General features: G+C 39.4%; 1 protein-coding gene across 1 annotated transcript; it reads right to left on the bottom strand.

Annotated features, from left to right (window-relative positions):
* Window positions 1-234152: 234152 nt before the first annotated feature.
* Window positions 234153-515758, bottom strand: LOC149225270 (lysM domain receptor-like kinase 3). The gene is made up of 11 exons (XM_089377037.1): window positions 513823-515758; window positions 512267-512338; window positions 431497-431787; window positions 355550-355695; window positions 355308-355397; window positions 355067-355172; window positions 306064-306215; window positions 305834-305931; window positions 305462-305609; window positions 234832-234939; window positions 234153-234686 (listed from the first exon to the last, which is right to left on the bottom strand). Exons 1-11 carry the CDS (start codon window positions 514556-514558, stop codon window positions 234522-234524), a joined length of 2112 nt encoding a protein of 703 aa, XP_089233163.1. The 5' UTR covers window positions 514559-515758; the 3' UTR covers window positions 234153-234521.
* Window positions 515759-576716: the final 60958 nt, after the last annotated feature.

The raw sequence follows: 576716 nt of genomic DNA, 5'->3' as shown, positions 1-576716 counted from the left end.
GAGGGAATGTTCAGTTAACTGGAGTAGCACTAGTGGATGCATTAGTGCACCAACTGACTGCTAGTCCTCTATTAGTTCCAAACACAATTTAGAACTAATTTAACTAAACTTAACTCAGTAAATTGAGTGATCTAATTTCCAACTCAATTCAAACTCATACTGAACCCCTAAAACTTAGGGAGAACATATACATGACTATAGAAAGACTTCCAAATCGAAATTCCTAAGATAATTAAGTTAATTAAACTTAATTAACTATTTACAAGTTGCTATGAGAATAGAATTCAATTTTAATTCTCAGTTTAATTCAAGGACAAATGAAACTGGAATTTCTTGTTGTCATTTCTCAACACTCCCTCTCAACAAGAAAGGGATTATAAGCTACCTTGATCTTGTCTCTGTGAAACTCGAATTTACATATTGACAATGCCCTTGTCAAAATGTCAGCATCTTTCTCCTCTGTGGGAATGTACTCTAACAACATAAACCACCTCAATACACAATCTCAGAGATGATGATTTCAGATTTCAATATGCTTGGACCGATCATTAAAAACTGTATTTTCAGAGAGTTTGTTACAACTCTAATTATCGAAGTAAAACACAGTTGGATCCATTTGATGACCAAAAAAACCAACCAGGATCTTCATCATCCAGATGGCCTCACATGTTGCCTAAATCACAGCTATGTACTCTTCATATGCCGAACTGAGTGCAACCGATCTTTGTTTCCTGTTGTACCAAGAAACTGCCGCTGACCCAATACTGAAGATCCCTCATGATGTGCTCTTCCTATCGGATGGACTCCCTGCCCAATTTGCATCAGTGAAGCCTTGAAGCTTCACTCCCTCTACCTTTCTATACCATAACTGATATTAAGAAGTCCACCTGAGGTATCTCAACACATGGTTTGCTGCCTTCCAAGATTAGCTTGGTAGGCCTAACCATTGCTTGACTAAGCTAGTTAAATGCATAGCACATATCCGATCGTGTGTTCACCAAGTAAATGAGTGAACCCACAAGCTACCTATAAACAATAGCTTCCACTAATTCCCCTGAAGTATAATCCTCCTTCCTCCAATTACCTGTTAGAGGAGTCTCCATGGTTTTGCTGCTCTCCATGCGGAATCTCCTGAGTATCTCATTGGCATACTTTCCCTAGACACAAACAGCTCCCCATCTCCCTGCCATAACTCCATGCCAACAAAGTAATGCATGAGCCTCGTGTCCTTCATCTCAAACTCTCTTGCAAGGTCCTCCTTGCAAGACTTGATCAACTGATCTTCACCTGTCAATTTGATATCTTCAACATAAAGTATAATGATCAAAAATTTACCTTCCACCACTATGTGGTATAGGTTTGCAACTGCTTCACTCTTTTTGAAGCCCAACCTAGTGAAGTAGCTATCTATCATGGTGTACCAAGCACGGGGTGCTTGCTTCATCCCATACAACGCTCTCTTGAGCTGACACACATGCGACTCATGGTCGAAGGTCTAAAAACCTTCAGGTTGCTCTATGTACACCTCTTCCCTAATCATGCCATTAACGAAGGTTGTATTCACATCCATTTAATGTATTTTCCAACCCATCTGTGCTTATATTACCAATATTGATTTGATTGAAGAGTACCTTGTAACAGGAGCAAAGGTCTCATCATAATCAATCCCCTCTTCCTGTGAAAATCCGTGGGCCACAAATATAACCTTATGATTCTCCATGCTACCATCTGTAGCTTGCTTTACCTTGTAAAGTCAACAAGAGCTCACCACTAACTTATCCTCCAGTCTTGGGACCACATCCCAAACACTGTTACGAAGTATGGAGTCATACTCCTCTACCATGGAATCAACCCAAACCGGTTGTTGCACTGATTCCTTAAAGGAAGATGGCTCTATCACAACACATTTGTCCATAAGAGCCATGTATCTTGTGTACCTCGCATGTGACCTCCTCTGCCTACACTGAGAAGTGGGTTCTCCCACATTCTCCCGTGCATCATCCAACAATCTGTCTGCCTCTCTGGTGCGCTTTCTTCCCTCCCTGGAAGACTCTACCTGAGTGGATGTCTCCACTCCCGGATCCTCTACATGTGGTTTCTCCACATCAATCTGAGACTCCTCAACCTTAGGATATAAAAGATCCTCATCCACATGTAGCTCAAGCTTCCTCCCAAGGGAAACTCGCCTGGTCGTCTCCTCATCGAATCTAACATCCTTGTGAATCACTGTCATCCTGTTGGTCGACAAGTACACCCGATAGTTGTGAGGTGTATCAGTGTATCCCACAAATATCCCCAACTCTGTTGTCGGCTCAAGCTTCTTCTATGCATCTTTGGTCACATGGAAATATACTGATGAATCAAAAATCTTGAAGTGACCAACATCTGGCCTCTTATCGGAATAAGCTTCCTCTGGTTTCTTCATCTCAAGTATCCGATGTGGGCTATGGTTCTGAACATAAACCGCTATGTTGCATGCCTTAGCCCACAAGTGTAGTGGTAGGCCCTAATCATGCAACATTTCCCTCGCTGCCCCTACTATGCTTTTGTTCTTCCTCTCGACCACCCCATTATGCAGAGGGTTATCGGGTGCCGTCAACTCTCATTTAATCCCTTCCACTACACAAAAGTTCTTCAACTTGTTTGAGACATACTCACCACCATTATCACTCCGTAGAGTTTTAACCTTCTTGCCCGACTCTTTCTCCACCAATGTTTTAAACTCACAAAACTTTGTGAAAGTTTGATCCTTTTTCTACATGAAAAATATATAGCATTTTCGAGAAAATTCATCAACAAATATAACATAATACACGTGTTTGGTCATGGATGTTGTCAAAAATGGTCCACACACATCTGAATGGACTCACTCTATAATAGCATCTGCTCGACTGCCTCTATCATGAAAGGAAGACTTGGTGTATTTTCCCAAAGTACACCCCTTGCATGTATCAAATTGCTCAAGCGTACCTTTGGGAAGACCGATAGAGATCTGCTGCAATACATTCAAAGCCCCATGATGCAAGTGGCCCAATCGTATGTGCCACAACTCACCAACATCTTGGCTCTGCACCCTTTCTTCTTTTGTTCTTAAAGCAACACACTCCTCTACCTCTAGCTTATAAAGATTCTTCACCTAAATCCCTATCGTCTTTACCTGATCCGTGGCTGTGTCGAAGGAATGCCTTTCCTTTTATGAAGATCACATCATAGCCTCTATCCTCAAGCATGGAAATGGATACCAATTTCTTCTTCAGCCCAGGCACATACATAAAATTCTTCAAGGTGAGTGGATCCCCATGCTCCCTCTGAAAAGTAATCGTGACCAATCTAGTAACATTATACTTCTTGTCGTCACCCATTTCAATATGCATCTGGAGATGTTTCGCCTCTAGGTCACTGAATAACTTTTTGTCGCCAGTCATGTGGAATGAAGCTCCACTGTATAAGTAGCATACACTTCCCATCAATGATGACACCATGCATGCAATGAGGGAAGAGTCAAATTTGAATTGAGAGGCCAAAGCCTCACCTACTACTCCTCTTGAGGACTTCTTCTTGGACTTCTTGAGTGGATAATTTGTAGCAAAATGGCCCAACTCATGACAATGAAAGAACTTTCATGTCTTTCTTCTTACCTCCATGATAAGAATCCAATTTGGAATGGGAAGATTTCCCTTTCCCCTTCTTCGCCTTAATTGCTAAGGAACAATTCTCTTCATCATTAGTCTTTGATGAAAAGCCATCCTTGGTGTTCCTCCTGATCTCCTCCTGCATCAAATCCGACCACAGTCATTCCCAATCCTGTAACTTCTCCCGACCATTGACAGAGTCCTGATAACTATGCCAACTCTTTGGGAGTTCTAGAAGATATAGACTCTCCATGTCATCCTCGGCAACCGTGATTCCAACACTTCCAAGTTCATCACGACATTGAGTAAACTTGGTCAAGTATTTTGGAATAGTCTCGCCTTTCTCCATTTTGATTTTTTGAAGTTTGTCCTTCAGTGCCAATTTCCTTTGGTCACTGTTGTTCTGATACATGTATGTCAATGTTTTCCACATAGCATACATAGTTTCCTTTCCATGGAGACTCGAGATAATGTGGTCTTGAACTCCCTCAAGGATTATCCGCCTCGCCTTCGCCACACACTTCTTCCATTCATTTAAATTTTATGCATCTGATGCTGCTAGCTTAGGAAATTATTGATCAATGAATTCCTTCAAGCCATTATCCTCTAGCATAGGCTCCATTATGTCCCTCTAGGCTATAAAATTCAAGCTACCTTCCAAGGCATACTCGAGCCGCAAACAGTAGAATGCCATCTTCCGATCTTGAAGTATGTATTGCAAATTCGAATTTCACTTGTAACCCAAAACTCAAAACTTCGAAATCTCCTCTAGTATATTGTTCTCAAATCTGATACCATGTAGAAAATCCTGTAGATTCACAAGCTCATGCAATGTACTAAAGCACTGGACAAGAATCTACTTCCACTTTCAACCAGCGGAAGCCAATAGATCGATGAAAATAATATGAACAAGAAGAAGATAAATCAATGGCACATGACACAAGATGTATATGGGGAAAGACACTGCTCAAAACCCCACTATCTGTATTTCATATATCATAATATGAGTGAAGATAGAAATCTTGTTCTCACTAGAACAATTCTGCACAAGTATGCTCAACTCTTTCATCTCACAAGATAGCTCAAGCTAAATCCTTAGTCTATTCCGCAGCTCTCCAAGCCCCTAATCTCTTGCGTAATTCCTAGGATGAATATCCCATATTTAAAGGGAATTCATGCTCCCAAAACTGTGCAATCCAAACATAGGATCAATCTTTGATGCATGCATGATATTTACACTCCAGTAAATAATACCACTGATAGTACATTATCCCTGCACTCTAGTCTCAACTGGGTCTTTCTCTAAACTGACATGCATGAGTTTTTCATGAGGGAATATTCAGTTAACTGGAGTAGCACTAGTGGATGCATTAGTGAACTAACTGACTGTTAGTCCTCTATTAGTTCCAAAAACAATTTAGAACTAATTTAACTGAACTTAACTCAATAAATTGAGTGATCTAATTTCCAATTCAATTTAAACTCATACTGAACCCCTAAAACTTAGGGAGAACATATACATGACTACAAAAGGACCTCCAACTTGAAATTCCTAAGATAATTAAGTTAATTAAATTTAGTTAACTATTTACAAGTTGCTATGAGAATAGAATTCAATTTTAATTCTCAGTTTAATTTAAGGACAAATTAAACTAGAATTTATTGTTGTCATTTCTCAACACTCCCTGTCAACAAGAAAGGGATTATCAGCTACCCTGATCTTGTCTCTGTGAAACTTGAATTTACCTATTGACAATGCCTTTGTCAAAACGTCAGCATCTTGCTCCTCCGCGGGAATGTACTCTAACAACATAAACCGCCTCAATACACAATCTCTGAGATGATGATATCAAATATCATTATGCTTTGACTGATCATAAAAAACTGGATTTTCAGAGAGCTTGTTACAACTGTAATTATCGCAGTAAAACACAATTGGATCCTTTTGCTGACCAAAAAAACCAACCAAGATCTTCATCATCCAGATGGCCTCACATTCTGCTTGAATCACAGCCATGTACTCTTCCTCTAATGAACTGAGTGCAACCGATCTTTGTTTCCTGTTGTACCAAGAAACTGTTGCTGTCCCAATACTGAAGATCCCTCCTAATGTGCTCTTCCTGTCAGATGGACTCCCTGCCCAATATGCATCGGTGAAGCCTTGAAGCTTCACTCCCTTTGTCTGTCTATACCATAATCCATATTGAGAATTGCCCCTGAGGCATCTCAACACATGCTTTGCTTTCTTCCAAGATAGTTTGGTAGGCCTAACCATTGCTTGACTAAGCTGGTTAAATGCATAGCACATATCCGATCATGTGTTCACCAAGTACATGAGTGAACCCACAAGCTGCCTATAAATAGTAGCTTCCACTAATTCCCCTGAAGTATAATCCTCCTCCTTCAAGTTACCTGCTAGAGGATTCTCCATGGGTGTGCTGCTCTCCATGCAGAATCTCCTGGGAAGGTATTGGCATACTTTCCATGAGACAGAAACAACTCCTCATCTCCCTGCCATAACTCCATGCCAAGAAATTAATGTGTGAGCCCCATGTCCTTCATCTCAAACTCCCTTGCAAGGTCCTCCTTGCAAGACTTGATCAACTAATCATCACTCATCAATATGATATCATCAACATAAAGTATAATGATAAATTGTTTACCTTCCACCACTACGTGGTATAGGTTCGCATTTGCTTCACTCTTTTTGAAGCCCAACCCGGTGAAGTGGCTATCTATCCCGGTGTACCAAGCATGGGGTGCTTGCTTCATCCCAGACAACGCTCTCTTGAGTTGACACACATGCGACTCACGGTCGAAGGTCTCAAAACCTTCAGGATGCTCTATGTACACCTCTTCCTCAATCATGTCATTAAGGAAGGTTGTCTTCACATCCATTTGATGTATCTTCTAACCCATCTATGCTGATAGTACCATTATAGATCTGATTGAGGAGTACCTTGCAACAAGAGCAAAGGTCTCATCATAGTCAATCCCCTATACCTGTGAAAAGCCATGGGCCACAAATCTAACCTTATGATTCTACACACTACCATCTGTAGCTTGCTTTACCTTGTAAAGCCAATGGGATCTCACCACTGACTTGTCCTCTGATCTCGGGACGACATCCCAAACACTGTTACGAAGTATGGAGTCATACTCCTCCACCATGGCATCAACCCAAACCGACTACTGCACTACTTCCTTAAAGGAAGATGACTCTATCACAACACATTTGTCCATAAGAGCCATGTATCCAGTGTACCTCTCAAGTGACCTCCTCTATCTACATTGAGAAGTGGGTGCTCCCACATTCTCTCGTGCATCATCCACCAATCTCTCAGCCTCTCTGGTGCGCTTTCTTCGCTCTCTGGAAGACTCTGCCTGAGTGGATGTCTCCACTCCCGGATCCTCTGCATGTCGCTGCTCCATGTCAATCTAAGGCTCCTCAACCTTAGGAGATAAAAGATCCTCATCCACATGTATCTCAAGCTCCCTCTCAAGGGAAACTCACATGGCCTTCTCCTCATCAAATCTGACATCCCTGTGAACCACTGTCATCTTGCTGGTCGACAAGTACACCTGATAGTTGTGAGGTGTATCAATGTATCCCAAAAATATCCCCAACTTTGTTGTCGACTCAAGATTCGTCCATGCATCTTTGGTCACATGGCAATATATCGATGATGCAAAAATCTTGAAGTGACCAACATCTGGCCTCTTACTGGAATAAGCCTCCACTGGTATCTTCATCTCAAGTATCCGATGTGGGCTACGGTTCTGAACATAAACCGTTATGTTGCATGCCTCATTCGACAAGTGTAGTGGTAGGACCTAATCATGCAACATCACCCTCGCTGCCCCTACTATGCTTTTGTTATTCATCTCAGCCACCCCATTCTGTTGAGGGTTATGGGGTGTCATCAACTCTCGTTTAATCCCTTCCACTGCACAGAAGTTCTTAAACTCATTTGAGACATACTCACCACCATTATCACTTAGTATAGTTTTAACCTTCTTGCCCAACTTTTTCTCCACCAATGTTTTAAACTCACAAAACTTTGTGAAAGTTTGATCCTTTTTCTGCATGAAAAATATACAACATTTTCGATAAAAGTCATCAACAAATATAACAGAATACATGTGTTTGGCCGTGGATGTTGTCAATAATGGTCCACACACATCTGAATGGACTTGCTCTATAATAGCCTCTGCTCGACTGTCTATGTCGTGAAAAGAAGACTTGGTGTATTTTCCCAAAGTACACCCCTTGCATGTATCAACTTGCTCAAGTGTACCTTTGGGAAGATTGATAGAGATTTGCTGCAAAATCTTCAAGGCCCCATGATGCAAGTGATCCAATTGCATGTGCCACAACTTGCCAACGTCTCGACTCTGCACCCTTTCTGATTTTTTGCTCAAAGCAACACACTCCTCTACCTCCAGCTTATAGAGATTCTTCACCTGAATCCCTATCTTCTTTACTTGACCCATGGCTATGTGTTGAATGAATGCCTTTCCTTTCATGAAGATCACATCATAGCCTTTATCCTTAAGCATTGCAATGGATACCAAGTTCTTCTTCAACTTGAGCACATACATAAAATTCTTCAAGGTGAGTGGATCTCCATGCTCCCTTTGAAAAGTAATCGTGACCAATATATTAACATTATACTTCTCATCGTCACCCATCTCGATATGCATCTGGAGATATTTCTCCTCCAGGTCACTAAATAAATCTTTTTCGCTAGTCATGTGGAATGAAGCTCCACTGTATAAGTAGCATACACTTCCCATCAATGATGACTCCATGCATGCAATGAGGGAAAAGTACAATTTGAATTGAGAGGCCAAAGCTTTACCCACTTCTCCTCTTGAGGACTTATTCTTGGACTTCTTGAGTGGACAATTTGTAGCAAAATGGCCCAGCTCATGACAATGAAAGAATTTAACTTTTGTCATGTTTTTCTTCTTACCTCCATGATAAGAATATGATTTGGAATGGTAAGATTTCCCTTTCCCCTCTTCGCCTTAATCACTAAGGGACAATTCTCTTCATCGTCAGTCTTTGATGAAGAGCCATCCCTGGTGTTCCTCCTGATCTCCTCACGCATCAAATCTGACCACAGTCGTTCCCAGTCCAGTAACTTCTTCTGACCATTGACAGAGTCCTAATAACTATGCCGACTCTTTGGGAGTCCTAGAAGAGCAAGACTCACCATATCATCCTCGGCAACCGTGATTCCAATAATTCCAAGTTCATCATGACATTGAGTAAACTTGGTCAAGTATTTTGGAATAGTCTTGCCTTTCTCCATTTTGATTTTTCGAAGTTTGTCCTTCAGTGCTAATTTCCTTTGGTCACTGTTGTTTTGATACAATTCCATTAATGTTTTCCACATAGCATACATAGTTTCCTTTCCATGGAGACTCGAGATAATGTGGTCTCGAAATCCCTCAAGGATTATCCACATCGCCTTCGCCACACACTTCTTCCATTCAACCAAATTATGTGCATCCGATGCTGCTAGTTTAGGAATTTCTTGATCAATGAGTTCCTTCAAGCCATTATCCTCTAGCATAGCCACCATTATGTCCCTCTAGGCTATAAAATTCGAGCTTCCTTCCAAGCCATACTCGAGCCGCAAACCGTAGAATGCCATCTTCCGATCTTGAAGTATGTATTGCAAATTCGAATTTCACCTGTAACCCAAAACTCAAAACTTCGAAATCTCCTCTAGTATACTATTCTCAGATTTGATACCATGTAGAAAATCCTGTATATTCACAAGCTCATGCAATGTACTAAAGCAAAGGAAAAGAATCTACTTCTACTTTCAACCAGCGGAAGCCAATACTTTGATAAAAACAATATGAACAAGAAGAAGATAAATCAATGGCACATGACACAAGATGTATCTGGGGAAAGACACTACTCAAAACCCCACTATATATATTTCATATATTGGAAATATGAGTGAAGATACAAAGCTTGTTCTCACTAGAACAATTTCACACAAGTATGCTCAACTCTCTCAGCTCACAAGCTAGCTCAAGCTACATCCCTAGCATATTCTACAGCTCTCCAAACCCCTAATCTCTTGCATAATTCATAAGATGAATAGCTCATATTTAAAGGGAATTTATGCTTCCAAAACTGCACAATCCAAACATAGGATCAATCTCTGATGCATGCATGGTATTTACACTCCAGTAAATAATACCACTGATAGTACATTGTCCCTGCACTCTAGTCTCAACTGGGTCTTTCTCTAAACTGACATGCATGAGTTTCTCATGAGGGAATCTTAAGTTAACTGAAGTAGCACTAGTGGATGCATTAATGCACCAACTGACTATTAGTCCTCTATTAGTTCCAAAAACAATTTAGAACTAATTTAATTGAACTTAACTCAGTAAACTAAGTGATATAATTCCCAACTCAATTTAAACTCATATTGGACCCCAAAACTTAGGGAGAACATATACATGACTAAAAAAGACTTCAAACTCGAAATGATTAAGCTAATTAAGTTAATTAAACTTAGTTAACTATTTTTATGAGAATAGAATTCGATTTTAATTCTCAATTTAATTTAAGGACAAATTAAACTGGAATTTCTTGTTGTCATTTCTCAACAATGTTGCCATAATTTTTCTTTCAATTTTTCTTTCCAATTTGAATTCCTTCTCCAATGAATGAGGTTCCCAAAGACTAACCTCACGTTAGATGTTATCCTTTAAAGTCCCTATGAAGACTTCAATCCTATGCTTTTCTAGAATATTATTTACCCTTATATTCAATTTTTGGAAGTCCTCAATGTGCTCTGCCATTGAACCCTTTTGTTTGAGATTTATCAATTGGCTAAAGAAGGTGTTTCTCTTTGTATCCTCATTATGTGCTATCATTCCCTCCATGAAAATTGAACGAGTGACAAGTGGTTTACGAGAACAAATCCCTCTATACCATACAAATTGATTCAGTTCTAAATATAAAGGTGCAATAGGTACCTTTTGTGACAATTGCACATCATGTAGATCAAAATATTGCTCCATCTGTAGTATCCAAGTTACTGAATCCTTTACATCAAACTTCCTCATATCTATATTTGGAATATGGTGGGTCTTCAATACAACATTATATTCTATGAAATCATGATTAAAATTTCTTTTCTTCTCATGATGAGTTTCCTCTACTACCTTTTTGTCACTAGGAAGCCTTTCTTGTAGCAACTTTGTCCAACCTTCCTTCAAACCTTCCCTATCTTTCTTCAAATATTCCATGTTGCCTTTCAATTTTTCTTCTATACAATCAATATTAGCTTCCATGCCATAGATAAAACCATTTATCTTATCTTCGATCACATTATTCAAATCATCCATCCAAGTTTTCTTACTAGGTGTTTCTATTTTCTTGATTCTGGTCATTCTTTTTCTTTCTTTTAGGAGCTTGATCTTGAAATGATTATAATTATGTAATTTCGGATTTCCAAGTTCTGAAATTTTTCCTTGTGATATCTTTCTTAGTCCTCTTTCCAACCCCATAAGTCTTATCAGTATTTGATTCTCCAAGAAAGAGTTATGCCCAGTCTCCCATGATGTCCAGATTAGAGATTGGTTCAGTAGAGAAAACTTGTACGAAATGCCACGTGTCATTGTTTCGACCTTCAGCTCTAAAAACTATATCCAAAAAACTAAAATCTATCCTCTTTCTGTCACTTTTTATGAAATTTGAATCTGATGCTCAAAGGGAAAGTCATGACGATTTTCCCAAGGTCACCTATTTGAGATTGAATTCAGGAGCCTGCAACAACCCTAACGTCCTTGGATCATATCTCCAAAAATATAGCGAACCAATATCTTAAATTTGTATACGAGGTTCAACAGGATTTCGTCTCCACTGGGTTTTAATTGCTTTCGAAGCCTCGTAGAACAAAAGTTATAATGACAAATCCAAGATGGCATGTTCGTAGCAACGAAACCCTTGAATCCAAAGCTTTGATACCAAATGTTATGAAACCAACTCACAAAATAAAAGAAGAGATAGATCAACAACTTCAAAATAATCCTCTTCAAGGGGGAAACCTCCTTCAAATTACATAAATGAAGAATTCTTGGATTATACAAATGACAAGGCCTCTTTTCAATATATAGGAGTCTAAGGGGTCACAATATAATCAGAGCCTAGATAACAATAATATTTTAAGAGCACAACAATAACAATAGTGGGCTTCTATGGGGCACAATAATAACAATATGGAGACTACATGGGCAAAAAAATATAATAAGGGGGTTTCACTAATAACAATAAGAGGTTACACTAGTAGTATAGGGACCTAACATTGAAACATCCAAGCTCAATTTGTTTTTGTGATCTTATGACCAGTTTAGGTGAGATTGTGGTAGTGTAAGGGTGGAGGTGGTTTAACCTATGGATTCCCTTGGTTGTTTATGGATTTTTTTATCCCATGATATCCTACATTCATTCTTGGAATATGGCACGGGGGTGATTGGCTGAAAGAAAGATTCAGTTCAGCGCAATCTATGGTCAGGTGGTATGTGGAAGTCCCTGACTTGGTTGGATTTTTCATATGTCAATAAGGGCTAAGTTCCTCATTATATATTATGATTAAATGTACTTGTTATTATGTGGCTTTAATGGTTGTTCTATCATTGTTATTTATCTGGTTATATGCTGGTTATAAACATGGTTTTATAATAGGTTCAAGTTATGGTTCTTATCATTTTTTTACTTGTAAATGACTGGTTAATGAAGTCATGACCTAATAGATTTTATTGCAGCTATTGTGAGAGGGAATTAAACCTTCTTGATGTTTCTTAGATAAGTTCCAGATCTCTATGTTCAAATTTGCATTCATGACCTATAGATTTCATGTTCATCACATGTTTGATGGAATGAATGTCATGGTTAGACCGAGCTAGGTTAAGTCCTTGATTAAGATTTGTGTTAGAGGCTTTGTATTTGTGTTATTTATCATTTATGGGAGTTTCATATGTGTTAATGTGGCTTTCCACATCATTTGTGGAAGATAATTATTACATTTTATAGAATAAGAAAATGTAACATGTGTGGAATCCCAAGGGTCCCACATGGAATGTGAAAGGTCACTACAAAGTTCTAAAGTCATGTAAAATCTCAAAGGTCATATAGGAATTTGAAAAGTCATAATATAATATCAAGAGTCATGAGGGAGGTCAAGAGTCACATGAGAGGTGGAGATTCACCTCATTTGTTATAAATACACCCTCATAACTCAAGTAAAAGGAATTTTGGGACCTAAACTTCCCACCTTTGCTTCTCTAGCTTGGCATAGGAGAGAAGATATTTCTTTGGAGGAGAAAGTGGTGACTTAATGTTCCACTATTAGGGATAGTGTGGCAACATTGTAATTATATATCTTGGGACTTTCATTTAATATATGAAGCTCATAGAACCAATGTACTTTCATGCATATGTCTTGAATGATTATGAGACTACTCTTTCATTATTTGTGGTGTATGTTTATGTCAGCACATACTAATGAAAATGAACTATTTTGTTGGCTTTAGTATGCATCTTTTTGAATGTGTGTTGTTACTTGCTTTTATGATTGTTGTTATCTTGTGAACTACTTTTCAAGTTAATCAATGATTCTCCTTTCATGCTCTTGTGTGTCTCTTTTAAGATAGTACTATTAGTTTTGTTATAGAGGCCCACTCTCTCTTTCCTTGTCGTGAAAGAACCCTATATACATTGCAATTGCATGCCTCACTGTGTCAACTTACTTGCTTGTTTCAAAGATTGTTTGTATTATCTCTTATGTTATTGTAGCCAAGGAATATTCCTAAGAGTAATGACAACATGTCGTATTTTTGGTTGGGGCTTCTACTCCAAATGAGGTGAGTTATAATTGGGACTTCATATCGGGTAGACTCCCTTGGTTGAAGGATGTCAAACACCGTTAATAGTTGGTGCGAGGAGGAGGGAATTTGACAACCTGAGCCCACTGATCCTATTTTGAATCTCTTATCTTCAATGGATCATTCCCAAATCATAATCCCATGGTGTTTTTCTAAAAGATTAGATCTTAAAATCCCCATGATAATAATCAATAACTTATCTCAATTTAAGTTTGGTGGTGAGGGTGAACTAACTATCCTTGGACACTTGATACAATTTATTCAATTTTGTCTCTCTAATGGAATTCATTATAAAGATGTTTAGAGTAGGTTGTTCATCCTCACCCTTGAAGGTCATATCAAACAATGGTGTCATACATTAGCAACCATTTCCATCCATTCATTCGAACAAATTGTTAAGGAACTTCATGAAGCCTTTGACATGTATGATTATCAAGATGTATATAAAAGGATCAATCAACTTAGAATGAAATATGATGAAACATTAGAGGATTTTCTTTATCAATTTCTTCATATTTGTTGTGAGTTTTTAGAAGAAGATGTGGATTTGGATTTCATGGCTGAAAACTTTCAATATTTGGTTCAAGTCACTTTGAAACAATTTGAATCAGAATCCCTGGATGATTTTCCTCTTCCAAATCATATCAATTATGACACATCTTTAATCTCACAGAAGGAATCTACCCCCCCTTTTATCCTCTCTCCTCCTCCTTTCGATTTTGGCATTGGGAAAATTGAAAATCAAATTGATGATTCATTTATCCTACCTATATTTACTTACATGATTAAGGTCTCATTAGGGAAAATTCTGAATGTTATTCTAATCCCATGAAACAATAGGTGAAGATTGATCCATTGACTCATTCAAATGAAATTTATGTGCATAATCCTAATCCTAAATCTAATTTTATAATAATTACTATTTCTTCAAGGGACACCCTTCATCCTCTATCATTTGCATGTCATGACCTTTCATACGTTGATCCACTTGATCAATCTGCACCACTAGCTAGTACTTCAGATACTCTTAATTCTCGATTGTGAGACTACTCTTTCATTGTTTATGGTGTATGTTTATGTTAACACATACTAATGGAAATGAACTATTTGGTTGGATTTAGTATGCATCTTGTTGAATGTACGTTTTTGCTTTCTTTTATGATCATTGTTATCTTGTGAACTACTTTGCAAGTTAATCAATGATTCTCCTTTCATGCTCTTGTGTGTCTCTTTTAGGATAGTACTATTACTTTTCTTCTATAGGCTTCCTCTCTCTTTACGCGTCGTGAAATCACCCTATATGCATTGCAATTATATGCCTCATAATGTCAGCTTACTTGCTTGTTTCAAACATTGCTTGTATAATCTCTTATGTTAGTAATTGCATCCAAGGAACATTCCTAAGAGTAATGGAAACTGACTATATATATGGTTGGGGTTCCTACTCCAAATGATGTGAGTTCTAATTAGGACTTCATACTAGGGAGACCCCCTTGGTTGACATATTTCCAGCATCGTCAACAATATCATAATTAAATGCTCAACGCTACATGTCTCAGGGATGAATATTGGGACAAGGTCAATATTTTCCCTCCCAACCACTGATAGTCTAGCATCATGTAGTTGTCACCCCATACCTTGAAATACTTGTCACAATGGGTAGACCAGGAAATTCATAGGTCTTTTCCACCTCCGCCCATCTGCCTTTAAAGTGCTCCGAAGGAAAACCCTCCTCCCTTAATTTTATTGTAGCAGTAACTCCACCCCACATAGGGAAATCTATAGTCTAATGGGGTCTAAGTACTCATCAAGGAAGGCTAATTTTAGGGCAGCCAAAGGCCTTTACCCATTAGTCAATGAGGGATTCTAGAGGTAAGGCCTCCACCCTCATTTAGTTATGGGACTACTATCTACTGATCATAAGTAATCAAACTTATTTCAGCAAGTAGTGCCCAAACTAGGAGATAAATTCACTTTAACATTCACTTCCATAAATACAAAATGAATCTCAGTCAATGAAAAATAGATGTTTCTCCAACTAACACACTGCAAAGGTCACAATCACTTCCTTGTTGGGAAATAGGTCTGATGGCAACTTGCATACATTAATAATAGGATTAAAGATGAAAATAAGGGTTTAGGGCATTGCATCCCTAGTAAGCTTATTTTGTCCTCATATAGGAAGAACAACAATGCTATAATAATAAGAAATTGAATGCACCTGAATCAAGGAAACTTAAAATCATAAATTGATGTCATAAATTATGAAATGACCCTCTATCAAGGTGATTCCACACATATATTACCTATTCGATGCACACTACGACTGATATTTTTGATAGGGAAAAAAATGAATTACATTGCTAGGTATAGATTACAGGCAAAGTATAGTGGCTAACCTTCAGCTCTTAGCCCATTTAGGTGAAGCTGGTTCACCCTTCTTTCTTTTTGTCATAGTATGCCTAATTCTGTTGCCAAAGCACCCTTCCTCCTACACTCCTTGTTTCAGTTCTTCTTCTCCTCGGTGTTTCCATTCAAATGCATCTTTATTTCCCCTTCTAATGCTATGTTTTGGTTTCTAGTTAGTTAGGTTTCCTTGCAGGTAGTTAGAGTCCCACCTCAATCGTCACTTAATCAAAGTTTATTTTATTTACACACTATGAACTTAGTAATGTGTTCATAATGACCTCTATTAGCATTTGCATCATAACATTGATGTTACTCACACACATATATATTTATGATCATATTTATAATAATTCATAGTTGTGTGTGCCCTATATATTAATGTTACTCATGTATGTAATTATAATTTGTGAATTTGACTATATTTTCCATATTCACATATAGAGTCACAATTATGAATTTAATTATGACATATTCCCCCTAGTGTAAGAAATTCCAAGAAAGAACATTTTATAATAGAACCATGAAACCTTTGGAGTGGTCAATATTTCAATTATATATATGCAAAAGAAATGGGGTCATTACATCCACCCCTAATGACTCTAACAAAGCTTCACATATTCTTGGGCCATACTAATTTCTACCACAAATTCGTGTTGGGATTCTCTTATATTGCTTGGCCCGTAAGTCAATTGACCAAGGATGGAGAAAAAGAAAAGGATTTTTGGTATATGTCACAATAGAAGGCATTCAATGAACTAAAACAGCACCTTTTCTCTACACTGGTCCTCACCTTACCAGACCTGCAACAAACATTTGAGATTGAGATAGTTTGCTCTAACTACGATATTGGTGCAATCCTCATTCAACAAGGACATATGGTTCCCTATAATAGTGATAAGGAGATGTATTCCATCATGCAGGCTTGCTAGAAATGGGAAGATTATATCATGGGGAAGGAGGTGATCATCCACATGAATCACATGTCTCTTTAATGTATGCAAACACAGGGGAAGTTACAGAATGAACACCATCAGAAATGGTTCACACAATTGCAATAATTACATTTGAACATCACATATAAGAAGGGTAGCACCAATTGTGTCACAAAATGCCTCAATCATCCCTAAGTTGTGGCACTGACCATAGTTCTCAACTCTTGTGGGAACGAGACCTCTAGGTGGCCATAGTTATACAATAATGACTTGGAATTTGTTTCCATATACCAGATGTTGATGGCAAGAAAGCAATTTTCATACTTCCACCTCAATGATGCATTCTTGTGATGCCTGGGACACCTTTGTGTTCCTTCAACTGAGCATTCCAAGCTGATCTAGGAGGCACATTACAATTGAGTGGTAGGGCACTTTATTGTGGAGAAGACAATAACAATATTGTATAAGTATTTGAATTGGTCAAACCTCAAGAGAATGTTCGCAAGTATATTAGGTAATACACTACCTACACCATTTCCAAACCAGCCATTAAGAAGAAAGGCTTGTGCACCCCTATGCCTACTCCTAACCAAACTTAGGAATCCATCTCGATGGATTATATATCTAGCCTTCCTTCTACCAAGCATGGTGATGATTGTGTGTTTGTGGTCGTTAATAGATTTTATAAGATGGCCATTTTGACTACCTATAAGAAGAGTATCACAACAAAAGTCACTGCTAAGTGTTGGGCATTGGATAATCCAGTGCTCCTCGTGTGTTTCGTGAAATGTGCTTAATCGCCTCTTGAGGATCCATTAACTCTAGTGATGTGTCTGTTTACTAACACTTGCAGTTTTGGTGTAAAGACAATCGTGTTTCCAACAAGTGGTATTGGAGCCAAAGGTCTCAAGTTTGAGACACCCTCAACTCACACTGGGGGGGAGATTTTTGGGCATTGGATAATCCAATGCTCCCCATGTGTTTTGTGACATGTGCTTAACTGCCTCTCGAGGATCCAATAACTTTGGAGATGTTTCTGTTTACTGACACCTGCGAGTTTTGGTGTAATGGAAATCATGATTCCAACACTAAGCTCTACATTGAATGGGTGTGGTTAAATTTTGGTATCTTGCAAACCATCATATTAGATCGAGATAGAAGGTTCCTTGGTGCATTTTGGTCGAGCCTTTGGTCATTGTTGGATGCCAAGCTCACCAAATCAACTACCTTCCATCCCATACAAATCACTAAACAAAGGTAGTAAATAGGATGATTGTGCACATTTTATGCATGTACAACTATAAGAATCCACTCACATGGGATGAGAGTCTCCCCTATGTTCAACACAACTACAACAGAGCTCTCCATAGCTCAACTAGCCATAGCCCATTTTAGGTGGGCTTGGTATTTCAACCATTGGTTCCCATTGATGTTTCAAAATATCTTTTCTTAAGCCTCTTTATTTTTCTTACAACACAAATTAATTCTTCTTCAATATCCACCTCCCCATCTATTTCAACATTTTCCTCTTCTTCAAAATACATCTTTTCTTTCCTTGTTCTTTGTTTTCCAATACATCAACTTTTGGTTTGATTACCATGAAGATATTTTTCTTGTCTATCACTATCAAAATTGTTGTCACTGCTCTCTTCATACAAGTCACTAACCCCTTTGAGTAGAGACTCTTATTTTGCTTATAAAGTTTGTTATGAACTTTAGACCTTAAAAATGATAAGAAATCAATAATTACAGTTCTCTTTGAGGGGGAAACCTCCTTTTACAATGAATACAATGTACAAGACAATATTTGATTATTCTAAGACTAAGTCTCCTTGGTATATATATAGGAGACAAGGGGTAATATTATAATAAAAAGAGACCATGAGGGGTTCTAACCTATATAAAAATATAACAATAGAAATGAAATCACTCAATACCTAGGAATTAATAAGGGGTTTTAAGGTTAACATAGGCATTATATAGGGCTTAACATGCCCCTTTGCTTCAAACAAATGTTTTCCTCAACACTTGACTAATTGCTAGTGATTTTGCAAGAATAGGTCATCTTCCCATGTCATCTAGTCTTCCACTGATAGATTCTTTTGTTTGGTGATGTACTCCACAATTCTTGGGTTACTTGGTTTCTTAATTCTTGTTTTAGGGAAAGTTTCTACTTCTAGTATGATTTTCCCTTCTTCAGTTATCTCTGCTACACTTCCTAGAGGGAAATGAATAGCATGGTTGTGATCTCCATTAGGTGGAGTACCCTCAGACATTAATCCAAATATATTGGGATAATTGTTGACAACTTTATGGAAATCCCTTGACATAGATGATATTGGTTTTTGCAAATTTAGTGAACAAAATTGTGTCATTACATCAAGATGCCATTTTTTGAGTAATTTTGTCTTTCCATTAGAGCTTATCACCTTAGAGGGTTTCCCTTGGATACATCTAAGATCAATTTTCTTTCCTTCTAAGGTAAATCCTATGAAGATATATTGAAAATGAAAGATCAGTGTTCCCAGTGGTTGTAACCACTAAACCTCTAATACAACATCAACACCACCCACTTGTATTTCAATCATGGGACTATCCAATAAATACTCCCCCGTATTGAACTTAATAGCATGGAACTTCCCTGAACAATTTATGGTGCCTATATCAACAATCATTACTTGAAACTATGGCAATGGATATATGAAATAATTAATAACTTTTTATAATTTTAACTGATGAAGTTATGGGTACTACCCAAATCAATCAACAATGTTACCTTTTATTTTTTTATGTCCTTCTATCTTGAGGTTTTGTGGAGTATTGATTCTAGAGAATGTATGACAAGCTATTGTTGGAGTATTCCCTTCTAGCTCTAGATCTTGTGACTGTTCCAATTATTTATCTTCTTCCTCTTCAGATTCTATGTAGAATAATTTCTTCTCACTAAATTTATGCCCCCTATTGTACTTGTTATCACAATTGAAACATAGTTCCTTTTCTCTTCTTTCATCCATTTGTAGAGGAGTCAACTTTGTTAGTTTAGGAGAGGGAGCATGATCTTCATTATAGTTATTAGTGACTGATTTTCTAGTGGCCATATTTTTACTTTCAACTTTCCTTACCAAGATAACACATGCTCTAGAGATTAAGGTTCAAAGATACACACCTAATGTTATATGCTTTCCTTTGAAGTTCCCATAACCAGGTCTAACAAATTATCCTCTGAAATATTCTTTACTATGAGACCTAACTTTTAGAATTGTTGAATGTGCTTTGTTGCTAGACCCTTTTATCGAGGATTTTCCAATCGACTAAAGAATGTATTGCTATCAATATCCCCATAATGTACTCTCAATTATTTTGTAAAAATGGACCAAGATATAACAAAATTATTTTTCCTTTGACAAAGCCATTGATACCATACATGTTGGTCTTGCTGTAGAAAATGGGATGAAATATTTACCTTTTGTAAATATGCCACTTGGTGTCGATCAAAACACTACTCCATCCAAAATATCCATGTTATAGGATCATTACCATCAAACTTTCTCATTTCTATCTTCGAATTTAGTAGTTTCTTGGTGTTGACTTGAATCCATAATGATGTAGATATTGGATTAAAAATTCATGATTATGGTTCTCCAATTCAATATTTTTTTTCTCCAATTATGATGTCATATTGCCAATATAAGATAGATTCTCAAAATCATGTTTCTCCTTATGTTCATGATTTCTTTCTGTCTCGACATCCATCTTAGGGAGATCTTTTAATAGAATGTTCTGTAATTTTTTTATTTATTCCCTAATGGATTTTTGTGTTTCTTCCTTATTTTCAATTATATTATTTTCTATTTCTCTTTTAAGTTTTTCTTGAGAACCTGAAAAATCCACCTTTTTAACATACTACCATCTATTTCATTAACTTTGTTCTCTAATGGAGATAACCTAAATTCTATGTCTCCACTTTCTTCATGAGTCAAGGATGAGCTTTGACTTAATTAGTGTATAGCTTTCTTTGGAGGCGTGTTTGAAAATAATAATACAAGGAAAATTTTAGGGGCTAATATTTTCATGTGGGATAATTTTCCATGCTTTTTCAAAACAAAAATTCACCAATTTCCATTTTTTAAATAGTATAAATTATTTTTCCATAAAAATTGCCAAAAATATATAAAGGCTATATAAAATCATTAGGAATTTGAATATGTTTACAAAAGCATAAACAAATATATTATAGTTTGCTTATTAGGGGTTTGTAAGATTCACCAAGGTTTCTAAACTTTAAGTTAGACTTCCATCCTTAAAATTTTCCCTATAATAATAGTACTCTTTTATCACAATTTTCAGCCACCAAAAAAATGGGATCTTTTGATCAACAGTTGGGTCACTTGTAAGCTATGTACCTTAATTTGGAGAATATCTAAATGGATGAAGTTTTTTTCTATATATATATATATATATATATATATAGATACACACACTGAGATTTGAGTCCTGTATCTGAAAATTTGATCTGTAATAATTTGATATGTCTTTTTTGCAATTCCACAAGTGTGAATAGAATTTGATGTGTCGAGTGAAACTTAGGGTAACTTTCTTAAAACTTGTTGATTTTTGTTCTCTTCCTACGAGAAAATATTGTAAACCATGCCACATGTATAATTATTCAAATATAATTATGAAATTTGTACATGATGTACTTATATATGTCTCCTGAAATTCTTGAAAAAATTCATAGACTAAAAAGTCCTGGAAAAGAAGATATAATAAAAATACCAAGCTGACCTATTTGAAATTTATTTCAGTATTGTCCACAACCCCTATTTCCACAAGGTATAACTATGAAAGTATAGTGAAACAAATTATTAAAATTGAACTTGATTTTCCCTAATACTTATTCTTAAAATGGTTCAAAGTTTTACTATTTGAAATCTCCCAGGAAAAAAGTTATTGCAAAAATTCTAAACTGACCTGTTTGAAACTGATTTCAAGAGCATTCAAGAACATGGAATTCCTTAGAGCATATGTCAAATATAGAGAACCAAGATTTGAAATTTGAACTTAATGTTCACTAAGATTTCATCTCAATTTGGTCCAATTTTCATGGTATGAAACCTCACAGGAAAAAAAGCTATAGTGCAACTTTTGAACATATCTGATTTCAAGAGCATTCAAGAACCCTAACTTCCTTGGAGTAGATCTATGAAAATATAAAAAACCAAGATTTGGGTTTTGAACTATATTTTTCCTAATGTTTCTCCTCAATATTTTCCAAATTTCACCTTTTGAAACATCCATAAAAAATGTTATAGCGAAAATACCACAATGACCTGTTTGAAGCAGCAAAACCCTAGGGTCATGAGATTTGATACCAAATGTTATGAACCTTGTGCCTTAAAAATGATAAGAAACCAATATATAGTTGTGTTCAAGGGGGGACCCTCCTTTTACAATGAATATAATGTACAAGACAACATTTGATGATTCTAAGACTAGGTCTCCTTAGTAGATATATAGGAGACAAGGGGTACAATTATAATAAAATGGGATCATGGAGGGTTCTAGCCTACATAACAATATAACAATATAAATGTAATTTCTAAACATCTAGGGCTTAATAAGGCTTAACATGGGCCTTATATAGGGCTTGATAGATGTCTTGCTCTTTTCATGCTTGTAATTTTGTGGTTCTTTTTGTGTTGATGGTGTTTTCTCCTTTTTCATCATGGTCTTCTCATCATAACTACTTTCATATTTTGCATATGGATGCCTAACCGCAAAATGTCCTGATTTCCTATAGTAAAAGCATTTAAAGGGAACCTTTTGTATTTTTCATATGCCTTTTTGAGCTTTCTCACAAAATCTGGTTCCTATACATTTGATTCACTACTAGAGCTATCACTTTATTTGCGCTCTTTGTTATTCCTATTCTTTTAAGGATGCTTGTCACTTTGGTGGGTTTTATTTCTTGGTGCTCAATTCATATGTTGTGATAATCCATTGTAATTCATTCATTCCCAAATTATCACGATCCTTCATTTATTCAATTTAAGGTGAGTGACCTTAACACCTTTTGTAAAATCATCAATTTCTTCAACCTTTTCACCAAGTCTTATGATGGCGTTGAAAATATCATCTACATGAAGGAGATAGGATGCAATATTTCCTTTGTCTTCCATTTTCAAACTCTCAAGGTATCTTCTATGAGTTTGAAGCTTTGTCTTCTTAACATTATTATCACTTTTATAAACATTTTGAATTTTTTCCTAGATTTATTTTGCCAACTCACGATGCATCAACTTTACAAACTCTAATTGTGATATACCACACAAGATAACATTCATTATTTTTGCAATATGTTCACTATCCTTCTCTCCGGTATGATCTATTTGTGGAGTTGTTGGATATTTATAACTAGTCACAATATATTTCCAAATATCAAAGCCATTAGACTTTAGATAAGTCTGTGTCGTTATACTCTAGAAATCATAGTTTGTTTTATCAAACAATTGAGCTTTGTTTGTGGAGAAACCTTCTTGACTAGCCATGTGTGCTTATGAGATCTACCTTCTAGTGGCTATATTGTTTCTGAATGAACATGATCTAATACAAATTATTGAGAACACACTTAAATTGGGAGGGGGGGGGGTTGAATCAATATAAGATTCACAAACCATAAGAATGTTAATTTCTTGAAACTTTTTGCACTATTTAGATGAATTACTGAAAATAAGGTAATTGAAAATTGAAACCTTTAAGTTTTGAACAACATATAGAGTTTCTTAACATTCAATAGGTAGTGGAAAATAATTGAGATAAAAACACAAAACACAAAATTTACACGCCTAATTTACCCAAGAAAACCAAAAAGGAAAACATGCTTTCTTTGTGGTCGTTTATTGATTGTTATTTAAGAAAAATGGATCTATTAAAATTCAATATGTTGCTACTACAGTCAGCAATATGTCTCTAAGAAAGCATTAAGCTTATCCTTGCTAATCTCAGATCAAAAATTGATCTCGACCTACCTTAACCATTGCACTCAGCCCTTGAGAAGAAGCTCTTGACCTTGCACACAATTTTTCCCCTACTAAATAGCCTCGAATTTTCTCTGAGAATCTTGATCCCTTGTTACACAATCCTTGCACACTTCTACTCCTAAATCTATGTGCACTCTTGCTCCTCAATGATGCACATTCCACACAAAGAATGATTATTTATCTTGTGCCTTAATCCTTCTTTGGCTAGTAGAATTCGATGCATGCCTGTAGGTCAAGTTCGATTAGTAGTTCACACTGGTTTCATGAGTTTCCTTTAGTTTTGATTATGAGTTAACTGAGAACTCAACTTGTTCTCTCTCTAATCAACATTGATTTCTTAACTCATTCTCTCTCTAATCAACAATGAAGTCTTAACGCGTTCTAACTAAACTTGTGATTTCGACCTCATCATGTAGTCTAATTGAAAAAGACTCCAATGAACTAAAGCTCCAACACTATGCATGGAAAATTGATGACCATTCTAGTAAACTGGAAATCAACTCATCGTAACTAAAGTGTATCTCATGAATTCACACTCATGTGAGAGAAATATTAATTTGTGGTCTTCACTAGCTAAGGTACACACCAGAATACCTTCCATTTATACATTTTCAACAATCCCTCTTAGAAAGGAAGTTATTTTGTACAAATCCCAACTTATGTCTAAAAAAATGAGCTTGCCTTTAACTAATGCCTTTTTCAAGTTATCTACAACTTGCTCATCTATTGGAATGTATGGTAGCTTCACTATCCCTTTCTGCACATAGTCCCTAAGATGATGATACTTGATCTTTATATGCTTGGAATGATCATGAACACTAGATTCTTAGAAAGCTTAATGCAACTCTGACTGTGGAAGTGGATCATTGTGGGCTCCATCCTCTACCTAAAAAGTCCCACAAGCAATTTCCTCATCCAAATAGCCTCACACGTTTCCAAACTGGTAGCCTTGTACTCGACCTCTACTGAACTGAGTGCAAGTGATCTCCACTTCTTTCTGAACAAGGAAACATTTGTTGACCCAATGTTGAAGATGCAACCTAAAGTACTCTTTTGATCTGTAGATATCGCTACCCAATCTACATCTGTGAAGCCCTTAAGCTTCTCTCCATCAACTTTTCTGTACCATAATCCATAATTTGTCATGCCTTTGAGATATCTCAAAACATGCTTCACAACAACCCAATGAACTCTGGTAGGATCCATCATGAACTAGCTCAACTGAGTCATTGTAAAACATATGTTAGGTTGTGTTAGGTTCCTATACCAATAGGAGTCATAATTTTGAATGACTAAGGGTAAACCTTGTAATATTGTACATACCTTTGCTTTCTACAAATGTTTTCCATATTAAAAAATAAAAAAAATGTAAAGAGGGTATGTCCTAAAAGAAAAATCAAAGGAAAAAAAGAATGAGAAAAGGTCAAAAAATGAAAATATATGAACCCCAAAAAACAAAAAGAGACCATGAAAGTGAGCAAGTCTAAATTCCACTACTATTTACTTTTATGCATAATAATGATTGTGTGCAACTTGTTATTCATGCCACAACCCATGGTAATCAAACTGTTTAATCTTGATTATATCATGCTTTGAATTTTATGTTTATAGTTAGAGAATAAAATCCGACCAAACAGTTTAATCTTGGCAGATCATTAGATAGGTAGAGAAAATAAAAGGAGCTCATCAGTTTAATATGAGCCCTTGGATGATATAAGGTTAGAAATAGGTAGTTTGTTTTATTAAAGAAAAGATAGAATAAGGGTTTGCTAGCCTAAATGCACCCAAATAAATGAATAAAAAATGTTAGAACAAGAGATGGTTAAGTAGAAGAAAGGTTGCTGAACTACAAAGTTAATTGGATAGAAACACATTGCATCATGCTTAGATACATATTTCAACATGTATGATGAATTATGAAGGAAAAAACAAAGGTTTACAAGTTCATGTGATTAACTCATTCATATTTCCCCTTTACTTACTAATTTCCTATCCACAATTATGTTCTAGTACTTTAAATCGTACAAGTCAAAGAGGCTCAGAGCATTTCTCCGACTTTTGGTGGGATTGGACCCTCGGCGTAATGACTTAACGACATCAAGTGCTAGAATCACCTTCATAAAATCCATTCCCCCTTCTTTTCCCTAATAAAACCCCCTTTTCCTATGCTTAAACCCTTTTACCTAGGAAAAGTAAAAACAACTCCATGTAAATCCCTTTTCACCCAAAAAACCCACAAAAAACCTTTTATCCTAAGTATTGAGCGTATGTGCGCAAAAATTACATTTTACCTTTTTACTTAAGGAAAAACCCACTCTGCCACATTTCATATTAATTATTAACTTTATTATATAACTCTCCGATGAAACCCTTTTCCTGTATGTTAACTAAATCCCTATGTAAATACCCCCACCCTTAGTTTTAATAGAAACTAATACATTTACCCCATATCCCGATAAAACCCACTTCATTTACCAAATCTCAGTAAACTTAAGTTAATCCCGTCATTAAGTTCCACCTGATCCCCTAACCTCGTGATTAACCCCACGTTAATCACAAACCACCATAATTAAGACCCCTGCCCCCCCCCTAAACTCCCGTTCATTTCCTCCGCGTAAATTTTCCACCCGACTGCCGTTAGATCAACTTTCTGCTCATCCAATGATCCATAGCCATGTCGGCCGCACCCGATGGACGAACGTTACCCGCTTGATAAAGTGGTTTTTCCCGACCCCACGAATACTACATGTCAAGTTCTAGACTATATCGGATGACCCCTCACGAAAATCGCCTTCGCCTCATAAGCAGTGCGATGACCTGGGAAATCACCTCCCCGCTGAACTCGCTAAACCACCTATTGTTCATTCGAAATCACCTGCCAAAAAATAACCATTGCTCCATAAAAAGGTCGAGAAGCCCTTTTTCACCCTTTTTCGCTCATTTTCTCTGCAAACCAATGTGATTCCTGCAAATGCTGAATTCACCATTTAAACTCTGAATTCACCCCTGAAGAAAGTTGCAGAGACCCCAGTCGACCTCTCAGTCCGTACCAGATTCATTCGGACCTCTGCAGCTGCCGTGAACTCCAAAATTTGTAGATTATTCACCCAATTCCAGGTATTTCACCACAAATTACCACTCGCCCTTTCAAATTCGGAAATGCTTAGCCTTGTACAGTGTTTCAATTAAGTAAAATTAATTGAATAAATACTTTAAATTTAAAAACCCACGGCCAAACCCTCTGAAAAATCCCAGTTGCTGTGAAAAACTTCTCAATAAACTTGTAAAGCCAGATTTAAATCCACAAGAACTAAATTATGGCTGCCCTTGTTTCCTTGGACGTTAGACCTGTCATAACTCCCCATTTGGACCTCGAGCACCTTCCCTTCGCTGACAGGGATTTCCAAATTAAGGATACATCTACCCAGAACCTCCTGCTTAAAATCCATTTTTCAAGCAGGGAAAAATAACTAAACCATGCTGATGATATTGGCCTTTGGGAGTCAAATTTTCCCAAATACCAGTTCCTACAGGTACATGTTTTCCCTAAAAATTTCCAGCAGTTCCATGCCTATTACATTCCCAGCCTAAGAGCTATTATGTCACCTGACCAAAATATTTTGTTCACCATTACATTTGAGCCCATAAATGAAATGCTGCAACTCCAACCAGGACCAAACCTGACCCCACTCTCAATTGGAGATTTGTTAGACCAATATTCCAAGTTAAGTCCCTCTAGACTGGCCCAATTATTCCAAGGTTTCATTGTTGAAGAGCAGCACATTCCTAAAATCCCCCCACCCCCCATATGTTTATGCCATGTTCTCTGAAAGGGGCAAACAAATCATCACCTTGATATCATGTGTCCTAGGCTTCTCCATTGATGAATTTGTTGATGAACTTGTCCTGGCCTTCATGTCAATTTATACCCGAGGATAGCCTCCTGCTATTTTGTACAATTATGCTGAGTTCATAGCTGAGAGAATGCATGAACAGTTCACCAAGATGCACAATGAAAGAGTGTTCAAATACTCATATGACCTCTACCATATGTTCCTATATTATCAACCAACCAGATTTCCTTTTTCCCTTTAGAAGCTGGATACCAAAGGCCAGCCCAGGTCTGTCATTTTTTGGACCCCACTGTTCCATAAGTTTCAGTCACCATATACCTATTCAGATTTCATAGATTCTTTTGTTCATCCAGTCATGACTATGCTGATAGGAAGCCCTCCACCCAGGATAAGCCCAGAGATCAAAAGGGTCCTTCAGTTGTCTAAACAAAGCAAATTGGGAGATTGGTACCTTTACCAAAACCACACAGAAATAAGAATTTATGGTTGCCAGCTTGCACCATATAAACTACCCAAATACCTCCCCATGAGGTTATTTTCTCTAGAGTACTATAGACAAATAATGAACTCTGATGAGATAAATTTTTTCTCGGCCAAGAAAAGATCATAATTCAAAGTAAAAAACTAGTTAGGCCCCTTCATCTGCAATTCTAGAGAGGCAGGGGAGGAAGCAGACCAAATTTTGCAGCAAATGAAGTTCCAAAAGAGTTTCATGTGGAGGTATGACCCTCAAGAATTCATGACCAGATTGAGAAAGAAGGCTAATTTGGGACCTTATATTCACCACCCCATACCAGAGATAAAAATATATGCAAATCAATCTAAGTGGGTGGAAAACACTCTTGTAGACAAAGACAGTACAAGGGTAGATGTAGAGAATGCCTTATGTGACTTAGAAAGACATTTTGATGAGAGCTCATTTCTGTAGGTACCTGAACAACAAGAGCCAGCCATGAGCACCCTTCCTATCATGCAGACTCCTCAGAATGAGGAAAAGAACCCCAAAAGGACTAGGGAGGAACCCTCAAGTTTAGGAATGGGCACATCAAATGTACAGTATGGGACTAGTCAGAGCAAAAGACCTAGGCTAAATCCTGTTTCAGAGCAGGAAGACACAAAAGGCTCAGTAGAAATAACTGATACTAAGCTGGACAGAAGTAAAGGCATAGCTCTATCTGAGGAAACACAGGGGCCATCCACATCACAGACCCAGATTTTGGAAAGACAGCTAAGTGTAGAAGTATCCTCATTCAGTAGACCTGCTGATAAGGATAAGGATATAAAAGATAGATATAAAGAGATCAAGATGAGAAATGAGAAACTAAAGGCCCAAACTTATGCTCAATATCTCAAACTCACACCTACCAATCAAAGAAAGTTGATGTCAGCTTTTGACATCAAGGAGGGAAAATTACAGATGTCCTTCATAAAACCAACTGCACAACAGCCAAGGACATCAACAGATTACAAGAGAATTGACTTTGAGGTATTGGCAAGGGATATTCATCCCATTGACCAAATCAAATTGCACAAACAGGTTGGAGAGATGATATACTCCACCCTCACAGGTAAAGCCATAGCTGCCCATCAATTGCAGAATTCATTGAGCAATATCTCAGCTCAATATCAATTAGAGAAGGCCTCCTCACAAGCCAAGGATACTAGAATCAAGTCTTTGGAAGACTTAGTGATTGAATTGGGACATGATCCCAAATATATCAAAGCCACTGAACAACTGATAAAGAAGAAAAATGATGACATTGCTGCACTAAAAAATCAATTGAATATACCTCAGCTGCAACATCCCCAAATACAAGAGGTATTAGAGACCCAAACCAGACATGAAGAGTTGATGGACTTGTTCCTAAAACTTAATGATCAGTTAAAGGAGACAGAGAAAGAATTAGACACTTTAATTCAATTGAAGCAAAGTGATATTGCCACTACATCGGAAAATGTCATCCCAATGGTCTCAACAGCAGTCCCTTCAATGCTGGCAGCCTTGTTGGCTCCCACAGCTCCCATGCCTAAAACACAACCAGTTTCAATAGAGTCTACATCAGTAGCAGGTGCATCAGGAGAAAAAGAAGTAGAGTTGGTCAGAGCCATGGAGGAAATGTCTATTCAGGCTACAAAAATGAAAAAACTGAAAGAAAAGGTGACAAGCTTGGAAACAGATTGCAAGCTTGCCAAGATCATGCACAAGGAAGAAGTGCAAAAAGCTGCTAGAAGGAATGAAAGATTAAGGGCCATGGAGAAAGATCTAACACTAAAGGAACCCCTTGGGTAAGACAAGGAACTATTATGGGCCAATATCATTGACTCTGCCAATGATATTTGGCCATCCATTCAAGTGATTTTTGAACAGATAGACCTGATAAAGATAGCTATAGAAACTATCCAAAAATTTAAGGAAGAACTAGGAGACATGCCTAAAGATGCAACTAGACTTATCCACTTCCTCAACAGTAAAAACAAGTATGAACTTCAAGAATTGGATATAGAGGACATGACAGAAACAATTTTGGAGGTAAGAAAGGTCCTTTCCAAGAGAAACTTAATGTTAAACTTGGAGGACAAGTGTCAAAATGTGCAGGTAGCAGCCGATAGATTTATGGCCAAGTTTCAAATTTTGAGAGAGGAAGGGTTACCCAGTTGCTTGGTCATAAATGACAAGCTCATGACACAACAGGATTATGACAACAAAATCAGAGAGCTAGCTAAAGAACAGGCCAGTACATCATCAATAAAGGCATTGGCAACAAGCAAATTCCTTTACCAGACATTTGAAAACTTGTTTTTCCTTCAGAATGAGGTGAAACACCTATTCATCACTAGGCCTACTTTTGCTAAGTATACCGAGGTAGATGAGATATATAGAAGCATGTTGAAAATCAAGTTACCTGATGCTGAATTATGAGAAAATTCACTGATTTACTATAGTAAAATGTAGTAAAAAGGTTAATGTACAGTCAGCAGGGTAACAGGTAAAGGTAGGTCAGCATGGTTAAAGAGTATCAATGTCAAAGAGTATTAGATCAAAGCCAAAAGTAATTAATGCCTCCAACGTGAAATTTCAAATAGCAAAGAGCATAAAGGACTACAAACCAAACTATAAAGGCCAACAACACCACAATAAAAGGGACAATATGAAAGCAGTTCAATAACTGTCTCTATCTTCTTGCAAGAAGATATTTGTATTTCCTAGATTAAATCTCAAGTTAGTTTGAGACATTTTGTAATAATTTTTGTATAAATACTTCACAATTCGAAGTATGTGGCATGGATTATTAGACATTTCTATAGACCTCTTGATCAAAATACTGTAAAGCTATTGTATCACTGACTGGACTAGCAAGCTGGATTGATGAATAAAGACAAGATATTTCACAGGATTCATGTGTTGAGCAAAGTGCAGACAAGTATTTTCTCACGTTGTTGTTATCTTTCTTAAAGTTTTTCCACAATGTATATTTGAATCTGAATGCTATAACTGGAGTATTATCTCAGAATTTGTTTAATTACACTCTGTTTTAACAATTAGGCATATAAATGTTTTCTACTGATATCTAAGTTAAGGAATTCTTAATTTCTCCTTAGTTTAGGTTGTCTCTTTATAATCTATAGCAAAGGATTCTTAATTTCCCTTTGTTTCCGATTACCCTCTGTTCCTCGTTTAAGTCCCGGTCTGAGAATTCTTGATTGCTCTCTCACCCTGATTTAAACCATTTCATCCCTTTGGCCCAAAGACCTGCACTCTACTCTGCTATCTTGCCTTTTGAACATTCTCTTAGTGATTTAATCCAATTCTACTACCCTTCTATTGACTCCATAGCCTAATGGTCTAGAGACATCATTCTATCCATCTGTTTTTAGGATCCCACTATCCAATCTTAAATACAAATTGAAACCCCCCCTAAACATTCATAACTAACCTGAAATCCCAGTAAACAAAGCTAAATCATATAGAGAGAGCCCTTTCTAATCCATAGGTTGGCTAGAGCCTATGCTTAAAAGTTGGTTTGTGGTTACCTCGGTCATTTTCTTTCCTCTGATAACTTCTAGAGAAAATTCTAAGTGATAATAGTGGTGACCATACTGGGGACTTGAATCCTCAGTCCTAATAAAGCTTTAAGAAAATTCTAAATCTACATTCCGAGCCTCTTAAAGTCATTTTCTAGAAGCTATCTTGAAAAAATATCACAAAAACAATTAAAAATTTTGAAATTCTGGCTTCCAGGAAGACTCATTTTACCAGCGCTAATCCAGACCCAAACCCTGCCCCAATAGTTGATAATCCTAACCTAATTTCAAGAAAATCCAAAAAAGAAGAAAGTTTAGCTAGCCAGATACCATTAGTTAAAGCTAATTCATGTCCTGATGAGTGGTTATTTTTAGAAGAACTTCCCTTTGATGTGCCATTTGAATAGTCGTTATTTAGAACAAAATCTGAAAATTCACTCAGTGAAACTATTCTAGATCCCGATTTTATTGCAGAGCTTGAAGTTTAACAGGACAATAAATCCATTGATGAATACATTCTGAAATCTCCACAATCATCCATTAATACTACCACAACCCCTGAGCTTTATGAACAATCGTCCATTACTTTGAGTTCACCATTGTTCCCTTCAACTTCATCAATAATACCTTCTGAAGTCCATTCTTCACCACCATTTATACCTACTCTCCCTCACCAACCTATCATTACCCATTCATCACCCACTATTCCTAGTTCTTCATCCACTACTGCGTCATCTCCAAGTGCCTCAACCCCACATCTTAACCCCTCCCAGCTTACAGCCATGGCAAATAGATATGCTCCTCTTGTTTTACCTTCCCAACTTGGTGCTATGCCAACAGACTACCAAAGTAAAATTATTCAATTTGATGGCACAAACATTACACTGCAAAACAACATGTCAACAAGATAACAAATTATTTTGAGTTGCACGAGATTGACACAGATAATGTTCAAATGAGACTCTTTGCCTAGACTTTAGCTGGTGATGTTAGGAAATGGTTTAGAGCATTGCCTGCTAATAGTATTGATAGTTTAGATGCATTTCACCAGCAATTTTTGAACAGATGGGAAAAGAAAAATAATCCCATACAAATCCTTGTAGAATATGAGAATATTAGAAGAGGACATAATGAAACTATTCAAGATTACTGCACTAGATTCAATAATATATATAACACCATCCCAGTTAATCTGAGAGCCCCACATAACTTAGCACTAATAAAGTTCCCTGATGGTTTTGACACAGATATGGTGTACCAACTTAGGGAAAGAAGCCCCCCAACATTAGAATAAATGAAAAGTGTAGTTGTTAGTGTTGAAGCTAATTTGTTAGCTAAAAGGGCTAGAGTCAGAAATGAAAAAAGAGGAACTGCTAAGGATGAAACTTCACCATATGACATTAAAATAGATAGTTTAGCCAAAAGTATGGAAAGACTAATGGATAGAATAGAGAACATAGAAAGGAAACCCCAATGGGATAACCAACAAGCACCTCCAGTTAGAAACCTGAATTTTAGAAAAAACCAAAACCAAAACATTGGGAAAAATGGCCTCCTTTTCAAGAGAATTATGCAGAGACATCCCATCCAGAAGATCCAGAACAAGATACAAAAATTAAACTAATGGGAGCAAATGATGAGGACACTGTTTTTCTAACCCAAGATGAGCAGGAACTGCATATGCTACAACAATTACAAATACAGTCTGGAGAATCATTTGATTACAAACAAGGATATGATTCTGCCATCTTTGTAGTACATAAACAATATAATCTAAGAAGCAAAAAGAATGCTGATGTCCCTGACCAAACCAATAAAACAGTGCAAAGTCAACCCAAGAAAAGAAGCCCCTGTTTCAAAGATCCTCCAAATTCTCCCTAGGCCGAACCCAAATCCTTTGGCCCCAAAATTGTAGATATAACCTCTGATCAACCTTCTGTTGATCCGCCATCCACTTCAATTCCGTCTAAGGAACCAGTAGACAAAGATCAAAACATCAGATCTGAAAATCCACATAAAGAGATCCCCAATAAAGGAAAAGAAGATAAGCATACTCAAATCCCTGCTGCAAAAATTCAAAAACTTCAAACAGAAAAATTCTCTTTGCCATTCAATCTAGGAGTAGAGATAGCAAAGCTAAAGACTTCAGTTCCTTTAACAGAACTAATCAAGAATGAAACATACAAATCACAGATAAACCAAACCTTAAACATTTGCTGAAAATGAGGATTCAGTCACTTGTTTGATGACCAACCAGAACTCATATTTGGTCTAGATGTTAATGGCAAACTATTAGAAGGAGGAGTTCCACCCTTTTATATCAGCGTTAGTATCCATGAAAAAATTCTACGCAATGCGATGTTGGATTCTGGGGCCTCTCACAACTTAATGCCCAAATCAGTGATGGAGAAATTAAACCTAGACATTACAAGGCCTTACAAAAACTTATTCTCATTTGACTCTAGTTAGGTACAGTGTCTAGGATTGATTAAAGACCTGTGTGTCAATTTAGTTCAATATCTTGCCAAAAGCATCCTTATGGATATTTTAGTTGCTGACATCCCACCAAAGTATGGCATGCTGTTATCCAGAACATGGGGAGCCAAACTTCAAGGATCCTTACAACTAGATATGTCATATGCAACAATCTCTGTTTTTCGACAACCTAAGAAACTATACTGAGAAACCTTAATGAAATATATGGTAAGTAGCTAGGATTAGCCTCAAAACTTTCCCATCTACTCCATACACTCAAATATCGATTATTTTATCCTGTATAATGCTAATCAAACACAAGAAGAAATTTTAGACAATACTAATACAGAACCAAAATAAATTGCAATTTCTACACAAAATGAAACTAACCACACTAGAAAACTTTTCAATGAACAAGATGGTCAAACTGCTATAAATGATAAAAAAATTGTTGCGCCAGATAGTGAATATTATGAGCATGAGATATTATGGCATCTAGAATTTGATGGGCCAGTCAATAAGTTAGGAGCAGGAGCAGGAGTGTGGATATATAATTTAGAAAATAATCACTTAGAAGGCCATGCATATAGATTGAATTTTAAATGTACCAATAATATGGCCGAGTATGAAGCATTAATTTTAGGTCTTAAGTTAGTTAGGAATCTAGGAGCTAAAAGAGTTTCTGTCATGGGAGACTCTGAACTAATTATAAAATAGATTGATGTTGTATATATGACAAAGGACCCTAGATTAAGTTGTTATAGAGGAACTATCGTAGAAATACTTAACACTTTCCTAGAAACAAAGCTTGTAGTAATCCCTAGAAAACACAATATGCAAGCCCATAGTTTAGCAATGTTTGCCAGAACCTACAAATTACCCTTCAAACCTAACCATCAGTACATTGTTGAAGTTAGGCATATACCTGCAATTCCAGATAATTTGAAGAATTGGCAAATATTTTCTAGTGACAAATAGATAAATAACTTTTTACTTTCAGAAGAAGAGTGTGTAAATAACAATATAGACACTGATACATCCATAGATCTTGACACTAAGGATGAGATAGAAATAAATGAGATAGAAGGTGGCGAACTAGATAGAGTCACCCCAACTAAATTTACTAAATCAAATGTAGATAACTTAGAGCAAATTTAGATTGATGAAATAATCGGTGAAGAAACCAAAGTAATTAATCTCAAGGATAACTTCTTACCAAACGGATTAACCCCTATGGAAGATTTAATTGATTCAAATGATGTTCCTAGGAAACCTAAAATGGAACCATTAAGGTCTGATATAGAGGAATGTAATATAGGCACCAATGAAAATTCTAAACTGATCAAACTTTCAAAATCATTACCTCAAACTGAAAAGGTAAAATACATTGAGTTGTTGAAAGAATTTCAGGATGTCTTTTCTTGGAGTTATGAGGACCTCAAATTCTATGACACCAACATCATCCAACACACAATTCCTATTAAAGAAAATCAAAATCCTTTCAAACAAAAACTTAGAAGGATCAATCATGTCTTATTACCTGCAATTGAAAAATAAATTCAGAGGATGTATGATGCCAAAATAATTGCACCAATCAGATTTTCTGATTGGGTCTCAAACTTGGTGCTAACTAGAAAGAAAACTAGTGAGATCAGACTCTGTGTGGATCTCAGAAACCTCAAAAATGTGTCACTAAAAGACAATTACCCTCTCCCCAAAATGGACCACATTTTACAGAGAGTAGTTGGATCAACTGGAATCTCATTGTTGAATGGGTTTTCTGGTTACAACCAAATCTTGGTTCATCCTGATGACCAAGCCAAAACTGCCTTTACTACTCCTTAGGGCAGATTTATGTATGTGAAAATGCCTTTCAAGCTAATGAATGCAGGAGCCACTTTCCAGAGGGCTATGGATATAGCTTTGCAAAAGAAATTCATGATTTCCTTGTGATATATCTAGATGATATTACCGTATTTTCAAAATCTAACAATCAACATTTGGATCATCTAAGACAAGTTTTTATTAAATGCAGGAAATTTGGAATCTCCTTGAACCCCAAAAAGTCCTTGTTTGGGTTAAAAGAAGGAAAGTTGTTAGGTCACATAATTTCAAAAGATGGTATAAGAATAGACCCTGCAAGAATAGAAGCCATCTTGCAAATACAACACCCTAGGAACATTAGAGAGTTACAAGCCTTTTTAGGAAAAATTAATTTTCTTAGAAGATTTATATCTAATCTGGCAGAATTAATTAGATCACTAAACAACATGCTGAAAAAGGACTCCACCATAAAATAGACTGTTGAGGCTAAAGAATCCTTTGAATATATTAAACTAGCCTTAACTAAAACACCTGTATTAATCAGTCCTAAATTTGACGGAGATTTCATCTTGTTTTCTTTTGCTTCTGAGCACACAGTTGCTGCAGTTCTATTGTAGAAAAATGACCAGGGCTATGAACAACCCATTGCTTTCTTTATCAAATCCTTGAGAGACACCCCCTTGAAATATAATATAATGGAAAAACAAGCGTTGGATATAGTCAAAGCCATTAAGGACTCTAGGGTATACATCTTATATTCTCATATAGTAGCCTACGTTCCAAATTCAGTAGTCAAAGACATCCTAACTCAAGATGGTCCTGATGGAAAGAGGGGAAAGTGGATTGCTACTATTTTAGAGTATGATATAGAAATCAAACCTACTAAGTTAATCAAGGGCCAATGTTTAGCCAAGCTCATGGTTGAATCGAACTGTTAGGCCTTGGATATAAACTTTATTGGAACAATAGATAATGAAGAGGAGATGGCGACTCCACTAAGCAGGTAGGACTTTCTTGAATCATCTTGGTACGCTGATATTATTTATGTTTTACTGAACTTACAAGCTCCTCCTGAATTATCTAGGACTAAAAGCAGGTTTTTGAAGATGAAATCCTTGAAATTTTGTATATTAGACAATGCTCTGTTTTGGAGAGATCATGAAGGTATTCTTCTTAATTGCTTATTAAAAGATGAATCTGACAAAGTTTTGCAAGAGTTTCATGTAGGTGACTGTGGAGGACACCTTTACTGGAAGACCACTGCAGATAAAATCCTTAGAGCTGGTTTTTACTGGCTGTTATAGCTCCAAATCTCACTCTTATGGTTTGTGATGCTGTACTCATGGCCTAGGGCAACCCCTCCTTCCAGACCTGGTCCTAAAATATAAAAAACAGTGTTTTATCCCTTATACGCGACATTGCCCTGAGTTAAATGCGTGTATACGTGGGTATGTGTATAGCCAACCCGTGTGTATGTATTAAAACACTTAAAAAAAATATAAAACTCCTCATTTTCAGGCGGAGATCGCGGGTTTTACCTGCTGTTCACCTGTTAGTGCCAGTGGCCCAACTGTTCCCAACCAACTCCTAACTAAAAAAATACTTTGGAGATGGTATAAAAAGACCTCAAAGGGAAGGCCTAAGGGGAGGAGAGAATAGAGAGAAAGGTTATTATGCTGAGATTTTTCCCTTGACCAGGTCTGAAGTCCCTTGTGCCTTCTGCACTTCCCCCATTTTGTACAGGAAACCTTTGTTTCCTTGTGTGTTGATGTTCATCCACCATTTATGACATCATGGAGAGAGTCATGGAAGGAGTTTTGTTAGAGGCTTGAGGCTCGAACGAATCCGGAAGGAAGCTTTGCTTGGAGCCTGCTGAAGGTGATTCAGGTGAACATATTCCTTTTTATGTACTTTATTTGTCTATAATAAAAGAAACACATGTCTTGGTTCCCGAAATGAATCTTCTTTATGTTAAGGATAGTCATGTTTAGAATTCATATGTAAATGGTTGTTTGGATTTCATAACTAACTACCTTTCTTTATAACATGAAGATGGTTTCTTTATAAGTTTTGTCCATGTATTGCTGTGTTCTTTGAATTGGTTGTTTTGCAGGACAAAAGAGGAGAAGGGAACTCCAAGAAGGGTTTAGACCCTAAAGGCCTTCTCAAACGTAGGACCAAAGGTACGTACCTTTATCATAGAATTTGCTTACTATAGCATAATGGCTGTATGAATGTATGTTTCTTTGAATAGATAACTTTCAGTCTGCTAGGGTTTCAACCCAAAAAGCCCTAGGGGAGTAATTCCCTCTATCAGAATTGGCGACTCCACTGGGGACAACACTCTTGTTGTTCCTAGTTTGGGTATTTTTCAAGCCAATCAGGGCTCAGCTGCCTTGTCTGCTTGCTGTTACTGTCTGGTATGTTCTTGAACTTTAAGCTTTGCCAGTTTCTTCAGTTTGTTTTTTATTTTTCTTGAAGCTTTTCATACACACTGTTTTTCTTAGATACAGAGGCGTATATACGCTTGTTTCTTTGAGTGAACCCGCGTATACACAGGTTTCCTCAAACACAGTCGCGTATATATTGCAATTTTCAAGATTTATAAATATTAGTCTCTGAAGGTTTGTCTGGTGGTTTGAGTCAATTTGAAACAATCATTTTCCAGTATCAGTTATTTGTTTTACAGTGAGCATCTCGTTCTGAATTCTCTCTGATTATAAGGAGTATTGGTCTTGTTTTTGTTGATTGCAAGCGTCATCGTTATTGGCTAAAGCACACAAGATTTCTTGTTAGGAATCTTGGCTGCTCTGTTTCATCAGGGTAGGGAGATTGAATTCAATCTTTGTGTTAATCTTGCTTTTGGTGACTATTTGTTTGCTTGACAAAACCGCTTTTTGTGACCATCCACTTCTTTGTTTCATGAAAGTTGTTGTTTGACACTTTCTTGGAATTTGGCTTTTTGATCTTTTTGGTTTTCATTGCCAAGGCTTTCATTGCTGCTTTTGATTGTTAAGAGAGATTTCAAACACATTTATTTTTGTTGGGTTTTCATCCATTGAGTGGTGTTGATTCGCAAAAGTGTTTAATTGCCTATTCTTCAATCACAAGTTTCAGTGTTGTTGAGAGCATTTTTTGAAAATAATTTTTTGTTTGTTGCTTTGAAGAAAATCTTTTGAAAATATTAGTTTTGCTTTCTTGAACTTGCTTTTCATTTGATTTCCTTTTAGTGAAGTGAAAGTGCTTTATGTTTGTCTTAGAACTTGTTTTTAGTGTTTAGACGAAATGAATGGTAACATCTCATATTCCATCTAAGCATTGTAAGTGGCAAGATAAAGATTGATAAGCAAGCAACTTTCATTTTTTCAGAGTAGTTTTAGATCTTGCATCCACATATAATTGTTGCATTAGGATAGATTTGCATCCCCTTTTTAGGCATATATAGCTTTGTTAGCTTTTGTGAGTGTGAAGTGTGCATTAACGAAAAGAAAAGGAAAAGTTGTTTTATTAGAAGTACCTCTGAACCCTATAGAAATTGCTCTTCATCGAAAAACAAAAAAGTGCATGTGCATGTAGTTAAGTTTTTATTAATTTCTTTTGCGTCAAAAAACACCACTAGTTTCACTTCCGTTACCTTGTGACTTAAAGAACAGCCTAATAAAATCAAGCACTAACTAAAATTCACTAGAACTTTTTGTTTTAGTCAGTTACACCAACAAGATTAGGATTTTAGGGCCTTGGATTAGGTGAGTGGAGAGTTAACTCTCCAAGGCCATATAAACGTCAAACATAGGAGTCTGAATAACAAGAGAAAATCCAATAGCGTTAGGAAGACCAGGAAAGCTCCGGATCTGGGAGTTAAGCACGAGGGTCTGTGAAGACAGGGAAGAGAGATACCCCCTCTCCTACTTGTCTGAACTTACCTCACGACTGTTCCGCCTGGCTTCTGCGACGAGTTGGTATCCATAGTTGCTACTCCTAGGGAACTACATAGGTGGCTGCGGAGGGCAATCCCGTGGCACCTGAGGTTGACGTTGCATCACTCTCGACAGTACTACTGGAGGGCACCCTTGCGAAGCTTGGGGGCTTGCACCGGCGCAGGCTGTTGTTAGGAGGTCAGCGTAACTTCCTCTGATACCTTCGCTGATAGGACTGGGCCCTCATCATCCCAGACTATCTTCGGAAGGCCCCTTATTTCACTTTCTCGTATTTTGGTGTCCGTTCTTAATCACCTGGAGTGGAAATACTTGGAAGTTGTTTGACTGGCTGTATCTTTAGGGACTTGTTATTGTTTGCTCTGTGCTCCTAGTTGGCCTAGCTTTCAATTTTTTGAGTCTTTAGTTAGATCATAACAAAAAATTCAAAGTGGCTGACCGATCTCCAAGACGGTCTCGAAGACTTCGTGGTCTCTCGCCACCAAGTTTAGAGCCTTCTCCTAGAAGGCACAGAGGCAATACTACCAGTGGGTTCCGTCCCACGCCGGTTGATGCATCGGGGATTGATCCTCCTATCGGGGGCATTAGCGGCCAAGCAAGGCCTGGTACTTCTGAACAAGAGAGGGACACTCCAGTCCTTTCTCGAGTTCTCTTTCAAGCGGAGAATAACATAGAGGTAGAAGAACTTTCAGAGTCGTTAGCAGCTCCAAATTCTCCACTACCATCTAGTCATCCAGACGTACTGCAATACGTTGGGACTCCAACACATAGACCGTCAAGTCCAGGTTACGCTACGCGCTTACCATCGATGACCACTACTAGAAGCATGGCTTCTACGAGTGCTACGACTATGCAAACCCCAACATCGGTCCAAGGGGGAGGAACCATTTCCATCTCCTCTGCTTCCTTGTTTGGATCTTTTGCTAGCACGTCTATAGTTGGGTCGACCTCCATTCTGTCCACGAGTGGAAATGCCCAAACCAATGCTTTTGGTACTGGATTCTTTCCATTTGGCACCCATTCACAGGGTATTCCATCGGTTCCGTTTAGTGCCGCTACGTCCATGATGGGCGGATCGGCTTCATTCTAGGGTTTTCCTTTTGGAAGTGGTCATATACCACATTCCAACCCGACGATAGGATCTATGCCTTTTTCTTCTGTGGGACAAAGCAGTAATCCTTTCCAAGGTTGGAATAACCCTGGGGTTAGTAGTGCGGGAACTGGGAATCCGTTTATTAGCCAACAAGGGAATAGGCCGTACTCCACGGTTAGTATGTTTCAAAGTATTCCTCCCCTTGCTTCGGCTTGGAATCCGTATCAGGGGTTATCAACTCCCTACAATCCTTTAGGAGGAAACTTTGCTGGTTATGGAGGTTATACGGCCGGAGTTGGTCAAACTCCGAATTTTTCTTTACCACAAGGCTTGCCTTTTGGTTCAGCCGGTTCTACTGGTTACTTCGGGCAGCCTGGTGCCTCCCAAATTCTAGGACAATCTTTTCAGAGATTTGGGAGTTCTGCCCAGTTTGGGTGGAATCCCCAAGGTCCTCCTAGGCTTCCGTTTCTGGCAACGTTGAACTTGCCAGATCTCACTAAGTTAACAAATGACCCAATCAAGTACAATCCGGCCTGGCCTCCAGTCCCAACCAAACTCCCTTCGGACATTCCAAAATTCGAAGGGAAGAGTGGCGAAGGCCCAGGCGACCATGTAACCACATTCCATTTGTGGTGCTCATCTAACTCCCTTATCGATGACTCGATTAGGTTGAGACTCTTTCAGCGCACCTTGACTGGTAATGCGGCCAAATGGTATATAGAGTTTCCAGGCGGCAGCTTTACATCGTTCGCTGACTTAGCCATTATTTTCTTAAATCACTTCCAGTTGCCTGTCTGCTATGATGCCGGAACTGAACTTCTGGCCACCTTTCGTCAGGATAAGGCAACCCACATTTCCAACCATATTCAGGAATGGAGACGGAGAAAGAGGCTCATTAAAGCCGAAATCCCTCTGGAGTACCGTCTCGAGTGGTTTTTGAAGTCTTTACAACTCGAGATCTCCAAGGATGTCTCCATGTCTGGGGTCTATTCTGAGGAGCAAGCCATTTTTAGGGCCCAGCAATTAGAATTGATCTATTCTCAGTCTGGGATCCTACAAAAATACTTGCTAGATGCTCCTGGATCTAAGGTTGATGTGGCTAAGTCGAAGCCAGGTCCGCACGCGGATGGTATCGTCGGGTCAGTAGACACAACTACCGTGAACTTGTTGAATCAATTGCAGTAGTTGTCCTTGCAAACTGCTTCTAACAACCAAGTCACATCGTCTAATCCCCCAGCTTCCCAAACTTCTTCAATAAATACCGTCCAATCTGATAACCCCAAAGGAAATCAAAACTCCAATGGGAAAAAGAAAGGACGAGGTAAGAAAAAGAACCAGGATGGGAAGCCTGATGCAAATAAATCCGGCAACAACGCCGGTGGTGGTAGAAATGAGTCAAGAAAGAAAGTCAAGTTTCCATGCAAGTTGTGCAGTGGAGACCATCTAACTCATCTCTGCCCTAAGATTGAAGACGCTCAGCGCTTGTTAGGACAGCAAGGGACTTCTAGTTCTCAAGCTGTGTTAACCAACCCGTTTCCCCAAGGGCAGCAACTTCTTGCTGGCGCGAGTTCGAATCCTGGAACCTCCGCTGGGGGCAACCAGGAAGGGGAAAAATCGTCAAATGTTTTCATGATGGGTTCTAACGTCCATATGGCTACTCAATCACGTGATTATGGTGAAGCCGAAACTTCCAAGGACAAGACTGTTCCCGGAAGTATTGACCTTCATATTGAGCGACCCCCTGTTGAGACTATACCACGGATACCGAAAGGTTCCGCTAAACACGCGACGATTAATCCTAATGCTAGGGCCGCCCAGAATTACTCCATTGTAGAGGATTTGGGTCAGAGTCCGTGCGCCATGTCCGCTTTAGAGGTTCTCCAGTCGTTTCCGGCTCAGAGAAGTGCTTTACTCTCTGCAATTGGAGCAGTCGATCCAGCTAACTCTTTAGTGCTCACTTTTGACATGTTAAATGTCAAAAAGCAACTCCCTCATCATATTGCTTTCCAAATAAATTCTACATACCGAAAAATCAATATTTTTCGCACCGTGATAGATGAAGGAGCTTCCACATGTGTTATGTCGATGTCATGCTGGAAGGCTATTGGATCACCCTCGGTTGTTCCTTCACCCACCATTTTGACTGCATTTGATAGTCATTCTCATAAGCCGCATGGGATTATCCCGGCCTTTCCTATATGTGTTGGGGGAAAGGTCGTCAATATTGAAGTAGAGGTCGTAGACGCTAACCTAGACTATAATCTCCTATTAGGAAGGAACTGGGTATACGAGATGGATACTGTTGTTTCGACTCTGTTTCGTGTCATTTGCTTTCCTCATGAGGGGAAAATCGTTAAGGTTGATCAATTGGACTATTGTCCAGTTGATCCTCAAGCAAGCTCTGACTCTACTGTCCCTTTAGTGGATAACCCTCGCCCGCCAACTGAGAATTTAGGAGTAGGGATGTATTCCTCATTGATGGGTACATTTGATCTTCCCTCTCCTTTCGTTAAAATCAATGCTTTTTCATCATCTAAGGAGTCTCCTCGAGAAGAGTTCTTTCTAACTCGTTATTTTTCAGACCCTTGGACCTTGCCTTCTCCTACGACCACATTAGTTGAAGGACAAGTAAATGGAATGGCATTCCCTATATCTGCAGCTGAGCTTAGATATCAGTCTATCGTAGACTCTGCAGACAACCACTCTACTCCTTTTTCCGAAGAGGAGTTAGATGGTCATGTGGCCCCGGCTTGGACCCTTGATTCTACCTCTGCCTTGGACTGCTTAGATTCGGTTCTACCTTCTGAAGAAGCAATCCTTGAAGTAATGATGGGTATAGATCGACCTTGGGAAGACTTACACCATCGTTCATACTTTCTTCCTCCATTGCAGGAAGTAGAATCTAGATTCTCCGAGCTCTTCACTAGTGATGTTTGTATGGTGTCAAACCCTTTGGCTCCAGCACACATTCATGCCGAAGGTAATATGTCGGTAATTTCAAAAACGATACCTATAAACATCTCTAGGGACCCTAACGTCATCGAGAATATCTTCATCGGAATTGAGTGTTCCCCTGAAGAAATTCAAATCTACACCGACCTTTTTAAGGAATATCGTGATGTATTTGCTTGGTCTTATGAGGAAATGCCTGGCATTGATCCTTCTATTGTTCAACATGAGATCAAGACGTATGAAAACGCGAAACCAGTTCGTCAAAGGCTTCGGCCGGTTAACCCTAGGAAAGCAGCAGCTATCAAAGCTGAGGTTGAGAAGCTGCTAAGGGCGGGTTTTATATACCCTGTTCCTCTTACTGACTGGGTTTCTAATCCAGTCCCTGTGGACAAAAAGCAAGGAACAATCCGAGTATGCATCGATTTTAGGGACCTAAACAAGGCTTGTCCGAAAGATAATTACCCCACACCATTCATTGATCAGATTATCGACGAGTGTGCGGGTAATGAAATTTTTTCCTTCATGGATGGTTTTTCGGGTTATAATCAAATCTCTATCTGTCCTGAAGATCAACATAAGACAAATTTTATATGTCCCTGGGGTACCTTTGCATATAGAAAGATGCCTTTTGGTCTTAAAAATGCTGGAGCCACTTTTCAGTGGGCCATGTCATATGCTTTCCACGACATCAAACATGTCATCGAGGCATACTTGGATGATCTAGCTGCTCGTTCTCGAAAGAGAACTGATCATCCTAGTCATCTTCGATTGGTTTTTGAATTTTGTCGTTTTTATAAAATCCGGTTGAATCCCAACAAGTGCGTTTTCGTGGTTACATCCGGTCGGTTGTTAGGATTCGTTGTGTCTAATGAAGGGATTCAGGTTGATCCCTTCAAGGTTGAGGCAATAGTTCAGTTGCCTCCCCCGTCCTCAATTCGACAACTTCAAAGTCTTCAAGGAAAGGCTAATTTCTTAAGACGGTTTATAGCAAACTATGTCGAGATCACTAAAGGGTTCATGCGTTTGCTACGAAAAGGAGTTCCATTTGTGTGGGACGACTTTGCGCAGCGGTCGTTTGATGCTTTGAAAAAGGCATTAGTCTCTGCCCCGCTTTTGAGTCCACCGGATTATGGTAGAGACTTCCTTTTATATCTCGCCGCAGCAGAATCAACCATTGGTATGGTTCTAGTTCAGGAAGACGATGCTATCGCCGAGCACGTGATTTATTATTTGAGTCGAGGCTTAATAGGTCCTGAACTCTACTATTCTCTGGTTGAGAAGTTGGCCTTGGTAGCTGTTCACGCTGTCCAGAGGCTCCGTCATTATATTTTGCTACGCAAAACTTTTGCCTTAGCGGCGGTCAATCCATTTCAATTTGTCCTCAGTAGGCGAGTGATTGGGGGCAAATATAATAGATGGATAGTCATTTTGCAAGAATTCGATCTCGAGTTCTTGTCTGCCAAGTCTAAGAAATCCATGGTTTTCGCGGAGCTAATTTCTGAGCTTCCTTGTGGAGAGGATACTGTTTACGAGGAAAGTTTTCCCGACAAACATTTATTCCTCATCTCTTCACTCGACCCTTGGTATGGAGATATCATTGTCTATCTCCAGACTTCGAAGTTTCCCTCTACTTTCTCCAAGGATGAACGTCGAAAATTACGTCACTTGGCTAAAAACTATGTTATCATTGGTGACACATTATACCGTCGAGGGGTTGATTCAATCCTTCGGCGCTGTTTAACCTTAGAGGAAGCAGAGTCTGTGCTCAATGACTGCCACAGTGGAGCTTGTGGTGGTCATTTATCAGGGCTTGCTACAGCCCACTGCATCTTACGTGTCGGCTATTTTTGGCCTTCACTCTTTAAAGACTGTGTGGAAGCGGTCAAACGCTGTCACCCGTGTCAAATTTTTACTCGCAAGATGCGCGCGCATCCAGCTCCTCTTTTCCCCGTTGTCACCGTCGGTCCCTTTACCAAGTGGGGTATTAATTTTACAACTTGTAATCCGCCTTCAGCAGCGAATCACAAGTACATTATCGTGGCTGTAGACTACTTTACGAAGTGGGCTGAGGCCATGCCTACTTATAAGAACGGTAGTGACACGACAGCTTTGTTTCTTTTCAATCAGGTTAACTCAAGATTCGGTATCCCAAGAGAGATTGTCACTGACCGTGGCAGTCATTTCCAGAATCAACTATTGTCCGAATTAGCTCTTAAATTAGGTTTCCGTCAGGAGCATTCGTCCCCTTATTATCCTCAGGCCAATGGATAGGTCGAGGTAGTCAATAAAACTCTTAAGACGATACTCCAATGGATAATCGATAAAAATCGGTCCAATTGGCACATTATGTTGTATTCGGCTCTTTGGGCATACCGAACCTCCATCAAAACGGCTACTGGTTTTACTCCTTTTCAGTTGGTTTATGGGATGGAATCTATCTTTCCGGTTGAATGTGAAATTCCATCTCTTAAGTTGGCTGTTGAGCTTCTTCTTGAGACTTCGAGTCTCGAAGAGCGCCTAGTTCACTTGGAACATCTCGATGAGCAGGGTCGAGATGCCGCCACGATGAATGAGACCCATAAGAAAAGGGTTAAAATGCAGTATGATAAGTCTGTCCGTCCTCGAGTCTTTTCTGAAGGTGACCTTGTCCTGGTCTATGACCAAGATAAGGACGCCTTGGGGGCAGGCAGATTTAAGCCTATGTGGTACGGTCCTTTCATTATTAAACGAGTTTTAGAAAAAGGATCATATGAGTTAATTGATTTCGAGGGAAACAAGCTGGCGGAGCCCTGAAACGGGCTCTACCTAAAGAAGTGCTTTGCTTATTTTTGACTAGGGAATGGCTTCTTTGTATTTTATGTATATTTGTACATATATCATCGAGAGTTTTCTGATATCAACACTTTTTGGTCTGCTTTGGCAGGTGTTGATGGATGATTTGGTCTATTTTGGGTTCGCCGATAGTGCTAGTCGGCACACTCGGAATCTTGCTTCCGCAGCTTGGGTACTCTATTATCCAACTGGTCAATTGATGGCATCAAGAGGCGTGTGCATCGGTCCTGCTTCAAACAATATGGCCGAGTACACTGCTGTTATTAATTTATTATCCGAGGCAATCTCTCATGGGATCGACTCGTTGGTAGTATATCTTGATTCTCAATTGATAGTGTCTCAATTAAATAACATTTATCGGGTACGGGATCCATCTTTATATCGCCAATATTTAAGGGTTAGGTTGTTGCAAAGATCATTTACTTATATTAATTATTTGCATATTCCAAGATCTCATAATTGGTTAGCTGATTCTATCGCTAATCAAGCATTAGACTGGCATATTAATCATTCATCACAATAAAATCAAGCATCAAAAAGTCAAACTGTATATATATATATATATATATATATATAGATATATATATATATATATCGTAAAGCGTCTCGAGTGTACATATGTGTGTCCAAAAAATATACAAAATCGGGACTCAAATGCCCATAATCATGTCCGGCATATCTAATGCCTCGGCTCAGGATGAGCGTCTAAGTATGTCACTATAGCATTGGCCACGCGTCGAAAAATGCGAACCCAGTCACGTGGCATGCCAACCACATGACGCTGCATATCCTCAGGAAGGTCCTCTATGATGGCCATCGGTACTCGGCAGCTCAACCTTGCCAAGTGTCGCTGGACGTTGTTCAGATTCCGTTCTGTATCAGCAGCCGCCTCTTCGGCTCCTCGGCCGCGCCGTCCATGCCACGAGAATCCATCTGGTCGTACCGGCCCGATGTCTGGAACATGATCACCATGTCAGTCATTTGAATCTCATCAAAAAAATAAAAATAAATTATTTTTTAAAATTCATCATTATATTTGAAAAATAAAAAAATCTTACCAATCTCGCCCCATGCTGCATTCGGTGGTAACACTAGGTCAGGATCTCCTCGGAAATCCAGCCCAGCATAAGGGTAGTCATCTACGGCAATGATCTGCTGATCCCACCAGGTGAAGAAGTCATCGTGTAAAGCAATCCTTGGGACCTCCCCACCCCCCAGACATTTCATCAGATCAGCCCACCGGCCCATGCGTGGATCGCGTGGGGTGCTGATGGAAACTGCTACCCTGGGGCGGAGTGCGGGAACCTTCTCGAAAAAGAAAGTGCACAAGATGCTCCCATATCCAAAGTTTTTAATCTGACCCCTCCTGATAGAAGTAAGCTGGCTCTTCATGTTGGCCAGAAGAGGAGTACACCAGTCGAACACAGTAGTGAGACAGTCAACTGCCACGCTCATGTTTTGCCGTGACGCCTGATGCAGAGAGGATGATCCGTTCACCCGAGCCATGGTAAATAGGATTATCCGAAGTGATAAACTCGCCACATGTGTGATGGAAATCTGGCTCCCAACCTTTTTGGGATGTCCCGGGCAGTATATCTGTACATAGTCCTCTATTGAAAGGGCACTCCGTGTCCTGCCCCGGGACTGTACTACCTCTCCCCTTCGGGAAAGGCCCATGATAAAATAGATATCCTCCACTTCTACCCTGAGCGGCATCTGATCAATCATAAAAGCTTCCTCATCGACATCCCAATAATCAATGAGCATCTCAAGCAGACGCGTGTTCGCTTTCATATTTGGCAATTTGAAAAATTTAAGCAAACTGCATCCCCGTAGGGCACCTAATGCTTCTGGACTGTTCACAACTTCATTGTCTACCGCTGCGTGCTCTCTTTCACGGCATGTGACAGGCATCCTGAGAAAAAATTGATTCAAAGCTGTTATTTTTCGTTTAAAATGGTTCACGGCGTATACGCGGGTTCCTGTTCACACAGTCGCGTATAGGGCCCGCGTGTACGCGGGTTCGATATTACCAACCCGCGTATACGCCGCGAGGAAAGTTTGGACAAAAGTGAAACCTCAATCAAAAATCCTAAAACTTGTCACAATCAATTGCAAGCTAAGTATAAGAGTTACCTGGAGGTTTTCGATGAATTTGAACGATTGAATTTGGCTGTGGGAAGTTTGCTCCTTTTGCTCCAACTCTTTTGCTCTCAAACTCAAATGGTAAAAATGGTGAGTCCAAAATGCTTTTTATAAGTTTTGAAAATGCAGAATTTTTTCAAAATTTTATTTTGTTTGGCCTCATGTGACTTTTAACTTGGGAGCTTGGAATGTCGAGATTGGTCTGTTTTTCAGGACATTTTGGACGATTTTCAATTTCGAGACGGTTCCATGACTGCTAACCCGTCGTGGCAGGTATCGTGTTCTCACTGGCATATAGGTTAGGGACACCATTTTTTCCGTTGCATTATGCATACTAGCCTCCATTTGACCAATACACCTGCCATAGGGTTGATCCCATCGTGTTATGGTTCATAAGCCATCTTCACTCGTCGTTTCTTTAAATCATGACACGATGGTAGAGTCATCCTTTACATGGGCATCCTAGTTAGCACCTCACTAACATTTGTTGCCCATGCTGCTCCATTTTGAGTAGGCTCGGGAGTCCTCTGTAGTCCCGCCATGACTTATGCGTTGAAGACTCATTCCTCTTAGCTTCTCCGCTTTGTTCTGGCCATATACCCTAGAGGCTCCTTTGTGTTGAGTTGTACTACTGCATTGCATGTTGACCACTTGCACCTTTTGGCCTAGAGCCGGCTTCACTTGGACTCGTGTTTAAGCCAACTTTTGACCATGACATCTGCAAAATCAACTTTGCATACCCTTGACTTCTGCAACTTGACACACCTTGACCCGTGGAAGGAACATACCTTTGAGTGTCACTGACCAGTTTTCACCTCCCTGCATTGAGCATAGGAACGTTCCTTTCCCAGGAACTAGATCATCTGTTTCACCGACACTCGTTCTTTCACTGTACCATAGCATTCTTTTATTCTTTTTCCGGCTTAACAGAAAAAGACAAAAAAATTAAATATTCCAAAAAGAGCGGGAACGTGACATTATTTCCATTTATTGTTGGTAGCTAGAGTCAGTCGAGTCGCCCTTGAACAAAGCACTCAAAACAAAGTCTCCTCCGCATGGGTGGGATTTAGTTTGACTTAGGAATGCCATAACCTTGTTATTAAGTCAGTTCTCCCCCGATTGGTTCTCTCTTCCAATCATATGGAGGGTTCGTTCGTGCCTCCTGCATGGCGAACTTATACAGAGTCATCATATGCTGCCACATAGTCACATTGAGTCGTGCTTTTGTTCAAGGGAAGTTAGCCTGAGTCAGCCTCTCTGCGGTGTCTCTTGACTCATTTTTCAGTCGGCCATCCCTGGTTGTCAGTGTCATGTCTATCATCACATCAGTTATATTGGTCTTTTACTCGTGCCGGTTTGAGAAGGTCCCCATTGACTTCTTGCTGGTGGGTCTTGTCCTTATCGAGGACGACATCTTGCTCTAAGGACAGGCCTAGAGCTGCACCCTGGCCCTATTTTCATTATTGATAGGTTACCTTGTGCTCAGCATCGATCAGTATCATGGGTCTTTGACTGAGTGGTTTCCCTTGTGTTCGACATCAGCATACATTATCACACATTGGGATTCGTGCAGTACCTTGGTTTCCATTTGACCCTATTGGTGGATACCTCGCCTCTGTGTCAGCTTTCATTATTGGTTGGTTCAGAGGGTTTCTGCCGTGCGCTAGCCACATCTTGTGTACGCCGGAAACGTACTTCAGTTGGGTTACTACATCTTTTTCGTCCTATTCCTTCCACATTATTGGCCTACGGGTTACACTCGCGCTAGATTGATGAAGGATGCCTTAATGCCTTCCTTCTAGCGGATCTTTCCCTATCGACTCCGACTCATTGCTCTGGGGCAAAGATCTAGAGTCCATTTGGCAGTACCTTGGGGTTTGCAGTCATTAGTGGTAGATCCTTCGCTATCGACAGTGGGAAACCATCGTTGTCTCCTTATCGATAGATTCTTACAGGTGTTCGACTCCAGCTCATCTATTCACACTTGTTAGATTGTACTGGGTACCTTGACGCTCATTATCATTATCGGTGAGTAGTCTCGCGTTTGTTAACAGTATACATTAATGACCGGTAATCAAATGATTTCTCACATGGTTGACTTCAGATCATTTATTCCCATGCTGTAGAAAGGTACCATGGCGGTCGGTGAAGACCTCAGGTTGTATCAGCATTTATTGGTTCACTTGACAGTTGCTCCTGTTGCTGCTAGTTGATACCACTCCACTTTATATGTTGCAGTCAGTCATGGCGACATTCTATATGCTGGCACCTGAGTTTGTAGTGTAGTACCATCCTATTCCATCATGTTCAGTTGGTACCTTTTGGGATCAGTCTTTGATATCAGTGATCCGTTGCATCTTTCAGCATCATTGACAGTCTTATATGTGATATTCAGACATGTACTTGTTCATTATGATCAGATGATCCATTATGTATCTTTCAGTTATTTATACTTGTATACTTAGTGGATCCGCTTGTACTTGATATGCGGACATGCTTTACTTTTTCTGAGCATGGGTATGCCCGCCTCAGACAGTGTTTCTTTCTGATCTCCTTTGGTGGCTTGGCAGGCTGAATTCTGGTGAAGTCCTCCTCGGTTTTTGACAGACTTCCTTTCCATGTACTCGCATAATATATTTCGGCCATCATGTACCCCTTCTGACCTCATATATTAGGGGGCATTTGTTATAGCTCCAAATCTCACTCTTATGGTTTTTGATGCTGTACTCATGGCCTAGGGCAACCCCTCCTTCCAGACCTGGTCCTAAAATATAAAAAACAGTGTTTTATCCCTTATACGCGACATTGCCCTGAGTTAAACGCGTGTATACGCGGGTATGTGTATAGCCAACCTGCGTGTATGTATTAAAACACTTAAAAAAAATATAAAACTCCTCATTTTCAGGCGGAGATCGCGGGTTTTACCCGCTGATCACCTGTTAGTGCCCGTGGCCCAACTGTTCCCAACCAACTCCTAACTAAAAAACTACTTTGGAGATGGTATAAAAAGACCTCAAAGGGAAGGCCTAAGGGGAGGAGAGAATAGAGAGAAAGGTTATTATGCTGAGATTTTTCCCTTGACCAGGTCTGAAGTCCCTTGTGCCTTCTGCACTTCCCTCATTTTGTACAGGAAACCTTTGTTTCCTTGTGTGTTGATGTTCATCCACCATTTATGACATCATGGAGAGAGTCATGGAAGGAGTTTTGTTAGAGGCTTGAGGCTGGAACAGATCCGGAAGGAAGCTTTGCTTGGAGCCTGCTGAAGGTGATTCAGGTGAACATATTCCTTTTTATGTACTTTATTTGTCTATAATAAAAGAAACACATGTCTTGGTTCCCGAAATGAATCTTCTTTATGTTAAGGATAGTCATGTTTAGAATTCATATGTAAATGGTTGTTTGGATTTCATAACTAACTACCTTTCTTTATAACATGAAGATGGTTTCTTTATAAGTTTTTTCCATGTACTGCTGTGTTCTTTGAATTGGTTGTTTTGCAGGACAAAAGAGAAGAAGGGAACTCCAAGAAGGGTTTGGACCCTAAAGGCCTTCTCAAACGTAGGACCAAAGGTACGTACCCTTATCATAGAATTTGCTTACTATAGCATAATGGCTGTATGAATGTATGTTTCTTTGAATAGATAACTTTCAGTCTGCTAGGGTTTCAACCCAAAAAGCCCTAGGGAGTAATTCCCTCTATCACTGGCCTACCTTGTTTGCTGATGTCAAAAAATATGTGACCTCCTGTCACAAATGTCAAATTTTTGAGGGGAAGAAAAGATTTTATTTTTACCCGTCAAGCTAATCTCTGCTGAAATACCTTTTCAACAATGGGGTTTAGACTTCATTAGTGAAATTCACCCACCCTTTGCCCAGCACAAATGGATCCTCACAGCCACAGACTACTTCACAAAATGGATAGAGGCCATACCTTCAAGGAAAGCCACAAACACTGTTATCATAACCTTCCTTGAAACCAATATTCTATCAAGATTTGGATGCCCAACTAAGCTCATTACTGATAATGCAACATCCTTTATATCCAAAATAATGATAGATTTTTACAATAAATATCATATCACCTTGGGCCATTCTACAGCCTATTACCCTCAAGGTAATGGACTGGAAGAATCCTCAAACAAAAGCCTAGTAAACATCATCAAGAAGTTACTAGAAGACAATAAGAAAACTTGGAATAAAAAGCTAGTCAATGCCTTATGGGCAGACAGATTAACTACTAAGAAACCAATTGGTACTTCTCCCTATCAACTAGTTTATGGGATGGAAGTTGTCTTTCCATCCTCTTTGGGAGTACCAGTAATGAAGATACTTCAAGAATTGTAGGTTGAACCAAATAGCATCCAAAGAAGAATAAATCAAACTATTCATGTACAACAAACTAGAGAAGAGGTCTATATCACATCTCAAGTTGTGCAGGAAAGGGTTAAAAAGATTTTTGATAAGAGAACCAAGGTTGAATATTTCTACCTTGGAGACAAGGTGCTCAAGTGGGATTCAAGGAGGGAAGACAAAGGTAAACATGGGAACTTTGATTTCCTATGGAAAGGTCCCTATGTCATTTATTTTTACAGAGGAAATAATGTTTTCTTCCTGAGAGAAATTGATGGTACATATGCAGAAGGTGGGCCAGTGTGTCGGTCGGATAAATCGTTCTTGTGGACAAGACCGATCTCCCTAGTATCTATGGATATCTAGCGACAAGCAAACCAAACAACTTCTATCTTTCTATAAATATGCGATTTATAAATAAAGGCTAGTAGATGTTTTAGGCCTACCTCAGGTCCAGTGCTAGTTTGTGGAAGCCACGCTCCGTTGATCCAAATGAGCTCCCTTTTAAAGAATCTGCAAACACAAACAGGCACACACATCAAATAGCATCTGAAAAGCGAATATAATAAACCATATTTATCATGATGATCAAGGAATTCATGAAATAAACCATAGAAGACAATTTATTGAGAAAAATGAATCTGATTGTATTAACTTTAATCAAAGAAGAACTTTACAACCTTGGTGCCTTGATGCTGTACAAGCTCCTTCCAGGGTCCAGCAAGAATCTCCTCTACTTTGACAAGTTTCACTCTCTTCCCAAAGAAGCCAAAAGGTATGTAATCTCTCCTCTCAAGCTCAAATAGGAAGTCTAAATTCCAACAACATTTACCCTCAAAAATGTTCAGCTTTCAACCTCCCTAGCAACCAGCCCAATGCCTCATTTTATAGTGCAGAGGAAGGAAGTTACCAGGTCCACCTTCAAAGGGATAGAGTCCTCCTTTAAAGGGATAAGCTCCTCTCATCAATGGGTTAGCTCCTTTAGTTATGGGATGCATGAACCACCTAGGAGCGAACTTGCCACCTCAAGATTCCTTCTAGAAGTGTCCATAATTAATCCAAAGTGAGTTTTTAATAATAAACTTGCGCCTTTTTTACTTTTACAGGGGTCCACACCCATTCCTTTAGAGACAGAGCGGGCAGGTCCACAGGTAACACGACCAGAGAGTGCGGGACCACAGGTAATGGTAAGAGAAAGTGCGGAACTAGAGTTTTATAGATTTTCAAAGGCTTTCTCTCATTTTAAGGCTTTGACATGAAGAGCTGAGGTTTGAGACTTGCAAAGGAGGTCAGTATGAGTGGTGATAGACTCACACTGATTGCAGAAAGTCATGGTGACAATATTTTGTGTAACAGATTGCCCCCTAAAGTGCGAAGTCTGTAGTAGATGAGGATTTCATTTATCATCTAAGAAGAGTGAAGCACTTTATCATTTCGAGGATCATCTTGTGGAGAGCCTGGTTGGAACCTGTAAAAACATTTAATACAAAATATATATATGAGATCATATCATCGCTGAGGTAGGCATTCCCATACTCAGATCAAAACTGACTAGAAAACTAACTAAACTGTTCTGATATAGGAATGATCTTGCAATACATCACAAATATAGACATATGTAGACACAGTATGGGTGCATCCATCTGTTTATGAATAGTCCACTGTATAATGAATAGAAAATTCCTCGCAGCCTGGATGGTGGAAACTGATCCAGGGTCTGGATTTCTACTTCCCCAAATAGTACGATTCTATCCATGTGAATGAATGTGTCGAAGTCGAACATGGTACTATATCAGTACTAAGGAGAAGATACTATTGGACAGTTCGGTTTCGTCTTTCAACTACCCCATTTTGTTGAGGTGTTCTGGCAACCGAGTATTCCCTTTTAATTCCATGAATATTGCAAAACTCTCTGAACTCGTTTGATGTGAATTCTCCTCCTCTGTCTGTTCTGAGACACTTAATTTTTGAATCTTTTTCATTTTCTACAACGGATTTTAGATTCTTAAAACACTCAAAAGTTTCAGATTTATAATTTATGAAATATATCCACATCATTCTAGTATAATCATCAACAAATAATACAAAGTACCTTTCTCCTTGGAGTGCTTGATTTCTAATTGGCCCACACACATTAGCATGTATGATCTCCAAGGGCTTTGATGTATAGTGTTCCTTTGTCTTGTGGCTGGTTCTTCTGTTTTCCATGTTGACATGGACCACACACTGCTTGCTTTGGTTTGGACAACCTTGGGATGTCTTGTACAGCTTTGATCTTGCTGATATTGACCAGATTTTCGAAGCTGGTATGTCCAAGTCTCTTGTGCCACAACCAACTCTCATCTGCCTGACTCAAGTAGCATTTGTTTTCCTGAATCTTGTTCAGAATGTAAATATTGTCTGGTGTTCTCACTCCTTTTGCCACAAGTTTCCCTGAGGCAGAGTTCCTTATTTCATAGTCTTTGGTGCTGAAAACAACCTTATGTCCTTGATCACAAATTTGGCTGACACTCAGAAGGTTGTGTTTGAGTCCGTCAACCAGCAAAGCATCTTGAGCTTTTCCTTTTCCATTGATCAGAGTAACTGTTCCTCTTCCTGCAATTTTGCCAGTTCCGCTTCCAAAGGACACATTCCCTTCCTTTTTGCTCAGTGAGATAAATTTCCTTCTGTCTCCTGTCATGTGTCTGGAGCACCCACTATCCACAAACCACTGGTTTCCATTATTTTGCGCAAATAGAGCTAGGCCGCATTTGTCCATTGCAGAGATCTTGCTACTCGTCTTTCTTCCTTTGAGTGGGAAGTTTTGTTCATAGTGTCCATTATTGTAGCAAAAAGAGCAAGTCAGATCAAATTTAGTCAAGGGATCGAATGAATTGAAGGTTTTTATTTGTCCCTGTCTTTTGGGAGCATGTGAGTTGATTACTCGGTCCTTTTGCGTTGTCTTTTCACTTTTGCGAGCCATACAGTGTCTAGCTTGGTGACCGAAGTTTTTACAGTGAAAACAGTGTCCAAGAAATATGGTTTTGAAGCAACCACGGTTTAATTCGCTTTCCTTTCTGAGAATTACTCCTCCCTCGTCCTTTGGATTTTTGATGGGCCCTTGGTGGAGTACAGGTTTGTATTTGCTGTAGTGTCCATGATTTGACTCCACATTCTTCTTTGGAGTAACTCTTTCTTTATTCTTGGAATCTGGGATGCACTTTTGATAAGATACTTCTTCATCTTTTGGGTTGCAGGAAATTGCATCAGCATAGCTTTTCACACTATTCTTAGTGCTTGAGGATTCTCCCTTGAAACCTATTCCAAAATTATCATGTTGAGGTTTTTGATTTTTCAGAATAGTATCAAGTATTTGAGAGCTTTTACAACCCTTTTTAATTTGCTCCAACTCCTTTCTCAGAGATACTACTTCGGCCTCACGTTCTTCACAAGTCTCTTCTTTTTCCTTAAGCTTTGTTTCCAAGAGATCTTCTCTCCTTCTTGTTTCCTCGTTTTCCACTTTGAGAGAGATAATTTTGTTCCATAGTTTCTCGTTCTCTTCAATGGCACTTATTAACAGTTCATCCACATTTCCGCCTGGCCCCGAGTCATCATCATCTATGAGTGCCATGAATAATGCTTCTTGGCTTTCATCATGATCACTTTCATCATGATCGCTTTCCTCATTTGATTTCTTTTTGATGACCATAAACTCATCCTCATCAGACTCACCTTGCTTGGATAGAAGGTTTTTCTTATTGAACCCTTTCTTTTTGTATGTCATTCTTTTAGAATTTCTTTCATCATCACTGTCATGTTTATGAGGACATTTTGCTGCATAATGACCTATTTTACCACATTTAAAATAGATAAGAGGATACTTGCCTTTAAGCTTAGATCCTCTCTTCAGCTTTCGTACATATTGAGCCAATTCGGATTCCACATCTGACTCATCACTACAGTCATTCCTTTCTTTCCCTTTCTTTGACTTTGAGGCCTTGAATGCTGCATCTTTGGAGCTAGGTCCACCTTTCCTCATTTCATAGGTAGTGAGAATTCCATGGAGTTCATCCATTTTGAGGGTGTCAATATCCTTTGATTCTTCTATAGCACTTATTTTGGAGTCAAATCTGTCTGGAAGAGACCTTAATACCTTTTGTACAATAGTACTTTCTTCAACTTTTTCGTCCAATCCTTTCAGGGAATTTACCACTTCAGCTGCTCGAAGGAGGTATGCTGCAATGTCTTCTTCCTCTTCCATCTTCAAACTTTCAAATTGTCTTCTGTGAGTTTGAAGCTTTGCCTTTTTGACTTTTGAGTCTCCATCGTACAAGCCGACTAGCTTCTCCCACATTTCTCTGGCAGAGTTACAGTGCATGATTTTTGTAAACTCGGAATCAGTGATTCCACTAGTGATAGAGTTCATGGCTTTTGCATTTGCAATGTAGGCTTTCCTCTCGTCTTGGTCTGTTGGAAGAGTGGAAGTTGCTCGGTATTCAGTTTGACAAAAATGCCAGACTTCAGGTCCAAGGGACATTAAATAGTAAGTCATTTTTTTCTTCCAAAACCCAAAGTTAGTGCCATCGAACAGAGGAGGTTTTCCTGATGCTTCATGATTTCTCATCATGGTTGCTGATCCTTCTTCAAGCTGTTAGGCTAGAATGAAGAAGCCCGCTCTGATACCAATTGTTGGAAATACTGAGAGGGGGGTGAATCAGTATTTCCAACAGACACAAGATAAGGAACTATGCTCTAAAATCCTTGATTCATTTTTTAACGAGCTTGACACAAGACAAGGAACTATGCTCGAGTCTACTTTCTACAATCTACCTAACAAGGAACTATGCTCTAAAATCCTTGATTCATTTTTTAACGAGCTTGACACAAGACAAGGAACTATGCTCTAAAATTCTTGATTCATTTTTTAACGAGCTTGACACAAGACAAGGAACTATGCTCAAAAATCCTTGATTCATTTTTTAACGAGCTTGACACAAGACAAGGAACTTTGCTAAAAAATCCTTGATACATTTTTTAACGAGCTTGGCACAAGACAAGGAACTATGCTCTAAAATCCTTGATTCATTTTTTAACGAGCTTGACACAAGACAAGGAACTATGCTCATAAAATCCTTGATTTATTTTTTAACAAGCTTGACACAAGACAAGGAACTATGCTAAAAAATCCTTGATTCATTTTTTAACGAGCTTGACACAAGACAAGGAACTATGCTCATAAAATCCTTGATTCATTTTTTTTAATGAGCTTGACACAAGACAAGGAACTATGCTCAAATCTACTCTCTACAATCTACCTATATAACCTACTGATTCATTTTTTTTAATGAGGTTGACACAGGAAAAGAACTGTCCTCATACCTGATTCATTTTTTAATGAGGTTGACTCAGTAACAGGAACTATCCTCTGGCCAACTAACTCATTTTTTAACGAGGTTGACACAGGAAAAGAACTGTCCTCATACCTGATTCATTTTTTGGCGAGGTTGACTCAGTAACAGGAACTATCCTCTGACCAACTGATTCATTATTTAACGAGGTTGACACAGGAAAAGCACTGTCCTCATACTCACTGATTCATTTTTTTTAATGAGTTTGACATAGGAAAAGAACTATCCTCATACCCGATTCATTTTTTAACGAGGTTGACTCAGTAACAGGAACTATCCTCTGACCAACTGATTCATTTTTTAACGAGGTTGACAAAGGAAAAGAATTGTCCTCATACCTGATTCATTTTTTTAACGAGGTTGACTCAGTAACAAGAACTATCCTCTAACCAACTGATTCATTTTTTAATGAGGTTGACACAGGAAAAGCACTGTCCTCATACCTGATTCATTTTTTAACGAGGTTGACTCAGTAACAAGAACTATCCTCTGACCAACTGATTCATGTAGAAATTTTGAATAATTTAACACATATTCAATGGAGATTATCCTGATCATGTACTAATGCGGAAAACATACACAATACATAAGCTCCTCTACGTTGATCAAGAATATAACAGCATCAATAACAATAAAACATCAAGAGCATTCACACATTAACACAGTTTGTATCACGGGGAAAGCATCTCGCTAAAAACCCCACACTATCTGTATATTAATGATTGAGTCATGTAACATTACACAGCATAATACTTCTCACAAGTATCTCCACCTCTGTTACACACAATACAGCTCAGATCTGATCTCCAAATCTCTTCCATTGCTTGCCTGCCTCCACTGCTCAATACCTGCTCAAGAACTGATGAGAATTGCTTCCCAAACTCGATTTTCACCTGCAAAATAGTCACTCACTCTTTGTGGACGTGAGCAAAGGCTAAAATGCGGGCCAAATACGTGAGCAAACTCATTGGCATACTCAATCCTTTGATTGTGCAAGATCTGGTGCACAACTATAGTCACAACTGATAGCAATCTAATTCTCTACCACCTGTCCCTGTTGAACTGAACATGCACTGACATGCAACTGAGTTAACTGATGTATTCTTTAGTTGTATTATGAGTTAATAATTAGTTTAACAACTCATCATTAGTCTATCTGCAGTTAGACTAACTACAACCAGTTTAACTAAGTTAAACTGAACACAACTCCATCAACTGTACCTCCAGTCCACTAAACTCAACTCACTTGAGTTCTAACTGAAGTCATGCATGCAACAACTCAACTGACTCATAAGAAAAACGAATTTCCTTCTGACAGCTGCATGTGCCACTTCCGTAGCTCAAACTGAAGTGCTCCAAGAGAATAAGATTAAGTTTATAGTCCAAATATTATTGTGAGATAATAATATTTGACTTTTCTATTTTTGACAGCCAGTCTAAAAATAGACTTGATCACTCACACTGTGATCACTCACACTTTCATCAAAAATAGAAGTCCATCTATTTTCCCAACTTGATCAATCATCCATAAACATAGACATGATCCATATGTCTAAAAATAGACATAGTCTAAAAATAGACTTGCGCCAAAAATAGCCTGCGGGCCCACTTAGTGAAGGCGACTCTTTTCACTAAGCTCCATCATCTTGTTGCAATCTCAACACTCCCTCTCGACAAGATATGGATTATCAGCAACCCCTATCCTGCCTCGGTGGTACTCGAATTTGCTCCTGGTGAGAGCCTTCGTCAGAATATCAGCATCCTGATCCTCCGTTGGAATGTACGAAAGTAACATGATCCTCGCTGCACACAATCTCTGATATGATGGTACCTGATGTCAATATGTTTAGATCTATCATGAAATACAGGATTAGCCGAGAGTTTAATGCAACTCTGGTTATCACAGTATCACAGTAGGATCCAAATGAGAACCGAACAAACCAACCAGGATCTTCCTCATCCATATAGCCTCGCATGCAGCCAAACTTGCTGCCATATACTCGGCCTCCGCTGAACTGAGTGCCACAGATCTCTGCTTCCTGCTGTACCAAGAAACTGCTGTCGATCCGATACTGAAGACCCCTCCTGATGTGCTCTTTCTGTCTGTTGGGCTCCCTGCCCAATCTGCATCCGTGAAGCCACATAGCTTCACCTCATCCTCCTGTCTGTACCACAAACCATATCCCGATGTGCCTCTCAAGTAGCGCAATACATGCTTGCCCGCCTTCCAGAAGAGCTTGGTAGGCTTAACCATAGCTTGTGAAAGGTGGTTAACTGCATAGCATATATCAGGTCGTGTATTGACCAAATACATCAGCGACCCCACCAACTGTCGATAAACAGTGGCATCCACTTCTTCTCCCGAAGTGGCATCCTCCTTCCTCCAACCTCCAGGAAGAGGAGTATCAACAGGCTTGCAGCCATGCATGTTGAACTTCTCCAGTATCTCCCGAGCATACTTGCCCTGAGAAACAAACAGTCCACCACTGCGCTGCCATATTTCCAATCCTAGGAAATAGTGAAGGAGGCCCAAATCCTTCATCTCAAACTCTGTAGCAAGATCCTTCTTGCATGACAGTATCAACAGCTCATCACCCGTTAGAATCAAATCATCAACATACAGTACAATGATAAGCAACTTACCCTCCACCACAATCTGGTATAGGTTCGGATCCGCCTCGCTCTTGGAGAATCCAAGTCCTGTGAAATAGCTGTCTATCCGTGTGTACCAAGCACGTGGTGCTTGCTTCAACCCATACATCGCTCTCTTGAGCCTGCACACATGCGACTCGCTGCTGAAGACTTCAAAGCCTTCGGGTTGCTCAATGTACACCTCCTCCTCAATGACTCCGTTGAGGAACACAGTCTTCACATCCATCTGATGAATGTGCCATCCCATCTGCGCTGAGAGAGCAAGAATCGTCCGTATGGAAGAATACCTTGCGACAGGTGCAAAGGTCTCCTCATAATCGATCCCCTCAATCTGTGAAAAGCCTCGGGCAACAAATCTTGCCTTGTACTTCTCCACACTCCCGTCAGCTGCCTGCTTAACTTTGTAGATCCATCTCGAACCTACCACTGATTTCCCTTCCGGTTTAGGAACAATCTCCCATGCACTGTTTCTGACAATAGAATCATACTCTTCCACCATGGCGTCTACCCATGCGGGATCCTCCACAGCTTCCTCGAAAGAGGATGGCTTAGTCACAACACACTTGCTCATAAGAGCCATGTATCCAGTGTACCGATCAGGTGACTGTCTCTGCCTGCGTTGGGCTGTAGGTGGTCCTACAACTTTCTCTGCATCTTGAGCCAGTCGCTCAGCTTCTGTCAAGCGCTTTCGCCCTCTGATGGTTGGCGCTGCATGAGTGGTCTCTTCCACTCCATGAACCTCGTCCTGTGGCTGATCCACGTCCTGAAGCTCATCCTTAGGAACTAATAGCTCCTCATCTGCATGCAAGTGTAGCTCCCTCTCAAGCGAACACTTCATGGCTTTCTCCTCCTGAAATTTTATATCCCGTCGCACAACAGTTTTACCACTGTCTGGCAAATACACACGATAGTTGTGGGGCGTATCAGTGTACCCCACAAATATCCCAACCTCTGCAGTCGGTTCCAACTTCTTTCTGGCATCCTTCGTCACATGCATGTAAACGTTAGCACCAAAAATCCTCAAATGAGAAAGATCAGGCTTCTTACCAGAATAAGCCTCCTCGGGTGTACTCATGCCAAGTATCCTATGAGGACAACGGTTCTGCACATAAACTGCTGTATTGCATGCTTCCGCCCACAAGTGAAGGGGTAGGCCCTGATCATGCAACATTGCCCGTGCAGCACCCACAATCGTTCTGTTCTTCCGCTCAGCTACCCCGTTCTGCTGTGGGTTATGGGGAGCTATGAGCTCTCTACGAATCCCTTCTGCCTTGCAGAAATCCTTGAACTCGTCCGAGATGTATTCACCACCATTATCGCTCCTAAGAGCCTTCACCTTCTTCCCCGACTCCTTCTCGACCAGTGCTTTGAATTCACAGAACTTTGAATATGTCTCGCTCTTCTTCTGCATGAAGAAGATCCAGCACTTACGAGAGAAATCATCAACAAAAATCACATAATACCTGTGTTTTGCTGTCGAAGCAACTGAGAAAGGTCCACACACGTCTGTGTGAATTCTCTCAAGGATCGTCGTGGCGCGACTATCCTTCTCATGAAAGGTGGCTTTCACAAACTTCCCCAAAGTACACCCCTTGCATTGATCTGACTGCGCAAGTGTGCCTTTAGGAAGCCCTGTAGTGATCTGCTGCAGTATCTTCAAGGCTCCATGGTGAAGGTGACCCAATCTCCTGTGCCACAACTCGCCATCATCCCGGCTCACCAATCCTTCTGCCTTGCCTGCCATTGCTGCGCATCCATCTACATGCAACTGATAAAGGTTCCTCACTCGAACCCCTATCTTCCGGGTCTCACCAGTTGTCTTGCTGCGCAGGAAGGCCTTTCCCTCGCTGAAAACAACATCATACCCCTTGTCTTCTAACATCGCCACTGAGATGAGATTCTTCTTCAATCCTGGAACATGCATGACTTCCTTCAATACAAAGGGTTTACCAGACTCCCTCTCAAAGGAAATGGTACCGATACCGGTCGCACTGTATCTACCATCATCGCCCATCTCGATGTGCACTCCAAGATCTTTGTCCTCTAGATCAGAGAACAAATCTCTATCTCCCGTCATGTGAAAAGACGCACCACTGTCTAGAAACCACACTGATCCCATCACACTTGAAACCAAGCATGCGATCAATGAAAAATCAAGCTCAAACTGAGAAGCTAAAGCCTCTCCCCCTGCAGATCCAGCAGCTTGCTTGTTCTTCTTCTTCTGCGGACAATTTGTGGCATAGTGTCCATGCTGGTGACAGTGAAAACACTTCACCTTGGACATATCCTGCTTCTTGCCTTTCGCACCAGACTGAGAAGCTTTCTTGCTCTTCCCTTTCTTTTCTTTGGCAGCCAAAGCACAATTCTCTTCATCAGCTCCCTTTGACGAAGATTCCGTCCCTGGTACTCCGCCTGATCTCCTCCTGCACAAGATCTGACCATAGTCTTTCCCATCCTGGCAACTTCTCCCGACCATTGACAGAGTCCTGATAGGAATGCCAACTCTTCGAAAGACCAAGGAGAGCCAAGCTCACCAAGTCCTCATCATCGACAGTAACCCCCACACTTCCCAGCTCATCTCGACACTGAGTTAACTTCGTGAGATACTTGGGAATACTGTCTCCCTTCTCGCATTTGATGTTTTTGAGTTTATCTTTGAGCGCCAGCTTCCTCTGATCGCTCTTGCTTTGGAATAATTCTGTTAATGATTTCCACATCAAATATGGAGTAGCCTTTCCATGGAGGCTAGACACAATGTGATCCTTCACGCCCTCCAACAGAATTCTTCGACATTTTGCGATCTTCTTTTGCCAAGCATCAGCTTGAGTAGCATCAGTAGGCTTTGGGATATCCGTATCTATGAATTCCTTCAGCCCGTTATCATCCAATACTGCCTCCATCCTGTCCTTCCATGCAATATAGTTTGAGCTGCCCTCAAGAGCATACTCCAATCGCAATCCGTTGAAAGACATTGTTGCGTTGTCACCAAGAAAACACTGCTGCAAATTCGAATTCCACCAGCAACCAACTCAACTGCTTCCGATCAACCCTCGCTTGATATCCTGTAAAAATATCTTCTACAAATCAAGCTGCTCTGATACCATGTAGAAACTTTTTCTACAAATCATCTAGCTCTGATACCATGTAGAAATTTTGAATAATTTAACACATATTCAATGGAGATTATCCTGATCATGTACTAATGCGGAAAACATACACAATACATAAGCTCCTCTACGTTGATCAAGAATATAGCAGCATCAATAACAATAAAACATCAAGAGCATTCACACATTAACACAGTTTGTATCACGGGGAAAGCATCTCGCTAAAAACCCCACACTATCTGTATATTAATGATTGAGTCATGTAACATTACACAGCATAATACTTCTCACAAGTATCTCCACCTCTGTTACACACAATACAGCTCAGATCTGATCTCCAAATCTCTTCCACTGCTTGCCTGCCTCCACTGCTCAATACCTGCTCAAGAACTGATGAGAATTGCTTCCCAAACTCGATTTTCACCTGCAAAATAGTCACTCACTCTTTGTGGACGTGAGCAAAGGCTAAAATGCAGGCCAAATACGTGAGCAAACTCATTGGCATACTCAATCCTTTGATTGTGCAAGATCTGGTGCACAACTATAGTCACAACTGATAGCAATCTAATTCTCTACCACCTGTCCCTGTTGAACTGAACATGCACTGACATGCAACTGAGTTAACTGATGTATTCTTTAGTTGTATTATGAGTTAATAATTAGTTTAACAACTCATCATTAGTCTATCTGCAGTTAGACTAACTACAACCAGTTTAACTAAGTTAAACTGAACACAACTCCATCAACTGTACCTCCAGTCCACTAAACTCAACTCACTTGAGTTCTAACTGAAGTCATGCATGCAACAACTCAACTGACTCATAAGAAAAACGAATTTCCTTCTGACAGCTGCATGTGCCACTTCCGTAGCTCAAACTGAAGTGCTCCAAGAGAATAAGATTAAGTTTATAGTCCAAATATTATTGTGAGATAATAATATTTGACTTTTCTATTTTTGACAGCCAGTCTAAAAATAGACTTGATCACTCACACTGTGATCACTCACACTTTCATCAAAAATAGAAGTCCATCTATTTTCCCAACTTGATCAATCATCCATAAACATAGACATGATCCATATGTCTAAAAATAGACATAGTCTAAAAATAGACTTGCGCCAAAAATAGCCTGCGGGCCCACTTAGTGAAGGCGACTCTTTTCACTAAGCTCCATCATCTTGTTGCAATCTCAACAATTCATTTTTTAATGAGGTTGACACATGAAAAGAATTGTCCTCATACCTGATTCATTTTTTTAACGAGGTTGACTCAGTAACAGGAACTATCCTCTAACCAACTGATTCATTTTTTAATGAGGTTGACATAGGAAAAGAACTGTCCTCATACCTGATTCATTTTTTAAAGAGGTTGACTCAGTAACAAGAACTATCCTCTGACCAACTGATTCATTCTTTAATGAGGTTGACACAGTAAAAGAACTGTCCTCATAGCTGATTCATTTTTTAACGAGGTTGACTCAGTAACAGGAACTATCCTCTAACCAACTGATTCATTTTTTAACGAGGTTGACACAAGAAAAGAACTATCCTCATACCTGATTCATTTTTTAACGAGGTTGACCCAGTAAAAGGAACTTTCCTCGACCAACTGATTCATTTTTTAACGAGGTTGACGCAGGAAAAGAACTGTCCTCATGACAGCCTGTTTCATTTTTTAACGAGGTTGATACAGGAAAAAACTATCCTCGCGACAGCCTGTTTCATTTTTTAACGAGGTTGATACAAGAAAAAACTATCCTCGCCCATTGATTATGGCTTCCAACTGGAAGAAAGACATGTCAATGGACACACCTTGATCATGGCTTCCAAGAGGTCTTCATTAGAAGGAAGAATAGTTCTCTGGAAGGAACACATGTCAAGGGACTCAAAAGGGATAAGAACATCGCGTTCAAGTAATCCCATAGAGTTTTCCATGTCAATTACCGGATCTAAATCAAAGGAATATGAGCAAACAGTGAGAGGCTCACTTACATCGGTAACTGAAAACATGGGACCAGTTGCCACATAATTAACCCGTGGCGAGGTAGATACCACTTTAGAATCAGGAACATTTAGGGGTGTCATATTATTGGTAGTTGAAACAAGACTAGGGAACGAAAGCTGGTCTACAGTCACAATATTTCCATTGTGAGGGAAAGACATCACGCGAAAGAGTGTCGATACGACAGCTTTCATTGCATAAACATAGTCTCGCCCAAGGAGTAAATTGAAATCCAAGGGACCTTGAACTACCATAAGATAAATACAGACACTTTTACCTTCCAAGGTAATAGAAAACTTAGGAAGGATCCCTAAAGGTTCACTAATGGTTCTGTTAAAAGCTTTCAGATTTTGCATAATAGGCACAAGCTGAGGGGAACCCAAAGCTTTCCAAGCAGTTGAGGATAAAATACTAACAGAAGCACCTTCATCTACCTGTGTGCGATGTATGTCCCTACACCAACCTTGACAATGATTTGGAAAGAGATGGAGGAAGGAAGACGAGGTTCTGTTAGTCTATTCCAATCAAAGGAAAAGACCTCAGTACTTGGAGGGGGTTCTGTAGAAACAGGTGAAATGCCCCCCGGCGTAGAAGAATCTGATGTAACAAGAAGAACTTGAGCAGTATGAAGTTCACTCTCTAAAGGGAGAGTGGGATCGACCAAATGTGAAATTGAATTGACCACTTGATCAACTAATGGATCATCAACCTGAGTGATATGAGTTTCACTCTCCAATGGAAGAGTGGGATCGACTGTACTTGAAATTAGATCAATCACTCCGTCAGTTGACAGTAGGTTGGGAGAAAGTTTATGGTAACTAGTTGGAAATTCTGGCTGTGGAACAGTAAGGTTTTCCAACAATTTTGAGGCTTCATCCATTTGAGGGAAAATGTGAGTTTGATGACTCCCTTTGCATAACTTACAAGGAAACCTAACTTTACCCTTTTTCCCAAGAACTTGACTATCATTGGTTGATGGATCAATGGAAAGTTGATGAGATTTTTCTGACCATACTTCCAAGACCTTTGGAATGCTAGGACAATTGATAAGGAAGTGGTCACCCTTACAAAGCCTGCAAGGGTATTTGGGTTTACGATGCATGTTGGAGGTTTCCTCAACACAACTAACACTTACAGCCATGGTTGGTTGGTTGACTTCTTTCTTATCTTGCTTCTTCTTCTTCTTCTTATTCCCTTTCTTATTCTTCTTAGTCACCTGGTTACTAGCGTCAAGGCTTTTACCAAGCGAAGAGGAAGAAATGGAGGAAGAAATATTAGGCGAAGAAGGTAAAGGGTCAACAGAAGGTTGGTGATGTTGAGATGGTGAACTCTGTTGAGGTGAAGCATTCAGTTGAGGTGGAACAATTGGAGTATTTGGGGCCAAAGAAGTTGAAAATAACCATATCGATAAACCTATTGTAAATCCAGGTAATGAAAAATTAGCCATATAAGGAGGACCAACATTTCCAAAGTAAGGAAGAGTACTAGGATTCTCGTTAAGAGGGGTTCCTTGGTTGGTAAATTCCGGAACAGTTGCCATTATATTCAACTTCAGTGAATTTTATTAACAATTTAAAACTAAAATTAACACTTCATAATTCACACCTAACAATTAAAATTCACAATTCACACCTATGGTCTCTAAAAGTAAAAACAAACAAATTAACACGCGCTATCAAAACTAGGAGTCAAACCACACACAAACAATAACTTTCCGTACCAAAAACACTAGTTGGTGATGAAATCCAACGTCACAGAATTCAATACAAAAAGGGCGGTTGGAACAATTACCCCAACAACCTGCTTAATGAAACAGACTGGCACAAGTTTCTTCATAAAACCATCTCGAGTGAAGAGAACCCCCCAGAGAGTCCAAGTGAGTCTAGTCGACGTCTGCTCCAGGTACAGTGGGATCTTCCCTCCACCGTCACCTTAGGAAAGAATCCTATAGATTATGGCCACTAAGGTTACCAACAGAAACAAATATACCTGGGGGAACAGTCTACAATCCGATACACACGCAAGGGCAGAGTAACAAAGCTCAATCCCCTTGAAGGCTCCTTGACATAATCCAAGGTTTACCAACAAGTGACCCCAGGCTCCTCGACAATGGTTAATCCGAGGTTTACCATTTTTAATACGTGTATATCTGCTATCGTTCCCAATGAGGAAGGATTGATTACCTCACTGGTTCAGATATGATCTCGTGCTTGACTCCTTTAAGAGGAGCTTCCCAGAGCATAGATGTAACAATTGGAATTTATTTCCTACTGCAAGATCGACTACTTGTTTGTTTTACTGTCTTGGAGAGTTAACTAAAACCTATTCCAAGACACTAGCCTAAGCTAGATTGGTGGAAAGAGCCCTAAAAATGTAAAAATTACTAGATGAATTTTAATTAAGCGCTGTGTTATTTAGGCTGTTATTACTCAAAAGGGTAAATGGATATGAAACCAATGGTGTTATGACCCGACCCAAAACTGAATGCAATCGAATATGATAATGTAATCTTTTCAATTCAATGAATCCTAACTAAAGTAAGGAGAGAGTTTCCATTCACTTCCAACAATGCAAAAAATTGATCACTAAGAGAAAATATAACAAATTCTCTAATGCACTAATTTCATCAAGAAAAACTAATGCAAATCAATTCCAAAACAGTTTTTATTTTTATTTTTGTGTGTTAAAAACAAGCATAAAAATATGTAAATTCAAATCAAAGAAAGCTTATCTAAATCTACAATTGATTTTTCAGAATGTAAACTATGCAATTGTAATCTATGCACAATTCACTTGAAAAGTATGCAAATGTAATCTATGCACATTTTTCATTCATATTCTGAAAATGAGAATTCTAATTATGCAAATGTGATCTATGCAAGAGAATTTTCAAACACAAGATGATTCTAATGTAATCTAAGAACCAATCAAGTGCAAGTCAAGAAAATTGGGTGAGAGTTCCAAAGATCAAAAAATAAAAACACTCAAAGGCGATTGTGAAAAGACTGAGACAAACCTCCAAGTAATGACCAAAGGAAATCAAATTAGGAATTTCTCAAAAAAGAGACTCAAAACACCCAATTAACTTAATGTAGATTGATGAGATGAGGAATTCGCTGAAAGAAACTCATAAACAAGGCTTTTTGACAGAAGACATGCAGATCTGGGTAGACACTAAAAGCTGAAAATAAAAACTAAACTAAACTGGACAAAAACAATTTAGGTTTTTCAAAAATTTTAACAGGGTCCGTAGGCTTCCGATATAACCAGATGCAGTACTACTCTGTGTAGTAAAGTAACAGTGTCGGGATGTCTGCACTGTGTTACAAACAAAATGTGCGGTCCTCTTCAAAATTTCAGAAAAAACAAAATATACTCCAGATCCTAAAAACTACCCAATCCCACACACATCAGGCAAAAACCAAAAACAAGAAAAAGTTTCTCAAGTCAAAGTAGAAGTAAAGGCAAAAAACCATAATTCAAGTCCCGAGTGGAGTTGCCATTTTGTCGGCCGGATAAATCGTTCTTGCGGACAAGACCGATCTCCCTAGTATCTATGGATATCTAGCGACAAGCAAGACAAAACAAATTCTATCTTTCTCTAAATATGCAATTTATAAATAAAGGCCAACAGATGTTTTAGGCCTACCTCAGGTCCAGTGCTAGTTTATGGAAGCCACGCTCCGTTTGTCCAAATGAGCTCCCTTTTAAAGAATCTGCAAACACAAATAGGCACACACATCAAATAACACCTGCATAGCCAATATAATAAACCATATTTATCATGATGATCAAGGAATTCATGAAATAAACCATAGAAGACAATTTATTGAGAAAAAAGAATCTGATTGTATTAACTTTAATCAAAGAAGAACTTTAAAACCTTGATGCCTTGATGTTGTACAAGCTCCTCCCAGGGTCCAGCAAGAATCTCCTCTACTTTGACAAGTTTCACTCTCTCCCCAATGAAGCCAAAAGCTATGTAATCTCTCCTCTCAAGCTCAACTAGGAAGTCTCAATTCCAACAGCATTTACCCTAAAAAATGTTTAGCTTTCAACCTCCCTAGCAACCAGCCCAATGCCTCATTTTATAGGGTAGAGGAGGGAAGTTACCAGGTCCACCTTTAAAGGGATAGAGTCCACCTTCAAAGGGATAAGCTCCTCTCATCAAGGGGTTAGCTCCTTTAGTTATGGGATGCATGAACCACCTAGGAGTGAACTTGCCACCTCAAGATTCCTTCTAGAAGCGTCCAGAATTAATCCAAAGTGAGTTTTTAATAACAAACTTGCGCCTTTTTGACTTTTACAGGGGTCCACACCCACTCCTTTAGAGACAGAGGGGGCAGGTCCGCAGGTAACATGACCAAGGGGTGCGGGACCGCAGGTAATGGTAAGAGAAAGTGCAGAACCAGAGTTTTAGAGATTTTCAAAGGCTTTCTCTCATTTTTAAGGCTTTGACATGAAGAGCTGAGGTTTGAGACTTGCATAGGAGGATGGTATGAATGGTGATAGACTCACACTGACTGCAGAAAGTCATGGTGACAATATTTTGTGTAACACAGTGAATGGTCGAATGCTAAAACACTACTTTGAACCTAGTTACTAATTTTCATTTCCCATTTGTACATATTCTATTTTCAAAAGTCTAGTTTGGATTGGATGGTGATTTTTGAAGTTGAAGCCCGAAGAGAAGGCCCTAAGATTTGAAAGATTTACTGTCATAAGTATCAATAATGCAAATGCATAGAGGAACACTTTGCAAGGTAACATCAACAACAATTCAAAGGCCACTGATCTTTAAAGTTCTTGACATTTCACTAGAAAATGCCATCCCCAAGTGGAGCCACTGTTAGGTTCCTATACCAATAGGAGTCATAATTTTGAATGACTAAGGTTAAGCCTTGTAATATTGTACATACCTTTGCTTTCTGCAAATTTTTTCCATATTAAAAAATTAAAAAATGTAAAGAGGGTATGTCCTAAAAAAAATCAAAGGACAAAAAGAATGAGAAAAGGTCAAAAAATGAAAATATATGAACCCCAAAAAACAAAAATAGACCATGAAAGTGAGCAAGTCTAAATGCCACTACTATTTACTTTTATGCATAATAATGATTGTATGCAACTTGTTATTCATGCCACAATCCATGGTAATCAAACTATTTAATCTTGATTATATCATGCTTTGAATTTTATGTTTATAGTTAGAGAATAAAATCTGACCAAACAGTTTAATCTTGGTAGATCATTAGATAGGTAGAGAAAATAAAAGGAACTCATCAGTTTAATATGAGCCCTTGGATGATATAAGGTTAGAAATAGATAGTTTGTTTTATTAAAGAAAAGATAGAATAAGGGTTTGCTAGCCTAAATGCACCCAAATAAATGAAGAAAAAATGTTAGAATAAGAGATGGGTAAGTAGAAGAAAGGTTGTTGAACTACAAAGTTAATTGGATCAAAACACATGCATCATGCTTAGATACATATTTCAACATGTATGATCAATTATGAAGGCAAAAGCAAAGGTTTACAAGTTCATGTGATTAACTCCCCCTCATTCATATTTCCCCTTTACTTACTAATTTCCTATCCACAATTATGTTCTAGTACTTTAAATCCTACAAGTCAAAGAGGCTCAAAGCATTTCTCTGACTTTTGGTGGGACCGGACCCTCGGCTTAATGACTTAAGGACATCAAGTGCTAGAATCCCCTTCATAAAATGAATTCCCCCTTCATTTCCTTAATTAAACCCCCTTTTCCTATGCTTAAACTCTTTTGCTTAGGAAAAGTAAAAACAACTCCATGTAAATCCCTTTTCACCCAAAAACCCACAAAAAACCTTTTATCCTAAGTATTGAGCGTATGTGCACAAAAATTACATTTTACCTTTTTACTTAAGGAAAAACCCACTCTACCACATTTCATATTAATTATTAACTTTATTATATAACTCCCCGATGAAACCCTTTTCCCGTATATTAACTAAATCCCTATGTAAATACCCCCAACCCTTAGTTTTAATAGAAACTAATACATTTACCCCATATCCTGACAAAACCCACTTAATTTACCAAATCTCAGTAAATTTAAGTTAATCCCATCATTAAGTTCCACCCAATCCCCTAACCTCATGATTAACCCCATGTTAATCACAAACCACCGTAATTAAGGCCCCTAGGCCCCCCCTAAACTCCTGTTCATTTCCTCCGCGCAAGTTTGCCACCCGACTGCTGTTAGATCAACTTTTCTTTCATCCAACGATCCATAGCCATATCGGTCGCACCTGATGAACGAACGTTACCCACCTCCCCGACCCCCCGAAGGCTACATGTCAAGCTCTACACTATATCGGGTGACCCCTCCCGAAAACCGCCTTCGCCTCATAAGCGATGCGATGACCTGAGAAACCGCCTCCCTGCTCAACCCACCAAACCACCTACTGTTCATTTGAAATCACCTGCCAAAAAATAACCGTTGCTCCATAAAAATGCCGAGAAGCCCTTTTTCACCCTTTTTCGCTCATTTTCTCTGCAAACCAGTGTGATTCCTGCAAATGCCAAATTCACCATTTAAACTCCGAATTCACCCCTGAAGAAATTTTCAGAGACCCCAGTCGACCTCTTAGTCAGTACCAGATTCATTCGGACCTCTGCAACTGCCGTGAACTCCAAGATTTGCAGATTATTCACCCAATTCGAGGTATTTCACCACAAATTACCACTCGCCCTTTCAAATTCGAAAATTCTCAGCCTTGTACAATGTTTCAATTAAGTAAAATTAATTGAATAAATACTTTAAGTTTAAAAACCCACGACCAAACCTTTTGAAAAATCCCAATTGTCGTGAAAAATTTCTGAATAAACTTGCAAAGCCAAATTTAAATCCACAAGAATTAAATTATAGTTGCCCCTGTTGCCTTGGATGTTAGACCTGTCACAACTCCCCATTTAGACCTCGACCACCTTCCCTTGGCTGACAGGGATTTCCAAATTAAGGATACATCTACCCAAAACCTCCTGCTTAAAATCCATTGTTCAAGTAGGGATAGATACCTCAACCATGCTGGTGATATTGGCCTTTGGGAGTCAAATTTGTGCAAATACCAGTTCCCACAGGTACATGTTTTCGCTGAAATTTTCCACCAGTGCCATGCCTGTTACATTCCCAGCGTGAGAGCTATTATGTCACCTGGCCAAAAGATTCTTTTCACCATTACAGCTGAGTCCATAAATGAAATGCTTCAACTCCAAGCAGGACCAAACCTGGCCCCACTCTCAATTGGGGATTTGTTAGACCAATATTCCAAGTTAAGTCCCTTTAGACTGACCCAATTGTTCCAAGATTTCATTGTTGAAGAGCAGCACATTCCTAAAATTCCCCCCTCATATGTTTATGCCATGTTCTCTGAAAGGAGCAAACAAATCATCGCCATGATATCATGTGTCCCAGGTTGCTCCATTGATGAATTTGTTGATGAACTTGGCATGGCCTTGTTGTGCTATACAACAACCCTCCCCATTTCAAATTTTTCATAAAAAACTTTAATAAGAAATGGGTACCCTTTTAGAAATATAAATAAAATCAATAAAACATTTGAAAATAAATTTTTATAATAGGTATTTTGCTTTTAGGATAAGTTAAATAACAATTGCAATTTGCAAATCTATTCAACCCATGAAATTCCTCTTGATAAGGTCCGATCCGATTTAAATTATAATAAAACCTTATCATAAAACAATTATAAAAGGAGTATGTCGCATCGCGCAAATCCTTTGTTTCAATGTTGGACTTAAGGTGTTCCATTAACATTCGTTGATGCAATAACTCCATCGTAAAATCACATATCACTACTTATCAAGAAGCCCTTCCAAGTGTTCATATAAATCCTCTGATGCGATAAGCCAATCGCAATCGCGCATCGCTGAAATCATAAAACACATACCAAAAGCCCCTTTGAAATCTTCTGATGCGATTTCATTATTAAGCACGCTTTTCGATAAAGGTGAAATATGAGCTATTACGAACATTTGTGGGTTAAAGTTATAAATCAATGATAAAGAAAAAACAAACTATTTATTAATTTTAAAAGTCATCCCGCCTTCCCATGATAGCTCACCATTAGTCGCAATCGAAAATATGCAAAGGAAACATTTAAGCATAACGCTTGTACCTCCCGATCTGCGATATGCGATTATCGCTAATTGCCGATCGGGAAGTCACGATAGCTATTTTAAAAGGACCATTATAAATTTGAGATGCGACATGTCATTATGGCATTAAAGTGTCACGTTGGAAGTTATGGGAAATCATTAAGAAAATAGTTATGGTTGAATCCTTCAAAGATTTCATCCATGGTAGCTTAATATACTAAAAATATGTATCACCCATTTGTGCTTAACTGTTGTTAGTATTGTGTGCTATGTATTAGCTCTGAAAAATCTTTTTCCACTGTTACGCCCTTCTGTTTAATTTTGCAGAGCGAATCCAAAAGCATCAGTCCAACAAAAAATGTCTAAGAGAGCTCAGAAAGCAAAGGCCCCCGTCGTGGCAAAATATGAACTAGCTAAGCTGGTACTGATAGTTGATACTACCTGTGCAGGCCTCAGCAAGACTTCATGGGAGGGTATATATAATTTACTCGAGGCCGAGGATCCAAGTGAAGTTGAAGAAGAAGGAGCAACGGCTGGTTCAATTGATAAATCAGAAAATACTCTTTATGATTTAGCCAGCTCCTTCCTCCATAGAATAGCAGCCCGAGCGAAAGTGTTACCATACAATGACATGGTGAGATGGGTTATATAAAGTATCAACATAACCGACAGGGCCTTCTATACAACCGATGGAAGGATGTTTGGGACATTCAGGGCAGAAGATATCAAGAAGATGTATCAATTGTTGGACCCCCAGAAACATTACAATAAAGTATTTTTAGAAGCCTTTGCCAAGGAGAATGATAAAGAGTCAGACCCTATCAGGCAATGGAGACATTTCCAGAATAAGCATAAGCATGAATCTTCTAGTATGTACTCCGTAGACTCCTTAGCATCTCCTTATTGTTGTGTTGGCGCTATGTTATGTAGACTCTTTGGAGTCTTTGATTCAGCTAGGTTTACTATAGAAATGGTGCCTTTAATGGAAGAAATAATCCACTCTTATATCATGGATTGGACAACCATTTTATGAGATAAAATGGCCAACCAAATCCTTGATTATAGAAGAAATAGGTTTGTAACTACACATACAATACCCCCATTCTTTATGAGCACTTATATCATGGATACCATTTGTTTCAATTCTAACTACCCCATACTAGGTTGGAAATGGACTCCTCAAGACCCAACTCTGATTCACATTTATCATAAGTATTTATGGAAGGCCCATTATAAAGATCATATATATAGAATTTGTCATGGTTTTATCTGATGAGGCCAACATTGACCTAACATCAATCGGCAGTTGGTTCAGTGAAGAAATGTTCACCTATGTCAAACTTTTTGGCAGCACCACAAATCCACATGTTCTCCCCTTGTACATTCCTGATAATTTGTTGGCCAGAGAAATAGCTTACCAGATAACATAAACAGGAATTTCAAGGAATCTCAAAGAATCCAATAAAAAAATGTGGCCTCCATTTCCCCTTCGCTGTGGTACCTACACACTGCATGATTTCAAACATGCAGAGAAAGAAACAGAGAAGATAAAAATACTCAAGTTAGTAGTCATTCCAAAGAGACAATATGATCCAAGAGCAGTGGCTTACAACTTCACTAGTCAGGTGAAGCTTGCCAAATTTGAACATGAGAAAGATGAATCTGATGACTTGTTCACTTCAACTGAAGTATTTTCACGGGTAAAACATCTAGACAAGATCAAATTAGGAGCAGGGGGAGAGATAAGTTTGTGGAGTTCAGGGCACAGAGGTTACAAACATTACCTCTAGATTTATTGGCCACTACCCCTATGGTGCAGCAAGAAGGCCACAATGAAGAGAAAACTACTAAAAATGAGAAGATTCTTAAAAAGGAGAAGACTCCAAAAAAGGAGAAGAGCCCTGAAAAGGAGAAGAATCCGGAGAAGGAGCAGATGAAGGGACCACTGAGCTCCTAGATACTGATGTAAACATTGATGCCACCTTAATCAAGGAATGGGAGCAGTTCGATCAAATGATCAAGAATCATAATGACTCCCAAAACCTCACTACACCAAAATTTCCCGCAACACAGGAGCCTGTTGTTATTAATATTCCAATTAAAGGGGCAGTCGGCACACCCAAAATTCAGTGAGATATTGAAATAATTCCTGAGAATCCTATAGAAGAGATTGTATTAAAGGTAGAAGAAATACCACCCCTGGATGTATTCTACAGTCCAAAGCATAGGGTTGTGGTCAAAAGGCAAAGAAAAAGGAGGAAAATTGACCAAGGACCTCTTTCAACTCCTCATGCCGAACTAATGAATGTGGTATGGAAAGACTCAGAAGTCAATCCTTCTGAGGATTTAACCAAGTTATCTTAGTATGTAGGTGCTTATATAGCTGCAACAATGGACAAAGCCTCTAAAGTCAGCCAATTAATCAGGGAAAAGGATCTAAGGATCACCCAACTTGAAGGGCAATCGACAGAAGAACAACAAAGGATTAGTCAGCTTGAGCAACAACTATCAGAGCAAATACAATAGAATGAGCAACTAAAAGAACAGTTAAATCTGGAGAATCAAAAGATTGATCAGCAGGCTCTCCAGAAACAACAAAAGTTGTCTCAAGAACTTAGCAAGCTTCAAACGACAATTCAGTAGGAAAAGAATGCTAAAGAAGATCAAATTGCACAGCTGCAATCACAGATAGAGAAATTCAAGAGTTATTCGAAGGTTAGTGAATTTAAGAAAAAAGCCCTGGAAGTAACCAAAGCCTTATCGCGGCAGCTAAACATCCTTTGCCATAAAATATCATTGGTTGACCCATTATGTGCTATCTCTGCATCACTTATTGAACAAGAAGTTGACACCAGACTGGAGTTTGAAAAAGCAGATGATAAGATAACAAATTTTCTCTCTTGGAAAAATTCAGAAGAAAGCATGGCTGCCAATTTACCAAAAATACAAGAATCGCACAAGGAAATCTTGTTTTTGGAGTGGGAATCACAATTAATAAAATTCAAAAGAGTGACTTCTAGAGCCAAGGCTACAATGAATGGTGTAATCGGGTTAGTAAATGACAGCTTGTATATGGCTAACTTGATCTCCGACTGCTCTCCAGGAAAACTCCCGAAAGTAAAAGCACTAGAAGATCAATGGAGACAGGAGCTGGCAAGCAGAGAAGAACAAATCAGCAAGGTGCAAAACTTGACATGGGATGAATTCTGGTTTTTCCTAGTCAAGCCGCATAGCCAGCAAATGGCCATGAAATGCCTTTCCAACGCAGTCAATCTCATGGTTCCCAAACTCTTCGATGCTACGTACACAACCCAACTACATTCCAAGATGAGTCACCCTTCGGAAATTCAACCAATGCTCTCAATTTATCAGTTGCAAGCGCAAGAGAACAAGTAGATACAACGGATCAGTTCAAAGGCTATCGCATTGTTATTTTCATGAATCAAATCCCAGATTTTCATGTTTACAGTTTTAACAACTCATAGCGATTTTTATTGATAGTTAGTTTTTATTTTGATTATTTAAACCCTTTCATGTCTTTTAAGAAAGGGTCCTCAATTTGTATAAGATTTGACTTAAGAAGTGCACTTTTGTACTTCTAAATATTTTTTATCAATAGTGGATCAAGATTCTACATTTTTGTGAAAGAAGATTTTTCAAGACCTGCACTTCTGTATTTTCTTGGAAGTTTTCTCAAATAAGAAAGTGGAATCAGAGTGTTATTTACATCAGAAGGATTCAAATGCATGCGGTATTCCTATCACTGTTTTTGTCTTATTTCCTTATGTGATGAAACATTTCTTTTAAAAGTTGCTATTGTTGATATATATGTGTATGCTTTTTTCAAATAATTCTTTATCATTTCATTTCTGAAGATTTAGAATTGTTATTCCTTGAAGATATATGTCAGCGATATACATCATCATGAATGCGATATGTTTTTATTATTACTTCATTTAACTTTTTAAACGAAGTAATCATTATATGAGTGAATCTTTCTATTGATAAGTAAGCCATCTATATGATTATTTGTCTGTTAGAAATAATCAGAAATCACATTGTTTACAGAATACCCGAGTTATATAAATCTATTTGTATATTTTAAGCTATAGGTTAAAAAATTTACCCTCTCCATTATACATTACAAAACAACCATTCATTAAGGGAAATTGGTCCCATAATTGTCCAGTCGGAGCCACCACACCAAACGGAAAAGGAGTTGTACTAAGGTCCAGACTGGGTGGTTATCCCCAATGTTGGTGCTAGGATTTTAGAGGCATCAACATTTTTGGCGCTAGAAGGAGGGCCTGAACTGTGAATGGCGAGTAAATCCAAATCCATAGGCCATTCTAAGAGTAAAAACCCCTCACAATCTCCTCCAACTTCTCCTTCGCATTCTAAATCTCCTTTTTCTAAACGAGAAGTTGAAAAGGAAAACACAACATCCATTGCTGAAAACTTAAACACACCTGACAATTCTTCTCTTGAACCCCCTGAAGTTCAGAACTTGATTCATAAACTCCAAGGGTTTTCAATATCCCAAGAATAGTCTGAGTTATCCCAAGGCAGTGTGACTTTGCAATATATTCCATCCCAGCCTCTTACAAGATCCCAGAGTGAAAAGCTTGGTATTCCACCAACTGAATTTCCTCTGCCAAGTAGAAAAAGAGCTAGGAAGACACCTTTAGAGTCTGAGAGTGAGACTCTTTCTTCATCATCATCCATTCCATCTAAACCATTGCAAATTCATCCATCCACTCCCCAACTCAAGATCATAGTCCATAAGGGTACAGGTACTCCGACATCCTCTACCCAATCACTTTCAACTACATCCTCACCTTCTTCTGTTGTTAGTTCGACAATGGCACATAATCAACCACAACCAAGGCCATGGACAAATCCAGGAGTAGTCGCTATGCCTGCACCTTTAAGTCAATTACCAGCCCATCCTGAAAAATGGTTGCCAAAGTTTAATCCTGACATTGGCATATTAGCAGAAGAACACATAAACAATTTTATGTTGTCAATAAACTTAAATGGGGTAACAAAAGAAGATGTTGTTGTTAGGATTTTCCCATACACTCTACAAGGAGCAGCTGGATCATGGTATTTTTCATTACCACCAGGATCCATTAATAGCTGGGATGCTTTTCAGGAGCAGTTTTTAACCAAGTTTGGAGATGATAGGTCCACAGCGACATTAATTAATGATCTCTCCAATCTTAAATCTGAGTCAAAGGAACCCATTAAAGACTTCAACTTGTGATTTAATAAGCTGTTAAATAAAATTCCTACTACATCCAAGCCTAGTGAAGAATTCCGAAGCGAATGGTATATTTCTGCCTTGCCTTCAAATATAGCCATCTTCGTTGATAGGGCTGCCAAACCCACATTAGCAGAAAATATGAAAGAAGCGATCGCTGTTGAAAAACATATCATTGCTTTAGAAAAGAAAAACGCTCTTCAAGGAAGAAAGTCCAAAAAAGTTACTTTTAAATATGATTAAAAAAAGAAAGTAGTTAAAGACCCATATGACATGGAAGGTTTGCGAAAATTTCTGAAGACTATGTCCAATGAAATGGTTTAAATAAAAGAGCAAGTAGCTGAAACTTCTACTAAAAAACCATTCAGAAACTTTAGAAGAAATCAATCAACTGAATCAAAACCACTTAATGTTATATCTAATGCAGAATCAAATGAAGATGATGATGAAGATGAAGACACAGTTTTATCATCTGAGGAAACGGAAGAAGAGGAAACAGTTGAATGTCATGGGATGTGGGACTTTATCTTGCCCAACTCTGATAATGAAAGTTAACAGGAAGCTCTCCCAGTAAATACTAGAAGTAACAATGCAACAGGTCTTGTTCAAACAAATCCAAAGAAGAAAAATTCAAGCCCTGTCACTAAAGACAAGGCTCCCATGAAGAAAACTCCAATTGTGCCTACCCAAAATCAACCATCATCTTCCAATCCACCCTCATCATCTAAAACATTAGTAGTCTCTGACTCCATGGATTACAACATTGTGGAGGACATGAAGAAGACTCGAGCAAATATTTCTTTACACGAACTTAGCAAGCTAAAAAATCAACAGAAATTGTTACTTAAAGAGTTGAATGCGGTACCTTCTTCTCCTCTTCCAAATGCTGTATTATCCAAGGCGGCTAAAGGGTTAGGTAAACCACCATCGGATAAAGTCGATGCTACTGATGTTGTTTTGATCGGAGATAGGTCTAATTCTCATACTCCTCCTTTTCTCTTGACTTATGAGATCTATAACAGAAATCTGCATAACTGCCTGATAGATTCAGGGGCTTCATCAAATATAATGCCAACCTCAGTTTGCTCTAAATTAAACATTGAGCCCCAGAAATCTGCAGTCCATATCATTCAGTTAGATCAGACTAAGGTGCAAGTTTTAGGAGAGATAAATTCAGTCACCATTAGGTTATCAACTGATCCCAGAGTAGTCCAAAGAATTGATATATTGATTGCTGACATCCCTGAGTTCTATGGTTTAATTCTAAGCAAGGATTGGTTGGAGAAACTCCATGGTTACATTTCCACCGATTGGTCTCACATGTGGCTTCCCTATAAAGGGAAACCAAATCAAATCAAAATAGATCGGGAGAAACACATGACCCATACAGTAACGGAGTTTGAACAAGAAAACCAACCAATAGCTTTCAATAACAACATTCTTGGAAATTACTCAGCTGAGTCTTTCTTTGGAAATTTTAATGCTCAACCATCGCTTTTTCCTGTTAACAGTATCACATCACAAATTGAAAACTTCTCTCATACTGATACCTCAAGATGTGTTAGTATTGTTGATGAACTTGTAAATAAATCTATAGATAAACCTTTATTTTGGTCTTTATATTTTGATGGATCAAAATCCAATGATGGTGCAGGAGCAGGATGTATTTTAGTTAGTCCAGAAGGGGAAAAACTATGCTATCATGCAGGCTAGAATTTGAGTGTACCAATAACACTGCAGAATATGAGGCATTGATTCAAGGGCTCTATAAAGCAATAGGCCTGAATATTCAATATCTGAAAGTATTTGGTGATTCTGAGATTGTCATCAAACAGGTAAGAAACACTATCCATTTCCTTTCAGGACATCTCAAACATTATCAATCCCTTGTTCAAGACCTCATAACTCATTTTTTGGCATTTAACATTTCTCCTATTCCTAGATCTCAGAATGCAACAGCTGATTTATTGGCTAATGTTGCTTCTAAGCTCCTCCCATCAGAGGATTATAGTCCAGATAGGTTTTTAGTTGAATTAATTTTTCGGCCATCTGTCCCAGACAATGTCACCAATTGGTGAGTATTTAATCATGATGAAGACATTTTAAATTTCTTGACCTCTGAAAAATCTTATGATGATCAGATTATTGATGAAAGTGATCATGATCTTCAGTTAAAACAAAGACCAAATGAGAATTCTATTCCTAAATCTGTGGTCAAGCTAGAAGATCTCTATGACATCAAAGATAGATTTAAAAAGGTCACTAATGCAAAACTTCAAAGTTCTACTTTAAAGTTTGAATTAGTAAACCTTGGCACTGAGGCCAAACCACAAAATGTCAATCTAGGGCTTGAACTCACATCAGAAGAAAGATTTTCTTTCATCAGATTATTAAACAAATACAAAAATGTTTTCACTTGGAATTACGAAGATTTGAGAACTTATGATACTTCTATCATTCAACACACAATTCCAATGATTTCTGATGAGAAACCTATACAACAAAAGTTAAGGAAAATTCACCCAAATCTGGAAAGTCAAATCAAAGCAGAGTTGAATAAACTTCTGAAATCCAAGATAATTTTCCCGATCAGACATTCTAAATGGGTTTCAAACTTGGTACCCGTAAGGAAAAAGAATGGTGATATTAGGATTTGCATTGATTTTAGAAATCTCAATAAGGAATGTCAAAAAGATAATTTCCCATTACCAACAATGGAGCAGACACTTCAATCAATAGCTGGTTCAAAGTTAATGTCCTTTCTTGATGGTTTTTCAGGTTACAATCAAATATTGGTGCATCTAGATGATAGACTAAAAACTACATTCAGGACTAAATGGGGAACATATGCTTATGAGAAAATGCCTTTTGGTCTAATAAATGCTAGAGCTATTTTTCAACGAGCCATGGATATAGCCTTCAAAGGTTTAATCAATAGGTCAGTTATTTTCTACTTAGACGACATAATTGTTTTTTTCCAAGAAAAGGACCAATCATCTTCATGATTCAAATCTTTGAACGATGTAAAAGGTATGGGATTTATCTAAATCCCAAGAAATCATTCTTTTCTCCTAATGAAGGTAAACTCTTAGGGTTTATTGTATCCAAAGATGGCATATATATTGATCCTGATAGGATAAAAGAGATTTCTGATAGTCCTTTTCCACATAACAAGAAATCCATGCAATCATTTTTAGGACATATAAATTTTGTAAAAAGATTTGCTCCTGATTTTTCTCGTATAGTCTTGCCTTTACAAACTATGATTAAGAAAAATTAAGTTTTCAAATGGGGACATAAGGAAAAGGAAGCCTTTGACTCAATCAAACAGGCAATTATTAATGCTCCTATGTTGAATACTACCAATTTTTCTAATCATTTCATTTTGTAGACTTTAGCCACTGAAACATATTATGTTGTTGTTTTAACACAAATCAATGATCAGCAAGTAGAAGCACCTATATATTTCTTTAGTTCCAATTTACCGGGTGTTGAACTCAACTAGTCGAAAGTAGAAAAACAAGCTTTTGTTGTGTTTAAATCTATTAAACACTTTAGACCATTTCTCCTAAAAACACACACAAAAGTAATAGTCCCATTCTCTACAGTGAGACAATTGCTAGTGCAAAGAGAAGTAGGAGAAAAGAGAGCTAATTGGGTAACAGCCTTACAGGAGTATGATATTGATATTAAACCAACAAAAATTGTGAAAGGCCAAGGTTTTTGCAGGTTATTAGCAGGAGCTTCTAATATTCCAAAATATGAAGATTCAGTTAAGACCTTTCATGTGAACGAGATAAGTATCATAAATTCAGAATCTTAGTATGTTGATATGATCTTTTACTTGAAAAATGGATATGCTCCCCCTAATTTCAGTTAAAAAAACAAACGTGCCTTAAGATTAAAAGAAAAACACTTCGAAATCATTGATGATGTGTTATTCAGAAGAAATTATGATTCAATTTTATTAAGATGCTTAGAAAAACTGAAGAACAAAAGTTTTTGCAGGAATTACATGATGGTCCAGCAGGTGGACATTTTGGAGGAGATACTACAGCTCAAAAAATCATACATGCTGGATATTATTGGGCCACTTTGTTTAAATACGACAATGATTATGTTAGGAAATGCAAGATATGCCAAACTGCTAGTGGGAGACAAAGGACACTAGCCTTTCCTTTACAACCAGTAAACATTGAGCAACCATTTGAACAGTGGAGGCTTGATATCATAGGAGAGATTGTTCCACATTCTTCCAAGCAACACAGATACATCCTTACAACCACAGATTACTTCACAAAGTGGGTGGAAGCAATTCCATTAAAGGTAGCCAATTCTGATGCAATCATTGAATTCATTGATCAATTCATCATTACTAGGTTTGGTGTACCTAATGCCATGATTTTTGATAATGCATCTTATTTTTCTGGGAGTAGTATAGTTGGATTTGATCTTAAGAGAGGTTTTTAATTAAAATATTTTGCAAATTATTATCCTCAAGGTAATGGTTTGGCAGAATCAACTAATAAGAATCTCATTAAGATTATTAAAATAATTGTTGATCAAAATCAAAAGAATTGGCATAAATATTTAATATTTACATTATGGGCAGATCACATAACTCAGAATGCCTCAATAGGTACTTCTCCTTTTAACCCAGTGTATGGGAAAGAAGTTGTAATACCTTCAAACTTAGCACTCCCATCTCTAGCCCTTATACAGTTTATTGAATAAAATCCTTCTTCCTCTATTCAATTAAGATTTGATCAAATCCTTAAATTAGAGGAAGAAAAAGAGAAGGCCAAAAACACTCATGCTAAACATCAAGAAGTCATTAAATCTTCTTTTGATGCAAGTTCTACCGGCTCAAAAACTTTACAAATTGGTGATCTTGTGTTGAAATGGGACAAAGCACATGAAGATAAAGGTAAACATACCAAATTCCAAAAGATGTGGCTTGGACCATTTCAAATCATTGAGAAGATAGGCTCATCAACATTCATACTGCAAGATTTATCAGGAAAGAGAGATTCTCTTCCTTTGAATTGGCGTATCTTAAAGAAATTCTTTTCTTAAGGAGGTAACCCCTTTTTACCTGTAAATATTCTTTATGCAAGTTTGTTTATTTTAGAAAATAATGTTGTAAATAGTCTTCCATTGGCCTTTTACTATTAGAAAGCTCTTTAAGAGAATATTGTAAATACTTGCTTTCAATAGGTGGAAACCTTTAAGGAAATGATTACAGTTTTGGAAAGTTGAATAAAACATGAAACTCTAAGAACCTCTTTAAAGTTTGCAAAATCTTCCAAAACCTTGAAAATACTGTAAATCATTCTAAGTTTTATTAAAGTTAAGAGAGGTTATTTGTAAAAAGTAAAGACTTTTCCAAACTTAGCATCTACAACTCTAAAATTCTCATCCATAAACTCTTAAGGAGAAAGTCATTCACCCCATCGACTAAGTTAATGCTTTTTCAGAGTGTAATTCTAAAATATGTCTGATATAAAAGATAAGAGGTCTCATCGTGAGCCTGCTTACCATGATCATAGGGAACTAATTAAACTGACATTACCAATATTGCATATCAAAATAAGGTAATGGCTTATAATCATAAGACAAGGGGTCTCATTACGAGCCAGCTTGTTCAGTTCAATTACAACGAGTGAATGGCATTGTTATAAGTTGGCTACCAAACCAGGACAATGGCTTTTTATCTTCAAAAAATTAAAAGAATATAAAAACAAAAAACATATGTAAACATATCTTTTTGAATTTATCTTTCAAAAGTTATGCTCTTAGATGGATGGGACAATGAATGATTTATGGTTAAAAGGTAACTTTGCCGATACTATAGATGTTTTCTGGTAGCAGAGGCACTACCTATGAAAAAAAAGTAAATTTAAAAGCTAAGTTTGAAGATCCCACTACTTTATCTTTATCAACCAATCAAAACTTGAAAAAAACTTAAATGTTTTTATTTTTAAGAGATTGTAAAAGAAATTGCAAAATATTGTTATTTTATTTAGAATTAATTTTTGTTTAGTTATTCTTAGATGGTTTTCTTTATCCTCAATTGTTTCAAAACTAAGAAAGTTTAGATATTGCGTTATTTTCAGAGATAATTGTTTCTCCCAGTGAATCGCCAATTGTTGTGTTATACAACAACCCTCCCCATTTCAAAATTTTCATAAAAAACTTTAATAAGAAATGGGTACCCTTTTAGAAATATAAATAAAATCAATAAAACATTTGAAAATAAATTTTTATAATAGGTCTTTTGCTTTTAGGATAAGTTAAATAACAATCGCAATTTGAAAATCTATTCAACCCATGAAAGTCCTCTTGATAAGGTCCGATCCGATTTAAATTATAATAAAACCTTATCATAAAACAATTATAAAAGGAGTATGTCACATCGCGCAAATCCTTTGTTTCAATGTTGGACTTAAGGTGTTCCATTGACATTCGCCGATGCGATAACTCCATCGGAAAATTGCATATCACTACTTATCAAGAAGCCCTTCCAAGTGTTCATATAAATCCTCCGATGCGATAAGCCGATCGCAATCGCGCATTGCTGAAATCATAAAACACATACCAAAAGCCCCTTTGAAATCTTCCAATGTGATTTCATTATTAAGCACGCTTTTCGATAAAGGTGAAATATGAGCTATTACGAACATTTGCAGGTTAAAGTTATAAATCAATGATAAAGAAAAAACAAATGATTTATTAATTTTAAAAGTCATCCCGCCTTCCCATGACAGCTCACCATTAGTCGCAATCGCAAATATGCAAAGGAAACATTTAAGCATAACGCTTGTACCTCCCGATCTACGATATGCGATTATCACTAATCGCCGATCGGGAAGTCATGATACTCATTTTAAAAGGACCGTTATAAATTTGCGATGCGACATGTCATTACAGCATTAAAGTGTCACGTTGGAAGTTACGGGAAATCATTAAGAAAGCAGTTATGGTTGAATCCTTCAAGGATTTCATTCGTGGTAGCTTAATATATTAAAAATCTGTATCACCCATTTGTGCTTAACTGCTGTTAGTCTTGTGTGCTGTGTATTAGCTTTGAACAAGTTTTTTCCATTGTTACGTCCTTCTATTTCATTTTGTAGAGCGAATCTGAAAACATCAGTCCAGCAAAAATGTCTAAGAGAGCTCAGAAAGCAAAGGCCCCCGTCGTGGCAAAAGATGAACCAACTAAGCTGGTACTGATAGCTGATACTACCTGTGTAGGCCTCGGCAAGACTTCATGGGAGGGTATATATAATTTACTCGAGGCCAAGGATCCAAGTGAAGTTGAAGAAGAAGGAGCAACGGCTGGTTCAACTGATAAATCAGAAAATACTCTTTATGATTTAGCCAGCTCCTTCCTCCACAGAATAACAGCCCGAGCGAAAGTGTTACCATACAATGACATGGTGAGATGGGTTATAGAAAGTATCAACATAACCGATAGGGCCTTCTATACAGCTGATGGAAGGATGTTCAAGACATTCAGGGCAGATGATATTAAGAAGATGTATTAATTGCTAGACCCCCATAAACATTACAACAAATCATTTTTATAAGCCTTCGCCAAGGAGAATGATATAGAGTCAGACCCTATCAGGCAATGGAGACATTTCCCAAACAAGCATAAGCATGAATCTTCTGGTATGTACTCCGTAGACTCCTTAGCATCTCCTTATTGTTATGCTGGTGCTATTTTATGTAGACTCTTCAGAGTCTCTGATTCAGCTAGGTTTACATGTATAATACCCGCATTCTATATGAGCTTCTATATCATGGATACCATTTGTTTCAATTCTAACTACCCCATCCTAGATTGGAAATGGACTCCTCAAGGCCCAACTCCAATTCACATTTATCATAAGTATTTATGGAAGGCCCATTATAAATATCATATATATAGAATTTGTCATGGTTTTCTATTACCCATCCATCAGGCCATATTCAACAAACCTACTCCTCGGTTATCTGATGAGGCCAGCATTGACCTAACATCAATCGACAGTTGGTTCGGTGAATAAATGTTCACCTATGTCAGACCTTTTGGCAGCACTACAGATCTACATGTTCTCCCCTTATACATTCCTGATAAGCTGTTGGCCAGAGAAATAGCTTACCAGATAACAGAAACAGGAATTTCAAGGAATCTCAAAGAGTCCAAGAAACAAATGTGGCCTCCATTTCCCCTCCGCTGTGGTACCTACACACTGCATGATTTCAAACATGCAGAGAAAGAAACAGAGAAGATAAAAATTCTCAAGTTAGTAGTCATTCCAAAGAGACAGTATGATCCAAGAGCAGTGGCTTACAACTTCACCAGTCAGGTGAATCTTGCCAAATTTGAACATGAGAAAGATGAATATGATGACTTTTTCACTTCAGCTGAAGTATTTTCATGGGTAAAACATCTAGCCAAGATCAAATTAGGAGCAGGGGGGAGAGATAAGTTTGTGCAGTTCAGGGCACAGAGGTTACAAACACTGCCTCTAGATTTATTGGCCACTACCCCTATGGTGCAGCAAGAAGGCCACAATGAAGAGAAAACTACTGAAAAGGAGAAGACTCCTAAAAAGGAGAAGACTCCTGAAAAGGAGAAGAGCCCTGAAAGGGAGAAGAGTCCCGAGAAGGAGCAGACAAATGAAGGGACCACTGAGCTCCTAGATACTGATGTAAACATTGATGCCACCTTAATCAAGGAATGGGAGCAGTTCGATCAAATGATCAAGAACCAGAATGACTCCCAAAACCTCACTACACCAAAATCGCCTGCAACACAGGAGCCTGTTGTTACTAATATTCCAATTAAAGGGGCAGTCGGCACACCCAACATTCAATAGGATATTGAAATAATTCCTGAGAATCCTACAGAAGAGATTGTATTAAAGGTAGAATAAATACCACCCCTGGATGTATTCTACAGTCCAAAGCATAGGGCTGTGGTCAAAAGGCAAAGAAAAAGGAGGAAAATTGACCAAGGACCTCTTTCAACTCCTCATGCCGAACTAATGAATGTGGTATGGAAAGACTCAGAAGTCAATCCTTCTGAGGATTTAACCAAGTTATCTCAGTATGCAGGTGCTTATACAACCGCAACAATGGACAAAGCCTCTGAAGTCAGCCAACTAATTAGGGAAAAGGATCTAAGGATCGCCCAACTTGAAGGGAAATCGGCAGAAGAATAGCAAATGATTAGTCATCTTGAGCAACAACTATTAGAGAAAAGACAACAGAATGAGCAAATAAGAGAACAGTTAAATCTGGAGAAGCAAAAGATTCATTTGCAGGCTTTCCAGAAACAACAGAAGTTGTCTTAAGAACTCAGCAAGCTTCAAACAGTAATTCAGCAAGAAATGAAGGCTAAAGAAGATCAAATTGCACAGCTGCAATCACAGATAGAGAAATTCAAGGGTTATCCGAAGGTTAGTGAATTCAAGAAAGAAGCCCTGGAAGTAACCAAAGCCTTATCTCGGCAGCTAAACATCCTTTGCCATAAAATATCATTGGTTGACCCATTGTGCACTATCTCTGCATCACTTATTGAATAGGTAGTTGACACCAGACTGGAGTTTGAAAAAGTAGATGATAAGATAACAAATTTTCTCTCTTGGCAAAATTCAGAAGAAGGCATGGCTGCCAATTTACCAAAAATACAAGAATCGCACAAGGAAATCTTGTTTTCGGAGTGGGAATCACAGTTAATAAAAGCTGAAAGAGCGACTTCTAGAGCCAGGGCTACAATGAATGGTGTAATCGGGTTAGTAAATGACAACTTGTATATGGCTAACTTGATCTCTGACTGCTCTCCAGGAAAACTCCCAAAAGCAAAAGCACTAGAAGATCAATGGAGACAGGAGCTGGCAAGAAAAGAAGAAAAAATCGGCAAGGTGCAAAACTTGACATGGGATGAATTATGGTTTTTCTTAGTCAAGCCACATAGCCAGTAGATGGCCATGAAATGCTTTCCGATGTAGTCAATCTCATGTTTCCCGAACTCTCTGACACTACGTACACAACCCAACTACATTCCAGGATGAGTCACCCTCTGGAAATTCAGCCAATGCTCTCAATTTGTCAGCTGCAAGCGCAAGAGAACAAGTAGATACAACGGATCAGTTCAAAGGCTATCGCATTGTTATTTTCATGAATCAAATCCCAGATTTTCATGTTTACAGTTTTAACAACTCATAGTGATTTTTATTGACAGTTAGTTTTTATTTTGATTATTTAAACCCTTTCATGTCTTTTAAGAAAGGGTCCTCAATTTGTATAAGATTTGACTTAAGAAGTGCACTTTTGTACTTCTAAATATTTTTTTATCAATAGTGGATCAAGGTTCTACATTTTTGTGAAAGAAGCTTTTTCAAGACCTGCACTTCTGTATTTTTTTGGAAGTTTTCTCAAATAAGAAAGTGGAATGGGTGTGCGATTTACATCGGAAGGATTCAAATGCATGTGGTATTCCTATCACTGTTTTTGTCTTATTTACTTATGTGATGAAACATTTCTTTTAAAAGTTGCTATTGTTGATATATATGTGTATGAATTTTTCAAATAATTCTTTATCATATCATTTCTGAAGATTTAGAATTGTTATCCTTTGAAGATATATGTCAGCGGTATACATCATCATGAATGTGATATGTTTTTATTATTACTTCGTTTAAATTTTTAAACGAAATAATCATTATATGAGTGCATCTTTCTATTGATAAGTAAGCCATCTATATGATTATTTGTTTGTTAGAAATAATAAAAAATCGCATTGTTTACAGAATACCTAGGTTATATAAATCTATTTGTATATTTTTAGTTATAGGTTAAAACATTTACCCTCTCCATTATATATTACAAAACAACTATCCATTAAACCATTCATTAACGGAAACTGGTCCCATAATTGTCCAGTCGGAGCCACCACACCAAACGGAAAAGAAGTTGTACTAAGGTCCGGACCGGGTGGTTATCCCTAATGTTGGTGCTAGGATTTTAGAGGCATCAACAGGCCTTCATGTCAATTTATACCCTAGGACAACCTCCTGCTATTTTGTACAATTATGCTGAGTTCATAGCTGAGAGAATGCATGAACAATTCACCAAGATTCACAATGAAAGAGTGTTAAAATACTCATCCGTCCTCTACCATATGTTCTTATATTATCAACCAAACAGATTTCCTTTTGCCCTTCAGAAGCTAGATACCAAAGGCCAACCCAGGTATGTCATTTTTTGGATCCCACTGTTCCATAAGTTTCAGTCACCACATACCTATTTAGATTTCATAGATTCTTTTGTTCATCAAGTCATGACTATGTTGACAGGAAGCCCTCCACCCAGGATAAGCCCAGAGATCAAAAGGGTCCTTCAGTTGTCTAAACAAAGAAAAGTGGGAGATTGGTACCTTTACCAAAACCACACAGAGATAAGAATTCATGGTTGCCAGCTTGCACCATATAAACTACCCAAATACCTCCCCATGAGGTTATTTTCTCTAGAGTACTATAGACAAATAATGAACTCTGATGAGATGAAGTTTGTCTCAGCCAATAAAAGATCACAATTCAAAGTAAAAAACTAGTTAGGCCCCTTCATCTGCAATTCTAGAGAGGCAGGGGAGAAAGCAGACCAAATTTTGCAGCAAATGAAGTTCCAAAAGAGTTTCATGTGGAGGTATGATCCTCAAGAATTCATGACCAGATTGAGAAAGAAGGCCAAGTTGGGACCTTATATTCACCACCCCATACCAGAGATAGAAAGATATGCAAATCAATCTGAGTGGGTGGAAAACACTCTTGTAGACAGAGATAGTACAAAGGTAGATGTAGGGAATGCCTTATGTGATTTAGAAAGACAGTTTGATGAGAGCTCATTTCTGCAGGTACCTGAACAGCAAGAGCCAACCATGAGCACCCTTCCTATCATGCAGACTCCTTAGAATGAGGAAAAGAACCCCAAAAGGACCAGTGAGGAACCCTTAAGTTCGGGCATGGGCACATCAAATGTACAGTATGGGACCAGTCAAAACAAAAGACCTAGGTTAAATCATGTTTCAGAGTAGGAAGACACAGAAGGCTCAGTAGAAATAACTGATACTCAGCTAGACATAAGTAAAGGCACAACTCTATATGAGGAAACATAGGGGCCATCCACATCACAGACCCAGATTTTGGAAAGACAGCTAATTGTATAAGTATCCTCATTCAGTAGACCTGCTGATAAGGATAAGGATATAAAATATAGATATAAATAGATCAATATGAGAAATGAGAAACTAAAGGCCCAAACTTATGGTCAATATCTCAAACTCACACCTACCAATCAGACAAGGTTGATGTTAGTTTTTGACATCAAGGAGGGAAAATTATAGATGTCCTTCATGAAACCAACTGCACAACAGCCAAGGACATCAACAAATTACAAGAGAATTGACTTTAAGGTATTGGCAAGGGATATTCATCCCATTGACCAAATTGAATTGCAAAAACAAGTTGGAGAGATGATATACTCCACCCTCATAGGTAAAGCCATAACTGCCCATCAACTACAGAATTCATTGAGAAATATCTCAGCTCAATATCAATTATAGAAGGCCTCCTCACAGGCCAAGGATACTAGAATCAAGTCTTTGGAAGACTTAGTGATTGAATTGGGACATGATCCCAAAGATATCAAAGCCACTGAACAGCTGATAAAGAAGAAAAATGATGACATTGTTGCACTGAAAAAACAATTGAAGATACCTCAGCTACAACATCCCCAAACATAGGAGGTATTAGAGACCTAAACCATACATGAAGAGTTGATGGACTTGGTCCTAAAACTTAATGATCACTTAAAGGAGACAGAGAAAGAAATAGACACTTTAATTCAATTGAAGCAAAGTGATATTGCCACTACATCGACAAATGTCATCCCAACGGTCTCAACAACAATCCCTTTAACGCTGGTAGGCTCGTTGGCTCCCACAGCTCCCATGCCTACAACACAACCAGTTTCAACAGAGTCTACATCAGCAACAGGTGCATCAATATTAAAAGCAACAGAGTTGGTCAGAGCCATGGAAGAAATGTCTATTCAGGCTACAGAAATGAAGAAACTGAAAGAAAAGGTGACAAGCTTGGAAACAGATTGCAAGCTCGCCAAGATCATGCATAAGGAAGAAGTGCAGAAAGCTGCCAGAATGAATGAAATATTAAAGGCCATGGAGAAAGATCTAACACTAAAGGAACCCCTTGGGCAAGCCAAGGAACTATTATGGGCCATTATCATTGACTTTGCCAATGATATTTGGCCATCCATTCAAGTGATTTTTGAATAGATAGACCTGATAAAGATAGCTACAGAAACTATCCAAAAAGTCAAGGAAGAACTAGAAGACATGCCTAAAGATGCAACCAGACTTATCCACTTTCGCAACAGTGAAAACAAGTATGAACTTCAAGAATTGGATATAGAGGACAGGACAGAAACAATTTTGGAGGTAAGAAAGGTCCTTTCCAAGAGAAACTTAATGTTAAACTTGGAGGACAAGTGTCAAAATATGCAGCTAGTAGTTGATAGATTTATGGCCAAGTTTCAAATTTTGAGAGAGAAAGGGTTACCCAGTCCCTCGGTCATAAATGAAAAGCTCATGACACAACAAGATTATGACAACAAAATCAGAGAGCTAGCTAAAGAACATGCCAGTACATCATCAAAAAAGGCATTGCCAACAAGCAAAGTTCTTTACAAGACATTTGAAAACTTGTTTTTCCTCCAGCATGAGGTGAAACACCTATTCATCACTAGGCCTACTTTTGCTAAGTATACCGAGGCAAATGAGATATATAGAAGGATGTTGAAAATCAAGTTACCTGATGCTGAATTATGAGAAAAATTAACTAATTTAATATAGTAAAATGTAGTAAAAAGGTTAATGTACAGTCAGCAGGCTAAAAGGTAAAGGCAAGTCAGCATGGTTAAAGAGTATCAGTGCCAAAGTGTATCAGATGAAATCCAAAAGTAACTAAAGCCTCCAACATGAAAGTTCAAACAACAAAGAGCATAAAGGGCTACAAACCAAACTATAAAGGCCAACAGCACCACAATAAAAGGAACAGCATGAAAGCAGTTCAATAGTTGTCTCTATGTTCTTGCAAGAAGATATTTGTATTTCCTATATTAAATCCCAAGTCAGTTTGAGATATTTTGTAATAATTTTTGTATAAATACTTCACAATTCGAAGTATGTCGGGTGGATTCTTAGACATTTCTATAGACCTCTTGATCAAAAGACTGTAAAGCTATTGTATCACTGACTGGACCAGCAAGCTGGATTGATGAATAAAGACAAAATATTTCACAGGATTCATGTGTTGAGCGAAATGCAGACAAGTATTTTATCACGTTTTTGTTATCTTTCTTAAATTTTTTCCACAATGTATATCTGAATCTGAATGATATAACTGGAGTATTATCTTAGAATTTGTTTAATTACACTCTATTTTAACAGTTAGGCATATAAATGTTTTCTACTGATATCTAAGTTAAGTAATTCTTAATTGCTCCTTAGTTTAGGTTGTCTCTTTATAATATATAGCAAAGGATTCTTAATTTCCCTTTGTTTCCGATTACCCTCTGTTCCTTGTTTAAGTCCCGGTCTGAGAATTCTTGATTGCTCTCTCACCCCGATTTAAACCATTTCACCCCTCTGGCCCAAAGACCTGCACTCTACTCTGCTATCTTGCCCTTTGAACATTCCCTTAGTGAGTTAATCCAATTCTGCTACCATTTTGTTGACTCCATAGCCCAATGGTCTAGAGACATCATTCTATCCATCTGCTTTAAGGATCCCACCATCCAATATTCAATACAAATCAAAAACCCCCCTAAATATTCATAACTAGCCTGAAAACCCAGCAAACAAAGATAAATCATATAGAGAGAGCCCTCTCTGAGCCATAGGTTGGTTAGAGCCTATGCTTAAAAGTTGGTTTGTGGTTACCTCGATCATTTTCTTTCTTCTGATAACTTCTAGAGAAAATTATGAGTGATAACAGGTTGTGTGTTTACTAAGTATATCAACGAACCGATGAGTTACCCGTACAATGTAGCATCAACTCGCTCTTCTCTGCTAGCATCCACCTTCCTCTAATTTGCAACTAGAGGTGTGCTCATGGGTTTGTAATCTTGCATATGAAACCTCTTGAGGATATTTTTAGTGTACTTACCCCACCCCAATAATATTTCCCCATCACCCTACCATACCTCTAGCCCAAGGATATAATGCATAATCCCTGTGTCCTTCATATAAAAATATCTTGCAAGATCTTTCTTACAATCCTGAATCAAGTTGTTAGCTCTAGTCAAGATAAGATTGTCAACATAGAGCACTACAATGAGTGGAATCCCTCCAAATGTGATGTAGTATCGGTTGGCATCTGCAACACTCTTAGTGAAGCCCAATCCCTGAAGGTAGCTATCATTGAAAGTGTTGATGATGCTGGATACCGCCAACATATAGTGGTTCTCCCAGATGCGAAGTCCCAATTAGACCTCACATTGTTTGGAGCAGGATCCCCATCCGAAGTATCGACACGACTGCTATAACACAAAGGTTCGTCTTGGTTTAACAGATAACATAAGATATTATATACATAAACATTGAATAAGCAAGTAAGTTGAGATTGTGAAACGCTGATTGCAATGTGTAAAAGGAGACTTTCACGAGGGGAGAGACAAAAGTGAGCCTCTTGAAGGAAAGTAATAGTACTAACCTAAGAGAGATACACGGGAGCATAAAAAGACTCATTAGAAAAATAAATAACGATATTAAAGCAAATACAACACACATTCAACAATATCAGTATTGAAGTCACTGAAATAGTTCGATTCCTCTAGTACATATGAACACAATGTATACGGTAAACATCCCAAGAATATTCCTCAAACATTTGTGATAGATGCATGAAAATGCGTCGGCTCATAGAGCTTCAATTAGGTGAAATATCCAAGTACTAAGTTACAATGATGAGACACTAGCTCCAATAGTGGAACATTAAGTCACTTCTCGCTTCTCCAAATAATATATTTTCTCTCTTATGCTAAGTAGAGAATAGCTCTCCAAAGCTTAATCCTCCCAAATCCCTTTGCTTGAGTTGTGAGGTTTCTTTTATAACAAGAGGAATGACCATTCGTATCCTAATGAACCTTGGATTACCCCCATGACTCTTGGACTTCTAGTGTGTCCTTTGGACTTCTAAACAATCTTTGAGCTTCTAAATGACTTTTGGAATTCTATACAATATTTGTCCATATATGACTATGTGACTCTTCATGTTCCACATATGACTCTTGGACTTCCACTTATTTGTCTTTTACAATGATTAAAATACTACATCATAACCTCCACATCATCATATGATGAGACTTAAATGTCACTATCGCTGATGACTGGGATTGATAGTGACTAATGAAATGGACTTTCTCCAATGATGACATGGCTTCCACTCTATTTTTCTCTTTGTTTATCTTCTGATCATGGCACTTTCACCCTCCAAAGGGTCCTCAATATTGGATTCTTTGGGGTGCTTCAAGTGTGTTCTTGGTTATTTTCATGCTTCCTTTGTTTATCCTCTTTTCCTGATATCCTCATGTTGTTACAGATTTATTTGGGCACATCAAACCCCAACTTAAATGTTGATGTTATTAAGGTTCATCAACCCAAAATATAGTTGTTTCATGCCCTAAAGAACTTAATCATCTGAATGCCTCACTCCCAAAGAAGTTCCATCACAAAATTCATCCAAAAAGTGTCTATAAAGAGATCATTGCAAGAAGCCCTTCATTAGGCTACAATGCATTGCAGGTGCCACATTGACTAAGTGCTATGCATCGCACTTAGGCCTTCTTTAGCTTGTGATGATCGAACTTGGGCAAAGTTCCGAGAAGGTTTGAAGATTCCCCATCCATGGGAAACCTCTAGAAGCTTCTCAAGTGCCACCTGCCCCTCTAAGTTCACCCAAGGATGACAAAAGGAATTAGGAAACATCAACCTCCTATCTCCCTCTTTCATGGAACCAATTTCTAAAAATGGAAAGGCATTCATCATCATCATTGATGATCCAACCTCCTTCACTCATGTATAAATAGATCACTCATCCAAGAGATCTAGAGGCTGAATAGTTCTGAGTTGTAAGGAGGTGCTGATGGTTTTAGTATTGAGGCTAAGTATTGTGGTAATGTTGGAATTTCTTGCTGTTCATGAGGTGAAGAAGGTTTGAAGCTGGAAGGATGGCGCTGGATCGAACTCATGGGTTGTAATCCTTCTTTCTATCAATAAAGCTTTTCAATATTTTTCCCCTATGTTTTTGTAATCTGTCAATGCATTCATATGTTTATCATACTTTCGATTCTATGTTATTTATGAATTATGGATCATTATTCTTTGACGGGTCTTTGTTTCTGTAATTGTACAAGTACTCTCCAAGCGTGTTAAGTACGGAGAGGAGCAGCGAGATCAATCAAAGGAGAGAGGGATCAAGCGAGGAATCAAGCGGAAGTTGCAGGTTGGCTCCTTATAATCTTTCTCTTATCTGTCATTCATAGGAAAAATAGTGAATTGTTTTAACTGTTGTTTCTAGGTTAGCTACCAAACCTAGAGGCTTAGCATTTCTTAGAAATACTAATTATTCCCGAAACAAATTAGAAACTCCACCGGGGAGCGTTTTCCCTTTTTGGTAGTTTAGTAGCCTCTTAGAACATTCCAATACACTTTACTTGCTTTTGTTTATTCAAGTCAAGTTTAATCCACTGAAAATTGAATCGAATTTGAGCCAAAAACACCTTCAAAATCACTCACTGTAATCATTGCACTGTCCTTAACTGAGACCTGCTATGCATTGCACTTCCCGCATGGACACAGTGCTATGCATCGCACTGTCTCTAACTACAGCCTACGATGATCTCTTGAAGATCAGTTTCCCATCTAGGAGCTGAAGTTTTTGTCAATTTTCATTATTTTTTGGATTGCTTGGTGGATATAAATGATGTCTCATTTATGAAATTAGCCTCCCATCTCCTTAGTTTGGCCTCACATAGACTGGATTGTTGAATGTTTTTTGTGTATTTGTTTTATCATTTGCAATCTATTGTCGAAAAGTAGTTTTGATTGATTGTCGTGTCGAATTGAAAAGTGTTGTAAAGTCGTCATTTTCGTCGAAAAGTGAAGTGTCGTAAAGCCCTCCTTCATAGATAATTGATCAATCTATTGATTTGATTTTCATTCAAAATGTCGAAAAGCTTCATTTCTTCAAAATTGAAAGTGTCGTATAAGTCTTCCTCTCTCTTTGAAAGAAATTGTTGCAATCATCATTTTTGTATGAAAAGAGTTCTGAATCATTTGTGCATTAGTTTTTCTTATTGCATCATTCACATTAAGAGAAACTGAAAACAAATACATGCATTTGCATTTTAGAGTCTTAGTTTGTGAATGCTTGAAAGGGATGGTTTAGGGAATTGCATCTAGTTTGTGCTCTTTGTTGCTTGTTCAAAAAGTACTTGTATGCTCTATCCCTCATAGCTAGGATTTTCATTGTTGAAATAAATGGAAAGAGTGCTTCTCATTCTAGTTGCATTTTTAGGAATTTTGGAAAACATCTCGTGGTGAACCTTTAAAGGCAAATTCTAATGAATATCAGCTTAAAATTTAACTGAATTAATCTAATAACGCATTGGAACCTAACGAAAACATCTACAGGTCTAGGCTAGAGACGTTCTGACGTCTTAAAACCTAGTGGTTGTCGTTTTCACTAAGGTTGGGTGATTTCTCCTCTCTGATTCGATAAGTACTAGTAAGGACTTGTGCTCCCTATACCGTCGAGTATATAGTGGGAGACCCCAATAGGTTCAAATCCTTTATCCCTAGGAAGCTGAGTCTGCCGCCTTACCGATCGCAATGCACTGAACACAACATTCGGGAAGATTGATTGTCGTACGTAAAGTCCTTGGAAATTTTTCTTTCATTTATCACCAAGGTGTATATTGCAGTTTTGCGATTTGTCTGGTAAACCCTCTTGTCTAGAATCTCCAGAGTAGTCACTTTCATTCCTTTTCGACTCTTTAAAAGTAAAAGGATCATCTGAGCACTTGTCCTTTTAGGCTCATTAAACATCGAAAGCGACTAGAGTCATCTTTTGTTTTTTCTCGACTCTTTAAAAATGAAAAAGCAAAGTTGTGTTCCGGTGTCGTAAAAATTAATTGACCGTGGATAAAATCTTCCATGCTCACTCCTTAGTTGATCTTAGGTTGAAACATATGGCAACAAATCCGGAGTCCATCGATCAAGGAATTCCTTTTGATGGGAATCCTAGTCCTTTTCCTCCTTTCAGAAATATTGGTGCTCCTTATATGGCTACATTGTCCCTTTCGGGATTTACCATTGGCTTGCCAGTATGGTTGTTTTCAACCTCCTTGGTTCAAAATGTCGTGATTTCTCCACAATCAAGTACACCTCCAACTGGACAAAATCAACCTCAAGTTGATCCTAAGGTTGACCCTTTGCCTTCTTCCTTGGTCGTTTCTTCCTCCCCTTCTTCCTCTTCGCCTGGTGGAAGTATTGGTACTAGTAACTAGGTGGCTAAGAAGAAGAAGAAAGGGAAGAAGAAGAAAAAGAAGTAAATTTAGCAAAGGGGCAACCAAGAAACCATTGCTTTGAATGCAACATTTGATGAGAAACCATCCATCAAGCCTCACAAAGTTCGATATCCATGCAAACTTTGTGCGGGAGACCATCTTCTTCAAAATTGTCCTGATATTCCCCAGATCTTAGAAGAATGGTCTTCCCGTTCGCATCATCCTGTGTCATCAACTTCTAGAGATCACGTTGGTGACACACCATCAACTAGTGGTAGTAAAGATCATGGAAAGAAGGAAAAGTTAAGTTTCCATGTAGGTTACGTGAAGGTAATCATCCCATTCACCTTTGTCCCTATCTGGACGAAACCAAAAGAGTGTTAGATAATCGTCCTGCTTCACCACAACGATTTCCATTTGGTTACAGGAAACTTTCCCTAAATCCTTCACTAGTTGATGAATTGACTGACTCAAATCAAATGTCAGTCAAACCCACTCTCTCTGAAAGTGAATCCTATGAGTCTATACCCGACCAAAATCAACAGGTCGAGGTAACAGTTGACCCGATTTCACCTTCAGTAAGTCATACCTTTTTCGAAAAGAGTGAACACCATACCACTCAGGTTCTTTTTGTTTCTTCAGATTCAAATGAGCTTGGGTTCAATCCACCTGTTCCATCAAGACAGGAGGAAAATCCTCCACTTCTCGTAACTCAAGGGGTTAATTCTCTCGTTTCTATGGTACCCCCTCCAAGTAGTCTAGTCACTTCCTTTGATTGGAATCGACTGACAGGATTCTGCCTTCCTTCTTATGTGCCTTTCCAGATCATAGTACAAGTTTGTAATATGATTGTATCTGGCACTATTATAGATGAAGGTGCATCAGTGAGTATCCTTTCCTCAACTGCTTGGCAAGCGCTTGGTTCGCCACTGCTTGTGCCTGTTACACAAAATCTGTTAGGTTTTAACAGAGGAACCAGTAAACCATTAGGGATCCTTCCACAGTTACCTATCACTTTGGGAGGAAAAATCATTTATCTGAATGTGATGGTAGTCCCAGGCCCTCTAGATTACAATTTACTTCTTGGGCGTGACTATGTTTATGACATGGGAGCTATTGTTTCAACACTCTTTCAAGTGATTTGTTTCCCGCATGAAGGCAAAATTGTCACCGTTAACCATCTTTCATTTCTCGGTCCAAATATGGCATCTAGTCAACCATATTCCCTAAATGGTCCATTTATACCAATGGTATCATCCCCGCCACGGGTTAATTATGTTGCAACCTGTTCCATACCTACATCAACTGGCGATCAATTCAGTGATGTTGCACATCATGTACTAGGGGCATTGGAACAAGATCTCTCCTTCATGACCTCTTATGAGTTGTGATCGAGGTTTGAGGATGGTTAGTTGTCTTGTGTATGTTAGGGCCTAAATCTACCTCAGGCTGAGAAAGGCAGGATCTAGGGTAACATCAAACCACGCTTAACCTGGTAGCTAGCCCTACCAGGTCGGGAGAGGGATCTCTCCTTGTCAATCTCAGAAAAGATGGCCAATAAAGCTTGAGATGACTGATGTAATGACTGATTTTAGGCTAGGTATGTGTACAGAGGTGTTTGATTGAATTTGATGATGTTTTGTTGGCTCAAATGTGAAAGGCAGATTTGGGTCCAGGGAATGAGGCTCAGTTTTGCAGAGATCTCTATGGGGCAAGGTAGGCAAGTGATTTGGTACTTCAAATTAAGTGATATGGAGAGGTTTTAGATAGATGAGGAGTTGAAAAGGGCATGAAAAACTCAGGGATCCTTTTCAAACAGCTGAAAACATAGGTAACTAATTAAACCCTATGTAGAGCACTGCACTTTCAATGTATTCTACCTTTATCCTTGTTTGATTTAGTTAAGATGAAATAAAGAGAGATATGGCATACATAAAACACATGTAGACTTAAAATTATAGAAGAAAACACAATACCAAAGCAAGATGCCACATGAATCCCATAAAGTGTTGCAAACCACTGGTCTATTCCTTAGCCAAACTGCTGAAATGTGTATATAATAAGCTCCAAGCTTTCCCAAAATTCCAACCATGCTAATGATTGAAAAATTACAAGATATAGGCAACCAAAAACTCATCCTAGCCTCTAGGGGTCGAGCTCATAATATTAGGAGTTGTTCCAACAAAATCTAAACTGAGAACTAAAAAGTAGGCAGTGGAACAGCTTGCCTCTAAAAAGTAGGAAACTGATTCATTCAGTTGCAAACTACCTTTTGATGGATGAATCTACCTCTATGAGTGAAAATTTAGCATAATTACATCAAAATACATCATTCCACATTAAATTACATTATGATTTTGACAATTAGAAGGAAAAAAGTCAAACTGTGAAAAAACTAGGCGAAAAACAGAGTTTTTGACCAAAAATGAGAAAAATTTCTCCAATGCACTGCGCTGATTTCTCTAGTGTCCAAATTTGCTCCAAGTGGGTTTGTTGGAAATTTCTACCTGTATAATTTCCAGCACAAGTGGAATTTTAAAATTTTTCCTCCATTTTCCCCTCCAAAACTAAGTTCTCCCAAGACTGCTTCCTGTGTGTCAAAAAAGGGGCAGAAAGGTCATTTTTGAGGTGTTTTTGACCTTTTTGGAAGCTCAAAACCTGTCAAAATTTCTTGGCCATTTGTGAGCATGCATATTTTTTCATGAAAAATCCAAATATGTTGATTTTTCCTCAAAAGGAGGTCCCTATCAAAAGCGAGCGCCAGGTGGCGAGACACATTGGGTAGAAAAACCTTGTTTTTTAAGGCAAAAATTCCAAAATTGCACAAAGTGTCCCAAATTTTTTGAAATTTGGGCTGAGTGTCCTCCATTAAGTGCTGTGTTGGGCCAAGGAAGCCTCAGCCAATATCTGAAGTCTATCTTGCTCCTTTCGCCTCCTTGATGCCTTCTTCAACTTGGCCTTCAAGTCCCTGATTCTTGCCTTGCACACCTTGTTTCTCGCCAAGTAGTGGTGTGCTATGTTCCTCAACATATTTTTCTCATTTTTGGCCTTCTCTAGCATCCTTTCTGGGTGCATGTTTTTTCTCTCAAGCCATGTTCACGATCAGATTGAATTTCTTGCTCAAGTGTGATCAATTTGATTTTCCTCCTTTTAGCAGCTTGCCAGTTTTGCCTTCATGTTTTTGAGCTCCATGGATGAGTGGGATTGATGAGGGGAGGACTTGACGGTATTTGTAGGGTTTTAGGGAATGAAAGGGTTTAGGGGATATTTGACTAGGGTTTGGGATAGTGGGATTAGGGAATTAGGGTTAGTTGGTTAGGGATATGGGAAATGTGGAATGGGTAGATGAGAATGTAAAGAGAGGAGAAAATGATTGAGGGAATGAAGGAGTGAGGGAGTGAGGAATGGCTAGGAGTGGATTTAGCAGCAAGAAATACAACTCACAAACCCTATGTAATTATTTTTTGACAAAAAATGCAAGGAGGTAGGGTTTTAATTTTTATCCATTAAATCACCATAAGCACCAAGAGAAATTCATTCATTGGTCATGGAGGGATGTTAAATTACTTGGGAAATGAAGAATTTAGTAATTTTAGAGTCTTTGGAGGAATATTTGGATGGATTTCACGCTTTTTATCCCAATGCGCCACGTCATCTCAATGCATCGCGCCAGTTCATTTTTTACACTGCAGAGGGCTGCCCAATGCGCCGCGCCATCTCAATGCATAGCGCCTTTTTGCAGGAGACTTTTGGAGGCATTCATGGTGTCCAAATTGGGTGCAAGATAGCTCGTTGGAAATATTATTGAGTCTACTTTCCAACTCAACTTGAATTTTTCAATTTGGAGTTCATTTTCCCTATCAAAAGTCAAATCTCCCAAGACTGGTTAAAATGTGAAAAATGAGGCTGCCTCAAGGCAGAGTGCTGTTGTAGTCAACGTTTGAAGGTCTTCCTCAACTCCAAATTGAGCTCATGATAGCTCATTGGAAATATATTTGTGTCTAGTTATCATTTGACTCATCAAGCAAGTCATTTGGCCAACCAAGCTAGGAGAAAACGTGATTTTCCCAAGGTCACTTCAGAGGTGCATCAATTCTCTTGAGGCAACTGTATTTTTGACATTTCTCTAAAACCATGACACCTCTGTAAAAAGTGAAGGATTTTTTTCTTCCTTGGCCTATTGTGGACAAAATCCTCTCTCAATTTTCCCATATTCATCTTTTCTTGCTTAAAAACATCCTTGGAGTAAAACCTATCCTGATGTGTGGAACAGGGGATTTGTCGAAATGAAGTGAAATGAACGGGATAAGGGGCTTCTAATTTCTTGAGAAAATTTTTGGAAGTAGGGAGGGATGTTATGAAGTAGGGGAAAGTGGAATTTCAAATATTGAGTGAGGGGAAGGGGTCCAAAAGTGAAAAACACAGGCCTAGCCTAGAAAATTGTCAAGTCGTAGCAAGAAACTAGGGTTTGTGCGAAAATGAGGAATTTGAGGGATATCAGTGATGGGAAGTGTTTAATAAGATAAATTAAGGATAGGGGAAGGTGTATGAACATCAGGATACAATTTTTGCTGATGATTTGACCATCCAAGAGAAACTACCTTCAAAACCCTAAGGGAGGAAAATGAACCTTACCTAGGCACAACTGAAGCATGAACAAGGTGTAAAATGACCCATTGGAACCTAACATGATGATGAAACCATCTGAATGATGGTACACTCAGCTGAATAGTGACATGGACCAACATTTGGACAACTTTGACAGGAGTAAAAGAAAACCCTAGACCTAATACCTAGTGACCAAATTTTGCTTGAAGACTCACTGAAATGACAAAATTTGAGCTTGACACCTTAAAATCACTTTGTAAGAGCATGTTTGATCACTGGAGGAAGGCTGCAAAGACTGAAACTAACAATGTCAACCTCGTTAAAAAAATGAAACAGGTCCATGAGGATAGTTCTTGGTCTTGGGTCAACCTCGGTAAAAAATGAAACAAGGAGTATGAGGATAGTTCCTGGTGTTGTGTCAACCTCATTAAAAAATGAAACAAGGAGTATGAGGATAGTTCCTGGTCTTGTGTCAACCTCGTTAAAAAATGAAACAAGGAGTATGAGGAGAGTTCCTGAGCTTGTGTCAACCTCATTAAAAAATGAAACAAGGAGTATGAGGATAGTTCCTGGTCTTGTGTCAACCTCATTAAAAAATAAAACCAAGGAATACAAGGATAGTTCCTTGTCTTGTGTCAACCTCGTTAAAAAATGAAACCAAGGAAATGAGGATAGTTCCTGGTCTTGTGTCAACCTCATTAAAAAATGAAACAAGGAGTATGAGGATAGTTCCTGGTCTTGTGTCAACCTCATTAAAAAACAAAACCAAGGAATATGAGCATAGTTCCTTGTCTTATGTCAAGCTCATTAAAAAAATGAAACAAGGTCCCCTGGAGCAAGTTCCAAGTCGATTCTTTGATTAGATCTCGTCAAATCCCAGTCGAGTCTTTCACTTGATCTCAAAAAAGAACCTTCATTCCATCCAATTTCAAGCAATTTTTTTTTAATGTAATGTAATGAAGCTTGGGGGGCATGCACCTAGTGGTAAATATAAGTTTCCCTATAGGTTATGTGAAGGGAATCACCCCATTCACCTTTGTCTATCTGGACGAAGCCAAAAAGTTGTTGGATAACTGCCCTGCTTCACCACAGCGAATTCTATCTGGTTATAGGAGACTCTCCCTTTCATCATGTTGGGGGCATGTAAACCAATTTCAAGCAAAGTTTTTCTCGTTTCAAGCTTGTGTAAAAATGAAACTAGTTCCATGCATAGTTTTTCGTTTTAAGCTTGTGTAAAAATGAAACTGAATCCAAGCATAGTTTTTCATTTCAAGCTTGTGCAAACATGAAACTGAACCCAAGAATAGTTCCCTATGGTTCAAGCTTGTGTAAAAGAGAACCCATTTCCATTTTAACCCTTGTGATTGCCATTCTATCAGCCATTTCGCTAGATGAGCCTTGGTTGTTTTCATTCCATCACCACCATCCCTTTGGCCGATCATACGCTTTCACTTGATTGTTTTACCTTTTTGAGGAACAATTGCAGTGAGTGGTCTTATTAGCCAGCCTCTTCACATAAATAAACATGTTTTGAGAAGTTCCAACATCACCGGAACCAATTGCTACCCTAGACACCACTCGTTTCTCAAAATGGAGTCCTCTTTAAGCTCTTTTCAGACTCTCTAAACATGAAAAGTTTACCGAGCGCTTGTCGTTTCTAGCTCGTTAATGGATTAGAATCGATATCTACTCAGTATAGTTTTGCCCCTTCTTCGGGCTGAGACAGATTAACTACGAAAAAGGTACTCGTTGGTCAAACATGATCAATAGGTTCTCTCTTGTATTGTTTTATGCTTTTTCGGGCTTGAGAGACAAATTTATGAAAAACAACTTGTGGAGTTTCCTTTTAGCCCCTTTCAGACTCTCTAAATGTGAACTCATTAAAATATCATAATAGCGACAAACTTGTCCATCTAGACAAGACCGAGTTTCACCGTCACCAGACTCGTTAAAACATCAAATAGCGATGGGTTTTCCCAAAGGGTGAATTATAGAACAAGCATATGTTATCCTCCTCAAGCTTGATAAAAATAAATAGGTATTGGTCAGAAATGACTCGGGAAAATGGGAAAAGTCTTGAAAACTTATGGTAGCAAGTCGCTCTTGAACATGACACTTTCACTTCATCTCTGTGACTAAGTTGGGTTGGGTCATTGCATTTGATGGTTATCATACCGTTGGTCTATCACACCATCCATCATTTTTGTTTTGGGTCAACGCTACCAATTCATCTCAGTGTCGCTGATATGTTCAAGAGAAGTCATCTAGTTAAAGCTTTATCTGTTGCAATACTATAAACCTTCATTTTCATGATCGCCATTCCTGAACTTTGTGTCGTCAATCGATTCTCATCTCCAAAACGCATTTACTTTGTTTCATGTCGTAGATGTGGGATACATTAAGGCCCTCCTACGATGAGTCACTTCTTATTGACATCAGCTCATCATCCAAGAAGTTGACTTAGAAACACCCTTTCAGTGCTTTGAAGCTTGCATACATCAATGGCAAGTTTCTCGCTTCCAGCGACAGGTTGACATCAATGGCCTTTGACCGAAAGATTTTGCATGGTGTTCGACATCAAATCATTTATTCACACCATGCAAAATGTACTGTAGTACCTTGAGGATCATCTTTATTATCGGTGATCCCTCTCGCATCTGTTAACAACTTACATCATTGGCTGGTAATCAGGTGATGTCTCTCCATGTTCGACCTCAAAACATCTATTCACATGGTTAGACTTGTACATTAAGTGAAGATTGAACGAGATTGAAGACCCTGGATCTAGTTTCATCCATCCGGGCTGTGATATATTCAGGAGTACCAAATCAAATGTACAAAGGATTTACACAGATGGTCATCCTAATCATGGATCACAAATCTATATCTGCAGAACCATAAGTCTATATCTGTAGGTGATTATCTGATTTATGTACATGTAATGAAAGTTTATAAGCTGAGCATGGGAATGCCTCCCTCAACTAGTTCATGAGAAAAATCAGATTATCGTGATGTATTGTATTGTAATTGATGTAGGTCACCTTCCGTTTCGAAACTTTCGATCCTCATGATAAAGCATTTCACCCGACATAGATATTTACAACCTCATGCTTTAGGGGGCAACTGTTACAGATTTATTTGGGCACATCAAACCCCAACTTAAATGTCGATGTTATTAAGGTTCATCAACCCCTAATATAGTTGTTTCATGCCATAAAGAACTTAATCATCTAAATGCCTCACTCCCAAAGAAGTTCCATCACAAAATTCATCCAAAACGTGTCTCTAAAGAGATCATTGCAGGAAGCCCTTCATTAGGCTGCAATGCATTGCAGGTGCCACATTGACTAAGTGTTATGCATCGCACTTAGGCCTTCTTTAGCCTGCGATGATCGAACTTGGGAAAAGTTCTGGGAAGGTTTGAAGATTCCCCATCCATGGGAAACCTATAGAAGCTTCTCAAGTGCCACCTGCCCCTCTAAGTTCGCCCAAGATGACAAAAGGAATTAGGAAACATCAACCTCCTATCTCCCTCTTTCATGGAACCAATTTCTAAAAATGGAAAGGCATTCATCATCATCATTGATGATCCAACCTCTTTCACTCATGTATAAATAGATCACTCATCCAAGATATCTAGAGGCTGAATAGTTCTGACTTGTAAGGAGGTGTTGATGGTTTTAGTATTGAGGCTAAGTATTGTCGTAATGTTGGAATTTATTGTTGTTCATGAGGTGAATAAGGTTTGAAGCTGGAAGGATGGCACTGGATTGAACTCATGGGTTGTAATCCTTCTTTCTATCAATAAAGCTTTTAAATATTTTTCCCCTATGTTTGTGTAATCTATCAATGCATTCATATGTTTATCATAATTCTATGTTATTTATGAATTATGGATCATTATGCTTTGACGGGTCTTTGTTTCTGTAATTGTATAGGTACTCTCCAAGCATGTTAAGTATGGGGAGGAGCAGCGAGATCAATCAAAGGAGAGAGGGATCAAGTGAGGAATCAAGTGGAAGTTGCAGGTTGGCTCCTTATAATCATTCTCTTATCTGTCGTTCATAGGAAAAATAGTGAATTTTTTTAACTGTTTTTTCTAGGTTAGCTACCAAACCTAGAGGGTTAGCATTTCTTAGAAATACTAATTATTCCCGAAACACATGCGTGCTTTCCATGAGGTCCATGGAAAACTTGTTTCTACAATCACCCATGACGAGAAACTATCAGCCTAAAAATATCCTAATCTACCATGTTTTATGCGTATTTTATATTTATGCCTTTTTAATGCGCTTAAAAGGGTCAAATAGACTTCTTGGCACATGGTCTCACTTTGAAAGGCTAAAGGGATGAAGGGGAAATTCTTAGTGTCTCTAACATGTGCTCATGCGCTCAAGAGAGGGGGACAGTCGAGGCAAGGTGCATACTGCATGTTTGAAGGACAAAGGGGAAAGATTCGGGCTTCCCAAGTGTGATATGCTCTCAAGGAGAGAAAGAGGGTGCATTCCTTTGGGTTTAAGGAGTGCTCTCAAAGAGGGTGCATCTCTTCGGGTCAAAGGAGTTCTCTCAAAGAGGGCACATCTATTCAGGTCGAAGGAGTGCTCTCAAGGAGGGTGCATCTCTTCAGGTCGAAGGAGTGCAATCAAAGGAAACCAATGAGGGTACATGGTGCAATTTCGAAGGTTGGAGGATGATGCTTCATGCATTTGAAGTGCGCTCATGCACTCAAGAGACCAAAGAGGGTGCATGGCACAAGTCCAAAGGCTAAAGGATGATGCTTTGTGCCTTCGAAGTGTGTTCATGCACTCAAGAGACCAAAGAGGGTGCATGGCGCATCATGGAATGATGAAGGGCAGAGCTTAAGGCCTTTGAGTTGCGCTCATGTGCTCAAGGAGGGCACATTTCCTCGGGTTGAAGGAGTGCGCTCAAAGGAAGGCTTGGTTTTGAAGGGCGCAATTCTGAACAAGGGGATTAATGCTTTGGGAGTGCACCCAACTCTCAAGGAGAGCACATGGCATACTTTTGAACAATTAAGGGTTTCCCATCAAGGCTCTGGAGTGTGCTCATGCACTCTTAGCCTTGATGAGTTTGTTTTGCAACCGAAATTTGTCTAATTCTGGATGATTGGTCAAGGGGTGATCAAGATGAGTTCTAGAGATAAAAACATGTGCTACACATACTAAATCATCAAGAAAACTTATAAAATCTTGATCAACAATGAATATACATCAAAATTCCACTTTATTTTCATTCCCCAAGTATAACCAGTGAAGTGTGTGTGACTGTGACCCGAAAGTGTCGATTTACAACAACAAAGGTGTCATGACCATGAAATGCATATAGAGATGTTCTATTGAATACAACGACACTTGAGAATATTCAAAAAAACTTAAGACATATGAAACAACATAAAATGACACTTGACGACCAAGGCAACACTTGATATGGTAATTAAGTAGGCTCCAAAATCGGATGTAGTGAAATTTTGGAGGGTGTTGTAACAACGACAACACTTGGCAACACATTGGGTAGACTTCAAATTCTCTATCCGAGAATAGATTTTAGTTAAGGGTTAGACCTTTAGGAATTATTTATTGCCCCAAGTTCCTCCTTTTGACCCAATTTTATACATAACATCTTACTTTTCTCTACTTGGTCGAAACACATACAAAAGATACAATATATCACAATTGTTTCGATACATGAAAGGGTAATGTGCATGACAAATTTATGATTTTCATAGTATAATTTTTTATCTCTGTTGTTGCTTCACTGCTAGTAGGCCTAGATAGTACCCCGATAGAGTCACTTCAAGAGTACAAACGTTGCTTCCCTGCCAGCGAGCCTAGACAGTACCCTGGCGAAGTCACTTGCTTCACCTCCCTATGCAGGAAGCATTTCTCTTCTTTCACCCTTTATTTATTTAATAGAACTGTGCATCGACACTTATTATTTTAAATGGGTGGAAGAGGGATCCTGACTTATTGAGAGAATAGGGGTTCACCCCTTCAAATAAGTATTTTAAGGCCTATGATATTGGTTTGCTTGATTTATATTTTTCCCTTATCCCTTCTCTACTATATTGGACAAGTGTTAACACACAAGTAAATTGACACCAATTTGAGCAGTTTAGATACTAGCATAGGCACTGATCTAATAGGTTCCCTCAAGTTTCTCTTATTGGACGAATCATATTTTCCATTCAAACTTAGCTCAACCTATAGCATCTTCCTAGGAAAAAGAAGGAGAACAAACATAAATCTAGGGATTGTGGTTGTCACACTTCTCTTTTATTCCACGACAAAGTCCCTTTTGAGCCATGCATTTTTTCATACAAGGTCTTATTAAGAAAACACGAAGGAAATGCATACAAAACCAAAAGCAGAAACAAGAGACAAAGTAATTGGAGACTGAAGCCACACAATTAAACAAAAAAGATGTAGAGACTAGATGGAGAACAGGAAAGAAGGTGGAGCAATGCAAAAGAAATTAAATGAAACTAAGCTTACTTTTAACCTAACCAACTAGAAGGTCATGACTAAGTGTAATGATATTTCCAGTGAGGCCAAGATAATTTCTCTTGACCTACAATCACAAATATACGAGTAATGAAAACCAATATATGATAATGTGCATCAAAAAATAGAATTTTTTTCTTAAAGAAAGAAAGATGTGGCATATTACCTATATTTACCCAGCTTGCAACCTTACCTTTTTTATAAGAACAAAAATAATACAAACCTCTACAATTGCTTGTGAAAGAGCCTGCACTTATATTGTCTTGCTTGGAAAACATTAAGAGAAATCAAAACTTGTTTCTAGCAAATGGGCTTGCTAAGTAAGATGCCTCCAACTGATTACAGATTGGAACATGAAATTCAAAAACATCCTCGTGAGAAAACTGAAATCCCTGAAAAGACAATTTCTTGATTAATGACATGGAATTAGGATGAGAATATTGTGAGGGAAAATATATCCAATCAAATTCATAAGGCTTGTCAAGATAGTGAGGACCTGACATAACCATCAACAGAGGTTGAAGTGCCTCAACTGCTTGACAAGTATCTAAATATTGAGATGATAAACCATAAATATCAGCTGATGTAAAACAACCATCATTATGTACACTAGTGGGAAAATGATCGATTAGATGACAGTTGTTAGAACAAGAACCATGTTTATATGCGATGATTAGGACATAATATTCTCAATGGCGAGACAACCAAGAAAAATCAGTTTGAAAAAAATTATAAATTCCTTGAATGAAAGAATCATCTTCCTCATATGTTGAATGTGTTAAACCATCTACTTGTGACCGGATACAACCAAGACTGACATCATAATCATTAAAAAGGAATTCCAATATGGAAAACACATGAAACTAGTTAAGATGTAGCAGATCAAAAATAGGAACTTGGTTTAAAAAATAAAACAAGCATTCATTAATACTCAAGAGGAGATTGGGTGCCAAAAAAATGATTAGCATTAGAATATTTAGAAGAAAGATAAGGATTTGATTACTTTCAAAAGAATGTGACAAGTATGAATAATTCAACCAATTATAATCTTCAAAATGATCAACTTCACAACTTCGCTCATCCATGAAAGGTATACACTCCAAATCTAAGTTATATATAAGAGTCTTGCATGAGGATTGATCAATTGAAACATAATTCTCAATATGACCAAAAACAAAATAGTTAAAGTTGAAAGAGTTATATTCAAAATAACGAACATCTTTCAAGAAGGAATTTGCATCCAATGAAACCATGTAAAGGAAATAATTTTGTGAGAATATCCAAATCTGATTTAGTTCGGGGGCCTTACCAGAGTTGCGAGAACTTGACATAACCATCAACGAAATTTGAAGTGCCATGACTGCCTCATGAGTCTTAGAACTTTCAAGAATTATAGAATTACATTTTGAAGATTGAATCAGATTATGCATGGTGCATGGATGACTACCACCAGTGATTTCGACTAGATCACTACTATCCAAATGGCTACCATTTACGTCACTATTTCGATCAGAATTTACATTTTAGACAAATAGATTACTTAAGTTGAAAGATTCTTCTGATCGCAAATCTAGAGATGTATGAATTATAGAAATTTCATGAGAAAGTTGATTTGAAGAGTTGCCTTAATGCAAAGAAAGAGATGATACATGATGGAAAGGATACTCAATGATCTGATTATTTTCACTTTCATCATGGACAACCTCACTACCTTGTGTCAATTGAAAAGTGAGCTCATTTGATGAAGAACTTGAAGAGAATGGATTATCTTCATTGCATGCAGATGCATCACAAACAAGAGAGCACAAGGAATAATGGGATGAAGAGGAAGTTTCGATAAGAACATTTTCTTCGGCTGGATTGGATTCTAGATTTAATTTTGTCAAATCAAAATCTTCTGGAGGAACCAAAATATCAGGTGGTGCACTTGGGCATTCATCATCGCATACATCATAGAATCATCATCCTCAGAATGATGGTAGACAAAGACTTTAGATTGATTACGAAAACCAATTTCATTTGATTTATCACCAAGATTCTTAGATTCAGAAACAACCAAGGATGGAAGAACATAATCTTGACATAGAGGATTTTGAAAAAGAGAAAAAATACTAAAAGAATCCTCACCTTCCTACTCCTCTACCTGTGAAGAGTAACTACCTTACACCTAGTATTGTTTGAATTTAGAATAGGTTGATCAAGCAAATCAAGGGGCAAGGGATTATGAGAAAGAGATGATAGAGGATGAAAGGAATCCAAATCAGATTCAAGACTAGAGTTATGGATGTTAATACCATCATGAGGAATGAAAGGATTAGCCTTCACCAAAGGCTTCATGAAACATTCTAAGGTTTCCTCCATTAGATCTGAATCATGAAAAGAAGAAGAAGATTGAGAAGATGGATTAGGAATTTGATTTCTAGATTTCCCAACTTCAACATTATCACTATAAGGCCCCCAAATTGGTATTGGAAAAGGAGGAGGACAAGGAACAAAAGGTTCCTCCTCTGGAATTAGAGGTGTCTCACAATTTTTGAAAGTTGGGAGAACAGGAAAATCAAGGGGTTTATATTCACTGTGTAAAGAGATTATAACCAAGCTTTCAAACTTCCTTTTAAGGAAATCGCAATCCAAATTTTCTCTAGGAATCTCATAACATAAGTGAAGTAATCAATTAGAAAAATCCTCAATTGATCCATTAGGATTCATTCTAAGTTGATTGATTCTTTCCAAAACATCTTGGTAATCATACCTATAAAAAGGTTTATGAATATCCTTAAGGAAATGATCAAAAGAATGGATGGAAGAAAATGGTAAGGTATGACACCATTGATTAACACGACCTTCAAGGGTGAGGAAGAAAGCGACACTTGTAAAAATTTCATTATCAATTTTGTAATATTCACAAAATTTAAGAAAATCAAAGATGTGTTCGGCTATGGATGTTCCAACCTCACCATCAAACTTCAATTGAGACAAGTTATAAAGAGGCTCATCGAGGATTAAAACCTTACCACTGGGTAAATTAGAGAAACACCCCAGGAGTATGATTTGAGGATTGGTCATTAAAGATAAGAGATTCAACACAAACTCAATGGGAACAAATTGTCATTAGGCCCTCCTTCCAGTGTCAGAATGTTGACGGTGCTAGATACCACCAAATATAGGGGTCTCCCCAATGTGAAGTCGCAATTAGACATCACACCATTTGGATTAGAAGCCCCATCTGGAGTATTGGCCTAACTGCCATAACACAAAGGTTTGTCTTAGTTTCAACGGATAATATAAGAGATTATATACATAAACCTTGAATAAGAAAGTAAGTTGACATTGTGAAACACCAATTGAAATGTGTACAAGGATACATTCATGAGGGGAGAGACAAAAGAGAACCTAAGATATACACACGGGAACATAAAAAGATCCGTTAGAAAAATAGTTCACATAATAGTGTTAAAGTGAATACAACGCACATTCAACAAGATGAGTACTGAAGCCACTGAAATGGTTCAATTCCTCCACTACATATGAACAAAACATATATCATAAACATCCCAAGAATAGTCCCAAAACATTTGCGATACATGCATGAAAATGAGTTGGCTCATAGAGCTTCAATTAGGTGAAATATCCAAGTACATAGTTACAATGATGAGACACTAGCTCCAATAATGGAATGTTAAGTCATTTCTCACTTCTCCAAATAATATATTTTCTCTCCTATGCTAAGTAGAGAAGCCAAGACTAGCTCTCCAAATCTTAAGCCTCCAAAAGCCCTTTGCTTGAGTTATGAGGTTTCTTTTATAACAAGAGGAATGAAATTTCATATCCCCATGACTCTTGGATCACCCCCATGACTCTTGGACTTCTAGTGTGTCCTTTGGACTTCTATACAATCTTTGTCCACATATGACTATGTGACTCTTCATGTTCCACATATGACTCTTGGACTACCACTTATTTGTATTTTACAATGATTACAGCACTATATCATAACCTCCACATCATCATATGATGAGACTTGACATGTCACTATCTTTGATGACTGGGACTAATAGTGACTGATCAGATGGACTTTCTCCAATGGTGACACGTTGCCACTCTATTTTTTCTCTTTGTTTATCTTCTGATTGTGGCACTTTCACCTTCCAAAGGGTATTCAATCTTGGATCCTTTGGGGTGCTTCAATCATCAAGTCTCAAGTGTGCTCTTGGTTATTTTCATGCTTCCTTTTTTTATCCTCTTTGCTTGATATTACTTGTGTGTTCTTTCCATGAGGTCCCTGGAATACCTATTTCTGAAATCACCCATGACAAGAAACTATCAACCTGAAAATCTCCTAATCTACCATGTTTTATGTATATTTTATGTTTATGCTTTTTCAGTGAGCTCAAAAGTGTCATAGGGGATTCTAGGCTTATGGTATCATTTTGAAAGGCTAAAGGGTTGAAGGGGAAAGGATTTTTGGTTTCGACATGCGCTCATGCACTCAAGAGAGGGGGACAACCAAGGTAGGGTGCAAAGTGCAAGTCCGAAGGACGAAGGGGAAGGCTTCGGGCTTCCCAAGTGTGATATGCACTCAAGGGAGAGAAAGAGGGTGCATTCCTTTGGGTCGAAGGATTTCTCACAAAGAGGGCACATCTCCTGGAGCTGAAGGATTGCTCTCAAGGAGGGTGCATCTCTCGGGATCGAAGGAGTGCTCTCAAGGAGGGCACATCTCTTTGGGTTGAAGGAGTGCTCTCAAGGAGGGTGCATCTCTTTGGGTCAAAGGAGTGCACTCAAAGGAAACCAATGAGGGCACATGGCACAAGTTCGAAGGGTGAAGGATGATGCTTCGTGCCTTTGAAGTGCGCTCATGAGCTCAAGAGACCAAAGAGGGTGCATGACACAAGTCCGAAGGTTGAAGGATGATGCTTTGTACCTTCGAAGTGCACTTATGCGCTCAAGAGACCAAAGAGGGTGCATGGTGCATTATGGAAGGTTGAAGGGTAGAGATTAATGCCTTTGGGGTTCACTCATGCACTTAAGGAGAGTGCATTTCTTCTGGTCAAAGGAGTGCGCTCAAAGAAAGGCTTGGTTTTGAAGTGCGCAGTTCAGAACAAGGAAAGGGATTTTTGCTTTGGGAGTGCACTGACTCTCAAGGAGGGTTTAGGGCACACTTTCGAACAATGAGGGGTCTCCCCATCAAGGCTTCAGAGTGCACTCATGCACTCGTAGCCTTAGTGAGCTCATTTTTCAACCGAAATTTGTCTAATTCTGGATGATTGGTCAAGGGATGATAAAGATGAGTTCTAGACATAAAACCATGTGCGACACATACTAACTCATCTATAAAACTTAGACAAGCTTAATCAACAATAAGTATACATCATAATTCCACTTTATGCACATTCCCCAAGTATAACCATTGAAGTGTGTGCGACTACGACCCGAAAGTGTCATTTTACAACAACAAAGGTGTTATGACCATGAAATGCATATAGAGATGTTTTAGTCAATGCAAAAAAACTTGAGAACATTCAATAACACTTAATACATATGAAACAACACAAAACTACACATGACGACCAAGGTGACACTTGATATGGCAATGAAGTAGGCTCTAAAATCTGGATGTAGTGAAATTTTGGAGGGTGTTATAACAACAACAACAGAAAGTGTACCATGCTCTCGGTGCCTATTTTAGCCCATAAAGAGCTTTCATCAACAAATAGACATGAGTGTCTTTGATGAATGTCTCAAACCCCTTTGGCTACTCCATATATATCTCTTACTTAACCAACCCATTGAGGAATGTTGTCTTCACATCCATTTGCTAGATCTTCCACCCCATTTAAGCTACAAGTGAAAACATCATCCTGATGGATGAATAACAAACCATTGGGGAAAACTTCTCATCATAGTCAATGACCTCAACCTACGAGAATTACTTGGCCACAAACTTGGCCTTGTACTTATCCACACTCCCATATGCTCCATGCTTCACCTTGTACACCTAGCATGAGCCTACTAATGATTTTCCCTCAGGCCATGGCACAATCCCCCAAACATCATTCTTCATGATGGAGGAATATTCCTCCACCATGACATCCTACCAAACCTATTGAGAAACTTCCTGCTCATAATAAGAAGGCTTTGTGTCCAACAACTCAGTCATCAAAGCCATGTATTTGGTGTACCTTTGTTGCTACTTTCTCTATCTGAATATAGAGTTGGGAGTCTCAACTCGGTCCTAGGCCTCTTGAACCAACCTCTTGTCCCAATTGGATCTCTTCCTCCCTGTGTTGGGAGTCACTGACTGAATGGTTTCCTCCACTCGTCCTAGTCTCTCCTCCTCATCCTGCAATGATTCCTTGTCATCTTGTTATAAAACCTACTTTCCACTTAGCTAGGATTCAATCTGTGAAACTGGTTGAGGCTCCTTGATGAAAAATCATCTTATGTCCAAGTCAAAATACATTTTGACTAGAGATAGGGGTCTTTCATTTACCAAGGGAGTTGGTTCCCTAATTGCTTACTTAATTGTATTTTCCTATGTTTTCATGAGAAATTTTATATAAGTGAAGAATATTATAAATAGAGAAGTCTCGATGATATTTGAGAGAGTAAGAGAGATCATAGGGTTAGTTATATCTCTTGGGAAAAATAGCTCTAGGAGATATAGTGGTTAGTCTGCTAAGAAAATTATGGATTTTAACCAGAATTTAGTTCAGGATCCCTTGTATAATTATGTAGCCAAAGAGAATGGAAGTGTGTGATAGAGAAGCATGATAGAAGAGAGAGAGTCATGAGGCTTAGAGACCAAGAAGGGTCGAATTAATGTAAATTAGGCCATGAGAGGTCTTTGTAAATATCTATATGAGTGTATATTTATTAATGGGGAAACTTTGTTTGAGTATTTGAAGTATGTGTAAATGAGTTCCTATGTTTTATTGCGATAATGTGTAATTATATTTTATTGTCATATACAAGTGTGATGCAAATTAGGCAAAGTTAAGCTCAGGAGGGAGAATGTTTTATGCAGACAAGGATGAGAGTATCTTTACAATGGAAGAAAGTACTTATTGATCAGTATAGAGGATCAACAATCCAAAGTTATCAAAGTCACGTAGCGAGGAGATTAGAGTAAGCATAACAAAATCCTAGAGAGGATCGAGGTCATGCCAAAATTTGTATTAATTTTTGTAACCAAAGATAGAGTACTTAAGTTTGTATTATGACTGCATGAGTGATAGAGGTGTGTCAAACAGAATTAACAAAGCTAAAGTTGAAGTACAAATGTAGGCTACCAACACTTAGTTTTTTTTATAAGTTGATGAGAGTCTGTCAATTAACATCACTGAGAGACGAAACTTGAGCTATGTCAGGAAAATCTGACACTTGACAGCGTTGGGCTAGAAGATTCTATCCTAGAAGGTCGAAAATAGGAGCATCTATGAGAACATTTGAGTTGACGTGGAGGCGAACTGAGGTGTAAAGAGCTAGGATGACGCAGAGCATTTTCATTGGAAAGTGAGATTAACAAGGGACCCACAAGTATTATTGACTTTGCCTGGAGGTCAGAGCGTGTTCACTTTAAATAGAGGTCCAATATCATCAATTGACAGGAGTCGAGGTTGAAATTTAATGGGAAAATCCCAAATTTTTTCTCCCGAAGGTTTCCCTTTGCATGCATAGTTAGAAAGACTAGGGCAACATAAGCCCAGGATGACATGTTCCTATAGATAAAATAATTGTGCATGAAAAAAATGGCTCGGGATGATGTGTATAAGCCAAAAACCAAAGGAGTGGGGCCTTGATCATTAGATTTGGTCATATTTCATGGAAGTTAAAAGCGTTGGAAGTTAATAAAGTGGGTCATCCCTAGATATAATATATATGTGTTTAGCTCCGATGGTTATTTCAAATTTTCTGGCTGTGGTGGTTATGGATTGAAAAATAAGGAAAAGGTTTGATCCCTTGTTGAGAAGAGTCCATGGATCTGATAAGAACTCCAATCCTCAATCCTTAGTCATGATTCGAAATTGGGTTTGAGAACCTGACATTTCACACTGGCAGTATGAATGAGTTGGAAACTTCAATTGGAACAATGCACAAGATTGGATATAAACCAAACCTTTGGGTTTGATGTATGAATGGGTTGGTAGTTATTGGAAATGGGCATTCAAACACACCATGGGATTTACGAGTCTGCATAAGCCTCATTAAATAGACCCTGGGCACAATTAAGTGGGCTTATCACTAATAAGTGGTTAGGCCTGCATCACTTAGTATCAGATCTTATAAAATCTATGAACCCTGAACTAAAAGAGGACGAATTTTGGAAGAGGAATAAAAGACCTAGGTAGTACTCAAGACACCTCGAGAGGAAGACTAGTGGATAAAGAGTTCTGAAAAAGATAGGTATTTTTTAGTTTTATTTTGAAGAGGTTTGCGAAAATTGTGTAAATCTTGAAAAAATTGTTTTTTAAGATGAAGAATACATTTTGTGAAGTGGGAATTTTATAAAGAAGTTTGCAGACAAATATTGCATAGAAGTTTTTAGAATAGATTGAGTTGTTCTTTAAGAGGAAGAATATGGACATAAGAGTACACGAGGATCCGAAAGACTCTTGAAGGAAAAATTCTTAAATGGATTGTAACCAAAATTAATGTTTTAATGATAAATCTGAATTGAGAATATGTTTTCACGTTAAAGAATACATCAACAAAGGAAGTTGACATCATCCAAACAACCAACAATGCTATGAAACAGAAAGAGGGATTAGGAAGAGCTCTCAGGAAAAAGAGGAATTGTGACAAAACCCAAGCAACAAAGAAACTAAATTGTTGAAGGAGAGAGGACAACACAGGTTCTCAAAAGAGAGCGTTAGAAATTGAATAAGTAGAAGCCTAATAGATTTGAAAGCTAAGGAGCAAGAATGATTGAGAGAAGGTTCTATTGGAAAGTACTAGAAATATGACAACTTCCAATAGCAAAAGTTGGGTATAAGTCTCCAAAGGTAGTCTCAAAATGAGTGTGGGTAGAAAATCCAAGAGGAAGAGAAGAAAGAAGAGGATACCAAGAAGGAGAACTTGGTACTGGTGGAAAGTACCATACTTGTTACAAATATGGAGAAGGATTGTTGCACCTCACGAGTGGATGAGGGGAGTTCACTGAAGGAAAAAATGAAGACAACTATTGATAGTTATGTGAAGGGTTTAGAGGAAGGTAACAACTAGAAGAAGAATGCTAAGATAATTGGCAAGAAAAGGAGTAAAGAAGAAATGGAGAAGGAAATGGCCAAGATAAGAGAAAAGTTTAATAGGATAAAGAAATGGTTTCAAGACAGATAAAGAGACCAAATTTATGGATGGATACCGAGGAGGAAACCAATTCAATGGCCATTTAAGAAATTGTATGCAAGAAAGTCGAGGAAGAAGATGCGACAATTGATTAGAACTTGGTTAAAGAAGCTCAGAGAAACTGAAGAAGTAGGATGTATTTGTACACCAGAACAAGGATCAATCCTTGGAGAGAGCGATAATAATTAAGATGATGAGGATAAACCATTCGAGAGTTTTACATATTGTTTATACAATCACTATATGATGGTTCAATAATTGATGGAAGATAAAGGCCATATTGATTTTAAATATGATAATTGGTGTGTGGGCGCAAGACTTGTTGTTGATGATAAACAAAATATTAACTTTGTTGTGTGTAGGGATGATGGGAAGAAAATTGGTAAATAAATGAAGCTACTAAAGGAATTTTTTTTTCCTAAAGATGTCAAATATAGACAGCTAATGAAATCTATTGTGAAAGAAAATGATGGCGTAGATGAAATGAAAAAGGACCAACAAATGAAAGGATCATATGTAGATATGGAAAGTGTTGCAACATAACTAAGTTTTTTAGAAGACTAGCTGGACGATTCAAAGATGGAGTACAAAATAAATGGAATTATGGTGGATTGCAATATTTTAAAGGAAGATAAGGGCAAGTTTTCCATCAAGGAAACATAACAACTAGTGGACAACCATTATAATAAGTCCCAACAAAAATATGATATATTTGGAAAGGATGAAGGAACACTGGTGGTGATCAAGGGAGCTTCGACCACTAGAATGTCAATGGAGAACAACAACAACAAAGTTCAACAAGGAAGCAATAATTTGTACCAACCAAAGGACAAAATGGACATCGAAATTAAAGATATGAGGAAGTTGATGTTGAAAGGACCTCAGAGGAGGTGTTTTAGACAAAGAAGAATGGATGACAACAGGTTGCAGATGATTGAGCAAGTTTACATCAACAAGGAAGGAAGAGAATTGGAGCGTAAAGTATGGAAACCTAGAAGAATGAAGAAAAAAAATAGAGCAACAACAACATGATAGAGTAAATGATCAACTACAACATAAAATTTGGGATCTAGGAGGATTTTGATGAATCCATATTAGCACATGGTCGGGAGATGATGATATTTTTCTTCCTTGGGACTATTATGCAGGAGCATCTTACCTCCAAGTCAAAATACATTTTGACTAGAGATAGGGGTCTTTCAATAACCAAAGGACTTAGTTCCCTAATTTCTTACTTAATTCTATTTTCCTATTTTTCCATGAGCAAATATATATAAGTGATGAACATTATAAATAGGATAAGTCTCGAGAATATTTGAGAGATTTAGAGAGATCATAGGGCTAGTTAGATCTCTTGGGAAAAATATAACTAGGAGATATAATGGTTAGTTTGTTGAGGAAATTGTGGATCTAAGCCAAAATTTAGTTTAGGATACTTTGTATAATTATGTAGCCAACGAGAATGGAAGGATGTGATAGAGAAGTGTGATAGAAGAGAGAGAGCTGAGAGGCTTAGAGGAGGAGTAAGGCCACGAGGCCAAGAAGGGTCAAATTAATGTGAATCAGGCCAGGAGAGGTCTTTGTAATATTTATATGTGTGTATATTTATTAATGGAGAAACTGTGTTCGAGTATTTGAAGTCTGTGTAAATGAGTTCATGTATTTTGTTATGATAATTTGTAATTTAATTTTATTGTTGTATATAAGCATGATGCAGGTCAGGAAAAGTTAAGCTCAGGAGGGAGAATGTTTTATGCAGACAAGGCCGAGAGTCTCTTTACAGTGGAATAAAGCTCTTATTGGTCAGTATATAGGATCAACAATCTAAAGAGATAAGATTTGCGCGACGAAGGTAATCAATGTAAGCATTAGATAAATTTTTAGGTCTAAAATGGGCATCCTAAGGAATATTATAAAATAATAGTGGAAATAAAAAAATGATATTAGATTACATCATCAAATTTTGGAAGGAAAAAAAAGAAAAAAATTACTTTTTCAACTCGTATTTATAACTAATATCCCTACGATTTTACTCAAATTTTGAGTTGGAGCACTCATTGAATGCAAAATTTAATTCCTCATCCAAGGAGTACCCATGTTGCATACTTTTGATGGACCCTACTACACGAAAAATTGGAAATGCATTGAAAAACATTTTTGCAATCATGTTTTTCATGTATTTCTCATTTTTCGTGTAGCAAGGTCCTTCAAAAGTATGCAACATGGGTACTCCTTGGATGAGGAATTAAATTTTTCATCCAAAGAGTGCTCCCACTCGAAATATGAGGAAAACCATAGGGAGATAAGTTGAAAATATGAGTTGAAAAAATAGTTTTTTTTCTATTTTTTAATCTTTTTATTTTTTTACTCTGAAAATGGTGAATCATCCCCCATGGTTGAAATCATCAACTTGAATCATATTGGTTCTTATAAATTTGATTTTGGTTGTACATTTATTATTTGAGGCCCATTTTAGACCTCAAAATTTCTCTAATGCATAACAGCAGCGTAGAGAGGATCCAGATCATGCCCAAATTTGTATAAATTCCCGTAACCAAAGACAACGTAACTAAGTTTTTATTATGACCACATGAATGGGAGGTTGCGGGAGTGAAAAAGGTGCATCAAATAACATTAAAATAGCTAAAGCTAAAGTACAGAGGTGAGCGACCAACACTTAGTTTTATTTAGAAGTTGTCGAGAGTCCTTCAATTACCAATGTTGGGAGACAGAACTTGAGTTATGTTAGGAAAAGCCAAAACTTGATAGCGAAAGGTCTAAAAGTGGAGCGTCTTTGAGAACAGTTAGTTTGACTAAATGTCAAGCTAATGTGGAGTCGAGCCAAGGTGTAAAGAGTAGGGATGGTGTAGAGTATTTTCATTGGAAAATGAGATTGACAAGGGAGTTGCCAATATTACTCACTCCGCCTGGAGGTTAGAGAAATCACACTTTAAAGAAAGGGTTGGGATTGTCAATTGACAGGAGTCGGGGTTGAAAATTGACGAGAAAATCCCAGATTTTGTCTCCTATAATTTCCCTTTGCATGCATAGATAGAAATATCGAGGTGACGTAAGCCTGGGATGAAGTGTCATGGCATATAAAAGAATTGTGTATGAATGGAAGGGCTCGGGATGATGTGTACAAGCCGACAAAAAAATAATGGGGCCCTAGTCATGAGACTTGATCATATTGCAAGGAACTTAAAGGCACCAAAAGTTAATAAAGTGGGTTGCACCTAGATATAATATATATGTGTTTATCTTTGGTGGTTGTTTCAAATGTTTAGGCTTTGTTGATTCTGTCTTGGAAAACAAGGGAAAGGTCTGAGGTTGTGTTGAGAAGATTTCTTGGATCTTAGAAGAACTTTGGTCCCCAATCATGATTGGAAATTGGGTTTGAGAACCTGACATTTCACATTGGTAATATGAATGAGTTGGCAACTTTTCTTGGAACAACACATGAGATTGGATATAAACCAAACCTTTGGGTTTGATGTATGAACAGGTCAACAGTTGATGGAAATGGGCCTTCAAATGCACCATGGGATTTAAGGGAGCACATAAGCCTCATTAAAGTGGCCATGGGCACAATTTATTAGGCTTATCATCAATAAGTGATTAGGCTTGCTTCACTCCTTCTTGTGAGCGAGTAACTCCTCGTCATGTACTCTAACCCACTCTCGCTCCAAGGATTCCCTTAGAGGTTTTTCCTTGAAAAAATTCACATCCCGCCTGATAGTTATCTTCTTGAGTGATGGTAAATACACATAGTAAGCCTTAGGTGTATCACTGTAACCCATGGAAATTATCTTTTCAGTTGTGGGTTCCAACTTCTTCCTTCTCTCTTTGGACACATGGCAGTAAACTTTGGTGCCAAATATGGGAAAGTGAGAAGCATCAAGATTATTTCCTATGAAAACCTCCTCTAATGTAACTCATCCAAACACCCTATGTGGACTCCTATTTTGCAAAAATAATGTAGTGTTGCATGCCTTTTACCCCAATAACATGGAAAGCCCTTGGTCATACAACATTGCCTTAACCTCTCCAACTATGTTTTGGTTCTTCCTCTTAGTCATCCCATTTTGATGAGATTATGGGGTGTTGTAACCTCTCTCCTAATTCCCTTGCACACACATCATTGAAGTAATTGGAGACATATTCCTCGCTATTATCAATCCTCAATGCTTTTATTTTCTTCTTGATCTAGTTTTCTACCAAGGTCTTAAACTCCATGAACTTGGAGAAGGTCTCCTCCTTCTTCTTAATAAATAAAATCCATGTCTTCTGAGAATAGTCATCTATGAAAGTGACATAGTACATGTCTCATGAGGGATGGAGAAAAGAAGGGCCCACATACATCTGAATGTACCAACTCCAAAATCCATTTGGCTCTGTTGTCTCAACCCTAAAAATATGACTTGGCATACTTACCAAGTGTGCACTACTTGCACATGTCATGTTGGTCAAATGCATTATGGTAGTCCCGAGGCTATCTATTGAAGGATATTCAACACCCCATGATGCAAATTATCCATGCTTCTATGTCAAAGCTCCCCCATGTCTTTGCTCCACGCACTTCATGCCTTGTTGCTTAAGGTTGCACATGTCTCAACCTGCAACTTGTAAATATTCCTCATCCTCACACTAATTTTCTTCATGGATCCAAAAGTTAAGTTCTTGAGGTAAGCCTTACCTCTACTAAAAATGACATGATAACCCTTGTCCTCTATGGTAGCAACAAAAACAAGGTTCTTCTTAAGGCTTGGAACATAGAGGACATCCCTAAGATGGAGAGAGATACCAAAATCCATCTCAAAACTAAGAGCTACCTATTCCCCTATTCAAGTACTTTCCATCATCTCCTAGCTTAATGTGAAATTGCATGTCCTTCTCCTTCAACTATCTAAAATATTCCTTGTTCTCGGTTATGTGGAAGGATACTCCAAAATCAATGTACCATATAATATTGCCTACTGAGCTTGCTATGCAAGCTATCAATGAGAAGTCTTTCTTGAACTAAGAATAAAATGCATCTACCTCAGTTGATGCAGTCACATGGTCCTTATTGGAACCCTTATTCTTGTAGGTTTTAACCCCATACTGAAATTACTTGCATACAAATTCTAAAACACAAAAAAATAAAAATGTGAGAGCATCACACATAAAACACATATACACGGAGATTTCCCCTGGATCCCAAAACCGGGACTACAAACTTGATTTTTCATTATGTTCCTTTCAACGTTACAATACATATTTATAATTGCTGAAGCATCCAAACCATGGACCGAAAACCATCGCATCCAAAACCATGGACCGAAAAATCATCGCATCCAAAACCATGTGCGAAAACCATGCACAAAACCATAGGTAGGTCCGCCCAACCTAATATAGGGTCCCAAAAAAAAATTCCTAGGGCACTGCCCTGGACCCCGTAGAGGGGGGCTATCCACCCCCCTCAAACCCCCTGGACAGGGGAGGCTGCGTTCACCCCGCTGCGCAATCGATGCAATGAAAGGAGGGCTCTGCACCCCCCCCCCCCAAACCCCCTAGTTAACTACGTAGGCTAGTCGTGGAAAGAATATAACACAACCCAACATTCTCCCACTTGTTGTTTTCTTTCCACAGGGGGCCATAGGAGAGCTTAGTCATTTATTGTTATGAAACTAGCTCACAAAAAGATAGAAAAGATAGATGAACGCCTTAGAAATAAGCCTCTTCGAGGGAGCAACCTTTTTTACATTACACAAATGAACAATTCTTAGATGATACAAATGACAAGACATCCTTTCTATATATAGGAGTCTAAGGGGTCATAATATAATCAGAGCTGACATAACAATAATAATGCAAGGGCACAATAATAACAATAGTGGGCTTCTATGGGGCACAATAATAACAATATGGGGACTACATGGGCACAACAATATAATAAGGGGGTTGTACTAATAACAATAAGGGGTTACAATAGTAGTATAGGGACCTAACATGCCCCTATCCTTCAAAAAGTGTTGCCCTCAATGATTGAGTAGTTATTGATGCTTCTATATAAATTCTTGTCCTCCCATGTGGAATCTTCAGCGGGTAAGTTCTTCCACTTGATGAAATACTCTGAAATTGATCTATTTTGTAGCTTTCGATTTCTCGGTTCTGAGACTGCTTCAGGTTCCAATATGATTTTTCCTTCCTTGTCAAGTTCTCGCAATACTGTTTGAACTGGGACCTTCTGAAAATTTTGAATGAGTTCCCACTCCTTTGGGCATATGGATATATGTAAGGCTTGATGTTTGGAGGAACAATTCGTGGAATCAAATGAATAGCATGATCATGATCACGAATAGGTGGGAGGCCTTTGGGAGTCTCAAATACCTTGGAATGATTGTCCAAAATGTTTTGGAGATCTGGAGAAATACATGATTTCAATGTGGGATCCTCTAGTGAACATAATTGTGCAATTACACCCAATTGTTCTTTATTTATAAGCTTTTTCATGCTGTTAGAGTTGATTATCTTTCTAGGTTTTCCTTCAATACCCCTCAATTCAACTTCCTTTCCTTCCCAAAAAAATTTCAAGAAAATTTCTTGAAAATTAAAATCTCTCGTACCCAAAGATTGTAGCCATTGGACTCCTAGTAAAACATCAGTGCCACCCATTGGAATGGAAATAATTGGGCTATTCAATACATATTCTCCCATGGATAGCTTGATATTATGGCACTTTCTAGAGCAAGTTATGGTTCCTCCACTTGCAACCATCACTTGACACTTCGGTGTTGGATATAGGAAGCAATTCAATTCCTTGGCTATCTTACAATTAATAAAATTATGGGTACTGCCCGAATCAATCAACACTCTTACCTTTTTCTTCTTGATATGTCCTTCTATCTTGATAGTTTGAGGAGTGGTAATTTCTTCCAATGCATTACAAGATATGGTCGGATTGATTTCTTAAGACTCAATGTGATCTTTCAATTCTTGAACATTTTTCTTCTTGATATGTCCTTCTATATTGATAGTTTGAGGAGTGGTAATTCAGTCCAATGCATGACAAGATATGGTCAGATTCATTTCTTCTTTCTCGATATGGTATTTCACTTCTTGAACCTTTTTATTCTTGATATGTTCTTCTATCTTGAGAGTTTTAGGAGTGGTAATTCTTTCCAATGCTTTACAAGATATGGTCAGATTCAATTCTCTTTCACTAGGGTTGGTTCATGGTGTATATACTCTTCTTTTGATGTTTCTTGTACCTTTTCTTCCTCCTCTCCATAATCAATGTAAAATAATTTCTTCTCAACACACTTATGACCTTTAATGTATTTGTTACAATTATAACAAAGCAATACAATTGTAACAAAGCAATACAATTGTAACAAAGCCCTTTTTCTCTTTTTTCTTCCAATTGTTGTGGTGTAACCCTTGTAGGTTGTGGAAGGCTAGGAGAAACAACACTTCCATCTTTATAGTTGTGAGGGGTAGACTTCCTTGTTGCCATAATTTTTCTTTCCACTTTGTAACAAATCCCTTTTTCTCCTTTTTCTTCCAATTGTTGTGGTGTTGCTCTAAAGAAGGTGTTACTCTTTGTATCCTCATAATGTGCTATCATTTCCTCCATGAAAATTGACCACGTAACAAGTTGTTTACGAGAACAAAACCCTTTATAACATAAAAATTGATCTGGTTCTAAATATGAAGATGCAATGCATACCTTTTGTAACAATGGTACACCATGTAGATCAAAATATTGCTCCATCTGTAGTATCCAATTTACTGGATCGTTTCCATCAAACTTCCTCATATCACATTTTCTTGATTTTAGGAGCTTGATCTTGAAATGAATGTAACTTTGTACTTTCAGATCTCAAAGTTCTAAAATTTTCTCCTGCAGTAGCCCTCTAAGTCCTCTTTCTAACCCCGCAAGTCTAATCAGAATTTGATTCTCCAAGAAAGAGTTATGCCCAATATCCTAAGATGACCTGATTATATAATGTTTCAGTAGAGAAAACTTGTATGACATTCCACGTATCACTGTTTCAACCTTCAAATCTAAAAACTATGCACAGAAAACTACAGTCCGTCCTCTTTCTGCAACTTCTTACGAAATTTCAATTTGTTTCTCAGAGAGAAAGATATGACGATTTTCCCAAGGTCACCTATTTATGATGTAATTTGGGAGTCCAAAAAAACCCTAACTTCCTTAGATCATATATCTGAAACTATAGCAAGACAAGATCTGAAATTCGAACCTAAGATTCAGAACAATTTCTTCTCAAATGGGTTTTTTCTTTAGCTTCTGAAACTTCGTAGTGAAAAGGTTATAGCGACAATACCACGATGACCTATTTTAGATGAAATTATAGAGCTTGCAAAAACCATAACTTCCTCAGATCATATCTCCGAAAATATAGTGAGACAAGCTCTAAAATTTGGATGTGTGGTTCAACGATTTCTTCTCAAATGGGTTTTTTTTGTAGCTTCTGAAACGTTGCAAAAAAAAGGTTATAGCAAAAATACCACGATGACCTATTTGGAGTAGCGAAACCCTAGAATCCAAAGCTCTGATACCAAATGTTATGAAACTAGCTCACAAAAAGATAGAAAATATAGATGAACGCCTTAGAAATAAGCCTCTTCGAGGGGGAAACCTCCTTTACATTATACAAATGAACAATTCTTAGATGATACAAATGACAAGACCTCATTTCTATATATAGGAGTCTAAGGGGTCATAATATAATCAAAGTCGACATAACAATAATAATGTAAGGGCACAATAATAACAATAGTGGGCTTCTATGGGGCATAATAATAACAATATGGGGACTACATGGGCACAACAATATAATAAGGGGGTTGTACTAATAACAATAAGGGGTTACACTAGTAGTATAGGGACCTAACATTTATCTAGCCCTACAACGGTCATTGTTTCTCTACACCAAGAGAAATTCTCAAAGCTCACAGATTTTGTCAATGCATCTGCAATATTCTTCAAAGTGTCCACCTTTACCAGCAACACATTTTTGTCTTCTATCATATCCCTCACAAAGTGATACTGAACATCAATGTGCTTTGTCTTTGAATGATAAGCAGGGTTCTTTGCCAAGAAAATTGCACTTTGGCTAGCACAGTCTATCCTTATAGCTCCCTGTACTAACCCCATACTTGAACACAATCTTTGCAACCAAACTGCTGCCTTGCTTGCATGAGTGGTTGCCATGTATTCTGCCTCTATAGTTGATAGTGCCACTACAGATTGTTTCTTACTCATCTAACTGACTACACCTCCAAATAGGTTAAACACATACCCACTTGTAGATCTTCTCTGATCCAAATCCCCAGCCCAGTCTACATCAAAAAAGCCACGAATATCCAACACTCTGTCCAATCTTGTCTTCCTTGGTAGCACAAGCCATAATCACTAGTGCCACGCAAATACCTGAAAACCTGCTTCACTTTTGTCCAGTGCTCCTTCCCTAGTTTTGACATGAACCTGCTCAATACTGCCACTACATCTGCAATGTCTAGTCCAGTACATACCATCGTGTACATCAAGCTACCGACTACACTTGCATATGGAACACGAGACATGTCCTCTTCCTCTTCTTGTGTCTTGGAACACCGTTCAGTAGATAACTTTACACCTACAGGAATAGGAACCTTCACTGGTTTACTATCCTGCATATTAAACCTCTGCAATATTGTCTCGACATACTTCCTCTGGTTTAACCAGAGCTTCCTCTTTGCCCAATCTCTTTTAATTTCCATACCCAAAATATAGTTTGCAACACCAATATCTTTCATGTCAAATTTGGAGGACAATTGGGTCTTCAAATCTTGGATAATTTCTTTGTCATTTCCAACCAGCAACATATCATCCACATACAAGAACAGATAAATAACATGGTCACCAATTAATTTAAAATACACATAGTGATCTGTTTTTCTTTTAGTGAAGCCAAGTCCCCATATAAATGTATCAAATTTCTGATACCACATCCTTGGTGACTGTTTTAACACATACAAAGACTTCTTTAACTTGCATGCCAGTTATTTCTTACCCTTCAGGTTGCTTCATGTAGATCTCCTCTTCCAGATCCCCGTGAAAAAATGTTGTCTTCACATCCATCTATTCTACCTCAAAATCAAAAGCAGCAGCAACAAATAAAAGTAAACTAATAGAAGCTACCTTGGCAACAGGAGAAAAAATATCACAAAAATCAATTCTCGGCACCTGGGAATAACCTTTTACTACCAACCGAGCTTTGTATTTCTCCACCTTTCCTTCTGCATTTGTTTTCTTCTTGAGCGCCCATTTGTTGCCAATGGGTTTCCTTCCAGCTGGCAACTCCACCAGATCCCAAGCCTCATTTTTGTGCAAAGATGCCATTTCATCAACCATGGCCTCTTTTCAGAGTTTTTCATCCTCTGAATCTACTGCTTCCTTCACAGTTCTGGGATCATCATCAATAATAGATAAAGTAAAGTTTGAATAGAAAGCATATGGACTATACCTTTCCGGCTACCTTCTTTCTCGAACTAATCTTCTCACACTTGGAGTTTGTGGCTCTTCATCTTCTGATTCCTCCTCTGTTGTAGATTCTAATTCTTCCTCCTTAAGCTCAAACTCTATCTTCTCAGGTTCCTTTAATTGGACTTCATGTTTAATAACATCTTTCACCTCTTTGAACACCACATCTCGGATGTACACAACCTTCCTTGTTACTGGGTTCCAAAGATTATAACCCTTTAAACCATCCTTATACCCAATAAAGATGCACTTTTTAGATTTACTATCCAACTTGGTTATTTTCTCCTTTGGAACATGTACATATGCATCACATCCAAATACCCTTAGATGTGAAAGAGAGGGTTTCTTACCAGTGCATACCTCTTGTGGAGTTTTATCCTCCAACGCTGATGAAGGTGATCGGTTGACCACGTAACATGCTGTCTCCACCGCCTCTGTCCAGAATTCTTGTCCTAACCCAGCACCACTGAGCATGCTTCTTGCCCTTTCCATCAACATCTTTTTCATTCTTTCTGCAACTCCATTTTTCTTAGGTGTGTATGGAGTAGTCTTTTGTCGTGCTATACCACACTTCTTACAAAATTCTTCAAATTCCTTACTGCAAAACTCTCCACCGTTATCTGTCCTCAACACCTTTATCTTCTTCTCTGTCTGGTTTTCCACCAGAGCCATAAATTCTTTAAACCTATCAAAGACTTCAGATTTCTTCTTAAGGAAATATATTCATGTATTCCTTACCCAGTGATGGAGCCTTCACAGGTCGAAACACATCACTGTGCACAAGTTCTAATATTTGTTTCGCCCTCTTACCACCAGAGGGGACACTCACTCGATTTTGCTTCCCATATACACAATTTTCACAGAAATAAAAGTCTAGAGAGCTATTATTCATACCTTCTAGCATACCTTTACCATGAAGTATTCGAAGGCCCTTCTCTCCAATATGTCCAATCCTTTGATGCCATAACATGGTCTTTTCTCCAGAGGCCACTAGATTTTCTACTCCACTTTCAGGAACCACGGAACTGTTGCACCCATCAACAACATTGCTACCTTGCAGCTTGTACAGAGTTTCAATCCGAACTCCCCGAATCAATACCAGTGCTCCCTAAACCATCTTGCAGGTATCTTTCTCGAACACTATTTTTACACCTGCATCATCCATCTTGCTTATAGAAATCAGTTTTTTGTCCAATGAAAGAATATGCAGAACACCTAGAAGTGTTCTAACCCTTCCACCTTGCAACTTCAACTTTACTTTTCCGCGACCAACAATTCAAGCCTTCCTGTCATCCCCCAAGAAGACATCACCACCATCATATTTCTCATACTCGCAGAACCACTCTCTATGGGGAATGAAGTGAAAGGATGCACCTGAGTCAATCAACCATGCCTCATGATCTACATGTGTACTTGAAGAAGCCAAGTACACATCCCCACCTTCATCTGAGGTGGGTTTCGCCTTTGCATAAGGAGCATCATCAGATCCCTTTCCTTTGTCAGGAGCTTTAGATTTACAGTCCCTTTTTTAGTGCCCTTCCTTTCCGCATTTCCAGCAAACCACCTTTACAGGTCTTCCTGGAGATTTAGGTCTCCCTTTAGATTTAGATCTCCCACTCAATGACTTATTTTTGTTTTTGTTCTGGGAACATCCTTGTACAGATAAGGCATCACCATTCTGGCTCTCCATATTTTTCTATCTCATCTCCTCCATCAGCAAGGATGAGACTATTTCATCAAATTGCAAGGAAATTGCATTGCTGCCTATTGCAATAACCAGACTATCCCATGAATCTGGTAGAGAACACAACAAAATGATGCACTTATCTTCATATGAAATTTTAATATCAACAGATAATACAATATTAAATGCGTTCAGATGTTATCACCGAGTCTCCATTTTTCATCCTCAGGTTATACAACTTTCTCCGCAGGAACAATTTATTCACCAAAGACTTAGATTGGTACAAAGTACCTAACTTGTCCCATAAAGCCTTCGCCGTAGCTTCCCCTGATACATTCAGCAATACTAAATCTGAGACACACAATCGTATTGTGCTCTTTTCCTTTCGATCCAACTTCTTCCATTCTTCATCGAACACTCCCGTTGGTTTTGTACTCAGATCTACCGCGATCCACTGATCTTTATCCACCAATAGATCCTCCATCTTGAGTTTCCACAACTCTAAACTTTGGCCATTAAATTTCTCAATCTCTATCTTTCCACTGCTCGCCATCTTCTTTCACCACTAGAATCGATTTCGCAGATCTCCCACTAAACAGGGTCTACTACAGGCCCAAGCGAAACCCCTCAGCAACAAAGGCGTCCCCTTGAAGCCAAAATAGCTCTGATACCAAATGTAGGTTTTAACCCCATACAGAAATTACCCGCATACAAATTCTAAAGCACAGAAAATAAACAATGCAAGAGCATAACACATAAAACACATATGCACAAAGATTTTCCCTTGGATCCCAAAACTGGGACTACCAGATGGTGAGCACCAGTATTGCAGCAAGAATTCTGCAACTCCTGGGGCTTCCTAATTTACTTTTATCAACCTGGTAGTTCGTAACAAACTTGGAAGCGACGGTGCTGTATGCACAAGTACTAGCTCTTACTGCAGGCTGTCACTTAGTCAGCTGGTGCAAGATCACTAGGAGCTTAAGCCAACTTCTATGAATTCTCAGAAGAATCTTTTATCTATGATGAAAGAAAGCTAACTCTAAAGAAGATATTCTACTTGCAGAAAGAGAAAGAAGACTGGAGTGTAAAGAAAACCCTAGCAAATCCTAATTCTTCCAACTAACCCTACTTTTGCAGAAAAAGAGATGAAAAATAATGAAATGAGTTCCATTGACTACTGAGAAAGTGAATTACATCCATTCAAGCTACTTCTGGAAGGAAATGAGAAAAAAACATCTTTTTGGGTTTTTGAGTGTTTTATGTGAAATTGTTATGCTTGTAATTTATCTGTTTGCGGTTGTGGCAGAGATTTGGTGGGGATGAAAGGAGACCTTTGGGTTTGAAAAGGTGTAGGAAGGTGTGGGGGAGTCCTAAGAAGCCTCTGGTAACCTTCTAGATACTTCCTCTGCAATCAGACTTCAAAAAATCGCTTTCAGGAAATTCTACAGGAGGCTGCAGGGGATCCACAGGAGGATCTACAGGAGGATGCCAAGAGCTGTTTTTAGAGGTTTTAAAGGTGGAAAAATGGTGGGAAATGGTAGATGAAGATTAGAGGGAGTTGTTAAGGTGTCTGAAGCTCATCAAGGATGAGTAGGAAAGGAAATGATGGTTGGATTTGTTCAAGAGACAAGAGGAAAACTTATGAGAAAAATGCAGAAATTAGGGCAGATTCGTGAAGGGCTGTGAATGACTTGTGAAACCTGTAAGAAAAGAGATTATGATGGATGCTTTATTGATCTATTATGAGTAGAGGTGTGTTGTAAGAGAACTACAAGTCAAAATACTGAAATTGAGCAAGAAAAGAACTAGTTATACCAAAAGAACAGAACTACCTCTTATGTTAACCTAAATTCTGACCTAGAAGAATAAAATGTTGAACAATGCTATATGAACAGGAAAGAATAGAAAGAGATTTATTGCAGAAACAGAAATGAATATGGCAAAATGGATCTGAAGCAAAACATTAACCTCTGAATCAAACTATAACACTAGAAATTTCATGGGGAAGGCAAAACTGTGTTTTTATGGCAACAAGCAGATCTTGACCTCAATTCATGTTCCCCAAAAGAGGAAACGAGGTCAGGCTCTGTTTATGGCCTTTTTGTATCTTTTTCTTACCACTATTTAACCTAATTCAACAACTCAAATGGAAATAGTTATGTAAACCACCAAAAGCAACCCATTCTACTAAGGAAAAATGAATCTATCTAACAGATATTAATTCATGAACTGAAGCAAAAACATATAAGTACAAAGAAAGAGGTGCTGGGTAGCTTGGGTTGGGCCCTAACCCAAGAGGCTTCATCCCTCTGAAAGAAATCAGTGCTAGCTCAGAAAATGTTTCATCTCCATTATCAAAATAAAAGTCACATTACATAAATTGTTCACAAGAGTAAGCTCGAAAATGAGCTGAACAAGAACTACAACAAAAGTACGAGAATTCTGACTAACATCCAATTAAACTACTGAGCACCTAAGCCCTCCTATTTATACAACTGGAGCCCCCAACAGCTCTCCTAAAATCAAGGAGGCTTGTCTCCCAAGACTTGAGATAGACAACAATTCCTCTTCACTTGCTCGACTGCCCCTTTGATGCATTGATGTGGCTTATTGTGCTCCGAGCCTTCTGAAGGAGGATTTGAATTAGGAAGTCATAAATGAGGGGGACACCCTCCTACAAATCCTCTCCCTTGTTTTCCTCGAATATTGGCTGCCAAATGCTCATTAAACCTTTGATTTTGTCTCAAAATTGACCAAAAATCTGCATAAAGCACACATTAGACTTCATGGCATAATGACTAACCCAATTCAATATATTAGCATAAGTAAATAAAAAAACATGCAATAAACTAATGAGAATGGTGGATTAAACTGAGTTATGAGGAAAAATGAGGCCATATAATTACCATTTATGGGGCTCATCACCAGCTTGATTTTCATTATGTACCTTTCAATGTTACAATACATATTTATACATGCCGAAGCATCAAATACCATGGACCGAAAACCATCGCATCCAAAACCATGGACCGAAAAACCATCGCGTCTAAAACCATGCGTGAAAACCATGCACAAAACCATAGGTAGGTCTGCCCAACCTAATATAGGGTCCAAAAAAACATTTCTGGGGCGCTACCCCGGACCCTGTAGAGTGGGACTACTCGCCCCCCTCAAACCCCCTGTGACACCCTCACTGTGCAATGAAGGGGGGGGGGGGGCGCTCCACCCCCCCTCTAACCCCCCAGCTAACTACGTCGGCTAGTCGTGGAAAGAATATAACAGAACCCAACACTTCCAGGTAGGACACTTTGTTGCATAGTGCTTGAAAATGGTGGCAATGGAAACATTTGATCTTTCTCAGATATTTATTCTTCTTCTCACCCTTTTGAATAAACTTGGCCTTTCTTTCCCTTGGATTTGCTACATTTTCCTACCAAGGTAAAGTTATATTTATCCTTTGTCTTTGTTGAAACTACAACTCTCGTCCCCCTCTAGATTTATACTCGGACATAGTCTCCCCACACCATTTCCTAGTTGGGAAGATTCTCTCTATCACTAAATTCAAGCTTGGAATTCTCCCAAGACTTATGAAGTCCCAGTAGTGAAACACTTGCAAGGTGTTTGCTACAGTCTCACCCACTTTAGCTATCTCATCCCAAACCTGAATGAAATTGGAAAGGTACGTAATGATAGGATCTCCTTTACTCATATGTATATATATTAGTTTGTCCTTTAGGGAAAGCTTCCTGATATCAATGGATCACTGATACAAATCCAAGATGAATTTCCACATCTCAATTTTTCTCATCTTCCCATGGATAAGAGGGATAATGTGGTCTTTTAACCCCTCAAGAATGATACTCCTATCCTTGGCGTCATTCATGTTATGTTGGATCAATTGTTGGGAATTTGTAGGCACATTTTGTGGGTTCTTCACAAATTCTAGCACCCTATTATCTTCCAACACTACTGAGATCTACTCCCTCCATGAGCAGAAGTTAGATCCTCCCTCTAAATAATTATTTTCCCTTTGTCCTTGGAATGACATATTGCTTATCCAAAAATTTCTCTTCCAAACTTTACCACAAGCTTATTGACTGATTTGCGCTCTTCAATTATTGAACAATCTTGGTGCTTGGTTTTTATATAGAGCATGGCTCAATACCATGTTAATTTATTTGAACTTCTCCCACTAAGATTAATTACTGAAAACAAGGAAACAAAAAACCAAAACCAAGTTTAACTTTCACTAAGATACAAAGTTTCTTAATGTCAATCAATAAATAGTGGAAAATAATTGAGATAAAAACACGTGTATATGTCCGCAAGGGGTAGCTCAAGTGGAAATGGCTGTGGAAATAAAGTCTCACCGAACTGGAGATCTTGGGTTCGATTCTTGTGCTACCCTCCCCAGAAATGGGGTGAATAACGGACATGTAAAAACTTGAAAATGAGAGGGTCCTACCTAAGCTTACAAAAAAAAAAATACTTGTACACAAAATTAACACACTTGTTTTACCTAGGAAACCCAAAATGTAAAGCCTGATTTCTTTGTTGTAGTCTTTTATTGATCATTCTTTGAGAAAATGGATCTATTACAATTCAATGCACTGCTACTGTAGCTAACAATTTTTCTATGAGAAATTGTTAGGATTCTCCTTACTGATCTCAACTCTACAATTGATTTCTACCTTCCTTAATCACTGCTCTCATCCCTACTCTTTATCTCAACCTTGCACACAATTGTTCCCCTGCGGAATAGCCTCGACTTTTCTCTGAGAATCCTGATCCCTTACTCCACAATCCTTGAGCACTTTTTCTCCTAGATCTATGTGCAATATTGCTCCTCAATTATGTGCATTCCATACAAAGAATGCTTATTTATCTTATGCCTTCATCCTTCTCTTCCAAGTAGAATTCGATGCATGCTAGGAAGCCAAGTTCGATTAGTATTTCATATTGTGTCATGATTTTCCTTTATTTGTGATTGTGAGTTAATTAAGAACTCAACTCATTCTCTCTCCAATAAACATTGAAGTCTTAACTCATTCTATCTGAACTTGTCATACCACCTCATCCTGTAGTCTAACTAAAGAAGACTTCGAAGAACTGAAGCTCCAACACTACACATACAAACATGACGACCATTCCAGTAAACTAGAAATAAACTCATCGTAACTAAAGTCTATCTCAAGAATTCACACTTATGTGAGAGAAATATTAATTCATGGTCTTCACTAGCTAAGGCACAAGCTACAAGACCTTCCATCGCCACATTTTCAAAAAAGAAAACAACTATATATGAGATCTATTATTTGTAGATGATGGAACACAATATTTACGTGGAAACCCATTTGGGTGAAAGCCACAAAACGTTTTTTATAATTCTTTGTAGGCACTGTTGGCCCTCATTTTCCATCAAATTTTGCTTATTAAAATACACCTAATTTCCATAATTTTCAACCATATACCATCCATATACACCTTATTTTGACCAATTTATGCATATTCAGGTATATCAATTATGTTTTTCAATTTTTAGATATTTTTGCAAAAATTGGGTTTTTAGTGTATTTTTTACAGAATTGAAAATTCCCGTAATGGCTCCATTGAAGTCATACTTGCAGGACACCTGGGCACGAGGTGAGCATAGATATGGAAAGCTTGGGAACCAAGGATGTACATGTACCTATTGGTTTGGTCAAATCGAGCTAACATGGACCCGGTCAACTCTGGTCAAACATGACCTGTTGTTCAGAAAATCCCTAGGAAATAGGCCAAATTTAGTTTTTTTTGGGATTTTCCAAATTTTGTGTAATTGAATGGATGGATTCAACCAATATATATGGGATTATGATAGATATGACTGCTAGAGACATTTTAGTCAAGTTTGTTTATTATTTCTCTATTTAAGCCAATACTATTGAAGGCTTGAGTATGTAGAATTTTATGTAATCTGATTTTGAGACTCTTTGAAGATTGAAAGTTAATTGAAGAACCTGTTTCATTTCATTTTTTGTTCATGCTTGAGTGAGTAACTGAGTTTGTTGTAGCTGAGATCTCTTCAAGTGTGCAAGGCAAGGGTGGAGGGCCCCCACACCAAGCTAAGTGCACTTCTTGGTTAATTTACCATAATTTTTATAAACTAGTTTTTGCTTCAGATTTCTTTATATGTATGAAGATTTATTATGATTGTTTAATGAATATTGATTTAATTCTAATTTGCATATGAAGGGACAAACAAGAATTCAAGTTAAACTCTCCTTCTATTTGATTATGAGTTATAATTGAAATTCATTCTCATTTCCTTGTTGAGTTATTTTTGAACTCTAGTTTCAACGCAATAGTAATAATGATGGAATAAGATTGTAAGGAAGGAAAACCTGTACCTCCTTAGTTAGGAGCCACTTCTCTCTACATTTTATGCATCATAAACTAGTGTTAATCAGTTAATTTGTGTTTCTCTTCATGAAAGTAATATTGTAGGAAAGGATAACCTGGATCTCCTTAGTTATGAGTCTCTTTCCTCATTTACTGTATATTGAATCAGAAACTATTAAGTTAGATTTTATATTTGTAATATGCATTTCGATCAATCTTTATATTTCATTTTCTAAAATTGACTGCAACTAAAATCCTTATACTTTGGACATGCTTCCAAGCTTACAAGCCCGGATTGATAATTAAATACTTGTGTTAATTTGCATAATAAATTTACCAAACATGCACCAACATACTGGAGACACTAATCCCCATTAGTACAAACCATGGTAGACACCAACCTACACTTCCATATATTCGTAGACACCAATCTACTAGAGACACCAATCCCCACTACTAAGCACCAACTTAACTTGAGACCCCAATCTCTTTGTTCATGTGTTCACTTTCAAAAACTTTATTGATTTATGGCATCTTCCCAAGAAAAAAGTTGTATAGTGTGACACAAGTTCAATTATTTAGATTTGATTATGAAAATATTTTGGTATGTCTCCTAAAATATATGAAAATTTCATAATCTGAAGTGTCCCAAAAAAAAATTATAGCAAAAATGTCATGATCACTCTTTTGAAATTGATTTCATGACCATTCACAAACCCCAACTTCCATAGTGCATATCTCTAATTTTTCTCATAATCTTGATATGGATCACAGAAGCCTCAATTCAAGAAAAAAGAGTACTGTTTTGTAACTATCCACGCCTAGTAATGGAAAAAAGAACGGGAGATTTATAATTCATGTACATTGCCATCAATGGGAACTGTTGGCTGCAAAATGACTATCCAAGCCCATTTTCCTTTCAAAATTGCAAAGAGCGACTGACCGACCACAGATTTACTAAAATAGACCTTACAAAACTTCCATGGTAAAAAAATACATTTAAAATTCGACATGATAAACAAACAAGATAAGTAGACTAGTCATCAAAGTCCGTTGTTCGATTGAGGTCGATGCCAATTGTTTCTTTAGCTGTCTTAGAGTTCTGCATTGCCATCTGAATTTGGAGATCATCAATTTTTCATCTCAGAGAATCGACCTCATCTTCTAGCCATCAGATTTTTTTGCTCTTTTCAACGTTCCTCTCTTGCATTTCACAGACCTCTTCTCTCTGTTGGTGAAGAATTTTCGGAAGTTCTACCAAGCCTACTTGCATTTTTGAGTGTTACCAATCACAAGACCCACAAACAGTAGGGGAGTATGATGCCAGAGGGGGGAACTTTTCCCACTTCATTTCTGAGCAGAAAACCATCCTACCCAAGTGTAGGTGTCGAAGACCCCATGAGCCATCTTCCATGTCGTCCAGAGGAAAATTGTGCAAAGAGAAATTTGACTCAAAGGGGTAGCTAAATGTTAGGCTTAGCGCCAGTGAACCAATTGATGAGGAGGTACAAAGAACCCAACAAAACCTAAGATGTACAGGTAGTAGCAGGACCTTTTAGAATGGGATTCGACTGTATGCAATTGACACTCCACAGAAATTGACTTGACCGTATGCAATTAACACTCACCAAAAGTTGATTCTGCCCGCCCGACTAAAGTTAACAACAATTGACACTCACCAGACAAGGGGAAAGAGCTACCCTAAACATCCAATATTATCCACTTACAACCTTGACTCTACCAAAGAGTCCCCTCTCCTACGACCCTCTGGGCAGAGTCAGACGCATTCCTATTACATAGGTTAAGACATTTATTCAACAATTTATAGATCTTTTCGAACAAAAGCCTCATGTGGTTTTGAAATTCAATGAGATTACCTCTAGGATGCCACTACTTGACCATGATTTCCCTGTTACCTGAAACGACCTTTGCCTTGAGAAATTTAACCCTCACATGTGCGAGCCATCTGATCCATACCAAGGGAAGTAAATGTGGCTCACTCTCTGAGGAATTTTGCAAGGAGATAACTTGATTATTCCTACTATGGACCCAGATATGAGGAACAAATTTTAGAGTTCCCACACTTAACATTTCCTATGCGCCAAGTGGCCTAACCTGCTGAGGATCGCAACCGCGATTCAAGTGAGTAGGAAGGGTATTAGTCAAATGTTGCGAGGTGAGATGGAAGAGGGGGCACAAATATGGAGGGAGGGTGTGATGGAGGCAGGGAGACCGGAAGGAGGGGTTAGGAGGGGGGAAATATGAGGGGGCGGGAGAGCAGGTTGGGTGACGGGGGTCGGAGGGGAGGTGATGTGGAGGCAAGGGAGAAGGGAGAGGGGAAAACAGGGAGGAAGGATGATTTCACTTGAGGGAAGGAAAGGAGGGACAATATGAATTAATAAAACCTTTGTAACCATGATTTTTGACTTTTGGGCACGATCCTTATTTAAGGAGGAGAATTTTATCATCAAAATTGGGAATTTCATGCAAATATTTAAGGGATGGGTAAATAACCATCAATTTCATTGACCTTGTTGCAACCTTCTTTCATCAAGCAAGCCATATTGGCTTGCGTATCTACTTCCTTATTTAGGCCTCTTAGTATGTGAAAAAAATTCAAATTCCCAAAGAGAGGGAGCATGCCAAGGGCTCTCTTGAGAATCTGATTTAGCATGTTATTCCGGGCTGCAAATTTAGAGCTCATGTGTTCTATGACCAAGAGAGAATTACCCGGGATATTCATTTCCTTAACCTTTTTGATGAGCTAGATTGAGTCCAAGATATAATCCACAGGCTTTCGATTGGTTGTTCATATTCTTTCCCAAGCCCCAGGCATAAGGTCAACAATTATTCCTTTGGGATTAATGAGCATCCCTTCGCCTCCTACCACCCCAGGTGCATATATCTAAAATTATAGTGAAATAGAATATGATTTTTTTAGTAGATGTGCCTTGTGTTTTTTATCAATATGCTCAAAATTCCACTCCCCAATTCTTCAAAAAAAGAAAATTATAGCAAAAAGTTCCAATTTCACTTGTTTAAAATTGATTTCAAGACCATTCACAAATCCTAAATTTAACAAGGCATAGTGAACCAAAATCTAAAAATTTTATTAGACACATATTGCGATGTTTTCTCAATCTGATCCAAATTTAATAGTCTGAAACATCCTTGAAAAAAAATTAATAGAGAAAACCCTAAAATGATTGATTTAAAATAGATTTTAGGATCAACTGCAAACCTTAACTTCCATAAATTATATCTCAAAAAGTGCATCAAATGAAAATTTGAAAATTTAACCATATGTTCCCCTTGATCTCTCCTCAATATGCTCAAAACTTCACCATTTGAAGCATCTTTGAAAAATGTTATAGAGAGAATACCAAAATGATGTGTTCCTTCCAATAATTTCTCCTTTTATACATTATTATAACCTTTCATGAAAAGACATGTTAATTCCAAAAGATACATCAATTCATTAGTTAAATAATTAATTACCTTTTTTTTCACTTCTCCAAATACCATGGCTTTGAAACTATTATTTCACTATTTATTTTGACTTCACCTATTTTTTTAGCACCTCTCTTTTCATACAATTGGATACATACATACATACATATACATGAATGATGTAAGCCCTTTGATATCAATGGAATTTTTTTCAAAACGACTAACACTATGTCAATTGATGGAAAAAGTCCTCAGCACTTGCTGATAAATTAGGCAATCAGTGTCAGGGAAATGTTATAGTGATTGTATATTTAAATTCCCAACACCTCGGGGCTTAAGAGATCAATTAAAAACTTCATTGATTGATGATTATTGCGTGTCTCAATAGTAATAGGCATTTCTAATGGGGATGTTCACTAGTTAAGTCTCATGCTCAATACCCAATGACCTGAGACTCCAATGATTTTCCTTCTCATGGCTTAAGCCCCTTCTAACATAGGATCTCAATCACAACCCCATGTCATTCATGTTACTAGGGATGATGTTAGGTTCTCCAACCCTAAATTTCTAAACATTTTTAACACATAAAGAAGAAAGGTTAATCCCTGAATTTTTATTCAACCCAAATCCAAAGGGGTTAATCTGTGAAATTCTCCTAGGTAAGAATGTATAAATATGGGATCCTTAGCTTGTCTCGAGGGTTGAAAAAAATAATTTGACAAGGAAATGGACTACATATAATACTTCTAAACTATAGATATCCCCACCAACCATGAAGGCACCCAACCACTTTCCTCTCTGTCAGTAACTAGTCAATTTTTCAAGTATTATTAGGGACTTCACTACACATAGTTTTCCTCTTATAAGGCCTTCAAACCTCTTCTCCCAACCAAGGATATCTTACAATTGATCATCAATCAAAATATGCATACATCATGGCTATTAAATCCTCCAACGAGCCTTGTAAAGGCCAATTATCTTCACCCAAAGGTGACCTTTCACTCTTTAACATGCTTACAACCAGCTCTAGATTTCTTCAATGAACTCTATAACATTGATCATCAGATATCCTGTGAAGATACTTCTCATCTGGGTCTTCACCTAACAATCAAGGTTGTTGTTCTTGCATCTGGGTCCAAATCAATAACAACACCTTCTAACTCCACAATAGACATAGAGCTTCTATGATCTATCTAAGGTAGACCAATCTTACTAATTAAAATTCATTTAGAGCTGTTGACAAGAAATCAACCATCATGGTTGTCCAAAAGACTGAGGGGGTTAATTTCCTATGTCTTTTCAGCAATACTTCTTACATGAGTATGGCTTGTAATATCCATAGACATTCACCATATATAGGACTACATTCTAACAATCCTATTATTTTGAGAGCACAACATAGGAGAACATAAGGATATAAGCAAGCATATGAACATTCCACAACCATTAAAACTAGATTTACCATCTCATTTATAAGCAAATAACATAAATTCTATCATATCCATTCAATAATAAAACTCATAAATATACGCCATTTATCAACATCATTTCTATTTCATTCCATATGGCTTATATTATAGGTTTGAGTCTCCTCACTCTATTTCTTTGGTTTTCTTTGTGCTTATCCTTTGTCTCTTTCTAGTCTCCTCACTTTTCTCTTTGCTTCAATGGGTGAATTCCTTTCACAAATGCTTCCCCCCAATTACTAATGCTTTAGTGATTTAGATTCTCTTAGCTACCATAATTAACCAAGATTTTTTACTGATGTGATTTTAGAAAAAAATACACGTGAAAGAGTATTAAAAACCACGTGCATACATTAAAGAAGACGAAACATAAAGGAAACCACCAAATCAAAGAACACACACAAGTTGATAACAGAGTTCACCCAGTGTGGGTTACGTCTTAGGGCCCAAGAGTGGGGAGGTCGCTTCATTAAATGTTGCAAGATGATGATGAGTACATGATGTATTCTTTGTCAATACAAGGAAAATATCCTTTAAATAGAGTGGAATGTCTCTCCACGAGACATTATCCTATAAGAACTCTCACTCATATAAGCTCTCCTTCATCATGAAAAAATATCAAACTCTCACACAAAGTGGTAAACAAGGACCCTCCAACAAAATGACAAACAAGGATCTCAAAATCAAATCATTATTTCAACAAATATCAAAATAATACATGGCATCAGTGCATATTATAACTCCACTGTTGGGGATGGCCTAAAAATGCACATCTATGTTGAAGAAATGGACTCCACAATTGAATTCCTAGTGAAAAATCATGAAATATGACAGTACACTCGACCCCCTTCTAAATCAGTCAAATCTGGGCTCCCCAACAATCTCAATGATTTTATTATGCAGGATGACTAAAATTTGGCTACTCAAATGAAGAAATTGATCATTCCATCATGTTCCTTGCAGAAAACTGGTTCAAATGAGTATAAACTCGACATATTTCTAACACCTTCAAAATTTTACCCCAAGGGAATCTTAAAGATTCTTCAAGATTCCCCATAGAGAGTATTCTTTAAAATATTGCCTAACATATGCTCTAAATATTCCTAGAATTTCTTGAGATTCATTGGCCTACTTGTGCCCTCATCTCTCATGTATTCTCCATGGTTCCCTTTGAACCATTTGAATGGCATTTTGTAATAAAGTGTGGGGGTGAACAAGATAAAGTGTGTGTGTTTGGCACAATGGTTGGCATAGTCGTATTAAGTTATTTTTTGTTGGGGTGGTATTGAGTTCAAAACCCATGGATTCTCAAATTTTCTTTAATATGTTTTTAAAGCCCAATTTTGGTTTTAATATAGTTTTCAAACCATATAATATATGGTAAACATATGTCCATATTGTAATGATTCCCTAAACCATGGGAATAAGAAAAAAATGAAGGTTGCACCATACGAAGGCCACTTGGGCCTGATTTGAGGTGCCATGTGGCACCATTTGATTGGGCCATGTGGCAATCTCTCATTGGTCCACATAATATGCCACCTACTTGCCATGTGTCAACTTGTGGTGCTGCCACATCACCTGCTTGTGGTTCCACCTCGTTTGCTAACTGGGCTACCACATTAGCTTTGTGGATCGCACTAGACCTGCTAGCTTTGATGCCATGTTTCATCATTACGACATTCCACATGGGAGAATGTTGACTTTGACTTTGACTTTTTTCTAGTTTGACTCAAACTTTGACTGAGCATAACTTTCGCATACTAACTCAGATCGAGGCATTGTTTGCATTGTTGGAATCAGGAAGATGAGATATATGTTCTGGTTCTGGTTTCAAAAAAATATAGATACTTTAATTTTGAGCCTTTCCAAAGCCACCTTTGATTTCTGAGCCTTTCTAGATCCACCTGCATCATTCCTCCCCACTGAGGAGCTTTTGGTCCTCCAAAAGGATGAACACAATCTACAATTTGTTGTACTCTCTTGGCTACACAACAGGATCCCTAACATTCCACACTTCCTTGTCCTTCACCTTTGTTCTTCGAAGCCATAAGTATTGAACCGACACCTGTACTCTTATGCAAACTTGTAGTACATCTTGCAAAATACATGTTCAATTAAAAGACCAAACATGACCCAAGAAAACCCCATACTTTCCAAGAGTTTATAACACACTCTTTGGTCAATTTTACATCAGAATCATAATAGAAACCAATACCCCAGCTATGAACAAAAAGCCAAAAACTTCATCATGTTGAATTCATAAGTGATGGAAAACACGTCATCACTTTTACAATCATTTCACATGTGATTTACAAAATGTATCCACTACAATCTACTATCTCTAATAAAATAATCTCTCACTGAACAAAGTGAATGGGTCATTATTCTGGAGTTGATTCGCTTGTTGAACAACTTCACCGACTGGTTCCTTCATAGGTGCTTTGTCCTTCTTGAGACATTGCTTTGGATGGAGCCTCCAACATGTGGCTCTCTAATGTACACCTCTGTAGCAATGAATGAAAAAATTATTCTTCCTCCGGACCTTCTTAACCTTCTTCATTCCTTGATGTGGAGAAGGTCTTTCATGTCTTGTCCTCTTTCTTTCTACCATTCTTTTCAAACACTTAGAAACTACATGGTTTTACAAGCCATAAACACTACATGGTTTTCTATGCCATGGTTTATGCCCATCATTAACAATATGCTTGTAGTCAAAAGGAACATCAGCATACTGAGACTTTTTATACCTCACTTCGTTGTCTCTGGTGCAATCCTGGAGATGAGAGCTTGCCTCAGCTCTTCCTTTGCAATGCGCACTGTCATTGTAATATTGTGATGTGTTCCCATCATTCACTTTTCTTGACGATTTCGGAAATCGCTTGGATTATTTGCCTAAAGAACCCCTTTCTTTTGCTGCCTTCAAGCATTCTCTTTCGATGTACCCCAATCCTGAAATGGGTACCTCAAGGCTTCCAACAAAAATAACATCATGTGAAAATGAAACTGAAGAACTATAAACATTGTTTACCTCAATTGTTGATTCTGAACTAGGTGATGATGGCTTCGTTAAGCCCCCATTTCACTTCAACTTTCCCAAGGCCTCTTCCATGGCTCGTAATTGAAGCTGCAACCACTGCTTCTCCTCTTCTGCTTCTTGTAGAAGTCTCTTCAATTCAACATTCTCTGCTTGAAGGCTCTGATTGATCTCTTCATTTGAATGATGAGAAGAAGAAGAAGACGAAGTATATTCACTTGAAGATGGAGATGGAGCATCGTCTTTTGCTCTCTCTTTGTCCCTTTCCTCTTTTTCCATTTTCTTCTCATAATATGCATACATTATATCTACCAGGCATGCCATACTTAGAAGGTCCTCATAGAGATATTTGTGATCCTTCATTTTCCTTCTTGTTGCACGTTTAATCTCTGGTTATTATTCACACTCGCAATTCACATAAGAAAGAAGACCGCTCTGATACCAAACTTGATTCAGATTCTCTCAGCTACTCAAATTAACCAAGGCCTTTTACATCTCTGATGTTAGAAAAAATGCATATGAAAGAGTATGAAAGGCCAAATGTGCATACTTTAAAGAAGATGAAACATAAAGGAAACCACTAAATCAAATAACACATACAGTTGATAATAGAGTTCACCCAGTGTGGGTTACGTCTACGGGTCTAGTGTCAAGAGTGGGGAGGTCGATTCATTAAATGTTGCAAGATGATGATGAGTATATCATATTTTCTTTGTGAATACAAGGAAGAACTCCCTTAACTAGAGTGGCATGTCTCTCCATGAGACATTCTCCTATAAAAAATCTCGCTCATATAAGCTCTCCTTCATCTTGAAAAAATATCAAACTCTCACACAAAGTGGCAAACAAGGACCCTCCAACAAAATGGAAAATAAAGAACTCAAAATAAAATCATTATCTCAACAAAAATAAAAAAGAAGACATGGAATCAGTGCATCTTATACCTCCACTGTCGAGGATGGCCTGAAGATGCACACCTTTGCTGAAGAAACAGACTGTGCGGTTGAATTCATGGCAAAAAATCGTGAAATATGACTGTAAACTCGAACCCCTTATGAATCGGTCAAATCTGAGCTCCCCAAGAATCTTAAAGATTCCTCAAAGATTCTATTTTGTAGGTTTACTAAAATTCATGCTAAGATGAAGAAAATGATCATTCCATCACGTTCCTTGTGTAAAAGTGGTTCAAATGAGTAAAAACTCGATATATTTTTGACACCTTCAAAATTCTGCACCTGGAGAATATTAAAGATTTCTTAAAGATTCCTTATAGAGAATATTCTTTAAAATATTCCCTAATATATGCTCTAAAAATATTCCTAGAATCTTCTTGAGATTAATGTCTTCATTGGCTTGCTTGTGCCCTAACCTCTCATGTATTCTCCATGGTTCCCTTTGAACCATTTAGATGGCAGTTTTTAACAAAGTGTGGGGGTGAATATGACAAAGTGTGTGGTTGGCACAATGGTTGGCATATTTGTGTTAAGTTACTTATTTTTGGGGTGGTTTTGAGTTCAAAACCCACGTACTCTCAATTTTTCTTTAATATGGGTTTAAAGCCCAATTTTGGTTTTAATATAGTTTTCAAATCATATAATATATGGTAAACGTATGTCCATATTGTAATGACTCCCCAAACAATGAGAATAAGAAAACAATGGAGTTTTCACCATCCCAATGCCACTTGGGCCTAATTTTAGGTGCCATGTGGCACCATGTGATTGGGTCATGTGGCAGTCTCTCATTGGTCCACATAATATGCCACATCCCCTGCTTGTGTGTCCACTTGGTTTACTGATTGGGCTACCACATTAGCTATGTGGGTCCCACTAGGCCTACTGAATTTGATGCCACGTGTCATCTATACAGCCTTCCACATGGTAGAATGTTGATTTTGACTTTGACTTTTTCCCAGTTTGACTAAAACTTTGGCTGAGTATAAGTTTCACATACAAACTTAGATCGAGGCTTCGTTTGCACCATCGAAATCAAGAGGACGATCTCTATGCTCTAATCCTAGTTTAGATGAAATCTAAATACTTTGAATTTTGAGCCTTTCCAAAGCCACCTTTGATTTCTGAGCCTTTCTGGAGCCACCTGGATCATTTAGGTTCACACCCATGCTTCTTCCTTTGAAAATTACTTCTCCTTCATGCACATGAGTGATTATTGTGCATGCTCCTTGGTCTATATTCTATCTTTCTTCTTTCCTTGGTTTTTTTGTCAAGTCTCAACATATTAGTCATAACACAAGCTTCTAGTTTATACCTCAAAAGTCTTCTAGTGGAACACTACCCATACTTTAGAGAAGATAGTTGGGCTACAACCCCACTACTTTCATAAATATGGAAATTACTTCCACACCTTCCCATTAGATATTTTCTTGGGAAAAATTGTCACTCTTAGATCTTATAAACATCTAGCCTAGCCAAATAATTTATTGGCAAAGATTTATTCTCCAAATCCCCTTTATTGGCTTCCCTCCTCATGGCTTCATATCAAGGCTTCATGATCCAGGTGGATATTGGTGGCCACCTGCCAAGTCCACCTGGACCCCCACCATTGTCTTTCTCAGCATTTTCAGTTTCCTTAATTGTAGCACAACTTACTATTTTTAGCAGTTTTTTGGGTCCTGAACTTCCGGAGCCGTTTTGAGGCCCTAAATGACGTTTTTTGGGAAATCTACCGCCAACGATTTTTTTGATAAAAATCGTCTTTTTCGTCATATTCCTCGGAGAGATCTTTCCAACGGGCTATCATGCACGTCAAACGGAGATAGTATGACCAATTCGCGACCCCGGGAAGTTGATGTACCAACTTACCCAAAAACGGGGCCCACAATTTGGCGTTTCATCTTCTAGGGTTAGGTTTTGGAATGTGAAGGGTTTTCTATTGTTTCTCAACAATAAATAGGCCTCCGAGCCTCATTGTAAGACAGTTCAGAGGCATGTAGCCATCACATCTCTTCTCAGAGATAAGCTACCATCGCCCTAGCTAGTTTATTTCCATTTCTGTTGTAAGCATATTTGAGTATTTTCCATTAATGAAATGAAGTATTATTTCCACTGCATCTTTGTGTATATGGTTATCTCTGTAATTTGTTGCGTTCCTATTTAAATCCGGATCAGTGGTATCAGAGCGGTCTGCTTTTTCTCTGTTTTTCTTTGCATGTCCCCAACAAGGTCGGGATATAAGGAGTTAGGGCTTGAACTGGTTGAACCTTTGCAAGACCAGCCTCGCAAATCCCGACGGCCTCCCATGGCGGACGAGAAGAAAGACGAGGGGGCAGGAGATCCCATCAAAATCTTGCTCGAAGAAGCCCTCGAGCGACAACGGAACGCGATGATGGACAGTTTTGCCCAGATCCTTCAGCGGCTACCGAGAAGCAACGCATCGGCTTCCAGCAGCTACTCTGGAAACGCCACACCCTTTAAGGTACAAGTTAATTTTGAAATCCCCATATTCGAAGGTCAGATAGACGCAGATGCCATAGATAAATGGTTAAATCTGCTAGAGGGTTATTTTTCTGTTCATGAATTTTCGAGTCGGGAAAAGATTGTTTTTGCTCTCCTCAAAGCAGCCCCCCACGTCAAGGACTGGTGGGAAACCTACTGCGAGCAGAAGGATGAAAGTACTGGCTCACTATTTTCAGCCGCACCCACCTGGGATTCGTTCCGGGATGCTATCAAGGAGCAGTACTACCCTGTCGGGAGCTATGAGGATGAATACATAAAGTGGACCACGCTGCGGCAGGGAAGGGACCAAGACGTGCCGGAGTTCACCAATCTTTTCCATACCCTTCGCACAAAGTTGGGTATCAAGGATTCGGAGCAACATTTGATACTCAAATACCGTGGCTGCCTGCACAAGTACATCTAGGAAGAAATACAATTCCTAAACATCCCCTCGCTTGGCGCAGCATACCGGTATGCCGTCAAGGTCGAGCAGAAGTTTAAACAAAAGAAGCGAGACTTTGGATCTGCGAATCCAAAGCAGGGGAAAGGTGCCCCTAAACCACAGAACAAAGGACAAATCCAAGGCGGGACAGCCCAAGACAACCAGCCGAAGCTACAAGCAAAGAACAGCGCCGCGAAGCCGAGAAAGGACACTGGAAAATGGTGCGAGTTCCATAAGAGCTCCACTCACAACACAAGTGAGTGTCGGGCCAAGCAGTCACTGGTGGCTGAGCTAAAGGTTTCAGAATCAGATGCATGTTCCGACACTGAGTCAGAACCCGATAAGGGGTATGAAAAAGGGAAGCAGATCATTGATGCGGACCCCAGCGCCACTGTTGCTACCGCAAAGATCCAGAAAAATGAACCCGAAGATCTAGAGGAGGAGGAGCGTCTCTTCCACTCCCAGATGTGGGTAAAGGGCTCCCCGATACAGTTCATTGTTGATAGCGGGAGTCAAAAGAACCTCATTTCGGTAGAGGTCGTGAAGCGGTTGGGCTTACCGACCACATCACATCCACAACCATACACCATTGGGTGGCTTCACCAAGGACGAGATCTTCGCGTGAGCCAGCAGTGTCGCCTTCCATACAACATCAAGCCCTTCACGGATGAGGTATTGTGTGACATTGCTCCCCTTGAAGTTTGTGATGTATTACTAGGACAACCATACTTGTGGAAGCGACATGCTGTGTATGAATCGAGGCCCCGTGCAGTTATTATTACATTGGGAAATAAGTTGTTCAGGATACCAGAGGTAGCACCACCTGCCGCCCTCTCTTTGATTACTGCAAAACAATGCAGTAAGATCATTTCCAAAACCAGGAAATTTGTTTTCCTGATGATACGCCCTCAAGGAAAGAAGAAGACAGTGGCCGCGGCCTCCAAACGGAGCCCCTCTGCACGACAACTACAGATGGACAAGATTGTGGAGGAGTACGAGGACATCTTCACCTCCCCGACAGGGGTTCCTCTGCACTGTCAAGTCAAGCACTCCATCGATCTGACCCCAGGTGCACCGCTACCAATGGACCAATTTATCGGCGCTCCGTTCTGGAGAACGATGAAATCAAGAGGCAGATTCAGGAGCTCCTGCAGAAAGGTCACATCCGTCCGAGTTCATCGCCCTGTGGGAGCCCGATCGTGTTGGTACAGAAGAAGGATGGGACGTGGAGACTCTGTATTGACTATCGGGCGCTGAACAAGATCACTGTCCGTAATAGGTACCCGATCCCACGGATTGATGACCTCCTAGACCAACTAAAGGGGGCGAAATATTTCAGCAAGATCGATCTGAAGTCAGGATATCACCAGGTACCAATCGAACCCTCAGATGTGTGGAAGACTGCCTTCAAATCCAAGGAGGGCCTCTTCGAATGGTTGGTCATGCCTTTCGGATTGACGAATGCTCCTGCAACCTTTATGAGGCTAATGGATGACATCTTGCGGCCATTCACCAACTCCTTTGTAGTAGTATACTTGGATGACATTCTGATCTTCAGCCAGAGTTGGGAAGAGCACCTCCACCACATCCGACAGGTTCTCCAAACACTGCGGCAACACAAGCTATGTGCCAATTTGGAGAAATGCACTTTTGGCATGACCGAGGTTCAGTATCTGGGATACATCATTGATGAACAGGGGGTGCATGTCAATCCAGCCAAGGTCCAAGTCATTCGGGATTGGCCCTCTCCAACCACTCTAACAGAGCTACGCAGCTTTCTAGGTCTTGCCAACTTCTACCGTAGGTTTGTGTTGGGGTTTTCTCATATTTCTTGGCCCTTGAGTCAAGTCACCAAGGGCGGGGTGAAAGCAAAATTCTTTTGGTCTGAATCTCAACAGAAGGCATTCAGGGAGTTGAAGGATCGCCTCTGCACGGCACCAGTGCTCGCGTTACCAGATTTACAACAACCATTTGAGGTCGAGACAGATGCCTCTGACTATGCTATTGGGGCAATCCTTACTCAACATGGACATCCAGTGGCATATCACAGTGAAACACTTTCAGACACAGTCCGGAAGTACCCCACTTATGATAAAGAGATGTATTCCATTGTACAGGCCTGTCGACAATGGAAGCATTACATTTTGGGGAAGGAAACGGTCATCCACACAGACCACCGACCTCTGCAGTTCATACAGACCCAAGGGAAATTCCAAAATGATCGCCATCAGAAGTGGTCTACATACCTGCAATAGTTTCACTTGAATATCAAGTACAAAAAGGGCAGCACCAATAATGTTGCAGATTGCCTCAGTCGACCACCGATCATGGCGCTAACCACCGTGCTCAACTCCTGCGGGCACGAGACTTCTGATTGGCCACTTCTCTACAAAAGCGACCCAGAATTCGGCCACACATACCAGACACTCTTGGAGGGTCGGCAAGTTGCAGATTTTCACCTCCAGGATGCCCTATTATGCCACCTCGGTCACCTTTGTGTTCCTTCAAGCGAGCGTGCCAAGATGATTTGGGAAGCACACTACAGTCGGGCTGCTGGGCATTTCAGGGTCGAGAAAACAGTGGCAGTACTACAAAATTATTTCTATTGGCCGAATCTTCGACAGGATGTTGGGAAGTACATCCGATCATGTACTGCTTGTGCCATTGCCAAACCGACCATTAAGAAGCAAGGCCTCTACACCCCGTTGCCTACCCCTAGTCGACCTTGGGAATCCATCTCCATGGATTACATGTCAGGCCTTCCTTCCACTAAGCATGGAAATGACTGTGTTTTTGTGGTCGTCGACAGGTTCTCAAAGATGGCCATTATGATGGCCTGCAAGAAGAATATCACAGCAGAAGCCACTGCTAAACTCTTCTTTGAACGAGTGTGGGTGCACTTTGGGATCCCACAGTCTATCATCTCAGATCGGGACAGTCGGTTTCTCAGCACATTTTGGTCTAGTCTCTGGTCAATGATGGACACCAAACTCACGAAGTCCACAGCCTTCCATCCTCAAACTGATGGCCAGACAGAGGTTGTCAATAGGATGATTGTGCACATTCTGCGCATGTATAACTCAAAGCATCCACGCACATGGGACGAGAGCCTCCCCTATGTTCAGCATAGCTACAACCGAGCTCTTCACAGCTCCACTGGCCATAGCCCTTTTCAGGTGGGTTTGGGATTCCAGCCACTATGCCCCATTGATGTGGCCATGCCACTTGCAGCTACTCACATGAATTCAGCTCATGTCCAGTCCGAAACAGATAAGGCCACCAGCTTCATTGAGCGCATCCAACATATTCGCCAGCAGGTCCATGAAATTCTTGAGAAATCAAATGCCAAGTACAAGCAGCGACATGATCAACATCGGGTGCCACACAAGTTTCAGGTGGGCGACAAAGTCTGGTTGCATTTGCAAAAGGAACGCCTTACTGGAGCCTATCGGAAATTTAGACCACTCCGATATGGTCCTTACACCATTACTAAGGCTATGGGAGACAATGCATTTGAGCTCAGCATTCCCCCATTCCTTGGCCTGCACCCAGTGTTCAATGTGGACCGCCTTCGGCCATACTTTCCACCATTGCTAGACACATCCGACATTGCAGAACAGCTCAAACCCACAGAATTAAATCCAGATTGCATGGAACAAGCTGCAACTGATCGGATCATGGACACACAGATCAAGAACACTCGCCAACAGAATATCCAACTGTATCGAGTTGTCAAAGTAGGCCAACTCCTTCAGCAGGGCAAGTGGCTCACCAGGGAACAAGTTCAGCAGAAGTTTCCTCATCTCATGGAGGATCTCAACGCAATGGGGACCATTGCTTCCTAAGGGGGGAGGAATGATCCAGGTGGATATTGGTGGCCACCTGCCAAGTCCACCTGGACCCCCACCATTGTCTTTCTCAGCATTTTCAGTTTCCTTAATTGTAGCACAACTTACTATTTTTAGCAGTTTTTCGGGTCCTGAACTTCCGGAGCCGTTTTGAGGCCCTAAACGACGTTTTTTGGGAAATCTACCGCCAGCGATTTTTCTAATAAAAATCGTCTTTTCCGATAAAAATCATCTTTTCCGTCGTAGTCCTTGGAGAGATCTTTCCAACGGGCTATCATGCACGTCAAACGGAGATAGTATGACCAATTCGCGACCCCGGGAAGTTGATGTACCAACTTACCCAAAAACGGGGCCCACAATTTGGCGTTTCATCTTCTAGGGTTAGGTTTTGGAATGTGAAGGGTTTTCTATTGTTTCTCAACAATAAATAGGCCTCCGAGCCTCATTGTAAGACAGTTCAGAGGCATGTAGCCATCACATCTCTTCTCAGAGATAAGCTACCATCGCCCTAGCTAGTTTATTTCCATTTCTGTTGTAAGCATATTTGAGTATTTTCCATTAATGAAATGAAGTATTATTTCCGCTGCATCTTTGTGTATATGGTTATCTCTGTAATTTGTTGCGTTCCTGTTTAAATCCGGATCACTTCACCTCTTCATAAACTGGTATTAAATTATAGTTACAATTATTCTAAGTCTTTTTTTTTTTGTTTACATTCACATGCCCATACAACTAACATTAACATAATTAATACAATTATAGTATTAATGATGGTTAAAATCTAGGGGTGTTACAACAAGAACCCCCACTGTAATCACAACATTCTATCATTTGTCATATTTTATTCAATATAATATTTTAATCCAAATGGATTGTCTTATGTTATTTGATATATTTTGGATATTCATGATATGAACCAAATTGGTTCATTTGAAATTATGAGTTATCTGCATTAATGCCATCTCATTTCAATATTCAATTGCGGTTTTAATTAATAACAAGAATTAGTTAGGGTAGTTATTTCACATTTTTTTACCAACTATTGGTGAAAGGTAGTTGCTTCATTATGTGTAGGTTTTTGAATTTCGATTGGAGCAAGGACAACTTGTGAGGCTTGTCTCCAACTAGCTAACAAGACTAAGTACCTCATAACTAATTGCATTAGGGTAATTTCGAGGTCAAAATGGGCCTCAAAATGAAATTTATACTAACAAAATCAAATTTAACAGAGCCAATAGGATTCAAAATGATGATGTCATCCCCATGGGTAAATATTTTTGGAGGGAAAAGAAGACAATAACTTTTAATTATATTTTTGAATTTTATTGTTATAGGATTACTCAAATTTTAAGTGTTGATTTTTCCTTGCTACTTCAGAATCAGGTCTATGTCTAAAAACACGATAAAAAAGACATCAAAATACAATCAAATTACAAGCACTTTGCACAATGGACATATTCAACAGTGAAATCAATTAAGTACACATATCATTAAGGGAATATACACTCAGTTTCCTATCCGAATATGTCAAAGAAAAATATGTTGAGCCTTGTGTGCAAAATATCAAGGAAACAATGACCATATAGGTTACCCCCAATACCATAACACTTTACATAGAATATATGAAAGAATTCCAAATAGCTATGCAACAAAATCAAGGAGAAATGAAACTAACATTACAACAAAATCAACAAGCAATACAATAAAATCAACAAGCTATGCAACACAGTCAACGCACTATGCAACAAAGTCAACACACTATGCAACAAGCCATGCAAGAAACTCAACAAGTAATGCAACAAGATTAGATCGTAATGCATCAAAGCCTTTTTGAGTTGGAAAGGGATTGTACATGTGAAGAAGAAGATCTCCATGAAGATGTTCATCCTTCTCCTCCCTCCAATGAGCTAAAAACCGATGATATGTGGATTTCCTATTTGATTTAATGCATTAAGGAGATGGCTGAGGCCAGTATTCAATATGATCTTATGAAGGAAGAAAATAAATAAAACTTTTCAATAGAGTGAGTGTGTCTTTTCAAGAAGATAATAGTAGTAAAGAGTCACATCTCACTAAGGAATATAGAGTGGTGGAATTGCGAAAAAAAATACTTCTATTTTTATAGGTAAATATGGCGAAGGCATGGAAGCAAAGAATAATGAAGAATAACTCCCTTGTTTTCCCACTGCAAATCAATAAATAATTGAAGAAGAAAGGTATGAGGAGAGTCATGATGTTAGGATCATTCAATAATCCACCCTCCCTCCATAGGAAAGCACTATTTCAATAGGTTACATCCCTTTCCAAGCAATTGGTTTTTATGACACCTCTGCTGGTGATTTGGAAGATAATGATTCAATAAAAAAGCATACTTTTCAATAGGACGGTAACCATGAAGAAATGACCTCTACTTATGCATTCCTTAAGGTTGAAAAATGTAAATGGGACATGATTGTTTCTCTATTCATAGGTAAACCTATTTGTAACATAGACATTGAAGGGCATCAAATTTGGGAATTTGGACCACATGATCAAACAAGTTATTCCATAGACTATAAGTATCCATATCAATTCATGCATGAGTTGGCATATGTATAGGTACATAAAGGGGCTTCCACATTTGAGCTACAAAGGAAACTTTTTAGTAATGGATAGCCATGGCTTGTGGTTCTCAAGTGTACAAAGATCCATTGACAAGGAATATCTTAACCTGGTAGTAATGGGAAAACCACAACATCTTTAGATCCATACATATTTTGGAAGCTTCCAACATCCTTTCTCGAAACAATGAACTATAAGGGGTGTTTTCTAGTACCTTTTCGATTTTTGTGAAGTTTCTTATCATTTGTGTGTACATGTGATTAGAAACATCCAAGGAGGACAACTGCCTTTATGTAGGTTCCAACTATAGTTGTCAACTAAACCTTCTTTTCCTACCAATTTAAAAAAGAATGATGAGTGGTATTATGCTTACACTGAGAAACTTCATTTCATCAACCCTATTGATCTATGGAATGAAAAAGCTTGTGGTATCACGAAGAAACCTTGTCACTTCTTTGATTTCCTTCCAAGTGATGAATCTTTCCTAGAAAATGTGGTCCAAGTCATAATTGGAGTTCCAAAGTATACATATCTAAGGATTCACATATCTAATGATGACTTTATTTGTTAGTTTAATTGGTAATATGATTTTACTTAGTGTATTTAATTTATCTTAGATTAGATTAGGGTAGAATTGAATAAGCTATCTATTATGAGCATTATATTAGTTTCTTGCCTTTCCTTTGCATTTTATTTTAGCTATATCATTTTCATGCATTGTCATTTTAGTTATCTCAATTTTTACTATGTTTTAGTTAATTATTTCATTTGGGAAGTTTTCCATCTTAGGAATGGATAAAATTTAGTCTGATTCCTTTATTGTATTCGATACCTATATTGTGAGCTTGTTTCATGTGATGGGTGAAAATTCTAGGGTTATCACATCCTCCCAAGGGGAGCACGCGTTCCATAGTTGGAGCCAACTATCACAACTCTTTTATCAGGGTACCTATATATTTATTGAAACATCCTTAAACACCATTATAAGCCCAAGGTCACAAGTCAAAATCCATGTAATAACAATGTGAGGCCATGTAGGCATCTTAGACCATGTGTTGTGTTGATTCATTCTTGTTTTGGTCAGACCATGGCCAGTCCATTTAATTTCATTTGTGTTCCTTTCATCCTAGATAGGATTAGAGGGCCTTAGGTGAGCTTATATGTGGACTCATGGTTTTATGGGAGCCTTTATTATGTAAGAGTGATCACCAGTTTAGGGTCCAATCCAACCCACATTGGGTGCACCTATGTCTTTCCACATGGTTATGAGTCTGTTGAGTCTATAGGTGGAATAGTATTTGGTGTAGTGTCTCTCAGATGTTTCTTATATATGGTAGTCTCATAGTTAGCAACATGTCATTCTCCGCAATATAGTTCATGTTTCCCAATATAAAGTGGCTCTAGAAGTCAAAAAGTCAACATGGTCTCCGATTGTTCCGTTCAATGAGAGGATGACATGCCACATGGAATTTCTTCATAAGAGAAGGTATACTCAAGATATGGATAGTAAAATCTAGTTAAAATGTGTTACAAGTTTTCCAGGGGTAGAACAAGGGGGGCGTCGAACAAATTTTCATATACATTACATCAAAAGTGCTTAACTCAATGATAGGGACAAAACCCATATTTTAGATTCTCCAAATCCTCAAGGGCATTAGAGATACCCAGATGGGCATGATGACATGGAATGATAGGTTTCCAAATGGCATAACAAAGGTAAATTTTGTCATAATTTGACATTTAATATGTCAAAATTGGTATACAAAACAAGATTTAAAAAACCCATGTCTTAGATTCTCCTAATTTGCAAGGGTGTTAGACATATAACATAGGGCATGATCATATGACAAACAATGATGGTGTGGAAACACAGGGCACAATTTGGTCAAATAAAGCAAGACCCATATGAAATCAGGCCAAGCTACAATAACCTAGGTTGTAGAATTGGAGAATTTATCAAGGTGTTGGAGAATTGGAAAACGATGGTCAAGTCTGAGTTATTATGCATGGAAAATTCAAGTCAAAGGATGAGATAGATGTTGGAAATATCAAAGAAAATATTGGAGCACTTATGGCTATTATTCTTCATCTTTTTTCCTTTTGGACTATTTTCTAGTGGAACATTGGAATTTCTTGGGGTGTGAGAGTCAGCTTGACCCCTTAGTGGACAAAGTCATGAATTTAATATAATATTTTATAAAAAGTTACTAAGTCTCCATCATGTAGATTACTAGTAAATATTATTTTCTAGAGGGAATCAAACTAGTCATTAGAAAAAGTTTTGTAAAAGGCTTGCCTCTCCTCTAGTAATAGTTGTCAACTCTCAGATCATTTGATGGATAATATAAATAAACTAGTTTGCAAAAAATACTCTCTTGTGCATGGGATTTGTATTGAGTTGATTTTTCTATTCATTTTTTCTTTATTTTTTTTCCTTTAGCATTGAGTTATTTGAATTTGTTTTATAGGTACAATTATTCCATCACAAGATCAAAGTATGGATCCATTGAGGGACAGATGGTCACATGGAAAAGGAAACTCCTATCTTTCACTTTTGTTAGCCACTAAAAATACATTTTTCCAAGTAGTGACAAGCTCTCTAGGGGGGAATCTCCATCCAGAATTGTGATCACGAATTTACAAATTGGTGAAGTAAGAAGGTAAGGTAAAACTTATCTTCAACCTCCATTTTATTTCAAAAAAGCTAAAAAAACTTTTTCTCTTTATTTTATTTTACTAGCTTGTTGAAACTTTCCCGACTTTCTAGCTAGAAGAAACCTTGGTGAAAAGAGCATAAATTTATATATTAACCAAGGGATAGATATATTTGTTTTCTTGAGTTTAATTTTGCATATTCTATGCAAGTATATCTAATTTTCTGTGTGCAAATGTGTAGGAATATATTGCTATCAGAAAATTTTAGACTACAAATTTCAACAAAAAATATACTCAATAAGGCTTCATATACCAAGTAGTTTATTTTTCCCTTGTATTAACTCAGAACTATTTTATTAGTTTCTATTTTACATGTGTAACTTAGAATAATTTATTTAAGACTTTAAAAGCTATATTGGTAGTTGGAATAATTTTATGGGTGACTTCCAAGGGGTTTTGACCTCAAGACCTTTAAAATATAATTTCCAATGTGCTAGAAACTCAAATTTTATTGTAGGTCCAAGGCTTAAAGGTGGTATAAATTGACCATCCTTTAGTATTTTAGCCTCATAACCCCCAGATCTAATATCTACAAGTGTTTCAACACTTTTGAGTGGCTTATTAAGGAGTTTACTTATTGATTTTTGTATGTTTTGTGAAAATTACAAGTGTGCTAAAAACAAGGTAGCAATTAATTTTACAAAGGAACCCCCCATCCGACTACTAAATGATTTAATCACTCCTATATTTAGTTAGGATATTTTAAATACATTAAAATTAACTATTTTCGTGCCATACTTAACACAATTTTGAACGTCTTTGATTAATGTTAGTATTTTACTTGCAAATTTGCAAATATTTCAAACAAGATTGCAGGTAAAAGTACATAGTAATTCATCTAACGAGCGAACCAGAATCATAAAACTAATGGTTGGTTGAAGTTAACTCATGGGAAGCCTCTTATATCCTTGTGGTAGGAGTTTTGGCTTATAAAGTGGGACTTAGGTCGAGGTGACAATATGCCTCTATCCTATGTGTGCTGGCCAGAGTGAATTATACAAATATTTAATGACACACTAAACGAAATTATAATAGATCTACTTGAAATCATGCAAAGTGTGTACTTGCTAGATGTTGAATCTATTTTTGCATCTAACTAGTTCCCACACTTGAAATTTGAGTAAACCTATAAGGAGATATATCGAAAATACAATTAAAAATTTATTTTTCTTTGTTTTCCTTCAAAAAATCATAACTCGTATTTTATTATTTTTACTATTCTTTTATTATTTTCCTTAAGAGGCCCATTTTAGACCTCAAAATTCTCCTAATGGATAGTTACATTAAAATCGTTGTAAGGTACTTAAGGGAAATATTTTTATTATCCGTTGACTTTTTTATCTATTAATGGTCTACACTAGCCATATGATAGTTTGTATCCACGACAACACCTCACTTGCATTACTTTCTTTGCAAAAAATCCTTCCTCAATGAAATTTTCATGATCAAGCCATTTTATAAGAACATTCGACTCTTACAAAAATAGAGAAGATCACACACCAATATTACACACTTACTCAAGAAAATGGAGAAGATCACACACCAATATTAAGTCAATAAACCTATTCAATTAATTTCCAACCATGATAAAGTGAGGGAGGAACCCTCCTTATATAGATAAGGCACTCCCTTAAACCATGCAATGAAATACCATGATCTAAACTAAGACAATGCACTCATAACATGTGCTGAAATGAAATCATGAGCCTAATACCATGTTCCCAAGTGGAAACCATGGGATAATACTAGAAGTAGTTACAACAAACCCTAAAATGTAGGGCTTCCCTCCTCATAGTGTGCAAACGCTAACAAAATGCTACATCTATAGTCCATGAGGCCATGAGAACAAGTGAACCTTCCTCAAAATGTGCAAATATCCTCTCCCAAACACTTGTTGAGTTAAAGTAGGCCGAATAACAAGTGCACCCCATAACCAACCCCAATAATTATGGAATAAACTTGCACATACGTGATAAATGAGTGGATAATGAAGTTTTGAGAATGACAATTTTTGGGCTAAGTGGTGGTGGGCGTGGGCATGAATTTATCTATTTGTGTACATTATTTTCTATAAATTTGGTGGGTGAGAGTATCATTAGGTTGACAAAGATAAGAAAATCCAAAAAAGGAAGAGAATTTTCTGTTCATTTCTTTTAATAACCTCTAAATATAAACTCAACTTCTAACCACTAGTATTCATCATGTTATTCCCCTTTGAACCCTCATCATACAATGGATTTGGAACCCCAATCCTCCATAATTTCCACAACATAACCTCCTTCCATTATTTGTGCCATCTCTTATCAATTTGAAATGACCACTAGCTACCATACACATCCATTATCTATCTCAACATTGTGTGAAGTGTTGACTAGCCACCACATGTAGTAGCTCATTCCTTCCACATGAAATCAATTTGAGCCATTAATTAATGATAATATGCAATTGATTAGTTATTTCATGTTAGTGCATCTTGAATGGTCCCTCCATAGAGAAATATTTCTGAAGGTTTCAATTCCAATCTCTAGTTCTTCAACCTCTTGGAAGTTTAATATAACCATTATCCACCATATGCATCCATTGTCTACCTCAACATTATGTTACATGTCAACTAACCACCATGTGGATTTTTCAATCCTTCCACCTCAACCTAGTCTAATTCATTAACTAGCCAACATTAGCAATTGATTTTTGCTTTCATTGTTTCATAGTTTAAGTCATCCATCGATACAAAAATATCATTGGTTTTAAAGCTTTCAACTATCTACACCCTTACAAGCCCAATTTTTTTCAAAACTTCTGTTCATAATTATGGTATTTACCACAATACAAACCCTAATTATATTAATCTCTCCCTTACCTCTCTTATAGCCTCCTCACCTTCCTCCAAATCTCATCCCTCGATTGCAATAAATTTATCCTTGTTATGTCTTAGCCCACCCACCATCCACTTGAAAAAGGATTCAACTTTTCCATTGTCCCTCATCGTATTCCCATTGAGGATATTCTTTACTCTATTAAATCTATCATGCATAATCTTCCCACACATGATACTAAGGAGATTAAATAAGAATGTGGTAGGATTATTTGTGATTGAAAGCTTCCTAGACTAGGCATTTCCAAAGAATAATTTTAATCCATTTGGTAGCATAATGAAAACTACAATATTATTATATTAAAATCCAATAAGATAATGTTACAACTATTATGAATACCTCTAACTACAAACTCAAACTTCGAGGCCTTCTTTCATCTTCATTATACTAACCTCTATCAATAATCTAATCAATGCTAGCACTAACTCAATCACCAAAGTCGTCAAATTTTCACATATGGATCCCTTTGTTTAAAATGTTTTAATCCTCACAATCCTAAAACTCCCAATATTTTTAGAGAACCTGAAATTCATAAAAAAATACATCCCTCTTAGACCTTTATTAAGCAATGTGGAAGACCCCACTCATGTCATAGCTCATTTCCTTGTCAATAAACTACAAACCTTGATTGGAAAAACTCCTTCATTTATAGAATATTTCATTGAATTCATTCATAAAAATCGTAACCTTAACTTTCATGAACAAGTCATCATGATTGGTTGCAATGTTGTTTCCTTATTCACCAAAAAACTCATTCTCAAACCCCTCAACCTTATTTCCAAACTAGTTTATCCAGGAAATCTTTAACCTAATTGAAATCTTCTTGAACTCACTTTCTTCACCTCCAAAGGAAAATACTATGAACAAGAAGAATGTAAAACCATGGGGCCATCTTTATCCTTTCTGGTTGCCAACATTTTTATGGATCATTTTGATGCTTTAGCCTTAATGTATTCCATCTAAAGCTATAGTATTGGTTTGGTTTGTCAATGATACCTTCGTTATGGTCCCATGACCATACCTCATTGAATTCTTTATTTTTCCATCTTAATAGTACTTTTCCTCACATTCAATTTACTATGGAAATCAAAAGGAAAAACTTTGTCCTTTTTCTAGATGTTCTCATTTCTTATCAAATTGATGATACCATCACCCACCAAGTTTATAGGAAAAGGACACACATAGACAAAAAACTTCATATCCATTTATGTTTCCACCCAACTCAAAAATATATTATTCACAAAACTCTTGTTACTTGGGCCATTCAAATATCTTCTCCCCATATTTGAGAAAGAGAAAACCTACTTCATTAACACCCTTATAACCAATGGTAATTCAATCTTCCTGTTACACAAAATATTGTCACCATGACATTTTGCAGTCAGTGTGAGTCTATCACCACTCATACTTTCCTCCTATGCAAGTCTTAAACCTCAGCTCTTCATGTCAAGCCTTGAAAAATGAGAGAAGTCCTTGAAAATCTCTAAAACTCTGGTTCTGCACTTTCTCTTAGCATTACCTGCAGTCCCACACCCCCTGGTCATGTCCCCTGCGGACCTGCCCGCTCAGTTTCTATGTAATGGGTGCGGACCCCTGTAAAAGTCAAAAGGCGCAAGTACATTCTTAAAAACTCACTTTGGGTTATTTCTAGAAGCTTCCAGAAATAACCCAAAGTGAGTTTTTAAGAATGTACTTGCGCCTTTTTGACTTTTACAGGGGTCCGCACCCATTACACAGAAACAGAGCGGGCAGGTCCACAGGGGACATGACCAGGGGGTGCGGGACCGCAGGTAATGCTAATAGAAAGTGCGAAACCAGAGTTTTAGATATTTTCAAGGACTTTCTCTCATTTTTCAAGGCTTGACATGAAGAGCTGAGGTTTAAGACTTGCATAGGAGGAAAGTATGAGTGGTGATAGACTCACACTAACTGCAAAATGTCATGGTGACAATATTTTGTGTAACAGATTTCCCCCTAAAGTGCAAAGTCTGTAATAGATAGTATTTGTCATCTAAGAAGAGTGAATTGCTTTATCATTTCGAGGATCATCCTGTGGAGAGCCTGGTTGGAACCTGTAAAAACATTCAATACAAATATATATATATATATATATATATATATATATATATATATATATATATATGTGATCATATCATCACTGAGGTAGGCATTCCCATACTCAAATCAAAACTGACCAGAAAACTAACTAAACTGCTCTGATATAGGAATGATTCCGTAATACATCATAAGTATAGACATATGTAGACATAGTATGGGCGCAACCATCTGTTTATGAATAGTCCACTGTATAATGAATAACAAAATTCCTCGCAGCCTGGGTGGTGGGAACTAGATCCAGGGTCTTGATTTCTACTTCCCGAAATAGTACGATTCTATCCATGTGAATGAATGTGTCGAAGTCAAACATGGTAGAAACCACTTGATTACCAGTCAATGATGTAGACTATTAATAAGTGTGAGAGAAACCACCAATAATGTCAATGGCTCTCAAAGTACTTAGTACAATCCATGAAATGTGAATAGATGAGTTGATGTCGAACATGTCACGGAATCCTTTGATCGAAGGTCAATGATGCAACCTGTCGTCGAAGGCGAGAAACCTGCCATTGAGGCATGCAGATTCCAAGGTACTGACGATTTCTAGATCATCTTTCTAGATAATGAGCTGAAGTCGATAGAAAGCGATCTGTCATAGGCAAGCCCACAACACGAAATCATAGATCAAGTTTGAAGAAATATGTTTGCAAGGACTGACTCAGGGATGGTCAAGATGGATGACAGATATTTTGTGGATGAATGGTTTATTTGCACTGACCTCTTAAACACATAACGACAATGTAGATGGTTTGGTGACAATTGACCCAAAGCTAATACCCAGAAACTGGCTAAAGACTTTCAATATGGTTTGATTAACTGTTAGGCAAAGGATTTCCCAACCCAGGTGAACAAAAAGTGTCATGTTCAAGAGTGGTTGAATGCTTTTCTGAGACACAAAGTATAACAAACAGGTTCATTTTTCTCTCTTTTCCCCCACCATTTCTGGCAAGTACCTCTTTATTTTTGACAAGCTTGAGGAGGATAACATTTGCTTGGTTATAAGCTCATCCTTCGGATGAGTCCAACTTAGTTTAAAATTCGAACCCTAAGAAGGAGTGGTCTGTTCCTGTTTGTAATTGAACAGGTCCTTTACTGTTAAATTTTAACGAGGCCAGTATAGGAGAAACTCGGCGTTTTTAAATTTTAGGGAGTCAAAAGAAAAACTTAAGTAAACTCCATGGTTGTCCTTTTTTCATAAATTTGTGTCTCCCAAGCCCGAAAAAGTATAAAATAATACTTGAGAGAACCACTTGATCATTACGATCAAGGATTACTTTTCATAATTAGTGTCTTCGATCCGAAAAAGTAAAAAAGCGATCAAGGTCACGTCGTTTTGTAACCAATATCGAACTTGAAATGACAAAAGCTCGGCAATCTTTTCATGTTTATATGGTCAGAAAAGAGCTGTAAGTGGACCGTCTTTTTAATTCCATTTTAACGAGATTAAAAAGAAAAACTCGGCAATCTTTTCATATTTTACAAGACAGAAAAGAGCTTAAAGAGGACTCAAATGTTTTTTGTTGAAAATATCAATTTTGCCTGAAAAATCCGATATTCTGCACAAAAACTCAAACATTACTCATACCTGTTTAAAATAAATAAAAATGCATCAAAAAGTTACTTTTTTAAAGTTAAAAAATAAACAAATTAAAAATTCATTTATTCAAAAAAGCTTATAAAAAGGGCTTTTGTAAATTCATTTTTACCATTTGACTTCAAAGTGAGAAAAGAGAGCTTTTGGGTAAGAAACTTCCTGTGAAGATTGCGGAAAATCTGTCCGTTGGAATCGAAAACCGTCACCTCCAGGTAATCCACATCACTTTAATCTTGCATTTCAACCATTTGAATTTTGTTTTTAGGCTTCTATTTTGATTTTTAGGAAAAATTTAGTTTAAAAGACTGCTCGCAGGGGTCCGCAGGCGCAGCATGCGAAACCTGCGGACCCTGACTTTTTCCTACAAAGGAAAGAGCCAGGGGCCCGCACCTGCTGTTTGGGCAGAGTGCGGACCTATGCACTGTCCCTAACTGGAGAGTGCGGACCCCGCGACATAGGTTTTACAACTTCAATTTTTTCAATTTCCGCCCAAAAACTTTGAATTAAAATGTTCTAATCCGCCTTTTCTTTCAATGTAGGATATACACAATGCTCAGTTGGCGGGAACGACAGCACGAATATGTGTACCTTGCCACAATTAATCATCAACCTTCAATAGATGCATTGAAGGCATGCGGGTTATTTAAATTCTGGGCCATACCTGGCATGAGGGCCCAAGTAGACTTTTTGCAGTGGCTGGTGGACAGATGGAATATACAGGACCAGTGTTTCATTATTGGTGGCCACCAGCTCAAAATGGAGCCATAGGACATTTACTTCTTGACTAGTTTGCCTAAGAGAGGTGAACAATTGACTCTATTCAGGACTAGGCCAGGTGGCCAGTCTGTCGATAGTCTCTGGCTAGAGTTTTGTAATGACCAAACAAAGGACAAAGGGATTGATATCAAAACATCTCTCGTCCTAAACTCAAAGTGATTGCATTTACTGTCACCAGAATCTACGGAAGTGCAGCACTGCATGTAGCCACTGGATCCCAAATGCGAATGGCAGTAGACTGTTATCGAGGCACCATCTTCAACTGATGCGAAGCTGTGTTGGCTAATGTAAAAGGCCAACTGACTAGAGCAAAGAACGGACAACTAAAAAACTTTGGATATGGTTTCTTAGTTGTGAGCTTTGGTCTAGAGAGGGTTCCAATGTTGGTCCCACAACATCTTTCCGTTGGAGCTGGACTTCCCTGAGAGCCCAAGCTGATGCGTTGGGTTGCAGTTATGGCCCGTCATCCTGAGGAGGGTTCAGAGGTTGTTCAATTTCCTCCCGAGTATTTTCATTGGTTGGAGAACCAAGTTTTCGTGATTCAGGATTTTCCTTATGCTGGGATGGATTATCGTGGTGACCCAGACATGGCTCTTCCACCAGGAGAGCAGTGGGATGACTCAGGTAAAATCATTCTCAACATTTTCTAAGTTTTAATTTTATTTTTTTTTAAATCGTCCAAAACTGATAGTAAAAAGTTTCAAATGCAGATGTAGGTCCACAGCGACCAGCCACTCTCCGACCCTATGAGAGGAGACACCCAGCTGTAGCAGTACCAGCCCCACGAGACGAATCTACAGAGACCCTGGCCGAATTGGAAAACCATCTAGAGCGTTTGACAGCAGATATTCCAGAGACTAGCATAGATGACATTCCTCTTAGGTTACAGCGCTATGTGATTGGGGTCCCAGGACCTTTCAGGAGGTTCCTTTGTAGGGTGGCCTGAGCAGTGGTTTCTTATCGTGATCATCACTAGTGATACGATGATCGCCTGTTGTAGACTCATATGACATTTTTTCTTTTTTTACTATCATTTTTGCCGATCATAAGGTGTTTTTCAACCTATGATCGAAGACGATGTATATTTGACACACTTCTATGCTATGCTATATCACTATTACTGGCTATATTGTAAAACATGTTATGGAATGTTTTTAAATTTATTGTTTGATTATTGCAAATGTCTACTTAACATTCGAGAAGCAATTGCATCTGCTAATCTATTTAAATAGCTTGGAATATGCTGATATTCAATATAGTCAAATTCACGTTCCAAGAGACGAACTCTTAAAAATAATCTTAATAACACTAGATTTCTAATGGCATAAACTCTATTAAGATGCAATACAACGAGTTAAGAATCTAACCTCACAATCAAACTCTAAATCCAAAATGAAATGGATTCAGATAATAACTCAATCACTGCACTATACTCTGCAATGTTGTTCGTTGTTTGACCGAGGCTTACCCCATGCATAGATACCAACTCATCAGAGGGTGAATAGATAACCCAAGTTGCGGAAGAAATGTTCCGTGTATTACAACAAGCACCATCAGTGAAACCAATGTATGTTTGAAGAGATGTCGACATCTGCAATATCAAGAGTAAAATCAAGATAAGCAGGAATAATGACAAAACACTCTCTAAACTAAGCACACTTTTCTAATCTAAAACACACCAGCTAGAAAGAAAACTAATCTAACTAAAATCTCCACACCCAGATTTAAGCATAATATCTCTTCAGATAAAGACCATTTCTGGGCTTACCTAAAGAGACACCGTCAAAATCTACCAATTCATAGGCCCCTTTTGCCAGCTTTCGCTTAACAACATAAGGACCATGCCACATAGGTACGAATTTTCCAGCCCCTAGCTTATCATTTGCTTGATCGTATAGTAAGACTAGGTCTCCTTCTAAAAAATTATGAGGTGTAACGTTTCGATCGTACTGAGCTTTAATTCGTTTGGCATGATTTTCGATTGCTAGTGCAACATCACGTCGATTCTCATCTAGCTGAGCCAAGTAAAACAAACGTTTCTCCTCTTCGGAAGTGGCTGGTAGTAACTCTATGGCTATTTGCAATGACGGGATTTCGCATTCAATGGGTAACACACCTTCCAAACCGTAAACCAGTTGGAAAGGAGTGAAACCAGTTGATGTTTTTACTGAGGTTCAATATGCCCAAAGCACTGAAAATAACATGTTATGCCAATTCGACCTATGAATACCAATGATACGTCGAATCATAATGACTAGAACTTTGTTGATGGCTTCAACCAGACCATTAGCTTATGGGTAATATGGAGTAGAACTATTGTGACATAGGCCAAGTTGATCTGTTAGTTCAGTCATCATGATGTTTCGAAAATGATGCCCATGATCAATGATAATTGCTTGTGGAACACCGAATCTAGTAATTATATGATTGCAAACGAAAATTGCAGCAGTTTTACCGTCTACCGAAAATGTAGGCATCGCCTCGGCCCACTTGGTAAAATAATCTACCGCAAGGATGATATACGCATGCCCCCCGGCCGAGTGAGGGTTACATGTAATAAATTCGATACCCCACTTCACAAAAGGACCGACAACAATTATAGGGTAGAGAGGAGCAGGTGGAGCACGCATCTTTCGATCAAAAATTTGACAATTGTGGCATTTTTGGACCGCGTAAATACAATTTTTAAACAAAGATGGCCAGAAATATCCAGCACGCAATATCTTTTGGGCTGTGACATACCCAGACATATGACCGCCACATGCTCCTGAGTGACAGTCGTTTAGAACCCTTTCAGCTTCTTCATGAGTTAAACAACGGTCGCCCCATGAAAATAGAGTGTATCTCCAATAATCTTGTATTGTTGGGATTGGAAACGTATTTTCCATCGCTGAGATCGTGAAATTTCAAGCCGAAAAGATTGGGTTTGGAGATAAACAATGATATCTCCATACCATGGATCAAGAGTGCTGATAAGAAACAAGGATTCGTCTGCAATGGGCTCTTCCGCCACAATTTCAGTATCAACACGCGGGAAGTCACACATCAGTTCCGCAAAAACTAAAGATTTCTTTGACTTAGATTTTTCAAATTCCAAGTCAAATTCCTGCAGGATAACAATCCATTTGGAATACTTGCCCCCTAGCAATTGTTTGGTCAAAATATAGATCATAGGGTTACAATCAGAAATTACGGTAGTTTTGCGTAGTAAGATGTAATGACCAAATATTTGGACAGCTTGAACAGTTGCCAAGGCCAATTTCTCCACATGTGAATATTTTAGCTCAGTTGGATTCAAAGTTTGACTAAGGTAGTAAATCACATGTTCACTACCGAGTTCATCTTCCTAAACTAACACCATCCCGATGGTGGAATGAGAGGCGGCGAGATACAAGAAGTAATCCTCGTTGTAGTTGGGAGGATGCAATAACGGTGCATGGGTCAACGTGTGTTTAAGTGCATCAAAATATTTTTCAGCTATCTCATCCCAAAAGAATGGAGTATTCTATTTCAACAACCTGGTAAAATCCTTTGTTATCTCGGCGTAGTTAGGAATGAATCGACGTAAAAAGTTTGATTTCCCTTGCAAACTTTGGATTTGGCGAAGAGTCGAAGGAGGAGGCAATTTGACAATAGCTTCAACCTTCGAGGGATCAACACGAATGCCAGCTTTCGAAACAACAAAGCCCAGTAAACGACCCATTTCTATATAGAAAACACATTTGTGTGGATTCAACCTAATTCGATAATGCCTACATCTCATAAAGATCGATAATGCCTACATCTCATAAAGATCGCTCGTAAATGGGTGAGATGATTGGCTCTACGTAATGAATGGGCGAGTAAATCATCGAGATAAGGTTGCACAATGTGCTTGATGTCATGAAACACGTAAGACATAGCTCTTTGAAAAGTTGCTCAGGCGTTCTTCATCCCAAAATGTAATTTGCAATAAGCAAACGTCCTCCATGGACAAATGAAAGCCGTTTTTGGTTGATCAGTAGGTAGAATGTTGATTTGATTGTAACCGGAAAAACCATCCATAAAGGAGAAAATTTCACTGCCGGCACAATCATCAATGATTTGATCGATATAGGGAGTTGGGTAATTGTCTTTGGGACAAGCTCGATTAATATCCCTATAATCGATACATATTCTTATCGTTCCTTGCTTTTTGTTAACAGGAACAATATTCGATACCCAATCCGTTAGGGGAATTGGATAAATGAAACCTGATTTAAGTAATTTTTCAACTTCTGCTTTAATAGCGGCAGCTTTTCGCGGGTGGATTTGACGCAAACGTTACCGGATGGGTTTAGCATCCGGGTAAGTTTTGATTTCATGAACAACAATTGCTGGATCAATTCCTGGCATTTCTTCATATGACCAGGCAAACACGTCGCAGAATTCTTGAAATAGGGCCTTATAAGTTTGGAGTTCATTTTCCGTACAGGAGGCACCTATATGAATGTTTTCAACAATTCCCGGTTTAATTGAAATGTCAATAGGAACCGTTCAAGAAATATTTCCCAAATTTAACTCAGAATCAGGATTTTGCAATGGATTTTGTGGTTCCTTGACATAATCAGTAGTAAAAATAGATGAAAAATCATTTTCAAAATGATCAATCTCAGGTAAGAACGAAGATCTATGATGAAGATCTTCCCATGGTAAATCATCAACAGACAAAATTTCACGAATCTGCTCATCAGTATGAACAAGTTCGGAAAAAGTTGTTGAATCTGAGTTTGATGTTGAAAGTGATTCTCCATGGACCACATTCATTAGATCAATTTCGGTTGAAGAAGGGTCGGAAAACGACTGTACAGCCTGATACGCAATTTCATAGGGACTCAAAGGCATAACATCACCAAATGAATCCACCTTAGATTCGGAAGGTACGATCCAAGGATCATTATAAATAATAGTGTTTGATGAAATCATATGAATGGTTGCAGTAGAAGGCGATACGTTAGGAGAAGTAAAGGAAAAAGTTCCTAGTAAACCAGAATCTTTAACCAATCCTACCCCAACATCCTTATAAGGGATAGTTGTTTTTTCAACATGCTGGATACTTTCAGAAGAGGCTGGGTCGGATGAAAAGTATGTTAGCTGGTCTATGGTTACGATCTTTCCATTATGAGGAAACTTTATAAGCCAAAAGACCGATGAAACAACAGCAGTCATAGCGTAAGACCAACTACGACCCAAGAGAAGGTTGTAATCTAGAGGGGCATCAACCACTTCCACATCTAGATTAACAGTTTTTCCTTGAACCCCTATAGGTAAATCCTGTAGAATGCCAAAAGGATGGAACCCACGACCATCAAAAGCCTTTAGAATCATCGAGGATTGATTGAGTGTAGGAGAACCAAGCGATCTCCAACACCAAATCAGCATAATACACGTAGAAGCTCCCTCATCAATTACAGTCCTAAAGCAAGGTCTGTTTTTTACTAACAATGGAATCTGGAAAGCCATTTGATGAGGTAAGCGAGGTGTACTATTTTCTAAATCGAAGATTATAAGGTTTGAGTCCTGAATATCAACAGCTCCTATAGCCAACAATAGAAATTTACGTTGTGCTGGAGATGACTGCAGCACCTCCAAAGCCGACATTGCTGAAGGGGAAATAGCTAAATATTCAACAATGTTATAGTTCTGAGCAGCCCTCGCATGCTGATTGAAAGCTGACTTTCGAAGTATACCTTTAACAGGCGGTTTGATTACTAAGTCTGGGTTAGGTTTCTCAATCTGTAGCGGATCAGAACCAGGAGTTGAAGTTGATGGGTTTGAATTAGAAGATTCTGCTTCCTTACCACCAACAGGAATTTTACTTCCATAATCTTGCGATCGTGTCGCAATCCTAACATGGGACATCATCATTATGGGTTCTTCTGAGGCATTTGAGGAAGAACCGATCATCTTACTATCTTGACTAGGAAATGGATCCTTCAAGACAACAGGCATTTGAGAACCTTTGACAATTTTCGCAACCTCAAGGCGATGAGGGCAGTCTCTTATAAAATTCTATTCGTCACAAATGAGACAAGGATAGCGAGGTTTACGTTTCTCGTCAGTAGATTTTGTTTTATCTGATTTCTCTTTCGAATTTTGCTTATTTTTCTTCTTCCCCTTCTTTTTACCGCCTGATTTTGATTTGGCCGTAGATGATTCTACAACATGAATATCGGCAGGAATTTCAGCGGAAGAGTCTCCTATCGGGGAATCTAGTAAAGTTATGATAGGAGAAGAATTCTTTGAAGATTTCTTCTTACCTTTGGTATTAACTGAACCAATCATACCGTTAGCGGCATGAGACCCTGAAGGAGCTGCAGTTATTTGATTTTGTTTCGAGAGGTCGGGGATTTTCTCGTGTAATGTACCCGACTACGTATAAACGAGGTCAAGGTACTGAGCTTGAGAAATTACTTGCTCTTCAGTAACAACTCCTGCCTTAGCTACATCCTCAGTGATATTAGTTAATAATGATTTAACAAACCATTCTGCTAAGATTTGATCCGGAATAAAAACTTTCATTAAATGTCGTCGACGTCTCCATTCATGAATATGATCTTAAATATATGTGGACGTTGACTGTTTTAATGAAGTTAATAATTCCATGCCATTGCCATATCTGACAGGCAACTAAAAATGAGTTAAGAACGAAGTGGCTAACTGACTACAGTTATAAAAAGAGGCTCGCGGTAACTCAATGTACCACTTGGCCGTAAGACCAATCAGAGTGCGTTGAAAAATACGTAAACGAATTGAATCATATATAATGGAGTTAGATGCACACCAGAGGCGATAAGTCATCACATGGTTTGACGGATCCTCTCTTGATTTACCTTCAAACTTTGGGATATCACTGGGCAACTTATTCGGCATTGGCAGCCAAAACGGAAGATAATTAATTGGATCATTCATAAGGCGCGAAAAATCAAGCAAGTCCAAAGTTGCAATGAATGGTAACTAACGATTAGGGTCTCAAAAACCCTGAATCATAAGACCAGCCCTAGGAGGAGGATATCCAAGATAACTTGGAATTGGAATTGCATTTGGTATATTATATCCTCCCAAAAAACCAGGATTAACCGGACCATATTGGGGTTGTTGAGGTTGCTAATAAGTATATCCAAGGTACGGTTGATACTGATAGACTGGGTTCTACACAGCAGGACCGAATTGGTACTGTTCCTGGTACGGTTGGTAAGAAAATTGAGGTTGAATTGATCTAAGTATGGGAATGCCTACCTCAGCGATGATATGATCACATGTATATATTTTGTATTGAATGATTTTACAGGTTCCAACCAGGCTTTCCACAGGATGATCCTCGAAATGATAAAGTACTTCATTCTTCTTAGATGACAAATACTATCTATTACAGACTTCGCACTTTAGGGGGAAATCTGTTACACAAAATATTGTCACCATGACATTTTGCAGTCAGTGTGAGTCTATCACCACTCATACTTTCCTCCTATGCAAGTCTTAAACCTCAGCTCTTCATGTCAAGCCTTGAAAAATGAGAGAAAGTCTTTGAAAATCTCTAAAACTCTGGTTCTGCACTTTCTCTTAGCATTACCTGTTGTCGCGCACCCCCTGGTCATGTCCCCTGCGGACCTACCCGCTCTGTTTCTGTGTAATGGGTGCGGACCCCTGTAAAAGTCAAAAAGGCGCAAGTACATTCTTAAAAACTCACTTTGGGTTATTTCTGGAAGCTTCTAAAGGGAATCTTGAGGTGGCAAGTTCGCTCCTTTGATGTTCATGAATCCCATAACTAAAGGAGCTAACCCCTTGATGTGAGGAGCTTATCCCTTTGAAGGAGGACTCTATCCCTTCATAGGTGGACCTGTAACTTCCTTCCTCTGCACTATAAAATGAGGTATTGGACTGGTTACTGGGGAGGTTGAAAGCTGAATATTTTTTAGGGTAAATGCTGTTGGAATTTAGACTTCCTAATTGAGCTTGAGAGGAGAGATTACATACCTTTTGATCTCATTGGGAAGAGTGTAAAGCTTGTCAAAGTAGAGGAGATTCTTGCTTGGACCCTGGGAGGAGCTTGTACAACATCAAGGCACCAAGGTTGTAAAGTTCTTCTTTGTTTAAAGTTAATACAATCAAGTTTATTTTTCTCAATAAGCTGTCTCTTGTGGTTTATTTCATGGATTCCTTGATCACCATGATGAATATGATTTATTATATTGGCTATGCAGGTGTTATTTGATGTGTGCTCGTTTGTGTTTGCAGGTTCTTAAAAGGAAGCTCATTGGGACGGTCGAAGCATGGCTGCCACAAACTAGCGTTGGACTTAAGGTAGGGTCTAAAACACCTCTTGGTTTTTATTTATGAATCACAATATTTAGAGAAAGGTAGATTTGCTTGTTTTTCTTGTCGCTAGATATCAGTTGATACTAGGGAGATCGGTCTTGTACGCAAGAATGATTTATCCGGCCGACACTTCATTCTAGACCTAAAAGAATCCATTCTTCTACCTCACCTCTAGCTCTTATTCCTATTTCCTACATCCAAGGCACATATCATATTTCGAATATCCTAGCCAAAAAGAATATCAAAACTCTTTTTAAACTCCATAAATCTCGTAAGATTCTTTTTAGAACTGGCAAGGGTAAATCTGATCCTATGCTTAGCCAACGATTTTACCAAATTCCTTGCTCCTATGGTAAAACCTATCATTGTCCAAATTAGTTGATTAATCAAATCCCAACTCAAAAAACATATAGCTAACACATTCCACAACTAATCAATAAGTCAACTATCACAAAACATTCACAAAATAAAACACCGTATCATTTTAACTAAACTAGAATTCTTGCGTCAACACCTTATTTCTTTTCACATATGATTAGAGAAGCTCTTTAAATTGAAAAACACAATAATAAATTTAATCATGAAAATCGCTACAAAATTAACCAACTTAGAAGCGCGCTATCCATCACCTAATTTAGTAACACCCCCAAGATGCCCCACCTTCTCCCAAACTTATATTTGTCACTCCTCATCTCTCTCCCTTATTTTATTTTCTTTTCCAACTTCTATTCTCTACCCCTACCCCTACCCCCACTTCTTACTTTTCTGCACCTTGATTTTTTTGTAATTTTTTATTCACATTTATCGTAATGCCTTTTAAAAAAAAAAATCATTGAATTTAATTTGTTTTTATTTTCTCTATTATACTTCCCTAGCCTTTTTTAAAAAATATTATGATATTTGAGCACTATTATTGAATGCATATTTATTTATATATGACTAATTTATTAATTATCTACAATGACTATATTATATTTTACTAAAACATGAATGCACTTTTTTTTATCTCACAACTTACTTGTTCCTAATGATAAGTGGAGTGTTCACTTGAAATGTAAGATGTTTAAAAATGGTGTAGTTTCAAAGGTAGTTGATCTTTGCAAATTAAACAGCTTAAACTTATGATTTTTAAAAATTGAATTGTTGTATTGAGGCTTCTGTGATCCATATCAAGTTTATGAGATATTTTTCGGCGTAAATCACATGATATTTCATTTGTCAACGCGTTTCGAAACGTGTCGACAAATGAAATATCATGTGATTTACGCCGAAAAATATCTCATAAAAAATCGAATTTTCAACAAAATTGTAATTTCCTCTATTATTTAGATTGTGTGTTTCAAAACACTTACAAAATTCAAACTCAAAAAATTTCAAGCCTTAATATTTCATATTATTAATTGTAATTAAATAATTTTTTTATTATATCTAACAGATTAAATTATTAATAAATTATTAAATAGATAAGCCTCTCTATTTTGGAATAGCGCTTTGAGTTATAATTTAATTTTCAATAATTATTAGGTGGATTGTAAGGATTTAACCTCCATGAAATATTCTAGAATATTCTTAGTAATATTCACAAATCAAAGTTTGAAATTTATCTCAAAAGTAATTATACATTTTTTCCCCTAAAAAATCTCATATGAATATGAGTTATGGTTTCTTGAGCATGTGGTATTAGTAAGCCATAGTATTGGTCCATAGTATTGTAACAAAGCCTATTTACATATTAAGAATTTCCATGGTAAAGTGGGAGTGAATCTCCATAGTTAAGAATCTTGTTTTATATATATATATATTCTTTTATAATTAATAACAATAATAATAATTTAAAATAAAGTTGTAATTTATTTAATTTTATGTTTTTTTTAATCTTGACAAAGTATGATGTATCATGAGGTAAGTGTTTTGATTCCCATTAGTTTTTACCAACCATTTAATTTATATGGCTACACGAGTATAATATTAGTCATAATTAATGAGTTATATAATATATTATATAGCATATATAATATAATGAATTAGTGAAAACTAATAATAAATAATAATCTAATTTTAAAGACATTACTAAGACAAACATTATTTCTTTTATATTAATCATGGTGAATTGGTTATATGTTGGAGTAATTGGGTGAGGTCGAGGTTCAAATTCACAAAATTAGTATATGAGACCCCCTTGTTTGTGGGAGAAGGGACCCCTGCATAATGATTTGACTATTAAAGTCTATGAAGGTGTACATAATCTACCCCCTCTAGATTTGAACATGTGAATAGAAAACATACGTTAAATATACAATTAAGCTTTTGGAATAGGACTTCCAAAATTTTAATTTAATTATGTAGTGTTCTAAATCGAAAAGTTACAACAAATAACAAAAACATGTACAAGGAATAATAACCATAAACAAAATTGCACATGCATATCAAAACACTAGGAAAATAAGCAGAGCAATTGAGTCATTTTATTAATATCCAATGTTGAAATTGAGTACAAATAAAGTGGAATGATTGCACCTGGGCTGGCTACAACAAGAATGAAAAACCCAGGTGGAAAGATATGAAAATCCATGTTGAAAATGGCCCAAACTAGCAACTCGCATATCCCAAAAAATTAGTTGTTGCTGTTGTAGGTGAATTGAGATTCTAACCCTCAAATCTACTCCAAAAATTTTGCAAAATTAAATGTAGGCTCTCCACACCAACTCCAACAAAATCCATAAATATATCATAAACCCAATGGTGGAAATGGTTGTAGAGTGAATTGTGCCCTTCTCTAGTAAATTTATGTTGTTTGTCGGTGGATGGAACTAGAAATTCTGCCCTCAAAATTGCTCAAGAAATTCTGCCAAATTAACTAGAGCCTCCTCTCAATAAACCCACAAAAACCCAGAAAGGGTTCAAGTTAGAACCACAAGTCACATGTGTCCCCAAATCTGTGTGTTACTCCCTTTTTTCTACCAGAGAAGCTATAAGAATCAAACCGCTGCCAAAATACCCAAATATCCCTGTAATAAATCCCCCCTAACTTCTGTGAATTCCTCCCCTCATTCACCACGCAGATCCCAACTCGAATGCTCCCCAAACTCTAAGTCTCTGCAAGTGCATAGAATTTGCCAGTAAACCCCTGCATAAGCCCTGGGATAGACAAAATCATCCCTCTAAAATGCAGTACTCTCATCCCTGCAAATTTTCAAGGAGAACTCATTCTCCCTAAGGATAAATCTCTACAAATTCTCCGGCCAATACTCCACTGATTGCTAGCTTTTCTCTGTCCCCATGAAATTATTTTTTTCCCTTGGAGTAGCAAGCACTAGCTGAAAGAAACTTGTAAAATAACTCCTCAATGGTCCAGAATCAGCTCCCCAAATTCTCTCCTAGGGTGATACTTTAAGTTCACCAAAGGAAGAGCTAGAAATTTTGCTTGGAAATTCCTTGTGCTAAACAACACAGTTGTCTTGGCTAAACAAATCAAGAGAACTAAGGTTTGAATTGTAAAATGACCAAAAGATGCAAAAGCGAGGCCCTCTAGTTCTATTTATAATTTGATGGCCTCCTCTCTCTCTTGTGGTCCCCACTCGCTCTAATCCATACCTTCTCTTTTCTCTCTCTTCCAAGAGTGAGAGTTCCATCCTTGGGTCAAATTTCTCTCTCTTGTGGCCCCCACATTCCACTACAGCTACAATTTTTCCTTTTTCCTCCTAAGTCCCAATGTTCGAAATGTCTCCTCTTTCCAAAATCATCTCTAATGCAGAAAAATAAAAATTAGGGACATGACAATCCTCCCTGCCAAAAAATTCTTGTCCTCAAGAAATGCTAAGCAAGCCACATCTTAATCGGTTGACCCAAATGACTAATGCAAATAATAACAAGGTCCCAATTGTGCCACTGAGTCATTTGTGCCTCCAACACTATCTTGTCATAAATAAGTCCCTCAATACCATGGTCCCAAGCCATCCTGATAAACGTGAAGCACCCCTTGCTCCACTCACCATCCAAACTGGTATAGGCACCCGAAGCCCTTTGCATACCATTAGTAAGTAGAGCATCATGCTAATATAAATTCATGACCACCTCCTCGTGTAGTAGATCTACTTAGTCACCCATATCATGCACTCCAAGGGTGGAATCTTGGAGATGCAATCTGACTCCTATGGAGATGAATCCCTACCCACATGAGTTTTCCCTGATCTCCTCCTATTGATCATCCCTCCATGTTGGTGAAGTCCCCCATACCAACAACAAATCACTAAAATCCAATGGAAGATCAGAATGATCTACCCCTGTCGGAACCAACTCATCCCTAAGGGTAGTTGAATTGTCAAGTATTGTGATGTCAGGGTCCCATTCCCATCAATAAAGAAATTTTCTTGCTAACCCTGCAACACTTTTCTCATGACTGACTGCCTAATATGCTCATACCAGAACCTCCTCTCTTGTATCTCTCGACCATAATATATGTGATTATCGAGGCGATGCCCAACCTGCCAAGGTGACTCAACAATGCCTGTGCCTATCACTTCATGGCTAGTCCCAATCCTAAAAACCACCTACCTCGCAATATGATGAAGACCTTAGTGATCCCCAATGTGTCAAATTTATAATGAACCAGATCACCTGCTATCCTAATTGTACTCACTAAGTAATGGAGTGTCCCACCAATCAACTGGATCCATGGAACTCGTAACCATACTGGAGTTCCATAGCTCCCAATCCCCACTGCCTGTTGATGTGACATGCTACTAGTTGTTGGGACCTCTTTGTGCCTCGTCTCTAACCCCTATATGTATCCAATGGATGGGCACCCAACATCAAGAATTTATCTCGTGTATGACAGTCTACTCTGCTCCTTCTGGACCACAAAGTGAAATTTGTTATCCCATCTCCTGATGATGTACCTGAATATTTCATGTAGCCTAGGCATCCTCCTCCTAATGAGGAATATCATCCCCTATACCTCATGCTCTCCTAACACATTAGCCTATCCTGCCAAAATTTCACCCTGCAACTCACTCACGATCACCTCCCTAAGTGTGAACTCATGGGTGGAGTAGACACTACCTCTGCAACAAACCATGCACTCCCCAACTGTACATGTCATCTGATGCCCTGACCAAATGCCATCGTGGAGAAGTCTCTCTCTGGATAATTTGTGTCCCAACTAACTCTCTAGAGTGAGCCTCCCGCACCCTACTGCTCGTGATGGAGACATAGAGGGACAACATCTAACTCTGTTGCACTTGGAAACAATGTGGAAGTGAGACAAGTGCACAAGTCCCCATGGATATCATTAAATTATGCTTATTTGTGTCCCCGTCGATCCTGAGTTATCTACACCTAAGGATATTCTTTTCGTCCCTATTAGGTGGTCTCCTTGGAGGTAACGCTCCAAAATCCCATGAGCTAGTGTCACACACTACTACATACGACCAAGTAGCCCTACGCTCCTTTACATACAAACATGCAACTTTGTGCCCCTTGGCATAGAACTACACCTAGTTGCACACCTCTGTGCACTACTGGACACCACTACTAGCTGCCATATCATCTGGAATCAGCCAGTATCCATCCTTTGAAGAACTAGTTGTCACTCCATGCGGAACCTCAAGGTGGTGTGAATTGTTCCTACTAAGTAAAAGCTCGCATAGCACGATACTCCTCCATACACCTCTGTGCTCCTCTGTAGACCACTGAACTCTATGGAATGACTTTTTGCACCATTGAACAACTATGCCAACTGCCGCACCACCTGCATCATCGACCATCCCACATGCATCAATGCATCAACTAATTTGCTAGTGAATCCACCATAATGTGGGCTACACCTCCTCATATACCCTGGTAGACCTGAGCGGCCTAGCTCCTCACATGCTAATGGGCATGACACTACTGTGCCTAGCCTCAGTAGCTCTTGCACCCAATTTTCCAATAAGAGTGTTAAAAATATGCAACTGCGGTCAAATTCCACTTTGGACAGCTCATCTGATGGAGATAATGATTGCGTTAAATTCCTCTTTTCGAGAGGACCAAAATTGACCTAAAGATCGCTCAAATCAGATAAGGCAAAGTGTACTTATGATGAAAATACCACATGTGCATATTTGATAAGGTTGGACCTAAAGAAAAGTGAACCACCTTGAAAGGCTATAAATACAAGTGTCGTCTACCTCATTTGGATACCATCATGAGACACTCTTCTATCTTGGTTTTTGGCTCGCATGGGTCTGAGGCCCGTCTGCAAAGGATTAGGTTCGCTCTGAGGTGAAATTGCAAGGTCCAAGGCTCACGTCTATGATTTATGGTTTTGGGCCCCAATCGCAGGCACAAAACAAGAAGGATTAGATTGTAGTCAAATGCACATAAGCTCATCCGTACGACTGGAGCCTCCCAGTCGCACAAACAAATCTCCATCCATGTGATTGGAGGTTTAGGGTTTCTGCATTCCAGATCTGCCCCAAGTCACTCGCATGCCAAGCTTAAGGGAGCGATCGGGAAAGCTATAGTCACTCGCATGACACCTCCTATGTGCAACCAGAATCTAAAATATGAAATCTCAATCTTTCGAAGATTCCACTCAGTAACCGCAGGGTTTGGCAGTTGACTGCAAAAAGTGACAGTTCATTACAATCTTCAGAATCAGAGTTTTGAGCATATACATTGTTGGTTTCATTTCATGGATGTTGTAGTTGTTTTGTCGGTTAGTTGCATAGATGAAGATATGGATCATTGTACTCTCTTTTGTTGAATCATTTGATGACAATCTAATAAGAATAATTTGCAAGGGTTTTCCCCATAGTGGGTTTTTCCCTAGTCTCCAACCAATCTTGGTGTCTCTATGTGTGAATGCTTTTCTTCTATTGTCCCTTTATGTTCCACATCATTGATGATGGTGATATTTGTATTTCTACATAGTTGCATATGTTGTTAATGATGTAAATCTAAATAATTTTATTATGTTATGGGGTGAACTTAATGTGTTAATGAAGAAATTAAATTATCAAAGCTGTTAAACACACATGGAAAGCAAAGACAATATGAAAGATAAATCATGCAGTACATTTTTTTATTAACATGAGATATACATTTATAGTACAATATGTGACTCTTGGGTTTCATATCCCAAGGTCTCTTGGACTGCTTTGGTCTATTCGGCTTCCACACAAACCCATTTAGGATTAGGTGTCCAACATTCCCCCCTTAATCTGGAGGGTTATGTATGAGTCCAAGAAGAGAGCTGTAATACAAAATGTGCAAAAAATGCATGGCAGCACTAGGCTGAATGTGCTCTCTGAAATGTTGGTATAAAGGGTAGTGGTTTAAGGATGACCACCAACACTGGAACGCTTAGTGCAGTTCCCGGAACTCTTCCAAAACTGGCAAGAAACTAAAGTTTTCTGCTAGAGGAAGTGATCCTATTCTTTTAAAGAGGGAAACCTTCAACCATAAAAGGGAGGTCTCACCCCGCATAAAAGGTAAAACTTCAACCTGAAAAGGGAAGTCTCAACCTGTGATGGTTTAAGGATGACCAACAACTCTGGAATGCTTAATGCAATTCCTGGAACTCTTCCAAAGCTGGCTAGAAGCTGGTATCTTTTGCTAGAGGAAGTGTTCTCAATTTTGTTCCCGGAACTCTTCCAAAACTGGCAAGAAGCTGAAGTCTTCTGCTAGAGGAAGTGTCCCAGATTTCCAACTGAAGGCATGTTCAGGCATCTTTGTCTGTGGCTACAACTCTAAAACTGGTGTGGCAGGTTGTGGCTCAGGCTCGCTTGATTTGGCTTTGAAGCTTGTAGATGACCATCATTTCCCCCCCTGTCAGATACAAGGTGAGAAGATGGAGAAAACTCAACTGCAAGACTGTTCAATGTTCTGGAACAAGTTCTGACATGTGTTTGGAATATCTTCTTGGCTGTTGATGCCCATTGCCAAGAAGCGATCCATCCAAGATGAATCTTTGTTCTTGCAGGACATTTGTTTTTGAAGCATCTGTGTGAAGAATGGCTAGTTTTATGACAGTGCTTACATGGATGAAGATCAAAACAGTGATCTTTCAGATGGCCAACTCGGTCACAGTGTTGGCATTTCACGATCTGTTGTTGTTGTTGTTGTTGTTGCTATGGAAGAGGGGCAGAATCTGGAACAGCTGAAGCTGAACTGTCATGAGGGGTAGGTGAACTGTCATGAATAAATCCAGCACTCTCAAACTGAATGGGCTTTGAGTAGTCTGGAATATGAAAGGACAAATCCTTGTCATATCCAAGACTAGTTCTGTGCTTGTTGTGGACAAGTTGTTCCCAAGGTCTGATGATGGGGTTGGGAAGTGCAGATTGAGTTTCTGCATCTGCATGTACAACTACTGCTTTATTGGGCACTAGATCTGAATGAACTTGAACAATATTGACTTGCTGCTGATGGGTGGTTGTCTCAATGTTCTGAACAGAAACAGATTTAGCATTATGACTCCACTGTTTTAATTCTTCTTGCTGAAGATGAGATTCAAGCTGCAAAAAATCAATCTGTTCTTGTGCATATTGTAGACAGGTCTGCATTTCAAAGAGAGAGTCTTTGTTGATTTTGACTATGTTTTCAACACTAGAATGTATTAGTGTATTCAGTAACTCTAATACTCCATAAAGTCTTCCCATTTTGTCAACAAATCAAAATCTGTAAATGTGGAGTGTCAGCTTCAATTAAAATACCAATGAACCATGCACAATCTTCCACATACATATATCACAGCTTTCACACAGCACAGATCAGTGGTAACAAGTATACATACCATTCAATCTGACATCATGCTCCAAATAATGTATCACTTCCTCTTTGTAATAGCCCGAACACAAAATAATGCACCGTATACAGTTGCAACAATTACACTCACGGCCACGTTGTATGGCAGAACGCGAAGCTTCTCCTTCACTACAATGACCCAGGTAATGTGGGATGCTTTGCAGAGGTATAATGTCGTTGAAGGGGAATGGACTCTTTGGAAATGATGTAATCACCTGTTGAAATGCTCGTTTGTTTTGCTACTCAGCTACTTCCACTCTCGTTCTCTTCTTTGTTGGAGATTTATGTGAAATTGGGACAAAGACCGATATAATCCAACAATTAAAGTGGCTCAACACTATCTTTATTGATCTAAACTCTCAGTTGTTTCCAACTGCAAGATTTCAATTTTATTCAGAATTCTCTAGCGAAAATCCGACTTCTGTATCCCATTCACCACACCGTTCAGCATCACGATCCAGTAGAAAGCGTTCATATACATTGAATGGCATAGAAATGAATACAACCTTTCAAAGGAAGACTGGGTCCAGCTCTAATTCACACAGAGTTAACTGCTACAAACGAACATTCACACACGGATGGAACTGCAACTCCATTAATTAATAGGGAGAGAGCGACTACGGAAATGATTGGTTGCTCGAAAAATAGGAATAGATAAAAACAAATAACAATTGGAACAGGTGGTTGAATGCTACTCCGTTCGGAAGATTCGTAGCTTCTTTACTCCTTTCGCTGTGGAAAATCTAGCATAAACGGGAGCCACCATATTTAAAAGAATTTTCTCGGCTACCTCCTTATATATGTGTGCCTGCTACAGAATCCAGCAAATCGAAGAAAGCAAAATGAACCTTGCTGTCTCATTTGTTACAGTAAGCTGAGAAAGCACTGAAATAAAAGTGGAAGTAGTGCTAGTGCGCGTGCAGATACAAATGATAGAATCAACCCAGGATTTTAACGTTGCTTCTCGGCATGGTGCTTCAATGACATGTTTCTGAAATGATTGTGTTAACAACTGCGCGGGGTTTCTTGACAGAAATCTGCCCGTCTCCTTGGGATGTGGAGGCGCTTCTGAGCTTCCGGAAGGGCATCACATTCGATCCAGATGGATCGCTCTCCGACTGGACGGCCAATAAATCACATAACGTCTGCCTGTGGAACGGAATTTCGTGCACACCAAACGCCAAACGAGTTGTTGAAATTTCTCTCCCTTACTGCTGGTTGAATGGTACGCTATCCCCGTATATTGGGAACCTCTCTCTTTTCCGTTAATGCTTTGAGTGGGAGAATTCCAGCAGAAAGCGCTACGAATACATGACCTCTCTTAGAATCATGCGCTCCACGGCTATATTCCAAAGCAATTGTTTAATTGTACACGTCTTCAATGGATTCGCCTTGTTAAACCAGGTCGCGGGAGTCCAAGAGTTTTTAAACGGATGCTATGATCTAGAATGTCGGATACCACTCATGCCTTACTTCTAAATTCAATGACTAGGAAGCTAAAGATGCGTTATATGGAGCAGACTTTTGACATTATATATTTGCAGCAACAAATTCCAGAATGTTAGACTAACTTATAGAAATAGTTCATTCAGGTGATGGTTCCTCCGTTGGATTCTGCAGAAATTCCAAAATGTTAAGAGTAACTTATAGAAAATGTTCACTCACTCTTATGCGCACAACTCTTCCATGCTAAAATCATCACTCAACTGGCCACACAAAATTTTATTATACATATGCCCACTTCTTCACAACGTTTACTCAAGATTCGGCGACGACTTTAAGAAAATTTAATTGACCACGATATTAACTCCGCAATGCTCATTCTTACAAAGGTCTAGATATCACACTATGCACAGGTTGCAGAGCACTTCAATGTAACTATCCTTCCTTGCTGAGGATGCACTCGGCCTTGAATTCGCACAGGTATATAATAATCTGCCTTCTAAGCTCTGTTTCTGCAATCTTTACTTCGACAACAATGATTCAGCACCGATCCAACACACAATGGCACGATTTGGGATTGTCGTCTTATTGTCTATCCTAGAGGACAATCACAACCACCTTGCCACCTTTCGGTGTTTCTTGAAGTTACAGATCCCCGCAATACTTCTGCAAATTGGAGTTGCTTTGTCAGTCATAGATTATCAGTTGTGAATCAGAAATTTGAAGATAGATCAGTGACAAAGGAGTCACATAATCGTTATTCCAGAGCTGCCAAAGATTGGGGTTGGCGTGAATTTGTGACACTAACCAGTCTCTTTGATCAGGAATCGGGTTTTCTTTTACAAGACACCGCAGTGTTTTCCGCAGAGGTTCTTATTCTAAAGGAGACATATGTAATGCAAGAACATTCAGATTCTGAGATGGACTCCAATACCTTGGGAAATATTGTCGGCTTGATAACCAATACAACATACAAACAACCATTCAATATCGATCCATAACGCATTCAAACTTCGAACATAACGCATTCAACAGGAGCGGAACAGAGAGAGAGAGTTGAACAGTGAGACAGAGGGGCAGGCTAGCAGCGTTGAGGTTAAGTGGAGCAGGCCAGCGTTCAGAAATAAAACGCATATGACAGACAGGGCCAGCCAATAGACAGGACAACACTAAAATTACCTTGAAACGCTTATGGACAGAGAGCGCAGGTATAAAATATGGCAGACAGACATCTCAGAACTGCTTGGACAGCGCTGGCAGTGTCAGGGGCAGCTAAAATTTAGCTGAAGAAATATTCATGAGAAAATATTCCTGAGATGCAGAATTGATGGCAGGAATGACTTGCACAAAAAGGCCATACAACAAATGGCTCAAATTAATTAGGCAGGGCAGGAATACGCCTGCTCTGATACCATGTTAAACACACATGGAAAGCAAAGACAATATGAAAGATAAATCATGCAGTACATTTTTTTATTAACATGAGATATACATTTATAGTACAATATGTGACTCTTGGGTTTCATATCCCAAGGTCTCTTGGACTGCTTTGGTCTATTCGGCTTCCACACTAACCCATTTAGGATTAGGTGTCCAACAAAAGCAAAGGATAATATAGCCCTATAAAAAATAAACATGGTTTCAAAGCTGGGCTGAAGAAAAGTCACGGAGATCACCCCCATGGAGACACCTTTGATGGAAGCAAGAAGAGGATGGTGGAGACCTAAAATAATTCTAGGGTTTGAAGGTAACCTTAGGCAATTTGTGTATTAGGGTTTGAAGGATATCATGAAGTAAGGTTTTAATAGAAACCCTGGTTTATGAAAAAGATACGAAATCTTGCATGGTCAATGTGAATATTCTCAAGCGCTCATGATAGATTTGATGTATCCCTAGATGTGATAGTCTCTAGTAGGCTTGGTTGATCATAAATTTGGTTGAAATATAATTTGAAGGCAACATTGTTATATGGACAATGGATAGTAATGGCTCTTGAAGGTCGGTTCAAGAGGGAGAGGATCACCTCTCATTGAAGATACGTATCTCTTGACTTATGATGCTCCTTTATGTCTTTAATTTTATTTAGACTTATAAATATGATTATTGTTTTGATCATTACATATACTTTTTGCATGTATATTTGAGTATTTGGATGTTTCTAACCTCCTTGATGAGATGTAATAAGAGGATCCTTCTTGAGGATCATTTGAGATGTAGGAAAGAAAAGCTAGAGTTGGAAAAGGTAAAGAGGCACTTGATGAAAAGATGACTAAGTGCTACATGTTGCCTATATCAAATAAAAAGATGCACATGTATTTGAATACTACAAGATATGCATTGTATATTGTTTCAAAGTTATGTTTCAACTGCAATATTGGATGGCAAGGTAAGCCTTAAGGTATGATGAGAATGCCTCCTTCTCAAATGGCTCATGCATGCATATGAAAGTGATTTAGATTCATGGTTCTTATGATGAAATGGTGCACTTGATATTGAACAAGTATCTTAACTTCTTACATAATGAACTTCTTAATTCTATAAAGCTACTTAATGTTGATCTTTGATATAGTGGCATACTTTATGTTTAGCTAACATCTATCATTTTGGATATATTGAAGGTTAACACCTTGATTCTAGTAGATGGTAACTTCACATTATTTGTTTGTGAAATGCATGGTAGCCATGATGATAGAAGTATAACAATGAGATTGATATTCAGTATCTCTTGTTGACCATGGTTATGTTTTGATGTGGTTAAGTAATTATGGCATATGGTAGAATTGAATAGCCTAAATTAATGGATAGAGTTATGTGACAAAGAAGTAATGCATGTGATCATGATTATTGAAGTCTACTCCTATTAGCTCTTTTACACTAACCCTTGATGAAATATTGATGTCATGATGTCATGATTCTAACATATATGACCATCATGAATATGTGGATATAATCTAACTTTATGATCTAACAGATATGTTGATGCATGACAATATTAAAGACAATTTAATGACTTGATTAAAGATGACTGAAGTGAATTCCCATTCAGAGGGAGAATCTCTCCATAATATCCCTTCTCCTATTACCATTATATACTATTTACTGATAAAGTATGATTTATAAGCAAGAAAAAGACAAACATTTGACATTGTTGATCTGCAGCAAAGTTATGATCTAAGGAGAGAGATTTTTCCCTTGCTCTAAGCCTCAGTCGTACAGAAGAAGGGTCACATGTGCAACTGTACTAGCCTCTCAGCCTCATGGAATTGATATCAAGGGTGCAACTGGATTCTCCCAACTGGTTGCAGAGAAGGCCTATGGATGTAACTATGCCTGCTGGACACAAAAATGAAGTTTTGTGCATGAGATCAGATGTTCACCTGAAGGATGTTAGTCCTACAGATGTGGAGCAGACATCAGGAAGATTTGTGAGCTAGAAAGTTTGAATTTTTTCTATAATATGAATATATATACTAAACTTGTGATTGCAGGTGACCAAGACATGCATACGTATATGTCATTATTTTTAAATTTTGTGCTATAAGAGTTTGACATGATTTCACTGATTGATATAGATGAGCAGTGTTTGGAGTTTTGACATGGTGTTTCATAATGACTTAGAAATTTGACTTGATGTTGAGATATGTTCTGGACTATAGATCTCTCCATGATAGCAAATTTGGGATTTGACCTGATGACTAATTATTTGATTTTACGACTGATGATTTTCCTTGATGAGAATGATATATGAACTTCCAATGACTAATATCGGTACTTGATAATGGTTTTGAATTGGCCTCCTTTTTCTTAGCACATTGGTTGAAGTATTGCCACTTATGATTTAGTATGAAGGTATCTCCATGAATGGTTGGAACCTGGATGACTTATCCTTGGTTTATGCATTTGCATCTAGTGACTTATATTATCATCATGAATTGATGAAATTTGGATTGATATTTCTTATGACAACTTGTTGGCATGATAATAGATGAAGTCATGACTTGGTGACAACTCTACTTGTCACCTGGTCTAAAGAATTTGATACTGTGATATTGTGATGATCTTGATATTGGTTCTGATTTGGCATCTAAATTTTGATAATTTGACTTATTTTATTTGATTATACGATATTCTGAGTCTGAGAATATTGGTTTGGAAAAATATTATGATTGTAGAAAGCACTATATGAAGCAAGCTCCTTGATTCAGATATGTTCGCATTAACAGTTATCTGATGAAGCCAAGAAGATGTGTTGATTCAAACCTCTACTTCAAAAGTGTTTGAAGGTATGACTTTGATTTTAGTTTTGGTTTTATATCATGACTATCTACTATTGATAGGTAATGAGCCTTTGATGATCTAAGTAAGATAGAGATGGCTTATGAAGCTCTAAATGATGAATTGTGTCATGATGAATCGATTTCTGAAGTTGGGAAAAGAAAATCTATATTGCAAAACTATTGAAGAAATATTGGGAAGTTGAAATACAAATCCTTGGACACTCTAATTGAATTTCACGAAGTTGTGAAGATATATTGTTGAACTTGACTTGGAAACCAACAATTCATTGAAGCATTAATGCTCCATTTTTAACATCCATCCATATATATGCATGATGTGCATAGAACCTGAGTTGATTCATGATTGAGCTGCTTCATTCACATTGAATTGTTGCCTAGGATCCTTAAAATTACTTGCATGGGACGATCCTCCTCTGATATGTGACTACTTGGTTGTACCGATGATGATTAGGATCATTATTGATGATATGAGCACATTTGGATGTTGCCTTAGTATGAGATATGTCACGATGAAAGGTACATAGCATGACCGAGGTTGAGTATGATGTTGCTAGCATTACTAGCCATGTGGCGGGATGAAGAAGCTCCTTGGAGAGCTGTATGAGCAGGATATGGATATGCCATGGATACATTATGATGAAAAAAAGTGGGAACTGATTGGCAGAGAATCCCGCATATAGATAGGACTGAGATACCTTCATATATTGAACCAGTTCTATTTTACGAAACAAGCGCAAGCTTGTGGTTGGCACCTCCTTGAGAGGGAGGATGACTATGATATCGTTTTTGTGATATATATGATTATTTATGTTCTAATATGATATTTGATTTGATGTCTTGTATGAATGCTATTGATACATGTTGATTACTAGATATGAACATGATGATATGTTTCTTATCTACATAGAGAATGACTGATTAAGAACACTGAGCCAACTCTTCCTCCCCTGTCTAAGGTCCCAGGGTGTGGAATTGAGATAGAGGGCTCCTGGGGTTAAGGGAACTCTGGACAATAAGATATCACCCCTATCTGTTACGCATAAGGTTGGATTAGTATCTCACCATATCTTGGTCTTTGCAGAGTATACCCCATTTGGCATCATACCCACAAGCTAGGCTTGTTGAGATTGGCCCTACCCATCTGGCCAACGGGTTGAGGCTTGGAGGCATGTGATCCTTACCTCTTGGTAAGTTGGGTATCTCGTCCAAGCTTAGATTATGATGCAGTTTTTCTACCACATGACTATTGAGGGTCACTGTTGGGAAGATAAATAGGCAATAGGATGGGTTGAGTAGTAGCTCCCCTATATCACCTATTGCTCGATATGGGGTCATAGTAGTATCTCCCCCATGAGATTATGGGTTGAGTAGTAGGTCCCCAATGTGGTTCCAGATTGAGATGTGCTCCCTGATTATATGCTCTCTGATGATGATGCGGGTCGTAGATATGACTCCCCGTTGATATTTCTAGGTAGTAGCTTGCTAATGGAGATTTCAGGTAGTAGCCCGCTGACAGATTCTGAATAGTAGCCTGATGAATAGAGGGTGGTAACTTAGGCTCCCCTCTGATGGAAAATTATTCTTCTTCTAGATTCAATAATGTTCAGCATATAAGCGGGGACAATCAAGAGATAAGCAGGAATGAACAAAAGATGAATTGAGATGACCAATGATGATACGTGATGATGAGATACTTGATATTTGATATGATTTGATGACATGATGGCATTTTGATCGAAGGTCAGGTATTGGCAGGTGGAATTATCCCTAGTTGAGAGGGAGTGTTAAAAATACGAAACTACGGTCTAATTCCACTTTGGGTAGCTCACATGATGGAGATAATGATTGCATTTAATTCCTCTTTTCAAGAGGACCAAAATTGACCTAAATATCACTCAAATCGGATAAGGAAAAGTGTACTTTTGAAGAAACTTCTACATGTGCATATTTGATAAGGTCAGCCCTAAAGCAAAGTGGACCACCTTGAAAGGTTATAAATACAAGTTCCCTCTACCTCATTTGGATACCATCATGAGAGACTCTTCTATCTTGGTTTTTGGCTTACACAGGTCTAAGGCTAGTCCGTGGAGGATCAAGTTCACTCTAAGGTGAAATTGTAGGGTCTCAGGCTCGCATCTTTGATTTAGGGTTTTCGGCCCCAGTCGTAGGCATAGAACATGAAGGATCCGAATATAGTCGCACTTACAGAAGCTCATCGATGCAACTCGAGTCTTCCAGTCACACGAACAACTCTCCATCAATGTGACTGGGGGTTTAGGGTTTTCGCAGTCCAGATCTAACCCCAATCGCTCGCACGTTAGGCTTAAGGGAGTGATCGGGAAATATATATTCACTCGCATGACACCTCCTCCATGTGACCAATATCTATAATATGAAATATCAATCTTCTGAAGATTCCTCTTAGTGACTGCATGCTTCGGCAGTTGACTGCAACCAGTGACAGTTCATTACAATCTTCAGAATCAGAGTTTTGATCATATACATTGTTGGCTTCAATTCATGGATGTTGTAGTTGTTTTGCTGTTTAGTTGCATATATGAAGATATGGATCATTGTACTCTCTTTTTCTGAATCATTTTATGACAATCTAAGATGAATAATTTGCAAGGGTTCCCCATAGTGGGTTTTCCTTGGTCTCCAACCAATCCTGGTGTCTCTATGTGTGAATGCTTTTCTTCTATTATTCCTTTAAGTTCCGCTACATTGATGATGATGATATTTTTATTTATACATAGTTGCATATGTTGTTGAATAATAATGTAAATATAAATAATGTTATGATGTTATAGGGTGTGTTGTAACATGCTTTATTTTTTATAAGTTATTTTTTATTTTATAAAAGAGGGTATGAAAAAAATAAAGAAAAAATAGAAAATAAAAAAAGAGATGAAATAGAACCCCATCAAAAGAAAATAAAAATTTGTATAAGTGTGCTTGTTTAAATGCCACTTCATGAAATCACTTGTACTTGTAATAAATAATGGTTTGTGTGCATCTTGTTTTTATGCCACATCCTTTTCTTCTGATTTGGATCAAACTGTTTAAACTTGATCAGATCATTTAAACTTTGTATTACATTAGAGAATAAGTTCAACCAAACAGTTTAATCTTGTTTGAACATTAGGAATTAGGATAGAATAGGACAAATAAAAGGCCTAACATGCTCAAAATTTGACCTAAGTTATATTAGATTAGACTTAAATTAGTGAAATAGTTAAATAAGGGCAACTAGTCTAAACACACCCAAAATAGATTAATTTTAAATTAGTGGTTAAATACCTTTTTAAAGGGTGATTAATTATTTTGTAAATAATCATTTATAACGTTTTTTAGCCAAAGTCAAATATGACAAAAATGTTTTGTCAGCAAGCAATCAAGTTTGAGCGAAATCTGATGGTGATCCACCTCCCCACCCAGATCAACAGCGAGGAAGCCTCTTCGCACCCCCTCGCCATGATACAAGATAACGGTAAGGAAGGGGGGGGGTGTGAAACATAGTTTTTCCCATGCGGGCCCCCCACTTACGAGTCGCCTCCTCAGCACTTTGCACCCCCCTCGTTCTAAACTGCTTACCACTACCACCCCCCCTCCGAAATCCGCCATCCTTCCTTCTCGTGCTTCCCAATACCACGCCAACAGTAACACCTCCCACGCCATCCACCTCCAACCGCTCCATGCCACGTTCCCTCACTTGTTATCACCTATCTGTTGCCGCCATTTATTGCCTCCTGTTGTTGCTCTTGCCTCCCGTTGTTGCATTAAATTCCTAATTAGCCGATCAATAATGACTTTCCAGTAATGGTAGCCTAATCCAATGATAAATATCCTTTTGCCCCATTACATCCATTTTCCTAAATTTCTTTTTCATTGTTCAATTCACTATTTCTATTATACAGTCTCTGACAAGCCAAACTTGTAGCAGTAAGTGTCCTTTGAACATATCTCTGCAATTTTTCTGCCATCCTATAGTTCAATTTTATCATGGCTCTGAAGAAGAAAGGTAAACCTTCTACCAATTCCTCTACAACACAGCAAACCCCGAAGGCCTCTGATGCCTTAGACCTAGACCATATCCCATTAGCTGACCAATATTTTAAAATTGCAGATACTGAATGTGAATTTGACATTTTCGAATTGCACAACTGGCTAAAACATACATACTTTGTTTCTGAGGATGAAATAAATATATGGGACTCCCTTCTACCTTTGTATATGTTTCCTTAGACCTATTCCTTTCCTGATTTAGTTATTTGGTGCCAATCCAAGTATAATCCTTTACAGAGAACAATGGTAGCTGAGAATGGAGACATTATGATATCTATCACTGCAGAAACCATTAATAAAATTCTTTAGATACCTGAGAATGACTCCCTTAGCTTTTTATCCACTACAGCCTTAATTGACCTATATCACAAGTTGTCCATCCCTCAAAGAGCTCAAATTTTTGAGATCTTTCTCCTGAAGATGTTGAGCTCCCCAAAAAGAATCCTCCTTATCCAACATCTATGTTCCTTGAGAGAGCCAAACATATAATTTCTCTTATTTCTTGCTTGTTCGGCTACCAATCAGACCAATGGGTAGATGAAGCTATCCTAGGTTATCTGTCAATATTTTCTAAAGAAAACAAACCTACCTTCATGTATAACTACAGTCAATTTTTCGCTGAAGCTATGCATGAACAATTGATGAATATCACTATTGAAGGAGTGTTTAAATACTCCTTTGTGCTATTTCATATGTTCATTTTTTAGCAGGGAGACAAGTTTCTTATTGTTTTGCACAAGCAGGATGATTTGTAAGAGAATCAAGCAGTCACTCAGTGGACCTCATTGATTAGAAATAAATCAACTAGGTTTAGATTTTCAAACTTCATAAATTGTTTCATTCACCCAGTTGCATAACTTCTCAGCAGTCAGAGTGAACCCAGGATCAGTACAGAAATCAAAATGATCCTGCATCTCAGTGATCAAGTTAGAATAGGAGACTAGTATCTTTACCAGAACTACACATAGATCAGAGTATATGGCTGTGAATTGGCTCCATACAAGTTGCCCAAATATGTTCCAATGAGAATATTCTCTCTGGAATATATTAGGCAGATGATGAATATGGATGAGTTTCATTTCATTTCAGGGAAGAGGAGATCACAGTTCAAGATAAAAGCACAGGTATGATCATTCATTTGTAACACCAGATCAGCATGTTTAGAAGAAGATGCCATAATAAAACAGATGGATTTTCAACCGAGCTTCACCTGGTATTATGACCCATTCAGCATTATCTCAGACTTAAGGGTGGAACTCAAAATCACACCTTACAATCATACACCAAGACCAAAGATTGAGAAGTTCAGAAATAAAAAACAATGGGAAGAGAATACTCTTCAAGAAGCAGAAGAACATGTTTTACCTCCTTCTACTCTCCAGACTCATACTTCTCAAACAAAGCAAGACAAGAGGCCCAGAGAAGGATCATCATCATCAGCAATTGGAGAAAAGGAATTCATTCACTATCAGAAGAAATCAAGGAGTGAATCAAAAGGCACTACTACTACTACTAATGAGGGTTAGAAGGAGCCTATTATCATCAATTTGGATGATTCACAGGTTTCCATAGGGACAGAAGAACCTATAACTACTACTCCATCTTCTTCTTCTGCTTCAAAGAATTTGTTACAGATCACTCAATCTGCAGGAGCAAGTGAAACAGAGGAATCAAATGTATTCACTAATTTCCTTGAAATTAAGCAGGAGAATGAAGCTTTAAAGGAAAACATTTATGCATAGTTTTGGAAGCAGACTTCTACTTCATAGAACAAGTTGTTGACAACTTTTGACAGTGAAAGGGGAAGAATGAAAATGGATTTTCTGCAGGCTCAAGTGCTTTTTCCTAAAGGTTATTCAGATTACAAGAAAACTGTATTTTCATTTGATGCTAATCAGATACATCCAATAGATTAAATGGACATGCATAGGAAGTCTAGTGAGATGTTGTTCTCTACCATGACCAATACTACTATGGCATTGTCAAAACTTAAAATTTCTCTGTCAAATTTGCAGTCACAATTGAAGATTGAGAAAATATCATCTTTAGCAAAGGATAACAGGGTTAAGTCATTAGAGGACTTAGTAGTTAAAATTGGATATGACCTTACTGATGTTAAAGCTATTGAAGAAATTATAAAGAAGAAAAACACAAATATTGCAACATTGAGGAAGCAACTGAAACTTCCTTCTACAGAGGACCCCCAGACCAAGGAGATAGCAAAAAGTGAACAACACAAGGAAGAAATGCTCAAACTGATAATTGAGCAGAATGTATAGATAAATACTATGGAGGAGAAAATTGAGAAATTGCTTAAGGAAAAAGAGAAATTTACTCAGTTAGCTATGGCTCCCATCATATCTATTCCTATTACAGTGTCTAAAACAACAGGGGAATCTACATTAGCCACAAAAAAATCTACATCAACAACAGGGGAATTGAACAAACTCTCACAGGAGTTGACTCACCAAAAACAAGAAAATGAAAGGCTTCATAAGAAATTCAAGAATCTGGAAGCTCAAAAGATAAATAATGATACTCTGTATGTTGAAGAAATGCAGAAAACACATAGGTTGAACATAAGAATTGAAGAATTGCAGAGCCAGTCATTGATGGCTCAAACTTTGGCCCAAGCCAAGGAAAGCATTTGGGCCAATATCAGTCAAGTCATAACTAAAGTATGGCCCTCCATTCAGATCATTTTCGAGCAGGAAGAACTCATAAACAAATGTCAGGTAGCCATTGATGAAGTGAAAAAATTTCTTAAAGACAAACCAAGTGAGGCTACAGACATGATCAGAGTTCTTAATTCAAAAACCAGGGCCAAATTAGAGCAAATTGAGATCCTAGACAGAACATAAACCATTTTGGAGATCAAGAAGGTTTTGCAGAAAAAAGAATTCGATGAATCAGTCATAGACTAAGTGCCAAACCTTGAAGACTTATGTCCAAAGGTTTCATTTTAAGTTTAATTTACTTAATCAAAGAGGTCTATCAGGATTAGTGGCCCCAAATGACAAGTTGATCAGTTTAGAAGAATACTGCCAAAAGTTGTATACTATAGCAACTGATAAAGAAAACTTTGCAGGAATAAAGGGTCATATTACAGGGAAACAAGCTTTAGAAGCTTTAGATTTTGATTTTACTATTAAGCATGAGATTAAACATCTTTTTGTAAATAAGCCCACTTTTGAGAAATAAACCAAAGTTGATGAAATTTACAGGAAATTAGTAAATCTTGCTATACCAGGGGAAGACCGATGGGATCACTTGTGTGAATTTATTGAGTAACTTTCATCAACAACTGAAGGATAGCTGGGAAACACTTTTTGGGGACCACATCATCAATAAGTTCCTAAAGAATAGTGCCAACACTTAGTAGTTTTGAAATTCCTATAGTTCTGTACTATTTTTGTATTTTTGTTTTGAAAATATCTAGAAGAACTTTTGTATAAATAACACCTCCTTCGAGTTATTAAGGGTTGAACTTTTGGATGATCTTTGAGAACAGAATTGTAACCAAGCTGGAGATTTTCCAAGCTAATGAAAGGATTCTGAATTTTCCTTCTATAGTTTTGTCTCCTTGTAAACTTTTCATATGTGCTTATTTCATTATGTATTGCTTCATATATTTAAGTCTTTATGCAGAGATCCGGGTAAGATCATACTAAGTATCAGTCAGTCTTAAATCCCATGTGAAGTTATCAGCAATATCAACAATAACTAGGGACTAGCCTATAAGACTTTCTGTTATTATAAACTCCCTTATATCAATTAATTGTCACACAAATTTTCATTCGTTTAAATATATTTTGTTCTACAGGAAATAATGTTTGTCTATATTATTTGATTATAACCAATCAAATATTTTGTCTGAATATTTAGCAAGTTATATTTCATAAATATTCTGCTATTCATTCACTTTAAATCAATTAACTATAGTTAGAAAAATAGCATCCCTTTCATCTAGCTTAGTAACTGTTAAGGCTTAAGCACCTTTTTTCAATAATTCATCACATTGGTCATCCATGAAATTAAAATCCAACAAAACATTTTAGATGCTCTGGCATGACTAACTGACCTAGAATCATCTCAGAGGACAACATCAGACTAGCGTCATTACTGGGGAGCCTGGGACAACGATTAAAAAACTTTTTGTTTAAGGTGAATAAAGAAATTTTAGGTTAAAAATCTTTCACCTAGTGAATCCACTAGACCAAACTACCTCCTTCAAAGCATACTAGATCTCACTCTGACTCTCAAATTATATCTCCTTTATCTGATCCAGAGAGAGTGGTGAGAGAGGCCTCGTTTAGAAGGAGACTTGAATCTTTTGCTTCTTCTTTTGTACCATTACAACCTGAAGATATTCCAGCTTCTGATCCTTTTAGCTTTGTTCCATCCCAATTAGATTTGGTTGATCTAACACCTAGAGTTTTAGAACTTTTATCTAAAGGAGTTGATCTGCAATCAGCTCTCTTAGTCCAATCTTTGGAGTCATACAAACTTCCTGAAATATTTTCAGATTCACCCAATTCAAAGGAAGAACTAGATGTACACTTACCAGAGCTAAAACCAACTAATTTTATCTCCCCCACTCATTATACATTTCCATCCACTTCTACCCAACCTGAAGAAACCTTCTCTATATATTCAAACCCATTGTTTGAAAGTAAAGATCAAATTGAAACAGAGGTTCAGAAGTTAGTAATTAAAACACCTTTGAAAACTTTTAGGAATCCTCCACTTTCCCATTCTCCTCCTCCCACTTTTACACCTCCTTCTTCACCCACTGCTTCACCACCTTCCTCTTCATCCTCCACTACATCATCTCCTACCTCTTCTACTAAATCATCTTCTTCTTCATCTTTAGATATGGCCTTTCAACCTATAATTCAAGCTAGATATGTTGCCCTGCATCTTCCCAACCAACTCAACAATTTTCTTGATGGGTATTTGAAACACCTACCCATGTTTAAGGGTGAAACTAGTTTATTTGCAGAAGATCATCTGGCTGCATTTTTAGATTTTGCATATAATATGAATATAGAGCATGAGGATGTATATATGAATTTATTTGTTTAGTCTTTAGAGGGAAATGTTAGGATATGGTTTAAGAAATTGAGAGCTGATTCAATTCAGTCCTAGAATGAATTAAATAAAATATTAAAAAATGATTGGGGTGTCAAAAAGGATTCATTTTACTATCTTATTGATTTTGAAGAGCTTGAAAGGAACCATGGAGAACCTGTGGCAGATTTCATCAAACGATTCAATAAACTCTACCAAAAAATGCCTCATGGTTGTAAACCTGCAATTGCAACAACAAAAGTTAGGTTTTCCAAAGCTTTTGATGATGACTTTGTAGTCATGTTGAGGGAAAGGACATATCCTACCCTTCAGGACATGCAAACCAACACAATAGAAGTTAAGGCTAATAGATCAGCTTCATCTAAACTCAAAGCCAAGGCTGAAAAGGCTGAAAGAAAAATGAAAGCTAAGGAGGAAGGATCTTCCTCAAAGACAAAAAACGATGATCAAAAAATAGATGAGATAACATCATTACTTAGAAACCTTTCTAATAGGATTTCTAAGATTGAAACTCAGCGTATGACAATAAAACAAATTGTTGTTAGACCACAAACTCAGTTTAGAAGAGCCCCTCGAACTCAAATTTTACAGAGACCTAACGCTGATCAACATATCCAACCTCCTCTAATGATTGATGACCAATAACCAGATGACATTGGACCTCTAATTTTCGAAGATATAAATAATTTTAATTCTTCATATGTACAAAATGCTATTATTTCTCACCCTTCAAATCAGTCTTCCCAAAATCAAGAAGACAATCAAATTTCTAAATATCATGCCTTCTCTGAATTCCTAATCGGAGAGTTGAGTAGAAGATATGATCTAAGACCTAGGTCAAGGCCTGGTATACCTTCAAAAAGTCCCACTCTAAATGAATCTCAGATCAAATCTGATGAAGCCCAGACAACTATCATTCAACCATTGAATCAAACAGGTGAAATAAGCTAAATTGATAAAACTGTTTTGACAACCTTCAATGTTGAAAGAGAACTAGAAAGAGTAAAAATACCAATTCCCCTATCTAAACCGTGAAAGAACCCTAGGTATAAGAACCAATTTTCCAAATGGATTCAGTCATCCAGTGTGGATGCTGAAGGGCATGTGATAAGCCTGCAGGACAAAAAACCCTCAGTAGTTTTTAGTCCTAACTCTGACATGATAAATGAGAATGTACCACCATTTTATGTGACTCTACAAATTCATGATTTCCTATTATACAAATGTATGTTATATTCTAGGGCTTCCCATAATCTAATGCCTAAGTGATCTTGGATCAGTTGCAATTAGAAGTCACTTGAACTTACCATGCTCTTTGCACTTTTGACTCCAAGAAAGTTCATTGTCTTGGACTCATTAAATATTTGGTGGTTACCTTAGCTCAGATCCCTGTTAAAAGTGTGGTTTTAGACATAGTAGTCACTGACATCCCTCCAAAATTTGGCATGTTTCTATCATGATCTTGTTGTGCTAAGCTAGGAGTAAGCCTACAAATGGATATGTCTTATGCCACTATTCTGGTTTATGGGGTGGAGCATCTCAGGCTATATAGAGAGGTTAGATTTATGAATATTGCTTGTAGATTTGATCAAGCTAGGAATCATCATATTTATGTTGTTGACCAAGACTTTGGGTGTTTTAAACTATCATTAAATAATTCACAAAATACTCAACTTACTATTGAAGATATTGTTGATCAACCTAAAACCATTGAAACTGATATTTGGAAATTGTACTTTGATTGTTCCTGCTCAAAGGAAGGAGAAGGAGCTGGAATTGTATTAATTTCACCAGATAAAGAAAATATTACCTAATCATACAAACTTGAATTAGATGTAGCTAATAATGTAGCAGAGTATGAATCTTTTCTGCTAGGATTCGAGTTAGCAAGAAGTCTTAAGGTGTAGAACTTAAGTGTATACAGTGATTCTGAACTTATTGTCAAACAAGTTAGGAATCAGTGTCAAACTAAGCACCCCAGATTAAGATCTTATAGGAATGAAATTTGGGATTCAATTAAAAATTTCTTTTCAGCATTCAATATTACTGCTATTCCTAGAGATAAAAACATGCACGCAGATTCCTTGGCTGTCTCTTCAAGTTCCTTTAAAATCCCTGATAAAATGCTTTTCTAGTATCAAATTCAAGTCAATTGTAGACCATCTATTCCTGGCAATCTTAAGCATTGGAAAATCTTTGATGATGACGAGCAACTAAAATCCTTTTTGCAAGTCATTGATGAATTCTCAAATATGCAAGTTGAAGAAGAACAACTTGATAATCTTGAAATTAACAACGAAAATCAAACACCACAATTTGATTCTAAAATTATTGATCATAACATTATCCAATTATCTAACAATTTTATTCCAAAAGGGTTAATCCCTCTTGAGAAGCTCTTTGATCATAATGATGTCCCCAAAAATCCACTATCTGATTCACATGAGGAAAATATTGAAATTTATAACATTGGAAGTTATGAAGAGATCAGAAACGTTAAAATTTTTGCATCTTTGTCAATGGAAGCCAAAGACAAATATTTAGCCCTCCTTAAAGCCTACAAATATGTTTTTGCCTAGTATTATAATGAATTAAAAACATATGATACATCTCTTATTGAACACAAAATTCCATTAAAACTAGAGGCAAAACCTTTCAAACAAAAATTGAGGAGAATTAATCTTATCCTTCTTCCTGTAATCGAAAAAGAGCTAAAGAAGCTACTAGATGCTAAAATAATACTTCCTTTGAGATATTTAGATTGGGTAGCCAATCTAGTTCCAGTGAGAAAAACGAATGGTGAAATTAGATTGTGTGGATTTTAGGAATTTGAATAAATCTTCCCTGAAAGATAATTATCCATTACCTAAGATGGATCAATTACTTCAGAAAGTTTCAGGAGCCCATAGAATTTCCATGTTAGATGGTTTTTTTTGGATATAATCAGATTATGGTTAGTCCAGAGGATAGAAAAAAAACTGCATTTACAACTCCATGGGGCACATTCATGTATGCTTGGATGCCTTTTCGGTTAACTAACATTGGATTCACATTTCAACGTATTATAGACCTAGCATTTGTAGGTAAGACCAACAAAGTTTTTGTTATTTATTTAGATGACTTAACTGTTTTTTCCAATTCTGATGAAAAGCATTTGAAGCATTAGAGAAAACTATTTGATAGGTGCAGAAAATTTGGGATTTCTCTTAATCCTAAGAAGTCTTTGTTTGCACTCCAAGAAGGAAAATTGCTCAGCCACATCATTTCTAAAGGAGTATTCATTGATCCTAAAATAGTTTCAGCAATTCAAACACTCATATTACCAAGGAACAAAAAGGGAGTTCAAGCTTTCCTTGGAAAAAATAATATTTTAAGAAGATTTATCCCAAACTATGCAAAAATAGTTAAGGAACTGATATGCTGAAAAAGAACCATGAAGTCAAATGGATTGTTCCTGCTATGTATGCATTTGATCAAATTAAAAAGGCCATTGCAGAAGCCCCAATTCTAGCCAGTCCAGATTACTCTGAACCTTTCAATGTATTTTCTTTTTCTTCTGAAACTACCTTAGTTGTTGTTCTTTTGCAAAAGAACAAAGATGGAGATGACAAACCCATTGCCTTTTTTAGCAAGATTATGAGAGATGTTGAGCTAAAGTATGACATCATTGAAAAACAAGCTTATTTTTTAGTCCAAGCTTTGAAAGCCTTTAGAGTCTATCTCCTCCACTTTTCTATAATTTCCTATGTACCCAATAGTGCTGTCAAAACTGTTTTAACTCAGCCTGACACTGATGGTAGGAGACACAGATGGATAAATAAAATTTTAGAGTATGATCTCATCATCAAGACAATCCAAACTGATAAAAGATCAAAGGCCTGGCTAAACTCCTTGTTGAATCCAATTGAAGGATCTTAGGAATAAATTTTGTTTTTGACATCCCAGCTGAGAAGAATACACAAGAACCTTCTGCAACCCCCACACAAGAGAATCCACAAGAACCTTCTAAGAGCCCAACTAAGAAGAATCCACAAGAACCTTCTGAAATTCCAATATAGGAGAATCCACAAGAACCTTCTGCATCATATCAGTCAATTTTTATTCACATTGATGAAAAAATTTTGTTATCAGATTGGTACTTTGATATTGTGAACTTTATTAGAGAATTTGAATGTCCACTTGAATTTATCAGAAATCAAGGTAAAACACTAAAGTTGAAGGTTGTAAAGTACTATATTGTGAATGCAAATTTGTATTGGAAGGGTCCTCTTAACATCCTTTTACTTTGCCTAACAGAGAATGAGACATAAGGGATCACTGATGAATTTCATGCAAGAATTTGTGGAGGGCACTATGCGTGGAGGGCCACATCATACAAGATCTTAAGGGCAGGGATTTATTGGTCTAATCTATTTTCACAAGTGGGAGAAAAGGTTAGGAGTTGTACACGGTATCAAATGTTTACTGGAAAGCAGAGATTGGAAGCTCTTCCATTGGTTCTAGTCTTAGTCCAAGCACCATTCTGTCAATGGGGATTGGATTTCATTGGTGAAATTCATCCTCCATCAAGAATTCAACATAGATGGATATTGATTGCTACAGATTACTTTACCAAATGGGTAGAAGCCATTCCAGTCAAAAATTCAATTGATACTGTTGTTATCAAGTTTATTGAAGAATATATATTGTCTAGATTTGGATTCCCTCAGCAAATAATGATATACAATGCACAAGAATTCAACAGCACTAAGATGATTGAGTTCTGTTAGAAATATCAGATCTTGTTGCATCATTCTACACCATACTATTCACAAGGAAATGGACTAACAGAGTTCTCAAATAAAAGTTTGGTTAAAGTTATAAAGAAACATTGGAGGATCATAAAAGGAGTTGCGACAGTCATCTTATTTATGCATTTTGGGCCACCAGTATTTCACCCAAAAGATCAAAAAATAAATCTTGTTTTCAACTTGTTTATGGAAAAGAAGCTATATTTCCCACACATTTAGCTTTTCCTCTTATGAAGTTTTTGCAAGAGTCAAATAAAGATCCCGGTGACTTCTCTCGAAGAATAAGTCATATCATAGAATTAAATGAGGATAGAGATGAATTACATTACACGCTTAAGAAATATCAGAGTAATATGAAAATCTTATTTTATAGGAAAGCTAGGGAAAGAGATTTTAGGCAAGGCGATTTGGTACTGAGATGGGATGCTATGAGAGAAGACAAAGGGAAACATGGCAAGTTTGACAACATTTGGTTAGGACCTTTTAGTATTGTTGAGGTCAAGGGTTATAACACTTTCATTCTGCAGAATTTGGAGGGAGAGTATTCCTCATTGCCTGTCAATGGGAAGTACTTGAAGCACTACATTCAATACTGAGAGGCTTCCATTCATTCATCATTGTACTATACTGGAGAGTTTTATTTTACATGCAGTGTGTATATGTTTCAACAGAGACCCCATTAGCCTGAGGAAAAGACACATGGATCTGCAAGTTCTCTGCAACCTGCAAGAGGAAGTAGTCCCTAGTGGAGCCCATGTTGTAACATGCTTTATTTTTGTTAAGTTAGTTTTTATTTTATAAAAGAGGGTATGAAAAAAAAAAAAAAAAAAAAAAAAAGAGATGAAATAGAACCCTATCAAAAGAAAATAAAAAAAAGATGTGTGCTTGTTCAAATGCCACTTCATGAAATCACTTGTACTTTTAATAAATAAAGGTCTCTGTGCAGCTTGTTTTTATGCCACAACCTTTCCTTTTGATTTGGATCAAACTGTTTAATCTTTTGTTTTTTGAGGTTTCTGTGAGTTTCATGATTATGTATATTATCTTCCGGATACATCACATTAGGTTTTTTTTATCGACGTTTCGAACCAGCAACGGTGGTTCATCTTCAGGATGTAAAATATTATTGAAAGACTGGTCTCATTTTTCCAAATATATAGAGATGTGTGAGATGCTTAGCTGACAGATATTAGGATTTATTAAATTATTCTATTTGTTTTGATTATCATTTTAATTGTTTTATTATATTTTGTTAATTTAATTATATTTTCGTGATATTTAGGGTTTAAAATTGTGATAGAATTAATTTAATTATTCTATTATATTTTGTATATATATATATATATATATATATATATATATATATATATATATATATATATATAATTTTTTTGTGATATTTAGGGATTTTAAATTATTATAGAATTATTATTATTTCTCATTAGGCTTATGCTTATATTAATTATATTTGTATTAATTATTTTGTATTTTGATTTTAATTAATTTTATAATTATTTTAATTCTATTTATTTTAATTATATTTATTAATAAATATAATTAAGGTCCTAGTGTGTTATTTAAATGAATTATTATTAAGGTCATAGTGTGTTAAAATAAATAAAATTTTTTTAATTATATTTATTTTAATTATTTATTTATTTTAATTAATTATTTTAATTTTAATTAATTATTTAATTTAATAATTTTAATTATATTTATTTTGATTAATTATTAATTTTAATTGTTATAATTATATTTATTTTAATTTATTTATTAATTATATTTATTTTAATTATTTATTATGGCTAATCCATTTAGTGTGTTATTTAATTATAATGGATTAGATCTTTTATGTTTGTTCTAGGTTAATTAGAGGAGGATTATAGTTAGGTAGGGGTAGATTTGGATGATAGGATTGGAATCTAGCTTATGGTCCATCTGTCGTCTCTATTGAGGTTATTAGGGTGTTTGCTAATTTCTATGGCTTCTCTGAATTTCCTTATGAAGTAGTGATCACTTCTAGCTAAGATACGAGTATCTTCTATACAGATTTGGTGCTTAGTTTTATCAGAATGTTTAGCTAGAGCTAAGGATTTGGATCGATTGTGTTTAATGTCAGCTGAGTGTTCCTGGATTCTTGTGTTAAAGGATCTCCCAGTCTCACCTACATAGGGTTTGTTGCATGAGCAGGGAATTAAGTAGACACCTTTATGGCATTTAGGATCAATTTTGTCTTTGATTGGATTAAGGTAGTTACAAATAGTGTTTAAGGGTTTGAAAGTGGTTAGAATTCCATTATTTTTCAGGATGCGGGAGATTTTGTCTGTAGTCCCTAGTATGTAAGGGAGGTTGACTTTTCCTATTATGTTATCAAAGTTTCTATTTTTGTTAGGTTGAGTGTTTGCCTTATTTATGGCTTTGATAGCTTGATGTTTGTTGTATCATTTTTTAGGAAAACTTTAATAAGGTGTTCTATTTCTTTTTCTAGGTGTTCCTTGTCAGAGATTCTAAGGGCAATGGTTGCTAATGTGTTAGGACTCCTAGTTTGTGGGTAGGGTGATGTTGTGAGGAGGCATGTAAATATTGTTCGGTGTGAGTCTTTTTTCTATAAACCTGGTGGGATATAGAGCCATCATCATTCCTAGTGATGAGGATATCAAGTAAGGGGAGGCTTTTGTTGACCTCAACTTCCATAGTGAATTTTATGGAAGGGGATAAACTATTTAAATTTAAATTTTTGTATTAGATTAGAGAATAAGTTCAACCAAATAGTTTAATCTTGGTTTAACATTATGAATTAGGATAGAATAGGACAAATATAAGGCCTAACATGCTCAAAATTTGGCCTAAGTTATATTAGATTAGGCTTAAATTAGTGAAATAGTTAAATAAGGGCAGCTAGTCTAAACACACCCAAAATAGATTAATTTTAAATTAGCATTTAATTACCTTTTTAAAGGGTGATTAACTATTTTGTAAATAATCGTTTATAATGTTTTTTAGCCAAAGTCAAATACAACAAAAAAAATTTGTGAGCAAGCAATAAAGTTTGAGCAACATCCGACGGTGATCCGCCTCCCTACCCAGATCAACGATGGGGAAGCCTCTTCACACCCCCTTGCCATGATACAAGATAACAGTAGGAGGGGGGGGTGTGAAAAGTAGTTTTCCCCATGCGGGCCCCCCGCTTACATGTCACCTCTTCATCGCTTCGCACCCCCCTCGCTCCAAACTGCTTACCACTACTGCCCCCTCCAAAATCTGCCATCCTTCCTTCCCATGCTTCCTAATACCGCGCCAATGGTAACACCTCCCGCACCATCTGCCTCCAACCGCTCCACACCATGTTCCCTCACCCGTTACCACCTATATGTTCCCGCATATCCGTTGCCGACATTTATTACCTCCCGTTGCTGATCTTGCCTCCCATTGCTGCATTAAATTCCTAATTAGCTAATTAGCAATGACTTTCCTGTAACGGTAGCCTAATCGGATGATAAAATATCATTTTTCCCCGTTACATCTATTTTCCTAGTTTTCTTTTTCACTATTCAATTCATTGTTTTTGTTATACAATCTTTGCCAAGCCAAGCCTGCAATAGTAAGCGTCCTTTGAACATATCTCTGCAATTTTTCTGCCATCCTATAGTTCAGTTTTATCGTGGCTCTGAAGAAGAAAGATAATCCTTCTGCTAGTTCCTCTGCAACACAGGAAACCCCAAAGGCCCATTATGCCTTAGACCTAGACCATATCCCATTAGCTGACCAATATTTTAAAATTGCAAATAATGAATGTGAATTCGACATGTTCGAATTGCTAAAACAGACATACTTTGATTCTGAGGATGAAATAAACCTATGGGAATCCCTTCTACCTCTATATATGTTTCCTCAGAGCTATTTCTTTCCTGATTTAGTTATCTGGTGCCAAGCCAAGTATAATTCTTCATAAAGAACAATGGTAGCTCAAAATGGAGACATTATGATATATATCACTGCAAAAACCATTAATAAAATTCTTTTGATACCTTAGAATGACTCCGTTAGCTTTTTCTCCATTGCAGACTTAATTGACCTATATCACAAGCTGACCTTCCCTCAAAGAGCTCAAATTTTTGAGATCTTTCTCCCTGAAGATGTTGAGCTCCCCAAAAAGAATCCTCCTTATCCAACATCTATGTTCCCTAAGAGAGCCAAACATATAATTTCCCTTATTTCTTTCTTGTTAGGCTACCAATTAGACCAATGGGTAGATGAAGCTATCCTAGGCTATCTGTCAATATTTTCTAAAGAAAACAAACATTTCTTCACGTATAACTACAATCAATTTTTGGCTGAAGCTATGCATGAACAATTGATGAATATCAATACTGAAGGAGTGTTTAAATACTTCTTTGTGCTATTTCATATGTTCATTTTTCAGCAGGGAGACAGGTTGCCTATTGTTTTGCACAAGCAGGATGACCAGCAAAAGAATGAAGCAGTCACTCAGTGGACCTCATTGATTAGAAATAACTCAACTGAGTTCAGATTTTCAGACTTCATAAAATGTTTCATTCGCCCAGTCGCATAACTTCTCAACAATCAGAGTGAACCCAAGATCAGTACAGAAATCAAAAGGATCCTGCATCTCAGTGATCAAGTTATAATAGGAGACTGGTATCTTTACCAAAACTACACAAAGATCAAAGTATATGGCTACGAATTGGCTCCATACAAGTTGTCCAAATATGTTCCAATGAGAAATTTCTCTTTAGAATATATTAAGTAGATGATGAATATGGATGAGCTTCATTTCATTTCAGAGGAGATCACAGTTCAAGATAAAAGCACAGGTAGGATCATTCATTTGTAACACCTGATCAGAAGGTTTAGAAGCATATGCCATACTAAAACAGATGGGTTTTCAACCGAGCTTCACCTAGTCTTATGACCCAATCAACATTATCTTAGACTTAAGGGTGGAACTCAAAACCACACCTTACAATCATACACCAAGACCAAAGATTGAGAAGTTCATAAATCAAGAACACTAGGAAGAGAATACTCTTCAAGAAGCAGAAGAACAAGTTTTACCTCCTTCTACTCTTCAGATGTTGGGTGTGGAGCCTGATTATCTTCTTTATTTAGAGGTATCACCACATTGGACCCCAGTTCATAATGTGGCGGCAACTCTGCCTATAAAATGTACACTACAAGGGGGGTAAAGGGGGGGTGGCTGCGAACTTTGGGAGCCCCCCTGGTGGGGGATCGGGGCAACACCCCCGAAGCTAAAAATAGATGTAAAATTGCCTTGTAAAATGTTGTAATTTCGTAGTCAATTTGGGTCGTTCATAAGACGAAGATCTGACGGTAGAAGTTATATTTAATTTAGGGTTTTTTTCCCCTAGAAGGCAACCCCTCGCTATATATGAAGGAATTGTATTGCATCTATGCATATTTGTATTCTGAGCGAGACAGAGAGAAGGGATTGTGTGAGAGCGAAGAGGGAATTACAATGGATCTGTTGTAGGTTGTATCTCTTCAGTTCACTGAATAATATAAAAGGAAGGACTGGTTGTTTCTTCGTGGATGTAGCCCAAATTGGGTGAACCACGTATATCTGTATCTCTCTTGTTTTATGTGTTTTATGTGTTTATATTTCTATAATATATTTTATGTGTTCCATTGCTCTATAATATATAATCTTCTACAACTAGTATCAGAGTCGAAGGTCTATTTGGCTGATAAACTCGTAGGAGAGAAGGGTTCCTGGTTCGAGTGGAAGCAATGGTGGAAGATGGTAGGTTTAGGGTCGAAAACTTTAATGGCCAAAACTACCAACTATGGAAGATGCAGAATGGAAGATTATCTGTATTATAAAGATCTGTACCTACCATTGAGCGGAAAGACAAAGAATCCGACAAGTATGACAAACACAGAATGGGATATTCTCGACAGAAAGGCACTTGGAACACTACGGCTATGCCTAGCGGCATCAGTAGCATTTAATATTTCAAAAGAAACGACAACAGAGGGTTTAATGTCAGCATTGGCCAAACTATATGAAAAACCCTTGGCCTCAAATAAGGTATTTCTTATAAAGCGTTTATTTAATATAAAGATGTCAGAAGGTGGATCTGTTGCTAATCATTTAAATGAATTTAATATAGTTACCAGTCAGTTAAGTTTTGTAGGGGTAACTTTTGATGATGAAGTTAGGGCTCTGTTATTTCTATGCTCATTGCCAGAAAATTGGAATGGTTTAGTTATGGCCATTAATAACTCTGTCTCTGGATCTAGTACTTTAAAGTTTGATGATGTTGTCAGTGCAATCCTTAGCGAGGAAATGCAACAAAAATTCTCCGGTGAGACATCATGTAACACTTTGACTGCAGAGACTAGGGGAAGAAAAATGGAAAGAGGAAAGAGCCCAGGATATTGTAGTAAGTAAAGGAAAGATAGATCCAAGTCCATATCGGGGATAGTGTGCTGGAAATGCGGGAAGAAAGGACACCTGAAGAAAGACTGCAAGTCTCGGAAGGGAAAAGAAGGAGACACGCAGCAAGAAAACAATCATGAAGTGAATGTGACAGGTGATGTGTTGCAAGATGCTTTGATTCTTTTATTAGAAAATATTATTGATGCCTGGGTGGTAGATTCAGGGGCCTTATTCCACGCCACACCTAATAGGAAACATTTTTATGATTATGTTTAAGGAGATTTTGGACAGGTTCGATTGGGTGATGATAAAACTTGTAAAATCATTGGAATGGTTACAGTTTTCATAAAACAGCAGAATGGAAATCAATGGCTATTGAAGGAGGTAAGGCATGTTCCAGATCTAAAGAAAAATATGATTTCAACAGGGCAATTGGGAGGTGAAGGCTATGTGACTACTTTTACGAATAAAACCTGGAAGGTCACTAAAGGAGCCCTGGTAATAGCAAAAGGAGAAAAGGTTGGTACATTGTATTTATGCAATGGTATTTCTAATTCTATTAATGCTTTAACCTCTATAGGAGAATATACGACTTTGTGGCATCATAGGCTCGGGCGCATGTGTGAGAAGGGGATGCAAATTCTTCACTCAAGAAATTTGTTGTCAGGTTTAAAGCATGTTGATTTAAAATTCTGTGAGAATTGTATTTATGGAAAACAGAAGAGAATCAGATTCTTTAGAGTTTGGAAAAAAAAGAAGAGTGAAAAATTAGAGCTTGTGCATACAGAGGTATGGGGACCTGCTCAGGTATCATCTTTCGGTGGCTCTCGTTATTATGTTACTTTTATTGATGATGCAACTAGAAAAACTTGGATTTATTGTATTCAAAATAAATCTGATGTATTTGATACTTTCAAGAAATGGAAAGATTTGGTTGAAAATGAGACAGGAAAAAGGTTGAAGTGTCTCAGATCAAATAATGGAGGTGAACATTGCAGAAAAGAGTTTGATAGGTATTGCTCAAAGAATGGAATTCGTAGAGAGAAGACAGTTCCAGGAACACCACAAGAAAATGGTGTGTCAAAAAGGATGAACAAGACAATCATGGAGCATGCAAGGTGCATGAGATTGCATGCAGGATTGCCTTTACAATTTTGGGCAGATGCTGGAGATACTGTTGTTTATATAATAAATAGAGGGCCTTCAAGTTCCTTGGATGGTGGTATTCCAGAGGAGGCATGAACATGTAAAAAAGTAAACTACTCATTTTTAAAGACTTTTGGTTGTGAAGCCTTTGTCCACATTAATAAAGAAAATAGAACAAAGCTTGAGGCAAAATCAAAGAAATGTACCTTTATTAGATTTGGTGTTAATGATTTTGGTTATCACTTTTATGATTATGAAAAACACAAAATCATTAGGAGCAGAGATGTCATATTCAATGAAAAAGTTTTGTATAAGGATTAGATGCAGGGAAAGAAATAGGAAAAAGAAAACAGAGAATACACAGTGCTTGATGAGATCACAGAAAAAGTGAAGGTGCCTGAAAATCTTAATGATCAATAGCTAGAACAACAACAACAACCACGACAGAAACAAGCACCTCAAATGCCTGAAAGTGGTGTTAGAAGATCTACTAGGATAAGTAGACCCCCTGAACGACACTCTCCTTCATTATATTATGTATTGTTGACTGATTCTGGTGAACCAGAATGTTATGAAGAAGCAGTGTAGGTAGAAACCAAGAAGAAGTGGGAGTAAGCCATGAAAGAAGAGATGGACTCCTTAGCACATAACCAGACTTGGGACTTAGTCAGGTTACCTGCAGGTAAAACAACATTGTAGAATAAATGGGTTTACAAGTTGAAGGAAGAAGATGGAGGTAGAAAATGGTATAAAGCTAGACTTGTGGTGAAGGGATTCACACAAAAAAAGGGTATAGACTTTGATAAGATATTTCCTCTCGTTTTTAAAGTGACTTCAATCATAACTATTTTAAGTCTAGTAGCAGTTGCAGATTTGCATCTTGAAGAGTTAGATCTAAAGACAACCTTTCTCCATGGGGATTTGGAGGAAGAGATATATATGCAGCAGCCACAAGGATATGAGATAAAAGGGAAGGAGAAACTAGTGTGCAGGTTGAAGAAGAACTTGTATGGCTTAAAACAGGCTCCAAGGTAGTAGTATCTAAAATTTGACAGGTTTATGTCTGAACAAGGTTATACTAGATGTCACTCTGATCATTGTGTTTATCTCAAAAGGCAAAATGATGGCAGTTATATTATATTGTTATTGTATGTAGATGGCATGCTTGTTGCAGGTTCTAACATGCAGGAAATAAATGTGCTCAAAAGAAAATTGGCAAACTCATTTGCAATGAAGGAATTGGGTGTTGCAAAACAAATCCTTGGTATGAGAATAACCAAAGACAGAAAGAATCACAAATTAACATTGTCTCAGAATGAGTACATAGAAAAGGTGTTGAAAAGGTTTAAGATGCAGAATGCGAAACCAGTTAGTATACATTTGGCTAGCCATTTCAAACTAAGGAAATGTGTCCCAAGACTTAGGAAGAAATGGATTATATGTATGAAATTCCATATGCATCAGCAGTTGGAAGCTTAATGTATGCAATGGTCTGCATACAATAACATAGTCTGTATGTAATGGTTTTTCATATAGTTTGCTGCCTCATCTCAACAAATCAAAAAGAAGGCATCACACCATTGTATCATTTACCTCCACTTTCAAGGATAGCCTGACAACGCAAAGCTCCGCTGACGAAATGTACTACACCATTGAATTCATGGCATAAACTTGACCCCTTTCTAACACCGTCAAATTCTGGGCCCTCGAGAATCTCAAAGATTCCTTCTTGAAGATGGCCGAAAAATTTGTTGCTCAGATGAAAATTCTGAGCACACCACTGCGCTCCCTGCGAAATTCTATGAAAATTGATGATAAAGTCGACATCATTCTACCTCAATAAAAAATCAACATCCAAGGGAATCTTTTAGATCCCACAAGATTCTGCAAAGATTCCTTGCTGTTGGTTGCTTGAATTTCTGTTGCTCAGATGGGGAAACAGATCACACCATCACGTTCCCTATGAAATTCTGGTTCTTTTGAGTATAAAGTTGACATGATTCCGCCACTGTGAAAAATCACCCTCCGAGGAATCTTTTAAATTCCTCCAGCATCAAAAAATATTCTCGCAAGATTGTCTAAAAAACGTCCCAGGCATGGTTCCACCTCGGCCACTGTATCAAGGTTTTGCCCGCATTGAAGTTTGTGCTCCTCCGCTGCTTTTCCAGGGTTTCGTTGGTCAAAATTCCATTCGGCCCTAGGCTCCACTGACTGTTCCACACTCTTCACCTTTCGTTCCCTCGTCCTAATAGAAATACAAAAAAAAATTGTAAGCCTTGTGGGTGGTCTTTCCAAAACTTGACAACCCTGGCATGGTACATTTAAGGTAATGTTGGTTGGGCAGTTTTGGGTGAAACCCCATGGGCCTGATTTTTAATATATGTTCGTTGTTTTCACTTGTTTTTAAACCATATATTTGTTGGTTGGTTATACAACTATGCCAACAACATTAACCACTTTTAGTATAATCATTGATGTTTATGAATATTTTTTTATATGGTTTTTCCTTTAATTCTTTTATTTGGTTTATTAAATAACCATATTTTTGTTATATTTTAAAAAGGTTTGTTATTTTATGAGATTTAGTTTTTCATATTTATTTTTTTTTGTCTTTTTGTGCAAGGCTAGAAGTCAATGAATGGGTGCCATGTTTCGAAGGCCCTACTTATCATTTCATCGTCACATGAGCTAAGTGGGTCTCACATGCTGACTGGGATGTCATGTGGCATACTGTGGGTCCCTCTTTTTCCCTGTCCTGTCAAACTTTAAATTGCATTAAGTTGATCATCCAAACTCAGATTGAGGCGTCGTTTGTGCTGTCGAAAAGCTCTCGCCGAGTTCTATGACTTAGTCCTAGTCTCGCTACATTTTGAAGACTTTGATTTTTTAGCCTTCTTTGATCACTGAGTGTGTATGGAGCCACCTGAATCACTCCTCCCCACTGAGGAGTTTTTGGTCCTCCAAAAGCATGAACATAATCTGCAACTACTATGTTACATTGTTTGCACCCCAAGTGTCCTGATAGTTCATACTTCCTTCTCCTTCACCCTTGTTCTTCAGAGCCATAAGTAATGAGCTGACACCTGCATCCCCTGCAAACCTATAGTACATATTTGCAAATTATATGCTCAATTACATGACCAATCATGACCCAAACATCCCCATACTTTCCAAGAGTTTATAAGTCACACTCTTTGGTCAAGTTTACATTAGAATAGAAATCAATTCCTCAGCTATCAATAAAAGGTCAAAGACATCATTGTTGCTTTAATAAGCGATGCAAAACACATCATCACTTTTACATTTATATCGCAACACATGATTTACAAAATGTGGCTATGACAAGCTACTATATATAGTAAAACCATATCTCACTCATCAAATTTAATGGGTCATCATCTTAGAGCTGATTCACTTGTTGAAAAACTTTTTCAACTGATTTATGCATGGACGCTTTGTCCTTGAGACACTGCTCTAGATGGAGCCTCTAACCCGTGGCTCTTTGATGTCCACTTCTGTTGTAATGACTTCAAAAAGTCTTCTTCCTCCATACCTGCTTAACCTTATTCTTTCCCTTCTATGGAGAAGGCCTTTCGCGCCTCGTCCTCTTTCTTGCTGCCATTCACTTCTAACACTTGATAATCACATGGTTATGAAAACCACAAAAACTACATGGTTTTCTATGCCATGATTTCTACTCATCATTAACAATATGCTTGTAATCAAAATGAACTCTACAATACTAAGACTATTTATACCTCTCTTGGCTGACTCTGGTGCAATCCTAATGATGAGAGCTTGCCTTAGCTCTTCCTTGACAATGTGCACTGTCATGGGAGGATTGTGATGTGTTCCAGTCATCCTCTTTCTTCGATGGCTTTGACAATTCCTTGGAAACTTCTGATACATTTTAGCACTCTACTTTAGGGTATCCCAAACCTACAAATCAAGGTCTTTTTACAACCTCCAATGGTTGAGTCATTCCTTGGCCATTACAACCAAGTCCTCCTCCTTTATACCCCATCTTGGTAAGGAGTCTCATAACAGTTCCTGAAATGGGTACCTCCATGTTTCCAACAGAAATAGTGTCATGTGAAAATGAAAATGAAGAACGATCAACACTGTTTACCTCAGTTCTCGATTCTGAAACAGGGTGATGATGGCTTCGCTAAGCCTTCTTTGTGTTTCAATTTTTCCAAGGCCTCTTCTGTGGCTTATATCTGAAGCTGCAGTCTCTGCTTCTCCTCTTTTTCTTCTCGTAGAAGTCTCCTCAATTCAACATTTTCTGCTTGAAAGATCTGATTGATCTCCTCATCCAAGTGATGAGAAGATGATGAAGAAGATGAATGGTCACTCGAAGATGGAGATGGAGTATCATCCTTAGCTCTTTCTTTTTCCCGTTCCTCTCTCGCCATCTTCTCCTCATAATCTGCATACATCATGTCTACCATGCATACCATCCTAAGGCAGTCCTCGTAGAGATCTATGTTGTTTTCCATTCTCCTTGCCTTGATGCACGTTTAATATCCGGTTATCATTCACACTAGCAATTTACATCAATGAGAACACTACTCTAATACCAAACTTGATACAGATCTCTTCATCTACCAAAATTAACCAAGATCTTTTACTTCTGCAATGTTGGTAGAATTGCATGTGAAAGAGTATGAAAAGCCACATGTCCATATTGTACAGAAGAGGAAACATAATGGCGACCATTAAATCAAAGAACACAAACACATTGATAACAAAGTTCATCCAATGTGGGTTACGTCTCTGGGCCTAGTGTCAAGAGTGGGGAGGTCACTTCATTAAACATTGCAAGATGATGATGAGTATGTAGTACATTCTTTGTCATTAAAAGGACAAATCCCCTCAACCAGAGTGACATGTATCTCCACAAGACGTTCTCCCTATAAGAACTCTCACTCATATGTGCCATCCTTCAGCATGAAAAGCTAATAAATTCTCAGATGACGTGGCATACAAGCACCCTTTCAACATTATAGTAACAAGGATTTCAATAAAAAAACATCATCTCAGAAAATTAGATGGAAGACATGGCATCACTGCATCATTTACCTCCACTTTCGGGGATGGCCTGAAAATTAAAAGCTCAACTGGCGAAATGGACTGTTTTGTTGAATTCGTGGCGCGAAATCATCCCAAACAACTATAAACTTGACCCCTTTCTGACACGTCAAATTTTGGACCCTCGGATCAAAATTTTGAGCACACTATTGCGCTCCTCGCGAAATTTTGTGAAAAATCACTATAAAGTCAACATCATTCTGCCTCAGTAAAAAATCAGCTTCCAAATGAATCTTTTAGATCTCACAAGATTCTACAAAGATTCCTCGTTGTTGGCTGCCTGAATTTCTACTTCTCAAATGGAGAAACGAACCACAGTGTCGCATTCCCTGTGAAATTGTAGTTCTTTTGAGTATAAATTTGACATGATTCCATCACTATGAAAAATCACCCTCTATAAAATCTTTTAGATTCCTCCAGCGTCAAACAATATTCCTGTAAAACTCTGTCTCGAAAATCTTGTCAAACATGGTTTAGCGTTGGCCACTATGTCAAAGTTCTGCCTGCATTGAACTTCTTGCTCCTTCGCTGCTCTGTCATGATTTTTTTTTGGTCGAAATTCCATTCGAACCTTGGCTCCACCCACTGTTCCACACTCTTCCCCTTTTGTTTCCCCTCCTCATAAAATACAAATTTTTTTATAAGCCACCTGGGCAGTCCTTCCAAAGCATGAAAGTGATCGCATGGTACATTTAAGGTAATGTAGGTTGGGCGATTTTGGGTCAAACCCCACGGGCTCCTTTTTTAATATAAGCTCGTTGTTAGCTCTTGTTTTGAAACCATACATTCATTAGTTGGTTATAAAACCATGCCACAAACATTAACTTCACTTTTAACATGTTCGTTAGTTAGTTATAAAACCATGCCACCAACATTAACTCCACTTTTAATAGATTCGTTAATGTTTAGCGAAATTTGTTTTGATATTTTTGTTATATGGTTTTTACTTTAATGTTTTTATATGGTTTATTAAATAACCATATTTTTGTTATATTTTAAAAAGGTTCGTTGGTTTATGATATATATATATATATATATATATATATATATATATATATATATATATAGTGCAGGGTTAGAAGCTAATGAATGGGATGCTATGTGTTGAAAGTCTTATTGGTCATTTCATTGCCACATAAGCTAAGTGGGTCTTACACGCTGATTGAGATGCCATGTGGCACACTGTGGGCTCTCCTTTTCCCTGTCTTGTCAAACTTTAAACTACAATAAGTTGATCATACAAACTCGTATTGAGGCGTTGTTTGCATCGCCGAAAAGCTCTTGCCAAGCTCTATGACTTGGTCCTAGTTTTGTTACATTTTGAAGACTTTGATTTTTGAGCCTTCTTTGATCACTGAGTATGTATGGAGCCACTTGGATCATGTGGTCCCCATTATTCCTAATTCACACCTTCTCTTTTCTCTCTCCTCCAAGAGTGAGAGTTCCTTCCTTGAGTCAAATTTCTCTTTCTTGTGGCCCCCACATTCCACTAGAGTTGCATTTTTTCCTTTTTCCTCCTAAGTCCCAATGTCGCAAATGTTTCCTCTTTCCAAAATCATCTCTAATGTGGAAAAATCAAAATTGGGGACATGACAAATTATCAATCATTAATAAATGGATGGTAGGGATTTAACCTTTATGGAATTTTCACTAAATATTCTTAGTAGTACTCAAGATAGGGGGGATGAGAATTGTTACAAAAGTAGTTATGCCTCTTTTGCTTTTCTATTTAATTAAAAATTGTTATAAAATTAAATTAAAATAAAATCTATATAAAATATTTTCGCTATGAAATGAGTTATGGGTTTTGGGCATATAGTATTGATAAGCCGTGGTATTGTAACAAAGCTTATTTATAAGTGAAATATCTTCAAGGAAAAGTGGGAGTGAATTTCCATGGTTAAGAATATTTTTACATGTTTTTTAAAAACTCATATATTAATTCTTTTTATCACAATAATTATGATAATAAAGTTATAATTTAGTTAATTTTTATGATTTTTTTCAATCTTGGCAATGTGAAATGTATCCTGAGGTAAGTGTTTTGATGCCTATCATGGATTGATGTTTGCCCGTATTTACCAACCATTAATTTATATGGTTATATGGTTATGCTTGTAGTTAGTAAAATGTTTATTGTATTTCCAAGTGATTCTATTATGATTTGAATTAATACAAGATTTATTTTCAAAAGCATAAAAAATAGTGATAATATACAATATTCTATATTTAATAGTTCAAGAATATTTATCATAATCAAGATAATCTTACCAAAACCTTAACCAATGTGAGGTTTATATATAATTCATTATTGCCAACTAAAAATTTGACACAATCATATTTGACTTATATAGTTACAACTCAACAATAATCATTGACCCAATTTTTGGAAATTCTATTGCTTTTTGAATTCTCACTAATCATAATTTTTTCCTACAAGACCCATGATTTTAGACCTAAATTAACTCCAATGCTTTTTAGATTTTAACAAAATTTGATTCTTTAAAAATATATGACCTTAAGGTGAAACAACATTCAATGATAAGTTCATCTAGTCTTACCATGGAGTCCCTGAGAATGTTAGGCCTTGAGATATCGTTACCATGTCAATTTATATTATTTCTCAATGCTCTTATGTTTCACTATACCTAAAAGAAGGCATTCATCAAATCTAGATGCCATGCTTGATGATGGATTACAGTTGGAAGATTGTATGCTAGATTTTGAACTATTGGCCTCCTCTCATACCATTCTCCAAAAGAAAGTGAGTGTGAGCAAGAATCTAAGACTTCATTGCATACCTCCAATCTTGAAAATCTCTTTTTTATATGAGGGCCTCCTAATGTTGTTAAAATATGGAACAAGATGAGAGGGTATCATTTGGGTTCCTTTAAAATTGCAAAGTTAACAATCAAAGGAATCTTGAGTCCATTACATATATAGAACAACAATCTCAGTATAATAGGCTATCAAATATTGATAAGGTGGGGGTGTTCATAAACTTTTTAGGGTCAAAATTTTTCTAGGCCAACATATCATCACAGTGAAGAAATTGTACCAATGGTGATAGGTCACCTACCTCCATCTGTGAAGATAGTTGGCAGCCAAATAATGCAAGAAAAGATCAAGGTGATATGCAACTCATAGGTCATAGAGTCTTGTTTCATTCAAGGAACCTTTTTCTCACTCAAAGTATATTGATTTCAATGAATATTTAATAGACTATTATGTTAATTTAAAGGCCAATAACCAAGAAAATAATGATTCCTAACACCAAAAATATAGACATGATGGAGGGAGTGATCAATGCTGCAAGTTGATCTCAATCACAATGAGGATAGTTTTCTCATAAATCTTCAACCTAATAATGATAGAGGAAGGATATTAAGCTTTATCAAGAAGATTTGCAAAGAAAACATAACAATAAAGATTTTCAAGGAAACCATGATAATGAAGAATGGGAAGGAAACTATGACAACAAACAAGAGTACTACCCTAAATATGAAGTGGGGGATGATGCACACATTTCACAAACATTAGGACATTTAAGCTTCAAATTTGATGGTAGCCTTGATAATAATGGTGATATTTAGAAAATTCATGTTGATCTCACATCTAGGAAACCAATGAAAAGTACAACTTCATCAACAAAATTTATTTTAATGTTCCCACAAGACGTAGAGTAGATGGTGATAGGGTGTTTTTTAAAGGCACACCATGGTGTAAAGGTCGTTGGTTCAAAACTCCATGGGAAAAAATCCAGCCGTGCTAAGGGTTGGTGTGGTTCAGGTTTGGTGCAATCCCCGGGTAATTTTGACGACTTATATGCCTTGGATCACAGTTACTCAAGCCATAGCTTCAGCATGCCATTCATCTCAGGACTCACATTACTTAGGAAACAAAAATAATTTTGATTTCACTTTTGATCCCAAATGCATTGGATAAGTGATTTATAGACCTAGTTGTAACATGGATAGATGAGACTTTCATAAAGCAATGCAACAAAGTGGATATTGGATATGGGTAACTCATTCATTTTTTTTTTTTGTTTACACTCATTTCCGTTACACTTTCAATCCTGAACAATGTTTCTCTAATCTTGTTTGTGTCTCAAGCAACGTTTTCCCTCTTGGTCACAACTTGTGGTCATTGGAGATGTTGTTCCTTGTAATTAAACTTTGCAAACCCCAATGACATCTACCATCCTATGATCCATATGCATGCACAAGTCTCATATGATTATCAAATTACATACATGGTTCGTGGTGGCAACGCCATGTCACCTAGTGGACCTACTTTCTATATAGGTTTGGTATTTAGGTGCTTGTTTTCATAATCAGTGCTCTATAGCTTATTCTCAGCCTTTGACATCTACTTTTATTTTTCAACATCATTTCCAACAAAAAAAATTATTGTCCAAAAGTAGATATTGAGAAGAAGCAAAATTTTGACTCCATATCCCAATGGATTAAGGAACTGGTTTACTTACCTTAGAGTCTAATTCTTAGCATTTCATAGGGAGGATCCATCCAGTAAAAGGAGTTGATGTTATCACCTTGTTTAATCTAATGAAATTTCATGGAAAATTACATTTTAAACTAGTACAGATAAATCTGTAGGCAGGCATAAATCAGTATATGTATATTTTTAATGTAGTAAGTAGTAGTAGTATTATTATTAAAAAATATGAATGGCGCTTACAAATCTTCATGGTGGTGTGCCTATATAGGCATTGACTGGCCACGAAGATAGAATGACACAACTTTTAACCCATGTCTCTTCACAACTAATGAGACATTAACTAATTTATTATTATTGATATTTGCTATTTTAATATTAATTATTTAATTGATGTTTTATGAATATTTTTATTCATAACATTGCCACCCCCTTTAGAGATGTTTTTTCCTCAAAGCACAACCAAATGGTTTTCTCTAGTTGAACATTGTTGCAATTGAATGACATCCTTTCATTGACTGGTGCATTCTTTACGAGTACTTGTACCTTCCTTGGAGCTGGAAGTGTTAACACCATTTAATTTATAATGTCATCCTTGCTAGTTAAACTCTATGAATTGTTTTTCAAGGTTTGTAGTATAGCTCCCTAGTTGTATTAACCATTTTACACCTAATACCATAGGCTCTAATGCCTCCTTCCTTCTCCTATTGTGTCATATTTGTAAATCCTTCAATCCTATCCCAAGTTGTTCTTAAGGGGGGATGTTAGGATATTCCGACACATAGGAAATAGTTAAGTATAACTTGGTCTAGTATAGAGTTAGGTAAAGTGTGTTTCTTTACTATGTACATTTTGTAACTTACAATCCGACGGTCACGATATGTAGTGATCCGACGGTTCATTCTCTCCTCGGTATTACCGACACTTGATCCGTGGCTTAGCCCCTGATTGGTCCATGATCTCTATTTAAAGAGCATGGAGGGTCATTTGTGGGGTAACCGTCCATGAGAGAAGCTTATGTAAATTTTCATTCTTTTATTAATATATTGCCTGAAGTGGCCGCGTTGGCTCAAGCCATGGACTGTTTCCCTCTTTGAGGGTTTTAACCACGTCAAAATACTGGTGTATTGATCTGTGATCTGTTTGTGAGCGGTGTCCTTTGGTGTTCTGTTTGAGGAACTTACCCTGTAAATTCCTACAAATAGTACATCCATTTCTTTGAGTGGTAGGGCATATAGATCTGTTTGTAGCTCCGGTTCTTGTATTTGGATTGAAACTTTTTGATATTCTCTTATTTCCTTGATTTTCCTTCCAGTAGCGACAGACATGATTAGGACCTTGATTCGACATATACAAAGACCAAGTTGTTTAGCAAGATCAATGTTTATACAATTGTGAGTACTACCCAAATCTATAAGTATATTGACATTTCTGTCTTTTATGAGTCCTTTGAGCCTTAGGGTTTTAGGACATAGTCTCTTCCTCATGTTTGTTGACGGTGTAGTAAGTTTAATGTTCCTTCTTGAAATTGACTCTTCTTTCGAAGATGTGGTGGAACGTATTTTGCAATTGCTTGTTGTTCTTGATCTCCAAACGAATTACTATTTTCATTAAGGTTTTTCCAGTCACATGAGATTGCAACTAATGACGATTCCTCAGAATATGAATCTTCACTGTGTGTGACAATGATTCCTTCATCATGTTCTTGTACTTCAATTTGATTCCCATCTACTATTTTATAGTAGCGCAGGGATGTGTCTTCACATTTATGGCCTTGTGTCTAGTTTTCCCCACATTTGCGAAAAATATTTTTATTTTTTATCTTTTTTACTGGCTCATTATTTGAAGTGCTTGATTCCTTCTCGACTTCATAAGTATACAATTTCTTTGTAAAGACTATCTATGATTCTATAACAATTTTCTGAATTGTAAATATTGTAAAGAGTTTCTGTAGAGCTATCTATCCTAAACAAAGTATGAGACTTCAAGAAAATTTTCTATTCTAAATTTATGCAAAAACTTCACATGACTAATTGTTGGCTTGGATGATAATTACTTACTTGGTCTGTTGCGGATGTCTGCTGCAGATGAAAAATGTTTCAGGAGTCCTCCAGTTTGCTTCTGTTTACCAAATCACTGAAACCACCCAGTGAAACTGAGCAGAACCTCGCTACTCAGTCCAGTGAACTCCTAAGTTGGATCAAACTATTTCCCACGTGCCCAGAAACCTCAGAACAAGCAAGGCCCAACTGTTCTTGATGATTAACCAACTTTGCGTATAAGCTTTTCTCCCATTTCTCCCCCACTTTGCCTCCCACCGTCCTTTCCTTCTTATAAGTTTCTATTTGCCGACATCCTCCATCACCATGTCAAAATTATGATACGTGTCGATTTTTATAAACAAAAATCTGATTTTATTTTATTTGCATATCTTAATTTGAAATAAAGTTTATTTATTTATTTTAAAAATTTAATTTTAATTTATTTAATTTATAATTTATAATTTAATTAATTTTATTTAATTTCATAAATATTAATTTATTATAAGTGGGTCATTACATACATCCCTCCTTCCAAAAACTTCGTCCTGAAGTTAGGGTTTATAAAATATATTAATGATTATTATGAGTATATAGGTCTTTATATTGCAAAATTGAATTTGTTTTCTTTAATATTTTTAATATTTTACCACTATAATAGCCATGTTCTGCCTCAGTTGGTTTTCAACTATTCTATAACCATCCTATCCTTCCTAATCTCTTCCGCTTCCATCCTATCCGTCCTCTACTAGAGTATGTCATGGCGTCAGTTATACTGACCTAACCATTCATAAACTCCAAGGATGACAGTATCGGCTATACCAACCTGATCCTTAATAGGCATCCGACAATTATCATTACACGTCTAGGGGAGCGTGACTTGCACAGTCCTCCCATGACTCCAGGATTCGGAGGATAAACGATGGGCAACACCTCCACCCCTCCTAGTAGAATCAGGGTTAACACCCTATCATGGAATCTCTTGGAGCCTTAATTGTTCTGAAGTTTCTGTCATCATGTGGTCATTTTGGTAACGGATATTATCTGCACTCATAAACTTTTGTCCATGCATTTATAAAATGTGCATTAACATATTCAAAAATGCATAGCTTATGTATATTTCATACATATCATCTACAGTATAACATACTTTGCCATAATCTATTCATGTCAATAGTTTTCATATAAAAATGTAATCATTCTTTGATTTCTATCTCAAAAATCATATTGATATGCCTACATAAAACAAAATTATAATATCTTAATTCTCATCAGAAGCAAAATTACTCAAATATTTTAAACTTTACTTTGATAACCATAATTTGGTAAAATCAATAACATATTCTATTTTGGTATCCATGTACTAGCGGAATTTAACAAATATTATGTCATAAAAGTTCATGTTTATATATGGTCATTCAAAAATGGTTCTGAGTCTCTAATTTACAGTAAAGTAAATATATACAAAACATAGTTTAAAGTTCTTCAAAATTGACACAGATTGGGGCATTTTTGACATATGTTCTCTATATCTTCCCAAGTAGCTGATCCAAGACTATACTTGTCCCACTGGACCTTAACTTGGTCTACCAGACGATTCCTGAGCTATCGAACCCTATGTTCCAGTATACGTAATGGTTCGACCGATATGATTCCTTCGTCCGATACCTGCAGTTTTATGAGATTGATCAACTATATAATGTCTTAATACAAATACATGAAATACATTATGAACTTTATGCAAGTGAGGTGGCAGTGTAAAACGATAGGCGACAGGTCCAACTCTTTCTATGACTTTAAATGGTCCAATAAATCGAGGTGACAACTTTGTCCCTTTTCCGAACCGAATAGTGCTTTTATTCGGTTTGATGCAGATGAAAATCTGATCCCCTACCTCATACTTCCTATTAGTTCTGTGAGCATCAACGTAACTCTTTTGTCTATCCTGTGCTTCTTTTAATCGTTGTCTAATTTGTTTTACCTGCTCCATTTCTTGGATTAATTCTGGTCCTACTATCACCTGATCTTCTAATTTGTCCCAACTTAATGGTATTCTGCAAGGTCTGCCATATAATGCTTCGAATGGAGGCATTCCGATTGAGCTATGGTAACTGTTATTGTATGCAAATTCGACTAAGGATAAGTACTTTTCCCAGTGTGATTGCTGATCTATAACATACGTCCTCAACATATCTTCAAGTACTTGATTCACCCTTTCTGTTTGCCCATCAGTTCAAGATGATAAGTTGTGCTTAAATTTAGAATAGAAATTTTTCTTAAAGTCTCACACTCTGTTTAGGATAGATAGCTCTACAGAAACTCTTTACAATATTTACAGTTCAGAAAATCGTTATAGAATTAGAGATAGTCTTTACATTCTTGTTAAGGCATCTATGTCCTGATCTCCATTTGTCTCCACGATACCTACATTTGTTAGTTTCTTTTTTTCCGAATGTTGTTGTTCGTCTTCATCTTCCCTGAATGATGACATTCTGAGCTTATATTTTCTTTCAATAATTATAGTTGCGTGTCTGGCATCTTCAATGGTTTGGGGTTTATATAATTTTAATTCTTCCTGAATGTAATGCTTAAGGCCACAACGATACATTTTTAATAGCTCTTCGTCTGAGAATCCCCTTTACCTTATCTCTAACACTTCCCATTCATGCATGTATTCACTTACTGATCCCTTCTGTTTGAGGTGAATGAATCTTTCGTAAACATCATCCTCTTCTTCGTCGTAAAATTGTTTTAACAAAGAGTTTTTAAAATTTTTCCAATTGAATGAGAAAGATGCACATTTGTTAGACCACCATAGGGACCAATCATATGCTTCTACTTCCAGGTAATTGGATGTGGTCATGACCTTCTCTTGTTAACCTATTGGTGGATTTGCTTCGAAAACGACGTTCATCTTATTTACCCATATAATGGCGCCTTTATGGTCTTTACCATTGTATTTTGGTAATTCTCTTTTAATTTTGAGGCAATATTTGTTGGGGAACTTTTTATGGTATTGACTCCCTTCAAACTGTATATGCGGTATTCGCGGCTTTTCGTGCATGGATGAAATTTCACGATTTGAAAAAATTATGCCTTTCAATGTTTTTGAACTTTGCATCTCTGAGGGATTAAAATGTGGGTTGGCTCCTCCCATAAACTGGCTCATCATGCTCTTTATTGCTATGATATCTTTAGCCATTTTGTCTTGACTCTTCCTGAAGTCATCTTGATTCCTTTCGATATCGTCAAGGCTCTTACGCACTTTGTCGAGTTCTTCTTGATTTTTTTTTTTAATTATTGTCAAAACTATTACTTCGCATTTTGTTCTTTTTCTTCCTTGTAGACCCAATTTTTTTTAATAATTTAATTAATTACATATATATATATAAAATTAACTATATAGTTATGAACTATATATTTTAATTATATATTAATTAACTATATAATATAACGTGATTTATGGTTAATGAAAAAGATGTATCAAACAGTACGATTGTTGGTCAATTGTTTCTCCACATGAAAATTACGTCGTATGTTGATTGTTGGAAGCACAGGTCTGAGAGCCCGGAATCAACACAGTCGAGGTTACGGTGGACATCAACAGGGATGTGTGGGTCGAGGTTCCAGACGGGACGATGGAGGAACACGATGGGGTATGGGGTGAAATGGACAGACGACAGAGAATGATGGCAGAGGATGCGTGCTGAAGGTTGATTGGAGCGTGGATAAGGAAGCCGATGCGTAAGAGTGGAAACAATGATGCAGGGACGACAACGAAATGGCAGTGCGGGTGGCAGTGGGGGGTCTGGACGCGAAGGGTGGATGGGAATGGACGTCACAAGGAGCAATGGGAGTTGACGTAGCGGGGTACAAACAAGGAGCCGCAAGGAATGGGAACGCGTGTATAGGGGTCTTCAGTGATGATATATGCATCAGAACGCCAAGAGAATCTAAATGGCTCTGATACCACTGGTATAGATAAATCTGTAGACAAGCATAAATCGGTATATGTAGATTTGTAATGTAGTAAGTAGTATTAGTATTATTATTAAAAAAATATGAATGGTGTTTACAAATATTCATGGCGGTGTGCTTATATACACATTGACTAGCCAGGACGATAGAATGACATAATTTTTTACCCATATCTCTTCACAACTAATGAGACATTAACTAATTTAATAATTTATTATTATTGATATTTTCTATTTTAATATTTATTATTTAATTGATGTTTTATGAATATTTTTATTCATAACAAAAACCAACTCTGTTCTTCATGATTTTCACATACTCAAAGTCTTTTTGACACTTAGCCAAATTCCCTTACCCTTTTATTCTTTTGGAACCTTTCATGAATGTTTAAAACCTTTTCCTTCCTCTTCCTCATTCAAAATCCACTTCCTCCCAAATGAAAAATCAAAGCAGGACCTCCTCCACTTATTTGAATTATGCCTTGGACTAGTCTCTCAATTGGTCCTGATCCCTTCATGAAGCCCCTTCTCACCTATTTCAACTACGCCATGGCCCAAATTCCTAATCGATCATAACTATTTAATCATGTCCCTTCTCACCTGTTTGCATTGTGCCATGGATTGTTTTTCCAAATGATCTTGATTCCTTAATCGAACCCCTTCTCACCTTGTTTGAACTATGCGCCCTTCTCACCTTGCTCAAATTGTGTCGTGGCCTGATTCCTCAATCAGGGCCCTTCTGACCTTGTTCAAACTATGCCTTGGTTTGATTCCCTTATTGAAATTGGCCCCCTTTTCACATAATTTCAAATATAAATGCCAATAAAGGTTGGAAATTCGAAGAAGCAGGTGATCCTACAAAGATAATACACCATGCAAGGAATATCCATGCAACATAATTGTTTTAGGTTAGAAATGACACATGGGAAACATAATTGTTTTAAGTTAAAACAAATATATGTGGTCATAATTTCATGGTATTAAGAGAGATTGGTGGCACCAAAGCATAAAGTAAGCTCTAATTCAAAGAGTTTGATTAGTAAGTCACAAGAAAATGAAATGTTTATCATTGGTTTCCCAAAAGATAACTTCCTAATTGAATACTCGGTGCATTTTTTCTTGGTGACATAAAAAAAAGGTTTCTATTTTTCATGTAAGAGGTTTTTCATTTAAGAGTTTATTTTCAATAGCTAAAGAGGGTGAAATAGAGGCAAAGGTAATTAAAAACTGAATAACTACTTCATCCATCATGGTTTTATTCTAGCAAGTAGCATTCTCCTCCTTACACTTCTCACCTCTTCCATTCTCATCTCAATGTAAGCATCATTTGAGTAATACAGTTTTGAATTAGGCCCTAAACATTAATTTTGTAATCCCATAGTCCTAGTGCATTGACTATCTAAATAGAACAATTGTTTAAGATCTAAGACTCTATGATGGCCAAAACATTGTGAAATCACCAATGCACAAGCGAATCGTGTCCTTTAGGTTGTGGTACAAATTGTATGATCATAGGGAGAGCATAGGAGAAAGGGAGTCCTACTCTCTTAGCATCCAATGCTATGAAGAAGAAAATTTGGAGGGAAGCCTGGTTACGTTGGATAAATAACATTATTTAAAAATCAGCTCATTCAAACTGGTAACCGATCAAACCAATCGATTAGATAGGCATGGGTAATGAACTAGTAGAAAACCCTGATTTTAGGGCTGATTTGTACCAGTTTTCTATTTTGGGAGGGAGCAACCCTTCCTCCAAAAACTCCTAAAAATCCATCACTAGGGGTCCAGGACTCCCCTTACACATGTGAGATTTGAGCGATTAATTAAGGACAAAACCAACTAGTTAGGCCCGAACTAATCTCATATGCATGAGGGGAGTCCAAGCCCCCTGGTGGTGGTTGTTTAGGTGGTTTTGTAGGAAACCAGGGGTTTCTTCCCTCCCAAATTAGTCCCCCTTGGCTATAAAACCAACCCTCCCCCTTTTAAACCCTAAACCTAAACAAAAAATCCAACTCAACCTTAGGAATGATAGAAATCAATGGTAATCTTAAATTCTTAAATCCTCATCCAATGCAACCAAGCTTCCTTCTGAATTTTGTCTTCATAGCTTCGAATGTTATAAGAGCAAGACTTAATTTCACCTATTCTCTCCCCAAGACCATACAACCCATACCACACCCCAAAGGACATCATTTGTTTGTGCATTGGTGATTTCACAATTTTTTGGCCATCATAGAGTTAGATCTGAAACAACCATTTTATTACTCAAATATTTAACATTATCATTAATTGTTTCATGATGTTTGAGAGTGGTTCCAACCTTATCAGACTTTATATCGAGAAAGTAGAAATTCATATCCCATTGAAAATTTAGTAGACTTGTTAATTTTCAGGATTTTCTACTTAATAAGATTGCAACATTTTCATTGAATTCTATCATGTATAATGGCATGTGATTGACATTTAATCAAGAGAATGTAGCCTTTTATGTACCTTTATGTTGGTGTTATTAATTGTTGAACTCCTCTAATGTTAGTGGTATTAATTCTCAAACTCCTTTGTCATTGCCTTAACAAATATGTACCCCACTTAAACCAAAATAATTGGTTCAACATGTTAAGCTTTTTCTACCATATTACAACACTGAGGAGAAAAATCCTTCATTCAAACTAAATTGTTTTTTTAGACATGTTAAGCTTTTTCAATTTCTACCATATTAGAAGGTCGAGGAATCAGAGTTTGAAGATTTTGAATCAGATGATGTTTATGTAGCTCTTGTTGATAATCCCATTTTTAGTAGTGGTGAATTAGTGATGAGCTTGATGAGTGATCATGTTGATCAATGATTTGTAATAAGCCAATGATCCAATAGCTTGTAACATTGTTTTTGGATTGTAGAGGTCATTAAGAGCCTCATTGATTATGTATTTTGTTCTTGATATTTATGGCACTCGATGCTATTTTGATATATTCACCCTTATATGGGATATAGATGAACAAACTTTGCATATTTTGTCTCTAAGGGTTTGGAATCATGGTTTGAAATCTTAAGAAAATAAAAATTTCATTGAAAATTAATTATGTTATGTATTTTTTTCAAATCTAGTTCAATATGGTTCTAGTTTGAAATCCAATTAGATAAATGGGCTAGTTCAAAACCCGAATTTGGTTTTTCAAACTATGATGAGCACCAATGATTTTCCCATAATAGGAACAAAGCTTAACTCCCTTTTCCATTGGGAAGATGTGCAACACCAAATGAATGATAGGCCTCCTACAACCTCTTGCCTAGTAGGGACTAATGCATAATGAAGAACAACATTTGAGTGGAGATGTCACATGACAACAATCAATGATTAAAGAGCGAGTAAGTCAATAATGACAATTAACACTTGAAAATTCAAGGCACAAAGTATCAATGAGACACCTATTGATGTAGAGGAAACAAGCTCTAGCCAAGTAATGACCAACTCCTAATGACCAATAATCATGTAGTTGAAAAGTTCTTGCACAACAATCACACTTGCAAAAAATATAGAAGTCAGGCAACAATGTTCCTCACTTGCACAATCGGCAAGTGCTAAAATCCACCTAGGTGACCCATGTACATAATGAACCACCCAAGTGTGATGCCCTACTGTGAACGAATAATAAAGCATGTTCTATAATTGTTGATAAGGTTTTTTTTTCCTTGTTTGTTTTGGGGGCATCAATGGAGCTTTCATATTGATGTTGTGTGTATGAGTTTGAGATTGAACGAGGATTGAAGTGTGTGTAGGTACCAAGGTGTATGCGTGTGACATTTAAGTGTGCACACAAGCTTTAGAGTGTGCCTATAAATGATGAGGTGTGCCCACAAAGTTGAGACGTGCATAGCGCTGAAGTGTGAACAATGGCCAAAGATGATATCAATGATGTTCGAAGAATCCAACATCACAAAGGCCTACACCACTCATGAGCTTGAATATGTGTGTCATGCAATGATTGGTTGTTATTCATCCACTTTGGGCTATAAGTTTGCATATCAATGTTGTTATATATATATGTTAACCTTATCTAGATTTTCACAGTTATTCACATTGTAAGATAAATTTTTGGACAAGAAATGTGTTTGTGAATTTATTTTGTCTAAAATTCTAGGTGGACACTCAACTCATCATCAAGGACATAAAAGCTTTGAGATGATGTGAACAAGTGTCGCAAGGAGAATAAATAGAACGAGGAGGAAATTAGTCGTCATGAAAAAATGAATTAATTATTAAAAAATATTGAAAATGAGTAAATTTTCTTGAAAAAAGGAAACAAAATCAAAGGAAGGGGAGGAAGGAATCAATCATCCTCCCTTGAACCCTCCATTTAACAACATCTCATTCCCCATCCCCCAAATCCCCAAAATTTATGACCAACCTAAGATTAACAAATCCGGTGTTCCCCTTAGACCCATTGTCAGTGCCAGTGCCCTAAGGGTCCCTACCCATGCCCTTGGTCACTTCCTAGCTAAAAAGCTCCATTCTTTTATTGGATCTTGCCCCTGTTTCATTGTAGTTTCCTCTTATTTCATTCTTAAAACAAAGAAGATTCATATGGATGAGAATGACATGATGGTTACTTTTGATGTAGTGTCCCTGTTCAATAAGATCCTTGTTCTTGAGGCCATCTCAATTTTGCATAAGTTTGTAGATTTTGAAACCCTAAACCTTATAAAATTATGTGACTCTTCCACTTTCTTTTCATTCAAAGGAACTATTTATGAACAAACTGAAGACACTCCCATGAGATCCTCCTTATCCTCGGCCGTGGCCAATGTCTTTGTGGAACACTTCAAAACCTTGGCCTTAAACTTTTGGCATCTAAAGTCAAAGTGTTGGTTTTGCTTTGTAGATGACACTTTTGTCATTTAGCCTCATGACCTTCATTTATTTCATGAATTCCATACTCATCTTAATAACATTTCTTCACATATTCAATTCAACATGGAAATAGAATCAAATAAATCCCTTCCCTTTCTTGGTGTCCTCATAACTCGTCTTCCCGTTGGCTCCCTAAGTCACCAGGTTTATAGGAAGAAGACCCATATTGATTGATATCTTCATGCCCTTTCTCATCATCACCCTTACCATAAATCTGGTGTCCTTAGGACCCTTATTTCTAGAGCCCTTAAAATTTCTGATCCTCGGTCCCTTAATAAAGAAAAGCCCCACCTAACACATGCCTTGAAAGCCAATGGATACACCACATCTCAAACAAATAATGATTTTTGTAATGCCAAAAGCCTTAAACCTAAAGACTTGGAACCATCTTCCCCTAATGCGATCGTTACTCTTACTTATATTAAAGGGAATACATATCAAATTGCTAAGATTTTATCTAAGGCAAATAAAAAAATTGTCTTTAAACCCTACAAAACCCTTAAACACTTATTCCAATCAGCCAAGGATAAATCATACCCCTTTTAATCTTTTGGTGTTTACTAGGTTCCCTATTCATGTGGTAAATCCTACAAGGGTCGAATTGGTTGATCCTTTCAGACCCACCTCAAAGAGCACATCACAGATATCGCCCATAATCGCAACCCTAAGCCAGTGATTGTTGAGCACTCATTCAAATCTCAACATCTTATCTATTTCAGTCAAGCTAAGATCTTAGCTTATGTTCCATATCATAATCCTCGAATCATTCGTGAAGCTCTCAAAATCGAAAAGCACCCTAACAATTTCAATAGGGAAGATGGTTACAGCCTAAGTCAACCTTGGAATCCTGTTATCCATCACCTATCCCAATAATTCTTCTCTTTGGTTTGTCGCCTTTTTGTTTGTTTCCCTTTGTCCCTACTTAGTTAGCTTTCTCTTTAATTTCAATCAAGGAAAATTTTAGGAGCAAAATTTCGCTAATTGACTATTTTTTGGACATTTTATGAAAAAATAAATTCGCCCATTTGGTTAAAAATTCACATATTATGTACATATATATGATTAAATGGATCATATTTGCCAAAAATATACCAATTTTAATAGTAAATTATATGTTTTTTTATTGAATATTAGCTTAGATTCTATATGTATGAATTTTCAAACCAAAATATTAGTCTATAATACTATACATAAACAAATATTGAAATCCTTAAAAAATACCCTTACTTTAATTACTATCATTTTTTGATTCAGTTTTAACTTTGTATTTATTATCTTTTAACATTTTGTTTATTATTATTTTAAATACTGATACTACTAATAAATAAATAAATAAATAGTTTAATTCTACATTCTTATTTTAATTTTACACTTTAATTTTAATTATAAATACAATTTAAATTTTTTATTTAAAACATTTTCAAATTTTTTATATCTTAAATTTCAATTTTTTATTTAAAACATTTTTAAATAAACTATTATTTTCTAATTCTTCTTTTTGATTTTGATTTTGATTTTAAAATAAAAAACAAAAAACTTTTTACATTATCATATCTTAAATATTTTTTCTCCTATGTCTTCACCGATTTTTTTCCCTCTCAATTCCTTCCAATAATTCATCTAACAATATGTATATTGTCATCTTTTGAGGAGAGAAATTAACAATATTATATATATATATATATATAAAACACTCCCGGGAGCTTTTGAGAAACGGCACTCCAAGCATTCCTGCTTCGCTCCACGGTTTGGCAACACTGGATAGGGGCATCTTCCCTGAATGATCATTCGATCCCATTCGGATTGATTTCCCAAAGGCCTTTCTATTGCAGGCTATTGCAGGCTTTTCTATTAATAGAAAAATAGAAAATAATATTTCATTAAAAAATAAAAACAGAAAAACAGATTTCCATTACACAACCCATTGAAATTCTTCGCACCTGGAATATTTTTCATGAAGTTAAGTTTTATCCCAAAAACAAGTTACTGAGATTTTGAAAATTTCTTTTTTGCAATCTGTTTCCTTTAATGACTGCACACAGGACTTCCTATTCCCAACCCTCCAATAAAGCAGCCCATAAAGTGGAAATAGATTCAAAAGATCTTGTAAGTCATCATTTTGCAAGTAAGTTCCAGAGCAAATTATGCAGCATGTACTTAGTGCATATGAGATGGACAGAGTCAGGCCTAGGTTATTGGAGAAGTTGCTCGCACCATATATGCAATACATGTAGGTGGTAGAATTTACTCCACTAGGTTCCATGTAAAATATCCATGATTTTAATATTGCACAATAACCACAATTCTAGTTGCTCTTTACTGCTTGACAAAATTTGCAACTTTTAAAGTCAAATAGTAATTCAAGAATTTCATCTCTACAGCATAAGCTTATTATAAAAAAAAAAATATAAGCAGCATTCACTTTCCGTGCTTATGAGTGATGATAGATGGATACAAATAGAGCACAATTTCCACTCTGCCAAATTTCTAGTACCAGGCATCATATGATCTGTTCAGCCTTCACTTCTGAAACACGAACTTTTAATTACACTTGGGAACTCAGTAACAACTACTATAAATAAATTTGCAGATGTGCTGAATCATCTTCCCTGTACAAGTCCACTGAAAACTTGACTGCTACCAGCTAATGCAGATTCCCATTCCATTGAAGACAACAGGATTTGAGAGAGAGTGACAACAACTTGCTTCATGTCCGGACGCAAGATGGGGTCTTCTTCTACACACTGCCTTGCCAATATGGCCATCTTCATTTGCAATAAAGTATGAGTTTAAATAGTATTCAACCATTAAATCATCATAAAGTTCCAACTTCTGCAGAACAAGATCGTTTCTTCAAAGTATAGAAGAAACTACAAAAATGGACAAGAAAAGCAAAGCATAATTACTGACCTTATAAACGCAATCATGTGGATATAAATCCATCAGGTTGGGGTCGATACATTCTTTTAATCTGTTCATACATGTTGAGTTGGGGGAACTTCGAAGAGCAGATAACATCTGTGGTATCAAACAGTGGTTATAATTTGATGCTTCCCTTCTTGCTAGTAGGACATAATCCAGATGCAATGATCGTAAAAGGTTAAAAGAAAACAAAAGAGTACAAACATTTCGTTAGTCAGGTGTTTTAGAGTCTAATGGCAGATTTTTGCTGATTTTCTCTTGAACATTGACGACTAACGGTATCTTTTTGAATTATATTCTTTTGCATTTCATGTCAATTGTAAATGGATGATCAATTTGATAATACTTAGGCAACCATGTACAAGAATGGACCAGAAGTATGCATTAATAGAGTAGTGCCATGAAGGAGGTCTACTGCGTATGGAGCATAGCACAATTGTACAGAATGTAAGTGGAACTGTGTATGTTGCTCTGTTCCAAAATGTGAACCTCTAAGTACATATTTTGATCCATTCTCCTATTAAAATGTTCTTTTTGCACTGTGTATATATGTGGAATAAACATCCCATGAATGTTAATGGCAAAGGGAAGAATACAATGTTTAGATATGTACTAATAACCATTTTAATTCCATTTGCTAATATGAAAATTCTTTTCTGTCTCCAATGCAGCTAGAGGAACCTTGCAACGGAAGGTAAAGAATAAAAAAGAATATTGTATTTGAGGAAAGAATTGAGGGTATCATTTTTTATTTATACAACGTTAAACACTCAAGGCTCTATGTCAACATATACATGAACAATCTTTGTATTGTCCTTCCTAAAAAATATGCATTACTAAGTCAGATATGCTTTGTGTCTTGGAACAGTTTTTACCACATAAATACCTCTCCTTTTTGTCACTAAACATTATAAATTACCAGATTGGTAAGCTGTTCTGCTGGTTTTGTTGTTCTGTCATGCTCACCAGCAATGGAATGATTATAAAAGAATAAAAAAGCAACTTCTCGTTCTCCATAAATAAATTATTGGTCGTTCAAAACACACAATGGAAGCAATGTTATCAGAACAGGCAGACTTGACTGATTCACATTTGGAGAATCCCGAACTGGCACATAGGCTGATACAGTAAGCCAGTTCCAGCCTGAACCAGTTCCCAGCACATGAACCCACCAGTGTGCACTTTTGGAGAGGAGGTAGGAACAGAATAATAAGGAAAAAAGGAGAAATGAGTCATAACCAATGTTCCACCAAGGTTCCGGGACGAGGGGGCAAGGGAGCGAGGATACGCAGGAGCGGCCTATGCAAAAGCTCCCCACCATTTTTTAGGAAACGTGGGGGGACGTGAGGGTCTTAAAAACTTATAAATATCAAATATAATTTATAAATTGAGTCCACTATGACAATTGGGTTTGAATTGAAAAGCTGCAAAGCATGATCATTGATATGAATATTATTATCTAATATCATATAAATTTAAAATTCTAATTTATAATCATACATCATACATTATGATTAAAGTTTAAACCATATTGATGTTCCACTTCCTACTATGAACATTGAATACTGAACAGTGAATATTGACATAAAATTATAAAAGTCAAGTCTGATACATCATACATCAAGAGTCAAAATTTTATAGAATTATAAAAGACTAAAGTCAAGTCTGATACATCAAGAGTCAAAATTTTATAGAGTCAGAATAACATAAGAACATCAACATATCAAAAGATAAACGAGCATAATTTTGCTCAAGCCTCAAGGTAATGCCCTGCTAGTCTCTGCATCCAGCTGCTGCATGAATAAATCAGGATCAACCATATCACCATCTGAATCTGAATCACTAGCATTCTCAAACATGCTAAGTGGCACACCAACCAACCCCATCTGTCTCTCATCAAGTCTCTCCTCCATATCTACTGTGCATCATCCTCTGGATCAACATCCCATCGTGTTGCTGGTCCCTTCAAATACTCAGGTGTCTTCCTATGCTCAAGACGTAGGGCACTGTGCACAACAACTAACTTCTCCGCTCTTTTAGAGGTAAGCTTGTTCCTCTTGATAGAGTGGATGAAGCTATATGTGGACCAATTCCTCTTTGCTGTAGAGGAACTAGGAACGTCTTGCAAATGGAGTGAGGGGCTAGGGCGAATAATGAATTAAATTGATAAAAAACGAATTGAAACCCTAAAGTATTAAAACTAATGTTAAATTTTAATTATAAACAAAAGTTTATTTAAAAAAATCGGGCCCCTCGACCCCCCCCCCCCCCCCCCCCGGTCGACCCCTCATGACCCCCTTTTCGGAAACGACCCCTCAGCACAAGGAAACAACCCCCTGGCACATCCCCCTGCGTACCCTGTTTTTTGGGAGCATGCGGAAACGACCCCTTCTCGTCCCCAAGTCCCCAGAGTGCGGGGGAGCTAGAAAACTAGACCCCTATGGGAAGGGAGGGGGGGGAGTCCCCATGGAACACTAGTCATAGCAACTAAATTAAACTCTTAAAAAGTTGGCATTCTCCTTTATCTCAGTGTTCTAAAACTTGACCAACTTAGACTTGGACATGGCCAAGTTGACTGAGTTGTCCCTCCAGTGCACTGACTCAGCCATCAAACTGGCTTGGGGAACTGGTTTGGTATTCAACTGGCCAGATCAATACCAAAGTTTAAGGGCTGAAGTTCAATGTTGTTATTTACTTGTTCATGTTACATTTCCATGCATCTTTAAGCAAGTTTTATAACAACAAACATTAGATTTCATTTTGGAATGTTTTGGGAATAAATACACTTGATAATTGTCTCTAGAACCCCCGAACTTACATAAAAAAATTCTTAACTTAAATGTCGAACTTACCATAATTAATCAACTTGATCTTCAACTCTCTTATCATTCTAAGTTGGTTACGATGTCCAAAGACATTCCCAGGCAACAAAAATATGCCACATGTTTTGAAAAAATTGACCACTTTAGTGGTGTTGGTAAAGGCTCAATGAGGCAACATTTGTAAGGCAATCTAGATCACCCATGGAAAGGTGTAATATCCTGTATCTGGAATATGCTAGCACAACTTGCAAAAATATTAAATAATAAATTTTCTCTTTTAGGAATTTTGACAAACACTTTGTGTGCAAGTTTTTTCTATGAACACTTTGTATGCAAAACAAATAAACACTTACAACAGAAATATTTTAAGGCACAGCCAAACTTTTATTAATTTGATCAAGAGATTTACATGGAGAATATTAATCTAAGAACTTGTAATACGACACCAACAAATAACTCAAATAATACAACACCCCTATAGTCAGCAACCTGACCCTCTTAAAATGATGAATTCAGCCTCAACAAATAAGCTCAACTTTGGAAAATAATCTCGGCCCAACAAATAAAGATCTCCGACAAATAATCTCGGTCCCAACAAATAAAGATCTCCGGCAAATAATCTTGATCCCAACAAATAAAGATCTCTGACAAATAATCTCGACCCCAACAAGTAAAGATCTCTGGCAAATATTCTCAGCCCTAGCAAATAAATTCGACCCCAACAAATAAATTGGGCTCCAGCGAATAAACTCATCCCAACAAATAAAATCAGCCCGAGTAGATAAATTCGGCCCCAACAAATAAACTGGGCTCCATCAAATAAACTTGGCCCAACAAATAAACTCGACCCCAACAGATAAATTCGGCCACGGCAAATAAACTAGTTTGCAGCTAATAAACTCGTCCCAACAAATAAACTCAGCCCCAGTAGATAAATTCAGCCTCTATAGAATATGAGTTCGGCCCTCCAATCAACTCGACCTCAACCAATAGCCTTAAGCACCAGCAACCATCTTCAACAACGATCCAATCTCCAACTCGGGCAATAATAACCATTTTGTCCCACTGAAGAAATGTCTCCCAAATAACCTGTGATTGAAGCGCAAATCCAAAACCTATGTGATTTTACCACAATGCCAACTAGGGTGGCAATGCTGTCCATTGAAATTGGTGAGTACCAGCTAGGGTGGCAATGATGTCCACCAAAACTAGTGTAGTCTCACTTGAAACTCTCGAGAGAAACTCGCCTAAGCTCCCAATCAATCAACAAAACATAATCATAAACCAGAATGAATGAGAAATGGCCTTCTCTCCCCTTTTATAAGATTTTGCCGAATCTTCTCCAATCTTCTAGAAATCTCCTTTTATTATTTTATTAATAACCCACTTGGTGCATTTTCCTTCTATTTTCCAAGTGACTTTTGCCCCCTTTTATTTACCCTTTAGATAAAAACACTTTTTCTCATTTTAATTAATAAGTGACTTTTTATTACTATTGAACATCACTTTTATTTCCATAAAATGCTTAAACTGCCACCATGATCACACCGGCCTCCCAGAGCCCCTTTCATCATTTTGTCTTGTAGATATTCTCATCCTAATTCCAACGAGCTATTACATTAAGGTGTTTCTCTAGATTCTAAGTAGTCATCCCAAAACAACACCTTAAGCGTAATTAATTAAAATATGCCTGTTAATAACTTTGTTTTACAAAAATCGTCAAAATGCAACGGAACCAAGATTGAATTGTGTGGAACTGATCCTGATGATGAAAAATGACAAGTGATCTTAGTCGACCCCCATAAAACTCCCCAAATCCCTCCAAGCCCACCAATAATGTAATCCTACTCCTTTGACTTGGCTGACATAAGCTCTGGAAATCCTTCCTAATCTCACCACAAGGAAATCCAAAAATTGGGGACATTACAGTCTCCCCTCCCCAAAATTGCTTGTCCTCAAGCAATGTCATCACATGCTGCCGCTCCACAAGCTGATCCAAACTAATACCAGGGTCCCAAATGTGCCACTGCACCACTCTAGACCACTATACTACCCCAACACGAATGGATCTCATGATACCGGGGTCCCAAACCATCCTAATCATCGTGAAGCATTCCTCACTCCACTCACTCCCCAACAAGGCATAGACACTAGAGGCCCTCTGCATATTGCCAATAAGTAGAGCATCTCGAAAATGCAAAATCCCGATCATCTCCTTGAGAAGTTTCTCTATCGAAAAACCAATCTCATGTACCTCAAGAGTGAACTCTTGAAGGTACAATCCAACTCCTACTGAGAAGGGTCCTCCTCCACATGAACTAACCACGACTTCCTCCTGTTGATCACATTGCCATACTAGTGAGGCACTCCAAAATATCAACGAATCATTGAGAAGTGAAACACTCTTCGCAAAACTAAGGTCCAATGGAAGATATGAGTGATATCCCCTTGTAAAAACCAGCTCATCCCTAATGGTAGTTGATCTGCCAAGCCCTATGATGTCGAGGTCCCATGCTAATCTAAAAAAGGGACTGCCATGCTGTTGTTGTGCCTCTTTGGTCATAAATAACTGCCCATCATGCTCATATTCAATTCTCCTCGCCTGGAACCACATGCCAAAATATTTGTGAGGTCTGAACCCACAACCATGAAGCAACAAGGAAAAATCTACAACTAGACTCTATCTTGAACAAAAATAGGGAAAATCTACATCACCACATGGTGAAGGCCTCCACAATCCTCCACGTGTGAAACCCAAAAGCAACTAGATCACTCACTGTCATATCCCTGCTCATCGAGAAGTGGAGTGATCTAGCAACCAACTAGATCCCTAGATCCCACAGCCATATTGGAAGTTCACAACTCCCAATCTCTATTAATTGTTGTATAGTATCGATAGCTATTGGAACCCATTTGTGCCTCTCCATTGATCCTTGCATGCAATCAATAGATGGACAACATGTATTGATAATCAGCCTAGTGCATGCTAAACCGCCCTACTCTTGTCATATCACATAGCAAACTCTGTTATCCTGTCTCTTGATGATGCACCCAAATACTGCCTAGGGCCTACATGCCCTCCTGTAAAAGAGATCTACCATTTGTTGTGCCTCATGCTCATGCAATGCCTCGAAATGTCCTGTCGAAGGTATGTCATGCAAATCCCTCATGATCATCTCCCCAAGTGTGTGCTCAGGGGAGGAACATATGCTACCTTTGCCCCATCCCTAAGCCTACACCCACCAACTCGCACATTGACCATACGCCTCAACTATGAAATTTCTCTCCTGATGCAGTGTGTCTCATCCAACTGTGTCAGGTGAGCCTCTCACGTCCTGTTGCTCGTAATGAGGGCATCAAGGGATGATGACCAAATCATCTATGCCCATAAGCAATATGGAAGAGAAATAGGTGTGCGAGTCCCTATGGGTATAATCAAGAGATGCTCATTCATCTCATCATCAATCCTGGGTAAGCTACACACAATGGTACACCCAATATCCCTATCAAGAGGTCTCCATGGAGGCAATGCTCCAAAATCTCATTGTGAAGCATCATACACTACTGCATGCAACCACATGTCCCTACACTCCTCAACATAACGTTGTGTTATGCACCACTGGATACCACTTCCTATTGTCGTACCACTCAAAATCGCCTGGTATCCCGCATGTGCCAATGTATCTTCCACTTTGCTAGTGAACCCACTTGGATGTGAGTCACATCTCCTAAACTGTCGTGGTAATCCTGAGTGGCATAACTCCTCACATGCTAGTGGGAATGTTACTATTGCGCTAATCCTCGATGGATCTTGTGCCTAATACATCAATGGAAGAGCATTGTCTCTATATAATGCCCTTCCTGGTGACATACTGATGCCATCCCATCCAAATAACTTTTGCTAGGGAATGATGACCACCCTGCAACCCCATTCATGAACGATGTGCCAGGACATTTCCCTAAGTCTACACATTCCTAATGGAAACATGAAGGAACATGTGCCCTCGGTCACTTAGTCAATCTCCCCATCAACACCATAATCATCCAACACCTCTGGTATATGATGGAATTGGAAAGCCCCACCTAGGTCCCAATGTCGACCTCGACTTCCAATCTCCACTCCACTCATGTCAACTGAAACTGGATCCCAAATGGATGTACCCTTGTTTGAAATATACCTGTCTCCACATCCCATGGATGCATAATTAGAACCCTCTGGGGCATACCTCTCTGCAATTGCCTATTCATCTGAGTGCTCCTCGTGCTCAAATATCATCGAAGGTTCCTCTATCAAATTAGGAGTGCCTCTAACATTCTCTTGTGTGATGGCTGCCATAGTTAATTGATTGTTTTCCATGGGGGATGAAGAATGTCCACAACTCAACCCCATACAAAGTTGCTCAACCTACAACTCTGATTCTTGAAGGGCCATTTGAGTGCTCTTCAAGGACTCCTAGGTAGTCTCAAGCTCATGGGTAAGCCTATCAACTTCCTCCTCTTTCCTTTCTAGTGCATCATGGTATATCTCAACAAGCATGAGTGTTGATTTGGGGTAGCATCGGATGTTCTCTAAGCCTCAAATTTTGCTGGGATGCTTGGGCACAAGTATTCCAAAGAACCTAGAAAGCGTTTTGTGAAATTCCACCCAGAAGTGATTTTATTAAAATAATTAATATTTTTAATGGGGTTCCTAAGTCTAAACTTAGGAAAATTAAAATATTAATGGGTATTAATCTAATCATGGGTGAAGCTTCTAGAAAAAGCCATGGATCAAGTCAAAACGATCTGATCCTTTGATTATGTTTTAATCTAGACCGTTGATTGCTCAACATGAAGATATAAGAAGGGACTTGAGGGTCATTTGGAAAACACACCAGGCAGATACTTAGTTGCCCAAGAGAAATTGATTTTCTCACTAGTCGAAGTTCGACAAGAGAAAATCGATTCAAAGGGAGAGTTGCAGGTGGAGGAGAGACAAAGAGGGTTCAACATCAGTCAGGGAGACAAGGACGAAGACACAGAGAAGTAGAAGGAATAGTGCTATGCAGATTGACGCTAGGAGAGGTAGCGCTGGCCTAAGTGACGCAGGCATTGCGCAAGCTAGTCCAGAGGCTAGAGAAATTGATGTTGGGCAAACCAACGAGACACAGAGGGTCAAGGAACCTTTCTCTCGAGTCAGACGCTTGTTCAGGAACGTTTGTAAATATTTCTCAGTTCTATACTATTGGGTGAAATTTTGTACATGTTGATTTTTGCTGAAGAATAATAAAACCCTCATCTGTTGCACTGGTTTTCCCACATTGGGTTTTTCTGGGGACAACTGTCCAAAAATCACTGTGTTATGGTGTTTTTATATGTGACGACATTTTTCTTACATTTAATTTCTGCAATGTTTTAATTGTGAACGCTGCAGTAGAATATGTTTCGATATTTTTCATAAGAATACAGTAGATAACTTATCTCTGAAGTAATAAGTAGAAGAAGTCATATTAATCATTGCAGTAGGATTTCCATTTTAGAAATTTTCACATGGTATCAGAGCTACAAGGAAGCAGAAGAGAAAAGTCGGAAGATCCAACGGTGAGAAAGGAAGGGAATTTGAAATCCCTGCAAGGGCAAAATTTGAATCTCTTAGAGGATTGAGAAGTTCAAACCAAAGAGATTGGATTTTGTGGGAAAACTCTCTCTGAGTGAGCCGATAGAGAGGTAAGTCTTTTTAGTCAAAATTTATCAGTGGTAGAAGGAACAACGCAGCAAAAGACTTAGCAAGGAAGACACAATTTTTCCTACAGCAGTTGCTGGGATAGGTTAGCATCAGAAATTGGCACAATATGGATACTCAAAATATCCAAGATTTGTCTACCAAATTAGATGAATAATTTGCATGCTTAGCTAATTCAACATCAGCGAATGTTTGGTACATTGATAGCGGGGCTTCAACTCATATGACTGGAGTACGAGAACATTTCTCGAGCTATCAAGAAGAACAAATGGATTTCCAAATAACTATGGGAAACAAAATGAAGTGTACTCCCGTAGGGAGAGGCACCATAGCTTTTCAGACAGAAGCAAGGACCGACATCCGAGCCACCAATGTTTTGCATGTGCCAGGATTAGGGATGAATCTAATTTCAGTGTCCCAGTTACAGGACAAGGGATATGATGTATACTTCATCGGAAATAAAGTATACATTAAGCATCCAGGCTGGAAGAGGAAAAAGAAAATTGGGGTTCGAAGCAACAAGTTGTATAGGTTGTAGCTCAAATCGCCAATGGCACTGATAGGAAACAACTATAATGGTGAAAAGGAGCGAAATGAATTATGGCACAGGGGAATGGGGCACTTACACCATGGAGCATTGAGGATGCTCAGAGAGACTGTTACAGGGGTACCAATCCTATGCAATGAACATGATGGCTTATGCAGAGGATGTGTACTAGGAAAGTACGCTAAAGCAAATTTTCACGGAAGTAACAATAGAGCAAGGGATGTATTAGGATTAATACACAGAGATTAGAGGTCCTATGTCCACAAGGGCTCTTAGTGGTGGCGACTACTTCGTCACTTTTATCGATGATCAGTGATCACTGCAGAAAAACCTAGATCTATTTCTTAAAGACCAAGGGTGAGGTCTTTGATCATTTTTGAGAGTTCAAGGCTCTTGTTGAAAATATGACAGGGAAAAAGATAAAGGTATTGCATTCAAATAACAGGGGAGAATATACAAACAAGGATTTCACATATTTCTGTGCAAAGGAGGGCATCAAAAGAGAGTGGACAACTCCATATAACCTGAAGCAGAATGGAGTGGCAGAACGGAAGAACCGAACTATTGTTGGGGCAGCCAAGGCCATGTTGTATGATCAGGATCTACCTAAGTATCTATGGGTAGAAGCTTGCAACATGGCAGTATATATTCAAAATAGAACTCCTCATAAGGCATTGGGGAAGAGAACGCCCAAAGGAGTATTCACAGGGAAGAAGCCGGAAGTCAGTCATTTTAGGATATTCGGAAGCGTGGCCTATTGCCACATTCCAGACAAGAAGCGTAGCAAACTGGATCAAACTGCAGAGAAGGAGCACCTCGTAGGATACAATGAGACCTTAAAGGCATATAGAATCTACATTCCAGGCAGCAGGAAGATTGTAGTAAGACAAGATGGAAAGTTCATGGAAGACAGAGCTTTCAGGAAATCTCATGAAATTCCTGCAGAAGATCAGTTGCGGGATATTCCGTTAGTCCAAGAACAACAGGGGTAGCAAGAAGGATAGGTAGGAGAACATACACCTGGGATAAGTACAGTGACTAGTACCAGTATTTCCTCAGAGGGAGGAAATGCATATGCTTCTCAACAGAAGAAACAACAAAGTGAGGAGGAAGAATTGGTTGAACCTCCCACCACTAGTGGTAGAACGAGAAGAGAAGTGCGGCAAACACTAAGGGATGCAAAGGAGTTTGTTGGAGCTCCTAGAGCTGAGAAGAGGCAATGCAGACAACTAGATAGATATAAGCATTGGTAGCTCAGGTTGGAGAACCCTCTAGCTTTTAGGAAGCTGTTCAACACCAAGTGTGGGTGGATGCCATGGTGGAAGAGAACAACTCCATCATGACAAGTGATGTCTGGGAAGTATTACCTAGACTGGAAAATAGATCAGTTGTGGGTTCATGATGGATCTACAAGATCAAGTATGCTACAGACGACAGCATAGAGAAGTACAAGGCAAGGTTTGTGGCAAAGGGGTATGCTCTAAAAGAAGGGATAGACTATGAAGAGACCTTTGCCCCAGTTGCTCGTTACACCTCTATCAGATCTATTATATCCCTAGCAGCTCAAATGGGATGGGAGATTCACTAGATGGACGTCAAAACAACATTCTTGAACCGAGTGATAGAAGAAGAGGTGTATATAAAACATCCCGAAGGCTTCGAAACTCGTGAGAAGAAGACATATGTTTGCAGGTTAAAGAAAGCCCTGTACAGGCTCAAGCAGGCACCTAGAGCATGGTATGGTCGAATTGATAGTTACTTGAAGCAGTTGGGATTTGTCAAGAGTGATGCTGATCCAAATCTCTACTATTTATTGGTAGAGAATGACCCACTTATTTTGGTACTATATGTAGATGCCCTATTTCTAACTGGATCATCTAAGCTCATCCAGGACTGCAAGAAGAATCTTGAAGCCAAATTCGACATGAAGAACTTGGGATTGATGCATTATTTTTTGGGGTTGGAAGTTTGGCAGAAGAATGAGGAGATCTTCCTTGGTCAAGGAAGATATGCTACAGAGATTCTGAAGAGATTCAGAATGCAGCATTATTGACCCATGGCTACTCTTATGATCACCAACTGCAAGAAAATAGATGCATCAGAGGATAAAGAGGTAGATCCCACCTTGTACAGACAACTCATTGGGTCGCTTATGTATCTGGTCAACACTAGGCCAGACATTTGTTTTGCGGTTAACACTCTTAGTCAGTTCATGGTGGAACCGAAAAGAGTGCATTGGGCAGTAGCTAGACACATACTTAGGTATGTACGAGGAACAATCGGATATGGGTTGAAGTACTCGAGAGGAGAGGATGTCAGCTTGAATGGGTTCATCGATGTAGATTGGGCAGGAAATTCAATAGACTGAAAAAGTACCTTCGAGTACTGCTTCAGTGTTGGATCAGGGATGATATCCTGGTGCAGTAGGAAGCAGAAATATGTAGCACTGAGTTCAGCAGAAGCAGAATATATGGCAACCAACATAGTTACGTGCGAATCCATATGGATTAGAAAATTGCTTGTGAGCCTATTCAAGAAAAGGATGGAGGGGACCAATGTTTACTGCGATAATCAGAGTTGCATCAAACTCTCTGAGAATCCAGTATTTCATGATTGGTTGAAACATATAGATATCCGTTGTCACTTTATCAGAGACTGTGTTCAGCGTGGGGCAGTATAGCTATAGTATGTTCCCACAAGAGAGTAGGTGGCTGATATATTCATAAAGGCTCTTGGAAGAGCTAAGTTTACTCAGTTCAGAGCGCAGTTGGGTATGACTGAAAATTCGTTTCAGTAGCAGGAGCAAGATGCAGTGCAGGTGTAGAATTGGTCAACAGGACCAGCAGTAGCACGGATGTAGAGGGAGCAACAGTATAGATGTAGCATTGACACTAGTAGTGTCAAACGCAGCAGTGCAGTAGCAGCGATAGTGTAGTAGTTGATGGACAACATGTCAGACATCAACAATCTAGAGATGATGCTTCAGAATCAGAGCAGTATGCAGAGAGGCAGTGTATTGCTAGAGCACATTCCTCGCTAAGAGGGAGTGTTCATTGGGGGTAGCATCGGATGTGCTCTAAGCCTCAAATTTTGCAGGGAGGATTGGGCACAAGTATTCCAAAGAACCCAGAAAGCGTTTGGGAAATTCCACTCATAAGTGATTTTATTAAAATAATTAATATTTTTAATGGGGTTCCTAAGTCTAAACTTAGGAAGATTAAAATATTAATGGGTATTAATCTAATTAGGGGTGAAACTTCTAGAAAAAGCCATGGATAAAGTCAAAAAAATCTGAGCCTTTGATTATGTTTTAATCTAGGTTGTTGATTGCTCAACAGGAAGATATAAGAAGGGATTGGGTCATTTGGAAAACACACCAGGCAGATACTCAGTTGCCCAAGAGAAGTCAATTTTCTCACTGGTTGAAGTTCGGCAAGAGAAAATCGACTCAGAGGGAGATTTGCAAGTGGAGGAGAGACAGAGAGGGTTCAACATCAGTCAGGGAAACAGGGACGAAGACACAAAGAAGCAGAAGGAACAACACTAGGCAAATTGACGCTGGGAGAGGCATTGTTGGTCTAAGTGACACAGGCATTGCGTAGGGCAGTCTAGAGGCTAGAGAAATTGACGTTAGGCAAGCCAAGGAGACGTAGAGGGTCAAGGAACCTCTCTCTCGGGTTAGACACTTGTTCAAGAACGTCTGTAAGTATTCTCAGTTCTATACTGCTGGGTGAAATTTTGTACATGTTGGTTTTTGCTAAAGAATAATAAAACCCTCATCTGCTGAACTGGTTTTTCCGCATTGGGTTTTTCGGGGACAATTGTCCCAAAATAACTGTGTTATGGTGTTTTTATATGTGTCGGCATTTTTCTTACATTTAATTTCTGCAATGTTTTAATTGTGAAAGCTACAGTAGAATATGTTTCGATATTTGCCGTAAGAATACAATAGATAAATTATCTCTGAAGTAATAAGTAGAAGAAGTCATATTAATCACTGTAGTAGGATTTCCATTTTAGAAATTTTCACAATGAGTAGGTGATCTCTATCAGAAAGAAGGTGAAGGTAGTTAGATTTCATCTCTACCAATGCCTCTTTTAAGTGTCTGAAAATCTACTAGTGAAGGCTCTTCTCCCAAACTATCATGTATCATTTCATTTCTCCAACAATAATATGCCACTAATGTATGTGTATCATCATAATGCTTCGCGGCTTCCTTAATATGGTCGACGCTTATTTTCAATTGGTTTTCCAAATTATGGACACAAGTAAGCGTATGAGCAACATCTTCTTCATAAAATAAATCATTTGATGGGTCTGAGTTCACGCTGCTGACTACCTGTGTTATCATCTTTGCGCACCTGTTGGGAATCATCATCAACTATTGTAACCTCATGATTTTCCTCAACCATCTCATTAAATGATGACATGCATTTTGCATCTTTATCTTATTCTCCTTCATCTTGAACCCTTGTACCGACCAGCTGGAGTGAATCTGGGCTAGCTTCATCTTCAACAAGTATGACTTCTCCCAATTCATCATGGGAGGTTTGATCATAGTCCTCACTTCCAATCATCGTTTCTCTTGCACTCATAGCATTGTCACTGGGATTTTTTCAGCCGTTGTGCTCCTTTTACCTTCATCATCTGCAAATCTGCAATTTCTTTTTTCTTTTTCCGCCCTTGATGATGCCCATGCTTTGAATTGCTCTACCAATCTTGTGAAATTCTTGTTATATTCTTCAAATTTTTGAACAAGTCTTTCTTGTTGTAGTTGATTTTGGGTAGCATCGGATGTGCTCTAGCTCCAGAGTTTTGTGGAGGAGCTAGAACACATGAGATTTCCAGAACCCAGAAATCATTTGGAGAAATTCCACCCAGATGAGGAGTTATTAAAATAATTAATATTTTTAATGGGTTCCTAAGTCAAAACTTAGGAAAATAAAAATATTAATGGGTATTAATAAGAATATGGGTGAGAAACCTCTAAGTGACGAGGATCAAGGCTATTTTAATCTTAGCCGTTGATTAAAGATTAGATCATGGCCATTGATTCGTTAGTAGGAAAAGTATAAGAGGAGGTTTGAGGGTCTGTTGGAGATACACCAAGAGATCAAAGCGTTCAATTTTTCTGGGGAGTGGTTTGCTGAGAAAGTTGAGCTAAGTGATTTGAGTTGCAGTGGGAGGGGCAGTTCAGCAAAGGGACTTCAGCCCAAGGCCGAGGATACATAGCAGAGAGGCAGAGCAAAAGCAGGAGAGACAGCGCAGCTCCAGAGAGGGTGACACAGAAGCTAGAGGGGCTGACGCAGTTCCTTAGAGGCAACATTGGGGTTTTCTGTGGGGCAGAGAGAGCAACAATTCAACATATTGAATTTTGAGCAAGGGAGGCTCACTAAGAGGGTGACACAACTTCTAGAGGAGGTGACACAGTTCCAGCGCATAGCTTGGAGCAGCCATCGCTGTCCAACATTGGGAACAACAATTGTCATCTGTGGGGTTTGATCATCTAGTTGCAGGAATTGTCAAAATATCTGTCTCCGGAAAGAGGTACTCCTCCCAGGTTTATTCTCTGTTGGGTGAGCTGGATTTGGCACCCTAGTTGTATTCGGAAATCTACTTAATAATACAAATCCTCTATATGCTGCATCGGTTTTCCCGAATTGGGTTTTTCCAGGGACGATTGTCAAAAAATAACGGTGTCCCTTGTGTGATTGTCTCAGTTTATTTCAGTTCATGATCTGTATGTATGTGTAGGTTGCAATAGTGTTTCTCATCGATGTTTCTATAATTAAATAACTTGTTAATGCAAAGGACAAGTAGGAGATGTTAAACCAGTAATTGCAGTAGCGGTTTCTGATGTGTAGATTCAAAAATTCTCACACGGTATGAGAGCATTGCAAATCATAGGAAACTGAATACACCAGCCAAGAAATCCAGAGAATTTTTCGTAGAAAATCAGTTGTCCTGAGTGACAGCGTTGTTCCAGAGTGAGACGCAGAGGGAGGAGTGATGCAGTGCAGAAAAGGTGATAGAAAGGCTCACACAGTGCCTGCGTCAGGGGAGGGTGACACAATAGCTGGGAGGAGCCCATGTAGTAGCTGCTTCAGCTATCTAGGCCAGCGCAGAAGCAGAAGGGGGGAAGATTAGGCTCACACAGTGCCACGCCATCTTTCTGAGCCAGGAAGGATTGACGCAATGGCTAGGAGGAGCTGATCCAGCTCACGCAGTGATTGCGCAGAGCCAGAGAGGCTTAGATTCTTCAGTTGTAGGGGCTAAGGGAGCAGAGAAGATTTCGATTTGAGGAGTTGGTGTGATGTTGTTTTTGTTGGTGCAGAACAGTGCCTGTAGAGACAAAGCCAAGGTAGAGGGAGTCACTGCCTTGATAGATTTTTAGCCAAAGAAATCTAGATCCAGGTTGTAGCAGCAAATGAGGATTGGAGAGGAAGTGATTCGACAGTTGGCCGGAGGATTTCCGTGAAGGAAATCAGGACTCAGAGGGAGTCTAGAGGAGCTTGTTCCTTAGAGGGTTTCTTGCGCCAAAGGAATCCAAATCCAAGTCTTGCTAGATTGACAACAGCAAAGGGAGAAGAGAACTAGTCCTATTTTTTAGTAGAGATGGCAATGAATGGGTTCAGGGATCAAGAGTCAGGACAAATTGGATGGAGCATCCAATTTTGTCATCTAGAAGGCCAGGATCCTGGCAATCCTAGACAAACATCGCATCAAGGACTATGCCTTGAAGGTAGTTGTTGAGTCGGTCGACACTGATTCGTTAAAGAAGTACGAGGAGGCCCATGCTAAGGCCAAGTGCATTATCCTAGACGGGGACAAAGATCATATAGTACCACATATTGCTGAGAAGAACACAACAAGGGAGATGTGGGAGGTGCTAACTGTAAAAATTTCTAAATTGAAATTCTACTGCAGAAACTGATTTATTTCACTTACTTTTTTTCACTTACTGGTTCACGGATACCTGGGTCAGTGGGTAGCCGCTACGTCCAGGGTTTTTAAACACTGAGTGGATGCCACCCGAAGGGCATCAACACCCCTCGGCCTATTTACTGACCTAACCCCAAGAGCTTTCGGGATTCGACCCTGTGACCTCCCATTGGCGAGGCACTTGATTTGACCGATTGAGCTAACTCTTGGGGCTTTTTATTTCACTTACTTATTATTCACAATAAGTTATTTACGAAATCCCTTCAGCAAATACTAAAATAAATTCTACTGCAGTGATCACACAATTTCCCAGAGAAAAATACATGCACAAGAACCAATCACATCAACACAGTTGTTTTGGACAATTGTCCCCAGAAAAACCCAATGTGAGAAAACCAGTGTAGCAGATGAGAGCTTTATTAATCTTCAGTAGCAATTTCTTTTACAAGGAATGATTTTACAGAGAAACTGAAAGAAAACACCTAAGACTTTCCCTTTGAGAATTTATGATACTTTGGAGACCCTGCTCCCACTCTTGCGTCACTCTGCATGGCTCAGCGTGGCTCTAAGTGGCTCTGCATCCCTTTGCGTCAACCTACGTGAGGGTTGTGTCTCCCCTCTGGACTAGGTCTCTTTCTATGTTGTCTTCCACTGTCCCTGCGTCACCTCCTCCATAGTCACTGCCTACTACTTATGCCCTCCTCTTCCTCCACCTTGCAACTCTCCCTCTAAAATCGATCTCCTTGCTTAAGAATCGATTTTCCTAGAGATACTGAGTATCTCCCAGTGTGTCTCCAAATGATCCTCAAGTCTTCTCTTATACTTTTCCTGTTGACGAATCAACGACCGAGATTACGCCCCTAATCAACAACTAAGATTAAAACAGACTTGATCATCATCTCTTAGAAGCTTCTCACCCTTATCTTTATTAATATCCATTAATATTTTTATTTTCCTATGTTTAGACTTAGGAACCCATTAAAAATATTAATTATTTTAATAACTCCTCATCCAGGTGGAATTTCTCAAAATGATTTCTGGGTCTTGGAGATCATGTGCCTTAGCCTCTCTTCCAAATTTCAAGGCTAGAGCACATCCGATGCTACCAAAAATCAACACTGACCACCTTGTATCAAGGCTCTTCCATCCAAGGGAATATGCTATTATAAAATCAACTGAGATTGTACCAGATGCAGAAAAGAGAGGAGATTGATCCCTTCCTTTTCAGGTTGCAAGGAATTCGCGATCAATTGACTTCTGTGGGGCCTACACCAGATCCTAAGTTCATGGTCAGGACTGCCCTAAATGCAGTCACTGAGGACTGAGAGACTTTTGTCCAAAGTATCTTGGGCAAAGCGACTCTCCCCAGTTGGGAGGAGATGTGGGCAGCTCTTCAACAAGAAGAGCTCAAGAGGTTGACCAAGGCAGGGAGTAGCGGCAAGGGAGCCTGAGTCAAGAAGGAGGAGGAGGAGGATGCAGCTCTCGCATCGTCGGGACAACAAGTGCAGTAGAAGAGGAAGAAGGACATCACCAAGATCAGATGCTTCAACTGTGGGGAACTAGGACATTATGCCACTCAGTGCCCTCGGAAGAAGGGCAAGGGGGAAGCTTCTGAATCGAAGGTTGCTCCAACAAAAGCAGACAAGGAAGGTGAGGATGACGATTGTGCCATGAGTGCTCATGTGCCTCTGGAGAAGAGGTGGGGTGACATGGAGTTGTAGTCAAGAGGACTACATGACGGGCAGGATCCTTGAGGTGCCCAAACTCTTGGATCACATACGGCTACGGGAGCCCTTAACGACAATAGCAAAATGATGGGTGTCAGTTGGAGCAAGGTGTGATGGAGCAACATTGGCAGAGCTAGAGTGCCAAAGTCTGAGGCAGCGCAATGGATGTTGTAGCAGTGCGAGAGGCATAGAGCAATTTACAGCAACGTAGTGGCAGCAAAAGTTCAGCATAGATTAGCAGAAGAGGTAGCTTCAGGATCACGAGGCATCCATACTGACCAAGATGTCAGTTTTTGGGTGAAGTTTCAGTTGCTTACTTCTCAACAACTGAGTTGCAGTGCAACAGTTAGCAGTGACAGTGCTATGGGCAACATGATGAAGCATTTTGAGAGGGAGCTGCAATACAGATGCAGCAATGGCAGTGGCAGAGTCATGGGCAGTAGTACAGGAAGCAGCGGTGTAGTGGATGAAGGGCAACAGGCCAAGCATCAGCAGCACAGAGGACCGATGCAGTGGATTAGTGTAATACTTCTATTGAGAAGTGTTACTAGAGCACATTCGTCGCTAAGAGGGAGTGTTTATTTTTGGGTAGCATCGGATGTGCTCTAGCTCCTGAATTTTGTGGAGGGGCTAGAACACATGAGATCTCCAAAACCCATAAATTGTTTGGACAATTTCCACCCAGATGAGGAGTTATTAAAATAATTAATATTTTTAATGGGTTCCTAACTCTAAAGTTAGGAAAATAAAAATATTAATGGGTATTAATAAGAATATGGGTGAGAAACTTCTCAATAACGAGGATAAGCATGTTTTAATCTTAGCCGTTGATTAAAGATTAGATCACGTCCGTTGATTCGTTAATAAGAAAAGTATAAGAGGAGGCTTGAGGGTCAGTTGGAGATACACCAAGAAATCAAAGAGTTCAATTTTTCTGGGGCATGGTTTGCTGAGAAAGTCGAGCTAAGTGATCTGAGTTGCAGTAGAGGGGAGGGACTTCAGTCCAAGGCCGAGGATACATAGCAAAGAAGTAGAGCAACAGGAGGAGAGACAGTGTAGCTCTAGAGAGGGTGACACAGAAGCTGGAGGGTTTGACCTTGTTCCTTAGAGGAAACACTGGGGTTTTCTGTAGGGCAGAGAGAGCAACAATTCAACATATTGACTTCTGAGCAAGGGAGGATCACTAGGAGGGTGACGCAACTCCTAGAGGAGGTGACGCATCTCCTAGAGGAGGTGACGCAACTCCTAGAGGAGGTGACACAGTTCCAGCGCAGAGCTTGGAGCAACCATCGCTACCCAACACTGGGAACAACAATTGTCATCTGTGGGGTTTGACCATCCAGTTGTTGGAATTGTCAGAATATCTATCTCCGGATAGAGGTACTTCTCCTAGGTTTATCCTTTGTTGGGTGAGCTGGATCTAGCACCCTAGTATGCAGAAATCTGCTTAATAGTACAAACCCTCTATATGCTGCACCAATTTTCCCGAATTGGGTTTTTCCGGGGATGATTGTCAAAAAATAACGGTGTCCCTTGGGTGATTGTCTCAGTGTATTTCAATTCATGATCTGTATGTATGTGTAGGCTGCAATAGTGTTTCTCATCGATGTTTATGTAATTAAATAACTTGTTAATGCAAAGAACAAGTAGGAGATGTTAAACTAGTAATTGCAGTAGGGGTTTTTGATGTGTAGATTCAGAAATTCTCACAGTTGCAACTGACTTTTCCCTTCCCATTCTGGTGGTGAAGTTCTTCTTCTCAATATCACCTTGATTTTGACCCACAGCTGGACAAAATCATGCACTAATAGCACTGTAATATTCCGTATTTGAAATATGCTAGCACAACTTGCAAAAATATTAAATTTTCCTTTTTAGGAATTTTGACAAACACTTTGTGTGCAAGCTTTTCTTCGAACACTTTGTATGCAAAACAAATAAACACTTCAACAAAAATATTTTAAGGCACAACCAAGCTTTTATTAATTTGATCAAGAGATTTACATAGAGAATATTAATCTAAGAACCTGTACTACAACTCTAGCAAATAAATCTATCAATGCGGCACTCCTATAGTCAACAACTTGATCCTCCTATAATGATGACTTCGGCCTCAACAAATAAGCACAACTCTGGCAAATAATCTTGGCCCCAACAAATAAAGATCTCTAGCAAATAATCACGGTCCCAACAAATAAAGATGTTCGGCAAATAATATCGAACCCAACAAACAAAGATATCTAGCAAACAATTTCGGCTCCAACAAATAAAGATCACTGACAAATAATATCGGCCTCGACAAATAAATTCGGTCTCGACAAATAAACTGGGATCCAATAAATAAACTTAGCCCAACAAATAAACTTAGCCCAATAAATAAACTCATCCCCAATAGATAAATTCGGCTCCAACAAATAAATTGGGCTCCATCAAATAAACTCAGCCCCAACGGATAAATTCGGCCCTAGCAAATAAACTGGGCTCTGACTAATAAACTCAGCCCCCACAGATAAATTCGGCCTCTGTAGAATATGAGTTCGGCCCTCTAATCAACTTGACCTCAACCAATAACCTTCAGCAACGATCCAATCTCCAACTCCAGCAATAATAACCGATTCGTCCCACTGAATAGATGTCTCCCAAATAACCTACAATTGAAGCACAAATGGAAAACCTGTGTGATTTTTCCTGCAATGCCAATTAGGGTGGCAATGATGTCCACCGAAATTGGTGAGTACCAGCTAGGGTGGCAATGATGTCCACCAAAACTAGTGTGAGTCTCGCCTGAAACCCTCGAGAGAAACTTCCCTGAGCTCCCGATCAATCAACAAGAAATAATCATAAACTAGAATGAATGAGAAATCGCCTTCTCTCCCCTTCTATATGTTTTTGTTGGACCTTGTCTAATCTTCTAGATTTCTCCATTTTTAATTTTATTAATAACCCACTTGGTGGATTTTCCTCCTATTTTCCAAGTGATTTTTGCCCCCTTTTATTTACCCTTTAGATAAAAACATTTTTTCTTCTTTTATTTAATAAGTGACTTTTTATTACTAATTAAAGTCACTTTTATCCCTAGAAATGCCTAAACTACCACCATGATCACACTAACCTCCCAAATTCCTAGTTCCAACAAGCTATTACATTAAGGTGTTTCTCTAAGTAATCAACCCGAAACAACACCTTAAGCGTAATTAATTAAAATATGCCCATTAATAACTCAGTTTTACAGAAATTGTCGAAATGCAACAGAACCAATATCGAACTGTTGGAAACTGATCTTGATGATGAAAATGGCAAGTAATCCCAGTGGGTCCCCATAAAACTCCTCAAAGCCCTCGGGCCCACCAATAATGTAATCCTGCTCTTGTAACCTCGCTGACATAAGCTATGGATCCTAATCTCACAACAAGGCCATCCAAAAATTGGGGACATTACAAAAGGATAAGCAAGTGTATTTGGGCAAAGGCTTTCCCTACAATGTTTTGGAACATTGTGTGCAATTGGTAAAGAGATTTACTTTTAATTTACTTATGTGATTGGAAAATAGTGAGAAACAGATTAGAAAAAGAAATCAAGTTGTTACAAGATTATAGGGTTGTCGTGGATGGAATATACAAACCTAAGGCATGACAAGGAACAAAGTGTCTATCTTTATAATTTGAAATGGAAGGCCCTTATAAAATATATGGACACAAAAAGAAGACATGAATGACGAAAAAACGATTCAAGTGATCAATGTTGTACCCTCTCTACCCATCACATGTGGAAGAGATAAGTTAAGCATCAAACCTAGAGAGTGAAGACCATGGGATGTTTTGAAAGCAATGTGATGAAGAAAATTCTAGAATTGATGAACTTTGAGTGGATGTTATAAAATCAAAGGAAATAATTACCCATCCTATGGCCCATAAAATCGGTCCAACCTCACCTATACCGTATCCCTACCCTACTTGAAGTTATACGACACATACCACCCACCATAGCCCATGCTCTTCTTTTTCTAGTTAGGGTCAAACCACTATAAAGAATCCTTATGTTGAGTCCATGCCTTTTTTTCCAAACCCAAAATAACACTGCCAACACCACCATCCCAATCACCCGACCACTCTACCATGTTGAAGTCAACCCATAGGATCTATTCCAAATCAGGGAGTGATGAAGACATCTAGTCCCAAAGAGTAAACTTGTCAGATCTAGAATTAGGTGCATAAACTAAACAAATCCCAAGGAGTCTATCTTGTGGAAAAATCATTAACCACACAAATCAATTGGATAGATCTATGTCATGCCCAACAAAAAATCTCTACAAAAATGATGAGATGTCCAAAACTACACCACCACTCCTTTGATTGTGTGTTGAAGCCCAATACAATCTCTTCCAATGGGAACCCATCCTATATCTCAACACAAAACTAATAGACTTGATCTTCTAATGGGAAATCACATTAGGTTTGGATTTTCACAATAAATCTTTAACAAATAGCTGATGGCCTGGAATTGTCGTCCCTTTCACATTCCAAAAGACAAGGGAGTGCTTAATCATCCAAGGTGTATTGACATTGGGCTAAAAATATCCTCACCATATTCTTGTAAAACTCCAAACATGAAGAAGGAACTACATTCATAAGTTGTTACTCTACCCAAGTAGGTGACTTGAGTTCCTTTTTTTTTTCAATTAGTCTTAACCTCCCATCCTTCATAAACCTCCAGAGTCCATAGCACCCAAAACTGCAATGTGTGGTTGAACCATTGTCAATTATTAACATGAAGATTTCCATGTATTATTGATCTCAAAAGAAGACGAAGGGGTCTCCTTTGGAACATGGCATTCATAACTATGAACTTTCCTTGAAATTGAAGGTTAAGCCACTAAGTGAAATGGGACAAGAGATCAGAACTTGAAACATCCTTGGAAGCATGTTTATACTAGTAAGGTTTGGGCTTCTAAAGAGGCAAGCAACCAAGCACTTGACAAATTACAATAGTGAGCCTTATGTTGACGAACTTTATCAATAGTAAATACTAAGATGATCAAGGGGAGATTCCGATTCAAATCTATCTCCACACACAAGTTAGCTCTGAACAAGTTGCAGTGGTGATCAAGACTCAATGCCCTACTAAAACATTGGACAACAATATCCACAAATGGTTGTAGATCAACATGAAGACTTCGAAAATCAATCCAAAGAGGGTGGTTGGACCTCATATTTTCCCTTCAGGTTAAAATCGAAGGGCCAAGACTGCACCTACAGTAGAGAACCTGCAATATTTCAAGTGTTGTACTAAAGTACATTTCATGCAGCCGCATGTAAGTTAGACAAAAGGTACACTGTTATGAACCAAATTTTACAAATGGCATATGAATAGAGAGAAGAAGTAATTCCACACCTTGAGAATGAAAGAGTTAATGAATAAGAAACCATTTCAAGCAGCCAACCTCCTTTCCCAATATATTCAATGCACAAGACAAGATGACTATGCAAATGAATCTCCTTTTTTTATAAACAAGAGATAAAGTGAGTATGATCTAACCTAACACTAAGCCAATCTAACCGTAAGTAATATATTAATAGTGAGTGAGGGTTAGGACCTTAACATAGGCCCCCTCTTTGAAAAATCTTTGCTCTCAAAGCTTGTAATTGGAAGTCTTTTTCATGAATTGCTCATTTTCCCATGTAGCTTCATTTTGAGGCATATTCTTCCACTTGATTAGGTACTCCATAATGGTTCTATTTTGAAGAGAGAGAACATTGATCAATAGTTTTTTCTGGTTCATGAATCAACTTCTTTTCTTCATCTAATTCTAGAAGTTCTATTTGCATTGGCATAGTTTCTCTCAAACGTTTTTTAGGAAAGATACATGAAAAACTTATGAATGCAAAAGGAGGAAAATCTAACTCATATGCCACTTTTCCAATCTTGCAAACAATCTTGTAAGGTCCATAAATTTTGGAGCTAGTTTCCGATTCTTCTTTTGTTTGAGAGTAGATTTCTTATAAGGTTGTAGTTTCAAAAATACACAATCACCCTCCCCAAATTGTCTTTTACTTCGAGGTTGATTTACTTGGTTTTTCGTCATGTTATGTTCCATTTGAAGGTTTTCTTTCAACATTTTCAAAGTTACTTTAGTCTTTTCCATATGTGAGTCTACTGCTTGTACTTTGGACTAGTCCCACATAAAGTAAGTGATACTAGGAACCAAATATCCATAAAGAGATTCAAATAGAGACATCTTAGTAGATGTGTGACAGGTGGTATTATACCACCATTCTATCAGAGGAAGCCACTTCACCCATTGAGATTTAATGTCTAAGGAATAGAAACATAGATAACCCTCTAAACATTTGTTAATGTTTTTTGTTAGACCATCTATTTGTGGATGATATGTTGAAGTCATAGCTAGTGTTGTTCCACTCATCTTCTATAACTCTTTCCAAAAATTTTCATGTGAATTTTGAATCTCGGTAACTTACTATTACTTTAGGAAATCAATGAAGTCAATGAATTTCTTTCATATACACTTCTGCACTTGGATGATATGTTGAATTCATAGCTATTGTTGTTCCACTCATCTTCCATAACTCTTTTCAAAAATTTCTTGTGAATATTAGATCTATGTTACTTACAACTTTAGGGATCCATGAAGTCTATGAATTTCCTTCATGAACACTTTGCCACTCGACTTGCAACATATGTACTTTTAACACCACAAAAATGTGCATATTTTATGAGTCTATCCATGACCACAAAAATGGCATCCTTACCTTCCAATTTTGTCAAACTTGTAATAAATTCCATTAGTATCTCTTCCCATCTTGATGAAGAATGTAACTAGTTTTGGTCTTCATAATTGTATTTGAGTTATGATGTAATGTATTTATCAAAAGAAAGAAAAATAAAATTTGTGTATAAAAGAAAATTTTATTTTTATGAGTATGGGTTTCATGCTTCTAGGGCAAGCCTTCATTGTAGGCTTTTAGGTTTGTGTCAAGAGTCAAAGTCATATTCATTTTGTAAAGGACTTCTCATTGGCTCCTCATGTTGAAGAAGAAAATTTATTTTTATGTCAATAAACCTCCATACACCAAGTCGACTCCATCTTCTACTAATCAGCCTCATTGAAGGGACACGTCCTCACACTAAGAAGAGCATATATATATATATATATATATATATATATATATATATATATATATACAAGTGCTATTCGATCTATTGGAGACATGACACACATGAAGTTGATCTGCAAAATTTTCATGTGGACAAAAGAGATGCGAAGAAGTCTTTCATCATTACAAGAAAAAGGAATTGGCATAGCAATGAAAATCTTTGGAAACTGGAATTTTCCATCACTTGTATAAGAGAAGTCAAGACATGTTATAGGCCCGAAATTCTTGTTAAGGAACAGACTGAAATTCCTTTTGAGGAGCAGGCCCGAAATTCTTGTTGAGGAGCAGACCAAAATTCTAGTTAAAGGAGCAGATCAAAATTCATGTTAAGGTGTAGACTTATGTTGACAAGTGAAGGAAAGAGCTAGAAAGTTGATCTGGTTAACATGGAGACTGACTTGATGAATGGAAGGAACTTATGGTCTTGGTTGTCTCAATCTGATTTGAATCTATTAGTGGAAGAGTTTGACCGAGTTTTCCCTTTTTAGGGGTTTTGCCCTGGCTGAGTGCCTATATTTGGTGTCTATCTGTCCTTGATGATGTTCATGTTGGTGAAAGTTGTTAGATGATAAAAGCACATAATAATAACAAAGAAGTAGAATCTAAAAGGAATGTCACAAGCAACTATCAAATTCTAGAGAAATCAAATTAAATAAACCCTAATTAAGATGCCCTAGATTTCTCAACACATCTTTGATTAGGTATGTGCAAAGGTTGAAGTAATCTTGGAGCCTTGACTATCTCTAGTTTATTTCTTTGGCACACCTAGCATTCTCTTACAAATTTTTTAGTATCTTTCTTCATTCTTTCCCAAAAGAATATTTTTTGATCCTTTGATATGTTTTAAGGAACCTTGAATGTCCTACCATCAAAGATTCATGAGACTCGCTTGATATTTGTTGCTTCAACTTTGATTGTAATGTCCCTTCCTAATTATTTTCCTTAAGGTGAGAAAAACAATTTTGTCCTTTTTGGCTTAAAGCAAATTTCGGTGAAGAAACTTAGGAAAAGGGGGTTGATGCGCATTTTAGTGGAATGTGGGGGCCACTCACCCACAAATAATACGCACCCATTGGAAGGCAGTTCGATTTTCCTAAGTGGGGATCAGAATTGAAGATGGGACCCACATGAGACTCACGAGAGCAAGCATAAATAGGAGAAGAGGAGCAGCATTTGGGGCCTTCTGATAATTTGAGAATTCATTGTTGCTTTGGCTGTTCAACTGAGCTACAACGCGCTGCTTAGCACAAGAGCTTCCCAAGGTGTGAAGCTCACCCTTTCTTCGATGGACCTTGAGTGCCACCCTAGGAAGGTCTTCCTTTTCATTTGGAGATAGAGAGATATACATTCCACAGAAATTTATGTTGACTTGGTTCAACAGGGGCGCAGTAGAGGAGGCCACGTTGTTTTGGGGGTGCAGAGGTGTTAGGAATTGGGTGAGAAGTGTTGCAGGAGTAATCCTTATCCAATTTCCAACATAGAGGAGTGAATTTACAACAGGAGAAGGAGCCGAACATTCAGGTTGAAATTTTGGGCTCAAGGGACTACGCAGTCTTTTGGTGTGGGTTGTTGGAGGGAGCCTTGTTCGGAGGATTGAGGAGTTGGGTTGCTGGGACTTTTTTGGGAGGCTTACTTGAAGGGATTTCCTATCATTTTGAGAGCAGGAAACAACAGTTCCAGCTACAGGTGCAGATTTCTGGTTTGGAGGAGGGCCAAGCTCTAGGAGGCCAAATTTGGAGGGTCAAAACTAGGGAAAACCCTTTTTGGGTTTTTCTGGGTTTTTGGCAAGGAGTACACTTCTAATTTTACAGAATTTTCTGGGCAGTTTTGAGGGGGTAAATCAGGGCCTGAAGTCAGCCAACAACGCAAAAACATAGGGTCAATGCAGTTTTTTGGAGAGTAGCACTCCTATAGCAGTTGGGCATTTTTGTATTGATCACTTGAGGCCTAAGTCACATGGCACGAGGACATGAGACACGGAGGACGTAAATACGAGTATTCGACACGAGACACAATGACCTCGGAAACAGGACACGAGGGAAACATTATATATATATATATATATATATAATACTGAAATATAGTTCCTGATCCATATTAAGTTACTGAAATATAGTATTAGTTTACTAATTTACTACATCAATGATGTTCATTGCTCACAGTTCAATGTTCATTCTTGAATTTTCATGTTATTAACTTATTAAACAAATTGAGAACCAAATCAAGGATTTCAACAGGGGCATTCTGCGTATTGCACATATGACATCAGACATTGATATTTTCTTTCTCGACAATTCTAGCTCTCTTGTTGACTAGTATATGAATATGACTTACTCAAGTTACACATCTTGGAAAATGTGGGCTATTGCAAGACAAACTCAACTAGGTAGAGCCCTATATATTTAAGTCAACTCTCTGTAGCCATTGAAATTTGCAATTAAAACAACACAATGGCTATATATACATGCTTTCTTCATTGGTCAAACTTGGAGATATGCAGGGAGTCAAAAAATGTTTTGAAGAGTGGGAAATTGATGGCCTAAGTTATGAGATCAGAGTGCCCAATGTACTAATTGATGCCTATATCACAAAAGGAATGATTGAAAAGGCAGGCCGTTGAGTCTTTCTTGAACATGTTTTAGAAAAAGGAGGAAAACCAAATTTCAAAACATGGGAAATGTTTGTGGATGGATATTTAGAGAACAAGCATATGAATCGAGCTATAGAGACCATGAAGAAAGCTATTTCAAAAGTTAAAAATTGTTATGAAACCAACTCACAAAAAGATAGAAAAGATAGATGAACGCCTTAGAAATAAGCCTCTTCGAGGGGGCAACCTGTAATATCCCGTTTCTGGGATATCCCTCAAACCCAAACAAACTCCAACCAAACACGTCCAAATGATGTAGTGATCGGGAAACTCAAAGTGATAAAAATAACAGTGGTACAACATATGATAATGTGAACATGAAATATAAGTAAATACTCAAGAAATGTAGAGAGAAATGCTAAGCCATTTTATTATACCGAGTAATGGAATGAGTACAGGAGGTGATCAGAAAGATGGCACCTCGACTTGCACAAGGTAAGTGAAGAAATACACTCAGAATAGCAAAGGAATGGCCTCCCTCTGAACTACGTCCAAGCTACTGGAGAATTGTCGTGCTGCTGCTACTGTTGGAAATCAAATGAGGATTTGGGGCTGTTCCCCTCCTCAGAAAATGTTGAAACTCTGGAATCAAACTCTACTCAAGAAACCCAGAAAAACCCAAAAAGCTTCTCTGAAATAGCCGACCCCCGAAAATCACCCCCTTGAGGATCTACGTTGTCCCTCAAGGCTCTACGCTGCCACTGAATAGAATCCACCAAAACTCAGCCCGAAACTCTGCCAGAATCCTCCAATATGCAAGAGCTGATCCCTTGCTCAATCTCATAGCTCTAATCCTCCACAAAACCCCCAATCCGGAACTCCCACCAAAAGAAATGCATCCCTCTCCCAAGACTGCGCAGTCCTCAAATGCTCAGCTCCTCCACAACGCCAAATATCAATCCTACTGCAAAAGACTGCTGGAAACTACCTTGCCCAAGTAGGCACTCGAAGTCCCCCGGGGCTAAGGGTGAGATCTCTGAACGGAGACACTCAATGCACTAAATAGTGCTGCAGACAGGCTAAACAGCTAGCATGCTCCAAGTCGAAGTGACTAGCTCAAATGCACATAATCTAATGACGAAATGAGGAGGCTCCCCTCTCCTTTATAGCGTTGGCCTCTCTCAGTCCCAAGGCCCACCTCCTCCAACGCAGTCCCTCTCTTGCCACGTGTTCCTTTCCATCTGCGCAGTCCCTCCAAGTGTCTGTGTGGGTCCCATCCCTGCGTGGTCCTTTGGCCCCCCTTGGCTCCCCTTTAAGTCACAATGTTATGCTACTAGGGAGTGACTTTATTCTAAAGGTGAGTTATGTCCCTCTTTTCCTCACATTTTTATTTATAAATAACTATAGAAGGCAAAATTGAGCAAAATCGAATATTCCAATTAGCCATGGCTAATTAGGAATATTACACAACCTCCTTTACATTACACAAATGAACAATTATTGGATGATACAAATGAAAAGACCTCCTTTCTATATATAGGAGTCTAAGGGGTCATAATATAATCAGAGCCGACATAACAATAATAATGTAAAGGCACGATAATAACAATAGTGGGCTTCTATGGGGCACAATAGTAACAATTTGGGGACTACATGGGTACAACAATATAATAAGGGGGTTGTACTAATCAATAAGGGGTTACACTAGTAGTATAGGGGCCTAACATTCCCTTCTCCTTCACATAGTGTTGTCCTCAACACTTGAGTAGTTCTTGATGCTTCTGTATAAAATTCTTTTCCTCCCATGTGGAATCTTCAGTGGGTAAGTTCTTCCACTTGATGAGATACTATGAAATTGATCGATTTCGTAGTTGTCGGGTTCTTGTTTCTATGACTGCTCCAAGTTCCAATATGATTTTTCCTTCCTCTTCAAGTTCTGGCAATATTGTTTGAATTGAGATCTTCTACAACTTTTGAATGAGTGGCCATACTTCTTCGTCCTTCTTCCATTCATCCCTTGCTTCGTTTATCCAATCTGGTTGGATAATAGAAATAGCACAAAACAATGCTTTCACATCCTCATCCTTTCTTGAGAGTGCATCTTCAACAAAATTTTGCTTCCCTTTTCTATAGATGATGTCAAAGTCATAACCCAACATATTTGTGACCCATTTTTTCTGTTCTTCTAAAGATAATAGTTGTTCTAATAAGTATTTAAGACTATCATGATCCATTTTTACCTTGAAGTGTCTTCCCATTCGGTAAGGTCGCCATTTCTTAAGTGCAAGTAGTATTGCCAACATTTCCTTCTCATAAATAGCTTGCTTAAGATGCAATAATAAAAATACCCAATCACCTACATCAAAACATTTTTCACTACGATGTTGATCTACCTATTGTTTCATTCGATTTTGCACCAAAGTGGCATTATCCTTTAAAAGTTGGAGAACTTGTTGTTGATGCTCGATGTCACTGCTTGAACCTTTTTCTTCTTGATATGTCCTTATATCTTGAGAGTTTGAGGAGTGATAATTTCTTCCAATGCTTTACAAGATATGGTCGGATTCACTTCTTGATGCTATATGTGATCTTTCACTTCTTGAACATTTTTTTTCTTGATATACCCTTCTATCTGGATAGTTTGAGGAGTGGTAATTCCGGCCAATGCATTACAAGATATGGTTGGATTCATTTCTTCTTTCTTGATGTGATCTTTCAATTCTTGAACCTTTTTCTTCTTGATATGTCCTTCTATCTTGAGAGTTTGAGGAGTGATAATACTTGCCAGTGCTTTACAAGATATGGTCGGATTCATTTCTTCTTTTTTTGGGGTTGGGTCCTGGCGTATATCCTATTCTTTTGATGTTTCTTGATCATTTTCTTCCTCCTCTTCATACTCTATGTAAAATAATTTATTCTCGGCACACTTATGACCTTTAGTGCATTTGCTATTACAATTGTAACAAAGCCCTTTTTCTCTTTTTTCTTCCCATTGTTGTAGTGTAACCCTTGTAGGTTATGGAAGGCTAGGAGAAACAACACTTCCATCTTTATAGTTGTGAGGGGTAGAATTCCTTGTTGCCATAATTTTGCTTTCCATTTTGTAACAAAGCCCTTTTTCTCTTTTTTCTTCCAACTGTTGTGGTGTTGCTCTAAAGAAGGTGTTGCTCTTTGTATTCTCATAATGTGCTATAATTTCCTCCGTGAAAATTGACCACGTAACAAGTTGTTTACGAGAACAAAGGCTTTTAGACCATAAAAATTGATCTTGTTCTAAATATGAAGATGCAATACATACCTTTTGTAATAGTGGTACACCATGTAGATCAAAATATTTCTCCATCTGTAGTATCCAGTTTACTGGATCCTTGCCATCAAACTTTCTCATCTCGCTTTTTCTTGATTTTAAGAGCTCGATCTTGAAACGACTGTAACTCTGTACTTTCGGATCTTTAAGTTATGAAATTGCGACCTACAATCTACGTCCTCTTTCCAATGCCACCAGTCTGATCGAATTTAGATTCTCCAAGAAAGAGTTATGCACAATCTCCCAAGATGACCTGATTATATACCTTTTCAAAAGAGTGAACTTGTATGAAGTTCCACGTGTCACTGTTTTGACCTTAGGATCTTAAAAATATATATAGGAAACTACTGTCCCTTCTCTTTTTGTAACTTCTTACGAAATTTCAATCTGATATTCAAAACAAAAGTTATGACTATTTTCCCCAAGACACCTGTTTGGAATGTAATTCAAGAGTCTTCAAAAAGGCGAACTTCCTCAGATCATATCGCCGCAAATATAGCGCGAAAAGCTCTGAAATTCGGACCCGAGGTTTAGAACGATTTCATCTCAAATGGGTATTTTTTTTAGCGTCTAAGACATCGCAGAAAAAAGGTTATAGCGCAAATTCCATGATGACCTGTTTGGAGTAGCGAAACCCTAGAATCCAAAGCTCTGATACCAAATGTTATGAAACCAACTCACAAAAAGATCGAAAAGATAAATGAATGCCTTCGAAATAAGCCTCTTCAAGGGGACAACCACTCTGATACCAAATGTTATGAAACCAACTCACAAAAAGATAGAAAAGATAGATGAATGCCTTAGAAATAAGCCTCTTCGAGGGGGCAACCTCCTTTACATTACACAAATGAACAATTATTGGATGATACAAATGAAAAGACCTCCTTTCTATATACAAGAGTCTAAGGGGTCATAATATAATCAAAGCTGACATAACAATAATAATGTAAAAGCACAATAATAACAATAGTGGGCTTCTATGGGGCACAATAGTAACAATTTGGGGACTACATGGGTACAACAATATAATAAAGGGTTTGTACTAATCAATAAGGGGTTACACTAGCAGTATAGGGGCCTAACAAAAACTGTGAATGACAGTCGACACCTGAAAAGGTTCTTGAATACATTGATACAAATTATATAGGTATGGGCGTATGGAATACAAGAAAAAGCTGACCTAGCCCCCACAAAAACAAGAAATTTAAGCCCCAAACCACGAGCTCCAAACCATGAACGCTATTATCCAAGACCCAAGTCGATGTGAAGATGACAATTGGGAATCACTAAAGGAACTTCCAACACAACATAACAACAACTCCAACGAGCAAACAATGACCAAGTTCCTACACAACAATGACTCCAACAGGCTTCGACGATGAAAAATGACTGAAAAAACCAAAAAATGAACCATGTGCAGGCATTATGAGTGACTTTTTGTGGGACACGTGTCCTAAGGCGCAAAGAAGTTAGGGCATGTTTTTGCCACGTCGAAAACGCGTGTCATGATTGGAGGACATGATAAAAAATGTTTTGGACACGTTTTAGGTCGTATTTCGTGTCCGACACATGAAATACGGGACACGTGACCCTAAGGGACGTGTCTTGTGACTTAGCCTGAGGCTTGTAGCTTGCCTTGTGCAAGCGAGGGTGCACCTCTTCCATCTTCTATTGTACTCCAACCGTTATACTTAATGAAAATTGGCGAGTTTGGTGTTTGAGGAGAAATTTTTGTTATATGTGTATTTTCTAAACAATTTTTTGTTTTGAAATTATTGCATGTCTTTGTTATCACTGCAAATTTTCCATTAGGAATATTACATTGATTGAAGGAAAAATATTCTATCCTTGTACCAACAGATATCTATCTTCGTCTTCCATTGTTCCATTGAGCTCATCCCTTCTTTTAGACATTCTATTTTCTGTCTAGTACTACTTTCATCTTTCCATTCACAAGCTTCTTCCAACTAGAATATTGGAAGATGTAATGGAATATTTTGAGGCTTCTATTCTAGGAAGAGCATTTACTACCATATTGTCCTTCCCATTTGTATAGATTATTTCAAAGTTAAACCCTTGCAATTTTGCTACCCATTTTTGTTGCTCTTCTGAAGAAAATCTTTGCTCCAAGAGTTACTTTGGGCTATCACGGTCTTTCTTGACATTAAAATGCCTCCTAATGAGATATTGTTGCCATTTCTTTTCACATGTAAAATTGCATCCATTTATTTTTCTTATGTAGATTTCACCAAATATTTTCCCTTGATTTGTTCACTTTCAAAAGCTAGTGGATTCCCTTCTTGCATCAAGACTACAATTCCTTGTCCCAGTGCATCACATTTGACTATGAATGTTTTACCAAAACTAGGTGTTACCAATATTAGTGTAGAAGTCATAGCATCCTTTAAGAGTGAGAATGCCAAGGTAGCCTCTTCATTTTATAGAAATAATTTTTTCTTCAAGAGAGATGTGAGTGGACTTACAATGTGTGCATAAATTTTACCAAATTTTTTATAATATCCTATAAGACTCAAAAATCTTCTAAGGCTCCTAATATTCTTAGGAATACACCATTATTTGATAGCTCGGATCTTTATAGAATCATATATGATTGTTTTACCAGAATACTTGTTTGAGTCTAGTTAGTCAACACTCATTATAAGTGGGACTATAGATAGTTAAGATTCTCTATGGATAGCTATATATTGAGTAGAAAATTATATAGTTTATTGTCAAAGATTGTTATTATAGTTGGAGCTTTGTTGTAGGAGGTTGCCCCCTTGAAAAGGCAAGTGAACATAGCTCTCTATTTTTTATTATTAAGAGATATTCTATAGGGTTTATATATTTTCTCGTGTTTTTTTGCTTTTCACTACATTTTATGTGAATGCTCTGAAATTTTGGGGTTAACTACATTACAAGGGATATCAAAGCTTTTTCTTGGGCACAGAATGGGAGAAATTTTGGGGCACAAAGTGGGAATATTTTTTTCTTTTTGCGGATTTTGACAAAAAAATATGACAATAGAATTCAAGTTGATTCCTGAAATTTTCTATGCAGAATTTGAAAAACCCAACCATAGATCTGAATTCCTCTTGAAAAAATACCCCACTTACCAAAAAAAAAAAAAATCGTTCAAAACAAGGTCCAAGAAGTGAAGATATCATTGATTTCAAATCAACCTTTATTTAAGTTTTTTTTCCCAATAATGGCTGCAAATTTCATATATTGGATATCTTTTAATAGAATGTACAGATTTCAATCAAACCAATGCTAGTACATTCAAAGAAGTTGTGATATTTCCTAATTGGGGTCATAATAGCCAATCCAAGAAGTAAATTAGAAGTTGCAATCATTTTACATTTTCAGCCACAAACCTTGCCTAGAATAAGTAAGTTATTTTCTAGTGATTTTAAGATTTTTTTAATGGGTTTGTGAAAATTCCAAATTGGAATCCTATTGTACCAACTGGAAATTATCCTCCTAATTGTTAATTTTATTTAACAATTTATTTGCAGTTTGCTACAGCAAATACTGAATAAATCTCACTGCAATCTCCACAAATAAAACTACGGAAGAATAAAACGTTGGAAGAAATGCTAACACACACATAAAAATAACACAATTATTTTTGGACAAAAGTCCCCGAAAAAACCCAACTTAGGAAAACCGGTGCAGCAGCTGAGGGTTTTATTATTATGCAGCAGTGAGAAATTCTTAATACAACTCAGTGTTACTTGGGAGCGGGAGCGGGAGCGGGGAGCGGGAGCGGAAGCGGGAGCGGGAGCGACCATTTTCAGAAGCTCCCGGTTTGGGAGCGAATCCCGGAGCGATTTTTTAAAAATATATATATTTTTTATATTTTTTAATTTTTGATACATATATGTCAACAAAAACATGTAGAATGATGAAATAGACATAAAAAACATAAAAAAACATAAATTGATCATTGAACCATATCACATCAATCATCTAGAAATTATAATCGTCATCAACCTTAGTAAAATAATAAATTAAAATAACATTCAATTCAATAACATTTATCATCATTGATCACCAAAGTAACAAGTTGTACTTGTAAGCCAAGTTTAACCATTACAAGAAGTAATATCGAAGATATTTCTAAGTCCTAACTTCTAACTGTTAACATGATATGAAATGTTAAAAATTTATAAAATGAAACATGAATAATGAGATGAAATGAAACAACTTTAGTCTTTCACAAAGCATCATATTCATAATTCACAATCATTACCAATGAGTTATAATTACCAAGGCCCAACTTCAAACTTCAAATTTTCATTGTCACAGTGATATAATGTTTACAAAAAATATCATAATGTCATAATGATATGAAAGAGTCAAGAGTCAAGAGTCAAGGACTCAAAACTCAACACTGAACAGTTATGAAAACTAAAGTGACAAGTCTAATAGAAACTAAAAAAGACAAGTAAACTGTAAATCTACAAGTGGCCCTTGCCACGAGAGTGTCCAGGAGTATAAGTAGGTCTTGGCGGTCTTCTAGGAGTCTCCCGCCCAGACCGACGACCAGAACTAGAGCCTCCACGCGAGGGTGTCGATGGAGGTGGCGACAGCAATGGAACAAGACTCGGGCCCCGAGAACTGCTACTGGATGGTGGAGGTGGAGGTGGCATGGCTGCTGCAGCTGCTTCAGCTTCATCCCGTACAAGCTCATCTTCTAGTTCTTCCATATGTACAATGCCATCCTCCAAATTGTCGTCCTCAGGGTGATTGTCCCAAATTTTATATGTGGGATCTTCATTAGCCCGATCACAGTAATGGCTCAACAACCTCAAATTGTAGTGCACATAAACCAAGCTTTCTGCTCGGTTTTCGTTGAGCCTGTTTCTTTTCACATTATGTATATAACTGTAGGTGCTCCAACACCTCTCTGCAGAAGAAGAATTTACAACCTGTGCAAGAACTTTCAATGCCAATTTTCGCAAAAGTCCGTCGCCGCCATATGTTTCCCACCATGTGAGAGAATCAAATTTATCTTTGTCGTCCATTGCATGGAAGTTACCATACAAACCACTGCCAGTGAAGTATCTGCCTATTTCAAGGCGCACAGCTGCACATTCCTCCCTGTCAGGGACCAACTTTTCTAATGCATCCAGATATCCTTTAGTTACCTCTCGATCTAAATGGGGTTTGGTCCTAACACCACCCCCTGCTGCAGGTTTGCCCAACCAAGAATCTGAGTAGTATTTTGGCGTAAGGATATACGCCAAGCAATGTAGTGGAAGGTTAAGCCTTTTCCACCGTTCACACACACAATCGTGAATCAGATTGTACAAGTCGGGATCTCTGTTATTAACAATGTCTTTTATTTCCCCCAACATGGTATCCATTTGCTCATACACCTCGCCAATCACTGGTTTGTCTGTATCTGCAAACCGAATCATGTTATAAATTGGCTTGGTGAAATCCAATACCTGTCTCACAGTTGTCCAAAACTGCCCATCAAGAGCGGCCTCCTCCACCGTTTCAAAACCTGCAATGTCAGCTACATTTGTAGCCCTTTCCTTTAACACCTGCCAATTTGGACTTGATACCATGCTAGCTAAACCCTCTCTTACCTTCAAAAGGCGCCTGAAGGTGAGGTAATAGCTACCAAATCTAGTCCTCGCAATCTTCAGCAACTCCAATCTCGAGTGACTGCGGAAAAGGCCATGGGTATTGCTATGATTTGTAATAAATTTTATCATTTTTTTCCTCTCTTGTACAAATCACCAATCCATTGGTATTGTTCATTTTTGTTTTTGACAATATCATGCAACAGAAGGTTCAATGTGTGAACCAAACATCCAGACCAAAATATGTTCGGGTATCTATCCTCAATAATTGCTCCCGCTGCCTTACAATTAGGAGCATTATCAGTGATGACTTGGATGACATTGTATGGGCCAATACGCTCAATTGTTTCAAGCAATGCTTCTGCAATGTTGATAGCGGTCTTGAACTTGTCTGAGTAATCATGTGCAGCTAGAAAAATGGGACCACTTCGGGACACAGCAAGAACACTTATCAATGGCTTGCCTTTTACATTTGTCCATCCATCAGATACAATGGACACCCCATTGTCAGTCCAAGAACTTGTCATTTTATTCAAAGAATGTGATATTTTTGCTTTTTCATGATCAAGGCCAACTGTTCTTGCCTTGTCATACCCAGGGCTCTTGTATCCTTTAGGGGCATCATTTATGGCAGAAACCATTTCGTGCCAATAAGGTGAGCGTAGAACATTGAATGGTATCCCATTTGCATAGAGGAACCTGTAAATTTTTGAATCCACATCATTCCTACACCCCTCATCAAGGAAATCTGATATGGTTCTACGGCGTAAAGATGATGACCCTGAGCCTCCATGTCCATATCCACTGCCTTGGGAGGATGCTGAAGGAGTTCTTTGTGAGCTTTCAAAGAAACCCCTTGATCTTTTTGCTTTGTATTGGGCGTCCTCCTCTTCCTTTATGTATTTGGCTCTATCTGCTGTTGACACCGCGTCGCAAGTTCTGATTCCTATTTGTTTCTCTCCATCCCATGCTCTTTTCCCGCAAAGGTGTCTTCTCAAACGGGTGTATGAGCCTGTGAAATCATTGTTGCAATGGGGGCAATGAAATTTAGTGGTTCCACCCCCTCTCCCTGTTTCAGGCCTCTGAACATATTTCCACAATGGAGTTTGGTCTTGTTTAGTTTTTTGACCCTCATGTTCACCCTCCACATCCTCCTCACTGGGGTTTTCACCTATTTGACTTCCTCTGGCTTCTTCATCCACCTCTTCAGTTTCAGGCCCCCTCCGTTTCCTACTCTCCACCACCATAATAACCAGAAAAGGGACCAGGAAGAGGAAAATGCCAATAAAAATCCCCAGGTCCATCGTGTTTGATGTTTGTAGGGTTTGAGTCTTGAATCTGCAAATTAATTTAGTTTATTGGGATTAATTCATTTAATTTATTAATTTAATTTAAATTAATGATCTTTAAACTCAAACAGGTAAATTAAACTAAACAAACTAACTACCTAACCAACTAAACTAACTAAATGATTAAGTTACTTACCTCTGCAAGCTTGCTCCTCGCTCCTTGGCACTTGCTCCTCGCTCCTCAGCTCTGGCTCCTTGCTCCTCAGCTCTTGCTCCTTGCTCCTTTGCTCTCAAACTCAAGCTCAATCTCATTGAAATGATTTTGTTTTGGCCCATTGGGCTTATAAACCCAAAAAAATTAGTTAAATTTTTTGTTCTTTTCGGGTCCGCGGAATTTTTTTCCGCCGAACCGCTCCCGGTTCACTAAAATTCGCTCCCGGAGCGTTTTTTAATGCCCGGGAGCGATCGCTCCCCGATCGCTCCCGGGCATTAAAAAGCGCTCCGGGAGCGATCGCTCCCTGAAGCGCTCCCTCACAGACCAGGGAGCGCAAATTTTTTTACGGGAGCGCGCTCCCGAAAATCGCTCCCGTCCGGGAGCGATTTGGGGAGCGCGCTCCCGACCCGCTCCCGAGCCACTCCCGCCCGGAGCGCGCTTCGGGAGCGGGTTCGAAGGGGGGGGGGGGGCGCTCCCCCGCATCACTGATACAACTAGATGCTGAAATCTAGAAAATCTACAGAGAAAAATACTGGCAAAAATCTAGTGAGGAATATTCGTCACCGCACAGGCAAACTCCCGGCATGACTTGCCTTCAGAAATCTGGCCCTCTGACCCTCTGCGTCAGCCCCTGCACTGCTCTGCGTAGTCTACTAGACATCTAGCCTCAAACTGATCTCTAATGAAGTCATTCTTCCTTCTGCTTACTGGAAAGATGCTTCTCCGACACTCTGGGACTCCTTCCCGACCTCTGGAACTGAAAACGTCTCTCCCTCTCAGCAAATCAATCTTGCCTCTAGAGATTGTTGCGTTGCCCCTGCGTCAGCCTCTCTGTGGCTCTTCTACCTCTCTGCAAGTGCACTCGCTGGATCTGGAATGCCTCCTCCAGCCTCACTGTTTCTGCCCCTCTCGCATTGCTTCGGTCTCTAGCGCTCTTCGGCAACTGTCTGCTGCTACTCTGAAAATCAATCTGCTCAGAAATCAAATTGCTCAAGTGTATTCTCCATCACCACATCGACCTCATTTTATAATCCTCTACTGGAGCACCAGCGACCAAGATTAAAACATAATAGATGGCTAGGATCATCTCTGGATCAATCCATGTGAGTTTCTAGATGATTCTTGCTTTGACTTAATTAACACTGATTAATTAATCATATCCCCTAAGTTTAGACTTAGGAAATATTTAAAAATTGGTTAATAATCTAATTAAGTCATTTCTAGGCAGAATTTCCAGAAACGGTTTCTGGGTTTTGGAGATCTCATGCATTCTAGCCTCTCCTCAAAATTTCGTGGCTGGAACACATCCAATTCTACAAAAAATAATACTCCCTCTTCGCGAGAAATGTGTTCTAGTGCTACTGCACACCCTGTAGCAGCATCTTGTCTTTGCATCATCTCTTGTCACGTTGCTGATGTCTGGCCAAATTGCCTAACAACCACTGCGCAACTCTGATATACGCTGCATTTGTTCTGCCATTGGCCCTACTGAACTGTTGTCAACACTACATCTTGTGAGAATTTCTAAATTGAAATTTTATCACTGTAGCCACTGATTTATTTCACCTACTTATTATTCTCAATAAGTTATTTACGAAATTCCTTCAGCAAATATTAAAATAAATTCTACTGCAGTTATCAAACATTTATCCAGAGAAAAAATACATGCACAGGAATCAATCACATCGACATAGTTATTTTTGGACAATTGTCTCCGGAAAAACCCAATGTGGGAAAACTGGTGTAGCAGATGAGGGCTTTATTAATCTTCAGCAGCAATTGCTTTTGCAAGGAATGATTTTACATAGAAACTGAAAGAAAACACCTGAGACTTTCCCTCTAAGACCATCTGACACTTTGGAGACCCTACTCCCACTTCTGCGTCACCCCTGCGTCACTCTAATTGACCCAGCGTGGCTCTGCGTCCCTCTGCGTAGGCCCTGCGTCTCTCTTGTGGACTACGTCTCTCTTTCTACGCAGTATTCCACTGCCCCTGCGTCACCTCCTCCTCAATCATTGTTTGTTGTCGAAGCTCTCCTCTTCCTCCACCCTGCAAATCCCTCTGAAATCGATCTCCTCTTCCTTGAGAATCGAATTTCCTTAAGATACCGAGTATCTGCCGGTGTATCTCCAAATGACCCTCAAGTCTTCTCTTATACTTTTCCTGTTGATGAATCAACGGCTGAGATTAAGTCCCTAATCAACGGCTAAGATTAAAACAGAATTGATCCTTGTCTCTTAGAAGCTTCTCATCCTTATCTTTATTAATACCCATTAATATTTTTATTTTCCTAAGTTTAGACTTATGAACCCATTAAAAATATTAATTATTTTAATAACTCCTCATCCGGATGGAATTTCTCAAAACGATTTCTGGGTCTTAGAGATCTCATGTGCCTTAGCCTCTCCTCCAAATTTCAAGGCTAGAGCACATCCGATGCTACCAAAAATCAACACTCCCTCTTAGCGAGGAATGTGCTCTAGCAATGTTTCACTATAGAAACATCACATTGATCTTTCGCATCAGTACTTGTGTTGATGCTTGGCTTACTGCCTCACATCCCCTGCACTGCTGCTTCCTGTACTGCTGCCCATGACACTGCCACTGTCACTGTTGCTCCTCTACTGCAGCTCCCTCTCAACCTGCTGCATCACGTTGCCCATAGCACTACCATTGCTAACTGCTGCACTGCAACTTCTGATACTTATCCATTATTGAAATGGATTCTTTACCATCCCCATCTTCTCCCTAAAATGAAAAAAAATTGTTCTTCCTAGAGCCTTGGTGAGGATGTCTACCACTTGTTCTCCTATAGGAGTGTACCTCAATTGTACTGCCCCTCATTGGACACAGTCTCTGACAAAGTGACACTTGATATCAATGTGCTTCGACCGATCATGAAATACTGGATTCTCAGAGAGCTTGATGCAACTCTGATTTTCACACATGATCCTAGCCGCTTCCATCCTTCTCCTCAATAGATTCACAAGCAATTTCTTAAGTTATATGGCTTCGCACGAGGTTGTGCTAGCTGCCATATATTCTGCTTTAGTTGAGCTCAGAGCCGCAGATTTTTATTTCCTACTACACCAGGAGGTCTTTCCCGATCCAATGTTGAAACAGTACCAGTTGTACTTTTCCGATCTACTGAAGTTGCAACCCAATCTGCGTCAGTGAACCCACTCAGCCTGATGTCATTGCCTCTAGTGTACAATAGTCCATGCTCAATTGTTCCTTGTATAAACATGAGAACATGTTTGGCTGCTACCCAATGCACCCTCTTAGGTTCTACCATGAACTGACTGAGGGTGTTGACAGCGTAACAAATGTTTGGCCTGGTATTGACCAGATACATCAGGGACCCTATGAGCTGCCTGTACAAGGTGGGATCAACATCTTTATCTTCTGATGCATCAATCTTCTTCTTGTTTGTGATCATTGGAGTAGCCATAAGTCTACAATCCTGTATCCTGAATCTCTTCAAGGTTTCTGTAGCATATTCTCTTGTCCCAAGAAGATCTCATCCTTCTGTTGTCAAACTTCCAACCTAGAAAATAATGCATCTGTCCCAAATCCTTCATGTCTAATTTTGTGGCTAGGTTCTTCTTGCAATCTTTGATGAGCTTGGATGATCCTGTCAGGAAGAGATCATGCACATATAACACTAGGATTAGAGGCTCATTTTCTACAACCAGATAGTAGAGATTAGGGTCTGCGTCACTCTTGACAAACCCCATCTTCTGCAAGTAGCCATCAATTCGACCATACGATGCCCTGGGTGCCTGTTTTAGCCCATACAAGGCTTTCTTTAATCTGCAAACATGAGATTCCTTCTCATGTGTCTCAAAACCCTCTGGTTGTTCGATGTATATTTCCTCTTCTATTACCCCGTTCAAGAATGTTGTCTTGACATCCATCTGATGGATCTCCCACCCCATCTGTGCTGCGAGAGATATCATGGTCCTAATAGAAGTATACTTGGCTACTGGGGCGAAGGTTTCTTCGTAGTCTATCCCTTCCTTCTGAGCATACCCTTTAGCCACGAACCTGGTTTTGTATTTCTCCACACTGCCATCTACAACATATTTGACCTTGTAGATCCATCTCGAACCTACCATTGATCTGTCCTGAGGCCTAGGTACCACTTCCCAGACATAATTGACCATTATAGAGTTGTATTCCTCCACCATAACATCTACCCATACTTGATGCTGAATGGCCTCTCAAAAACTAGAAGATTCCCCAACCTGAGCTACTAAGGCCTAGTATATGTCTGGGTTTCTTCGCTCCCTCTTACTATTCCTGGGTGCACCAATGAAGTCTTCTGCATCCCATAGAATCTGTCGAAGTTCCCGGCTCGTTCTTCCACTAGTAGTAGGTACATCTATCAACTCCTCTTCTTCTTGAGATTCCTCCTGTTCTAAAGCCTCGTCTTCAGTAGGATTTCTGGTACCAGTTTCCGCTGGTTGAAGTGGTCTGATCAACGGCTCGTCTTTCGACAGCTCCTCGGAAGGCATATCTCGGAATTTTCTGAAAGCTCTATCCTCCATGAACTTTACATCCCGCCGAGATACTACCTTCCTACTCCCTGGAAGATAGACTCTATATGCCTTAGCATTCTCGCTATATCCCACAAGATATCCTTTCTCAGCAGTTTGATCTAATTTCTTTCTCTTCTCTTCGGGTATATGACAATATGCTAAACTCCCAAATATCCTGAAATGATTGACTTCAGGTGTCTTCCCAGTGAAGACCTTCTTCAGAGTGATTTTGCCCAATGCCCTGTGAGGAGTCCTGTTCTGGACATAAACTATCGTGCTGCATGCTTCTGCCCACAGGAATTTAGGCATATCCTGATCATACAGCATTGCCCTAGCTACTTCCACAATAGTCTTGTTTTTCCTTTCTGCTACTCCATTCTGCTCTGGATTGTAGGGAGTTGTCCACTCTCTTCTGATGCCTTCCTTAGTGCAAAAATGGGTGAAGTCCTTGTCAACATACTCTCCACCATTGTCTGAGCACAACATTTTTATCTTCTCTCCTGTCAGATTCTCCACTAGAGCCTTGAACTCTTTGAAATGACCGAAAACCTCATCCTTGTTTTTCAAAAAGTAGATCCAAGTCTTCTTGGAATGGTCATCGTTGAAGGTGACTAAGTACTCAGCACCACTAAGATCTTTTGTGGACATCGGTCCGCAGATGTATGAATGTATCAATCCTAGCACACTCTTCGCCCTATTGTTACTTCTGGAAAACGCAGCTTTGGCATACTTGCCCAAAGCGCACCCTCTGTATACATCATCCCGTTCAGTGCTTAGTTCTAGAACTCCTGATATTGTTTTCCTGAGGATTCTTAGAGCCCCATGGTGTAACTGTCCCATCCTCTTGTGCCATAGCTCATTCAAGTATTTTCTCCATTACTGGTTATTAGTGCCATTGGTGATTCTAGTGTTGATTTGGGGTAGCATCTGATGTGCTCTAGCCATGAAATTTGGTGGAGAGGCTATAACACATGAGATCTCCAAGACCCAGAAATGGTTTGGGCATAATCTAACCAATTTGGGAGATATTAAAATAATTACTATTTTTAATGGAGTTCCTAAGTCTAAACTTAGGAAAAATAAAATATTAATGTGAATTAATATAAAACTAAGTTAGAATGGTCCAAAAGTCATGGATCAAGCCAAATTTAATCTTAGCCGTTGATTAGAGATTTAATCTCAGCCATTGAATTGTCAACGAGAAAAGTATAAGAAAAGGCTTGAGGGTCAATTGGAGGACACATCGAGTTGATCAAGAATTCGATTTTCAGGGGCAGGGCTTGCTGAGGAAATCGAAGGAGTGATCAGAGTTGCAGCTGAGGGGTAGTGAATACAGTAGCAGAGAGGCAGAGATAGTACTAGGAGCATCAACGCAGAAGCCGAGAGAGGGTTGACGCAAAGCCAGCTAGAGGCCACACAGAGGCAGCCAAAGGCCACGTAGAGAGGTAGCCAGGAGCTGCCAGTGTTGAAAATAGCAACAAGAAATGCTAAATATAGAAGTGCTAAAAATAACATTGCTATAAATAGCATTTCGGGATACATTCCAATTTTAGTCCCTGAACTAAAATTGAGAATTAAAATTCGAATTTGATCTTAGCAGCTATTTGAAAAGTAATTAATTAATTCATCTTGAGTTAATTAGTTGGAGAAAATCAAACATGAAGTCTATGTGAAGACATGCAACAGTTTTCCCTTTGATTGAGGAAGTTATCCCTTAATTAAAGTGATCAGGATGAGTTGTACTTTGAGTTGTAATTAGTTAGCTCAGTTAATTGAGTTAAGTTAGTTAACTGAGTTAAGTCCAGTTAGATTAGTTCCAACAGTTTGTGGAACTAATTGTGAATTCAGTTAGTTAATGCATGCATGCATGTAACTACTGTACTTCAGATAACTGAATATTCTCTCATAAATAACTCATGCATGTAAGTTCAGTCAAAGACCCAGTTGAAATCAGATGATGGGACAGTGTACTATCAGTTGCAAGAATATTCCATTGAGGATATCTCTTGCATGCAGAAGGAATTCATTCCTTGGAGATTGCGAGTTACTTCTAAGTTTGGTGAGTTGTGTGAGAGGTGAATTCACACAGGTGGCAGCCAAAGGACCCAGGAGAAAATGCGCAAGGAAATAGGAGGCTTGGAGGATTGAGGGAAGGCATATGTTGTGTCTATTCAGTCTATGAGCAGCATTGAGGGATTGTACTGAGAGCTAGATAGCTTGTGAGCTAAAGCTTTGTATAATAGGGAGATATTTCCACTTGCATGATAATACAGATAGCGGGGTTTTAGCTGAGGCTTTCCCTAGAGTAATCTTCTGTGTTCATGTGTGATTGATTTCTCATTCTCTGTTATATGTGTTCTATTTGATCTTACTCAAAATCGATTAAGCTTCCGCAAGTTTGTTTGTAGAAGTAGATCAAGTATTTTGCTTTAGTATATTGCATTATCAGGTGATCTACAGTGGGAATTTCTACATGGTATCGGAGCAAAGGTGATCAAAGCGAAGAACAATATACAAAGAAGGGAGAAGTTCAAAGTTTGAAGTTCCTGATTATAGAATTCGAATTCTTATCACATCTCAAATTTCACCAATGGCGTTCAACGGTTTGAGACTCGAGTATGCCCTTGATGGTAGCTCGAATTATATAGCCTGGAAGGATCGCATGGAAGTGGTATTAGAGGACAACGGTTTGAAGGACTTCATTGATCAAGAAGTCCCCAAGCCAGCAGTTGCTAATGCCCAAGAATTGGCAGAATGGAAGAAATGTGTGGCTAGAGCGAGGAGAATCCTTTTGGAGGGAGTTCGAGACCACATTGTCTCGAGCTCCATGGGAAGGAGACACCATTTTCAATGCGGAAAACATTGAAGGATCTATATCAGAATAGCAGTGATCAGAGGAAGCTGGCGCTGAAAGACAAGCTTCGGAAAATCAAGTGTGAAAAGGGCAACGCGATCTCTACATATCTAAACAAGCTCACCACCTGCAGGGATGAGCTTGGAAGTGTAGGGATCATGACAACCGATGATGACATGGTGAGTCTTGCTCTCTTCGGTCTTCCTAAGAGCTGGCATAACTACCAAGACTTAGTAAATGGAAGAGAGAAACTACCAAATTGGGAACAACTTTGGTTGGATCTGATGCAAGAGGAGATAAGGAGAAGCACCAGAGACAGATCTTCATCAAAGCAAGATGATGAAGAAAATCTAGCCTTAGCGAATAAGGCGAGGAAAGGAAGGCGTCCCATTCCAAATCGAGTTCTTCCCATGGTGGGAAGAAGATTGACAAATCGAAAGTGCGATGCTTTCATTGTCATGAGGTGGGCCATTATGCTACGAATTGTCCATAGAAGAAATCCAAGAAGGGATCCTCGAAGGGATCAGATGGTGAGGCACTGGCCTCACAGTTTGAATTGGATTTCACCCTCATCGCATGCACGATTTCATTAATGGTGGGATGTGTTTGGGACCTGTACAGTGGAGCCTCATTCCACATGACCGGCGACAAGAATCTATTCAGTGCCTTGGAGGAGGACCTCCAGATGCGCATCGAGATGGGCGATGATGGAAAGTACCGTGTTTCAGGAGAAGGTACGGTTGTGTTTCAGAGAGAGCATGGAGCTCCTCTCACCCTGACTAATGTAAAGTATGTGCCTGGTCTGAAGAAGAATCTTGTGTCCGTCGCTATGTTGGAAGACAAAGGCTATGATGTAGTCTTTAGCAAAGGAAAGGCATTCTTGAGGCATATCGGCACTGGACAGACCAAGAGGATTGGGATTCGAGTAAAAAATCTCTACAAGCTAGAGGTAGACGACTATGCTACATTGAGTTCCAACGCTGAGTTGGTGCAGAGCCAAGATATTGGCGAGCTATGGCATAGAAGATTGGGCCACTTGCACCATGGGGCCTTGAAGATCATGCAACAGATTTCTACCCGACTTACCAAGGACAAACTGGAGCAACTGGATACATGCAAAGGTTGCACCTTGGGTAAGTATGCAAAATCTTCCTTTCAGGATTGAGACAGTAGAGCTAGAGCAATCTTGGAGCGAGTTCATACAGATGTGTGTGGACCATTCTCTATAGTCTCCACCGCTAAACAAAGGTACTATGTTATTTTTATTGATGCTTTTTCTCGTAGATGGTGGATCTACTTCATGCAGAAGAAGGATCAAACCTTCTCAAGGTTTTTTGAGTTCAAAGCCTTGGTTGAGAAAGAATCTGGAAAGAAAATAAGGGCCTTGCAAAGCGACAATGGTGGAGAGTATGTCTCCCAACAGTTTAAGGACTTCTGTGCAGTAGAAGGAATTAAACGGGAGTTGACAGCACCCCATAACCCACAGCAGAATGGGGTGGCCGAAAGGAAGAACAGATCGATTGTGGGAGCAGCTCGGGTGATGCTGCATGACCAAAGCCTACCACTTCATTTGTGGGCTGAGGCATGCAATACAACAGTATACTTGCAGAATAGAAGCCCACATCGTATACTGGGGATGAAGACACCAGTGGAGGCCTTTTCCGGGAAGAGACCAAATGTGAGTCACTTTAGGATCTTTGGATCATCGGTTTATTGCCATGTGACCAAAGATGCCCGGAAGAAGCTAAAGCCAACAACTGAGTTGGGGATACTTGTGGGGTACACTGATACACCCCACAACTATCGGGTGTTCTTGCCTACCAATCAGAGGACAGTGGTACGCAGAGATTTGAAGTTTGATGAGCAGAAAGCCATGCGAGTGTCCCTTGAGAGGGAGTTCAAGTTGCATGTAGAGGAGGAACTTTTGGTTCCTAAGGAGGAGGAGCTTCAGACTGATGCGGAGCAGCCGCATGCAGAGGATCCAGGAGTGGAGACATCCACTCATGCAGAGTCTTCCATAGATGGGCAGAAACACTCAAGGGAAGCTGACAGATTGGTGATGGATGCGAGAGAGAATGTGGGACAGCCATCCTCTCAGCACAGACAGAGGAGATCACCCGAGCAGTACGCTAGTTACATGGCCCTGGTTGGGAGTGTGTAGAGACCAAATCATCTTCCTTTGAGGAAGCAGTGCAGCAACTAGTCTGGGTTGATGCTATGGTGGAGGAGTACGACTCCATCGTTCGGAACAGTGTTTGGGATGTTGTCCCAAGACCAAAGGACAAGTCTATAGTGAGTTCCCGATGGCTTTACAAGGTAAAGCAAGCAGCTAATGGGAGTGTTGAGAAACATAAGGCAAGGTTTGTTGCCCATGGTTTCTCCCAGGTCGAGGGGATCGACTACGATAAGACTTTTGCTCCTGTAGCAAGGTACTCATCTATCAGATTGATGTTGGCACTATTAGCACAGATGGGTTGGAAGATCCATCAGATGGATGTGAAGACTGCATTCCTCAATGGCAAGATTGAGGAAGAGGTGTACATAGAGCAGCTGGAAGGTTTTGAGACCTTCGATCGTGAGTCGCATGTGTGCCGACTCAAGAGAGCTTTGTACGGGCTAAAGCAAGCACCTCGTGCTTGGTACACCAGGATCGACAACTATTTCACCGGGTTGGGCTTCACAAAGAGTGAAGCAGATGCGAACCTTTACCACATCATGGTAGAAGGTAAGCCATTGATCATTGTTCTTTATGTTGATGATCTGATATTGACAGGTGATGATCAGTTGATCCAGTCTTGCAAGGAGGACCTTGCAAGAGAGTTCGAGATGAAAGACATGGGTCTTATGCACTACTTTCTAGGCATGGAAGTGTGGCAGAAGGATGGGGAAGTGTTTGTGTCTCAAGGAAAGTATGCCAATGAGATACTCAGGAGATTCCACATGGAGAAGTGCAAGCCCATGCAGACTCCTCTAGCAAGTAACTGGAGGAAGGAGGATGCTACTTCAGGTGAGGTAGTAGCTGCCACTAGTTATCGGCAACTTGCGGGTTCATTGATGTATCTAGTGAACACACGACCAGATTTGTGCTTTGCGGTGAACCAATTGATTCAAGCTATGGTTCAGCCTACCAAGTTGTTTTGGAAGGCAGCGAAGCATGCGCTGAAATACCTCAGAGGCACATCTTAGTATCGATTATGGTACAGATGGATAGAGGGAGTGAAGCTTCAGGGCTTCACAGATGCAGATTGGGCAGGGAGTCCATCAGACCAGAAGAGCACTTTAGGAGGAATTTTCAACCTTGGTTCAGCTGCAGTTTCTTGGTATAGCAGGAAACAGAGGTCAGTTGCACTTAGCTCAGCAGAGGCTGAATACATGGCTGCCAGTCAGGCAGCATGTGAGGCCATTTGGATGCGGAAAATTCTAGTTGGATTGTTTGGTCAGAGGATGGATCCAACTATGATCTATTGCGATAATCAGAGTTGTATCAAACTCTCTGAGAATCCAGTATTTCATGACAGGTCCAAGCACATCGATATCTGGTATCATCATCTTCGAGACTGTGTGGTGAAGAGGATCATGTTGTTGCTGTATGTTTCGACCGAGGAGCAGGATGCAGATATTTTGACTAAGGCATTGTCAAAATGCAAATTCAAGTTCCACAGAGACAAGATTGGGGTGACAGATAATCCCTTTCTTGTTGAGAGGGAGTGTTGAAAATAGCAACAAGAAATGCTAAATATAACATTGCTATAAATAGAATTTCAGGATACATTCCAATTTTAGTTAGTCCCTGAACTAAAATTGAGAATTAAAATTCGAATTTGATCTTAGCAGCTGTTTGAAAAATAATTAATTAATTCATCTTGAGTTAATTAGTTGGAGAAAATCAAACATGAAGTCTATGTGAAGACATGCAACAACTTTCCCTTTGATTGAGGAAGTTATCCCTTAATTAAAGTGATCAAGATGAGTTGTACTTTGAGTTGTAATTAGTTAGCTCAGTTAACTAAGTTAAGTCCAGATAGATTAGTTCCAACAGTTTGTGGAACTGATTGTGAGTTCAGTTAGTTAATGCATGCATGCATGTAACTACTATACTTCAGATAACTGAATATTCTCTCATAAATAACTCATGCATGTCAGTTCAGTCAAAGACCCAGTTGAGATCAAATGATGGGACAGTGTACTATCAGTTGCAGGAATATTCCATTGAGGATATCTCTTGCATGCAGAAGGAATTCATTCCTTAGAGATTGCGCAGTTACTTCTGAGTTTGGTGAGTTGTGCGAGAGGTGAATTCACACAAGTGGCAGCCAGAGAACCCAAGAGAAACTACGCAAGGAAATAGGAGGCTTGGAGGATTGAGGGAAGGCATATGTTGTGTCTAGTCAGTCTATGAGAAACATTGAGGGATTGTACTAAGCACTGGATAGCTTGTGAGATAAAGCTTTGTGTAATCCGGAGATATTTCCATTTGTATTATAATACAGATAGCGGGGTTTTTCGCTGAGGCTTTCCCCAAAGTATTCTTCTATGTTCATGTGTGATTGATTTCTCATTCTCTGTTATATGTGTTCTATTTGATCTTGCTCAAAATTGATTAAGCTTCCGCAAGTTTGTTTGTAGAAGTAGATCAAGTATTTTGCTTTAGTATATTGCATTATCAAGTGATCTACAATGGGAATTTCTACACGCAGAGCCTGAGGAGGGCCAGTGTGGGAGATGCAGAGGCTCCAAAGGCTGACGCAGAGCCCCGAGAGGCTAACACTGGGCCAAATAGGTTGACGTTGGGCCAGAGAGGCTCACGCAGACCCTAGAGGCTGACGCTGGGAGATTTCATGGGTAGATTGGAGCTGATATCTGAATCTGACTGAGAAGTACTACTGCCGAGGGCATTCTTTGTTGGGTGAGCCATTTCTGGCACCTAGATTGTATTTTGAAACTGCTTAATAATAAAACCCTCTGATAGCTGCACCGGTTTTCCTGCATTGGGTTTTTCCAGGGACATTAGTCCAAAAACAATGGTATCACTTGTGTGCTTGTTTCTTTCAGTTGATGATCTGTATGTGTTGATACTATACTTGTATTTATTTTCAGTGTTTACATGGTAAATAACTTGTTAAGTAACTGAACGAGTAGGAAGAAATCAATCAGATAGTACAAAAAGAATTTCTAACGGATAGACTTAGAAATTCCAACATGGTATCAAAGCGTCATTGCAGATCACAGGATAATTGAAGGCATCAGCCAAGCAGAGCAGCAACAGCGAAAACAGTTGTCCTGAGTGACAAAAGTTGTTCCTAGCAAAAAGCAACAAGAAAGGGGTGACGCAGAGAGCTTGCGTCATCAGTTCGAGCCAGGAGGAGGATCAACGCTGAGGCAGAGAGGAGCAAACCTGACCTATGCAGTGCCGAGTCATCTTTCTCAGCCAGGAAGGATCGACGCTGTGGCCAAGAGGTGTCGATTATGCTAGTGTCGGGATTGCGCAGAGCCTAAAGGCTCTAACCTTCAGACTGCTAGGGCATAGGAGGCTGTGGATAAGTTGTGGAGCGAAGCTGGTCGGGAACTGTGGTCAGAACAGTACCTAACAGGGCAAGACCAAGGAGGAGGGAGTTGCCACCGAGGATTGGCAGAGGGATTTCCAGAAGGGAAATCGAGGCTCAGAGGGAGTCTAACCAAGAACTTCCAAACGAGAAATAGAGAGACTTGAAAGAGTCGAAAGAGGAGCAACGAAATGGCAGTGAATGGGCTAAGAGATCAGGATACACTGGACAGAGTTTCAAACTTCGTGTTCTGGAAGGCCAGGATCTTGTCCATTCTAGACAGGTATCGCATCAAACACTTCGCCTTGAAAACGATAGCGATCTCGGTTGACCCAGCTGAAAATGACAAGTACAAGGAGGCAATGATCAGGGCAAAATGCATCATCCTTGATGGTGTCAAGGACCATGTGGTGCCACACATTTCCAAGAAGGAGACGGCAACTGAAATGTGGGAGGCCTTGAAGAAGTTGTACCAGCATACTTTTGTGCAGATGAGGATGTTCCTTGAAAACCAACTGCGGTCATATCAGATTTAGAAGGGAGAGCAGATAGATGCCTTCCTCGGTGGATTGAAGGACATCCGTGATCAGCTAACTTCCATAGGGGCCACACCAGATCAGCAACTTATTGAATTTTTTAAGTCTATCCGTTAGAAAATTAATCTGTATTCTGCTAGTTTATTTCTTCTACTTGTTTAAATTTGAACAAGTTATTTAATACATTTAAATACCAAAATAAACACTATATAGTCACAACATCTAAGATCATCAACTGAAAGAAAACAAGCACACAAGTGACACCGTTATTTTTGGACAAATGCCCCCAGAAAAACCCAATGCGGGAAAATCGGTGCATCTATTCAGAGGGTTATATTATTATGTGGTCTATCTGAGTACAACTGGGTGCCTAACCGGCTCACCCGACAAAGAAAAATACACGACAACAATACCTTTATATCCAGAAACAGGTATTCAAAAAACCTATTCCACGAAACCCTCTCTGGCACAACTAAAGCTCAGCGCTGGCCCTTCTGGCCTCTGCGTCAGCCTTCTGCTGACCTGCGTCAACCCCAAGACCCTCTGCGTCAGCGCTTTGAGGCACTGCGTAGCCTCTGGGGCCCTCTGCATCACTCCAGCAACCTCTGCGTGGATGACACAATCCCTTTGGCCTCTGCGTTGTCTTTAATAGGCTCTGCGAAGCCTGGACTGGCTATTGCTCCCGCTCTCTATGCTTCTGCGCTAGTCTCTCAGTATTGTCTCTGCCTCTCTACCTCGTACTCACTGCTCCTCGCTACTGATCACTGATTCAACTTTTCTTAGCAACCCCGCTCTAGCAAAATGAATGACTAATCACTCTGGTGTATTCTCCCACTGACCCTCTAGCCTCTTCTTACACTTTTCTCGTTGGTCCTTCAACGATCGAGATTAAATCTCTAATCAATGACTAAGATTAGATTTGGCTTGATCCATGACTTTTGGAACCTTCTAACCCAGTTTTATATTAATACCCATTAATATTTTATTTTTCCTAAGTTTAGACTTAGGAACTCCATTAAAAATATTAATTATTTTAATATCTCCCAAATCAGGTACAATCTGTCCAAACCATTTCTGCATCATGGAGATCTCATGTGCTTTAGTCTCTCCACCAATTTTCATGGCTAGATCACGTCCGATGCTACCCCAAATCAACACTCCCTCTTAGCGAGGACTATGCTCTAGTAATACTCCTCACTGAGCATTACTCTAATTATCTGGCACCAGTACCTTCTCTGATGCTAGGCCTCCCCGCCCAACATCCTCTACACTGCTACATCCTGTACTGTTGCCCATGGCCCTGCCACTGCCACTGTTGCATCAGTACGGCAACTCCCTCTGCATTCGTGTTGTTGCTAGTCCATCCTCCCAACACTGCATCTGCACTGCATCCCCTCTCATCACGCTGCATTGTGCTACTACTAATTGCTACTGCACTGCAACTCAATTACTGAGAAGTAACTAATCCACCCAACTTCTGGCATCCTTGTCAGGCTAGAAACACTCCTGATGCTGAAGCTCCCTCTGCCACTAACAAGTGCTCCCTCTACTAACTTCTGCGCTGTTGCAACAACTCTCTGCATCTCACACTGTTGTAATCCTTCTGTGCCATCCTGCACTAGGGAAACACTCTCTATGCCTCTCGCATTGTTGCATCCTGCTAGCCTCGCGCTACCTAGGGACCCTGCACTGTAGCACTCTCTATCACTTCATCCGCATCCGTCTCTACCCACATCCGCCAGTCCTGCTACTCCTCTTCGGGGCTCCCGTAGCAAGGTATAATCCAAGAGGTTGGGTACCTCAAGGATCCTGCCCCTCATCGCCTATAGTCCTCCTGACTACAACTTGATGTCTTCTCATTTCTTCTCAAGTGGCACATGAGCACTCATGGCACAATCGTCATCCTCCTCGACTTCTTTCTCTGGCCTCGCTGGCACTACCTTCGAGTCAGAAGCCTCTCCCTTACTCTTCTTCCTTTGACACTGGTTCGCATAGTGACCCGGTTCTCCACAATGGAAGCACTTGACCTTGGAGAGGTCCTTCTTCCTCTTCTCCTTCTTTCCTGCAAATGCTAGAGCCGCATCCTCTTCCTCTTCCTTCTTGATCCTGACCCCGTTACTGCTACTCCCTGCCTTGGCCAGCCGTCTGATCTCTTCTTGACGAAGAACCGCTCACAGTTTTTCCCAATCTGGAAGACTGGTCCTGCCTAGTATGCTCTGGACAAATGTCTCCCAATCCTTGGAGATTGCGTTAAGTGCGGTCGTTACCATCAACTCCTAAATCGGCGTGGCCCCTATGGAAGTTAGCTGGTCACGGATCTCCTTCAACCGAACGAGGAAGACATGCATCTAATCTCCCTTCAGCATCTAGTATGACCTTAGCTGATTCTCGAGGAGCATCTTCCTCTGCACGAAAGTATGTTGGTACAATGTCTTCAAAGTGTCCCACATCTCCTTTGTCGTTTCCTTCTCGGCAATATGTGGTACCACATGATCCTTGACCCCATTAAGGATGATGCACTTTTCCTTTGCCATTGCCTTCTCATACCTATCATTTGCTACCGGGTCAACTAGGATAGCCATAGTTCTCAAGGCGAAGCCCTTGATGTGATGTTTGTCTAGAATGGACAAGATCCTGGCCTTCCAGACCACAAAGTTGGACGCTCCGTCCAGCCTATCCTGATCTCTCAGCCCATTCATGGCCTTCTCTCTGCTCTTCTCTGTTGACTCCTCCGAGTCTCTCTACTTCCCGCCTAGAAGTTCTCGGTTCGACTCCTGCTAAGTCTCTTTACTTTCCGTTTGGAAGTTATCGATTCGACTCCTCCGAGTCTCTCTACTTCTCGTCTGGAAATTCTCTTCTAGACTCCCTCTGAGTCCCGATTTCCCTCCTAGAAATCCTTCTGCCAACATCAAGTTGCCCCACTCGAATCCTCTATGCAACTACAACACTGATCCAGATTCCCTGGCTAGAAATCTGCCTTGGCAGCAACTCCCTCCACCTTGGTCTTGCCCTACCCCACCAGCTTCGCTCCACAAACTACCCACAGTCTCCTATGCCCCAACAACTAAAGGATTGAGCCTCTTGGCTCTGTGCAATCTCGGCACCGGCAAAACAACTCCCACAGCAAACTGCGTCAGCCCACCTGGCCTCTGCGTGGCTCTACGTGAGCCTGTTTCTGCCCTCCTCAGCCTCTGCGCTGCCTTTTTCTGATCCAGACTGATGACGGAGTCCCTCTGCGTCACTCCTTCCTCTATTGCTTTCTGCAAGGATCAACTTTGTCACTCGAGACAGCTGAATCTATTGCAAATGCTCTGCTAAGCTGATGCCTTCAGTTTTCCTATGATCTGCAACCACGCTCTGATACCATGTTGAATTTTCTAAGTCTATCCATTAGAAAATTAATCTGTATTCTGTTGGTTTATTTCTTCTACTTGTTTAAATTCGAACAAGTTATTTAATACATTTAAATACCGAAATAAACACAATACAGTCACAACATCTACAGATCATCAACTGAAAGAAAACAAGCACACAAGTGACACCGTTATTTTTGGACAAATGTCCCCGGAAAAACCCAATGCGAGAAAACCGATGCAGCTATTCAAAGGGTTATATTATTATGCAGTCTATCTGAGTACAACTGGGTGCCTAACCGGCTCACCCAACAAAGAAAAATACATGGCAGCAATACCTCTATATCCGGAAATAGGTATTCAGAAAACCTGTCCCACGAAACCCTCTCCGACACAACTAAAGCTCAGCGCTGGCCCTTCTGGCCTCTGTGTCAGCCTTCTACTGACCTACGTCAACCCCAGGACCCTCTGCGTCAACCCTCTGAGGCACTGTGCAGCCTCTGGGACCCTCTGCATCACTCCAACAGCCTTTGCATGGATGACGCAGTCCCTCTGGCCTCTGTGTTGTCTCTGCTTGGCTCTACATAGCCTAGACTGGCTGCTACTCCTGCTCTCTATGCTTCTACGTTGGTCTTTCAGTATTGTCTCTGCCTCTCTACCTCATACTCACTGCCCTTCGCTGTTGATCACTAATTCAACTTTGCTTAGCAACCCCGCTCTAGCAAAATGAATGACTGATCACTCTAGTGTATTCTCCAACTAACGCTCAAGCCTCTTCTTATACTTTTCTCGTTGGTCCTTCAACAATCGAGATTAAATCTCTAATCAACGACTAAGATTAGATTTGGCTTGATCCATGACTTTTGGAACCTTCTAACCCAGTTTTATATTAATACCCATTAATATTTTATTTTTCCTAAATTTAGACTTAGGAACTCCATTAAAAATATTAATTATTTTAATATCTACCAAACAGGGTACAATCTGTCCAAACCATTTCTGGGCCTTGGAGATCTCATGTGCTTTAGCCTCTCCAACAATATTCATGGCTAGAGCACATCCGATGCTACCCCAAATCAACAGAACTAATGGTGAGAACCACATTGAACGCAGTCTCAGAGGATTGGCAGGTATTTGTCTAGAGCATACTGGGCAGGACGAGCCTTCCAGATTGGGAGGAACTGTGGGCGGCTCTTCGTCAAGAAGAGATCAGACGGGTGTCCAAGGTAGGGAGTAGCGGAAAAGGGGTCAGAATCAAGAAGGAGGAGGAAGAAGATGCGGCGCTCGCATCTGTGGAAAAGCAGGAGAAAAGAAAGAGGAAGGACCTCTCCAAGGTCAAGTGCTTCCATTGTGGGGAACTGGGTCACTATGCGAACCAAGGTTGTGTCGACTAAGGCAGAGAAGGAAGTGGAGATTGATGATGACTGAGCCATGAGTGCTCATGCACCTCGAGAGAAGAGGTGGGGAGGCATCGAGCTGTAGTCAGATGGACTACAAGTGATGAGGGGTAGGATCCTCAAGGTACCCACCTCTTGGATTATACCTCGAGGTAGCAGCACATGATGCAGCAGTGCAGAGGATGTTGGGCAGCAGGCCTAGCATCAACACAGGGACCAATGTCGGATGATCAGGTGATACTCAGTGAGGAGTATTACTAGAGCCCATGTTGCGAGGGAGCGCCCCCCCCCCCTTCGAACCCGCTCCCGAAGCACGCTCAGGGTGGGAGCATCTCGGGAGCACGCTCCGGGTGGGAGCAGCTCGGGAGCGCGCTCCCAAAATCGCTCCCGCCCGAGCTGCTCCCAAAATCGCTCCCGGACGGGAGCGATTTTTGGGAGCAGCTCGGGCGGGAGCGATTTTGGGAGCACGCTCCGGGTGGGATTTTTGGGAGCACGCTCCCTTAAAAAAATTTGCGCTCCCTGGTCTGTTAGGGAGCGATCGCGCTCCAGGAGCGATTCGAGCCGGGCCGGGAGCGGTTCGGCGGAAAAAAAATCCGCCGGACCCGAAAAAATAAAAAAATTTAGAACTTTTTTTTTTTATAAGCCCAATGGGCCAAAAAACATTCATTATAACTTCATTGAGCAAGGTTTGGAGCTGGAGCAAGAGCAAAGGAGCGAAGAGCAAGTGCTGAGGAGCGAGGAGCAAGTGCCAAGGAGCGAGGAGCAAACCTGCAGATGTAAGTAACTTAGTAATCTAGTTAGTTTAGCTGGTTAGGTAGTTAATTTAGTTGTTTGAGTTTAACTGTTTAAAGATCATGTATTTAAATTAAATTAATAAATTAAATTAATTAATCCCAATAAATTAAATTAATTTGCAGATTCAAGAATCAAAACCCTACAAACATCAAACACCATGGACCTGGCGATATTTATTGGCATTTTCCTCTTCCTGGTCCCTTTTATGGTTATTATGGTGCTGGAGAGTAGGAAACGGAGGGGGCCCCAAACTGAAGAGGGGGATGAAGAAGCCGGAGAAAGTCAAATGGGTGAAAACCCCAGTGAGGAGGAGGTGGAGGAGGGTGAACATGACCCTCAAAAAACTAAAGACCAAACTCCATTGTGGAAATATGTTCACAGGGCTGAAACAGGGAGAGGGGGTGGAACCACTAAATTTCATTGCCCCCATTGCAACACTGATTACACAGGTTCATACACCCGTGCTAGAAGACACCTCTGCGGGAAAAGGCCATGGGATGGAGAGAAACAAATAGGAATCAAAACTTGTGCAGCGATGTCAACAGCAGATAGAGCCAAATACATAAAGGAAGAGGAGGATGCCCAATACAGAACAAAAAGATCAAGGGGTTTCTTTGAACCAAGCTCACAATCACAAAGAACTCCTTCAGCATCCTCCTAAGGCAGTGGATATGGACATGGAGGCACAGGGTCATCATCTTTAAGGCGTAGAACCATATCAGATTTCCTTGATGAGGGGTGTAGGAATGATGTGGATTCAAAAGTTTACAGGTTTCTCTATGCATGTGGGATACCATTCAATGTTCTACGCTCACCTTATTGGCACGAAATGGTTTCTGCCATAAATGATGCCCCTAAAGGATACAAGAGCCCTGGGTATGACAAGGCAAGAACTATTGGCCTTGATCATGAAAAAGCAAAAATATCACATTCTTTGAATAAAATGACAAGTTCTTGGACTGACAATGGGGTGTCCATTGTATCTGATGGATGGACAAATGTAAAAGGTAAGCCATTGATAAGTGTTCTTGTTGTGTCAGTTAGTGGTCCCATCTTTCTAGCTGCACATGATTACTCAGACAAGTTCAAGACCGCCATCAACATTACAGAAGCATTACTTGAAACAATTGAGCGTATTGGCCCATACAATGTCATCCAAGTCATCACTGATAATGCTCCTAATTGTAAGGCAGCAGGAGCAATTATTGAGGATAAATACCCGAACATATTTTGGTCTGGATGTTTGGTTCACACATTGAACCTTCTGTTGCATGATATTGTCAAAAACAAAAATGAACAATACCAATGGATTGGTAATTTGTACAAGAAAGGAAAACAAATGATAAAATTTATTACAAATCATAGCAATACCCATGGCCTTTTCCGCAGTCACTCGAGATTGGAGTTGCTGAAGATTGCGAGGACTAGATTTGGTAGCTATTACCTCACCTTCAGGCGCCTTTTGAAGGTAAGAGAGGCATTAGCTAGCATGGTATCAAGTCCACATTGGCAGGTGTTAAAGGAAAGGGCTACAAATGTAGCTGACATGGCAGGTTTTGAAATGGTAGAGGAGGCCGCTCTTGATGGGCAGTTTTGGACAACTGTGAGGCAGGGATTGGATTTCACCAAGCCAATTTATCACATGATTCGGTTTGCAGATACAGACAAACCAGTGATTGGCGAGGTGTATGAGCAAATGGATACCATGTTGGGGGAAATAAAAGACATTGTTCATAATAGAGATCCCAACTTGTACAAACTGATTCATGATTGTGTGTGTGAACGGTGGAATAGGCTTAACCTTCCACTACATTGCTTGGCGTATATCCTTACGCCAAAATACTACTCTACATCTTGGTTGGGCCAACCTGCAGCAGGGGGTGGGGTTAGGACCAAACCCCATTTAGATCAAGAGGTAACTAAAGGATATCTGGAAGCATTAGAAAAGTTGGTGCCTGACAGGGAGGAATGTGCAGCTGTGCGCCTTGAAATAGGCAGATACTTCAGTGGCACTGGTTTGTATGGTAACTTCCATGCAATGGACGACAAAGATAAATTTGATTCTCTCACATGGTGGGAAACATATGGCGGCCACGGACTTTTGCCAAAATTGGCAAAAAAAGTTCTTTCACAGGTTGTAAATTCTTCTTCTGCAGAGAGGTGTTGGAGCACCTACAGTTATATACATAATGTGAAAAGAAACAGACTCAATGAAAACCGAGCAGAAAGCTTGGTTTATGTGCACTACAACTTGAGGTTGTTGAGTCATTACTGTGATCGGGCTAATGAGGATCCCACATATAAAATTTGGGACAATCATCCAGAGGATGACAATTTGGAGGATGGCATTGTACATATTGAAGAACTAGAAGAGGAACTTGTAAGGGATGAAAATGAAGCAGCAGCCATGCCACCTCCACCTCCACCTCCACCATCCAGTAGCAGTGCTCGAGGTCCGAGTCTTGTTCCTTTGTTGTCGCCACCTCCATCTACACCCTCGCGTGGAGGTTCTAGTTCTGGTCGTCGGTCTGTGCGGGAGACTCCTAGAAGACCACCACGACCTGCTTATACTCCTGGAGACTCTCGTGGCAAGAGCCACATGTAGATTTACAGGTTACTTGTCTTTTTTAGTTTCTATTAGACTTTAGTTTTCATAACTGTTGAGTTTTGAGTCCTTGACTCTTGACTCTTGACTCTTTCATATCATTATGATATTTTTTGTAAACATTATATCACTGTGACAATGAAAATTTGAAGTTTGAAGTTGGGCCTTGGCAATTATAACTCATTGGTAATGATTGTGAATTATGAATATGATGCTTTGTGAAAGACTAAAGTTGTTTCATTTCATCTCATTATTCATGTTTCATTTTATAAATTTTTAACATTTCATATCATGTTAACAGTTAGAAGTTAGGACTTAGAAATATCTTCGATATTACTTCTTGTAATGGTTAAACTTGGCTTACAAGTACAACTTTGGTGATCAATGATGATAAATGTTATTGAATTTTCAATTCTGAAAGCTTGAAGTTGAAACTTTAATATTGAATTTGATGAATCATGATTTATAAGACTCAATATGTTGCAGTTGTAATATGTATTTTACTAACTTGTGGACATGGTTGATGACGATTATAATTTCTAGATGATTGATGTGATATGGTTCAATGATCATTTTATGTTTTTTTTTATGTTTTTTATGTTTATTTCATCATTCTACATGTTTTTGTTGACATATATGTATCAAAAATTAAAAAATATAAAAAATATATATATTTTTAAAAAATCGCTCCCGGATTCGCTCCCAAACCGGGAGCTTCTGAAAATGGTCGCTCCCGCTCCCGTTTTCGCTCCCGCTCCCCGCTCCCACTCCCGCTCCCAAGTAACATTGACTAGAGCACAGTCCTCGCTAAGAGGGAGTGTTGATTTGGGGTAGCATCGGATGTGCTCTAGCCACGAAAATTGGTGAAGAGGCTAAAGCACGTGAGATCTCCAAGACCCAGAAATGGTTTGGGCAGAATCTAACCAGTTTGGAAGATATTAAAATAATGAATACTTTTAATGGAGTTCCTAAGTCTAAACTTAGGAAAAATAAAATATTAAGGTGAATTAATATAAAATTGAGTTAGAATGGTCCAAAAGTCATGGATCAAGCCAAATCTAATCTTAGTCGTTGATTAGAGATTTAATCTCGGTCATTGAATTGTCAACGAGAAAAGTATAAGAAGAGGCTTGAGGGTCAGTTGGAGGACACACTGAGTTGATCAAGAATTCGATTTTCTAGGGCAGGGCTTGCTGAGGAAATCGAAGGAGTGATTAGGGTTGCAGATGAGGGGCAGTGAATATAGTAGCAAAGAGGCAGAGATAGTACCGGGAGCATCAGCACAGAAGTCGGGAGAGGGTTGACGTAGAGCCAGCTAGAGGCCACGCAAGAGCAGCCAGAGGCCACACAGAGAGGCAGCCAGGAGCTATGCAGAGCCTGAGGAGGGCCAGCGTGGGAGACGCAGAGGCTCCAAAGGCTGACACAGAGCCTCGAGAGACTGACACTGGGCCAAATAGGTTTACGTTGGGCCAGAGAGGCTAACACCGACCCTAGAGGTTGATGCTAGGAGATTTCGTGGGGTAGATTGGCGCTGATATCTGTCTTCGACTGAGCGGTGCTACTGCCGAGGGAATTCTCTGTTGGGTGAGCCATTTTTGGCACCCAGATTGTATTCTGAAACTGCTTAATAATAAAACCCTCTGATAGCTGCACTAGTTTTCCCATATTGGGTTTTTCCGGGGACATTAGTCCAAAAACAACAGTGTCACTTGTGTGCTTGTTTCTTTCAGTTGATGATTTGTATGTGTTGATACTATACTTGTATTTATTTTCAGTATTTACATGGTAAATAACTTGTTAAGTAATTGAACAAGTAGGAAGAAATAAATCAAATAGTACAAGAAGAATTTCTAACGAATAGACTTAGAAATTCCAACATCTAGCTGTAACTTGTACAACCTATTACTTCTGATTCCAATCTGAGCCTTCTTTTTCCAACTTGGGTGTTTGACATATACTTTCTCCTTAATGAAGAAAACGTCATAGCCCTTGTTTTGAAGTTGAGATATGGAAAGTAAGTTCATCCCCAATCCCGGCACATGCAGCACATTGGTTGCCCGAAGTCGCTCTCCTGCTTCGGTTTGAAAAACTATAGTACCTCTTCCTACTGGAGTACACTTTTCCTTATTCCCCATGGTGATCTGAAAATTCATTCTTTCTTCCTGATAATCTGAAAAACATTCTCAAATTCTTGTCATATGCCAGGAAGCTCCACCGTCTATATGCTAAACCTCCGAGGAGGCAGAGCTTGCAAGGCAAGCAGCTTCTTCCAATCTGGAAGCTAACATCAAATATTCGTCCCTTGTGTATTCTTCTAAAAATCTGCACGAGTCCCCATGAGTGGATGCCTCTGAATCATGCTCTTGACCCATAATCGATTTACCTTTCCTATTGTCGGATCTCTGCTCTGATACCATGTGAGAATTTCTAAACTAAAATTCTATCATTGCAGCAACTGATTTATTTCACCTACTTATTATTCTCAATAAGTTATTTATGAAATTCCTTCAACAAATATTAAAATAAATTCTACTGCAGTTATCACACAATTACCCAGAGAAAAAATACATGCACAAGAATCAATCACATCGACACAGTTATTTTTGGACAATTGTCCTCGGAAAAACCCAATGCGGGAAAACCGGTGCAGCAGATGAGGGCTTTATTAATCTTCAGCAGCAATTGCTTTTACAAGGAATGATTTTACAGAGAAACTGAAAGAAAACACCTGAGACTTTCCCTCTGAGACCATCTGACACTTTGGAGACCTTACTCCCACTTTTGTGTCACCCCTGTGTCACTCTGATTGACCCAGCGTGGCTCTGAGTGGCTCTGCGTCCCTCTATGTCAACCTACATAGGCCCTGCATCTCTCCTAAGGACTATGTCTCTCTTTCTACGCTGTCTTCCACTGCCCCTGCATCACCTCCTCCTCGATCATTGCCTGTTGTTGAAGCCCTCCTCTTCCTCCACCCTGCAACTCCCTCTAAAATTGATCTCCTCTTCCTCGAGAATCGAATTTCCTTGAGATATTGAGTATTTGTCGGTGTATCTCCAAATGACCCTCAAGTCTTCTTTTACACTTTTCCTGTTGATGAATCAACGGTTGAGATTAAGTCCCTAATCAATGACTAAGATTAAAACAGACTTTATCCTCGTCTCTTAGAAGCTTCTCATCCTTATCTCTATTAATACCCATTAATATTTTTATTTTCCTAAGTTTAGACTTAGGAACCCATTTCAAATATTAATTATTTTAATAGCTCCTCATCTGGATGGAATTTCTCAAAATGATTTCTGGGTCTTGGAGATCTCATGTGCTTTAGCCTCTCCTCCAAATTTCAAGGCTAGAGCACATCCGATGCTACCAAAAATCAACACATTTGTACTGCAACTCCCTCTCATCTGTTTTTGCTGCAACTAAAAAGCATCCAAAATACTAAATCAACTGTGATCAATATAATGCATCTATCACCCGAGTCTCTGATTGCTGCTAATATCTGCACTATCACTGAAGAATTTGCGCTGCTGCTAAATCTGCGTTGTGCCAACTGCACTACTGCCAACCCTACACTGCGATCCCCAACATTTCACTACTACTTGTCTCTGCAACTGTCAATTTGCCATCTGACTGCATCAACTGTCACTGATCCATCCTGCTACTGAATATTGTGGGCCCCCATAGCAAGGTATTGATCCATGAGGTGGACTCCTCAAGGATCCTGCCCATCTGTAGCGCTCTGGGGCTACAACACCAAATATCCCTACCTCACTCCTGGAGGTATATCCGCAAACATCGCAAAGTCTTCCTCCAGCCTGGAGGAAAACCTGTCGATCTATGTTGAGGCTGCTTGTTGGTCCTGCTTCTCCTCCTTGTCCTTCTCACCACATCTGAAGCAGTTGATCTTTGACAGGTCGTTCTTTTGCTTCCTTTGCTCCCCCAGCCCTTGACTGGGACCCTTAAATGTAAGGGCCACATTCTCCTCCTCCCTCACCTGCTTCGATTTGTTGTTGTTGCCACTAATGGAGCTCTTCAATAGAGCTTGTCTCAACTCTTGTTGTAGATCAACCCACATCCTATCCCACCTTGGCAAGGTATCTCTACCCAAGATACTTTGGACGAATACCTGGCACTCCTCTGAGACACTGTTGATGCTAGCTGCACTAGCTCTGTGGGTTGAAGCGCTACCCCAATAGCTGACAACTAGTCTCAGACCTCCTGAATCCTAGTGGGGAAGGGATCTATGCCTTCCCCCTTTTGCATCCTTATGCATCTCATCTTCTCCTCTAAGTACATCTTCCATTGATCGAAAGTACCTTATTATAGCATGGAGAGAGCCTCCCACATTTCTTTGGCCATTCCCTTGGCCACTATATGTGAGATAATATGATCCCAAACTCCAGCGAGGATCAATCGCTTCGCCCGTGCCATCTCCTTTCTGTACTCTTTTAGCTGATCTGCATCCATGGAACTGCTACCTCTGCATCAATATGTTGAAGAATCTAGGGCACATGTAGTTAATGAGATTCTTCTTGACTTGATAACTATTTGTGAGGCTTTTTAAATTCCTTATTAGCACAATCTTCTCTTTTACATTATTAGAGTGTGTGTTTCTTATTTCATCAAATAGCTATCAAAAACAAAGAGACAAGAACACAAAATGTTAGCATTCTGCAAGGGACAAACCTCTCCCTCTTGGAGAGGAAAACCTGCACATAATTCTTCTTATAGAGATTCCAATTGATGAAAACCAAGACCATGAACCTTGACTTACTATGCCACTCCAAGACCAAGACACCAATCCTCTTTTTTGTCATTGTTGAAATCATCTTCATCGTTGCTGCTTCATTGAGGTCATCATTATAGTAGCACCATTGTTGCACCTTCATCTAGATGATTACTGCACTTTTACTGAGATCATCACCATATCAACTAGATCTTTATACTGGCTTTGTCTTCATCGAGATCATGAGAATGTTTACATGATTACTTATATGAGAGTATAGTTGTTACTTTGAATGTATGCCGAGACAAAGAACATTACTGTAGGATCACTGAAGTTCTTATCATAATAGTTATGTCAAGAACGTAACTGTCTCTCTTACTGATGTCTTCACTGAGATTGTAACTATATTCTTCTTGCACCGAGATCACAGTTATGTCGAGACTGTGAGAGAGTGTATCCCTTGTCATACCCATTCGAAAGTCATGGTATCTTTCTCCAATTGAGACACTATAATACTCCTTCATTCGAGATTCCTGTAATATTGAATATGACCAGGACATCTGAGAGGTATGCAAGATCTTTGAGACTGTGATTACTCACTATAATCACCATCGAAACTTTAGTACCATCCGAGATTTCTCTGCCTATAATGCAGATACTTTCCACGCCTATATATAGTAGTTAGTCTCCATAAATAAGCTAACAGACCATTGAACCGATGTGTCATCTTTTATGAGCCGACTTGACAGTTATATGACTTTTCTTCATTGTTTGCTGGCAGTGTTCTTCTTTGGAGGATGATGCTTGTCTTGGAGGACTACTTGACACTAGGTTGACCCATATTCATGCTCAAGAAGAGCTCTTTAACATGACTTTGATTCTTTGACTTTCCTAGACCTATGGAATGAGCAAGAAACTCATTCGAATAATTTACAAAAATAATATTTCTTTTTCTTGACAAGTACAAAGATCAAAATTACATTTACAAATACCAAACCTAGTTACACTTTTCTTCAACACAATATTGCTTTCAGGTCATATTCATCTAGAAAGAAGGACATCCTTACCTTTGAGATGACGTAGTTGGACGCCCCATCCAACCTGTTCTAATCACGAAGCCAGCAGCGGCCATCTCAACGATCTGTCGAAAACTTGCTCTTTCCTTCTGCTCGGTTGTTGCTCTACTATTCGCACTCCCTTCTAGAGTGAGAAGATTTTCTCACAATGATTGTTGATCTGCAAGGAAAAATCGAACTTCTTGAGACTAGGAGTTCCCTGAGGAAAATTTTCCCTCTATGTGCGCTCTTCTCTCTTCTACCCAACATTGGTTTTGCTCTAACATATTGCTGCAAAACCTTCGCATCCAACTAGAGATCTATTCAACGAAAAATATGAGTTGCTCCATCTGCCTTTGGAATCACTCGATCTGGTAGGAACAAATTTTTTGCCCCACTCAGAAAAATCGAACCTCCACAAGTAACTCAGCCTCCTAGCAGAATGACTACGCTGCCCTTGGGAATTTCGGAATGCTGCCCGTAATGAGTAGCGAAATTTCTTCTCTTTTCGTCTCTGAGCTCTTCGACTGATCAACTACGCTCTGATACCATGTGAAAATTCCAAACTGGAATCCTATTGCAGCAACTGGAAATTATTCTCCTTATTGTTAATCTTATTTAACAATTTATTTGCAGTTTGCTACGGAAAATATTGAATAAATATCACTGCAATCTACACAAATAACACTGCAGAAGAATAAAACATTGGAAGAAATGCTAGGACACACACATAAAAATAACACAATTACTTTTGGACAAAAGTCCCCGAAGAAAACCAACTTGGGAAAACTGGTGCAGCAGTTGAGGGTTTTATTATTATGCAGTAGCGAGAAATTCTGAGTACAATTGGATGTCGAAATTCAGAAAATCTATAGAGAAAAATACTGGCAAAAATCTAGTGAGGAATTTTCCTCACCCCATGTTAGTTTTTGGTAGCATCGGATGTGCTCTAGTCATGAAAATTGGTGGAGAGGCTAAGGCACATGAATTATAAAGAACCCAGAAACCGTTTGGTGAAATTCCACCCGGATTGTATTTTATTAAAATAATTAATATTTTTAATAGGATTCCTAAGTCTAAACTTAGGAAAATTAAATCATTAATTGGTATTAATCAAAATATGGGTGAGAATGTTCTAGAAAGCGGATCAAGTCAAGTTTTAATACTAGCCGTTGATTAAAGACTTAATCCCAACCGTTGAAGTCTCAACGAGAAAAGTATAAGAAGGAGGCTTGGGGTTCATTTAGAAACACACAGAGAGAATGAATTGATCTGGAGTTTGATTTCTAGGGCTAGGAACATGAGAAATTCGAACTAAGTAATCATTCTGCAGCAGAGGGGTAGGGAGAGCTCAGGAATACTGGGCAGAGAGGCGGAGAGCCACTAGTGGAGGTAGCGCAACACCTAGAGGGACTGACGCTGGGCCAGTCTGGGCTCACGCAGTCTTGACGCAGAGCCAGAAGGGCCAACACAGAAGTGGGGATGCGCTCATGCAGAAATCTGGAACTGTCGGGGAGCTGCAGGAATAGTCAAGAGAGGTTGAAGCAGAAGCTCCAGAAGGCAAAAGAGACAGCAAAAGCTGATGCAAAGCCTATAAGTCTGACACAGGGCCAACGCAGAGACAGCCGGGGTTAGCCAGTTCTGCTGTCGGATCTGCTATCGGATCAGCTGGAAACTGCCGGGTGAAGTGAGGTAATTTCACTCAGTTTTCCGCCATTATATTTTTCTCCGTAATTGGATTGTCGGGAGGGAATCCAACATTGTATTCAGAACTACTGCTTAATAATATAAAACCCTCAGAGTTGTTGCACCAGTTTTCCCGCATTGGGTTTTTCCGGGGACTATTTTTTCCAAAAATAACAGTGTCCTATGTATCTTGTTCTTTCCTCAATTTCTTGTTTCATGTAATCAAATTAAATTGGTGTAGGCTGCAGAAGTAATTTACTTCAATATTATTCAAAAAATAACTTGATAACGTATATGTGGAAATTTCTAAGTCTGACACATAAAAAATCCCTACTGCATTATCTGGTTTATTATCTCCTACTTGTTCATTCCATTAACAAGTTATTTATAAATATAAATACCAAAATAAACACAAATGCAACCTTCACACATATACAGATCAGCAACTGAAATAACTGAGACAATCACACAAGGGACATCGTTATTTTTGGACAATCGTCCCCAGAAAAACCCAATGCGGGAAAACTGGTGCAGCAGATATGAGGGGTTTATAATTATGCATTTTTCTGAATACAACTAGGGTGCCAGAAATGGCTCAGTTTTTATGTTTCAGAATAGAAATCATAGGAATAGAATGATTTGCAATTGAGTTCCCCCTCCTTTTATAACTTTTCATAGAGACTCCCTCTAGCTTCTAGATCCTCATTTTTCCTATTATTTTATTGGTGGGGCCCAATTTCCACTAAGAAACTTTTTGCCGCCATTTTGAATAAAATTATAATTTGCCTCCTTTATGAATAAAATATTATTTTGCCGCCATTCTCCAATAAAATATTAATTTTCCTCCATTCTCTAATAAAATATTATTTTCTGCCATTCTCCATTAAAATAATAATTTCCACATTTCTCCCTCAAAATAATATTTTCTCCCTTTTTATTTAATATCACCAAATATTGGCAAAACTCCTTAGTGAATTTTGCACTCACAAAAATTGGGAACATTACAGAATAACCCATCTTTAAAGGCAACCTCATCTAGCATTTTGCAAAGAAAAAGAAAGGATAACTCCTCTTGTGCTCAAGGTTCTAATCACCCTATTCATATTCCTTGTTATGATTCATGAAAAAATTGAACTCGTCATCAATGTGAAAGGAGTTCACCTATGAAGCACCTCGCTTGTGAAATGAGGTCTAGCTAGCATTCACAAAAGTGTTTGTAGGCAGCTTTGCACATGGCAAATCCATGGTGTAAGTAAAAACAACATCCTGCCGAACTTTGGGGCCTAGATTATATTAATGTGCATCACTACACTTCTAACAATGGGTAAATCTTAAGAGGTCCCACCCATAGTGTCTATTATGACTGGGTTAGCAACACTTAAACGCTAAGCTACGTGGATGCCTAGCTCTTACATAGTGTTTACCCTTGGACCATGGTCCATAAATTAATCAACAACATTGGGATCCTCCACAACCATGGACATGGAAACCTCTTCAACCGAAAATGATCAGACCTTGGATGTGAATCGATATAAAGTATTGATTTTTGCCTGAATGATAGTCTTCAATATGCCATTATCAATCATAGCAAAATGACCATAAGTATAGGCCATGTTCCCATTTAGAGAATGAAATACAAGCTTCTTGTGATCAATAGCTAGAGGAATGTATTCAAATTTGGGGCTCCCACCACAAGACTTATTGCGTCCGCATATTTTCCACTTAGAGAGTTGGAAACAACCCTACCCTAATAAAAGACAACCTCACCAATGGAAGGTAATCTAGAAGATGGGTCCCTATGAAGGCAATGCTCACTCTCTACCACATGTTTGCTCACACTTTCCCTCACTATCAATGTCCAACACTCATGTATCACCATTTATGCCATATCCATCACCATCACACAAGGCTCCAACCCTAACTATTTTGGTCCTTTGTGATCTTATATCGACATTTAACACATCTTAGTGCCAATGACTTTTACGCAATATCCATCACCATCATACAAGCCTCCAACCTTAACTACTTTGGTCCTTTGTAATCTTATATCAATATTTAACACATATTAACACCAATGAATTTTATTCTTGAGAAGTCTTCTAGCTTTGAAGAGGCCATCATAGAGTATGTATGCTCTAATGCTATGATAAAGGAGTATAATTCCATCCTCAAGAATGATGTTTTGGAGATAGTTCCAACACCTACTGAGAAATCAATGATTGATTCCATATGGTTGTACAAGATCAAGCATGCACCAAATGAGAGTATTGAAAAGTACAATGCCAGGGTTGCCAAAACATTCTCTCAAAAAGGGGAGTTGACTATGTGAGATTTTCTCTAGTTGCAACTTGCTAGGTGTACCTCTATCAAAATCATCACATCTTTAGCATCTTGCCTTGGTTGGTTGTTATATCAGATGGATGTGAAGACAATATTTTTGAATGGTGTGATTGAGGAAAAGGTGTATATAAATCAGACAAGAGGTTTTGAGAGACCATGTGTGCAGGTTGAAGAAAGCCCTTTATGGAATAAAGTAGGCACCACAAGCATTGAGTATTTATCGAAGATGAGTTATTCCAAGACTTATACAGACTCTAATATTTGTGTTGTATCTCATAAATTTAATCTTCTTGTCTTTGATCTTGTATGTGGATGATCTTATCACTACAAGAAGTTCTGACCTCCTCATTTTTTGGTGTCAAAAGAAATTGTCCAGTGAATTTGACATGAAGGGCACTGGTATGTTGCAACATTTTTGGGCCTAGAAATTTGGCAGGTTGCAGGTGAAGTCTGCCTTGGACAAGAGAAGTATATTGTGGATGTTTTAAAGAAATTTCACATGTTAGACAACAAATCCATTTCTATCCCTGTGGTTCCTGATATGCAGTGTGTGCAGTCTTGACCTATGCTCCTATACTTCTAAAAAATCTGAGGTTTGATTGATGCTGCTTAATGCTTTCAGTTTTAGTTCTAAGTGCAGATCTGCTGCCATGAGTTAAGAAATTTAACAGGAGCTGTTAATTGCTCCCTTATTGGGCCACATCTAAGATAAATGCATTCAGGCACGTCTTACATCTTTGTGCTCCACTATGATTTGTCAATTGGTCAGCAAATAAATTTCTTGCTTTTTATGTCATCTAAATGATAAGGAAAAAATAGTATGAATTGGTCACGCTATTAGCAAAACCTACATTTAAAGATATCGTTGAACATGCATGTCTTATTACAATGACAATAACATAATCATGAAGACATGGTTCGATTAAAAGCATAGATTAAAAAATGCATAATACTAAATTTACTCATATTTCTACATTTATGATATGGGTATTGCTAAGGTTGACCAGAGATTTTATTAAAAGGAGTATGTGATCCATCAAAGTATATGGAAGAAAACTATATGCATCAGTGTTGGAAAGACAAAAATCTTTGGAAGAGAAATTTTAGCTATAGAGCTAAGAAATGAAAGGGTAATACTTCATCTGTCTAGACTCTAAACAAAGAAAAAAAGAATCTTCAACTGAAGGAAGACTTCAGGATGTAGCTTATGATACAAATTTGAAGAACTGAATTGAAGCTTTCAAACTAATACTTACTATAGAAATTAGGGACCGCCTTTCCGGTGTGCTTGGTACCATCCCTCTAGTTTTTGCAATTGCATGTTTTCCTGATATAAGCTCAAACAACACAACTCCAAAGGCATACACATCACTTTTTGTGGTTGCATGGCCATCTCGTAGATACCTATCAATCCATTGCCCACTATTATGAGAAGAACCATAGAGAATATGAAAAATAATATTATGAGAACCATAGAGAATGTGAAAAATAATATTATGAGAACCATAGAGAATGTGAAAAATAATATTATGAGAACCATAGAGAATAAGAAAATACTTTGGTTCATGATCAATATTTTGAATAATTATCATAGAAGTTAAAATTATTACATAATCCATAAAACTTACTCTGGAGCCAGGTAGCCAAATGTCCCAACAATTCTTGTAGCAGATGCTTCACCCTCACCAGCTTTTCCCACAAGTTTAGCTAATCCAAAATCTGAAATCTAAAACAAATGGCATGCTCCCTCAGAAGAAAATGAGCAACATCCCAAGGCCTTTGAATCGACTATGCAATTAACAACATATAACATTTCAAAGCAAAGCCAAATACATATTTGAATCAAGAGAAACCTCACCTTAGCCCTAAAGTTGTTGTCTAGCAAAATATTGCTAGTTTTAATATCTCGGTGAACATATTGGGGCTTTGTATGCTCATGTATATATTCAAGACCTTTAGCAGCATCCAAAGCTATTTGCACTCGAGCATTCCAAGATAAAGGTGTGTACCCTTTAAAATATAAATGATATGATCATATAAGATTTAAGTCGTGTGTAAAAGCTGTAAAATAACCAATACAAGTTAAAATACCAAATCATAAAATGAAACATAAGCTAAAAGTTGTAAATTGAATAAGGAGCTTGATCAAAATTATATTGCCCATAACTAATCCCAGTCATTTTACCTCTTGGAGCGTCAGAGTTTTCATATACATTTCTAGGATATTCTTTTGGAGCACCTCTTCAACACTATCATTAAAGTGACAGTTCCTTATGGATCGGAGGTTTTGGACCCTAGAGGGACTAGGCATGTATTGAGAGAGGGCAAACTATTATGCTTCAGCATATGCTCCAATGCAAGCAGATGACTCCTCAATGCATTGCCCAAGCTGAGTTCACATACTAGTCTCTCTATCTTGAGAGTAGTTTCAAGCTCATATTCTATCTTCATAGGCTTGGGTCCCTATGTGACTTAGCTTGAAGTCATGAATGATACCCATGTTTAGCACTGCATTATTTGGGTAGGACCATTTCTTTTGGTCTCATTGAGAGTAATTGATGTTGCCATTTTGCGACCAATTTGCTTATCCAGTCTATCAAAATCTCTATTGATTGGATTCCCCCCATTCAAGAACTCCTTGAAAACCCTTCTTGACTTTCTTCCCTTGACGGTTGTAAGCAATGAAGAGGTCAGAGATTATATTTAATAACAATACAATTTCTAAGCCCCAAAATGTTCTTCTATGTCGATCATTTACTCTGGTTTATCAATGGCACCATCATCGAACCTAACCATCTCCAACATCACTAGTCCGGCAACCTAAGGATCACCCTCAACCAATTGATGGTTTGCTCCTAATGGTTGCAAGCCAAGATTAACCACTATATTTCCCGTGACAAGACAGTTTGTCTCATACCACTATCTGTATAGAGACCCTAGCCTCTCCTTATCTACCTTCTTCTGCTATCCCGATCAGATGCTTATAGCTCTTCCTGCTTGTTTGGCCAGCATTCTCCAACAGTTCAGTGCAGCTACTGTTTGCAGCAGATCCATGCATTACCTGGAATCCTAGGCTGGCCTTGGGATCTGTGTGCCACTGTGACAGGTTTGAGGAGCACTAGTTTAGCCTCTAGGTATGGAGTGTAATAAAGGCACATGCATGTTGTAGGCATGCATGCATCATCTTTAGGAGATTGGGTTATGTTCAGTTCTCTGTTGCAGGAAATGCCTGTTCAGGCCATGTACCACCCCCAAAATGCATTGAAACATTGAAACAATGAAACCCCTGCCACACGTGAAATATCTTGAAATATTTTAGATGACATTTTACAATATGGAAATGCCATCTGAAACATCAAGTGGCATTTCACACATGTTTCAGGGTAAGCTGCAGACTGGCTGCTTTTGACCAAATTTAGGTATTTTGACTGGAGAATTGACCATGTGGAACCACCCAACTGCATTTAACTTACACTGAGATAATTTGACACTATTTCATGTAAACAAAACTTCTAGCAAACCCTAAAACAATATCTTTCTTCTATAAAAGTGATTTGGATCTCATTATTTTCTCACAGCTGTTGGGCAAACTTGCAAGGGGGTTTCCTGCACAAACAGCAAGCTTTTTTTGTTGGAGGAAGCTCTTCATTGGCATCTATGCAACAGAAAGCAAGGATTTTCTGTGTTTTGGGCAGCTACAAGAAGCAAGCTTTTACTGTCTGTTTTGGGAAGCCACAGTGAGCAAATAATTTCAAAATTTGTGTTTTAGGCAGCCACAGCAACCAGACTTTTGTGTTTTGAGCAGCTACAGGAAGCAGATTCCTGTGGTTTGGGCAGCAAGAGAGTTGTTTCAGAGTTCATTATTGTAGGTAAGGAGATTGCTTACCTGTTTTTTTTTCTTTACTTGAAATCAGATTTACAGCTTCTTTATAAAAACCCAACAAAATTTAAAAATCAGTTTTGCAGATTGAAGTTGGTCACTAAAACAAGATATGCCTCAAAATTCATGAGATTGCACTTCCTTGTTGAAGTGAAGCAGCCTTTAGTGACCATGGTAATGAGCAATGTTATCAACCAGATCAAAGCTAGCTAAGCTGGCCAGTCGGACAAGTTCTGGGGGGTTTCCAAGCAGAGCTGACCCCTCAGATGGGAAATGACCTGTTACCCCACATGTCAGTAGGGGTACATATGAACACTCTGCAGTATTTATCACCACCAATGTAAGCCCAAGGTCACAAGTCATAAGTGATGTAAAAACCATGTGAGGTCCTATATTAGGTATCCTAGACATATGTCGTTTAAGCCTGTATCTTTTTGTCTTCGTCGGACCATGGCTAGTCCCCTGAACTCTCACATCAGGTATCCTATACAAGATTGGAGGTACTTAGGTGAACTCTCTTGTGGACTCATGTTTTTATGGAAGCTTGCATTTGTAGAAGTGCTCACCGACGTATGGGCCAATCTAGCAAACATCAAGATGGAGTGTGCACCTATGTCAATCCACATGGTTAGGGTCTATTGAGTCTGTCGGTAACCTTGGATTTGGTGTAGTAATCTCCTCATGACAATCTCAGAGCATAGCAATCCCATTTGACAACTTTTCATGTTTCCCGAGGTAGTTCATGGTTACCAATGCGAAGTGGTCAAAAAGTCAACTTAGTCTCAAAATGTGCAGTTTGAAGAAATGAATCCTTGCCACATGGAAATTTTCCAATCAAGATAGCAGTGACTAGTTACAGCTTGGTCAAACTTAGTCAACATGTCAAACTTGCCCTTTCCTCGGCCTACTTTTCCCACCCCTATAGTGCTCCTTTCGTCAAGTCATAAAGTGGGTTATATTTCTTAACATTTATTTGTCAACCCAAGGTAAGTAAACTTATGAAATGAAAGCACTATATATGCAGAACTAGTTGTTGGGGGTTCCTATGGAAAAGAAAATGCAACTCAAGACAGGTAATTTCTAGAATTGATTTATGCTTAAGACTGTTTTTAATAACTTTTAACTCAAATGTTGACCTTACTATGGTAGGACCGCAGATACAGATGAATACACCACACAATCACACTAGGTGCTTCATTGTAAACATACTCAGTTCAGTCAAATTGGTCTATGAAGTCTAATAAAGGATCTTAAGCTAGAAATCAGTGTTCTGAAGGTGAAAAGCAAATGCACTCAAAATTATTGCAGAGAACTTAAACACTTGTAATAAAAGCTAATCTATGCTAAACTTCAATCCAATATTCTAATGAGAACTTAAGATATGCTAAACTAAGATAAATAATTACCAAATATAACTTTGAACACAATCACATCTATAAAAAACAACCCTAATATGATCTCATTCATTAACCAATGCTCTGTTTTCAAAAATGTCACCTACAGGAAATTGCAGGAATTTATTGTTGAGTATGTTGTCATTGATGTCAAACTTTCAAAGCGGGTGCATGATGTCAAAGCAGGTGCAGGATGTCATCATTGATATGTTGGCATGCATGGAAGAGATGATGCGTTGATGAAACCCAAGCTCTAGGGTTTGGATCCCTTGGAAGATGATTATACCCCAGAGTTGTAGGAGATTTTGAAGATGCAGATCACTTAGTTTGCCATGGAGACCCTTGCCATTGGAATCTTCTTGTCATGCTGATTCCATTGATATGTGGAGTGCTTCGTGGGTCTTCATGGTTTGAGAGATATGCCAGTCAAAGATGGTGCACCTCATTGTGGTCAAAAGTCCCAGACAAGTGATGATGTAGCAATATTATATTCATTAGACTAATGGCACATTTCATGAGAAGGAAGGGGATAAAAAGGCTTAAATTATCAGACATATCCAAAAGCAAGTATTACAAATTTCAATTTGTCATAGTCCAAAATTTGGAAGAAAAAGTCAATTTATTTCAAATTTAAAATGGTCCAAAAATATTGGAGGGAAGGATTTGGCTCCAAAGAATTTGAATTTTGAAATTCAAATTATCCTCCAAAACATCAAGTCAGATGGCCTATTTTGACATCTCTCCTAATCTATAAAAGGCACCTTGTCTCATCTATTCTGGCATGGATTGAGTGCATCAAAACAAGATACATTTGTGGTCTGGCATTGGAAGTATTTTGGTTTTGTTTCTGGGCTGCATTTTGATTTAATTTTATGGGATCACTAGGTTATTATGCTAAATTTTGCAGGTGAGTTAATCCAATCCGAAGCAATCAACGGCATGCTTCATCTATAACTCTCAGCCCTTCACAGGGCAGGTCTCTATGTACCTTCTAGACAGTTTGGATCTCCTAAAGAAGCGATTAGATCTAAATAAAACCTCTTCCATATACTATGATCTGGCAGTGGTTTCAACTTTCAAGCCTCCCATTCACTTGTTACAGTCCTAGTTCTTGACCCTTAAATATAGTGGCTTACCTTTGCATTCTGGATTTTTTTGGTCTCTTTGATAGCCATCATCCGAAGTTCTGCAGCCCTTCTTGACCACATGTCTTCGGCCCTCTCTGAGATATTCTTCCATTACAGAACCGCAGGTCTTGAGCCAATATTTTGAATTTGAACCTGTACATATTTGTTTCTTCACTTTTGTGCACAAAGGAGCTGGTGGTTATGGAGCGTACTGGTATATAAATTGAGCCCTAATTCATGTTCATTTGTGGTTCTGACACAGAGGCGGGAACTGAGGATTATCTCATCTAGTGCAACCTTAAAAACATTTCTTGGTGGTCTGAATTGTGAAAGGCTTGATGCTTAATCTTTAATCCAATTCTAAGGCATTGGTTGAAGGCTTAAAGAAAAGTTTCAGATACAGATGCGGCCTCATTTTCTTGCAAGAATTTAGCCATGCTCTCAGTCTAATTTTTGGCCTACACTATGACATGAATGAGGCAATGGTTTTCATCCCAGAGAAGGAGACTAAGCACTGAATTCACTAAGAGTATCTATGGAGGTTTGTTGGCTGAACAAAACTTAACCCTATGCAAGAAACATATGTATCTTTGTTGTGACTGTTTGATGCATTTATCCAAGCTCTTCTAGGAATATTTTCATCATTGGCAAACATAACTGATCAAGCCTTTTCTCTGTGTTGACATCTCAAACTCTGTGTCGTAAGCTCTCTTTGTTGCTTGGCATCTGTGTTCAGAAGTTTATTCTTGAATCCTGCAAACCCTAAACGGTGAATTTTTAAGAGCATATCTTTCTAAACGGTGATGCTATATCTTTCTATTTTTGCATGTCTAATGTATGGAATGTCTTATCATGATCTTGTTTATGCCCTAATTTAATGTGAATTATTGGAAACACTTGATTATTGAAGCATTGCATGCATTAGTCGTTAAGAAATGTGAATGAATGTTCCTAGAGGCTTGTGTTGTTTTGCAAACCTTGAAAGTCCATCATCTCTTGCCAAATGAAGTATAAATTCCTTCGTGGCTGGGTCGTTGCCTCATTAGGGTTAGCGAAAAGCTACATAGGACTCCTTGATAGAGCGAAGTTCCTTCCTCAAGGTCAATCTTGACTCCATTTCTCCCATTTGTCAAGGCATTGAGTCCTAATCCTATTTGATCAACCTTAAAACTTTCTCCTTCCATTTTTCGCATTTTCTGCCCTAACCCCAGAAGGCCAACTAGGGCCTAGTGTGAAATGCATTAGGGAGGTCATCTTGGAGAGCACCTTGGCATGCTACTGCGTTGGGGTTTCATTTAGGCATCCTCAAAGTTCGAAGAAAATCTCGTGGCTAGATTGAGAGAAATCCTGAGCCCTAGCTCCAACATCGCTTCTACCCTTAGACTTCTCTGGTTAGCAGCATTCCACAGGTCATTTGTTCTTGAAAACTCATTGGGAGTTAATCATTCCTCGACCTATCTTATCCTTGTTTGACCTAAGATATCTTATTCCTCTTTGATCTTGTAAACCCTAGGCCTTGCTTAGATGCCCCTAGGTCTCTCTTGTGGTTCCAAATCTTTGTATGATCATTATCTCACAAAATCCTAAGAGAGGCCCTTTCATTTCCTTAGGAAGCCTTGATCTGGTTGTGTCCCCTGTATTGAGTTTCCCTCAACCCTAGGTCTAGGCCTCATCATAAGCCTTTCTTGGAGAGCCTTTATCTTGCTTTTGAAGAAACCAAGCCATTATCTGAGTCTCTCCTTTGAATGGGATTTGGAAATTACATCATACCTAGTCATTGATCCTATTATTCTAGTGATTTATTTCATACCAGGACTCCTCTCATAGGTAAAAGTCTGTAAAGAGCAGGGAACATTGACTGAGTTGACAATGGGTCTTTGTCCCATTGTTGTCATTAGGTCTGGTAGTTGTCCCTTTGGTACCCTCCAAGGACCTCTCCTAGATTGTGTGGCAACATTTTTGGCACCATTGTCGAGATGAAGCAAGTCTTCATTCCATGTGAATCATCGAGGAATTGATTCATTGACGACATTATAAATATTCTTCTAGTGACTACATTCATTATGCAATCCCTAAGTTTGCTTAAAGAAGACAATATTCCTCCTTTAACTATGGCCACTGCAAAAAGAGGGGAGAGAACTCCACCTGTTAGAACTAACCTCCTCCCTAGTTTGAAAAGGTTGGCAACTCGACTCTCGAAATGGCTACCAATACTAATGCCGACCAATGTTGCACAACTCGTACTCATATAAGACTCGTCTGGCTATTCACTCGGTGACTCGTATAAGACTCGAGAACAACCCATATAAGACTCAACAAAACACAAAAAAAAAACCTATAAAAAAATATGAATTTTGAGTGGGTCCACAGGTCTTATGTGGGTCCTATGCGGGTCATTTGCGGGTCTTCATGGGTTCAATACGAGTAGATAGGTTCTATGCGGGTTTGGATGAATACGAATAGAGACCACAGGGCCTATGCAAGTGGCATGTCTCGCTATATAACCTGTCAAGACCCATAAGTACTCGCGAGTCTAATAGGAGTCGTGCTACCAAAATCAAAACCAACCCAACATCCCAGGAAGCAAAAAGCACCTCTATAGTGTTTTCAAGCCTTTGAAATTAAGTGACAATCCCGATTCTTTACCTGAGAAATATCATGAATGGCTACCCAAGTTCAAAGGGGATGCTGATAAAACTGTCCGTGACCATATAGAAGATTTCTTCTTGGCACTTTCCCCAAGGGTAATTAAGGATGATGACGTGATAATGATACTTTTTGCTTTATCCTTTGAAGGGCACGCAAGGGAATGGTATCTTAGTGTCCCTCGTGGTAGCATAGATGACTTTGACAAATTTGAAGATGCCTTTCTGAGAAGATGGTCATCTAATGTCGAAGGAACCTTTAACCTTGAGAAATTCTACCAAATCAAAAAGGAAAGTAGAATGGACATTAGTGAGTTTATCCAAAATTTTGGTAGACCGTTAGGGATATTCCTGATCATCTTAAACGTCCCGATGTGTTCATACTTGACAAATTCATTAAGTTGTTGGGGAACATCCAACATATCAATTGAAGGATAAAAAGCCCAAAACTCTTGTTGAGGCCAAAGAAATTGGCATAGAGGTTGAGCAAAATTTAAATGCTACTAAAATTGAGATGTTTGAACATACTAGGGCTAAGGTGGAAACTAAGAATAGAATGTCTAAGGATCAACTAGAAGAAGGCATAGTCATTTCCCTTAAGAAGCTTGACAAATTATCCAAGGACATGAACTCTAAGGATAAATTATATACAAATGAGTTCACCGCTCTAAAAAAGGCCTAAAAATCAAGTTTTGTTCCCAAGAATAAACCTTTTGTCAAGAAAACTAATGATGAAGGCAAACAAGGTCCACCCCAAGTTCTTAACACATTGGCCCAACCAATGTTGTTGAACAAGAGGAATCATCTTCCGAAGATGAGCAAAGTGATAATGAAGAAAGTGAAGATGAGGAGGGTGGTGATCAAGTAAATATAGTTGAAACCCGAGCCTTCAACATCATGTTAGGTGACATACACTCATCCCTGATTAGCGAAGTGACACTGAAGGATGAGAAGGATGAGCCTATTCTCAACACTGATGATAATGGGAGATTCAAAGGGGTCCAATACTCAAGAAAGAATGATAAGAACCCTTCTACAAGCTCTAAAGGATCAAAAAAGAACGAACCTCCTCCCAAGCAATCTCTTCCTAAGTAGGCTCCTCCAAAGGAGCCCCCAAAGAAGGATCCTCCTAAGAAAGATACCATCAAAAAGGACCCTCCTAAGGGGGAATCGAAGCCCAAAGCCAAAGATAAGGACATTGAACTTAACATCGATGTGGATGTCACCAAAGCAAATATGTAGTTTCCCATCAAAGAAATTGTCAAGCTCCCACCCCAACAATGGCGTGTAAAGCAAGCTTTAGAGATTGAAGAGGATCCACCTATCACATTACAAAAAATACACCTCTCTAGCACTAATCCTTGTCATGAGCCATTCTTGCTCACCTTAGCCATTAATGACCTCTTTCCTCATAACTTCATGCTATATTCTGGTGCTTCTGCAAATATCATGCCATTAAAAGTCATGAAGCAACTTAATCTCAACATTACTCGCAAATACAAGAACATATGTGGTTTTGATTCTAAATCTATTGAGGTTGAAGGTATTATCAAGGACCTCAAAGTATCATTAGCCATGAACAAAGACATATCATTACTCATCGATGTTATGATCATTGATATACCTGATGTATGGGGGATGCTATTGTCTAGAAAATGGGGTGCTATTGTGGGAGGTCAACTCCAAATGGATCTATCTTATGCCACCATCCCACAGCGCGATGGGACCCCTTTCATTCTTTATAGGGAACCTCTATATCCAACCCATGTGGTCAAGCCTAGCCCTATCCCATATTATAAAATGTCTGAGACTAAGGACCCTTCCCCTATTCTTCCCTCTAAGGAGGTCTGCATCCTCAAAAGACCTAATCAAAAACAAATCAAGAAGTGGAAGCCTAAGAAGGAATTCAAAGTAGGGAATGTTGTGTTGGTTGATAAAAATCCTATTCCCGTCAAGATTCATGGTAAGGTTGGTGAGGGATAATGTTACATTGCCAAACTTAACGACGAACTTTTGTCGGAGTCAGTCAAAATAAGTCGTATCACCCCTTTCCTTGATGCTTGACGTTGTATCATATGCATTTTAGAGTAGGATGCATTGCATGTTGACTTTGCATTAGAACTAACATCATATGTCATATTATCATGCTAGATTAGATGCATTTAGACTAAATTGCATTTAGAATTATATTTTATTTCTTGTTGATTTTTAGGACTAACAAAAGCATGGGCAATCAATGTGAAATTTTCAAGTCTAATTGCAACAACTAGAAATCTATTCTTTTAACTGTAAATTATTTATGCAATTTATTTTCTACGGCAAATAACGAATAAATCACACTGTAATTTTTCACCATAAAAAATATTGCGGAAAATAAAATGTTGAAAACTGAGAAAATGCAAGCGCACACAATAATTTTGACACAATATTTTTGGGCAAATGTCCCCGAAAAAACCCAATGTGGGAAAACCAATACAGCAGCTAAGGGTTTTTATTATTATGTAGTAGTGAAATTTTGGGTACAATAAAATGGATGCCAACTCGCAATACTATCTAAGAGAAATACTAGCAAAATCAACTGAGGGAATTTACACTCCTCCACAAGAAATCTTGTCTCAGTCTGGCCACTCGAACTGGCAAACTCAAACCCCTCTGCATAGCTTCTCCACAAGCCTTGCGTAGCCACTCACACGCTCAACCCAATCCTGCCACGAATCTGCCTCTAATTGGATGTTGCTACTCTAGAAATAATTCTCCAGCCCTTTGGAAAATTATTCCGACCTCCAGCAACTGAATCCTCCTCCTCCTCAACCAGTGTTGCGGGGGAGCGCCCCCCCCCCCCTCGCTCCCGCTCCCAATCCGCGCTCCGGGCGGGAGCGACTCGGGAGCGGGTCGGGAGCGCGCTCCAGAAATCGCTCCCGAAAAGGGAGCGATTTCGGGAGCGCACTCCCTAAAAAAAATTTCGCTCCCTGCCTTTTCGGGAGCGTTTTGCCTTTTTTGCATTTTTTTTTTTGTAGTAATGTTCGAAATGCAATTTTTTTTGAAAGAAACAAATAGTTTTTGAGTGGGGCAACTTAATGATCAAGTCTAGGCCCTAGTATTGATATGCTATAAATGGTAATGTTAAATTCTTAAAGTAAAAGTGACATTTTCTTTAATTTTCATTTTCATCCTTTTACTTAAATTTTTAACATTACCATGAAATGACTCAGGATGTTTGAGAGTGGTTTCGTCCTCATTGGATTTCATATGGAGAAAGTAGAATTTTAGATTTCATTCAAAATCCAGCAGACTTATCAGTTTTTCAGGATTTCAGGATTGGGGGATTGCAATGTTTCCATTGAATTTTGTCATGTATTAGGGTATGGAACTCATATTTAATCAAGAGTACCAATCCCTCTATGTACCTTGATGTTAGTGACATTGGTTGTCGAACTCCTCTATCATGACCCTTCTAAAAATGTACGCATCACTCAAACAAAATCTTGACTTGACATGCTATGCTTTTTCTATCTTATGTTAATGCTTAGAGGGTGATATTAATGACAAAGATCCCTATACAGATACAAAGGTAATGACAAAGATACCTCTGGATATTAATGCTTGGAGGGTGATATTAATGACAAAGATCCTGATTTTGCAACAAGACTAAAAAATTAGACATTTCTCGTGGTGGCAAGAGGCCCAAGCATAAGAAATAGATAATAGATTTACTTCTCTTTTCTAGTTTCTAGTAGCTTTTATAACTATTGACTCTTTCATATTTATTATGATATTTTTTTAAACAATATATGACAATTTAAGTTTGAAGTTGGCAATTATAACTCATTAGTAATGAATTATGAATATGATGCTTCATGAAAGTTGAAAGTTGTTTCATTTCATTTCATTTTATAACATTTCATTTCATGTTAGGTATTATTTGTTGTAATGGTTACACTTAGCTTACAAGTACAACTTTGGTGATCAATGATGATAAATGTTATATATTGAATTTTGAAAGCTTGAAACTTTAAGATTGATGAATCATGAGACTCAATATGTTGTATGTTACTATGTTACTAACTTGCGGACGTGGTTGATGAAGATTATAACTTCTAGATGATTGTTGTTATATGGTTCAATCTATGCTTTTTTATGTTTTTTATATCTAATTCATCATTCTACATGTTTTTGTTGACATATATGTATCAAAAATTAAAAAATATAAAAATATATATATTTTTAAAAAATCGCTCCGGGATTCGCTCCCAAACCGGGAGCTTCTGAAAATGGTCGCTCCCGCTCCCGTTTTCGCTCCCGCTCCCCGCTCCCGCTCCCGCTCCCAAGTAACATTGTCCTCAACTAAATCGAATTTCCCTCTTGAGGCTATTGCGCAGTTCCTGTGCAACCTCTTGGAGAAATAATACGACCTCCTCTCCTGACTCTCTGAAACTGGAAATCTCCTCTGGAATCACTGTCTCTACTCCTTGTGTCCCTTCTAGCTCAAACTCTCTTCCTCAGCTCAACCTCTAAAGCTGGATAGCTCGACTTGCTAAGGAACTCGCACTACTGGCTTCTCACTCGTGTGTTTTTTCTCCAACCCCATCAACACTACGATCCCCTATAGCAAGGATAATGATCCATGAGTATAGTGCAATTGTTGTTGCTCTCCTATGGACCCTGCCCAACTTTGCGCAACTTTGGAGTCTATAACTCAATGTCTCCACACCTCACTCCTGGGGGTATAGTTGCATACAAAGTGAAATCTTCCTCTAGCCTAGAGGACTACTGATCTATCTTTTGTTGAAGTTGTTGCTTGTTGTTCTTCTCCTTCTTGTCCTTCTTCCTCTAAGAACATTGAGTACTGTAGTGATCGAACTCACCAAACCAGAAGCATTTAATCTTCGACATGCCTTTCTTCTTTTTATCACCTCCATGTGAGCCTTGTCCCTAACTGGGACCCTTCTTTGCCTTTGCCTTTGACGCAAGGACTACGTTCTCCTCCTCCTTCAAAGTCTTCGATCCTTTGTTGCTACCACTGAAACTACTCTTAACTAAAGAAAGTCGCATATCCTCCTGCATTAAATCTGACCACAAATGATCCCATCCAGGGAGAGTAGCTTGTCCAGAAATGCCTTGGACGAAGGTAGTCCACTCAGGGAAACCATTGATGGCTGCACACACCAATTCAGCTACTTGTGGTGTCTCACCTACGGCAGATAACTCAGTCCGGATATCCTGAATCCTAGTAAGGTATGGAGTAACTCCCTCTCCCTTCTGCATCCTGGTGGTTCTTAGCTTCTCCTTTAGGAACTGCTCATCTAGCAGAAACAACATCCTGGCCTTCCAAATAACGTAGTTATAAACACCATCCAATCTATCCTGATCACAGAGTTCTATTGAGGCCATCTTTGCAAACTCACGACTGGGTTATAAACAAGAATATCCTCCTACTTGGCTACTGCTCTTCACTTTCTTATGGAAATACGCAGTCCTACTAGTTGGTTTTGCCTTTGTAACTAGAAATTACGAATTTTCTACAGCAGGAAACGCTCGGTGTGTGCTCTTTCTCTTCCTCCAGGCATTGATTTTGCTACTGCAAAAACCAACCATGCCCAAACAAGGAATCTGCTCTACAAAAAATATGAGTTGCTCGCCTTCTACATGCTGGAATCACTTCGTAGACAAATCGACCTTCCTGCACTTTGCAACTGGAAATTCGACCCCTTGTCTAGTAATTTGCACTACCTAGCTAGGTACTACGCAGCCCATGAAGAAATCGGATTGTTGCTCCTTTTGAGCTACAAATTTCTCCCTCTTCATTTCTGAGCTTCCTGTCTATCTGTTGCACTCTCATACCATATGAAATTTTCAAGTCTAATTGCAGCAACTAGAAATTTATTCTTCTAACTGTAAATTATTTATGCAGTTTATTTGCTACAACAAATAACGAATAAATCACACTGCAATATTCCACCAGAAAATATACTGCGGAAAATAAAATGCTGGAAACTGAGAAAATGCTAGCACAAACACAATAATTTTGACATGGTTATTTTTGGACAAATGTCCTTGGAAAAACCCAATGTGGGAAAACCAGTGCAACAGTTGAGGGTTTTTATTATTATGAAGTAGTGAAATTCTAAGTACAATAAAATGGATGCCAAACTAGCAATCCTTTCTGAGAGAAATATTAGCAAAATCAACTGAGAGAATTTTTCCCCCTCCACAAGCAATCCCGACTCAGTCTGGCCACTTGAACTGGCAAACTCGGACCCCTCTGTGCAACTATTGCGCAAGCCTTGCGCAATCACTCACACGCTCAGCCCAATCCTACCACAAATCTGCCTCTGAGTGAATGTTGCTGCTCTGGAAAGAATTCTTCAGCCCTCTGGAAAAATATTTCGGCCTCCGGCAACTGAATCCTCCTCTTGCTCAACTAAATCGAATTTCCCTCTTAAGGTTACTGCGCAGTCCCTACAAATCCTCTTGGAGAAATAAAACAACTTCCTCTCATGACTCTCCAAAACTGGAAATCTCCTCCGGAATCACTGTCTCTACCCCTTTGTGTCCCTTCTGGCTCGAACTCTCTTCCTCTGCTCGACCTGCCAAGGAACTCGTACTATTGGCTTCTCACTCGTGTATTTTTGCTCCAACCCCATCGACCTCCTCTTATAATCCCCAGTTGGATCTCCAACGGCCATGATTAAATCCTTATCGATGACTAAGATCATTTCTGAGTTGATCTGTGTCAGTTTCTAGAGAAATCTCACCTTCCTAATTAATTATTGTTAATTAATCATTTTCCCCAAGTTAGACTTAGGAAAATTTTCATTACTAATTTATTAACTTAATTAAGGCATTTCTATGAGGATATTCCTGAAACTTTTTCTGGGTTCTGGAGTCCTAGTGTTCCTTAAACCTCTTTGACAACTGTCGAGACTAGAACACCATCCGTTGCTACAAAAAACTAAAAAATCAAAGGATGCAATAAAAACATGTTGCCCTGTGTGATGTCATTGATGTGCAGGTAACAGGTCTACAGTCCCAAGAGATTGTTGGTGTTCTCATGATCTCCTTGTTCGAGTACATAGTTTTTGCACTCTACTGGGAGCTCATGTCCCAGTTGGGGCCAGATGTTACCCACTACCAATGGGTGACACCCATTGGAGAATTTTTCTCCTAGATATGTCTTCAGCCAGTAGCCCCTTGCAGTCACTAGATAGCTCGATATGCCACCATTCTCCGCCACCTAAGCCAGTTATTATGTGCCCTTGCCCATCTATTATGATCATATGTTTGAAGGTGGGCCTTCCGACCCCAAATGTATGACTTTCATTATGTAGTTGGGTATATTTGCATGCTTTTCTTGGACACATTTGGACACAGATTAATGGGGGGATTCAGTGGAAAGAATGGGCTTGGTTTGTATTCTTGTTCCCTTGTCCCCACGTGGTGGTTAATCTTGCACCCTAGTCTCATGGGATCTCTTCTATTAGCTACTAGCTTTAGGAGTGGCGCTACATGGGAAACCTTGATTTTGGTTGCGTAGTACCGCTTCCCGACACCATATTTATCACTCCCCCTCACTCATTATGATCCCTTTTCACACTTTTCCTATCCATGTCCACATTTGTCCATTGGGTCCACAAGGAGTTAGCCTCCACCTCCCCTTGTCCACACTTTGGGTCAAACTAGGAATGATGCCCCGGAGGTCGATGCAACTAAAAAGAAAGTTAAAAGCATAATTTGGCCACTTACAATAGGAAATGTACCCTAAAATGTAAAATATGACCAGGACATAAAAATTTAGCAAGTGGGAAAAAGCCAAACATGAGCTATACCCCTTATAATTATGGCCATCACCTTGGTTCCTAGGGCCCCTGTGTGTGCACCGTGCATCATTAAGGAACCCATGATTGTTCCAACCCCTGTGGGCGATGAACGACCCAAATTTATGGAGGTATTCACTAGTTTATCATACACATCATCCTCTCATTCCCTGAAGCCCCGAGAAGTTAAAATAAAGAAAACTCAATAAAAGGCAAAAGGCATATGAAGAAAGGTAGAAAAAAAAGGTCGGGGTAACTCATGTAACACGATTGTTCCCTCCTACATCTATATACCCATGTGTGGGCTTCCTTCATTATAGTTACCCTTGTACCATGGCATGTGGCTTGGAGCCTTCCCTATTGCACCACTTCATTCCACCATCATTTCACATGACACCTGTCATTTAACGAATGTACCATGGACCTATCATTCCCTTAGAGGTTGAAGCCACCCAATAGGGTCCTTGATTAACGTCTCTTGTTGAGCTTGGTGACACCTATACACTCAAAAGCCCATTAGGAAGGGCATGTCACTATGAAGTGTCCACTTTTGCTCATAATTTCCAAGCTTCTTTACTCAATAAAATGTTGCACTGAAAGGCGAGGAGATGCATTGGATTTTATACTGTTGGAAATACTGAGGAGGGGGTGAATCAGTGTTTATTTTCAATTGTTACTTTTACCAGTTAGATCACTTATATTTAGAACACAAAATTAACAATAGGAATAAATGCTTTTATTAATATAATCTTTACAATGAATCAAGTACAATGTATATAGGGCTCCAACCATATATGAAGACACCGATCTTCAAACTCCCAAGCTCCAACCTATTGCCAAACACCAACTTGGACTTTTGTGAGGCTCCAACCTCTAGGGCACTGACCCTATCTTCTCAAGGCACCGACCTTGCATTTAGAGGCTCCAACCCCTAGATGAAGACACCAATCTTCAATCCCCCAAGCTCCAACCTGTAATATGCCAAGCACCAACTTGGACTTCCCAAGGCACCAACCTCTGGGGCTCCAACCCTATCTTCCAAGGCACCAACCTTGTCTCTACGAGGCTCCAACCTCTTGGACTCCAACCCTTAGCTTTACTTCGTCAAGATATATTTGGTTAAACTTCACGGCTCCCATTGTCTTCTTCAATGAGCCCTATCTATCTTCAATTATCCCTTCACTTAGTCTCCACGTCATGTCATCAATGACAAGCTTGATCTCTTCACATGAAGGTGTCTCCACTGTCCTTCATGGTACCCAATCAAAAACTTCAAGGTCACCTCATGATGATTTAGCAATGCATCATGATCTCCAAAAATCTTCAGGACCAGCTAAAGCTTCTCTACAAGATGTCTTCAGTAAGATTGTAGATGACTTCTTCAAGGTATGATCAAGAGCAGCTCCAACTGCTCTTCAGTATCTCCAAGGTTCCAAAGGTTTCCAAAATAGTCTTCAAGACTGCTCTAACAACTGCACAATAGGTCTTTTGCAAGATATATCTACAAAGTTTTTTTTTTTAATATGTCTCTACAAAAAAGAAAACTTCAGGTCTGCTTCAGATAGATGACTTCAATTCTTTGGTTATGATTCAACTCAGTTCCAAAAGATCTTCACTTTCACTTTCACTTTCAGATTATCCTCAAGACTGCTCTAAATGATGTTATGAGACTGCTCTAAAGAGGCTGGAAGAGAGGATTACAAACAACTTCAAAAAGAGTCCAATAATCTGCCTCAAAAGATGCCTAAATATAAAACACTGTCTTCAACAAATTCTGTTCATTTGCAAGGTTGTGTGAAGAAGGGCTACAAGTCTGTATTCCTTCTCTGAATTAATCACCGAAATTATGGTTAAAATGAGGTGCTAGACGTCATATTTATATAGGATTTTACCTTGAACTGAAGGGACACGTCTGCAGTTAGGCCGACATGAATGTACAAGTGTAGGTCGGCTTACTGTCCAGAATAATATTCTTAACTTAAAAATTTCATATCTCCCAAACTGTTTGCAGTTTCGGGCCAAGTAAGAGCTCTTTAGAAAGAGGGAAAAATCCTCTTTAAGATGGTGTACGTCTCATGGAAGAATTCTGCCTCTAAGATGGTGAAAAATCATTTTTAATGTGACTGTCCTTAAATTATTTAGTGCAGAAAATGATTAGGACAGTATGGTTGCTTTGTTTGGTTTCTCTATTGTTTATCTTCTCCATTATTTGGCTTCTTCATCATCATAGGATCATGTAGGACATCCACGTCATCATGATAGTGTCCAACAATGAGTGTATCATCCATGTCATCACATAATGGTGCAGTGATATGTTATAGTGCAGCCTCCATTAATTTGTCATTCCAATCATCAAGTGAGATCATCCATCTAATCTTCCAACCATGTGATCATTCAAGGGTATGGCATTATCACGTGTGGTCCTCCATATGTCATCAAGGGTTAAAGTCTAGATCATCAAGTGCATGCAACATTAGATCAAGTACTTCTTAGGGCTTCCTTAATTAGTGGTTTGACTTCTTCGTGACTTGACATCTTCATTGATGTTATCCTAGTCAACCAACCACCAAGAGTCATGGCATCATCATCTGGAACTAGGCATCTCAAGAATATTGACATCTCAGTCAATGCCATATTGACATCAATGACAACCTTGATTAAGATATACAGGATTGCAGTTGGCTCTCCATTTGGACTTGGTCTCCCTATACGGGGTCTAAGCCATCTAGAGGGTCATAATGGCACTTATAGGGTGAGCGTTGAGAGACATGGGCCTCCACCATAGCAGAGCATTGATTTCCACGCCATGGGATTTTTCAGCACCACATATTGCTCGCTCATGCCCCAACTATACAGAGATGATGATGCACCTAGACTAGGTTTCCCAACCGAACACACACATGCACCAGACACTTGTCAGCGGATCCAAGGCCCAAATGCGGTGTTGTCTCATCCGAAGAGACATGGGAGTGCTTGTATCATCATTCTAGCCCTTACTGATGGAGCATCGACATGTTTGATCCAGTTGGAGACCCATGAGAGCATTCACCGTGCCCCACAACCACTTGGGAGCACCAGAGATGTTTTGCTTGGAAACCAATGTGCCAATCCCTTGGTCATTTTGAAAGCCCTCCTCTTCATCTTGGCACATGGGGGACTTATTATGGCCTTCCAACAGCCCTTTGCACCATTATTATATCATTTCAACCTCATTAGGAAGGCTTATTTTGTACTCTTGAGCTATTTGGTGGGCTTGCCGCCAAAGGAATTGTTATTTTGCACATTAAAGTTATTTTAGGGGCTCATTAGACTAATTGGATTAAATCAAACTCCTTCTGGCTCATATAAATAGAAGATGAGCCTCATTTGTAACTCATCATCATTTGGATTAGGATTTATCTTGTAAAATAATTCGGACCTGCAATTGATGGACGAAATTGGAAGTTGCTGATGCATTTTGATGTTTGGATTTTCGCTATTCTTGTATTGAAGCTTCTATTTGCAATTATGATGGATGGATATACTCACATTTCTTTGTTAGTGTATCTTTGATGCTATATCTTCGCATTTTTGCATGTCTAATGTATGGAATGTCTTATCATGATCTTGTTTATGCCCTAATTTAATGTGAATTATTGAAAGCACTTGATTATTGAAGCATTGCATGCGTTACTCACTAAGAAATGTGAATGAATGTTCCTAGAAGCTTGTGTTGTTTTGCAAACCTTCAAACTCCATCATCTCTTGCCAAATGAAGTATGAATTCCTTTGTTGCTAGGTAGTTGCCTCATTAGGGTTAGTGAAAAGCTGCATAGGACTCCTCGATAGTGCGAAGTTCCTTCCTCAAGGTCAATCTTGACTCCATTTCTCCCTGTTGTCAAGGTACTGGGTCCTAATCCTAGTTGATCAACCTTAAAACTTTCTCCTTTCATTTTTCCCATTTTTTGCCCTAACCCTAGAAGGCCAACTAGGGCCTAGTGTGAAATGCATTAGGGAGGTCATCTTGGAGAATGAGTTTGCATGCTACTGAACTAGGGTTTCCTCTAGGCATCCTCAAAGTTTGAAGCAAATCTCATGCCTAGATTGAAAGAAATCTTGAGCCCTAGCTCCAACATCAATTTTGCCCTTAAACTTCTCTGGTTAGTGGCATTCCATAGGTCATTTGCTCTTACAAATGCGTTGGGAGTTAATCATTCCTCGACTTATCTTATCCTTGCTTGAACTAAGGTATCTAATTCCTCTTTGATCTTGTAAACCCTAGGCCTTGCTTGGATGCCCCTAGGTCTCTCTTGTGGTCCCAAATCTTTGTATGATCATTATCTCACAAAATCCTAAGAGAGGCCTTTTCATTCCCTTAGGAAGCCTTGATTTGGGTGTGTCCCTTGTATTGAGTTTCCCTCGCTCCTAGGCCTAGGCCTTTTCATAAGCTTTTCTTGGAGAGTCTTTATCTTGCTTTTGAAGCAACCAAGCCATTATCTAAGTCTCTCCTTTGAATGGGATTTGGAAATCACATCATACCTAGTCATTGATCCTATTATTCTAGTGATTTCCTTCATACCAAGACTCCTCCCATCAATGAAAGTCCGTAAAGAGCAATAGACATTGACTAAGGTGACAGTGGGTCTTTGTCTCATTGTTGTCATTAGGTCTAGTAGTTGTCCCTTTGGTACCCTCCTAGGACCCCTACTTGATTGTGTGGCAACAAGGACATCTGAGAAGTTGGCAAAAATCCTAAGGAACATACAATTTAGTGTTACATTCATCCCTCCATACACTCTTAGGAGGATGATGGATTCAGCTCCAATTGGCCCATGCATGTATAAAGGGGTATCCCATGCTCATGCAAAAATATCTATATTGCAGAAATGGGAAGACCAATAAAATAAGATTCAAAGAGCACTATAACTCAAATATCAACCCTAACAGAGTATCCTAAAAAAAAACCACCATATATTTTTAGAATATTCCAAGATTATGGCCAAAGTTGATAACTACATGAAGAGAAAGCTAATGGAATCAATGGAAAATGAGTTGGCTCTTGTTGAAATTTCTAAGTATTACCCATTAGAAATTTTATCTGTATTCTTCTAGTTTATTTCTCCTACTTGTTAATTACAAACAAGTTATTTAAACATATAAACATTGAAATAAACACAATACAGTCTCAACCATCTACAGATCAACAGTTGAAAGAAATAGCAAACACACAAGTGACACCGTTATTTTTGGACAACTCGTCCCTGGAAAAAGCCAATGCGAGAAAACCAGTGTAGCAATTTTGAGGGTTATATTATTATGCAGTATATCCTTGAGTACAACTGAGTGCCAAACTGGCTCACTCGACAAAGAAAAATAACCCGGCAGTAATGCCTCTATTCGGAAGCAGATATTCAAAAAATCTGCCCCACGAAACCCTCTCCAACACCACTAAAGCACTGCGTCAGCCCTCCTGGCCTCTGCGTCAACCTCAAACCCCTCTGCGTCAGCCCTCTGAGGCACTGCGCAGCCTCTACGGCCTTTTGTGTCACTCCTGCTGCCCTCTGCGTGGATGACGCAGGCCCTTCTGGCTCTGCGTTGTCTCTGTTGGGCTCTGTGTGGCCTACTCTGGCTTCTGCGTCTGCCTCTCTGCCTCTGCGCTAGTCTCTCAGCACTATCTCTGCCTCTCTGTCTAGTACTCACTGCCCCTCGCTGCTGATCACTAATTCGACTTTACTTAGCAACCCCGCTCTAGTAAATCGAATGATTGATCACTCTGGTGTATTCTCCAACTGACCCTCAAGCCTCCTCTTATACTTTTCCTGTTGGTCCTTCAATGGCCGAGATTACATCTCTAATCAACGGCTAAGATTAGATTTGGCTTGATCCATGTCATTTAGAACCTTCTAACCCTGTTTTATATTAATACCCATTAATATTTTATTTTTCCTAAGTTTAGACTTAGGAACTCCATTAAAAATATTAATTATTTTAATATCTCCTAAACCGGGAAGAATTTGCCCAAACCAATTCTGGGTTTTGGAGATCTCATGTGCTTTACCCTCTCCACTAATTTTCATGGCTATAGAACATCCGATGCTACCCCAAATCAATAGCTCCCAAATGACCTAAACAGGGATGAGGGTTAAGATTCAATGACACATGGAGACCATTCTTATTGTGGCAAACCCTTTATAAATCTACATCAAGGAGAATAAAATCAGTCTTTAGGATTTGATTGCTTAGCCAACCCATATATTAGTCCGCTTAAAATCCACTAATGTAGTATATATTAAAAGTATAATTTATTTGCCATTCCATCGAGCATTTATACACTTTTGAACATTATATCTCCTAATGATGAACCCAAGTAGGATAGAAACATAAACCATAATGCTCTAACTCGTTGATTTTCATTTATCATGTGTATTGAAAGCCTAGTATTCAAAACTGGAACCAGTGACCGGACTAGTGTTGATGTGAGTAGCATCGAAATGTCTTCTACAATGGCTTGGTGTCTTAGCATGTGGAAGACATTATTTTCCTCTTCTATTGATTTATGTTTTCTTTCCTAAGTTTAACCTAGGAAAAGTACAATAATTAATGTCAATTAATTATTGTGGACTATTGGTGATAAATAATTTAATTATTTCATTGATTTAGAAATAATCTCAGCTGTTGATCTTCAAGATGTTTTTAGAAGGAATCTTCAAGATGTTTCTAGAAGGAAGATTCAAGATGTTTTTATAGGGTAGATTGGGATTAGAGAATTGGACTCAATGAAGATTATAAATGGAGGTTAGCAATGGAGGTGAAGACACAACAAAGAGCACAAGGGTGAGAGAAAGTCATCATGAGAGAGAGCAATTCTCTCTGCAGTGTCAGTGGCTCAGTGACCAATGTGCAAAGGAGAAGTGCGAGTGGGTTTGAGCAAATCCAGGAGGATTGAGTTGAAGGAGATTGTAGAGCCGAGTTTCCAAAAGGAGATCGAGTTTGTCTGAGGAGGTCAAGTTGTTGGAATACTGAGGTTTTTCCAGTGCGCATTAATGGCAGGGTGCAGATCGAGCTACTGGAGGGCACAAATCTGATTGTTGGAGGCAAATTTTTTCAGAGTGATTTCATCTGGAGGCAGATTTCCTTGAGGTTGATTTACCCAGGCTAGATTCCTTCTGAGGGAGTCGAGTTGCAAGTTCTAAATTGTATTTTTATTTGTATCTATGTGGGTCGAAAAACCCAGATTTTCTAAATAATGAAATTATAGAGAATTGTTTGTGGGTTAATTAATTTTGCAATGTGTTATTGATCTCTCAGGTTTATTTCCGCTGCATAATTTAATTCTAGAAGTTAAAGGTACTAGTGATTTAATTTTTCGATGATTCGGTTATTATTTGGATAAATAAATAATAAACTAGGGATAACTTAAATTTCCATGAAAAAAATTAGCTAGTATTAGAAATTTAACATGTTATCAAGGAAATCTAGAGGACTCTGAAAGAGAGATATGAGATCACGAGGGTTTGCAGCAGCAGAATTATTTCTAAAAAAATTGCAGCAGGGTTTTCTGGTCGTGATTGATCTACGAAGATGGCATCATTAAATAGTTTGATATATGAAGACAAATTGGATGGGGTATCAAATTTCAACCCCTAGAAGGAGCGAATTACCTGGATTTTGAAGATGAATGATCTTTGGGATTTAGTAAGTAGAGATGTGCAGGTTCCTTTAGATCTAGTACAAGCAGCAGAACATAGAACCAAGGATATGAAAGTGAGTTGCATGATTTTGGATGGTGTGGGATCATATAATTCTTCACATATCAGGGAAGGACACTAGTAGACAGATGTGGGTAGCTCTGACCGGTCTTTATTATAGTACAAACGAGAACAAAAAAATGGTGTTGCGGGAAAAGTTAAACAATATTAAAATGAGCAAATCTAAGACTGTGACTTCCTATCTCACGAGGGTCTAGCAGGCTCGTGATCAGCTTGCAGATATGGGGGAAACTATTAACGATTCAAAGCTCACCAAAATTGCTCAGAAGGGGTGTGCGAAGTAGTGGTCCATTTTTGTGGACATGATTCTTGCTCGTCAACAACTTCCTGATTGGATCTGGCTATGGGACTATTTCACCCAGAAGGATATCTGGGAAAATTCATTGACCAGAGGACAGAAAAAGGGCGGTGAGGAGAAGGACGAAATTGCTCTTGCTGCACAAGCGAAAAAGGGCAAAGGCCAAGCAGACACTGTTGACCTCTACCGATCAACTACCCATGCAGTACACCCCCTTTTTTCTTTACAAAAAGGGGCAGCACCTGATCAGCGTATCCGTGCCATCCTGCCATCATCAGCAACTTGATCATTTTGATTGTAAAACCCAGTCTGCATGTATGAATTGTAAATAAGCTTAGCAGACATGAGTCGTGTATGTATATTGCCTAGGTGGACCTAACTTTCTAGTGGTAATCTACGTCCCGGAAGGTTTTTTGTCTCACCGATCCATGGATCGGCAGAGTTTTCCTTCAAACCTGACCCCAAAGCCGGGATGGATTTTGTCATTAGAACTTTAGGAGAATCCTAGTGTGTTGATCTGCTAGATTATAGTTGTGTCGCAGAACTGGGTGTTTTGTGAGGGTTTGTATTAAGTGGGTTTGTCCCCTTGAGATGTAAATTGTAAAAAGTCATCATGAAATGTGTCTTGAGGGTTGAAAATGTTTTAAATCCCCTCGTGAGTCCTAAGTCCTAGGTCCTAGGTGATGTTTCCGAAGGCTTAGTTCGATGATCCATTTAAAAAACGAAATAAAAAAATAAAATAAAAAATAATAAAAAATTTAAAAATTTAAAAAATGAAATAAAATAAAAAATAATAAAAAATTTAAAAATTTAAAAAAATTAATAAAATAATAATATTTTAAGTGAATAAATCGACGGATGAGATCAAGAGATGTCTTGATCCTCATCAACGGTCGAGATCATTTCTACATGGATCATTCGAACTAGCTGTTGGGATCATTTCCTTTATATAGAGTCTTAGGTGGTCATTTCAATTCGATTGGATCTGTGTGTCTGATACTGAAGAAGCTCTCTTGTAAATCTGTTTCTGGTTAATAAAAGAAGACTTTGGGGTCCATATCTTGCTGATGTTACTCTCTTGGAATGCTGTGAGATCATTTCATTTTCTGCATATGTTATTTTCAGCCATTAATAATAGCTTTTCGTAGAGTATTGTGAGCACATGTATCTTGTTCACTTGCTGGGGTTTGAGTGCTGTTAGGGTTTCTGAAGTAATGGCAGGTATCTCCATTGCTTTCTGAGATCTAGCAGCATTTTTGCCCTCTTTATTGACAGTTGTTCTGAGCTGTGCAGAAAACATCATTGAAGGAAATTTTGTGGGCGTTCGGGGAAGTTCTCGGCTGAACCAGCCAACTCCCGCAAGCATTTTTTGCTGAGCCCAGTTGGATTTGATCCTGGGTCTATCATTCATTTTATTTTTCTAAGTTTGCATGAGAGATTTTCTGAAGTTCTTCACAGTGACAATCTGAAATTTCTGTTCTTTAAAATGTTTTCCGTGCTTATTGCTAAATCTGGCTGTTAAAGGGGCCAAATTTGTACATTAATCAACTGATCTAGGGTTTTGTATTTTTACTTTACACAGATTTTTCATTAGGGTTTTTTTTTCGCAGTTGCCCAGGATCGGCCCACAGGCGACTCTCTCAGAATTTTTGATACAAGCTTCATAGTTAAATCTGAATGCAATCAATTTTATGGAAAGATCATCCAACACCGGATTCCTCAGCATCAGATGCCAGGTAAACTGCGGGTCAAACGACTCAGTATCATAAGGCAGCTGTCAAGCTCAGGAAATATCAAGGAAATAAAGTTGCAGCTGTGGAGGTTTCTCTGTCCGCCGTCAAAGATTTCAAGCCAAATTCGTCATCACGCAGGCAAGGGATTCACGTTTGAGTCTCATTGCATCTCCTGACGGCAGCCACGTCCTGCTCTCACCTCTGATAAGAAATATAAAGATAATAAGACTGCGTTCGGCTGCCCTGTTTGCAAATCGATCGAGACCAGAAAGCGTGAGCATCAAGTAAGGAACGGCTGGGTGAAAACATTCGGTCATTTCCCATCCCAGGCTGCTGCATCTCGTACCGCCACCCATGGCTTTGCCACTACCACTGCTGCATATGTACGACAACTCCCTCTACATCCGTGCTGCTGCCCATGGCCCTGCCACTGCCACTGTTGCGTCTGCACTGCATCCCCTCACATCATGTTGAATCGTGCTTCCCGTAGCACCGCCATTGCTAACTGCTGCATTGCAACTCAGTTACTGAGAAGTAAGTAACTGATCTCCCAACTCTGACATCTTTGTCAGGCTAGAGACACTCTCGATGCTGAAGCTCCCTCTGTCGCTGACAAGTGCTCCCTCTCTGACCTCTGCGCTGCTGCAACAACTCCCTGCATCTATCACCGTTGCAAACCTCTTTGTGCCATCCTGCATTGGTGTAACACTCCCGTGCCTCTCGCACTGTTGCAACTTGCTAGCCTTGCGCTATCCTGAGAATCCTGCACTGTAGCTGTCTCTGCTGCTCCATCCTCATCCGCTCTACCGACATCCACCAGTCCTACTACTCCTCTTTAGGGCTCTCATAGCAAGGTCTAATCCAAGAGGCTAGGTACCTCGAGGATCCTGCGACTCATTTCCTATAGTCTGTCTGACTACAGCTTGATGTCTCCCCACTTCTTCTCAAGTGGCACATGAGTACTCATGGCACAATCGTCATCCCTCAAGGCGAAGGCCTTGATACGATGGTTATCTAGAATGGACAGGATCTTGGCCTTCCAGACCACAAAGTTGGACGCTTTGTCCAGCCTATCCTGATCCCTCATCCCATTCACAACCATCTCTCTACTCTTCTCTGTCGACTCTTCCGAGTCTCTCTACTTCCCGCCTGGAAGTTCTCGGTTCGACTCCTGCTGAGTCTCTCTACTTCCCGTCTGGAAGTTCTCTTTTGGACTCCCTCTGAGTCCCGATTTCCCTCTTGGAAATCCTTTTGCCAACTGTCAAGTTGCCCCTCTCCAACCGTCTGTGCAACTGCACCATTGATCTGGATTCCTTGGCTAGAAATCCGCTTCGGCAGCAACTCCCTCCCCTTGGTCTTGCCCTGTTAGATACTGTTCTGACTACAGTACCCCACCAGCTTCACTCTGCAACTTACCCACAGCCTCCTAAGCCCCAACAAACTGAAGGTTTGAGCTTCTAGGCTCTGCGCAATCCCAACACCAATAAAATTCGCACCTCCTGGCCACGGACGTCAATCTTTCTTGACTGAGAAATATGACTGGGCACTACGTAGGTCGAGTCTGCTCCCCTCTGCCACTGCGCTGATCCTCTTCCCGGCTCAAACTTGATGACGCAAGCACTGCGTCACTTCTTCCTTGTTGCTTTTCTGCTAGGAACAACTTCTATCACTCGGGACAATTGTTTTCTGCTGCTACTGCTCTGCTCGGCTGATGTCTTAGTTCTCTTGTGATTTGCAACCACGCTCCGATACCATGTTGGAATTTCTAAGTCTAACCCATTAGAAACCCTTCATGTACTTTCTAATTTATTCCTACCTACTAGTTCTGTTAATTAACAAGTTATTTACCATGTAAATACTAGAAATAAATACAAGTACATGCTCAACACATTACAGATCATCAACTGAAGGAAACAAAACAAGCACACAAGTGACATCGTTGTTTTTGGACCAATGTCCCCGGAAAAACCCAATGTGGGAAACCGATGTAGCTATCTGAGGGTTTTATTATTATGCAGTTTCTGAATAAAATTTGGGTGCCAAAACCGTCTCACCAAACAGATATTCGGAGACAGATGCTGTGGCTGAAACCCTGGATAAACACTCCGACAGCTCCTCAGCTCCAATCTGCCCCACGAAAAACCCCAACGTCAGCCTCTTCTGCCCTCTGCGTCAGCTTTCCCGGTAGTTCCCGGTAGTCCGGCTTCTGCACTCTGTGTTAGCTTTCCTAGCAGTTCCAAATGGATCCAAGAATGCCCTCTAAGTCTTCATGAAACTTTTAAAAATCGTGCCCAAGGCCAAAAATATTTTAAAGGATCGAAAATATAGAAAGAGGGACACCCTTAGCAGGGCAGAGAAACGCTATCGGGAGGCCCAAAACCTGTGAAAACGAAGAAAAAGGAGCTATCGGAGACGGAACAGTGGGATACATAGTAGCTGCCGGATCTGGCCGATCAACGGTCCAGATCCGATCGGTAGATTGTTATCGACGATGGCTATCGGTAGAGCCCATATAAGAATTGCGACTACGATCGGCGGGGAACTTATAAGCGATGCGATAGCGATTGGTGGGGTCAACGAGGACCGTCGATCAAGCGCACAGATCGATGGCCCACGTTGCATCACCAGATCGCAATTGGCAGATCCACAGGAGCAGGGGTATGTGTATATACAAATATGCGACCCAATGGACGGACCCAATGAGATTATGAGCCAGATCGTAGGGATTTTGAAGTCTGCCAAACACTATGTTTTAAATGTATTTTCGCAGTTTCGTTTGTTAAACGAAATGCGAAGGGGAGAGCGTCAATGCAATAAGCCGGACCCGAAAGGGTACCTTAAGGCTATTACATATGATTTCAAGTCCGGGGAAGAGCCTTTTCCAATGTATTTTCGCGATTTAAAATGTATTTGTGAAACAGAGGGACAAAGGCATTGCGATAAGCGACAGTGACCGATAGGCGGACCCGATAGGGGAATGAAGTGTATTGAAGGACTTTTGAAGTCCGACATATCATGTTTTTGGTGAATTTCTCTGTTAGAATGCATTTCCACTGTGGAAGTAGAGTGTGGCAGTTTCAAATGGTCCAAAGGCCCGAGGCATCCTTACGTTACAAAAATGGTGGCCACCTCCCCTTTGGGGCGTTAAGGGATGATTGCATAACATTGTAAGAGCGATTCGAAGCAGGCAAGAGGCCGGGGAGATTGAGAGCCGAGGATATGAAAAGAAAAGGCAGCGCGGTTGGCTTTAAAAGCCACAGACAAAGAACATAAGGGACGACAGTATTCGAGCAAATGCCGAGATAGAGTTTAAAACTAGAGCATTAGGGGAGTCTATGTACTTATAGAGAACTTGAGAGGTTCAAGTAAGCTCTTATTATTGTATTCTGTTGTGTGTGAGGCTCAAGTTGAGCTCACTGTTGTAAAAAGAACTCTGCTGAAGACATAATAGAGAGGCCACCACTGAAGGTTGGACCAAGAGATGTAGCTCAAGAGTATTGGGTGAACTCCTTATTAAATTTGTTGTGTTATGTGTTGCCTATTATGTTTTGTTTTACTGCTTCATTGTTTGTGCATTTTGAAATCTTATTGATCCATTGCATAAAATGACATAGACAAATCCATGCACATAGCTCTGTAATACCTTATTAATTGTCTTAGATCTCATTATCAGATCAAAGTGGTATTAGAGCTTTAGGTTGCTAAGGTTAAACAAGCTTGTGATGGACTGTTTGTGAATAATAACTAGATCAAAGCTTAAATTAGGAGAAGGAGAATTGATTGAAACCAACCTAGAAATTGGTAGAGTCTATCCTAGGAGGAAAATGGCAGAAGAAAACCTTTTGGAATCAGACTCTCAGTTCATGGACATTGTCATGACCATGAGAGCCATGGTAGAAGAGATGTATAGAGAATTTAAGAAAGGTAGAGGTGAAGATTCTTCAACCTCCAAACAAGACAAAGGAACAGAATAATATTTTCGAGATGGCCATTCTGAAGGCAGAGGGAAAGAAGAAAAGCTTCCCACACCTCCTGATAGCCCTGAAAATAAAAAGAAGAAAACATCTTTGATTAAATTAGACGTTAAATTTTATTTTCCAATATATGATGGAGAGTTAAATGCAGAGAAGCTGATAACTGGATCAGGAAAATTGATGTGTATTGCAAGGTGCAGAGCATTGATTCAGACAGAAGTAAGATTCAGTTGGCCAGCCTACCCCTTGGAGGAACTGCCTTGGTATGGTGGGAAGGCAGGACACAAGCTGACTTGAAGAAGCATGGTAAAATTCTTTCTGTTTGGAGTGAATTTGTTTCTGCAATTAAAAAACAATTTTATCCACTAGCTTATATGCAGCAAGCTATGATGAGTTGGCAAACTCTTCGCCAATTAAAAGGGCAAAGTGTACAAAGCTACACCCAAGAGTTTAGAAAAAGAGCTTTGATTCTAGGCATTTCTTTAGACTCACCTGAAACTTTGCTGAAGTATATAGGTGGTCTACATAGTTATTTGAGACACACCATTCTCATGTTTAACCCTACTTGCATAGATGAGGTATCTGTTCAAGCTACCCATCTAGAGGCTAGAGGCAAGAATGTGAACCCGAGATTGGGGGATCATCAAAACGCACTGCAAGCAAGAACAAGGAAAAGAGGAAGGAGAAATGGAAAGAGAGGAAGGCCAATGTTGTACAAAAGACCAAACCTTCATGCACTCACTGCAAGAAGGGTGGACATGATGATGAACATTGTTGGTCTTTGCATCCAGAGCTGAAACCCAAGAAGTTTTATAGCAAGAATAAGAACGATGCTGCTGCTGTTCAGAGAGATTTTGGGTCAGACTCAGGTGATGAAACAACCATCACAGCCACAAGTATACAAGGTAAAAATTCTGAAGCATCTACTAGTAATTCTGCCCAAACTATTGATAGTGAAGAAAATGAGAGAAGAAGACATGAGCTTTTTCATATTAGAGTTATTTCCAAGCATCAAAAGGTTGATACTTTATTTGATAGTGGCTCACAAGTAAACTTAATTTCTGAAGCAATTGTAAAGAAATTGGGACTGCTAACCAAACCTCACAAGAAGCCATATCCATTAGGTTGGGTATGTGATAAAGCAAAACTACAAGTGATTAGACAATGTAAACTTAGGTTTTCTTTTGGGTCAGCATTTGTGGATGAGGTTGAGTTAAATATTGTTCCCTTGGATATATGTGGAATTGTTTTAGGAAGTCCTTACTTGTATGATAGAAAAGCCATATTCTATAGAGCTGAAAATAAGTATCAACTCATTAAAGATGGAATCGAATATATTGTAAGAGCTCATAAACTCAAGAATAATTATACTCTTGTTGACCACTACGTGTCAACTACCCATAGCAGTACACCCCCTTTTTTCGCAAAAGGGATAGCGCTTGATCGACGTGTCCGTGCCATTCGACTATCATCTTCAGCCCGATCATATTATGTTGTAAACCCAGTCCACATGTGTAAATTGTAAATAATCTTAGCAGATCTGAGTCATGTATGTAAATTGCCTAGGAAAACCTAATTTTCTAGTGATAATCTACGTTCTGGAAGGTTTTTTGTCTCACCGATCCATAATCGGCAGAGTTTTTCTTTAGCCTAACCCCATAGTTGGAATGGATTTTGTCATTAGAATCTTAGGGGAATCCTAGAGTGCTTCGAGTCTATGTAAAAGTAATTTGGAAATAATCCTAATTATTTGGTTAGGTTATTGCAAATTGCTTGATCTGCTAGATTATGTTTGTGTCGCAGAACTAGGTAGTCTACGAGGGTCTATGTCAAATGGGTTTTCCTCCTTGAGATGTAAAATTGTAAAAGTCATGATGTAAAGTGTTTTGAGGGTTAGAAAATGTTTTATCCCTTCATAAGTCCTAAGTCCTAGGTCCTAGGTGATTTTTCCAAAGGGCTATGTTCGAGGATCCGAAAATAAAAAATATAAATAATAAAAGAAAAAAATAACTAAAAAATAAAAAATAAAATGAAATAAAATTTTAAAAATAAATAAAAATTTGACAAATAAAATAAAATAATAAAATAATAATAAGTCAAAGTTTTGAGAAAATAAATGCAAGATTTTAATTTTTTAATATATTAAAATGCATTTAAAATTTTGACGGATGAAATTAAAAGAGATTTTGATCCTCATCGACGGTCGAGATCACTTTGACATGGATCACTCGAACTAGCCGTTGGGAAATTTTCCTTTAAATAGGGTGTTAGGGGTCATTTGAGATCATTCGATCTTAGAGTCGTGTGCTAAAGAAAGCTCTCTTGTAGTCATTTTTTGTGCAATAAATAAAGACTTTGGGGTTGAAAATCTTGGTGGTGTTACTCTTCTGGAAATGCTGTAAGATGTTTTATTTTTCTGCATAATTTTATTTTCAGCCATTGATGATAGCTTGATGAAGATTGATTTAGGCACAGGTATCTTGTCTGATCTCTGGGGTTTGAATGATAGTTTAATTTTTGAAATATAATGGCAGGTATCTCCATTTGATCTGAATTCCACCATTGTTTTCTCCCTCTATGTTAATGGTTGATTTAAGCTGTGTAGGATATCCTTAATTTTAAGCTTACCAGGAATTAGGGGAAGTTCTCAGCTGAACCAGCCAACTCCCGGATTGTGTTTTCTGAAAGAGCCCAGCTAGTTTTGATTCCAGGCTTATTATTCAATTTTTTTTTTTATGAATGCATGAAGAGTTTTTGAAGAATCTCACCTTAAATTTAAAATTTTAAAAATATTTCTGTGGCATAACGATAAATCTGGCTGCTTGGAGCCTTTAGTTTGTAATTACTGTAATTATTTAGCTGGTTCTTAGTTATTTTTTGCATTTTCAGGTTCTGGTTGTTTTCAGGTTGCAGATCTAAATGTGAGCTTCAATCTTGAAGCTAGATCTAGGCCCTGGAGGGTAAGATCTGGCCTCAGAGCCATTTCAGTTTTCACAAGTGTACAGTTTTGCTGCCCAAGGTCTCATTTTTTCAGGAAAATTTTTCGATTTTTTTTTTAAAGATCGCTATTCCACGCTCCACCTGCAAGCATTTTGCCATACAAGCTCCTCACGCTGATTTGTTGGTATTCCACCGTCAAGCGTCCAAACCTGCAAAAGAAATCCACGTTGTTGCCATTTTCGCTGGCAAAAATTTTCAAAAAACCTCCATGCTGCTCCATTGCCCACCTACGTATCTCTCTCTCTCTCTGCTGCATTTTCACTGCTGTTCTGCTCCATTTCAGCCATTTTCTACCCCTTGGATCATCTACGCATCTCTCCACGCAGCCCTCCTACTCACTGCGTCTTCCATCTGTTCCACGCAAATTCCCCACGCAGCAAGCTCCCTTCAAAACCTGCAGTTCTTCTCTAATAGCCGCTGCCAGATCCGTCCCTTGCTCCATGCCATTGAGCTCCATCTCTATCTGTGCAATCTTCTCTAGCTCTGTGTTTATCCCGTCCATCGTTGCTGACCATTCTCCTGCGTATTTCTTCTCTACCCGTCGTCCTGCTCTTCTCCTTGCTCCTTTACGCCGCCGGATTCCCTTATGCCTGCAAACATAATACGCACATTTCACCTGCAATAGTTAAGGTTTGGGATGTACATACGTTGGTTTAGTTTTAGGTATATAAATGGATTTCATATAATTTTTAATTTAGGATTTCAACAACAAATAAAACAAAAATTTCGATTTTGAATTTCTTTTTATGTTTATTTGATTTGGGTTAGATTAGGTGTTAGCTTTACATTTATTTATATTTAGTTTAGATCTTATAGTTAGGCTTTAGTTTAGGTTTTAATTTAGTTTTGTTTTGATTTCATAATTTGAAAGTTATAAAATATTAAAAAAATCATAAAAAGTTTTAGTTTTAATGTTTTAGTTCATTCTTTTATTTTAGACTTATTTAAGTTTAAATTTTGATAAAAAAAATATAAAAATAAAAAATATTCAGAAAAGGTTTTTTTTTTTGTTAAATATAAAAAAGGGTTCCTTTTTATTTCTTTTAGAATCTTAGTTCTTCTATTTTGATTTTTAAAATTAAAAAAAAAAATGGTTTAGGTTAGATTTTAGTTTTGTTTTATTTTTAGACCTAAAATTTTATAAAAATATAAAAATATATAAAATTTAAATTTCTTTTGAAAAAACTAATTAAAAATTGGAAATTCCTTTAAAAGTCTTTTTCTGTTGTGGTAGGGTTAAATGTGCTTAAATGTTTATATCTAGAGATTAATTATTTGAATCTGGTTAGCATTTAAATTTCGTGGTTTAACGTATTCAATCTTTAGAAATTTAATTGCTGGATCATTATTAAAGCATTGTGAATTTATTGAATATCTTGCATTGCTTGGGTTATTTGATGATAAATGATTGTTTTACAAGGTTCATATTTCTGCAACATATAATAAATAATCATTTAATTGTTAACTCCATAAGGCACTGGTACATTAATTTCTAAATCAATCAACTGCTAAATTGCCTTGCTGTGTCTCCCAACCCAATTAGTCCACAGTTGGTCTTCCTTCATCCCATAGGGTCTACCCCCCTTAGCCTCAGGAGATGGCTTAAACGGAGAGATCGGGGATCAGACTGACAGCCCCTGGTCTAAGCGTTGTCGCGCTGCCCAGACAATCTGTGCGACAACAACTCTCATAAACTCAGGGCAGATGAAAAGAATTGTAAATTCATGCAAGCAATTTTTACTGATGGTTGTAAAGGAAAAGAAACCTGATAAAACCAATATATTTGAAGGCTGTGATGCTAAACAACAAGCTAATTTAGAAAAAGTTGTTTTAGAATATGATGTCTTATTTCAAGAACCTAAAGGTCTGCCACCAAAAAGGGAAATTGTACATGATATTAGTTTGCAGCAAAATGCTCCATTGCCTGACATCGGAATGTATAGGTTATCCGCTTTAGAGAATGCAGAAATCAAGAAGCAGGTACAGGAGCTACTCGAGAAAGGGTTCATAAGGCCAAGCACATCACCATGCAGATCTCCAATAGTGTTGGTGAGAAAGAAAGATGGTTCGTGGAGGATGTGCATTGATTACCGAGCACTGAATAAAATAACGATCAAGAATCGTTATCCCCTTCCTCGCATTGATGATCTATTGGATCAGCTGAAAGAAGCTGTTTACTTTTCCAAGTTAGACCTACGTAGTGGTTACCATCAGGTTAGAGTAGCAGAGCAAGATGCACGAAAGACTGCTTTCAAAACAATGAATGGCTAGTTATGCCTTTTGGCTTAACTAACGCTCTTGCCACTTTCATGAGAGTAATGAATGATGTACTCAGGCCTTTTATTGATGATTTTGTAATTGTATATTTGGATGACATTCTTGTATTTAGTAAAACATGGGAAGAACATTTGAAGCATGTGTAGCAGACTCTAGATGTTTTGAAAAAGAAAAATCTCTATGTTAAATTATCAAAATGTGAATTTGGTAAAACATCTTTGAATTATTTGGGTCATATTGTAGGGGGTAGTGAATTGAAGATAGATTTCTCTAAGGTTGCAGTCATTGTAAACTGGCCTAAGCCCAAGTCCGCTCATGAAGTTAGAAGCTTCCTAGGGGTAGCACAATATTGGAGAAAGTTTATTGCTAACTTTTCCTTAATTGCAGTGCCCTTACATGCTTTGACAGGATTGAACAAGGTGTTTCAGTGGGGAGGCAAACAGCAGAAAGCCTTCGACACCTTGAAAGAAAAAAATTAGTACAGCACCAGTGTTAGCGTTGCCAAATCTTCAACAACCATTTGAGATCGAAACAGATGCCAGTGATTATGCCATGGGAGCAGTGTTGATGCAACATAGTAAACCCATATGCTACCATTCTGAGACTTTTAATTTTGCAGTAGTTAATTATCCTACATATGATAAAGAATTGTATGCATTAGTCCTGAGTGTGAAAAAGTGGAAACATTACTTAATGGGCAAAGAAGCAGCTATACATACTGATTATCAACCACTTCAATATTTACACTCATAAACTAAATTGCAACAATCAAGACACTATAGGTGGATGGGTTTCTTACAACAGTTTCATTTAGTCATCAGATATAAAAAGGGCATACACAATAAAGTTGCAGATATGTTGTCCAGACCAATCATAAATGCATCTACTATACTTAAGCATAACTCGGTAATGCATGAAAGCTACATTAAACAATATGCTCAAGATATAGATTTTAAAGATGTATATGCAGCTTTAAGTAATGGCAAAAAGGTAGAAGAATTGGATTACTATGTTAAGGACCGACTCTTGTATCATTTGGGAAAGCTATGCATTCCACAAACAGAGAGAATTAATATAATTAGGGAAGCACATACTTCTCTGATATCAGGTCATTTTGGGGTAAGCAAAACAATTGCACAACTACAAAGATACTGCTATTGGCCAAAAATGCATGAAACAGTTTCTAGATATGTAAGAGGGTGTACCATGTGTGCTAGAAGCAAGCCCAACAATAGAAAACTAGGCTTGTATACTCCATTGCTAGTCCCTTCCCATCCTTGGGAAAGTGTTTCCATGGACTTTGTTGGGGGATTGCCAAAATCTATAAGGGGACATGACTATTTATATGTTATTGTGGATAGGTTCAGCAAAATGTGTATTTTAATACCTTGTAATAAGCAGATTACAGCTGAACAAATAGCGAAACTGCTCTTTCAGCATGTCTGGATGTATTTTGGGTTACCCACTTCCATAGTATCTGATTGAGACTCCCGATTTGTTGGGAAGTTTTGGTCAAGTCTGTGGGAATTAATGGATACCAGATTGAAGAAAAGCGCAACCTTTCATCCACAGACAGATGGCCAAACAGAGGTAGTCAATAGGATAGTAATCCAGTTGCTCAGGGTTTATTGCAGCAAGTATCCCAAGCTTTGGGATGAACACTTATGTTATGTGCAACATGCTTACAACTGTGCTAAACATTATTCTACACAAAGATATCCTTTTGAGACCTATTTTGGTTTCATACCAAGGTCTCCCTTGGATTTTGTCTTTGAAAAAGACATAGCAGTTGTTGGACACAGCGATGTGGACAAAGCAACTAGATTCATTGAACAAATCCAAGAAATTCACCAGGCAGTGCAGGAACAGTTGGAAAAGAGCCAAGCCAAATACAAGGCAAGGCATGATAAACACCGGGTGGAGCACAACTTCCAAGTTGGCGACCAAGTTTGGTTGTATATCAGTAAGGACAGAATGTAAGGTGAAGGAAAGAAACTGAAGCCAATAAGGTATGGGCCTTTTAAGGTACTTGAGAAAATTGGTGTGAATGCTTTCCGCCTTGATCTGCCAGCATACATGCACATCTATTTAGTAGTAAATGCAGAAAATTTAAGACTGTTTGAACCTTTACTAATTGACGATCCTGAAGAGAAAAGTCAATCGCCTTCCATTGATGTTCTGTTGCCTTAATAATTCAATGAGCTGTAGGAAGATGTAGTTCTGGACAGGAAGGTGAGGACAACGTGCAGAGGAGATGTTGAGTACCTAAGGATTGGACTCAAAGGTTCAAAACCCAGCAGTGCAAAATGGGTAGAGATTGGACAAGTGAGGCAACTATATCCTCACTTCATTGATGTTTGAAAACCAACTTTTGGTGGTCCAAAAGCCTTTTTCAGTGGGAAGGCGTGATCCAAGAATGCCCTCTAAGTCTTCATGAAACTTTTAAAAATCGTGCCCAAGGCCAAAAATCCTTTAAAGGATCGAAAATATCGAAAGAGGGACACCCTTAGCAGGGTGGAGAAACACTATCGGGAGGCCCAAAACCCGTGAAAACAAAGAAAAAGGAGCTATCGGAGGCGGAACAGTGGGATACACAGTAGCCGTCGGATCTGGCCGATCAACGGTCCAGATCTGATCGGCGGATCACTATCGGTGATGGCTATCGGCAAAGACCATATAAGAGTTGCGACAGCGATCGGTGGGGAACTTATAAGTGATGCGATAGCAATTGGCGGGGTCAATGAGGACCGTCGATCAAGCGCGCGGATTGACGGCCCACGTTGCATCGCCAGATCGCAATCAGCAGATCCACAGGAGCAGGGGTATGTTTATATACATATATGCGACCCGATGGACGGACCCGATGAGATTACGAGCTAGATCGCAGGGATTTTGAAGTCCGCCAAACACCATGTTTTAAATGTGTTTTCGCAGTTTCATTTGTTAAATGAAATGCGAAGGGGAGAGCGCCGCTGCAATAAGATGGACCCGAAAGGGTAGGCTATTACATATGATTTCAAGTCCGGGGAAGAGCCTTTTCCAATGCATTTTCGCGATTTTAAATGTATTTACGAAACAGAGGGATAGAGCCATTGCGATAAGCGACAGCGACTGATATCCGGACTCGATAGGGGAATGAAGTGTATTGAAGGACTTTTGAAGTCCGACATATCATGTTTTTGGCGAATTTCTCTGTTAGAATGCATTTCCACTGTGGAAGCAGAGCGCGGCAGTTTCAAAGGTTCCAGAGGCTCGAGGCATTCTTACGTTACGGAAATGGTGGCCACCTCCCCTTTGGGGCGTTAAGTGATGATTGCATAATGCTGTAAGAGGGATTTGAAGCAGGCAAGAGGCCAAGGAGACTAAGAGCCGAGGATATGAAACGAACAGGCAGTGCGGTTGGCTTTAAAAGCCACAGACAGAGAGCATAAGGGAGGGCAGTATTTAGGCAAATGCCGAGACAGAGTTTAGGACAGAGAGCATTAGGGGAGTCTGTGTACTCATAGAGAACTTGAGAGGTTCAAGTAAGCTCTTATTATTGTATTCTGTTGTGTGTGAGGCTCAAGTTGAGCTCACTGTTGTAAAAAGAACTCTGCTGAAGACATAATAGAGAGGCCACCACTGAAGGCTGGACCAGGAGATGTAGCCCAGGAGTATTGGGTGAACTCCTTATTAAATTTGTTGTGTTATGTGTTGCCTATTATGTTTTGTTTTACTGCTTCATTGTTTGTGCATTTCGCAATCTTATCGATCCATTGCATAAAATGACATAGACAAATCCATGCACATAGGTCTGTAATACCTTATTAATTGTCTTAGATCTCATTATCAGATCAAGTTCCCGACAGTTCTGGCTCCTGCCCTCTATGTCAGCTTTCCCGGCTGTTAGGGCAGTTCCCGGCAGTTCTGGCTATTCCTGGAAGTTTCGGCTTTTGCCCTCTACATCAGCTTTCCTGGTTGTTCCAGCAATTCCCGACAGTTCCGGCTGTTCCCAACCCCCTTCTGGGTATTGGAGATCTCATGTGCCTTAGCCTCTCCATCAAATTTCGTGGCTAGAGCACATCTGATGCTACCCCAAATCAACACACCAACCCCAACTTATCCTGATACTTCATAAACTTTCCCTTCACTAAAGGCTTCGTGAGAACATCTTCCACTTGCCCCCTTGTAGAAATGTTAAACTTTCCCTTCACTAGAGGCTTCATGAGAACATCTTCCACCTGCCCCTCTGTAGAAATGTATTGCAATTTTACATCACCCCTTTAGACCCTGTCTATGCTGAAGTGATATCTGATCTCGATATGCTTGGATTGATCATGAAATACAAGATTCTGAGAGAGCTTAATGCAACTCTGATTATCATAGTGTATCACCGTTGTGTTGAGAAATCTAGGGCATCGATGATTAGGAGATTTCTCTTCTAGAAAATTGCTTGTGATATGCTTTTACTTCTTGGATTATGATCTTCTCTTTGTTATATTATTAATGTGTTCTTTTTCATCAAGACAATTACCAAATAAACATTAGAAGACAAGAGACACAGTGAGTAGGCTTGTCAACCAAGGCCAAAACCTCTCACTCTTTCAGAGAAATACCCAATCAGAAAAAATTCTTCTTATATATCTTCAATTGACGAATACCAAGACCATGACAAAGACCCTTGACTCTAGTGTCCTCGCAAGACCCATGTCACTAGCCTTGATGCTCTGCCTCTTCCCTTTCTCGGCTTCTTCTACATCTCGCACTACTCTCCTCAGCTTCTTCTAGAGAATCTCGGTCTCTACTCTTTCCTCGGCTTCTTCTAGAGAATCTCAGTCTCTATTCTTCGACTTATAGATAATCTCGGTCTATTAGGTTAGCTCTAATTCATAAACCCTAGAATAGTTTATGCTCCTTGATCAGTCCCTTCAAGGGAGAGACCTCTAGTACTTCTCCTCGGCTTCCTTCCGCGAGATCCTATACCCAAACAAAGTCACCTTAATGCAGCAGTAATTTCGACCTTCTCTCTATGCCATCGGACCTCCTTTCTTCGCACGTGGGAGAGTATATATGCCTAAATTAAACCTTCCAAAAGTATCCCTTACTTCGCTATCCTTTTCTTGATCTCCGCTCTTTTCTCTAGCTCTTCTTCGCACTTTTGCTTATTCTCTTCACTGAATTGCTTGCCTCTAAGTGAGGCCGAGTGTGGCTATATATACATGCTGCCTCATGTCCTTTAGGCCGACACGATCATAAGGAGGAGAGCCAACATTATCTTCGAGGTTATTCATTCATTGTAGGCCGACTTGTAGAGGGCTAGTGACAAGGTCTTAGAGAAATAATTTACAAGTGTGACTCTTTACAAAGTGTAGCATGACTTCATTACATGACAATGACTCTTTTATTCTTTTAATGACTAGATGACAAAATTCCTAAAGGCTCTCAATGGGAGTCTTGACTCAAAAATAAAATCTCTTGCTCATGAAACCAATGATGCAAGCATTACAATGCTATATTTTTCTTCTTTACATCTCTTTACATAAAATCACAATTACATGTCATTATGAAGACCGAACCTAGTTACACTTTTTCAACATGTTGGCCCCATTTGCAGGTCAAATAATCTGGCAAGCATGTTGCGAAGCCAAACTGCCTCACAACTTGCCATACTCACTGCCATGTTCCCTGACTCTGTTGAACTGAGTGCCATTCGCTGCTGCTTCCTGTTGAACCATGAGATCATGGTTGATCCCAAAGCTGAAACAACATCCAGATGTGTACTTTTTATCCACCACACTCCATTCCCAATCAGAATCTTTGTACCCTTGTAGCTTCACTTCAACTCTGACATATCTTAGTCCAAAGTCTATTGTCCCATGCAGGTATCTCAGCACATGCTTCGTTGCCACCCAATGAACCTATCTCGGATCCACCATGAACTAGTTGAGTGTGTTCATAGCAGAACATATATATGGCCTGGTGTTGACCAGATACCTCATGGAACCTATCAGCTTCCTATACAGTGTGGGATCCACTAGTTCACCTTCAGAAGCACTTAGCTTCTTTAGGTTAGTGATCATAGGTGTAGACATAGGTTTGCAATCCTCCATCCTGAATCTCCTCAAAATCTCTACTTCATACTTGCCCTATCCAAGGAAAATCTCTCCTCGCTGCTGCCACACCTCGAATCCAAAAATGTAATGCATTAAGTCGATGTATTTCATGTCAAAATTTGAAGCAAGATCCTCCTTACACATCCCTATGAGATTCTCCAATCCTATCAAGAAGAGATCATCCAGATATAATACCAAGATGAGTGGTTCACCCTCAATGAGTACAAAGTGCAAATTGGGATCCACCTCACTCTTGGTGAAGCCCAAACTAAGAAGATATCCATCAATCCTGGCATACCATGTGTGCAGAGCCTGCTTTAGCCCGTAAAGGGCCTTTTTCAACTTGCATACATGATAATCTCTCCCATATACCTCAAAACCCTAAGGCTGCTCAATATACACCTCCTCCTCAATCACTCCATTGAGCAAAGCAGTCTTTGCGTCTATCTGATGTATCCTCCACCCCATCTCTGAAGCAATGGAAATAAATGCTCTAATAGATGCATATTTGGCGACAGGTGTGAATATCCCCTCGTAATCCACTCCCTCCTTCTGGGAGAACCCTCTTGTGAAAATTCCTAGACCTAACAATCTCAGGAATCCTACTACAACCAATTGAATCTACTTCACCTAGATTGTAAATAACATTAAAAGCTTATTTCAGATTTCTTCTTGAAACATTGAAGTAGATTACTGAAGCAACCTACACCAATTTAAATATGATTCTGAAACATAGAAATTGAGCAAGGAAAATAGAAACACATAGGACACCTTTATTTTTGGACAATAGTCCCTGGAAAAACCCAATGCGGGAAACCGATGCAACAACTTTAAGGGTTTATTATTATTAAGCAGTAGCAAATTCTGAATACATCACTGAATACCTCACAGGGTTATTTAGTTACAGGGAGAAATACTGGCAAAAAACTTAGTGAGATTACCTCACACAATCACTGAGAAAAAGTCCTGACTGTTCCGGTTGCTGGATGAGGTGCCCCTGGTAGGCCCTGCGCTGTCTCTGCTTTGCCTATACGTTGTTCCAGCATCAACCCTTTTAGGCATCGTGTCACCCAACTGGGGAATTGGTTAGTAGCCTAGAGTCACTGCTCTCAGCCTCCCAGTCTCACACCCCGCTTCCGGCTTCTGAAATTGACTCACTGTTATGATTTTTGACTTTATTTCTCTGCCTCTGCCCTGCTTTTGCGTGGCCCTTCTGGCCCTACGTCAGCCTCTGCGTCAAGGCTGCTGGATCACTCTCTGCTTTTCTTTGCTGAGGATTCTCCGGCTGAGAATCTCACTTTCTCTCCGGAAGCTATCCCTGCCCCTCTGCTGCAAGAAATTTCCTCAATCAATTTTCTTCCTGAGAACTTCTCACTTCAGAAAAAATGATTTCCTTGATCTTTGAGTGTGTTTTCCAAATGACACTCAAGCCCCTTCTTATATCTTCCTATTGGACAACCAACGACCTAGATTACATCTTAATCAAAGGCTCAGATCATTTTGGCTTGATCCATGGCTTTTTCTAGAAGTTTCACCCCTGAATAGATTAACACCCATTAATATTTTAATTTTCCTAAGTTTAGACTTAGGAACCCCATTAAAAATATTAATTATTTTATAAAATCACTTTTGGGTGGAATTTCCCAAAACACTTTCTGGGTTCTTTGGAATACTTGTGCCCAATCCTCCCTGCAAAATTTGAGGCTTAGAGCACATCCGATGCTAACCAAAATCAACACCTCTCACCACGAACCTCAATTTATACTTCTCGATACTGCCATCTGTTGCATGTTTGATCGTGTAGATCCATCGAGAAGTGACCACAGACTTCCCCTCTAATCTCGACACTATATCCCAACATTATTGCTCATGATGGAGCTATACTCCTCTATCATGGCATCTCTCCAAACTTGCTCGCCTATAGCCTCCTTAAAAGTGGATGGCTTAGACTCGTAGATGTTGCTCGATAGTGCCAAATAACTAGAGTATTTGGTTGGCAGTCTACTCTGCCTGAAAGTGCTGCTACGAGCCTGCATATGGTCCTCTACATCCCTTAATGTTTGTTCGACCCATATTGGCCTCTTCCTGGTAGAACTCAAAGGAATATCTAACTCATCCTTCGAATTTGCTGGTTGTGTACCTATTGGTCCTTGCTCAGCCTTAGGAGCCTCTAGCTCGTTCTCCTCTACCACTGTTGGCTCTCGCTCATGAGATTTCCTAAGGGTCCTATCTTGATCAAATCTAACATCTCGACTCAAGATCACCTTTCTTTATCCTAGAATGTAGACTTGGCAGGCCTTCGAGACCTCACTGTAGCCAATAAACACACCCCTCTTAGATAAGGGCCCCAACGTAGTCCTCTTCTGTATAGCACAATGACATAAACTGGACTACTGAATATGCACAAGTGACTCACATCTAGTTTCACTCCTGTAAATAGCTCCTTAGGAGTCACATCCTCCAACACCCTGTGAGGATTCTTGTTCTACACATACACAATTGGATTGCAGGCCTCTTCCCACAAAAATGTAGGAAACTCTTGATCATAGATCATTGCCTTCACATCCTCCATGATGGTCTTATTTTTCCTCTCAACAACCCCATTTTGTTGATGGTTCTAAGGTACCCTCCTTGATTCCTACCTACTTTCAAAAGTCCATGAACTCATTAGAGGTGTACTCACCTCCATTATCTGATCTCAACACCTTAATATTCCTTCCTATCTGGTTCTCCACAAGAGCCTTGAACTCCTGAAATTGATTGAAGACCTCATCCTTGGTCTTCAGAAAGTAGATCCAAGTCTTCTTGGAATAATCATCTATGAACGTCGCAAAATATAAAGATCCTGTGATTGACGTCATAGACATAGGACCACAAATATCAGAATGCACCATGTCTAGCACACCCTTAGACTTGGTCTCACTATGAAGATATACATTCTTGGCATGCTTGGCAAGGACAGACCTTTTACACACTCCATCCCGTTCCACCTAGACCTCTAAAAACCAGTAACCATCCTCTGCACTATCCGAAGAGCTCTGTAGTGTAGGTGTCACATGCTCCTATGCCAAATCTCACTTTGGGTGTCACTTTCATGGATGAGAGCCTTCACCGGTTATCCTAGCAACAGATAGAGATCTCTCTCCCTCCTAGCGACCACTTGCTTCTTGCTGAAATTGGTTCCCTTTGTCCCAACAACTACTTCACTTGTTGTAAAGCTGAGCTCCAGTCCTCTATCTTCCATGGCTGAAACTGAAAGGAGATTCCTGTTCAAACCCAGTACATATAGCACTTTGTTTACCTCCATGATGCCACCTAATTCGATTTGAAACGTGATACTCCAAGTGCCCTCGACTGGATAATCGACCTTGTCACCATGCTCCACATTTACATCTATGGCCCCCCTAGTCATGCTGGTGAAGAAGTCTGACGATCTTGTCTTATGACGGGTGCTCCACTGTCCATGAACCAGACACCTCTAGTGACGGTTCCAGAAAGGCAAGATACGAGGGTGAAGTTTTTATCAAACTTCTCCGCCATCTCCTCCATCTGCATAGTCGCTACCATAGCAGTCTTACCCTTTCCCTTCTTTTTGTTAGGACATTAACTGGAAAAATGCTCGAAGTTATGACAAGCAAAGCATTTAACTTTGCTCATGTCCTTTTCCTTCTTTCTTTGTGTCTGTTGTCGCGCGGATTGTCACGACAACGCTCAGACCGGGGGCTGTCACTCTAATCCCCGATCCCTCCGTTTAAGCCTGTCTCCCGCAGCTAAGGGGGGTAGTCCCTGTGAAATGATGAGACCAACTGTCGACCAGTTGGTTGGGAGACACGATACACGATATGATAAGCACTAGATGGATTTAGAAATTTAAAAGACCAGTGCCTTGAGAGATTGCGGTTAAAACGATTACTTGTTAACTGATATAAAAATATGGACCGTGGACAACAATCATTTGTCATCAGCTAAATCACAATGCTCTTAAAATGACCAAAACGATATCCAGCAACTGAAAATTTTGAAAAAGATGAAAGCCTTAAACCACCACGAGAATCATGAACCATTAACCAGATATCAATTTCGCATCTCGGCTTGAAAATTTAGATCTCAGCATGAAAGATGATAAATCCCGAAAATGACTGGATCTGACGAAGAGAATTTTCCAAAAAAAAAAAAAATTATACTTTTTCAATTTTTTTTTTTTTTTTTTTAAACCAAACTAAGTCAAAAAATCAAAAATCTAATTAAAATTCTAATTTAAAACTAATTGCTAAATCTAAATTCTAAAACATAAATAAATATTTTTTGATTTTTTATAAATAAAAAACAAAATTTAAAAGACTGAATTAAAAAACTAAACAAAACCTAAACTAAATTTAAAAAAAATTAAATCTAAATCTACGATCTAAAGCTAACCAAACGAAAATCTAAAACACTAACATTTTTATTCTTTGCTTTTTATGAAACTATTTAAAAAGAGTTACAATCCAAATACGTTAAAAAATAAAAAAAACTAACATAAAAACTATAAAACGAAACTATTAAAATTCTATTTAAAATCTATAAAACGAAACCTAAGAAAATGAATTGAAATCTAAATCTAAGCTAGCCTATCGCATGACGCAAACCTAAACGTAAAACTAAAAAATTAAATCTAAAATCAACCAAACATAAAAATGAAAGGCGATATGTATACTTTGACCCCTTTTTTGTTTTTATATGAGAATTTATAAAACTAAAAAAAAAAAAGACAAACCCTAACTATACGCTACCATAACTACGCATAAGAAACAAAGCAAATTATGAATATGAAGCGTAAGACTCAGGACGTGAGACGGTTTTCGTGACAGGGCTCGAAGGCGAGAACGAAAGCTTCGTTGGTGTCATATGTGAAACGGTTTGGACGCAGCAAAAAAAAGGAATTGGGTTTGGTGCACAGCCGACAGCAGAGCGAGAGGATTTAACGCAGAAATTACCTAAGCATTTCGAAAAAACTGTTTGGGACGGGTTCGATATTACCTGAGTGAGGGGTTCAGAGCGTAAACCTGCGTATGCTGAAACGATGTTACCTGCTGCGAATCGCAGTACAGATGATGGGCAACAAGCCTAGCATCAGGGACTGATGCCAGATGATCAGAGTAATACTCAGTAAGGAGTATTGTTAGAGCACATTCCTCGCTAAGAGGGAGTGTTGATTTGGGGTAGCATCAGATGTGCTCTAGCCACGAAATTTGGTGGAGAGCTAAGGCACATGAGATCTCCAATACCCAAAAAAGGGTTTGGGCAGATTCTAAACAGTTTAGGAGATCTTAAAATAATTAATATTTTTAATGGAGTTCCTAAGTTTAAACATAGGGAAATTAAAATATTAATGTGAATTAATATAAAACTGTGTTAGAATCGTCCAAAAGTCATGGATCAAGCCAGATCTAATTTTAGCCATTGATTAGGGACTTAATCTCAGTCATTGATTTGTCAACTAGAAAAGTATAAGACGAGGCTTGAGGGTCACTTGGAGAACACACCAAGAGATCAAGATTTCAACCTTTTGGGGCTGGGTTTGTTGAGAAAGTTGAGAGAGTGATCAGGGGTTGTAGCTGAGGGGCAGTGAATACAGAGGTAGAGAGGCAGAGATAGTGCCGAGAGGATCAGCGCAGCAGCCAGGAAATCTGACGCAGAGGGCAGAAGCTGGAACTGCCAGGAACAGCCAGAACTATCGGGAACAACCAGAACCGCCGAAACAGCCGGGAAAGCTAATGCAGAGGGCAAAAGCTAGAACTGCTGGAATTGCCGGGAATAGCCGGAACAATTGGGAACTGCCGGAACAGCCGGGAAAGCTAACACAGAGGACAGCCGGAACTGACGGAACTACCTGGAAAGCTGATGCAGAGAGCAGAAGCCAGAAGTGTCGGGAACTACCGGAACTGCCGGGAACGCTGACATAGAGGGCAGAAGAGGCTGACGCAATCCCTAGAGGCTAACGCTGGGGTTTTTCGTGGGGCAGACTGGAGCTGAGGAGCTACCGGAGTGTTTATTCAGGGTTTCAGCCAGAGCATCTATCTCCAAAGGAGAGGTACTACTGTTGAGATTATTCTCTGTTGGGTGAGCCAGTTTTGGTACCCAAATTGTATTCAGAAACTGCATAATAATAAAACCCTCAAATAGCTGCATCGGTTTTCCCACATTGGGTTTTTCCTTTAGTTGATGATCTGTAATGTGTTGACCATGTACTCGTATTTATTACAAGTATTTACATGGTAAATAACTTGTTAATTAATAGAACAAGTAGGTAGGAATAAATCACAAGGTTCATGAAGGGTTTCTAACGGGTTAGACTTAGAAATCCCAACATGGTGGAGAATCCCTTCCTTGCTAGGAGGGGGTGTTGATGTGAGTAGCATCAGAAGGTATCCTACAATTTCTTGGTGTCTTAGCATGTGGAAGACATTATTCGCCTCTTCTAGTGATTCATGTCTTCTTTCCTAAATTTAACTTAAGAAAAGTACAATAATTAAAGTCAATTAATTATTGTGGACTATTGGGCTCATTTCTAAGGATAAATAATTTAATTATTTAAGTGACTTAGAAATAATCTCGGTCGTTTATCTTCAAGATGTTTCTATACAGAATCATTAAGATGTTTCTAGAAGGAAGATTCAAGATGTTTCTAGAGGGGAGATTAGGGTTAGAGATTTGGACTCAATGAAGATTATAAATGGAGGCTAGCGATGGAGGTGAAGACACAACAAAGAGCACAAGTGTGTGAGTGATCATCATGAGATAGAGCGATTCTCTTTGCAGTGCGAGTGGCTTAATGACTAGTGTGTAGAGGAGAAGTGCGAGGGGGTTTCGGAGAATCCTAGAGAGCCAAATTGAAGGAAATTGCAATGTCGAGTTGCCAGAAGGAGATCGAATTTGTTTGAGGAGGCCGAGTTGCTAGAGTGTTGGGGTTTTTCTAGTGCACATTAGTGGTAGGGCGCAGATTGAGTTGTTGGAGGGCACAAATCTGATTGTTGGAGGTCAATTACTTCAAAGTGATTTCATCTAGAGGCAGATTTCCTTGAGGCCAATTTACATGGGTCGAATTCATTTTGAGGAAGCCTAGTTGCAAGTTCCAAATTGTATTTTTCCTTGTAGCTCAATGGGTCGAAAAACCCAAATTTTCCAGATAATGAAATGACAGAGAATTGTTTGTGAGTTAATTAATTTTGCAATGTGTGATTGATCTCTCTCGTTTATTTCCGCTACATATTTTAATTCTAGAAGTTAAAGATATCGATGATTTTATTTTTCCGTCATTCAATTATTATTTGGGTAAATAAATAATAAATTGATGATAAATTAAATTGTCGTGAGAAAATAAATTTGGCTTGTATTAGAAATTTAACAATCGGTCCACCTATCAAACTGTTTTTTGAACCAAAATGGGAAAAACCGGATTGGTCAAATCTCAATGAACCTATCTTTAAATATACATGAAATTATTACTTTTTATTGAAAAAAAACCATTTTTAGGATCTAAAACCATGATTCCAAACCAATAGAGGTGAAATATGCAAAATTTGTTCATCTATATACCATGTAAAGGTGAATATATCAAAATGGACCGAGTACAATACACATCAGCAACAAAATACATAATTAATGAGGATCTAAACAACCTCTAGAGTCAAAAAAATGCTACAAACCATGGGGCCACTGGCCTACTATAAGTCAGCGTATCAGTGATCAACATGATCACTTCTCGTCATGATGAAACTCAGCTGGTTGAGTCTCAAACTTCTCAACTGGTTGAGTCACAAACTTCTCATTGGTTGAGTCTCAAACTTCTGAAGGTATTATGCCCTAAAATGCCCTATTACTTCATTTGGTTCTCTACATGGCTTTACTTGGCCTCTTATGCCAGCCAAGTGTTGTTTCACCCTGTAAATACCCCCTCTTTCAATAGATTTTTGGCAATATTTGCAGATTATTTTGTCGTCAATCATATCAAAATAAGCCCATATAGTATCCTTGGATTTTGGAGGCAAAGTGGTTGCTAATCATCCCAAACTCTTTGTTGTTCCACTACTATAGCAAAAACTCAACACTCTCCAAGCTCACAATGAAGCTCACAAACACTCCAAATGAGATGTGAGGCAAATGAGAGGAGAGTAAAGGCTTGGAGGGTTTTTTTTGGAGGGAAACAACCCTAGTTTCCCTCAAAACCACTCCAAAACTCAAAAAACCAATTGTGTGAGGTCCATAGCTGACCTAGCAATAAACCGACCGGTTTATGACAGAACATGACGATTTATGGAAAAACTGGCCGGTTCCATCATACACCGGCTCGTTTATGGCTAGTTAATGATAAACCCTAGCCCACGCAGTAGATTGACCCAGTTTTTCTACTGGTTCGATCCCTCTAGCCAATGAACTTGCCGGTTTTACTGGTTTCCAATTTGAATTGACCAGTTTTTAATACTATGATTGAAAGATGTTTAATAATGAATATTTTTTTACCGATAAAATAGAGAAAGATAAAGAAAAACTCAATATTTTTCACAAGAAAACAATTCTTCATAAGATGGAATGATAGTAGTGAGATAAACAACCTATATGAACTAATCATATTATGCACCCATTTTGACCATAAAATTTTAAACAGCTTCATGACAGTAAGGCATGATTTTCAGATACAAAGCATCCATGCATTTCATCTTTAGTTTTCTTTGTGTATATTTTCTGAAATTATAATGCATCACAACATTGATTCAAAGAACTGCTTAAATTGAAATGTTGAAAGATGCCGCTATTGTGTTTGCAAAGGACTGTTTCTAAATATTGAAAATGATAATCTGGATTCTCATGAGACTGTAGAAAGCAACACCATGTCATACCTTTGCTTGAAGGATCATGAAGGTGACTACTGACTGAGCTGTTATGTGCATATTCATAGACAAGGAAAAGTTCATCTTCACTTGCTGCATAGCCAATCAGCTCTACCTTGTGATATAAAAAATTTCTTAGAATGAATAAAGATGAACAAAATCCTTTTTGCATCTTTCAGAAATCCATGCCTCTAGTACACTGAATTTTATATCTTAAAATTTTCAAGAAAAAGAACTGTATAGGTCTTACCAAGTTGACGTGATGAACCTTACAAAGAACTTTCATTTCCACCTGAAATTCTTTTGTTTTAGTTGCTTTCATCTTCTTGATGGCAACTTCCTGCATAAACATATGAGTAAGAGCTGCGTGCATAATCACCAATTCATAATATTCTCACCACAGTAAAACATTTAATTATAACCCATGCTTTGGGCAGATTAAACAAAAACTTCTTGGAGCAAGATTCACAGTATATGAATAAATGTAATCACCTGTTCTCGCAAGACTCCGTAATAAACTGAACCAAATGCACCATGTCCAAGTAGTTCTGAATCTTTGAAGTTGTTAGTTGCAATAAGCACTTCTTCATTGGTAAATACAACCGGTTTCTCCACATTAAACACCCCAGTCATCAAGTCTGCAGAAATATGAATTGTGAAGCAGAGTTCATATTATTCAAGATAAGAAGGCATTATCAACACAAATTACAATTTGTGCTACTGTCAAAACAAAAGAAGTGAAAAGAAATTCTTGGACTTTAGGAAATGAAAATAAGAAAAGGAATGGATATCAAAAATAGAATATCTACAATTTGAGTGAATTCATCAGTCAGAAAAACCCAAATTTGCTTTCATTTGAATAAAACAACACAACACTTCCAAAATAGTATCTGAGGGGAGCTTAACTTAACACAACTTCTATAAACATCAGATTGAGATAAGTTTATTAGTTTGACAAAGTAAACTGAAGTTTTTTCCCTAAAATTGATGACAAGCACTACATCACTTTCTGAGTTTATTCAAATCCAAGTTTTAAACAAATAAAGAATGTGCAAAGGTCCAACTTTCCAAGAGAGGCTAATGTTCTTATTGGATCAGAGCTAATTTTGCCAATTATAAGCTAGATCATTATTAGACAGTGTATATAATATCGCCAAGATATCGGCGATTTTCATAAATATCGCGATATTTTCGGGGAGACGAAATATCGCCAAGAAAATATCACGATATTTTGTCTCCCCGAAAATATCACGATATTTCCGAAATATCGGCGGTGATATTTCGGGAAAATATCGTGCGACGATGCAAAAAATCGCCCGAAGACAGTGAAAAATTGTTGCGTGGCTATAAAAGTCAGATTTTTTTTTTTCAATCATTTTCATTTGTGATTGCTGGAGAAGGAAGGGGAGAGCTATGTGCTTGCTGCCAAGGAGAGTTTGAGCATCGAATAGCTATTATCGCCACCAACAATGAAGATTTTGTTGATCTAAGCTTGAAGAACAGTGAGACAATTTCATTTCTTCCATTAACAGGTATGGTCAAATAAACCCCTATGTTAATGAATTTTTTGTTAGTTTTAGGATTATTTTTGCTTGCTTATTTGCCTACAATCATTTTGCTTGTTTTTTTTTTCCATTTGCTATGATTTTCATGCCCATGAGCAAATGCAAGGGTTTTAACTTTTCTCCATATTTGGAGAGCAAACTCCATTTTTTTTAAACTTTCAAATACATCCTCTTATTGTCATTTATGGTTTTTCATTGAATTTACATTGCAAAATTGCAAATAATGTAGCAAAAAAACTATTTTGTAAAATAATGTGGTTATTACTTATTAAGTTATTAATTCCAATATTTTTTTTGGTGCCCTAGGTTTGAGTTAGCCCACTACAAAATTCAAATATTCCAAAAGCCTTGGACCCATTTTGGGAGTATGGGAACCCTGATGGTGGGACAAATCAGGGATATCTTACATGCAAATTGTGTGGGACCAGGATGACAGGAGGGGTTACACGACTGAAATACCATCTGGCTAGACTTAGTGGACATGATGTTGGGATTTGTACAGTTTCTAGTCCGGAGCTTATACAAAAAGCTCTTGAGGCAATTGATGAAAAAGACAGAAAAAAGGGAGAGACAGAAAGAAACAAGGTTGAACGTGCAGGTAGATCTTTCGGGATATCTTCTCCTGATTTTGATGTTGAGGGTAGTGGGAGGGGCTCCACAGCTGGCACATCATCACCTGCTACTGCTAGTGCAAGGTCATCATTTTTTGTTCCACGAACAGGACATGGATCACAACCTGGCATAAAATCGCTTGTTAAAAAGAAGGAGAAGTGAGAAGCAGATAAAGTCATGGGGAGGTGTATTTTCTGGAGCGACTTACCTCTCAGCATCACCAAAACCAATCCATTTGGCAACCAATGTGTGATGCTATTGCTGTCATGGGCCCAGGGTACAAAAGTGCTACATATGAGGAGTTGCGGGGGCCAATTCTTCAAGCAGAAAAGCAGGACATCAACTCTAGATTGACGGAGTTGAAAAAAACATGGGAAGTTACTGGATGCACAATGATGTTTGATGGTTGGATAGATAGGAAGGGTAGGAATCTTCTAAATTTCTTGGTACATTGTCCTAAAGGTAACATGTTTATTAATTCGTTGAATGCATCAGAACATATCAAAGATGCAACAACGATATGTGAGTTGTTAGATGGGTTCATTCGAGAGATTTGTGTGCAAAATGTGGTGCAAGTCATAACAGACAATGCAGCTAATTATGTGTCTGCCGACAAGATGCTTATGGAGAGGCATCGCACATTGTTCTGGACTTCGTGTGCAGCACATTGTCTCGATTTGTTGCTTGAGGATATGGGGAAACTCTCCTTCATCAAGGAGGCGATTGATATGGCTAGGAGCGTCCCCAAGTTTATTTATAACCATGCTTTTGTTCTTAGCCTCATGAGGAGGTTCACTAGAAACAAGGAGTTGCGGCGTCCTGCGATCACACGTTTTGCCACAAACTTTATTACTCTTCAGTCTTTGCTTCGATGTCAGTTCGAGTTGAAGCAAATGTTTGTGTCTGATGACTGGCGTAATTGTAGATACAACAGGAGACAGGACGGGAAAGCCATTGCAAAAATGGTGTACTCTGAGACGTTTTGGCATGGAGTAGAAGAAGCATGCTCAGTTAGTGAACCTATAGTAAAGGTTCTCAGATTGGTAGATGGGGAGAAGCCTGCAATGGCTTATTTGTATGAGGGCATGGATAAGGCCAAGGAGGCCATTCGTTCTTATTATGCAGACAAGGGTTCTATTGGCCTTGATAGGAAGATGATGTTATGGGATGTGATTGATAGTCGATGGACAGGGATGCTTCATCGACCCATTCATGCAGCAACACTCTTCCTCAACCCCGCATTTTCATACAAATGCGGCTTTGATTTTGATGGCGAGGTGATGGAAGGGCTCCATTCCTGTATTCATAGGATGGTACCTAATCCTGAGCTTCGTAGCAAAATCAATCGCGAGATACAGTATTATCGGGATTGTGTTGGCCTATTTGGCTTTGATGATGCTATTAGGGAAAGGACCCTCTTCATGCCACGTAAGTGACAAGTCATCACTCATTAGAAATTAGAATTTTCAATTTAGAATTTCTTTACTTATAATTCTATTTTTTTTAAATTCAATTATGTAACTTTTATTTGAAAGTTTAATTATGTTTTAAGTTTTTGAATTTTTTATTTCTTTATTTTTTGTAGATATTTGGTGGTGAAGCTATGGTGCAAGGGCACCAAATTTGCAGAAATTGGCTATACTAATCTTGAGTCAAACATGTAGCTCTTCAGGGTGTGAGCGCAATTGGAGTATATTTGAGAAAATACATGCAAAAAAGCACAACAGGTATAACTTTGAGCTCCATCCTTCAGTTGAGCAATTACACTTATTGTAATTTTTTATTTTTTATTTATGACCTTCAAGTGTCAAGAGTCAAGAGTCAAGACTCATTAGTTTTTTTGACACTCTTACAGGTTGGAGTTCACACGCCTCAATGATTTAGTGTATATGCATTACAACATCCGACTTCAAGTGAGGCAAATAGAAGCACCAATGGATCCAGATGCCATTTCCTTAGACAATATTGATGTATTGTCTCAATGGAGGGTGGAGTCTGAGGAGCCCATCTTGGAGGAGTCACCTTCATGGTTAGAGCCAGATGATCCATTAGAACAGGGGCAGCAAGAGGAGGAGGACTCGGAGGAGGAGCAGCACTCGGAGGAGGAGTAGGAGGAGGAGGAGGAGGACATTGTGGGAGCATCAGCATCAACACCATCTGCTATAGATATAGGAGAGCACAGCTCCATACCTAGCACTCATTATTTGACATTAGGTGCAGAGGCAGGGTCAGGGCCTTCTACTACTAGGGGCAGGCTTGGAAAATAGCCCATCATGTTTTCCCGTAAAAGGGGGAGAGGGCAGTGATTTCAGATAGATAGCTGCTAGTTTTATTTGGTATGCTACATATAACTCACGATGATGAGATACTTTTATATATGTGACGTTATTTTGTATTGGTTCTCCACATTTGAGTCCTTGAATGGAAAATTATCAGGGATCAGCAAGATTTGGTATCGCCTTTGATGTATCATTTCTATTTGACATCATATATATCAGTGCTTTCTTCATATTTATGTGCCAATGTGTTTATTTCATGTTGTTATTGCTTTATATGTTTAAAAATCTGAAGAAAAAAAAATGAACATATTATGCATTTTTTATGCTTGCCGATATTTTCGCTGATATTTCCAATAAGATATTTTCTAGACCCTCGCCGATATTTTGCCAATACCGATATCTTCAACACCAATTTAGAGATATCCCTTTTACAAAGGGATCTACTGAATGGAAATAGGGTAAACTAACATATTAATTTCTACATGTGTGATGTCATTCTACATACAAAATCATGGATATCCAAGAATGTGTATTTGTCTCTCTTCATGGCATAACAAATCCAAATACTGCACCCCCTCCCCCTCTGCCAACACACCAGCTGTGAAGTTGATACAATAAACTTTTGCTTTGCACTTCTCTCCTGTTATACCATGCTTCCCTAGACAATCACAAAGTCCAATACCACATAGACATGGGTTGTAAAACTTATCCTTGGTGAGGTGTTGTCATGATTCACTCATGAGTTTCCAATGAGACCTAGATCTAGAATGGTCCAATTGATATAGTTGTACTATAAATTTAGATCTTGAGATCAATACAATTAGTAAGAGAATGGCACTAAGCCCTTTCTGCCACTTTGCTTGTCTTGTTTCGCTCATGTTAATTCTTATCATGGTATCAAAGCCTAATGTTTTTATAGCAGTTTCCATGGAAGATGATGCATTCAATCCTCATGGTGGTAGTCCATGATAATGACAATGAATGAGGCTTGTAGTACAAAAGGATCAAAACACTGAGGCTTGTATTGCTTCAAAGGCCATAAAAGATTTGTCATTCCGGTAATTTGCTTCGATGAACTTCATCATCCAAGCTGAATTTTCGTTCAATTTTTGTGAGCATATCTATTATAAATCTGGAATTCTTGCACCTAAATGTGTAACTCTTTGGCTAAGCCTGATATAAAAGCCAAGCAAGATCTGTTTAGATGTGCCTGTATAGATGAAGTTATTTCTATTGAAAGTCATGCTCGCTAAGGTGGTACTCTGCTAATTCATTATGAGATGGTAAGAGTGTAATCCATTAAAGAAAACATTATTTTTTATAAGTGTTGTATCGTCAACCTGCTTTGTCTCCACCATGTTTCCCAGTCCTCTCTTCTTTGATTTTACAAATTTAGTTTTTAGATCTTGAACACTTGTATTTTTGTGCTACATTTCCTTGAGAAGAATTGGCATATGGAATAAAATCATGATTGGATATTGTTGAGATAGTGACTAATATTTTGACAGGGAAATCATAGAGGCCTTTCCCATACTGGACTAAGCATGTACAATGACATTTCTACAATTGGAATAAGTTCTTGCTTGCTTGAATCTCTGCATCCTACGAGTGGCCCGTGATATGTGTGCCCATTGTGAAGAGACAAAGATATGTGCCAGCAAGGTTAGAAATCGAGAACCTCATACAACCTCACCAATTTGAGACTATAAAACTTGCAGTGCTCGTGCAATTTTTTGGCAATGGGGCCAGAATTTCTGCCATATTTTGTCTCAAGTCTAATGTGCTTCTTGTACAATGTCCAATAGATTGAACAAGGATTTCCATGCCTTGCTCAGTCGAATGATTCTATGCTTCTATAAACAGAGTTCTAGCCTTAATGGGCAGTGTCTTCCTCCAAATTTACAAGCGACTTTGATTCTAATCTACTCACAAGAGATATCGAGAGAAGATATCTCCTTTTTGAAATGAGGATCCAAGCTTAGAGGAAGATCGTGCCCTTTCACACATAGTGAATATCAAAGAATGAAAGGTCACAAATGATCAGCTCATCTTGTGCATCAATTTCCAATACAAATATCTTTTTTAACGATCAAATGGGAGGTGGATCTGTTACCCACCAAAGTGGATGACCCTATAGGAGAATTTTTTTCTCCCATTCTTCACACCCAGCCAGCGAGCCATACAGTTCCTAACAATGACCACTAGCTGATGACATGCCATTTTATCTTTGTCACCCGCATCAATCATATACTTTCTCACCCATCCAACAAGAACACATGGATGAAGGTGGGATTCCGATCAAAAGGTATTTTATTCATTTTGCAATCAATTGCTTATGCTTGCTTGTATTTGAGATTTTGATATGGATTATGGGGTGACCTAGAAGAAAGAGCAGTTTTGATTGCGATCTTGTTCCCTCACCTTAAATGGCAGGCTAATCTTCGATCCCAGTCTAGTGGGACCTACCCTAATGGCCCAATGGGTATAGGAGGGCCACTACTCAGGAAGCCTTGATTGAGATAGCATGTTCCATCTATCCCTATTCCATACTTACCACTCTCCATCTTACATTACAAGCCCATATTCCACCTTCAATCTTCAAATTCGACTAACCATTGGTTCTCTAGGATTTGGCATCCATGCATCCACATAACTGGGTAGGGCTCAGAACTTTGCCCTGGGAGGTTGACGCAACTAAAAGAAAAAGAAAAAGCATATTATGGCCACAAAATAAAACAAAAGAATATCAAAATGGAAAAGATGGCTTGGACATACACATTAGCACGTGGGAAAAAGCCTAGCATGAGCTCTACCTCACTCATTATGACCATCACCCAGTTCTTGACCACATGTTGCTCAATTACATCATAAAAAAGAACCCTTGAATGTCCCAACCCCGATGGGAAATGAGTTTCCTCATCATTAAGGGGTAATACAACTACTATACATGATTCAAAGCAAGCTCTAACCCTTTAAGCTACAAGCAGCAATACAAAGAAAAATCAAGCAAAAGTAAAAAGCGCACAAGAAGGGCAGAAAAACAAAGCTGAGTTGGTAACCCATGCATCCACAATTGCTCCCTCCTCACATCTATACACTCAGGATGTGGATCCCCATCATGCTGATCCCTTTGACCATAACAATTGGCCATGAAGTCTCCTCCCACCCGTACCATCATTATTCACTAACACCTATTAATTGAAGGGTGGACCGAGGAAGTGTTACTTCCCCTTGGGCCTAGAAACACCTAATAGGGTTGTCCTTTAGCCACTCCTACCTAGGGATAAAACACCATCATGAAATCAAGGCCCTAATTTTGGAAGGGAAGCCTTATTTGAAGCATTAAATAGCCCTTTACATTCAAGCTTGGTCCAGTTAGATGCAAAAATGATTATTGTCCCTGATGACTAGTTTCTTTCACTAGACTTTATGTTGTGATTGTTAGGTGGTTCAATAGCCCATGACCTGGGCACCTTACCCAAGCCCCAGAGAAGTATAATGGCACCCACAAGTGAAGCGTTGAGAGCCTTGGGTCTCCAAGCACTGACAACACATCACATCCACCATTGGATACCTTCTGCACCCAGGATATTCTGCCACTTTCACTGCTTTTGATGATTCTTTTGGATGATGCACCTCTACCAGCATGCCCTCGGGTTGGCCTTAGCACTCTCTGAGAGATGGTAGCTAATCTAGAGCCCAAATGAGGGCGGTCTCACCTTCTGAGACATGGGAGGGCTAGTAGCACCTGGAAAGCCCTCAACGTTGGAGCAGAGATGGACAGTTTGAGCAGTTGCAAACCCAGCAGACCATCTTTTAGTATCCCAAGTGGATTTTGTGAACCATAGAGGGATGTTGATGGATATTTGAGGGCCAACCCTCAAATGATGATTTTTAAAAGCTTCTACACCACACTTGGAACCCAAAAGCCTCAACGCATGCCACATGGAGCACATTTATTAGATGATGTCATCCTTTTGAGGCCTCGTAGCTTACACTTGTGGGATCTAATTTGATTATTGTTTAAGCTAGACGGGTTGGCTTGTAACCCAATGCATCATTATGATGTTACTTGTTTTTTTTGGGGATTTTATGTAAAATTAGGCTTGTCATCCTCATATAAATAGGAGAGGATCTTTTCATGTCATTATCATCAATTGTGAATTCAACCTCTCTACTTGAGAATTTTGACCTATTTTCCTATCGGAGAGATGTGATCTTTCAAGATAACTCTTCCGGTAAATCACATTACATATTTTTGAGTCGATGTGTTTCAAACCACTAAGTGTGGTTCATTATCAGGATACTTTGTCTATGAAGAATATTGTCTTAGAGCTATATTCTTGTCTTTGGAGAAGTTGCCTTAGATCAATGATTGGATTGTACATGCATTGTTGAATAGTGTTGTCATTGATGTCAACATCGGTACTTTGAACACTATTAATATTTGTCTGGTTTGCATCAATTGGAAGCTCCAAAGGACAAGAAGCCCTAGAAGCCCTGCACTTGTTGAAGATTTTGAAAATGCAAATCAATGAATTTTCTTTGGAAACCATCATCATTGTATTCTCCTCGTCATATTGATTCCAACAGTATGTGGCACACCACGAGATTCATTACCGTTTGAGAAATATGCTCTTTCAAAGTTAAAAGCCCCCATCATGTGGTCAAAACCCCAAATGAGGTGACATGGCAGCTTGTCATTGATTATTGAAGAAAGTCATTAAGATTGAAGGGATAATCCTTGTACAAATGGATGAAGTGGCAATCTATCATTAGCCAAGATCATGAAATATTTTCACTGAAAAGATTATATTAAGTAATGTTATGTATTTCTTGTGGTGGGCTTCAAAAACTTATGTTAAAATTAAATACAAGGGTTTTCGTCACCAAAGCGTTCGGCTCCAAACAAATTTAAAATTCAAATTTCAAAATGAATTTCCCTCCTAAAGTGGAAGTTGGTTGCCCTTAAGATGACTTTTCAAATCTATATAAAGGAACCTATCTCCCTTAAGATGGCTTTTCAAATCTATATAAAGGAACCTATCTCCCTCACCATGGCATGGATTAAAAACACCAATCAAAAGTATGTTATCTCCATGGCCTTGGACAGTGTTTCAATCTTCTAAAAGAGGTCAGATCAAAAAGTTTTTTTTTGATGTTGGGTTTTCTTTGGGCTTTGGAATTTTCGTTGCATCTCTGTGGCAGCTCATGGAGTAGTTTTGTGGTAGGTTTTCTGAGGGTGATTCGCCTATAGTTAATATGCAAGTTTCAGCCCCTTCTTGATTAGTGTTAAGACTGGGTTGTACTCAAAAGAGAATTCGTGTAGATGAGGTGAGATGTCACATATTGGGATAGGGATTGAAGTCACAAAATAGCATGCAGTGAAAGGGACCACTTGAGCTCATCCTGTAGGTTTATGGATTGACCATTAAATCACAAAATCAATAATTCAAACAATGGAAGTTCGTGGAAAGTCTTCTCCAGTCGTGTTCTCCTCAACTCTCATTGCTCAGCAATGACTCGGAAGTACAAATGAGATAGAGATGAATGTTTACCTTCGTATAAATGGGTGAGATGGAACAATAATACACACCATTTTGTGTGAGAGTGTTTCCAACAAAACCTAGTAAATGGAGCTTCTTCATTTTCTCAAGTCTAGTAATTGCATTTCGTCATTGCCATGAAATGTCATATTTGGCTGAATTTTATAATTTTTCCTTTGAATGATAGCCCATTCAAATTACAGAATGGTCCACAATTTATAAGTTGAAACTAGGACCTTTTGTTGGTTATCAAATTTGGTTGATGTATAGTTTTCCAGTTCACATTCACGTAAATGTCCATAGTTGAATTGTATGATAGCATAGCACTGATTACAGGAGACGTTTTGCCTATGCGTCGAACTTAGATACAACGGATGTATTCACCTATGTATTGCGCTCAAATTCTCTGGAGGCTTATTCTACTATATGCGCACTTTTGCATTGACAGTTTAATCAAATATTGTCATGTGTTTGGAATGAAAATGACAGAGAAAACAAGGCAAAGTGCGATGACTAGTGTGAAAATTCAGTGATCTCAAATCCTACTGCAGCAACTGATAATATTTATTCTATTTGTTAAATTACTTAAGCAAATTATTTGCAGTTTTTTACAACAAATATCAAGATACATACACTACAGCCTTCACAAATAAAATTCTGTAGAAAATAAATACAAGGAAAATACTAGCACATATATAACCACAGTGACAATTATTTTTGGACAATTGTCCCCGGAAAAACCCAATGTGGGAAAACTGGTGCAGCAGATGAGGGTTTCTTTTATTAATCTTCAGCAATAATTTTTGTACAAGACAAAATAGAGGAAAAGTCACTGAGAGAAATTTACTGGTGATTTTTTTACACTCCACAGCGATTTTCTGACCCCGAAGAGGACCTTCTCCCTCTTTTGCTGGCCCTTCTACGTAACTCTTTGCGTAGTGACTGCGTGGGCCTTGCGTCAACCCTTCTGTTGCGTTGACCTATGTCCCTCCTCTGCTCTGCCTCCTCCAGATTTGTCTTGCACTCTCAGACTATTCTGATGCCCTCTCTCTCCCACCTGCAACTCACTCTCTGACTCGATTTTCTCTTGTCGAACTTCAGCCACTAAGAAAATCGATCTGCTTGAGCAATTGAGTATCTGCCCTGGTGTGTTCTCCATCTACCCATCGACTTCTTCTTATAATCTTTTGTTGGAGCACCAACGGCTAATATTAAAATATAATCGATGGCTAAGATTAAGTAGAAGTCAATCCATGTCTTCTTTTAGAAGATTCTCACCATGAATTAATTAATACCCTTTAATTAACCAGATTTCCTAAGTTTAGACTTAGGGAATCATTTAAAAAATTTAATTATTTTAATTAAGTCATCTCTAGGTGGAATTTCCAGAAACGATTTATGGGTTTTGGAGAATACATGTATTCTAGCCTCTCCACAAAATTTTGTGGCTAGAACACATCTGATGCTACAAAAATCAACACTCCCTCTTAGCGAGGAATGTGTTCTAGTGCTGCAACTCACTGAAGCAACACCCTGTCTCTGCTTTACCTCCTATCACGCTGCTAATGTCTGGCTGCTCTACCCATTACTACTGCGCAACTCTGATATGAGCTACATTTGTGTTGCTATTGACCCTACTAAATTGTTGTCAACTACTGCCTCTGCACTGCAACTCCCTCTCATATGTTGTTGTTGCAACTGAGAATGCATTTGCTACTGAAATGGGTTCTCCTCCATACCCATCTTTTCCCTAAACTGGATGAACTTAGCTCTCCATAGAGCTTTCATGAATATGTCTTCCACCTGATCTCCTATGCAAACATACTGCAACTGGACTGCCCCACATTGAACACAATCCCCAATGAAATGACATTTGATATCAATGTGCTTCGACCTATCATGAAATACTGGATTCTCAAAGAGTTTTACGCAACTCTGATTATCACAGTAAGCATTGGTCGCTCCCATTTTCTTCTTGAACAAATTCACTAGCAATTTCCTAAGCCATATGGCTTCACATGTAGCTGTGTTAGCCGCCATATATTCTGCTTCTGCTGAGCTCAGTGCTACTGACTTTTGCTTCCTGTTGCACCAAGAGAACAACCCTGACCCAATGTTGAAGCAATACCTAGAGGTACTTTTCCTGTCCATTGAACTACCTGCCCAATCTACATCTGTGAATCCGCTCAACCTGACGTCATCTCCTCAAGTATATTTCAACCTGAGTCTGACTGTTCCATGCACATATCTGAGAATGTGCCTGGTTGTTGCCCAATGTACCCTTTTCGGTTCCACCATGAACTAACTAACGGTATCGACAACGAAACAAATGTCTGGCCTGGTGTTGATGAGATACATGAGTGACCCAATTAACTGTCTATACAAGGTGTGGTCGACTTCCTTGTCCCCTAAGGCATCTATCTTTTTCCAGTTGGTAATCATGGGTGTTGCCATGGGTCTGCAATCCTGCATTCTGAATCTCTTCAGAATTTTTGTAGCATATATCCCTTGCCCAAGGAAGATTTTCCCATTCTTCTGTCATACTTCTAACCCCAAAAAATAGTACATCAGCCCCATATCCTTCATGTCGAATTTTGCTACAAGGTTCCTTTTGCAATCCTTTATGAGCCTCGATGATCCCATCAAAAATAGATCATCTACATATAAAACCTCATTCTCCAACATCAGATAGTAGAGATTGGGATCTGCATCACTCTTGATGAATCCCAACTGCTATAAGTAACTGTCAATCCGACCGTACCACACCCTGGGTGCCTACTTGAGCCCATACAAGGCTTTCTTCAATCTTCATACATGAGTGCTCTTCTCATGAGTCTCAAAGCCTTCAGGCTGCTCTATGTACACCTCTTCTTCTATCACCCTGTTCAAGAATCCTATCTTGACATCCATCTAGTGAATTTCCCATCCCATCTGCACTGTTAGGGATATGACGGATTTGATAGAGGTATATCTGGCAACTGGGGCAAAGGTCTCCTCATAGTCTATTCCTTCTTTTTGTGCATACCCCTTTGCCACGAATCTAGCCTTATACTTCTCTACACTGCCATCTGCAGCATATTTGATCTTGTAGATCCACCTGGAACCCACAATTGATCTATCCTCTGGTCTAGCCACCACCTCCCACACATCATTTGTAATGATAGAACTGTACTCTTCTACCATGGCATCCACCCACACCTAATGTTGTGTGGTTTCCTGAAAAATGGAGGGTTTTGCAACTTGAGCCACAAAGGCCTAGTATCTATCAAGTTACCTACACTATCTCTTGTCAGTTCTAGGAGCTCCGACAAACTCTTCTGCGTCCTTCAAGGTCTGACGCACTTCCCTGTTGGTCCTACCACTAGTGGTGGGAGGTTCAATATGTTCCTCTACCTGTACCTGTAGCTCTGTCTGTTGAGAACTTCCTAGATCTCCTGCTCCTGAGGAGATGTTGGTGCTAGTCACTGTACTTGAACCCTGTGATTGTCCCCATGCTTGTTCTACATATGGTCCCTGCTGCTATTGGACTAAAGGAACATCTGATCACTGATTTCCTGTAGGCATCTCTCGAGATCTTCTAAAAGCTTTTCCTTCCATGAATTTTACATCTCACCTCACTACAATCTTCCTGCTGCCAGGAATGTAGATTTTGTATGCCTTTGAGGTCTCGCTATATCCTACGAGATAACCCCTTTTCCTGCAGTCTAATCCAACTTACTACACTTCTAATCTGGAATGTGACAATAGGCCACAATCCCAAATATCCTCACCTTGGGTTTCTTCCCGGAGAAGACTCCCTCTGGTGTTTTCTTCCCCAAAGCCCTCTGAGGTGTCCTGTTCTGAATATACACTGTTGCGTTGCATGCTTCTTCCCATAGGAATCTAACCAAATCCTGATCATGCAACATGGCCTTTTCTGCCCCGATTATGGTCCTGTTCTTCCACTCTGCTACTCCATTTTGCTACGGATTGTAGGGAGCAGTCCACTCTCTTTTAATACTTTCCTTTGTACAGAAATCTATGAAGTTTTTATCCGTGTATTCTCCACCATTATCTGAATGTAGTACCTTGATCTTTTTCCCTGTCATGTTTTCTACGAGAGCCTTGAACTCTCGAAACTGATCAAAGACCTCATCCTTGGTCTTTAAGAAGTAGATCCAAGTTTTTTGGAATGGTCATCAATGAAGCCGACGAAGTATTCACCACTGCTAAGAGCTCTGGTGGACATAGGACCACAAATATTTGATTGTATCAATCCAAACACGCCATTGACTCTGGTATCACTTCTGGGAAATGTTGCTTTTGCGTACTTTCCAAGTACACGTCCTCGGCATAGATCATCATGCTCGGCGCCCATGTTACTTGGGAGCGGGAGCGGGAGCGAAAACGGGAGCGGGAGCGACCATTTTCAGAAGCTCCCGGTTTGGGAGCGAATCCCGGAGCGATTTTATAAAAATATCTATATATTTTATATTTTTTAATTTTTGATACATATATGTCAACAAAAACATGTAGAATGATGAATTAGATATAAAAAACATAAAAAAGCATAGATTGAACCATATAACAACAATCATCTAGAAGTTATAATCTTCATCAACCACGTCCGCAAGTTAGTAACATACAACATATTGAGTCTCATGATTCATCAATCTTAAAGTTTCAAGCTTTCAAAATTCAATATATAACATTTATCATCATTGATCACCAAAGTTGTACTTGTAAGCTAAGTGTAACCATTACAACAAATAATATCTAACATGAAATGAAATGTTATAAAATGAAATGAAATGAAACAACTTTCAACTTTCATGAAGCATCATATTCATAATTCATTACTAATGAGTTATAATTGCCAACTTCAAACTTAAATTGTCATATATTGTTTAAAAAAAAATCATAATAAATATGAAAGAGTCAATAGTTATAAAAGCTACTAGAAACTAGAAAAGAGAAGTAAATCTATTATCTATTTCTTATGCTTGGGCCTCTTGCCACCACGAGAAATGTCTAATTTTTTAGTCTTGTTGCAAAATCAGGGTCTTTGTCATTAATATCACCCTCCAAGCATTAATATCCAGAGGTATCTTTGTCATTACCTTTGTATCTGTATGGGGATCTTTGTCATTAATATCACCCTCTAAGCATTAACATAAGATAGAAAAAGCATAGCATGTCAAGTCAAGATTTTGTTTGAGTGATGCGTACATTTTTAGAAGGGTCATGATAGAGGAGTTCGATAACCAATGTCACTAACATCAAGGTACATAGAGGGATTAGTACTCTTGATTAAATACGAGTTCCATATCCTAATACATGACAAAATTCACTGGAAACATTGCAATCCCCCAATCCTGAAATCCTGAAAAACTGATAAGTCTGCTGGATTTTGAATGAAATCTAAAATTCTACTCTCCATATGAAATCCAATGAGGACGAAACCACTCTCAAACATCCTGAGTCATTTCATGGTAATGTTAAAAATTTAAGTAAAATGATGAAAATGAAAATTAAAGAAAATGTCACTTTTACTTTAAGAATTTAACATTACCATGAATAGCATATCAATACTAGGGCCTATACTTGATCATTAAGCTGCCCCACTCAAAAACTATTTGTTTCTTTTAAAAAAAATTGCATTTCGAACATTACTACAAAAAAAAATGCAAAAAAGGCAAAACGCTTCCAAAAAGGCAGGGAGCGAAAAAATTTTTGGGAGCGCGCTCCCGAGTCGCTCCCGCCCGGAGCATGGATTGGGAGCGGGTGCGAGGGGGGGGGGGCGGCGCTCCCCCGCAACTATGCTCAGCACTGAGAGATGGAACTCCTGTTACAGTCTCTCTGAGAATCCTGAGTGCTCCATCGTACAAGTGTCCCATCCTCCTATGCCATAGTTCATTCAACTCCTTTCTATTGTTGTTATCACTGCCTATCAGTGTCATTGGAGAATTGATCTGCAATCTATATAGCCTGTTGCTTCGAACTCCAATATGTATCACCTTCTTCCAAGTAAGATGCTTGACATATACTTTCTTTCCCACAAAGTATACATCGTATCCCTTGTCTTGCAACTGGGACACTAAAATTAGGTTCATGCCCAATCTTGGCACATGCAATACATTTGTGGTGCTAGTACTGTTTCTTGCTTCCGTCTAAAAATCTATGGTGCCTATCCCTACTATAGTACACTTAGTTATGTTGCCCATAGTGATCTAGAAGTCCATTTCTTCCTCTTGATAGCTTGAGAAATATTCCCTTACTCCAATCATGTGAGATGAAGCTCCACTGTCAATATACTATACACCAGCCGAAGTCGATCCTGAAAGACACGCAAACTCATCTTCCAATCTCGAAGATAATTATGAGGCTTATTGATTATCCATAATTTCCTGTGCTATTTCCTTTCCAACACTGAATTCGCTGCTCTGCATGGAAACTGTTGCACTGCTACCTCTGCCTCTGACAAATCTCGAGTCAGAAACTTTTATTCTCTGTCGACTCAATCAGAGAATTATTTTCCATGAAAATTGCTCACTTAGCAAATGGACCGCACAGCCTCTCTGGGGTTTCGAATTACTGCCTACGCAGTACTTTCGAAATCCTTCTTCCGTATGTAACTGAGTTCTTCTTGCTTTACCAATGCTTTGATACCATGTGAAAATTTGGTGATCCTAAATCCTGCTGCAGTAGCTGATAATATTTCTTCTATTTGTTAAATTACTTAAACAAATTATTTGCAGTTTTCTACAACAAATATCAAAATACATACACTGCAGCCTTCACAAATAAAATTCTGCGGAAAATAAATACAAGGAAAATACTAGCACATATATAACCACAGTGACAGTTATTTTTGGACAATTGTCCCCGGAAAAACCCAATGTGGGAAAACCGGTGCAGCAGATGAGGGTTTCTTTTATTAATCTTCAGCAATAATTTTTGTACAAGACAAAATAGAGGAAGAGTCACTGAGAGAAATTTACTGGTGAATTTCTCACACTCCACAACAATTTTCTGACCCCGAAGAGGACCTCCTGCCTCTTTTGTTGGCCCTTCTGCATAACTCTTTGCGTAGTGACTGCGTGGGCCTTGTGTCAACCTTTCTATTGCGTTAACCATGTGTCCCTCCTCTGCTCTGCCTCCTCCAGATTTGTCTTGCACTCTCAGACTATGATGATGCCCTTTCTCTCCCACCTACAACTCACTCTCTAACTCGATTTTCTCTTGACGTACTTCAGCCATTGAGAAAATCGATCTGCTTGAGCAACTGAGTATCTGCCCTGGCATGTTCTCCATCTACCCATCGAGTTCTTCTTATAATCCTTTGTTGGGGCACCAAAGGCCAAGATTAAAACATAATAGATGGCTAAGATTAACTAGAAGTCAATCCATGTCTTCTTTTAGAATATTCTCACGATGACTTTATTAATACCCTTCAATTAATCAGATTTCCTAAGTTTACACTTAGGGAATCATTTTAAAAAGTTAATTATTTTAATTAAGTCGTCTCTAGGTGGGATTTCCAGAAATGATTTCTGGGTTTTGGAGAATACGTGTATTCTAGCCTCTCCACAAAATTTCATGGCTAGAACACATCCGATGCTACAAAATTCAACAACTAGATGGAGAATAAATGCATTGAGTCACTTGTGAAGAAGCCAAGCGTATTATATTTTGTTGGGAGGCAAATCGTAACTCTGTGAGAAGCGAACAGGTATCCGAGCGAGTTTTATAGTTGGCATGTATTGTCATGGCCCATGAGACACCAAGTCATGTACATGCGAGCGCAAGCATAACGTGGGAAAAAGGTTGATACCTAAGTTGAAAAGTCAAATACTGTAACAACATTATAATCACTCATTGTGCCAAGGCACACTTTAATTTTTATATTCATGTCATTTTGTTGCAGTGTTAGCATTTTCAGTGAGCTAGTTGGAATCTGATGATTATTTTGTCGAATTGGGATGAATTCCTATGAAACTATACAATGCATCTTGGAACTGCAATTTTGTTGAACAGTTAGTTTAACATATGATTTTTATAGTTTTGCGGGAATTTGGAACTCATCATTGATCCAAATTGAAGAAGCATTGAAATCTGAATTGATGGACCTTGTTGAAGTGATTACCTTGCATTGTGCAGTTACCTTATGAGCACACATTGTTGATGAAATACTTCTAGGGTTTCACTGTTTTACTGTACATTTGAAGTATATTTGCAGTAAGGGTTTCATCATTTATTCAGCTATAAGGGTATTATTATATATGCAGTAAGGATTTCTTCATTGTTCAACATTAAGGGTTTTATTGTCAAACAGTCTCATTACAACCGTAAGGCCTTTTTTTATCAAGAGTGCCATTATCTTGCAGCAGTAAGGGTTTTCATTATCAATGCTTTCGTTTTCATCGTTGAAGATGTATACATGCAGTAGTGTGAGGACTAAACCTTGACTGTGCATCTTGAATCATAAACTTGTGCTAGGGTTTGAAAGTGGCATTGGTATGCAGAATAGAGTATGTCATTGTCTATAAGCTTAGACTTGTCTTTGATGAATGTATATAGATGTTGAAAGAACAGAGGATTTGACTAGGGTTTCAAAGTGTTGATGATATGTGTCGAGATTTGTATAGTTTCTAATCTGCTTACTGGACCAGGACTATGTAATATGGCCAGATGTTTTAATGACTTATTGATCCAGAGCAATGTTAGCTTGACAGTGAAAAGATAGTTAATGAAGAGTAGAGAGAAAATAGAGTTGTTCAACAGCTAGGATTTGATATGTAGATTGAGCAGAGGCAGAATTGAATGACAGAGATTGTATTGTAGTTTCTTGTATTGATATTGAGCACAAGTGGGTCCAATTTGAAAATTGTGAAACGTAGTCTACTGGCTGATTAGGGTGGCAAGGTGGTGCAAGGGAAGGTTGGAGCCTGCATAGGGTGTTGGGAGTGTCCTTTTAGTTGTAGTTGGTAAACAGGGTGTTGGAGCATCCTTCAAGTTGGAGCCTGTAAACTAAGACGTTGGAGCATCCTTCCAATTGCAGCTAGTAAACCAAGGCGTGGGAGCATCCTTCAGGTTGGAGCTTGTAAACTAAGGGGTTGGAGCCTCCTTCAGTGGGAACTGAAAATATTGATGTAAATTTTATTGAAAACAAATATTAAGAATCATTCGATGGTTTTTCTCCCATAAGGGTTTCCACCTAAAAATTTGTTGTCTATTGTCTTGATATTTGTGCTCTATTGAATGGTGTTGCTTACTGATGTGATTATTTATTTTTATTTGATGAAAATGATAACTAATGCTTTGCGAAGTTAAAAGTTAATTATTGAAAGAAATATTGATTCATCGCTCTCTCAGTATTTCCAACATGCATATTGTCTTGTAAGTGCTCTTTTATTTAAAACTTCTAATTTCATGTATAATGTATGGAATAAATTGGTGACCTAGGTTAAATATTGTGCCCTAATTTTGTTGAATATCAATTTTATGGAAGTCAGGTCATATTATTGCATGCATTAATCATTTTATGATATGTGAATGGCAATCCCCTTGGTGATTTTACATTAGCTCTCGCAAGTGAATTTTGGTCCCTCACAAAGATGATAGTTAGGGTTTTGATGCTAAGGCATAAAAATATCCTTACTCCTTCGCAAGGATTAGCTAATCTTAAACATCCATAGACCATGGACTAGGCATTGGCCATCCTTTTTTGGTGATCAAGTTAATTTTTATCCATAAATTTTACTCTTTTCTCTCTCTTACCTAATTCAGCATTCTCAAGGCCAAGTGGCTAGTTAGGGCCTAGTGTGAATTGACGAGGAATTTTGGACCTTGGAAAGTCTAAACATCGAGGGTTGAGCGGTTACCACAAAATCATTTCAGTTTGGTGGGAATTCATTGGATTTTTATCCATAATTTCTCTTGCGCTAATTGTTTGTCGTAGGGTAAACCCTAGTTTGGTTATAGCTTCAACTTGGGGACTTCTTGAGGCTTTCATGTTCCATAACCTTGTTGAAACATGTTTGGAAAACCCTTTCTTTGCACCTAGGCCTCTAATCATCCCAACGCTCAACCTATCAATCAAACCCTAGGTGTTGGGTTGCCTTAGCTTGGCCTCTTTCAAGAAAAGCGAATTGCCTCCTCTTGGAGCCTTGTACCTAAAATTGTGTCTTTACCTTGAACGCCCTTTTGTCACCTTGCACCTCTAAGGCTAGAATATCTATTAGGTGACCTTATACTAAGACTCCTCCCATTAGTGAAAATCCATAAAAAGAAGGGGGTTATGGTTGTGGTGATAGTAGGCCATCACCCCATTGTTGTCACTTAGTCTAGTGTTTGCCTTGTATGGTAACTCTCTATAAGCCCTGCTTGATTTTGTAGCAACAGGACCAACATCCTTATTCATGTCCAGATACATGATACTAAAATGTAGTTCGCAAAGGAACCCACAACCTGAAGATAATAGAGGTTCTGGATATATTCGCATAGGTTGGTGATTATATTAAGAAATTATGAAGCTATCTTGGAAGGCATTGCGGGCCTCTCTCCGGATAAGGACAAAAGGAAGTTCATAAAGGGTTTTGAAGACTTAAGTTTGTAGTGAACATTCATGACTCCAAATCTCAGCAAATCGAAAAAGATTCAATCTCTCTCTTTGGAGACCAACAATCTCTCATTTGAACCCTCATCAACAAGATCAACTAATGGATTTGTAGCAGTAATTGGAATCCATTATTTTGGCAAAGATCGAGCTCGTCACAGAATCATCTCATCACACAAAGTTGCAAGAAGAATATAAATCTTTACAGTTTGCAAAGATTGAGCTTGTTACAAAATCTAATCACATTTTGAACAAAGATCGAGGAAGTTGATCTTGTCATAGATCTACTAATGCTTGGTACATTGGACACCAAAGAAAAATCGAGTTTGAATGGATTAAAAACAAATATTTTATAAATCTCAATTCTCTTTTAATGGCATAGCTTAGTGGTTCAAGTAATATTTTATTACTTTTAAATGAAAACTAATAAAACCAAAACAAAATGGTTTCATTATTTTAGCATAAAATTATATTATTCCCTTTAAAAGAATATGGGGTATGTTGTCGCATAAAGTGTCTAGACACCGCGACAACACTTAGAGTAAGGGTTGTCACTCTTGATCCTTACTCACTCCATTTAGACTCTCTCTTAGGCAAGTCATGGGGGTAATCCCTAGGTAAATGGATGAAGGTAGCCTGTGAAAAACAGGCTCTAGGAGATTTTAATGATGGACAACTTAATGAATTTAAATGAATCTCGATTAATTCAGATGAATAGATTAAACGCCAACATAAACAAGACACGACCACAAGATAGAAACAATTATAGACCAGTGCCTTTATGCTAAATTAACCGTAGATAAAGTAAAACAAGTTATCCAGAACACTTTACAAATATGTGACGAATAATGACAATCATGAATAATCAATATAAATGCCCAAAACTGTATCACGCAAGATATTCTAGATTTAAGATGATTATCGTTAATGACCAAGATCTAGAATTAATTAATTTTCTCCAACAGTCAATATAACTTAAAACATTTATCGTACTTTGACCATAGGAAAATCATAAAAATGCATTTAATGACCAAATAACACCAAGGAACTTTAGGTTTAAATTTTAATTATTCCTTAGGCAATAACTAAAGAAGTAAAACAAATCAACGGGTTAAAAAAAGTCAAAATCGAAATTTTTAATGGGCCATAGGCCACATTAAAAATTTTAATGTTTAAGCGAAATCCCCTTAATTTATTTCATTTTCCTTAGTCACAAATTTAAAAAAAATTAGAGTTTTTTAATGTTTAGGATTTTTAGTTTTTTTTCAAAAATGTTATGCACTTTTTTACATTTTTAGAATTTTGTAACTTTTTATGATTTTTAATAATTTTTTTAAATTGGAAATAAATAAAAAAGAAAGGAAAAAAAAAATGTCAAAAGGTTAGTTTTTCAAAAGTTATATTTAAATATTTTAGATTTTTCGATTTTCTTTATTTTTTAATGTTTTTAGATTTTATGTTTTTTAAATGTTTATAGATTTTATAATTTAATTTTTTTTTTAGGATTTTAGATATATTTTTTAAATTTTTAACGAATCAAACTAAAAAAATATAAAATCAAATTTAAGAATTAAACGGAGCCTAACATAAGTCTAAAACCAAAAATAAAAAAATGAGTACCTACGCTAACCCTAACCATATACAAACTTAAAATTAAATTAAAAATAATGAATTAACATAAGTAAAACCTAACCAAACTAAACGCATACATAGTATTGAAAATGAAAATCGTAAATGTTGAGTTTGTGCATGACGGCGGCAACGTGAGGAGGCCGAGGGAGAATACGCAAGTCAGCAAGGATAGAAGGATGGCACCGCGGGAGAGGAGACTGCACGCAATTAACTGATGGAGAGGGTTGTGTGAAGGAGGCAATACGCAGGTTATAGCAGCGGAATGGAAGAAGATTTCAAGTGAGAACTGTGTGAAGGACAATGGCAGCGGAGGGAGCTCACGCGGATAGTGGCACACGCAAGGAGGAAGAGCTGACGGGTGAGGAAGAAGGCCAAGGGAAAAACGCGGGGATGGGCAGCGATGCTTTTTTTTAATTTTTTTTATTTTTGTGTGCAGGTTGAAAGCTTGGACGGCGTGAGGATTTCGACCAGCAAAAAAGAGCAGAGATGTTTGTTGTTTGCAGGTGAAGCGTCGCTGCGAGCGAGGGTTAAGCGATGGAGTATGGAAGCGTTTGAGCAGCAAGCATATGTCAAGGAGTTGCGTATAGAAGAGAGGGCGGATTTGATGGGCAACATAGAGAGCTATGGAGTGAAGGCCGAGGAATCTGCAAGCTATGGCGGCGACAGAAATGAGGCTTTGAATGCAGATGGAAAATGTAGATAACAGAAGGGAAAAAGAGAGGGTTCCTTAAAAAAAAATCGAAATTTGAACACTAGACCCAAAAACTCAAGCAACAAACAAATCTGTGAAATGGAAGCCAAGAAACCCTTAAAAAAAAAAAAACTTCCCAGAAATCTTAATTAAAATTTTAAATCCTTCTGCTAAAGATTTATTTATGAAACCCTCACAAGATTTCCAGATTTGAGAATTTTGGAAACCTTATAAAATTTTCTAGATTTAAGAAAAAAGAATAAATAAATAAACCCCTTGGACTGTAAAAAATCTGAACAGTATCCCTGCAAAATGATTGTAATGACCCCCAAAGATCCAAATCTTACCATCCAAGGCCTAGATCTGGACTCTATGTAGATTTCTTCCTCAGATCTGTAGCTGCAAGACAACAATAAAACACCCAAACGATATATACAAAAACCCAGAAAAACCCAAGTCAGAAAACTGAAAAATAATTACAGATCTAGGGAGTGTAAGTCCGAATCCGCTCCCAGATCTGATGATCTGAGGCTCTCAACAGCCAGATCTATCGATTTAGCATGGAAAAAATATTTTTTTTGAATTTTAGAGAAGGTACTGAGCTCAAAACCCTTCATACATCACCCATAAAAAATATCTTATGATAAGCCTGGGATCAAATTAAGTTGGGCTCTTCAGAAAACACGGATCGGGAGTTGGCTGGTTTAGCCGAGAACTTCCCCAAATGCCCGATGATCTAATAATGATCTAATAATCAAGGGTTTCGTACAAAACTCAATTTAACCATCAACATAGAGCGAAAAAACGATAATAAAATTCAGATAAATAGAGATACTTGCTATTATATTCAAAACTTAAATTATCATTCAAACCCCAGCAATTGAGCAAGATACCTGTACTCAAATCGCTCTTCAGAAAGCTATCATCAATGGCTAAAAAGAAATATACACATGAAAATGACACATCTTACAGTATTTCCAGGAAGAGTAACACCAGCAGAAATTTAACCCCAAAGTCCTTCTTTATTGCTCATAAAAAGATTACAAGAGAGCTTTACGCTTAGTACACAATCCAGAGATCGAATGGAACTGACTGACAAATGACCTCCTATTTGAAGATAAATCCTCCAACGGCTAGTTCGAGTGATCCTCGTCAAAGCAATCTCGACCGTTGATGAGGATTAAAATTTCTTTCAATCTCATCCGTCGAAATTTTAAATTATCGAGAAAATTTTTCAATTAAATGCAATTTAATTAATTCAAAAATTAAATTTTTGAATTAATTTCCTCAAAATTTTGACTTTAACTTAACCCCAGGGAACAAAGGCTTGAAATTCAGCAATGTAATCAATTTACCTTAGTCCCTTGACCTCTTAAAATTTAATTTTTAAGGACCAACGAATTTTGCCTTCGAAGAATTTAAATTTACCTAGGACCTAGAATTAATTAAATTTCTGGCTTAGGATTTTAATTAATTTTGGCCAGAAATTTTAATTAATTAACCTATGAGGGGATAAATTATTTTTGTAACCCTCAAGACACTTTACATCATGATTTTTACATTTTTACATCTCAAGGGAGAAGACCCATTTGCAAAAGACCCTCACAGACTACCCAGTTCTGCGACACAAATATAATCTAGCAGATCAAGCAATTTGTAATAAAATAACCTAACCAAATAGTTAGGATTATTCCCAAATCACTTTTACATAGACTCGATCTAGAACACTAGGACTCCCCTAAGATCCCAGTGACAAAATCCATTCCGGCTTTGGGGTAACGTTGAAGGAAAACTCTACCAACCATCCGAGAATGGATCAGTGAGACAAAAAACCTCTTGGAATGTAGATCGTCACCAGAAAAGTAGGTTTACCTAGGTGATTACATACACGACACGGATCTGCTGAGATTATTTACATTATACACATGCAGACTAGGTTTACATTATAAGATGATGATCAAGCTGATGATGATAGTTAGACGGCATGAACACATTGGTCAGGTACTATCCCTTTTGTTAAAAAAGGGAGTGTACTGCTATGAGTCATTGACATGTAGTGGTCAACATCTGGCTCTACTTGGGGACACATTGTTGCACTGGAGGAATGTGAAAATCCAGAATCTGCATCCACGCAACACACGACATAACATAAGTAGCATCCATCCAAAAATCATCATATAACATTAAGCACAGGAAATATATAAGCTCTTCACTTATTAATTAGTCTAACAACATGAAAAACACAAATCTAACTACAAAATGAAATACTGAAATAACAAGGCATAAGGTTAGAAATACAATACAAAGATGCCCCACAGCATCAGATGCGTTCAATATAGTGCATACTAAGCATTTGCCTGCTTTCAGGAAAATCTGTCGACTGTTTCTCGGGTGTGCCATGTCCAATCCTGCATACGGTAGGACTTTTTCCTATCTGAAAATCAAGCTACTTACAGCCATCTAATGCATCAAATCGCTTTCTCATCCTCTTTCTCTTGCGTCTTTTCTTTGTGGCAGGCTATATCATTGATGACGTGGAACATTCTGCTTCAAAACTCTCAGATGAAGTATGTAAGATATGTGTGACATGTCTTTCTTCATTTTCTATCTGATTCTTATTAATTTCCATTTTATCCGGGTCACCTTCAATTAGCCACTTTTCAATGGAACAAATGACCTCCTCATAATAAGATGGAGCTTGCTACAGCAGATAAGGAGGCTTATGATCTGTTGATGTTTCCTTGTTTTTTTCATCCTCTAACTGATGTTGAAGTTTCTGTACCTGTATTGTTATGGCATCCATCTGGCCAGAGTGTTCAACATTCATAGCACTGACTTCCTTGGCATGGTTTTCCTCCATGGTCAATAACTTATTCTGAAGACATATCTGACCAGCTTCCACATCTTTTATTACCTTTTCATTCTTTGCTTTCATGCCCATGAAACAATTGTGCATATAGTTTATCTCTTTCTTATGATTTGCTTGCGTGGTAGCTAATCATGGCAGAGAAATTAATTCTATGTAAAGCAAGTTATTAACTATGGATGAAGAAATGACCATCATGAGATTCGATTATAATGTCAGTCCTCATATCCTCCATATTCTGAGCACACTTCTCTACTATGGTGGTTATGTGATTGGAGTGTTTAATTTTCATGATTTCCATCTCCTCATCACGTTTTTCCAGTTGAGTGTATAAAGTTCTCATATCCTTGACGTAATCAGTTACAATTTTTTCTTGATTAAGCCCCATATTTTTTACCAGTTGTGTTTGATTGAACTGCATGTCTTTAACCAACTGCTTTAGCTCTTCTATAATTTGCTTATCATTTTCCCTTTCATTGTCGACACTGATTTGACAACTTGTCCTTGTTTCTCCATTGTCATGGATTTGACTTGCAACTGTACAAGTGTATGGCACATTCTGATATGGAGAATTGCCTTGAAATCTTTAATTGACAGTTGGATCCTTTACAAGATCACTTTCATTCTGTTGCATAATTTTAGGGGCACAAGGCGAGCTACCTTGATAACCATATCTATCTGTAAAAGCATTGGCGATGTCTTGTAAAGAAGCGAAAGAATCTTCAGGACAATTATTAAACCAATTCAAAGCATCACCCTCTAAAGAAAAGGAAAATAAACGTATTTTGACATCTTCATGATCACACTGGGGAGAACTACAATATCTGAGTATTGTATGAGTAAACCTGCATAGATGCTTTCTAACAGCGACTGAATCACCACCCGAGAACAAAGACAATTTATGAATGGCCACTTCCAGAATATCATGGAGAAAATCAGTAAAATGACATGGGGTAAACGAATCATCCATGATGACTTGCCTGAAGGGATAATGAGGGACCAAATGGATGCTAGAGAGAGACCCCTACTCAAGAAAATCAAGAGATCCACAAGAAACGAGCTTTTAGTAGAAATTCTTGTAAGAAATGAAAGAAGTGGAGTCGCCACTTGAACATGAATCTAACTCCAGGATCCAAAAGGTAACAAACAACCCGATATAAAGGAGGGCTTCTTGTCTAAGAAATAATAAATGAAAGAAGTGGAGTCGCCACCCAAACAAGAAACGAACCGAAATGTCCAGGTGCTAAAAGTGCAGATGAAACAATTAATGAGATGACGAAAGATAGGGCGATGAAAAGATCAAATGACGCCAGGATATGTTGTGCTGCTTGACAGGGTAATGAATGGCGGGAAAGATGAGATGATTAAAACAATGTCGAAGAAACCAAGGACATAAAAAACTCTATCCCAGGTGGCAATGCCAAGGAGAGTTGACTTTGCCGGCTCGAATGAGAGATGAGAAAGATGAAAGATGAATGTTGAAGAGCCAAGGCCCAATAAATCGGTCCCCGACAACGGCGCCAAAAAATGTTGTCGCACAAAGTGTTTAGGCACCACAACAACGCTCAGAGTGAGGGCTGTCACTCTTGATCCTTACTCACTCTGTTTAGACTCTCTCCTAGGCAAGTCAAGGGGGGTAGTCCCTAGGTAAATGGATGAGGGTAGCCTGTGAAAAATGGGCTCCAGGAGACTTTAATGATTAATTTAGATGAATAGATTAAATGCCAACGTAAACAAAACACGACCACAAGATAGAAACAATTATAGACCAGTGCCTTTATGCTAATTTAACTGTAGATAAAGTAAAACAAGTTATCCAGAACATTTTACAAATATGTGACGAAAAATGGCAATCATGAATAATCAATATAAATGCCCAAAACTGTATCACGCAAGATATTCTAGATTTAAGATGATTATCATTAATGACCAAGATCCAGAATTAATTAATTTTCTCCAACAGTAAATATAACTTAAAACACTTATTGTACTTTGACCGTAGGAAAATCATAAAAATGCATTTAATGACCAAATAACACCAAGGAACTTTAGGTTTAAATTTTAATTATTCCTTAGGCAATAACTGAAGAAGTAAAACAAATCAACGGATTAAAAAAAATCGAAATTGAAATTTTTAATGGGCCATAGGCCACATTAAAAATTTTAATGTTTAAGCGAAATCCCCTTAATTTATTTCATTTTCCTTAGTCACAAATTTAAAAAAAAATAGAATTTTTTAATGTTTAGGATTTTTAGGTTTTTTTCAAAAATGTTATAAATTTTTTAAACTTTTAGAATTTTGTAATTTTTTATGATTTTTAATAAAATTTTTAAATTAGAAATTAAAAAAAAAGGAAAAAATAAAATAAAAATAAAAATGTCAAAAGGTTAGTTTTTTAAAAGTTTTATTTAAATGTTTTAGATTTTTCATTTTCTTTATTTTTTAATGTTTTTAGATTTTATGTTTTTTAAATGTTTTTAGATTTTAGAATTTAAATTTTGTTTAGGATTTTAGATTTTTTTTTTTTAATCTTAAAAGAATCAAACTAAAAAAATATAAAATCAAATTTAAGAATTAAATGGAGCCTAACCTAAGTCTAAAATCAAAAAAAAAAAGAGTACCTACGCTAACCCTAACCATATACAAACTTAAAAGTAAATTTAAAAAAATGAATTAACAAAAGTAAAACCTAACCAAACTAAACGCATACATAGTATTGAAAATGAAAATCGTAAATGTTGAGTTTGTGCAAGACGGCGACAGCGTGAGGAGACTGAGGGAGAATACGCAGGTCAGCAAGGATAGAAGGATGGCACCGCGGGAGAGGAGACTGCGCGCAGTCTCCTGATGGAGAGGGTTGTGCGAAGGAGGCAATACGCAGGTTATAGCAGCGGAATGGAAGAAGACTTCAGGTGAGAACTGCATGAAGGACAATGGCAACAGAGGGAGCTCACGTGGACAGTGGCACACGCTAACAGGGATGGACAACAAAATGCAAGGCGGAAGAGCTAACAAATGAGGAAGAAGACCAAGGGAAAAACGCGGGGATGGGCAGCTATGCTTTTTTTTTTTGTGTGTGTGCAGGTTGAAGGCTTCAACGGCATGAGGATTTCGGGCAGCAAAAAAGAGCAAAGATGTTTGTTGTTTGCAGGTGAAGCATGGTTGCGAGCAAGGTTTAAGCGATGGAGTATGGCAGCATTTGAGCAACAAGCATATGGGAAGGAGTTGCGTATAGAAGAGAGGGCGGATTGATGGGCAACGTAGAGAGCTATGTAGTGAAGACCGAGGAATCTGCAAGCTATGGCAGTGACAGAAATGAGGCTTTGAATGCAGAAGGAAAACAAAAATAATAGAGGGAAAAAAGTGAAGGCTCCTAAAAAAAAAATTGAAATTTGAACACTGAACCCAAAAACTCAGATAGCAAACAAATCTGCAAAATGGTAGCCCAAAAACCTTTGAAAAAAAAAACTTCCTAGAAATCTTAATTAAAATTTTAAATCCTTCTGCTTCAAATTTATTTATGAAACCCTCACAAGATTTCCAGATTTGAGAATTTTGGAAACCTTACAAAATTTTCCAGATTTAAAAAAAATAAAAAATAAAATAAAATAAAATTAATAACCCTTGGACTGCAAAAAATCTGGATTCTGGACAGTGTCCCTGCAAAATGATTGTAATGACCCCAAGAGATCCAGATCTTACCCTCCAGGGCCTAGATCTGGACTCTATGCAGATTTCTTCCTCAGATCTGTCGCTGCAAGACAACAATAAAACACCCAAACGATATATACAAAAACCCAAAAAAAACCCCAAGTCAGAAACCTATAAAATAATTACAGATCTATGTACATAAATGGCAGATCTATCAGATCTAGGGAGTGTGAGTCCAACTCTGCTCCCAGATTTGATGATCTGAGGCTATCAACAGCCAGATCTATCGATTTAGCACGGAAAAATTAAATTTTTTGAATTTTAGAGGAGGTACTAAGCTCAAAACCCTTCATGCATCACCCATAAAAAATATCTTATGATAAGCCCGGGATCAAATTAAATTGGACTCTTCAGAAAACACGGATTGAGAATTGGCTGGTTCAGCCGAGAACTTCCCCAAACTCCCGATGATTTAATAATCAAGGATTTCCTACAAAACACAATTTAACCATCAACATAGAGCAAAAAAAAGATAATAAAATTTAGATAAATAAAGATACCTACTATTATATTCAAAACTTAAATTATCATTTAAACCCCAGTGACTGAGCAAGATACCTGTACTCAAATCGCTCTTCAGAAAGCTATCATCAATGGCTAAAAAGAAATCTATGCATGAAAATGACACATCTTACAGTATTTCCAGGAAGAGTAACACCAGCAGAAATTTAACCCCAAAGTCTTTCTTTATTGCTCATAAAAAGATTACAAGAAAGCTTTTCGCTTAGTACATGATCCAAAGATCGGATGGAAGTGACTGACAAATGACCTCCTATTTAAAGATAAATCCTCCAACGGCCAGTTCGAGTGATCCTCGTCAAAGCAATCTCGACCGTTGATGAGGATTAAAATTTCTTTTAATCTCATCCGTCGAAATTTTAAATTATCGAGGAAATTCGAATTTTTCAATTAAATGCATTTTAATTAATTCAAAAATTAAATTTTTGAATTAATTTCCTCAAAATTTTGACTTTGACTTAACCCCAGGGAACAAAGGCTTAAAATTTAGCAAAATAATCAATTTACCTTAGCCCCTTGAGCTCTTAAAATTAATTTTTAAGGACCAATGAATTTTGCCTTCAGAGAATTTAAATTTACCTAGGACCTAGAATTAATTAAATTTCTGGCTTAGGATTTTAATTAATTTTGGCCAGAAATTTTAATTAATTTACCTATGAGGGGATAAATTATTTTTGTAACCCTCAAGACACTTTACATCATGATTTTTACATTTTTACATCTCAAGGGAGAAGACCCATTTGCAAAAGACCCTCACAGACTACCCAGTTCTGCGACACAAATATAATCTAGCAGATCAAGCAATTTGTAATAAAATAACCTAACCAAATAGTTAGGATTATTCCCAAATCACTTTTACATAGACTCAATCTAGAACACTAGGACTCCCCTAAGATCCTAGTGACAAAATCCATTCCGACTTTGGGGTAAGGCTGAAGGAAAACTCTGTCGACCATCCGAGAATGGATCGGTGAGACAAAAAACCTCTCGGAATGTAGATCGTCACCAGAAAAGTAGGTTTACCTAGGTGATTACATACACGACACGGATCTGCTAAGATTATTTACATTATACACATGTAGACTGGGTTTACATTATAAAATGATGATCAAGATGATGATGATAGTTAGACGGCATGAACACATTGGTCAGGCACTATCCCTTTTGTCAAAAAAGGGGATGTACTGCTATGGGTCGTTGACACGTAGTGGTCAACAGGGTATAAGGGTAAATATTAGTAACTGGAAAGCATCTTTAGAGTGAGAACATATTTATGTTTTTTATTAAAGACATAAAATTTGTCGTGCCTTTTATGTAAAGGTGGAGATATAAGAATTTATATGTCTTAAAGATTAATGCTTTTCTAAATGGGGCATCTCCATCTTTATGAGCATTATAGTGAGATTGAAGAAGCATTTATTTTTGTAAAAGGAGGTTGGAGACATTTTTAAGGACGGAAAATTTTGGCTTTAGATGTGGTTGTTATCATTGTAAGAGGAATATCACCATGAGATCAAAATTTTATTTTGCTCCTTGTCCTAGACAACCCCAAAATTGAATAAGGGAATCTAAGGGATGTTGTGTCGATGTTATTCTAATGCTTGTGATACTACAATTCTAAAAGTCAAGACATTGTAATCACTCTTTTAGGGTGCATGATTGGTAGTACCTGTCACCCTAAAGCGACATAAAATCAAGCAAGCATGACAAACATGCAAGAAAGCATGACAAGTGAAAATTGGTTTAAAGGAGGAAAATGTCTACAAAAAACATCTCAAGAAATCAAGGATTTGCAAGAGTATAACCATGAATTGCAAAACAAAGTTAAAGCACTTGAGTGGGCCTTACAATAGAAACAAACCATCATTATTCACATGGTAGATACACTATAGTCAAAAAATAATCTTCAAAGTGATCTAGTTATGAAAGATCAATTGATTGATACATTTCAGATAAAATTAAGAGAAAAACAAGATCAACTTGATGATATAACATCTACAGCGGAGATAGATGGAATTTGTGACATAAAGGACCTCATACAAAAACCTAATGCAATTTGTGATACAAATGAGCTCATCCAAAATATTGATGCAAGTTGTGACACACAGGAGCTATTAGTGAAAATTGATGAAACATGTGATACAAAATATCTTATTCAAAAATTTGATTCAGCATGTGAAACTTGCAAATGGTTGATGCTCATTGTGATACAGAAGACGTATGGAATCATATAGTGAATTAATGAAGAAAACAATGAATGAAGATGAGTCTCAAGCATAGAATGATGGCATCAGTAGTAGTAAAAGCCAACATGAAGAAGGAAAAGAAAAATGTCAAGAGCTTTCCAAGATGTTTGTCCCACCTTGGGAAGAGATATCATTTAATATAAATCGACATGGCTTCAAATGTGACAATAAACAACTTGCATATTGAGCGCAAGATTTCTTGAATATTTCCATAATCTTAAAAGCAAATGCCAACATTGTCAAAGAGTTGGTCACATCGAGAGTCGATGTTCTGATCTCCATCCTTGTCTTTATTGCAGAAGACAAATCACTTATAAAAAAAAATTGAAAGAAGAAGCAAGTTAAAAAGACAATTCATTATGGATAGATAAATTCATGATGGAATCAAGAGGTAAAGAAGTTGCATCAGTATTATTTCCTAGTCAAGACAGATAAAGACATAAAAAAAACAAGAAAAAGCAAGAAGCTATCAAAAAATTATTAAAGATGATTTTGGGCATAAGCCAAATGCAATTCTATAAATTCTCTAAACTCAAATATGGTACTCTCCACACCTCAAAGGGGGGCAGGCATTGATAGAAAGAAACTCTCCTACACCTTTAAGAAGAGGATTAAATTGATGAAGTGAAGACGGTTAGTGATGAACCAGAAACCATCACATTATTCAAATCAGATTAGTTAGTGGTCATCTAAAAGCCACCACATTATTCAAAGCAAATTGGTTAGTGGTCGTCTAGAAACCACCACATTGGTTAGTGGATCCTTTCCTAAATGAACTATTGAAAAAATTCTCATGTTGCACCTGACAAGGGGGAATATCAAATATTAGGCTTCAAGATTCAAAGTCAATCAAAATTCAATCAACATTTGGAAATTTTAGCATAGCAACTAGTCTCCTCAACAACAATCATTTCAGTGATTCATTGATGATGTTCAAACATAATACTTGTTCACTTCTAGACATCCACATATTGGCATTTTTTCAGGTATATCTTTGTTGAAGCTCAATTCAGCAGTTTAATATTGAAAATAACAAAAGTTATTTGTACAATTATTCAAACTTGTGATTGAGGGGTGAATGTTAGACAGAGTCCCTAGACAATCACAAAGTTTGAGACCACACACACATGAGTTGAAAACCTTATCCTTGATGAGATGTTGACATGATCCATTGATGAGTTGTCAATGAGATCAAGATCTAGAATGGTCTAAGTGATGTATTGTAAATTCAGATCTTGAGATCGGTACAATGAGTAATAGAATGGCATAAGGACTGTTCCGTCACTTTTCTTATCTTGTCTTGCTTGCCTAATTCTTAACATCTTCATCTTATACTATTAGCTCCTGCAATATTGTTAAAATTGGAAACTAGGGCCAAAATCCATGTGGGTCATCTTATTTATGGAAGCTGATATTTTTTTTGGATCCCTCTCATCAAGAGGTGTAGGATTGATCTAAAGATCATCCAATTCCGATAAGTATTCATGGAGTTATGAATTTATTTGCGTTATAAGACAATTCGTCAAGGTCGGCCAGCAACCAAATAAACCTCACTTGTGCTCAACGTTTTAGTATAAATAGAGGTGGCCTTTAAGTCATTTCAACACACTTGGGATCTCTTCCTCTCTCTACTTGTCTTTCGGTTTTAGTAGGAGGAGAGATCCTAAGGAACAACAATGCCCTGATCTAGAGTGCAGAAAGCCGGAAAAGTCGGAACTACCGGAAAAGCTGAAAAAGCGGGAAAAGTCGGAAAAGTTGGAACTATTGAAAAAGCCGGAACTGCCGGAAAAGCCAGAAATGCTGGAAAAGCCGGAATTGCCAGAAAAGCCGGAAATGTCGAAACTGCTGGAACTACCAGAAAGCCGAAAAATCAAGGAATGCCGAAAAAGCCGAAATTGCCGGAAAAGCCGAAACTGCTAGAAAAGTCGGAAAAGCCGGAACTGCCGGAAAAGTCGGAAATGCTGGAAAAGCCGGAACTGCTAGAAAAGTCGGAAAAGCCGGAAATGCCAGCACTGCCGGAAATGCCGGAAAAGCCGGAACTGCCAGAAAAGCCGGAAAAGCTAGAACTGTCGGAACTGCCAGAAATGCCAAAAAAGTCGGAATTGCCAGAAAAGCCGGAAAAGCCGAAAATGCCGGAACTGTCAGAAAAGTTGGAACGGCCGGCATTGTTGGGACTGCCGAAATTGCCGAGAACAACCAGAATTGTCGGAACTGCCGGGAACAGCCGAAACTGCCAGAACTGTCGGGAACTGCCGAAACAGCCGGAGCATCTGTCTCCCAAGGAGAGCAACATGCAAGGGACAGCTAACTAACATTGGGACAATTGTATGGTACTTAGCAGCAAATACACCAAGCATGCAATGTTACAGCTAGCATGCAAGGGATGACTAGCATGCAACAACAAGCATGCTAGGGACAACAAGCAAGCAAGGGACAACAAGCAAGCAAGGTGCAGCCAACACATAGGTCAGGATGGCAACATGGTGCAGCAATGGCACATAATGGAGTACAGTGATGGGTATAGTCATGATTAATGAAGCGTGATGAGATGCAACATATTGATGATGGGTGCAGCATGGTGCAGTGCGGTGAGGTGCAGCGTGATGACGAATGCAGCACAACGATAGGTGAAGGAGTCACCTCGGAGAATTAGTTGAAGCAGTATGTCTTTAACTGATCTCATGTATCATCTTCTTAGAGATGATCTATGCTCTTATCTAGATAACTCAAAGTGTTGACTTCTGTTGTAAACGTACTCTCTCTCTCTCTACTGAACTATTGAAGAACATATAAGAATAATTGATCAATGGTTTCCCCACATTGGGGTTTGTCCCTGGCTAGCGCCACATCTTGTGTCCTCTTGTCTTGGCTTGTCTTCTGCGATTTATGTTTATGTTCTATCTACAGTTTACTTTAATGCTGATATGATTGCTAATCTGGAAAAGATATGGAGCTAACTGTGAAAATTGAAATAAATTGCTCTAAGCATAGAACATACCTAAAATTAACAAATATTCATAATGGAAAATTAACAGTAATACCAAAACAATGTACAAGGAACAACAAAATAGACAAAGAATCACAACCCAAATCAAAACACAATAGACACCAGCAAAAGATTCTGAGCCATTTTATTAATATATTGAGAACAGGTACATAAAATGAGTTGAAATGATAGAACCTGGGCTTGCTATGCAAGCTGAGCAAAACCTAGAAAAGATAGCCCGAAACCAAGTGCGGAAGAGTCCCAAGAGTAATCTGCGCACTACCTATAGATAATTTGTTGTTGGATGGAATGTTTATCTCACGCTGAATACTCCTTGGAATGCTCTAAAACTTTAGCCCTAGACTCCTCTCACCAAACCCACAAAAACCCATAAATGGTTTACGCTGAATCCATATGATGAAGAAGCCCTCCAAAAGGGTGCAAATGGCTCTCTGGCTAGCTATATTACCTACTGAAATTATGCCCTGTATACTTCTTAGAAAATTCTAAAACTTTAATCTGAGCCTCTCCTCCAAATATCCACGAAAACCCAGAAAATATTTGGCTCCATCTCAAGCTGAGAGGAAACCCACAAAATGGTGCAAGTTGTCTAGCTAACTGTTGCTACATTCTGCCAAAAGAATTATTTGTTGGAAGAATCCACAGCCTCCTCCACTAAAGATTCCATTCTCCACTAAAAATCTCCCTCCTAGAATGCCAAAACCACCAGTGTTCTAGCCTCCCAATCTGCTCCTCTCTATACTTGTGCATGCTCTACAAGAAAGGTCCACGCACTGCCAAAATCAAGATAAATTCGGCCCTCAATATCCTTGCACTTAAGCCCTGCAAATGCATCACAAAATCTTCAGCATAAGATAGGAAAATCTTCGGCAAATTGGTTGGTCTTCTATCTTGCTATAGTTGATCCCTGGATGCACAATTTGAACTGCCTCTGCACCAAGGAAATGCACAAAACTAGGGAAAAACTCTTGCAATGAAACTCTATGAGTGCCCATAATAAACACTCAAATTTCCTCATTAGGGAGACACTTGAATTTCTCTTAAATGAGGGTGGAAATTCCGCTTGGAACTCTTGTGCTAAACAACACTTCTCTTCTTGTGCTAAACAACTCCAAGAGAAGATGAAAGGTGAAGTGTAATAGTCAAAAGATGATCAACAAATGAGTCCATCCTCCTTTTATAATTTCTCCCCATGCTTCTAGACTCCTTTTTAATATTATTTAATTCGTGGGGGCCATTTTCTACTAATTGACTTTTGCTGCCATTTTATAAAAGTATAATTTGCTGCCATTCTCCATTAAAATAATACTTGCCACTTTTCACCAATAATATTTGCCCCTTTTTAATTAATATTACCAAAATTGGGACAAATTCCTTAGTAATTCCCATGCTCACAAAATTGGGGATATTACAGTCCTCCTCACCAAAAATTACTTACCCTCAAGCAATGCTTGAATAACTGCTCCTCTCTGCTGACCCAAATTTTCACTGCAAACAAAATCGGGGTTCCAAATGTGCCACTAAGTCACCCTGAATCATGTGCACCATCCTGTCATAATGAATCCCTCAATATTAGGGTCCCGAGTCATCCAACTCAATGTGCACTCCTTTCCCCACAAAACACAATCACCAGAAACACTATGCATAATGTTAGTAAGTAGAGCACCATGATCACGTGGTATCCTGACCAACTCCTCAAGAAGTTGTCTTGCTGAAAAACCAATCTCATGCACTAGAGTAGACTCCTGAAGATATAATCCAACATCCGGGGAGATGAGTCCTCGCCTGTCTGAACTCTCTGTGATCTCCTCTTGTTGATCATGTTGGCCGTACTGGTGAAATGGATCGTGTTATCTGCATATCACTAGGGAGTGAAATGCTCTCTGTGAATCTAACACCCAATGGAAGGTCTATTTGATCTCCTCCTGCAAAAAATAGCTCATCCCTAAGGGTAGGTAAGTTGTCAAGCCCTAAAATGTTGGGGTCCCATGCTAGTCCCAAAAGAATGCCACCATGCTAACGCTGCACCACTCTAACTATAACTGACTGCCCATCGTGTGCACATTGTATCCTCCTCTCTTGGAACTTGATGGCGAAATATCTGTAAAGACTAAACACATCCTGCCCAAGCATCTCCATGATGTCAAAGCCTACCCATCCAAAGCTAACCCCAAACCTGAACAGCAACAACGAAAGCCTACCTCGCCATATGATGAAGGCCTCGGCGAACCCCCATGTGTCAACCCAAGACTGAACTAGGTCACTCAATGCGATGATTCCACTCATCACAAGATAGAGCAATCTATCAACCAACTGAATCCCTAGAACCCAAAGCTAGATCTACTACAGCATAGCTCTGACAATTGTTGGAACCCCTCTATGCCTCGTCTCCACTCCCTATATGCAATCAATGTATAAACTCCATATATCATGAATCCATTTGGTGCATGCAAAACTGCCCTGCAACTGCCATACCACACAGTGAGATCTGCTACCTTGTCTTCTGATGGCACACCCCAATACTGTCTAGAGTCTAAACTGACGTTGCACATAACGAGGACGAAGCGGGGACGCAAAAGTGTCATTTTCCAAAAATCTAGGAAGCGAATCATCTCGCAAGCGTCTACTATATATATATATATATATATATATATATATATATATATATATAGATATATATATATATAGATATAGATATATATATATGCATTTATATTCAAAACAAACATCCCAAATACCAAATTAGTTGTAGAAGACATGAAAACATGCATATTTTTACATAAATCAAGATAGATATGGCATCCATGATTCCATTGTACATCAATGATTAATTATTTGAGCATCAACCATCTATATTCTAGCAATTACAAACATACATCAAATTTTTAAGCATATTATAAAACATAAAGCATATTATCTAGCAAGTGAGCAACTATCAACATTAGTCATGTCCAAAATTCAAATAATAATGTTTACAAAATAGGCCACTTGGCCACCACCAAGACAAAAAAGTTCAAATTCACAACAAGCCTACAAGTTTAATCTATGACAAAAGCAGTAAATTCTGAATATATCTACTAATCTCTCCTCCTTCCACCACGAAGAGTACGTGGCAGTGGGCCTCCACGTGGTGGCAATGAAGAAGATGATGGTTGTGGAAGTTGTGGCACTGAAACTGATGAAGACGAAGCCCCTGTTGTTGGTGTTGAACCATGGAACCAAGGGACCAGATGGGGGTGGCATCTCAACTCGATCATCATCATCATCCTGGATAAGAGCATCCTCTAATTTCTCTATTTGCAACACTCCATCCTCCAAATTGGACTCCTCTGGGTTCCTGTCCCAAACCTTAAGGTCTTTATTAGTCTTTGCATCATCACAATAATGGGACAACAATAACAAGTTGTAATGAACATAAACCAAGCTCTTTTCTCAGTCTAAACTCAACCTGTTCCTCTTAACACTGTGGATGAAAGAATAAGAGCTCCAACACCTCTCTGCAGAAGAAGTGTTTACCACCTGTGATAGCACCCACAATGCCAAAGTTTGTAGAAGTGGAGTAGGACCTCCATGAATGTTCCACCACTCAAGAGAAGAAAAAGTCTCTCGATCTCTAATTGCATGCATGCTCCCAAATGGACCAGTGTTAAGTGTATAGTTGCTCAATTGTTTCCGTACCATGGCAACCTCCTCCTCATCAGGGACTAATTTATCCAATGCAATCATATATTTTTCTAGGACCTCTGGATCTAGGTGTGGTTTTCTCCTGCTCCCCCCCCAGGTGCTGGTGTTGACAGCCATGATGGATGATAATATTTAGGTGTCAAAACATATGCTAATGGATGCAATGGAACATTTAGCATATCCCATCGTTTTTCCACCTCTACACAAATATAATTGTACAAGGTGATATCTCTAGGCTTAATAATGTCTTTAATCTGCCCCAACATGCTATCCATTTGCTCATACACCTCCCCAATTATTGGCCGATCTGAATCTGCAAACTTGATGATGTAATAAATTGGTTTGGTGAATTGCAAAACATATTTAACCTATGACCAAAAGTACATGTCAAGAATAGTGTCCTTGGCTACATTAGCACCATCTCTATCAGTGTTAATTTCCTCCCATGATTCAGAGGTCTCCATATTAGTTAAAGCTTGTCTCACCTTCACTAGCCGCCTAAAGGTGAGGTAATAACTTGCAAATCTTGTTTTTGCAAGTTTAAGCAATTGTAACTTGGAGTAAGTGCCATAGAAGTAGTTTAGCCTTGTATGCCTTGTGATAAATTTAATGAGTTGCTTCCCTCTCTTGTAAATCTCATAAATCCACCCACATTCTTTATGCTTTACAATATCATGCATCAAAAGGTTCAATGTGTGCACCAAAGACCCAGACCAAAAGATGTGTGGATGAGTACGCTCAATAACTTTTCCTCTTGCATTACAATTTGTTGCATTATCTGTGATCACTTGATCCAAATCGGATCCATAAAGAACTGTCAAGGAACCATGACTGTATCAGGTCGGGACAAATCTCTAAAGAATCCAAAACAGTGATCAAAAACACCCGAAACCAGTGGCAATGGCAGCCAGCGTGGAACAACGAGGACCTCGGTCAAAGCGCGCTAACCGAGGCCCATGGACACTGTGCGAGAGGTCAAAGTAGCCCCTGGGAGCCCCAGATCGGGAAAATAAGGAGGTTTTTGATGCACGATTAGCGCATCGCTGGGCGAACACGGCCGAAATGGAATATCCTTGAGCACTCGGTCGCGTCGGGAGCCAAAGAACCGCGGGCGAAAAGGCAAAAGTACTAAAAGGACAAAGCGAGACCCGCGCTCTGGAAAAACCATCGGTATTGATCGAGGCGCCCTCAAACGGTAAGTGGTTTTGGACGAGAGCGGAGCGATCCCACTCAACGATCGACGCGTGGCAAGTGGAAGCGAGAGAAAACCGTCGTTGATCGCGCACTATCGGTCGAGCAAGTCAACCGCGCGAAACGTGCATATGATGTTGGATGTGGGGGACCCAAATCAGACAGCTGAGATCGCGCCCAATGGAGGAAGCGGAATCGACGAAGGAATGAGCCGCGATTTAGAAGGATTTGGAATCCGTTTGACCGCCACGGTGGAGGAAGACTTCATCCACGACGTAACTGAAGAAATGAACCGACGAAGCAGGCTGGCGCCGTTTAGAGGAGGACATGTGGCCACTCCCTGAGCACTGATGATGACACCGAACAAGGAACTCCAAGCGCAGCTGCAGAAGGTGAATCGACAGAGGCGGAAGAGGAACCGAACAGTCTTGGAACATATGGCTTCAAAGCCATGAACAGAGAGAAGACAGTCAGTCGAGAGATCGAGAGAGACAGAGAACCCCAGAGAGACAGAAAAAGAGACCAGAATCCCGAGAGGAGGACGAAACACAGAGAAAGAAGACAGTGAAGCACAAGCAGAAAGAGGACAGAGAGCCGAGCTGACCAGAGGCAGCATCGAGCACCAGAGGCTTGAGAGATCAGAGGCATCCCAGAGAGGATCTGTCCGGACTGAGCACCACATTGGGCTCTTTCCACTGTACACCAGAAGGTCACAGAACTGGTAGGAAGAAGAAGTTTGTGTACTCAAATGGCTTGGGGAATCCAAGAACCACCCTGCCAAGCAAATCTACTTCAGGAGACTCATAGTTAGTCCCTGTATTGTAATTCTCTGCTTAAAGACACAATAAAACAAGGCCACCACTGAGAGTTGGACCGGAGATGTAGCCCTCGAGAATAGCGTGAACTCCTTAAATTTCGTGTCTTTGTGTTGCTTACTGTATTTCTCTGTTGTCTTTCCATTTAAATGTCTGTGTATATGCTATCTGATCGATCCGTTGCTTCAATAACACAGAACACACACACCAGCACATGCTGTAATACCTTTGTTTAATAAATCTTCAATTGATGTCACTCATAGGGTGAATATCAGATCAAGTGGTATCAGAGCTCTAGGCTGTAAGGTTAGACAAGCTTGTGTTGGTTTAGCTATGAATGCTCACTAGATCAAAGCTCAAATTAGAAGAAGGAGAGTTGGTGGAAACTAATCCTAAAATTGGGAGAGTCTATTCTTGGAAGACAATGTCAGAGGAAGGTTCTGTGGGGCCAGACCCTCAATTCATAGAAAGTTTCCTAGCTATAAAGTCTATGGTAGAAGAAATGTATAGGGACTTTAGAAAGCATAAGGTTGAAGACTCCTCAGGTTCTAAACAAGATAAAGAAGAAGATGAGTCTCACTACCAAGACCACTCCAAAGGAAAGGGGAAAGAGGAAAGCTTTCTCACACCTCCTAATAGCCCTGTGCATAATAAGAAAGCATCTTTGATTAAGCTAGATGTTAAATTTGATTTGCCTATATATGATGGAGAGCTAAATGCTGAAAAGTTGGACAATTGGATTAGACAAATTGATGTGTATTGCAGGGTACAGAACATAGACTCAGACAAGAGTAAGATTCAGCTGGCAAGCCTACGCCTAGGAGGCACTGCCTTGGTTTGGTGGGAAGGCAGAACCCAAGCTGATATGAAAAGACATGGTAAGACCATCTCTGTCTGGAGTGAATTTGTTGCTGCAATCAAAAAGCAGTTCTATCCATTGGCCTACATGCAACAAGCCATGATGAGTTGGCAAACTCTTCGACAGTTGAAAGGGCAAAGTGTGCAAGGGTATACTCAAGAATTCAGAAAGAGAGCATTGATGTTGGGTATCTCATTAGACTCACCAGAGACTCTTTTGAAGTATATTGGTGGTCTACACAGCTACATGAGGCATACCATCCTCATGTTTAATCCCACTAGTATAGATGAGGTATCTGTACAAGCTACTCATCTAGAAGCTAGAGGAAAGAATGGAAATCCAGAAGTTGGGGGACCATCCCAACCCACTATAAGCAAGAGCAAGGAGAAAAGAAAGCAGAAGTGGAAAGCAAGGAAGGCTAACACTGCACAAAAAAGCAAAGCTTCATGCACTCACTGTAAAAAGGATGGGCATGATGATGACCATTGTTGGATTCTACATCCAGAGCTGAGACCTAAGAAGTCCGAGGGCAAGAAGAAGAAGACTATTGCAGCTATTCAGAAAGATTTGGGGTCAGACTCAGGAGATGAAACAACTATAGCAGTCACAAGTATAAAAGGTAAGAATTCTGAAGCATCTACTGGTAATTCTGCTCAATCTGCTATTGATGAAGAAAATGAGAAAAAAAGACGAGCTTTTCCATATTTGAGTTGTTTCCAAAAATCAAAAGATTGATACTTTGTTTGATAGTGGCTCACAAGTAAATCTAATTTCTGAAGCAATTGTAAAGAAATTGGGATTAGCAACTACACCTCACAAGAAACCATACCCATTAGGATGGTTGAATGATAAAGCACAACTACAAGTGACTAGACAGTGCAAACTCAAGTTTTCTTTTGGGTCAGCATTTGTAGATGAGGTTGAGTTAGACATAATTCCTTTGGATATATGTGGAATTGTTTTAGGAAGCCCTTACTTGTATGATAGAAAGGCTATTTTGTACAGAGCTGAGAACAAGTATCTACTTGTTAAAGATGGAATCGAATACTTTGTAAGAGCTCATAAGCTCAAGAATAATTATACTCTCATAAACTCAGGGCAGATGAAAAGAATGATAAATTCATGCAAACAATTCTTACTGATGGTTGTAAAGGAAAAGAAACCTGATAAAACCAATGTATTTGAGGGTTGTAATGCTGAACAACAAGCTGATATAGAAAAGGTTGTTTCACAGTATAATGTCTTGTTTCAAGAACCTAAAGGTCTGCCACCCAAAAAGGGAATAGTACATGATATTATTTTGCAGCAAGATGTTCCATTGCCTAACATTGGGATGTACAGGTTGTCTGCTTTAGAGAATGCTAAAATCAAGAAGCAGGTGCAGGAATTGCTCGAGAAAGGGTTCATCAGGCCTAGCACATCACCATGTGGGTCACCAATCGTTTTGGTGAGAAAGAAAGATGGCTCGTGGAGAATGTGCATTGATTACCGAGCACTGAATAATATAACAATCAAAAATCGTTATCCCTTCCTCGCATAGGTGATCTTTTAGATCAATTAAAAGAAGTTGTTTATTTCACCAAGCTGGATTTGCACAGTGGATACCATCAGGTCAGAGTTGCAGAGCAAGATGCATAGAAAACTGCTTTCAAAACAAAGCAGGGATTGTATGAATGGTTGGTTATGTCGTTTGGCTTGACCAATGCCCCTGCTACTTTCATGAGATTAATGAATGATGTACTCAGACCTTTTCTTGATGATTTTGTTATTGTGTATCTGGATGACATTCTGGTTTTTAGTAAAACATGGGAAGAACATTTAAAGCATGTTAAGCAGACATTAGATGTTTTGAAAAGAGAAAAACTTTATGTTAAACTCTCAAAATGTCAATTTGGCAAAACATCTCTAAACTACTTGGTTCATATAGTAGGGGGAGGTGAATTGAAAATAGATCCCTCTAAAGTGGCAGTCATTGTGAACTGGCCTAAACCCAGGTCTGCTACAGAGGTGAGAAGCTTCTTAGGAGCAGCACAGTATTAGAGGAAGTTTATTTCTAACTTTTCCTCAATTGCAGCTACTTTACATGCTTTAATAGGATTGAATAAGGTGTTTCAGTGGGGAGGCAAACATCAGAAAGCCTTCGACACCTTGAAAGAAAGATTAGTACAGCACCTGTACTAGCACTGCCAGATCTACAAAGACCATTTGAGATCCAAACTGATGCCAGTGACTATGCCATGGGAGCAGTGTTGACACAGCACGGTAAACCCATATGTTATCATTCTGAGACTTTTAATCCTGCAGTAGTTAACTATCCTACATATGATAAAGAATTGTATGCATTAGTTCAGAGTGTGAAAAAGTGGAAACATTACTTAATGGGCAAAGAGACAGTAATACATACTGATCATCAACCACTTCAATATCTACACTCCCAAACTAAGTTGCAGCAATCAAGACATTACAGATGGATGGGTTTTCTACAACAGTTTCATTTAGTCATTAGATATAAAAAGGCCATACATAACAAGGTTGCAGACATGTTATCTAGACCAATTATAAATGCATCTACCATACTTGAGCATAATTTTGTGCTACATGAAAGCTACATAGAACAATATGCTCAAGATATGGACTTTAAAGATGTATATGCAACTTTGAGTCAAGGCAAAAGAGTAGAATAATTGGGCTATCATGTAAAGGACCGACTCTTATATCATTGTGGGAAACTCTACATTCCACAAACTGAGAGAGTAAAGATAATTAGGGAAGCACACACTTCTCTGATATCAGGTCACTTTGGGGTAAGTAAAACAGTTGCACAACTGCAAAGATTTTGCTATTGACCGAACATGAATGAAACAGTTTCTAGATATGTAAGAGGGTGTGCCATGTGTGCTAAAAGCAAGCCCAACAATAGAAAACTACGCTTGTACACTCCATTGCCAGTTCCTTCTCACCCTTGGGAAAGTGTTTCCATAGATTTTGTTGGAGGACTGCCTAAATCTAGGAAAGGTCATGACTATCTATATGTTGTTGTGGATAGGTTCAGCAAAATGTGTATTTTGATACCTTGTAATAAACAAATTACAGTTGAACAGACTGCCAAATTGTTCTTTGAACATGTATGGGTTCATTTTGGATTACCCACTTCCATTGTATCTGATCAAGACACCCGATTTGTGGGGAAGTTTTGGTAGAGTCTGTGGGAACTGATGGACACCAAGTTGAAGAAAAGCACAGCTTTTCATCCACAAACAGATGGCCAGACAAAGGTAGTAAACAGGACAGTGATCCAATTACTGAGAGGATATTGCAGCAAACATCCTAAGCTTTGCGATGAACACTTGTGTTATGTGCAACATGCTTACAACAGAGCAAAACACTTTTCTACATAGAGATCTCCTTTTGAGACCTGTTGATCCGGATTTAAACAGGAACGCAATAGATTACAGAGATAACCATAAATACAGAGGTGCAATAACCATAAACACATAGATGCAGCGGAAATAATGATTCATTTCATTAATGGAAAATACTGAAATATGCTTACAACCAGAACTGGAAATAAACCAGCTAGGGCGATGGTAGCTATCTCTGAGAAGAGATGTGCGGCTACATGCCTCTGAACTGTTCCGAACTGTGTTACAATGAGGCTCGAAGGCCTATTTATTGTTGAGAAACAAAGGAAAACCCTTCGCATCCCGAAACCTAACCCTAGAAGATGAAACGCCAAATTGTGGGCCCCGTTTGGGTAAATTGGTACATCAATTTCCCGGGGTCGTAACTTTGGCATACGATCTCCGTTTGACGCGTATGATAGCTCGTTAGAAAGATCTATCCGAGTACTACCACTTTGGGAGGCAACATTGGTCTACGACCCATGTTGCCCCAGAATCCCAAAAAAACGTCGTTTAGGGCCTCAAAACGGCTCCGGAAGTTCAGGACCCGAAAAACTACTAAAAATAGTAAACTGTGATACAATTTAGGAAACTGAAAAGACTGAAAGAGACAGTTGTGGGGGTCCAAATGGGTTGGTGGGTGGCCACCAACATCCACCTGGATCATTCCTCCCCCCTTAGGAAGCAATGGTCCCCATTGCGTTGAGTTCCTCCATCTGCTGAACTTGTCCTGCAATCTCTGATGTGTCCAGTGATGGTGGGAAGCATGATTGACGATGGTCCCCATTAAACATTTGGTGCAAGCGAAGGAATGGAGGAATGATGTGCTCCAAAGCATTGTTTCCCGTAGCCTTGGTACTGGTGTAAGGACCATGTCGGAGTGGTCTGAGTTTCTGATGGGTTCTGGTAAGGCGTTCTCTCTGCATATGCAACCAGAGTTTGTCGCCCACTTGAAGCTTGTGTGGTACCCCTGTGCGTGAGAAGTTGTTCCTGTGTTCTGTCATGACCATATTCCTTTGCTGCTGCTGCTGTGTAGAGGAACCCTTTGCAGGGGTCATGGATGTAGCAACGATCTTCCCCTTACTTTGGGAGTGAACCAGACAAATGAATTTCCTGGTTTGGGAGATGAGCTTGCTGCCTTTCTTGGTAGTGATCAAAGATGTGGCGGTAGGTGGGGCTACCTCCGGTATCCTGTATAATGAATTATTCAAAGAAATAATGACAGCACGAGGCCTGGACTCATACACAGCATGTCGCCTCCACAAGTATGGTTGGCCTAATAATACATCGCAAACATCCAGAGGTGTAACATCACACAATACCTCGTCTGTGAAGGGCTTGATGCTGTAGGGAAGGCGGCACTGCTGGCGAACTTTCAGATCTCGTCCTTCGTGAAGCCACCCGATACTGTATGGTTGCGGGTGTGGTGTAGTCGGTAGGCCCAACCGCTTCACGACCTCTGCTGAAACCAGGTTCTTTTGGCTACCACTGTCGACAATGAATCGCAGCGGTGAACCCTTCACCCACATCTGTGAGTGGAAAAGACGCTCCCCTTCCTCTGGATCTGCAAGTTCATTCTTCTGTATCTTGGCAGTGGCAACAGTGGCGCTGGGATCCGCATCAATGATCTGCTTCCCTTTGCCATTCCCCTTGTCGGGTTCTGGCTCAGGGTCGGAACATGCATCTGATTCGGAAGCCTTCAACTCAGCCACCAGCGACTGCTTGGTCCGACACTCACTGGTGTTATGAGTGGGACTCTTGTGGAACTCACACCACTTCCCTGTGTCCTTCTTCGGCTTCATGGTGTTGTTCTTTTCTTGCAGCTTCGACGGGTTGTCTTGGGTCACCCCGCCTTGGCTTTGTCCTTTGGGCTTCGGATTTGCAGATCCAAAGTCTCGCTTCTTCTGTTTGAACTTTTGCTCGATTTTGACAGCGTATCGGTATGCTGTGCCGAGTGAGGAGATGTTCAAGAACACCATCTCTTCCTGGATGTATCTGTGTAGGCAGCCACGGTATTTGAGTACCAGATGCAGCTCAGAATCTTTGATACCCAACTGTGTGCGAAGGGTATGAAAAATGTTTGTGAACTCCGGCACATCTTGGTCTCGTCCCTGCCGCAGTGTGGTCCATTTGATGTATTTGTCCTCATAGCTTCCGACAGGGTAATACTGCTCCTTGATGGCATCCCGGAAGTCATTCCAAGTGGGTGCAGCTGAAAACAGTGAGCCTGTACTTTCATCCTTCTGCTCGCAGTAGGTTTCCCACCAGTCTTTGACGTGGGGGGCTGCTTTGAGAAGAGCGAAAACAATCTTTTCCCGACTTGAAAATTCATGAACAGAAAAATACCCATCTAGCAGATTTAACCATTTATCTACGGCATCTGCGTCTATTTGACCCTCGAAAATGGGGATTTCAAAATTAACTTGTACCTTGAATGGTGTGGCGTTTCCAGAGTCGCTGTTGGAAGCCGATGCGTCGCCTCTGGGTAGCCGCTGAAGGATCTGCGCAAAGCTATCCATCATCGCGTTCCTTTGCCGCTCGAGTGCTTCTTCGAGCAAGATTTTGATAGGATCTCCTGCCCCCTCGTCTTTCTTCTGATCCGCCATGGGAGGCCGTCGGGATTTGCGAGGCTGGTCTTGCAAAGGTTCGACCAGTTCAAGCCCTAACTCCTTATATCCCGACCTCGTTGGGGACATGCAAAGAAAAACAGAGAAAAAGCAGACCGCTCTGATACCACTGATCCGGATTTAAACAGGAACGCAATAGATTACAGAGATAACCATAAATACAGAGGTGCAATAACCATAAACACATAGATGCAGCGGAAATAATGATTCATTTCATTAATGGAAAATACTGAAATATGCTTACAACCAGAAATGGAAATAAACCAGCTAGGGCGATGGTAGCTATCTCTGAGAAGAGATGTGCGGCTACATGCCTCTGAACTGTTCCGAACTGTGTTACAATGAGGCTCGAAGGCCTATTTATTGTTGAGAAACAAAGGAAAACCCTTCGCATCCCGAAACCTAACCCTAGAAGATGAAACGCCAAATTGTGGGCCCCGTTTGGGTAAATTGGTACATCAATTTCCCGGGGTCGTAACTTTGGCATACGATCTCCGTTTGACGCGTATGATAGCTCGTTAGAAAGATCTATCCGAGTACTACCACTTTGGGAGGCAACATGGGTCTACGACCCATGTTGCCCCAGAATCCCAAAAAAACGTCGTTTAGGGCCTCAAAACGGCTCCGGAAGTTCAGGACCCGAAAAACTACTAAAAATAGTAAACTGTGATACAATTTAGGAAACTGAAAAGACTGAAAGAGACAGTTGTGGGGGTCCAAATGGGTTGGTGGGTGGCCACCAACATCCACCTGGATCACCTGTTTCAATTTCACACCAAGGTCTCCTTTGGATTTTGTCTTTGGTAAAGATACCATGGTTGATGGACACAGTGATGTGGACAAGGCAACTAGGTTCATTCAACAGATCCAGGAGATCCACCAGGCAGTACAGGAACGGCTGGAAAAGAGCCAAGCCAAATACAAGGCTAGGCATGACAAGCATCGGACGGAGCATACTTTTCAAGTTGGTGACCAAGTCTGGCTGTATATCAGCAAGGACAGGATGCAAGGTGAAGGTAAAAAGCTAAAACATATCAGGTATTAACCCTTTAGGATACTTGAGAAGATTGGTGAAAATGCTTTTCGCCTTGATTTACCAGCTTACATGCACATCTACTCAGTCGTAAATGCAGATTGCTTGAGATTGTTTGAACCTTCAATGATTGAGGACCCTGAAGAGCAGAGTCAATTGCCTTCTATTGATGACCTACTACCTGAATATCTTAATGAGTTGCAGGAAGACACAGTGCTGGACAGGAAGGTGAGGACGACGCGCAGGGGAGATGTTGAGTACCTTAGGATTGGGCTCAAAGGTTCAAAGCCAAGCAGTGCAAAGTGGATTGAGATTGGACAAGTGAGAAAGCAATACCCTCACTTAGTCGATGCTTGAAAACCAACTTTTGGTGGTCCAAAAGCTTTTTCAATGGGAAGGTCGTGATCCGAATTGGATCCATAAAGAACTATCAAGGAACCATGACTGTATGAGGTCGGGACAAATCTCTAAAGAATCCAAAACAGCAATCAAAAACACCCTGAACCAGTGGCAATGGCAGCTAGCGTGGAACGATGAAGACCTTGATCAAAGCGCGCTGACCGAGGCCCATGGAGACTGCGTGGGAGGTCAAAGTAGCCCCTAGGAGCCCCAGATCAGGAAAATGAGGTTTTTGATGCGCGACTAGCGCATCGCTGGGCGAACAGGGCCGAAATGGAATACCCTTGAGCACTCGGTCGTGTCGGGAGCCAGAGAACCACGAGCGAAAAGGCAAAAGTGCTAAAAGGACAAAGCAGGACCCGCGCTCTGGAAAAACCAGCAGTATTGATCGGGGAGCCCTCAAACGGTAAGTGGTTTTGGATGAGAGGGAGCGACCCCACTCAACGATCGACGCATGGCAAGCAGAGGTGAGAGAAAACCGTCGTTGATTGCGTGCTATCAGTCGAGCAAGTCAACCGCGCGAAATGTGCATATGACGTTGGATCTGGGGGACCCAGATCAGACGGCTAAGATTGCGCCCAATCGAGGAAGCGGAATCGACGAAGGAATGAGCTGCGATTTAGAAGGATTTGGAATCCGTTTGACCACCACGGTGGAGGAAGACTTCATCCACAACGTAACTGAAGAAACGAACCGACAAAGCAGGCTAGCGCTGTTTAGAGGAGGACATGTGGCCACTCCATGAGCACTGATGATGACACCGAACAGGGAACTCCAAGCGCAATTGCAGAAGGTGAATCGACAGAGGCGGAAGAGGAACCGAATAGTCTTGGAACGTATGGCTTCAAAGCCATGAATAGAGAAAGAAGATAGTCAGTCGAGAGATCGAGAGGGACAGAGAACCCCAGAGAGACAGAAAAAGAGACCAGAATCCCGAGAGGAGGACGAAACACAGAGAAAGAAGACAGTGAAGCAAAAGCAGAAAGAGGACAACGGGCCGAGCTGACCAGAGGCAGCGTCGAGCACCAGAGGCTTGAGAGATCTGAGCCATCCCAGAGAGGATCTGTCCGAACTGAGCACCACATTGGGCTCTTTCCACTGTAGACTAGAAGGTCACAGAGCTGGTAGGAAGAAGAAGTCTGAGTACTCAAGTGGCTTGGGGAATCCAAGAACCACCCTGCCAAGCAAATCTGCTTCAGGAGACTCATAGTTAGTCCCTGCATTGTAATTCTCTGCTTAAAGACACAATAAAACAAGGCCACCATTGAAAGTTGGACCGGAGATGTAGCCCTAGAGAATAGGGTGAACTCCTTATTAAATTTCTTGTGTCTTTGTGTTGCTTATTGTATTTCTCTGTTGTCTTTCCATTTAAATGTTTGTGTATTGGCAATCTGATCGATCCGTTGCTTCAATAACACAGAACACACACACCAGCACATGAGTCTGTAATACCTTTGTTTAATAAATCTTCAACTGATGTCACTCATAGGGTGAATATCAGATCATCACTTGAACCACGTTACTAGGACAAACATATTTGATTGATCGCAATAGGAGATCTGAAATGTTTTGAGAAGTTGCACTAATGGAGAAGAAGTCATGACATGTAATAAATACTGCACCATTAGCAGAAACACCAAGAACATTTATCAAATGTTGGTTTCTAATATTGGTCCACCCATTTGATACAATGGATACCCCACAATCCACCCACTCATTTGTAAAATGTGTCAAAGCTCTTTGAACCTTTGGTTTTTCTCTTTCTAATAACACTATTCAGCTTTCTCATAGTTGGGGGCCTTGTATCCTTTTGGGGCTTTATTTATGGCCTTTACCATTTCATGCCAATAGGGAGAGTGAAGCACATTGAATGGTACACCGCAAGCGCAAAGAAATCGGACTATCTTTCCATCCACATCATCCCTCCCAACAACATTCAGGAAAACCCCTATTGTTCTTTTACCTCCATAGCTTACAAAAGTACCATGAGGAGATGAGCTACCAAATCTGGAGGTTGCACTTGATTCAGATTGAGATTTTTTGTTTCTTGTTTTCTTGTTGTGCAGCCTCCTCTTTTTGGATGTGTTTTCTTCTTTGTTCAACTAAAACCTTTGGGAAAATTTCTATCCCCACGGCACCCTTTTTCTCATCACTATCCATCACCCCATAAAGATGCCTCTCCACACGGGCATATTAACTACTATATGGTTTTCCTCCATGATAACCACAAGGGTACAAAAACTTGTAGCTTCCACCACATTTTCCCCCTTCAAGTTTGGTCACATAGTTCCACAAGGGTGTCAATGCAGCTTTCCCCTCTAGTGTTTCAATGTTCTCATCAGGTTCATCCCCTTCCTCTTCAAACCCTTCCTCCTCATCATACATTGGGTCACTCATATGGGGACTACTATTCTCTTCTTCTTCTTCTTCCCTTCTATTCCTACTCCCCCTTGCCATCATGAAAACCAAAAGTGGAATGATACATATAAGCCAAAAAAACACCATCTTGGAATATGAATATAGGTGGTGGACAACCTGCAAATAAATGAGCAAGAAGAAAGAATGGGAAAGAGTAGGAGAGGGAGGAGAGAAAATACAAAAAAAAATGACAAAAAAATGAGGGAGTTTGGGGTTTGCACTTACCTCTTTAGCTCTTGTAGATGGAAGCCCTTCTTTACTCCTCCAAGCTCCTCTTCCTTCAATGCTCCTAGCTCTTCCTTCACTCCTCCAAGCTCTCCTCAACTCTCTCTTCTTCTCTCTTTCTCCTCTCTTCTCCAATCTCTCTTCTCCTCTCTTCTCCAATCTCTCCAAAAACATAAGAGTGAGCAAATGAGAGGTAAAAATGACTTTTATCCTTTTCATTCCATCCCTAACCCAACATTAACCCACCTCCCAACCCAACGTAAGCTAAAAGAAAAGAAAAATAAATAAATAAAAAATGGTTTAAGTGGGCCGCACAGCGTAACCAGCCGATAGGCCCACGGAAGTGGTTGGGATCCGCCCGGAAACAGCCCCAATCCACGGCGGATCCACAAGCCGATCTACCCTCCAAAACAGGGATCCACGTACAAGAATGCGAATCGGGCCGCACGGTTCCCACAGGTCAGGAATCATCTAGCCCAACCCAATTTGCGTTTCGGTTTTTCAAAGCCGCGTTTCAGAGGGTGGATCGATCATGTTTCCATACGAGACATAGATCGGGCTTTGGCGCCGGGTGGGACGTTTCCTGCAACACTGGTCTAAACATCCTCCTGTAAGAAAGGTCCATCACCCGTTGTATAGGCTCTTGTAACACATCGAAATGCCCTTCCCAAAGTGTGTCATGCATCACCCTAAGTGTGAGCTCAAGGACAAAGCATATGCTACCTCTGCAAAAGATCGGACCATCCCCAAGCCTGCATCTGCCAACTCACGCCCTGACAATATGCCACAATTGGAATGTATCTCTCTTGGTGCACTATGCCCCATCCAACTGTCCTAGATGAACCTCCTGGGTCATGTCGCTCATGATTAGAAAATCAAGAGACAATATCCAAGTCCCTTGTGTTAGTGTGCAATGCTAAAAATTGATAGACGTGTGGGCTCTGATGGGTGTGTCCAATAACCCATATGGAAGCTCACAACCATCCTTGTGACCAACCCACTCTCCAAACTTGGTATGCCCATCCCAACAACGTTTGTGACATCCTCGTTAGGGAATATCCCTACTAGAAGCACTCCCTTAGTCTGTTGTGCAATCTCGTATACTACTGCACACCACCATGCACCTTCGTGCTCCTCTGCATACAACTGCACCCAGTTGCACACCTCTTTGCACTGTTGAACACCACTTCATGTTGCCATATCACCCTAAATCAGCTAGTATCCCTCCTGTGTCGATGCATCTATCACTTTGCAAGGAGACTCACTGCGATGCAAATCACTCCTCCTACTCCACTGTGCAGCCCGACGCACGACTGCATACCACCGTGATCCTTTGTACTCCCATGCATATCGCTGCACATCACTGCATACCCCGATACTCCTCTGGATGCCATGGTCTAAATGTGAGTCAGTAAGCAATAGTCTGTATCTTTTCAATATTGCCATCTCTTTTATCACATCTCCATAACCTCGGATGAGTGAACCTTCCCTCCTGATCCTCCCTAAGAGATCTGATAGGAAAATCTCCCTTTGAGCCCATGGAAATATAACTACAATGCTACTCCTCAATGACCCCTGTGCTACATATATCCATGGCAAACCCTCATCTCCATACATGGCATTGTCTAGCGGCTTGTCAATGCCACCTCCTCTGACAAGTTCCTGCCAAATTATGTTGATCATCCAATGCCCCCATTCACTGCCAACATGCCAGGACAACTCATTCAGTCTACCTGCTCCCTTGTTGACCCAACTTGTCACTAGTGTTGTCCGAAACTCTGATGGAGATCTAAAGGTGAGTGTGGGATCAATCATTGAATCCATCAAAGAGTTACTTCTATCACCAACCAAATCCATGATGTGATGGGGAATCCCACCTGGATCCCAACAATAGTCTGGCCCTGGGGCTCCTCTGGTAACCCACGACCCCTACTGAACTATGGCCATGGCCCATGGATGTCCAAACACCTAATTCGCTCGATCGAGTATCAGCTCAATACCTCTCACCATCCGCCCTCGTGAGAGGGATTGAATGCAAGAACACCTGCACATGTAACAACTCCATCATGCGACTATTGCGCCCTGCACAACTCATGTTTCCTCGTCTCACTACCCTGGTCAACCATAAGACCTGTCTAGATAGCTCTGCTTCTCTCTCTTTAAAGAGCGGAGGTAACCTAACAGTGTTGCAAGTCTCGTCTATATATGTCTGAAGAGGGTTGTTGTCTGAAAGTACTACATCTCTACTAGTTGTTGACGCATTTACCTTCTCCCCATCTATGGTTGACCCCAAAGATGGCTGCTCATCCTCCTCCACCATGGGCTCAATATGAGCTACTAATTGCCCCTCCACAAATGACTCAACATGCATAACGTTTTCACCATTCTGTTGTAGTTGGCTATCGTCTAAAAGCTCTGTCATGGCTCTAGATACCATTGTGCCTATTGGTATCTTGTTAATGGATGGCCCTATGGGTGTATGCTCTACCATCTCTTCAAATATCTCAACCAAAGCCATCAACGGACTCTCCAAAAATGGTGACTCCTGAATCACACTAGGTCGATCTATGTCCTCCCCACAACCACCAGGTTTATCTGCATCCTGTGCAATCTCCTCCTCATGCTCGATGTTAGGAATCAACTCCATGTAGTGGGCCTTGCCCTTGTTGCTCCTACGCCCTAGGTCCATGGCTCCTGACTTGTGAATCTAAAGTTCCTCCTTCGGAGATCCCTCTTGGTCTTGTCATCAAGCTTCCCCCCTCAATATGATGATCCAGCCCCTGACCTATGCTTCTCCTTCAGACGGAAAAACTCCCCAAACGATAGAGACGCCTGATCCTTGGGTCCAATGCATCATACTCATCAATCCCATCTGAAAAAGACCTCAACAAATCTGCAAAAGTATCTGGCTCTCCCTCCCTCTTATGTTCATCTAGAAAATGAGGCATGGTAGTACAGCTTGTCTCGCCATACATATGGGTGTTATTCTGCTTTGGTTGATCCCCCCTAAGTGATGTGAATGGCTTCACCCCCATGACATGTGTATCTCTAGGGTCTTTGTCATAGAGATGAAGATGGCTCTGGTTTATCCCCTTAATTTTGTTGATTTTTGGTAGTATCAGATGTGCTCTAAGTCTCAAATTTTGTAGGGAGGCTTAGTCACATGCATTCTCCAGTACCCAGAAATCATTTTGGGAAATTCCACCCGGAGACAATTTTATTAAAATAATTAATTATTTTTAATGGGACCCTAAGTCTAAACCTAGGAAATTAAAACAATTAAAAGGGTATTAATATAAATTGTGGTTGAAACTTCTAGAAGAAGGCGGAGACCAAGTCAATATGATCCTAGCCATTGATTAGGATCTAATCTGGGTCGTTGATTGAATGAGAGGATTATAAGGAAAGGCTTGATGGGCACTTGGAGAACACACCGAGTGAGTTAAGAAGATCCAACTTCTGAAGCAGAATAGCTGCCGGAGAGAGATTTGAAGTGAGCTTTTGCAGTGAGGGGCAGTGAGTATCCGAAAGAAGGAAGTTTTCCTAGGACGGAGAGTACGAGGCAGAGAGAGGGCAGAATGACGTCCAAAGAGAGGTAGATGCTGGCCCACGCAGAGCTGACATAGTGCAGCGCGAGCCTTAGAGGGAGATCAAATTCCTACTAAGGAAATCGAGTTTTAGTAGCCGAGAGCCGGGGTGTGAGACTGGGAGGCAGAGATTCGGATTCCAGTGAGTATCCGAAAGAAGGAAGTTCTCCTGGGATGGAGAGTATGAGGCAGAGAGAGGGCAGAACGACGTCCAGAGACAGGCAAACACTAGCCCACGCGAGTTGACATAGTGGCAGCGCAAGCCTTAGAGGGAGATCAAATTCCTACGAAGGAAATCGAGTTTCAGTAGCCGAGAGCCGGGGTGTGAGACTGGGAGGCAGAGATTCGGATTTTCCAGCCAACAGAGGGTCCGGAGAAGGAGCAGAGTGATACCCAGCAGGAGTGATGCAGGAACTGCATGGGATTGACACAGTTTTGCGTAGAGGCTACGCAGAGGGTACACAAAGGCTCCAATTCAACATGATCAAACTCAGGTTCTCCCAGTGACAGGGTGAGAACACTTCACCATTCGTTTTGTCCAGATTCTCTCTATATCGGATTGCCACTTAGCGTCCAAGAATTGTACTCAGATTTACTGCTGCATAATAATAAAACCCTCAAATCTGCTGCACCAATTTTCCCACATTGGGTTTTTCCAAGGACATTTGTCCAAAAATAACGGTGTTATTGTGTTGTATTTTCTTTCTTGCTTAGTCTCTTGTTTCCGCATATAAATTGATTAAGTGAAGGCTGCAGTGTATGTATTTCAATATTTTCCGTAGGAAACTGCAAATAACTTGTTCATGTAAATCTAACAAGTAGGAGAAATATCATCAGTGCTGCAGTAGGAACAAAAAGAGCCTCAGTGTGAGGAGAAGCTGGTGGGACGCAGTTTTTTCTGTAGGCAATTTGTTGGGCAGAAAATCGCCAGAAGGGAGAGGAGAAGCACAGTTGAGGGAATTTCTTCCTCATAGAACTCTTAGCCAAGGAATTCGAATTCTCTAGAGCTAAGCAGCAGTAAAGGGGCAATAGTTTTACTAGCTCCAACAGGGAGTGCGTAGGCTAGCCTAGTAGCAGCACAGAGGAGAGAGGAGATTTTCGACATTTGTGGCAGAAATGGCAACCAATGGCTTGAGGGATTAGGACAGGTTGGATGGGGCATCCAACTACATCATCTGGAAGGCAAGAATGTCGTTGCTTCTAAATGAGCTTGCCCTCAAGACATACTCGACAGCATTTTCGTTGTCCCTGTAGATGCAGATTCGTTGAAGAAATACAATGCTGAGATGGTGAAGGCGAAAAGAATGATCCTCAACAAAGTGAAGGATCATGTGGTTTGTCACATCGCTAGCAGAGGGACTGTTAAGGAGATGTGGGACGCATTGTCTACATTATATCAAGGATCTTCCGAGCAATGGAAGATGTACCTTGAACAGAAGTTGAGATCTGCTCAGATGCAGAAGGGGGAGCTTGTGGATCCATTCCTCACGAAGCTTCAGGAGACCCGTGATGAATTGTTTGTTGTGGGCATACACCTCAAGATTCAGAGTTAGTTAGACTGGCCCTCAATTCTATCTCAGATGAGTGGCAAGTCTTTGTACAGAGTGTCCTGGGCAGATCCGCTTTGCCAAATTGGGATGAGATGAGGGCAGCTCTAAAACAAAAGGAGCTAAGGAGAGACTTAGTTAAGGTTAAACTTGATGGAAGCAACAGCAGTGGGTTGAAGCCCAAGGAGGAGGAGGAGAATGCAGCCCTTACATCGAAGGGACAGCAGGAGCAGCAGAGACGTAAGAAGGACGTCTCAAAGATAAAGTGCTTCAAGTGTGTTGAGATGGGTCACTACGCAACTCAATGTCCTCTCAAGAAGAAGGACAAAGATGAGAAGCACGATCTAAAGGTTGCGCCCACGAAGATCGAGGAGGAGGATTTCGCCATGACAACCGAGATACCTCCAGGAGAGAGGTGGGTTGATTTGGAGTTGTAGCTCGAAAGAGCTACAGATGGGCAGGATCCATTAGGAGCCCACCTCTTGGATCAATTCCTTTCTACAGGAGCCTAGATCAAGAGTAGCAGGATGGACTAGTGTCGAATGGTGTCGAGGAGTGTTGGGGAGACAGTTGCAGTGGCTAGGAGCGCCAGAGACTGAATAACACAGAGCAAATTTAGCAGCAGTGCATATGGCACAGAGTAGAGGTTAGCAGCAACGTAGTAGATACAGAGGGTTAGCACAAACACTAACAGCCGTCAGGCTTCAGCATTCACATAGTATCATACTGAACATAGTTAGTTCAACAATTTGGGATGTTTTCCTGTTGCTGATGAAGTAGCAGCAATAGTTTGCAGTGCAGTGGCAGTTAGCAGTGGCAATGCTAGCAACAGCGCAAATGCAGCACTTGAGAGGGAGTTGTAGTACGAAGACAGTGTTGACAGTGGCAGTGTCAGCAACAGTACAGTTGCAGCAACAGCGTAGTAGTTGGTGGACAGCATGTCAGACATTAGAAGCGCAAGGGACAATGTTATGAAGCCAGGGTGATGCTTCAGTGGGAATCATTGCTAAAGCACATTCCTCGCTAACAGGGAGTGATGACAGCTAAGCCGCTTTTACACAACAAAGCTGTATCTTTACATAATTTGTACGTGGACCTGTGGGTTATGGGCCCATGCACATATCGGAAGCATTATAATTGGCGAAATCACAACAAAACCTGACCAATCACCGTCGATCTTCTTTGAACGTTTAAGACCGGAACCCAAAAGGAAATAAACCTCAGTTCATAACTTATTGAGTCCGCCATAAATGTTAACCCACACGCACATTCTAGCGCGATTACCGTCCGATCATTCAATCAACGAACGGTCTCAATAGTTGAAACTCAACAAGGTTTTAAGCCCGTTGTATAAGACCTCATCGCGTTCGATTTTGGAATTAACGGCCACGCTTGTTGGCACGCGATATGCGTCCGATCACCCATTAACGGACGATCCGATCACTCTGAAGTTTAAACTCGTTTTAATGATTTTCTCGGGTCTATTAGCCAAGATAACTTGCTTGCAAGTTTCCACGCGATCACCGTGGATCTTCTTTCATCAGACGGCTATGATGTTTCCTCCGCCATTCCTCTTCCATCGTTATTATCCATCAATCTGGCTGATCCGACAGTTTCCGTTCTTTGCCGTTTTAACGGATCTCTCATTCGCTTATTGGTGGAATTACGTTACAACACATTTATCTCTGCCATACTCGTTTAAGGCGAAGTTCATAGGAACGTCTTACACTCGCACACGCAAATTATCAACTTACGATAAAGAATGTATATGTAAACAATACACAGACACATGAAATCCACATAACAAACATATTTCAATTATATACAGAACTAGATTACAGGCTAAGGCCTCACAGCCCGAATCACAAATTGCCCTGCAACTACATTGTATCCTCTCTCTCTCTCTCACACACAACACAAACTTTATTATATAGGAAATTACAAAAGGGAGGGATCTTTTAAGATCCATGAGTTTCTCCCACAATCGCTCAATCAAATCCCCTAAATCTCTCTATACGCATACATCGTAGATAATTACATTTAATCATGCCTTATCAATTCCATCAATTTAGCTCTATTTAAACAAAATTTGCCCCGCTTTACAATGATTGTCCACGTTTCCCTTTTCACAGCTCAAAATTTCAACTTTGATCAAGGGTGGTCAGATGCTCCTGCATCAGGGAGTGTTGATTTCTGGTAGCATCGGATGTGCTCTATGTCTCAAATTTTGTGGGGAGGTTTAGTCACATGCATTCTCCAATACCCATAAATCGTTTTGGGAAATTCCACTCGGAGATAGTTTTATTAAAATAATTAATTATTTTTAATGGGACCCTAGGTCTAAACTTAGGAAATTAAAATAATTAAAGGGTATTAATATAAACTGTGGGTGAAACTTCAAGAAGAAGGTGAAGATCAAGTCAATATGATCCTAGCCATTGATTAGGATCTAGTTTGGGTCATTGATTGATCAACGATAGGATTATAAGAGAAAGCTTGATGGGCACTTGGAGAACACACCAAGTGAGTTTAGAAGATCGAATTTCTAAAGCATAGCAACTATCAGAGAAAGATTCGAAGTGAGCTTTTGCAGTGAGGGGCAATGAGTATCCGGAAGAAGGAAGTTTTCCTGGGCCGGAGAGTATGAGGCAGAGAGAGGGCAGAACGACGTCCAGAGAGAGGTAGACGTTGACCCATGCAGAGTTGACGCAGTGGCAGCATAGGCCTTAGAGGAGAACGAATTCCTGCTGAGGAAATCGAGTTTCAGTAGCCACGAGGCGGGAGTCGGGGTTTGAGACCGGGAGGCAATGATTTGGAGTTACATTGTTGTTGGGTCTTTCTTGGCCAAATTCCAGTCCAGTGTTGCGGGGGAGCGCTCCCCCCTCCCCGGCTCCCGCTCCCAATCCGCGCTCCGAGTGGGAGCGGGTCGAGAGCGCGCTCCCGATAAAAAAATTTGTGCTCCCTGCCAATTGAGGGAGCGACATCGGGAGCGTTTGCTCCGTCGCTCCCGGAGCGAATTTTAACGCTCGGGAGCGATCAGGGAGCGAACGCTCCCGAACGTTAAAAAATCGCTCCAAGAGCGAATCGCCCGACGCCGGGAGCGATCCGGGTGGAAAAAAGCCGCGGATGCAAAAAAAATTTCCAATTTAAAAAAAAAAAATGTTTTAAAAGCCCAATGGGGCAAACAAAGAGTTCATTATCATTTGTATGAGAGCCAGAGCAAGGAGAGCAAGAGCAAAGGAGCGAGGAGAAGCGAGAAGAAAGTGCCGAGGAGCGAGGAGCAAGCCTGCAAAGAGGTAAGTAACTTAGTAATTTAGTTAGTTTAGTTAGGTAGTAATTTAGGTAGTTTAATTTAGTTTATTAACTATATTTAGTAAAAAAATTATGAATCTAAATTAAATTAATAGATTAAAATTATTAAATTAATTAATCTAAATAAATTAAATTAATTTACAGATTCAAAACCCTACAAATATCAAACATCATGTACCTGGCTATATTTCTTGGGATTTTCCTCTTCTTGGTCCCTTTTATGGTTATTATGGTGCTGGAGAGTAGGAAACGGAGGGGCCAAAATGAAGATGGGGATGAAGAAGCTGGAGAAAGTGGATTTGATGAAAACCCCGGTGAGGAGGAGCTGAAGGAGGGTGAACATGACTCTCATAAAACTAAACAAGACCAAACCCCATTGTGGAAATATGTTAACAGACCTGAAGCAGGGAAAGGGGGTGGAACCACTAAATTTCATTGCCCCCATTGCAACAATGATTACACAAGTTCATACACCCGTGCCAGAAAACACCTCTGCGGGAAAAGGCCATGGGATGGAGACAAACAAATAGGAATCAAAACTTGTCCAGCGGTGTCAGCAACGGATAGAGCCAAATACATAAGTGAAGAGGAGGAAGCCCAATACAAATCCAAAAAATCAAGGGGTTTCTTTGAACCAAGCTCACAATCACAAGCACAAAGAACTCCTTCAACATCCTCCCAAGGCAGTGGATATGGAGGCACAGGGTCATCAGGTTTAAGGCGTAGAACCATATCAGATTTCCTTGATGAGGGGTGTAGGAATGATGTGGATTCTAAGGTTTACAGGTTTCTCTATGGATGTGGGATACCATTCAATGTTCTTCGCTCACCTTATTGGCATGAAATGGTTTCTGCCATAAATGATGCCCCTAAAGGATACAAGAGCCCTGGGTATGACAAGGCAAGAACCGTTGGACTTGATCATGAAAAAGCAAAAATATCACATTCTTTGAATAGAATGACAAGTTCTTGGACTGACCATGGGGTGTCCATTGTATCTGATGGATGGACAAATGTAAAAGGCAAGCCATTGATAAGTGCTCTTGCTGTGTCTGTTAGTGGTGCCATCTTTCTAACTCCACATGATTACTCAGACAAGTTCAGGACCAGCATCAACATTGCAGAAGCACTACTTGAAACAATTGACCGTATCGAGCCATACAATGTCATCCAAGTCATCACTGATAATGCTCCTAATTGTAAGGCAGCGGGAGCAATTATTGAGGATAAATACCCCAACATATTTTGGTCTGGATGTTTGGTTCACACATTGAACCTTCTGATGCATGATGTTATCAAGAACAAAAATGCACAATACCAATGGATTGGTGATTTGTAAAAGAAAGGCAAACAAATGATAAAATTTATTACAAATCATAGCAATACACATGGCCTTTTCCGCAGTCACTCGAGATTGGAGTTGTTGAAGATTGGAAAGACCAGATTTGGTAGCTATTACCTCACCTTCAGGCACCTTTTGAAGGTAAGAGAGTCATTGGCTAGCATGGTATCAAGTCCACATTGGCAGGTATTAAAGGAAAGGGCGACAAATGCAGCTGACAGGGAAGGTTTTGAACGGGTGGAGGAGGCCGCTCTTGATGGTCAGTTTTGGACAAGTGTGAGGCAAGTGTTGGATTTCACCAAGCCCATTTATCACATGATTCAGTTTGCAGATACAGACAAACCAGTGATTGGCGAGGTGTATGAGCAGATGGATACCATGTTGGGGCAAATAAAAGATATTGTTCATAACAGAGATCCCGACTTGTACAAAATGATTCACGATTTTGTGTGTGTGTGGTGGAATAAACTTAATCTTCCACTACATTGCTTGGCGTATATCCTTATGCCAAAATACTACTCTACATCTTGGTTGGGCCAACCTGCACCAGGGTGTGGGATTAGGACCAAACCCCATTTAGATGCAGAGGTAACTAGTGGATATTTGCAAGCATTGGAAAAGTTTATACCTGACAGGGAGGAATGTGCAGCTGTGCGCTTTGAAATAGGCAGATACTTCAGTGGCACTGGTTTGTTTGGTACTTCCATGCAATGGAAGACAGAGACAGATTTGATGCTCTCACATGATGGGAAACATATGGCGGCCATGGACTTTTGCCAAAATTGGCAAAAAAAGTTCTATCACAGGTTGTGAATACTTCTTCTGCAAAGAGGTGTTGGAGCACCTATAGCTTCATACACAATGTGAAAAGAAACAGACTTAATGAAAACCGAGCAGAAAGCTTGGTTTATGTGCACTACCACTTGAGGTTGTTGAGTCATTACTATGATCGGGCTTATGAGGATCCCACATATAGAATTTGGGACAATCACCCAGAGGATGACAATTTGGAGGATGGTATAGTGCATCTTGAAGAACTGGAAGAGGAACTTATAAGGGATGAAGATGAAGCAGTTGCAGCTGCTGCAACAGCCATGCCACCTCCACCTCCACCATCCAGTAGCAATGCTCGAGGTCCGAGTCTTGTTCCTTTGCTGTCGCCACCTCCATCTAAACCCTCACGTGGAGGTTCTAGTTCTGGTCGTCGGTCTGTGCGGGAGACTCCTAGAAGACCACCACGACCTGCTTCTACTCCTGGAGATTCTCGTGGCAAGGGCCACATGTAGATTTACAGTTTACTTGTCTTTTCTAGTTTCTATTAGACTTTAGTTTTCATAACTGTTGAGTTTTGAGTCCTTGACTCTTGACTCTTGACTCTTTCATATCATAATGATATTTTTTGTAAACAATATATGACTGACAATGAAAATTTGAAGTTTGAAGCTAGCAATTATAACTCATTGGTAATGATTGTGAATTATGAATATGATGCTTCGTGAAAGACTAAAGTTGTTTCATTTCATTTCATTATTCATGTTTCGTTTTATAACATTTCATTTCATGTTAACAGTTAGAAGTTAGGACTTAGAAATATCAAAGATATTACTTCTTGTAACCAAACACCACTCTAACCTCACCACCTACTAGATCACACCTAGTAGATTGTTCAAACTTCTAACCTGCTGCTTACTCCGTGACCTCTGCAACTTCAGTGCTTTTCTTGTTAGTAAGTGGGGTTTTCACATCCGCATGAGTCCCCCCTCTGGGAGCGAACAAAGAGCAAAACAACAGGTGGTATAGATTCATTAAGTGCTCACCATCCATAAGGTCATTGCTTTATGGTCAGCCAAAGGACGACTACTCCGCTGGGACACTACCTACCAATGGTTAACCGTTAAACCTAGCTTACAAGTACAACTTTGGTGATCAATGATGATAAATGTTATATATTGAATTTTCAATTTTGAAAGCTTGAAGTTGAAACTTTAAGATTGAATTTGATGAATCATGATTCACGAGACTCATTATGTTGCAGTTGTAATATGTATTTTACTAACTTGTGGACATGGTTGATGAAAATTATAATTTCTAGAATCTAGATGATTGATGTGATATGGTTCAATGATCAATCTATGTTTTTTATGTTTTTTATATCTAATTCATCATTCTACAAGTTTTTGTTGACATATATGTATCAAAAATTAAAAAAATATATATATTTTTAAAAAATCGCTCCCGAATTCGCTCCCAAACCGGGAGCTTCTGAAAATGGTCGCTCCCACTCCCATTTTCGCTCCCGCTCTTGCTCCCAAGTAACACAAAAGGAGGAGGATTTGCAGGAGAAGAGGAATCCCATAACTCAACATGAATTTCTAGACGTGGGGATTGCGTCATCATCTACAAGCCTGCGCAGTCACTTGTGGGTGCTAAGTGTGGGGAGTCTTGGATGAAGGATTGAGGAGTTGGGTTGTCCAGATTTTGGTTGGAAAGTAATTTTGGGAAGGTTTCTAGCATTTTGGGAGCAGCAAACATCATTCTCTGCTATAGGTTGAATTTTCTGGTTGTGGAGAAGGGCCAAATTATTTGGGGCCGAATTTGGAGGGTCAAAACCAGGGAAAACCCTTTCTGGGTTTTTCTAGGTTTTTGACAAGAATCTCAGCTCTAATTTTATAGAATTTTCCGGGCAGATACAAGGGGTCGAATTAGGGTCTCAAGACATCCAGCAGTGCAAAAATACTGGGTCAGCACAGATTTCCAGAGGACGGACTTCTACAGCGGTTGGGCACTGATACATTGAGCACCTGGGACTTGTAGCTTCCCTTGTGCAAGCCCAGGTGCACCCCTACCAGTTTCCATTGTACTCCAGCAGTTCTATATATAATAAAATTGCCCATTTTGGCATTCTGGGAGCATTTTTTGTTTCATGGGTGTTTACTGAAAATTATTTGTGTTAAATTGATTGCATGTCATTGCTTATCACTATAAAATTTCTATTAGGAACATTACAATTCAACAGGAAAGATCCCATTTGAAATTGTATATGGAATGGAAGTTCTATTACCAATTCACCTAAGTCTCCCTATATACATGTTGTTGCAGCAATTCTCTACAGAAGAAGAAGCCATGGAAGCATCAACCAATTAATAGAAATGGATGAAACAAGGAGGAAGGATTTTTTATCATCTTTTGTAGAGCCAAGAGAAAACAAAGTGGAAGTTTGACAAAAGGGCTCATTCAAAAGAGTTTCTGATAGGAGATATGGTTCTCTTTTGGAACAAGAAGGGAGAAAAACAAGGAAACCATGGAAAGTTTGAAAGCCTTTGGCATGGGTCGTATCAAGTTGATAAAATTGCAAGGAATAACTCCTTCCACTTGTCCAACCTAGATGGACAACGGTTTCCTTAGCCCAGAAATGTTTAATGGGCAACACCTCAAGTTTTACTACCCAAGTGGTAATTAGTGTTGAAATTTCTAAGTCTAACCATTAGAAATTTTATCTGTATTCTTCTGGTTTATTTCTCCTACTTGTTAATTACAAACAAGTTATTTAAACATATAAACATCGAAATAAACACAATACAGTCTCAACCATCTACAGATCAACAGCTAAAAGAAATAGCAAACACACAAGTGACACCGTTATTTTTGGACAACTCGTCCCCGGAAAAACCCAACTTGGGAAAACCGGTGCAGCAATTATGAGGGTTATTTATTATGCAGTATATCCTTGAGTACAACTGGGTGCCAAACTGGCTCACCCGACAGAGAAAAATAACCGGCAGTAATACCTCTCTATTCGAAAGCAGATATTCAGAAAATCTGCCCCATGAAACCCTCTCCAGCACAACTGAAGCACTGCGTCAGCCCTCCTGGCCTCTGCGTCAGCCTCAAAACCCTCTGTGTCAGCCCTCTGAGGCACTGTGTAGCCTCTACGGCCTTCTGCGTCACTCCTGCTGCCCTCTGCGTGGATGACGCAGGCCCTTTGGCCTCTGCGTTGTCTCAGCTAGCCTCTACGTGGCATGCTCTGGCTTCTGCCTCTGCGTTGGTCTCTTGGCACTATCTCTGCCTCTCTGTCCAGTACTCGCTGCCCCTCGCTGCAAATTGATCACTAATTCGACTTTTCTTAGCAAACCCCGCTCTAGAAAATCGAATGACTAATCACTCTGGTGTATTCTCCAACTGACCCTCAAACCTCCTCTTATACTTTTCCTATTGGTCCTTCAACGGCCGAAATTGCATCTCTAATCAACAACTAACATTAGATTTGGCTTGATCCATGTCTTTTGGAACCTTCTAACCCAGTTTTATATTAATACCCATGAATATTTTATTTTTCCCAAGTTTAGACTTAAAAACTCCATTAACAATATTAATTATTTTAATATCTACCAAACCAGGTAGAATCTGCTCAAACCATTTCTGGGTCTTGGAGATCTCATGTGCTTTAGCCTCTCCACCAATTTTCATGGCTAGAGCACATCCGATGCTACCCCAAATCAACAATTAGTGCTTTCAATGGCACCTTATATACCACAATCTCATATTCCTTTCGTTGTGCATTTCATTTCATGCAGTAAGCTCTCCATTATGAACATTAGATTAGTCACTTGCATTGCATTTGCATATTTGATTTTTGTAATACATTGCATTTGCATTTTATTTCAGTTATCATATTTCCATGCATATTAGCTACTTTCAATTCACTTTGCTTCATTTATGTTATTTGATTTTGGATTTTTCTATCTTAGGAATGGACAGGACTAAAGTACATTCCCTTTCTTGTATTTGATGCCTATTCGGTGAGATTGTTTTAAGAGATAGGTGGTAGATTTTGGGGTTCTCACACCCTCCAAAGTGGAGCATGTATCTTGCAATTGGAGCCAGTTGTTAACCCTCTTTTAGTAGGGGTACCTAAAGATTCATTGCAACATTCTTAAGCACCATTGTAGGCCCAAGGCCACAAGTCAAAATCGATGTAACAACCATGTGAGGCCTTGTAGGCATCCTAGACCCTATGTCACATTGACTCAATCATGTTTTGGTTGGACCATGCCCTATCCCTTTGAGTTCGCAGCAGGTTTATTTTGTCCCTAATAGTAGTGGAGGGACTGAGGTAAGCTTATATGTGGACTCATGGTCTTTTGGGAGCCTTGGAGTGTAGGGTGATCACCAATGGAGGGGCATGTCTAGCCCATGTTGGGTGCACCTATGTTTTTTTGTATGGTTATGAATCTATCAAGTCTGTATGTGGCCTTGGTTTTGTTGTTGTTTCCCATATATGTTTCTCATATATAGCAGTCTCATAGTTGATGACATTTTCACACTTCCCAATGCAAATCACATTTACCAAGGCATAATGGTCCCGAAAGTCAACAAGTCAAAGCTTGCAGAGCTCAGCGAGAGGATGACACACCACATGGATTTTTTCCATTTGGATAAGGAATTTTTGAGATATGGCTAGTCGAAGGTAGTCAAACAGGGGTGTGCAGTATTCTAGGGGCACATCAGCTAGAGCATTGCATTATTTGGGACATGCAATATGTCCAAAATTATCTACTCGCCAAGGGGAACAAAACCCATGTTTCAAAAAAAATATATCTTCAATGGTTTTGGAGATCCTAATTTTGACCAATTTTTTAAGGGTTTGACCAAACTTATGTGGCAATGATTTGGACCATTTTAAGTTGACTTAGATTATGATGTGGCATTATGTGGCATGAGCAATTAAATAGCACAAAATGCTTGGCTTAATAGAATAAGGAGTTTGAGATATTAAGGATAAGGAGTTTGAGATATTAAGGAGGGTCGAAAATACACCTATTAACGTATAAAAAGTCAAGAAAATATAAAAAATAGTTGTTGTAAAGTCAATACAGCTGTTGGAAGGCACTATTCCCAAAAATATGAAGATAAGGATGAGAAACAGTTGTTATAAGTTAGAGTGGTCAGTCTTCTCCAGTGAAGGGCATTACTAAGGGAGAATATTTAAATTTTGAATAGAAAGAGGAACGTTGGGCATTTATAGAAGGATGTTGGAGGAGAAATGAACATTATTTTGACTTTTGGACTCTTTCCAAGGGGAATGTTGCATTCTTTGGGAGTGATCAAGTCAATTCGACCCACTATGTGGGCAAACTCATTGTAATAAAATATTATTTTTTATCTTGAGTCGACTTAGTCTCCAAGGTTATTGTGGATGACAAGTCAAATAATATTATTTTATTGGAAGGGGAAAATTAGCCATTAGCAATGAAATCTATAAATCACAAGCTTCCCCCTCCCATTAGTGGTTGTTGACTGTGAGATCGTTTATGCTATGCAATAAATCAACCAATTGGAAAAATATTCTCTATTATGTGTATTGGATTGATTTTTCTATTCTCTTTTTTCTTAGTTTTAGCCTTTAATTTGTGCTTAATAGACTAACTTGCAAGTATAAGTTTAATTAACAAAAAGTTGTTGCAAGGATCCATTGAGTGACACTGTCACGAGGAAGGAGAGCTCCTGTCACCCTTAGCTCTCACCAAGAAGACACATTTTCAAGTGTTGGACAATCCCTTTTAGGGGGAATCTTCAATCAAACTTGTAGGATATTGGTGACAACTGATTTTGTAGCAATTGGGGCATCTTGAAGGAGTAGATCCTCTAATAGAATTGGAGCTTTTCTTGCAGGTTATTCTACACCAATGTGAGTGGGATAGTACCCCAACTCCCCACTAATTCCTAGCCCTCAAGGTGGAGCTGACTTAAGGAGGGTTGTGATCGCAATCCGACGAATTGGTAAGATTTAAAACAAAGGTAAAGTCTCTCACCTCAACTGTTTCATTTATAAAAATTCTTAAAAAGCTCTCTTTTTTTCTCCAATTTTTTTTTACTAGCTCGCTATAATTTCCATATCCTTTTAGCTAGTAACCCCTTGGAGAGAGTGCATAAATTTAAATCTTGACCAAGAGATAGATATATTTGGTTTTTCTTGAGTTATTTTGCATATTTTACATTGATATATCTATTTTTACATGTGCAGATCTGCAAGTACATGTTCTAAATTTTTAGATTTCAAATTTCACCAAAACGATACTTTACAAGTCTCCAAATACCAAGTGTCTTATTGTGCCTTGTTGTAGCTCATATTAGTTTATATTGCTTATTTTTGCATCCGAAGCTAAATTTCAAGTTATTTCAGTCCTAAAATTCATTATTAATAATTGAAATAAATTTTTGAATTATTTACCCAAGGGTTTTTGACCCTAGGATCTCCAAAAAGAAATTTCTAACTACCTGGAAATTTAATTTGTGTTAGTCGAAGGCTTAAGTTTGGCCTTAAACGGCCAAATTTTAGTTTTTCAACTTTACCACCCTTATATCTGACATCTGAGAGTGTTTTGGCACTTTTGGGTGACTATTTAAGGGCTTTGCTCGCTATTTTTTGCACTTTTCACTGAAATTACAAACCTGTCAAAATTGGTCAGTGTGCAAACTTTATGCAAAAACTCCCCTACCCAATAATTCAAACTCAGAAATCTTTATATATTTCGTTCAGATATTTTAGATAGACCAAATTCCATTACTCATACGACTATATTTAAAGTGTATTTTGAGTCTTAACTTGTTATTAGAAGTTTTATATGCGAATTTACAAACCTGTTAAAATAGGGCAGCAAGCATTCATGTTTAGATAACTTGTCTAACTAGGTATTCATTTATAGAATAAACATTTTTTTGGTTTGAATATTTTTCATACACTAATTTCCATTATTAACTTGCTAAGTTCTATTGATTTTTAGAATACTTGTGTGTTGATTTAGCTTGTGTTGTAGATTTATATATTAAACTCGCAGGACAACAAATACAAAATTCCTCCCTTTAGCCCTATTACCGCTCAAACTAGCAGGGGACATAAGGGGGATCCCTTAAGGGCAAATGCTAGGCCAAGGGCAACAATGGAGACTTAGCCCATTGTCACCTCAGCTAAGGCTCCCTTCTATTTACGGACTTTCACCGATGGGAGGAGACCCGGTATATTATGGAGTCACCGATGAAGGATAAGTCAATGAAAGGATGTGGAGTGACCCAAATAATCTCTTTCCCGGAAGAGTTAGAAAGGTAGAGCTTGCTTGCTTTCTAAGCAAAGTACAACGTCTTCTAGGAAAAGGAAGGGAGGATTTGAGGGTTAGGTTTATGGGATATGACTTATGAAGGAATTTCCCAATCCCTAAAATCCTTATTGAAAATGGTATCCTGGATGATTCTTGAAAAATTGTCTTTTCAAAGGAACGAGACCACACAGGACCAAGTGGACCCAGTCTAGGGTAGGGGAGAAAAGTATGGCAAACAATGATTATCCCTAACTTGGACAAGGTATGGAAATGGATAAAAGAAAGAATATCCACTTAAAGGTTTGAATTGATCCAATAAGGTACTAGCTTTTGGGGATGCTAGGGCAACGTTTGATCCCGAAGCTAGGGCTTGGCTTTTCTCACAACTCCACCGTCAAAATGGTCTCAAATTTGGAGGTGGTCTTGAGGAAACACCAAGGTAGGAGACCCTGAGAGATAGAACTTTTTGGAGAGGCAGTTTGCCAGGAAAATGATGCCCTAGGTGACCCAACTTGGCTAGACTTGGAAAAAGGTGAAAAGATATGATTTTAGGTGACCACCTTTTGGTAGATCAGTGCCTTAGTCTTGGGAGAATGGAGTCTATGATAAAATCAGTGAGGACCTTTGGTTCTTAGTCAAGGAGGCCCCAAGGGCCAAGACTACTTTGCTAGCCTTCAAGGTCAAAGAGAAGTAATCTTGCATCTTTAATACTTTGATGAGCAAAAGGTGATGGCTTGTCAAGATAAATTCGTTGATAGAATTACCCCTAGGAGATTTCATTCACATTACATGACCCATACATTAAGAGATGCTATATAGAGACAAAATTCCACAATTTAAGCAATAAATGCATGCAACAATTAGCCCTAAAAATAGCAAAAAACCCAGTACAATGTATGTGACAAAGTAAAACAAGAATAGCATTAAAATCATGTACTTACATGTAATAGAGTATATCCAATGATCCACAATTTGACAATAGAGAAGCTCCAAGACAAGATAAACCAAATCCACACATCAAAATTCATCCATAAAGTCGAAATTCATCCTCCAAGGAAAAGTGAAAAATTCTCAAGAGAGAGGAGATCCAATCCAAAGTGATAAATAAACTCATCTCACTTGTATTTATACACTAATGAGGAGTTCGAATTAGCCTCCTTGGCCTACATAAGCCCCAAAAATAAAATAATGTTCTAATAATCCAACTTTTGGTGACAAACCCACCAAACTGGCTCATAAATGAAAGAATAAGCCTCTCAAGAGGTCAAATAATAATCTATGCATGTCGTAGGGCCCTCTAAGAGGCCTAATGAACTCCATGGGTGCCACACTGAAGAGTAGGACCCTCAAAAGTAGTGGACAAGGGGTTGGTCCCTTGTAATAACTTGTGGTGCTCCAAATGACATGTGGGGGCACACAAGTGTCCTCATGGGTCTCCAAACAAATCGAAGATGCATGTAGATCGCCTGCAAGGGCTAGGATGATGGTACAGGTATTGCCACATCATCGTGCAAGTCCTGGATCATCTACTAAGTGTATGGTGCAAATTTGAGGCTAGCTGGGCATGATGGATCAGAGATGCATCTTCCTCGTCCAATAAGTGAACCACGAGCAATCTCTGAATGGTTGTGGAGATCCATGGAGTGTTGTCTACTGTTGTGGAGACCCATGGCTCTCAACGCACACCCTATATGTGCCAATGTACACCTCTAGAGGATTAGGACCCTGTATAGGGAGACCAAACCCAAGATAAAGACCATCTACAATCCTACATAAGATCCAATGTGTCCCCTAGCCTTCCAGTACAACAATTCATTAGAGAAATCGAGTAAATGAGCTTACCAATCATGGGACTTCCTAATGATCTGCCCTTCCATGATGGGCTTTGTGATGTGCCAACGTCTCCTAAACTCCAAATGGGGTTAACCAAGAATCCTATTAGATGGTTTCTACTTGTAAATGGGATAATATATTCAAGGTACATCCTTTAAAAGGTGATGGCATGTGACGGATAGGTGAATGAAGTAGTGGATGAGATGGGGCAGCCCTGGTTCACATGCTAGGGTACAAGGGTAGCTAATAAGAGGGAAGCCCACACTTGGGTTTATAATGTATAGGAGGGAGCAATCGTGGTACATGAGGTGCCCCGGCCTTGATTTTTCCACCCTTCTTTATATGTCTTTTGCCTTTTTATGATTTTCTTTGATTAACTGCTCAGGGCTCAAAGGGTAAGAGCATAATGTATAAGATATAGCAGTGAATACCCCCTTTAAAGGTAGGGTGGTTCATTTCCCACCAGGGGTTGAGAAAATCATGGGTTCCTATATGACGAAGGAGGTTCATAGAACCTGTAGGAACCAGGGTGATGACCATGATGATGGGGTAGAGCTCATTTATTGGCTTTTGCCCACGTGCCAAATGTATTTGTCCCGACCATATTTAGCATTTTGTTGTACATTTTCCTATTGAATGTGGCCAAATATGCTTTTATCTTTCCTTTTAGCTGCATCAACCTCCAGACTTCATTCCAGGTCATGATCCAAGGTGTGGGAAAGGGGAAGGGGCAAGCTGACCCTATGTGGACCCAGTGGAGGAATGAGGACCTAGGGGAGAGAAATGATGAATGGGGTAATAATGAGTGGAAAGATGGTAATATAAGCAGATAAGGGAGCAGGACCACGCAACCAAAATCGGGGTTTCCAATGAAATACCATCCCTGTTAATTTTTGTAGCATCGGTTGTGTTCTAGCCACGAAATTTGGTGGAGAGGCTAGAATACATGTATTCTCCAAAACCCAAAAATCATTTCCGGAAATTCCACCTAGAGATGACTTAATTAAAATAATTAATCTTTTTTTAATAGTGCCTAAGTCTAAACTTAGGAACACTGATTAATTAAAGGGTATTAATTAAGTCATGGTGAAATCTTCTAAAAGAAGACATGGATCGAGTTCTAGTTAATCTTACCCATTGATTATGTTTTAATCCTGGTCATTGAAGCCTCAACGAGAGATTATAAGAAGAAATTTGATGGGGGTTGGAGAACACACTTGGAGCCACCAGAAATTCGATTTTGCTGGGAAATCGATTTCCAGAGTAGCAGTTGTGAGTTGCCAGAGGTGATTCAATAAAATTGACGCAGTAAGAGAGGGGCAGGGATAGTAAGGCCAGAAGGAAGTTTTTCCAGTCCGGTGAAATTCCACAATGAGAGGGCAGCGCAGAGCTTTAGAGGGAGATCTGTGTTTTGCTAAGGAGAAACCGAAATTCAGTGCCAGAAGATGGAGTGGGAGCCCGGAGACCAGGATGATCGAGTTTCCAAAGTAGCAATTGATCAATCAGCAAGAGAGACGCTGGCCCAAGATGAGTGACACAGATCTGCATAGGGTGACGCAGAGGTAGCAAGGAGCATCTCATCTTGAGCCAAGGTCAGTGTTGGGACTCGGATCACCGGTGGAAATGAGATTTTTCTCACTAGACTTCTGTCAGTCATTTTCTTTGTATGGAAAGCTAGATTTGAGCTTGCATAGATTTGTACTCAGATTTACTACTACATAATAATAAAACTCTCAGTTGCTGCACCGGTTTTCCCAAGTTGGGTTTTTTCGAGGACTTTGGTTCAAAAATAACGGTGTATTATTGTGTGTGTGCATCTATTCTTCCAGTGTTTTTATTTCTTCCGCAATATTGTATTTGTGAAGGTTGTAGTGTATTAGTTTCGATATTTATCGTAGAAGGCAGTAAATTATTTTTTTAATCTATTTAACAAATAGAAGAAACTTAATCATATGCTACAGTAGGATTCGAGGTTTTCCAAATTTTCACAATCCCTAGAGCCAAATGGTCAGTAAAAGAAATCCCACAAGACTAGAATGCAAGGTTAATAAGGGGTCTAGGGACAAGGGCACAGACCTAACCCATTCTTTATGTCGAATCCCCCATTAATCCATGCCTAGAAGTGTCCATGATAGGCAAACTACAATACTCAATTAACAAATGACAAGGCATACGTTTATGTTCAAGAGGCCCACCTTCAAACATATGATCATGGTAGATGGGTGAAGGACCATATGGCTGCCTCAGGTGGCGGAGAAATGGCACAAATGAGCTAGCTGGTGGTTGCAAGGGGCTATTGGCTGCCGGCTGAGGACCATCTTGGAGAAAAAAATTCTCCTAGGGATATCACCCACAAAATGGTGGGTAACAAGCCCAAAAATACAAAAATACCCCATATAAGGCATTGATCTTGTATTGGTTCACTGAAATTACATTTCAAGAAGCCTCCCTCGGCCTTGTGGCAGGAGTTGAGGCTTGAAGAGTGGGGATTTAGGATGAGGTGATAGTGGGCCTTTGTTCAGTGTGTGTCATCCATGGTGGATTGCATAATCTCCCACAATCCACCAAACGGAGTGATAACAAGTCCATCTCCATGATGCTCGCATACCACTCCAGGACATAAGAATGCCCATCAAGGTAGGGAATTACCACCCACTATTGGGTTGTCATTAGTGCCATAAATCCAAGCACCATGAAAATGAAGCTAAAAAAAACCAACTATGATTGTCTACCATGACCATCCACCATCAAGAGACTAGGAGACAATTTCACAAAACACATCCACATGGCCTTATAAGTCTATCACTTGCACACATTTGGGCATATAGATGGCACGGTCAAAAGTTCTAGAGTACCCTACTGAAAAAGGATTAACAAGCCATACGCTAGAGGTTCTTCAACAAGGGTTTTGATTTTATTTTATTCCGTAGTTAATATTATGGTGAAAGGCTCTCCCCTTGGAGAATCCCTTCTATTAGGGCTTGGTTTCATAACTTGCCTTGATTAAAGGAGGAGGTAATTTAATTTCTATGGTTCTCCCTCCTTTCCCTAATCCCCAAGCATTGAACAACCAACCTAAGAGGGGCATTCATCTTGACCCCTAATGCCCTAGTGGAGATAAGGCACTTAAACTCTAGTCCAACAACCAACACTTCTTTACAAAATTCAAGTTCTTGTCATTTTATTGATTTATATTATATTAAAAAATCCATAAAAATACAAAAAAACAATACAAAAAATCTAAAAGATAAAACTACCAAAAATAGTCTCATTCCAAGGTGGATGTTGGTTATGTGCCTCTAGCTTCATCTAGCGGCATAAGACAAGTCAGCCCTCTCCTTCTATGGATTACTTTTTGTTCTAACATTATTTGTTGAGTGTTTTTCAAGGTCCTCACAAATCTGGAATAAATAGGGTTCTGAATGGTTTTAATTGCATATTCAGTTTATTTAGAAGTATTTTTAGCCTCGCAACATGCTGGAGAAAATATAGGGTTGACCCTAGGGGGATTAGCCCTCCAATTTATGCAATTTTTATTTCAGATTGTTGTACCTGTATATTCTATTGCATAAATCTGTTGTTGGGATGTCATTTCACTCATATTCATATCCCTAGCATTAGCACCCATGGATTCTTGATCCTAGTGTGTTTTCACACTCCCAGTTGCTTGAAAGGCAGTCCAAACTTGTGTTTTCTACAGATTTCATCATTTTTAGGTGTTGGAAGTGCAGGACAGCAGCAAGCTTGTCCTATTTTAGGTCATACAACCAAGAGGAAATCAAGGAGAAACCATCTACCCTTACCTCAACTTGTGGCATTAAAGGTAATATCTATTTGATATATTTCACTCTTTCTCAAGTGCTGGTTTGTATTTTCTGCGTTAGTTATTTATATATCAGATTTAGTATTTGTGATTAATTAACTCCTAACCTTCATCATAATCTAGGGTTTCTAGGCACTAGTCTACTAACTTGTTAGTGAAGCAATCTAGGTATTGGGATACTCACGGAGGTATTGTAGGAGTTGACCTAAAGTGAGAGGAGATTGTGCTAAGGTGTCAATAGATACATCTCTGGTGTGCTTATCGCTTAACACCTTCATCGGACCTTCCTTATGATATAATTGATACAAACAATGTGGGAAAGCATTCCTTGGGTTTCCTCAAAGAGTTTTTACTAGAAAAAGAGATAGTGTATACAAACATTCCCCACAAGTAGGATGTTAGCACACTAGACATTTACATTGAAAATATCTTGTCCAAGATTAGTTTCAACTGTCCCCTTTGGCTTGAAACTTCTGATTGACAGATATTATTAATGGAATAACTCTTCTAATTCACTATTATTCCTAATTATACACCTTTTATCATTCAGTTCCAACTGTCCCCTTTGGCTTAAAATTTCTGATTGACTAATATTCTTTGTGGAATAACTCTTCTAATTCACTATTATTCCTAATTATACACCTTTTATCTTTCAAAACTTAGAGAGAAAAGAATGAGGAAAAACACACTTACCTAACAAAACATTATTTTCATTTAAAGAACATAAACATAAAATCATGAAGTCGAATAGCAATTCCTTCTCTTGAATTTTTCTCAAACCTTGGTCACTGGCATGGAAAAACGCCATCTCAACCACTAGACCCCAGCCCAATAGACAGTCATCTCTTGAATTCTTAAACATATCAAAGCATAAAGTACATATAGCTGTTTAAAATGAAATTGGTATAATAAAATGAGAACATTAAACACCTTTAACAGGCATAAATTCTTAAGCTAGGAGATAAAATGCAATACCTTTTGACACAGCCGCTTGTTTGTTGTTTTCAGTAGGATCACTCTTCCCTCCATAGCAACATGAGCTACTTCTTAAAAACGCATGAGCATTCATTTTACAGGGAAAATTAACCTTTTCGACATCTTGCTCAACTGCATTCTTTGTACCACTAAACTTTTGTTGTTTACAACAGGCAAGCTTATGCCTGAAAACATAGGCTAATGACACAATAAGAACCAAAAGCAATGCAATTCCAGTTAACCCCATTATCCACCCCCAAGAGTGCTGCTTCGTAGTGTCCTTGGCAGCTTCTGCAAACACGTGTAGGAAATCAGATTATTTAATCTTTACAAACATAATCATACAAGTAATAAAAACATTTATCAAAAACTCGCAACATCTCTATTTTCTAGACTAATTAAATAGACAAACAATATATGCAAGCGTAATACATAAAGAGACAATAACCATCAAATTAAAATAATAGTAACAAAATAATTATGAAATACTATAAACTTGATCATCTGGTATGATTCCATTCTATCATTCTAAGTTATTAAGGAACCATTATTAATGTTCTTATCATAGAAGAAGAATGGCATGAAGTGCAAAGTCAATTTGATCTAGTAGTTAGCTATTGGTGCATATACTGAGCCAAAGGGGATATATATCTTAGACACTTAATTCACTTGTCCATCAAGGTAAGTCAGCGTGGCTTTTCTCCTATTGTTATCCATTAGTGCTTAACAAAATCAATGTCTTACAACTTACGAGTTAAAGTTCTACGAAGTTACCCGTATTTAAAATATTGAACTCCATAAGCTCCAACACAAATAAAAATTAAGCCCCATAATGAGGAAATTGGAATTAGAGCTTTACTTAGTTTGGTCTCCTTTAACCAAATTTTCAAGTTAGTATTATGGCGCTGCTTAAATAGTTCTACAATTATTAACGACAGACAAATGGTTTTCTAGAGGGGAAACAAATTTGTAAAGATTGATTATGATACGAAATTCAAATACATGTATTAAATCTGAAGATTCCCAAAATCACCCCATGATAGACAAACTAGATACAACAAAACACTGATATGGTTTGGTGTGGTGTCTAATACTATGTCAAATCTGCACAATAACTTGCAACAAGTTCATTCCACAGATTGGCACTAAAATAACTAACAATTACAAATGTGCAGTCAGAATTGGACACACAAACTTAAGGGGCAAATCAAAATTCAATTAATATAGTACAATAGGGTACATATGTTACAGAATCTCAACCTCTCATGATCTCCTAGATCCTCAATCGTTGCTTCCTTCCTCTCTCTATTGATTTAATCCTCTTTATTTATGCTATTGTTTATCATACCCATCTAGTTACTTGACTCTTTAAAGTTTGTCACTATAACCATCACATGTCTCATTATCTTTCGCTTTGTCACTTCAATTATACGTGGGTTCATTCATCGCCTTCAGCGCATGGTTTCCCCTACATCATTCTACGCATGTTGTTTCCAACCTTCAACACAATCTTTCCTTTTGGAAACATCTATGCACTCCAATATCAACTTCCAAAATTGTGCTCCAATTCCTTGTTCCTTCCATGCATAAGTTATCCATTTCCATATCATCCCCAAGCATGCCATATCATTGTGCACATTTATCTTAAATATGCCTTGTCCTTGATCCTAGTGCATTCTTCTATTTTGGGTCAAAATTGTGCATCTCTTCCACGCTCTTCAAGTTCTACACTTCTTTCTTGATTTGTTTCAGTGCAACCAGGGTTAGTTTCACTTGCACTATTCCTTGACTTCATTTCGTTTCTTTATGGTGCGAACATTCCATGCTTGCTCTTGCATCTTCTTCAAATGCTCCTGCATCCATCATCATGTGTTTAATTTGGAAACAGAGAAGCTAAACAAGAAGAATAGTTCAAGTGGCTTGTGAAAATTCCAAACTAGAACCCTATTGCAGCGACTAGAAATTACTCTCCTAATTGTTAATTTTATTTAACAATTTATTTGCAGTTTGCTACGGCAAACACTGCATAAATCTCACTGCAATCTACACAAATAAAACTACAGAAGAATAAAACGCTGGGAGAAATGCTAGCACACACACATAAAAATAACACAATTATTTTTGGACAAAATAGCATACACAGAGGGAAAATTTCCTTGGGGATGTCCTTCCCTCTAGATGAATATGGCCTGAAAGCCTATACTGATGCAGTGGTGGCAGTTCCTCGGGATGCAGATCAGCTGAAAGAGTACAGAAAGGAGATGGTACAAGCGAAGTGGTTGATCCTAGACAGAGTCCGGGACCATATAGTCTCGCATATAGATGGCAAAGATACTGCCAAGTATATGTGGGATGCTCTCGCCACATTATATCAGGGTACTTCCAAGCAGTGGAAGATGTACCTCAAGGAGAAGTTGAGGCTCATCCGGATGCAGAAGGGGGAAGGCATAGACCCCTTCCTCACCAGGATTCAGGAGGTCCAGGACCAATTGTCAGTTGTTGGAGCAATGCCTCAACCCATAGAGCTAGTGAGATTGGCAGTCAACAGTGTCTCCGAGGACTAGCAAGTCTTTGTCCAATGTATATTGGGCAGAGACAAGCTATCAAAGTGGGACAGGATGTGGGATGACTTGCAGCAAGAGGAGTTGAGATGAGCTCTATTGAAGGTCTCCATCAGTGGCAACAACAGCGGATAGAAGCACGTGAAGGAGGAGGAGAATGTTGCCCTTGCATCTAAGGGTCTGAGTTAGGGGCAGGGGGAGCAAAGGAAAAAGAAGAAGGACCTGTCGAAGGTCAAGTGCTTTAGATGTGGTGAGCTTGGTCACTACAGTACCTAGTGTCCTCTTAGGGAGAAGGAAAATGAGGAGAAGCAGGACCAGCATGCAACTTCAACAAAGATCAATAGGTTGTCCTCTAGGCTGGAGGAAGACTTCTCCGTGTTTGTTGATATACCTCCAAGAGTGAGGTGGGGAGATTTGGTGTTGTAGCCCCAAAGCGCTAGAGATGGGCAGGATCCTTGAGGAGTCCACCTCTTGGACCATTACCTGGCTACGGGGGCCCACAATATTTAGTAGCAAGATGGATCAGTGACAGTTGATGCAGTCAAATGCCAAAGTGACAGTTGCAGAGACTAGTAGCAGTCAGATGTTGGGGAGCGCAGTGCAGAGTTGGCACAATGCGGAGTCAGCAGCAGTGCAGAGTCTTTAGTGGATAGTGCAGAGGCTAGTAGCAGTCAGAGACTCAAGTGACATATGCATTATAATGATCACAATTGATTCAGTATTTTGGATGCTTTTCAGTTGCAGCAGCAACAAATGGGAGGGAGTTGCAGTGCAGATGCAGTGTCGGCAACAGTATGGCAGTGTCAACAGCAAAGATGCAACATATTATAAGAGTTGCGCAGTGGATGGTGGGCAGTATGGCCAGACATCATCAACATGACAAGAGATGATACAGAGACAGGGGGTTGTGGCAAGATGTGCAGCACTAGAACACATTCCTCACTAAGAGGGAGTGTTAGTTTTTGTAGCATCGGATGTGTTCTAGCCTTGAAATTTGGTGGAGAGGCTAAAATACATGGGATCTCCAAAACCTAGAAATCGTTTATGGAAATTCCTCCTAGAAATGACTTAATTAGATTATTGACTAGTTTTTAAATATTTTCTAAGTCTAAACTTAGGGAATATGGCTAATTAATTAGTATTAATTAAGTCAAGGCGAGAATTATCTAAAAATTCACACGAATTGATCCAAAGATAATCCTAGCCATTGATTAAGTTTTAATTGGTTGTTGGTGCTCCAACAGAGGATTATAAAAGGAGGTCGTTGTGGTGATGGAGAACACATCTAAGCAGTTCAATTTCCTTGGCAAAATAGATTTCTTGAGTAGCAACTGTCTGTTGCCAGAGAGAGAGTCAGAGAGAGAAGCAGCGAGAGAGGGGCAAAGACAGTGAAGTTGGAGGAGGCGTTCCAGATCCATCGAGTGCATTTGTAGAGAGGTAGAAGAGCCATAGAGAGGCTGATGCAGGGGCAACGTAGCAGCCTCTAGAGGCAAGATTGATTTGCTGAGAGGAAAAGACGTCTTCAATTCTAGAGGCCGGGAAGGAGTCCTAGAGTGTTGGAGAAGCATCTTTCCAATTAGCGGAAGGTAGAACGACTTCATCAGAGACCAGTCTGAGGCTAGACATCCAGCAGGCTGCGCAGAGGGTCAAAGGGCCAAATTTCTGAAGGCAAGTCGTGTTGGGAGTTTGCCTATGGGGTTGCCAGTATTTTTCTTTGTAGGATTGCCAGATTTCGACATCCAGTTGTACTCAGAATTTCTCACTGTTGCATAATAATAAAACCCTCAGTTGCTGCACTAGTTTTCCCAAGTTGGGTTTTTCTAGGGACTTTTGTCCAAATATAATTGTGTTATTTTATGTGTGTGCTAGCATTTCTCAGCTTCCAACGCATTATTTTCTTCCGCAGTTTTATTTGTGTAGATTGCAGTGTGATTTATTCAATATTTGTCTTAGGAAACAACAAATAAATTGTTAAATAAAATTAACAATTAGGAAAATAATTTCCAATTGTTGCAATAAGGTTCCAATGTGGAATTTTCACAAGCCACTTGAACTATTCTTCTTGTTTAGCTTCTCAGTTTCCAAATTAAACACATGATGAAACTTAGTCTAGAAAACATGTATTAACATGCATTATATTTGCACATTTCTATTGTCTACTTTATCCTTATCTCTTTTGGATGACTTAGTCTAAATTGAACATTCACCCTCTTTATTGCTTGTTATTATTGTCATGATCAACTTGATCACCCTCCCATAATTTTGTACTTTATATATAGTAATCAAAATGATTGTACAAAATGTGTACATTTTCACAATCACACCTGCATATATGTTCTTCCATCATTTATTTGTTCTTGAGTTCTTTTCTATTTCTAATAGTGTTCATATCAATTGATATTAGAGCCTTAAGGTTAAGGCTTCCTAGGTTAACCATTTCCAACATTCTTTGGAATCTTCTTCCTAACTGGAATGTTTCTTCAAGCTCTCCTAGTCGTGGAACTATGGTCTTTTGTTGAGTGGTAAATTGCATCTTTTTACCAATTTCGACCCTTTCTCTTTGTATTCTTTCATTTTCTCCTACAACTCATAGATGACTATTTTGGGTGTATAACCCTATCTATTCCCATATTGCACGAGTCCCATGGCTCTCTATAAAAGCACCAAATGGTCCAGGTGGCTCCAGACACATGCAAAAGTCCAAGAGGGCTTAAAATAGCTCAAAATTCAAAGTGGTCAAATTGCGACCAACCCAACGTCAGATCGTAGTGCTTGTCGCCCTAATTCCAATGGTGCGAACGACACTCAAATCCGAGCTCGTATGGGGAGTTAGAACAAGTCAAAGTTCAGGGTTGACTTGGCCAAGTGGTAGAGTTAATGGACCTACATATTGCACCGACAGCGGTCACCGAAAAGGGCAAAATTGTTGGCTCTTTAAAACGCCCAATGATCGTTATTTTCAGAAAATTCAAAAATAGCCCATTTGTTATTAAAAAAACAAAAAAATAAATAAAAAAAATTGGGGGCGGGCCATAACCCCCGCCACCCTGGTCGCATCAATCCATATAGGTCAGCGAGTCGCCACCCCCACCAAACCCTCACAACCACAAACGTATATATATATACATGTTGGTGAGCGGGCCGCCAACGGCAAACCCACCACCCCTCCATGTGCCACTTATCACGAATTCTGTGGGCAGCAGGGCTCGAACCCGCCCGGCCAGTCTAGCAGGCTCGCCTCCCGAGCACCCACATAGTAAAACAAAATGACATTCAAATATTGTCGCACTAAGTTTATATAACTGTCGGACCATATTTTACCTTAAAACAAATCAAGCATATTCGTGTTGATTTTGGAAGGGGCAGGATTTGATCCCCTGACCCCTCATTAACCAACTGCAATATTTAGCCATTGAGCCAATGGCTCATGGTGGTAAAGTCCGCCCTCCTAGTCTCCTCTACCATCATTGGGCCACGGAGATCATCATTGATAGCTCCGCCCACAAACTAATACATAAAATCTCATTCCGCAGAGGCACGGGGAGAGCACAGTGGAACGGAGAGCGTAACCGTGAGTGGAACCATGATTTGCAGTGTGGAACCCTGACGCGGATGCCGAGGCAGAACCATGATTTGCATGTTTTTCGAGGCAGAGAATCTTTTGCAGAGAATATTCCTTGATGCCTGAATGATTCTCCGGGGAGGTAAATTTTTATTTCATCATAATGATATGAAGTTTATAGTCATTTTAACCAAAATTTCGCAGGGAACGCGATGGTGAAATCAAAATCACCATCTGAGCAGCAGATTTGCATATTCCCGACAAAGCAAAATATTTAAAGAATCTTGAGGGAATCTTCCAGATTCCCTTGATGCCGAGGCAGAATCATGATTTGCATGTTTTTCGAGGCAGAGAATCTTTTGCAGAGAATATTCCTTGACACCTGAATGATTCTCCAGGGAGGTAAATTTTTGTTTCATCAGAATGATATGAAGTTTACAGTCATTTTAACCAAAATTTGCAGGGAACGCGATGGTAAAATCAAAATCACCATCTGGGCAGCAGATTTGTAGATCCCCGGCAAAGCAAAATCTTTAAAGAATCTTGAGGGAATCTTCCAGATTCCTTGGAGGCTGAAATTCGCCAGACTCAAAATGCAGCCAACTTTATACTCAAAAGTCTAAGAATCTCGCAAGGATCATGATGGCATGATCAAATTGTGATCGGAATTGCAGATCTCCAGTCAACCCAGAGAACGAAATCTTTGGAGAATCACGGCGAATCTAAAAGATTCCTACAAGCCTAGATTTTGACAGTGTCAGAATTCGACAAATGGATAGTCGATTTTACACCTCTCGACGACAGAAATTCAGTGGTGCAGTCAAATTTTGCAGTTGAGCCTTCCATTTTTTGGCCAACTTCAGAGGTGAAGGTACATGAATCAGTCATGTCATTTTTTCCTTCATAATTGTTGAGATGATGTATTATGTTTTGAGATCCCTGTTTGATGTTATGTTGTGGGATCAATTTTGCCACATTATGTGAGATGTATTTAGCTTGTCATGCGATGTATTGTTGTGGAGATCCCTATGTAACTATGCTGAAGGGATGCTCATCGCCACATTGTGTGAGATCATTTTAGTTTGTCATGTTGAGAAGAAGCTTTCTTGAGTGAGAATTCCTGTAAGCGGAACGTCTCATGGAGAGACAAGCTACTCCTATTTGAGGGTGTATGTCCTTGATATGACAAAGAGTCTTCCATGTACATCATCATCATTTACAACACTATATGAAGCGGCCTCCACCATCTTGAAAACGGGCCCGGAGATGTAGTCCGCACTGGATGAACTCCGTTATCAAATGTCTCATGTTTTGACTTGTTGATCGTTGTCATGTTTCCTGTAATGACCATCTTGAATTACAGATAAAACACAATTATTAGCATTCATACGAAACGTACATATGATAGCTACATATGCACGCATCGAATGTACTACGCTAGTATACATATTAACTTATTATGAAATTACCAAGTGAAAGATAAATGAATTAATTATGGTAAATTCTAAGTGAATACATAACTGACAAAATACTAAATATAATGAGTGAGGTACTTAATGTATGTACCATCACCATACATATATAACTATACAAAATACAAAGGAAATACATGTATTATATAAAAGGGGATATAATATATCTAATACAAAAATAAATTGAATAAATACAAATTATATAAAATATACAAAGGAATTATAGAAAAATATTATTATAAAGTTATAAGATAAAAATAAAAAGAGAAATTATAATATACCAACTAAACTAACTAAAAAGAATCCATTATATATAATCATAATATAAAGTGACATGGAAATTTAAACATAAATTCAAATAAAGTAGATATTTTATAAAGAAGGGATTGTTGTCAACCACTAATTCAAGTGACGTATGTTGGCTCAATCTATAAATTTGAGCTTATCCCTTATCCCTCGGGAGAGGAACCTCAAACATGAGAAATCACCACTTCGAGGCAGGGGGAAATTCTATTTAAGAAGGCAAAGGAAGAAGAATGGAGGGGAGGAGGACAATTTTAACACAGAGGTACAAACAAGAAGGAGTCTTGATTGTACTGGAGTTTTTTGGGCACAGGAGAGTAGGTTTTTACCCCGTACATAAATTACCTACATACGAATTCTAAAACACAGAAAATAAACAATGCGAGAGCATAACACATATACACAGAGATTTTCCCCTCAATCCCAAAACTGGGACTACCAGCTTGATTTTTCATTATGTTCCTTTCAATGTTACAATACATATTTTACATGCCAAAGCATCCAATACCATGGACCAAAAACCATTGCGTCTAAAACCATGTGCGAAAACCATGCACAAAACCATAAGTAGGTTCGCCCAACCTAATATAGGGTCCAAAAAAAAAATCCCCAAGGCACTGCCCCAGACCCCCTAGAGGGGGGCTACTCGCCCCCCTCAAACCCCTTGGACAGGGGGGGCTGCCACCCCCCCGCTGCACAATCGGCGCAGCGAAGAGGGGGCTCCGGCCCCCCTCTAACCCCCTGGTTAACTAGGGGGGCTAGTCATGGAAAGAATATAACACAGCCCAACATTCTCCCACTTGTTGTTTTCTTTCCACAGGAGAGCTTAGTCATTTCTCCAGCCCTACAACACCCATTGTTGCTCTACACCAATAGAACTTCTCAGAGCTCACAGATTTTATCAATGCATCTGCAGTATTTTTCAAAGTGTCCACCTTTACCAGCAACACCTTTTTGTCTTCTATCATATCCCTCACAAAGTGATACTGAACATCAATGTGCTTTGTCTTTGAATGATAAGCAGGGTTCTTTGCCAATAAAATTGCACTTTGGCTGTCATAGTCTATCCTTATAGCTCCCTATACTAACCCCATACTTGAACACAATCTCTGCAACAAGACTGCTTCCTTGCTTGCATGAGTGGTTGCCATGTATTCTGCCTCTGTAGTTGATAGTGCCACTACAAATTGTTTCTTACTCATCCAACTAACTGCACCTCCAAATAGGTTAAACACATACCCACTTGTAAATCTTCTCTGATCCAGATCTCCAGCCCAGTCTGCATCAACAAAGCCATGGATATCCAAAACTCTGTCCAACCTAGTCTTCCTTGGCAGCACAAACCATAATCACTAATGCCACGCAAATGCCTGAAAACCCACTTCACTGTTGTCCAATGCTCCTTTCCTAGGTTTTGACATAAACATGCTCAATAGTCCCACTACATGTGCAATGTCTGGTCTAGTACAGACCATCGCATACATCAGGCTACCGACTGCACTTGCATATGGAACACGGGACATGTCCTCTTCCTCTTCTTGTGTCTTGGGACACTGTTCAACAGATAACTTTATACCAACAGTGATAGGAACCTTCACCGATTTACTATCCTGCATATTAAACCTCTACAGTATTGTCTCGACATACTTCCTCTGGTTTACTAGAGCTTCCTCTTTGCCCGATCTCTTTTAATTTCCATGCCCAAAATATAGTTTGCAACACCAAGATCTTTCATGTCGAATTTGGAGGACAATTGGGTCTTCAAATCCTGGATAATTTCTTTGTCATTTCCAACCAGCAACATATCATCCACATACAAAGACCAGATAAATAACACAGTCACCAATTAATTTAAAGTACACACAGTGATCTGCTTTGCTTCTGGTGAAGCCAAGTCCCCGTATAAATGTATCAAATTTGTGATACCACATCCTTGGTGACTGTTTTAACCCATACAAAGACTTTTTTAACTTGCATACCAGTTCTTTCTTACCCTTCACCACAAAACCTTCAAGTTGTTTCATGTAGATCTCTTCTTCCAGATCCCCGTGAAGAAATGTTGTCTTCACATCCATCTGTTCTACCTCAAAATCAAAAGCAACAGCAACAGATAAAAATAATCTAATAGAAGTTACCTTGGCAACAGGAGAAAAAATATCACCAAAATCAATTCCTGACACCTGGGAATAACCTTTTGCTACCAACCGAGCTTTGTATTTTTCCACCTTTCCTTTTTGTATTTGTTTTCTTCTTGAACACCCATTTGCCGCCAATGGGTTTCTTTCTAGCCGGCAACTCCACCAGATCCCATGCCTCATTCTTATGCAAAGATGTCATTTCATCAACCATGGCCTCTTTCCAGAGTTTTCCATCCTCTGAATCTATTGTTTCCTTCACAGTTCTGGGATCATCATCAGTAATAGATAAAGCAAAATTTGAACAGAAAGCAGATGGACTATACCTTTTTGGCTGCCTTCTTTCTCGAACTGATCTTCTCACAACCGGAGTTTGTGGCTCTTCATCTTCTTATTCCTCTTCTGTTGTAGAGTTTGATTCTTTCTCCTTTAGCTCAAACTCTATTTTCTCAGCTTCCTTTGATGGGACTTCATGTTTAATAACATTTTTCACCTTTTCGAACACCACATCTCGGATGTACACAACCTTCCTTGTTACTGGGTTCCAAAGCTTATAACCCTTTAAACCATCCTTATACCCAAAAAGATGCACTTTTCAGATTTATGATCCAACTTTGTTCTTTTCTCCTTTGGAACATGTACATATGCATCACATCCAAATACCCTCATATGTGAAAGAGAGGGTTTCTTATTAGTCCATACCTCTTGTGGAGTCTTATCCTCCAACGTTGATGAAGGTGATTTGATGACCAGATAACATGCTATCTCCACCGCCTCTACCCAGAATTCTTGTCCTAACCCAGCACCACTGAGCATGCTTCTTGCTCCTTCCATCAACGTCTTATTCATTCTTTCTGCAACTCCATTTTGCTCAGGTGTGTATGGAGTAGTCTTCTATCATCCTATACCACACTTCTTACAGAATTCTTCAAATTCCTTGATGCAAAACTCTCCACCGTTATCTGTTCTCAGTACCTTTATCTTCTTCTCTGTCTGGTTTTCCACTAGAGCCTTAAATTCTTTAAACCTGTCAAAGACTTCAGATTTCTTCTTGAGGAAATATATCCACGTATTCCTTGAGAAGTCATCTATAAATTATACATAGTACATAGACTTACCCAGTGATGGAACTTTCACAGGTCCAAACACATCATTGTGCACAAGCTCTAATATCTGTTTCGCCCTCTTGCCACCAAAGGGGAAACTCACCCGATTCTGCTTCCCATATACACAATTTTCACAGAATCAAAATCCAGAGAGCTATTACTCATACCTTCTACCATACCTTTACCATGAAGTATTCGAAGGCCCTTCTCTCCAATATGTCCAAGCCTTTGATGCCACAACATGGTCTTCTCTCCAGAGACCACTAGATTTTCTGCTCCACTTTCAGGAACCATAGAACTATTGCACCCATCAACAACAGTGTTATCTTGAAGCTTGTATAGAGTTCCAATCCGAACTCCCCGCATCAATACCAGTGCTCCCCGAACCATCTTGTAGGTATCCTTCTTGAACATTGTTTTTACACCTGCATCATCCAGCTTGCTTACAGAAATCAAATTTTTAGCCAATGCAGGAATATGCAGAACACCCGGAAGTGTTCTAACCCTTCCACCTTGCAACTTCAACTTTACTTTTCCGCGACCAACAATTCTAGCCTTCCTATCATCCCCTAAGAAGACATCACCACCATCGTATTTCTCATACTCACAGAACCATTCTCTATGGGGAGTGAAGTGAAAGGATGCACCTGAGTCAATCAACCATGCCTCATGATCTACATGTGTACTTCAAGAAGCCAAGTACACATCTCCACCTTCATCTGAGGTGGTTTTCGCTTCTACAAAAGGAGCATCATCAGATCTCTTTCTTTTCTTGGGAGCTTTAGATTTACAGTCCCTTTTGTAGTGCCCTTCCTTTCCGCATTTCCAGCACACCACCTTTACAGGTTTTCCTGGAGATTTAGATCTCCCACTCAATGACTTATTTTTGCTTATGTTCTGGGACTGCCCTCGTACAGACAAGGCATCACCATTCTGGCTCTCTATATTTTTCCGTCTCATCTCCTCCATCAGCAAGGATGAGACTATTTCATCAAACTACAAGGCAATTGCATTGCTACCTATTGCAATAACCAGACTATCCCACGAATCTAGTAGAGAACACAACAAACTGATGCACTTATCTTCATGTGAAAGTTTAATATCAACAAATAATAACTGACTTACCACAGTATTAAATGCGTTCAGATGCTTTGTCATCAAGTCTCCATCTTTCATCGTTGAGTTATACAGCATTTTCCGTAGGAACAGTTTATTCACCAGAGACTTAGATTGGTACAGAGTCCCTAACTTGTCCAACAAAGCCTTAGTCGTAGCTTCCCTTGATACATTCAGCAATAATGAATTTGAGACACACAATCGTATTGTGCTCTTTGCCTTCCGATCCAACTTCTTCCATTCTTCATCCGACACTCCCGTTGGTTTAGTACCTGGATCTACCGCGATCCACTGATCTTTATCCACCAACAGATTCTCCATCTTGAGTTTCCACAACTCAAAACTCTGACCATTAAATTTCTCGATCTCTATCTTTCCATTGCTTGCCATATTCTTTCACCACCAGAATCGATCCCATAGATCTCCCACTGAACAGGGTCTAACACAGGCCCGAGCGAAACCCCTCAGCAACAAAAGCAGCCCCTTGAAGCCAAAACAACTCTGATACCAAATATAGGTTTTAACCACGTACAGAAATTATTTACATACGAATTCTAAAACACAGAAAATAAACAATGCGAAAGCATAACACATAAAACACATATACACAGAGATTTTCCCCTGGATCCCAAAACCGGGACTACCAGCTTGATTTTTCATTATGTTCCTTTCAATGTTACAATACATATTTATACATGCCGAAGCATCCAATACCATGGACCGAAAACCATTGCATCCAAAACCATGTGCGAAAACCATAGGTAGGTTTGCCCAACCTAATATAGGGTCCAAAAAAAATTTCCCTAGGGCACCGCCCTGGACCTCGTAGAGGGGGGCTACCCGCCCCCTTCAAATCCCCTGGACAAGCGGGGCTGCCGCCCCCCCGCTGTGCAATCAGCACAACAAAGGGGGGGCCTCGCCCCTCGGTTAACTAGGGGGGCTAGTCGTGGAAAGAATATAACACAACCCAACAAGGGGATCAAATTGCTTCAATTGGAAAGCATTCTGAGACTGAATACCTAGGTTGTACCTAGCCCGGCATGGAGGTTTTAGCCGTTTTGGTAACGCAGTCGAAACAAGATTTGCAGCAGAGCAAACAGGTTGGTATTCATTAGAAAAATTGTTTAAATTTTGTATTTAAATTATATATTCTGGTATTTTATGAACAAATTATTGTTTAACCCCCTTAAATTTTGAATTTAGGGCTCTTATATTTCCTCTTGCTTAAGCACGTATATATGTTCTTTTATGCTCTTTTAAATTCAATTCTAACAACATCATAGAAGTAAAGGATCTTGGTTAATTTCGGAAGCTTAAGGAACCCGGATCAAGTTTGGTATCAGAGCGGTCTTCTTGCTGATGTGAATTGCAAGCATGAACAATTGAACGTGCAGCGATGGAGGATGACAAAGAAATGTATGAGGCCTTCGTAAGGATGTCCAAAATGGTGGACATGTTGTATGAAGCTTATGAGAGACGAGAGAAAGAAAGAGCAGAGAATGATGCTCCATCCACACCTTCCAGTGAATGTTCATCGCCTTCATCATCTTCTCATCATTCGAATGAGGAGATCAACCAGAGTCTTCAAGCAGATAACGTTGAATTGAAGATGCTTCTATGAGAAGAGAAAGAGGAGAAGCATCGATTGCAGCTTCAGTTGCAAGCCACAGAGGCAGCCTTGGAAGAATTGAAGCGAAACGACCGAAGCCTTCAAGCAAAGGATGCTGAATTAAGCAGGCTTCTACAAGAAGAAAAAGAGGAGAATCATAGATTGCAGCGTCAGCTACAAGCCACGGAAAAGACCTTGGAGGAGTTGAGGCACGACAAAGGCTTAGAAAAGCCCTCATCACCTGTTTCGAAATCGACATCTGAGGTAAACAGTTGTGATTATTCTTCAGTTTCATCTTCACATGTTGTTATTTCTGTTGGAAATGTGGAGATACCCATTACAGGAACTGGCATGAAATTCCTTACCAAGATGGGGTACAAAGGAGGAGGACTTGTTGTTAATGGCCAAGGCATGACTCAACCATTGGAGGCTGTGCAAAGACATCGATTTGCAGGTCTGGGATACACCGAAGGAAAATGCTCAAAGGTGTTAGATGCTTCCAAGACATTGTTGAAACTGTCGAAGAAAGAGAATGATGGAAACACATCACCATCATACCATGGCAGTGCCCATTGCAGAGAAAGAGCTGAGGCAAGATCTCTTCGCCATAATTACACCAGAGACAACCAGGAAAGGTATAAACAGTCTTAGTATTCTCGTGTTCATTTTGATTACAATCATGTTGTTTATGATGAACATAAATCATGGAATCGAAAAACATGTAGTTTTTGCGATTTACATAACCATGTGTTACCTGAGTGCTGGAAGAGAATGGTAGCACAAAAGAGGATGAGGAGTGAAAGGCCTTCTCAACAGCAAGGAAAGAAGCATGTTAAGAAGGTCTGGAGGAGGAAGACTCATTGTAGTCATTGCAACAGAAGGGGTCATCAAAGAGCCACGTGTTGGAGGCTCCATCCAGAGCAGCACCCTAAGGACAAAGCGCCAGTGTAGAAATCGGTTGAAGAAGTTGTTCAACAAGCAAAGTCGCCACAAGAAGATAAGATAAGTGAGAGATGGTTTTTCTAGATGTGTTAGCTTGTCATGGCGTTATTTTTGTAAATCATGTGTTGCAACTTAAAATGTAAAAGTGATGATGTGTTTTCCGTCACTTGTTGAAGCAACAATGATATTTTGGCCTTGTTCTCATAGTTGGGGTATTATTTCCATTTTGATGTAAACTTGACCACAGAGTATGTGTTATAAACTCGTGGAAATTATGGGATGCTTGGGTCATTAGTTGGTCATGTAAATTAAGAATGTAATTTTCAAAAATGCACTACAGGTTTGCCGAGGATGCAGGGATCGACTCATCGTTTATGGCTCCGAAGAACAAAGGTGAAGGAGAAGGAAGGACGACCTATCAGGACACTTGTGGTGCAGACAATGTACAAAGCTGCAGATTATTTTCATGCTTTTGGAGGACCAAAAGCTCCTCAGTAGGGAGGATTGATCCAGGTGGCTCCAGACACATGCAGAAGCCCAAGAGGGCTTAAAATAGCTAAAAATTCAAAGTAGTTAAATTGTCCAGCATCAGATCGTAGTGCTCGTCGCCCCGATTCCAATGGTGCGAACGACACTCAAATCCGAGCTCGTATGGAGGAGTTACAGCAAGTCAAAGTTCAGGGTTGACTTGGCCAAATAACAGGGTTAATGGACCTACAAATTGCACCGGCAGCGATCATTGGAATCCAACCACCAGAACGGGGAAAATTGTTGCCTCTTTAAAATGCCCAATGATCCTTATTTTCGGAAAATTCAGAAATAGCCCATTTGTTATTTAAAAAACAAAAAAAAATAATTAAAAAATAGGTGGGGCGGGTCATAACCCCTGCCACCCCTGTCACATCGGTCCATATAGGTCGGCGGCTCGCCACCCCCGCCGAACCCTCACAACCACAAACGATATATATATATATATATATACATCATATTGGTGAGCGGGCCGCCAACGGCGGACCTGCCACCCCTCAATATGCCACTTGTCACGAATTATGTGAGCGACAGAGCGCGAACCTGCCCGGCCAGTCTGGCCGGCCCGCCTCCCGAACGCCCACACAATAAAACAAAATGACATTCAACCATTGCCGCGCCAAGTTTATATAACCGTCGGACCGTATTTTACCTTAAAACAAATCAAGCATGTTCGTGCAGATTTTGGAAAGGGCGGGATTTGATCCCCCGACCCCTCGTTAACCAACCGCCATATTTATCCATTGAGCCTACGGCTCATGGTGGTAAAGTCTGCCCTCCTAGTCTCCTCCACCACCGTTGGGCCACAGAGCTCAACGTTGATAGCGTCGCCCACAAACTAATACATAGACTCTCATTACGCAAAGGCATGGGGAGAGCACGGCAGAACGGAGAGCGGAACTGTGAGGGGAACCATGATTTGCAGTGTGGAACCTTGGCGCGAATGCCAAGGCAGAACCATGATTTTCACGTTTTTCGAGGTAGAGAATCTTTTGTAGAGAATATTCCCTAATGCCTGAAAGATTCTCCGAGGAGGTAAATTTTTATTTCGTCAAAATGATATGAAATTTATAGTCATTTTAACCAAAATTTCACAGGAAACATCATGGTGAAATCAGAATCACCATCTGAGCAGCAAATTTGCAGATTCCCGACAGAGAAGAATCTTTAAAGAATCTTGAGGGAATCTTCCAGATTCCTTGGAGGCTGAAATTCGCCAGAGTCAGAATGCAGCCAACTTTATACTCAAAAGTCTCAGAATCTCGCAAGGATCATGATGGCAAGATCAGATTTGTGATCTGAGTTGTAGATCTCCAGTCAGCCCAGAGAACAGAATCTTTGGAGAATCACGGGGAATCTAAAAGATTCCTACAGGCCCAGATTTTGACAGTGTCAGAATTCGACAAATGGATAGTCGATTTTACACCTCTCAACGACAGAAATTCAGTGGTGTAGTCAGATTTTGCAACTGAGCCTTCCATTTTTCAACCAACTTCAGAGGTGAAGGTACATGAATCAGTCATGTCATGTTTTCCTTCATAATTGCTGAGATGATGTATTATGTTTTGAGATCCCTGTTTGATGTTATGTTGTGGGATCGATTTTGCCACATTATGTGAGATGTATTTAGCTTGTCATGCTATGTATTGTTGTGGAGATCCCTATGTAACTATGTTGAAGGGATGCTCATTGCCACATTATGTGAGATCATTTTAGTTTGTCATGCTGAGAGGAAGCCTTCTTGAGTGAGAATTCCTGTAAGCGGAACGTCTCGTGGAGAGACAAGCCACTCTTGTTTGAGGGTGTATGTCCTTGATATGACAAAGAGTCTTCCATGTACATCATCATCATTTTCAGCATTATATGAAGCGGCCTCCACCATCTTGACACCCAGCGAGGAGACATAGTCCACACTGGACGAACTCCGTTATCAAATGTCTCGTGTTTTGACTTGCTGATTGTTGTCATGTTTTCTCTTGCTTAAGCATGCATATATGTTCTTTTATGCTCTTTTAAATGAAATTATAACAACATTGTTGACACCTAATCCTTGTGATTGGGTAAATATATGTAAATAAATAAATGAGAAATATGAACGGTCATCGGGAGATGAACTGAACAGTCTCTCCCTCATGTATATAACAGACCTACCCATAGTTTTAAAAACCGGCCACAAAAACCGGTAACCGGTCTAACCGGCCGGTTAGAGGCCTGGCCGGTCCGAACCGGCCTAAAAAACCCGGTCAGCTACCTCCTGTGCCCGAAATCTGGCCCTAACCGGTCAAAACCGGCCGGTTTAGGGCGGAACCGGCCGGTTTGTATCAAACCGGCCGGTTCCGTCCTAAACCGGCCGGTTTATGGCAAGCCCACCATAACTTGCAAAAAGCGGTTTTCTGATTGTGGTTTAGGGGTTTTGGGGGGGAACTAAGGGTGTTTTCCCTCCAAAAACACCCTCTCCAAGCTTATAAGAGGCCCCTCTCACTCTCATTTGTCTCACACAACTGATTTGGAGTGTTTGTGAGTGTTTGTGAGTTTGTTTGTGAGCTTGGAGAGTGTTGAGTCTTTGCTGAAGTAGTCATCTTGGAGTTGGAGTTGGAGCTATTTTGGAGACAGTGTGTAGCTGTCAGTGGAGTTGCCATCTTCAAGAGGAGGCTAAGGAAGCTAGTTTTCATTTCCAGGTAAGGATTTGCACTTGAAAATTCCTTATTTGACTGTTGTCCATGAATTAATTTTTTTTATGTGTTATAAACTTCTCACTTCTATGATCTACCATCCAGGGAGTCATCATGCCTCCAAAAGCCAAAGACACTGCATGGGCTCATTGTGATATGATTGATGGCAAAATGATCTGCAAATATTGCCAAAAATCCATTCAAAGAGGGGGTATTAACAGGTTCAAGCAACACTTGGCTGGGATAGGAGGCCATGTAAAGCCATGTGGAGCACCAAATGAAATAATAGGGCATATTAGGGCAGAATACCTTCAGAAGTTTGAGACTCAAGTCACTGAACCAATAGAGAAGTTTGTGACTGCAAAGTTTGGGAGTCGAGACTCAACCGAGTTTGATCATGATGACTGAGACTCACGAGAAGTTTTAACTTCAAGTGATAATGTTGATCACTATTATAGTATTACTATTATCATATATGTAGAGTCTACACTGAAGTCTTGTAGTAGGCCACTGGCCCCATAGTTTGTAGGCTTTGTTTTTGCACTCTAGAGGCCATTTAGAGCCTCATTGCTTATGTATTTTGTCGACGATATGTATTGCACTCGATGCCATTTTGATATATTCACCTTTACATGGTATATAAATGAGCAATCTTTGCATATTTTGTCTCTATTGGCTTGGAATCATGGTTTTAAATCTTAAAAATAGTTTTTTTCATTAAAAAATAATTATTTAATGTATTTTTCTAAAACCGGTTCGTTTAGACCAAACCAGTCCCAGTTAGACCAGTTCCGGTCGGTAAACCGGTTCATTAGGTGGACCGGTCCGATCACCGGTTCCGGTTTTAAAAACATTGGACCTACCTGATGGAATAAAATATACAAATCAGTTTTGTTTTGTGGAGTTATTGCTTGGCCTGACATGGTATCAGAGCCAGCTCTTTTTAGCCTTTGTGTCCCTTGTAACTCCCTGTCTGCTCTCCATATAGCTGAGCAGCTCCTCCATAAAATTAGCTGCTCCTGACATGGTAGCTGCCCCACTGTCCATATTGCCCATACTGCTCCACTATCCAGCGTTGTCCATCCTGTCTGACTTTCCATAAACGTTTCAAAAAAAGGCGTTGTACTGACATAAAATAAGCACTGTCCTATGTGTTAAAGTTTTTGAAATGGCGTATTTTTTCTTTGTCTCCTGTAAAGAGGGCGTTTCTGTACCTTCCCATATCCATCTGATTTCACCTGCCGCCTCCATTGCATGAATTGCTTCTTCTGGTGGAGATGCGGTGTAGCAAACCCCATGCCTCTCACATGAACCTATTCTGATTACTCACTATCCCCTCTGGCGCCGTTTGTGGGAAATCTGTTGAGCTTCGTCTGCGCAGGTTTCAAGTCTTGGTTTCAAGTCTGTCTCCTTATCCCCTCGGCTGTGGCAGAGACATACCTGTCCTCCGACGCCGCTTTTCTTCAAGGTTCCCTGTAGTATTGGCGTGCTGCGATTGCAAGTTCTCAGTTCACGTCACATCTTCTCGGTTCTCGGTTCATTTGCATTCGTTTGCATATGTCAAGGCAGGAGGGTGTCCACCATCATTCAAAACCAAGCACAGTGCTCGACCTCCATACCACATTGGAGGGTGGTGCAGTAGAATGGTATTGTAGCGGAATGGCCTGACAGTATGATGCCTCTGCGTTAAACATTTTTTATGACAGTATGATGCCTCTGCGTTAAACATTTTTTGAAGACACTGTTTTATAATTGTGGTAGCGTTTTGCTTGTATAATATTGTATGAGCCGACTGTTCAGGAGCCGTTACCATATCATAGGTAATAGCGCTCTGTGTTAACCACTGGTACCATACGATCCATACATAAATTCTCTCTCTGCCTTTAATACCACCGTTGTCCATATAAGCAATGTTGCCCATACCTCTGCTCCCATACGCAACCATATGTATTATTTGAACGTTGCCATACAACGCTCACTCCCCTCCATACTCTGCATACAATGATGGTAACGGGACCTCCTCTACAGTCAAAGCCACTGTGATATAAAACCCACATCTCGGCTGGTTTCTAGGTCTCTTTACATTCAGACTAGTTGCTTTTGGCCGATTTGGTACATTGCACGAGTTTTCTAGCTCGAGGTTATGTGGTTCTCTGAAGCTTTGTGTTGTGAGTGATATCATCTCCACCATATAGGAATTGGTAAACTCTCCCTAAAGTAATACCTTTGTCCTATATATAATAGAGCTGCATTTTTTTCTCCACGAGAAGTACAATTTTATACATTGATAGCAGAAGTATTTTTCTATCAGCAGAAGTATTTTTTTGTTACAGTATGCATTCAAGAGGAAGAGGAAGATATTTCAGAGGCAGGGGGGGCAGACATTCTCAAGAAGAAAAGGCAGATTTGCACTGCATACGCTGCAAAAGAAATGGATCACATGATGCCTCTACATGCAAGCTACCATGGGACAAAATTGAGCAGAAAAAAAACCAACAGAAAGGTAAAGCTGATGATACAGACAAAGGTAAAGCACCTGAATCCGCTCACTATGTTGTGGCACAATGTAAAATTGGAGTAAATGAAGATTTATTTAATGCTTCACTTGCTTCTTGGAAAAATGATTGGTTGCTTGTTCAGGAGTAACCTGCCACAAGACTCATAGAAAAGATTTTTTTGAAGATTTCACTGACAATGTTGATGGAGCAGTATACTTTGCAGATCAATCAAAAATCAAGCCATCAGGGCTTGGCACAATCAGGCTTAAACTGCCTGGTCTTCCAGACTTTCTTCTGGATCATGTTCTATATCTCCCACAGCTCAAGAGAAACTTGTTGTCCTTGGTCCACATCCGCCAGCAAGGTCACTCCATTCGTATGTTTGATGGCAAGCTTGAGGTAAGAAAAGCATCTGACCACTCACTTGTCAAGAGGGGAATAGAAGAAGAAAGGCTTCTCACACTGCAAGGAACCTCTGCTCATGCACAACATTTCTCATACATTTCTCATCATGAAGAAGGTACACTTCCATCAAGTTTATTATGGCATGCTAGATTTGGACATTTGAACTATGACAGTCTCTGCTTGTTGAAGAAAAATGGTGTTGCTGGTTTGCCTACAATTCCTAGGAAACTTAAGCAATGTGATGCTTGCATTCTAGGAAAGCATAGCAAACAGTGTTTTCATGATTCACATTCAAGAGCACATAGAAAACTTGAACTCATTCATTCAAATTTATGTGGTCCAAATGGAAATAAATATATCATGACATTTATTGATGACTACACCAGAATGTGTTGGGTTTATTTATTGAAGAACAAATCTGATGCTTTTCAAACATTGAAGAATTTTCATAAATGGATTGAAAATGATGCACAATCTCATATTGGGTCTATTCGCACTGATAATGGAAAAGAATATAACATCAAATGAATTTGAAAACTATCTTCGCCAACATGGGATCAAACATCAAACAACTGCGCCTTATAATCCCCAACAGAATGGTGTAGTTGAAAGAATGAATAGGACAATCTTAAATATGGTACGATCCATGCTCTTCTTCAAAAATGTAAAGATAATGTTTTGGGCTAATGCTGTTCTATGTGCTGCATATATAAAGAATAGATTTCCATATAATGCTATAAGAAACAAGACTCCATATGAAATGTGGTATGGACATGTTCCTTCGGTAAAGCATCTCAGGGTCTTTGGTTCCACCTGTTATGCCTTGATACCAAAGGTACATAGAAACAAACTTGGTGCTAGAAGTCGTAAGTGTATCTTCCTGGGGTATTCAAACACCTCCAAAGCATACCGCCTCTATGATGAAGTAAATAAGAAGTTTGTTGTATCTAGAGATGTAATTTTCCTTGAATCATCCAAAACTGACAATGTTGTTGAGCGGCAACTTGATCGCTTGGATAGATTCGCAAAATCAAAATCATTTCAAGAATTTGATAATCATATTCCACATCTTGAAGGGGGGATTCCTATACTAGATCAACATGTGGAATCTTCTTCTGAAGAACACTCTCCCCCGCATGAAACTCCAACAACGAATGATGCTTTAAGTGATGTAATTGATAGAATTGGGAGACTCAATCTTGATTCAGTCCCAACTCAATCAACGGAGCAGCCTAGACCATCTCAGAAAGTTCCCCCAAAGTGGGTGGCAAAGACACTTGAAAGTATTCATCCTGATGAAGTTGGAAAGACAGGAACCAGAAATTCAAACCAGCAAAATGGAGGGGATGTAGATGACTCTAATTCACCTGTTGATATGGATGTTTCTTATGATTGTGAATTGAACTTGTCTACAGATTTTGAACCAACTTCCTTCAAAGAAGTTGCTTCTCATGATGAATGGAAAGAAGCGATGCAAAAGGAGTATGATTCCCTCATAAAAAACGGCACTCGGAAGCTGGTTGATCCTCCATTAGGAACCAAACCAATTGGCTGCAAGTGGGTCTACAAGAACAAGTATAAAGCTGATGGCTCACTTGACAAGCACAAAGCTAGGCTTGTGGCAAAAGGTTTTGCACAGAAGAAAGGGGTCGATTATGAGGAGACTTTTGCCCCCACAGCAAAATGGGCTACCATCTAGACACTCTTTGCACTAGCAGCTCAGAACGGTTGGAAAGTCCACCAAATGGATGTAAAAACTGCTTTCTTGAATGGAGATCTAAGAGAAAATGTTTTTATGTCCCAGCCTGAAGGATTAAAAGGACATGAACATAAAGTATGCAAACTTGTGAAGTCCTTGTATGGCCTCAAACAAGCACCGCGAGCCTGGTATGAAAAACTGACTGAGCATCTTCTGAAACTCAATTTCAAACATTTTGATCTTGATGATGCAACTTTATTTGTCAAGAAAGTTGGAAAAACAGTTGTATATCTTGTGGTATATGTAGATGATCTTTTGATGACAGGGAACAACGAAAGCTACATTGCATCCATAAAGAAGGAATTGGGGAAAAGTTTTGAAATGACTGATTTGGGCTATGTTCATTACTATCTTGGCATTGAAGTAACCCAACATCCAAAGTCGATATTTCTTTCTCAAAAGAAATACATTGGAGATCTGTTGAACAGGTTTGGCATGACAGAGTGCAATCCTCTTACTACTCCAATGGAACAAAACTTAAAGCTCACATCTATTGAAGGAAAAGAATTTGAGGATGCAACAAAGTATAGACAGCTTGTAGGAAGTCTCAACTACCTAACTACTACCAGACCAAACATTTCGTTTGCTGTTGGAATCCTCTCCAGGTTTATGCAAAAGCCTTGTGAGGGACATTGGTCTGTTGCAAAAAGAGTTCTAAGGTACTTGAAGGGAGCTCAAGACTTTGGAATCAAATATACACAGGTGGATGACTTCAGCTTGATTGGATATTTTGATTCAGACTTCGATGGAGACAAAGAAACCGGGGTATCAACTTCAGGATATGCTATGAGTCTTGGATCAGGAGTTGTCTCCTGGAGATCACGCAAACAATCAGTTCCAGCAGATTCCACAACAGAAGTAGAATACGTGGCAGCAGCTGAAGCAACAAAAGGAATTGTGTGGCTCAGGAAAATTCTTGAAGATTTGCAGGTAAAACAAATACAATCAACTCCACTCATGATTGACAATACCTCTACAATAAAGTTGGCCAAGAACCCAAAGTTTCATGATCGAACGAAGCACATCAATACTAAATATCATCTGATTCGACATCATGTTGAGGCCAAAACAATCCATCTCCGTCATTGTTCCACAAATGAGCAAATTGCAGACATCTTCACCAAAGCGCTTGGAAGAGAAAAGCTTGAACGATTCAGAATGATGCTTGGACTCACCAACATCCCTTTAGATTAAGGGGGGGAATGTTGACACCTAATACTTTTGATTGGGTAAATATATGTAAATAAATAAATGAGAAATATGAACAATCATCAGGAGATGAACTGAACAGTCTCTCCCTCATGTATATAACAGACCTACCTGATGGAATAAAATATACGAATCAGTTTTTATTTTGTGGAGTTATTGCCTGGCCTGACAAACATCACAGAAGCAAAAGATCTTGGTTAATTCTGGAAGCTGAAGGAACCCAGATAACCAAAGCATCAGGAAACTCCCAAGACTCTAACCTTACCTAAGTCTAGGTCAAAAAAAATGCAAGAGTGACAATGTGTATTGTTGGAAACCCTCATTACTCAACAACGATGGCAAGCACAAGAATGTTAGAAATTTTAGGCTAAAATCTTGCATGATATGACTGATATCTTCCAATAACTCATCACCCATCACCAATAGGCCAAATCACAACCTCAAACTCAACCCATTATCCACTAAGAAAATTTTATTGTTCAATAGACTTTGTAATATCCCTTATCAGGGGTATCCCTCAAACACAAGCAAACTCCAACCAGAGATGGACTGGGAGGGCGTTTACCAGATATGTCACCTCTGAAAAGAGGACGAGATCTGGAGGCTACCTGGCCCTTTCCAGACTCTGTCTAAGAGTATAGGAGAAAAACACAAAAGTGGTATAGTAGTCGGGGAGCTCAAAGAGATAAAAAAATAACAGTAGTGCAACATACAATAATGTATACATGGAATATAAGCAGATACTCGAGAAATGCAGAGAGAAATGCTAAGCCATTTTATTATACTGAGTAATGGAAAGAGTACAAGAGGTGATCAGAAAGATAGCACCTCGACTTGCACAAGGCAAGTGAAGAAATACACTCATAATGGTAAGGAAATGGCCTCTCTTTGAACTGCGTCCAAGCTGCCGCAAAACTGTTGTGTTGCTGCTACTGCTGGAATCAAGTGAGGATTTGGGGTTGTTCTCTCCTCAGAAAATGCTGAAACTCTGGAATCAACCTCTACTCAATAAACCCAGAAAAGCCCAGAAAGCTTTTCTAAAATAGTTGATCCCCGAAAATCACTCCCTTGAGGATCTATGCTATCCCTCAAGGCTCTGCGCTGCCCCTGAAGAGAATCCTCCAAAACTCTACTCGAGACTTTGCCAAAATCCTCCATTATGCAAGGGCTAATCCCTTGCTCAATCTCCAAGCTCAAATCCTCCACATAAACCCAATCTAGAGATCCTACCAAAAGAGACTGCGTCCTCCCCTCTCAAGACTGTGCAGTCATCAAAATGCTCAGTTCCTCATCAACTCCAGAAATCGCTCCTCCTAAAAATACTGATGAAACTACCTTGCCCGAGCAGGCACTCAAAGTCCCCTGGGGATTAGGGTGAGATCTCCGTACGGAGACACTCGATGCACTAAATAGTGCTACAGACGGGCTAAATAGCCAGCGTGCTCTAAGTCAAAGTGACTAGCTCAAATGCAACATAATCCAATGCCCAAATGAGAAGGCTCCTCTCTCCTTTATAGCGTTGGCCTCTCTCAAAACCCTAAGGCCCACCTCCTCCAACGTAGCCTCTCTCTTGCCACGTGCTCCTTCTCCATCTGCACAGTCCCTCCAAATGTCTACGTGGGCCCCCTTCCCTACGTGGTCCTTTAGCCCCCTTGGCTCCCTTTTTAAGTTACAACGTTGTGCTACTAGGGAGTGACTTTATTTAGAAAGTGAGTTATGTCCCCCTTTCCCCACCTTTTTATTTATAAATAACTATAGAAGGCAAAATTGAGCAAAATCGAATATTCCAATTAGCCATGGCTAATTAGGAATATTACAGTCTCCCCCAGCAATATGTTGCTTGTCCTCAAGCAACTGAAGTGATGAATGCTGCAAAATTTTCTCATTTTCCCAAATGGCATCCTCATCCGGTAAATTCTTCCACCTCACCAAGAATTCCCGGACCGTCCTGCTCCGCAGCTGCCTCTCCTTGGTATCAATAATAGCCTCTGGCTGCAACACCAAATGCCCCTCATCATCTGTGGGTGGTAGCTCATCTATCACTGTCACCTGCTACCCCAATGCCTTCTTCAGGCATGATACATGAAAAACGTTATGAATCTTGCTACCTTGGGGCAACGCCAATCATACACAACCTATCCAATCCTGCGTATCACCCTGTATGACCCATAAAAGCGAGGCTTGAGCTTCTCAGCTCCTTTCTGCTTCAGTGACGACTGTCGGTATGGCTGTAATCGTAGGTAGACCAAGTCCCCTACCTCAAACTGTCTCTCCACCCGACGTCGCCCTGTCAGCATACAGCTTCTGCCGGTTCTGCACTGTAGCCATATTATCCTTGAGAGCTTGGAGAATATCCTGACTCTCTTGGATCCAAATCTTGGCTCTCGAAGCCTTGCTAGCACCAAACATCACGTCAGCAAAAGATAGATGATGATATCCATACAAAGCATAAAATGGTGACATACCAATGGACATGTGATGTGTAGTGTTGTAGCAGTACTCCCCCAGATGCAGCCACTTCAACCATGCTCGCTGCTGCCCACTGACATAGTTACGCAAGTAGCACTCTAGCCACTTGTTAACTATCTATGTCTACCCGTCTGTCTGTGGGTGATAACTGGTACTCGGTGTCAACTCCGACCCCACCAACCAGAAAAGCTCCTGCCAAAACCCGCCCATGAAACAGTTTCCCCTGTCACTGATGATGGTCTTAGGAAGACCATGTAGCCTGAAGACCTCTCTTAAGAACAGCTCGGCCACCTGCGTTGCTATGTAGTGTGCGGATATGGTGAAAAAATGTGTGTACTTTGTTAGTCGATCAACGACGACAAAGATACAATCCTTGCCCTACACCATGGGCAACCCTGTGATGAAGTCCATCGAAATACACTCCCATTTCCCCTCTGGAATGGGAAGAGGCTGCAATAATCCTGCAGGATGGCTCATCTCCCCCTTGGTCCTTTGGCAAACATTGCACTCCCGGATATGTTGGAGTACGTCCTCCTTGAGGCCCTTCCATGAGAACCTCTCTCTAATGGCCCTGTAGGTTTTGCTAAACCCCTGATGGCTGGCCAATGGTGAATCGTGTGACGCCTGAAGTATCTTCTTCTTGAGTTGAGATCCCTCAGTCAAGAAGATCCGGTCCCTATAGTAGATGATCTCATCGATTACCCTGTACCTGTCATCTGCCCATCCAGAACCTCACATGCAAATCTATCCTTGGAGTACTCTACTAAGAGTCGAGCCCTCCAGTCTGTGTCCAAGCTCATAAGAGACAACGTGGCTAGTCTACGTGAAAGGGCATCTGCTACCACGTTGTTCTTACCCTTGACATACTCAATATCAAAGTCATACGCTTGGATCTTACTGATCCACTTCTGCTGCCTCTTTTGTCGATGTTTCTGCTCCAAAAAGAACCTGAGGCTGTTGTGATCAGTCCTCACCCTGAACCTGTTACCCACTAAATACTGCCGAAATTTGGCCAATGCATGCATAATGGCTAACATCTCCTTGTCGTATATAGAATACAACCTCTCATGCGGAAGGAGTTTCCGGCTCTCAAAGGCTATAGGCTGACCTCCCTGCATCAACACTGCGTCGATCCCCTCTCCCGACGCATCACACTCCAAAACAAATGGTTGCGAAAAATCCGACAATGCAAGCACTGGGCAGCTGCTCATAACCTCCTTAAGCCTATCAAAGGATCGCTGCGCTGCATCCAACCAATTGAATGCCCCCTTCCTCGTCAGATCTGTCAGGGGTGCAGCAAGCTGTGAGAAACTCTTGACGAACTTCCGGTAGTAAGTACAAATGCCAATGAATCCCCGAAGTTTCGTCGCGTTCCTCAGCTCCGGCCAATCTCTGATGGCCCTGATCTTCTCCTCGTGGACTTTCACTCTGTCCACCCCTATGATGTGTCCCAAGTACAACATCTCCGTCAACCCAAACTCACACTTGGAGAGCTTGGCATAGAACTGCTGCTCCTCCAAGATGCGCAACACTGTCTCTATGTGTTGGAGATGCTCCTCCCAAGTCTTGCTGTAAATGAGAATATCATCAAAGAACAGCAACACAAACTTCCTTAAGTGACTGCGGAAGATGTGATTTATGCAGGACTGGAATGTAGCTGGGGCGTTGGTTAGCCCGAAGGGCATCACCAAAAACTCAAAGTGCCCATAGTGACACCTGAAGGCAGTCTTGGGAATGCCCTGCTCCCTCACGCGACTTTGATGGTACCCAGATCTCAAATCAATCTGAAAAGAACCGTGCTCCTCTCAACTCATCCATCAACTCATCGATCCTAGGTATGGGGTACCTGTTCTTCAGGGTCTTCTTGTTCAGGGCCCTGTAGTCAATGCACATCCTCAATGTGTCATCCTTCTTCTCAACCAACACCACGGAAGAAGCAAAAGGACTCGTGCTCAGCCGAATGTGCCCAAGAGCCAGCAACTCCTGAATGGCCCACTCAATCTCATCCCAATAGGCCTTGGGATGCCTATAGGGGGTAGTAATCACTGCCTGTATACCCTGCTCAAGCTCAATGGTGTGCTCAAACCCTCGGTCTTGTGGCTGTACCGGAGGAATCTCCCCAAACACTGTGGCATATTGGTTAAGGATGGACTGTATCTCTGGGTGCACCGTCTGCCCTGTAGTTCCTGCCTCTGATGCACGCAGCTCCACTGCCCACTCTACGTCTCCCTTCCAGAAGACTGCCTCCATCCGATGAGCCGAAACATTCTGAGGCGAATATGTGTTGTCCCTGTATCTTCTCATGCCTCCCTGTCTTCTCATCATCCCACTCCATCTCTAGGGCCTTCCAATCTGTCGTGACCTTCCCTAGAGTAATAAGCCACTAAACACCCAGTATCATGTTGGTGTCTAGAATATTGACCACGAAAAAGGGGTCAATCATTGTGTAGGTGCCCATCGTCACTGATAACTCTAGGACATAACGAGCACACACCATGGCCTGATCTCCTGGGATGAAAACTGAAAAGCAATCGAAGCTCTCTGTCTGTATACCTCTCCGCTCAACCATATGTGCATCGATGAAGTTGTGGGTTGCCCCACTGTCAACCAAAACTGATACTCGCTGGCCACATACTGTCCCCCGTACGCGCAGCGTCAAATACTTGGGAACTCCCCGCAACGCTGCAAGGGCCCCTCCGGTAGGTGCAAAAGCTGCACCACCTGCTGCTGCTGGTGGAGGTGGCAAAGGATCCTACGTGGCATGACTATCTCCTGCCTCCACATCATCCTCCTCATCCTCTTCCCCGCTGCTCTCGGAGAAGACCTCAATAAAATGTGCTTTGCCAGCAGCACATCTATGTCCCGATGCCCACGGCTCCTGACAGGTAAAGCACAACCACTTCTTCTTCAGCTCCCTCCTGGGATCATCATCAATCTGTGCTCGTCCTGGATTTCCCTTTGGAGGCGGAATCCTCACATCCTTCCCCTTAGGCTGGAAAGCCTGTCTCTGGGGGTGAGATGTCCGAGTCCAGGGTAAGGCATCCCGTAAGTCCCGGGTCCTGCTAATAGCATCCTGGAGTGTGGCTGGTCTAGTGGATCTGACTAGACCCCGAAGTGGCTCTACTAACCCCTCAACAAACATGTAGATCCTCCGTGTCGCGGATAGATCTGGCACCATCACTGAAACCCTCAAGAAGTCTGCAATGTAGGTCTCTGGGTTCCCGATCTGTTTGAGCCTCGTCAGCTCAACAAAGTGTTGTTCTGGATCCCCTCGTCAAACCTCTCTATCAACCTCCTGGTGAACTCGGCATATGTCGTCACTGTGGAGTGTCCGAGTGTAACCATCCCATGGAACCACCAGTCCTGGGCCTCACCATCCAAATGTAATGTTGCCACCTTGATGGCCTCTGTCTCCGACATCTGGTTAAGCTGGAAATAAATGTCCAGCTTCTCCACCCAAGACTTTGCCGAACTGTTTGATGAGCCATCAAACATAGGCAAGTGGAATCTACTAGCTGTGCGGTGGGTGTCTCCATCATGATAATGTCGGTATCCTTTGTGATGGTTGCGAGGTCTACTATCCCGCTGGAGCTGAATAAAGTCTCTGAATGAGAGAGCATCCCGGAACTCCTGCCCATAGGCCTGGTACTCTGCGAAGTAATTTCCCATATGACCAGGCTCTGCCTCCTGCTGGGCTCCAGCTCCCGTGTTTGCTCCTAAGAAAGTGTGCATGGTAGAGCATGTAGGGGCATGTGAGGCCATCTGCTGAGTAGTATCACGTTGAGTGGCACCCTGCTCTGGCAAATGGTGGGATGTACCCGATCCCTAACCAACCTGGAAAACCTATGGGCTCTCACGCTGTCTAGCCTCCACCGTTGTGAATCTCTGCCCCATCACCTCGATCTGCCTCAACAGATCCTGCACTGATTTGAGGAGCATGTCTGCAAATCTCTTCCCATCCGCGTCTGCCATCGGATCCTCCTGCTCTGCGTCCACCACAGGCTCCTCCTGTTCTGTGTTCACCACAAGCTCCTCCTATTCTGTGTCTACCACCCGAACACAATGTCCCTCTCCGTAGGTGTTCTCCAACCTACGCTCAATATCTCTGTATTTCCTACCTCTGTAACAGATGTAGGGCTTCTCCCTCGGTGTCATAGACTGCTAGCTCCACAGGCTGAGCTAGATCTATGCTCTGATACCACTGTAATATCCATTATCAGGGGTATCCCTCAAACACAAGCAAACTCCAACCAGAGATGGACTGGGAGGGCGTTTACCAGATATGTTGCCTTTGAAAAGAGGACGAGATCTAGAGGCTATCGGGCCCTTTCCAGACTCAGTCTAAGAGTATAGGAGAAAAACACACAAGTGGTATAGTAGCCAGGGAGCTCAAAGAGATAAAACAAAATAACAATAGTGCAACATACAATAATGTATACATGGAATATAAACAGATACTCGAGAAATGCAGAGAGAAATGCTAAGCCATTTTATTATACTGAGTAATGGAAAGAGTACAAGAGGTGATCAGAAAGATAGCACCTCGACTTGCACAAGGCAAGTGAAGAAATACACTCAGAATGGTAAGGAAATGGCCTCTCTCTGAACTGCGTCCAAGCTACTGGAGAACTGTTGTGCTGCTGCTACTGCTGGAATCAAGTGAGGATTTGGGGTTGTTCCCCTCCTCAGAAAATGCTGAAACTCTGGAATCAACCTCTACTCAATAAACCCAGAAAAGCCCAGAAAGCTTTTCTAAAATAGCTGACCCCCGAAAATCACCCCCTTGAGGATCTACGCTATCCCTCAAGGCTCTGCACTGCCCCTGAAGAGAATCCTCCATAACTCTACTCGAGACTCTGCCAAAATCCTCTAATATGTAAGGGTTGATCCCTTGCTCAATCTCCAAGCTCAAATCCTCCACATAAACCCAATCCGAAGCTCCTACCAAAAGAGACTGTGTCCTCCCCTCTCAAGACTGTGCAGTGATCCAAATGCTTAGTTCCTCCTCAACTCCAAAAATCGCTCCTCCTGCAAAACACTGATGAAACTACCTTGCCCGAGGAGGCACTCGAAATCCCCCAGGGCTAAAGGTGAGATCTCTGAACGGAGACAGTCAATGCACTAAACAGTGTTGCAAACAGGCTAAACAGCCAGCATGCTCTAAGTTGAAGTGACTAGCTCAAATGCAACATAATCCAATGCCCAAATGAGAAGGCTCCTCTCTCCTTTATAGCGTTGGCCTCTCTCAAAACCCTAAGGTCCACCTCCTCCAACGTAGCCTCTCTTGCCACGTGCTCCTTCTCCATCTGCGCAGTCCCTCCAAATGTCTATGTGGGCCCCCTTCTCTACGTGGTCCTTTGGCCCCCTTGGCTCCCTTTTTAAGTTACAACATTGTGCTACTAAGGAGTGACTTTATTCAAAAAGTGAATTATGTCCCCCTTTCCTCACATTTTTATTTATAAATAACTATAGAAGGCAAAATTGAGCAAAATCGAATATTCCAATTAGCCATGGCTAATTAGAAATATTACAGACTTTCAATTTGGGCACTAAATTGTCAGTACCTAAATTTGATGGTGCTCTCAACGACAATGAGATCAATTCTTGGTTATGTAGCATGCAATATTATTGCAAACCTAGACAACCCAAAGGCCAACAAGAAGACCAGGTCCTTACATAGGGGCATCCCACGTATAGCATGTGATTAACTAATCTGTTAATTTTTGTAGCATTGAATGTGTTCTAGCCACAAAATGTAATGGAGAGGCTACAATACATGTATTATCCTAAACCCATAAATTGTTTCTGGAAATTCCACCTAGAGATGACTTAATTAAAATAATTAATCGTTTTTTAATGTTTGCTAAGTTTAAACTTAGGAAATATGATTAATTAAAGGGTATTAATTAAGTCATGGTGAGAATCTTCTAGAAGAAGACATGGATCGAGTTCTAGTTAATCTTAGCCATTGATTATGTTTTAATCTTGGCCGTTGATGTCTCAACGAGAAATTATAAGAAGAAATTCGATGGGGGTTGGAAAACACAATTGAAACACCAAGGTAGTTACTCAGTTGCCCAGGCAGATCAATTTTCTCAGTGGCTGAAGTTCAACAGAGGAGAAAGAGCCATTGGGTGAGTTGCAGGAGAGAGAGAGAGGGCATCAATAATGGTTCGAGAAGTGCAGGACGAATTCAGGAGGAGACAGCGTGAGGAGAGAGGGAGAGACGCAGTCCACTAAAGCACTACGCAAAGGGTGATGTAGAGACACCTGCATATAGGCAAAGGGTCCATCTCGAGGTTAGGGAATTACTGTGGAGAGTGAGAAATTTGTTTCTAATTTCTCTCAGTATTTTCCTCTGTTTTGTTGTCTAAATTCTTATACTTGAATTACTGTTGAAGAATTAATAAAGAAACCCTCATCTGCATCAGTTTTCCTACATTGGGTTTTTCTGGGAACAATTGTCCAAAAATCACCGTGTCAATATCTTTATGTGTGTACTAGAATTTCTCTAATTTTCCAACGTTTATTTTCTTCTGCAGTATTTGTTTTGTGAAGGTTGCAGTATATATGTTTCGATATTTGCCATAGGAAACTGCAAATAATTTGTTTAATTAATTTGACAAATGGAAGAAATATTATCAGTTGCTGCAATAGGATTTCGGGTTTTAGAATTTTCACAAAATCTGGTTCAAAAAATGAATATCCAAAATATTTGGAATATACAAAAATCCATCTGGTTAAATAAATTAAAGGTATATATGAAAAATTATAGGCTGAATGGAATATAATGAGGGTCTTGTATAAATACCTAGATGGGTGCCTTTTCACTAAAAGGCATATCCGTTCATTAATGTGTTTTTTCATTGATTATTTAATTATTTATTTACATTTTATATTTATATATTATGTTTATTACATTTCCTTCCCCTTTAGAAATTCTTTGTTCTCAAAGCATAATTACGGAAAGGCCTAATGACTTTGCTTTGGCTTCTAATGTCTTCGCATGATTTTATGTTCTTGACATTGTCATCGCTGATGATATAAGACAGTATGAACTTCCCAAGTGTTGAGTAGAATTGTCGAACTATAAAAGGATCTAACCATCCTATTTTAATCTTTTGTGGAACATTGCGCTTATGTGATATTTAAGATGAATTGTTATTATGAGACTTGTTGAAATTGGAATCAATATTCTTTGATAGATATGTTAATTGTTATTGTCCTAAGTGATGTTGATACATTAACTAGTTAAGATACCTACTCTTGTGATTAGGATGTTGATAAGGTGTCTTTGTAGCTTGACATTCCCTTATTGTACTTGTAGTCATTTCTTGATTTACTTTTGGTATTATATCTTCTTCACGCACTAATGTTGCTTGTACAACATCTGAATGAGTATAACATGGATTGGATCTATGCTTGTTCCTTTCTCCACAACTTGGATTTTTACGTCTAACGACTTTGATGCTTCCTTTTGGATAAGTTGTTCTAACTTGTTTTCCAATGACTTCTCATCATTCTTAAGCTTCTTAATTTTCATAAGGAGGTTTTTATTATGATTCTTTAGGCATGAAAGTTCTCCATTTCTTATTTGTCGACTTTATTTTTAATGTTTTGATTCTCAAGTTTCTCGTCTTTTAACTTCCTAATTTGTTCCAACAACTTTTGATGAGGTTACTTAAGCAAGAATTTTCTTCATCTTTTTTCTAATAGGTTCTTCTTGAATTCTGTCTTGAGATTTTCTCTCTTGTTCTAATAGTTTATTAAACTACCTAATAACCATGATTTAGTTGACTTGTGCAAGTAATTTTTTATTGTGGTCTTTTAGGTGAGAATTTCCTTGTCCTTTTCTATTAAGTCCTTGTAAAATATATCCTCGAGATCTTTATATTTATGTTGTGATACATTCCCGTTTTGTGGGAGTTTGGCTATTTTGTCTTCTAATTTTTTTATATGTGAGTTCTATTGATCTTACACTTTTTTGGTACATTAGATTGTGTTGTCTTGTCCGAACAATATTTGGTGCTCGACTTGCAAATTGGATTTTGTTTTCTTCAATCCTTGAGCTACATGTTCTTTCTTGTCACTTGCCACTTCTTGTGCTAAGTAATTGTCTTTATTTTCAGGGAACTTAATTCACCTACATTTTGTCATAATTATATCTAATACTTCATGTATATTCATAATCTTCATATATTTTGATTGGTTGTATTTGTGTGTCACTTTCATATTTTATTAGAGTAAAAGTTCTGTAACAATTTGAGCAAATGACATTTTGATTTATGAATGATTTTGGACATGTGAACTCCTTTGCACAAAAAGGACATTTTGCTAAAAAAATGGAAATTTGTGTGAAATCCATAGCTCATGACTTTTAATTTGATAATAATTTGATACACTGTTTTTTTTAACTGATGTGCGCGCGCTCTGCAGGCCCCCGTGTTCCCCCGCTCTTAGTTGCCTCGCCCTCGACCTCCTGTCACAACTATGGTCCCTCCGCAGCCTCCTCCAGATGGTGACCTCCCTCCTGCTTCTTCTCAAGTGGCTAAGCACCTTGAAGAAAATGTTGCAGCCTTCACTTCTCTGTTAACTTCTCTTGGCCCTCCTAGATCCAAACCTTTTGTTTCCATGTTTGTAAAAAAACTAGAAGATACCCAAGAAATCATTTTTCCTCCCTCCCTTCCTCATCGTACAACGCTCCCACTCTTTGAATGCGGATTGGTGGGACAGTTTACAGGACTTTGGCCTTCTCCTCCATCGGTGTAGAAGTGGGTTGAACGGAACTGGTCCTCTTCAATCAGGGGAAAAATCTCGATTAAGTTTTGTGGAAGAGGCTACTACACACTCCATTTTGAAACAAAAGAAGACAGAGACTTGATATTCAGAAATGGCCCATATTCATGGACACTAGGGGCCTATATTTAAACAAGTGGACTCTGGATCTCGATCCAGAGTTGGATGTGCCAAATGTTGTGCCAGTCTGGGTGCGTCTTCTTCACCTCGCTCTCCACTGCTAGGGAGATGAATCAGTCAAAGCAATAGGAAATGTAGTGGGAAAATACATCGACAGAAGCGAGCCAAACGAGAATATGCACACGTGTGCAAGGATATGTCTTGAAGTAGACCTAGGAAAATGCCTCCCAGAAGCAGTGACGATCAAAGTCGACAGTTGGATGCACATTCAGCAGTTGGAGTACGAACAAATCCCATTCAAGTGTAAGGTATGTCATGAATACTGTCATTTTGCTAATAGATGTACGAAAAAATAAGAAAACGAAGAAACAAGAAAACAAAGAAGTAAAAGCTCAGGATCCAAAATGGGAACAAATAAAAACGAAAAAGACATTAGGTAAACAGCCTTCTTAGCCTTCATCATTCCCTCAAGCTCCCTCTCATTTAGCCCCTACTCTCTCAGCTCCTCTCCCTACCCCCTCTTCTCCATTGCCTCCTTTCATCCCTCACCTCCCTTCCTCCAACCTTTTGGTCTCTAATCCTTTCAGTCCTCTCGAAGAGCCTGCCATTCCCTCTTCTTCTCCTCCCACTTCCCTGCATCTCCCTTTTCCTCCCTTTCCCATCCCCTCCTCCCCCAATATCCCCCTTAGCACCCTCCCTCCCTCTTTTGATCGAATCCTAACAAGGAACCAGGCCAAAGATTCATTATCCTCTCTTGACCATAAAAAAAAACAAGAAAGAAAGACAAACAAAGAACTAAGAGATGAAGCTGCAGCAAAGGAGATGGCTATGGGTACTCAACAACCTATGGATTCCTTCCTCGAAAAGAACACAAGAAATAAGGAGAAAACCGCCCATCCTTCTAAAGGGAAAGGACCCTCTGCCTCCAACCAAAATAAATAATGAATCTAATCTCCTGGAACTGTCGAGGAATGGGAAACCCATTGAATTCAATGCAATCAAAGACTTATTAGCAATGGAAAATCCAGAGTCCAGACATCCTCATGATACAAGAGACCAAAATAAATGAACAAGAATCTGGGAAAATGATCCAAAAAATAAGGAACTATGAAGGCTCAGCTCTCCAAGCAACAGGGGCCTCGGGAGGTATCTGCACTCTGTGGAGGAAAGGAAAATGGGAATTAGTACATCAACTAAAAGATCAGCACTGGATTAAAACTGACCTAAGAAATAAAATCATTGATGAGCAATACTGCATGATTAATATATATGTGCCAAATCACTATAGAGAGAAAGAAGTATCGTGGAATTCTCTCAAAGATATCTTATCCCAAGTACAAAATAGAAGCATCATAGTTGGAGGATACCTCAACTTAGTCTTGAATGTTGATGAGAAGTTTGGAGGATCTTTTCATGCTGATCCATCAAGGGACTCCATTGAAAACATTATGGAATCCTATAACCTATTGGATATTCCTCCCAATAACGGAAAATATACATGGAGCAATAAAAGAATTCGCAAAAGCAATATAAAAGAAAGGCTAGACCGCATCCTAATCCAGGATAACATATTAACAAACTTCAGCTCAATCATTTCTAGAATATTCCACCCTTCAGCATCTAATCACAAGCCAGTGGTAATCTCCCTAGGGACTATGGGGAATTTGGGACCTATAACATTTCGATATTGCCCATCGTGGAATAGTAACAAGGAAGTTAAAAAAATAACAGCAGAGGTATGGTCCCAAAAGATTACAAGTTCTCCAAATTTTGTTTGGGAAACCAAACTAAAAATCTTGAGGAAGGAAATGAAAATATGGGCCAAGAATAATCATAAAGAAACCCAAAAATGGAAGGCATAATTATTTTAAAAAATGGAAATAGTGCAAGAAACAAAAGAACACCTGGAAGAAACAAAAGAAAGTCAATTTCAGGAAAAGAAACTTTATTGGGAAATATATAGAGAGAAAAGAGCAAAGGAAGAGGAATGGAGATTAAAATCTCACAACATCTGGCTGAAGGCGAGAGATAAAAACACAGCCTTTTTTCACAATTCAACAAAGATGCGTAGAATCATAAATCAGATTGACAATATAAAGGTTGAAGAAGACAAAGAAATCAAAGGTCAAGAAGCATTGAAAAAGGAAGCTTATAGCCATTTCAAAAAGCTTCTAACAGCAGATTCAGCAAATTCAAACTATGAAAACTTCATCCAGCGTATTCCCAATAAAGTAAGTGAAGAAATCAACTTTGAACTCACTAAAGAAGTCGATGAGAATGAGATCCAATCAGCTGTGTGGGACCTTCATCCAAACAAAGCACCTGGCCCCGATGGATTTTCCATTGCATTCTATCGTTACAATTGGCACATTATCAAAAAAGATTTTATAAGAATGATAAGAAATGTTTTTAGGAAAAAGAAGTTAGGAGGTTTCACCAACTCTTCTTACCTTGCTCTTGTCCCAAAAGAGGCAAGGCCCTCCACATTCAGTCAATTCCGACCAATCTCCTTGTGTAATTCCTCTTATAAAATAATCACAAAAATCCTAGCCAATCGAATAAAGCCTCTCCTCCCTAATCTAATCTCAAAAAACCAAGGAGGATTCGTGCCTAACAGACAGATCCTGGACAATATTATGATAGTCCAAGAAGCACTGCACTCAAGTGTATCAAGGAAAGAGCAGGGCATCATTATAAAATTAGATATGGCAAATGCATTTGATAGAGTTAATCTATCCTTCCTATCAGCAGTCCTCAAGAAATTTGGATTCTCAAGTGAGATAATAGAAGTAATCAGAGCTTGCACAGTAGGACCATGGATCGCCCCTCTGATCAATGGAAGGTCGAGTGAGTTCTTCCAAAGTTCCCAGGGATTGAGACAAGGATGCCCCTTATCTCCATTTCTTTATATAATAATGGCAGACTCGTTGAGCAGAACTCTTGAAAAGTGCAGAAGAGAACGCACATTAACTGGCCTCTCTATAACCTCTGGAGTCAAAAGCATCAATCACTCATTATTTGCAGATGATACACTAATGATGGGAGGGGCTTCTTGCATAGTAGCCCAAAGGATAAAAAAAGTGTTGAATAATTTCATGGAGGTTTCAGGAGGACTCCTAAACAACAAAAAATGTAGAATCTATGGTTGGAATGCACCTCCACACACTCTTCAACGAATATCTCAGATTTTGGACATTCCCTTTCAAGCAAGATGGAGTCATTTCCTCTATCTAGGCCTCCCTATATCTAAAGAAAGCCTTAAGACAGAACTGTGGAACAACCATATTGAGAAAATGAAAAAAAAAAGATACAAAATTGGGGGATGAATTGGCTCAATTTAGCAGGGAGAGTGATCTTAATTAAGTCAATGCTCACAACTCTCTCAATCTATCAATTTGCAGCAATTTTAGCACCAGCTAGCATACACAAGCAAATAGAGTTAATTATAAGGGGATTTCTATGGCAAGGACGGAAATCTGAATCAAAAAAGTTCAGCTTAGTAAAAGGCAAAGTCCTAACTACAGATAATCTAGAAAAAAAAAAATTCAGGGCCCTCCAGGTGCCCCTTGTGCTTAATGGCTGAAGAAAGCATTCAACACCTCTTTCTCGATTGTCCCTTTGCAAAAGAATGTTGGAACCTCCTAGTAAGTCCCCTAGAGATCGATCTGAATCTATCCCAGCCTTTTAATGACTTCTTTACAACTTGGAAAAAGGAATATCCCCACTCTCTTAAAAAAAAGCAGTCCATCGAAAGGTATTGGACAAGTCTCCCTTCCTTCCTGTACTGACAGCGTTGGTTAGCAAGAAACCAACAAAGTTTCAATGACCACCCTCCAGTAATCGGCAAAGTGTTGTCTAGGACTTGGGGTCTTACATCTGAATTCCTATCTTCAAAAGGAATGAAACCAATTGACACTAATCAGCGATAGCTAGAGGAGAGAAGTTGGAACAGCTACGCAATTAGCAGGCCTAATTGGCCAAGCACCCCCAATTTAAAGCCAACATTTCAGAATTGGAAAATTAGGCTAAAAATCAAAGAATTCATCCTTTGGATGAAAAATTTAAACAAACCCTACCTTTTTTTTATGGCGCTTCAAAGGCAAATCCAAGAAAAGCAGGAGTTGGTGGCATCCGCCTAGAATCAGGTGGAATTAACCCTATCACCTATTAATGAGGACTTCGAAAAAACAAATACAACAAGGCAGAGGCCTACGGTTTGTTGTTGGGCACAATGATCCTAAAAAAAGGAATATTTGAAATCCAATCATAATAGGTGACTCGGCTATAATCATTCAAGATATGGTTAAAAGAAGAAACCCAGCAAATGTTGCTCTGTGCCAATCCATAACAAGAATCAGACAAAATCTGTTAAATTTGGGCCAAGTTTCCTTCAAACACATTCTGAAAGAAAACAAAAACTCAGCTGACACCCAAGCCAACTCGGCAGTGGTACGGCCTCCTGGTGAATCTCGTATTCTTCATGACATTATACATCTTCCAATTCCATAAAATATCCGTCAAACCAATCCTGTCATTGTCACATCGATATATGGATAGGAATTTTACTAAAACTATAAATAATCCTCCTTTGAAAATGGATCTCTCTCAAATCCTTCTCATACCCCTCTCCTGCTCCTGCTCGATTTCCAAGTCTGACAAGCTACCTCAGTTCTCTCATGACTCCTCATTGACCTTATCCTCTCATCAGCCTATCCTTTGTTTTCTCCTTTATATTTGCCTCTTTTTCACTCCATCCTTCATCTTCTATCGTGGCTTCCTCTCCCCCTTCAGTTCCGATTTCTCCCCTTCATCTGCGTATCCCATTACGCATCGGCCTCCCTTTACTTATTTGTTTACCTTTCACTCCCTCTCCTGCAGACTTGCTTTCCATCTATCCAGCATCCCTCGTGTTCTTCTACTTATCTCATCGCCTCCAAGCTGTTCTCTGCCTCATATCTCATCCTTTGTCATCTTATTCAATATCTACCAAGAGGAAGCACTCTCTGCAGATCTCTCATCCTCCTCCCTATCGAAGCAATCCCTTGTTATCTCCAGGCATCAGATAAGATAAGCCATCCCTCTACTCAGCAATGGAAATGAATCCTCTTGATAGAGCTTCCCAAAATGACAAGTGCATAGTATGCAAAGAAAAGAAATTTATGATAGATCAACTCCGCGAAACAGTGAAGCATATAAGGCAGGAATCAAGGTCAGAGAATTCTTTTCTAAAAAGGCAGCTTAATGATCATGTTAGCGCTTGAGATTTCACCCTAGGCTGAGGAAGGTAAACCTTCAAGGCAACATCAAACCATTTCACCTCGTAGCTAGCCCTACGGGGTATGAGAAGGCTCTCTCCGGTCTATCTCGGCAAATTTTCAATGGGGCGAGATGACCAATCAAAGGTAACACTGATATTAGGCTAGTAAACTGATTAAAAGGTTGATTTGGGGGTTTTTGGAGTTTTTTGGTGGCAAATTGAGGATCTGCAATTTTAGGGTGCGGGGATTTGACACAGTTTCTGCAGGTGGGTCTTTGGGGCAAGGTAGGAGTTTGTGCTGATGCCTTTAGCTGAGATGGATGATCAAAGAACAAAAAAGAGAAGCTAAAGAGGGCAAACAATGACTTTGAATCCTCTCTAGACAGTGGAAAACATAAACATTAAACAAATTTGAAAGCTGAGCATGGCAAGCATGAATTCAAACTTTATCACTTCATTTGTTTAATAAGCTGCAGTAAAGAAAGAGATGGAACACATAAACACACTTACAATTACAATAAGAGAACACACCATCAACACAAGAGTCCACAAGAATCCCAATGATGTCTGCAAAACCCTGGTCTTCCTTTTCCTCAAATTGCAGAGATACAAGTAAAATATACAATGATAGCTTCTCCCTCAAGAGTCCAACCATGAAAATGAGCAAGAGAAGGCATAATATAGATGATCTAACTCCTTTCCCCACCTCTAGGGGTCGTGCTCAGCTTCCTAGGAGCTGTTTCAACTAATTCTAAACTGGGCACTAGATAATAGGCAGTCAAAACAACTTGCATCTAAAACTTAGGAAACCTATCCATGCATTAAATATTTACCATTTACATCAAAGAATCTTCTAGAAGTGTTCAAGGAGAGTAAAAGCATCTAAGTGCCATGAAAATTACACAAAAATCCATCATTTACATGCCTCAAAAGTCAACCAAGATGAAAACAGTGTTTTGCTGGCCGAACTGGTCAAAACAGGCAAATTTCCCTGACAGGTCGCGCACATCACTCTGACTGGTCGCGCACATTCACAGCTCTGTTTGAGGGCCTTCCCGGTGTCCAAATCAGGTGCAAGATAGCTCGTTGGAAAGGTCTGCGAGTCTACTTTCCAACCCCACTGGAATTTCTGAATTTGGAGTTGATTTGACCCCTCAAAAGTCATTTCTCCCAAGACAGCTTTCTGCAACTCAAAATAGGGGCAGAAAGTCAAAAATTGCATGTATTTTGAGCTTTTGGAAGCCCAAATCTCCATAAAATCTGAAACCCATCCATAGGCAAGTGTATTTTTGCATGACAATTCCAAAAATGCAAAGTTTTCCCCGTTCTGAGTTGCCCCCATGTATGGTCGCGCGCGGGGTGAGACCAGTCAAATGGCCAAAACCTGTAAGATTCCCAAAAATGCTAAAAATGCTTCAAAACTCTCAAAATTTCTTGGGTTTGCTGCTAGGAGGATGCTAATGAGTATCATGGTGAGTGAGAGAGGCCTCAGCCAAGATACGGAGCGGGTTGGTCTTCTTCTTCCTCTTACGGGCCTCGGACAACCTCCTTTGGAACATCTTCATTTTCGCCTTGCAAACATGCATCCTCGCCCAATAGTGATTCTTCATGTTCCGTAGCAACCTCTTGTCCTCGTTTGCCTTCTCTAACAGCCTCTGCAAGTGTGCATTCACACGGATAAGCATGGATTCCCTCTCCTTGGGCAGCAAGTCACCGGGCCTCGTACGGTTGATGACTTGGTCACTTCGAATCCTCCACAGCTCATCCAACTCTTTCCCATCCTCAAGTTGCTTGTTGCGCTGCTCAAGATAGTTTATTGTCCATTGGGCCATGTCGAGCTTCTGCTGTAACAAGCGGTTTTCCGCCTCTCTCTGTCGGATGATCTCATGCAAATCTGAAGTGGGGGAGCGAGCATCAAGATCAATGATGTCAACCTGTGTGTCACCGGCTCTCTCCTCCTCTGTCATGGGCTGTTTGCCCTCCCGTACTGCTGATGGAGAACGCGAGGCCCCTTCCACCTGGTGTGGAGATAACACTCGCTGACCTGTAGATGATGATGGCAAGACCCCTTCCACCTGCTGTGGAGAAAGTACTCGTCGAGCTGCTGCAAACAAGGTCCTGTGACCTCTCTGGTAGGTGACCTGAGGTGAGGAAGCAACCTGTCTCGGAACAATGATCTCGGGCTGGTGAGATGGACCTCCCTCCTCATAAATGACCTCTGGCTCTGGGTGTGGCTGTGGTGGCACTGTAAAGAACTCATGAGAAATGAAGTCTGCCCATGGAATGCCCTGCTGACTCAACTGATGGGAAACAATGAGCTGGATGAGACCATGATGGCACAAACTCCTATACTGCTGAGCTGGGGACTGCCTCTGAAACACGCACACCATCCTCTGAATGTCCTGGAAGAAGAAAACCGGGATGTTCATCATCCTCACTCGGGTAAAGTGCATCAACAGGCGAATGTGATAAGAGAAGACCTGTGAAAATCTCCCCTCACATGTGAAGTAATGCATGATAAGCCGCATGATCGGAGCATACTCCCCCCGGAGGAATCTGAAAGGAAAGACCCCCGACAAGTGGCTCATGAATGCTGGCCTGACATATGGCTCAAAATAAACATAATCCAGCATTTTGCGCTTGGGCCACACCTCACCCACATTTGGTATCCCGGTAGCCTCTGAAATCACCTCCGGAGATAGCACAAAATTCACCCCTGCAAGAGTGACCTGCCCATCATGAAGGTGCAAAACAAATAAGCGGGCCAACTCCCTGTGGTGCTGAATCTGAGCAAGCCTCTCACAAAACTGCAAACATGACATGTATCGGAAACAATTCACTGCCAAAGGGCAGGCCTGTAATTCTGCTAAAGATGTGGGCTCTTCTCTCTTATGATGACCACCTTTGCCACCCCTACGAGGCCTCTGCTGTACCTCAACCTCTGTGGAAGAAGACCGGTCATCACCTTGCTCATAGGTTTCAGTGGTTGACATGGTGCTTTTGAGCAAAGTGGAGAAAATAGATAAAGTAGACTGCTGCCCTTGCCTGCAAAAATGTTGAGTTGTATGTTGTTTTCAAGGGGAACAAAATCATGAAGAAAATGTTAGGGGAGGGGATTTTTCATAAGGAAAGGGAAACATATAAAAATAGGGAATTTCTAAGGGACAATTCACAAACTGTCAAACATACAATCTCATCTTAATCACCGGGAAATCATTTGCAAAGAAATGTTTTTATTAGGGAAACATGGATGATAATAACCAAGAGAAAAGATATACATGCTCAACAGGGGGTAAGGGACAGCATGTATAACAGGGGTATGGGGCAGCATAGATCACTAGCATCAACAACTTGCTCTTTGATTTTGTCTTTTAACTGTACATTATAAGGCATACTCTGTTTTTCAAGGGATTCATGTACATTTGATGCTAAGGGAAACAAGGGATTCTTTTACATTTGTCATAGGGGAAAAGGGGTTTCATTGACAACTTCAACAGAAAAAAAAAAGTTGTATTGAAACAAGGATATTAGGGGATAGAAGGGAAAAGGAAAAACAGGGTTTGGTTTTGGGAGACACAGCAACATTATTTTTGTAATGAATACTCAAAGCAATATGTCTTTTTGATAAATATACACAGCTGCATTGTCTTTGTTTTTGCTTTGAATATACACAGCAATATGTTCTCTGTTTTGTAATGACTATGCACAGCCATATTGCCTTTCTCTTAGTTTTGTCATGTTGCCATCATATTGCCTTTTTCTTTTTGCACATCATTTTGTTTTTCTTGCATAGAAATTTGTTCTTTTGCTGTGTGTGTTTTTATATCACAATGGAGGGTATTAGGGTTTTGGGAATATGTTTAGGGAGGGATAGGGTTTGACATTTGGAGATGGGAAAATTTTAATTTCTTTGCAAATGACATATGATAGAGATGTATAATGACAATTGCGAAATCAATGGGAAAAAATGGAGGGAATATAAATGGGAATAAAAACCTTGAAAAAAACACCAACCCTAGCACTATGCCTACATGAACAAGCAATAACTAAAATCCATTTCTCTTTACATTCTTGGTAGCAAAAATAGATATAAGCACAAGCCCAACATCCTTGATTCAAGCATCCAACACGTTAAAAGACCCTACCTCGATTGATTTGGCAAGCACGAGGGCGATTGAGCAAATTTGAAGTGGTTCTGTGAGTGACAGGCTGACTAGTCGCGCACAGGCTTGGACAGGTCGCGCACAGCCTGACTGGTCGCGCCCGTTGAGTTTTTGCACTGCGGAGGGGCGCCTGATAGGTCGCGCACGCCCTCTGACAGGTCGCGCACCTGAAAATGTTTCAAATTTGCTGCCCTTTGCCTCCTTTCGCCTTCTTCGCCCTCTCACTCTTCTTTGCGAGCTCTTAGATGCACAATGAGGGTGTTTTAGAGGGAATTTGACTCTTTATAAGCCTAATTTGAAAAAATTTACTTACCAAACCCACTTTCTAATGTTTTGTTTTGGCATTCTCTTTAACACTGTTTTGAGTTTGCTTTGTCCTGAATTTGACTTTTTGAGTGCTTTAACTCCGTTCTTTTTGCAGGTAGACCATCTGATGGACTCTGGCGAGGAGACCAGGGTTATTGCCGGCATTGTGAAGAATTTTTGAAATTTCCTTATTTTTTACAAAATTGACATGACCTTGGCTTTAAAAACATGGTTTTTAAATCCAAGGTATAAATGAGCTGTACCTGATGAAAATATCAATGAAACATATTTACATACCTCCTTCCGGCTTGCTGGGGACCCATGGACCTCTGACTCATGATCTTGCAATGACATTTGACCGAAACCCTAGACCTAAGACTTTGGACTTCAAGACAAAACAAAACAAGCGTGACACAAGTTCATTAACTGATATGACCTGATCCAGCAAAGCCAAGAAGGGAACAAGGACCAGCTCCTCCATCAGTTTTATGGCATGCCTAATGGAATGCAAAACTGACATCGATGAGACACCTACTTATGCATATGCAAAGAGTTTTTTGATCACTGATGGAGGGCATCATGACCGACACTAACATTGGCTCCAATGGGGATGGTAGCTCCTTGGAGGTGCCAAGAACCTTAGACCTCTGGGAGAGCAGACCAGTGCCTTACAATCATTGGGCAATGGAGTCATTATTTTGAACGGAGAACACAAAACCTTTGACACATTTATTGAATGAAAACTTGACTGAAAACTGACTGAAACTTAACTGAAACTTGACTCAAACCGACTCGATGGCAAACTGAAATAACTTGAAAAAACTCACTCAACAGACCAAACACAAATGACTCATGACCGACTTAAAACAAAACTTTACAAAGCTTTTGGAAAAACGGCAGCAATCCATCAAGATTTGGAATCATGATGACAACCACCTGCATACTAATGAAATATGTACAATCATGTATAATGAGCTTTCCAATGTAACCAATCCAGCAGATGGCTACATACCAAATTTCTGCTCTTGCTTATCTCGAGCAGGCGAAACGATGAACCTGTAGGCAACTCAAAATAACCACTGAAACCAAAGCTTATGATAATGAACCAGGCAACATTTATCTTTTCTAATGCTTGCAGAAGAATGCCAAAGGGATCTTGATAATCCTGAAGCACTACCTTGTTTGGAGATCCGGCTGCAAAAATATAATTACTCCCTTCATTCTGATCTGAAAAAACAGTGGGTTGTTGATTGATAGGAAGGCACAGAGAAGTATAAGCTTCTGCCAAATGAGTGTTGGCTGTAAATTCCTTGACCGTGAGAAATTTTGACATATTGTCTCTCTCAAGCTTATTTTCCTCAATTTCATGGTCTAGGTCATTCTTAAACAGAAAACAATCCTCAAGATCATCAAGCATGACAGCCTCATTATCTTCATGAAAGAAAATATTATCTGTTTGCTGATCTATAAAACTAATTACAAGACTGTCATCATTTTCAAAAGAGGAAGAAGTTTCACCAACACTTTCGTAACCATGTGCACACTGCCGATTTGCTTTAGCTTGGGTTGTAGCATGACCTTTCAAAAGCTGATCTATCTCCTCTTCAGACAAAGGAGATAAGACTTTCGGTTTCCCTTTGCTCAAACAAGTCTTGTCTTCTTGAAATGACATTTCAAAACATGAAAAATCTGAATGACAGTCCTGATCTTCTGAAACTTGGAAACATTGTTGATCATCTTCATATGACATGGCAATCAAACTATCCAAATTATGATTGAAAGAAGAGTTTTCACTTACTTGAACAAAGATCTCATCTTGCTGTTCATGCGCTGGCTGAATTACCTCCTCATGCAGGCTCTGTTCTGATGGCATAAGGACATTTGGATCAAGAACTTTGTCCATGATCTCAACAACAAAACTCTCCTTTTCAGGATTCGGCACAAGGTATTCTTGGTCACCATGATCTGAATCTAGAACTGAAGTAGCTGTCCTAACATTATCACATTCTTCAATCTGCATGCTGTCTTCTTCTGTGGGCAGATCTGAAACAAGCTCTTCTCTTTCATCAATTACAACCATATGGCCATCTTCAACCTGCTGATCTTGACAAGTATCCTCTAAGATTTCTAAGTGCTGCTGAAACGGCTTTTCATATAGGGCTTCCATGATCTCTTCATCCATGAAATTATCATCTTCATAAAACTTCTCAAGGCTTTCAATAAAACTATGGGCATGCTTGCAACAGTCTTGAACTAAATTCAATGATGGATAAGAGTCCTTATATCTTTCAATGAACATAGCATGAAAATCCTTTAAACAATAAATACAAGCAGGCGGCAAACTTTCATACCATGATTGAGCTTCACCTTCCAAAGTGGCCAAGAATATCTTCATCAAACAATCTTCAGGAAATTCCACCTTCAATTTGCGAATATGCATGTGAAATCTAACAAGATGAATAGCAGCATCCTTCTTACCATCATCTTTAAATGTAGGCAAATTCCTTGACCAATCTACCTTCGGAATTTTATTTGGAAAACCTGGGATGTGATCTCGGCTCAAGGGAGCATATCTTCTTGCGATCCGATCCATCTTGAAAAGCTCAAAGCTACTGATCTCTCTGCAGTGAAGTCACCATGAAGCACTGATCGCTGGATTCTTCAGTGAAAGGAGTCGCCAGTGAATGATTTCAGCCTTTCAAGTGTCTGATCGTTGTTCACCATCAACAATCAGATCTAAACTTGATACATGTACTGGGGTAAAATGCAATCGAAGTGTTGTTTTCACAAGCTCACAGAGATTGACTGAAGCAGCGTTTATCTACTAACGCTGATGTAAAACAAGAGCGTTTTCGAAGGCTACCTGGCGTAACTTCAGGCTCCGTCTAAGACTTATGAAACAAACACATCAACCCACAAACAAGTTTGTTCTCCCCAGTATGGTCGCCACTATGTTAGCGCTTGAGATTTCACCCTAGGCTGAGGAAGGTAAACCTTCAAGGCAACATCAAACCATTTCACCTCGTAGCTAGCCCTACGGGGTATGAGAAGGCTCTCTCCGGTCTATCTCGGCAAATTTTCAATGGGGCGAGATGACCAATCAAAGGTAACACTGATATTAGGCTAGTAAACTGATTAAAAGGTTGATTTGGGGGTTTTTGGAGTTTTTTGGTGGCAAATTGAGGATCTGCAATTTTAGGGTGCGGGGATTTGACACAGTTTCTGCAGGTGGGTCTTTGGGGCAAGGTAGGAGTTTGTGCTGATGCCTTTAGCTGAGATGGATGATCAAGGAAGAAAAAAGAGAAGCTAAAGAGGGCAAACAATGACTTTGAATCCTCTCTAGACAGTGGAAAACATAAACATTAAACAAATTTGAAAGCTGAGCATGGCAAGCATGAATTCAAACTTTATCACTTCATTTGTTTAATAAGTTGCAGTAAAGAAAGAGATGGAACACATAAACACACTTACAATTACAATAAGAGAACACACCATCAACACAAGAGTCCACAAGAATCCCAATGATGTCTGCAAAACCCTGGTCTTCCTTTTCCTCAAATTGCAGAGATACAAGTAAAATATACAATGATAGCTTCTCCCTCAAGAGTCCAACCATGAAAATGAGCAAGAGAAGGCATAATATAGATGATCTAACTCCTTTCCCCACCTCTAGGGGTTGTGCTCAGCTTCCTAGGAGCTGTTTCAACTAATTCTAAACTGGGCACTAGATAATAGGCAGTCAAAACAACTTGCCTCTAAAACTTAGGAAACCTATCCATGCATTAAATGTTTACCATTTACATCAAAGAATCTTCTAGAAGTGTTCAAGGAGAGTAAAAGTATCTAAGTGCCATGAAAATTACACAAAAATCCATCATTTACATGCCTCAAAAGTCAACCAAGATGAAAACAGTGTTTTGCTGGCCGAACTGGTCAAAACAGGCAAATTTCCCTGACAGGTCGCGCACATCACTCTGACTGGTCGCGCACATTCACAGCTCTGTTTGAGGGCCTTCCCGGTGTCCAAATCAGGTGCAAGATAGCTCGTTGGAAAGGTCTGCGAGTCTACTTTCCAACCCCACTGGAATTTCTGAATTTGGAGTTGATTTGACCCCTCAAAAGTCATTTCTCCCAAGACAGCTTTCTGCAACTCAAAATAGGGGCAGAAAGTCAAAAATTGCATGTATTTTGAGCTTTTGGAAGCCCAAATCTCCATAAAATCTAAAACCCATCCATAGGCAAGTGTATTTTTGCATGACAATTCCAAAAATGCAAAGTTTTCCTCGTTCTGAGTTGCCCCCATGTATGGTCGCGCGCGGGGTGAGACCAGTCAAATGGCCAAAACCTGTAAGATTCCCAAAAATGCTTCAAAACTCTCAAAATTTCTTGGGTTTGCTGCTAGGAGGATGCTAATGAGTATCATGGTGAGTGAGAGAGGCCTCAGCCAAGATACGGAGCGGGTTGGTCTTCTTCTTCCTCTTACGGGCCTCGGACAACCTCCTTTGGAACATCTTCATTTTCGCCTTGCAAACATGCATCCTCGCCCAATAGTGATTCTTCATGTTCCGTAGCAACCTCTTGTCCTCGTTTGCCTTCTCTAACAGCCTCTGCAAGTGTGCATTCACACGGATAAGCATGGATTCCCTCTCCTTGGGCAGCAAGTCACCGGGCCTCGTACGGTTGATGACTTGGTCACTTCGAATCCTCCACAGCTCATCCAACTCTTTCCCATCCTCAAGTTGCTTGTTGCGCTGCTCAAGATAGTTTATTGTCCACTGGGCCATGTCGAGCTTCTGCTGTAACAAGCGGTTTTCCGCCTCTCTCTGTCGGATGATCTCATGCAAATCTGAAGTGGGGGAGCGAGCATCAAGATCAATGATGTCAACTTGTGTGTCACCGGCTCTCTCCTCCTATGTCATGGGTTGTTTGCCCTCCCGTACTGCTGATGGAGAACGCGAGGCCCCTTCCACCTGGTGTGGAGATAACACTCGCTGACCTGTAGATGATGATGGCGAGACCCCTTCCACCTGCTGTGGAGAAAGTACTCGTCGAGCTGCTGCAAACAAGGTCCTGTGACCTCTCTGGTAGGTGACCTGAGGTGAGGAAGCAACCTGTCTCAGAACAATGATCTCGGGCTGGTGAGATGGACCTCCCTCCTCATAAATGACCTCTGGCTCTGGGTGTGGCTGTGGTGGCACTGTAAAGAACTCATGAGAAATGAAGTCTGCCCATGGAATGCCCTGCTGACTCAACTGATGGGAAACAATGAGCTGGATGAGACCATGATGGCACAAACTCCTATACTGATGAGCTGGGGACTGCCTCTTAAACACGCACACCATCCTCTGAAGGTCCTGGAAGAAGAAAACCGGGATGTTCATCATCCTCACTCGGGTAAAGTGCATCAACAGGCGAATGTGATAAGAGAAGACCTGTGAAAATCTCCCCTCACATGTGAAGTAATGCATGATAAGCCGCATGATCGGAGCATACTCCCCCCGGAGGAATCTGAAAGGAAAGACCCCCGACAAGTGGCTCATGAATGCTGGCCTGACATATGGCTCAAAATAAACATAATCCAGCATTTTGCGGTTGGGCCACACCTCACCCACATTTGGTATCCCGGTAGCCTCTGAAATCACCTACGGAGATAGCACAAAATTCACCCCTGCAAGAGTGACCTGCCCATAATGAAGGTGCAAAACAAATAAGCGGGCCAACTCCCTGTGGTGCTGAATCTGAGCAAGCCTCTCACAAAACTGCAAACATGACATGTATCGGAAACAATTCACTGCCAAAGGGCAGGCCTGTAATTCTGCTAAAGATGTGGGCTCTTCTCTCTTATGATGACCACCTTTGCCACCCCTATGAGGCCTCTGCTGTACCTCAACCTCTGTGGAAGAAGACCGATCATCACCTTGCTCATAGGTTTCAGTGGTTGACATGGTGCTTTTGAGCAAAGTGGAGAAAATAGATAAAGTAGACTGCTGCCCTTGCCTGCAAAAATGCTGAGTTGTATGCTGTTTTCAAGGGGAACAAAATCATGAAGGAAATGTTAGGGGAGGGGATTTTTCATAAGGAAAGGGAAACATATAAAAATAGGGAATTTCTAAGGGACAATTCACAAACTGTCAAACATACAATCTCATCTTAATCACCGGGAAATCATTTGCAAAGAAATGTTTTTATTAGGGAAACATGGATGATAATAACCAAGAGAAAAGATATACATGCTCAACAGGGGGTAAGGGACAGCATGTATAACAGGGGTATGGGGCAGCATAGATCACTAGCATCAACAACTTGCTCTTTGATTTTGTCTTTTAACTGTACATTATAAGGCATACTCTGTTTTTCAAGGGATTCATGTACATTTGATGCTAAGGGAAACAAGGGATTCTTTTACATTTGTCATAGGGGAAAAGGGATTTCATTGACAACTTCAACAGAAAAAAAAAAAGTTGTATTGAAACAAGGATATTAGGGGATAGAAGGGAAAAGGAAAAACAGGGTTTGGTTTTGGGAGACACAGCAACATTATTTTTGTAATGAATACTCAAAGCAATATGTCTTTTTGATAAATATACACAGCTACATTGTCTTTGTTTTTGCTTTGAATATACACAGCAATATGTTCTCTGTTTTGTAATGACTATGCACAGCCATATTGCCTTTCTCTTAGTTTTGTCATTTTGCCATCATATTGCCTTTTTCTTTTTGCACATCATTTTGTTTTTCTTGCATAGAAATTTGTTCTTTTGCTGTGTGTGTTTTTATATCACAATGGAGGGTATTAGGGTTTTGGGAATATGTTTAGGGAGGGATAGGGTTTAACATTTGGAGATGGGAAAATTTTAATTTCTTTGCAAATGACATATGATAGAGATGTATAATGACAATTGCGAAATCAATGGGAAAAAATGGAGGGAATATAAATGGGAATAAAAACCTTGAAAAAAACACCAACCCTAGCACTATGCCTACATGAACAAGCAATAACTAAAATCCATTTCTCTTTACATTCTTGGTAGCAAAAATAGATATAAGCACAAGCCCAACATCCTTGATTCAAGCATCCAACACGTTAAAAGACCCTACCTCGATTGATTTGGCAAGCACGAGGGCGATTGAGCAAATTTGAAGTGGTTCTGTGAGTGACAGGCTGACTAGTCGCGCACAGGCTTGGACAGGTCGCGCACAGCCTGACTGGTCGCGCCCGTTGAGTTTTTGCACTGCGGAGGGGCGCCTGATAGGTCGCGCACTGCCCAACAGGTCGCGCACGCCCTCTGACAGGTCGCGCACCTGAAAATGGTTCAAATTTGCTGCCCTTTGCCTCCTTTCGCCTTCTTCGCCCTCTCACTCTTCTTTGCGAGCTCTTAGATGCACAATGAGGGTGTTTTAGAGGGAATTTGACTCTTTATAAGCCTAATTTGAAAAAATTTACTTACCAAACCCACTTTCTAATGTTTTGTTTTGGCATTCTCTTTAACACTGTTTTGAGTTTGCTTTGTCCTGAATTTGACTTTTTGAGTGCTTTAACTCCATTCTTTTTGCAGGTAGACCATCTGATGGACTCTGGCGAGGAGACCAGGGTTATTGCCGGCATTGTGAAGAATTTTTGAAATTTCCTTATTTTTTACAAAATTGACATGACCTTGGCTTTAAAAACATGGTTTTTAAATCCAAGGTATAAATGAGTTGTACCTGATGAAAATATCAATGAAACATATTTACATACCTCCTTCCGGCTTGCTGGGGACCCATGGACCTCTGACTCATGATCTTGCAATGACATTTGACCGAAACCCTAGACCTAAGACTTTGGACTTCAAGACAAAACAAAACAAGCGTGACACAAGTTCATTAACTGATATGACCTGATCCAGCAAAGCCAAGAAGGGAACAAGGACCAGCTCCTCCATCAGTTTTATGGCATGCCTAATGGAATGCAAAACTGACATCGATGAGACACCTACTTATGCATATGCAAAGAGTTTTTTGATCACTGATGGAGGGCATCATGACCGACACTAACAGATCAGAATACTATATATGCTTCGCTCAAGAACAAGTGCTCACACCTTGATGAATCAATTAACTATCTCAAGGGACTCATCATAAACCAAACTAGCAAGAATTCAAACTACCAGGGCAGTAGGATCAAGTCTCAACAAGAACCATCAGTCAAACAGTTCTAGAAGATCACAACAGTGATACTAATGCAGCATTCTCGGAAATTATCATAAGTTATTCACATGTTATGTAAATGTAAATTTTTGCTTAATCAGTTTGTAAGACCATATAAGCAAAATCTAGTAGGAAATCCTAGCAATTTTGGATCCAATGCTCGGGGTAATCGGGACTGCGCTCCCTCTTCTTCCTCTAAAAGCAAGTTAATCTCCAAAAAACTATTTGTAATGGGAGCTTGCTCCATTTTCGTTTTGGAATAGAAATCTCAATATCCGAACTTGTTAAAAAAGAAAATTGATATACTAATGTAGAGGTTGTTGATTTTTGTAACTATGGTCGGTCTTCATAATGTATATTTGAGTCATTTATGTAAAAGCATGTTCTTCATGCTTGGTTTAAAAATAAATTGTTAAAGAGACATTTTCTTCATGTCGGTTGAAAAAGAAGAAATTTGAATTTGTAAAAATTGAATTTTAGGCTCCAAATAAATGAAGTTGGCCTCCTCTTGTTTAAAATATAACTTTTTTCGGTCTTCATAATTGTTGTATTCATTTCAATATGTATCCTATATAACAAACAAGAAAAGAAAAAAGAAAAGTTATTATTATCAAAGCATGGGTTTCATGCTCATTATGGACAAGATGATAGGAGGGGTTACGCAATTGAAATATAATTTGCCTAGACTCCCTGGACATGATGTTGGGATTTGTATAGAATCTAATGCGGAGCTTATACAAAAAGCTATTGAAGCAATTGATGAAAAAGACAGAAAGAAAGAAGAGACAAAAAGAAATAAGGTTGAACGTGCAGGTAGATCTTTTGGGATATCTTCTTCTGATTTTGAGGCTGAGGGTAGTGGGAGGGGCTCTGCAGCATCACCTACTAGTGCTAATGTTACTAGGAGTGAGAGGTCATCATTTTTTGTTCCACGAACTGGACATGGAGCACAACCTTCCATAAAATCAGTTGTTAAAAAAAGGAGAAGTAAGAAGTAGATAGAGTTATGGGGAGGTGTCTTTTCTGGAGCGAGTTACCTCTCAGCATCACCAAAAACAATCCATTTTGGCAGCCAATGTGTGCTGCTATTTCTATTGTGGTCCTGTTACCCACCATTTTTGGGTGATATCCCTAGGAGAAAAATTTTCTGCAAAATGGTCTTCAGCCGACAATCAGCAGCCCCTTGCAGCCACCAACTAGCTCATTGTGCCATTTCTCCGCCAACTGAGCCAGCCATGTGGTCCCTCACCCATCTGTCATGATCATATGTTTGAAGGTGGGCCTCCCGAACCTAAAGGTATGCCTTGTCATTTGGTAATTGAGTATTGTAGTTTGCTTATCATGGACACTTTTAGGCATGGATTAGTGAGGGGATTCGATGGAAAAAATGTGCTAGGTCTGTGCTCTTGTCCCTTAGACCCCTTTGGATAATTAACCTAGCATTCTAGTCTCGTGGGATCTCTCTTTATGGACCATTTGGTTTTAGGGATGGTATTTCATGGGAAACCTTAATTTTGGTTGTGTGGTCCTACTCCCTCATCCACATATATTACCCCCTTTCCACCCGTTGTTACCCCATTCATCATTTCTCCCACTTGAGTCTACATTCCCCCACTGGGTCCACATAGGGCTAGGTCTCCCCTTCCCCTTGCCCACACCTTGGGTCAGATGCCCCGATAGTTGATGCAGCTAAAAAGAAAAGTAAATGCACAATTGGCCACATTCAATAGGAAATGTACCACAAAATGCAAAAGATGGTCAGGACAAACACATTTAGCACGTGGGAAAAAGCCAATACATGAGCACTACCCAATCATCATGGCCATCACCTTGGTTCTCATTACCTACCATTTTGTGGGTAATATCCCTAGGAGAATTTTTTTTCTCCAAGATGGTCCTCAGCCGGCAGCCCCTTGCAGCCACCAGCTAGCTCATTGTGCCATTTATCCGCCACCTAATCCAGCCATGTGGTCCCTCGCCCATTTGCCATGATCATATGTTTAAAGGTGCGCCTCCCAAATCCAAAGGTATGCCTTGTCATTTGGAAATTGAGTATTGTAGTTTGCTTATCATGGACACTTCTGGGCATGGATTAATGGGGGGATTCGGTGGAAAGAATGGGCTAGGTCTGTGCTTTTGTCCCCTAGACCCCTTTTAGGAATTAACCTTGGATTCTAGTCCTATGGGATCTCTTTTACTGACCATTTGGTTCCAGGGATGGTATTTCATGGGAAACCCCAATTTTGGTTGCATGGTCCCGCTCCCTTATCCGCTTATATTACCCCCTTTTCATTCATTATTACCCCATTCATCATTTCTCCTGCCTATGTCCACATTCCTCCATTGGGTCCACATAGGGTTAGCTTGCCCCTTCCCCTTGCCCACACCTTGGGTCATGGCCTAGAATGAAGCCCAGAGGTTGATGCAGCTGAAAAGAAAGATAAAAGCATATATGGCCACATTCAACAAGAAAATGTACCACAAAATGCAAAGATGACCGGGAAAAATACATTTAGCACGTGGGCAAAAGTCAATACATGAGCTCTACCCCATCATCATGGCCATCACCCTCGTTCCTACAGGTTCTATGAGCCTTCTTCATCATATAGGAACCCATGATTGTCCCAATCCATGGTGGGCAATGACTCGCCCCACCCTAAAAGGGGGAATTCACTGCTGTATCTTATACATCATGTTGTAACCCCTTGAGCCTCGAGCAGTTGATCAAAGAAAATCATAAAAAGGCAAAAGGCATATAAAGAAGGGTAGAAAAATCAAGGTCGGGGCACCTCAAGTACCATGATTTCTCCCTTCTACACATTATAAACCTAAGCATGGGATTCCCTCTTATTAGCTACCCTTGTACCCCAGCATGTGGCCCAGGGCTGCGCCCTCTCATCCCCTACTTCATTCATCTATCTATCACATGCCAACACCTTTTGAAGTATGTACCTTAACTATATTATCCCCTTTAGAAGTAAAAACCACCTAAGAGGATTATTGGTTAACCCCAATTGGAGTTTAGGAGACACTGGCACACCTGAAGCCCATTATGGAAGGGGAGGCCATTATGAAGTCCCCACCTGTGGTCCATGATTAAGTAGCTCATTTACTCGATTTCTCTAATGACTTGTTATACTGGAAGGTTGGGGGACACAATGGATCTTATGGAGGATTGCAGATGGTTTCCATCTTGGGTTTGGTCTCCCTATACGGGGTCCTGATCCTCCAAAAGGCTACATTGGCACATGTAGGGTGAGTGTTGAGAGCCATGTGTCTCCACAACAGCAGACTGCACTCCATGGTTCCCCACAACCATTTATAGATTGCTCGTGGTTCACTTATTGGACGAGGAGGATGCACCTGATCCATCATGTCCAGTTGACCCCAGATCTACACCATACACTTGGCAGATGATCCAGGACTTGCACAATGATGTGGCATCACCTACACTATCATCCTAGCCCTTGCAGGCGATCTACAGGTATCTTCGATTTGTTTGGAGACCAATGAGGACACTTGTGTGCCTCCACATGTCATTTGGAGCACCACAAGTTATTACAAGGGGCCAACACCTTGTCCACTGCTTTTTAGGGTCCTATTCTTTAGTGTGGCACCCATGGACCTCATTAAGCCTCTTAGAGGGCCCTACGACAGGCATAGATTATTATTTGACCTCTTGAGAGGCTTACTTTTTCATTTATGAGCTAGTTTGGTGGGATTGTCAACAAAAGTTGAATTATTAGAACATTATTTTATTTTTGGGGCTTATGTAAGCCAAGGAGGCTAATTCGAACTCCTAAGTTGTGTATAAATAGAAGTGTGATGAGCTCATTTGCTCATCATCACTTTGGTTTGGATCTCTTATCTCGCTTGAGATTTTGCACTTTTTCTAAAAGATGAATTGGAGCATTATGGATGAGTTTTGATGTGTGGATATTGGTCTATCTTCTCTTGGAGCTTCTCTCTTGTCAATTGTGAATGGTTGGATATACTCTGTTACATGTAAGTACATGATTTTTGATCTTATTCTTGTTTACTTTCGTCATATATGTTGGATTGGGATTTCCGTTTTATAGGGCTAATTGTTGCATGCATTTACTGCTTAAAATTGTGGAATTTGTCTCTATTATAGCATCTCTCAATGTATGGGCCATGTAATATGAGCGAAATCTCATAGGGATAATTCTATTAAAGAATTTGACCTTGACCAATGTTGCACAAAGCGGGGAAGAAATGGGGACGTTTTTTGGAAGTGGGGACGTAGAAGCGTCATTTTCCAAAAATCTAGGAAGTGAAGCGTCTGCGGAAGCGTCTGCTATATATATATATATATATATATATATATATATTTGCATTTATACTCAAAACAAAATCCCAAATACCAAATTAGTTGTAGAAGACATGAAAACATGCATATTTTTGCATAAATCAAGATAGATATAGCATCCATTGTACATTAATGATTAATTATTCGAGCATCAACCATTTAGATGCATCAACCATCTAGAATCTAGATTCTTCTCCTCTTGTCTAGCCTTTGCCTCTACCTCGATTGTCTAATGATATTAGTCAACATTGCCCAATGATATTAGTCAACATTGCCCAATTTTGATCAAACTACCTAATCCAAGACTTAAAATATGGTAGAAAAAGCTTAACATGCTTGATTGATGATTTTGACTTGATTGAAAGGTAATTTTTTGCTAAGGACGTGACAAAGGAGTTCAACAATTAACACCACCAACACTACGGTACATATAGGGCTTGGTGCTCTTGATTAAATGCTAATCACATACCTTCATACTCGATATAATCTAATGAAATGCCACAATCCCATTGATCCTGAATTCCTGAAAACTGTTAAGTCTGCTGAATTTTGAATAGGATATGAAATTCTATTTTCTCCATATGAAATCCAATGAGGCTGGAACCACTCTCAAACATCCTAAGTCATTTCATGGTAATGTTAAAAATTTAAGTAAAATGATGAAAATGAAAAATAAAGGAGAATGTCACTTTTACTTTAAGAATTTAACATTACCATGAGGGATGAATGGGGGCTTTATTCCCTTCATTCCTCAACCCTAATCCAAGGTGGACCCACCCCCAACAAGAAAACTCAAAAAAAAAAAAAACTGATTTTTTAGGCCGCCCGGCGCACTTTTCCGAAGCGCGTACGGAATCGTACGGGAATCGTATGATTCGGCCTCCGAAGCGCCATACGAAACGCGTTTCGGAAGGACGCTTCTGGAATTTCCAGGAAGCGTCATCGTCAGTCTGAAACGCGTTTCAAAATTTCGGGACCGCATTTCGGGAGGCGCTTCCTGGACGCATTCGTACAGACGCGTTTCGGGGGTTAGATCCGAGGGGGGACGTTTCCTGCAACATTGACCTTGACAAGCCATTCATTTTTCACGTCAAAGTATAAAAGCTGCAAGGTTGCTTCTTCTTGACCTAGAAGGCAAGCGAAGTGATCTTGAGGCCTCCTTGACTGGGAACCAAGAAATCCTACTCATATTCATCATAGACTCCATTCTCCCAAATATTAAGGCACTGATCTACCAAGGGTGGTCACTAAAACTCATATTCTTTCACCTCCTTCCAGGTCTAACCAAGTTGGGGTACCTAGGGCATCAATTTTCCGACAAGCTAGCCATCAAAAAAATTTGATCTCCTAGGGTCTCCTACGCTGGCCTTTCCTCAAGCTCTCCTCCAATTTTGAAGCCATTCCGACGATGGAGTTGGGAGAAAAGCCAAACCCTAGCTCCAGGATCAAAACTTGCCCTACCATCCCCAAGGTTAGTACCTCATAGGTTCAAAACAACATCTTCAAGTGAAATTCTTTTTTTTATCCTTTCCCCCACCTTTTCTAGGGTAATAATATCATTTGTTGCTACATACTCTCCTCATTCCCTGAACCGGGTCCACTTGGCCTTGTTGGCCCTGCTCCTTTGAAAAGATCATTCTTCAAGAACCATGCAGGATACCAATTCTAACAAGGCTTTTAGGGATTAGGGAACTCCTTCACAAGTCTTATCCCATTAACCTAACCCTCAAATCCTCTCTTCCTTTACCTAGAATACATAGTACCTTGCTTAGAAAGCAAGCAAGCTCCATCCTTCAAACTCTTCTGGGAAAGGGTTTAGTTGGGTCACTCATATCCATTGACTTATCCTTCATTGGTGACTCCATACATACCGAGTCTCCTCCCATCGACGAAAATCCGTAAATAGAAGGGAGCCTTAACTGAAGTGACAGTGGGTTAAGTCTCCATTTGTTGCCTTTCGCCTAGCATTTGCCCTTTAAGTATCCCCCTTAGGTCCCCTACTAGTTTGAGCAGTAATGATTTCTACAAGCTCTATGAGCCTCCTTCATCATATAGGAACTCATGATTGTCCCAACCCCTGGTGGGCAATGAACCGCCCTACCTTAAAAGGGAGTATCCACTATTATATCTCACACCATACTCTTACCCCTTGAGCCTCAAAGTTAATTAAAGAAAAATCATGAAAAGGCAAAAGGCATATAAAGAAGGGTGAAAAAATCAAAGTCATGGCACCTCATGTACCATGATTGCTCCCTCCTATATATTATATACCCAAGTGTGGGCTTCCCTTTTACTAGCTACACTTGTACCCCAACATGTGGCCCAGGGCTACCCCTTTTCATTCCCTACTCCATTCATCTCTTTATCACATGCCACCACCTTTTAAAGGATGTACCTTGGACAGATTATCCCCTTTAGGAGTAGAAACCACCTAATGGGATACTTGCTTAACCCCATTTGGAGCTTGGAGACATTAGCACCTGCCAAAGCCCATTATGGAAAGGCGGGCCATTATGAAGTCCCCACTTGTGGTCCATGGTTTGTAAGCTCTTTTACTCGATTTCCTTGATGACTTTTTTTACTGAAAGGCTAGGGGACGCATTGGATCTTATGCAGGATTCCAGATGGTCTCCATCTTGGGTTTGGTGTCCCTATACGGGGTCCTAACCCTTCAAAGGGCTACATTGGCATATGTAGGGTTTGTGTTGAGAGCCATGGGCCTCCACAGCAGTATACAACACTCTATGAATCCCTAGAGATGTTCATAGGTTTCTCGAGATTCACCTATTGGACAAGGAAGATGCACCTGGTTCAACTTTGCCCAGCCTACCCCATGTTTGTACCATGCACTTGGCAGATTACCCGAGACTTGTATGCTGATGTGGCATCACTTACACCATCATCTAAGCCCTTACAGATGGTCTATAGGCATATTTGAATTACTTGGAGACCCATGAGATCACTTGTGTGCCCTCATAACCATTGGGAGCACCACAGGTTTATTATGTGGAGAACAAGGGGCCAACCCCTTGTCCATTACTTTTGGAAGTCCAACTCATCATTTTGGCACTTTTGGACTTCATCGAGCCTCTCAGAGAGCCCAACAACATGCATTACTAATTATTCGACCTCTTGGGAGGTTTATTATTTTATTTATGAGCTAGTTTGGTGAGCTTGTCACTAATAGATAGTTATTTGCACATTATTTTAGTTGATGGGCTAATGTAGACTCAAATTAGGTAATTTGAACTCCTAATGAATGTATAAATATGAGAGGCATGAATTCATTTGTATCATCACTTTGAATTGGATCATTCTTCTCTTTAGAAAGTTTCGCAATTTTTCTGGGATTATGAATTGGAGTATGGATGAATTTTGATGTTTGGATTGGAGTATTTTATCTTGGAGCTTCTTTATTGTCAAATTGATGATGGTTGGATATGTTCTATTACATGTAAGTACACACATGTAATGCTATGCTTATTTTACTTTTGTCATATGCATTGAATGGGATTTTTGCTATACTAGGGCTAATTGTTGGAGGTTCTTTATTGTCAAATTGATGATGGTTGGATATGTTCTATTACATGCAAGTACACACATTTAAATATATTCTTATTTTACTTTTGTCATATTCATTGAATGGGACTTTTGCTATACTAGGGCTAATTGTTGCATTGCATAATTGCGAAATTGTGGAATTATTGTTACTATATCGCATCTCTCAATGTATGGGCCATGTATGTTGAATGAAATCTCCTAGGGATAATTCTATTACTGAATTTATCTTCATAAGCCATCTCTTTTGTCAAGCGAAGTATAAAAGCTTTGAGGTCTCTTATTCTTGCCCTAAAGGCCAAGCGAAGTAGTCCTTAAGGCCTCCTTGACTCAAATACGAGTTCCTTTCTCATCATTCTCCTAGATTCCATTCTCCCCAAGGGATTAGGCATCGTTCCACCAATAGGTGATCACTCAAAGAACATTTTTCTCCACCTTTCCTTTTCTCTTCTAGGTCTAGCCAAGTTGGGTCACCTAGGGCATCACTTTCTCGACAAAATAGCCAAAGAAAAAGTTCGATCTCCTAACCTTTACTGCACTGGTGTGTCCTCAAGGCCTCCTCCAAATTTGAAGCCATTCCGATGGTGTTGTGAGATAGCCCAAGCCCTAGCTCTGAGATCAAACTTTACCCTGGTTTTCCCTAGGTTAGCACCTCATTAGGATCAATTTGACACTTTCAATTGGAAATTTTTGCTTTGATCCTTTCCCCTTCCTTGTCTGGGTTAAGAACATCATTGATTGCTAGATTCTCTCTCCTTAACCTAGGTTGTTGCGCCCACTTGGTCCCGTGTGGTCTCGTACCTTTGAAAAGTCAATTCTTCAAGAACCATTCGGGAAGTCAAGTTCAATAAGAATTTTAGGATTGGGAAACTCCTTTACAAGGCATATTCCTCTAACCTAACCCTCGAATCATCACCTCCTTATCCTATAAATCTTTGTACCTTGCTTGAAGAGCAAGTAAGCTCCATTCTTAACCCCTTTCTAGGAAAAGGATCATTAAGGTCGCTTCACATCCATTGGTTGATTCATCCTTCACAAGTGATTTCTATATACTGAGTCTCTTCCCATCTGTGAAAGTTTGTAAAGAGTAGGGAGTATTAGCTAAGATGACAGTGGGTCAAGCCTCCATTGTTGCCCTTAACCTAGCAATTGTCCCTTTAAGAGTCCCTTTTATGCCCCCTGCTAGTTTGAGCGGTAACAAGGCCCAAGGTACAAAAGTGCTACATATGAGGAGTTGCGAGGGGCAATCCTTCAAGCAGAAAAGCAGGACATCAACTCTAGATTAGCGTAGTTAAAACAAACATGGGAGGTGTCTGGATGCACAGTGATGTTTGATGGTTGGAAAAACAGGAAGGGTAGGTGTTATTGGGAAATCTAGTGTCCACTCGGAGCTGCTAGTCCCACTAAGACTGGTAGCTATCTTAGAAACAAACAAACTAAAACTACTTTTGTTTTCCTTTATGAGAAGTAGATAAGAGGGGAATGAAGGACACCAACCTCAGTCTTGCCTTGCTCAGTTCCTCTCCCTTCTGACAGATCCTTGCCGCCTCTCCTTCGTCTACCCAGCTTCAAAGAGCACCTGTGGGATCAAAGCAGCATAATAATATCGAAGAACAGAGATCTACAATCATAAACAATATAGGACCATATATATATTGACCACAATAATGCATATATCATCAAACATACGAGAATGTGGAGGAAAACTTGAATAGCTTTATTAATATCAAGAATAGCAAAGAGGATTACAACCAATTGTTCTGACCCAGCGTCATCCTCCAGCATGAAAGCCCTTCTTTCACCTCATGAAAAGCTTAGATCAACCAACACTATGATGTTCCACCAAGAAACCAACAGCACTTCCTTACAAAATACAAAGTTCCAGCCTCTGGATCTTTGGGATGAGGGATCCATATATAGATGATTGCAGGAGGGTGAGTCAGCTTCTGGGATTTTGATTAGTGTCCTCTCTCTGATAGTTCTTGATTCCACTTGGAGATTGATGATCTCTTACTCATCCCTGGGCGAATTCAGAGAGGTAAGTGTCACAGGAGAAGTTTCTGGAAGATTCCATGATCATCCACCTCGCAAACTGTCTCTGCCATTTGTCCACTCTCGCCCATCGCACCCTACAGAAGGGCTTTTCAGTATGCATCGCACACTTTTCACTCGGCAAGTGAGATGCATCGCACCCTTTCCACTGGGCAGTCTGTATGGTCCAATTTTGACCAGTTCTGAGCAGATTCCTGTGGAGAACTTCTGGGAGATGATGTAATTAGTTGACCTTGTTCTTTTAGGTATGGAACAACACTTTTAGGGACTTAGGAGCCCTTGGTTTATGGACATGTTTGATTGGGGTTGCAGTGCCCAAAAATGTCTATAACGGTAGGACCCTTCTAAATTTCTTGGTACATTGTCCTAAAGGTTCATCTAAGAGATTAGTGTGCAAAATGTGGTGCAAGTCATAACAGATAATGCAGCTAATTATGTGGCTACCAATAGGATGCTTATGGAGAGGCACCGCACATTGTTCTGGACTCCATGTGCAGCACATTATATCGATTGGTTGCTTGAGGATATGGGGAAACTCTCCTTCATCAAGGAAGTGATTGACATGGCTAAGAGCATCCCCAAGTTTATATCTAACCATGCTTTTGTTCTTAGCCTCATGAGGAGATACACTAGAAACAAGGAGTTGTGGCGTCATGTAATCACACATTTTGCCACCAACTTTATACCGCAGGAGAACAGGATGGGAGAGCCATGCAATCAATCAGAGAATGTTTGTTTCTGATGACTAGCATGGTAGTAAATACAGAAGGAGACAAGATGGGAGAACCATTGCAAAAATGGTGTACATTGACACATTTTGGCAAGGAGTAGAAGAAGTGTGCTTATTTAATGAAACTATAGTAAAGGTTCTGAGATTAGTAGATGGGGAGAAGCCTACAATGGATTATTTGTATGAGGCCATGGATAGGGCCAAGGAAGCCATTCGTGCTTATTATGCAGGCAAGGGTTCTATTGGGCTTAATAGACAGATGACGTTATGGGATGCGATTGATAGTCAGTGGACAGGGATGCTCGATTGACCCATTCATGCAACAACACTCTTCCTCAACCCCGCATTTCTATACAAATGTAGCTTTGATTTTGATGGCGAGGTGATGGAATGGCTCCATCCTTGTATTCATAAGATGGTACTTGATCCCGAGCTTCTTAGCAAAATCAATCGCGAGATATAGTTTTATCAGGATTGTGTTAACCTATTTGGCTTTGATGATGCTATTCGGGAAAGGACCCTCTTCATGCCACGAAAATGATAATTCATGACTCATTAGAATTTTCAATTTAGAATTTACTTATTTATAATTCTAGATTTTTTAAATTCAATTATGTTTTATTTGAAAGTTTAATTAGGTTTTAACTTTTAACTTTTTTCTTTCTTTATTTGTTGTAGATATTTGGTATCGAAACTATGGTGTAAGGGCACCAAATTTGCAAAAAAATGGCCATAAGAATCCTGAGTCAAACCTGCAGCTCTTCAAGGTGTGAGCACAATTGGAGTGTATTTGAGAAAATACACTCAAAAAAGCGCAACAAGTATAACTTTGAGCTTCAGCTTTCAGTTGAGCAATTACATTTATTTTAATTTTAATTTATGACCCTCAAGTGTCAAGAGTCAAGACTCATTATTTTTTTTTACACTCTTACAAGTTGGAGTTCTCATGCCTCAATGATTTAGTGTATGTGCATTACAATCTCTGACTTTGAGTGAAGCAAATAGAGAAACCAATGGATCCAGATGCCATTTCCTTAAACAATATTGATGTATTGTCTCAGTGGAGGGTGGAGTCTAAGGTGCCCATCTTGGAGGAGTCACCTACATGGTTAGAGGAGGAACCATTAGTACAGGGGCAACAAGAGGAGGAGGAGGAGGAGATTGTGGGAGCGTCAACGTCAACACCATCTGCTGCAAATATAGGAGAGAACAACTCCATACCCAGTAGTCATTATTTGACATTAATGATTAGGTGCAGGGTCAGGGCCTTCTACTGTTAGGGGCAAGCCTGGCAAACAACCCATCATGTTTTCCCGTAAAAGAGGGAGAGGGCACTGATCTCAGATAGCTAGCTGCTAGTTTTATTTGTTTTGCTACATATAACACATGATAATGAGATACTTTTATATATGTGATGTTATTTCGCACTGGTTCTCCACATTTGAGTCCTTGATTAGACAATTATCAGGGATCAGCGAGATTTGGTATCGCCTTTGATGTATCATTTTTATTTTACATCCACTAGATATATCATTTTTACTTTACATCATCTATATCAGTGCTTTCTTCATATGTATGTGCCAATGTGTTTATTTCATGTTTTTATTGCTTTATATGTTTAAAAATCTAGAAAAGAAAAATGAATATATTATACATTTTTTATGTTTGTCGATATTTTCTGATATTTCGCAGATATTTTCATTGATATTGCCGAAAAGATGTTTTTAGGACCCTCACTGATATTTTGCCGATACTGATATTTTCAACATTGGTTTCAAGGGACAAAGGTTTATTTAATTCATCATTCAACCCCTTGGACCTAACCGCTAGCCTAGGAGGCTCATCATGTCTTGGTTGTGGGATCTTTGGTTGTTGTTCTATCATATTTCAGACTTGCATTTGTGATTGCAGATGTTGGGAAGCTCGCAAAGTGCACTCAAGGCCAAAACTAGCCTCATTGGTGCCTTGACTAGCTAAATCAACCTCTGGCCAAAGGCATAGAGGCCTTAAGGGTTTGGTTTCTTCCCTATCTTCTATTTCACTAGATGCATAAATTAAATCAGATCTGAAGCTAATCTATTCAGTGGCATATATATCAAATCACAAGCCTAATCAACTAAATAACAAGAAAATAACTAATATAAGACATCACACATTGATTATAAGGGTTTAATTCATCAATCTGGTTGATTTATGTTGGTTGTCCTACACATTTCTGAAGTATGATATGAATTTGCAACAACCTGATATAATTGCTACAGCAGTGTAATTGTTGGCATCCTGCTCTTAAAAATTCATCTAAATAAGTGCTGCCTAATATACTAAAGAACCATCATCTTGATTAAAGGGCTAAATAGACATTGAATTGGTTGAGTTACAAGAAGAGTTTTGGGACTGATCTAGCATTAATAGCTTGTTGGTCTAATTTCTTTAGATCTAGCGCATTTTCATAGTGATAACATTGTGAGAAATCTATTGGTGAATTGGTCAAGAAGAGCTTTGGGACTGATCTAACATTAATAGCTTGTTGGTCTAATTTCTTTAGATCTAGCGCATTTTCATAGTGATAACATTGTGAGAAATCTATTGGTGAATTGGTCATATAAGTCTTGCCTTGGTTCTTTGTTGGAATTTCTAAGTCTAACTGTTAGAAATCCTTCCTGTACTTCCTGATTTATTTCTTCCTACTTGTTTTGTTAATTAACAAGTTACTTACCATGTAAACACTGAAATAAATACAAGTACAGTCTCAACACATACAGATCATCAGCTGAAGGAAAAACAAGCACACAAGTGACACCGTTATTTTTGGATCAATGTCCCCAGAAAAACCCAATGCAGGAAAACCAGTGCAGCTATCTGAGGGTTTTATTATTAAGCAGTTTCAGAATACAATCTGGGTGCCAGAAATGGCTCACCTAAAAGAGAATTCCCTCGGCAGTAGTACCACTCAGTCGGAGACAGATATCAGCTCCAATCTGCCCCACGAAATCTCCCAACATCAGCCTCTACGGTCTATGTCAACCTCTCTGGCTCAGCGTCAGCCCAACATCAGCCTTTCTGGCCCAACGTCAGCCTCTCGGGGCTCTGCGTCAGCCTCTGGAGCCTCTGTGTCTCCCACGCTGGCCCTCCTCAGGCTCTGCACAGCTCCGGGATGCCTCTACATGGCCACTGGCTGGCTCTGCATCAACCCTCTCATGGCTTCTGCGCTGATGCTTTTGGTACTATCCTTGCCTCTTTTACACTGCATTCACTGCCCCTTAGCTGCAACTCTAATCACTCCTTCGATTTCCTCAGCAAGCCCTGCCCCAGAAAATCGAATTCTTGATCAACTCGGTGTGTTCTTCAAGTGACCCTCAAGCCTCCTCTTATACTTTTCTCGTTGACAATTCAACAGCCGAGATTAAGTCCCTAATCAATGGCTAAGATTAGACCTGGCTTCATCCATGACTTTTGGACCATTCTAACTCAATTTTATATTAATTTACATTAATATTTTATTTTCCCTAAGTTTAGACTTAGGGACTCCATTAAAAATATTAATTATTTTAATATTTCCCAAACTGGTTAGATTCTGCCCAAACCATTTCTGGGTATTGGAGATCTCATGTGCTTTAGACTCTCCACCAATTTTCGTGGCTAGAGCACATCCGATGCTACCCCAAATCAACATTTTCCTCTTGCATTGTGCATTGAAATTGCATCATTGCATTCTGTATCTAGCTTTCATTTTTAATCACTATTAGCAATCTCATTTTGAGTTTGTTTCTATTGTCATCTATTGTGCTTCTTGGCTTATGATCTAAGTGATAACTTGTTATTGGCCCTATCACCCACCACTTGTGGGTAGTATCCATAGGAGAAAAATTTTCTCCAAGATTGGTCCTCATCCAGTAGCCAGCAACCTCTTGTAGCCATCAGATGTGAAAATTTCAAAATAGAAATCCAACAGAAGTGACTGATATTATTTATTGTACTTATTAATTTAGAAATAAGTTATTCACGATGTTTCTACAGCAAATATCAAAATAAATTTTACTGCAGCCTTCACAATTAAAACACTGCGGAAAGTAAATGCAAAGAAAAATACTAGCGCAAGGATGAACACAATGACAATTATTTTTGGAAAATCGTCCCCGGAAAAACCCAGTGTGGGAAAATCGATGCAGCAGAGGAGGGTTTCTTTATTAATCTTCAGCAAAAATCTCATGTACAAGATGCAACTAGTAGAATAGAAAAGATATCTCTGTGAGAATTTTACAGACAACTTTCTCACACTCCTTGACGAGATTCTGATCTGGGAGAGGACCTCCTGCCCCCTTTGTCACACTGTGTCAGCTTCTGCGTAGGGACTGCGCAATCCCAGCATCCCAGCTTTTGCATAGGGACTACGTAGTCCCAGCGTCTCAGCGTCTGCGTTGTCGCTCTGCGTCACAACTTCTGCGTTCTCTTCTCTGCTTTACTTCTTCTACTCCTGCCTCTCGATTACTGTTGATACCCTCTCTCCTCCTCACTTGCAACTCTCCCTCTAAATCGATTTCCTCTTGTCGAACTTCGACCAATGAGGAAATCGATTTTACTCGAGTAACTGAATATCTACCTGGTGTGTTTTCCAAATACCCATTGAAGTTCTTCTTATAATCCTCCAGCTGAGTATTCAACAGCCCAGATTAGATTCTAATCAATGGCTTAGATCATATTGACTTGATCCCCGTCTTCTTCTACAAGTTTCACCAACAGTTAGATTAATACCCTTTAATTATTTTAATTTCCTATTAGACTTAGGCACTCATTAAAAATAATTAATTATTTTAATAAAACTATATCTGGGTGGAATTTCCCAAAACGATTTCTGGGTATTGTGGAATACATGTGTCTAAGCCTGGCCACAAAATTTGAGACTTAGAGCACATCTGATGCTACCAGAAATCAACACTCCCTCTTAGCGAGGAATGTGCTCTAGCAATGCAACCAGCCGAAGCATCACCCTGTTTGTAACATCTCCCTCTACGCTACTGATGTCTAACATCACTGCCCATCAACCACTGCGCAAATGTTGCATCTACACTGTTGCTAACCCTGCCACTGCCAACACTGCATCTGTACTGCAACTCCCTCTCATTTCCTATCATTGTAACTGAGAAATCACCTGTTTCTGCTACTGAAACAGATTCTCTACCATACCCATCTGCTCTCTGAACTGAATGAACTTAGCTCTTCCTAGAGCCTTTGTGAGTACGTCTACTACCTAATCTCCTGTGGGGACATACTGCAGTTGTACTACCCCACGCTGAACACAGTCTCTGATAAAGTGACATCTGATATCAATATGTTTTGACCGATCATGAAATACTGGATTCTCAGAGAGTTTGATACAACTCTGATTATCGCAGTAAATCCTGGTCACTTCCATCCTTTTTCTGAACAAACTCACAAGCAGTTTTCTAAGCCATATAGCTTCACACGTAGTTGTGCTTGCTGCCATATATTCAGCTTCTGCTGAGCTCAGAGCTACCAACTTCTGTTTCCTACTGCACCAAGAGATCATTCCTGATCCAACACTAAAGCAGTACCCAGAGGTACTTTTCCGGTCTACTGAACTACCTGCCCAATCTACATTTGTGAATCCATCCAATCTGACGTCATCTCCTCGGGAGTATTTCAACCCATATCCAACTGTTCTACGCACATACCTAAGAATATGCCTAGCTGCTGCCCAATGCATCCTTTTTGGTTCCACAATGCACTGACTAAGGGTGTTGACAATGAAGCAAATGTCTGGCCTAATGTTGACCAGATACATGAGCGACCCAATGAGCTATCTGTACAAGGTGGGGTCCACCTCCTTGTCTCCTGATGCATGTATTCTCTTCTAGTTAGTGATCATGGGTGTAACCATGGGTCGACAATCCTGCATTTTGAATCTCTTCAGAATCTCTGTAGCATATCTTAGTTGCCCAAGGAAGATCTCCCCATTCTTCTGCCAAACTTCCAATCCTAGAAAATATTGCATCAACCCCATATCCTTCATGTTGAATTCTGCTTCGAGATTCTTCTTACATTCCTGTATGAGCCTCAATGACCCTGTTAGAAACAAGTCATCCACACATAATACAAGAATAAGTGTCTCATTCTCTACCATTAAATAGTAGAGATTGGGATCAGCCTCACTCTTGACGAATCCTAACTGTTGCAAGTAACTATCAATCCGACCATACCATGCTCTGGGTGCCTGCTTGAGCCCATACAGGGATTTCTTAAATCTACATACATGACTTCCCTTTTCATGAGTTTCGAAGCCTTCGGGTTGTTCTATATACACCTCTTCTTCTATCACCCCGTTCAAGAATGTTGTCTTGACAGCCATCTGGTGAATCTCCCATCCCATTTGAGTTGCTAGGGATATAACGAATCTGATAGAGGTATATCGGGCTACTGGGGCAAAGGTCTTTTCATAGTCTATTCCTTCTTTTTGTGCGTACTCCTTTGCCACGAACCTAGGCTTGTACTTCTCTATACTGCCATCTGCAACATACTTGATTTTGTAGATCCACCTTGATCCCACAATTGATCTATCCTCTGGTCTAGGTACTACTTCCCAGACATCATTCGTCGTGATAGAACTATACTCTTCTACCATGGCATCCACCCAAACGTGGTAATGAATGGCTTCCTGAAAACTAGAGGGTTCTTCAACCTGTGCTACCAAGGCCTGGTACCTTGTAATATCCCTTATCAGGAATATTCCTCAAACACAAGCAAACTCCAACCAGAGATGGACTAGGAGGGCATTTACTAGATATGTCGCCTCTGAAAAAAAGACGAGATCCGGAGGCTACCTGGCCCTTTCCAGACTCTGTCTAAGAGTATAGGAGAAAACACGCAAGTGGTATAATAGCCGAGAATGCTCAAGAGATGCAAATAACAATGGTGCAACATATAACAATATAATCATAAGCAGATACTCAAGAAATGCAGAGAGAAATGCTAAGCCATTTTATTATACTGAGTAATAGAATGTGTACAGGAGGTTATCAGAAAGATGGCACCTCGACTTGCACAAGGCAAGTGAAGAAATACACTCAGAATAGCAAAGGAATGGCCCCTCTCTGAAACTGCGTCCAAGCTGCTGGAGAACTGTCGTGCTGCTGCTGCTGCTGCTGCTAGAAATCAAATGAGGATTTGGGTTTCTCCCCTCCTCAGAAAGTGCTGAAAAAGCTAGAATCGGACTCTACTCAAGAAACCTATAAAAACCCAGAAAGCTTTTCTGAAATGGCCAACCCCTGAAAATCACCCCCTTGGGGTTCTGCGCAGTCCCTCAATGATCTGCGCTGCCACTAAATGAAACCCTCCAGAAATCTGCCTGAAACCTCTGCCAAAACTCTCCAATATGCAAGGGATGATCCCTTGCTCTATCTCTCAGCACAAATCCTACTGCAAACCCATAACCTAGAGCTCCTGCCAGAAAGAACTGTGTCACCCCTCTCAGTGCTGCGCAGTCCTCCAAAACGTTGATGAAACTGATGCTGAAATGTTGATGAAACTACTGTTGAAATACCAACGGAAATACCTTGCCTGAGCAGGCACTCGAAGTCCCCCGGGGCTAAGGGTGAGGATCTCCGAACGGAGACACTCAATGCACTAAACAGTGCTGCAGACTAGCTAAATAGCCAGCGTGCTCTAAGTCGAAATGACTATCACAAATGCTCATAACTGAATGATCAAAATGAGGGGGCTTTTCTCTCTTTTATAGCCTTTGTCTCTCTCAATCCCAAGGCTCACCTCCTCCAACGTAATTCCCCTCTTGTTACGTGTTTCTTTCCTTCTGCATAGTCCCTCCAAGTGTTTGCGTGGGCTCCATCTCTGCATCCCCCTTTGGCCCCCTTGGCTCCCCTTGAAGTCACAACATTGTGCTACTAGGAAGTGATTTTTTATTCTAAAAGTGAGTTATGTCCTCCTTCCTCACCTTTTTAGTTATAAATAACTATAGAAGGCAAAAATTGAGCAAAATCGAATATCCCAATTAGCCATGGCTAATTAGGAATATTACAGTCTCCCCCGACAAAATGTTGCTTGTCCTCAAGCAACTGAAGTGATGGATGTTGCAAGATTTTCTCACTCTCCCAAGTGGCATCCTCATCCGGCAAATTCTTCCACCTCACCAAGAATTCCCAGACCATCCTGCTCCGCAACTGCCTCCCCCTGGTATCAATGATAGCCTCCGGCTACAACACCAAATACCCCTCATCATCCATGGGTGGTAGCTCATCTGTCACTGTCACCTGCTGCCCTAATGCCTTCTTCAGGCATGATACATGAAAAACATTATGAATCTTACTGCGTTGGGGCAGCTCCAACTCATATGCAACCTGTCCAATCTTGCACAGTGCGTATCACCCTGTATGGCCCATAAAAGCGGGGTTTGAGCTTCTCAGCCCCCTTCAGCGTCAATGACGACTGTCGATATGGTTGTAATCGTAGGTAGACCATGTCCCCTACCTCGAACTGTCTCTCCACCCGACCTCTGTCGGCATACAGCTTCTGCTGGTTCTGCGCTGTAGCCATGTTATCCTTGAGAGCTCGGAGGATATCCTGACTCTCTTAGATCCAAATCTTGGCTCTAGGAGCCTTGCTGTCACCAAACATCACGTCAAAAAAAGATAAAGGATGATACCCATAGAAGGCATAGAATAGCGACATACCAATGGACATGTGATGTGAAGTGTTGTAGCAGTACTCCCCCAGATGCAGCCACTTCAGCCACACTCGCTGCTGCCCACTGACATAGTTATGCAAGTAGCCCTCCAGCCACTTGTTAACTATCTCTGTCTGCCCGTCCGTCTGTGGGTGATAACTGGTACTCGGTGTCAACTCCGTCCCCACCAACCGGAAAAGCTCCTACCAAAACCCGCCCATGAAACGGTTGTCCCTATCACTGACGATGGTCTTAGAAAGACCATGTAGCCTGAAGATCTCTCTGAAGAACAACTCGGCCACCTGTGCTGCTGTATAGTGTGCAAATATGGCAAAAAAATGTGCGTACTTCGTCAGTCAATCAACGACGACAAAGATACAATCCTTGCCCTGCACCATGGGCAACCCTGTGATGAAGTGCATCGAAATACTCTCCCACTTCCCCTCTGGAATGGGAAGAGGCTGCAATAATCCCGCAGGATGGCTCATCTCTCCCTTGTTCCTCTGGCAAACATCGCACTCCCAGATATGTTGGAGTACGTCCTCCTTGAGGCCCTTCCATGAGAACCTCTCTCTGATGGCCCTGTAGGTTTTGGTAAACCCCTGATGGCCTACCAATGGTGAATCATGTGATGTCTGTAGTATCTTCTTCTTGAGCTGAGACCCCTCAGTCAAGAAGATCTGGTCCCTGTAATAGATGATCTCATCAACCACCCTATACCTGTCATCTGCCAACTGCCCATCCAGGACCTCACATGCAAACCTGTCCTTGGAGTACTCTATTAAGAGTCGAGCCCTCTAGTTTGTATCTAAGCTCATAAGAGACAACGTGGCTGGTCTACATGAAAGGGCATTTACTACCACGTTGTTCTTACCCTTGACATACTCAATGTCAAAGTCATATGCTTGGATCTTACTGATCCACTTCTGCTGCCTCTCCTGTAGCTGCTTCTGCTCCAAAAAGAATCTGAGGTTGTTGTGATCAGTCCTCACCCTGAACCTGTTACCTACCAAATACTGCCAGAACTTGGCCAATGCATGCATGATGGCCAGCATCTCCTTGTCGTATATGGGATACAACCTCTCGTGCGGAAGGAGCTTCCGGCTCTCATAGGCTATAGGGTGACCTCCTTGCATCAATACTGCGCTGATCCCCTCTCCCGACGCGTCACACTCCAAAACGAATGGCTGCGTGAAATCTGGCAATGCAAGCACTGGGCAGCTGCTCATAACCTCCTTGAGCCTGTCAAAGGCTCGCTGCGCTGTATCCGACCAACTGAAAGCCCCCTTCCTCGTCAAATCTGTCAGGGGTGCAGCAAGCTGGGAGAAACTCTTGATGAACTTCCAGTAGTAAGTACAAATGCCAATGAATCCTCAGAGTTCTGTCATGTTTCTCGGCTTTGGCCAGTCTCTGATGGCCCTGATCTTCTCCTCGTGGACTCTCACTCTGTCCACCCCTATGATGTGTCCCAGATACAACATCCCCGTCAACCCAAACTCACACTTGGAGAGTTTTGCATAGAACTGCTGCTCTTGTAAGACACGCAATACTGTCTCAATGTGTTGAAGATGCTCCTCCCAAGTCCTGCTGTAAATGAGAATATCATCAAAGAATACCAACACAAACTTCCTTAAGTGACTGCGGAAGATGTGATTCATGCAGGACTGAAATGTGGCGGGGGCGTTGGTTAGCCCAAAGGGCATCACCAAGAACTCAAAGTGCCCATAGTGACACCTGAAGGCGATCTTGGGAATATCCTGCTCCCTCACACGAATCTGATGGTACCTAGATCTCAAATCAATCTTTGAGAAGAACCGTGCTCCTCTCAACTCGTCCATCAACTCATCGATCCTGGGTATGGGGTACCTGTTCTTCAGGGTCTTCTTGTTCAGGGCCCTGTAGTCAATGCACATCCTCAATGTACCGTCCTTCTTCTTCACCAACACCACAGAAGAAGCAAAAGGACTCGTGCTTGGTCGAATGTGCCCAAGAGCCAGCAACTCCTGGATAGCCCGCTCAATCTCATCCTGATAGGCCTTGGGGTGCCTATAGGGGGTGGTAATCACTTCCTGTATGCCCTACTCAAGCTCAATGTGTGCTCAAACCCCTGATCCGGTGGTTGTCCTAGTGGAATCTCCCCAAACACTATGGCATACTGGTCAAAGATGGACTGTATCTCTGGATGTACCGTTTGCCCTGTAGTCCCTGCCTCTGATGCATGCAGCTCTACTGCCCACTCTATTTCTCCCTTCCGGAAGACTGCCTCCATCCGATGAGCCGAAACAGCCTGAGGCGGATATGTGCGTTGTCCTCGTATCTTCTCATGCCTCCCTGTCTTCTCATCATCCCACTCCATCTTTAGGGTCTTCCAATCCGTCGTAACCTTCCCTAGAGTGATAAGCCACTGAACACGCAGTATCATGTTGCTGTCCGGAATATCGACCACGAAAAAGTGGTCAGTCAGTGTGTAGGTGCCCATCGTCACTGAAAGCTCAGGAACATAACGAGCACACGTCATGGTCTGATCTCCTGGGACCAAGACTGAAAACCCATCGAAGCTCTCTGTCTATATACCTCTCTGCTCAACCATCTATGCATCGATGAAGTTGCGGGTTGCCCCACTGTCAACCAAAACTGATAGTCGCTGGCCACGTACTGTCCCCCGTACGCGTAGCATCAGATACTTGGGAAAGACAAAGAGAATGATCCTTGACGGAGTGAAGGATCATGTAGTCTGTCACATCGCTAGCAAAGGGACTATTAAGGAGATGTGGGATGTGTTGTCTACGTTGTATCAGGGATCTTCCAAGCAGTGGAAGATGTACTTAGAGCAAAAATTGAGAACTACATAGATGCAAAAGGGGGAGCGCATAGATTCGTTCCTCATGAAGCTTCAGGAGACCCGAGATGAGTTATCAGTTGTGGGGTCTACACCTCAAGATTCCGAGTTGGTTAGACTAGCCCTCAATTCTGTCTCAGATGAGTGGAAAGTCTTTGTTCGGACTCCGCGGAGTATCCTAGGCAAGGCGACTTTGCCGAATTGGAATGAGATGTGGGCAACTCTCAAGCAAGAGGAGCTGAAGAGAGACTTGGTCAAGTGTAAACTTGACGGAAGCAGCAGCAGTGGGTCGAAGCCCAAAGAGGAGGATGAAAATGCAACCCTCGCATCGAAGGGGCAAAAGGAGCAGTGGAGGTGGAAGAAGGACATCTCGAAGATAAAATGCTTCAGGTGTGGTGAGATGGATCACTACGCAACACAGTGTCATCTGAGAAAGAAGGACAAAGATAAGAAGCACAATTTGAAGGTTGCACCCACGAAGATCGAGGAGGAGTTCGCCATGACAACTGAGATAAATCCAGGAGGGAGGTGGGCTAATTTGGAGTTGTAGTTCGAAAGAGCTACAGATGGGCAGGATCCTTAAGGAGACCACCTCTCGGATCAATTCCTTGCTATGGGAGCCCAGATCAGTAGTAGCATGATAGACCAAGTGTCAAATGATGCAGAGGAGTGTTGGAGCGACAGATGCAGTGGCTAGAACGCCAAATCTGAGCAATGTAGTGCAGAGTTGCAGCAGTGCAGGGAGGCACAATGCAGTAGCAGCCGCAGCGCAGTAGCTTCAGAGGGACAACATGGAACTAGAAGTAGTCAAACCTTCATCATCGAGATGCATCTATGTTGAACACTTGTTCAGTGATTTGGGATGTTTTTCCGTTGTTGATGCAATAGCAGCAGCAGTTTGCAATGCAGAGGCAGATGGCAGTGGCAGTGCCAGCAGCAGCATGGATGCAGTGTTGACAGTGGCAGGGTCAGCAGCAGTACAAATGCAGCATTTGTGTAGTAGTTGGTGGACAACATGTCAGACATCAGAAGTGCAAAGGACGATGTTATGAAGTCAGGGTGATGCTTCAGTGGGAAGCATTTCTAGAGCACATTCCTCGCTAAGAGGGCGTGTTGATTTCTGGTAGCATCGGATGTGCTCTAAGTCTCAAATTTTGCATGGAAGCTTGGGCACATGTATTCCAAAGAACCCAGAAAGCGTTTTGGGAAATTCCACCCGGAGACAATTTTATTAAAATAATTAATTATTTTTAATAGGATTCTAAGTCTAAACTTAGGAAAATAAAATAATTAATGGGTATTAATCTAACTGTGGGTATAACTTCTAGAAAAATACGAGGATCAAGCAAAAATGATCTTATCCATTGATTAGCTTCTAATCTGGGCCGTTGAATGTCAACGAGAAGATTATTTAAGGAAGCTTGAGGGTCATTTGGAAGACACATAAAGAGTTCAGGAGATCAAATTTCTAAAGGAGAGAAGTTGCCGAAAGAGAAATTCAAAGTGAGCTTTTGCAAAGAGGGGCAGAGGGAGTTTTGGCTAGAGGATCTTCTCTGAAGCCAAGGATACTCAACAAAGGGGCAAAGAGACACGCAGAGGAGGCAGCGCAAAGGGCAGAGAGACACACAAAGGAGGCAGCGCAGAGGGCAGAGAGGGTGACGCAGAGCCTGGAAGGGCTCACGCAGGCCCCACACAGAGCAGCACAGAAGTCCGAGTTTGTTGAGGAAGCTGACGTTTTTTAGCCGGGAGGGCTGGAAAAGGCTTCTGAAGGCAGATCGATTCTTAGTTGAGCTGAAACAAAGCCTTTGAGGCTGACGCAGGGCCCACACAGGGGTAGCGCATAAGTAGTCAGGGAACTCACATTTTAGCTACTGGATTAGTTGGGACTTGCAGTGTAGAGTGAGGTAATCTCACCAGTTTCTTTTGTTAAGTGATTTTCTCTGTAGCTAGATTGCCAGGAAAGCGTCCTGTAGTTGTATTCAGAGATACTTCAACTTAATAATAAAAACTCTCAGACCTGTTGCACTGGTTTTCCCGCATTGGGTTTTTCCGGGGACGTTTGACCAAAAATAACTATGTCATTTGCCTGTATCTTTCTCTATTGTTCAATTTCTTGTTTCGGCATATAATTTAATTGGTGTAGGCTGTAGTGTATGTATTTCGATGTTTGCCATAGGAAACTACAAATAACTTATTTATGTAAATCTAACAAGTACGAGAAATATCATCAGTGCTACAAAAGGAATTCTTGGGTTGAAGGAATTTTCACAGATCACTGATATGTAGAATTGTAGTAGGTCAGTGGCCCCATAGCTTGTAGCAACGTTTTTGGACTCTAGAGGCCATTTAGAGCCTAATTGATTGTGTATTTTATTGTTGATATGTATTGCACTCAGTGCCATTTTGATATATTCACCTTTACATGGTATATAGATGAGAAAACTTTGCATATTTTGTCTCTATTGGTTTAGAATCAAGGTTTGAAATCTTAAAAGTAGTTTTTTTCATTAAACAATAATTATTTCATGTATTTTTTTAAAGATTGGTTCATTGAGATCAAACCAGTCCCGGTTTGACCGATTCCGGTTTGAAACCCGGTTTGATAGGTGGATCTGTCCAATCACCAGTTCTGGTTTTTAATACTATGGCTGTGAGACCTATGATTGGTCGGGAAGATTGATCTTGAGAGAGAATGAAAAGTACCTCCCTGGCTAAGAGGGAGTGTTGAAAAATATGGTAGCCATGGTCGGTATTTTCATCTTGAAAAATAAATGGAAATTTGAATTTTTAAATTTGCCTCCAAATTTATTAGGTCGGTTGGGCCCCTAAGTGGCACCCATTCGACCCCCACTTGAAGGCTATATAAAGGAGATCATTTCTCCTCATTTGGACACATCAATTTGGTCTCATGCATCTCTGGTCCAACAAAATTACAAGACGGCCAAAATTTTAGGAGGAGTCCGAAATTCTAGGGAGGGCTGAAATTTCAGGGACTTGAATTTTTTACATGCCACTTCATCATGATTTTGGTTACTAGTTTGGTTATTATTCTGCTATTGTTATTTATGATGTATAGATGAATCTGGAAACTCTCTCTCTCTCTCTCTCATAACGAAGAACTTTTCTAGGTTTTCCCCCTTTGGGTTTTGCCCTGGTTGTGTGCCTAATTTATGTGTCTCATCTCTTTGTTTCATGGTTAATTTACTTCTCTTTCATGATTAGTTGATGTTTTTCTTCTGTATAGCTGCGTAAATGATATTGAATTTAATGCTATGTGAAACAAAGGTTTAATTTATCACTAAAGTCGTTATCAGGTGAAGAAAAACTTAATTCTAGCACGTGCCCTAGAAAATCAACATGTACGAGGTTTTTATTCTAGTATCTCAAATCCACACCTACTTCTCTCTTACATTCCATCATACACGTGTGCTTCAAATTCACTCTGCAGTGGTATATCAATTCATGCTCCCTAAGCACTTCATTTCATATGTGTTAACAGACTTTAATCCATGATGATTTCTTCCAGTATGATTCCATGTGTGGCTTCCTAGCTTAGAATGGTGTATAAGTTTATAACTAAGTAAAACTCTTACCTTTTTGTCTCATCTAACCATAGGGAGGCATAATTGTTCTTAGGTAAGTGTGTCTTGGCCTAGGCCCCTAGGTACTACAAGGGATCAATGTAGGTCGTGTAATCTATCACCTTCATGCTTAATACTTTATATAATTCCCCTTATATTTCATCTCACCCATATAAATTTTGCATTCCCCAATTTATGAATAGCTTGTCAAATATCACCATAAAAGGTCAGAATGAATAAAAGAAAAAATCATGCAAACCTTAGTCAAGCCAAAATACTAGGTTGAGAGATAAATAGAAAAGAAAATGAAAGAAAGAAATGTGCAATACTTCAATAAAAGGCCCGCCCTTAAAAACCTAGAGTTGAATGCTTATCAAAAGAAAGAGGGACTAAAAAGTTAATCAAAATAATAGAAAGGGGAAGAAAATGGTGCCAAAGTAGCAAAATGTTGAATAAAGAAAGGATTCCCTCTCAAAGGTTTGCAACAAATAAAGGAAGACTCCTAGTCAAAAAAGACCAGTTGGACCTGTTACCACAAAATCTAGCAGGCCTAGTGAAAATCCCCACTAGGCAACCTAGGTTTTACGGCAGCAAGAGATCGGCCATGAGCTTATTGTCCAACCATAAAGCATCCACTTAGTTCTCCCACCATAGCAAAGTCTGTCTGGAAATTTTAAATGGGCAAAAGAAATCTGTTATGTTTCTTTTATGCTATCCGTGCTAAAATACACCTCTAACTGTTTCAACCAAATTTTGAGCCTTTCAGCATCAACTTGAACATCATCAAATGGTATTTAAAGCTTGCTTCACCCTTGAATGGAGTACCAGCAGCTGAAGGAAAAGAGTTGCTATTACCCGAGTCCCTAGGCTTCTCTCACCTTTGGAACTTTCTTGGTCTGCTCTTTCTTCTGCATGCTCAAACTCAATTGGATGTCACTCATTATTCCTTGTTAACAAAATATGTGTTACCATCTCAATCAAATCATCAAAAACAAACAATACTTTACTCCAATTGAGTAAACCTGGTTTTAGGGTCTTCCTTGACTTATTATTCATTATAAGTTCCTGCCATTTTTAGCTGTCTAATCCTTTCTAGACTTGGCAGAGATGGCTCTCCTCTCTTCTGGTATACACTGCAAGTCTTTACCATACAGGTTGTTCACCAAGTGTTCTCGATCTTGGACTTGAACATGAACTTGGAGTTGTGTCTAGGATGACCATTAAGGAAAGGTGCTAAAGATATTTATTAATGGTCACATGAACTTGGACTTGGACATGAACTTGGAGTTGTGTCTAGGATGACCATTAAGGAAGGGTGATAAAGTAGATATTTATTAATGGCCACACACTTTAACTTGGGAGTTTAAAGTTAGGAACTTTTTCTAGTAAAGAAGTATAACTTACGAAGATATGTTGTTATGACTTAAAACTAACTACATCATAATTAAGAAGTAAATATTGGGAAACATGATACGTGCAGTCACTCTCATTGAGGCTATGTAACTGACTTGCCTATCTTTCAGAATACACATGCATCCTAGTGGTTCACTCTCTATTGCCAGTTTAAAATTTCTGCTGTTGTGGACTCAATTTTCTGATGTGTGCATGAAATGAATTCAAGACAAAAAGTTTGTTTCTACCACCCACCAACACCTAAACAAATCCCATCATCTCTACTAACACAACATATAATAAAAGATGCATCATTACAGTAATATTTCAGTCTAGAAAACCTTGTCATGTCTGCCTAGAAGTATATTTTAAAATGGCATTTTTGGAACAATAATTTCTGAACACAAGCTAGGGATACCTTTCAGTATAGCCACAACTGGAGATGGTGCAGGAGCCAATTGTTTTTCCCTCTGGTATGGAACTCCAGGAACTGCGGGATAAATGGCAATCAGTCAAAACCACTGTGAAATCAGACATTATAACATCATCTTATAGCAGCACTAACTTTTCATACTAATATTGTGAAGTTGGGACAATTTTGACACCTTCATAAGCAATACACTTCAAAAGGTAGCAGATATGGGTTTGGGAACAAAAACATTTCCCATTTTCACAGGACTTTAGCGAATGCAGCCAGCTACTCCTTGGGTTCAAAGTTCAAACAGTTATGTTGGTAAAACTCGAAACTCAGTAAAGTGCTTGTGCAACATCTACTAAGTAGCTTCTGTCAAGGATCAACAAAAGTAACTCCGTAGTCTATACAAAGAAGACAATACCACCATAGTGAAACTCTTCACAAGCCATCCGCTCAACATCCAGAAACATCAGGTGGAAGGGATGCTATGACATTACCCAAGGACTCCCAGCATAGAATCTGCTTCCAGATTGGGAAAGCTTTAGTCCTATGCTGTGACATATGAACTACATTTAGGGATCGCAATGCAAAATATAGTCAAACTCCACGTATCCTTCTCTATTAAAATTTAGGACTAATAGCTATGACTTATGTGACCTTCATAGACAAAGTCACAAAATGCATATTGTAAGACGAAGATTTGTTACTTGACACCAAGAGATTAAAAATGCATAGCAAGAAAACAGCCACAAATAGACGGTCCCCAAAAAGAGGGATAAGATGCAGAACCGTAAAGTAATCATGGTAGAAGGTGCTTGAAGAAAGAGAACAGAAGTGAGAACATAAATGGGATACCAAAACCAGTTTAAGGATCATGAACACCATTATTTTGGAAATAGACACTGTCTATTCCCATTCACACTAGTTTGAAAGAATCTCCAGAACCCAATAAGGTGCCTATTGTACCAAGATCTTGTGTCATTGATCCAGATGATTGTAATATCTTACCATAAACCCTGCAAGAGAAGAATGTGGAAAACTTTGAGATGGACAAAGAAGTGGAAACCCAGGTAAGGGAAAACAGAAAAGGGAGACATGTTTTGGCATGAGGAACATGGAATGCATTCGATGCACATTCTCCTCTTGGAAAAATCAAATATTCCAACAGAGAACGAAGTACTAGGAGATTTCATTGCCCTTTAATTTTTAAGTTCCACTGGTTACTTCAAGACGTAATCATCTACCCACAGGATAGTGACCTAGTAATGAGTTGTGAATGGTACTTGCCAAATGACCCGGGTTCAAACCCTGGCAGGTGTACATTAACTCGAAGAGTTTCCATGAAATTGTTCACAGAAACAGTTGTGTCAGTCAGTAAGGAGGGAGAATATGGCCATTGGCCTTTTTTACATAATAGCCCAATAAGCGCTGCTCCGAAAATTTTGCAAATATAGGAAGGAAAGGAAAAACTTAATAGCACGTATTTCAAAATAATCATTTATTCATGATCTATCCAAACAAACTGAAAGCCAAAAGCTCCACAGAGGATTTTCTCTTACCTGAGTTCATGGGTATGTAATAAACCTTCCCCACAGCGATGAAATTTGGATCTGTTATGTTGTTCACTGTCTCGATATCTTGCATGCTAACTCCAAATCTACTTGCAAGTGAGGCGAGAGTATCCTCATCTTGCAGAACATAACTCAAGAGATAATTCCATACATTATTGGAGCACCCACAGAGGAGATCCACACTCACCACTGCCCCCACATGCGCAATTCTTGACGCATTAGGCAACTGTGCAAGTCCTTCATAAGCCATTTCCACCATCGGTGCCAAAGGACCACCATTTTTTACGACAGTATATGTAGTGCTACTCAGGTATTGCTTCCTAGAAGGGAAACAGGAACAACTCTTTTTCACAAAAACAAACTGATCCTTGCCACTGAAGCTTTGATCAAAGGTAATGTCAGCAGAGGCAACATCAAAAAGTGACTGCACTGTCATCAATGTCTCAGTAGCCTGTAGACTGTGAGCGATAAAGGATTCACAAACCCGTGTAGTATCGTAGCAATGAAGAGGAGTGCTGGAGTAAGATGATGCTGGAGTGAAACAGCATGTAAAGAATGCAGCAGACAAAATCAATACTGGATGAATGAAAGCTTGGAAAATCTGTAATCGGTTCATATACTTCCTTGTACATATATACTTCCTGGTACTGTCCTGCTGCATCAATCTCCATAATCGGAAGAACATTATGCTTGAGTCCATGAATTTAAAATTTTCCATAACCATGATGGGTAGGCTCGACCTTTAATGAAAATGGCTCATCTCAATCCATTACATCAAATCTGAAAGAAGAGCTAGACTCCTCGGAAATATATATAAGAATTAGGCCTTGATGAACCTTGAACCCATAAGGCAGAGCCAGAGTTTCATAAAGAAATATTTCTCTCAATAGACACTGCAAAAGCAAGAATTGGGTTCACTTCAAATCATTAGCAGAAACCCAATCATATACATTGAATGGAAACTACAAGCTCGATTTCCATTCAAAGGCTTGCTTGCATATAGCCAATCATTTCCAAACAGAACAGAATTTGGGTTATTTCAATATACTACTAGATTCAGGACTCCATCATCCAAATTTGATGGTCAGCCATGTATTTCAGTGCAATGAGGTCATCTCAATACAATCAACTAACCATTAAAACAAAACCTTAATCCTCAAATACAGCTTGAAGCACAAATAGCTGACTCCAAATTCAAAAGGTACGGACAGCAATCAATGCCAATGAAATACACCATGTGCAAGAACAGACGACATGCCTCTTCTCAAAACAATCCACCATCTAAACACAAAGCATGGTTCTTCTCAATAAAATCGGCCATTCATTTAAACAAAACCTAAATCTCTAAATACTGCTTGAAGTACATCTAACTGAATCCAACTTCAACAGGCATCCATCCCAATGACATCCACTATTTGCAAGGTCTGAAATCATGAGTTCCCTTTCAAATACAGAGACCCTGGCACTCAAAACCATGTTCTTCCCTGACAAATGACATCACCCACTTCATACCAGGCATTTCCCCATTAAAATCTTCCACTGTCATGAGAAACAGAGCTTGTTATGACTTTAGAACAATGCAGAAGATAAAGCTTCTAGAAAAAATCTGTACTGCCAATTTGACTTAAAACATACTCTAATTATACTAATTATTTGGTGTAGAAAACAGTCCTAATCAAGCATAGCTTGCTACGATAATAGTTTTATTTAGCTGCATTATGAGATTCCATGAATCTTAGTACTAGTCTTATATGCTTCACAGCATGCCCTCTGACTTGCCGCTGACAGAGTAAGTAAAGTGAGACTGGTGGACCGTGGTCTTCTGTGGACCATCAGCACAGCTTGACATTAGTTGTATGCATGACAACACGTTGGATCTTAATGTCGTTTTGAGTGGTTGAGTCGCCCACTCTGGTGCAGATGCATCTTTTTTCACAATAGACTGTTAACCACTTAGTTCTATATAGCTCGGACAACTATCCTGAGGCTCCACGGCCAAGACAATTGTACTATTAAAAACAATAAATTAGTTGTAAACCTCATCCTGTTACTGACATATGATGGGTTGAGATTAGCTAAACGGGTACTCATTTTTAAGGTGGTTGTTTATTATTATTTTAATTCAAACTTTATAATTCATTATAATAAAATCACATTTTTATTTATTTAAGGATATAATTCAAAAGTGTTTGGACTCTGAAGAATGGATTTTTATTCAAATCGCAATTATTTTTATTCAATGAACTCCAACGAAGATGAGCATTCACCTGGAAGGAAGTGTTTATTCACCTAGAAGAAAGTAGAAAGTGAGGACGGTCAATCAATTATATTATTTTTGATAATGGAAATAGATTCGGCATCATTATAAATTTTAATTATAAATTTTAATAATACAAATTTAGTACCCTCAAAAACTTCTAAAATACTCAAAATCTCGAAATTTAACATCTAAATTAATAAAAATCTCAACCAAATTTTATAAAAATATCGAAATTTCCCGACCAAGAAGGTTAGGCTACGGCTTTTAAAAATACGCCCGAGAGCCTGGAAAAAAAGTCGACACGGATGTTAATCTAGTATTATTTTGGATTTCATGACGTATGACCTTTTTTCAATGTTAAATATTAAGCGGCCTGTCCTTTTACAATCTGGTTTGAAATATTTTTATATTTTAACATTAGGTTCGGAGGTATCCGCCGCTGAGTATATTGTTTATATGAAATTTGGATTTTAACTGTGCGTGAATTTTATAATTCAGCATCGAGTGAGTAGTTATTTTCGATTTAACAGCGTGAATTTTTAATTCAGCGTTGGAGTGAGTGGTTCGTTTTCCACCTCGTTTAATTAATGTTTTTTTATGGAAAGGATTGTTCTCGGATTTTATTGTGAACTATTCCTTTTTCACTTCGTTTAATTAATGTTTTTTATACTTTTCGTACCATTACGATGATGATATTTTTTGTGTTAGAATATTTTTTTGGGGTAAATAATCAGTCTTGTGAAATTGGATAAATTTATGACTATAAATGTAAGTTTTTATAAAACTATGTTTATAAATTTATTTATTTTTAATAAGAGAATATCATTATTATTCAAATGCGAGAATATTATTGGACCACCACGAGACTACATTAAATGGGAGTTTATTCATAATTTAGAGAGAATAATGAACTTATCTTATGCACGTTGCTTGGTCAAGCTACCAACAACCAAGTAGAAGTTTATGCATTGTTGTATTGTTTTCTTCTTGACAAGGAAGTCAATGTTAAAACATTACTAGTTTTTGGCAACTCAATGATTGTTATCAAGGCAATTTTTGGGAATCCACTCTCTTGAGAAGTAAATTGGTATTTATCATCACTTCTCTAAGAAAGGAAGTTGAGTCCTCAAAAATATAATGAACTTATCTTATGCATGTGACTTGGCTACCAACAACCAAATAGAAGTTTATGCATTGTTATATGGTTTTCTTCTTGACAAGGAAGTCAATGTTAGAACAAAACTAGTTTTTGGCGACTCAATGATTGTTATCAAGGCAATGATTGGGAAATCCACTCTCTTGAGAAGTAAATTGGTATTTATCATCAGTTATCTAAGAAAGGAAATTGAGTCCTCTTAAATATCCTTTTATCATACAAAAAGAAACCTCAACATGGAAGTAGAAATTGGGCCAAAAAAGCTACAAAGTTTAGCCAAAGAACAAGTTTAAAAATGGGGTGTGAACAAATTCCTATCTCCTAAGCATTGGTTTGAATGATTCATTATGCATATGTTTGAGGTTCATATCATTCTCATTTAATTTCACATTCCTTCCACACTACTATAGTGGCATTGGGACAAGAGAGTTAAGGACATGTTGTGTACTCATTAACATGTGAACTCCCTTCTAGTCATGGTTATTGAATGGTTCGTTTTGTTCTACTCAAGCCTCATGGGATAATGATGAAGTTGTGGATTGAGATTGAGAGCAAGTTCAATTATTTCCTTAGAGCAACTAATAATCTAGTTCGTGCTCCTGGTTATGGGTAGGTTCTTAACCTTTTCAATCCAATTTGAAATGTTTTAGATTTGAGTGTGGGAGAATTTGAAGGTTGAGTGCTAGATGATTCATGGAATTTGTCTTTCTACATGGAAATAAAGTTTAATTCGAGCTCTTATGTTTCTATTTGTTTGTTCCTCCTATTTTTCATGCTTGTTTATGGGTTTCTCTTGCAAGGGGAAATTGGTGGAGATTAGGTGATGAAGGGATTTTGGTTTTCATCTTTATGTGGGGGAGCTATATTCACATGCTTCCCTATTTCTTTTGGATGATAGGAATCTTAGATTTGCATTGCAATGTAACCTCTATGTTGAAATTTGTGAAATCAACCTCAACAATGAAATTGGCCTACTATGGGACTCTTTAAATCTGGGTGACATAATAATTGTGCTTTTAAAAACGGTAGACTCGACAATTTCAAATTTCCACTTCAAGTTTGGTGTTGTAAGTAAACCAAAGATGTGTTAGAGTTGCACAAGATGTTTAAAAGGCATAAGGACTTTATCTAGTCCAATAAAATCTCATTATTGTTAGTAACTTCCTAAGTCCAAGAAAATGAATACTTTTACATTTTTTAGCATGCAAATATTATAAGTTTCTTAGTTTAGCGAAAGAAAAGAATGGACATCCTTGACACAGAATTTAATATGCTTTGCAGTTTGGTCCTTAATCTACATAAGAACACTTAAACCACTGCCTCATACAACGAGGCTATAGAATTTGGTCCAAACTAGTTCAAATAAGATGAAACAATCCATAATTTAAAGGATCCAATGGAATAACGTGGCAAAGCTCTCCCCATATGAAGGATGGTCACGATGAAGCAAATAATTCCCATGTTTATCTTTAAAAACAAAACAAAACAAAAACAAAAAATGTGTCACTAACATATTAGGTATTTAAATGAAATAAGCCACCATCCCAATGGGTTAGCTCAAGTATTTGAATGTTGTGAACTACAACCAAGAAGTCATGGGTCCTGTTGGTTGCCTTTATGGATATTATTGGATCTCATTTGATGTCCCTGCTAAGTTAGATTGCAACAAATATATTCAATGATGTGGATCTTTTCACTTCAAAGATGCATATAGAATTGATTTTAAAATGGCATGTAACCATAAGATGCATACACATAAAAGAAGCGGAAATAAACGACAACCATGAGAAGCAAAGACACAAACAAGTTGATAATGAAGTTCACCCAGTGTGGGTTACGTCTCTGGGCCCTGCTCAATGTGGGGAGGCCTCTTTCATTAATCTTCAACGAAATCAAATTACATGCATGTACAAAAGACACCTTATACCTCCACTTCTAGGGATGGCCTGAAAATACACACCTCTGCTAAAGAAATGGACTGCATCATTGAATTCATGGCGAAAAATTGTGAAAAATGACTGTAAACTCGACCCCTTTCTGCTTCGATCAAAATCTAGACCCCCGAAATCTCAAAGATTCTCCAAAGATTCCTTCTCACATGTTAACTGGAATTCAACTACTCAGATGAAAAATCCGATCACACCATCGCATTTCCTGTGAAAAAGTGAGAAAAATGAGTAAAAATTCGGCCTAGTTCTGAAACTGTCAATTTCGAATCTCTTGGAAATCTTTCAGATTCCATGCAAATACTTGCGTCAAGGTTCCACCTTCATGGTTCCATTATTCAGTGTTTGTCTCTAGAAAAATTGTTGCTCATATCAGAAAATATTTTGCACCATCAGACTCTTGGCGAAATTATGAGTAATTTGAGTATAAACTCAACATAATTATGACAGTATGAAAATTTGCCCTCCAGGGAATCTCCAAAATTCTTCCTCTGCATCAAAGAATATTCTTCTCAGAATCTATGCTATGTATGGTTCCACTACCTTGGAATCCGTGTGCACTCCTCCGATCTGATCGAATGGTAAAATTTGTGTTATGCATATTTTTCGTGGGCAGAAATTGCAAGGAGAGTCATTGGCTCATTGGTTAAAATTAGCGATTGGTTGGAGGTGGGTCGGGTTCCAACCCACGGCCCACCTGTTGGTTTAAATTGGCATTAAGTTGTTTGTATTTTGTTGCAACTTGTGTTTATTTTGGGTGGTTATGTATGGTAATGTGGAGCCACCGCAATGGGTGGGTCGGCGCGGGTTTGAGCCTCGTAGTCACTATTGTATATCAATGGGTCGTCGTTATATGGTGAGCGAGGTCCTGGTTCAAAGCCATAGGCCCCAAACAAACAAACAATATATATATATATATATATATATATATATATATATACACACCCTGAAGTGCCAATTTTTTGCCTCATTAGTGGCCGCCAAATTTAAAGAGCCTCTAAATTTAGTTGTCGCTCTACTAAATTTAGTCAGTTGGCCTAGTTGACCAAAACTTTGACTGGCCATAACTTTCACATATGATGTAAGATTGAGGTTTTGTTTGTGTCATTGGAAATATTGCAACAAGCTATTATATATGAATCTAGTTCCATGGCAATCCAAGGACTTTGAATTTTGAGCTTTGCCTGAGCCCTCCTTGATCTTGGAGCCACCTAGATCATTCCTCCCCACTGAGGAGATTTTGGTCCCCCAAAAGCATAAACATAATCTGCAATCTGATGCACTGCGCCATCTACACAACAAGTGCTCTAATAAGCCACACTTCCTTCTCCTTCACTTTTGTACTTTGAAGCCATAATTTATGAACCAACACCTGCATTCTATGCAAACTTGTAGTACGTTCTTTGCAAAATACATGTTCTTAATACAAGTCCAATCATGACCCAAACAACCCCATACTTTCCAAGAGTTTATAACACACTTGTTGGTCAAGTTTACATCAAAATCACAACAGAAACCAATACCCAAGCTATCAACAAAAGGCCAAAACATCGTCATGTTGCATTCATAAGTGATGGAAAACATTTCATCACTTTTATAATCATTTCACAACACGTGATTTACAAAATGCGGCCATGAGAAGCTACTATATCTAATTAAACCATCTCTCACTTAACAAAGTGAATGGGTCATCTCCCCGTGGCTTATTCGCTTGTTGAACATCTTCACCAGTTGGTTCCTTCATAGGTGCTTTCTGGGCATGGAGTATCTGACATGTGGCTCTATGATGTCCATCCTTGTTGCAATGGCTACAATGATTCTTTCTCCTCCAAACTTTCTAGACTATCTTGGAACACTTATTCCTGGTATGCCTCTGATAAGTGCCCATGGAATCCTCACTATCACTAGAATGTGATGAGGTGCTCTCATCATCCGTCATTGGTTGGTCACTGGTTGTCTTGGAGCATTCTCCAACCTCTTTTCTGACATACCCAAGTCCTGCATAATGAGGCAATTCCTCCACTTTGATGGGATTCACAATGCCCTAGCCATTAATGTCGAGGCCCTTTCCTTGATACCCCATTATTTTCAACAATTTTGATCCAATTCTTGTAGTATGTTTCTCAAAAGAAGCAAAATCATCATCATAAAAAGAAAATGAAATTGAACAATCACTTTTTACCTCAGGCTTGTTATGCTGCAACTTTTCCAAGGCCTCCTCCTTGGCTTGTAACTAATGTTGCAACCTTTATTTCTCCTCCTCTTCTTCTTATAGGAGTCTCCTTAGTTTAGCATTCTTCTCTTGAATGCTTTGGTTGATCTCTTCGAGTTCTTAGACCCATGCAGTGTTTGGTTCCCTCGTCATTTTTGGCACAACATCTGCTGAAATCTTTGACTCATCGCCTGAATCAGAACCCAAGTCGATAGGTCCATCTTCTACAATCCCAAGAGTTGCAATCTTCATTTAATCACCAAAGTCTGATTCTAGGTCAATTGGTCCAACACCTACAAATCTTGTAGTTGTGATCTTCTCATCATCCTCTTATTCAGATTCTTTGTCTTGTTGCACAGTTGCAACTATATTATGCTTCTCCTTCCTGCCATTCCTCTTTGGCCTCAATTACGGATGTAGTTTCTAGCAATGTTCCTCATCATGCCCTTCTTTCTCACAATGAGTACAAGATGGATTTGATTCCTTTCTCTTAGTTGTTGATGTCCTCTTTGGGCGGTCATCTTGCTCATGCTTCCCCCTGCTTTCAAGATGTACAAACTTCACACTTTCTTCATCAAGACTTTTAGGTTCAAATAATAACAATGAATGACATAAATAACTATTCAAAGAGCCAATATATTTCATCAACTTCTCAAGAGAGTCTAGTGGAACATTCAATATTAATGCTTGTGTCCTAAACTCCTCTGTAAAATTTTGAACATTTTGATATTTACTTTGTTTCAAAGGTTGTCATTCCATCATAGCCTTATATCTGTAACCCAATGAGTAAAATTATTCTCTTAAATCATAAATGAACTCAAATCAAGATGAAAGAAGTTTACGACTACTCTTACCACCTTTCTACAACTTGTCTTCCCACTAGGAGAGTAGTGCCACTCAATCGAAGGGATTCTAACTGGATCTTGGCTTTGTCCTCTTATATTTTTTGTATACGGCAATATACTTCAACCTGTCTGATCTAGTTATCTAGATTTTATGCATTAGATTCTCCACTAAACACAAGCAAATCAAACTTGACATCCAACTTGAAAAATGGTTTTTTATGAGCTTTTCTACCTCTAGAATGACGAGAAGAGGAAGAAGAAGAACTTTCACTGGAAGATGGAGAGGGAGGTTCAGGAGGCTCTTCTCCTCCTCCTTCATGATTCACCGAGGTGTGATCATCTGGTCCTTCCTTCTTCTTTGGTATCGTCATTTTCTTCTCATACTTTGCAAACAATTTGTCCACTCTTTCTGCCATGGCGTAGAAGGTCTTGCACTAATTTCACTCTTCCTCCAACCGAGCATCTTCATCTGTCATTTTCCCTCTTTGTGTTGCACGCCCCGCTTCTGGATCAAAGGACTTAAGTTTTCCTTCACCTATTTGGATATTTTCTCTAGTTATCATACACTTGCAATTCACATCAATAGAAGACCTGCTCTGATACCAAACTTGATCCAGATCTTTTCACTTCAAAGATGCATACATAATTGCTTTTAAAATGGCATGTAACCATAAGATGCTTACACATAAAAAAGCAGAAATAAACGACAACCATGAGAAGAAAAGACACAAACAAGTTGATAACAGAGTTCACCGACTGTGGGTTACATCTTCGAGCCCTACTCAATGTGGGGAGGCCTCTTTCATTAATCTTCAGCGAAATCAAATTATATGCATGTACAAAAGACACCTTATACCTCCACTTTTGGGGATGGTCTGAAAATGCACAACTCTACTAAATAAATGGACTGCATCATTGAATTCCTAGCGAAAAATCATGAAAAATGATTGTAAACTCTTCCCCTTTTTTATTTGGTTAAAATCAGGCCCCCTTAGAATCTCAAAGATCCCTTCTCGCGGGTTGACTGGAATTCAGTTGCTCAGACAAAAGATATGATCACATCATTGCGTTCCTAGCAAAAAACTGAGAAAAATGAGTATAATATCGGCCTAGTTTTGAAACTGTCAATTTCGAGCCTCCTGGGAATCTTTCAATGCAGATTCCTGCGTCAAGGTTCCACCTTCATGGTTCCAATGTTCAACATTTGTCTCTAGAAAAATCATTGCTCAGATCATAAAATTATCTACGCCATTAGACTCCTGACGAAATTCTGAGTAATTTGAGTATAAACTCGGCATAATTTTGACACTGTGAAAAAATGCCCTCTAGGGAATCTCCAAGATTCTTCATTTGCATCAAAGAATGTTCTTCTCGAAATCTATGCCAAACATGGTTCCGCTACCTCAGAATCCATGCACACTCCTATGATCTAGTCAAATGGTAAATTTTTTGTTATATATATTTTTCGTGGGTGGAAATTGCAAGAAGAGTCGTTGGTACATTGGTTAAAATTGGCTATTGGTTGGAGGTGGGTCAGGTTCCATCCTGCAGCCCAACTGTTGGTTTAAATTGTTGTTGGGCCATTTGTATTTTGGTGCAACTTGCATTTATTTTGGGAAGTTATGTATGGTAATGTGGAGTCGTCGCAACGGGTGGGCCGACCACCCGGTTGGCGTAGGTTTGTGCCCCGCCACACACACACACACTAATCAGGTGCTAAGTAATTAGCTCAAAAATAAAAGTTCTCAGATTGGATATAAAATGGTACAACTGTGTCCGTCTCATCAAGACAATTGCAACGCAATTCGTTTCACCAAAAACGGAGTTCGGATGAAGGAGAAAAGGCTTGTTGTTTGTTTTCCTACATAGCTAAAAAAAATACAGAATGATGACATGGCAGTCAAGTCAGCAAGGGGAATCTTCTTCAGTTTTCGCCCAATGGGGCTATGACAAGTGTCACCTCCGGATTCACCAGTTTGGTTGTGTGAAAGTGAAATTGCCTAGTTGGCTCCAAGGTGGAATTTGAATTTGTTTCTATTTAAATATTATTATATATTATATATAGTTATTATTTATATTATGTAGTTTTTAACTATATATATATATATATATATATATATATATAACATTATTTACTAAATTCGAACTATATATAAGGTCCAAGTATTCCAAAGTTCACATATAACCAAAGTTCGAATTTCATATGGCATAAATATATATTGGTAAAAACATATGGATTGGGCGAAGGCAGGTTTGAACCCATAACATCCCCCACCTGAATTCCATGCCTTATCGTTGAACCATATGCACGGATTAGAAAATAAACCACGAACTTGTATTTAAAGCTGCATTAATTTCCCACAGCGGGGCTGGTGGGAGCCAGCCCCCATCCCATGTGACCGCGCACCAGAAAACCAAGGGCCAACAGATAGGTGCTTAGTGTGCTAATCACGCTGAATTTAATTAATTTCGTTTAGCATTTGATTAAACTGTTGATTAAGTTGGCGGCGGATTTGGCTAGGCGGAAACTGCCAATTTTAGTGGACTTAACTAGAGTCTCTCCAGATTTAGCGGCAATTCCTAGGAAAAAATTGAATGCAGCATAACTTGAGCAATTTTCGACCAAATTGAGATTAGAAAGAGGTGTTCTTGGGTTAATTTGGAGATTATGAACACATTGGTGCAGGTATCAGGAGCCATAGAGCTTTGTAAACAACTTTTTTTCCACATTGAGCTAATATAGAGGCCCAAGCCATGGAAGTTGGACCAAGGAGATGTAGCCCAGGAGGGGTGAACTCCTTCATCAAAACACTGTGTTAATGTGTCTCTTTGATGGTTTGCTACACTATACATGTTTTCTATTCATTATTAGTTTTTGAAGTTATTTTTCTCATGAATGTCTTGTTTAACTTAAGGAAATTTACCTGTTTGTAAGCACCAACAACTAAGGAAACCTCAACACAAAAAGCAAGAAGCAAGCACATGTTTATAAATATGTAATTGTTATTAGCACAAAAAACTAATCATACAAAAACAGATCAAGTTAGTATCAGAGCAAGTTTGAATTGCTTGATTGCTTGAGTTTGTGCTGTTAGGATTTTAATGGTTGCAAAATTGTGATGCTTACGAAGTTAAATTTGCAGAGAGGAGAAGGGAATCTATTGGTTGCAACTCCTGAGGTAATGCCCAGAAGAAGGAGAGCCACAAGGCCACAATCTCCACCACCCAAAGTTCCAATTCCAGCTGCACTTGAAGCTCCTCAAGTTTTGCCTTCAACTGAGTTTGAAGAGGTACAATCACTACAAATTTCTGAGCTTGAATCCATAGCCATAATGTCTGGAGAAAGAGAGCCTGAAGATCCCTCTTCAGAAGAGGAAGAATTTAAGAAAGATTTCTACACTTTGACCGACATGGTTAAAGTCCTCTATGAAGAGAGGAACAACAGAATGGTTGGAGAGAGTTCTAAACCTCCACATGGAGAAGGAATCTTAGAGGACAAAAAAGATGAGAAGAAGGATTCCAAAGGGAATGGTGGAAATCCACCTCCATCTCCACCATCCTCATCATCTTCCTCATCATCTTCACTGTCTCACACAACATCATCTTCCACTACCACCACTGAAACTACCCATACTTGTTCCAAAACCCCAAAAGGAAAAATTCCAATACTAAAATTGGACATAAAATTCGAATTTCCCATGTACAATGGAGAGGTGAATGCAGAAAAGTTGGACAATTGGATTTGACAGTTGGAGGTATACTACAAAATTCAAAGCCTTCAAGAAGACGACATAAATATCCAGCTGGCTTCATTGAGGCTAGAAGGAGTTGCACTAGTTTGGTGGGAAGAAAAGACTCAAGAGGAAATGAGAATCCATGGTAAGATATCCATCACTTGGGTTGAATTTGTTTCTGCAATTAAAAGACAATTTTATCCTTTAGCCTATATGCAAAAGCCATTATGAGATGGTGGAATTTTAGGCAGCTTAAAGGCCAAACAATCCAAGATTATACACAGGAGTTTAGGAAAAGGGCTTTGTTATTAGGAGTGAATTTGAATTCCCAAGATACACTGTTGAAATATATTGGGGGTTTACATTCCTATTTGAAACATATTATCCTTATGTTTAATCCAAACAATTTAGATGAGGTATGTGTGCAAGCCACGCACCTTGAATCTAGAGGAAAGAACATTCAGGAAGAGGGTAGTAAGAGGAATCCATTCAAGGGTAAGGAGAAATAAAAGGGTGGAAAATGGAAGGGAAAGAAGAATGCAAGTGTGAAGAAAGAAGGGGAGAAAATCACATGCAAACACTATTCCAAAGAGGGGCATGATGAAGCCCATTGTTGGAAACTGCATCCCGAATTAAGGCCTAAGAAACAAAACAATAAGGGAAAACAAAAGATGACATCTTCCACACAACATGACTTTGGTTCAGATTCTAGTGATGAGACCAAAATTTCGGCCATGGTTACAAAAGGAAAAGAAATTGTTGTAAGCACTAGCTCATCACATAGTCAAAACAACACTCCAAATGAAGAGTCAAGAATAGAGTTGTTTCATGTTAGCGTGATTTCAAATCATACAAAGATTGATGCATTATTTGATAGTGGGTCACAATCAAACTTGATTTTGGAAGACTTGGTTAAAAAACTAAACCTTGAAAATATACCTCATCATAAGCCATATCCATTGGGTTGGATAGTAAACAATGCAAACTTACAGGTTACAAAGAAGTGTTTATTCAAGTTCGCTATTACTAAAAAGTTCATTGATGAAGTTGAGTTAGATGTAGTTCCACTTTACATCTCAGGAATAATTTTGGGTAGTCCTTATTTGCATGATAGAAAAGCAGTATTTTATCGCCATGACAACAAATACATATTGCTCAAGAATGGGGTGGAGTACATAGTGAGAGCCCATCGCAAAAAATTGAACATTTCTTTGGTTAATGTAGGCTAGATGAAGAGACTAGTAAATGCAAGTAAAAATTTTGTGCTTCTCATGATCAAGAAAAAGAATGATATTGATTATGAATCTTTTGAAGGTTCTGATGATAAATTGAAATTTGATTTGTTTGATGTGGTAAGCAAGCATGTCAAGATGTTTCAGGAACTAAAGGGTTTACCACCCAAGAGGGGAATTCAGCATGAGATTCAGATGCAATAGGATGTTCCACTTCCGAACATTGGCATGTATCGAATGTCTATTACGGAGAGTTTGGAAATCAAAAAACAAATTCAAGAATTGTTGAGCAAAGGTATCATACGCCCATCTACTTTTCCATTTGGTTCGCCCATTGTCTTAGTGCCAAAGAAGGATGGCACTTGGTGCATGTGTGTGGATTTCCGTGCACTGAATAAAATCACGGTAAAGAATCATTATCCACTCCCAAGAATTCATGATTTGCTTGATCAGTTGAGGTATGTAAAGTATTTCGCTAAGTTAGATTTACGAAGTGGTTATCATTAAGTTAGGATAGCTAAAGAAGACATTTGGAAAACTACATTTAAAACTAAACAATGATTGTTTGAGTGGCTTGTTATGCCTTTCGGTCTTACAAATGCTCCAGCTACTTTCATCAGAGTAATGAATGATGTATTGAGACCATTTCTAGATGGTTTTGTCATTGTCTACTTAGATGATATCCTCATATTCAGCAAGTTAAGAGATGAACATGTAATGCATGTAAACAAAGTACTTGATAGTCATTCGAGATTCAGACACATGCAAGCGATTATGCCATGGGAGCAGTTTTATTACAGCATGGTAAGCCCATTTCATTTCATTCTGAAATTTTTAATGGAGCTGTAACTAACTATCCCACATATGACAAAGAACTTTATGCATTGGTACAAAGTGTTAAGAAATGGAAGCACTATTTGATGGGGAAGGAGACCATCATCCATATTGACCATCAACCATTGCAATATTTACAGTCACAGTCAAAGTTGAAGCATTCATGCCATTTCAGATAGATGGGTTTTCTACAACAATTTCATTTGGTTATCAGGTATAAAAAGGGAATCTACAATAAGGTAGCTGATATTCTTTCAAGGCCTATTGTAAATTCATCTGTTATACTCAAGCATAATTTTGTTTTGCATGAAAGTTACATAGAACAATATGCAAATGATAGTGACTTTCAAGAAGTATATGCAAGCTTGAGTCAAGGAAACCAAATAGAAGAGTTGGATTATCATGTACATAACAGTTTGTTGTATCACTTGGGCAAGTTGTGTATTCCACAAGGAGAAAGAAACAATATCATAAGAGAGGTGCACACTTCATTGATTGTTGGACACTTTATTATAGGCAAGACAACAACGAATCTTCAAAGGAATTGTTATTGGCCACACATGTTGGATAATGTTTCTTGTTTCATAAGAGGATGTTCTTTATGTGCTACAAGTAAGCCTAGTAATAGGAAACTTGGTTTATACACTCCACTTCTAGTACCTTCACGTCCATGGGAGAGTATCTCAATGGATTTTGTAGGAGGTCTTCCATTGTCAAGGAAAGGTCATGATTACTTGTATGTAGTTGTAGACAGGTTCAACAAGATGTGCATACTAACACCATGTAAAAAGCAAATTACAGCTGAACCAACAATTCATCGTTTCTTTCAAAACATTTGGGTTCATTTTGGTCTTCCTACTTCTACTGTAAGTGATCAAGATTCTCGATTTGTTGGGAATTTTTGGTCAAATTTATGGGACATGATGGACATAATGTTGAAGAAGAGTACAACCTTTCATCCACAAACAAGTGGAAAGACCGAGGTGGTCAATAGAACAGTTATTCATCTTCTTAGAGGATATTGTAGCAAACATCCCAAGTTGTGGGATGACCAGTTGCAATACATACAACATGCATACAACAGGGCAAAGCATTCTTCGACAAACACATCGTCATTTGAGACATGTTATGGATACTTGCCAAGATCGCCATTGAACTTCATCTTTGAGAAAGATGTTGCTATCGAAGGTCACAGTGACATCGATAAGGCAAGGAAGTTCATAGAGCAAATTCAGTTGATACATCATACAATGCAAGAACAGCTTGAGAAAAGTCAAAGCAACTACAAGGCAAGGCATGAAAAACACCGGATTGATCACAAATTTCAAGTTGGTGACGAAGTTTGGTTATATATTAGCAAAGAGAGACTTCAAGGGGAAGGTAAAAAGCTGAAACCAATCTATTATGGTCCTTTTAAAATTCTGGAAAAGATTGGTAATAATGCATTCAAGCTTGATTTGCCTCCTTACATGAAAATATACTCTGTTGTTAATGTTGAGAATTTGAGATTGTTTGAGCCTCCTTTGATTGATGATCAAGGAGAGCATGTTCAGTTGCCATCAATAGATGATTTCTTGCCAAAATATCTAGATGAGCTTCAACAAGATCTCATACTTGACAAAAGAACCAGAACTTCAAAGAGAGGGGATGTCGAATACCTTAGAGTGGGACTCAAGGGACAAAAGCCTTCTCAAGCCAAATGGTTGCAAACCAAAAAGGTGAGGGAGTTGTACCCTCACTTGCTGAACAATTGATAGTATCTTTTGGGGTCCAAAAGGCTTCTAGTGGGGAGGAATGATCAGGTGCTTAGTATTTAGCTCAAAAATAAAATTTCTCAGAATAGATCGAAAATTGTATGACTGCGTCTGTCTCATCAAGACGATCACAAGGCAATTTGTTTTACCAAAAACGAAGTCCAGATGAAGGAGAAAAGGCATGTTGTTTGTTTTCCGAAACAACGAAAAAAATGCAGAATGGGACAGAATGATGACATGGCAGTCCAGTCAGCAAGGGGAATCTTCTTCAGTTTTCGCCCAATGGGGCTGTGACAAGTGTCACCTCCGAATTCGCTAGTTTGGTTGTGTGAAGGTGAAATTGCCTAGTTGGCTCCAAGGTGGAATTTGAATTTGTTTTTATTTAAATATTATTATATATTATATATAGTTATTATTTATATTATATAGTTTTTAACTATATATATATATATATATATATATATATATATATATATATATATATATATATATATATATATATATATATATATATATGTATATATATATATATATATATATATTAAACATTATTTATTAAATCTGAACTATATACAAGGTCTGAATATTCCAAAATTCACATATAACCAAAGTTCGAATTTCATATGGAATAAATATATATTGGTAAAAATATATGGGTTGGGCAAAGGCAGGTTTGAACTAGTAACCTCTCGCACCCGAATTCCATGCCTTACCATTGAACCATATGCACAGATTTGAAAATGGAGACCACAAACTTGTATTTAAAGCTGCATTAATTGCCAACAGCAGGGGTGGTGAGAGCCAGCTTGGCGGGCCAACCCCCATCCCATGTGACCGCGCACCAAAAAACCAAGGGTCAGCAGATAGACACCTAGTGTGCTAATCACACTTAATTTAATTAATTTTGTTTAGCATTTGATTAAACCGTTGATTACGTTGGCGGCGGATTTGGCGGTGCACCAAATTAGGCAGGGACTGCTATTTTTGGTGGACTTAACTGGAGTCTCTCTAGATTTAGCGGCAATTCCTAGGAAAAAATTGAATGCAGCATAACTTAAGCAATTTTCGACCAAATTGAGCTCAGAAAGAGGTGTTCTTGGCTAATTTGGACATTATGAACATATTTGTGTAGGTATCAGGAGCCATAGAGCTTTGTAAACATCATTTTTGTCACATTGAGCTAATACAAAGGCCCATGCCATGGAAACACATAGACATTTTTCTCATGAATGTCTTGTTTAACTTAAAGAAATTTATCTGTTTGTAAGCACCAACAACTAAGGAAACCTTAGCACAGAAAGCAAGAAGCAAACACATGTTTTTAAATCTATAATTGTTATTAGCACAACAAAACTAGTCATAGAAAAATAGATCACACACACACACACACACATATATACAACAGACCATTTGGGGGGTGGCGGCCCACGGCCCCTTTTTTTTAATGTATTTTTTTTTTAATAACAATATGTGTAGGTATTAACCTCGTACAGAAATTACCTGCATACAAATTCTAAAACACCGAAAATAAATAATGTGAGAGCAGAACACATGAAACACATATACACAGAGATTTTCCCCTGGATCCCAAAACCGGGACTACCAGCTTGATTTTTCATTATGTTCCTTTCAATGTTATAATACATATTTATACATGCCGAAACATCCAATACCATGGACTGAAAACCATCGCATCCAATACCATGGACCGAAAACCATCATGTCCAAAAAACATGTGCTAAAATCATGCACAAAACCATAAGTGGGTCTGCCCAACCTAACATAGGGTCCAAAACCAAAATTTTCCAGGGCGCTGCCCCGGACCCCATAAAGTGGGGTTACGGCTGCCCCTCAAACCCCCTGTTAACTACGTGGAAAGAATATAACACAACCCAACATTCTCCCACTTGCTATTTTCTTTCCACAGGGGGGCCACAAGAGCTTAGTCATTTTTCTAGCCCTTAAATGCCCATTGTCTCTCTACACCAAGAGAACTTCTCAAAGCTCACAGATTTTGTCAATGCATCTTCAGAATTCTTCAAAGTGTCCACCTTTACCAGCAACACCTTTTTGTCTTCTATCATATCCCTCACAAAGTGATACTGAACATCAATGTGCTTTGTCTTTGAATGATAGGCGGGGTTCTTTGCCAAGAAAATTGCACTTTGGCTGTCATAGTCTATCCTTATAGCTTCTTGTACTAACCCCATACTTGAACACAATCTCTACAACCAAACTGCTTCCTTGCTTGCATGAGTGGTTGCCATATATTCTGCCTCTATAGTTGACAGTGCCACTACAGATTGTTTCTTACTCATCCAACTGACTGCACCTCCAAATAGGTTAAACACATACCCACTTGTAGATCTTCTCTGATCCAGATCTCTAGCCCAGTCTGCATCAACAAAGCCATGAATATCCAACACTCTGTCCAATCCTGGTCTTCCTTGGTAGCACAAACCATAATCACTAGTGCCATGCAAATACCTAAAAACCCGCTTCATTGTTGTCCAGTGCTCCTTCCCTAGTTTTGACATAAACATGCTCAATACTCCCACTACATGTGCAATTTCTGGTCTAGTATAGACCATTGCATACATCAAGCTACCGACTGCACTTGCATATGGAACACGGGACATGTCCTCTTCCTCTTCTTGTGTCTTGGGACACTGTTCAGCAGATAACCTCACACCTACAGGAATAGGAACCTTCACCGGTTTACTATCCTGCATATTAAACCTTTGCAATATTGTCTTGACATACTTCCTCTGGTTTAACTAGAGCTTCCTCTTTGCCTGATCTCTTTTAATTTCCATGCCTAAAATATAGTTTGCAGCACCAAGATCTTTCATGTCAAATTTGGAGGACAATTGGGTCTTCAAATCCTGGATAACTTCTTTGTCATTTCCAACCAACAACATATCATCCACATACAAGACCAGATAAATAACACGGTCACCAATTAATTTAAAATACACACAGTGACCTGCTTTTCTTCTGGTGAAGCCAAGTCCCCGTATAAATGTATCAAATTTCTGATACCACATCCTTGGTGACTATTTTAACCCATATAGAGACTTCTTTAGCTTACATACCAGTTCTTTCTTACCCTTCACTGCAAAGCCTTCAGGTTGCTTCAGGTAGATCTCCTCTTCTAGATCCCCGTGAAGAAATGTTGTCTTCACATCCATCTGTTCTACCTCAAAATCAAAAGTAGCAGCAACAGATAAAAGTAATCTAATAGAAGTTACCTTGGCAATAAGAGAAAAAATATCACCAAAATCAATTCCCGGCACCTGGGAATAACCTTTTGCTACCGACCGAGCTTTGTATTTCTCCACTTTTCCTTCCGCATTTGTCTACTTTTTGAACACCCATTTTCTGCCAATGGGTTTTCTTCCAGCCGGCAACTCCACCAGATCCCAAGCCTCATTTTTGTGCAAAGGTGCCATTTCATCAACCATGGTCTCTTTCCAGAGTTTTCCATCCTCTGAATCCATTGCTTCCTTCACAGTTCTAGGATCATCATCAGTAACAGACAAAGCAAAATTTGAACAGAAAGCAGATGGACTATACCTTTCTGGCTACCTTCTTTCTCGAACTGATCTTCTCACAGCCGGAGTTTGTGGCTCTTCATCTTCTGATTCCTCCTCTGTTGTAGAGTCTGATTCTTCCTCCTTTAGCTCAAACTCTATCTTCTCAGGTTCCTTTGGTTGGACTTCATGTTTAATAACATCTTTCACATCTCTGAACACCACATCTCGATTGTACATAACCTTCCTTGTTACTGGGTTCCAAAGCTTATAACTCTTTAAACCATCCTTATACCCAATAAAGACGCACTTTTCAGATTTACTATCCAACTGTGTTCTTTTCTCCTTTGGAACATGTAGATATGCATCACATCCAAATACCCTCAGACGTGAAAGAGAGGGTTTCTTACTAGTCCATACCTCTTATGGAGTCTTATCCTCCAACGCTGATGAAGGTGACCTGTTGACCAGGTAACATGCAGTATCCACCGCCTCTGCCCAGAATTCCTGTCCTAACCCAGCACCACTAAGCATGCTTCTTGCCCTTTCCATCAACGTCTTGTTCATTCTTTCTGCAACTCCATTTTGCTGAGGTGTATATGGAGTAGTCTTCTACCGTGCTATACCACACTTCTTGCATAATTCTTCAAATTCCTTACTGCAAAACTCTCCACCATTATCTGTCCTCGGCACCTTTATCTTCTTCTCTGTCTGGTTTTCCACTAGAGCCTTAAATTCTTTAAACCTATCAAAGACTTCAGATTTCTTCTTAAGGAAATATATCAATGTATTCCTTGAGAAGTCATCTATAAATGATACATAGTACACAGACTTACCCAGTGATGGAACCTTCACAGGTCCAAACACATCACTGTGCACAAGCTCTAATATATGTTTCGCCCTCTTACCACCAGAGGGGAAACTCACCCGATTCTGCTTCCCGTATACACAATTTTCACAGAAATCAAAATCCAGAGAGCTATTACTCATACCTTCTACCATACCTTTACCATGAAATATTCGAAGGCCCTTCTCTCCAATATGTCCAAGCCTTTGATGCCACAGCATGGTCTTTTCTCCAGAGACCACTAGATTTTCTGCTCCACTTTTAGGAACCACGGAACTGTTGCACCCATCAACAACAGTGCTACCTTGCAGCTTGTACAGAGTTCCAATCTGAACTCCCCACATCAATACCAGTGCTCCCCGAACCATCTTGCAGGTATCCTTCTCGAACATTGTTTTTACACCTGCATCATCCAGCTTACTAACAGAAATCAGATTTTTGGCTAATGCAGGAATATGTAAAACACCCGGAAGTGTTCTAACCCTTCCACCTTGCAGCTTCAACATTACTTTTCCACGACCAATGATTCTAGTCTTCCTGTCATCCCCCAAGAAGACATCACCACCATCATATTTCTCATACTCACAAAACCACTCTCTATGGGGAGTGAAGTGAAAGGATGCACCTGAGTCAATCAACCATGCCTCACGATCTACATGTGTACTTGAAGAAGCCAAGTACACATCCCCACCTTCATCTGAGGTGGTTTTCACCTCTGCAGAAGGAGCCTCATTAGATCCCTTTCCTTTGTCAGGAGCTTTAGATTTACAGTCCCTTTTGAAATGGCCTTCCTTTCCGCATTTCCAACACACAACCTTTACAGGTTTTCCTAGAGATTTAGATCTCCCACTCGATGACTTATTTTTGTTTCTGTTCTGGGACCGTCCTCGTACAAACAGGGCATCACCATTTTGGCTCTTCATATTTTTCTGTCTCATCTCCTCCGTCAACAAGGCTGAGACTATTTCATCAAACTGCAAGGCAGTTGCATTGCTACCTATTGCAATAACCAGACTATCCCACGAATCTGGTAGAGAACACAACAAACTGATGCACTTATCTTCATCTGAAATTTTAATATCAATAGATGCTAACTGACTTACCACAGTATTAAATGCATTCAGATGATCTGTCATCGAGTCTCCATCTTTCATCCTCAGGTTATACAGCTTTTTCCGCAGGAACAGTTTATTCACCAAAGACTTAGATTGGCACAAAGTCCCTAACTTGTCCCACAAAGCCTTTGTTGTAGCTTCCCTTGATACATTCAGCAATACTGAATATGAGACACACAATAATATTGTGCTCTTTGCGTTCCGATCCAACTTCTTCCATTCTTCATCGGACACTCCCGTTGGTTTAGTACCCGGATCTACCGCGATTGACTAATCTTTATCCACCAACAAATCCTCCATCTTGAGTTTCCACAACTCAAAACTCTAACCATTAAATTTCTCTATCTCTATCTTTCCACTGCTCGCCATCTTCTTTCACCACCAAAATCGATCTCGTAGATCTCCCATTGAACATGGTCTACCACAGGCCCAAGCGAAACCCTTCAGCAACAAAGGTGTCCCCTTGAAGCCCAATCTGCTCTGTTACCAAATGTAGGTTTTAACCCCGTACAGAAATTACCTGCATCTAAATTCTAAAACACAGAAAATAAATAATGCGACAGCAGAACACATAAAACACATATACACAGAGATTTTCCCCTGGATCCCAAAACCGGGACTACCAGCTTGATTTTTCATTATGTTCCTTTCAATGTTATAATACATATTTATACATGCCGAAGCATCCAATACCATGGACTGAAAACCATCGCGTCCAAAAAACATGTGCGAAAATCATGCACAAAACCATAGGTGGGTTCGCCCAACCTAACATAGGGTCCAAAACCAAAATTTTCCGGGGCCCTGCCCCAAACCCCGTAAAGTGGGGTTACGGGTGCCCCTCAAACCCCCTGTTAACTACGTGGAAATAATATAACACAACCCACCAATATGGACAAAAACCCTTCGACGGATTTTAAGGGTCACCAATTTTCTTAAGTAGGAAACAATTTCACCCTTTCCAACCACCAGAATCCGTCACCATAAAGTTCCAATTTGTTGCCTCATTAGTGGCCACCAAATTTAGTGGCTCCATCAGATTTGGCAAGCCTCCAATCTTGGATTGAGGTGTCATTGAGCTTACGACAAGATCTTCGATCTAACCCTCAAAACAACTCAAAATTGGTTGCACATTCCTCTGTCCATTCAAACTTCTTTCCTTTCCTTTGCAATGATGTAATAAGATAAGCAATCCACGAGAAGTTCCTAATGAACCTCCTATAATACCCTGCTAACCCCATGAAGGATCTAACCTCATCCACATTCCTAGGAGTTTCCCACTACATGATAGATCTTACCTTTTTTGGGTCCACTATTATGCCTTCCTTGAAAACCACATGTCCCAAGTAATGTACCTCAGTCTGAAAGAAACTACACTTGCTAAGCTTAGCATACAACTGATGCTCTCTCAACAATCTCAATACTGCTGTTAAATGTTCGACATGCTCTTCTTCATTTTTAGAATATACCAATATATCATCAATGAACACAATAACAAACTTGTCCAAATAAGGACGCAACACATTATTCATTAAGCACATAAAGCTAGTTGGAGCATTAGTTAAACCAAATGGAACTAGAACAAAATCATAATGTTTGTGCCTGGTCCAGAAAGTTGTCTTGTGAATGTCATCTTCTTTAATGTGTACTTGATGATATCTGGATCTCAGATCAAACTTCAAGAACACTATTGTTCCCTTCAATTAATCGAAAAAATTATCAATCCTCGACAACAGATACCTATTCTTGATAGTCACTTTGTTCTACTGCCTGTAACCCATGCACAACCTCAGAGTACCATCCTTCTTCTTCACAAACAATACCGGTGCGCCCCATACATTTTCCCTAATGTGTCCCTTGTCTGACATTTCCTTCAACTGCAGCTTCAACTCTACCAACTTTGGAGTGCTCATCCTCTAAGGTGTCTTAGATGTTGGTGCTGTCCCTAGTACCAACTCAATAGAAAAGTCTACTTCCTTGTGAGGTGGAAAATTTGAAATCTCCGAAGGAAATACATCCTGAAACTGTTGTAGAACTAGGTACCTTCTCAAAACATATGCATCCTCAACTTCCTTACCTTTATCACTAGAAATATGCACTGGAAATAACACACACCCTTTCCTGCGACTACGCCCTGCCTGCATAACTGTTACCATTCCCACTGATGTTTCTTTCTTCTTACCCTACAAGACTCTTTGTTCCCCATTTTCATCCAAGCACTTAATAGCCTTGTCATAACAATCCACCTTGGTCCTATGAAGATACAACCAGTCCATACCCAACAACATATTGTATGATCCCAATGGAAATACATTCAAATGTGTTGATGTAGACATACCATTCAACTCAAATGCACAAGCTCTTACCCAATGATGAACTCACTTCTTTGTACCTATAGCCAACTGCACTAACCAAGACTCTGCATGTACTTCTTTATTCAAACCACACTTATCCACTAGGTCAGGATTAACATAACTATAATTAGATCCAGGGTCAATCAAAATAGAAACAACTTGATCACAAAGCTTACTGTCCATATCGATAATAGACGCTTAGTGATTTGCCTGCCTATTATCAAACGCTGCATAGATCCTAGGAATACTCTGTCCAAAATTTCCCATTGTCTATGCCTCCTGAGCATTGTAGATCTATGGTCTACCACCCTGATGTTGTGGACAATCTCTCCTACAATGCTCTCCTCCACAAGTCCAACACTACAAAGGCTTCCAACCTTCATCCTTATTCTGCTCCTCAGATCGAAGTCCCTGTCCTCTATCAGATGCATTGAACTTCTTAGATGTCATTGCATTCTCTTTATTACCTATACCATGAGGTCTTTCTCTTTTCTTGTCCCATTTTCCTTTGTTCTTTGCATTACCTTTATAGTTCGGCTTAGTCTTAGATCCGCGCTTTGATTGCTCATAACAATTCTTTAGCTTTTGGATGGTCTCCTCCAATGATCTAGACTCATCAAACTCAATCATGACTTTGAATGCTATCGACAAGCCACTAATGAATCTTTGAATCTTGGCCTTCTCCTCCTTGAGGTAAGGCACATACCTCGACAACTCTAGAAATCTGCTAGTGCACTCCTCATTGGTCATAGATCGCACCTTCAGCTCATAAAATTCCTTTCCCATGTCATCATAGTATCTCTTTGATAGATACTTCTTAAGGAATAGCCTTTCGGACTCACTCCATGTCAACTCCTCCTCATAAATATCTCTGACGTTCTTTACATATTCCCATCGGATATCTGCTTTATCTACTAAATGTATCTATTTTGGCCTTCATGTTCTTTGAGTAATCGTGCAATTTGAAGAACTTATTCATTCCAAGCAACCATGCTTTTGCATATTATGACTTCTTCATCTCTCCCTCAAATGTAGGTGGCTTTGCTCTCTTAAAATTATCCACAAAATATCCCTTGTCACTCCTCCTGTAAGGATGATAACGATGACGATCATGATACATGTCAAAACCAGAACTAGAATAGCACATGTGTCTATCACCTCTCCTATTTGGAGTGTCCAAGAACTTGTCATCTCTATTCGTGTCATCTCTATCCAACCTGTACCCACCAGGAGACCTACTACCATATGCCCCATTAGTTCTATCCTCCTCTTCATGGTTGATCTAAAGTGGTCCCTGTCTTTGTAATCTGACAAGCTCTGAAGGATTATTGCATTGACTTATGCTTGTTTCTCCTGTGCCTGCATGATTCTGTCATTGTCTTCTTTACAACTCCTTATTTTTGCCTTCAAGCTTCTCAGTGTGTCTACTAAGTCAAAAGAATTCCCAACACCATGTTGCTCATCTGATCCATAAGGAGAATCTCATGAATTGTAGTCTACCATCTTGCTAGTCATCTTGGTCTCTTTCCTGCAAGGCATCTTATGTCAGCTAAACCAAATCATAAACAAACCAACGCACCTTAGCATAATTCGAGGATGATATTGTTGCTTTTTGTAGAATCGAATGTGCTCTAGCCTTGAAACTGATCCGAACTTGAACATGAATGCAATAAATTAAAGATATAACCATAAATATAGAGATGCAGTAGAAATAACACTTCATTTCATTAATAGAAAAAAATTGAACTATGCTTACAAACATAATGGAAATAAACTAGCTCGGGCGATGGTAGCTTATCTATGAGAAGAGATGTGGTAGCTACATGCCTCTAAACTATGTTACAATGAGGCTCAATGGCCCATTTATTATTGAATAACAAGAGAAAACTCTAAACAACCATAACCCTAACCCTAAAAGATGTAATGCCAAGAGTTTGTTGGCCCCGTTGGGGTTAGTTGGGCAACCAACTTCCCGGGGTCATAACTTGATCATATTATCTCCATTTTCCACGTACGATATCTTATTGGAAAGGTCTCTATGAGTACTATAGGATTTGCGGTAGGCCCTTGCCTATGGAAATGGGCCTGCAGCGGACCTAAAGAAAACGCTATTTAGGGGGTCAAAACTGCTCCGAAAGTTTAGGACCTAAAAACTTCTAAAAATAGTAAATGTTGAAATAAATAAGGAAACATATGAATACAACTGGAGGTCTAGGTGGAATAGGTGGGTGGCCATCAATATCCACATGGATCATTCCTCCCCCCTTAGGAAGCAATGGTCCCCATTACGTGCAGAGCCTCCATGAGGTGAGGGAATTTTTGTTGAACCTGGTCCCTAGTGAACCACTTACCTTGGTGAAGGAATTGGCCTGCTTTGACAACTTAATATAGCTAGATCCTGTATTGGTGAGTGTTCTTGACCTATGTGTCCATGAGCTAATTAGCCATGGCATGTTCCATGCAGTCTGGGTTGAGCTCTGTTGGTGTGAGTTGTTCTGCAATATCGAATGTGTCCAAAAATGGTGGAAAGTATGGTCAAAGGTGGTCTACATTGAACACTGGGTGCATACCAAGGAACAGTGGGATGTTGAGCTTGAAGGCATTGTCACCAACAACCTTGGTGATGGTGTATGACCCATATCGGAGTGGGTGAATCTTGCGGTGGGGTCCAACGAGGCGCTCCTTTTGCAAATGTAGGCAAACTTTGTCGCCCACCTCGAACTTGTGCGACACTCGATGTTGATCATGGCGCTGCTTATACTTAGCATTGGCTCTGTCCAATATATCATGGACCTCCTGGAAGATGTGTTGAATGCGCTCAATGAATATGTTGGCCCTGTCGACTTCAGACTAGACGTCATCTGAATCTGCCTAAGTGGCCGCAAATGGTATGGACACATCAATGGGACATAATGGCTGAAATCCCAGCCCTACCTGAAAGGGGTTGTGTCCCATTGAGTTGTAGAGAGCTTTATTGTAGTTGCACTGGACATAAGGGAGACTTTCATCCCATGTGCGTGGATGCTTCGAGTTGTACATGCGCAGAATGTGTACGATCATCCTGTTGACAACCTCTGTTTGGCCATTAGTTTGTGGATGGAAGTCGTGGAATTAGTAAGTTTTGTATCCAGCATCGACTAGAGACTTGACCAAAATGCACTTAGGAATCTGTTTTCCCGATCTGAGACAGTGGACTGTGGAATCCCAAAGTGTACCCACACTCTCTCAAGGAAGAGCTTAGTAGTGGCCTTTGTTGTGATACTCTTCTTGCAAGCCACCATGATGGCCATCTTAGAGAATCTGTCGACGACCACGAAAATGCAATCGTTGTCGTGCTTAGTAGAAGGAAGGACCAACATGTAATCCATGGAGATAGATTCCCAAGGTCGACTAGGGGTAGGTAGAGGAGTATATAGGCCTTGCTTCTTGATGGTTGGTTTGGAAATGGCGCAGCCGGTGCAATATCTAATGTACTTCCCAACACCCTGACGAAGTTTTGGCCAATAAAAATACTTTTGCAGTACCGCCACTGTTTTCTTTACTCCGAAATGTCCAGCGACCTAACTCTAGTGCACCTCCCAAATCATCTTGGCAGACTCGCTTGAAGGAACACAGATGTGTCCTAGGTGACATAACAATGCATTCTGAAGATGAAAATTTGGAACTTGCTTACCTTCTAGGAGTGTCTAGTATGTGCTGCCGAATTCTAGATCGCTCTAGTAAAGTTGCGGCCACTCTGAAGTCTCGTGCCCACAGGAGTCAAGCATAGTGATCAACACCATGACTAGTGGTCGACTGAGGCAGTCTACAACATTGTTGGTGTTGCCCTTCTTGTACTTAATGTTCAGATGCTACTGCTGCAGGTAGGTGGACCATTTCTGGCGACGATCATTCTGCAACTTCCCTAGTGTCTGTATGAATTGCAGGGGTCGGTGGTCTACGTGGATGACCATTTCATTCCTTAACGGCAGGCCTACACAATGAATACATTTCTTTGTGATAAGTGGGATAATTTCAGACTGTGTCTGAAATTGTCTCACTATGGTAAGCCATTGGATGCCCCTGCTGAGTAAGAACTGAACCAATAGCATAGTCAGAGGCATCCATCTCAATCTCAAATGGTTTCTGCAAGTTTGGTAATGTGAGCACTAGTGCAAATCAAAGGCGATGCTTCAACTCGACAAACGCTTCTTCTTGGGTTTCAAACCAAAAAAACTTTGCTTTCATTCCGCCCTTGGTGACTTGACTTAAAGGCCAAGTGATATGAGAGAACCCCAACACGAACTTGCGATAGAAATTGGCAAGACCCATAAAGCCACAGAGCTCTGTTATAGTGGTTGGGTTTGGCCAATCCCGAATGACTTGTATCTTGGCTAGGTCCACATGCACCCCCTACTCATCAATCATGTACCCTAGATATTGAACCTGGGTCATGTCAAAAGTGAATTTCTACAAGATAGCACACAACTTGTGTTGTCGCAGGGTTTGAAGGACTTATAGAATATGGTGAAGGTGCTCTTCCTAATTCTGGCTGGAGATCAAGATGTCATCTAAATACACCACGACGAATGCATTGGTGAGGGGTCACAAGATGTCGTCCATCAATCTCATGAAGGTTGCAGGGTTATTTGTCAACCCAAAAGGCATGACCAACTATTCGAAAAGGCCCTCCTTGGATTTAAAGGTAGTCTTCCACACATTAGGGTGTTCGATAAGCACCTAGTGATAACCTGACTTCAAGTCAATCTTGCTGAAATATTTGGCCCCTTTGAGCTAGTCCAAAAGGTCATAAATTCATGAGATTGGGTACCTATTCCGGACAGTGATATTGTTCAGTGCCCGATAGTTAATACAGATTCTCCAGGTCCCATCCTTCTTCTGTACTGATACAATCGGACTCCCATAGGGTGATGAGCTTGGCCTGATGTGCCCTTTCTACAACATCTCCTGAATTCGCCTCTTCTTCTCATCGTTCTCTAGAACATAGCATCGATAGATCGATCCATTGGGCAGCGACGTGCCCTAGGTCAGATCAATGGAATGCTTGACCTGACAGTGTAGAGGTACCCCTATAGGTGAGGCAAAAATGTCCTTATACTCCTCCATGACTTTGTCCATCTGTTGCTAATGTGCGAAGGATACTAGTTTGAAAGCCATGGCTACAACCTTCTTCTTTCCCTAAGGGTGAATCATAAGGGAAAAAGATTTCCTATTTTGGGAAATGATCTTACTACATTGCTTTGCAGTGATCAAAGAGATGGCGGTAGGCAGGGCTACCTCCGGTATTCTATAGAACTTATTAGCCAAAGTGATAATCACAGAGCAAGGTCTAGAATCATATATAGCATGTCACTTCCACAAGTATGGTTGTCCTAATAATACATCACAAAATTCAAGAGGAGCAACATCACATAATACCTCATCCATGAAGGGCCTGATGATGTAGGGAAGGTGGCATTGTTGGCTGACGCAAATATCTTGTCCTTGGTGAAGCCATGATACGGATTTAAATAGGAACGCAACAAATTACAGAAATAACCATAAATACAGAGATGCAGCAGAAATAATACTTCATTTCATTACTATAAAATACTGAAATATGCTTACAAACAGAAATGGAAATAAACTAGCTAGGGCGATGGTAGCTTATCTCTGAGAAGAGATGTGGCAGCTACATGCCTCTGAACTATGTTACAATGAGGCTCAAAGGCCTATTTATTGTTGAGAAACAATGGAAAACCCTAAACATCCAAAAACCTAACACTAGGAGATGAAACGCCAAACTGTGGGCCCCATTTGGGTAAATTGGTACATCAACTTCCCGGGGTCGTAACTTTGGCATATGATCTCCATTTGATGTGCACAATAGCTCGTTAGAAAGATATATCCGAGGACTACAACTGTGGGAAGAGAAACATCAATCCATGGACCCATGTTGCTCCCAATATCCCCAAAAAATGTCGTTTAGGGCCTCAAAATGGCTCCGGAAGCTAAGGACCCAAAAAAACTGCTAAAAATAGTATATTGTGCTACAATTAAGGAAACTGAAAAACTGAAAGAGACAATTGTGGGGGTTCAAGTGGGATAGGTGGGTGGCCACCGATATCCACCTGGATCATTCCTCCCCCTTAGGAAGCACTAGTCCCCATTGCGTTGAGTTCTTCCATTTGCTGAACTTGGTCCCTGGTGAGTTGTTCTGCAATCTCTGATGTGTTCAATAATTGTGGGAAGCATGGTCGAGGGTAGTCCACATTGAACACTCGGTGCAAGCGAAGGAATGGAAAAATGTTGTGCTCCAAAGCATAGTTTCCCACAACCTTGGTATGGGCTCTTGTAAGGCATTCTTTATGCAGATGCAACCAGACTTTGTCACCCACTTGAAACTTGTGTGGTACCTGATGTTGATCATGTCATTGCTTGTACTTGGCATTTTCCATAATGGAGTAGCTATACATCGACCCGTTGGGTAGCGGTGCTCTCGGAGTCAGATCGAATGAATGCTTGACCTGACAGTGCAATGGTACCCCCGTGGGTGAGGAGAAGATGTTCTTGTCTTCTTTCATAACTGTATCCATTTTTTGTTGCTGCTGCATGTAGGAAACCTTCGCGGGGGTCATGGATATGGCGACAATCTTCCCCTTACTTTGGAAGTGAACTAGACAGAAAGTGAATTTCCTAGTCTGGGAGACGATCTTACTGCATTTCTTAGCAGAGATCAAAGAAGTGGCAGTAGGTGGGGCCACCTCCGGTATCCTGTATAATGAATTACACAAAGAAATAATAACAACGTGAGGCCTTGACTCATACACAGCATGTCGCCTCCACAAGTATGGTTGGCCTAATAATACATCACAAACATCTAGAGGTGCAGCATCACACAATACCTCATTTGTGAAGGGCTTGATGCTATAGGGAAGGTGGCACTACTGGCAGACTCGGAGATCTTGTCGTTGGTGAAGCCACCCGATACTGTACGGCTGTGGGTGTGGTGTAGTCGGTAGGCCCAACCGCTTCACGACTTCTGCTGAAATGAGGTTCTTTTGGCTGCCACTGTAGACAATGAATTGTAGCGGCGAACCCTTCACCCCCCTCGATGGGTTGTCTTGGGTCACCCCGCCTTGGCTTTGTCCTTTGGTCTTTGAATTCGCAGATCCAAAGTATTGCTTCTTTTGTTTAAACGTATGCTTGATTTTGACAGCGTATCGATACGTCGTGCCGAGCGAGGAGATGTTCAGGAACTCCATCTCGTCCTGGATGTACTTGTGTAGGCAGTCGCATATTTGAGTACCAAATGCAGCTCAGAATCCTTGATACCCAACTATGTGCGAAGGGTATGAAAAATGTTTGTGAACTTCGACACATCTTGGTCCCTTCCCTGCTGCAGCGTGGTCCACTTTATGTATTTGTCCTCATAGTTTTTGGCAGGGTAATACTGCTCCTTGATGGCATCCCGGAATGAATTCCAAGTGGGAGCAACTGAAAACAGCGAGGCTGTATTTTCATCCTTCTGCTCGCGGTAAGTTTCCCACGAGTCCTTGACGTGGGGGGCTGCTTTGAGAAGTGCAAAAGTGATATTTTGTTGGTTGGAAAAATCATGAACAGAAAAATACCCTTCTAACATATTTAACCATTTATCTACAGCATCTGCGTCTATTTGACCCTCAAATATGGGGATTTCAAAATTAACTTGTACCTTAAAGGGTGTGGCATTTCCAAAGTAGTTGTTAGAAGCTGATGCGTCATCCCCGAGTAGCTGCTGAAGGATCTGGGCAAAGTTGTCCATCATCGCATTCCTTTGTCGCTTGAGGGCTTCTTCGAGTAAGATTTTTATAGGGTCTCCTGCCCCCTCATCTTTCTTTTCATCGGCCATGGGAGGCCGTCGGGATTTGTGAGGCTGGTCTTGCAAAGGTTCGACCAGTTCAAGCCCTAACTCCTTATATCTCGACCTCGTTGGCGACATGCAAAGAAAAATAGAGAAAGAGCATATCCCTCTGATACCACTGATCTAGATTTAAACACGAATGCAACAAATTACAGAAATAACCATAAATACAGAGATGCAACATAAATAATACTTCATTTTATTACTGTAAAATACTAAAATATGCTTACAAACAAAAATGGAAATAAACTAGCTAGGGCGATGGTAGCTTATCTTTGAGAAGAGATGTGGCAGCTACATGCCTCTGAACTGTGTTACAATGAGGCTCTAAGGCCTATTTATTGTTGAGAAACAATGGAAAACCCTAAACATCCAAAAACCTAAACCTAGGAGATGAAACACCAAACTGTGGGTCACATTTGGGTAAATTGGTACATCAACTTCCTGGGGCCGTAACTTTGGCATACGATCTCCATTTGATGCACACAATAGCTCATTAGAAAGATCTAACTGAGAAATACAAATTTGGGAAGATCAACATCAATCCATGGACCCATGTTTCTCCTAGTTTCCCCAAAAAATGTCGTTTAGGGCCTTAAAACGGCTCCAGAAGTTTAGGACCCCAAAAACTACTAAAAATAGTAAATTGTGCTACAATTAAGGAAACTGAAAAACTGAAAGAGACAGTTGTGGGGGTCCAAGTGGGATAGGTGGGTGGCCACCAACATCCACCTGGATCAAGCCACCCAATGGTGTACAGTTGTGGATGTGATGCAGTCTTTAGGCCCAACCATTTCAAGACCTCTACTGAAATGAGGTACTTTTGGCTCCCGCTATCGACAATGAATTGCAGCGGAGAGCCCTTCACCCACATATGTGAGTGGAAGAGGCATTTCCCCTCCTCTAGATCTCCAGGTTCATTCTTTTGGATCTTGGTGGTGGTCATGGTGGCACTGGGCTCCGCATCAATGATCTGCTTCCTTTTGTCATTCCCCTTATCGGATTCTGACTTAGAGTCGGAACATGTGTCTAATTTGGAGGCCTTCAGCTCGATCACTAGTGACTACTTGGCCTCACACTCACTTGTGTTGTGAGTGGAGCTCTTATGGAACTCACACCATTTTCTCGTGCCCTTCTTTGTCTTCATGGTGTTTTTCTTTGCTTGTGGCTTCGGCAGGTTAACCTAGGTATCCCTGCCTTGGCTCTGTCCTTTGCTCTATGGTTTGGGGGTGCCTTTTCCTTAATTCTGATTCGTAGATCCAAAGTCACACTTCTTCTGTTTAAACTTCTGCTCAAACTTGATAGCGTATCGGTACATCGTGCTGAGCGAGGAAATGTCCAGGAACTCCATCTCGTCCTAGATGTCCTTGTGTAGATAACTGCGATACTTTAGTACCAAATTCTGCTTAGAATCCTTGATACCCAACTTTGTGCGAAGGGTATGGAAAACATTTGTGAACTCTGGCACATCTTGGTTCCTTCTCTGACGTAGCGTGGTCCACTTTATGTATTTATCTTCATATCTCCCACCACGGTAATATTGTCCCTTGATGATGTCTCGGAAAGAATCCAAAGTGGGTGTGGCTGAAAATAATGAGGGTTCACTCTCATCCTTTGTTCACAGTAGGTTTCCCACCAATCCTTGACGTGTGGGGCGGCTTTGAGAACTGAAAAAGAAATCTTTTCCCAATTGGAAAAGTCACGAACTAAAAAATATCCTTCTAACATATTTAACCATTTATCTACAACGTCTACATCTATCTGGCCCTCAAATATGGGAATATCGTAGTTAACTTGTACCTTAAAAGGAGTGGCGCCTCTAGATAGGTTGTTGGATGAAGATGTGTCACCTATGGGTAGTCGTCAAAGGATCTGGGCAAATTTATTCATCATTGCGTTCCTCTGTCACTCGAGGGCTTCCTCGAGCAACATTTTGAAAGCATCTCCTGCCCCCTCATCTTTCTTTTCTTCCACCATATGAGACCATCGGAGTTTGTGAGGCTGGTCTTGCAACAGTTTAACCAGATCAAGCCCTAACTCCTTATACCCTGACCTCATTGGGGACATGCAAAGCAAAAAAGAGAAAGAGAAGATTGCTCTAATACCACTGATCCAAACTTAAATAGGAACTCAACAAATTACAAATATAACCATAAATACAAAGGTGCAGCAGAAATAACACTTCATTTCATTAATAGAAAAATATTGAACTATGCTTACAAACGAAATGGAAATAAACTAGCTCAAGTGATGGTAGCTTATCCCTGATAAGAGATGTGGCGGCTACATGCCTCTTAACTATGTTACAATGAGGCTTAAGGGCCCATATATTATTGAATAAAAAATAAAACCCTAAACAATTAAAACCCTAACCTCAAGAGATGTAACGCCAAGAGTTTGTGGACCCCGTTGGGGTTAGTTGGGTAGCCAACTTCTCGGGGTCGTAACTTGGTAATATTATCTTCGTTTGGCGCATACGATACCTTGTTGGAAATGTCTCTCCGAGTACTACAAGATTTGCAGCATGGTCTTGCAGTGGACCTCAAAAAACATCATTTAGGGGGTTAAAATTGCTCTGAACCCAAAAAACTGCTAAAAATAGTCAATGTTGAAATAAACAAGGAAACAGATGAAACCGATTGGAGGTCTAGGTGGAATAGGAGGGTGGCCACCAATATCCACCTGGATTAGAAACTCTGCAAAGAGGCTATGACACATGTATTCTCCAAAACCCAGAAATCGTTTATGGAAATTCCACCTAGAGATGATTTAATTAAAATAATTAACTTTTTTATATGGTTCCCTAAATCTAAACTTATAAAATTCGGTTAATTAAAGGGTATTAACTAAATCAGGTGTGAAGCTTCTAGAATAAGAGGAGGATCAACTCCAAGTTAATCTTAGCCATCGATTATGTTTTAATCCTGGTTGTTGGAGCTCCAACAAGATATTATAAGAGGGGTTTGATGTGGTTGGAGAAATAAACTTGTGCAGTTCGATTTTGCTGGGAAGTAGATTTCCTTAGTAACACCTGTGAGTTGCCGGAAGTGACTTAATAAAGTCGAAGCAGTGAGAGAGGGGCGGGGATAGTAGACTGGAGGAGAGTTTTCCAGATCTGGGGAGTGCAAGGCAAAGAATATAGAGAGAGGTTCAGAGAGGCAGCGCAGAGCTTCAGAGGGAGTCCAAGATTCAACTGGGAAAGTCGAATTCCAGAGCTAGAATTCAGGGTGTGAGACCGAAGGGACAGAGGATCAAAGTTCCAGTTAGCGGGAGATCAGAGGAGGAGGGACGCAGAGTCTAGAGATTGTGATGCATATTTTCATAGACTGATACAGAGGCTGCGTGGGGCCAACCATCCAGAGTCTAGATCAGATTTGGATCGCCAATGACAATGTGAGATTTTTCTCACTATTTCCTTGTCAGTATTTGTCTATATCAGATTTCCAGTTTGGATATCTAATGATTTATACTTAGACTACTATTGCATAATAAATAAAACCCTCTATTGCTGCACTGGTTTTCCCACATTGAGTTTTTCGGGGACATTTGTCTAAAACCAACAATGTATATGTGTGTGTTTATTTCTCTCCAGTGCAATATTTAGTTTCCGCAGTATTTTATTTTGTGTAGGCTACAGTGTATGTATTTCAGTATTTTCTATAGAAAATTGCAAGTAACTTGTTCAAGTAATTTAACAAGTAGGTGAAATATTATCAGTTTGTTGCAGTAGGAATCAGGTAACCGATTTTTCACATGGTATCAGAGCATAGATTGTGAGCAGGAGAGCTCAGAGCAGAAAGGAAGAGGGAATTCAAATTTACTGTAAAGGCAACAATTCAAAACCCCATAAGGCAATGCAGTCCTTGGGCCAAAGAGGTCGAAGTTTTGAGTGAGATCGATTTCTCTGAGTGAGTCGACAGAGAAATTTGATTCTCTAGATCGAAGCTTTCCAGAGGCAGAAGGGAGCAACGTTGTTTCCTTGCAAAGTAGATCTTCAACTGGGACGCATATATTTTGCAACAGTTGCTGGCAGAATAGCGTCAGAGGGAGAGAATAGCACATACTGAGGGAATTTCTTCCTCAGAGGACTTCCAGCCAAGAAGTTCGATTTTTTCTAACAGAGCAGCAATAACTATGTGCGAGATTTCTCACTCCATAAGGGAGTGCGAATAACTGGGCAACAGCTGCACAGAGAAGAAGAGGGAGCAGTTCGACTTTTTCTGGAGAGATGGCATCAACAGAATTGAGAGATCAAGATCGGTTGGATGGAGCCTCCAACTATGTGATCTGGAAGGCCAAGATTTCCTACCTTCTAGATGAGCATGATCTCAAGATGTATGTCAATAGTGTGGTAGTTGTGCCCGCCGATGCAGATCCACTCAAGAAGTACAAGGTTGAGATGGCAAAGACTAAGAGGATCATTCTCGATGGGGTTCGAGATCATGTAGTATCCCATATAGTCGGCAAGGATACTGCCCGACAAATGTGGGAAGCCTTAGCCACGCTATACGAAGGATCTTCTGAGCAGCGAAAGATGTACTTAGAAGAGAAGTTGAGATGCACGAGGATGCAGAAAGGGGAGCAAATAGACCCCTTCCTTAAGAGGCTTTAGGAATTCTGGGATCAACTCCCTTCAATAGGGTCAGGCCCCAAACCTACAAAGTTTGTTCGATTAGTGTTGAATAACGTTTCTGAAGATTAGCAAGTGTTTGTCCAAAGCATCCTAGGCAGAGAACACCTGCCAAATTGGGAATGTGTGTGGGATGATCTACAACAGAAGGAGACGAGGCGTGATTTGGTGAATACCACAATCAATGGTGGTAGCAGTAGTGGGACAAAGGCTGTGAAGGAAGAGGAGGACATGACCCTTGCATCAAAGGGGCAACAGGAGCAACGCAGGATAAAAAAGGACGTTTCAAAGATCAAGTGCTTCAGGTGTGGTGAGATGGGCCACTACAAAACTCAGTGTCCTCTCAGAAAGAGGATAAGGAGGAGAAGCAGGATGAGCAAGTTGCATCCGCTGATATTGATAGATTTTTCTCTAGGCTAGAGGAATATTTTACCATGATTTTCGAGATGCCTCCAGGGGTGAGGTGGGGTGATCTAGAGTTTTAGCCCCAAATAACTACAGGATGAGCATGATTCTTGAGGAGTCCACCTCTTGGATCAAGACCTTGCTACGTGAGCCCATAGTCAGCAGTAGCAGGATGGACCAGTGTCAGGTGGTGCCGTTAGGTGCCGGAGTGACATATGCAGTGGCTAGTAGCGGTCAGATACTAAGCAACACAGAGTAGAGTTGGTAGCAGTGCAGTTGGCACATAACAGATTCAGTAGCAACGTAAAGGCTTCAGTGAAAACACATATTCTAGCAGTAGTCAGAACTCGGACGATAGATGCATCATACTAAACACAGTTAGTTCAGTGTTTTGGATGTTTCTCTGTTGCAGCAACAACAGATGGAGAGAGGGTTGCACTGCAGATGCAGTGGTTGACAATAGTTTAGTAGGGTCAGCAGAAATGCAGATGCAACTCATATTAGAGTTGCACAGTAGTTGGTGGGTAGTAGAGCCAGACACCAGCATCACAACAAGTGTTGTAGAGTCAGAGTGATGCCCCAGTGGGTTGCAACACTAGAGCACATTCCTCGCTAAGAGGGAGTGTTGATTTTTGTAGCATCGGATGTGATCTAGCCTTGAAATTTTGCAGAGAGGCTAAGACACATGCATTCTCCAAAACCCATAAATCGTTTCTAGAAATTCCATGTAGAGACGATTTAATTAAAATAATTAACTTTTTTAAATGGTTCCCTAAGTCTAAACTTAGGAAATTTGGTTAATTAAAGGGTATTAATTAAATCGGGAGTGAATCTTCTAGAAGAAGGCGAGGATCAACTCCAAGTTAATCTTAGCCATCGATTATGTTTTAATCTTGGCCATTGGATCTCCAACGAGAGATTATACGAAGGAGTTCGAAGTGGTTGGAGAAATACACTTGTGTAGTTTGATTTTGCTGGGAAGTCGATTTCCTGAGTAGCAACTGCGAGTTTTCGGAAGTGACTTAGTGAGAGAGGGGCAGGGATACTAGACCAGAGGATATTTTTCCAGATCTGGGGAGTGAAAGGCAAAGAAGATAAAGAGAGGTTTAGAGGTAGCACAAAGCTTTAGAAGGAGTCTGAGATTCAATTGGGAAAGTTGAATTCCATAGCCAGAAGTTGGTGTGTGAGACCGAAGGGCCAGAGGATCGAAGTTCCAGCTAGCAGGAGATCAAAGGAGGAGGTGACACAGAGCCCAGGATTGTAATGCATATATGCATAGGCTGACGCAGAGACAACGTGGGACCAACCATCCAGAGTCTGGATCAGGTTCGGAACGCCAGTGACAGTGTGAGATTTTTCTCACTATCTCCTTGTCAGTATTTCTCTGTATCATATTTCCAGTTTGGGAATCTAATGATTTGTACTCATATTACTACTGCATAATAAATAAAACCCTCAGCTGCTGCACCAATTTTCCCACATTAGGTTTTTCTGGGGATATTTGTCCAAAAACAACAATGTATATGTGTGTGTATTTCTCTCCAGTGCAGTATTTAGTTTCCGCAATATTTATTTTTGTGTAGGCTGAAGTGTATGTATTTTAGTATTTTCCATAGAAAAATTCAAGTAACTTGTTCAAGTAATTTAACAAGTAGGTGAAATATTATTAGTTTGTTGTAGTAGGAATCGGGTAACCGATTTTTCACAGATATGTCATCCGAAAGATAAACTGATTTAGCGTGATACATGTATAAACATAATCACAACATCATATAGACATAACAACATGTAAACATCATTCTAACAATACTCCAGTCATGAATGCATGACCATATCAATTACACATCGTGACCTCATGTATGACAACAACAACCATATCAATGTACACTTGACAACATGTAAACACTAACTTGCATAAACAACACATAACTAATCATACACTCATGATGACACATTCCTCGACAACACCATCAACCTTCACATGGTTACATCTCTACCACCATGATCAACACCATGCATATGCAACAAGCACATAGACCAAATGTATGAGTAACACATATACAACCGATATGAATGCATGACCAACACACCGCCCATCCAATCTGAGGGGTGAGCCATGCGCTCTGATACCACTCTGTAATACCCTCCTCCCACATCTACCTAAGTAACCAACGAACTGAGATAAACGTGTGGTGAAGAGATACTATGATATGATTCAACTCCCCATGTGTCAGTTAAGGAAGTGGAATCGACAGAACAAACTACAAAGACCTTCCAGGCATACTGCGGAACCCCTAGCAGCCATCTAAACCTTCCAGATGACTAGCCCCTGAGAAAAATTGACCTTCTACTGCATTAAACCCTTAGCCGCTCCCATAACATGGTCATGAATGTGTCTGGAACCCTATAGTTTCTCCCACAACATGGGCATGCACGCAACTAGGGACTTTCCCAAGTAGTTTTGTGCTTGAGACTCTAAATTCCATGCCACTTTTTCAAGGCCTTGGCTTAGGTCACTTCCCAAAACTCCATGAAACTTCTATCAATTAAAGATAACACTGAAACAATGATACAAGTGCAATTACTTGAACAAGGACTTGACTGGACCCCTACTAGCCACCATAAGCATTTCATGAAACATGTCACAAGTATGCATTCTACAAGTTTAAACAAGAGATTTGAGCATATGGGTCTCATAATTATCTGAGAAGCACTAAGAAGCATAGATGCCTCATCATAATAACTGGATTACCGTATATTAAGTGACATATTCATTGTTCATTCAATGATTAACCAAAATATGATGAGAGCCATACATTTTCACTATCATAAAACTCATTCATAACCAACATATAACCAACAGAAATATCAAGGATATAAGATTCATATAAGCCACATATAAACAAGTTTAGTTACCCATAAAATACCAAGGAGAATGAGAGCTCTTATTGATGATTGCATAAGCTGACCAAGTAAGGAACTTCCTCAAACCACCCAACCGTAGACTAGGCTGAACCGAATCTTTCTTTTAGCCAATCATCCCTATGCCATATTCCAAGCATGAATGTGGGATCTCATAAAACAAATTAATCAAAACCATCTAGGGCTTCCAGAGGCCAAACCACCTCAATCCTCAACTAGTGATTCCACCTCATGGTTGGACATCACTAATCATCACTAGGTTGGTCTCTACCCAAGATTTCCAAGGCTATAAAGCATTTGTTCCAATCAGGGCTTCCAAGACTAGTAACTCAACACACAACTGTTATTGGGATTCCAGAGCGTTTGTCCAACTAGGGCTTACAGGACTAGTAACTCAACCCACCAAGGGCTTCTAAAGCATTTGTCCAATCGAGGCTTCCAGGACTAGTAACTCAACCCAAGTTGTTACAGAGAATCTAGAGTGTTTGTCCAACCAAGGCTTCGAGGAACTAGTAACTCAACCCATAGCTAAAGGCACAAGAAAACCAACCAGAAAACAAAAGTAAAACACAAAAAGCCATGGCTATCTAGGAAATGGAAAGGCTATGAAAATCCACTGTCAATCTAGGCAATCCTCCATGTCAATGACATATCATAACCAAGAAACCACATGCATATGATATGCATGCCAAAACTAGTGAGGAAAACATACATGCAACTCGATACCTGCAAGCAAAACCGGTTTTAGTTGTTGATCCCGATGTCTTCTTGCGCTTTCCTGCTCTTCCTTTGCCTTCTTGCTCCAAAACTCCAAGTATGTCACACTCCTCCAAGAGTTCTCCAAGAAAACTCTAAGTGTCCAAGAGTATGAGAGAGAGAGAATAAAGAGAGAGAACTCCAAAACTGAATTGACAAAAGTCTGTGAACTGATCCTCAGAAGCCTTTTCATTAATGAGGCCTCTCTTTTCTTCATTTTCCATTATTTTCCTTCATTTTCCTCCTCACACAAAACCTGTGACCTTTCACCTCCCTTTTCTCCTAATTTCCATTATTTTCATAAATAAAATGCCAATAAATGTGTCATGCCTTTCCAAATCCTTTTCCATTGCCTTTGCCAATTTCCTTAGCCATTAATTAATCACAAGTGATCCCCGTCACTTTTTTTTTTGCCCAAAAGTCAACTTGGAATACGTGTCCCATGACCAAGGTCTTATTTTACCTTTATTATTTTTTACATGGATTTTTGACTAGGGCTATTACAGAACCCTCCCCCTTGGGGGAACACCGTCCTCAGTGTTCAACAACACCTACAACCACAATAATGTTGTAAGCAAAACATAACGCCCATGGAGCTTTATAACTTAGCTCATTGCAGTATTTACAATGATCAACCTGCTGAGAAGCAAACCAACATGACAATATAACAACATGACAACATGACAACCATAATGACATGACACCCATACCACTTATTGTACATTTATAACATAGATCATGGTGGTATTTACATCCATATACATATGTACATATACCAAAAAATCATACCAAAACATATACGGAAACATATATCAAAACATTCGCTCAACCAACGAATAAAGAAGGATACATAGCTCGCATCTGATCTGCCATCTCCCATGTAGCTTCATTGGTCCCAAAGTGCTTCCGCTGCACTTTAACATGCTCAATTGCTCGGTTCCGAAGCATGAGAGTCTTTCTCTTCCAAATGCACCGAGGTTCCGACTAGAATTATCCTTCTGGCTCCACCTGTAATACAAACTATTTGATCACATGCTCAACATCTTTAACATACTTTTTAAGCAATGAAACGTGGAAAACATCATGGAATTTCACTATCGGAGCCAGTGCAAGTGGATAGGCTACTGGCCCAATCCTCTCAATAATCCTGAAAGGTCCACAAAATTAGGGTGCCAACTTGGCACACGATCCAATCTGCAAGGAGATCTTCTTATGATTGATGCGCAAGTACACCTACTCCCCAACCTGAAACTCCTTAAACAACCTATTTCAATCTGCATAACTCTTTTTCCTATCTCGTGCTACTTTCAAATTCTTCTTGATTACCTACATTTCCTGTTCCATTTCTATCAACATATTATGTCCTATAAGTACCCTGTTAACTGGATCACTCTAACTAATATGAGTATTACAACTCTGACCATACAATGCCTCAAACAAACTCATCCTCAAGTATTCCCAATACCCTTTTTTGTAAGAAAACTCTATCAGTATAAGATACTCTTCCCACTTTCGATGTTGATGCATCATATACATCCTCAACATATCCTCTAATATACTGTTGACCCTCTCTGTTTGTCGATATTTCTGTGGATGATAAGTTGTGTTGAAGGCCAACTCTGTGCCCAAACCTGCAAATAACTCTTTCCAAAGCCTATAAGTAAACTTAGCATCCCTGTCTGACACAATCTTCTTCGGGACACCATGCAACCTCACTACATCTGTGATGAAAAATTATGCTACATCGTTCGCTGAGTATGTAGACTTCACTGGAATGAAGTGTGCTACCTTCGTTAACCTATCCACCACAACCATGATGGAATCATGTTGCCTATATGTCCTTAGAAAAACTGTGATAAATTCCATGGAAATGACCTCCCACTTCCACTTTGGAATCATAATCGGCTATAGTAGTCCACATGAATTCTTACACTTTGCCTTCACCTACTAACAATTCAAACACCTAGCCACAAACTCTGCCACGTCTCTCTTCAAATTCGACCAATAGTAAAACTTATTCACTACTGTGAGTGTCTTCTGGTAGCCTGGGTGACCAGAATATAGTTTCGCATGAAACTCCCTCAAGCTCACCTTCTTGAGCTCATTGTTATTAGGCACATATATCATGTCTATAACCCTGACCAAGACATATGCCGTGAGACAATAGTTTAGATCTCGTGCACCTATACCTACACCTGTACCTATACCTGTACCTACACCTATACCTGTACCTTCAACTGGACTTGTACTTGTACTCTGCTATAACTTGTGCCTGAGCTCCATGTACCTGTTATCCTGCTAACCTACCTGCAATATCCTATCTTGTAGATCTATCCCATAGGAGATCATTGTTTCTATATGATTCACCAATATCCGCCTGCTAAGAGCATCTGCAACCTTGTTCTCTTTAACTTTAATATACCTAATCTCAAAGTCAAACTCATTGATTGTGGCCAACCATCTAGGTTGCCTAAAATTCAGATTCGGTTGGTCAAATAGATACTGCAATCCACTGTGATCACTCATCAAAACAAATCGTTTGCCAAGAAGATAGTGCCTCCACATCTTCTATGCATGAATGATCGCTGCCAACTCAAGATCATGTGTCAGATAGTTCTTCTCATGCTCATTTAGTTTCTGTGACTCATAGCACACTACCTATCCTTCCTGCATAAGGACTCCACCAAGTCCTTTCTTGCAAGCATCTGTACATACCACAAACTCTTTGTTCAGATTTGCGATCTTTAACAATGGAGAATGTGTCAACAACTGCTTTAACTGCTCAAAACTAGTTGCACATTCCTTTGTCCATTCAAACCTCTTTCCTTTCCTTTGCAATGATGTGATAGGATAAGAAATCTATGAGAAGTTCCTAATGAACCTCCTGTAATACCCTACTAACCCCATGAAGGATCTCACCTCATCCACATTCCTAGGAGCTTCCCACTCCATGATAACTCTTACCTTTTTTGGGTCCACTATTATGCCTTCCTTGGAAACCACATGTCCCAAGTAATGTACCTCAATCTGAAAGAAACTACACTTGCTAATCTTAGCATAAAGCTGATGCTCTCTCAACAATCTCAATACTGCTGCTAAATGTTCTGCATACTCTTCTTCATTTTTAGAATATACCAATATATCATCATTGAACATAATAACAAACTTGTCCAAATAAGGACGCAACACACTATTCATCAAGCATATAAAATTAGTTGGAGCATTAGTCAAACCAAATGGAACTACACAAAACTCATAATGTTCGTATTTGGTCGAGAAAGTTGTCTTGTGAATTGTCATCTTCTTTAATGCGTACCTAATGATATCCGATCTCAGATCAATATTTGAGAACACTACTGCTTCCTTCAACTGATCAAACAAATAATCAATCCTCGACAACGAATACCTATTCTTGATGGTCACTTTGTTCAACTGCCTGAAATCAATGCACAACTTGAAAGTACCATCCTTCTTCTTCACAAACAGTACCAGTGCGCCCCATCGTGGTACACTTGGTGTAATGTATCCCTTGTTCAACATTTCCTTCAACTGCAGCTTCAAATCTACCAACTCTGGAGTGCACATCCTGTAAGGTGCCTTAGATGATGGTGTTTCCCCTGGTACCAACTCAATAGAAGAGTCTACTTCCTTGTGAGGTGGAAACTCTGAAATCTCTGCAAGAAATATATCCTGAAACTGTTGTTGAACTGGGTACCTGCTCAAAACATTTGCATCCTCAACTTCCTTGCCTTTATCACTAGAAATATGCATTGCAAATAACACACAACCTTTTCTACGACTACGCTTGGGCTGCATAGTTGTCACCATTCTTAGTGATGTTTCTTTCTTCTTACCCTGCAAGACTCTTTGTTCCTCATTGTCATCCAGGCACTCAATAGCCTTGTCATAACAATCCACCTTGGTCCTATGAAGATACAACCAGTCCATACCCAACAACATATTGTGTGATCCCACTGGAAATACATTCAAATGTGTTGATGTAGACATACCATTCAACTCAAATTCACAAGCTCTTACTCACTGATGACCTCACTTATTTGTACTTGTATATAAATTCACTAACCAAGACTCTACATGTACTTATTTATTCAAACCACACTTATCCATCATGCCAGGATTAACATAACTATAATTAGATCCAGGGTCAATCAAAATAGAAACAAATTGATCACAAAGCTTACCATCCATCTCAATAATAGATGCCTGGTGATTTTCCTTCTTGTTATCCAACGTTGCGTAGATCTTAGGAACCCTCTATCCAACATCCCCAACTGTCTGCACCTCTTGGGCACTGTAAATCTATGTCCTACCACTCTGATGTTGTGGATAATCTCTCTCACAATGATCTTTGCCACAAGTCCAACACCATACAAGCTTCCTATCATCACCCTTGTTCTGCTAAGAGAAAAATTATTGTCCTCTGTCAGATGCATTGAACTTCTTTTGCGGCAATGCATTCTCTTTGTTACTTGTCCTGAGGCCTTGCCCATTTCTTGTCCAATTTTCTCTATTCTTATTATTACTTTTCCAGTTTGGTTTAGTCTCAGATCTACACTTTGATTTCTTGTAATAGTGCTTTAGCTTCTGGATGGCCTCCTCCAACGATCTAGGCTCATCAAACTCAATCGTATCCTTAAATGCTATCGACAACCCACTGATGAATCTCTGAATCTTGGCCTTCTCCTTCTTGAGGTAAGGCACATACCTTAAAACTCCACAAATATGCTAGTGTCTTTCTCAGCAGTCATAGATCCCATCTTTAGCTCATAAAACTCTTCTGACTTGTCATCATAGTACCTCTTCGATAGGTACTTCTTCCTAAATAGTCTCTTGAATTCACTCCAAGTCAACTCCTTCTCATAAATATCTATGACGTTCTTTACATCTTCCCACCAGATATCTGCTTTACCTTTAAGACTGTATGTAGCTATTCTAGCCTTCATGCTCTCTGAGCAATCAAGTATCCCGAAGAACTTATTCATTCCAAGCAACCATGCTTTTGCATCCTGTGATTTCTTCATCTCCCCATCAAATGTAGATGGTTTTGTTTTCTTAAACTCATCTGGAAAATATCCCCTATCACTCCTCCTGTAAGGATGATAATGATGATGATCATGATACCTATCAGAACCAGAACCAGAACTAGAATAATACTGGTGTCCATCACCCCTCTTGTCCGGAGTATCCAAGAACCTACCATCCTTGATCGTGTCATCTCTATCTGATCAGTGCTCGCTGTGAGATCTCCTACCATATGCTACATTAGTCCTATCCTCCTGTCCATAGTTGATCTGAAGGGGTCCCTGCCTCTACAATTTTGACAGACTCTAAAGAATTACTGCATTGGCTTCTTCTTGTCTCTCCTGTTCCTGCATGATTCTGTCATTATCTGCTTTGTAACTCTTTATTTCTTCCTTCAAACTTCTCAATGTGTCTACTAAGTCAGAAGAATTTCCAATACCACGTTGCTCATCTGACTCATAGGGAGAATCTATGTAGTCTACCATCTTGCTAGTCATCTTTGATCTCTTCTTCCTGCAAGGTATATTATGTTAGCTAAACCAAATCATAACCAAACCAACATACCTTATTATAGTTCGAGGAGGATGTCTCATCTGCAAGACCAACCAAATTAACACAATATATATATAAACATAATTAGATCAACATATAAGCATCTTTTAATCCATTATCCAATTATCAATGCATGACTATGCTGACCACATATCATGACTTTGACCATCATCTAGCCAATGTATGCCCAACCACATATGAACAATGACACACATAACCAATGTACGACCGACATACACTCACAACAAATGCATTCAGCAATGACACAATCAACTTTCATATTTCGACACCACTCCAAGCATGATCCACGCCATGCATACACAAAAAGCAAGTAGATCACCAACACAAGGACCTATATGCAACCAACACGTACATACGACAACACCTTCATCTAAGGGAAACATAAACTAGACATCGCCTAAGGAGAACGAAACCATGCTCTAATACCACTCTACAAAACCCTCCTACCACATGTACCCAAGTAACCGACCAACTAGGGTAAACATGTTATGAAGAGTTACTATGATATGATTCAACTCCCTATGTATCAGTTAAGGAAGTGGAACCCACAGAACACAGACAACCTAACCCTCTACACTTGCAATAGAACCCCCAAGAGACATCCATCCCATCCCATCCAAGTGACTAGCCCCTGAGACAAATTGAAATTTTGCTCTATTAAAGCCTCAGTCGCTCCCTTGACATGGGCATGCATGCGACCGGGACCCTCCAGTTGCTCCCAGAGCAAGGTATGCATGCGACTGGGGACTTTTCTAAGTAGTTTTGTGTTAGCGACTCCATATTTTATGCCACTTTCAGAAATGCAAAATAACATCGAAACAATGATACAGATGTAGATACTTGAACAAGGACTCGACTAACCGCATACTAGCCATGACAAACATTTCGTCAAACATGTTGTAAATATGCATTTTACAGGTTTAAACAACAGATCTGAGCATAGGGGTCTCATACTTATATGAGAATCACTAAGAAGCATTGATGCCTCATCACAATAACTACATTACCATCTATTAAGCCATATATTCATTGTACATTTAGTGATTAACCAAAACATGATGAGAGCCATACATTTTCACTGTCATAAAACTCACTCATAACCAACATATAATCAACAAAAATATCAAGGATATAACATCCATATAAACCACATATAAACAAGTATATTTACCCATAGAATACCAAGTAGAAGGACCTCTTAATAATGAATGCAAAGGCCAACTAGGTTCAAGACTTCCACGTTCCACCCGACCATAGATTGGTTGAACCAAATATCTCTTCATCCAATCACCCCCATGCCATATTCCAAGCATGAATGTGGGATCTCATAGAACAAATCCATCAAAACCAAACCAGGGCTTCCAGAGGCCAAACCACCTCAACCCTCAACCAGTGATTCCACCTCATGGTCGGACATCACTAGCCATCACTAGATTTGTCTCTACCCAAGATGTCTAGGGATCCAAATCGTTTGTTCCAACCAAGGCTCCAAGACTAGTAACTCAACCCACAACTGTTGTCAGGCTCCAGAGCATTTGTCCAATCAAGGCTTTAGGACTAGTAACTCAAACCACCAAGGGCTCTAGAGTGGTTTTCCAACCAAGGCATCAGGACTAATAACTCAACCCGAGCTGTTACAGGGCTTCAGAGCGTTTTTCCAACGAAGGCTCCAGGAACTAATAACTCAACCCATGACCAAAGGAACATGAGAACCAACCAGAAAACAAAATGGAAAGACTCCCACGACACCATGGCTATCTAGAAAATGGCAAGGCTAGAAAAAACCCACTGCCAATCCAGACAAACCTCCATGCCAATGACAGATCATGACCAAGAAACCACTTGCATATGCCATGCATGCCAAAACTAGTAAGTAAATCATACATACAACTCAATACTTGAAAACAAAATCCGTTCTAGCCGTTGATCCCGATGTCCACTTACGCTTTCCTGCTCTTCCTTCACCTTCTTGCTCCAAATCCCAAGTATGCCACACTCCTCCAAGAGTGCTTCAAGAAAACTCTAAGCATCCAAGAGTATGAGAGAGAGAGCGAATAGAATGAGAGCTCCAAAATTGAACTGGAAAAAGCCTGTGAACTGATCCTCATAAGCCTTTTTATTAATGAGGCCTCTAATTTCTTCATTTTCCATTATTTTCCTTCATTTTCCTCCTCACATGCAACCTGCAACCTTTCACCTTCCTTTTCTCCTAATTTCCATTATTTTCATAAATAAATGCCAATAAATGCCACTTTGCCTTTCCAAATATCCTACCATTGCCTTTGCCAATTTCCATAGCCATAATAAAGCAAATGAACACCCACACTAGGATGTTTGGCTAAACATTAAGCTTGGAATACGTGTCCCTTGACCGTGGTTATTATTTTGTCTTTATTAACTTTTATTACATGGATTTTTGACCAAGGCTGTTACACACCCCCCGTCGAGGACTGGGATCCAACGCGACTAAAACAATAACTCTAAATCAAGAAGATAATCAGGTTCCACACCCAACATGTTTGCCCTATGATGCAACAATAATAATCTACCTCCATATATATCAGGGCTAGTAAGGTTTAAAATAATAATAGTAAAGTTTTTTAATATTTATATATAGATAATTAATAACATACCTTAAAAATAAAATAATATTAATTAAGATATATTTTAAAATTATGTTTATTAATTTTAAATATTATATTTGGAAAAGTACATAATTTTAATTTTATATTTTAAATTTAATAAATTTTAAAATGTTAATCACTATTATTATATAATAAATTAACAATTAGAATAATCTAAATTAATATATAACTATTTTTCATTTTATTTGAGATATTTATAATATATATAAAATTAATTTATTTTTAAGATTATGAATTTTAACGGTTTTAAGTCAAACAACTACAAAGCCTCACCCACCCCTAGAGTGTGTTGAAAGAATTGAACCGGTGACCTCTTAATAGCAAAGATGTTTTTAATGATGGGGACTTCCAATTGAACTAACCCTCATGGCTCAAAAATCTTTTTTAATGATATATTACTAATACTTTCATATTAATAATAATAGTATATTACTATTATTTTCATATTAAAAATAATAGTAAGATATAAACGATTAATGAAAAACATATTTGTAGAAAATAGATTAAATTAAATATAAAATTTAAATTACAATTTTTTTTTAATTTATTTTTTATTTTTTATTTTTTATAATAATATGATGATTTATTTTTATAAGTCAACTGCTTTTATTAATTCAAGGAAAATTTACATTGTGATGAGCACTTCTTCAAAACGTCAATGACCTCACTCCTACCATATTTGTTGGCCAATAGATAAAGATAGAAAGACACGAACATCAACAAAAGAAAAGTAGAAGACCAGAGACCAATTGCCTAGATGGACCAAAACTGTCCCAAAATCAAAATATATCCCATAATCATCATTAAGCATCCATATTACCCAGAGATGGGTCATCACGTCCACCACCTCCAAGGTGGTGAAATGCTTCATTTATATGAGCCTCCATGTGTACCATTCTCCCTTCAAATTTGTTCAACTACTCCTAGAGTCGCTTCTGACCTCTACGAATGGAGACTAACCGATCTAAAATATGCCACTGGTTATGTTGAATATCATTAAGGAAACCAATGACCTCATTGCAGCCATCGTGGCAATCTTGAGCCAATTGTTCTACAACCGCAGTCACTTGACGAATTTGGGTTTCCAGGAAATTGAAGGGTGGATGCAAGACCACATGCGCAGGGGAGATAGTGTGTTGTTGCTCCAACTCCTCACCATTGTCTTGCGAGTCAACATGATGCAGTTCCCCCTCTCCATAGGGGCCCGCCCCTCTTTGAGCTCGACCTTATTGATGAAGCATCAACCTTTTGATGAGAGCTTCGCTTGGCCCACACGACCTCTATCGATCAAATCCTTGGTTTCCTATATAGGTGAAATACCCTAAGTCCAAGAGTCTTCAATTGATGACACGTTCACGCCCCACACCAAAGACCCATAATATAGACTTTCCCCAGCTGCCCAAAATGTGTCCTTCATAGGCGCAAAGACAGTCAACCACCAATGTTGTTTTGCGTGGTCATCCCTCCAGCAACAAAACCACCACTCACTCACCCGTCCACAGACTCTCCCACCGAGCCGATTGCTTCCGACTATAGCCACAAGGATAAAGATACTGTCTATTGCCAACTCATCGCCACAACGTCCCTTCGCAGACAGAAGACCACCACCGAATAACTTAGCCACCCCCCTGGGTATTTTAATTCTCAAATTGACCACCCCAGCTTGACCCAAAGACTCAATACACTTCCAACACTTCCCTGCAAGAACATATAACGATTGAAACCAAGATTTAAAAGTAAAACAACAAGAAAATGGGTTCAATGAAACCAAGTGAAATGTGTAACCATTGTACAGAGGCCGCCAAGACAAACAACAGTCTGAAGAGACTCCTTCACCCACACCAGAACCCACAATAGAGCCCAACCCAAACGAAGTAGACCAATAACCGAAACCAACAATGTGCAAACTAAATGAAATTACTTGCACGAGCGCGAGGGATGTTGTCCCAAAACCTAGGTTCATGATAGTCCCAACTTTGTGCACCCTCACACACCCCACGAATGCGTAATTGTCCCTGTTCTCAGCAAGCCACCTTGAACTGGGGTCTCGTATGGTGTTCTACATTATGATCCAGTATCGCTCCAACCTTCCCCCACACATTGTTCACACTAATCAACGTCAGGCCAAGAGTAGGGAATGGCTTACCTAGAGCCTCCCTCCACACCTATAAAGACTACACCCCTAGCAATCATATCCCTCATCTCTCAATGAGTTCTACCTTCAAGCCCAAACCAATTATACTCAAGATCGTCTATAGAACCTTCGCCTGCGAAGCGCCAGGTGAAACTTGTCGAACACAATTCTAATTCATTGATGAGGTGTGATGTTCATTAACACCCATGTCTTGGGCTTCCATTTGACCACATGCCACCCCATTAGGGATATAATAATATGATGATCAAAATTTATTAAAATTAAATTGGTTTACAAAATTTTAAAAAGTAATTTTTTTTGGAAAGTTTTTTAAATTTTATTTATATATTCTAAAAACATTTAAAAATATTTTTTAATATTGTTATTGTTTTACTTGTTTATAAAGTTAGAAAAGTTGGTAATGTAACAATTTTTTTTAAAATTAAGATTCAACTAACAATTTAATAAGAAATATTTGACGGAATCCGGCGGAAGAAATTGAGATGAAATCATGATTTGTTGCAGTTAAAATGGTTTTTTAACTGCATATTCGGATTCAGCACCCTGAAAAACCCCTGGGACGGTTTCATTGTGCAGAAATTAGCTATCAAACTTGGATTCCAATAAATTACTGCCGGATTTTCACCGGAAAAAATCGCCGGAAAGGCTTTCAAAAAGTCGCGTTAAAGACTACTGCTTTTTTATAACATTGACTCTTTAATATATTCATTTTATTTACCAACTATTAAATTAATATATTCATTTCACTTTCCAACTATCCTATTTACTTGTCACGATCTCATTGATTGATTCACCAAAGTCAATAAGTCTCTTCCCAGAACTATTTACTCCCCAAAAATGTTGTGTTTTTCAATGCAAAGTAACTTTTCACAAGTCTCAATAGCACCGTTACTCAACGAAAAATAAAACAATGGCCTTTCACATCATTTATGTCAGAATAAATGATACAATATATTAATATTGTACACGTCACGTCATTTATGTCAGAATAAATATTATAATAATCTTTTATTGTATTTAAGCTTAAATGTCAGTATACTATATATATATATATAAATGTTTGGTCTATTTTTATATAAAAACTTAACCGATGTCAATATTTTCCATTATTAATTTGAAAGACAAACAAGTAATTTTCATTCTCAGTTTGGGGAGAGAAATATGTTTGGTCTATTTTTATATAAAACTCAACAAATATCAATATTTTCCATTATTAAATTGAAAGACAAGCAAGTCATTTTCATTCCGTTTGGAGAGAATTTTTGGATTATGAGAAAAATAAAGGCAACCATAAAAAAGAACGAGAATTAGGAAAGTCATTGGTCTCTGTGCCCTTAATTTATTTGGTATTTGAAATAAAAAACCTTTATTAAAATTTGTGAGGATTTAAATACAATTATATCACAATGTCTTAGTCCATTAACTAATCAAATTAATCAACTTTTTATAAAATATCAAAATTAATAAATATAAAAATAATAAATATTCTAAAATTAAATAAGATATACTTTAACTAATAAAATGTTAATAAATTAATTAATATTTAAACACAATAACAAATAATTTTATTTCTACAATTTAAAATAAATAAAATATTAGAATTAAATAATTAATTAGTTTTTAATTATGAAATAATAAAAATGGATTAATTAACTTAAAAAATATAAACTTTATGACATTGTTGTTAACTTATGATACAATTTTCATGTTTCGCTAATTGTATTTATCAATTGTGATAGAAGAAGAATGCTAATAATTGTTATTATAATTTGTGTTTACATGAGAGTGTATAATTCCACGTCCCAATACTATCCATGTTTAAAACATAGTTAAGAGTAAATTCATTTTCCAATACTATTCATGCTTAAAACATAGTTAAGAGTAAATTCATTTTTTAGAAAAATCTAAAGTATTTTATCTACTTTATAGATATGAGTAATAAATATCTATAATTTAATTATAAATCCCCACTTTGACCAGAATGCTTAATTCCACGTCCCAATACTATCCATGCTTAAAACATAGTTAAGAGTAAATTCATTTTTTAGAAAAATCTAAAGTATCCTATCTACTTTATAGATATGAGAATAAATATCTATAAGTTAATTTTAAATCCCCACTTCAAGCAAGCTTATAGAGCTAGATTCGAACCATGTTGCATATATAAAATTATATAAGAAAAATAAAATTTGTAATCCTAGACATCGTACACCAGTAATACTAAACCTTTGGGAATGTGCAAACCACTTGAAGGACCATTATACACGAAAGAAATTGCTTTAAATCAATGTACTTGAAATTGACAAACCACGTGTCCTTTAAATACAATGAGTATGAGTATGACTATTTCCTACATGAGTGGGTTATTCTAAGACGTCACATATAAGATATAATTCATTTCCAATTTAATATAACTCGACCCTTGGTTCAATAATCAATGCTTTTGAGTATTACGTTCGAGAAACTACACCTAGTTAAACAGACGAAGACGCATTGGAAGCTAGACAATAGTTGCTGTGATGCCGACCGTGCTATGTGTCACCAAACCCGGTTTTCGAATATGCTCCCACAAAAGAATACTTATTTTAATTTCATCTTTTACAATCTACCTTCGGATGCAAATCCATTCTCGACAGCTATGCTTTGGTCCGATTTAGAGATTTAAATTGATGTGAATTCAATGCACTTTATTTTAATTACATTTTTACATTTTATCTTTTGATCCCAAATTCATTATCGATGGCCAAAGTCATCAAGGTTTGCAGATTTAAAATGGTCTTCGTGGTGTATGGCACTCCACGAATGGAATTCGATTCTGATTACAACTTGAGAGACATATGTGGTAAAATGTTCTTATGATGCAAGATGAAAATAAAAGAACTTATAACATATAATGAAAATGAAATTAAGTCACCGAAGAAGACTGGAGCGCTGGAACTCGACTGCTAGGGTTCTGTACTCTCCTCAGACGGCGCAGTCTGATCTGCTCAGACAGCCATCACGGACCTGACCTCGTGCCCTGAAGCTACCCAACTGCTCTGTGAAGGATCGAAGGGCAAATGGACAACCCCCAGGGGGGGGCTTCTGTGCCCTCCCCCAAGGCGAATAATCTGCAGCACAAATCTGAAAGGACGATACTATTTGGATCGGTCAGTGAGGATGTGATCAACCAGGAAATCCCACGCCGGCACGAGAGCACTGGAAAAGACAAACCGGAAAATAAGACGGAAGAAGAAACAGGACGGAATAACCGACCAGACAGAACCCCGAAGGTCTCCTCGACCACCTGCAAACCAATAGCAACAGATCGACCCAGAATCGAACTGCCGGGAGAAAAAATAGAAGAACGAATCCAATTTATGACAGATCATGCGCTCATCGGAAAATTTATAGGGTTCTGGCCGACGGAAAAAGCCCTATACAGTTGGATAGCAGCGAAGTGGAAGCCTAAAGGAGATGTGACTTTGCAGCTAGGCCCAAAAGGATTCTTTACAGCGATCTTCTTTTGCCTGGAAGACAAATACAGAATCCTGGTTGAAGGACCCTACTTCTTCAACTCAGCTGGCCTATACTTAAGGGACTGGGCACCCAGATTCAACCTGGATAAGGAGGACCTCACCTGGGCACCGGTCTGGATAAGACTGTACTCACTTCCAGATGAGTACTGGGATGAAGATATCCTGAGAAATATTGGAAATGGTTTGGGGGAATACATAAAGGCTGCAGAAGAAACGAAAGTGCGCAGATACACATCTTACGCCCGCATCTGCGTCTTCATGCGCCTGGACAAAGCTCTGCCAGAATCGGTAAGTCTCTCTCACCGTGACTATGAATGGATTCAACCCTTAGACTATGAACATGTCCCGTTTCGATGCCGTAAATGCCATGCCATAGGGCATCTTTTCAGAGATTGTCCCCTAAATGTTAAAGCTACTGCCCCTGCCCCCACTGACTCTCTGACCCATGATGGCTTCACCAAGGCCCCTACCCGCAAACGAGCTCATAAAAAACCAACAACAGGGAAGAAACCCTAGCAAAATAACACCTCTGACCCTGCGGTCAGAAATAGCTTTGGAATCCTAGCTCAATCTACGGAAGAGCAAAACCCATCCTCAATACCCAACTCTGCTCTCCCCTCCTCCTCCACCCAGCCACCTCCTTCAGCCCCCTCCTCTGAATCCCCTCCAACCAAAGACACCCCAGTTAACCCCATGGAAAGCAAAGAGAAGCAGGTAGAAAAAGACAATGAAATGGAGGTTGACGGATCCTCAGACCCCCTCCAAAGCCCAGACATGCCCTCAGAAGAAAATAACCAGGTGCAACAAATGGAGGAAGAACCAGAAAGCATAGATTTGAATGGACTAGACATATTAGAACTAGAAGTAGCATGCAAAAAGAAAGCCTATGAAAGCATCCCAGAGCTTCAGCTTAACAAACTGGAAATGGTCATTTCCCGAGCCTACCAACAGTATCAGCTCGGCATCCAATCAGGAAGTCAATGGGATTTAGGCCCCACTCCAAAAGACTCCAAAAAAAGGGGAAGAAGAACTGATCTCCAAAGAACAATAGCGGTAGGGAAGATCCTGGTGGACTCAGGCAGGTATGCTAAGCTTACGAAGTACTATAAGCCCTCCACCAATAGTGAATCATGAAGCTCATTTCATGGAACCTAAGAGGGCTCAATAGCCCAGGAAAACTCAGAATGTTAAAAAATATGTTAAAAATGGAAAAGCCGCAAATATGCTTTCTCCAAGAGACAAAATGTAACAACTCAACTCTAGAAACTATCCTCTCTAAGGCTTGGCCAGGATGTCAATCGGTGGCTGTGGATGCATCTGGCGCATCTGGAGGGCTAGCCATTGCGTGGAACTCTCAAGCACTTACTCTCTCGGACTTTCACGCTTCTCATAATTTAATCCAGGCCGCATTCCACATAATAGGCACGAATATTCATGGGAATCTCTCGAATGTATACTTCCCTCAGGAAGCAAGGGAAAAAATTGCTCTCCTCCACACCCTAGAAGCTCTAAACTTCAATAGAAGGTACCCGCTCTGGATTGTCGGGGGGGATTTTAACATGATAACAAAATTGGAGGAAAAGATTGGGGGTAGAAACAGGCTGGAACAGGAGAACACCCATTTTAAAGACTTCATCCAGAATGCATCTCTGATAGATTTGCATTTATGTAATGGCACTTTTACGTGGAGCAATCGAAGAGCAAGCAAGCATCAAATAGCCTCCAAGCTGGATCAGCTTCTAATTTCAGACAACTCGATTCATCTAGGGGGAGACTTCTCAGCGGCCATTCTTCCACACTCAGGATCCGATCACTGGCCTATTGCCCTTCAATGGCAACGTCCTGGCAGCACCACAAGAAGACCTTTTCGCTTCGAGGAATTCTGGTTCACCCATCCCTCCTTCAAAGACTTTGTTCACTCTACATGGACATCCTTCAGCCCTCCAGAAGGCTCCAAGATGTTCCAGTTCCAACAGAAACTCAAACATCTAAAATTCTGCCTTAAGCGATGGAATAGAGAGACCTTCGGAAACATCTTCAAGGCGCAACATGATCTTCAAAAAGCCCTGGCGGATCTGCAGCAAGAAATAAGCACAGGAGGCCACACAGAAAGAACCCTTGAGCAGGAGCAGCACATCCACAATCAGCTTGAGGAGAGAAGAAAGCAGGAGGAGATATACTGGAAGCAAAAGTCCAGAATCAGATGGTTGAAAGAGGGAGAACGAAACACTAAATTCTTCCACAGAACCACTGTTCAACGTAGAATGTGCAATAATATCCCTTACATACAAAAACCAGGAGGAGAAAGGGTTGAACAACATGAGGAAATTGAGAAGGAATTCCTCAATCACTTCAAGCAAGTCCATCAAGAGCCTGAAATCAACAGACGTCCTGCAATCGAAAGAATCATACACAATGTGCCAAAATTAATCACGGCGGAGCACAATGAACTCCTCCTCCGTCCAATTCAAATACAGGAAGTGGACATTGCTATGGCTCAGCTTAAAGAAGGAAAAGCTCCCGGCCCAGACGGCTTCACCACCACTTTCTTTCACAAGTTCTGGGAACTGATAAAGTTGGAAGTCTGGGAAGTGGTAGAGGAATCGCGAGCATATCATTGGCTGCTTCCCTCACTTAACTCCACTTTTATCGCCCTAATCCCAAAAGAGGAGGACTCAATCACACCGGACAAATTCAGGCCGATTGCTCTCTGCAACGTAATATACAAAGTCATCTCTAAAGTCATTGCAAACAGGCTAAAGCCCCTCTTGCCAATGCTCATTTCTCCGGAACAGTCTGGATATGTGGAAGGGAGACAGATTATGGACGGCATCATCCTCTCGCATGAGATCATACACACTCTCAAGCATTCAAAACAGGCAGGTATGCTCCTAAAACTTGATCTTTCCAAAGCATTTGATAAGCTCAGCTGGAATTACATACAGCAAATGCTAATTGCTTTCGGATTCAGTCCCACATGGATCCACTGGATTATGAGCCTAATTTCCTCCACTTGCTTCTCCATGCTCGTGAATGGGATCCCCTCTTGCCCCTTCTCCCCCTCCCGAGGTATAAGGCAAGGTGACCCCCTATCCCTCTTCCTCTTTGTATTAATGGCTGAAGGCCTGGGACGTCACATTAATAATGCCCTTCACTCTCATCAGCTTAGAGGCCTCTCCATTCATCATTCGCTTGCCATCTCCCATCAGCAATTTGTTGATGATACTATGCTCTTTGGCTACCCCTCTGTCCAAGAAGCCTCCAAATTTAAAGCCGTGCTCAATGACTTCGCCGAAGCCTCTAGAACCAGCATCAACTGTTCAAAATCGCAGATCTTCTTCTTTAATACCCCTCCGGTTGTCAAGTCTGCTATAGTCTGCATTTTGGGGTTCCCCATCGCCACCCTTCCCTCCAAATACCTTGGAGCCCCCCTAACTGTCTCTGCCATCAAGCATTCCTCATGGCGCAACCTTATTGAAAAGCTCAAATCCCGTCTCAACCAATGGACGCACAGAGCTCTGAACTTAGTCAGCCGCGCAGTGCTCATAAAGGTTGTTCTTCAAGCAATGCCGCTGTACTTATTCTCCATCTTCGCTGCACCAAAGTGGGTCCTAAAAAGACTAAGGAACATTCAGAGAGGATTCCTATGGGGAAGCACTGCAACTAATCGCAAATGGGCCCTGGTAAAGTGGAGCACAGTCTGCAAACCAAAAGCAAAAGGAGGCATCGGCCTTAGAGATCCCGAGCACAACAACGCCATCATGGGAGCCAAAATATGGTGGCAATGGCTCACCAGTCCAGGTAAACCTTGGGTCACATTATGGACGGCCAAGTATGCCAATCACCGACCCCAGGAAGAACTCATCAGATTAAAGCCCAATGATAAAGGATCGCTAATTTGGAATGCAGCCAGAGAACACTACCAAATGATCCAGAAGCACAGTTTTTGGGAGGTAAGAAACGACTACACCACTAGATTCTGGACAGATGCCTGGAATCAAATGCCTATTCTCAGCCATGTACTTAACCTGCCACTGGACATCATTAGGGAGGAGACACAGCAAGCAAAGATTAGGCAGTACTGGACCCAGGAAACTGAGAAGGGCTTCAGGATTTGGAAACCGGGCAACCAAGTACTCACAAATGAAGATCACCAAATTTCCATGGATCTGGATAGGGAACTGAGCAAAAGAAAAATCAGGTACGATGAAAGCAGAGACATTCTAAGATGGGGATATCAGCCGAAAGGAGCCTTCACCACATCCAAGGCCTACAAAATCATCTGCAATAATTCCGATCCCCAGGACCCAATCTGGAGCAAAATCTGGAGCTCTGGCTCCTGGCCCAAAATCTGTCATTTTCTCTGGTTGGTAGGACATCAGAGAATTCTAACCTGGGACAAGCTTAGAAGAAGAAACTTTCATGGCCCCTCCATCTGTTTCAATTGCAGTGCCCATGAGGAAACTCTCCAACATCTACTGGACTCTTGTCCCTTGGCCAATCAGCTATGGGAAAAGGCAAGCTTTAGATGTCAAAGAAGATGCAGACTTGAGAATGAAATCACGAACTCTATACGTCAGTGGCAACGGGACCCTTACAAGAGTGAAATCCTCAATCATCTATGGAGACTAGTTCCCGGGCTAGTTCTATGGAGCATATGGAAGGAACGAAATAAGCGCATATTTAAAAATCAGCGCTCTTCGATAGACAATATTTGGAACCTGCTCTGTAGAAATCTTCAAGAGACTCTTATGCTAAGATCTTGGAAGGAGGAGGACTGGCCTACGCTAGACAATGAGAAAACCATTATGGAAAACTGGCAAATACATCTTACTCAAGGATCTCACAAGCAAGACCATTCTGAAACCAGTACTCAAAAACAGGTCACATGGAAGCCCCCACCAAAGCATACATTCAAACTCAACTTTGATGGTGCCTCCAAAGGGAATCCCGGACTCGCAGGCTTTGGAGGAATAATAAGGAATCATGAAGGTGATCCCCTGATACTGTATTACGGAAACATTGGATGGGACACCAATAACTCAGCTGAGTTAGAGGGACTATGGCAGGGACTTCTACTTGCTGGGGGACACAACTTTCACCCTCTGGAGGTGGAAGGAGACTCTCAGATCCTCATAAACATGGCCAAAAATATCCTAAATGGATCTCAGGCCAGGAAAATAGCCACCAGCTGGAGGCTCGAAGCAAGACTGGAAGCCATAGAACTTGAGCTCCACAGAAATAGAGCAATCACCTTCACTCACACAAGACGGGAGGGTAACAAGGTTGCCGACTTCATGGCCAATGTGGGGGTGGAGAATGACCACTCTCTAATCACAGGGCAGCTGAATACTATTTTAACACATGACAAAGCTCAAGAATGCTCTCAACTGGTCCAAAAAGATGCAGTTCCCCCGGATGCGGGTGTTAGATAGGATGGGACAGGCGTGGACGGATGGCCACATGCCGGCCACAGGCCATCACGTGGCAGACGCTGAAGATGTAGGTAAGGCTAGCAGATGGTATAAGGTGACGCTGCAGAGAACAGTTAATGCCCTGCACGGCAATTCGGCTCAAGCGGAGGTTGCAGTTATGGCGGGTGAGCTCCAAGGCAAAGCAGGTGAGGTTATAAACGATGTTGCAGGGTATGGCCAGAGAATGTTGGTGGCTCCTCCTTCAAGCAGGTCTTTGCAACTCCGGTTGCCCTGCCTCTCCGTCTACGCCGGGTTATCCTCTCTGTCTGTCTGGCTCATTCCGCAGTCGGTTCCGGCAGCTGGTTGTGCGGATTATCCCGTGGTCTGTTGGAATTTCCTCCCCTTGACCCCTGTGAGAATGGTGAGACCTCGACAGCGTCTGCTTAGCCGTCGAGGCACTTCCAGAGGAGGGACCTCTCGCAGTCACGAGGCGGATAATGTTGTCCATTGCTGTCATTGCAATATCGCTCGCTCCACTGGAGCTAATCCCCTCCACTCCAGTCAATTCATGGACGCGGGGGCATCGAGCTCGGCTGCCTTGCCTGCCTTTGGCTCTGCTATCTTCAATTTTAGCAGTTCCATGAATAACCCGCAGATTAGTGCGCATGTCTCGGTCCTGTTCATTGAAAACTCCCAGGAAGACAATGATTCCCTGGATGAGCATGGGCAGAGGGAGACTGATAACAAGATGCATGAAGCAAAGGTTCCTGAAGCTAATCTGGAGAAGGAGGTTAAAGATCCTGCCTCAGACCTGGAAAATGCATCGAAAAGCAGGCTCGATAAGAGGGAGGGGACCGGCGAAGCGGAAGACACTTTTCCCACTGCTGCTGAAAGGGAAGCTTACGGTTGGTGCCGGGTAGAGGAGGTGCAAATGGACGATTAATGACGCCCGAGCACAAGGTTCTTTTGGCTCTTCTGCCTGGTCTTCTGGTCTCTTTTGCTGTCTGTTTTGGCTTAGTTCTAGCATCAATACTCTGTGTTTATGTTTCTGAAACTTCGTTAATGGGATGGGTACTGTTAGTCTCCCCTGCGTGGGATAATGCGGATTTCTGGTTGGTGCCCCTGCGTGGGCTAGCTCTTTTGGATGGTCTCGCTTCTATGTTTGGCGCCCCTGCGTGGGCTAGTTTTCTGATTGGCCTCAACTGCTCTTGGGTGACATTCCCAGAGCCTGGTTCTCTCTGTTTTATCATGTTGTAATTTTTGCCTCCTGTACATAATATATTAGTATAGTTTTTACCGAGAAAAAAAAAATGAAATTAAGTTCTATAAATCCTTAATAAAGTCCACTTCAATTGACAAATATATTCACAAAGGAATTTAAGGCAATGGTTGAAAATTGAAAAAGATTTGGAAATAATCACACTAAGTATCACTGCAGACATGCAAAATCAATGCTTTCCTACAAAAGATGTATGCAACGACAAGTTTCTATTGATAGCCAACAAAATCATTGAAATGACATATTCCACTTAAGGTTAGAAAACATTGCAAACTTGAGATGCATGATTCAAGCATCTTATTATTATTATTCTAGACATAGAAACACATGGGCAATGCAATTATTATATAAGAATGTTTTAGCTACCTCCTCGACTCTTTCTGATTTGCTCCACCTCCTGTAAAGTAATGGAGAAAGACTTGTCCAAGAATCATCAGCAAACCGTGTTCAAAGTACAAGGATTTGTATTTGAGATAATTGATTGTGTTATCGTCATCCCTTGACTTTTACAACGAAGATGCGGCGGCGTAATGACAACAGCCAAATTTTTTAATATAAAACCAAGGTCGACTTTGAAAAAACCAAAAAAATTTGTGATACAGATAAACTAATCCTTCATTATAGATGCTATATGTCACTCACAATAACATAACAATAAATTAATTATATGCATCCACCTTGTAAAAGTCTACATCACTATATTTTGATTTTGATTTTTTTAATATAATTTAACAAGATATCATTACTCATACTTTAAGTTAGCATATATCCCAAGCTTACATCATTAATTTTTTTAAAATGTAATTTCAAATAAAAATTAAATATAAAAAAATATTACTAATACTTCTTAAAGTTCAAAATTTTAAAATTATAAAATATAAAAATTATTAAAACAATAATATAAATTTAATTATTACTATTAATAACTTCAATTAATATGATGCCATTCTCCTTCCATCACAGAGTCCATCTTTTGACCGGTCACTTACTCATTTTTCGAGAGGAAGGCTTCCATTAAGGATGAGCCAGAGCTAAAGAACACAGTGTGGGCGAGCTTATTTAAAAAATAACCGACATCCTTAATCCAATCAATCCATCTCAAAAATAATTACTATACGTAAAAATATTGAATCCAATCAATCCATCTCAAAAAGATAATTCCTGTACGTAAAAAATATTGAAATATATGCGTTAATTCCAAGAAGTTTACTAACAACTCCAAAATAAGAGCTTAAGTTGAAAAGCTAGTCACATGTAACCTAAATACTTTTTAAATATTTAAAAAACAATAAAAAATCAATCTATAAAAGCATGCACATGTTATAATCACTGCGCAGTTAATATGTAGTCAAAGGCGTAACGAATGCAATATAAGCTAGCAATTCATCCGTAGTCAACGACGTATCGTAGCTACAACGACAAGCATAAAGAAAAGTTTTATGAAGTGTGAGAGAATAAACCAGGCTGCATATTTAACGTGTGTGCCACTTAGTTTAATAAAATATATTAATATTATGATATGTTTAATATATTCTAAACCATATAAAATTGTAAATAAATTATATGAATATTTGTTTAATGTTTTAAAATTAATTTTGTAATATAATTAATGTAATGTATCCCGGTAACTTTACATGTAAAAGCAGGGAGTTGGAATTTTTTTTTATACAAATTACTCACAAGTAATTATCCAATTCACAACTCCACAATTCCTCATTAACTATTAAATATAATGTTCATTAGTATGACAAGTAAATTACAATAAAAGACAGTAAGTTGCATAACCATTAACGACCATTGTGGTAGTGTAATAACATAACCTGTCTCATGAATCCTTG

The sequence above is a fragment of the Pinus tabuliformis genome, chromosome J (genome assembly GCF_031772625.1).
Source record: "Pinus tabuliformis cultivar Carrire ecotype Pingquan chromosome J, CPIR1, whole genome shotgun sequence".
Classification (NCBI taxonomy): Eukaryota; Viridiplantae; Streptophyta; class Pinopsida; order Pinales; family Pinaceae; genus Pinus; species Pinus tabuliformis.
The sequence above is the reverse complement of the archived record's forward strand: the minus strand, read 5'-3'. Positions and strand labels throughout refer to the sequence as shown.

Excerpts from the sequence above, each read along its gene's own strand:
- LOC149225270 (XM_089377037.1), bottom strand. The coding sequence starts at position 514,558 with ATGGTTATGGAAAATTTTAAATTCATGGACTCAAGCATAATGTTCTTC. Across the intron at positions 355,173-355,307 it reads AGGTTCATCACGTCAACTTG|GTAGAGCTGATTGGCTATGC; the intron begins GTAAGACCTATA and ends TTATATCACAAG. Across the intron at positions 305,610-305,833 it reads TTTGGCTACCTGGCTCCAGA|GTATCTACGAGATGGCCATG; the intron begins GTAAGTTTTATG and ends ATGGATTGATAG.